This window comes from Typopeltis vanoorti, chromosome 20, assembly GCF_054136105.1.
Source record: "Typopeltis vanoorti isolate ZY-2024b chromosome 20, IOZ_Tvanoo_1.0, whole genome shotgun sequence".
Lineage (NCBI taxonomy): Eukaryota > Metazoa > Arthropoda > Arachnida > Uropygi > Thelyphonidae > Typopeltis > Typopeltis vanoorti.
Genome location: NC_143568.1, coordinates 50,525,980 through 51,102,695, shown reverse-complemented (window position 1 = coordinate 51,102,695; position 576,716 = coordinate 50,525,980). Strand labels below are relative to the sequence as shown.

At 35.7% G+C, this 576,716-nt stretch overlaps 2 protein-coding genes across 2 annotated transcripts in view; both read right to left on the bottom strand.

Moving 5' to 3' along the window:
- Fim (plastin-2 fimbrin) overlaps positions 1-266,449 on the bottom strand; it is a 324,337-nt gene extending 57,888 nt beyond the window's left edge. Inside the window, exons 1-10 of the mRNA XM_090409824.1 lie at positions 266,313-266,449; positions 137,131-137,298; positions 128,652-128,818; positions 121,632-121,727; positions 102,834-103,041; positions 89,732-89,917; positions 64,576-64,650; positions 56,083-56,293; positions 17,620-17,708; positions 4,098-4,287 (exon numbers count right to left, since the gene is read on the bottom strand). Coding sequence (XP_090265950.1) covers positions 4,098-4,287; positions 17,620-17,708; positions 56,083-56,293; positions 64,576-64,650; positions 89,732-89,917; positions 102,834-103,041; positions 121,632-121,727; positions 128,652-128,818; positions 137,131-137,298; positions 266,313-266,387 — 1,465 coding nt within the window. The 5' untranslated portion in view covers positions 266,388-266,449. The remainder of the gene's footprint in view (positions 1-4,097; positions 4,288-17,619; positions 17,709-56,082; positions 56,294-64,575; positions 64,651-89,731; positions 89,918-102,833; positions 103,042-121,631; positions 121,728-128,651; positions 128,819-137,130; positions 137,299-266,312) is intronic.
- Positions 266,450-329,677: 63,228 nt separating this feature from the next.
- Ada3 (transcriptional adaptor 3) lies at positions 329,678-573,935 on the bottom strand. Its single transcript, XM_090410059.1, has 11 exons — positions 573,352-573,935; positions 536,511-536,644; positions 509,754-509,926; positions 464,749-464,877; positions 444,894-445,025; positions 436,822-436,942; positions 406,022-406,118; positions 403,067-403,185; positions 382,026-382,142; positions 356,380-356,573; positions 329,678-330,166 (listed from the first exon to the last, which is right to left on the bottom strand). Exons 2-11 carry the CDS (start codon positions 536,620-536,622, stop codon positions 330,020-330,022), a joined length of 1,341 nt encoding a protein of 446 aa, XP_090266185.1. The 5' UTR covers positions 536,623-536,644; positions 573,352-573,935; the 3' UTR covers positions 329,678-330,019.
- Positions 573,936-576,716: the final 2,781 nt, after the last annotated feature.

Here is a 576,716-nt window from a genome sequence, read left to right as displayed (position 1 = left end):
AAACTTTGTTTACTTACACTTGGATAAAGGATTAAACTAAATTTATTATATTCTAACCAACTGAAAAATAAACTTTCAACATCTTTCTCTAAATCCAGAGTAATTTATTAAAAAGGTGGCACACCATTTGGCAACTCCTATAGGTAGAGATGACCTTGCTAATGCTTCTGGCTGGTATCTCCACTTGGGCCTGGCTCCCACTGAAGAGATCGCAAAAAGGTCGAAGCTAGTCTGGATAGTGGCCCTTCCCTTAATGCATAACATTAGACATATCCACAAGGAGATGTGTTTTGCATTATGGGAGATACTGAGATAGGAGTGTTAGCTTGCTCCACCTTTGCAAGGAGTGGCCCTGGTGTTGTACCACCTTACCCAATTACTACAGAAGATCCTTTCAGGCGCAAACTTTGTTTGCTCACACTTGGATAAAGGATTAAACTAAATTTATTATACTATTCCAGTGTCATACTCATGAAGAGCTTCATCTATGACATATTCCAGAAAACAATTAAAAAGAAGAGGTGACAAGATGCATCCCTGTCTTACCCCCCCATTATGCCTGGAACGTTTCACTGCTGTAATTTTTAATTTCAATTCTCATATCAGATGAGGAATAAAGAGATGTAATAATCCTAATGATTTCGTTGTCAATACCATAATGTTCTAAAATTTTCCATAATGCCTTGTGCCATATTGAATCAAAAGCTTTTTGAAGGTCTAAAAAGTTGTGACAAATTATTTTGTTATGTTCTATGTATTTTTCGCCTAGTATGTGTATTGTAAAAATATGGTCGATTGTACTTCTGAACTTCTGGAAACCCACTTGTTCATCTGGTAGTCTGTTTTCTATTTTCTTTTCGATTCTTGACAATAGTATTTTTAACAGGATTTTGCTTGGATGACTAATAAGGCTTGACAAAATTAGTAGACAAAAATTGTTTAAAATATTAACCAATTTAAACATACCAAACTAACTGTTACAATCCATTCAAGAAATATATACAGAAATAAAATAGCAGTTAAATTTAGAATACATTTCAGAATGGAAAGATATATCAAGAGGAGTACAACAAGGATGTACCCTCTAACTTCTGCTTTTCAATATATATATAAATAAAATTATAACAATCTGGAAACAGTATAACCCATTTGGTATACAAATACCACCACAAATGAAGATAGATACATACTACTATTTGCAGATGATCAAATAGTATTAGCTACATCAGATGATGATTTACAAAGATCATTAAAATCATTAAATGATATCTCAAAACAATATAATATGACAATATCTAAAGAAAAAACAAAAATAATGGTACTCAAAGGAGAAAACCCAATAAGAAGTAAAATAGTGACAGATAATAAAATATTAGAACAAGTAAATACTTTCAAGATACTCGGGATGTGATTTATCATTACTTACTAATATAATAACGGAATTAACTCACATAAACTATCTTTTTATTGCTGATTTTCATACCCAAAGTTACAAACTAAATTTATAACAGCAGTAATTTAATTTGTTGTGGATTTATTCAGCAAACATCAACTACATAAAGTAGCTTAAGTAAATTCTAACACACTTAAGCGTAGGCTGTATATTGTTTTCTATAAGATCCCATTGACCATAAAACTCTTGCATTTTAAATAAGTGATTTATCATACGAAGAAGGAAAAGACAGACACCAAAATATCAAGCTTCGTCAAAGTAAATGGCATAATAAATAATATATTTAAACCATCCCTAGTACAAAAACACACTAGAATCAGATTATATAATGTCCTTCAAAACCAACTCTACTATACAGAAGTGAAACATGGACCATAAAAAGGAAGGATGAAAAATAAATTGAAACAGCAGAAATGAAGTTTCTCAGAAAAACAGCTGGATATACCAAGTGGGACCATAAAACAAATAAAGAAATTTTACAATCCCTGAAAATAAAACCAATTAATTATTACTTAAGACAGTATAAACAAAAATGGGTAGAACATTTAAATTGAATGGACAACAGCAGACTACCAAAAATATTATACAGATGCAAAATAAGTAGAAAAAGCAGATTCGGAAGACCAAGAAAGAGATGGCATGAGACCAGAACAGGTCACTTGGCCTAAAATCCATGTTAGGAAGAAGAAGAAGAAGGCTAATTTTGCTCATATTACATGCAAATTATTGACCTGGCTCCCCTATCGTATCAGCAGCTTGTGCATTTCTATATTTAAATTGTCATTTGTGCTACAACTGTGCCATTAGGCACAATTGTAGCACAGAGTGTAGTTCATGTTTTCCACATTTCTGCCCACTTCAGAGTTTGGTCTTTTTATTGCTGATTTTCATACCCAAAGTTACAAACTAAATTTATAACAGCAGTAATTTAATTTGTTATGGATTTATTCAGCAACATCAACTGCATAAAGTAGCTTAAGTAAATTCTAACACATTTAAGCGTAGGGCTGCATATTGTTTTGTAAAAGATCCCATTGACCATAAAATTCTTGCATTTTAAATAACTTCTCTCTTTACATAGCTTTCACGATTCTCTACAAAGCTAAAAAAAAGTACATATTTAAGTATTGCATTTCCCATTCAATTTTATATCTCTTTTTACAGATAAGGATTCCAATCATACTGGTCAATTTCTGACAAAGTCTTCCAAATTTATTAAGTGCAACATCTTAAAATGTTTTATATTTCCAATTTTGAGCATTTCTGATTGAATGTCATTACTCCAGCTACCTTACCACATTTTAAATTAATGAAGTTTTTTTCTCCTTAGAATACTGAATGTAGTTATGATTGCATTCTCACTGGATAATTTCCATCACCATTCTGTCACTGCTTATCTCATTTAATTTTTTAAGTTACTCCAGACATGTAGAATATTCTTATAGTTAGCATTTATATTGCATTTATTTCTGTTTTTTTGTGGTAATCTTTTATCTATTTTTCAAAGCTTTTTAAATAGTTTTTAAAACACTTTGCTACATTTATATTTTTATATTTATTTTCCAAACTCTTTCTGTAACTTTCTTCATTCAAGAGGGTTACATTGCTAATCTGCCTGAACTTTGATATTCACCAAGGAATGCATCAGACTTCAAGTGTAGCATGAAGTTGTGATTTTTCTATTCTTGCAGATAACTTGACTCTGTCAGGAAACACCATTGTTGAGTCAGAGTTTTCTTCAGATTTTATTGTTAACTCTAAGATTTGGTTCTTATTTCCAAGCTCTCCTCCAACCCCAAATAATATCCATATAGCAGAGTCATTCACATTTGAGGGATGTTGTTCACCTTCATTTTTTTTCGAAACTGAGATGAACATTTTTCTTTAAAATGTGATACTCAGTTATATCCTGGTTAACACCAAATTGCAATACCTTGAACAAATCTGAAGATATCCAATCTCAACAACAACAATATAACCAACAAGACTTTTGTTCTGTTTGCATGTATTCTGTCTAAGTGAAATTATGCAAATTTTTATGCTGGCAAACATTCTTTTGTCATAACAAGCGTGTCCTGAGCAGAACTCTAATAGGTAATTATTATAATTAACCCTATTCTTCAAAATATTTCTATATATATGGAATTTCTTTCTTCCTGCTAAGTCACCAACAAGAAATAGCATTTTCTTTATGAACATCTGCTTTAAAAATTCCTCTTTTTCTTCACTACTAGACGCATCCATAGGACCATATGCACCAATAAATCTCACTGTCTAAATTTCTCATTTTGAAAAATTTGCTCACATCATTCAACTTAATGTTGAATATTTCTTCTTTCCCTGATCCCTAACTAGAATACATCCTCCTGTATTTATTATTTAGAAGGATCTCGCTTGTTTAGGTCTTCTTGTGTTACTGAGATTAAAAAGACCAAAACAAGTGAGATCATGTTTCCTATCATTGGATCATGCTTCTTATAATGCTGATGAGGTTCTTCAATAAGCAGATTTTCTGTCTGCACAGATTCACAGATGATTTCCCTGGTTCCCCCAATTTGGTACATTTTATAAATCCAATGATGCCAAAAACAACTCATTACAATACTATTTACAGATTACTGAATAATTGCATCTTTAATCTTACCTAATGTAAGGGTAGGATTTCCTTCTGAAATATCCTGTCCAGCAATTCCAACCAAGGAAAATTTTAGTTGTTTTCCTAAATTTACTGCATAATTGCAGTTTTCAAGCTTCTCCATAAAAGCTTTAAGTTTGCTGAATGCTCTATGCACTCTATTCCAGTCCACAATACCAGGCTTGATAATATCGTACAACTGCAATGAAATGAAACTAAGATGTTTTATTGTCTTTTATAGTATACTAATGTAACTTTGGAAAGGAAACTAGATATTTTATGAAGAAGTCTTAAACATATATTATTATACAAATATCTCCAAGGCATCTAGAGATATTGCAGGAGGTCCACACCTAGCAACTATTCACACAACACTTATCATACTTCTCAAATGCATTCACTGACAAACCACTCAACAACTGCCTAAAAACTATCCATTCATTCCACTCACTTTTCTCTTCAAGAAAAAAAAAAAAAAAAAAAAGGAACTTTTTTTTTCCCCTTGCTAAATGCAAAACTTCCAGAGTTGAAAAATTGTCTAGAGGTGGTAGTATCAAATCTATTTCCTTATGATTGTGCTTATCAGTATGTTCTTTTAACATCCAAGTGGTCCTGTAAGCTGTTCTGCTCACTTTTGACAAATGTCATCTGAACTTAAACTCTGTCCATAACCATTCACAAATCTCTAGCCTCATTAATTTTCTGCAGTGCAATCCCATCCATATAATACACAATTTGCAATCACTTAAGCCCAAAGAGCATACATAACCTTACTTTTCTACATTAAACTGGCAACCATTATTCACTGTTTATGCTGTTAATCTATTCAAGTTTATCATCACCACTAGCAAACAATTAGATATCGCCCCCCTCCCCAAATCATTCACAATATTTTTAATGTACAAACTGAATGACAGTAGCTCAAGTACAGTCCCATGGCCCAACTTGCCTTCTATTTGACTACCATATAATAATCTTTTGTCTGTCTGCCAACACCATGTCCATTTGTTCTAATTTACCTAATAGTTTTATGTGATATACTCTCAATCTCAAAATGTTATTTTTATTTACAAATCCAAAATCATGTTGTAGCCATTTTCTCTAATCAACTCAACTATCACCATTATAGAAAGAAAGTAAGCAATTACTAAGCAAGAACTACACCTCATAGAGCAGTGGTGTCTCTCTGGTAGCATATTCCTATCCAGCATTTCCTAAACTCTACCCTTAACCAATAAATGGTCAATAAATTTTCTACCTTTCTTGGTGTCTCCTTTTGTGAAGGAAACAGTTTTTCCTTTTTTACACTTCCTTGTGCCCCTGTCAAAAAAATAATAAGTAAATGGTTAAACTGACTACATGCACACTATAACAAGAACTACTGTAAGGATATGGTGTGCAGGGCCAGCTCTATCGATGGTGCAACCCATGCATTTGCACGTGGTGGCAAGTTTGGGAGGATGGGCAAAATTAGCCTAAACTATATGAAAAATAAATCATAAAAAAGTCATTTTGTTGAAACCAGACTTCAAGATGTCATTAGTTAAATTTTTACATAATAAAACTTAATTATAGTGCATATTTTTTAAAAATCATAATCATTTAAAATAATGTAGTATTGTGTTGCATTTATCGCACTGTCAGTGTTAATATCAGACGATGTGACAACAGCAGAACACCTTCTATCTTGCATTTATTTCTGATTCCATTGTTGGCTGTGAGTTGATTGACCTTGACCTGAGGATAAATCTCTATTTAATCAATGAGTCCAAATGATCATAATGAGATAATTGGTTAAGAGTAAACCAATTAAAGAAATAGAATCAAAATACATAAATACAGTTGTGCAGTGACTGTTAAAAATACTTTTTTTTTTTTTTTTTTAATTTATTATATACAGTTATTAGAATTTGGGTTTTAAAATAATTTTAATATTCCAATATATCTGATAAAAGAAAAAACTATCAGGTGCAGAATATTGCAAACGAAAATTGCATAAATATCTAAAAACTGAAACAGCTAATGTAGTAGAAGAGAAAATAAATGAAAGAACCGAAACCAAAATTTCTAAGCTCATGGCAAGTACTTCTAATTGCGATCTCAGTAATGTCAATATTAGTAACCATGAGGGTGAAAACAAAACTGATTTAACATCTTCCTCTTCAAAAATATTAAGTGATGAACTTGAAATGAACATTGATTCAACAAGATGGAATCCCTTTTTAAGTGATGTCAAAATCATAATGAAAGGTCTGTGGCAAGACCAAAAAGCGACTTCATTTTTCCTGCAGCTCTAATGGTTGGCAATTTTCATTAAATCATTACACTAAGGAACTAAGCAATGGAGATCATATTAATTGGTCATGGTTAGTGTATGTAAAGAAAAAGCTTCTGGATTTGTTTCTGTTGCAAGTTGTTTTCCAGTAATAAAATTTCACTCACTGCTGATGGATATAATGATTGGGGACATTTATATTTGTATCTTAATGAACACGAAAAATCTAAAATCCCATTGGAGTCCCAAAAAAAGTGGATTGAGTTGTTGTCGTCTAGGCTTAAATTAGAACAGACGATTGATTCAATGCAACAAAAATTGTTAAATGCAGAAGCTCAGCATTGGAGGAGCATAATAGAATGCCTAATTGCCATTGTTCAATTTTTAGCTCAACAATGTTTGTCCTTTTGGGGAACATCTGATAAATTGTATGTTCATAATAATAGCAATTTTTTGAAGCTTGTTGAATTAATTGCTAGATTCGATAATGCTACATCTGAACATTTACTGAGAGTATCTCATGGATCAACCCAACATTGTCTTGGAAAAAACATTCAAAATGAATTGATTTCTCTCCTCTCTGGAGTAATAAAAAGGAAATAATTTCTATGGTTCATAATGTTAAATATTACAGCATAGTTGTAGACTGTACTCCCAACATCAGTCATATTGAACAAATTTATTAACACTAATTGTAAGATTGGTTAATATGGATCTAAATGATATCAATATTGATGAGCACTTTGTTAGTTTCATTTCTGTAGAAGTCACAACAGGCTCAGTTTAGCTGAATGTATTGTTAAAAAATTGTCAGATATGAATATTCCCATTGCAAGCATCCATAGCCAGGGTTACGACAATGGATCAAACATGAAGGAAAACATTCAGGAGTTCAACAACACATTAGGGATTTGAACTCGAGAGCTTTTTTAATACCTTGCTGTTCTCATTCTCTGAACTTGGTTGTCAATGATGCTATGTCATCTAGTGAAGGGATTTCATTTTTTGAAACAGGTCAGAAATTGTATGTGTTTTTCTCAGTATCAACATTGCATTGGGGAATCCTTAAAAAACATATTATAACTCTAACTCCCAAGCCAATAAGTACCACGAGCTGGGTATCTAGAATCGAAGCAGTTCGTTTCTATCATGATGCTTTGATAGAAATTGCTGATGATGAGTCAGTGGACAAAATGGTGAGACATGAAGCTGAAACTCTTGTCCTTAAGTTCAGATATTTTAAATTTTTATGTTGCTTGGTTATATGTATCTATGTTTTAAATGAAATGAATGTTACTAGTAAATTATTGCAAAGCATAAAAATGGAATTGTTTCTGCCATATCTAATTTAAGAAATCTTCTCTAAAGCCTTGAGAATATTAGAAATGATTAATCATTTCAAAATTTTCTTGTAATTGCTACAACATTAGTTGAAAAAGTTGAAGCTGATCCTAATTCGAAACCAACACTTGTAAGTATTAAGTGTGTCGGCAGAAAAAACAACATGATTATGAAGCAAAAGATGAGCCTATTTCTGATCCCAAAACTAAATTTAAAATTGAGTTTTTCTTTCTTATTATTGATGTAGCAATGATTTCTATCCACGAAAGATTTGGGCAATTGGAATACCACAGTTCACGTTTTTCGTTTTTATATAATATCCCTAAATTGAAATCTGAGGCAACAAATGAGCTTTTAAACAAATGTAAAATTCTAGAAAGTATTCTAACACACCAAGAAAATAGAGACATTGATGCCATTGAGCTATTCGATGAATTAAGAGTAGTTCCAACTAAGTACCAGAAAATACACTGCCAACTGAAGTGCTACGTTATATAGTTGAAAATAACTTCGCTCCTAATGTTGTAGTAGGCTTAGGAATATTACTGTTATTGCCAGTAACAGCTGCAGGCAGCAAGCATAGTCCTTCAAAACTAAAGCTTATTAAAACTTATTTATGTTCTACAATGGCCAAAACCCGATTTTGTGATTTTTTTCAACCTTATTTGCGATTTTGAAAACATGAAAGTAAGAAAAGTTTCGTTTTAAACAGTAGGTTATATTTTAACAGTGAAAATGTGAATTAATTTATGTTAAGATATGACATGTGTTCTAAAATCTAAAATATTCATATTTACCATTGTTGCATGTTTGTGATTTAACAGTTCTTCATTCTACATGATGTGATGAGCATAACTTACATGTAAGTTAATAGTAATACATTATAAAAACAATATTTTTTAGCTTGTGTTGATAGTATTTGTGATATTAATGAATTTTGGAGCAATAAAATTATTGATTTTTCAAATACACTAACTTTTAATAATTGCCACTTTGTTATAATTTAATTAAAATTTCCAGGAGGTGCATTTACTCTGTGTTTGATGAGTATACTCATCTTCGCTTGATTTTAATTACCCATGCAGATGCACATTTTCAGAACAAAATTCCACCGTTAAAGGGTTAATTCCCTTTCTCTCTCTTTCTGTAAAAATTGTAGTTTATGATAATTTTTCATTAACTTATGAATTTTCATTAGATAATGCTACTATTTAGAATTTATGATCAGACATGTTGAAGCCTAGCTTAACATCATGGCTTGTAAGACATCATTAAGTTTGTTTTAGGGAGAAGGGGCAGCAAAATATGCTATTGCACAGGGAAGCAAAATTCCTAGGGCCGGACCTGATAATGTACTATAACATCTATAGAAAAGTCCAACAGAAACAGCACTATTTTATATTCACTACTGCAAATAGCAAGAATTCAAAAATTTCACTATTGCAAACTGAATTTCTTGGCCAAATGACATCACAATCAGTTCAATGAAATCTTCATATATGAAATGCTGACATACTTTTAGCTAATCTATCCAGCACAACAGCCATACTCTAACATTATGTTGCCATGGTGACAAAGATGAAAGGGGAGAACCATAATGTAATGTTTGCAGTGAATAGATATTGAGAACCAACTGTTCTCAATATCTATTCAAGTACTGGGTAGAATACAGTTCCCTGAAAGGAAACAACATATTTTATGATTTTAAAACTAGAAATTAATAAAGTACAAAAAAGTCACTTTGGCAAACTGAATTTCTAAGCATTATATCACAATTCACATCCTAAAATTTTCATTTGCTGAACATGTTATCAGCATGCATTTTTAACTCAATCAACTCAGTACTGTATGGCAAGGCAATAGATGTGAAAGGAGGTCACAATGCCCCAATGCCGTAGAAAGAAAGGGTTGTCTAATGACAACCCTTTCTTTTTAAAGCATTCAAGTGGTTCCAGAAACCAACAGCATATAATACTGAGCTGTATTATTACAGTTCAGTCATGAATAGTACTGCAAAAGTACTAATCATTATCTTTATATAATAAATCATAATAATCATAAAATTTATTAATCTTTTGTTGATTATTAAAACTAAAAACATAACAATGCCTAGCAGACAAATTATAAGTGCCATAGGCTCAGCTCTGCACTATTACAATTGAAGAAAATTCCTGAGTTTGATTTGGGCATAAAATTATAAGAGGGAATCACTAAATTCTTACAATGCTTTGTGGGCTCCCAGCTTTAAGTGGGACATGCTCATCATCATCATCAAATTCCTGGTATGTATCCTCAGGGTGTATACAAGATATTATGATAGTACTACATGAAAATGACAGTACAACTTCCGATCACCAAATTTCCTCCATATTAATCTGTTAGCAGTCAAGACTCCAATATTATCATATATTTCTTTCTTTTAAGGCACTTTTTACTGTATCATTTGACCTGTGTAGATCTTGGTCTTCCTCTGGACCTTTTTCCTGCCAAACTGGCAAAGAACACATCAACATCAAATTCCTGATATGTACCCTCAAGGGGTGTACAGGATATGATAGTACTACATGAAAAAATTACATCATTATTAATTTCCTATCTACAATTTTCCTCCAAATCAATTTATTACATGTCAAGACTCCAACATTATCAAATCTTATATTTCTATCTTCTAAGGCATTTTTCACTGTCACCGTATCAATCCACTTATATCTTGGTCTTTCTCTGGGACTTTTTCCTGCCAACCTGGCAGAGAACATTTGTTTTGCTAATCTTTCCTTTCCCATTCTGTTTAAGTGACCATACCACCTGACATTAGCTCTGCTAACACATTCCTGGATGCCAACAATGTTAAGTTCTTTCCTAATATCCTCGTTTCTAATATGATATTGCCATCGATGCTATCTGTTTATCTAATCTTTCTCAGGACTCTCATATCTGTGGTCTCTAGTCTTTAGTCAAGTGTTTTATTTCTAACACAGCTCTCAGATCCATAAGTCAAAATTGGTTTGAACAATGTCTTGTATACAGCTAATTTAGTATTTTGACCAATTTCTCTCTTATTTCATATAAATTTATTCAGCTGACTTCCTACCATACCAGCTTTGCCAATCCTGTTGTCAATTTCCATATTTCATTTGGTGTCTTCAATAAAAATTATGTTTAAATAACTAAACTGTTTTACCAGTTCTATAAGTTCTCCATTCAGGATGCAGTTGATGTTTTCAACTGCATCCTGAATGGAGAACTTACTTTCTGTGTTTTATTGCTGATTTTCATAGCAAATTATTACAGCTGTTATTCAATTTAGTCATGAAATCCTGCAGACTTGTATGTGATTTACTTAAAATCATCTTCATAAAGTAAAGAGGCTGAGCTTAACATGTCCAATTTTGATATTAGGTTTAATATCACTTTCCTTCATAATGTGATCCATATAGATGACAAATCACACCCTTTTCTCACACCATCTTGCTGTACTATCTTCCTTCCTTCCTTTAAAAACCTATATATTCTTCTTTTCAACATGATATTCAATTTTATCCCATTTATCCTTGGAGGCCTGAATAATAATAATAATAATAAAAAAACGGTGATCACTTACAATTTCAAATCACCTGTATGTTTTCCCAGTGTTTCAACACTGGGAAAACATGACTATCAACAATAACATAGTCTATGAGACTTTTCTTATTTCTTGCATTTTCTCTCAATGTGAATTTGTGCACATGTTTATGTAGAAACATTGTGTTAGTAATAACAAGTCCATGTCTTGAACAGAAATCTAGCAGATATTATTTTAGCTTTGCTCTTTTCTCCAAAATTTCCAGAAACATGTCTATATGTATGGTAATCATTTCCTACTCTACTGTTTATATCTCCGACAAGGATCAATGTTTCCTTTTTCATTTGTCAGCTGCTTTCTCTAATGCCTCAAAAATTCCTCCACTTCTTCCTTAACAGAACATTCCGTGATATCTGACCATAGGCACAAATAAATCTCATTATGCAGTTTCCCATTATGATATTTACCCACATCAATTTACTTGATATTGCCTGCCATTCAAGAAAATTATCTTCAAATTTTGTAATAAGTACTATAGTCACTCCTTTCCCTGATTATTATGGAACAAATGTAACATCTTTAATTTGTTGCTCAGAAAGATCTCACCTATTTTTCTCTTCTTTGTTTTGGTAACAGCTATTATATCGACCTGATCCTTCTCAAATTCCTGTGCTAGTTCCAATTCTTTTCCATTGATGCTTCTTATGTTCATGGTGCAAATCTTGAGTTCTTTTGATGTTGAGTTGAAATTTGTTCCAGTAGCTGATTTTTCTCTGTTCACTCTGGTTTTCTGAAGAAAACAATAGGGGTTCTTCTTTAACTGGGCAATGCCCCAACCAGCATGAAAGTCTGTTGTGTTATATTGCCTGCCATTTTGCATTATGGTTTAAGTATCCAGGTAGAAACCTAACAGAGTGCACCACAAGAGGGTGAGGACTGGATATTAGTTGGCCCTGGTCAGTTATCTACATTCCTTAAAATACTACATGGAGGTCATCTCCTTGTTAGCCAGTTTTGACCTTTAGCACCTCATGTGACATGCTTTAAATTAATATTAGATCATTACTAACACTGTGCCCGCCCCCTGCAGGGGAAAACAAAGTCACTGATGTGGGGTGGGTGGAAATAAAAGCCTTCCTGTGATTAAATTGTAAGAGAAAACTGTATCATACACCACATTTAATGATTAAAATACAGTGCTTAAATTACTATAAGAGAATGCAATATACCAAATTTGATCATAGTTCTTTTCGTTAGGTCAAATTCACAAGACTTCAGTTAAGCTTCCAAGTTAGATGGTGGTCCAATGCAGTCTTCACTTGGGAGATTGTAAAACATGAAGAATATTCTGCCAAAAAGGGTTATTATGTGGAACTACAAGGCAGGATATTATGACAACCTTAGGAAGAAGCTTAAATCTATGCCATGGCATAAAGCACTTGCAGGATAAGGATGGTAGTAGTGCATGGGAGATAGTTTAAAAGTCATCTAGAGGAAACAATATTAAACTGTATACCTAAGGTTAAGAGGGTTATTCAGGTAGGAGTTAGATGGATGAGTAATATCATTAACACAAGCTGTTGAAAGAAAATGCTGTGTGTGTGTGGGGGGGTATATAAAGAGAAAAGTGATCAGCAAACTCATAAACAGTACAAGACTCAGGCAAGGAAGACAAAATCAGATTACAAAAAGAAGCTAGCTGAGCATGCCAAAGAAAATCCCAAAGAGTTTTTTGTTACATGGTAAGTAAGAGGAAGAATGACTACAAAAGATTAACTTTATGGTGATGAATTTTATTATGATGAATTAACTTTAATGAGTGATAAAGGTTATGAAGTGACAGAAGCAGATGAAATAATTGAGTTACTGAGTGACAACTTTGCAAGGATATATCATCCTAGTGAGGTTACTACTTTAAACATATGTGACAGACATTAATGTGGGATCAGAGGTGGAGGAATTGAAGGTTCTTAGGATATTGCAGAATATCAATGTAAATACTGCTGCAGGATTAGATAGGATATCAGTTAAGGATTTGTGAGAATGTGCAGGGAAACTGGCAATGCCTCTGCATAGGCTCTTTAAGTCTCAGCTCTGGAAAGAGGACAAAATAATTCCCTTGCATAAGAGAGGTTCTAAGATTGCAGTAGCAAATTATAGCACAATCAGTATCTCAGGTGTGGTAGTAAAAGTACTAGAAAAATTGGTCACAAAGAGAATTCAAGAATGGGTGGATAAAAATATGATACACTATGAGGGGAAACATGACTTTGTTAAGGGTCATGCCTTAGTAATTTACTAACTTTTTATAATAGAGTAATAGCTGAGTTGGATAAAGGAAATGACTACACGATGATTTTGCTGGATTTTGCAAAGGCATTTGACAGAATACCACATGGAACTCTGTTATTGGGATAGATATTACACTGGTTAAGTGGATGAGAGGGTGACTGCTGGACAGATATCAAAAAGTGGTATATGGAGGGACCGAATTAAGGCAAAAACAGGTGACTAGTGTTGTGCCACAAGGTTCAGTGATAGGACCACTACATAAATGATACAGGAAATAACCTGAAAGGAAATATTCAATTGTTTGCTGATACTGCAAAATTAGGTAGAGTAATAATTCATCAAGGCAGTGTGAAGAACTTGCAGGGTCACTTAAATAGGCTGTCAGTACGAGTAAAGATAAATGCTGTCAGTTTAATGTCAAGAAATGTAGTCGTGCATTTTAAGATAAACAGATTACAAGCTTTGTATCACATTGATGGCATTTTACTCAAGGAAATAAAGCTAGAGATTTAAGTATGGTGGTAGACAGAGAGTTAAAGTTTAAAGGACATATTGCATATGGGATGAGAAAGCAGTAGAGAGAATTCAGAGGCAAGTGACCAAGATGGTGAGTAGTCTACAGAATGTTCCTGATGATAGATTGAGGGTGTATGGAATGTAGAAGTTGGTTGATAGGAGAAAAAGAGAGAATATGATAGAAACATTTAAGTTGCTTAAAGGGTTTTATAGGATTGATGAATGGGAAATATTTCAGTACTTGGATAGAGGGGCCAGAACAAGGGGTCATCCGTGGAAGTTGAATAAAGATATGGTTAGTAGTGTGAGGAATAGATTTTTTGTCTGGAGAATCGTGAATGAGTGGAATAAGTTGTCAGAGTCAGTTGTGAGTGCTTTGTCTGTTAATGTGTTCAAGGAGAGGTATGATAGATTGTGTGGATAGTTTGGGTCTCCTGCAATGAGTCTTCGGACTCCATGGAGTGTACAATAACATAATTCTGTCTTTGATGCCATTTGTTCACTCATCTAATTCTTCTCAGAATTCTTATGTCTGTGGTCTAGTACATGATCCTCCTGTTATATTTCTAACCTAACTCTCAGATCCTTATGTTAAAATTAGTTTGAATACTTTTGTATGTACTGCATAGTCAGTATTTTGGTTAATTTCTTTATTCTATATAAATTAATTCAACTAATTTCCCACCATCCCAGCTTTGTTTATTCTATAATGTATTTTCAAATTTAGTTTGCCATCTTCACCACACAGTATCTAAACCCTTAAGTATTTCACTTTTCTCTAGGTTCTCCTCCTGAGAACACAATTTTTGTTGTAGTTAAGGAACTTAGAAGACTGCATACTGGCTTTATTTAGGAGATCTGTATGACGTAAACAGTTGACTTGAATATTTTTAATTTCAATATTTGGTTTGATGCCATTTTCCTTCATAATGAAGTCCATATAGCGATGATGAGTTCAAGGAGAGGTATGATTGATTGTGTGGATAGTTTGGGTTTCCTGCAATGAGTCTTCAGACTCCATGGAGTGTACAATAACATAATTCTGTCTGGCCTTAAAGTACATGCCATTAGGAAAAAGAAAACCAGGACGTCCTCTTAAACGATTCAACGATGACTTCTAAGGTCGGAACAGGCCATGCTAGGCCTGAATCCTTCATACGCATGATGATGATATAGCGATGAATAAGAATGGAGATAACGTGCATCCTTGACCTACACCTGATTTTACATCAAATCCTCTTCAAGTACCTCCTTCAATTTTAAAAGCTGGCAACTTAAATAACAGCTATATACTGGTTTGTGTAATCTCTTATTTACACCATAGAATGGGAATATAATGACAATTTACACTTAAGTACAGATCCTCGTTATTATACTCCCATGATTTCTCAACTATTTGTATTCAAGTGAAAATCTGATTACGTTAACCTATATCTGACTCAAATCTAGCTTGTTTTAAGTTTCTTTTCAATACTTTTTCTTTAGTATGACTGCATCAATCTTGCTTGGAACACTCAGCAGAGAAATTTCTCTGAATTCTTGCATTCCATTTTATTATTTTTTTATTTATTAACAACATTTTTTTTTTAATACATGACATTCTGCTCTAATCATCTGGAATTTGACCTTCTGACCAGGTCTCCTGAATTATGCAATGCAGCCACTGACATTTTTATAACTCCATGTTTAAATGAAGTTATTTTATATAGTTGAAGCATTTGTAGTTGAATATCTAGTTAAATGAAAACTGTCTATTAAATTATTTAAGGAATTTTCAACGTATACTGGAATATTAATTAAAAGAAACTTTAATAAATACTTCCTATATTTTGGCAATGACACATTGCCATCTTCATGAGAACATACAAATATCGCACATGCATGCAGGCGCTACAAAAAGCAAATGAGGCAGACGATAAGAAACTACTGTTGTTCCTGAAGTCCTAATGCTATCCCCTACCAGGCTATATTGGGTTGTCTTGGCCGTTGGGCTGATGTTCTCATGATGAAAGTCTCCCAAATTTGGGGCAGTCTAATGCACCCAAATTTGTTGAGGTTTGGAATGTTTTTTTTTTTTAGAGCTGAGGCTGATTCTATGAATCTTTTGTACTTAAACTTCCTGCGGTTTATTACTTTGGCTTTCTTCCAACGTATTCTGTGGTGGGTATCTAGAGTATGGTCTGCAAGCCCAGAGTGGCTGTGCTGGTGAAATCAGATGTAGTCTTTGTGTTCTGAAATCCTGATATTCGCTGTCCTGCCTGTTTTGCCAAAGTAGGACAGTTTAGGGGTTGTAGCCATGGCTAAGAAAGTATTAAGGATGTGGTTTAGTTCCGTGGTAAGGGCATTGTCATCTGAACAGATTAATTTTGCCCTGTGTTTTAGTGTTTTAACCCTTTAACATACAAAGACGTCTGTGACACGTCTTTTGTTTATTGCACCAAAATTGATTTTGATGTATCACAGACGTTACGAAGTTCGCGTAAGTTTTATCTGTTCCAACTTGAAAAATAATTTGTATGTCAAAGGTGTTAATAGCCCCATATTGTTGTAAGGGGGGGGGGGGAATTGCTGGTGAACGTATCTGCCTGTATGGGCGGGTTTTCTATAAACTGAGAAAACCAAGGATCCATCAGGCTGGCGAGTGATTAGAGTGTCTAGGAAAGGGAGACTATTGTTTTCCTCTTTTTCCAAGGTGAACAGGACTCTGGGGTGTTGGTTGTTTAAGTGTGTTAAGAAAGAGTGGAGTGTATCTGATGAACAAATAGTGAACACATAATCCACGTAATGAAACCCAATAGTAGGTTTTTGTGGGCAGAGTTTAAGACTTTCTCTTCAAAAGTCTCCATAAAGAAGTTGGCCAAGGGTGGAGAAAGTGGTGAACACATGGCTGTCTCCTCTACCTGTTTGTAGAATTTTCCTTGCGTGCGATGGAATCTCCGTGGATGATAGTAATTCTTGTAGAAAGGCTTATAAGTTGGCAACACATGACTATTAAATTATTTAAGGAATTTTCAACTTATACTGGAATATTAATTTTTTTAGGAATTTTAGAACAACAGTAGTTTCTTATCTTCTGCCTCATTTGCTTTTTGTAGAGTCTGCGTGCACATACCATATTTGTATGTTCCCATGAAGATGGCAATGTGACATTGCTGAAATATAGGAAGTATTTATTAAAGTTTCTTTTAATTAATATTTCAGCATATGTTGAAAATTCCTTAAATAATTTACATCATGTGTTGCCAATGTATAAGCCTTTCTACAAGAAATGAAAACTGTGATACTAAGCAAATCGTGGAAATTTTGCAATTATAACAAAATAAGGATTGTTGATATTTTAACTGAAGTGCTTTTTCTGCATGCAACAAATATAGAAAAAATATCCAATATCTGATAATATGGAACAATTGAACTATATAGAGATGCAACATACTGGATATCGTATGAAATATCATAAATTTACAATAATCTAATATATAAAATAACTACCTCATTTAGTCATTTTTATAGTAACACTCACCAATAATTATGTGAATGTAACATACCTGAAATATAATTAGACCATCAGCCAAATCACTATAAAGCCAGTTGACATAAGGCGAGACACCCATGCTGTTCATCCAATTTCTGTACGCTGAAAAAATATTGTGAATGTATCAACAATAAAAGACAATCTAATATAAAATTAATATAAATTATAAAATATTTTAATATAAACTTTCATGTTAAACTACAATATTATAGCAGTTTTTTAAAAAAATATCCTACATAAACACGGATATCTGAAAATCAAGTTGTTTAAAATATCAACTTTTCTAACAGAAATGTTCCACTTTAAATGCTTTTGTTGTTGTTGTTTTATCCCTATCAATTTCCATCCATCAAATACATTAATTGGAAGTGAAAATACAACAAATCACACGATATCTAATATCTGACCATAATGGAGCCTGACCTAACAGGAAAATCACTTATGTTTAACCAATTATCCGAACACTTAATTCATAAATTCATTAAAAATGTTATTAATTTATTCATAAATTAATAAATTTATGAATTCATTCATAATTTATAAATTTATTAATTAACTTATTAATTTATAAAGTCTTTCATAAATTCATATTATTCATTAATAGCATAGTCTAAGAATTGTTTGGGATACTGTCAAAAGTTGAAGAACTCTTTAAGACACGTAATTAATACTCATCATCTGTAACAGAAGATGAGTATTTGTAGGCATTAATGAAACGTTAATATGAGAGTTTTTTGATACAATAAGGTGAATAGGAGAAATGCAAATAATTTCCGATGTTTGTGGGTGTGTGGTATACTCTGGTACTGGATGTTCATCACGATCATATCTAATGAGGGTCAAATTTAAGAAGTTTGACCCTCATTAGAACAGAGTATACCACAAACATCGGAAATTATTTATTTATTTTCTTCATATTCAATGGAGAATTTTAATCTGGGGCTAAAAGTGTTGAAAGAACAAACTAAGTGTTGTATGTTATCAATACACAGAACATCATCCACATATCTAATGTAATAAGATATGCCAATGGGTAGAGAAGCCTCCGATATTGATAGCTAAGTCAGTATAGCCCGAGAAGCCCTTTGGTCAGAAAGATCTGGGTTCAATTCCCGTCAGTGACATGAGGAACCTTTATCTGGTCTTTTTCAACTAAAGGTGAGTTAAGCCAGTCTCATATGGAGGTTGATGGTTTTTTCCTCCTGGAAACTCAGGTTTTTCGTCCCTTAGAACAGGCAAACAGGCCTGTAGAACACACGCAATTTACAGACACAAGAATACTTAGAGGCATATGAGTATCCTTGTATTATAGTTAGGAAATCCAAGGATACTTGGAAGACTATGGGCACTTAAGTGCCTGTTAAAGCCACTGATTGATATATATATATATATATATATATATATATATATATATATATATATATATATATATATTTTTTTTATTGTAAACATAGCAATCTTATGTACAGGATTAACTGGGTTTTGGTTCTCTGCAGTCTGGCAGAGAGGTTACATGCTCATAGTCTTGTTGAGGTATGTTACATCGAAATATTAGTTGTAATATGAATTACATTTTTTTAAAAAGGTTAATTGGTTGATATATAGATTTATTTTTTTTATTATAAACAAAACAATTGTAAAATATTGATGTAGCTTAAAAATACCAAAGCGCTTTGATCGATTTTTTTTACAGAGTCCAAGTCCCATGAGAATGTTGTAAAAATAACCTTGTTTGTCTATGTATATTTTGCTAAATATTGGGAAGTGAATGTATTTATTGTTTTAACGTCGAAAACAAAGGCAATGCTTTGCCATCGGGAAACTTTGTATATAGTAGTTTTGTGTAAGAATGCAGGAAGGTTGTTTACTAGTTTTATATATATAAGAGTTGCTTACAAGCTCTGAGCTAACACCTTTAAAGTTAGTATCCAAGAGTGCTGTTAGGTTTAGAGAAGTTTCCGTGGTCCCGAAAGGAAAAGCAAAGTATCAAAGAGGTCCGCTAGTTTTAGAGACAAGTTTCCTCGCCCGGCAAAATATGATCAAAAGATTGCATGGAGGAGAACAAAGAGCGGATCAAACTAAAAAGAAGATGAAAGAGTCATGCCGAATTCTTCGGAGTTACTACCCTTAGTGCAAGGCCCTGAGATCGCAAAATAAAAGGAGACTGAGCTGAGCATAATGGGCTTCCAGACGTCAAGAGAGCGTCATCAGAAGTTGGAACTAGAGGCAGTTGGAACCAGATCGGAAGCAAGCTGAGACTATAAGCAGAGTCCGAACCAGAGCAATGGCAGCAGAGAACGAGGAGAGGCAAGACCCCAATTACTAAAGAGGAGAGCCGAGATCCAGGTGCCGAGAGAGAGCAAAAGGCAAAGCACTGTTACCAAAGAGAGCCAGATCAGTCATTGGCAATTTGAAGCAGAAGTTCCCAAAGTAGGCGCCAGAGGTGAAATTGTCCGTATGCTGAAACCCTTTGTATGTGCTATTCAAGTACCGCAGATTGTAGTCAAAAAAGCCTGCTAATATCCCAAAGTGATACCGCTGAAGCAAGATACTCCTGAAGGAAGCCTAAAACTTGAGATGAAAGAAAAGCCATAAAGACTTTAGTAAAAGACTCTTGACCGAATGTGCGATACAGAGTCTCTGTAAGTTACTTCCCTTTGTATATGTATATTTTCTCTTATAATCTAGGAGATATGTTGTATATCGACTGTCAAGAATTAGTATAATAGTAATAAGAAGTGTCCATAAGAGAGTCAATTGGCATGTTAGAAGTTGACATCTAATTTGTAAAAATAACCTCTTTGCAAGTAAACTAGAAGTTTAATAAGTTGAATTTGTAAGCAGAGAGTAAATAAGTTTTAGAGTTAAAGAGTTTATTTAGTACTGAAATGAAAGGGTTCTAATTTTATGCTAAAGATTTTTAGATGGGTAGAGAAAGCAATCTCCCCGTCGTTTGATTCATGTATATTTCATATTAATGTAAATAAATGTGTTTTAATTATTTGTTAAAAGAGTGCTGCCTGATCCTTTATTTTACAACTGCACTGTTCCTAAATAAATCGGACTTGTGAGCAGGAAACAATTAAGGCAATAAAAGTGCAGTTTAGTTAGTTACGAACCAGGACTGTTTATGTAAACTTTGTTGAATGAATTACGCTAGTAAGAGAGATCTACTGGACGTTTTATTTAGTCTTATGCCGATAATTTCAGTATATCCGATATGGATATACTGAAATTTTCAATGTTCTTAGGCATATGGCTAGTAAATACAGAAGGTGGAAAAACATAGTACACAGCAGTTACTAAAGTGAGAAAGGTCACGAGAGGAAAAGCACACACTGCTAATTATAAAGATAAAGCTAAAGAATAGAGATATGTAAGAGAATAAAGATATTACAATACAAGTATAGGAAAACAACAACAACATATTTTTACACAATCTTATGTATAGGATTAACTGGTTTTTGGTTCTCTGCAGTCAGGCAGAGAGATTACATGCTCATACTCTTGTTGAGGTATGTTACGTTGAAATATCAGTTATAAGGTGAAGAACATTTTTTTTTTAAATCAAAGCCAACAGTTATTTGACATGATACTGCATAAGAACATAACAAATACTATAGGACAATATTATCTATTTACATGAAAGTGGCGGCTGATTAATATTCGCACCGTAAAGCACAAAAGACCTTTCTTTTGCCTTTTTTTGAGGGGAAAAGGGGGGGGGGAATCTCATTCTGAGTGGTCAGGTTTCTTACAATCATGTTGTGGAAGAGAGGTTCCATGAGGATTTCAGGAAGGGATGTTGTATTCACTGTGTGCTTAGCTTCTTCCATCTTCAAAGGGCATCTTTGTAGAGGTTTGTTAGATTCACTGGCACGTGCGCTGTTGTCATTCTTAAGGTTGTGGAGAGAGAGACCTCTAGTGGCAGAGGTGAAAATATATTCAGTGGTGCATTTGTGTGCTATTTCCTGTTATTGGGTATTAAGGAGAAGTCTCGAGTGCAGAAGATTGTTATCCTGTTGTCAATGGAGGTCAAGTTTTATCCTCCATCTTTGAGAGAAGTATGTAGCCAGTTTGTTTTGTTCCATATGAATCGATAGATGGTTGACTTTATTTGTTTGATGAATTGTACTGGTGGCGTGAGAATCTTTAGTGTATGCCAAAGGACATTGGTGGCTATTTGATTAACAATTATTGTTCTCCCTCTTGTGGAGACAGAGGCTTGTATTGCTGCTCACTTTCCTAGTATTTTCTTGAACTGTTTATTTAGTGTTTCCCAGTTCTTATCCACATAAGAGGGCATGTTTCCTATGTATATCCTCAGGTATTTGTTTTCCTCTGCAGACCAGTGACCAGACATTGGGGAATCGGTTCAGTTTTTCCATTTGCCACACCACAGTCCTGTGGTTTTATTTGTGTTTAGTTTGGCTCCTTAGGCTGCTTGGTATGGTTGGTATGCTGTCAGGGTTATGATTTGGTAGTAAAGTTTTGGACGGGATGCTCTAAGCAGCATGCTTAATCTACACAAAAAGGTCTCAATGGCAATTGTGTAAAGAGGACTGGAAAATGGACAGCCTTGTTTAATACCTCTGCTGTATGGTACAGTTATGGTAAGTCTGTTGTTTATTTTCATGCAAAAGTGTGCTTTTACATACAACATCTTAATAGAATGAATGATGCCTGAGCCAAAGCCGAAGGCTTTTAAGCAACTGAATAAGTATAGGTGTTCAATGCGGTCGAAAGCTTTTTCTTCATCTAGTGTTACAAGACTCATTGTTTCACTGTTGTTGTTGGCTATGCTTATGAGTTACACCTTATGAGGCGTAAGTTTTTGTGGATAGATCGTCCAGGAATAGAATAGCTCTGATGCCTATTTATTATTTCGTTCAGAGCAAGTTTAAGTTTGTTGGCAATGGCTTTTGATATAATTTTACAGTCGGTGTTTATGATGAGTCTCCAGTTTCCTAATTTTGTCGCGTCTCCTTTCTTTGGAATGAGTTTTAACAACAGTGTTGTCATATTGAGTGGGAAGCCATTGGTATTCGCGTCGACATATACTCTGTAGAGGATAGGTCCAAGTTGTTCCCAGAAGGACTGGTAATATTCAGTGGTGATCCCATCTATGCCAGAAGATTTATCTTTAGGTAAGTAGATGCAGGCAGTTGTCAAATCATGTAGCGTGATGGGGAGTTCTGTGTTATGCCTAGTTGCTGGTAAGTCTTTTCACATCGGAGAGAATTATATTCGTGGCATCCATAGATGTTGAGTTTGCTTGGTATAAATTTTTATAGTACTGCAAGGTATATAAGAGGATTTCCTCATGATTTTCTATGATGTTTCCACTATCTGTTGCTATAACAGATATAGTGGTGCACTCTTGTAGGCATTTTTCCAGTGAGAAGAAATACTTTGTGGGTGCATCTGCAAAGTTAATGTGTTTGTGTGTGCTCTTATTAGTGCTCCTCTTGCAGAGTGCTCTAGATGTGAGCATATGGTGACTTCTAAGGACTGGTATTCCTCAGATTCTGGATTATGTAATTGCTATTGTTGTTGCAGATTTTTAAGGACAGAATGCTTATTCAAATTCCTCTGGTGATTATATTTTTGGGTAAATACCCTAACTTTGGCTTTAAAGAATGACCACCACTCAGAAATTGATTGGGAAATAGGTATATCTCTGATGAGAGTTTCGATATAGCTTTTAGAGGTTCTGAGATATTCCGTATCCTGTAGTAGGCTGTTATTAAATATCCAGTATGCTCCTCCTTTGTGTCCAGTGTGTCCAGGAATGCAAATGCTCAGAAGGATGGAATCATGGTCTGATGCATGAGATGAATAGTATGTGACTCTCCTTATGTAGGGTATTGTGTGCATAGATGTGTAGTATCTATTCACATCTATTCTCCTGGAGGACCACTTTGGGCCCTCCAGGAGAATACTTTCTCATGTGGGTACAAGTGTTTGAAGGTATCAGTCAGGTTGTAGTCATTTATTACATCCTGAAGAAGCTGAGCTAGTGAGCGTCAATGTTCTTGGCATTGTTGTCTGTTCATTGCAGGATCAAGAGTGCAGTTGAAGTCCCCTGCCAGTATGAGGTGGTCAGTGGCCTTGTTGAGGTGGTTTTGGATAAACTCTAGTACATGCAATGCAAGCTGTTCGCTTTGTGGCATGTATAAATTAATAATATGTATTTTCTTTCCTGTCTGAGTTGGTACGATGAGTGCATATATTGCACATCCAGGAAAGGTATCGATTATTTCTAATTTTAGGGCGCTGTTTTAGTGAATTCCAATGCTGACTACTGACCCATGAAGCTGTATGGCAGGACAGTGGTGCATGGTATATGGCCAGTTCCTCCAGTGCTGATCTGAAGCTTTGCTGTTGCAATGGAAGTTAGTTTCCTGCAGCATAACTATTCCTGGATGGTGGGCAAGGATATGCTGCAGGACCAGCCTGTTTCGCAGTGGTATGGCACATCCTCTAGCGTTTAGTGAGAGAAGGTTTACTGAGGTGTTCGTTATTTTATGGTTTAGTTTTTTTTTTTTTTTTGGTGCGGTAATCCTCACTTCCTTTACGGATAGTTATGCTACCGCTGGGATTCAAGCCCGTTGATCAGGTAGTATATTCTTTTCCTGAGATTGGTGGTTTTTCTTCCTCTTTTTCCTGTCAGAACAGTTCTTAATTCTTCCAGCTGGGTGATAAGGCCACTGATGTCGGTGGTGTAGTCATATGCTGTCGGCAGTTTTTGCGAAGAGCCTCAAACATTTTTAAAAAAGCTCTGAAGCAGTTCATTTGTAAGAGGGCCTTCAGTGTGAGGAAGACCTGCATTTCCAGTTTCCTCTTCATCATCCGAGGATTCAAGAAGCTCGATCTCTTCATCCCCCCCCCCCCCTCTACAAGCTGTTGGGAGGGTTTCGGAATGTTTTAAGGCAAAAATTTCCTGTTGCAGCTGCACTGGTTCGTCTTTGGCTGTTTTTCCGTTTTTGTTTCTTGCTCCTCTTCATTATTGAAATGCAGAGGAAAGTTATGCAGTTCCGAAAGTTATGTTTCTTCAGTGCCACCACTTGATTTTGTCTCCTCGGTATTCAACTGAGAGTTGTTTCCATGAGACTTTTGTTATTTGCTAGGAATGCTCTGTTTTTTGGGATTGGCTGTTTGCTGGTTCTCTGATCTGCTAGGGTTGGTAGTATTGTTAACCGGTTTCTCATTTTTAGGTATATACGAGCATAACTTCGTTATATGACCTTCTTCGTGACAGTAAAAGCACTGAACAGTGACAGTAACATAAAAGGTGTAGGGTACTCCATCTATTTCTGTGTTGATTATTTTAGGCATGGAGCCGATTGTGTTGTCGCCAAAGTGCATTAGAGCCTGTCTTCTAAAGCTCTTGATGCGAGCAAATTCAGGCCTAGTTGTAGAGGCTCATAGCATTCGGATTTTACCTGTCACTGCGCCGTATTTTGACGGTAATCCACAAAGCATTTGGTGGCTTATTTCTGGTGGGACATTTGACACTGTTACTTTTGTGGGCGCTAGCGCAATTGGCGAGACATTCACATGGCATGCTCCAATGTTTATTCCTTTTTCGATTAATGTCTCAGACCAAGATGCATTGTTAAAGTACATTTGTATGGTTCCGGTAACTCTTGAAATGTGGGTTATATTTTTTGGTGGAACATGCTTCGCTACTATTAATAGATTAATAATTTGGGGTATTTTCGATTGCGAAAATTACTATTCCATTGTCTCAGGAAACGTGGTTGGTTAGCTTTACGTTTGCCCACGAGGTGGTCATCGTATTAATTCGCACAGAGGTATTAGCTACAATGTTGGCATAAGCGAGAGAGAGAGAGAGTACTGACCTTTGTCTGTTGTTGTCCGGAGGAGGGGGGTCTGAAACTGATGTCTTTTCCTTCATTATCGGAATCCTGCGACCTTGGACCGATTCCTGCTGAGCTCGGGCATGGGAACGGCTGCTGGTGGTAATATACTGGTAATATAATTGTTTTTACTGGCCATTGCTTCGGGCGAATCCGGGGAAACGTAAGCTATGACAATTTCCCGGCACTCGAGGACATACCGTTGTGACAATAACCAACGGAACAATGAAGATTTTAAAAATTTAAAATAACTTTTCCTAGTTTCGCAAATTAAAAAAAATTATTTTATAACGCGATCGATCAGGTGCTTACATTTATGCAGGTATAAAACTTGAAGTTGATCGAAGTATTAGACCACACAATATTCAACTTTAGGCAGGAGCGATCTTGGACACATCAGCTCCCTTCTGTGTCGCGACTAGATAGGTAGAAGGATTGAGAAGGGGGGGAATAAGAATTGTTTTTTATATGAGCAAAGAAAAAGTTCATCTTCCCATTGGCTAGAACACTTTAATGTTCTGGCCCATGGGAAGACCAAATATTTGTTTGTAAAATTAGGCATTGTATTTAAAGTAATTAGCTGAGATCATTAATCTATTAGCAGGAGATAATTTTGTATACATCACAATAAGGTCTGGTCACTTATAAGCAGAGTGTGGATGAAGTCCCTAAGGTTTTGGGCACATCAACATTAGTATACAGAGGAAGAACATAAACAAGAAAGAATATTACTGGATGACATGATGGTTTCCTTGATATGTTGGAAGAGTTTTGGTATTTTTTTATCATAAATTTTGAATATTTCAACAATGGTTTTAGAAGAAACATGATAAATTTGGATAAGAGAGTTGTGGTATGCTTGTATGAAATTATGTGGTAGCCTGATTTATGTCTCTTAACCTGTCTGAAAATAGCAGGGGGAACAATCTGTACAAGGAATGATGTATATATTCTTCTTCTTTTCAGCCATTTTTTATCCACTGCTGGACAAATGCCTCCTCCAGTTCCTTCCACTATTCTCTGTTCATGGCAATGGTTGACCAATTTTTCCCAACAAAATTTGACAATTCATCACTCCACCTTTTTGGCATCTTCTGCCTTGTTTCCCTTATTTTGGAATCCAGTTCATTAGTATGGTGGTCCATTGCTTATCTTCTCTTCTGGACAGATGTTCAGCCCATTTCCATTTTAGTTGCTTTTGATGAAGAATGATGTCAGTGATACGAGTCTTCTTATCCAGGAGTTTCCCTTCTTGTTCTATCTTTTAATGTGATGCTTTGCATCATTCTCTCCATTATTCTTTGAGTAGTTGCTATAATAAATTTAGTTTAATCCTTTATCCAAGTGTGAGCAAACAAAGTTTGCACCTGAAAGTATCTTCAGAACTGGGGTAAGGTGGTACAACACCAGGAAACTCCTTGCAAAGGTGGAGCAAGCTACCAACACTCCTATCTCAGTATCTCCCATAATGCAAAACACATCTCCTTGCGGATATGTCTAATGTTATGCATTAAGGGAAGGGTCACAACCCAGACTAGTTTCGACCTTTATTGAGGTCTCTTCAGTGGGAGCCAGGCCCAAGTGGAGATACCGAGCAGAAGCATTAGCAGGTCATCTCCACCTATAGGAGTTGCCAAATGGTGTGCCACCCTTTTTTAATAAATTACTCTGGATTTAGAGAAAGATGTTGAAAGTTTATTTTTCACTTGGTTAGAGTATAATAAATTTAGTTTAATCCTTTATCCAAGTGTGAGCAAACAAAGTTTGTGCCTGAAAGTATCTTCAGGACTGGGGTTACCCTTCGCTTAATGCATAACATTAGACATATCCGCAAGGAGATGTGTTTTGCATTATGGGAGATACTGAGATAGGAGTGTTGGTAGCTTGCTCCACCTTTGCAAGGAGTGCCCTGGTGTTGTACCACCTTACCCCAGTCTTGAAGATACTTTCAGGCGCAAACTTTATTTGCTCACACTTGGATAAAGGATTAAACTAAATTTATTATACTCTAACCAAGTGAAAAATAAACTTTCAACATGAGTAGTTGCTAGTTTGTCAGTCAGAGCACTGACTGAACACACACACACACACATATATATATGTATATATATATATATATATATATATATATATATATATATGTATATATATATATATATATATGTATATATATATATATATATATGTATATATACATATATATATATATATATATATATATATATGTATATATGTATATATATATATGTATATATACATATATATATATATATATATATATATATATGTATATATGTATATATATATATGTATATATACATATATATATATATATATATATATATATATGTATATATGTATATATATATGTATATATATATGTATATATATATATATATATATGTATATATATATGTATATATATATATATATATATGTATATATATATGTATATATGTATATATGTATATATGTATATATATGTATATATATATATATATATATATATATATATATATATGTATATATATATATATATGTATATATATATATATATATATATATATATGTATATATATATATATGTATATATATATATATGTATATATGTATATATATATATATATGTATATATGTATATATATATATATATGTATATATATATATATGTATATATATATATATATGTATATATATATATATATGTATATATATATATATATGTATATATATATATATATGTATATATATATATATATGTATATATATATATATATGTATATATATATATATGTATATATATATATATATGTATATATGTATATATATATATATATGTATATATATATATATATGTATATATATATATATATGTATATATATATATATATGTATATATATATATATATATGTATATATATATATATATGTATATATGTATATATATATATATATGTATATATATGTATATATGTATATATATATATATATGTATATATATATATATATGTATATATATGTATATATATATATATATATATGTATATATATGTATATGTATATATATATATATGTATATATATATATATATATATATGTATATATATATATATATATATGTATATATATACATACACACATACACACACACACAGTAGAATCCACTTATTGTGATCGCAGATAATATTATCAATCGGCTATTGTTATCAAAATAAGTCGGTCCCAAAACATACCATTTAAAATTAATTAAAAATAATCCGTCTGTTATAATCAAAGTTCTGGATATTGTTATCAAAATCCGTGAGTGTTTAGCCTTTTGCAAACTCAGAATTCTAAGAAATAAGAGTTAATCAGGAGAAAATTTGACAAAGAACATTTGTCGAAATCTGACTGTTTTGTTAATCTTCCTTTAATCTTATTCTTCCATAAATCTTCTAAGCAGATGCAGAGGGGAAGGGGTATAAAATAGTCTAATTGTAATTTTTTGAGTTTATTTTCGTGCTTTAAAGAATCCACTTTAAAGAAGCAAGTAAAAAAATGTAAAGATTAATCTTTTTAAGAAAAGCAAAGAATTTTGGGGTGCTATGATAACTTGCCCAAAATGAGTCAGCATAGTGTGGCTGTACATTTAAAAATTTCACACCCACTCTTGTGTAAGATCTTAAAAACGGATCAAACATTGAAACTTCAGCACTTACTAATGAGAACATGGATCGGAAGAGAGCCCGATCTGGTAAGCATACTGAAGTTGAATCAGCATTAAAATTTGGTTTGGTAATATTCGTGAAAATAATGCTTTGATTAATGGGCCTTTGATGCATCAAAAAGCAGAACTTGCAAAAACAACGGACAAAGAAAATTGCACCGCAACTAATGATGGTTTAACAGGCGGAAAAAGCGAGAGAATATTGTGTACAAGCGTATTCATTGTGAAGAGAAAAGATTTTTTCTCCTTGCTGATTTTTTTTTTTTTTTTTTTTTTTTTTAATCAGCTGATGCAGGTATTAAGACTGAGTGGTCAAAAATTATTGCTGAATATTCTCCCAAGGATATTTACAATGCAGACAAAACAGGACTCTATTTTCGTGCAATGCCTGGGTATACTTATTTGTTTAAAAATGAAAGTACTAAAGGATTTAAATCTTCAAAATAGCAAGTGACTTGTTGTGCTAATATGAAAGGTGAGAAACGAGAGCTCCTAGTGATTGGGAAAAGTAAAAATCCTTAAAAGTAAAAATATTTAAAGGTGTTAAAAGTTTGCCTGTTGGCTACTGTTCTAGTGCAAATGCTTGGATGACTAATGACATTTTCAACAATTGATTAGTTAAGTGGGATCTTAAATTAAAGTGAAAAATTGTCTTGTTAGTAGACAATCGAACTGCACATACAAACAATTTATTGTTAAAGAACATCAAAGTAATTTCTTGCCTTTGAACACTACATCGTTAATTCAATCATGTGACGAAGGCATCATACGAGTTTTTAAAGCTTATTATCGCAGGGAAGGAAGTTCGTGTGAGAATTATAGCTGAACTTGATTATATAAAACATTGATCTGATGCAGGTGCAATTGCAAAAAAGATTTCCCTTCTTGATGCATTGCATTTGGTAGCAATGTCATGGAAGCAAGTCTCAGAGAAGACTATTGAAAACTGCTTCCAAAAAGGTGGATTTTTTAAGACAAACTCTGAAACTCCTTCCAAAGAATTTTAATATCTTACAAATGAAATTTCTGATAAAACCCCAGACGGTATGTCAAAAGAAGAATTTGAAAATTGGTTGGATATTGATGATAACATTAAGTGGTGGCTGCAATGACAGTGTGGGAAATATGTCAAGCTGCTTCCAATAAGAACTTTAATAGAAGAAAGCTAGAAGCTTCTCCAACCAATGCCCAGATGCAATAAGCTCCACGAATACTTCGTTGTGATGTGCAACATAGAACAAACTACGAAAGGCATTATGCGTATGAGCAATTTATTAATGAATTACTATATTCAAAGACAGGACAGACAACACTAGATAAATTTTGAAAATAAATTTTATGTTGTTGCTTATTAAAAAGTTGTTCATAACAATAAATTAAAATAAATGATGCAATTTTTTTATATCCTTTGCTCAATTATCAGCCAATTATTGTTATCGAAAAGCGACTGTCCCAAAGTGATCACAATAAGTGGTGTCTACTGTATATATATTATTATTATTATTGTTCCGGCAACTCCAAGGAGTTGACAGACTCATCGAGGGAGGCCCTAACATCATGTCAAGAACAACTATTCGACATTGACACAGTATCTATCATACCTTGCCTTGAATTCATTCACGGTCGTAGCACCCACAACAGACTCTGGAAGCTTATTCCACTCATTCACCACTCTCCAAGTAAAAAACCTAGTTCTAACACCCTTGTCAACCACGCTCTTGCCCAGCTTCCATGCATGGCCCCTAGTCCTCCCACCACCAGTCATATTTTCAAAAATATCTTCTGGATCAATCTTATAGAAACCCTTCAGTAATTTCAACGTCTCAATCATATCACTCCTCCTTCTCCTATCGTCCAATCTCTGCAAACCACAAATCTTCAACCTATTCTCATAAGGTTCATTCCACAGACCTTCTATCATCTTGGTCACTTGTCTCTGGATCCTCTCCACTTCCTCCCCAACACGAAGAAACCCTGTGGCCCATAACTGGGCACAGTAGTCCAGATGGGGTCTTATCAAGGCTTGATACAGAGGAACAACAACTTGTTTGTCTCTGCATGTTAAAGTGTTTTTCAGAAGCCAAGTAATTTGATGAGCTGATTTAGTCACTTTTGCAATGTGCCCCCTAAACTTCAAATCCCTATCCACCAACACTCCCAAATCCCTGGCCTCATCAATATCCTGGCGTACGGTTCCACCAATGCGATATACTGCTGCTATTCTTTTAACCCCAAAGTGCATAACTTTACACTTTGCCACATTAAATTGACATCCATTTTTCCTAGCCCAGTCCTCCAACTATCCAAATCATCCTGTAACATTTTGACATCCTGAGCACTCACAATTGCTCTACCCAACTTTGCATCATCAGCAAACAAGTGAACACTTCCTCTCAAATCCTTTCCTATATCATTGATGAACAAATTGAAAAGCAGTGGTCCAAGAACAGAGCCTGCAGGACACCACTAGTCACAAGCCGTCTTTTAGACTCCACTCCTGCATAAACCACTCTCTGGTATCTCTCCTTCAACCACCCTCCTATCCATTTCACCAACCCTGTATCTATCCCCATCTGCACCAGTTTACTGATTAGGGTTCCATGTGGTATCCTGTCAAAGGCCTTGGCAAGGTCCAGTAGTATCACTGTAAACCCATTACCCCTATCCAGTTCAGCCGTCACTGTGTTATAGAACGTGAGCAAGTTACTAAGACATGATCTACCCTTCGCAAAACTATGTTGTCCCCCATACAATATCCCATTTTCATCTATCCAATCCTGTATTCTTTTCTTGACTAATTTCTCTAAGACCTTGACAATGATTCCTGATATGCTAATCGGTCGGTAATTTACAAAAGCAGTCTTGGAACCACCTTTATGCAGTGGAACTATTTTCCACTCTTTCCACCCCCTCGGGACTAACCCAGACCCGAGACTCAAATTAAACAAAATGGTCAAGGGTACTGACAATTCTTTAGCTGCTTCTCGTACGACACGAACTGGTATACCATCCAATCCCACAGATGTATTGACATTGAGGTTATGCAATAGACTACTCACCTCCACTTCATTCACCACAATTCCCGTATAATCTGCTGGTTTGTTCGTTTCTGCAATGTCACCACCTGGATGATATATACTTGCAAAGTGCTCACTCAGTAACTCAACTATATCAACTGATTCAGTTACCTCCCTACCATCGGCATTCTTTAAAATCATTCTGCCATGTACATTTTTCCTTTTACTTGCTACATATCTAAAAAACTGTTTAGGATTCTCTTTAGCCTGCATGGCCAATGTTCTTTCATAATCCTTTTTTGCTTTTCTTACCACACTCGTTACCCTTCTGGCCTGCGCTTTATACCGTTCATGTGCCTGTGGGTCACCTTTCTCCTTAAATTCCCTCCATAGTTGTTTCTTTTTTTTTTTGCAGCTCAAGCTTAATGGTGTTATTCATCCATTTAACCCCTACTTGATTTATTATTCGGAGACAGTGTTGTAGAGCAGGTGCCTTCCCTCGATGAGTCCTTGGACCTCCCTGGAGGTGTCAGACAACGATGATGATAATAATAATAATAATATTTATCTATTTTATTCTTCTTCAAGCTGATGTAAACATTTTTCAATTTATTTTATAATGTTAGGATTGGAGTATTCAGTGATTATTTTGTAAGTGTTAAAATCATTGGCGATTGTCTAGGATTTTATTATGGTAAACTCTTTTATTTATTATAACTATAATATCACCTTTACTGATAATAATGCCAGGGTTATTTTTTAATTTATAAAGTTCTTTCCCCCCTTCTCTCTACCCACTGGCCTTGAGGGTACATATCAGAAAACTGTTGTTGTTGATGAGGAACCTTCCCTTTAGAACATTTCTTCTAACAGATTTAAATCAGAGAGACTATTTCAGAATCCACCACAGCACTATAACATTCCCCAAATTTAACAAATTCAGCTGCATCAGACTGCCAAAAATCTGGGAGACCATCATTCTGGGACTCAGCAACTATCCATCACTGCATTCATAAAGAGCACCAGTTAGGACTGCAGAAGCCCAGTTTTTAAAGTCAGTCTGTGTTTGCCTTCTTGCTAGTGTTCTTGCATGCACAAGCTTAATATATTCCTTTTTCTCCCAGTGAGATTTCCAAGGCAAAATATTGGCTTATTAATATAATAAATTAAATTAGTTAATTATTAGTTTTAGACATACATTTTTTTAACTAAACGTCAACAGCTTTGTAATATGAAAAAAAAAAGCAGTTTATTTACCGTCAAGCAAGTCCTGTAATGAAGAAAAAGCAGTTAATGCTTTTGTGTTTCTCAGATTTATAAGGGTTTCTCACCCTTTTTTTGTAAGACCTTTTTGTACTAATGTCATTGCCTTTCATTTGATCAAACAAAATTAGTAGTTTGCACCAAGTGCTCACATATGCAAGAAGATGCACATCTAATCCATAAGAAATGAATTCCATATCCTGTCAGCATGACCACAATGCATGACAGCTTCCACCTATAGCTCATTTCAATTCAGAAAATAAAATATTAGTGTTCCCTTGCACCACCTTTCATTCAAGTAGATGGATGATCAAAGAACAGGAAGGAAGGTTAAGCTGGGAAGTGTTTGTTGGATTCCAACCAACATCCTCTAACACCAAGGACCTTTCAGAAAACAGAAAGGCAATTCCTCCCCCCCCCTTCCCCTCCCAAACCCATGAGTTAAATAAATTAAATTCTGTGTGATGATACAGCGTTCCCCCTTTATACGGGAGTTCACAGTACCATCTAGTCCCCCCCCCCCAAATTTTATCCAGGCTCCGGGACCGGCATAGGCTGACGAATCGGACCTATGACTGGTCAGTATTCCTGACTATAATCCATGTGTGTGTATTCGGACCAGTTTGCCTGCTTGCGGGATGAAAAAATACCAGATAAACTGGCGGAAAAAACCCTGCTGTCCACGACCAAGACCTGCTAACTTGGCTATGGCTGAGGAAGATCCTTGAGTTCCTCACATCGTTGATGGGAATCGAACCTAGGACACTCCTTCCCCAGGCATATGGTTGCGAAGCGCAAAGCCACTAGGCTAACTGCACGGACACCCATGAGTTAAACTTGAAACACTATCTTGTATTCTGTTAGTTTAGTGTTTAACAAATTTCTCTCTCATTGAATAGAAATTTATTCAAATAGCCCTCCAATACCCTTTGCTTATTTTGTTATCACTTTCCATATTTAATTTGGTATCTTCATGAAAAATTATACAAAAACACTCAAAAAATTAAATTCTATATGTTCCCAAATGAAAAGCAATTTTACACTTTCCTGCACATTTCAGCATTTGTCATTTTACTGCTAATTTTCAAATTAGCACTGAAAACACAAACTGACAATTTACTTTAACCAAAGTTGTTACAGCAGTTAATTTAACTAAGGGCCATGAAGACTACTACTGGATTGATTTATGAGTTTATTTGCATAAAATAAACAGCTGAGATCAATTATTTCCAATTTTCATATCAGGTTTAATGGTGCTTTCTTCGTAATATGACCCACAGACGAACAACAGTCGAGATACCATGAACCTTTGTCTTGCTCTGTATCATGTCTCATATATACCATATAACTGCAGCATTTTGAACAACTTTTCTCTTGGCACCTTATGCCTTTTTCAGCTCTATGAAACTTAAATAGATATCTGTTATATTATCAAGATTTCTTGACTCTGTCCAAAAGTAAAAATCTTATCTAGACAAATTCCATTTTGTTTAAATCCAGCTTATTCTTTATCATTTCTCTTTCACAATTTTTCTTAGCCTCTTATATTTGCATAAATTTTGTCATGAAAACTCAGCGAGGAAATTTTTCATTCACAGTTTTATTTTCCTTTTCCTTTCCAGAGATAGCCACCACAGGAGCTCTACTCCAAAAATGATTGAATACTGTCATCCAGAATTCAGTCTTCTGACCCAGCATTAAGTATGCAATGTAATCACTTCTAACATTTATTTAAGCATTTCTGGCTGAAGAGAATCCATTCAAGCAGCCTTTACACATCCCAGGTTTTTGATGGCTTTTTGAACTTCAAACATCGATATTAAATCCTGAGTTTGCTCTTCAGGAATATTTTCTACCCCTATTCTTTTGCTTAGCTGATTTTAACAATTGTTCATAGTAATTACTCCAGACATTCAGAATATCATTTATGTTGCCTTTATCATCTGTTTCCTTCTGAAGTACTCTTCCTTTCGTTTTTAAGCTTTTTCAATAGCCTCCAAAACACATTGCCACTTTCATGATAGTGTCCTTCATTCTTCCAGTCTTTCCATGACTTTTGTTTAGCTACTTTTAATCAAAACTTTGTTGCATTTTGTGAAGATACCTGATGACTTGCAGGAACTTTTAATATGTGTTCTTTTGCAGTAGGTTTGGGACACATCAGTGGGACACTGCATACTCTATAGGAGGAGTTAAACTGGAGGAAGTAGGGGAGACAAGAGATCTGGGGTTGATGATTGATAGAAAACTGAAATTTAGGGGACATATTGCAAAGGTAGTGAAGGTAACACAGAGGATTGCTGCAATAATGAGAAGGACACTGACCTGCAGAGAAAAAATGGTTATCATTCCACTGCATAAGCCTCTGATCAGACCACACTTAGACTATTGTTCTCAGATCTGGTCCCCAGGATTTGAAGGGGATTAATTAACTGTGGAAAGGGTACAAAGGCAGATAACAAAGATGGTGTCAGGACTGTACAATGTTAGTTATGAGGATCGACTGAGGGAGTGTGGACTGCAGAGTTTGGTGGATAGAAGAAGGAGAGGCGATATGATAGACTTTTAAACTGTTGAGAGGTGGTTACAGGGTTGACACTGGAGAGTTCCTTCGCTTGGTTGAACAGTGGGAAGGAGTGATGACAAGAGGCCATCCCTGGAAGTTACGAAAATAAACTGTGAACAAGAGGGTGAGGAGTGGTTTCTTTGCATCGAGGGTGGTTGAACCATGGAATGCATTGCCTGATGGAGTGGTGAGAGCAAGAACAGTCAATGAGTTTAAGGAGTGGTATGATCGACTTTGTGTTTTCTAGGAAGGCCCTCCCTCGATGAGTCTTGATAGGCTTGTGTTTCTTAGAAAAGACCTCCCAAGATGAGTATTTTGACTCCATAGAGGCCTGAATAATAATAATAATAATAATAATAATAATAATAATAATAGTGCTTAAACTCCTTAGTCCCACCATAAAGCTCTAATTTTGATATCTTTACAAACAAACTGTTCATATTTGGTCTAATGTGTTAAAACTAAGAACTTTTATTGTTAAAAGACCATAAGATTTAATGATTACAAATACAGAGAGCCAACAAGTTTCACTAGCCACTGTCTAGCATTTTCAAGGCTGTACTGGTGTGAAAACAAATGCATCAAGTTACATGAAAACATACACTTTAGTAACTGCTAAGCCATTACATTTGATAATTTGTGTTTAATGGCGTGCATACGTTCGAATGCTTCGGTCAGAATCCGGTACATGACCACATGTTGTGTAGTTTTTTGCATATTGTAGTTCTGTTGATCTGAGAGAATTGATGAGATATTTCCAAGAATAGCACCTTGATTTCTATTTAAATTATTGCCTGTGCGTAGCACCACTGCTGCTTCTTTGAAAGTTCTGTGTCTGTAGTCATTCTCGATGTAAGGCATAGAACTGTTTTTCCAATCTATAACGTGATTTGATGTTGAGAAATGATGAGCTAAACCAGGTGTGATGACACTATTGTGATTGACATCCCCCACATGTTCCTTCTGTCTTATTTCAAAACTTCTAGAGGTCTATCCAATGCAACAAAGGTCATACGTGCATGGAATTTCATATACTCCAGGAAATTTGAAGAAAGGTACCTCATCTTTGGGTGATCTTAAGACTTGTCTCTTCTATGTAGTTGGTTTAAAAACTACTCTGACGTTATGAGCTTTTAACATTCTCACCAATTTTGTTGATACTGAATTAATATATGGAATGACAGCTGTGGAAACATATTGGGACTCCGTTCCATGTTGTTGGGGATTGTCTTTGAAAAGCAAAATGTTAGAAGGGTATCCATTCGGAGATAGTGTTAGCTATTTGTGACAGTTCTCTCTGTACATCTCCTTCTTTCGAAATAGGCTCTTTCGGCTCCGTAATAGAGCCTTAAGGCTCTATTATGGAGCATATGAATGATGCTGTGTTTTTTGTGAACTATGATGGTTACACAAATAATGCAGATACCTGTATCTGTGGGTTTTTTTGTAAATGGACAGTTGGACAGGTTCAGAAGGTTCAGAACTATATAGGCAGGAACAAGATTCAAAGAAAGACTCTTATTATTTTTAAATAAAATTTACTCAACTTGTATCCCCCCAATAGAATGGAAAAAAGCAATTGTGATTCCTATCTTTAAGAAAGGTAATAGAGATGACCCTAAAAACTATAGAGGTATCAGTATACTAAATTCCTGTTACAAAATATATAGCAGAATCTTAAATAACAAACTAATGAAATATTCTGAAAACTTTATTCTAGAGGTACAGAATGGATTTAGAAAAGGACGAACATGTATACACCCAGCCTTTTGCCTAAAATTAATAATAGAGAAAAGAAGAGAATATAATTTAGAAACACATATTGTATTTATTGACTTAGAAAAAGCATTTGACAAAGTTAAAAGAAACATATTATTTAACATATTAAAAGAAAGACAAATACCAAATAATATCCTAAAAGCTATCACAAGTATATATGAAAATAATCAAATACAAATAAGATTAAATCACGAGCTATCATATACAAGAGAGATAAACCAAGGGGTCTGACAGGGATGTCCCCTCTCAGCAACTCTTTTTAATATCTACTTAAATGAAATAATAATAAAATGGAGTAAAAACTTACATCAAGGAATTAAACTTTCACCTACAGTTAACTTAAACACTCTCCTCTTTGCAGACGACCAAATAATAATTACAAATTCTGAAGATAACTTACAGAAAGCTATTTTAGATCTAAATGAGATATCCAAAGATTATGGTATGATAATATCAACGGAAAAATCAAAAACTATGACCTTTAAAGGACAAGATCCAGCAAGAACTAAAATAGTAATAGATAACAAGATTTTAGAACAGGTGAATTCATTTAACTACCTAGGATGTATGATCACATATGAAAATTAAAAAGATATAAACGTAAAAATTGCAAAATATTGAAAAATAACAGGTGTAATTAACTCTATATTTAAACCAAACCTAGTTCAAAAACAAACCAGGCTAAAAGTACACAATACATTAGCCTTACAGGTCTTAATGTATGGAAGCGAAATCTGGACACTAAAACAAAAAGACAAACAAAGATTAACAACAGCAGAAATGAAGTTTATGAGAAAAACTGCAAAGTATACCCTATTTGATCACAAAAGAAATGAAGATATTACGAAAGAATTAAACCAAGAACCAGTAATTGAAAAAATTAAAAAATATAAACATAGATGGATGGAACATGTTCAAAGAATGAAATCAGAAAGATTACCAAAACAAGCCTTAAAGTACAAGCCATTAGGAAAAAAAACCAGGACGTCCTCTTAAATGATTCAATGATGACTTCTAAGGCCAGAACAGGCCATGCAAGGCCTAAATTCTTGATACATATGATGATGACAGTTGGACATTGTTATCTTCTCTCCTCACACCAGCATGTCAAGAAAGGGTAGTTCTTTGTTCTTCTCCAGTTCCATAGTGAATTTGATCTTATTATGTAGTGAGTTGATTTTATTAAGAAACACGTGAAGGTTTTCCAAGGTATCCTTCCAGATGATGAACACGTCATTGACATATCTCCATCAAATTGACGGTTTAGGTAAAATGGTGGAAAAAATAACAATTTCTCTCAGCTCAACAGAACTACAATATGCGATTCTGATGATGTACCGGATTCTGACTGAAGCATTCAAATGCATGCATGCCATCAAACACAAATTATCAAATGTAACGGCCTAGCAGTTACTAAAGTGTATGTTTTCATGTAACTTAATGCATTTGTTTTCACACCAGTACAGCCTTGAAAATGCTAAAAATAGGCTAGTGAAACTTGCTGGCTCTTTGTATTTGTAATCATTAAATCTTATGGTCTTTTAACAATAAAAGTTCTTAATCTTTACAAACAATTTCACTAGATACCTCTGTAGCTGAATTTAACACATTTTCTTCAAATTTTGCCTAAGTCTGCCAGGTTTGATCATTCAGAATATCTCTAATCTGATATAATTATTTAAGATTAATGATCCATACGATGCCACTAAGTTGCAAGTCTGGAAAATGATGACAGTAAATTTATAACATTGAATAGCAGGCTGCCATAAAAAAAGCATATACTCCAATGCCCATTAATTATACTAGAAATTCAATCATATTCTTCTCCTGTTTTAATGAGTTATCCAAGTGTAAGCAAATAAACTTTGCTTGTGAATTACACTCACAACTAGTCTACTTGTGTATAGCTGTTGATCCAGAATTTTAATAATATGGTGATATACAATTTTACTACTATCATCAATTTCTTGATATGTACCCTCAAGGGGATGTTCAGGTTACTATGACAACACTACATGATTATGTTTACATGATTACTAATCTCCTATCAACAATTTTCCTCCAAATTAGTCTACTAGTTGTCAGCACTCCAATAATGTCATATCTAACATTTCAATTCTTGTAAGATATTTCTGAATGAATCTATCTAGACCTTGGTTTTTCCTCTGGGTCTTTCTTGCTTTCTTGGCATCACACACACGCTTGCTTTGCTAACCTTTCCTCTCCCATTCTATTTAAGTGACAATACTACCTCAGATTAGCTCTGCTTATACATTCTAGAATGCAAATAATCTCAAGTCTTCATTTTTAATATGATCGAACAAATTTTCTTTGTCTTGTATAATTAAAATTCTCTGTCTTGTATACTGCTAGTATGGTTGGCTAGCTAATTTCTCTCTTATTAAATATACATTTATTCAGTTGGCTCCTCACCATACTAGCTTTGCGTATTCTGTTGTCTATTTCCATATTTAACTTGGCAACTTCGGTAGAAAAATTGTGCCCAAATAGCTGAAATATTTTACTTGTTCTATAGGTCTCCATTCAGGATGCAGCTGAAGATTTCTTATTTTCATAATTTTAGTCTTTTTATTGCTGATATTCATGCCAAATTTGTTACGCTATTATTCATTTTAGTTAGTGAATCCTGAAGACTTGCACTGAATGTATTTGCATAAAGTAAAGAGCTAACATCTCCAATTCTAATATCAGGGTCAATGCCACTCTACTTCATAATGTGATCAATATAGATGATGAATAAGAGTGGAGATAGTGTGCATCCTCATCTTGCACCTGATTTTGCATTAAACCATCTTCATGTATTCCCTTCAATTCTAACTGCTGACTTACAACTTAAATATAGACTATGTATTGCCCTTAAACTATGTATTTCTCTGGGCACCTTATCATATGTCTTTACAGATCTACAAAACTTAAGTACAGATCCTTGTCATAGTACCATGATTTCTTAACTATTTGTCTTAAAATGAAAATCTGATCCTGAAACCTTTTTTTCATCTCTCCATTTAGCATACACCTGCTGCAATCAATCATCCTCTCTGCCTCACTGGAGTACAAATATTCTTACCTCTCATAGTTCAATGCCAGCAAAGGTTGGTCGATTGGCAGAGCCTCTGCTACTAATGGCTCAAGCAAAAAAAAAAAAAAGTTAAGTAAGTTTGACTGCAGTTAGTAGTTGGAAGGGGTCAATCATTTGGTGCTGTTGGAACACTCTCCCTCGATGAGTCTTTAGACTCCCTGGAAGTGCCACATAATAACAATAATAATAATATGATACACAAATTATTATTATTATTATTTTTATTTTTTTTTACCAGAGAAAAGCAGTTTCTTCTAATACTTCATAAACAAGACATAAGTATAGCTCTTCAGGTTAAGCCACATTACAGCTTCAGATTTTAGTAATTTCCATCACTTTTTCTCCACAGAATAATAAATAGATTTGGTGTCCTTGAAGACAGAAGATGAAACTTTTCAGCATTTCCTCAAACACTGAATTAGAATGTCAATTCCAATATCTTCTTTTATTTACTATACACTTCTTGACAGTCACAACTCTTCCAGTTTAAAGATTTGAAGTGTTATGATTTCTTTTCAGAATCTTCTATTAATATCCCCCCCCCCCCAATTGTTACATTTTCTTCAAAACTTTCTAATCAAAATTCTCTAGGTGCTGTTTTCAAATTTCCATTTTCTCTCATTTTTCTCCATTGCTCGGTGCCAAATGCTCTCACTGCAAGCTGTCTATCACCCATTAGTCTCCTTGGTGAGCATGCATACTTCATGTAAATGAAAAGAGAGAAGTTGGGTAGTAATGGTTGACACGTCATTGTTAGTGAAAAAGAGAATGTATTTACAAAACACAAATATGAATACAATAAAGAAGACTGAAATTATTAAAACTATCAGAATATAGTAAGTGCATCAAATCCCAAATTTACATTTCATTTTAACAATAATATCAATAATGGGCACATCACAAGTGCCTATCATATGTGTTAAGAAATCATAACTAATAATGTACGAACTTAGTGAAACAATTGTAAAATGATTCATTATTGTAAATTATGATTATTTTTACAACATGCCATTTGGTATCTCATTGCAAACCAAAGTGCATAACTTTACATTTACCAACATTGAACTGATGACCATTTTTAGATATCAACAATTCATGTTTATTCAAAATCATTTTGTAAGTGCTACATGTTAATTTCATACCTAATTATGAGATTAACATACACCAACAAATGGTTGTACGTCTTATCTCAATTTTTTCCCAGTCATTAAAGTAAAGGTTGAATAACAACAGACTAAGGACTAATACCTAGAGTACACTGTGGGTCACGATAAATCTTACAGATTCATATCCCCTGAACATGACTTTCTGATATGATAGAACCACCATCCTCTGATATAAGCTAATAGTTCATAATTAAGTCATATATTCTCCAGTTTATGTAACAACCTTCTATAACTATATCCTGTCAAAAAAAGCCTTAGCAACATTGAAAAGTATTATCATGTGTCCATTCTGCTAAAATTAAAAAAACTTTTATTTATAGTTATAACCATCATCGTCAAATTCCTGATATGTACAGGATATTATGATACTACTACTACAGGAATAATTTACATCATTACTAAACTTCCTATGAACAATTTTGCTCCAAATCAATTTGTTATCTGTCAAGACTATAACATTATCAGATCTTATATTTCTGTCTTCTAAGGCACTTTTTACTGCACCAATCCAACCTATATCTTGGTGTTCCTCTTGGTCTTTTACCTGCCAAATGGCAGAAAACATCTGTTTTGCTAATTGTTCCTCTCCCATTCTGTTTAATTGAGTATACACTTGAGATTAGCTCTGCTAACAATATCAAGTTCTTTCCTAATATCCTCATTTTTAATATTATGATATTGCCATCTGTTAATGCCCCTAATCTTCCCCAGGACTCTCATATCTGTAGTCTCAAGCCTTTTATCAAGTGTTTTATTTCTAACCCAGCTCTCAGATCCATAAGTTATAAGGGGCTTGAACACTGTTTTGTATACAGCTAATTTAGTGTTTTGACTAATTTCTCACTTAATCCATATAAATTTATTCAGTTGACTTCCTACCATACCAGCTTTGTTGAAACTATCAATATTATGTATAGATATTCTGTTGTCAATTTCCTTATTTAATTTACCATCTTCACTAAAAATTGTGATTAAGTAGCAGAAATGTTTTACTTGTTCTATAGGTTCTCCATTCTCAACACAGTTGATATTTTCAATGTTTCTACCTATTTTCATTGTCTTTGTCTCGTTATTGCTGATTTTCAAACCAAATTTATTACAACAGTTATTCAATTTAGTCAGGGAATCTTGCAGACTTGTACTGGATTTATTTAAAAGTATAACATCATCTGCATGAAGTAAAGAGCTGAAATGAACATCTCAAATTTTTATATCAGGTTTAATAATACTTTCCTTCATGATGTGATCCATATACATAATGAATAACATAGGGGATAATGTACATTCTTGTCTGACAACAGATTTAACATCAAACCATCTTCCTGTACTTCCTTCAATTCAACTGCTGACTTACAACTCAAATAAACACTAAGTATTGCTTGATATAATGCAATTGACACCATATTACTGTAGCATTTAAAATAGTTTTTCTCTTGACACAAAAAAACTTAAATACAGATATTTGTTATATTCCAATGATTTCTAAACTATCTGTGATAAAGTGAAAATCTGATCCTGACAGCCTCTATTTGGCCTGAACCCACCTTGTTCTTCACCAAGTTTCCCTTCCACAATACTTCTGAACTATCTCTCAAGTATACTTGCACAAATTTTATCAGGAACACTCAGTAGGGAAGTACCTCCATAATTCTCACATTCACTTTTATTTCCCTTTTTCATATGGTATTATGAGAGCTCTTCTCCAATCATCTGGTTTCGTCCCTCTGTCCAGGTCTTCTGAACTATGCAGTGCATCCACTGTATGAATTTTATATCTCCATACTTAAGCATTTCTGGCTGAATATCATCTAAAAAGGATATCTTTTTCTCCTGTTTTCATGTCACCTTTATCATCTCTAATTCCTTTTACAGCACTTTTTCCTCCATTTCTGAGCCTCTTCAACAACCTCCAGAATATCTTGCCACTTTCTTGATATTTATTTTTTATGTTCTTACCAAAGTCCTCCTGTGACTTTTGTTTAGCTTTCTTACATTTGTCTCTATATTCTCTAAGAGCACAAGCTGACTTTTTTTTTTTTTTTTGCCAGGAACTTTTGATATACTTTCTTCTTCTTTTCATTCACTGCCTCTTTAACTTCCTGTGTCCACCATGGAGTACTGATTTTTCTTTCCTTGCAGACAACTGCACTATCCTACAACCATACTTCTCTGGCAGAATCAATCAGTTTTCTTCAGGGCTTCTGCCAGAATATCCAAGGTTTGGTTCCTGTCCTCAAACTGTTTCATTTTTTCTTGAATAATGTGTGTTTATTTTAATCTATAGTTCGCATCTGAGAGCTGCTCAACTTTTATTCTCTTTAAATCTTTCTTGCATGTTCTTCTTTTCAAAATGAAATTCAATTTCCTGCTCAAGACTAAATGGTGATAACTTGCAATATCAAATGCTCTGTACACTGTAGTATCCTGCACCAGTGAGAAAACATCACTATCAACAATAATACAATGAGACTTTTCCCTATTCCTTGACTCTTCTCTCCATGTCAATTTGGGTAAATTTTTATGTCAGAACATTGTGTTCATAATAACCAGTCCATGTCCTGTGCAGAAATCCAACAAGTTGCCATTGGTATTAGATTTGCTCTTTTCTCCAAATTTTCCTAAAATATTTCTGTATGTCTGACAATCATTTCCTACTCTGCTATTTAGATTTCCAATAAGGACCGACTTTTCATTTTTCATTGTGTCAGTTGCTTTCTCTAAGAACTCAAAAAATTCCTCCACTTCTTAGTAAAACCTTCTGTGGGACCATAGGCACAAATAAGTCTCACTGTCCAGTTCCCCCATTCTGATATTTTCCTGCATCACTCTACTTGAGACTGCCTGCCATTCAAGAAGATTAGCCTCGTATTTTGTGTTGAATACTATGGCTACTCCTTCTTTTCCTTGATTGTCATTGCCTGAATATAACATTTTGTATTTATTGCTCAGAAAGAGCTCACCAGTTTTGGTCTTTTTTGTTTCAGTCACCCCTATTATGTCGATCTGGTACTTATCCAATTCTTCTGATAGTATGTTCCATTTCTTTGCCATTCAGGCTTCTTAAATTGATAGTACCGATCCTGAACTCTGGTGATGTTGAGTTGGGATGTATTTCAGGATTTTTTCCACTAACAGACTTTTTGCTGTTCACCTGGGTTCATTGGCAAAAATAACAGGGGCCTTGTTCATCCAGGCAGCTCCCCAGCTGGCATGAAATTCTGTCTTGCTGTACCATCGTTTTACATTGTGGTTTAGGCCAATAAGGAAACAATTTGTTTGACTAAATCCCAAATTGCTAGCCCATCCTCGTTTGTTCAATATTCAGGTAGATACCTAACAGGGTGCACCACAAGAAGATGAAGACTGGACATTAGGTCAGAAGCACTGTCAGTTCTCTGCATTCCTTTAGAGGTTATGTGGAGGTCTCTCTCAGTTATAGAGCTTTGACCCTTAAGTATCCCTTGATAAAAGACTGAAGATGACAAATATGTGAGTTCTGAGAAAGATTATAATAAAAGAACAAAATGAGAAAGCGAATAAAAGTTGAGCATCTCTCAGATGTGAACTATAGACTAAAATACACAAAGATTATTGAAGAAAAAATTAAAGACTTTGAGAACAGCAACCAAACCTTGGGGATTCAGTGGCAAGCTCTGAAGAAAACACTGATTGATTCAGGCAGAGAGGCATGTGGTGAGGTTGTCTGCAAGGATAGAAAAATCAGAACTCCATGGTGCACACAGGAAGTTAAAGAAGCAGTGAAGGAAAAAAAGAAAGCACATCAAAAGTTACTGGCAAATAAGTCAGCTTGTGCTCTTAGAGAATACAGAGACAAATTAAGGAAAGCTAAACACTGTGTAAAACTGGCTAAACAAAAGTCATAGGAGGACTCTGACAAGAACATAGAAAATAAATATCATGAAGGTGGCAAGATATTCTGGAGGTTGTTGAAGAAGCTAAGAAATGGAGGCAAGAGTGCTGTAAAAGGAATTAGAGATGATAAAGGTGACATGAAAACAGGAGAAAAAGATATCCTTGAAGTATGGAGTAATTACTTTGAAAAACTGCTACATGAAACAAGCAGTGATTATAGCAAAGTGGTAAAAAACACTGACCAGGCATGCAGTCAGTAATACATATCCATACTTGAAGTAGAAAAAGCCATCAAAATCCTGAAATGTGGAAAGGCAGCAGAAGTAGATGATATTCAATCAGAAATGCTCAAATATTAAGGTATAAAAGTCATATAGTGGCTGCACTGCATAGTTCCAGAAGGCCTGGACAGAGGGACAAATTCCAGATGATTGGAGTAGAGCTCTTATAGTACCCATATATAAAAAGGGGGAAAAAACTGAATGTGAGAATTACAGCGGTATTTCTCTACTGAGTGTTCCTGGCAAGATCTATGCAAGTATACTTGAGAAACAGTTGAGAAGAATTTTGGAACAAAAGCTTGGTGAAGAACAAGCTGGATTCAGGCCAAATAGACGCTGTCAGGATCAGATTTTAACTTTACGACAGATAGTTGAGAAATCATGGGAATATAACAAAGATCTGCATTTAAGTTTTGTAGATCTGGAAAAGGCATATGAAGGTGCCAAGAGAGAAGCTATTCCAAACACTACAGTTATATGGTGTTAATTGGGCATTATATCAAGCAATACTTAGTCTTTATTTGAGTTGTAAGTCAGCAGTTAGAATTGAAGGAAGTACAGGAAGATGGTTTAATGTTAAATCTGGTGTGAGACAAGGATGTACATTATCCCCTCTCTAATTCATTATCTATATGGATCACATTATGAAGGAAAGTGGTTTAAACCTGATATCAAAATTGGAGGTGTTAATCTCAGCTCTTTGCTTTATGCGGATGATGTTATACTTCTAAATAAATCCACTACAAGTCTGCAAGATTCCCTGACTAAATTGAATAACTTTTGTAATAAACATGGTATGAAGGTCAGCATTAAAAAGACAAAGACAAGGAAAATAGGCAGAAACATTGAAAATATCAACTGCATTGTGAATGGAGAACTTGTAGAACAAGTAAAACATTTCAGTACTTAGGCACGATTTTTAGCGAAGATGGTAAGTTAAATATGGAAATAGACAACAGAATTAACAAAGCTGGTATGGTAGAAAGTCAATTGAATAAATTCATATGGAATAAGAGAGAAATTAATCAAAACATAAAATTAGCTGTATACAAGACAGTGTTTAAACCAATTTTAACTTATGGATCTGAAAGCTGGGTTAGAAATAAAACACTTGATCAAAGACTAGAGACCACAGATAGGAGTCCTGAGAAAGCTTAGGGTCATGAACAGATGACGTCAATGGCAATATCATATTAAACACGAGGATATTAGGAAAGAACTTGATATTGTCAGCATCCAGGAATGCATTAGCAGAGCTAATCTCAGGTGGTATGTTCACTTAAGCAGAATGGGAGAGGAAAGGTTAGCAAAACAAGTGTCCTCTGCCAGGTTGGCAGGAAAAAGACCCAGAGGAAGACCAAGATATAGGTGGATTGATTCACTAAAAAGTGCCTTAGAAGACAGAAATAAAAGACTTGATAATATTATAGTCTTGACATTTAACAGACTGATTTGGAGGAAAATTGTAGATAGAAAGTCAGTAATGATGTAAATTTTTCATGTAGTACTATCATATCCTGTAAGCCCATTGAGGGTATATATCAGAATTTGATGATGATGACTGTTAGCAATGTTGCTGAATGGTTAGATATTAAATACTGAATAAGGATTTCCCTCTGCTTGGATCAAGATCACAACATAATCTACCACCATTTTGAAAGACAGTATTTGGCATTTCACTTTATGACAAATAGTTGAGAAATCATGGTTATATAACAAAGATCTGTAATTAAGTTTTGTAGATCTGGAAAAGGCATATGAGAAGGTGCCAAGAGAAAAGCTATTCAAAACGCTACAGTTGTACGGTGTCCATGGGGCATTATATCAAGCAATACTTAGTCTTTATTTGAGTTGAAAGTCAGCAGTTAGAATTGAAAGAAATACAGGAAGATGGTTTAATGTTAAATCTGGTGTCAGACAAGGATGTACAGTATCCCTCTCTGTTATTCATTATCTATATGGATCACAATATCAAAGAAAGTGGCATTAAACCTGATTCTTTAGAGAAACTTGTGACATTAAGATTATAATATATAGACATGTTTACACAAGAATATTATATTTTAATTTACCAAATATTTCTGTCTGAAAATAACAGACTATCTTCAGTGGCTACATAGGAACAGTTTTTTTTAACAAGGTGGAATACCAACAATTGATCATTCAAAAGTAGAACGAGCCGCGTGATGTTATATGGCTAAGTATTATAGAGAGGAAAACATTTTTTTATCAGAGTAATGATTACATTAAAGATATTAATTCACACCTTCATATAATAATCTTACTTTATAAATAACATTAGACTAATGTAAGAATTAAAGTCTAAATTAAAAAAAAAAAAATTATATATATATATTAATGTGTTATCCTGATTAAACTTTCCCATATTTTTGATAGAGATATACAGTCATTTCGATTCAAGTTATGGCGTTGAAGTAAGGCCTCGGCACTTTCTTTAAATGTTTAAATGTTCAAATTTATAGCGACATCTGTGTAGGAGGCTAGTCTTGGACCAGAGGATGTTGTGGCTTGTCTCTATTCCCTGCTGAGCCAATCCAGACTTATTGGATTTGTTGTGCTGAATGTATGATTGATGTTCCTGAATTCATTTTTCTATAGAGCGTCCTGTTTGTCCAAAGTATGACAGATTGCAGTTACAAGGAATTTGATACACACCAGGCAGAGACATAGTTGAGCGGCGTTTATCTTTAGAAGAGGGGAAATAGGTGGATATTTTGTTAATAGGTATATAAGTGGTGTTAAATCATATTTCTTCAGAATTCTTAAAATTGGTTCTGAAATCCCAGAAATATAAGGAATTGGAACTAGACGTATTGAATCTGTGTTGTTTTGGATTGTCTTGTAAGAATCGAACAGATGTTGTGTACTCTTTTCGGAGAAGCCATTTAATTTCATGTGGCATTTGATAGTTGAAAGTTCTTTCTGTAATTCATAAGGAGTTGAACAATTAGTTCTTGCTTGCCAGATTAAACATTTTATGATTCCTGATTTTTGATAAGGATGATGAGTAGTTTGTTTGAGAATATAACGTCCAGTGAAAGTGGGTTTTCTGTAAACTGTTGTTGTTAGAATACCTGAAGGTGAACAGATGAGGAGGACGTCTAAAAAGGATAACTTGTTATATTTTTCAATCTCCATGGTAAACTTAATACGAGGATGTAAGGAATTGATTCTGGCTAAAAAGGAAGGTAAGGAATCTCTGTTATGAGGCCATACTGAAACGATATCGTCTATATATCTCACCAAAAGGAAGGTTGAGGGAATATAGATGAGAATAGGACGCCATCTAGATGTTCCAAATAAAAGTTGGCTAGAGCAGGTGAAAGTGGACTTCCCATGGCTGTTTCTTCCACTTGGTTGTAGAATTTGTTTTGACATAAGAAATATCCAGAGTACATTACGAAATATTTGGCAAATTAAAATACAATATATTCTTGTGTAAACGTGTCTATGTATTGTAATTAAACCTGATGTCAAGATTGGAAATGTTAATCTCAGCTCTTTACCTTATGAATAATAAACCTGGTACAAATCTGCATTATTCAGTTTAGTCAGGGAATCTTGCAGATTTGTACCAGGTTTATTATTCATAAGGTAAAGAGCTGAGATTAACATATTAACATAATAGATTTGGTATGAAGGTCAGCAATAACAAGGCAAAGACAATGAAAATAGGCAGAAGCATTGCAAATGGAGATCCTACAGAACAAGAAAAACATTTCTTTTTCATTTTAGACTAATTATTGACTTTACAACCATGTTAGAATTAATTATTTTAATTTCCCTGACATTTCGACCTTCACATGAAGCTCATCATCTGGAGTACACACACACACACACATATATATATATATATATATATATATATATATATATATATACAGAAACAAGCTATATTTCATTTCACACAGTATGCTAAAGAGACAATGACTTGATCAATGGTTATTCTACTGGCCTGACCTCTAGTGAAAATAAAATAAATGAAATAAAATAACTATATCAAATATATATTCTATTTAAGACAACAATAATAAATTTAGTTTAATCCTTTATCCAAGTGTGTGCAAACAAAGTTTGCGCCTGAAAGTATCTTCAGGACTGGGGTAAAGTGGTACAACACCGGGCAACTCCTTGCAAAGGTGGAGCAAGCTATCAACACTCCTATCTCAGTATCTCCCATAATGCAAAATACATCTCCTTGCCGATATGTATCTCTCCCACTGGAGAGACCTCAATAAAAGTCTAAACTAGTCTGGGTAGTGGCCCTTCCCTTAATGCATAACATTATACATATCTGCAAGGAGATGTGTTTTGCATTATGGGAGATCAATGGTTAGTCTACTGCCCTAACCTCTAGTGAAAATAAAATAAAATTAAAATAAATAAATGAAACTGAGATAGGAGTGTTGGTAGCTTGTTCCACCTTTGCAAGGAGTTGCCCGGTGTTGCACCACTTTACCCCAGTCCTGAAGATACTTTCAGGTGCAAACTTTGTTTGCACACACTTGGATAAAGGATTAAACTAAATTTATTATAGTCTAACCAAGTGAAAAATAAACTTTTAACATCTTTCTCTAAATCCAGAGTAATTTAATAAAAAGGTGGCACACCGTTTGGCAGCTCTTATAGGAGGAGATGACCTTACTAATGCTTCTGCGTAGTATCTCCATCTCCACTTGGGCCTGGCTCTCACTGAAGAGACCTTCCCTTAATGCATAACATTATACATATACATATCCGCAAGGAGATGTGTTTTGCATTATGAGAGATACTAAGATAGGAGTGTTGGTAGCTTGCTCCACCTTTGCAAGGAGTTGCCCAGTGTTGTACCACTTTACCCCAGTCCTGAAGATACTTTCAGGCCCGGTGTTGATAAAGGATTTATCAACACCGGGACACACTTGGATAAAGGATTAAACTAAATGTATTATAAATATTATAAATATGGAAATAGACAACAGAATCGACAATGTTGGTATGGTAGGAAATCAACTAAATAAATTTATATGGAATAAAATATTGGTCACGCTAAATTAGCTATATACAAGACAGTGTTCAAGCCAATTTTAACTTATGGATCTGAGAGCTGGGATAGAAATAAAACACCTGATCAAAGACTAGAGACCACAGATAGGAGAGTCCTGAGAAAGCTTAGTGACATGAACAGATGACATCAATGGCAATATCATATTAAAAATAAGGATATTAGGAAAGAACCTAACATTATTAGCATCCAGGAATGTGTTAGTAGAGCTACTCTTAGGTGGTGTGGTCACTTAAACAGAATGGGAGAGGAAAGATTAGCAAAACAACTGTTCTCTGTCAGGTCGGCAGAAAAAAGACCCAGAGAAAGACCAAGATATAGGTGGACTGATACAGTAAAAGTGCCTTAGAAGACAGAAATAAAAGATCTGATAATTTGGAGTCTTGACAAGTAACAGATTGATTTGGAGGAAAATTATAGATAGGAAGATAGTGGCGATGTAAGTTTTTCATGTAGTACTATCATATCCTGTACACCAGTGGTTCCTAACAGTTTTTACTGGCCCACACCCCAGTGAACTTAAATTTACATTCTTGCACTCCCTTGAAAAATGTGTTTTTTATTTGTTAGAAAATAAAATTTATTGAAAACCAATTTATTGAAAAATACATACATACATATACATATATATATATATATATATATATACGTGTCAACATAAAATCAAAATAACATACCAATTTTTAGTGACTAATTTGTTGTTGCTTTTTTATAATAATATTTTGAAAGCGAGGTTCCTTTTTCGAAAGGGCTATGTACATATCATCACTTGCATTTAAACGATTTCAGGTTTTTGTTTTTATGTGCAAAAGTGGTGAAAATCGCATTTTGCAGAGATAGTAGGTGGTAGCAAATGGTAGTAGTGTCTGCAATGCTGCCTTTGTCAGTTGTGGAAATGATTCTGGGTACACCAGAATTGTTCTAAATTCAATTTTTCAAATTCAATTTGAATATGTGCACAAAGATAGTCTTTTATTAAATTATCATCATTTATAGAATTAATGTCAAAAAGAAATGGATTGAGTATTCACCTCTGCTCTTTGCCAGTATCCCCTGTGGAAAAATATCCATGAAAAGAATCAATCAATTGTTGCAAATGTATTGCAATTTCAGATAAAATTGTGATTTTTTTCATTTTTCAGAACAATTTCATTAAGGAAGAGAAAGTTTGCAAAATTACCATTTTCAACTCAATGTATCCAAATTTTCAGTTTTTCAATAAAAGCAAATAATTTTGCACTAGATGTCTTTACCATATACCCTTGCACTGATATATATTTAATTCATTTAGGTGAGCAAAAATATCTGCTAAATAAGCCAACTGAATTACTGCATCTCTTCTTACTAAGTCTTGAACTAAATAATCTCCTCGCGCATTTCAAAAACCTTGCTAAGCATATGTCCCTTGGAGAGCCATCTTATGTCAGTGTGATAAAGAAGCACACTATGGTTAGCACTGATTTCTTCTCAAAAAGCATCAAAGATACAATGATTAAGCAGCCATCCTTAAATATAATTTACTATTGTTAAAAAGTTATTTTATAGTTATAGCGATGTTTTATCTATGATACTATACTTAATTGTTGTTTAATTTGTTGTTTACTTAAATCTATCCTTTCTTACCTATAACCTTATTCAATCAAAATCTTACCGTCTGCTTTATTGTTATATATTTACCTTTCGTTATTTATTCTTTCTTCTCTTACTTTAATCTTATTCTTATATCTAGGATTGTTTCCTCTTCAGATACTGGCGAATTTATATTTTGCTGCGGCAGCCAGTATCCTATCGTAGAAAAGATCCTTACTCAAGGAGACAATACTAGATTCTTAGCTTTCTTACACAATATCTTATTTAAACTGCCGTATAGATTCAGACTATTGCAGTCGTGACCTAAATCTATTATTATGTTCACTCTCTAAATCCTTCCTGCCAAAATAGGTTCTATTTTTATAAGTGGTAAGTTGGAATCGTAATCAGGCATGACTCAGGTTCAGGAAAATATGACATGTTTATTGGAATATCTAAAACACAATACAAAATTCATACACTTGAATATGCTCAATACTAAATAAAACTCAAACTAAGAGGTTAACACTTTCTAAATTAATTAAATCTTATAAAGCATGCTAAACACAGTAATTGCATATTGGGATAGACAGAAAATGATATGAAGTTAAGCTAAATACCTTTCAGTAGTATTACTCGCAAGAGAAAACTAACAAACATTCTAATGTTACTGAGATACTAAATTCTACTATTCTTATCACATCAAGTTAATCCTATTACATACAAAATTACAAAAGATCTCTTCCAAACAATTCTTCTTACTCTCAAAGGAGGTTAACTTTCTAAATAGAGACTGTCCAGAGAGTTCTTTAGAATACAGTTCTTAATTTCATATTCGTAAACAATCTTCTCTCTTCTAATGAACTTTCACACAAAATTAGAGTAATTGCACCTTACCGAGCTTTTTCCGCATCGTTCTGCACCATGTATATGTCTGGATACTTCTCATCTATTGGCTGTCCATACGCCAACATAGGGGTTACGCTATCTTCATTCCTTCTGCCAAAAATGGACTCAAATCTTTGGTTTTCAGGAACAACTTGATGGGACTTTTCAGCGACGGCTTGATTCTGCTAGGACTGGAATTTTTACCTTCAGCTTTGCATAGAATCCTACTTCATTTTAAGAACACTCGCAGTCCAACATTTTATCACAGACTTCACCCCCCCCTTTACGTGAAACTGCCCGCTAACTTCTGAACCACCAAAACAGGAAAACGTTACGACCAGAGAGAGAGAGCTCCCGATACGGGCTCAACCCCTTATATTCTTCTATAGAGTGCCCCCTTTTTGCACACGACCCTGTTTTTCTTTTCACCTCTTTGGGTTCATCCTTCGCTTTTACGACGCTGTTATGCTTGGATTCACAGAATACATAGCAACATAATTTTCCGAGTAAGCTATAGCCACCAGCGCTACGATGTACACGTGTAGCTTTATGCCTTCCAGGAATAATTACTTAGCAACTTTTTGATGATTCACAGTAAATTTTACATAGCTTAAGTGAGGCTTAAGCTATGTAAAATCAAATTATCTCTCTTTTAAGACATACTTTAAATAAAATCTTAAATTAATCACAACAGCTTAAATATAAGGTACATGAAATAAAGAATACAAATTTAACATAAAGTGAAGAAGTTTCACTTTTAATTACAGCTGATGTGCAGGTATTTCTCTTTGTCAGCAAGTTTTATATGTTAGATTCCAAATGAATGATTTCTTTCCAAGATTCCTTCATTTAGGATCTAACACTATGTTAATTGCTGTAACTAAATTTTTTTTTTAAACTTCTCTGGCAAAGTTTTTGATGCAAGTATATGGCAGTGTAACATGCAATGTGTTATTGTAACTTGCGATACTTCTTTTTTGATATACGCAAAAAAAAGGAATTATTGCCTAATATTGCAGATGTACCATCAGTACATATTGAGTTAATCACATCCATTGTTATTTGATGTTCCAAGAAAAGGTTTTTAATGTGATTAAAAACATTGATTCCTTTTGCAGTCAGTTTCAGAACCTAATACAATTTTCACAATTTCCAATGCATATGGTTTCACCAATTCTTCAGCTATTGTACGAGGCTTTTTTTTCTTTATGCACAGATATGCCACCTGATAAGAAGCTTCTAGCAAAGGCTTCTGAACTACCACAGAGTCAAATTTTGTAATGATACAGCTGCTATCGAATCGTGTCTTCTCAGACTTCAAGATGTGAATTGTATGTCCTGCAGCTTTAACACCATGCTGATTGTTGAAATGTTCTAACAACTTTGACGGTTTAAGATTGCAGTTTGAAAATATTTTGCAACATAAAATGTATTGTGGTCTTTGAGTACCATCTTTCTCTATTGCATAAGCAACACAATCGTTTTTCCAATGACATCTTTTTGACATGGCAAGCATTACTACAAATAATAAATTAATATTTACATATTATTTAACTACACATTTGGCCATGGTTCCTTGAGAAAATTATAAAATAACGTGTAAACAAAAATTAATTTTAGTTCTTAGTGAACTTTTCAAAATTTGAGAAAAAAAATTTAATCAACTGTTCTTTACTTATTGATTACTGCCAGTAAAACAAAAAAGTGTTCGTTTGTCACTTGATCGACTTTGTTGACATTTGTACACAACGAAATGATGTTTCTCATGACAACGGCGAGTGTATGCGCAGCAAGTATGTTCGGCTTGGGCACATGCATGAACGTTTGTGAGCGGCAGTACATTCAGAGATATTTTTTGAATATAGTGGTTTTTAATTTCTTAAAATGTAACAAATAAAAAATATGCATAACTTATATTTAATGGTTCTTGGTGAAATAGAATAATTCGGTATGGATATATCTTAAATATAATTTAGTTTGCATAACTCTTTTCTTCTTATGGAAAAAGCAAATGTGATTTAACTAATTAGTCAATATATGCTGGAATATTTTCCAGTTCACACCCCTGGTTAAGAAACACTGCTGTACACCATTTGAGGGTACATGTCAGTAATTTGATGATGATTATGTATTTGGCATGCTTTGCTGAAAAATTTTTAGGTACAGCTTAAAATTAGGATTATAAACTGCATGTGTATGTTCTTAGGACAAAAGAAAATTTCCTTTCAACTCTGAGAATGAAGATAAAATAATAAAATTAATTTTTTTTAATACTTATTATGCAAACATTTCTAAAACCATTAAAAACAGCTCTGCTTACTTTTTTCTTCTCTTGTTTCTTCCAGGTTTTCCAATTCAATGGGTTCATCTGGTTTGTCAAGGGCAGGATGATTATTAAAAAGATTGGCAATAAAGGCAACATTGAGCTTGTATACACCTTCAATAACATCATTAGGAGTAAGAAAACTGCGACAACCAATTTTTTCAGCTTGTTGAAGCATAACTTCAGCTCTATCTAACATATTGGGTTCCTGTGTTTAAGAAATACACTGAACATTATATCTGTTCTCATGTGATCATATATATCTGCATATAAACAATATTTATACAGTAGTAATATGTAAAGCTTACAGTCAAAATTATGCTAAATTTTCAAGTTCTCTAGTGCCTCCAGAGAGACTAGATTTTTTTTTTTTTTGTTTGTTCATTTAATTTAGAAGTATTCATTCTTTTATATCAAGTTATACATACTTAATCAACTCATCAACTCAAGATATCATCATCATCATTATCAGCCATTGTCGATAAACTGCTGGATGAAGGCCTTTCAAAGATTACTCCAAACCTGTCCATGGCTCTCCTTTCCCATATCACTCCTGCAAATCTGATGATATCATCAATCCACCTTGATTTAGCTCACCGTCATGGTCATTTTTCCTCTTGTGGAATCCAATCCAGTACTTCTTTTGTCCGTCGTTGATCTTGTCTTTGAGCAATATGCCCAGCCCATTGCCACTTCAGATGTTTCACTCTTCCTATGATGTCAGAGACTTTGGTTTGGTTTCTTATCCATTTATATATTTGATTTCTTATCCACAAGAGTATAGTGTGCTCAGGAAAGACAGAGAGAAAAGAATGGGGAGGGGAGTATTATTGATGGTAGCTGATGAACTGCAGCCAAAAAAAATAGATGTTCAACTGCAGGATAGTGAAAACAGCATACTTGAGGATATTTGGTGTAAGAATGAGGCCAGCAGAACAAAATATACAGTTGGGTGTTGCTATAGACCAGGCGATGGAATAGATGATGGAGATAGTATGCACAGGCGAATAGAGTCAATGAGTGGAGGACAGGTAATTATAATGGGAGGATTTCAACTATGATAACGTTGATTGGAAGGAGAGGACACATAGCATGTAGGAAATGGATTTTATGCAGTTACTAAGGGATAACTACCTGAGACGGCATGTAATGGAATACAGTAGGGGTTCGAGAGTGCTCAATCTAGTAATTGCATCTGAGAATTTGACTATAATAACAAATATGACCATGTTGCTGCCAAATGGTGAGAGTGATCATAAGGTTTTGACCTCGGAGGTGGCAAAATGTGTGGAATTTTCAATTAAGACAGCTTGTCTTAATTGAAAATCTCCTAAGCTTGTCATACTTACCAGTATTTGCTTGGATCAGTGCTATGGCATGTAAAACTGCAAGGAATGGATGTAGATAGTGCATGAGAAGTGGTAAAGGAGCATTTGAGGGAGATAATGGCTGACTGCAAACTTAGAGTCCAGAGAGTAAATCAAGTGGGAGTTAAATGCATGAATAATACCATTAAGCTTGAGCTGCAAACAAAGAAACAATTGTGGAGAGAATTTAAGGAGAAAGGTGACCAGGCACATGAACAGTACAAAGCATAGGCCAGAAGGGTAACTAGTGTGGTAAGAAAAGCAAACGCAGATTATGAATGGAAATCAGCAAAGCAAGCTAAAGAGAATCCCAGTTCTTTCGATATGCTGCACAAGTAAAAGAAAAAATGTATACAGCAGAATGAAGTTAAGGAATGTGATGGTAAGGAGGTAAATGAATCAGTTGAAGTAGTAGAATTACTAAGCAAACACTTTGCAAGAGTATATCATTCAGGCGGTGATATTGCAGGAATGACGGAACCAAAGGCTTATACAGGAATTGAGGTGAATGAAATGGAGGTGAACATTACAGAACCTTAATGTGATGTGCGCTAATATCAGAATGCGGAATTGGACAATGAGACTTATTTGTGCCTATGGTCCCACAGAAGGTTCTACTAAGTTAGAAGTGGAGGAATTTTTTGATGCTTTAGAAAAAGCAATTGACAAAATGAAAAAGGAAAAGTTGGTCCTTGTTGGGGATCTAAATAGCAGAGTAGGAAATGATTGTCAGACATACAAAAATATTTTGGGAAAATTTGGAGAAAAAAGCAAAGCTAATAATAATGGCAAATACCTGTTGGATTTCTACTCAGGACATGCTTTCTCAACTATTTGTCACTTTACGACAAATAGTTGAGATAGCATGGGAATATAACAAAGATCTGTATTTAAGTTTTGTCGATCTGGAAAAGGCATATGACAAGGTGCCAAGAGAGAAGCTATTCAATACACTACAGTTATATGGTGTCAATGGCACATTATATCAAGCAATACTCAGTCTTTATTTGATTTGTAAGTCAGCAGTTAGAATTGAAGGAAGTACAGGAAGATGGTTTAATGTTAAATCTGGTGTGAGACAAGGATGTACGTTATCTCCTCTGTTATTCATTATCTATATGGATCACATTATGAAGGAAAGTGGTATTAAACATGATATCAGAATTGGAGATGTTAATGTCAGCTCTTTGCTTTATGCGAACGATGTTATACTTCTAAATAAATCTGCTACATGTTTGCAAGATTCCCTGACTAAATTGAATAACTGTTGTAATAGATATGGTATGAAGGTCAGCATTAAAAAGACAAAGACAATGAAAATAGGTAGAATTGTTGAAAATGTCAACTGTGTTGTGAATGGGGAACCTGTGAAAACATTTCAGCTACTTAGGCACGATTTTTAGCAAAGATGGTAAATTAAATATGGAAATAGACAACAGAATCAACAAAGCTGGTATGGTAGGAAGTCAATTGAATAAATCCATATGAAATAAGAGAGAAATAAGTCGGAACACTAAATTAGCTGTATACGACAGTGTTCAAACCAGTTTTAACTTATGCATCTGAGAGCTGGGTCAGAAATAAAACACTTGACCAAAGACTAGAGACCGCAGATATGAGATTCCTGAGAAAGATTAGAGGCGTGAACAGATGGCATCAATGGCAATATCATATTAAAAACGAGAATATTAGGAAAGAACTTGACATTGTTGGCATCCAGGAATGCGTTAGCAGAGCTAATCTCAGGTGGTATGGTCGCTTAAACAGAATAGGCGAAGAAAGATTTGCAAAACAAGTGTTCTCTGCCAGGTTGGCAGGAAAACGACCCAGAGGAAGACCAAGATATAGGTGGATTGATACAGTACAAAATGCCTTAGACGACAGCAGACTGATTTGGAGGAAAATTGTAGATAGGAAGTTAGTAATGATGTAAACTTGTTTTCATGTAGTACTATCATGTCCTGTACACCCCTTGAGGGTACATGTCAGGAATTTGATGATGATGTTGAAGATTGAGACATTCAAATTACTGAAGGGTTTTTACAAGATTAATTCAGAGGAAATTTTTCAGAACAGGTCTGGTGGTGGGAGAACTAGGGGGGGGGCATCCATGGAAATTAAAAAGGGTGTTAGCACTAGGTTTTTTACTTGGAGAGAGTGGTGAATGAGTGGAATAAGCTACCAGAGTCAGTTGTGGGTGCCATTACTGTGAATGAGTTCAAAGCAAAGTATGATAGATACTGTGCAAATGCTGAATAGTTCTCGACATGAATGTTTAGGGCCTCCCTCGATGAGTCTAAGGACTCCTTGGAGTTGTCTATAATAATAACAACAATAATATTCCTTTTGTGATCCAGTCTTGTGATCAAGCATACTTCTTTCCATACTAAATTGTGTTGTTCTTAATTTCTGAATTTCCTTTGCATTTAGTGTCCATGTTTCACAGCCATATGTTAATATAGGAAGAATACACTGGTTAAAAACTTTTCTCTTCAGGCATAGGGCCATTACCCATACCGGTTTCAACCTTTATTGAGGTCTCGTCAGTGGGAACCAGGCCCAGTAGTGGAGATACAAAGGCAGAAGCAACGAGAGGTCATCCTAACCTAGAGGAGTTGCCAAAGGGTGTGCAACCTTATTATTAAATTACTCCGGATTCAGAGAAAGATGTTGAGAGTTTATTTTTCACTTGGTTAGACTATAATAAGTTTAGTTTAATCCTTTATCGAAGTGTGTGCCTCAATGCATAGCATTACACATATCCACAAGGAGATGTGCTTTGCATTATGGGAGATACTGAGATAGGAGTAGTGAGAGAGCTTTCTCCACCTTTGCAACAAGTTGCCTGGTGTTGCACTACCTTATCCCAGTCCTGAAGATACTTTCAGGTGCAAACTTTGTTTGCTCACACTTGGATAAAGGATTAAACTAAACTTATTATAGTCTAACCAAGTGAAAAATAAACTCTCAACATCTTTTCTCTTCAGGCATGATGGTTGGCTTTTAAATACTGAATGTAATTTTCTAAATGCTCTCCCCCCCAAGCATCGTGCACCTTTTAATTTCATACATGATATTTTGTCCATTGATATCTGTTGTCCTTTATTTTTATTTATTTGTATGGAGGTTCCTCCTTTTTCTCCCCTATCTTATTGGGACAAGCTGAGCCTCCTCATGGGGTTGAGTATTTATGAGTGTAGATCAATGTGTGTTCATGGGGCACGAAAAATCCGATGTTATGGGTGGAAAAAAAAACCTACCTCCGTATGAGACTGGCCTACTCATCTTTAGTTGAAAGGTTCCTCACATCACTGACGGGAATAGAATCCATATCTTTCTGACCAAAGGGCCTCGTCTATCCTGACTGAGCTACAGAGGATCTATTTGTTGTCCTAAGTATATGTAATGATCTACTTGTTTAATTTCCTCATTACTGATTTTTATTATTTCTGGTTGGACATAGCTATTGAACATAACTTGGGTTTTTCTTTAGGTTCATCTTTAGGCATTTATCCATGAACTCCAAATTGCTAGCTGTTTTGCTAGCAATTTGGAGTTCATGGATACGAATCTGTAATTCATGCACGGTTGAAGTAAAGATAACTATGTCATCTGCAAAGCATAAATGACTTAATATCTTCCATTTATTTTCAGACCTTCAGAATAAAAATAGATAGAGGTTATTTAACAATAATTGGTTTACATGCCCCAGAAGAAGGAAGACAAGGGAACAATACTGAATTTTATAATCAATTACGAAATATATATAATAAAATAAATAAAAATGAGTTTATAATATTAGCAGGAGACATAAATGAAAGAATCAGAAACACAAAAATTAATAATAATATAAGAATATACGGAGAGCATACTCTAAACAGGAATGGCAAAAAAAATTGATAGACATTGTAGTTTTATAATAGCCTTAAAATAATAAATTCTTTCCATAAACACAAAGACACACATAAATATACTTGGGCAGCAAAAAAGATGAAAATCAATATTACATTACTTTATCTTAAATGAAAATACATCAAAGTTAGATATCAGATATACGAGTTCACAGAGTACATGAAATAAGTAGTGACCACTTATTCATTAAAATAAAGATTACTGCCTAAATAGCTACAAATAACAAAAGCAGAAAGAAAATTTAAAACATTTGTTATATGAAGAACCAATTATAAAACCAAGAATTAACCAATATTTAAATAAAATAAAACAAAATTAAGAAAATAGAAAGGTTTTATATAAAAATGATACTGAATACAATAGCAAATAAAAGCTTAGGAAAGACCAAAAATTCAATTAAAAAAAACTGAAGATATGGAACAATATAATCAAAATGAATCATAAATATCAGAAACATATCACATAAATATGCAGGAATAACAAGGAAAAAGTAACCTACCAACAGAATGGAAAAAACTAATAGTGATCCCCATCTTTAAAAAAGGTAGTAGAGATGACCTTAAAAATTATATCGGTATAAGTATTCTAAATTCCTATTATGCAGAATTTTAATTAACAAACTAATAAAACTAAAATAAAGAGCCAAAAGGCTTCATTTTGGCAATGCAAAATTATATAAATCAGGTGAATATTAAATCCAGCATTATTTCAAAGGCGAATACAGAAACTATAAAGTTTCATATAAAATTTGACCAGAGAACTTACAGGAATACACTCGCAGGCATTTATGAGTTGCCCTAGCCGGACCTTATAGGAGACATGATCGCTTTGCCTAAGCGTCCATATATTCGATTCCTATTGGTCCATTTTGATAAGGTTTCACTGGCCTGGCAACTGTTTCGAACTGATTGGTTCTCCTCAGATATTCTCATAAGCTCACTGTCAAATTTCGTATGAAACTTCATAGTTTCTGTATTAGGCTTTGAAATAATGCTGGATTTAATATCCACTTGATTTGTATAATTTTGCATTGCCAAAATGAAGCCTTTTGGCTCTTTATTTTAGTAAATACTTTATGCAGGGACCTAGAGTTCGCTTATGAAAAATGCACCTCTGAAACTTCGAGTTCCTTAGTACTGAATGAGTTTTTCCTCTCTTAAGGTTTCTGCCTGGTCTCTGAGGAAAACCAATCAGTTCAAAATAGCTGTCAGGCCAGTGAAATCTTATCAAAACGGACCAATAGGAGGCTAATATATAGATGCCTGGGCAAAGTGATCATGTTGCCTATAAGGTCCGGCTAGGGCAACTCATAAATGCCGGCGAGTATATTCCTGTAAGCTCTCTGGTCAAATTTCGTATGAACCTTTATAGTTTCTGATTTTTCATAACATTCCTATATATGAGGGACGTCCAGAAAGTTCCGTTTTTAAATATTTTCACTGCAGCACTGTGATTGCAATGGTGCACATGCATGCTACGTTTGTTGATTCCTTAGCAAGGTGTTTGTGCCATTTTCAGACATTCTCGCAGTGCATACGCTTCTTGGTGTGTGTGTATAATGTCTAAGAAAATCAAATCGCCTGCCGCATGTGAAATTAGGTCAGTTATCCGTTTCTTGAATGCAAGGAACATTAAAGCAGCTGAAATTCATCAGCAAATTAGTGAGGTTTATGGAGAACACGCAATGAGTGATTCACCACCACCAGGTGACTCGCCACCTTCAGCTAGGAACAATTCCATCATCGCCCATATAGACCTGACCTGGTGCCAAGTGACTTTCACCTGTTCAAACATCTGAAATCTTTCCTTGGTGGCCAGTGGTTTCAAGATGATGATGAGGTCAAAGAAGCAGTCAATCCATGGTTTGCGTCACAGGAAGCAAGCTTCTATGTTGAAGGTATACAACTCTTGGTGCCCTGTTATGATAAGTGCCTGAACAATGGCGAAAATTATGCAGAAAAGTAGGGAAAGATGTCTACTTTAATTTCCAATAAAGTTTTTTTTGTAAGTATATTTTTGTTTCTCTGACAGCCCATGGAACTTACTTTCTAGATGTCCCTCGTATATATACTTTCCCCTTAATATATTGGGCTCAATGGCCTATTACAAACAAGTAACTTTACTTCATCTTAACTAATGCTATAGGAGGGTGGTTAATCCTATGGTTTTTTCTGTTGAAAAAACCGTTACAAGTTCGCTGCATTCTAGATTGGATATGAACTAAATCTGATGTCCAACCAAAGAATTATTGAGTGAGCTCTGGGAGGGTCAGATATATATATATATATATATATATATATATATATATATTAACTCAGATTTCACCAGATGCCATGTATAATTAGTATCAGTCTTGGGCTAGCTATCTCTGATTGGCTACCAATAGACAGTGAGCTTCTATTGCTGGAATTACAAGTGTAGCAACTAAGAGCACCTCCACAGCAATGTAGGAAGTATAGAAATGGAAGAATCCCCCCTCCCCAAAGATAATACAGTTCTGTCATCCTGAAAACTAGCCTGAGAAAATACAGCAGACCTGAGCTGAAAATATTAGGGATGATCAATGGGCCCATAAATGGCTTATATAGTAGAGATTAAGGATAGTCTAAAGGATTGAGAATCTGGATCTGAGGATAATCTTAGTCCTTCATGCTTTTTTTTTTTTTCTTTCAAATGCTGATCCCATTCCATGAGAGCCTGGATAGCCAGGGAGTTGAGAAAGGAAAAGTGTGTTCATGTTTGATTTGAATATGTGAATCATATTCGTTGGAAAAATAGCTATAAGAGTGGAAGACTGTTTTCCAGAATATACAGCAGCAAAAGGAATGAAAGAGGAAGAAGTCATACTTGTTCTGTGAGTTTGGAGCAGAACTATGAAGGAATGTTAGGTAGCAGCTCAACACATTTCAATGCATAGTACTGAGTGAAAGGATTATTGATGCTAGTTCATATGAATTTGCTGTGGAAGCATTTATGGAAAATGCATGCATGCTGCAGAAACTAAATACCTGTGTGAAGGTAGTACTGACATATCCTAATGCATATAAACATTAAGGATGCTATGTTATGCTGTTACATTTTACCCTTTGAATGTTTAAACTGTAAATAACTCAGATTATAGAATACCTACACAGGAGGTCGAGTCAGATTTTTTAAATAAACATACATTATAGGTATTAATTATCAGTAAATATGCAGTCTTTACACATACTAAAAGAGCTTCCACTGTAACACCTGCTTCCAAAGGAGCAATCTGTTTCAAAAGATGAGTATAGATTTCTGAATCCTGTAAAATAAAAATTAATTAAAATTAAATGTTTTATGTAATTTCAAAGGTTAATTTTTTTTTTTTCACTTTTACAAATATTTAAATACGAAATGCATTAAATTAATGTTTTCATGAGTTCAAAGCAAAATCAGAATACAGTCTTTTTTAATTTATAAAACATTATATGAAAAGAATTAGAAATATAATATGGATTACAAATTTAACCCTTTGTTGTAGTTTAAATATAAACACCGATATCCAAAAGTTAATGAAATATTCCAGGTACGAGTGATATGAGTAAGGCATTACACTGATGTTAAGTTGATTACATTGCCATCTTTTGGATTAAATCTAATGGTTCATAACCATTTTTTACAAAAATAAAAAATAAAAATAAAAAACAACTATTCTCTGCTGTTAAGTCACCGCAGAAAACAGTTTTCTCTTTAAGTTACAATGAATTTTTTTTTTTTTTTTTTTTAAATAACGAAACCTGTGGTGCATTCATAATTAGAAGAAACACACGTATAAACCACAGTGAAAATTATTTAATCGTAAATATTTCATTCTAAGTATCTTAGGACATCATCAGTACAGTATTTAAACAAAAATTAGGAATAACATACAGTTAGGGTGCATGATTACAATAGAATCTCATGAAAATGTGCATAACGTGCTAAAGTAGTACAAAAAAAAAAAAAAAAAAACGTTAATTATTTAACACAGTTTTGTATGATAATTTCCCATACTTTAGGAATAGTAAGAACGTCATTGCGGTTTAGGTTTGGTCTGTGTAGTACGGCTTCAGAACTTTCTTTGTATAAACGTTCATGTTTAAATATAGATCTATGTAAAAGTTTAGCCTTTTCCCAATGGATCCTATGGTTTGGATTTTCAATTCCGTGTTGAGAGAGGCCAGATTTCTGCGGTTTAAGAAGACGAATGTGGTCTTGATGTTCCGAGATGCGTTTCTGAACAGACCTACCTGTCTGTCCAAAGTAAGATAATTTGCATGAGCATGGAATCTCATAAACACCAGGTAACATCAAGGGTGGGAATTTGTCCTTAGGAGAAAGTAATAAGTTGTAAATTTGGTTGATAGGTTTGTAAGTAGTGGCAAAATTGTATTTCTTCATAATTTTAGAAAGACGTTCTGAGATGCCTTTAACGTAAGGTATGGAATTCTATGCACTTCTTCCTGTCTGGTTTGATGTATGCAGAAGTGACTGATGATTTTTTTGAGTTGTTTTGGGATTATATCCATTTAGGATGGCTGTATTTTTGATAACTTCTAATTCCTGGTTTAAAGATTCTTCAGAGGAGCAGAATTTGTGTGATTGTAGAATTTAACTACAATGCCAAACCTTCAGAATTAATACCAATTCATATCACCGAAAAATTAATTTACTTCTTCGAGATCGTAATACTTACTCCAAATTGGATTTTGATCCTACGAATCGTCAACTCAGAAAATTAAATAAGCTACTTAATGAAACTTTCTCCTTAGATGAAGAAACAATCAAAAAACTTAAGACATACCATGCAAGACCTCCTAGAATTTATGGCTTACCTAAGCTACACAAAACTAATGTTCCACAGACCTGTCGTAGACTGTATCGGCTGTCCAACGTACAAGTTATCAAGATTCTTATCTAACCATCTCCGCCCTCACATAGGCCACTCAATCTCTTCAATCAAAAATTCTAATGAGTTTCACACAAAAATTAAAGACATTCAACTATCAAAAACTGACTTGTTAATCAGCTTCGACATTGTCTCCCTCTTCACTAACATTCCTCATAAAGAAATAATAGAATTACTAACTCAAAAATTTCCGTCTGATATAGTTGAATTGTTCAAGTTTGTTATTGCATCAGGTTACTTCACCTGGAAAGGTCAAATTTACAAGCAAGAGGAAGGAACAGCAATGGGATCTCCTTTATCACCAAACCTAGCAAATTTGTTTCTAGAACACCTTGAAGAAAAAATATTCACTTTTGAACCCAAACCAAAAATTTCGCTAAGATATGTCGATGACGTATCTGCAGTATGGAATCATCCCGAACCTGAATTACAACTGTTTCTAGATAAAATTAACCTTCTTCATCATCGCATCAACTTTACGTTAGAAAAGAATCTCCACAGGGTATCTGTTTTTTGGATTTACACATCAAAAGAAAAGAAGACGGTTCCATCGCCACTTCCATCTTTCGCAAGTCTACATTCTCAGGTCGCTACATTCACAATTCTTCTGCTCATCATCCATCTCAGAAATCTGGCATTATTAAATCACTAGTTTCCAGAGCACACAAATTCTGCTCCTCTGAAGAATCTTTAAACCAGGAATTAGAAGTTATCAAAAATACAGCCATCCTAAATGGATATAATCCCAAAACAACTCAAAAAATCATCAGTCACTTCTGCATACATCAAACCAGACAGGAAGAAGTGCATAGAATTCCATACCTTACGTTAAAGGCATCTCAGAACGTCTTTCTAAAATTATGAAGAAATACAATTTTGCCACTACTTACAAACCTATCAACCAAATTTACAACTTATTACCTTCTAAGGACAAATTCTCACCCTTGATGTTACCTGGTGTTTATGAGATTCCATGCTCATGCAAATTATCTTACTTTGGACAGACAGGTAGGTCTGTTCAGAAACGCATCTCGGAACATCAAGACCACATTCGTCTTCTTAAACCGCAGAAATCTGGCCTCTCTCAACACGGAATTGAAAATCCAAACCATAGGATCCATTGGGAAAAGGCTAAACTTTTACATAGATCTATATTTAAACATGAACGTTTATACAAAGAAAGTTCTGCAGCCCTACTACACAGACCAAACCTAAACCGCAACGACGTTCTTACTATTCCTAAAGTATGGGAAATTATCATACAAAACTGTGTTAAATAATTAACGTTTTTTTTTTTTTTTTTTTTTGTACTACTTTAGCACGTTATGCACGTTTTCATGAGATTCTATTGTAATCATGTGCCCTAACTGTATGTTATTCCTAATTTTTGTTTAAATACTGTACTGATGATGTCCTAAGATACTTAGGATGAAATATCATCATCATCATCAGCATCAAATTCCTGCCATGTACCCTCAAGGGGTGTACAGGATATGACAGTACTACATGAAAAAATTACATCATTACTAACTTCCTATCTACAATTTTCCTCCAAATCAGTCTGTTACTTGTCAAGACTCCAACATTATCAGATCTTATATTTCTATCGTCTAAGGCACTTTGTACCGTATCAATCCACCTATATCTTGGTCTTCCTCTGGGTCGTTTTCCTGCCAACCTGGCAGAGAACACTTGTTTTGCTAATCTTTCCTCTCCCATTCTATTTAAGTGACCATACCATCTGAGATTGGCTCTGCTAACGCATTCCTGGATGCTGACAATGTCAAGTTCTTTCCTAATATCCTCATTTTTAATATGATATTGCCATTGATGCCATCTGTTCACACCTCTAATCTTTCTCAGGACTCTCATATCTGCGGTCTCTAGTCTTTGGTCAAGTGTTTAACTTCTGACCCAGCTCTCAGATCCATAAGTTAAAATTGGTTTGAACACAGTCTTGTATACAGCTAATTTAGTGTTCCGACTAATTTCTTTCTTATTCCATATGAATTTATTCAATTGACTTCCCACGATACCAGCTTTGCTGATTCTGTTGTCTATTTCTATATTTAGTTTACCATCTTCAGTAAAAATTGTGCCTAAGTAGCTGAAATGTTTTACTTGTTCCACAGGTTCTCCATTCACAACACAGTTGACATTTTCAATGATTCTGCCTATTTTCATTGTCTTTGTCTTTTCATTGCTGACCTTCATACCATATCTATTACAACAGCTATTCAATTTAGTCAGAGAATCTTGCAGACTTGTCGTGGATTTATTTAGAAGTATAACATCATCCGCATAAAGCAAAGAGCTGACATTAACATCTCCAATTTTGATATCAGGTTTAATACCACATTCCTTCATAATGTGATCCATATAGATAATGAATAACAGAGGGGATAATGTACATCCTTGTCTCACACCAGATTTAACATTAAACCATCTTCCTGTACTTCCTTCAATTCTAACTGCTGACTCACAACTCAAATAAAGACTAAGTATTGCTTGATATAATGCCCCATTGACACCATATAACTGCAGCGTATTGAATAGCTTCTCTCTTGGCACCTTGTCATATGCCTTTTCCAAATCGACAAAACTTAAATACAGATCTTTGTTATATTCCCATGCTTTCTCGACTATTTGTCGTAAAGTGAAGATCTGATCCTGACAGCCTCTATTTGGCCTGAATCCAGCTTGTTCTTCACCAAGCTTTTCTTTCACAATTCTTCTCAACCGTTTCTCAAGTATACTTGCATAGATCTTGCCAGGAACACTCAGTAGGGAAATACCTCTGTAATTCTCACATTCAGTTTTATTTCCCTTTTTATATATGGGTACTATGAGAGCTCTACTCCAATCATCGGGAATTCGTCCCTCTGTCCAGGCTTTCTGAACTATGCAGTGCAGCCACTGTAAGACTATTATACCACCATACTTCAGCATTTCTGGTCAAATATCATCTACTCCTGCTGCCTTTCCACATTTCAAGCCTTTGATGGCTTTTTCTACTTCAAGTATGGATATGTATTCCTGACTGCATGCCTGGTCAGTGTTTTTTATCACTGTGCTGTCATCACTGCTTGTTTCATTTAGCAGTTTTTCAAAGTAATTACTCCATACTTCAAGGATATCTTTTTCTCCTGTTTTCATTTCACGTTTATCATCTCTAATTCCTTTTACAGCACTCTTTCCTCCATTCCTAAGCTTCTTCAACAACCTCCAGAATATTTTGCCACCTTCTTGATATAGGATGAAATATTTACAATTAAATAATTTTCACTGTGGTTTATACGTGTGTTTCTTCTAATTAACAATGAATTTACTTACTCTAATTCAATAATATTGCCTAAAATAAGCAATAATATTACTGAATTTTATTTTAGTAGAAATTATGAAATTCAGTAATACGATTGCCCAACAGTCACATGTTAACCATCTTTTTATTTGCTTGTGAATTAAATACAATATATTGTGATCTGTGCATTTTATGTATGTTTTGTGTATTATTTTGAAGTTCCAACTGTAGAAATAGCATGGAGGTCCACATATTCCAGTCGTGATTAAGTGGGGGTTCACAAAAGTCGAAAGGTTAGAATTGCCAACTAAACTGTCGCTTCACATTGCTTTTATGACAAATGGATGTTTTAGTAAAAAATACATAAATACAACCTCTTTTGTTGAGAAAATGTTAAAATAAACAACTATAAATTACACTTTAATATATATATATAATAACAAAAAGTTAAATGCATATTCTGGAGTAAAATAAAAATCTCCAATACATTTTAATAGAAACTAAAATTATAACAAAATATTTCAATTATAAAATAACAAATTGTTAAACTACTGTGCAAAATGGCTCAGCACTTAAGTTTAATACTAAAATCCATAAGCTCTTTAGATATGCTGGTTTTGCTCTTATTTGAAACATTAACATAACTTTTTTTTTGTAGGTACTATAATTAGGTAAATAATTCACAAATTCAAAAAAAATTATTTTGAATCACAGTTCACTGCTAACAAAGTTATTTGAATGCTAATGTTCGGAAACCAGAAACATATCTATATACATCTATGAATGCACATGTTGCTCTTGAATGATTCCTGTACATGACCATACATTATTTTCCTTCATATTTCACTTTCATGCTATTGGAATGAATGATATATGCACGTAAACACAAGAAAGATATTTAATTAACCAAATATTTCGGTCTGGAAATAGCAGACCATCCTCAGTGGTATTACAAGAACAGTTTTAAAAAAATATACAAGCTACAATACTAACAATAGATCGTTAAAAATAGAACACGCCGTGTGATGTTATATCACTAAGTATGAAACGGAATATTTTGAAGTAGAGATATGATTGAAAAAAAAAATAAAAAAATTAATGAGTGATCTTGATTAGACTTTCCCAGATTTTTGATATAGATATACAGTCATTACGATTTAGGTTGGGACGATGGAGCAAGGCCTCCACGCTTTTCTTGAACAGACGTTCAAACCTATAACGGGAACTCTGCAAGAGGCGAGTCCTGGACCAAAAGATGCTGTGGTCAGTTTCAATCCCATGTTGAGCCAATCCAGACTTTTCAGGTTTGTTGTGAAGAATGGAGGATTGAAGATTTCATATGTCAAAATAAAGTTTACAGCCAAGTAGAAGGAATGGCCATGGGAAGTCCTCTTTCTCCTGCTTTAGCCAACTTTTATTTAGAACATTTAGAAAAAGTCCTCTTCTCATCTATTTTCCCTCAACCATCCTTTTGGGTAAGATATATAGATGACATCTTTACTGTATGGCTGCACAACAAAGACTCCTTACCTTCTTTTTTAAACAGTATCAATTCCTTACATCATCATATAAAGTTTACTATGGAAATGGAAGAAAACAACCAGTTATCTTTTCTAGATGTTCTCCTCATCCAGTCACCTTCAAATACCCTTACAACTACAGTTTACAGGAAACCAACGTTCACAGGTATTTATATATTCTTAAAGAATCAGCCCATCATCCTTGTCAAAAAACAGGAATCATAAAATGCCTCATCAGAAGAGTCAAAACTAATTGTTCTACTTTTGATTATCTACAGAAAGAAATTTCTACTATCCAACAACACATGAAACTCAATGGCTTTTCTGAAAAAAGTACTCAACATCTTCTCAATTCTTATAATCCTCCACAAAACAACAAAGTTTCAACACGTCGAGTGCCTATTCCTTATATCTCCGGTATTTCAGAACCTATCACAAGAATTTTAAAGAAATATGATTTAACAGCTACGTATTCTCCTATTAACAGATTGTCTTCTCATTTTCCTTCTCCTAAAGACAAACACTCAACTTTATCTCTTCCTGGAGTTTATCAAATTCCTTGCAACTGTGATCTCTCCTATTTTGGACAGACTGGACGTTCTCTTGAAAAAAGAATCCAAGAACATCAATCCTCCATTCTTCACAACAAACCTGAAAAGTCTGGATTGGCTCAACACAGGATTGAAACTGACCACAGCATCTTTTGGTCCAGGACTCACCTCTTGCATAGATCCCGTTATAGGTCTGAACATTTGTTCAAGGAAAGCGTGGAGGCCTTGCTCCATCGTCCAAACCTAAATCGTAATGACTGTATATCTATATCAAAAATCTGGGGAAGTCTAATCAAGATTACTCATTAATTTTTTTTTTCTTTTTTCAATCATGTCTCTAGTTCAAAATATTCCATTTCGTACTTAGTGGTATAACATCACACAGCGTGTTCTATTTTTATAATCTATTGTTAGTATTGTAGCTTGTATATTTTTTTAAAACTGTTCTTGTAATACCACTGAGGATGGTCTGCTATTTCCTGACCAAAATATTTGGTTAATTAAATATCTTTCTTGTGTTTACGTGCATATATCATTCAGTCTTATGTCACAAGTATCCTTAAAACAGCACATGCTATTGGAATGATATCATGTCATCTTGCATAAGATGATAAGTAAAACTGACAACTTGTTCTTTCTTTCTAAGTGAAAATAAAAATCTATTACATAAATATGAGAAAAGTGGGTCAAAATTTGATGGGCATAAAAAAAAAAATACATTGAATATATTTTGTATTTACTATCTATTCTATGGCAATAGATCTCACGGATTCAGCTTTACTGCCAAGTATATACTTGTCATAAACAGGAGGGAATCAATTTCTCTCATACCAACTGAGGGGATGGGGAAGAGGAGAGATTTCCCCTTGAAAAATTGTGGTAAGTTCATTTGATCATAATTTCTTATAATTCCTAAAGGGATGGGAGAGGGGGGGGGGACACTAATGTTTGCATCATGCAAGTGGTATCAGAATAAGAAGCCGCACACATTGTGTTATGTTTGGCCAGAAGAGTAATGTTCCCAGAACAAGTAAAGCCATAGAACATAAATAATATAATACACCAGTGTTTCTCGACCTGTGGTCCACGACGATGGGACAGGTGGTCCTGCAGACAGACTTGAATTAATTAAATAAATATATATTTTTTAATTATCCAAACAAAACAAATTAAAATTGAATAAGTAAGTAAAAATTATTGAAATCAAATGGAGACTTAAAAAAAAAAAAAAAAAACCAACAAATAGTGCCAGAATGTTCAAAGGAAGAAGCAATAAAACTATATTGTTGTTCACTTCACCCCTCTTTCAAGGAAGTAGCTCCGGATATGAATTGGGTTCTTCATACATAGGGAAGCGTTAGCCTCCAAAAGAATGCCACCAGAATTTAAAACTGTGCTATATAACGCTAACCACTTGGCCAGCCTGGCTGGCCGAGTGGTTAACGCAACCGCTCCCCAGTCAAATGGTTGCGGGCTCGAATCCCGCCATGGACATGGATGTTTGTGATTGTCTGTGGAAATACCAGTGGTGGTAGTCGGCAATAGATGGCATTGGTGTAGTTGCAGTCAGTTAGTGGATTGTGAGTGGTGGAGACAGAGTTGTAGAGTGGATGCCCACCGTCGATTTCGAAATGAGTCTTTGGACTCCCCGGAGGTGACAAATAATAATAACGCTGTAAAGCTAGTTAATTTTATTAAAGCTCAAACATTAAATAATAGGTTATTTTCAGTACTCTGTGATGAAATGGTCAGTGAATATATACAACTTTTGCTTCATTCTGAAATTCACTGGCTTTCCAGGGGTAAAGTACTAACAAGGTTATTTCAATTAAGGCACAAAGTTTTATTATTTGTAAATGAACGTAATTCTGATTTTGCATCACTCCTTGTTGACAAAGCATGGTTATTAACACTATTGTATCTTTCAGACATTTTTTCGAAATTAAATGTACTAAATCTCTCCCTTCAGGGAAATTCTTTAACTGTTCTTGATGCCTAAGACAAAATAAAGGCATTCAAAAAAAAAACTGGTTTTATGGATTAATTATATAAAAGACAGACAATTTGCACCTTTTCCAATATTGGAATCTTTTTTAGTGGAAAATAATATTTTTGACGATTCTGAATTTCTGGAAAGGGTTTGTGACCACCTCAAAACTCTGAAACAGAATTTTAAAACATATTTTCCGAATAACATTTATAAGAAATTTCTGTTAGTTCGTGATCCATTTCAGGTTTGCAGTCACGAGAACGACCTTTCTTTATTGAAAAAATAACAGTTAATTTAGCTTTCAAGTGACAATGGACTTAAAATGCAATTCCATGATCTTGGTTTGGCTTGAGTTTGGATCTCGCCTTCAGTGATAAGTGAATTTCCTGAATTATCTGAAGAAGCATTGAAAATCGTCATGCAGTTTTCTACAACACCTGTCTTTGTGAGAAAGAATTTTCATTGCTCCTTCAAATAAAAACAAAATACAGAAATCGTCTTAGTATGCATGCCGATTTTCAACTGAAGTTGACCAATATTGAGCCAGATATCCAGCAACTCTGTAAGGGCCGAGGAGCTCAACCATCTCATTAAAAGTAAGTAGTAACATAATTATATCATATTATTTATTTGTTTAATAAAAATTAAAACTTTGTTCAATGATGATACACTTTTAATCGTTTACTTCCAATTTAAGTAATTATGTTTCCATATGTATTCAAAACATGCTTTTAGATTTGTTATGTTATAAATGGCACAGTTTTTCTGAAATGTTGGTAATTCCTACATAGGTTTTTAAAAAAAAAATTACAAAAAGTCAAAACGACATATAGGGAAATAAATTAAAAACAGTATGTTTATTTTCTTGCTTTTCTGTTCGCAAAATCGATGACATTGTCAAAGTCTATTTCATCACTTAGTTGCTGTTTTACAGACAGTATGGCAAGATTTCTTAAACGGCAAAAAAAGTGCGGCCCAGGGCGGAACGCTCCCCCCCCAGCTATGCCTCTGTAACTTGCTGGTCCGTAGAATTGTTTCAGGAATTTTACTGGTCCTTGGGCTTAGAAAGGTTGAGAAACGCTGTAATACACTATGTGTTTATAACCTTCACTGGTAGAATACAAATAAAATATAAAGAAAAAAATAATTAAATGCAGGCAATTCCAAAACTATCTATAGGAGAATAACATGTTGTGGCTTTTGCAGTGATTAGTTACAATGCCTTGGCAGTGTCTAGATCCTCACTTCCACTAACCGTAATGTAGCTCGAAATTCAGCAGAGATAAAGATAAGAAAAATATGACAGGTGAGTAGGCAAGCTTGAGGTTTATTAGTACAAGAACAACTAAGGTCATACTGCAACATGAAAAACACATAAATATTGCTGTAATCTTTTCAATGGGTAAATATGACCTCAGTTGTTCTATGGTCAATCACTATACATAGGGTAAAAATGAATAGTTAAGTAAATAAATAACATCTTATATACAAGTAAAGAAATCTTAAAAAGTTGAACAATGCATTATACAGGGCTTGAAAAATTTTGTGCTGGCTCACCTGACTGTTGTCAGGTGAGCCAGCACAAAAGACTGGGAGCAATTTCTTGCCATTCTAAGCAAACATTCAGAACATTGAGTATCATAAAAATTCAATAAAATAAAACCATTGGGTATATATATGTGGGGGGGGGATCCTAAAGTAATTAGAATCTGAACTGGGCGAACACTCATTTTCCAATTATGGATGCTGCTGCTAGGCATCGTTACCATGCAGTTTTCCACACCAGTCTGGCAAGTGGCATCATCATGTGTAAAGTAGTTCATTGTTCTTGCTGCTTGTTAGTGCTTACAAGTTAGTTTGCTGATGGCTGACCACAAGGAATGGAGAGTGCATAGAATTTTGCTTTCTTTTGGATAAAACTGCAGCTGAAACTACTGTTATGCTTTGGCAAGCATTCAAGGATGATGCTTAAGGTCTGTGAGCGGTTTCCTGTTTCAAAAATGGGGACATGTCAGTTGAAGACCAACCATGATCTGGCTGACCTTTGACAAGCAGAAATTATGAAAACATCAAAAAGGGCTGCCAGGAAATCAATAAGATTGTCGAAAGACAATCTTCATTGATTTCCTGGCAACCCTTTTTGATGTTTTCATAATTGTGTCTGATCAAATTTTAACAGAGGATTTGCAAATGAAACATGTGTCTGCTAAATTTGCTCACAGAGGATTAAAATAAAAATAAATGTTTGCCATGATGTGAGGGAGCAAGTTCTTAACGACCAGAACTTTCAAAAGTTATGATCTAGAAACAAAACAAACATCAAGCCAATGGAAATATGTAAATGTTGTTATTATTATTCAGGTCTCCATGGAGTCAAAAGACTCATCGCGGGAGGTCCTTCCTAGGAAACACAATGTCTATCATACCACTCCTTAAACTCACTGACTATTCTTGCTCTCACCACTCTATCAGGCAATGCATTCCATGGTTCAACCACCCTCCATGCAAAGAAACCACTCCTCATCCTCTTGCTCACGGTTTCCTTTCGTAACTTCCAGGAATGGCCCCTTCTCATCACTCCTTCCTGCTGTTCAACCATATCAATCATATCACCTCTCCTTATTCTATCCACCAAGCTCTGCAGTCCACATTCCCTCAGCCGATCCTCATAACTAACATTGTACAGTCCTGAAACCATCTTTGTTATCCGCATTTATACCCTTTCACAGTTAATTTATTCCCTTCAAATCCTGAGGACCAAATCTGAGAACAATAGTCTAAGTGTGGTCTGATCAGTCTTATAAAACGGAATGATAACCCTTTTATCTCTGCAGGTCAGTGTCCTTCTCATAATTGCAGCAATCATCTGTGTTACCTTCACCACCTTTGCAATATGATCCCTAAATTTCAGGTTTCTATCAATCATCAACCCCCCAGATCTCTTGTCTCCCCTACTTCCTCCAGTAGGACTCCTCCAATAGAGTATGCTGCGTCCCATCGATGTGTCCCAAACCTCAAGACCTTACATTTTGCTGCATTAAACTGACACCCCCATTCATTTGCCATCTGTCTAGCTTATTCAAATCTTCTTGCAGGGCGAGAGGATTTGAATAAGCCACATTTGCACTATTACTAATAACCCACCCCAGCTTCGCATCATCCGGAAACAACTGAATATCCCCTCTGCAATCCACTGACAATGTCATTGATATAAAGGTTAAACAATATAAGTCCCAGTACTGAGCCCTGCAGGAACCCACTTGTAACCCTCTGCCTCCTTGAAACTGCCCACCATACACAACCCTCTAATACCTATTAGACAGCCAATCCTGAATCCAGTTGACCAACCTGACATCCAGACCCATGTGCTGCAACTTAAATATCAGCTTATCATGTGGCACTCTGTCAAATGCCTTCGCTAAGTCCAAGAAAATGGCAGTATATGCCTTTCCCTCATCTACTGCTCTTGTAACTTTATTATAAAAGGCTAGCATATTACTAAAACAAGAGCATTCCTTCACAAATCCATGTTGACTCTCACAGATAACATTACCCTCATCTGCCAAATGCTGTATATGGACCCTCACTAATTTCTCCAAGATCTTAACAACTATTGATGACACACAAACTGGCCTATAATTAAACACTTCCAGTCTGCTATTGCCCTTATGCAATGGCACTATCTTACCTTCCTTCCATTCCGTGGGTACCTTTCCCATTGCCCGACTTTCAGTGAAAAAGCTAGGTCAAAGGAGCTGTCAGTTCTTTAGCACATTCTCTCAAAACGCGTGGTGAAATACCATCCAGTCCCACAGCTTTACTGACATCCAGAGTACTCAGTATTTGGAACATACTCTCCTCCAGCTATCTAAACCCCGAACCTGCCCTATCCCTCTAGTATTAAAATTTACTCCTCCAGGATGAAATACTCTAATAAATTGTTCAATGAACAATTCCAATATGTCCTCTGCATCAGTCACTCTATTCCCATTTTTATCCCGCAATGTCATTCTTCCACAGTCATTTCTCCTCCTACTGGCAACATAGCTAAAAAATTCCCTAGCATTATCTTTGGATCTTAGTGCCAGTCTCTTCTCATATTCTAGTTTTGCCTTCCTTACCATATTAGTACTCTCCTGGCCTGTGTCTTATATTCTTCATGCATCATCTCTCCACTCCTCTCTTCATATCTCTTCCATAACTTCTTTTTAAACTCTTTTTTCCCATTTGATATTGTTTATCACCTACTTTACAGCAAAATGTGTCCTCTTCTTCACTCGTGGAATACAGCTTACCATTGCTGCTTACAAATATTCCTTCACAATTTCCCAAGCACTAATGGTATCCTGTCCTTCCAATTCCTCCCTCCATGAAACTTCTCCAAGTTAGCAGAGATTGGTTGCTGCACCACAACAATGCCCCAGCCCACATGGCTTTGTCTGTCCAACAGTTCTTGATGAAAAACATGGTGGTTGTTTCCTGTCCTCCCGATCTCTCTCCATCTGACTTTTTTTTTTAATTGTTTTATTCCCACGGATAAAGAAAAGGGCAACGATTCATTGATGTGGACGAAATGAAAGAAAAGTCACTGGAGGCCATAAACAATATTCCAGCTGAACAGTTCCAGAACTGTTTCCAGCAGTGAAAGAAACATTGGGACAAGTGCATTGACTCACATGGAAAGCACTTTGAAGGAAAATAGAATATGGTATTATAAACTTTAATTAAAAAAATTTTTTTTAATAATTCTGCTTATTTTTGGGTACCCTCTTGTATACATGAGTGAGTTTCTGAATTCCTATTGGCTCTGAAATATTGTCAGATGGACAACTCCAGTGATGTCGCATTAAATAAAAGCAGCAAATCAGAAAACAATCAAAAAAAGCAATCAATATAATGAAATATTTTGGGAAAATAAATACTGCTTTCTCAATTTTCCAAGTTTTAATATGCATTGTGAATGGTCAAATTCTGCACATGCCATTGCTAGGTAGGAAATAAGCTAATTTCAAAGTTGTCCCTTGCACATCTATTTTAGGTGGCCATATAATGATTTCACTTGCTCATCAACTAAAAATTCTCACTCACAGGGATTACAATTATGAGCACATTTTTCAAGCCCTGTATATACATATAAGAGACATTTATGATCAGATTCAACAGTACAAATTAATTCTTTCTAAAAGGTTAAAATTTTCATACATTTTATTTGAGCATGATAAGACCTGCCAGAGCTTGTGTGATTCTGATAGATTAGTAAATATTATTCCTCTCCCAAGTGATGTAAGGACACTTCACCAGATGACACATGGTAAGATGAGTATTATAGTATTCTCACACGTGGGACCTATGACCTATGCAGAACATCCATTTTCTTTCCTGCACCTAAACTAAACTGCTGCCAATGCTTAATTTCAGGTTTAATCTCATACAATTTTGTTAGTGTTCCCTGCAGAATGACTGCCAGCAATCATTTAATTTTGCTTTTATTAAACTTTCTGTAGAGAAATATCCAAGTAGTTGCATCTGCAGCTACTAGATCAGCTCAGAGTTAGGCACCATCTCCAGTCTTATTTCCCTTGATTCCAACATTGCTGGGAATCCATCAAAAATGAACATCTAGATTTAGTGTTATCAAAAACTAGAATAGCTGTAAAACATGAAGTACCAGATGTGGATTGTACACAAAATAATTTTTTTGGTGTAAATTAGCATAAATTTAAACTTTCTGCTTCAAATTATCAGTTTCCATTGTTAGTGCATTTATATTGTGTGGAAAAAGCAAAACTGATTCGTTGTTTATATATAGCAGTCGTGCATACTTAATATATTGTTTACATGTAGCATTAATTTTTAATGAAGTGAATGTAGTAAGATTTGCTTGTAGTTTACTGTATCCAAAATGAGTGTTATAGTTTAACATTTGTGTATGTTTAAAAAAATATAAGTTAAGAGAACTTACTTAATTGAATGAAAACGTAAGTTTTTACCACTTTCAAGCAAAGCACCATGAAGATAATGTGTAATGGCAGTGGTTTTCCTTACTTCACAACTAAAGCAGAACTGGAACTATTGTGCATGCTGGGGTATGCATGAATGAAAAGAACATGGTAGCTAGTAAACAGCTGGAGAGAGAGATACAGATATTAGTGATATGGAAGAGTTTTTGGAACTGGTGTAAAAAGTTCTGTTAGTAGCAGTCTTTCAGAAAGAAAAATGTTTTAAAAGTTATTTGTTACATTACAAAAGTAACTGGAATAATAGTTGTGGAAGAAAGTAATAGGAACTTTGGAAACTGATAAATGAGGTTTCTCATACAGGAAGAGAACATTTTTTTTTAATCTGATATTAAAGGTCCCATTAATGCAGCAATGATTTAACAGATGTTTCAGAGAAAACAGAAAATTGATTTTTAAAAGGTCAATCATTTTTCCTTGGGAATCCTTCATATAAAAAGAAGAAAAACAGACTGTGAATCTTAAAGATTAAAGTGAAAAGAAGTAATGTTTTTGCAGGATTTTTGTAGAAGGCATTGAAGGAAGAATGCTAGACAGTGTTTGAATTTCAGGATTTTATTGCAAGGTGTAAACTTTTCGTATATTTTCATTCAAATGAGCTTGAAAAATCTACAATTATTTCTAAGATAAAGTGTTTTGGGGAAAAGAACTGTTTCCACTGAAAAACTAAAGAAACTATTTCTTTCAAGATAGGTCCAAATGCAGTTAAGATTAATTGCATTATAATATTATTAAACTGGGTTTTTTTTTAATATTTTTTATGTATAGAGGTGTGAAGACTCAGTTTGCTTAATTATTATTATTAAAGTTAAGATAGAACTTTTGAGAACAGATAGCAAACTATCATAGCAAATTATATATAGGATCTTACTTGTGTACATAGATTTCAATATAGAAATCTGATACCATGCACACACTACTTTTAGAATAGGCACAGTAGACAAGATTTAATAGTTTAAAACTTATTCACAATGGTGGAATCCACAATAGAATTTAATAAATAAATAATAAATTAAACTTTTTACATGATAGAAAGTTTTTAAAAACTTCATCAGCACATTATAAAGTCTAAGTTAAGTTTATATGTCATACTTGTAGTAGTCTTTTATGTGATAAGTACAAGGTGCATTATTGCATGCCCTTTATTGCAGGAAGCTCAGCAGTCTAGTTACTGCATTCAAGTGGAATGCAGTAATATGACAAGAGAAAATGTTGTCAAGAAAAGTAGCAGATTCAACAGAGGACTCAGATCTCAAACCATCAGTTTGCAGGATTTTTCTAGAAGGAATTGAAACGAGGAATGTTAGACAGTGTCTGTATTTGAGGACTTTATTGCAAAGTGTGAACTTTTCATGTTCACCAGCCAGATAAGGTAAGTGACTTATCTGGCTGGTGCATGAGGCAACACAGTGGAGTACAAACTACTCATGGAAAAAGATTTAATGCAAGTGATACTGATTATTAATGTCCTGATAATTAAAGTCCACAGTGGTATGCATGGAGAAAGAGTTTTACAATCTCTGGACATTAATTAACAATATTACTTGCACCAAATAAACTTTTCCCATGAAAGGTTTGTACTCCACTGCACCAGCCAAAGAAGTCACTAGCATCATTAGTCTACCTGCATCCATTTAGTACACTGAGAGTGAAGTAATGATTTCTTGCCAGTGAATACTAATAGTTGAGATCTGGGTGGTCTGCTGAATCTACATTTTTTTTCCTTTTATTGCTACTTTTTTTCCCACATAGGGAAAGAAATGCTAGTCCATGTAGGATGGTAAGGCAATAATTTTACTGTTACAGCATAATTAAATGACAACTGCTTCTGTCAAAGTAAGAAAACAGATTCATTTCCTTTGATATAAAGCCTCTGAACCAGTGATGTACATCAATATAACATAATATAATGTAATGGATATAATATAATAGATAGAATCCCAAGTGAATCCTTCTGTGAGTACTCCTCAGGGATTGACTTGTGACCTATAATCATTTTCTAAGCCAACATTACAAAGCAACAAACATCATCTTTCATGGATTTCTAGGTGGAAAATTGACTGTTCAGGTGCATCTGAATGGTTAATTTTCCATCTAGGAATCCATGAAAGGGAATACATCCTGCAAAGATATAGTAGAAAGCATAGCGAGGTTATCACGTCTATGCAAGTCTCTTCAGTATTCTATAAACAGTGAGAGATGGTTGGGAAGGGAGGGGGGAGACAGAATACATGACCTGTTTACTGCAGAATATGAACAGGTAGGCATGGGGGAAGGCATTGCTCTCACTCAGAAAAGAGTTATTTTTAATAATTAACTAAACAATGGGGTTATAGAACAGTTATTTAATTAAACTTACTAGTTTTGCCACATATGCTAGTGATTTGTCTGGGTTAGATAAATATGAATCATTACATAACTAAAAACCAAATATGTAGCAAAATTATACAAAAATAAAAGTAAAAACTGAAACGAAAACCTTGATATCGATATTTTTGCAAAATTCATGACAGTTCCACTGTAAGAATTTTGATTCCTTTGCAGATTTGTCCAATTTCAGAGGTAAAAAAAAAAAAAAAAAAAAAAAAAAAAAAAAAAAAAAATCAACACACACATCAAGAGTTCATTATTGTCAAACACTTTTTTTTTTATGCTCAACACTTTGGCTTCTCCTCTCCCACTGGTGGGAGAGGAGAAGCCTTTATGTCTGGAACTGAGTTAATCCATTTATGAAACATATTGCAATAAGAAATCCTACTGACAGGTGAATGGATATAGCTTTGGAAGTAGTGTTAAAGTGAATATGCTAAAAAGCATGTGCAGATGCCCACAGGAATAGCAATTCTTCCATGAGCAGGTCTGTCTCCAGCTCTGTTATGAATAACAGTAAAATGCCTTAAGGTGCAATCCTCACTAGATTTTAAATAAGCCTCTTGCAAAGATTTTTTTTCAGCATAAAAGCATTGATATTTTTGCAAAATCCATGCACTAATGCACCATGTAAGAATTTAAATTCCTTTGAAGATTTGCCCAGTTTCAGAGGTTGAAAGCTTACCTTAACACAACACCTGATATTTCTTGGTCAGTTGTGTTTAAATTCAGTGCAACAGAGTTATTCACATTGTCCATGGAGGTGTTGAGGTTTTTCTTTTTCTGTTATGAATAATGATAAATTCCCTTAATATCAGGAGACAAATTCAAAACCACTGAATTTTAAATAGGTTTTATGTATGTTTTTCTGTAACATTTTGGTAGAATTCATAACAGCTCCACACTAAATTTCCCTGTTCCTTCGCAGACTTCTAATATGCATGGCTAGGGATTTACCTTTAGATTCAGTGTCATTTGATTTTGGGAAGTATGGGCAGTATATCTTCCCTGGATAAATGTTTAATACATCATCTAACATGTCTTGGTCAGTGCAATAGAAGTAACCATTCTATCTGAGGATATGGCTGGAGGTTTTCCTTTATGTGGTTGCTCTTGAGCAGGTATCTTCATGAGCTAGTCAATCTCCAGCTCTGTCATGAATAACTGTAAAATATCTTAAGCTTGAATTTTAAATGTCTCCTGCAAACAAAAGCAGGTAAATTTATGTCTGGATATTTTTCTTTATCTGAGGGTCTCCCTATTGTTTTTTTGAGTAGTGGGTTCTCATTTAACAGAATCATTTTAGAAGTTGTTTTAGGAAGTGATGCTACAATTAGTTTGTGCAAATGAGGTGGTCCAAAGAAAAACAATCAAAATCATCATGTTCAGGTATGCTGAAATTATGGGATGGCATGACAGTCATGTGGATTATCCCTTTTGATATTTTAACTGCCAACTTCTCTGCATAAGAGGATTTTGCACTAGTTGTAGTTATGATTCCTCTTTGCATTCTGAAATGAGATATTTAGTGTCTTGATCTATTGTAACTCTTGTTCATCCTTTTACTTCTGACGTGCTCACAGGCATTCCTCATATTTGACACATACAGGTTTTTTGCATAGTATGATTTAAATAAGAACACAAACATAACCTAACAATGATATTTTACGATGTTACTGTAAAATACAGATTTTTTGGTTTGTGTATCACTAATTCTACACTGATAATTAATGATACACAAGGCAAAATATCTGTATTTTACAGCAACATTTTAAAAAATGGAAAGTCCAAATACAACAAATTAAAACTATGTACTATATGCAATGGTTATCATCTCATGTACAGTCATGAGAGTACTAAGTCACAAACTATTACTAATAAAATTTAGGAGATTTAAAAAATAAAACGGCATGATAACCACAGTAAAAACTTTTAAAAAAGTACAGATATTTCATACTTAAAATAACAGTACATCATTAGTGTGTAAAAACAATAAGCAAATCAAAGAACACGTAATACACGGTACATACAACAATCAGTTTCCCAATAAAAAATGGTTGTCGCATGGTGGAAATTAATATTAATATATAATAATTATTATTATGATGATTTCGTGACACCTCCAAGGAGTCCAAAGACTCATCAAGGGAGGGCATCTACACCAATGCCATCTACTGTTCACAATAATATTAAAACTATTTTAGATGTTTACATAAAATGAGAACCTCCCAAACTTTTTTTTTTGGGGGGGGGGGGGGGAAGAATTATTCAAATTCAGGTTAGGCCAATGTAAAAGGAATTCACAACTTTCATTGAAAAGGTGTTCATATTTAAAACTACTTCTATGAGGAAGAGCTTCATTCCACAGGATATAGTGTTTAGTGTCAATACTATGTTGTGCCAGACTAGACTTTTGGGGTTTCATATATTCAATGTAGTGCTAATGTTCATTAATTTTTTCCACAGAATGGCCTGTCTATCAAAATGTCAAATATAATTTGACATACTTTACAAGAAATCTGGTAAACACCAGCTAAAGATAGAGATGACAGTTTTTTGTAGATGGGAAATTTTGTTGATAAGAAATTATATGGGATTAAGGTAATACTTCAAAATTCTACCTTTGGTTCAGAGATACCAGAAATATAAGGGATCAAATGCCTCTTTAAGATCCATTAAGATACTAAAGAGGCATTTAAATTTGAGGATGCTTCTGTGTAGCAACTTTGCATCATTCCAAAAGATCCTGTGGTTGGTTGTTAATCCAATGTTCTGGTTTAATCATTTATCCAATGATTAAACCAATGTTTAATCATTGGATAAATATAATTAGTAGCATAGTCAAGTGAAAAAACTTCCAGCAACTTATCTCTAATCCAGAGAATTTTAATAATAAAGTGTGACACCTTTTGGTAACTCGTATAGGGAAATATGACTTCTCCATTACTTCCACCTTAGTATCGCCACCTCTGGGTCTGGCTCCCAACGATGAGACCTCAATAAAGGTCGAAACTGGTCTGGGTAGTGACCCTTCCCTTAATGCATAGCATCATACATGCCTGCAAGGAGACGTGCTTTGCATTATGGGATACTAAGGCAAGTGGTGAGAACTTATACCACCTTTGCCACGAGTTGCCCGAGTCCTGAAAATACTTCAGGAGCAAACTTTGTTTGCTTACACTTGGATAAAGGATTAAACCACATATATAATTGGTAGGTTAAAAAAGAGGTTGAAAGGTGTGTATGTGGCAAAAAAGTTTAAATTTCTTGAGGACACAATACATGCTGAAAAGTGTCCTTTCAATGGCACAGGAATCTTATGGGCATCAGCGCTTGTGGAATTTAGAAAAAAGTGGCTTATTTTAATCATGGCTTCTAGCTGTAAAATATTTTTAAAATATCTTTACTGCAGATACATGTGTTTTCTTATTTAAATGAATTTTCCACAGTTGTCTCTCATAATAAAAAAAGATTTATTATGCTCTTCACTGCCACATCAGACATTCATATTTCTGAGATTCAAACCATCAAAGCAGATTAGAGACAGAGCTTACCAAGTCACACAATGGATCCTGCCCACCTTAAAAAAAAACAATGTTGGATTTTAGGTGACATTCCTGGTCAGAACCCGGCCTTTATCTTTACATATCCAGATATGCCTCACTGCTCTGTCCTCAAGGCAGGAACATACCCATCTGGAACATCAGGGAGATCCCATTCTGATATCAAGTTCTTTGTTTTATGGCATGTTAAAGTAAAGGGTATTCTCCCTAGCTGCATGCTTACTGTAGCTTTTGTAAGTGTTAGAAATATGACTTTTCCATTACTTCCACTTTAGTATCGCCATGTCTGGGTCTGGCTCCAATTCATCATCATCATCTTCCTTATACCCTCTTTTACCTTGCGGTGTCGAGGGTCCATTGATCATCGGACCTCACTCTGTTTACAGGATAAGGTGGTCAGCCTTATGCCCCGGTGTATCCTATGGCCTGTAGTGTTGAGTTCTCAAGGCCAGTTTGCCTGCTTTGCGGGATGAAAAACCCCAGAATAAACTGGGAGAAAACCCTGCTGTCCATGCCCAAGACTGGCTAACTTGGCTATGGAAGATCCTTCAGCTCCCAGGAATCGAACCTAGGACACTCCTTCCCCAGGCATATGGTTGCAAAGCGCATAGCCACTAGGCTAACCGCGCGGACTGTGAATATATGTTAATAATCAACAATTTGGAATATTCAGAAAACCTAGATAGTACCAAGATGTTCTCAGTCTGGAAAGAAATGTAAGTTAATTTTTAACTTAAACATAACTGATAATTGTAATTTCAATAATCACTGGTCGTATGTTTTTGGTAAGCGTAATTCTAATACTGAATTTTTTTTATTTAATTTTATTTATTATTATTTTTTTTCATAAGAATAATCATAAGGTACATATTAGAGTATCAACATGAATACATTAGTGACTTGTCATGTCTAATATGTGTGTGCGTGTTTGAGTGACACCAGTATATAATTAATTATTCAGAAAAGCTCGAAACACTGCCGCCATCACGACTTAATCTAAGAATTCCCACCCTTTAACAGTAAAGAAATACCCTAAAATGTATTTCAAAATGTCATTTAAAAAGGGGGAAGGCTTCATCGAATATTTTGATAGTGTTTCATAACAAATTACACTGGGGAACAGGTGCAGTTCCATCCCCAATATATGTGAAACCATATAATAAATAACTAAGATTTTATTTGCGTTGTGCTGTATGGGGCTTTTTGTTGCATTCTTGTACAACAATGTGCTCCGCCGGTTGGTTAGGATTCGAAGTAGTGGCTTCTGGCAGAGAAGAATTGTTTCTCCCGCTTACACCAATTTCTCCCTTCAATCTTTTTAAGGACCCTGCTCTTTAACTATTTATTCATGTTCCGTTTCTATCCTCTGGAACAAACTACATATAAATATGACAATTTTGCAAATAAAATCTCACAATCAAAGGCAATAATTTAACGCCACTACTTTGTTAACTGTAACTGCTGCTCGCGACTAAACAAATGACAACGAACAAACTGTTTCCCATTGTTGTCCAATCAAATATGTTTGAGTTACTTTCTGTTATTGTCATTTGATTAATACTTAAATTCAAATCGTATTATTTTTGTATATTATTATACAAAAGTTTTTAATGATAATATAAAATCTAATTGTTTTCATTTAGTTGCATGAAATATTTTAAGTAGAACTGTTAAATATTTGTGCATACATTTTTAATTCTCAATTCATGTTGCGAGTAAAAAAATATGTTAATTAATCCTTTTATTTTATACTCTGTTTTCGTACCACCAGTGGTACATGTACCATAGGTTGAGAATCCCTGATCTAAGGGATAATCCCTGTGGATATGCAGAATTCCCTCCTCCAGATCACCCTATTTACGGCTTTCCTCTTTAACAGTTTTATAACCTCTTCTGAATAACGTAAACTTCTTCTAACACACCTATGGGAAAAAGTATAACTCATTCCTCAAATTTCTTTTTTGACCCTTGGGCTAATGTAGTTGGGCGTTTTTCATACACCCCACTGTATGGCCCTATTGCCTCTTCTACTCTTCTGAAAATTTTATTGCTTCATCAGGGTCAGCTTCAAAACACTGCTGTTTAAAAACTTTGATTGTACAAAAAATATTTTCAAATTATTTCTGTGAAATCTCTTTTGGTTGACTATCAGTGGTTACATTTTCTTCATATTCTTCGGGATCTTCCTGCTGTGCATCTAAATTTAGCAGGTCGGAATCACACAATTCTTCAGAATGAGATTTAATTAACTCTTGGACATTGTCAATGAAGGGGAAAAAGAAATGAAAGATGTACGAATTGGTTGCCAACAAGCAAAATCACGTATTTATAGATAAAATTTCCCAACTGTTATACAAGCAAAATAGTTATCACTTTAAAAACCACAATGATCATAAAAGAGAAGTTAATTTTCTGACATATAATAATAAACATCCCAGAAGATGGATTGATTACACTAATTATCGGAATGGATTCTCCTTTTTGTGATATGCGCAGAAGTGTCGAAGGGTCTTGAATCTGTGGGCGTACTATAGCAGAAGACAAATTTTGGCAGTAAAAATTTGGAACACAGTATACATAGTGTACAGGGAAGTTGTTTAGTATGACATTAAAAATAACTTTATAAAATGCTTTAAATCGGTAACTAAACTATTTCAGTCTGATGAGTGGATTTTTAAAATAGTTAGCCATAAAAATGTATAGATAGAAAATTTTAAAAATCTGTAACATTTATTTTTAAGATGTGTAAAGGAGCACTAATCGAATTTGGGTATCGAAAAAGAATGTCGCATTAATCAGGGGAACATTAATCGAGGGATTAATGTTCTGTATAAAAACATAGACATCACTATATCCAGAGAAATAAGAATTACTGAAATCGCCATTCAGACTCAAAGGTATGACAAAAATTTTCTAAAGTCAGATCGAACGATTAATAGAAGAGTGGCATAATAAAAAAAGAAATTAACAAATATATTGATGCAGGCTCCAATTCAACTCGCCAAAATGAAGTATAACTGTCCATCCTTTTAATCTCTTTTGAATAAAGAAAGAGAATCTTTTCCCTAATGGCCCTTTGTTGCATTGATGAGAAATAATGGTATGTTTACATGTGCATAAGCCATTTACTGTACTTGGCTCCAGCCAAGTACAGAAATTTGATAATGAAGTATTTAGACTCAGATATTTCTAGTTCAGCACAAGGGATCCCCCAACCACCACATGAATGTTCACTATCCAGCAAACAATAAACACTCAGAAACTGAATGCAAAGGTTACTCTGGAATGTCATCTTCCAATGAATGTTAACCACATTCACGACTTTCTTAGCCAATGGTTACAATTCCCAAAAATTATTACACCCACCCCCCCACCACCTTCCAAAACATATACCAAATCTATCACCCTCTCATATTTGAAGCATGTCTGAAAAACTAACCAAAATCTTTAAAAAAAAATATAACCATATAGCTACTTATAGACTTATAAAAATAATCCTAGCTCACCCACAAAAGCTCACCTTTTGTGGGTAGAAGCCACATATAAAAAAAAAAATATATATGAAAAAAAAAACTTTTTTAAATCAAGAACATGTTTCAGCTAACCCATCATAATTATCAAAATCATCATCATCAAAAATCACAAGCAGTGCAGTGCTTATCAACATCGAGCAGTTCAGCTTCAGATTAAGTGAACTAAATCTCATTTTCTTCTTTCATCTACCTCTGTTCTCTTTAACACTTTATGATTATTATAAGAAAATCTCAATTTCATCCAAATTTTGGTGAAATATGACATTTTCTAAGGTTCTCTAAAGAAACAGATGCAAATTCATATCGTGACAAAGTCAAATGCTCTCATAAAACAGCAGAGTATAAAGTTACTAGATTAAAATAGTAAAGAAAGAATAATGTTTTGGCAAAGTATAATGCATTGCTCAACCTAATGTAAAAAAAAAAAAAAAAAAAACTCATGGGGATGCATAAAAAAAAAAAAAAAAAAAAAAGATTATCAACCTTTTGTGGGTAGGATTATCATAAAAAGGTTAAAAACATGAGTCATTTATCATGCTAAGTGAATAAATTTAAACTAGAACATACAGTAGAAAATTTATTTTGATAAAAATAAATCGTAGTTAAATACCTTAACATCATTAGTGAAGTTGGTGAGGTGTCTGTTGACTCCAGCTCTGTCAAGATGATAGTTCACCCAACGAAGCAAGATACTTTCTGGCGAAAGTTTCATGAGGTCGGACATTTCTTCACCAGGTTTAACTAAATGGACAAGACCAGGACAATGTTCTAATGTGATCTGGTTAAACAAACCAATCTGAAAAGCAGAAATACATCTTTATACATTATAATATTCTAAAAAAAACCTCCAAAGATAATATTCAATTAATTTAGAAACAAAAAGTAAAGAAATTAAACTAATCTATAGAAAACTGGTCAGGTTCTTCATGCGACTACCTAAACCAAATAAGTTGGCCTGCCAGTAATGCTCTGCTATCAATATAATATAGTTCAAATTCCAATGAACTCTTCTTGTATGGAAATTTCTTAGGGTGGTCCAAAAGTTATGATTATTACACATTTATGCAAATCCATATACCCACTATGCCCACACTAACCATTATTGATAATACTTATCTCTCCATAAAGCTATTCACCGACAGAGCACTTATGACTAACTCCGACAACCTATTCCATTTAACATTCTCCAATCAAAAAATCTAGTCCTTATATCCTTCATAATCATACTCATACATAACCTCCAGTGGTGACTCCTTGTTCACTCCCATCCAAGCATATTACTAGAAAATTTTGATAGCATGTACTTCATAAAAATCTCTTCAATAAGTTATCATTGTCCCACTTTTTCATCTATTAGTTAAACTTTATAATCCACAAACCTTCAGTCTATCCTCATAGGAAGCTCCACAAACTAGTCACCATCCATAAAACTCAGGCAACTAAATCTGTACATGATAGGCCAGATGATTTATAAAGCGGAACAACTTCCTCATCCCCGATTGCCAGCATGTTTCTCAACATCCACATGATCCTATGACTTTTTTTTCCCCCACACTTTTCCAATGCCCTCTGAACTTTATCCACTATTTTCCCAATCCTTTGGCTAACTATAAGTCTATTTAGATCATCCTGAAAGATCCCATAACCTTCATAGCCATTACTTTCCCCAGCTCAACATCATCATCAGCAAACTGTATATTCCTAATTAAATCATTTCCAGTATCACCATACAAACTAAACAGCAGCAGCACACCACAGGTTATTACCTGCATTTTTTTTGTTCAACATATATTACTCTATGATTCTGAACAACCCTCCCATATCTTGGCTTGCAAGGCTGTTTGCTGTAGCTCTTCAAGCAATTCTGGTTTTTATTGTGTTTATCATAAAAAAAAAAAACAATATTTTTCAGACAGTTAACAATAAAATACATCAACGAGCAAAATGTCCAACAATTTGAGAGGTACCGACTAGATAATGCAATTAAATGTCATACTCCCCAAGATCTAGCAATACCCCTCACAATGCTGCAGGCATTGTGTGGTGATGAACGTCTTAAAATTGGTTTCAAAGATGAAATACTGGATACTTTTCTCGGTTTTAGATGTTACAATCCCTTAATTGTGTAAAATGATTGAATAAACAAAGTGTAAGAAACAGAAGTATGAAAAAAGAAAACAAATTTTTAAGCGAATAGGAAGGCAAGCTTTGCCTTTATTATTAAGGATAACAAACCAGCTTTGTCACCCTCATATCACCCTTATGCTTTGTCAATGCTTTAAAGTCATCATCATCAAATTCCTGATATATACCCTCAAGGGGTGTACGGGATATGATAGTACTACATGAAAAATTTACATCATTACCAACTTCCTATCCACAATTTTCCTCCAAATCAGTCTGTTAAATGTCAAGACTCCAATATTATCAGGTCTTATATTTCTGTCTTCTAAGGCACTTTTTTTTACTGTATCAATCCACCTATATCTTGGTCTTCCTCTGGTTCTTTTTTCTGCAATCTGGCAGAGAACACTTGTTTTGCTAATCTTTCCTCTCCCATTCCACTTAAATGACCATACCACCTGAGATTAGCTCTACTAATGCATTCCTGGATGCTAACAATATCAAGTTCTTTCCTGATATCCTCATTTTTAATATGATATTGCCATTGATGTCATTTGTTCATGTCCCTAAGCTTTCTGAGGACTCTCCTATCTGTGGTCACTAGTCTTTGATCAAGTGTTTTATTTCTAACCCAGCTCTCAGATCCATAAGTTAAAATTGGCTTGAATACTGTCTTGTATATAGCTAATTTAGTGTTTTGGCTAATTTCTCTCTTATTCCATATAAATTTATTCATACCAGCTTTGTTGATTCTGTTGTCTATTTCCATACTTAATTTAGGGGTGCTTAAGGGTCAAAGCTGTATAACTGAGAGGAGACCTCCACATAGCCTTTAAAGGAATGCGGAGAACCGACCAGGGCTTCTGACCTAATGTCCAATCCTCACCTTCTCGTGGTGCACCCTGTTGGGTATCTACTTTGATACTGAACGAACGAGGATGGGCTGGCAATTTGGGATTTAGCCGACCAAATTGCATTCTTATTGGTTAAACCAAAATAAAAAATGATGGTACAACATGACAAAATTTCATGCCGGCTGGGGCATCGCCTGGTTAAACAAGGCCCCCGTTGTTTTCGCCAGGGAACCAGGGCGAACAGCGAAAAGTCAGCTACTGGAACAAATCTGAAAACAAACCCCAACTCAACATCACCAGAGTTAAAGATCGGTACTATCAACGTAAGAAGCCTGAATGGCAAAGAAATGGAGCTAGCTGAGGAATTAGATAAGTACCAGATCGACATAATAGGGGTGACTGAAACAAAAAAGACAAAAACTGGTGAGATCTTTTTGAGCAATAAATACAAAATGTTATATTCAGGCAATGACAATCAAGGAAAAGAAGGAGTAGCCATAGTATTCAACACAAAATATGAGGCTAATCTTCTTGAATGGCAGTCAGTCTCAAGTAGAGTAATGTGGGCAAATATGAGAATGGGGAACTGGACAATGATACTTATTTGTGCCTATGGTCCCACAGAAGGTTCTACTAAGGTAGAAGTGGAGGAATTTTTTGAGGCTTTAGAAAAAGCAACTGACACAATGAAAAAGGAAAAGTTGGTGCTTGTTGGGGATCTAAATAGCAGAGTAGGAAATGATTGTGAAACATACAAAAATATTTTAGGAAAATTTGGAGAAAAGAGCAAAGCTAATAATACTGGCAAATATCTGTTGGATTTCTGCTCAGGACATGGACTGGTTATTACTAACACCATGTTCCAACATAAAAATGTGCACAAATTCACATGGAGAGAAGAGGCTAGGAATAAGAAAAGTCTCATTGACTATGTTATTGTTGATAGTGATGTTTTCTCCCTGGTGCAGGACACCAGAGTGTACAGAGGATTTGAAATTAAAAGTGACCACTATTTAGTCTTGAGAAGGATAAAATTGAATTTCATTTTGGAAAGAATAACATTTAAGAAAGTTTTAAAGTGAATAAAAGTTGAGCAGCTCTCAGATATGACTGTAGACTAAAATACACAAATATTATTCCAGAAAAAATGAAAAAGTTTGAGAACAGCAACCAAACCGTGGAGATACAGAGACAAGCTCAGAAGAAAACACTGATTGATTCTGCCAGAGAGGCATGTGGTGAGGTTGTGTGCAAGGATAAAAAAAAAACAGAACTCCATGGTGGACACAGGAAGTTAAAGAGGCAGTGAAGGAAAAGAAGAAATCATATCAAAAGTTCCTGGCAAATAAGTCAGCTTTTACTCTTACAGAATACAGAGACAAATGTAAGAAAGCTAAACAGTGTGTAAAACTAGCTAAACAAAAGTCATGGGAGGACTTTGGCAAGAATATAGAAAATAAATATCAAGAAGGTGACAAAATATTCTGGAGGTTGTTGAAGAAGCTTAGGAATGGAGGAAAGAGTGCTGTAAAAGGAATTAGAGATGATAAAGGTGAAATGAAAACAGGAGAAAAAGATATCCTTGAAGTATGGAGTAATTACTTTGAAAAACTGCTAAATGAAACAAGCAGTGATGACAGCACAGTGATAAAAAACACTGACCAGGCATGCAGTCAGGAATACATATCCATACTTGAAGTAGAAAAAGCCATCAAAGGCTTGAAATGTGGAAAGGCAGCAGGAGTAGATGATATTTGACCAGAAATGCTGAAGTATGGTGGTATAAGAGTCTTACAGTGGCTGCACTGCATAGTTCAGAAAGCCTGGGCAGAGGGACAAATTCCCGATGATTGGAGTAGAGCTCTCATAGTACCCATATATAAAAAGGGAAATAAAACTGAATGTGAGAATTACAGAGGTATTTCCCTACTGAGTGTTCCTGGCAAGATCTATGCAAGTATACTTGAGAAACGGTTGAGAAGAATTGTGGAAGAAAAGCTTGGTGAAGAACAAGCTGGATTCAGGCCAAATAGAGGCTGTCAGGATCAGATCTTCATTTTACGACAAATAGTCGAGAAAGCATGGGAATATAACAAATATCTGTATTTAAGTTTTGTCGATTTGGAAAAGGCATATGACAAGGTGCCAAGAGAGAAGCTATTCAATACGCTGCAGTTATATAGTGTCAATGGGGCATTATATCAAGCAATACTTAGTCTTTATTTGAGTTGTGAGTCAGCAGTTAGAATTGAAGCAAGTACAGGAAGATGGTTTAATGTTAAATCTGGTGTGAGACAAGGATGTACATTATCCCCTCTGTTATTCATTATCTATATGGATCACATTATGAAGGAAAGTGGTATTAAACCTGATATCAAAATTGGAGATGTTAATGTCAGCTCTTTGCTTTATGCAGATGATGTTATACTTCTAAATAAATCCGCTACAAGTCTGCAAGATTCTCTGACTAAATTGAACAGCTGTTGTAATAGATATGGTATGAAGGTCAGCAATAAAAAGACAAAGACAATGAAAATAGGCAGAATCATTGAAAATGTCAACTGTGTTGTGAATGGAGAACCTGTGGAACAAGTAAAACATTTCAGCTACTTACGCACAATTTTTACTGAAGATGGTAAACTAAATATAGAAATAGACAATAGAATCAGCAAAGCTGGTATCGTGGGAAGTCAATTGAATAAATTCATATGGAATAAGAAAAAATTACTCGGAACACTAAATTAGCTGTATACAAGACAGTGTTCAAACCAATTTTAACTTATGGATCTGAGAGCTGAGTCAGAAGTAAAACACTTGACCAAAGACTAGAGACCGCAGATATGAGAGTCCTGAGAAAGATTAGAGACGTGAACAGATGGCATCAATGGCAATATCATATTAAAAATGAGGATATTAGGAAAGAACTTGACATTGTCAGCATCCAGGAATGCGTTAGCAGAGCTAATCTCAGATGGTATGGTCACTTAAATAGAATGGGAGAGGAAAGATTAGCAAAACAAGTGTTCTCTGCCAGGTTGGCAGGAAAACGACCCAGAGGAAGACCAAGATATAGGTGGATTGATACCGGATTGATATTTCTATCATCTAAGTGCCTTAGATGATAGAAATATAAAATCTGATAATGTTGGAGTCTTGACAAGTCCTATCTACAATTTTCCTCCAAGTCTTGACTGATTTGGAGGAAAATTGTAGATAGGAAGTTAGTAATGATGTAATTTTTTCATGTAGTACTGTCATATCCTGTACACCCCTTGAGGGTACCTGGCAGGAATTTGATGATGATACTTAATTTACCATCTTCACTAAAAATCGTGACTAAGTAGCTGAAATGTTATGCTTGTTCTACAAGTTGCATTGTGAATGTTCTCCATTCACAATGCAGTTAATATTTTCAATGTTTCTGCCTATTTGCATTGTCTTTGTCTTTTTAATGCTGACCTTCATACCATATCTATTACAACAGCTATTCAATTTAGTCAGAGAATCTTGCAGACTTGTAGCGGATTTATTTAGAAGTATAACATCATCCGCATAAAGCAAAGAGCTGACATTAGCATCTCCAATTTTGATATCAGGTTTAATACCACATTCCTTCATAATGTGATCCATATAGATAATGAATAAGAGATTGGATGATGTACATCCTTGTCTGACACCAGATTTAACATTAAACCATCTTCCTGTACTTCCTTCAATGCTAAATGCTGACTTACAACTCAATTACAGACTAAGTATTGCTTGATATAATGCCCCATTAACACCATATAACTGTAGCATTTAGAATAGCTTCTCTCTTGGCACCTTGTCATATGCCTTTTCCAGATCTACAAAACTTAAATACAGATCTTTGTTATATTCCCATGATTTCTCAACTATCTGTCATAAAATGCAAAATCTGAACCTGATAGGCTCTATTTGACCTGAATCCAGCTTGTTCTTCACTAAGCTTCTCAACCACAATCCTTCTCAACCATTTCTCAAGTATACCTCTGCTACATTGGATGAAGAGTTTGAGGTTCATGAAAATGAGGTTGAAGAGCTCTTGCATAACCTGGATAAGAATTTGTCAATAGGGACGGACAGATGGAATATCTGCCAGTTTGTTAAAGGAATGTTCAGCTGAATTGGCTAAGCATTTCACACATTTGTATGAAATGTGTGAAATGCCTCAGCTCAGGAATGATACCACAGGAATGGAAGGAATGCATGATAGTTCCATTGCACAAGGGTACAAAAACTGATGTGTCTGACTACCGACCTATTAGTATCTCTGGTGTGGTAGTGAAGATTTTAGAGACGTTGGGCAGAACTTGCATACAGAAATGGGTAGACAAGCATTCTATACTCTGCAGGGAACAGCATGGGTTTACTAAAGGAAGGTCATGTTTTAACAATTTGCTCATATTGTATAACAATGTTGTGGCCGAGTTGGATAAAGGGAATGGATACACTATGATAATGTTGGATTTTTCTAAGGCATTTGATAGGATACCACACAATAGGCTGTTGTGTAAACTGGAGAATATGGGATTGGAAAATAATATATTGACATGGATCAGGGGATGGTTGACTGACAGATATCAAAAAGTGGTATACAGTGGGTGCGAATCTGCCAGATTTAAGGGAACCAGTGGTTCAGTGCTTGGGCCATTATTGTTCAATCTATACATTAATGACATCAAGCAGGGTATATCATCAGATTTGCAATTGTTTATGATGATGATGCAAAGATAGGCAGGGCAATCAGCGATGCTACTGATATTCAGCAATTACAAAATGATTTGAATAGACAGGAAAACTGGGCAAACGAAAATGGCTATCAGTTTAAGGTTATGCTACAAGAAAATGAAGAGGCAAGGGATCTTGGTTTATTGGTGGATAAGAATTTAAAGTTCAAAGGTCACATAGCAAAAGTTGCAAATACAACTTAGAGGATAATTGCTATGTTGAAGCAAACCTTGACATGCAAGGATAAGGAAGTAATTTTGCCTCTTTATAAGGCTTTGATAAGACCACACTTGGATTACTGTGCACAGATTTGGTCTCCTGGGTTCCAAGGGGATAAAGAAGCTGTGGAAAGGATGCAAAGAAGAGTTACAAAGATTATATCTGGATTATGGTATTTAGATTATGAGGACAGATTGTGAGTATGTGGATTACAGACTCTGGTTAACAGGAGAAAGAGGGGTGATATGACAGAGGTCTATAAACTTTTGAATGGGTGTTATAGCATTTCAACTGATGAAATTTTTCGTTATATGGAAGGTGGGGAGAGAACACGGGGGGCATCCATGGAAGTTAAATTTATTTGCAGTCAAGAAAGGGGTAAGAGCTAGGTTTTCTCCCAGAGAGCAGTGAGCGAGTGGAATAATTTGCCCTTACGGTAGTGAGTGCATCTAGTGTGAATGAATTCAAGGGTAGGTGTGATAGCTGAGTTGGGTAATTTACAGCCTCTCTCGATGAGTCCTCGACTCCCTGGAGGTCTCAGATAATAATAATAATTGCATTTATCTTACCAGGAACACTCAGTAATGAAATGCCTCTGTAATTCTCACATTCAGTTTTATTTCCCTTTTTATATATGAGTACTATGAGAGCTCTACTACAATCATCTGGAATTCGTCCCTCTGTCCAGGCCTTCTGAACTATGCAGTACAGTCACTGTACGACTTTTATACCTCCATACTTTAGCATTTCTGGTCGAATATCATCTACTCCTGCTACCTTTCCACATTCAAGCCTTTGATGGCTCTTTCTACTTCAAGTATGGATATGTACTCCTGACTGCATGCATGGTCAGTGTTTTTTTTTACCACTGTGCTATCATCACTGCTTGTTTCTTTTAGCAGTTTTTCAAAGTAATTACTCCATAATTATTAAAACACTTAAGGAATAGAACAACGTAATTAAGGATATAAATTAAATTAAACTTTAATAAATATTTTCCGATATTTCGGCAACGTCACGTTGCCATTTTCTAAAGGAACTTACAAAAAAGTTACGTGCATGTAGGCACTACAACACAGAAACTGGGAATGAAGAGATGAAGCTATTGTTCTCCTAACAGTCCTGATGGTTCCCTCTAGCGGGCTAAGTAGGTGTTCTTGGCCATTGAGCTGAAGGTCTGCAGATGTAGGCCTCCCAAATTTGAGGGCAGTCGCATACAACCAAATTTGTTGAGGTTTGGAGAATTTCTTAGGGCTGAGGCTGATTCCATAAAGAGTCTTTCAAATTTGTATTTGCTACAGTGTATCACTGTAGCTTTCTTCCACCATATTCTGTGGCATGTATCCAGAGCATGGTCTGCAAGACCAGAATGGCTGTACTTGTGAAATCGGATGTAGTCCTTGTGTTCAGAAATTCTGATATTTGCTGTCCTGCCGGTTTGGCCAAAGTAAGACAGTTTACAGCTGCAAGGGACCTGGTATACACCAGGTAGGTCTTTAGTGGAGCAGATAAGGGATGCCAATTTTCTGTAAGGTTTGTAACAGGAGGTCAGGTCATGTTTTTTTAAGATTTTGGTAATCTTTTCTGGGGTGCCTCGGATGTAGGGAATGGTGATGGATTTAGAGTAATCCTTGTTGTGGAGGGGGGGAGGGGATCTGTGGTTTGTAGGTTCTAATATTTTTTGTATTTTTTTTTGGGGGGGGGGGGGTAGCCATTGGCTGAGAAAGTGTTGAGGATGTGATTTAGTTCAGTGTTTAGGGCCAAGTCGTTTGAACAGATTAGTTTAGCCCTGTTGTATAGTGTTTTCACCACTCCATATTGTTTGTCAAATGCATTAGCAAATCCAACCTTTTCATAATGTCTACATTTCCTTTATCCAACTTGGCCATAATACTGTTATAAAATATGAGCAAATTGCTAAAACATGACCTTCCTTTAGAGTAAACCCATGCTGCTTCTTGCAGAGTATAGCTTGTTTGTATACCCATTTCTGTATGCGAGCTCTTACTAACTTCATTAAAATCTTCACTACAATACTAGAGATACTGATAGGTCAGTAGTTAGATTAGTACCGTCGACAGGGTGTAGGGTCTGTGAGGCAGCCTGCCTCACAGAGCTGCTTAATAAGGGCACTGGTTCAGCCATATTGCAGTAGGCGCGTTCGCTAAGCTAGCAATTCCTGTTATGTGCAGAAAGAAGTTTTTACAAGTTTAAACTGATTAAAAATTATCTGCGAACAGCAGTGACCCAAGTAAGATTATTGGTCTAGCAACTATATCGATAAAAGCAGACATAGCTTATAATTTAAATTTAGAAGAGCTTATAAACAGTTTTATTGTGCAATATCCAAAAGAGCAACATTTAATTAATATTATTATGTAATAGTTTTGCATTAATGTTTCTCTTGTAATAAAAACAAAATAGCAATTGGACATTTTCTTATATTTTTGTCTTATAATCCGTCAGGGGCGATATTTAATTGTTTGCTTTAGAGTGCAATCTAATCTGCGATGATCCTGAGTTAGACACATCAGTTTTTGCAGCACCCTTGTACAATGGAACTATCACACATTTCTGAGCTGAAACTCTAGTTATACAAATATGTTAAAGGCCTAGTCAATTCTGCTGATATCACTGGACAACACACAATTTGCCTCTGAAATGAAAATAGCTATTCTTGACTAACTTCGACATGCTGAACATGAAAATAGCAATAAAAACTGTCAATTGGCTCTTGTTTAGGAGAAACTCAGTCCGCATTACATAAATAGGTATCATTTGGCAATGCTGTGTTTCAATCTCCTGATTGCAACATATTGCATGAGACCATCATAACAGCACCTCCAGGAGCTATTGCATCACTGGCTAATGCAATGTAGTTGAGTAATGACATCACTGTCGTAAGATGATCAAATCATTAGTATAAAGAGAAGTCCAATAGGGTAAGCAAGTGTTTTTGCGACTTTCTGGGCTTTACTCCCATTTACTCCTGCATTATAAGTACTACACAAGTGTTCCCTGCAGTGTTAATTCAGCAGTAATAATGCCTTGTAATAGTGCAAATAACTCAAGTTACATTTGCAGGAAAGTGATATTTGCAAGCCAGAAAAAGACCATCACTCAGTTAGTGAAAAAAAGGTATCAGCTTTAATTCGGATGTAAGATTGCAGACCAGAACAAGTCCTGGGGGCCCCCCCCACATATGCTGTGGTATGTGTGCTAGAAATCTTCTAAAGCGGCTGAAAAGCAGTAAAGTACTGATGCTGTTTGCTGTTGCTATGGTTTGGAGTGAGCCAAGCAATCATGCAAATGACTGCTACTTCTGCATGGTAGTGCTATTTCAGGAAGCATCATGAAGAAAAAGAAGTGGACAATAGCATATGTGAATATACCATCTGCTCTCCAACCAGTTCTGCACGGCAAAGAACTTCCCATTCCTAGACCGCTTAAAGAATTTTCCATCAATTCAGAGGACGCAAACCGATATTCAGTTCTCCTGAGCCTTTACCATCTAATGATGATCCATATGTTGGCCATGGTGTGTCATCTATACCACACATTCTCACACAAGAAGAACTAAACGATCTTGTTCACGATCTGGAGCTGTTCAAGGCCAAAGCAGAGTCACTGGGATCAAGACTTCTACAATGGAATCTTCTCAAGGAAATGTCTGAGTGACTTCGTTTCATACTTGTCATGAACATTTTGCACCTTACTTCTGAAAGAAAGATGACCTTGTGTTCTGCTACAACGTAGACAGCCTGATGAATGTCTTTCGAATCGAACATGACATACAAATGGCAACTATTCATAGACTCGTCGAAATCGAGTCTTACGACAGTGTTGCTGCATAATGAAAACAAGCTTCCATCTGTTCCAGTTAGACAGGCTGTCTACATAAAAGAAACCTATGACAACCTAAAACAATGGAGAAACAATACCAGGGTAAGTGGTCCACTTCTATGGCTGACTACTGTTGAATGCTTGCTAGAGATGACCCTGAGCAGTATACAAGCAACAGTATAGCTGGTATATGTGACAAGTACATATTACTCTATTATATAAGAAGCTATTGCAGATCTCTCACAAACAGTAGCCAATTGCGATTTTCATTATCATATTCATTACCTCAAAATCTATAAGAAAGGAATAAATTAATCTGAAGGCATGACTTTTGTAAAATTTTGTTGTCCAGTGTATTCCATCTGTCCCTATTGACAAATTCTTACCCAGGTTATGCAACAACTCTTCAACCTCATTTTCATGCACCTCTAACTCTTCATCCAATGTAGTAGTAGACTGTGCACCATGTTACATACACCTGGTTGATATTATTACTATTACATGACACCTCCAGGGAGTCCAATGACTTATCGAGCAAGGGCATTTATTCTACAACTCTCTGTCTCCACCACTAATTCACCAACTACAATCATCATCTACACCAATGCCATCTACCACCCACCACCGCTAGTATTTTCAGAGACAATCAAAACATCGATGCCCACAGCGGGATCCAAACCCACAGCCTTTTCACTGGAGAGCAGATATGCTAATCACTCGGCCAACCAGGCTGGCAAATGACTGGCTCATTAACTGAACAATCTCAGCTTCTGACACTAGAGTACCATCTGCATTCAATAAAGTTATTCTTCCACATTCATTATTTCTTTTGCTTGTGGCATAAAGATAAAATTCTTTTGGATTGCCTTTAGCTTGGATAGCCAATTTCTTTTCATGCTCTGATTAGTTTTCTGCACAGGTAAAAATGTAGTTCATCCTTAGCTTTTGGACACTAGTGTATGACTGAAGTTGAAAATTTCATAAAATTTATAAATAATTTAGATTACTTAATCATATTCTACCTTTATCTATTGATGACCTGTAATGGCAACTTGCCATTAATTGAAAAAAAAAAAAAAAAAAAAATTCTCTTTATTTTTTTAATATTAGTACATTCTTTATTCAGTAAAGAGTGTTGTGTTTTGCAAATTGTGGTGCATGAACTGCCAAGCATAGGAATTATGGAAGCACTGAGAAATTTTAGGGTTTTTTATTATTAAAAACTAAAGTTAAAATATCAAAATAAATTATATTATGGATTCATCAGCAACAGAGTTGTCTTTGACCTTTTAAAATGTGCAGTATTACTATTTAAAAGGCACAAACTCTGTTCTGGAGTCCATATGTTATTTTATTAGTGCTTTCATTAAGTGCTTTACTGGCCTGACAACTGCTTGAAGCTATTGGTTTTCATCAGACAGACAGAAACTTTAAAAGAGCAACAAGCTTCTTCAATGCTGCAATCCAATGTCAGAAAGTTCCATTTTTAATAAGTGAACTTATAGTCAGTCAGTGTGCATAGCCATAATAATTCAATAAAGGGCATAAAGGCTTTGATTTGGCTTCAAATATCCAATTATTTTACTGGGATATGAGGAAGGAGCCATACTACTCTTCATTCTTATAATTAGCAGTGCTGAATTAAAGGCTATTTATTGAATTATTAAAATATCAAATTTATGTTATATATTTTCATAACTATGTGATGTAAAAAAAGGTGAACTGCAGAATTGCCAAATATCAAAGGATGCTATCTGGTTACATTCTCAATATAATAATAGTTTAACTTATATAAATTCATTGTCCTTCTTATAATTTTAAGAAATCAAACAAATATAATTAAAAAGTATATACTTTATAAAACTGTATTTACTCATTATTTTCACATTCGAACCTGGAAATTAAATAAAAAATTATACCTACCCTGATGATCTGCCAAAGAAGTCCTAACACAAGATGAGGTTTTCCTTTTGCCAAATCATGGGCATCAATATTAATAATGTTGCAACCAATAGCTTGTGAAGAATTCAGAGCTAATGTTAAGTTTTCATGCTTAGTATACACAGTTAAATTTTTTGTATTGATAGCTCGTTCATCAATTGTGTCTGGACAAGAATGATTGATAATTTTACTGCAATATAAACAACCATCAGTTTAGTACATATATAATGACATTAAATACAATTGAATTGATATATTAAATACATTACATAAAAACTGATAATTATTAACATCTGACCTCCATGGAGTCAGAGCCTCATCATGGGAAATACACGTTATCACACATAAAGTTCATCCAACCATGCCTCCAACTAATTCAATGTCTACATTCACAACACACTCAGGCAATGTATTTCACTCACTAACCCTCTCCATGCAAAGAACCCTCTCCTCACACAATTCTTATACAGTTTCCAGGGATGGCCCATTGTTCTACCCCCCCCCTCCTATTGTATGAAAAATGTCTTCCATGTTAACCTGATAACAACCCCTGATTCTGGCTGTTCTGGGGCCAGAACAGTCTGTTCTGGCCCCAGAACAGCCAGACTCCACATTTCAGAGACCACTTACTGCCTTTGTAAATCTTCCCTGGATCCTTTCTAACATATCTTCGTCACCATGAAAATTCGGTGCCAAGTAAATCCTAGCTTGTGAAGAATTACTCAAATGAATTCAGAGTTAATGCTAGGTTTCATGAATTAAAGATACCAAGAAATTATATACTTGGTTAAATCCATTATACAAGTGTAAGCAAACAAAGTTTGCACCTGAAGTATTTTCAGGACTAGTGCAACTCGTGGTAAAGGTGTTATGACTTTACATCACTTGCCTTAGTATCCCATAATGTAAAGCACATCTCCTTGCAGACATGTATAATACATTAAGGGAAGGGTCACTACCCACATCTCCTTGCAGACATGTACAATGCATAGCATTATACATGTCTGCAAGGAGATGTGCTTTACATTATGGGACACTAAGGCAAGTGATATGAAGTCATACCACCTTTACCACGAGTTGCCCTAGTCCTGAAAATACTTCAGGTGCAAACTTGTTTGCTTACACTTGGATATTGGATTAAACCAAGTATATAATTTCTTGGTATCTTTAATTTATAGCATAACCAAGTGAAAAAACTTCCAACAGCTAGGTTTCATGTTTAGTATACACTGTTAATTTTTAAAATTTTTTGTATTGATAGCATTCAACAGTAACAATGTACACACAAAAAATTGATATTCTCACCTATTCTATACTAATTCATGATGATGCTCAGAACAGCAAAACAGAAGTTGAATGTTCTCCCCCCCCCCAAAAAAACCCTACCTTGGTGTGCATGCAACTGCAGGCTTTTCACAACGAGTAGAAACCAAAGTAGCTGTTACATTAAAAATGAGCAACAGTTAACTTATATGATAAAATTATTTACTATAAAATGTTTGCCCACATATCAAAGCATCTCCATGTGTATGAAAAAACTGCAACACAAGCAAACAAAACTTACATAATGCAAACACGAAGGAGGAAAATAAAATTTAGCACACATCATTAGGACTTTAGAACAGAATGGTTCTGTTGTACTGATTCAGGTTGAATTTTCCGGAACAAAAAACTATGCAGCCACTAGAATTCAAATATATAATGACTACAGTTAATTATTTACAAATCAATGTTTTGCTAGCTCAAGCTAGCATTATCAGAAGTACTTTAACAAAAACACACTCAGTGAAGACACAAAACAAAATGACCTGGATAAGGACAGCTACTTGCAAGGATGGCAATTATGGCATTCTTTGTACTGATTTTTGTTATTAATGATGAGGACAGGGCAGTATGCCAAAATCTATTCAAGATCATACTGTTGTTTTTGTTACAGTTACCTGGATTCTGTAGAGCTTGTGCTGCTCCCTGATTTAAAATGGAATGTGTGAAGTAGTCTGGCTTTCTTCATCTGATGACATGGCCTCATCATTAATAACAAAAATCACTACAAAGAATGCCATATTGCCATCCTTGCAAGTCCATTTTCTGCCTGTTCATTCTGGATAGATTTTCATGTTCTTTTTTTTCTGACCAAGTTAGTCCCCTTCCTGTCTGTCCAAAATACTGAGTTCCACACTAGCTGTAGACACCTAGGAAGAAGAGTGGGTCCTGATAATCCTTGATCTGCTACTTATCTTGTTACACATCCCTTGCTAGTGGTGGAGTTCCACACTACCAGGGGATGCTGTAGACACCTAGGAAGGAGAGAGGGTCCTGGTAATCATTGATCTGCTACTTGTCTTGTTAAACTTGATTTATTATATTGTACCATACCAGCCCAGGAGGTCACATTCACATTTGCAATGTTGGTGAAGTTTTTCTATCATGTTTGCCTGAGTCTGCATTCCAACTTATACTTACTGAAGATGTCCATGATACCAGAGAAAAACTTCACCAACATTGCAAATGTGAATGTGACCTCCTGGGCTGGTATAGTACAATATAACAAATCAAGTTTAACAAGACAAGTAGCAGATCAAGGATTACCAGGACCCTCTCTCCTTCCTAGGTGTCTACAGCATCCCCTGGTAGTGTGGAATTCCACCACTAGCAAGGGATGTATCTCATTCTTTTACTGAACAAAAATAAATTAAATACCATAATTTGTCTTTTTTGTAATATATTCTATGGCTAAAATAGTAACAACCATATATTTGGCTTTATTCATCTTATTATTAAGATGAATAAAGCCAAAGATTGCTTTATTTTAAGAAAACCGAAATTTTTAGTATTTGATAATAAATAAGTGATTCAGAAACTAGCATGCTTTCGATGCAGGAAAAACAAAGTTTCTCGCTCTCAAGGAAAGACATTATCCTTGAGAATATCCAGATATTATCTTTCATTATAATATGCTAAGGTTTCATTTCACTGAGCAGGTGGCCATTTGAGATCTATTTTAACCTTATCAATAACCAGGCAGAATTGCTGGTATTGACAAGAGCCACTATTGGTTAGATAACTTTCGACAAAGATATATGACAAATTCTTGAACCTTGATCAGATGCCTTTTTTTTTATTATACTGTAAATAAATATATACAATTTTCTCATTCTTTTACTGAAAAAAAAAAATTAAACACCATAATTTGTCCTTTTTGTAATATATTCTATGGATAAAATAGTAATAACCATATATTTGGAAGGGGGGGAGGGATTATTTCATTATTAAGGTGAATAAACCCAAAGATTGCTTTATTTTAAGAAAACCAAAATTTTTAGTATTTGATAATAAATAAGTGATTCAGAAGCTAGCATGCTTTCGATGCAGGAAAAACAAAGTTTCTCTCTCTCAAGGAAAGACATTATCCTCAAGAATATCCAGATATTATCTTTCATTATAATATGCTAAGGTTTCATTTCACTGAGCAGGTGGTCATTTGAGATCTATTTTAACCTTATCAATAACCAGGCAGAATTGCTGGTGTTGACAAGAGCCACTATTGGATAACTTTCAACAAAGATATATGACAAAGTCTTGAACAAAGGCTATGTGCAGAAGTAAATTAAAAATATTATAACATAAGAAGAGGTTCTCCTTTTCCTTGAAAATTTCTTTGTAAATACAGAAGAAATCAAATGATTTCATTGACTAGATGAAACAGTCATTTAGTCAATGAAATGCATAATATACTCTACTGGTAAGGCAAGTAAACAGAGACCAAGGGTTCTCATTCTTTTTCTTAGAGTAATGCATGTGATCAGCTTCTTGCAATGAAGGCAAGCAATCTCTGGATTCACTCACTCATAGCTTTACTTGATGAAACTTGCAGCATTCAGTAATGCTTTGTTTACTTTACCTTGGCAAAAAATACAAATCTAGCATTTTATTTCTTCTAAATTTATAAAATAAAGCCAAAAGGGAAATCTTTCACAGACTAAAAATACATCTAATTTAACAACTATTAAAATAGTTTTTTATTTTACTTTTTTTTTTTAAATGACCTTAACTTTTTTTTATAATTTTGAAAATTATCAACTGATGCAATACTGCTTCTGCCAGTACATATGGTCACACAACACAGCACACTGCAACATAAATAAAATATTTTGCCCAATTTCCTCTGCATATAACTGCATTTTATTGTAATATGTAAAAATCATTTCAAGACATTCTTTACTTTAAATATTAAAAAAAATTAAAGTAAAAAAAAAAATACATATATATATATATAGGATGATAATTTCTTTTACGAAGCAAAGATCTATCCATTCTGGTTATTTCTCTTGGAAGAATAAAATTTATAAACAGGTAGAGAGTACACCTCTATGGGGTCTCTGCTCTCACCCTCCTTCTTGCCAATTTTTTTATGGAAGATTCTGAAAAACAAGCTCTTGATTTGCCTCTCTCAAACCTTCTATCTGGTTAAGATATGTAGATGATGTGATTTCTATTTGGTCTCATGGCCCAGACACATTACTCTTTCCTCTGTCACTTCAGTAAAGACTGAGGGGACAGAGGAAATCTAGAATCCAAGTTCAAAATAGAAAAGGAAATTAATAGCAAAACTAATCCTACACACATTGGTCACTCACTTACCTAATCTATCTTTTCAGTATACAGGAAATCTTCTCACACAGGCAGATACATTCACAAACTTTCCCATCACCCCACCTCCCTCTTAACAATATGGTATTATCATAAAACTAGCCTATAACCTTTGTTCCAATGATGCCTCTCTTGCAGCAGAACTTCATCATATACACCACATTTTTTTTTTAATCTAATGGCTATAGTGACCACAGTATTAAAAAAACAATCAATCCTTCTCCCAATCCACAATCTTCTCTTTAGAAAGATTTTAGTAATACCATCACCATCTCCTATGTCCACGGCACATCAGAAAAAATAACCAGATTCTTAAAAACAACCTTTGCAAACTACCTATCTTTATCTGCTCCACTAAAGACAAACTTCATCCTCACTCAGTTACAAGTGTATATAGAATTCCTTGTTCCTGGAAGTGGCCTATTATGGACAGACAGGAAGATCAGCTACCATCTGCATGGACGAACAGAAAAAAATACATCTGCAGAGTCATGACTATGGTCAATCTGGTCTTAGAGACCATGCTTTGAGACCAAAGAATCAATGGAATAAGACCACCATGCTCCATCACAGCAAATTTAGAAGAGAAAGGCTGCTTTTAGAATCTGATGCTGCTCTTAAAAATTTGTCTGTCTCTCTGTGTCTGTTACAAGTCTCATATTCTACCACCTGATGATGTCTCCATAACTGAGATGAAATACTGGAAGAATTAAATACTATTCTTAATCCTTTCCTAGTGCTGTTTCCTCCTTTTAACATTAGTTTCTCCCAACACTTAATCCTTAACACACAGATTAGTTGGTTATCGAAGAACACACTAAAAAGCAAAGATAAAGAAGTTATGATTCCATTTTATAATGACTTGTGACAATGCCTCATTACATCCACATCTGGATTACTGTGTTCAGTTCTGTCACCTAAGCATCTAGTGGATGAGGAAGTAGTCTGTTAACCCTCGGGAGGTCGCAGTATATCTGAGAGATACATTCATTACTAGTATGTGCTAAAATGCAAAAAAACATAAATAAATAAAAAATAATAATACATGATGGTACAGATTAAGTGGATATTGAATCCAACATTATTTCACAGCCAAATATAGAAACAACAAGAGTTTCATGTCGAATATATGGAAACTATAAAACTTTCAGGATGCAAGCATAAGCTACCTTATGGGCAACTCAGAGTAAAGGTGGAGTAAGCTCCAGTAACATTTTCCATAATGTAAATTATGGAATAAAGCACATCACCTAGAGGACGTGAATAATAAATAAGCCTTTGCCTTTCTATTTCAGTAATACATGATGGCTTATTTATTTTCAGTTACAATCTAGAAATTATTGAATAAAGAATAAAAAAAAAAAAAAACTGAACCACACTATACTGACATTGAAAGTCGTGGTATATGGGCAACTCGTAGTAAAGGTGAAGTAAGCTCCAGATCACTTTTCTTAGTATTTTCCACAAATGTAAAGCACATCTCTTAGAGGACATGTATGATAAATATTGAATCCAGCACTATTTCATAGCCGAATATAGAAACTACAAGCGTTTAGGGCAGATGCAAGCATAAGCAACCTTATGGGCAACTCATAGTAAGCTCCAGGTGGAGTCAGCTCCAGACCAAGTACTTTCCATAATGTAAAGCACATCTCCTAGAGGACATGTATGATAAATAAGCCTTTGGCTCTCTATTTCAGTAATACATAATGGTTTATTTATTTTCAGTTACAATCTAGAAATTATTAAACAAAGAATAAAAAAAAAACAACTAAACCATGCTACACTGACATCGGAGGTCACAGTATGTCTCTCAGATACAATTTACTGTCAAATATCACAAACATAACATGTGCTACATAACACGTGTTAAACCAAACTGACAGCAAAAAACAGTGAGGAATATCACTCGTAACATATGAATGCACAGCTACTCATGACCACCAAGCTATACACTGAATTGTGTAAGAATATTTATATTAAACATTTTGCATGTATCTGCCAGATCAGTTACAAGATCCCGAGGGTTAATGGGTTAAAGGGGAGGTACAACAGATAGTATGTGGATAGGTTGAACCTTTCATAATGAGTCTTCAGACTCTGTGAAGGTACCTGTACAATAATGATAACAATAGTTACTATTTAGCAGTATTATCTTATCTGTTTTAGTCTTCATTTTGGTAATACCAATTATGCCTTATGCCAATATGGCTCATATTCTGCTGACAGATTCTTGGGGGGGGGGGGGGGGAGATTTTTTTTTTTTTAAATATACAGAAAGACTGGAAAAATTTAGGAGATAAAGCTCAGAACAGGGGAAGTAGCACAAAACAAATCAAAGCTTATCAAGTCAATTTAAAAATTTGAAGACATGGATATTCTCAATTCTGGAGTAAGTACCTTAATATTATTAAACTAGCTAGCAACAGAATTCAAACAGAAAACACCCAGGAGGAAAATGCAAATAATCAAACATGTTATCTGTAATAAACCTACAGAACAGAAAACATATAAACTACTTAAGCACAATTTTTAATGAAGATGGTAAATATAGTAAATATAGAAAGTAGAAATCACATAAAAGTGATATAGTTGAAACCTAGCTGAATAAACTGATGAGAAGCAAAAGAAATCGGCACAGAGACTAAGTGAGCAGCAAACAAGTCACAGCTTCAAATAAAGATAGGGATCAGAATTGGGTTGTTGGGTTAGAACAACTGATCAAATGCTGGAGACCACAAGATATGAGTCCTGAGGAAAATGAAGAGAATGAACAGATGGTACCCAATGGCAGAATCATTAAAAATGAAGATATCACAAAAATAACTTGACAATATTAATATTCAAAAACATGGAAGAGGAGAATTATGGTTTAAACAGAATGGGAAATGAGAAGTTATCAATATTTCTTGTGATATTTGCTTCAAGCAAGTATAGCAAAAAAAATCAATAAAAAAGTCAATTGCACTATAGATGGGTTGGGATATAGTCAGGAGGCTTTTGCTTTTATGAGACTGAAAAAGTGGGAACTCATCATATCAGATATTTAAAATAACTGACTGATTTGGGGAAAAACTGCTGATATAAAATGTTGAAATATCCCATACCTGGGACAGATATGTGATAGATATTCGGCTACGTCACCATCCTTTGATGACATAGTCTGCAAGATTATGTAAATCTCACACCAGACTTTTATAGTACATCTTTACTCTGCATATGCATGTGTGTGTGAAACAGAAGCTAAGAATCTATCACCTGATTCATATTTTTAATATCAAACAGCTATTCAACATCTCTCAATCTTCATTTTTTATGTGGTCTACTATGCATCTTTTACCAGTCATAAAAATCTCATTTCTGCTGCTTATATTTTACTCTGATCTTCCTAACAATCAATATTTCCAAACCATATAACAAGGTGGCCATTATAAATTTAAGTTGGGTTTCTCATCTTGTTTTTTTATTCAACATCCTTTTTAATTGTTCCACGGATTGTTTGAAATTTAATTTTTCATCTATATTTCTATATTCTGTGTTTCAGATATGTTATTATTATTGTTCTATTTTTTGTATCTTCAATTTTCTTTTGTGAAATCTTTAGAAAATACTGTTGACTTATCTTATTTAATTCATAAACTGATTATTAACAGAAGGTAAATTTCATTATCATATAATCTGTATCATCATCATCAACAACCATGGGTCCAATGCCCATAGGTGTCTGATGCCATCTTGATATGATTCTTCCACTGAATTCTATTTTGTGCAAGATGACTCAGTTTGTGCATAGAGTTTCTGCACTATTTGAAGATGTCATCGCCCCATTCTCTGTTTGGTCTTCCTCTTTTGTTCTTTCCTTCAATCATTAATAACAACAACGTTTTTAATTTTCTCTCATCATTCATTCTACATATATGGCCAAATAGACGTAGTTTCCTTTTGATTATTATCGGGATCAGGTTTTCTTTTGGTTGTATTCGTCTGTAGATTTCCTCATTGTTCACTTTCTGTATCCAGCTTTTTCTCAAGATCTTTCTATAGCACTTCCTCTCAAATGCCAATATCCTCCTTTCAGATTCTCTCAGAGGAGTACCCAGGCCTTGCATCCATAACGCATGCTGCTGAAGATACAGGTTTCTGAGAGAATCTGAAAGGAGGATATTGGCATTTGAGAGGAAGTGCTATAGAAAGATCTTGTTGTTGCGCTGGCTATTCTAATTTTTATCTCTTTTTTTTGGGTCCAAGTCATGCATCATATGGCATTCAAGATATGCAAAGTGTTCCACATTTTCCAGTTGAAATCTGTCTATCAGAAAATTTGCCAGTAACTCCTGTTGTCCGAATATCATTGTTTTAATTTTTTCAAAGTTGACATAATCTGTATACAGTATTATATTACAATAGCTTAGACATACTTCTAATTTTTTAAGAAATCACAATGTAAACTAAATTATTAATTACAAAAACTTTAATAACTACCTATATTTTGCCAATGCATCTCCAGGGATCCCTACATAACAGGGCAAAATTAATCAGTTCAGATAACAATGCCCTAACTACTGAAATTAACCATATCCTTAACATTTTAGCAAATGGCTACAACCCCAAAAAATATTAAAACCAGTTAACCACACACACACACACACACATCCAATTTCATAGCAGAAATTACTCTAAATCTATCATCATTCCATATATCCAGGTATATCTGAAAAACTAACAAAAATCCTAAGAAAATACAACCTCACAACTAGTTAGAAACCACATAAGAAATTATCATATCTTATCCATTCCACCAAAGACCAGCCACTTCCCCTAGACCTACCCGGCGTATACCAAGTCCCTTCCAGTTACAGACCGTCCTACTATGGCCAAACAGGCAGGGCAGCCAATATCAGGATATTCGAACACAAGGACTACAATTCCACCAATACAGCCACTCAGGACTTGCTAACACGCACTTGACAGCCACCACAGAATACACTGGAAGAAGGCCACTATATTACAAGTATCAAAGATTATTCCTTGAATCAGATGAGCTCTGAAAAACTTCCCAAACTTCAACAAATTTTGGTACATGAGACTGCCCCAAGTTTGGGAAGCATATGTTCTAAGATCGTCAGCCCAATGGCCAATATAACCCAATTTAGACTACTAAGGGCACCTTTCAGGACTAAGACTGACTTCAGTTGCCTTTCTCCAGCCTCATTTGGTTAGTATCAGTGCCTGCGTGCACATATCATTGTTTTGTGATCCCTGAAGATGGCATGTAACACTGCACAAATATAGGTAGTTATTTAAGTTTTTATAATTAATAATGTAGTTTACATTGTCATTTCCTAAAAAATTAGAAATATTGACAAGCTCTTTATGGTTAATTGAATATCTTGTTTTGTTGCTATATACAATTTTTTTTTGATGAATATATTAGGAAACAAACTACATCCCTGGCTTACACCTTGATTAATTCCAATCTCTTCTGTTAATTCACTAAGAAATTGGAACTATTTTTGTGCTTTCATATGAAACTTTCTCAATCTTTCTCCATAAAACAGCCTCTGAACTTAGGCAAATGAGTCAAAAACCTCAAACAGCACTTTAATATTATGATCAAAACCTTTTCAGCAAGCTACTTGACGATCAGTGCCACAACGCAAATGCAGACTTGCCCACTAATGAACTCCACAACCTAATCGCATCGATGGTACACGACTCAATCGAGGCCGAAAACAAGAGACTCAATACCATTATTTTGAACTTTCCAACGGAAAATAGTAAATCACTAAAGGAAGACATCAGCAAATTAGCAGGAGAATGTAACTTCAATCCCAGAAATATCATCAGGTGCCATCGTTTCAGACCCATAAAAAAAAAGAAAGAACTGAACAAACTTTCCAAATCTCATGAAAGTAACCTGTGACACTACAAGCCCATACAAATTAATATCAGCAATTAATAACAAGTTCAAAGATGCTTGTCCCAATCGTTGCATACATGCTAAACCCAACTTAACATTTGCCCAGATAGAGAACAAGGAAGTCATCTTTGAAGACAACTTGAAGAAAATCGCCAAAATAGAGATAACAGTTGGTTCATCGACTACAAACTAGTTAAATTAGTGCAAAAAAATCAATTGACACCATTGGTAGCCACCATGGAGACCAGTATGTAGGCAATTGTTAGATCCTGAATGGAGAGCTTTACAAGTAAATTCTTTGTTCAGAACTTAACATGATAACTACTACTAATTAAGGAGATATCTGCACATTAGCTAATAATTATGAAGTATTGTTTTATGTTTTGTAATAATGTGTAGTCCATGTGTGCATATAATGAGAGTTATTCCTGCATAATTGAAATGAGAAGCAGAGAATTTTGTGTCAAAATAGTAACAATTGTGTAAGGGAATTGTTAGGTTATTTGTAATTCCCAGGTGGGCTGTCTAGTACATTGTGAAATTCTGAGAAAAATTATAAGTAGTAATCCGGAATAATCGTGTATAATCTGTACGAGTCGAGCGTAGCGATGGAGGCTATACCTACGCGGAAAATGACATCAGAGTGGCTACCTAGAATAATGTAACTTGACAGGTTAGGGAGAGTGTAGGATCACCCAAAGGGCATGAACGATGAGGTTCGTGGGTGAAAAACCACATCGAATACAGGGCGCCCGAAGAGGGCGAATAAAAGACAAAGCACGCTGTTTTAGGAGACTTTTTGATCTTTTGATCTTCGGGTGCCGGATTCGAGTTTTAGGGGGAGTTTGTTGGAGGATTCGTGAGAGAGCAGTGGGCTGACTACGGTAATGACGGATGGCAGGTTCTTTTCTTGAGAATGCTTGAAGATTTTCAAGCAGAGCTGATCGCGATACGACGGCCTATGTGGAATTGAGCCTTAGCAGAATGTCCCATTGGAGAAAGTTTCCTGCGGAGCAGTAGACAGCACACAACAGTCAGAAACGATTAGAAGAAAAAGAGTAGTACATCGCCAGGCACAAAGATGGCCAAAGAATAGGCAGTAAGGCAATCCAGACCTACATGAGATGGCGGCATGAAATCTGAAAAGATCCGGTAATGTAAGAGTTTTCGTTCTATGTTAAAGTTCATTTAGAAGAACAAGAAATTTGTGTGCATTGTAACTAAAGGACACTAGTAGAGAACCTTTAGTGAGAATTTGACTGAATTAATTAAGCCCTTGTGGAACAAAGAAGAGTTGTTAATAGGCAGTAATTTGTGAATGGCTAGGCTTGCTTAAAATGAAATTTAGAATTAAGATAATTATTGATAGAGTATTAATTAAAGTGTTCAATGCGTGTTGTTCTGTGAATAACTTATGAAAGGAATTATATAGTAGTAGTAGTATTATGCTTAAACCTAATCTTATCCTTTCATAATTGAAAGATTTAACTTACTCAGATTCATTGTGATTTAGTATAACCCTTAACTTAGAGTGAATTTTGATCCATTGAGTATTTAAACTTACATAACTGTAAATGTTTTATGTTTTTCCAATAAACATGTTTTGTACCTTATACCTGAGTTTATGCCTGATTACGAATTCAAACCACCACTTATGAAATAGAACCTTTTTGGCAGGAAGGAATTTAGATATAATTGCTTAAGCGAGATTCAGTCTACAACTGCTAACTGAATCTGCACAGTGCTAGCGCGCAAGATAAAATATTGTGTGTATCCTTTTGAATTTTGAATTATTTCCCTGAACAAAAGTCTCTTCTGTTATAGGATATTGGCTGGTGCAGCAAAATATAAATTTTGCCAATATCCGAAGAGGAAATAAATCTGAATTAATATTTTAGGGGCACGACAGTAGATTAGAAGGAGAGTTATTATAGAGGTAGAACAAGATATAATATAGAGAAAGCAGCGACATAACAATAGAGTAACCAGTAGGATTTTGATTGTATAAGGTTTTAAGTAAGCAAAAGGATAGATTCAAGAAACAGTAAATTAATGTATGATAAGATTAAACTGACTATTTAACAAAAGACTTTACTATTTAACACAATGCATAAGAAACATGCAAGATCCTTGTGGTCAAATATATGCCCCAAGAGAATCTTGCACACCCACTCCACTAATATCTCTGGCCTCAACCCCAACCTTAATAGTGTCCACTACCATCTTCAGTCTATAAAGCCTCACATACTCTTTTTATCAGAAACTAAAATCTCATCTCCTCCCCCCCCCAGAATTATTCATTTCAACTTTCCAAACTACACACTCTTTAACTCCTTTCAACACAAGGGTGGCATCTGTGCATATATCTGCTCTGACATACCTTACCAAAGAGCACCTAACCTAGAATCACCCAACTTTGACCTTCTATGGGTTGAAAATATCTCTTTCCCCACTCAGTCAAATTCATTTGCTTTCTCTATCGCTCCCTTAATGCCACCAACCACTCTGAGGTCTTTAATTTCTTCTCCTTAAAAAGTTATTTTCTCCAGTGCCACTTTCCTAACAGCAAAATCATCCTTCTAGAATTTAAAGTCCACAATATCAACTGGCTCTCCTCCTCCAGTTGTAGAGATCTTGCAGGTAAAGATGCTAACCACCACACAAATTGTTCACATGCCAACCCAGAATACCAGATTACCCGAACCACTCCCAAAACACCCTAGATCTCTTCCTCACCAATGACCCTTCCAAATACACAGTGAATATAGTGAGTACCCTGGGTAATTTCAACCACAATCTAATGCTCATTTCCTCCCCCATGCAACAACACTTACACAGTCACTCCCATACAAGAGTAGTTTGGCATTATAACAGTGCCAAGTGAGACAGTCTCTGTGATGTCTATACCTTATTCCCGTGGTTGGATTATTCTTTCCGGCCTTCCAATCCAAACATATGCACCAAATGTATCACCAAAGTAATCCGCACTGGCATGGAAATATACATTTCCCACACTACTCTGAACTGCCATCCCCTAACTAAACTCCAGCTCTCCAAAAGATGTACCAAACCTGTACAAATAAAAAATAGCAAACAACTGGCTTACATCAAGAACCCCATCCTCCTTTGGTGTCTATACCCAAGCCTGAAATAGATGCAAGAAAACTATCAATGCTTCCAAAACAGAGTTTGAAAGAGCAAAAAGCAGGAAACTTGCAGCCTTCCCAAACAACAGCCAAGCCTTCTGGTCATAACTTTTGTCCAACACTATTCCCACCTCTATATTACCCAGATGGCTCTATTGCATTATTACCTACACTAGTGGGTGATTATGACAACTGTAAATGCCCACCCCCCCAACTATTCCAGCTGCCCAATATACAATGCCTCCTATATCCTTCTGCCAGAAAGAGATCAGAAAAATACTGTTCCAATTTAAACACAAAAAAAGTCTCCTGGCCCTGAGAGCATTCTTCCAATTGTCCTGAGGGTTTGTGTACCAGAACTGACTCCTATCCTTTGTTGCCTGTATATACTATCTTGCTCCACTGGTATCTATCCCACAGCCTGGAAATTGGCCTATATTCAACCCATTCCCAACAAGGGCAACAAATCACTGCCATCTAAATACCATCCTATCTCAATCACCTCAGTCCTATCTAAAGTAATGGAGAAAACCATCAATTTCCAACTCCTAAACTACCTTGAAGGCATCCAGCTAATAAACAATGACTAGTATGGATTCCGTCACTGCAATTCAATAGGACATCTACTCCCATCTCTGGACAAATGTCATGGAGAAGTCTGGCAAATCTCAAGTAGTTGAACTTTATATCTCCAAAGCTTTTGACCAGGTCTGGCACAAAGGCTTACTAAGCAAATTCCCATTATTTCGCCTGTCTCAGGATTTCTGCAGTTGAACTGCCAACTTTCTGTCTAGATGCACACTATGTGTGAAGGTAGACAGTTCCTTATCCTCTCACCACCCAACTAATGCCGGGGTTCCACAGGATTCTGTTCTCTCACCAATCCTCTTTCTTCTGTATATCAATGACCTACTTCAGTTGATCTCCAACCCAATACACAGGTCTGCAGATGACAGCACATTGCACTCCTCCCTTTCCTTTTGATAGATCTTACTCTACGCAACTCACCTCAATCTACAGAACATCAACCACCACTGCCCTCAATTTTGATCTCCAAGCCATCCTCCAATGGGGCTCAGATAACCCCATCAATTTCAGTGCTAGTAAAACCTAGTTCTGCCTTATTTCTCACAAAAAAGAACCATTTTCTCCCAGTATTATTTTTGATAACATTCAAAATTTCCAGACAAGATGAGATGAGATTTCTCATCATGGAATTACCATGACATCCAGCCTCTCCTGATATAAACACATCACAACCATTGCATCCTTAGCTTCTAAAAAAGGATTTCTCTTTCACTCAAGATGTTACTTCCCTCTCAACAGCTGTTAATCTTAATACAAATCCACCCAATTATTGAACATTGCTCTCACATTTGGAGTGGAGCTCCGAAGAGATCCCACAAAATGCTAGACTCAATACAGAGGATGGCAATTAGATTGGTAAATGACCCATCTCTTACCAACTCCCCCCCCCCACTTTTGCAGAGACGTTTGGTTACTACAACTTGTGTATTCCATAAATATTTCCATGGCAAATTTTCATCTGAAATAGCATCAATAATTCCTCCACTCAGTACTAAGCCTGTTGGAACACATGCAGCTGCTGCTGCCCATCATCCCTTCAGAGTACATCTTGAAACCAACAGAACAAATTTCTTCTCCTCCATCCCTGCTACTGCTGTACTGTGGAACAGTCTAACCCCGATGTGTTTCCCAAGGAATACAATATACAGGATTTTAAATCAAATGTAAACAAGTTATTCCTTTCCCAACCCATTACCCATATATGGTACTAATGTACTATAGGTTGATCAACCAAACTCTCATGTATGGGCCCAACATAATAAAAAAAAAATCTTTTTAATGTAAAATATATATATTTGTTCCAAACTTTTAATATTTTTAATGTTTTATTTTTCTTTTCAAGTATTTGAGAAGCTGCCTACGAATTATCTTGCAAATTACCGTGTCTTCCATTCTTCTTTTAGGCTAAACAATTGCAATGGATATAATATTTGAATGCTTTTTTTTGTTGTTGTAAAAGATATACACCCTCTGTCCAAAAAGAAACCGAACTTTTGATAGAAAGTAAAACACAAGCCAATTATAATTATTCAAATCATTTATTTCAATCAATATACTCTCCCTCAGCTTCGATACAGCATTTGGCACAGTCAATTAATTTGTTAAATGAGTTTTTTTATATATCGGTTTTTGGGATACTGTTGAGGTTCATGGTTACTGCCACTTAAACATTTTCAATGGTGTTGTATCGCTTTCCTTTTATCAGCAAATGAAGTGAGTGGAAGATAAAGAAGTCACAGGGTGCTAAATCAGGTGAATACAGCGAGTGATCCAACATACAAACTTGGTTTTGGCTCAAAAACTGTCTCACAATGTTCAAATGATGAAATGGTGCATTATCGTGCAAAAGTGACTAGCTGCCTGCATCACAATATTCATGCCGTATGCGATGAATTCTCGCTATCAATCACTTCAAAACTTCGAGATAAAACTCGCCATTGACCATTTGGCCAGGCGGAATGAATTCTTTGTGGATAATGCCCTTGGAATCGTAGAAACAAATCAGCATTGTCTTTACTTTTGACTTCTCCAAGCGACTTTTTTTCGGGTATCCCTCTTCTGGTGGTCTACCAACTCAGTACTCTGACACTTTGTTTCAGGCTCATACTTAAAACACCACATTTTGTCACCAGTAACGATCATTTCAAGAAAGTCTGAGTCCTTACGAATAGTTTTAATGAAGTCCTTGCAGTGTTCAATTCAATACATTTTTTGATCGCCAGTCAATTTGTGGGGAACAAATCGCAAATTCAATTTCCGAAGGCCCAAACTCTGGGTCAAAATGTTGTGCACAATTGATTTTGGAATCCCCAATTCATCTTCAATCAATCTCAAGGATGATTTCGGGTTTTCTTTGATGAAATCACACACATTTTGGATGTTAACTTTGGTCAATCCAGTTTTTGGATTGCCCGGCTTTTTGTCATCCTCAAGCGTCTCACGACCACTTTGAAATCACTTAAACCACTTGCAAACTTGAGTACGGGATAAACATTCATCACTGTATGCTTTTTGAAGCATTTGATGTGTTTCAGTAAAACTTTTACCAAGTTAAACACAAAAGTCAATCGCACCTCTCTGTTTGAAACTCATTTTTCAACCATTTGTCAAAACATACTGTCACTCTTGACACTATAACTCGGCTTCTAATGAAACAAATGTCATACTAATGAAGGTTGCTGCTTTCGACAGAAGAAACAACAGGCGGCACCACTAGTTTCTTCCATTTTCGAAGAGTTTGGTTTCTTTTTTTTTGACAGAGGGTGTATGCTATGAACAGTTGTTCTATTTGTTTTTTCTTAATTCTTTTCATTTTGTTAAATTAGACACTACTAAATGATGCAAAAAGTTTCATTCCTCTGTAAACATGTACATCTTAATGTGGAGTTAGTGTTTGATTAGTAATGATATAGTCAATTATAGATATTCCCTTCCAAGTATATACATATTATTTTGAAAACACTGTTATTCTATAAAATCTGGGTTGGAATCCATTTTCTACCATCTTTGGAAGCATCTGGTTTTCATTTAACTGTTATAATTTGATCATATACAAAACCATCTGTACACATTTTTTTCCTATTTATTATTAATTCCATTCCACTCAAAGCTTTGATATGTTGTCTACTCAATTATATAACATAATTGAATCATCCCTCTCTTTTGCTCAATTTTTTTTGTTTGTTTCTGTTATCACTGCTATATTAATATTTTTGTTTTCTAGCTGTTTTACTTATTCCAATTCCTTCAATTATTGCGAGGGTATGCTGAAAAGTTGCGATAATCACCATGAAGGAATTGACATGTCATCTTATATATCCTAAAAGAAAAAGAATAAATTATTACTATTTGATGAAACATGGGGATTAAAAGGTTTTGAGATATGTTCTTTCATGTGGTTATATTAGTTGCTTTAATATAATTTTTGTTTTAGGTGTTTAGCAGAACTTTTCAGCCATCCTCACCTATCGCATACTTCTTACATTCTCAGAATGTCCAAGATTTCTAATCTTTGACCTTTATTTTGTCCTGGTTATAATCCATTATTTATGGCTGATAAATCAATGCTCACAAATTTTGCATTTAAAGCTTCCAAATTAGATTTTTACTTGGTAGAGTAACTAGCCTTACACAAACCCCCAATCTGTTGGACCAGAATATCTTTGTCTGACATCTACTTCTTGACTTGTCCAGCTAAGGAGGCTCTGCAGTTTAGCTAACAGTGGCACAGCTCAAGGTCATTGGTGCATGTGAGTCTCCTTACCACTTTATGGTAACAATACCATCAAGGGGGATCATTTTATTTGTTTCTAACTGCTGACATAAATGTAAGCTATTCTCTATATACACTAGCTTAAGATATTTAAAAGATGTTATTAAATATCTTTTCTCCTTGCTATTTAACTACTTTTCAAGATTAACAAAGGCTCAAATGGCATTTATTATATTATTAGGATTTATCAACTGCAGTCAATGCTCACAATAGCAAACATAATAAACTCTTACTATACAACCAGCAATCAAAAAAAAACTAACAAACCCCATAGGCACAGTAATATTCTAAAGAAAATTTTTCACAGAACTGACCACAGGAATAATAAACTTACTGTGATCCCTATGTGTCTGTCATAGCAAAATCAACTGCACTTGTTTGAAAGTCAAAATTTGATCTTGTAGGCTTGAATCCAACTTATATGCTTCAGCATCCTTTCATACATCAAGCATATAAGTTAGATACCGAAGCACATAAGGATACTCAATACAAAAATTTCTCCAATTCCTACACTGTTTTACCTCCCCCTCTTTTTTTTTTTTTTTTGAAAATTCAAACCAAAAGAACAAAGCATCAGATTATGTATTAATATAAAAGCATTAAATTATTTTTTATATATATTTTCTTGTTAGGTAAAAATCAAAATAACTTAAAGCAAAAAGATATAGAAAATTTGATTTCTCAAAGAATTAAGGGATACATACCAAAGCAAAATTCCATCTTTGACTTTTTCATAGAGCAATTTGCCTTCTGCATCAATAAGAAGGAGGTGCTTTAAGTCTGGATCATTTTTTAAATTTCTGAAACAATATGAAATTTATTATTAGGAGGAACATATATATATATATATATTTTTATGTGAATCCCACTCATGTAATGAACATTTTCATGAGAATGAAATATGGGGAAAAACAATTGTTAACTGTTCTCTCATACGTTTCATTCTGTATTTTATTTATTCAAGCCGATTCTATTTTTTAGTTCTTTAAGGGTTTGTTCAATATCTTTTTCTGTTATTTCAAAAGCTATGTTATATTCAGTTATATTATCTTTATTCTATTGTGATACAGGTTTTGAAAATAATCTTTCAATTTATCCAATCCAATATTTGTTAGTTTTATACTTTCATTTAGTTCTCTCTTTTGAGTTTTATATTATTATCCAGATTCTTCTTTGAGTACCATTAAAATTATATTCTAATTCTTTGGAGTAGTTATTCTACTATACCAGTTTATTTTTCCATATCTCACTGTCTACTTTATTTCATAATCTCATATTCTTCATACATTGAGGTATATGATATGTCTGTATATCTGTGAAAGTAATTTTCTTTTGCTAAGCTTTTCACTTCATTAGATCATAGTGATCACATTTGATTATTTTTTGTGCTAATTGTTTTTTCTTCTAATGCTTCATGTTCAATGTCTCTAAAGGCCATCTATTTTTCTTCTACTGTTTGTTTCTGTCTTTTATTTTTTCAAATTTATCTAATTATTTTTCTGTACAGGTATGTTATGCTTTCTTTATGGAGTAATTCTATCCTATATTTTGTTTTTCCTCTGTATATATGAGTTTTTATTTTTATTCTTGAAAGTCTTTGCTAGTTTTATCTTTCTAAGTACTAACTCATGGTCATTTCCTACTTTCATTAATTATTTCTGCATTAAGTCTTTGGCATATACATGGAATAACCATGTGCCAATTCTTGCATTTAAATATGTAATCGTTATTGCATATTTTCTTTTATTTTGTCGATTACATTTTGTAGATCTCCATAAAATACTTAATTTTTATTTTTGGTTTCTCTTTTTCTGGACCACAGGTCACATAAGGGTCAAAAGCTGGAGATCACAGGAGAAAACATTTGAAATGGCCAAGGCTCCAAGTCAACTAGACTCGAGACAAGGGGGATCAGTACTGTTTAGTACTGATGAGCCTGATGTACTGGTGAGTCTGATTTGGTTTATAAAGTGATACCAGACATGCTCTAACTGTAAGAGAATCAGGGGCACATTACCTTCCCTCTAATATCTGTGAAAAAGACACTTATGGCAGAAGTGGTGTGATGGTTTGAAGATGCATAGCCTTGGGTAGATGCAATGATCTGTATGTGCTTCCTAGTGGAACAATGAATGCTACAACTTACAGAGACAAGGTCCTTGACCCCTATGTTCATCCACATGTGGGGATGACAGGTGGAGGCATTTATCCTACAAGAAGACAATACTGCTCATCATCAAGAGAAGATTGTGGACCAATATCTTCAAGAAGAGATTACTGTATATATGGACTGGCCAACCAGGTCTCTTGACCTTAATTCCATTGAGCATGTCTGGGATGCTCTAGGTAGATATGCTACTGCTCTCAATCCTCTCCCTCTCCAAAACCTTGAGGGACTTAGGTGCACTTTGCAGGAGCAATGGTTATTATTACAAATTGAGCTCATGGGCACCATTATAAAGGTACGAAACACTATTGTGAGCACTGTATTGCTGTGAGGGGTAACCATGTTCTTTATTAAGGCACTCTGACGATCTCATTTTGACCTCTTATTTTGACCAATGGCTTCATGTATCCATTTGCTACTAAATTAAAGTATTCATTTACAATTTTTTGGGCATTTCACACCTCACATCATACTGCTTTTCAATGAACTGCATAAAAATTCATGCAGTTTGAGTTATTGTGATTTTTCTCTTTGTTCCTTAATTTATGGAAACCAGGATATAACTCTTCTAGAGTGAGTGTTTTAAGACTCTGTAGCTATTCAGCTACAGAGTCTTAAAACTGTAGCTATTCAGCTTATGGATGTTGTTTGGAGCAGATGTTCTAAATGTTGTAAAGGTTTCTAAAAAACTGTCATCTGAATAATGGCTTCGTTACTGTTTCAGAAAGGACTGTTAATCCTAAATACTTCTGTGGAAAGAAGGATGATTCCCAATTGGCCATTTACCTGTTACATAAATAACAATGAACAATGATACAATCTCTGCAAGTTACTTTTTTCTGTTTCCTTACTTTTTTTTTCTTTTTATTAGCAAATGATGTATCCTAGGTTTCTGTATGTGATTGGGACCTGATAAAAAATCCTGTTAAATATGAGAATGAAGGATTCATGTCAAAAGGAATTTTAGAATTAGCATCAGGGATCCCCATCTACCAAGAAGCCAAACAGAGATGTCCATAATCTGGCAGAAAATAAATATGCACAGAAGAGAAATGCCAAGGTGCTTTATAAACACAACTCCTGAGCCCAGTCACCAGATCACAGCAGAAGGAGACAACAGCACTGTTAAATGATTCTGAATCAAAAACTAGGACTGACCACTTTATGAAGCAGTACATGGATAACATCTGCATCTCTATGGATCAAACCATACAGCAAAGCAGAGCAGCAGGATGGAAAGTCCAAATGTTATTAGTCTGAAGCAAAGGAAAGTAAAAAAAAACATTCACAAGAAGTGGGATGATGAACATAGAAAACAAAAAAAAAGACAAGAAAAGAGGAAGAATGAAAAAGGCAATTACTATCACTGAGAGATCCCCTTTGTCACATACAGGTGCCCCACATGGAGAAAACTTATTTACAATACATAAGATAGGTACAGTAAAAGCACTCATATTGGTGGAAAAATTACAGATGGAAAACTACCTGTAACTTTTCTTTATCTATCATGGAACTACTCTGGCCACTTTATTATTAAGTGTAACTAGATAACTAAAAACAGAACTACCTTTTAACAAATCCATGCTGAGCCCTAAAAAGAATGGTTATCTGTCAAAATCTGTATCTATGCAAATGTCAGCCACTAAAGGAAATAGACATTGCATATTTAGTACTGTGGTTAGGCTATGCATTAGATCAAGGCTTCTTAAACTTTTTCCACTCGCAATCCCTTTTCGTCTGAGAAATTTTTACGTGACCCTGGGTATATAGATATATAAATCAAACATTTACTGTTTGATTTGTATACCTATTTGTATAACAAATCAAACAACATAAATTTCTTTATGATTTATTATCAGTAAATGTATTATTGGTAAAATTATATATATATATATATATATATATATATATATACACCAATCCTTTGGTATACATATAATTTTACCATTTATTAAAGACTAAAGCAATTTGCATACTAATGAGATGGATGTGCTTGTTTATTTTTACATAAAGAATTAAATCTTAGCTGAATATTTGATACTGCAGGATGTAGAGCATCTTCAATATCCTGCAGTATCAAATATTCAGCTAAGATTTAATTCTTTATCAATTTCAGAAATTGATGGAAATTCTGTCCTAATCCTAATATGTCCTAATAAAAGTCAAAATTCATTTAACGATTTTTTGGGAAACTCAAGTTTTACACCTGTGTCGCTTGATAACTTGGCAAATTCTTCTTGAACTTTTAATGGCAGATGACTGATGTTGTTGATTTCAATGGAGTATGGCTTATGAACCCAACTTAGTTTTTTAGAATCAAAATTTGAAGGAAAGTATTTTGAAAACTATGTCTCCAGGCACTTCAGATGATCAATTATAACTCTTACAATTAAATCTTTGGGAAGGTTATTTTCAATTATAAAATCATCTGTAGCTGTAAACATTTCTAAAAAACCATTTTCCCCTCTATTCTTCCATATGTTAACTTTTTTAGTAAAACTTTTAATTTTATCTTTTAACACAAATATGTTACAATTCTTTCCTTGAAGCAACATATTTAAATCATTGAGTTTTTCGAAAATATCCAACAAATAACAGTTTTGAAAGCCATGTCATTATGAAAAAAATTAACAAAATTGGATTTCTGCTCATTCAAAAATATAACAACTTCATCTTTCAATTTCAATAATCTGTTTAAACTTCACCCTCTTGAGAGCCACATTACCTCTGCATGTAGTAATGAGCTTTTGTAATCTGAGTTCATGTCTTCACAAAGGTTTGAAAACAAATGACTGTTAAGGGTTTTTTATGAAGTTAATGATTTTGATAGTATCACGAAGCACATCTAACTCTGGTGATATTTTTTGGCTATAAGTGAAAGTGATATATTCATTGCCACCAGCTTTAACTTTTGCTACAAATCCAACATTCTCATCCATCATTGCTCCAGCACTATCTGTACAGACTCCAAAGCAATTTTTCCACTGTAAACCTTCATTTGTCAAAAATTCATCGACTTTAAGATAAGTATCTTCCCTTCTTGTGTGCCCTTCCAAAGGGTAACAAAACAATGATTCCTCGTGTATGCTTCCTTCATAAACATATCTTACATAAAGTAAGAACTGTGCCATGTTAGAAATATCAGATGTTTCATGTAATTGAATTGCAAACTTTGGGCTGCCCTTAAGCCTGGTAATAAGCTGTTAAAATTGGTCATTACTAAGTTCAGAAATCCTTTTGGAAACAGTATCATTCGATAAAGGATTTTACAAATTTCATCCCCATCCTTTTTCCCATGAACTATTTCTGACATTTTAATAGCAGCAGGTAACATGAGATCTCCTATCACATAGGGCTTTTTAGTTTTTGCAATTAAATAAGAAGTTTCATAAGATGTAAGTAAATACTTTTGTTGACAGTTGAAGATTTTTGTTGAAGATTTTAAAAGTAGTTCAAAATATTCCTTTGATTTATTGCAGTACACTGCATGCTTGGTATTAAGATGTCATTTTAATTTGACTAGTTTCATGTTCTCCGCAGTCAACTTCATTAGAAATTAAGCAAAGAGGTTTTTCCACACCATCATGATTATTAGAAATAAATCCATATTGCAAAAATGATCGACGTATTTTCTTTTTCTTGACAATTTAGGTATACTACAACCTGGTAGCGAAGACTGTGCTGCATTGTCATCAGTATTTTTACCTCTTCTGTCTAAAATTAGCCACTTATCCATAACTGAAAAATTTTTTTCTGTTATAATGGTAGGAAAATATTAAAAGTCTTTATTTTCCGTAATTAAACTATTATGTTTCTGTAAGAGTAGAATAATCCATATTGCAAAAATGATCGACATATTTTCTTTTTCTTGACAATTTAGGTATACTACAACCTGGTAGCGAAGACTGTGCTGCATTGTCATCAGTATTTTTACCTCTTCTGTCTAAAATTAGCCACTTATCCATAACTGAAAAATATTTTTTTCTGTTATAATGGTAGGAAAATATTAAAAGTCTTTATTTTCCGTAATTAAACTATTATGTTTCTGTAAGAGTAGAAAACTTTGTATGTACAGTAAAAATACTGCAATTCATAACATAAAATATGTCTCGAATCTGATCCGAGGTGTTTCTGGCAGCATTCATTGTAATTGAGTGGCATAACGGCACATGGAGTGAAAGTGCATATATTGTGTGTTAAGAAGCAATGCTGTAGTGAAGCCACGTGCTGCAACGCAGGCGAGCGATACCAGAAACACCTTGGATTCGTTACATGTTTGATTCCGAATTAATTTTTGGTGATTGCGTGTTCAGAAACCTTTTACTGTTGCCAAATTTTTTGCGACCCCCACATTCAGTTATGCTACCCCACACGGAGTCGCGACCCACAGTTTAAGAAGCTTTACATTAGATGAAAATACATCCGAGGTGTTTCTAGCAGCATTCATTGGCATTGTGTAGCATGACGGCACATGCAGTGCGTATGTTGTGTGTTCAGAAGCAAGGCTTTAGTGAAGCCACATGCTGCAACGCGGTCGAGCGCTGCCAGAAACACCTTGGATTCATTACACGTTTGATTTTGAATTAATTTTTGGTCATTGCACGTTCAGAAACCTTTTACTGTTGCAAAATTTTTTGCGACTCCCACACGGAGTCGCAAAAAAAGTCGCAACCCACAGTTTAAGAAGCTTTACATTAGAAGACCTGAAAATTCAACGTGGTGCTTTTTTTTTTTAACTATAGCGAACTGCATCATCTACACCAATTCCATCTACTGCCCACCACTAGTATTTTCACAGACAATCACAAACATCCATGCCCATGGCAGAATACGAACCCACAGCCTTTTGGCTGGAGAGCAGATACGCTAACCACTCAACCAACCAGGCCAGCAAATATACTATGATAAAGTTAATAAAGTGATTATTACACAAATTATCACACAAATTTACTACTGACAGTAGTACTAGCTGAGCTTTTATTTTAATAACCTACCCATTGAATGGTAGCAATTGAAATTACAGATGAAAGCGATTGGCTAATTGTGTGCTCTTTAGTCCATTTGATAATTTTATGGGATGAAAGGTCAGGATCTGTGATGAAAATCCCTGCCACTTCCCTAACTCATCTGCAGTTAAAAAAATTCAATGGTTCTTGCACCTCTTAGCCTTTCCAACTGAAGGGCAAATATGTCATTCTTGCAAATTACAAAGGGCAATAATGTACCAAGCTTAATTAAGTGCATTTTGCTTTAAAAAGTTCTATTTTGACATAAGCTTTGTTCTATGCATTAGAAGAAATGAATGCTGATACAAACATTAATAGAGTTAGCTCTCACTACAGAAAATACCACTAAAGCAAAATTATTCGCTAAATAATTATGTTGTCCCAACAAGTCTGTTACAGTGAGAGTCAACTGTATTAACATTTGTGCACAAGAAACTGGGATTTTGTGATAATAGTGATCTGTCTAACCTAATCAACACTTTCTGTAAGAGTATGCCAACATATTCAGTGTTTCGATAATTTACCGTTATACTTAAAAAGATGCAACTTACGAGTTAATCCAATCCGAAAATGCAACTTGCTCTTCATGTCTAACTGAATGAGTAGTCCCTTCACTAGAAGCTTCAGACATTCCTCCAAGAGTTTCAAGATTTTCCCTTTTAGAAACCATTGTTTTGAAAGTATTAGCCACATCTTTGGACCTTAGATCTGTAAATACCTGTTATAATTTCAATACTATTAAAAAAAAAATTGCAACCAACTACATATTAAACTCCTCAAAGATACTAAAATCTTAACAAAATCTGTGCATTTAAATTAAAAATGCCAAGAAATTATATTCTTGTTTAATCCTTTATACAAGTGTAAGCAAACAAAGCACACATCCTTTCAAGTGTGTATAATGCTATGCAATACAGAAGATCAGTTGTGACCTTTGAGGTCTCATCAGTGGGTAGGAGATAACATGAAGTCATGTATATCCCCCATATACAAGTAGTGAAAAGGTGCAATACCATGTTAGTAAAATACTCTGGATTAGAGCATTTGCTCATTTGTTTTACATAGCACATAGAGTACGAGTATATAAGTTAAAATTGTTTCACTGAAGAACAAAAAAGGTTAAAAAGAAGTTTATCATATTTTAGCATAACTGCTTGAGGATGTAATTCCACTTGGGCTGCAAGAATGTCAAGTATACCTCATGTAACCAGAATCAACTGGACTTCGGTAAAGGCCAGTTGGCCTATAATGACTAGATCTTCTGTACAAAATGCTGTAAGGTCTTTTTCCTACAGATTTTGTGATATCTCATGGATGGTCAGCAAGTCCTGAGTAGCCATAGTAGTGGTACCAGTGTAGTCTATGTAGTCAGTGTAGTCTAAGCCTACACCATTATGGACCTGGTAGTAACTATGAAAATATCCAGCCAACAGGAATCAGTCATAAGGATGAAAGAAACTATTTAGAAGTGAACTTACAGAGGCAAGGGTTGAGGTGTGGTGACAATACCACTCAGGGAAAAAATCACTAAACCTGTGGTACTAAGCATCACCTGGTGGTATGAGTTACATCATCTAATTTGCTTGCTGGAAAACTGAAGTGACAAGAAAAGAAAAAAAAATAAAATAAAATAAAAATGTTTGGACTATGGAGTACAGCTAGTTTTTATTCCTCATTTCTTCCGAGATGAAATTCTTTCTGAAGTAATAAAGAATATCATTAACACACGTGCTATGCTGAAATCTCTCGAGTAATAAACAATTACATGTATAAATTCCTGTGCAGTCACTCAGTTAACAAGGGGTAAGGAGAGTCTGGATTATAATGTGGATGGCCATCTGCACAATGCAACTTGGGTAACTAAATAGTCTTCAACGCTGGATGATAATCTGTTATATATATCGGAAGAATGATGGTACATTGCACCCTTCAGTTGGAAAAGGCCTAAGTTTGATTCTCATCATGATGAGAGGAATCTTTAAATAGTTTTTTTTTTTTTTTTTTTTTCAATTGAAGGGAAGTTAGCCAATAGAGGTAGCAGGAGTTTTTCTCCAAGAAACTCAGGTTTTTTAACCCTGAGTAAATGCAATTGGCCTTGAGAACGCACGCAATTTAAAAACACTAGTGGTGGTGGTTGGCAGCAGATGGCATTGAATGTTGATGATGGTAGTAGTGGTTCTGGAGTGCCCTTCCTCGATGAGTCCTTGGAGGTGTCACATAATAATAATAATATGTTAAGAGATCTTCACAAAGTGAGAAAAGGATATTCCAAGAAAATAAGCAAAATATTAGAAATTATGCTGCTTCAGATCAGAAAATTAATTGGACATACAATGAACATTTTCTAGCTGAATAGTGGAGGCATGACAAGAGCAAATGGTAAACCATAATGTTGAAAATGATTATCCTTAAGTGGTATTCATGCTTTTAGATGCTAAAACACTAACCCAATTCATTCTTAAAAATGCTATTACTAATCTCAAAATCAAGTGTTCAACTCAACATAAAGGAACATAGCTTAATTATTATTATATCTGAAGTCAAAAAGTACTTCAACATATTCAAATAAATAATTTAAGTAATCAACTATTATTTATAGTAATTATATACTCATTTAAGTAAGCATATATACATAAGTCATTAAAATGTCAGTTAATAATAATTCACTCTCACATACTTTCTTCAATTTAAACTGTACAATAAACAAAAGATGGTTGTATGAGGCTAAATGCTATTGAGAGAGAAAAAAAAAAAAAAAAAAGATTGGCCAAGGAATATATAACAAATATATCAGTCCATTACACACTGCAATTCAAGCAAACTTAAAGAAATAACTGTTAGTTCTCTATGGGTGGACTAAGAACAGATCAATGCTTTGAGAAAAAGTGATAATTCAGTATCACCCCCCCCCCGGTTCAAAAAGATAATTTAACAGAAGAAACAAAATAATTCTATCTTTCAGTAGAGAGAATATTCATCATCAAAAACACCACCTCCATACGAGAAAAAATTTAACTTCTTATATAGCATAAAGGAGGCACATGTGATAATAAATCTTCCTAATCACTGATGAGCTTAATTATCAGTTACTTTACTTCGTGGAGGGGGGGGGGAGGATTAGCTGTGTTCTCCTACCAGGACCTTGGCTGACTAGCCATCAGTCATGCTTGTAGCATGTTGAGCACAGTAAGACTGGGATGGATTTCCGTGGTGGGCTGGCAAACTATTACACGGTCAAAAAACCTGATGGAACTGATATAGATGGCAGTGCCAATATTTCGGTGAAGTCCGGAGGGCCATACCCAGGAAGTCTTAGTATCATGCCTCCATGTGGATCCCCTCTCCCCCAGGAAACATGGTGTCATAATGAGTCATGACAAAGTTGATACTGAACAAAGAGCTGGCAGAAAGCTATAAAATGCATCTCCCAAGATGTTATGTGGCCAGCGTGGGAGATTAGGCCACAACCCCTCCACTACAATGCCAAGAAGAAGAAAGAAAGGCCGTAAAGCCCATGGCCAGAATGGGCAAACACTGGATGTTGACTAAATTTCCCCAACTGTGTGACTACTCTGATCAAAACCATTTATGGAGACCAGAGCATGATGCAGTGGGGAAGCTTTCCCAAATAATAAGATTACTGGAATAGCCCAAAGAATTCATAAACATAACAGTAATCAATACAATCCTCTTTTCCTCCATATAGGAACATTTAATTGTCGAACACTTAAAGAAGAGGAAGACCTTACCATCTTACAGCAAGAACTAAAACACATTAAATGGGACATCATAGGTTTAAGTGAAGTTCACAGGCAACATGAACATTTAATAAGACTAAAAAATGGAGACTACTTATACTATTATGGGAAAACTAAAGGACAATACTGAGTTGGATTTCTAATTAAGAAAACAATTGCACACCTTATAGAAGAATTTAATTATGCAGATGAAAGAATAATAGAAATCACACTTAAAATAAACTCCAAACTTAAAATCAGGATCATCCAAACATATGCTCCCACCTCATCCCACACTGATGAAGAGATAGAAGCATTTTATGACTCACTGCAGCACACTCTAGACAAAAAAAGAAATAGCAATCAAAACTTTACTATAGTAATAAGCGATTTTAAAAGTAGGTCATCTCATTCACCAAATAGACACAATAGGACCATATGTATATGGTACAAGCAGCAACTCAGGAATGGCTCTTACAGAATTCTCTATCAGTAACAAGCTTTACATTATGACTACATTTTTTAAGAAAGCCCTCAAAAGAAAATGGACATGGAGAAGTCCAAATGGAGAAATAAAAAATTAAATAGATTATTATTATTATTACGTCACACCTCTAGGGAGTCCAAAGACTCATCGAGGGAGGGCACCTACTCTGTCTCCGCCACCCAATCCACCAGCTACAACGAACTGCAACTACAATCATCATCATCACCAATGCCACAACTAGTATTTTCAAAGATAATCACAAACATCCATGCCCACGGAGGGATTCGAGCCCACAGCCTTTTGGCTGGAGTGTTACAAAGTATTATATACTGTGTAACAATAAAGAAATAGTTCAAGATATGTCAATACTAAATCAAGTTTAAACAGGAAGTGACCACCAACTGGTGAGAGCCAAAATTAAAATAAACCCCAAATTGGAAAGAATAAAATGGCTAAACAACAAAAAAAATCAAGAAGTTTTGACTTAAAACCTATTGAAAACAAGAAGAAGGATTACGAAGAAAAACTCAATCAAACACCAGACTTAATAAATATATTTGAAGAAGACATAAATAAAATAAGCAGAAACCTAACAGAAGTAATAATCTCAGCAGAAACCTAACAGAAGTAATAATCTCAGCAGCCAGCGAATTCAAAAGCAACAAACAACAAAAAGACCATAAACTTTCAGAGGAAACCTTACAACTACTAAAAAAGAGAAGAAATATGAAACAAGATAAAAACTTAATTTTTAAAATAGAATATGCAGAACTATGCAAAACAATAAGGAAAAAGATAAGAAATGAAATAAGATCTTATAACACCAAAAAAATAAAAGAAACATTTGAAAACAATAAAAATATGAAAATACTAAGAAAACATTTATCAGTTGGCAAAAGTCAAATAACTGCAATAAAAGACAAGAATGGAACTATAATAAGGAACCAAGAACAAATCCTAAGCAGGCTAGAAGACTTTTATAAAGAACTCTATAGTGATCCTTCAATAGATAAATCAAATATAAATAACTCTTCTCTATCGCAAATAGAATTCATCCCCCCCCCCATTCACTTCAGATGAAACAAAACAAGCATTAAAACAAATGAAAAATGGAAAACGTCCTGGTGAAGATCTAATTCACACAGAATTAATTAAATGGGGAGGAAATAATATCATTCACCATGTCACAAACTTACTAAATCTATGCAAACTGGAAAAATGCTACTCTGATACTGTTTTATTTAAAAAAGGGACCAGCTTGAATCAGCATGATATGGATATTAGAAATAACATACATAGTCAATGAGACTTGGTATCTTCTCTCCATGTGAATTTGTGTATATCCTTTTACTGAAACATGGTATTGGTGATTACTAATTCATGTCCTGAACAGAAATCCAGCAGGTACTTACCATGATTATTAGCTTTGCACTTTCCCCCAATTTTTTTTTTTTTTTTAAAACATTTCCATGTCTGGTATACCGCGCGGTTAGCCTAGTGGCTTTGCGCTTCGCAACCATATGCCTGGGGAAGGAGTGTCCCAGGTTCGATTCCAGTTGTAGACGTGAGGAATTTGAGGATCTTCCTCAGGCATAGCCAAGTTAGCCGGTCTTGGGCGCGGTCAGTAGGGTTTTTTCCGCCAGTTTATCTGGTGTTTTTCATCCCGCAAGCAGGCAAACCGGCCCGTGAACATACGCCTTTACAGTCAAAAATATATCCCTCCCAGCGGCAGACCAGGCGACGGGTCGGTTGGGAGTAGTACTAGCAAGAAGTCGCATCTAAGTAACACCCGGACCCTGCATAGGAAGCGGGAATAACACGAAGAAGAAGAAGATTTCCATGTCTGGTATTCGTTTCCTACTCTGATCTCCAGCAAGGATCAGCTTTTTCTTTTTATTTCAGTTTCCTTCTTTAATGACTTAAACTCCACTTCTTCCATAGCAGACCAATTTATTGGGCAATAAGCATAAGTCTCACTGCAGTACTCCATTTTGATGTTTCCCCACATTATTCTACTTGATACTGCCTGCCCTTAAAGAAGATTATCTTCATATTTACAGTTGAATACTATAGCTATTAATACTCCTTTACCCCTGCTCATTATTGCCTAAATATAACATCATGTAGTTATTATTCAGAATAATCTAACTTGTTAACACTTTCTATTCTATTAACACCAATTATGTTGACATGCTGCTTCTCCAATTCTTCTGCAAGTTTCACTTCTTTTCCATTGATACTTTATGTTAATGGTGCTTATCTTGAATTCTGCTGATTATGATTGCCATATGTTCGAGCAGCCAACTTTTCACGGTTCACCCTGGTTCCCTGATGAAAACTGCAGTGTTGTAGGATTGTTTTTTCTGGTTTTGACAAGTACAGAATATAATTTGAGATTTTAATGGCACTTCTAACAAATTAATAATTATTAGAAATATGCATGTACAAGTGTTAATAATAACTTATTGTCATCATCAGTGCACAAGCACATTTACATGGTGGAGCATGAGCAAAAGAATTGTTATTCCTTTTTAGAGATATAAACCAAGTGCTAGAGTGCCACCATACACCAGATGGTTAAAAAGTAAATTAAATAAAATACCTTGGAATATCTCAATACTTAGAACATCTTGAACATGTTAATAAAGTTTGGTCGATTGGTAGAGCCTCTGCTACTAATGGCTCAGTTAAGTAAGTTTGAGCGCGGGTAGTAGTTGGCAGGGGACCAATCGTTCGATGCAGTTGGCACACTCTCCCTCGATGAGTCTTGGGACTCCCTGGAGATGTCAAATAATAATGATGATGATGATGATGATGATGATGATGATAATAAAGTTCTTGAAGTGCAATAGCACCTCATACCAGCAACTTTATTAACAATGGCATGTTACATATTGATGTGGTACATTTAGAAAATTTTAATATTTGGTAATTTTTTTAGATATTGTAATTTAATGAAATTTGCATTTTTTTGCTCCATCTTTTGTTAACATATTTGCTACATTTTTTTAATTTTTTGCAACATAAAATTTTTTTATATTATATAGGTTTTACTTTTTTTTATACACTCATGCAAAACAATTTATCCTTAATCAACTGAAAGTTATATTCTTAATTTGTCATGATTATTCCAAAAACATTATCACACTATGAAGTAAAAATATCAGTAAATAATTTTTTAGTTTTCATTTCATATAATTTTTATTTTCAATTTTTCCTGATAGGAAAAATAAGTACTAGCACCTGTTGCTTTTACAAAAAAAAAAAAAAAGCACTGTTCCAACTAGGACTAAACACCATCCAAAGCATCATGAGACAGAATGGCTCCATTGCAAAGAAGATTAAATGCATCTATGACACAAACCAGTGAACCCTGACTCTATAAGGAAAGTCCAAATTTGTACATCTTTGTCACACATTTTCACCTATCAACTAATTGCTATACCCCACAAATCTTCAACCTTCATAAAGAGCACTCTACTGATCTGCCACCATCTTGGTCACTCACATCTGCTGGATCCTCTTCCTCATCCCCAAAAATGCCAAGGTGACTAATTTTGTGCACAGAAGCCTAGATGGAATCTTATCAAGGTCTTATAAGAGGTATAATAACTTACTTATCTCAGCTTGTCAGTGGTCATCAATGGAGTCATCTTATGAGCTGTTTATGCTATTTTTGCAATATGCTCTCTGAACTCCCTGAACAACCTATCCACCTATCCTTTTCCCATACTGCCTTTCTGCCTCACCTCAAAATTTCATCGTCTATATTAAGCACTGCTTTACCAATTTTGCATCATCAGCAAGCAACTCAATATTTCCTCAGATCATTTAAAGGGCTAATCAGATAGAAGTTAGATGGATGAGTAATATCATTAAGCATGAGCTGTAGAAGAAAATGCTGTGGAGGGTATACAATGAGAAAGTTGATGAGCAAATTCATGAAGAGTACAAGGCTCAGGCAAGATAGGTGACCAGCATGGCAAGGAAAGCAAAATCAGATTATGAGAAAAATTTAGCTGAGCAGGCCAAAGGAAATCCCAAAGAGTTCTTTCATTATGTAGCAAGTAAGAGGAAGGATGACTAAGGAAGATTAACGGAAATGAGTGCTGATGGTGCAGAAGGATAAAATAGTTGAGTTACTGAGCACTTTGCAAGGGTATATCATCCAAGTGAGATTACTACCGTAACAAGTGTGACAGACTGATGTGGAAACAGAGGTGGACGAATGGAGAATCTTAGGATATTGCATAATATCAATATAAATTACAGCTATGGGATTATTTGGGATCTCAGCTGGGGTTTTGCAAGAATATACAAGGGAATGCCTCTGACTAGGCTCTTTAATTTAAGTCTCAGCTGTGGTAGAGTTGCGCTAGTATTTGATAGATCCACTTATTGGATCTATCAAATATTTCAATGGCAAAGCATATGTTTTTGCTGCTGTTTTCTTAGTCTGAATTTGAATATTTTACTCCTATCCAAAAATAAAGAGACAAGAATTAAAATGGAATCAAACACTACAAAATTATTATGACCCAAATTAATATAAAATACTTTGTTTGACAGTGGAAATGAAATAATCAAGAGAGAAAACTAAAACTAACAACAAAATCTGAATATAACAATTTCTGTGCAATAACTATTATCATTTTTTTTTCTTTGAATTCAACAATGCTTTTAAAAGGGGGGGAAATATATATTCAAGGATGGCAAATAAAAATGATTCAGCATAATTCGAGATTGTGTAATAAAGAAAATTTTAATTTTTTTTTTTTTTTTTTTTTTTTTTTTTAACTAACTCACTTGTTGAAATTCTTCATATGACAGTCTTCCTTTCTTATCACCAACACGTCCCCTTTCCAATTCATCAATCATCTGTCTCACGCGCCACTGGGGAATCTTTAAGCCTACTATATCCAAAGCTTGTTTCAATTCACTCATATCTAGGAAACCATTTCCATCCTTGTCCAACTATTCAAAAAAAACATTAATCTGAAAATGCAGAAGTCAAAGAATATAGGAGAAAAAACTTAAATATGTATTCTTTTTCTGCCAAATATTTTAAAAAAAGCAAAAAAAAAAAAACGAAAAATGTTTCAAAACTGATCAAGAAGTTTATCAGAATACAATTCTTGCCAACCAAGTTACCCTGATATCACATTAAGACAGCAAAATTCTTCTCAATACTGAGAGGAACGTTTCTTCCTCAAAGTTTCTGCATGATCACTGACAACAACTAACAACTGTCAGAGAGTTGTTAGTTCAAAGTCATTGAAACCATAATTTTACAAATGTATAGACTCCGGGGCTACATTCATTATCTTTTAGGAAGTGTAATACCAAGGCAACTCATACACCAAATAGTGTATTCTCTTAAAAGAATATCCGAGTTGGTTTCCTAAACTTAAGTTACAAAACAATTGGCTATGAAAGAACAAGATATTTAATATCCTTACATAGTATAGTTTTAAAAACTGAAATCTTCTAGGTTCTTCCTTCAATGTTTGCAATAGTTCTCAATAAGACAAAGACCCATAGCATTTATATTTAAAATTTTCTTAAAAATAAAAAATATTATTATTATATATATATATATTCCTTCTTTCTCGATCCTTAACTCTTAACTGCATCCACACACACAAAGCTGATGTGCCATAGGTTCTTGTACCTCTAGCATGTGGAATTAAAAAAAAAAAATAAAAAAATTAAAAAAATGGTGAAATAAAAATTCCAAATTTGTCATTTGAATTTGCAAGTTAAAATGAACTGTAAATAGCTGGTGGTACATATAGGTGCTTATGCATAAAATATAGTACTGGTTACATAGCTGCAAGTACAGGTTGTGAAATGAAATGCAAATGCCAACTGAAGAGCAGAGAACAATTTTGTTTGACAGGCTGTAATTTTCACATAATCTAATAACCAGTGAAATTTTTTGGAACATAACCTATAGCATATAGCTTAAAATTCACTATACAGATATATCATTAATTTTTTAATTAATTTTATATTCAAAGAAATTAATATTTATCCATTTGTTGAAAATATTTTCAAACTACTTTACAGAAGTTGGCTTATTTTAAATTATAGCCAAAGCAAATAAGGCTATGAGACTAGTGTATTATCTATATTAATTGCACATGTTCTTCTAGCATCTGCCTGTTTTACAAAATGAAAATAGGAGGAATATTCTACTATCTTTGTGACAATGAGTGGCCTCTGATTTCACTGACAGCTAAAGAAGGCCTCTTCCCCACAAAGAGGAAGGGGGTCTACTTCTCCCATGATGATCCAGTCCGTCTTAACAAAGTGGGAGAAGTAGACTAAATGTACAAAATGTGTATGAATGAATGAAGGGCACAACAAACATACATACCCACGGTGGGATTAGAGCCCACAGCCTTCTGGCTGGAGAACAGATATGCTAACCACTTGAACTAACCAGGCCAGCACCACTTCCATATAAGGTTTAAAAAAAAAAAAGTGATATCTTTTGAGATCGATTCTTAATAATACAACAAAACACTCAAGTATATGTTGATAGCCATAAGTATTTGGTAATCCCAGTGTTGGACCATGACCACTATTTTGCAATTGTATTCAAAGTAAAATTTGGACATATGCACAGCAGAAGGATATATACAGAGGATCTTATAGAAAAACTTTATACAGTGGAAGCCCAGCCAACAGTATGAGAAAAACAGATTTGATTGGGGGGGTGAGCACAAAAGGTTACTTTTAACTCATTATTCAATGCCTGGTCAATGATGCAATAAAACTAAGTGAACAACATGCCTTTTCCTTCCACGTCTAGCTAGGAAGGTCCTCTATTGCCTCTCATTCCTTCTATGTGCATAATATCAGTGACAAACTAGAAAAGACGAGCAACTACAAGCAAGATATGTAGCTAACCATCTATACAGCAGAAGAGGTGACAATCACTGGATGACATCTTCTCCTGGATGTTTTGATGACACATTTTATTGAGAACTAACAGTTGGATAATGAATCTCTTCCAGTGTTTCTAAAAAGATTCAATTTTTCACAAATATCTGAGCTATATTAACAGTAAAGATGACCAACTTATTTTGATTGGGTGAGGAAGGCAAATTAGATAGACTACCTCTAATGTTGCCAAGACATCCAGATCCAAGCAGATCTAAACTCCCATATAATGAGAGGCATTGCGTGGCAAGCAAAATGGCTTCCATTTTGTGGTTTTGATAGAAAAAAAACCACAAAACAGTTTGGCTCGGCTAACCACCCTCATGTTGTCCAATCTCATTTACAAATGGTTTTTCCTAATTATATAAAGAATATCTCTATCCTATTCAAATGGATGTTTCTGAACTTCTAAATAAGATCTAACCTAAGGAAATGTGACGGTGCAACCTATATTAATTAAGATTATAAGAAATTTTCTAAAATTTACAAAAATCTGAAATCTGTTGCCACAATGTCCCTTCCTCACAACCATTTAAACTGTGAAATGCAATGTCTATAGCTATATGGTATTATTTGTGGGATTGGATGGTATACCAGCTTGGGTCTTACGTGCAGCGGCTAAAGAAGTGTCAGTGCCCTTTACCATTTTGTTTTGAGTCTCGGGCCTGGGTTAGTCCCGAGGAGTGGAAAGAGGGGAAAATAGTTCCACTGCATAAAGGAGGTTTCAATACTGCTGTTGCAAATTACCGACTGATCAGCATATAAGGAGTCATTGTCAAGGTTTTGGAGAAAGTAGTCAAGAGAAAAATACAGGAATGGATAGATGAATGGGATACTGTATGGGGGACAGCATAGTTTTGTGAAGGGTAGATCATGCCTCATTAACTTGCTTACGTTTTATAACAGTGATGGCTGAACTGGATAAAGGTAATGGGTATACAGTGATACTGCTGAACCTTGCTAAGGCCTTTGACAGAATACCACATGGAATTCTAATCAGTAAACTACAGCATATGGGGATGGATAGGAGGGTGGTTGATGGAGAGATATCAGAGAGTAGTTTATTCAGGGGTAGAGTCCAAAAGACGACCCGTGACTAGTGGTGTGCCACAGGGTTCTGTTCTTGGACCACTACTATTTAATTTGTTCATTAATGATATAGGAAAGGATCTGAGAAGAACTGTTCATTTGTTTGCTGATGATGCAAAGTTAGGTAGAGCAATAGTGAATGCACAAGTCAAAATTTTGCAGGATGATTTGGATAGATTGGAGGACTGGGTTAAGGAGAATGGATGTCAATTTAATGTGGCAAAGTGTAAGGTTATGCATTTTGGGGTGAAAAGATTAGCAGCAGTATACCACACTGGTGGAACTGTACTCCAGGAGATTGACGAGGCCAGGGATTTAGAAGTGTTGGGTGGATAGAGAGTTGAAGTTTAGGGGCACATTGCAAAAGTGGCTAAATCAGCTCATCAAATCACTTGGTTACTGAAGAATACTTTGACAAGCAGAGACGAGCAAGTTATTGTTCCTCTGTATCGAGCCTTGATAAGACCCCATCTTGACTATTGTGCCCAGATCTGGGTGCTGGGGTTTCTTCTTGATGAGGAGGTGGAGAGGATCCAGAGGCGAGTGACCAAGATGATAGCAGGTCTATGGAATGAACCTTATGAGAACAGGTTGAAGATTTGTGGGTTGCAGAAATTAGTTGATAGGCGGAAAAGGGGTGATATGTTTGAGACATTCAATTTTTTTTTTTAAATAACGATTTAATTTTTAATAATTAAATTTTTTTAATTATGAGACATTCAAATTACTGAAGGGTTTCTATAAGATTAATTCCGAGGATATTTTTCAGAACAGGACTGGTGTTGGGAGGACAAGGGACCATCCATGGAAACTGGGAAAGAGTATGGTTAGCAAGGGTCTTAGAACTAGGTTTTTTACTTGAAGAGTGGTGAACGAGTGGAATAAGTTGCCAGAGTCTGTTATGGGTGCCATGACTGTGAATGAGTTTAAGGGAAAGTATGATAGATACTGTGTGGATGTTGAGTAGTTGTTTAGGGCCTCCCTCGATGAGTCTGACTCCTTGGAGTTGCCCGTAATAATAATAATATTTCAAATGTGCATTTGGATTCTTGAGCTAAATGCTGCAACTATTCTAATATCTTAAAAATATAAGCAGTGCACACAATTTGCATAACTTTTAGTCATAAAAGTAATGCAAATAACTTTTATGACATAAGATAAGAGATAAGCGAAGGTCTTTTCCCATCTATTAACATCTAAATGTGAGGAATGGCACTGCCTGCTGTTTAAGGAACAGAATCCCTTGGTTACCTCTATGATGATCCCAAAAATAAATAGCCTAGAATGAGCTTACGAAATGTCTTAGTTTCTGAATTAATCTGGGACAACACTGAACATGTTAAGAAGTTGCTTCAGCATTAAAAGAAAATAATCAATAGTCTAACTGTTCCAAGCCTGCTACAAATTTCGTTTTCAGCAATCTAAGAATCCTGACATCCCTAAGAAGGTATCCCAAGATTTACATTAATCCTTCTAGCGAAGTCACTACTCTCCTTATAACAGAAGAACCCACCCAAAATTTTAAATTTGGTCTTATCTGTGGTAATTCAGAGGCCATAATATATACTAAAACAATCTGCATTTGGAGAAATACTTCAGCAGAGCCTTGATCTATAGCAACAGCAGAAACTGTCTGCAAAGGTTATAACACTATGCAGGGGCACGCCAAGGGTATTTGCCGCCCAGGTGCAAACTTTTATCGGCCGCCCCTAATACTGAATTGTATAATCCAAATTAGATATTACCTACATAAAATGCCACCCTATCAATGTTCCCGCCCGGGTGTGGTGCACCCCTTGCACCTTTGGGTTGGCGTGGCCCTGACACTATGCTGCCCATATGAAACAAAAGAGGAATCCTATGATAACTTTAATTACAGTGAGCAGTGATTAATGCCATACTAAAGAGCTGAATTAAGAGCAAACCTACTCTGCTCCTCTCTTATGACTAACAGGATTGTAAAAAACATCATTCAATGTAGTAGCTGCTCTCTAGTAAATACCTGCTATTATCATTTGTAGGCTTGGACTTATGCAAATATGCCTGAAGATGTAAAGGAATTCATGTGAGAGATAAGTGAAGGTCTTTTCCCATCTATAGCAAGGCGATTTTATACCCTGTGAACTACACATACTTTACATCTGCTAACAGACCCACAATCTTTAAAACAAATTGTGGAATTTCTTTATGTATATAAATCCAACATGAAGTCACAAAACCTATAACACAAGAGTGCTATGTGTGAACAGGCAGGTTAAGAAAAAAGGAATCTGTTTGAATTGAATAAGATGTTGTATTCAATGGAAAAGATCATGAGAAAGAGTGTTTCGAAAAACAGAGCAAAAATGGGTGAGAAATAGTCAAGTTTTAAGCCAAACTGGTTAAAGATATTTGAAGAGGAACTATTGTGGTTTTTAGGAAAGACGATAGCAACTTCCATGAAAATCTATAGAAAAGGCAAAAGCCTAGAGATAGAAAATATGAGAAAATGGAATGTGAAAGTCACCTTTTTAAGCAGGCTGCCCTCTTCTGAACAGGTTTTGTATTCTTATGCATGAATAGGGCCTCCATATCCACTGGGCTAAATGGGCATGGTCAATGATGCCCAGAGGCACCATTGATCCAAGGGCACTTAAGTACCAATTACCTTTTTTCTATTATGTATTTTCATAAATACAAATAAACTACCTTTATTATACTATAAATATTGTTGAATTAGATAACAATGTACAATGTCGATATATTTTAAAATAATTTTTTTTGCAATGAAAGTTATTTAATTAATTATATGTATTATTTAATTATTGCTCAATCCAATGTGATTAAGGCAAAAAAATGTTTAGCCTAGGGTGCTCAAACTTGTTAAGATGGCCCTGTGCATGAAGCAAACATGAAACAGTATTCTAATACATTAATTTATATAATGCCAGCCTGGCTGGCTGAGTGGTTAGCGTATCTGCTCTCCAGCCAAAAGGCTGCGGGTTTGAATCCCGCTGTGGGTATAGATGTTTGTGATTGTCTTTGGAAATACTAGTGGTGGTAGGCAGCGGTAGATAGCGTTGGTGTAGTTGCGGTCAGTTGGTGGATCGAGTGGTGGAGACAGAGTTGTAAAGCAAGTGCCCTCCCTCGATGAGTCTTTGGACTCCCTGGAGGTGTCGAATAATAATAATAATAATAATGCTGAAGGAGTTGGACAAGTAAAAAGTCATAGAAGTGAATGGAGGAAAACAAGTTTTTTTTTTTTTTTTTGTTTTGGATAGGATATTGGAGATTAGGATTACTGAAAATTATTATTATTATTATGTAACACCTCCAGGGAGTCCGAAGTCTCATCGAGAGAGGGCACCTACTCTACTACTTTCAGTCTCCACCAACCGCAACTACCTTCATCATCTACACCAATGCCATCTACTGCCAACCACCACCACTAACATTTTCTCAGACAATCACAAATATCCATGCCCAAAGCGGGATTTGAACCTGCAGCTTTTTGGCTGGAGAGTAAATACACTAACCACTCAGCCAACCAGGCCGGCAAAATAATGGGAAAAGATAATGGGTAGTGAAACAAGATCTTATGAGAAATGAGACAGAACTGTGTTTTGACAGCAGTGAAGCTCACTGAGCTGGCAAGTCAAGTGCTTTACTGAAGTGAAGACTGCCGAGGAAATTAATGTTTAAAACACAGGTTATGGAATCTGTGTTTATTATTGCATTATCCTCTATGATACTGTTGGAGGAGTACACAATGAAGAGGAACCAATGCATCACCAGGAGAATGAGAAATAGGATCTGAGAATGGCAAGAAAAGCAATACACAAAGAAGAGTGTGGGTGAAAAGCACAGGTGCCTACTAAGGTACTCTGGTATTCATTGGTAAAATTTGGCAAGAATACATTGCCTACCCACCATAGCATATGATGACTAAGAGGATTTTTTTTTTTCTAAAAATTTCTAGAACTTGTTTCCAAAGGTGGACAAGGCTGACATGAGCGGTTGTAGAGAAGTTGAAGCATCAATACTGGTGCTCTGGGTAGTGAAGAAATACTGCTGATGATGTTCTCTATTGATATTGCAGTATTTCCCCCTCCCTCTGTAAACATGTTTTTTTTTTAATGCATGAGTAAAGATGTAAATAGCAATAGCTATGTAAAAAATATTTATTCCTAGTTCAAAGATATATATACAATGAAATAAATTAATATATGAAGAAGCCAACTACATGTAGCAATTATTTTCAACTACAGTAATTATTTATTCTTCAATATCTTATAGCAGCTGAAAATCTTGATAATTTAGGGATCATCTATAAATTACAGAAAGACAGCTTTATTTTTATTAATAAAACTTCAATTTTATATTAATATATAAAAATTAAAAAAATATTCATGTCAAACTTATTTGTGTCACTCAAAATATATACAGAGATTTTTATTATTGTTTAAGTGAAATCATCTCTCTTTCACTCTCTCTCTCTCACACACACACACACACACTTCTGAATGTATGTGTGTGTGTGTGTGTGTGTGTGTGTGTGTGTGTGTGTGTGTGTGTGTGTGTGTGTGTGTGTGTGTGTGTGTGTGAAAAACCAACTGCTCATGCATCCCTTATATTTACTAATAAAATTAAAGCTATTTTCACGAGGTACTTTATGTGTATTTCCTTTAGAAATACACATAAAGGATGTGTATTTCTAAAGTATGTGTATTTCGAAATATGTGTTTTGTGTATTTCCTTTAGAAAATACACAAAATAAGTATTGATAAAAATTTTCAAGGAAATAATATTTAAGGTTTTTGTAACCCAACGCTCCTTTTCATCAACTGTCACATCTTCAAAGATTATACAAAGTAATATCTCCTTGCACTCCCCCCATTAAACCATAGATTAAAATATATATCTTGGATTTATAATATAAATTTATTAATACATTATATCATTTAACAGTAAAATTAGTGCACATTTAATAATTAAGTATATATTAATTTATATGTAATTATTATATTAATATTATTATTACTATATAAATATTACTATATTACTATATAAATACGCAGGAACAAGATTCAAAGAAAGACTCTTATTATTTTTAAATAAAATTTACTCAACTGGTATCCCCCCCCCCAACAGAATGGAAAAAGGCAATTGTGATTCCTATCTTTAAGAATGGTAATAGAGATGACCCTAAAAACTATAGAGGTATCAGTATACTAAATTCCTGTTACAAAATATATAGCAGAATCTTAAATAACAAACTAATGAAATATTCCGAAAACTTTATTTTAGAAGTACAGAATGGATTTAGAAAAGGACGATCATGTATAGACCCGGCCTTTTACCTAAAATTAATAATAGAGAAAAGAAGAGAATATAATTTAGAAACACATATTGCATTTATTGACTTTGAAAAAGCATTTGACAAAGTTAAAAGAAACATATAATTTAACATATTAAAAGAAAGACAAATACCAAATAATAATCTAAAAGCTATCACAAGTATATATGAAAATAATCAAATACAAATAAGATTAAATCACAAGCTATCGTATACGAGAGAGATAAACCAAGGGGTCCGACAGGGATGTCCCCTCTCAGCAACTCTTTTTAATATCTACTTAAATGAAATAATAATAAAATGGAATAAAAATTTACAACAAGGAATTAAACTTTCTACTGTGAACTTAAACACTCTCCTCTTTGCCGACGACCAAATAATAATTACAAATTCTGAAGATAACTTACAGAAAGCTATTTTAGATCTAAATGAGATATCCAAAGATTATGGTATGATAATATCAAACAAAAAATCAAAAACTATGGCCTTTAAAGATGCAAGAACTAAAATAGTAATAGACAACAAGATCTTAGAACAGGTGAATTCATTTAACTACCTGGGATGTATGATCACATATGAAAATTAAAAAGATATAAACATAAAAATTGCAAAATATTTAAAAATAACAGGTGTAATTAACTCTATATTTAAACCAAACCTAGTTCAAAAACAAACCAGGCTAAAAATAAACAATACATTAGCCCTACCAGTCTTAATGTATGGAAGCGAAATCTGGACAATAAAACTAAGACAAACAAAGATTAACAACAGCAGAAATGAAGTTTATGAGAAAAACTGCAAAGTATACCCTATTTGATCACAAAAGAAACGAAGATATTATGAAAGAATTAAACCAAGAACCATTAATAGAAAAAATTAAAAAATATAAACATAAATGGATGGAACACGTTCAAAGAATGAAAACAGAAAGATTACCAAAACAAGCCTTAAAGTGCAAGCCATTAGGAAAAAGAAAACCAGGACGTCCTCTTAGATGATTCAACCATGACATCTAAGGCCGGAACAGGCCATACTAGGCCTAAATCCTTGATACGCATGATGATGATATTATTATTACCTGAAACCTCCAAGGGGGGGGGGGGCAAAGACTCCTCGAGAGAGAGAGAGAGAGGCCATACACCACCCAAACCAGCTGTCATACCTTCCCTTAAATTCATTCACACTACTAGAAGCACTTGCTATCCCTAAAGGCAAACTATTCCACTCACTCACTGCTCAGCAAGAGAAAAATCTAGCTCTTATCCCTTTCTTGAACGCAAACAAATTTAACTTCCATAGATGTCCCCATGTACTCTCCCTACCTTCCATGTAATGAAAAATTTCATCAGATGATATAAATTTCAGAATGGATGTTATACATCCATTCTGAAATTTATATCATCTGATGAAATAATGAAATAATTAAAATATAACAATCTGATGAAATTTATATCATCTGATGAAATAATGAAATAATTAAAATATAACAATCTGATGAAATTTATATCATCTGATGATATAAATTTCAGAATGGATGTTATACATCCATTCTGAAATTTATAGGCTTCTATCATATCACTTATCTTTCTGCTGTTAACCAGAGTTTGTAATCCACATTCTCACAATCAGTCCTCATAATCTAAATCCCATAATCTTTGTAACTCGTATTTGTGCCCTTTTCAAAGCTTCTTTATCTGGGAAACCTGGGAGACCAAATCTCACAGGTACAGTCTTATAAAGAAGCAAAATGACTTTCTTATCCTTTACATGTCAAGGTTCACTTCGATATCACAATTATCGTATGATTTGTATTTGCAACTTTTGCTATGTGACCTTTGAACTTCTAATTCTTATCCACCAAACCAAGATTCCTAACCTCATCAGTTTCTTGCAGCATAACCCCATAATATAATATGCCACTGGAAACCTCATCAAGCCACAAGTGCATTACTTCACACTTAGTAACATTAAACTGATAGCCATTTTCGTTTGCCAAAATTTCCAGCCCATTCAAATAATTCTGTAAGTGCTTGATATCAATATCACTGATTGCCTGCCTGTCTTCATATCTTCTACCTTCTTAATGCCATTAATGTACAGATTGAACAACAATGGCCCAAGGACTGTACACCACTCGTCATCTTAAATCTCACAGATTCACACCCACTGTATGCCACTTTTTGACATCTGTCTATCAACCATCCACTGATTGGCTAGGAATTGGAATATAAACTCCAAGTCAAGAGTTTATATTCCAATCCCATCCCATATTCTACAGCTTATGCAACAGTCTTTCGTGTGGTATCCAACTCAGCCATAACATTGTTATAAAATATGAGCAAATTGCTAAAACATAACCTTCCTTTAGTAAACCTATGCTGCTTTTTGCAGAGTATAGCTTGTTTGTCTACCCATTTCTGTATGCGAGTTCTTACCAACTTCTCTAAAATTTCGCTACATCAGAGATACTGATAGGTCAGTAGTTAGACATTAGTTTTTGCATGTGGCCGTACTTACACATTTTCCAAGGCAAGCAGGACCCAAGGCGCCAGAGTGTTCCAGAGTTCCCACCTTAATGTATCAAGCCCTTAAATTGGCCCTCATTTTTGGTGCCCCCCAGCTAGAGCCTCCTGTGTGTAAGTACAGCCCTGTGCACCACCCTTGTGCAATAGAACTATCATACATGCCTTCCATTCCTGAGCTGAGACTCAAGTTATACGAACATGTGAAAGGCCTAGCCAATTTGGTTGAACATTCCTTTAGCAAACATACTGATATTCCATCTGTCCCGATTGACAAATTCTTATCCAGGTTATGCAACAGGTCTTAAACCTCATTTTCCTGCATGTATAACTCTTCATCCAAAAATTGAAGGTTATTCAGGTTAAAGGCAATTGAAATTCTTTTCAATTGCCTTTAGCCTGAATAACCAATTTCTTTTCATATTCTGATTTAGCTCTCCACACAATACTTGTTACTTTTCTGGCCTGCACCTCATATTTCATAACTCCTCTCAATCTTATTCTCACGATACTGTTTCCACCTCATCTTCTTGTGGATCTCTTGCTTAATAAGCTTGCACATCCATTTCACTTCCAACCTATTTATTCTTCAAACACTAGGGATACATTCAGATACTGCCTCATTTGAGTGCATGCTTTTTCAAAGATAATGATCACTCATTTAGTACCCATAAGTCTAAATGGCAATGCATTTCTTCATCTCCTGCAACTGAGCCGCCAGGCCTGAAGCAACATCCCACCATAATTTTTCTATTAGCCTCCACCTCACAACAGATACCCTCAAACTTGCTGCTACATGGAAGGACACTGTTACCATCATTGTTTTCTTGTGTTTCTACCCTAACTGGACTTAAGTCATCTCATATCATTAGTAGTACCAGTTGTCTCCTCTTGCCATTCCTACAAATAGTGTACCCATTACACTCGCTCCAGTTATCATATCTGGTAACTGGAGCAAGGCTTGTTTGCTTGAACTCCAGTATAACCAGTCTCGAACTAACTGATCACGGCCATTTGATAACTGAGAATAAAGTAAATATGAAGAAAATTTTCTACCTTTACAATCTTTTGGCATTAACTTGACCATATCATTTAATTCAGATTCGGATTTTAGTCCTTTAACAACTATTAATTGCTGAATTATATCACTAAAAAAATCTGGCCAAGTACCTGGATCTTCATAATTTATAAATTCGGTAGCTTCTAAGTTGGTAGTCGCTTCAGCTTCACCTCCAATTAAAGAAAATTCTTCACATATTAAATCGTTGTTACCAATTGCATTGGTTGTAGTGCTGATTGTTGCTTCAATTCCAGGTCCAAGCAACTTTTTTTCTTTATCTTGAAGGTTTAAATTGTCCCTAGCATCTATTTCAGTGTTCAATTCAGAGTTAGCTGCTGCATGTCCAGGTGAAGAAGATTCTTTATTACTTTTGTCGACAGTTAAACTATTAGCACATTGTTTACTTGAAATTTCAATATCTTGGTGTTCTTCCGTCTTCAAATATTTCAGTAGTAAATGCTTGTTTTTTAAATCTTCTTTTGCCTTCTCACGATTCCTTTTCTCCTTTCGTTTTTGATTTCCAGATTTATGATGATACATTTCTGTTGGTCAAATTTTTATTATTAAAAATATAATTTTAATAATTAAAAAATCAAATTAATAAGAATACGTAATTTCATTTTTTAGCGCACGGCCTACACTATACAGTTGCACACTTTACAAATAATAACAAAACCTTCGTCTATCAAAATAATAGCAAGAACGAAATGTTCTGGCAGGGAACATTACTGTGAATGCAATTACTAGCTAGAGCAGCTAACTGCAAAACAATCTTGCACAAATGCCTATTGACGTCATCATCCACTATAACTACAGCGATCCGCACTGAGAGAATCAGTTATGCTGTAAGAATTCAGCAAGACATGCCCCTCAACATCTTCCAGAAAGAGATTCCTGCAAGGCACTCAAAACATTATAACAGCCATCTGTCATGAATAATAAATTCAAACCAAAAGATCTTAAGATAATCGCATGGAATGCAAATGGATTGATGAACAAGATTTTGGAACTTCAAGAATTTTCAACTCATCTCAGTGCTGATATCATCTTGATTGGTGAAACACACCTAAGAACAGCTAATAATCCAAAAGTCCGTGGATACACTATGTACAGAAACAACAGAATTGGCACAAGAGATGGAGGCACGGCCATATATATTAAGAGTTGTTTGAATCATAATACAATAGACAAGCCCAAAGACAGTAAACCTCGAGGTGACCGGTGTGGAGGTACATACCTTCAATGCTGGGAGTCTCAAGATCTATGCTGCTTATAACCCTCCAAGCATTCCTCTGCTGACAACAGATCTGGACTCCATACTTGGCCCAAATGACTCCATAATAATAGCAGGCGATTTCAACTCAAAACACACAGCTTGGTTCAGTTCATCAACTAACACCAAAGGCCACACACTTTTTAACTATGCAATGCTCAACTCTGTTGTTGTGGCCGGCCCTACCGAGCCCACCCACTTCAGCCCTTCGGGTGGCTCAGATGTGCTGGACATTGTCATCTTTAAAAATTTAAGATACCAATTCAAATTGGAATCAGTCAACGAATTATCTTCTGGCCACAGTCCCATAATGCTTAATCTAGGTTCATCAGATCAATTCTCTCCTCTGCACACATTCATACCATGGGACAAGTTAGCCAAGGTTCTTCCCGATCATATTGGTCCAGTGCCCAATATCAGTAAAAAGGAAGAGATTGACACAGCAATAAATAACTTAACCATACAAATTCAGAAAGCAATAGAATCAGTCAGACAATCCACTGTCTTCCACCCACCCAACCAACCGTATCCCTGAAGAAATCATGGATCTAATCAGAGCAAAAAATAGAGCCAGGAGGAGATACCACAATACCAGAGCTCCACAATATAAAACAGTATAGAACAATCTAAACAGGCAGGTCCAAGAAGCTCTTCGAAAACACAGAAACCATCAATGGGACAACCAAATTGGCTAACATCAATACTGAAGATCATTCTGTATGGAAATTCTTAAGAGCAATCTGCACCAAAAAGCAACTCATACCCCCTATACAAACCAAGAAAGGGACAGTTCACAAAGATGAAGAGAAAGCCGAAGCACTAGTAGATAACCTAGAATTTCAGTGCAATCCATCTTATACAAATCTAAATATCAACCTTATGTATAAGATTCATCATCATGTTAGGACAACCTTAAGACAGAACACTGTTAACTCCGAACATATCACTCCTACAAATCCGGCAGAAATGATAAATATCATCCCCCATCTAAACAGTAAAAAAGCTCCGGGGCCGGATGGCATAACTAACAGAATAGTAAAACTACTTCCAAGAAAGGCCATAATCCATCTTGTCAACATTACAAATGCCATCTTTAGATTCCAGCATTTCCCTACTACATGGAAAACAGCCACCATCATGCCATTGAAGAAGTCAGGAAAAAATCCTCACCTTCCCAAAAGCTACAGACCCATAAGCCTATTGTCCAGCCTTGGAAAGGTGACAGAGAAAGTGATCCTCTCAAGATTCCAAGCAGAAACAGATAAGTTAGGAATTTTGCCTAATGAACAGTTTGACTTCCGTAAGGCCCATAGCTCAACAAGTGCACTGGCTGGTAGAAATCATTACTAAAGGTTTTAACTGAAAACTCGATACAGCTGCCATCTTCATCGACACAGAGAAGGCATTTGACAAAGTATGGTATCAAGGCCTTCTCTACAAACTGATAAAATTTAATTTCCCAGTCAGAATAATAAAAGGTAATACATTCTTATCTGAAAGACAGATACATGCAGGTCAGGGTAGGCGAAACGGTTTTGACCAGACACAGGATCTTGGCAGGCGTACCTCAGGGATCTCTTCTGGCACCTCTCCTGTTCTCAATCTATGTAGCGGACATCCCTCTGAACCCAAGAACAACATTCACTGCATTATATGCAGATGATACTGCACTGATGGCAAGATCACTGAGCCCAAAACTGGCAACTAAAAGACCAAACTAGCATACACACTTTAGAAAAGTGGATGGCAGATTGGAGAATCCAAGTTAACCCCCAAAAAAGCTCAGCTATATTGTTTACTAGAAAGAAAATCCATACCATGGAGGACATTTATTTATTGGGAGTAAAGATTCCATGGCAGACTGAAGTTAAATATCTTGGAGTGATTCTTGATAGTAAACTCCTATTCAGCAAACATATTAGTTACATTACCTCAAAGACATCCAACGTCTTAGCACAGCTCTACCCTATGATCAACAGACAAAGTAAACTGGACACGCAAACAAAATTAACAATTTACAAGATGGTAATTCGACCGGTTATCACTTACGCATCCCCAGCATGGAGCCACACTGCAAATTCAAACATTCTAAAACTTCAGAGATTACAGAATAAGTGCCTGAGGATGATTCTGGATGCCCCTTGGTTTATAAGGAACACCCAGATCCATAGAGAAGTTAATATCCCTTATATTTCTTCCTTTCTCATAAATCTAGCTGAGAAGTTCTTTACCAAGACAAGTAACCATCCAAACCCATTAATCAAGGAAGCCTTGGAATATAATGAAGCAGAAATCAACAAATATAAAAGACCAAAGTCTATCTTAAGTTCAGCTGAACACAACTAACTTCACAGCCCTCAATGGGCGAGCGTAAGTTCACAAACACTCCATTCAAAGTTCTTTCATTACAAGACAAAGGGGAATATGAAAAGCAATTTTGCTTCACCCATCTAGCCAGAAATGTTAATGTTGTGAGAGAATCGGTCTTCCGGACACTCACGGTAAGCTAAAGAGCGTAGCCGCCTGTCTAAAACAAAACACAGTATCCTTCTCGATATGCCATTATTATTTATCATTGTTGTATTATTACGAGAATTAAAACCATGCATTATAAACACAGTTATGTAACACGTCGGGGGCTAGACGATCAGGCCCGTGGCAAAAGTCTCAGATGTCACCCCCTCCCGGTGGCCTTGTCTCTTTGATTCAATCATATACCCACAGTTTGGGAATAATGAGCAAAGCGTGTGAACCTGTTAAGCATCCATTCTCAACAAAGCAGTATAGTCATAAATTCCTACAGATTTACAATCAGCCATCATTAATATTAAATAATTTCAATTATTGGACTTTCAAGTCAAACTGCTGCCACAAACATGTCTTCTCCAGAATCTATCACAGAGATTCTCTGAAAGAAAGCAGTTAGTTGTATACCTTTTTAAGGTAGAAACCAACATATTAAGTTGGGGGGGGGGGGGCATTAAAGCAAGCTGAAAAATATTACAAGCAATATTTTTCAACTGGAATTAGTAGTTTTAAGGTATATTGCTTTATTAATACCCCCCCCCCGCAGACTAGTATTTGAATTTCAGATTCTTAATTTAGATTTCCAGGCATAAGATTAAAAGTAATCTTTGTCTGGATTTTTTTTTTTTTTTGCAAAAACACTTTTGTTATTAAAGTTTGGGGCTCAATATACTTGTGTGGTGGTAGCAGGGGAAGAATTGTCGCTCCTTGGTTCAATGACTTAAAAAAAACTGGTCATTTTAATATCCAGAGAAACTGTCATCCTGGTACTACACGAACTTGACCTATATGACATATGCGTAAGGCAGTATTTTTATTTATAGCAACAGAAGAGAAAGGCGACGATATTCAAAGTGAACCCAATCTGCTGGTTGCCATGTAAAAAAAAAAATTAAAAAAAATTGAAAGCTAATTAGTTCGTTGCCCTTGTCACTCAGGGCAGTAACAGGAAACGGCATCTGTTAGCAGGAACTGTTCCGCTGCAGAGGGAAGACGCCCAATTAGCTCTATGTTGTTTGCTTCAGATATTCCGGATACATGTCAACGTATACAATAATGCAATTAGTCCCACCATCGGCTGTGCTTCAGCCACTTAATATAGTTAAGAAAAGTTTTACGTTATGTTGAAATTCTTCTTATAGAGGGTTTAATTCATTTGCGGGGATAACTTAAAATACACTATATAACATTGTTAGAATTCTTTGACTTAATATGCAGTGAATATAGAGTGAAAAACGATTAAGGATATAAGCATAAAGATTAAATTCATTTAAGCAACAACAACATCAACAGAAAAGTACAACACAGAATGCGATAAACTTTCGCACGAGAACTGTCGTCTCTGAAAACAGGCTATTAATCTTAACACTACGTGGCCCAGTCAACTTCAAACAGGACATGTGTAATACGGAATCTGCAAGTTTGAGTTCACCTATCCTACGCAGTCCAATCCTTCGCCCATAAGAAGCAACTAGCAGCTAGAAACGCATGCATTATTTTGTACAAAACCTATCACCATTCGAAAATAAAAATTTAGACAAGCCTTTTACTTATTCAAAACATAGAACGCATTTTTTTCCTTGTTAAAACGTTGGTACGTTTTCACAACAATTTTTTCTCTGAAAATAGACATTATGCTTTTATTAAACTTTTTTGTTCATTTTCTGAAATTTCATATTTTTCTAAAAGAACATACTGCTTATCTTTCATAAACAAAATGCATGAAATAAAGATAATCCGATATTAAAATAGTACAATACAGTAATACCCCGCCTTAATACAACGCTAATAATAATCGCATGATGATACATGGCCGTGAGTCCCCTTTACGGGGAGGTACGGTATCCGGGCTCCAGAACCGGCATAGCTGACGAATCAGACCTATGGCTGGGTCAGTATTCCTGACTGTAATCCGTGTGTGTTCACTGGACCGGTTTGATGAAAAAACCCAGATAAACTAGTGGAAAAAACCCTGCTGTCCAAGCCCAGGAGCGGCTAACTTGGCTATGGCAGATCCTTAAGCTCCTTGCGTCGTCGACGGGAATCGAACCTAGGACACTCCTACTCCTTCCGCAGGATAGCCACTAGGTTAACCGCAGGGACAATACAACGCTTTTCACTTATCACCAATGCCCATTTATACCAGCGATCCCAAACTAGGGGCCGTTAGTTTGTTGAGGGAGGGCTCGTGAAATAATCAAAACAAATTTAAAATGTTTTAAGACTAAGCAGATGTTTTTTTTTTAATCTTAAAAGAAACGTATTTAATTTTTATTATTTCTTTTATGTTATTTTTTATATTTTAATGGAAAAAATCTCACATGGTGTTGGTTCACAAATTTTGCTTCATGCGTATTTCGGCGCTTAATGAATATTAGTAAATATATGCTTATTCATATAAGTTTCATTTCAAAAAGGTATTGATAAGAGCCAAGCACAAAAAAGCTTACGCAAAATCTTGCGCTCATTTAAAACGGCCAAGTTTTTCGTACTTTAAATTAATGGTTCATTGCTAGTGTAACGGTTGGGGTGCAGAGCGACTGCGCTGATAGCATAGATCACATGCATTTTTTTGTCGATGGGGCAGTGAAATATTTTAATTTTTCCAAAGGGGCCTGTACATCCATAAGTTTGGAAACCACTAATTTATACGACGACGCATTCGCTCATACGAATGATTTAACAATTGATTCGCTGCCGTGAATCAATAGATGCGCAGTTTTCGGTTGACTCGTTGCATCTGTGGTTTGGTGTTTCGTTGTGAATTATAAAATTCAAAGTGAAAGTGGTGCTGTATGAAAAGAAGTAGACGCGTGTGAATCTATTACAGAACACGCTAAGATTCGAATTATTAAATTTAGTGACGGTGATGTATCGAACACAGATAAGCCGCAGGATAAACTTACCTCGCGCTGATGTTGTTACATTTGTTAAAAACAAAGATAAATGAAGTTCTGAATTAAAAAGTGCTACACAAATATAAACTTGACAATCTTATTACATCAATCTTATGTCATCAATTTGGTCATCAATCTTATTGATGACCAAATCTGGTTGTGTTCCCTTAAACCATTAAGAATAAGTTTTCGTTTGCGAAAATTATTCTAAATTTTTCGTTGGCGTACTGACATAAATTAATGCTTTATTTTAATCATTTACACAGATATGTGATGACCACATCCGAACGTTATTAAACCATTACTATACAGTATATGCAACTACAAACAGGGACAAAAAAAAAAAAAAAGAAAAAGAAAGAAAAAGTGATGAACTATATGACGAAATTCGCTATACGACAGTGGTATATAATTTAAACGTGTCGTGTGACCGGGATATGCCTGTATAGCAATTCTTAATACACGTGCAATGTAAGAACTTGAACTGACCATGGATCTGACTGTATCAAAATATACCAATTATTTTTTTTCATACAGCCATTTTCATACACATATTCAAGATGTTATTCAAAACTTCCTGTAATATATTTATTTACTTAGCCAAGTCCTGCGGTGGCTATATAGAAAGAACGTAATTATACAAGGCAGCATGTGTTGTCATTAGTTATTACCACTACCCCACCACACAGGCTTAGACATTTAATATTTATTTATGTTCAGGAAAACGAGACTTTCGTCTAAATTACAAGAGGAAAAATTTAGAAGCTTAAAGTAGATTTAAAAAACACAACATTTTTACCAGAAGGAAATAAAATAAAGGTAAAAATATATGGAAATTAATAAACACAGGAATGCATACTGAGTGACAAAACTGAATTTCCATAAAGAATGAACAAACAAACAATATACAGCATATATATATATATATATATATATATATATGTGTGTGTGTGTGTGTGTGTTACCGCTAAAGTGCGAAAACCGTTAATGTGCACATTACCTAGCTAATCTGCAGATTAACTGATTTGCTCCGTCGTTAACGTGCGGAATCAAGAGTTTTCCGCATTTAACTAGGTAATGTGCACATTAACGGCTTCCGTATCGTTAAAGTTCAAAAGTTTGTTTCTCTCATTTCCTTTCCCTACTCCTTCCCCCCTCTCCCTCCACTTTTAGTTTGGTTTTTTAATAAGTAAACATAATTTTATCATATGTTTTTTTTCTTAATTGTAATAATATTTTAAACCGTTTGATTCCTTGTATTATATTAATTGATTGATGATTAATTCTATCAACTAATTTGTTGATTGTTTGAATGTATTAACTTGATTCTTTAGATATCAAAAAATAAATAAATAACATTATCTTAATTTAAACATACAGAAACGTTGCTGTTGTTCCAGCAAAGATCTTATTTTCACTTTAACGAGTGCCTAGTAGGTAATGTGCAAATTACCTAGGTAATTTGAGAAATGAAACAGTTTTCCGCACATTAACGGATCACCGTAGTTAATCTGCACAATACATAGATAATCTGCAGAATAACTGATTTCTGCACTTTAGCGGTAACACATACATACATACATACACACACACACACACACACACACACATGGATTTTAGGCCAAGTGGCCTGTTCCAGCCTCATGCCATCTCTTTCTTGGTCTTCCGATTCTTCTTTTTCCACTTATTTTGTATCTGTATAATATTTTTGGTAGTCTGCTAGCTGTTGTCCATTCTATTTAAATTTTGGTGCTGGCGGAATTAAAGGGGAAATTTTGGTGCTGGCGGAACCGAAAGCAGTCAAATATTTGCAGTAAACGCAGGTAAAAAGGATTATGCAAATTTTACTGTGCGTACGTGACAGCAGCGCTACCAATTCCACTTAAAAAGGGATTGGGAGTGTACAGGCAATTATTCCAATGACAGACGAATTGTGCTCAATATGCGTCCTACCTTGCTTCAAAGTGCTTTACTTGTGGTTTTACCTTAAACAGTGCAATGTCGTAGCGGCCCTTCGGGAATTTAGAAGTCTTCATAACCTGTGTACAGGTCCTATGTCAGCTGTAGCACTGAGAGCTATGATTAAGAAGTTTGAAGAAACTGGATCACTAGGAGTTAGACCTGACAGAGGACAGAAAGCAGTGCAAGAAGAGACAGTAACAGACGTTACACAAGAAAGGTCGGCACATTGAAAATCGTGTATGTGGTCCAGGGGACCCTGCTGATGAATAAAACATTCCCTATGAGTTCAATCACTACATTAATTTCTGTCTCTCTTGCAAGTTGCTGTTTTAATTTAATTATTATTATTATCAATGTAACGTGCCACATATCCAGCTGGAATGAATGACACGGCTGTCGCTTACACCGTCGAAATGTTATTATTCCATTTTATCTGCCTTTAATGTACGTGGGCTGTTCAATAAGTAATAAGACTAATTTTACTGTGGCGAAACCACTCATCGCAATATTAATTTCTGTGGAATAAAGAAAGGTTGCTGTATGTATTAACAAAAGAGGTTGATAGATGGCGTATACAGGCTGATGTGCCAGAGTGTCACGTGACTAAACGCAAGTGCGCATCGGCGCGCCTACGAGGTGCGACCAGTCTTCGAAATGGAAGCGTCCTTGGAACAGCATTATGCGATTAAATTTTGTGTGCATTTGCAAAAATCGGCATCGGATACTTTTAACATGATACGCGAAGCTTTCCACGATGAAGCAATGTCGAGGGCAAGTGTTTTTCGCTGGCATAAAACTTTTAAGGAAGGAAGGCAAAATGTGGAAGATCTTGAACGTGAGACCTTCAACGTCCATCACAGAGACAATGATCAACACAGCAGCGATTATCATCAAGCACGTCAAAAGGCGTCCATTGCTGAAGAATGGCTTCTTATTGCACCAGGATAATGCAAGGCCACATATTGCTGGTTGTGTAGTGGACGTTTTGCAGAAGAACAACACAGATATCCTACCAAACCCTCCATACAGTCCTGATCTCGCACCGCGATTTCTGGCTGTTTCCTCAGCTCAAGAAACCACTAAGAGGCCGCCATTTCGAAAGCAACAAAGCATATGTAAAAGCTACGGAGGCGGTTTTGAAAGCACTCTCAAAAAACGGACTCTCACATGTGTTTAAGAAGTGGACGCAACGTTGGGACAAATGCATCGCGTCTCACAGTAGTTACTTCGAAAAAGACCATGTAAATGATGACGATTAAAGGTAATCTGTTTTCTGTATAAATATAGTCTTATTACTTAACATAAACAGTTTCTTCCATCAATATACAGGCATCGTGAACATAACGCCCATAAAATAAGATGGGGAGGGGAGGTAATATATGACTGATTCAAGATAATACTGTTCGTCTGATTCATATTGTTAACAGATCGAGAACAACTTAGCAAGTTAGCCGCTGATGTTTTGGCTCATCAGAAACCCAAAAATTTGGATACAAAAAAAAATCACTGTCAAATTAAAAAAGGGCGAAAATAACCGAGAAAGATATGGACAATGTCAAGCGATTTGGGGAAGTCAATTCCAAATGCTTGTCTCCAAGGGCAACTGAACAGCTCACACACCGTAAATTCTTCATTTCCTTATTTGCTTAAATTTTCATCATGTTAAGAATTCAGATAAAAGAAATATCAGTCATTCATACGAGTCTTTACTATAAATACTAAACCACAAGATGATTCTTGTAGTTTAACTAGTATTTTTACTAAAGTAAAAAATAAAAATCATCCACGCAGCAAGGGAATTTTGCCATTCATATGATCCTCGCCATTTTAGATTTCACAAAACTCTTAGGTCTTTATTTTTTCTTCATCCAATTTATATACTGTCTAGTTATTGGGTCGTTTTCACTTTTCAGTTCTCAGTTATAAACTAACTTATTCGTTCATTCCTTCAGCCATTATGCAAGTTTCGGTCTATTCTCAACTACTTTTTTATGCCAAGTAAAGAGAAGAAGCAATTGTATCGTCTTGTGTCCTACTAATTTCTAAGGTAGGTCTTGCCCGTCCATTAATCTTAACACGCATAGCATGTACCATTTCTTAATTGATATTAAGCTCTACAATGTGGACCTTCATCAACAGTGTGTTTAAATATAAGAACTTGCTAAGGAAAAGCCGAGAGCATTAGTAGGATGGTGAGGATCATTCGGTATAAGGGTAAGCGGTTGCTACCAGCAAATACCTATCTCTACTAGCTCAACCACTGGAGCTGATGGGAAGTTATATGAATTGTGGATATTAAAGTACTAAAGGAAGACGATGTCACAATTTCATTATTTGAACTGCAAAAAATTAAGCTTCAGAGACAAGTAATCAGAGGCCAGAGTGGTTATCAGAAATTGGAAAGCAAACCCACTAAATGCAACAAAGTTTGGTAAGGAAACTAGCAGCAAATAAAATGGGGAAAGTGGCGGGGAAATAAACTTTTTTTTCATTCTCTAGCGTGAAATGTCAGATATCTGAAAATTGCGCATGTACCACACTGTGACGGAAGGAACTGAAGATGTCCGCGAAGTTAAGATGGATGGTAGCTGCCGTGGTCACCAGCAGAGGTTCCATCAGGAATAGCTGGTCTGGTTTGGATGAGAAAGTGGTAGTGCACATCGTTTCTATTGCTGTTAACCCGTGCATGTTGGTGAAGTGGATATGAAAATCTTCCAACATAACGTGATAGAAGTAAGGATTGTGCAGGGAACCAATAAGAAATCATCATCGCACAACTCCAAAACTGAGAAAAAATTAAAAATTAAAACAAAATCAGCACCATCAGGAATGGTCGTATGGATGACCATTTATGAGAATGATGAACGGTGCTGAAAACCCTGCGCATGTTTCATCCGCATCTGACTGTCTCCTACCGCCATTTGAAAGCAATGATAGATACTTCCTGAATGCCTTAAAAGTCCTCTATACTACCCATGAAACGTCGGAACATTTTCTTGTAGTGAGCCATTTTTTTAACCCATACGAAATATTATCATGTACGTACTATGCGAGGTCCTGAAGCGGCTTGAAAAATGTTCATGTTTGGTCTTAATGTGGGATCTGCAATAAGCAGTAGTCTCACCGCGGACGACGAAAAGCAAGTAAAGACTTTCAGAAACATCCATGCCAATGTGGGATTCGAACCCGCAGATTTTTGGTTGGAGAGAACAGACATTATCCACTGAGCCAACCAGGAAAACAAATTAAGTGGTAATTAAACTCGCAGATGAGGAATTACAAGCAGCTAAGAGATATATTCCAGTTTGACCACTGCAAGATACAAGAACTTGATTATCAGTGGTGACTAGAATCACAGCTCTTTTATAGATTGGGAATCTTGGGAAGAAGAATAAGTGGATGGGAATGTAGCTTCAGTACAACATAAACGAAAGATTTGGGAAACGGTTGAAAATTAGTAACCCGAAGCTGAGAAGTAATAGCTAAACTATTTGTTTATTTTTCACTGACTTCATTAGACTCTTAGCTTCTTTAACACCTGATAATTCTGGTTCCTTTATTTTTGACGAACTCTGATGTTCAGTGTCATAAGACTAGGAGTCAATTAACGGTACCTTCATCATTAACACTCTTTTCACATTAACAATCCCTGTATTGGTAACTAAAACTTCTGTTGAACAAGCACCTTATCAATTTTCAAGAATGCTGGCAAATAATCACTAAGCACACACAAAATTTATAATCACTTTTAGATGTCTTTGTCACAACCTTCATAATGACAGAGGATACTTACACGCATTTAAGAAATAAAATCTAGAGGGAAGATGGAAATAAATAAAATTAAGCTATCAGCATTCAATCAAAAGGCGTTTAACACATCCTACTCATTCCGAATTTGCAGTAATTTTAAATTTAATTGACAATACATTAACAGCAAGACAAACTACTACAACAGTTAGCTCCAACCACAGACTGACTAAATCCCTTCGCGCTCATGAACCGATCCGAGCACATAGCGGTTAAAAAACACGCAAATAAATGTCTGAATAAGTAATATGTCGTGATAAAATATACTGCTATATTACTGGATAAAAAAATAAACCATGCTGATTTAATTATTAGAAATCAAACTAGTTAAAATCTTATCGGTTGTAAGCTGTCTGTCAAGTCGACAACTGCCATTTAAGTATACGCATTCCGATGACCTTTTTTTGCTCTGGCATTTCGTAGTCGTAATACAAATTTTATCATAGTCGTAAAAGCGGGAGTTTAATGTATGTTTCGGGCGCATTTTTTTTTTTTTTTTTTTGGTTTGTTTCTCTCTCCCCCGTCCAGCAGCGCGTTAATCGGTCTTAACCTGTGGCCGGGGAATTGGTTTTCCTATGGCGCTCCGGTTTCCACCCCCACCCCCCAAATCTAAAACTACAACTGACATAAAATTGATTCAGCACATTTCAGCTTTAGTCATGTATAAATATGGAATTAATAGGTATTTCAGGGAGTTCATGCCGTTGCCACTGGAGATGATAACGTCTTAGTAGAATGCCGATAACTACTGGATCGCCATGTCATTCGCTATTTTCCACATGTTTTCCTTCTGAAAACATGTGGAAAAAACATGGGAATTTTTTTTCTCTCTCTGAAGAAATTCTGATGTTGATCTCGTCCAACTCTTTAAAAAAAAAAAAAAAAATCGGGAATAATCGTATCAAGTTAAAAATCTGACTAAGAACAATGTCAAATGTAATCGAGTGTGGTTAGGCACTCGACTGGGAGATTTGCTAACTAGCATGTGTTTACTTTGCGATCAACAGCGAAAAATCTGGTATTGCACAGTCTATTCAATAAACATACTTTGTATTACTTCTGACGTCAGAAGGTGCCAGTTACAATGTGACCAAATATTCGTGGAGGAAAAACACTTTTGTATTTTTGAGATTTGCCTATATCCATAAATCTTTACACCTTGAACGCTTCGAGAAACCGAGTTTTGCCTTAATAAATAGAAAATCATTTGGAAATGAAAAACGGACTATTTTCCTTTGCTGTTTTCTGAGCTGAACATAAGTAAAGATGACGCTGGGATTTTGCTTCTCTTGCTACTGGAATTTAATCTCAATAAGAGGCTCATCGCTATAAGCGGCGAGTTTTTTATTTTATTTATTTATTTTTTATTTGGACTCCGGCTCCACTTTAACATGTTTCAGTTGTCATTTACGTCTAGTCAATGGGCAAGTGGATTTCTCCAGAATGCAGTACCCTTAATATGCAGCAGTTCGAAAGAGAAGCCTAACGCTACTTTCCAGATTCCCTCGGAACAATTATAAACCCTCTTCAGAAATTATCGAATGAAGTAAGCACCCCCCCACACACACACACACACACATCCGATGAACAAGTTTCACAAGAAATTTGCTTTAATATCTTGGTTTTATAATACAAAATTAAACATTACTTATTATTATTATGGACTACTCCATGGAGTCCTTAGAATCATCAAGGGAGGCCCTAAACATGCCAAGCATTATCCAATATTAGCGCAGTATCTATTATACTTTTCTTTGAACTCATTCACAGCCATGGCACCCATAACAGACGCTGGCAACCTATTCCGCTCATTCACCATTCTCCAAGTAAAAAAAGTCCTAACACCACCCCTCTAACTATGATACATTCTTGCTCAATTTCCACGGATGGCTTCTAATTTTCCGACAATCAGACTTCTTCTGAAAATTTTCTCTGTATTAATCTTGTAAAAATCCTTTAGTAATTTGTATGTCTCAATCATATCACCCCTTTCCCACCTATCAACCAATTTCTCTAACCCACTAATCTTCATCCTGTCCTCATGAGGTTCATTCCATAGACCTACTACCATCTTGGTCACTCGCCTCTAGATCCTCTCCACCTCCTCATTAGTAAGTATTCAAATAATACATTGCTATATACTGTTATATGTGGCAGATATCAAATAAAGATTAAAATAAAAATGCGATTCTTTTCAATATCAACTCCCCCCTACACACACACGGGAGTTCTCAAGACCTGTAAAACAACAGTGCAGTGTGGGTAAGTGATCAGAGAGGAATTCCTTGATACGTTGTACGCGTTGGGGAAAACGATATGGGGAAGACTGCTCCAGGGGACAGAGGTATGCGGAATATGATGTAAGAGGATGAAAGGTTGGTTCGGTGGGTTTGGAGTTGACACACACACACACACACACACTAATATTATAATTTTTATTTAATACTTAATTTTTCTCATCTGTCTACAGTTCAGCTTAAGCAGACATCAGATGAATACAACATAGTGACATGATGTCCATCAGGTTGAAAGCTGAAAGTTACTTGTGAACATTCTACATCATTTTTCTCATGAGCAATAACGTGGGAGATGAATTTCATTGCCCAATGTGAGATCACCACCCTGATTACTGGAGGCCTTAAGTGGCTTGAAAAAGTTTTATGTTTGGTCTCTAGAGCAGGGTTTCCGGACCAGGTAAAAAATAATTTTTTTAAAAAAAAAAAGGTACAAACATTTATGAAAAATAATATAAACAAATCTTAAGCAGACCCACGGCACTGTTGATTTGCAATCTTTCGTGGATGGGGATTACATAAAAAAATTTTAAACCGTCAATTAGCGATGTGAATCGAAGCCTGGATTTAAAAAAAAATCACGGCAATTAAACTTCATTCATATATCCACCAGTATGGTATACTAGTTACTGCTCCCAGGAGTTTCAAATGTTACTGATTTTTTTCCCCATATTCTTAAAAATTTGCTCGTTTAAGACCTTTGCCTACGTTTAAGACTACTGCTACGATTACAAGCCGCCATCCATCCACATCTAAGCGTTATGTAATTTATGAATGAGTAATAAACGAACTATCCTGTTTCCCCATATGCAAAGAGCGCTCCTCGATCATATATAAAACAGATGACCTACACTGTGTATAGTTATTCCACAATGAGCACCCCCACCCTCTCAATTTTTAATGACGATGTATATATTTAAAGAGAGCTAGATCCGAGATCCGGTCCGTGGCATGTTTAGGCTCTTACAAAAGATCTTAGAGTGCTACAACGAATCAAGCGAGGCAGAGCTGGCAAGGTCCCAAAATTTTTAAAGTTGTTAGCAGTGATTAAAATAGAATGCATGACGTCTCTCTCTTTCAAGCGTCACTTGCTTCTGAGAGAACGAGATTCAAATTCTGTCACACACAACTATTTGACCTCTTCAGTTAGAGCTAAATAAGCTTGTATGAGGTAGGCGGCTTTTTTTTTTTTCTTTTTTTTCACTCCGCCTCCTCCCTTGATCACAAGCAAATTACGCAGAGACATTAGAAATAACACTTCTACAGCTAAACGGATTGGAAAGTTACATTCACTTGGAGGATCATTTGGCCTGAAAAACGGAAGAAAGGTAAACATGCTTCAAAATCATTTTCTTTACTAATCAGGCGTATCAAGTGTCAATTAGAAATATGAATCAAAGCCTCGATTTGAAAAAATCGTGGCAATTAAACTTCATCTCTCTCTCTCTCTCTCTCTCTCTCTCTATATATATATATATATATACACACACACACACACGTATGTGTGTGTGTGTCCAGATAATTTATCAAACTACTTGTATCCAAAACCCTGCTTATAGAGACCTTAGCTTAGAATAATCATCTCTGTTATCAAAAACTGTTTTTTCTTTATTTTATTTATAGTGATCTAGGATAGCTAACCGTCAAGGAATCCTTATCCTTTGTCAGGGTTCCGAAGCATTTCAGGGACAAATGCATTTAAAAAAGTCAAGGAAAATTAACTATGTAAAAGAATTGTGTAAAAATGATTGTAATAAAACTGAATAAAAAATATTCATTTTTGGTTCCAGCCATTGTTACAACTCTGATTTCAGTTGTTACGCTTTAGCAAGACAGATGTCATTATGAAAATACCAATGACACATTTATTCATTTCTACATGGTAGGTTTTACAGTTTCGCAGTCAGATCAAGTGAGTCACGATCACAAGTTCTTAGTTATACTTAAATCGTTCTTCGTTAAAATGTAACAAATATTGTAATTATAATAGCATTAATTATCAATTAAAAGTTATATATATATATATATATATATTCTGAACATTCATTTTTACTCGGTAGAAAATATTATAAATTATTTTAAATGACTGATACCGAGAGATAAAGAGATGACATGGTTTATTTAAAAATATACTACTAGTTTAGTTGAATGGATCAACTTCTTCAGGTATCACAATCAAAGAAATATACAAAAGAAAATAACAGAGACTTAAAAATTGCATTAACAGAACTAGTCCGAAAAGTGTTTTTTTTTTTTTTTTTGGACTAGTACTGTTAATGCAATTTTTAAGTCTCTGTTATTTTTTTGTATATTTCTTTGATTATGATACCTGAAGAAGTTGATCCATTCAACTAAACTAGTAGTATATTTTTAAATAAACCATGTCATCTCTTTATCTCTCAGTATCAGTCATTTAAAATAATATATATGTTAAAAATACCAAGCAATTTTAAACCTGGTTTTACTCCATTTCCCAAGTAAGCAAACAGACAAACAAGTCAAGTTTGCGCCTGCAAGTGATGCAAGTCTAAAACCAGGTTTCAAACTGCTTGGTATTTTTAACATTTATTATACCCAAGGTAAAATACTTTCTACATTTATATCTCCTCCAGAGATTTTTATTTAATAAGGTTAAAACACCTTATGGCAACTTGTTCTGGTAAAATACTTATAAGCTCTGTATTACTAAATCTTGGTATTTCTAGCCTAGCTCCCGCTGATGAGACCTCAATAAAGGTCGAAACCGGTCTGGGTAGTGGCCCCTTGCCTTTAATACAAAACATCATGCATCCCCTTCTTGGAGATGTGTTTTGGCATTAAGGGTAAATATTAAGATTAGTGATTAGAGCTTATGCCACCTTTACCACGAGTTGCCTTGTTCTTGCACTACCTGTAGGATCAGCTAGACTTGCATCACTTGCAGGCGCAAACTTGACTTGTTTGTCTGTTTGCTTACTTGGGAAATGGAGTAAAACCAGGTTTAAAATTGCTTGGTATTTTTAACATTTATTATACCCAAGGTAAAATACTTTCTACATATATATATATTATTTTTTTCTCAAGGTAAATCTACCACAGACTTAACATTACAAGAGCTAATATCTACAGCTGAATTAGAAGTTGGCGAAACAGATCAACTGATAACTGGAATCAACTTTGCTAAAGCAATTAGTTTACCAACCCAAGGTAAAATACTTTCTACATATATATATATATTATTTTTTTTTATTTAAATAATAGATATATGCTAAAAGAAACGATAAAGGAAATAACTATGGGTGGGATCTCTTCCGCTGTTACTATTATCATTACACATTATTGAATGACAATTCTGATGAAGTCAATGCTACACAGCCATGCAGTGTGCAGATATGCTGAATTTCATCCTTTAGTATAAACAGAAAAGGAGGATGCCTGTAGTCCTATGAAAATGGAATTTTCTTCCATAGTGCTGCACCGCCTGAAGAAAAGTTAGAGGTTCGATTCTAGTTGTTGACAATATTTTTTTTCTAGCTTTTAATCCCACAATTTAAATAAATAAATAACCGTAGAGTTCGCATTTATCTGACGTAATCTTTTCGCTGAAAATCTTGAGCTCAACTACCAATGAAGGCTGAAAGGTGAAGACTAGATGTTCATCGATTTCCAAAATGTTAATAGCTAAGAGAACTCCACGCCTTTGGAATAAAAGGCTATTTCGTAGAAAATGAGAATAGAGATTTTGATAAAAGTACTTTTTCTCTTGTGCACTCTTTTTATACACTTATTGAAGCACTAAAGCTTAGATAATCAATGATAATTTAAAGTGGAACAGGGAATGAATATTTCCATACCAATAAGAAATGCTTTAGTAGAACGGTCAGTGCCAACTGTTTGGATTAGAAGACTGAATAAAACCAGGAAAACGAACTGAGGCAGATGAGTTATGAAGTCCATCTCATTTGGCATTATTATAATACCAAACAACGCGCGGAACGAAAGTAAATGTGCGAACGTTGCTTCCAGCGAGAAGATAAACACTAGATTGTTTGGACATTAAACACCACATATAGTATACTTTAGATGAGACACTAGTGAGGAAGAGATCCACTAAACTGTTTAGAAAGTGGATAGGGTTATCTAATAGGCATGACAACAATTTGAGTAAGATCATAGATAATAAATGCTTCCTTCTGCTGGCTCAGTGCAGTTGGAATATTCTAGCTCTTCAACATAGTAGTTCAAATAATCTTGTTTTGCAATCATGAATTTCGGAACGCATTCAATTAAAATACAAAGATACTATTCAAAAGAATTGTTCCCGCTTCCCCCTCCCCTATAAAATAATTTCAGACATTCTTTATAATTCCCACACATTGATTTGCGCCTCAGGAAAACTACCAATACACTAAAACAAGAAATACTTGTTTTAGCCAACTTGAACTTATACACAATAATACAGAATCAATTGTAAAGAAACCTATTCTTAAACCAACGTAACTAACGGGACAATTTCATGAAAACGAAAACTAACTTCATATACGCTTGAAAGGGCTGGCGAATTTACGTCTGTTAACTGCTGTGTGAGCAGGATGGGGACATCAGGCTAGAATAGTGATGGCGAACCTTTTTACCCAGGTGTGTCAAACATCTTTTTTTTATTTAAATATTGACGTTGTTGATGTGCCACTTGCATACATGCATTATAAATTTAACTACTTAATCATAGATGGCGACTTATACATATCATATTAGGCTATTTATTTAATAGGACATTAATATACAATCTATGAATTCATATTATACAATTAATTTAATAAACTGCAATTACTGATATTAGTTTTTTCATCATAATATCAATATTTTTCAACATCCAAGGTGTGTCACCTGAAACCCTCAAGTGTGTCATAGGTTCGCCATCACTGGGCTAGATGAACCACGGTATATGGTCCGCCATCTTCAAGACGAGTATTTGACGATAATATAAAAGTAGGGTCACTCAAAAGATTGAATGCGCATGAAGATTGGAGTACTAATGAAATCTATAATCATATTAAAGAGATCGCCCACGAGACAGCTAATGAAGCATTTGGTTTTGAAAGGAATTTGAATTACAGCAAGGTGGAGTGATGGCAGAAAAAGATGCTAAGTTCATCACTGAGACGAAGCATATAAAGCTTGGCTTAGTTCTTAAAGATAGGAGGATCGGGAAGCGTATCAAGTTGTCAAGAGGACAGAAGAAAAAAAAAACTGTACGAAAATGTAGAAGAAATTAGGTAAAATTATAACTAAGGTTAGTAAAGAGTACTGCCTTCTATATATCAGAAGAACAGGCTGGTTTTACTGCTAGAAAGTCTCCTGCTGATAATTTTTCATAAGACAGATAACCGAAAAAAGAATTGCCAAAGGCAGAAAACGTTTTTTTTTTTTTTTTTTTTTTTTTGTGAATCTTGAAAGGGCCTACGATTCAGTTCCTATTAGCAGACTCTGGGGATCGATGAGAAAGATGAATGTGAATAAGTCGATTATCACTTTAAGAGAACATATAGAAGTTGCAGAGCAGCTGTTAAGTGCAGGGGATTAGTATCAGCTTAGTTTGTAGCATCCAAGGATGCTATAAACTAAGACAAACTTGTCCAAAGACAAGGATGTGGAATGTCACCGATCCTGTTTAAGATGAACAATAATGCAGTGCTGATTAAGACTAAGGGAATTGAATTGAAGACAATGTCACGCATTCACAATTGTTTGCCGACGATCAAGTGATAAATGCTCAAGATCGGGATGACACTGATTTCATGATGAGGAAATTGGATGATATTTACAGCATGGGAGGAAGGACTAAAAATTAATTTTACCAAGACAAATTATTTGTTCAATTCAGATAATATTTTATTTAAAAGTCGGAACATGTGAGAAACATGTGGATGATCGTGTCAATCAAGCCCATAATGCTATTAAGCAATTGAACGACGTGTTGTTGAGTGGGGACATTCGACAGGGAACCAAGATGATGCTTCAAATGATGAAATTTAAATCCCAGGCAGAAGAGTCATAAGAGCAGTGGAGATGGATGGCTTATGACCACGTATGCGTATATCTCTCCTTCAAAGAGTTCGGAACGAGGCAATTATGGAGATTGAATTTGAGAGAAAATGATGGGCACTTCAGCGTTATCTTTACAATGGCATAGGAATGTTCCGTGCGATGGCCCAGAATGTTAAATTGATCAACAGCAGGAAGATGGAAGAGAAGACAGCCTTGACTTACTGTACATGGAGGAGGAGGAATTGAGATGGTGATGCGGGCCAGATGGGTGCGAGAAGTCTCCTGCGATGACCGCTCACAATGGCGAACAGGATTATGAGGCAGCCGCTGAGCAGTGGACACGCCTAAGTAAAAGTAAAGGCTGTGTTCACCAATCATATGCCTGTTTCATGTAACTCGAGTTAGCCAATAAATAAAGAAAAAAAAAAAAGTTTGATAACAACAAAAATCTGCACTAACTATTGCACCATGGTTGCACGTGTAAATGTTATTCGCGTCTTAAATGTCTATACTACTATTATATAAACGATCTTTGTTTAGGAAGACTATGGCGTAATGATTCCATGATTAATAAAGAAAGTTAAAGCTGTCGACAAAAAAAAAAAAAAAAAATTTAATCCACTGTTTATTAAGTAAATTAAGGTATCTGGTTTATAGTATGTTGTTACACACTGCATGCTGTCGTTTCTCCTATAACGCGTCTGTACTGCGTGAATTTCTTCACACGCGATAGATAAATAGGGGGGAAAAAATCATCAAAACATGAAATCGTGGTTAGCTCATACACGAATCATAAGGCGACTTGCTTTGCACAAATGAAAGTAAAACGCCATCCGGCTGAACGTAGTGATCAGCGGAAAAATAAACACACACACACACACACACACAGGTGCGCTATCCTACGATTGTGTGCTGCGCTGTTATCTAAAAGTACACAATCTTGAGTAGAATTATAGTAGAGGTTTATAGAGGGGACATGGTTCTAAGGCCAGAAATGGAAAGCCTCCATGGCCCTCGAGTACTCTAATAGCATAAGGGTCATAAAATAAGAAAAGTTGGCTGATAAGGCCCTATAGGAAAGATTAAAGTGAATGGATCTTCCTCCAAAACAAGCCTTAAAGTACAAGCCATTAGGAAAAAGAAAACCAGGACGTTCTCTTAAAAGATTCAACGATGACCTCTAAGGCCGGAACAGGCCACGCTAGGACTACATCCTTGATATGCATGATGATAATGATGACACAATGTTGAGAGAAGTGCTATGAGTAAACGGTCTTAAAAATAAAAAAATAAAAAAATCTTATAAACTCAGGGAGCTATACAAGTTCTTCCGGAGTTTGGATGTTCGTAAAAAAAAAAACATCCGTACCCAAGGTAGAATTCGAACCCATGGCCTGTTGGTTGGAAAACGCGTATGCTATCTACTCAACCAACCTGGTCGGTTCGGCTTATAAGAATGAAATTAGTGGATTCCTTATTTATTAGGAATTAAAGATGCTTAGTGACAAGTCTCTAGAAATACAGCTTAAATCTACTAGCCACAAAAAAAAAAAAAAAAAAAATGTTACTCACCCAAGCCAGACTCACTTTTCGCGATATACTCAACCACGTGATCTTATCTTTGCAACATAATTGTAATTTTTATGTAGCAGTATTAGGAGAAGAAGAAGAGAAAAAAAAACATTCTCGTTACGTGAGATTTTCAAGCATTTAATTACACTAAGCTGAATTCATGTTGCAAGGCTGTAAAAATGGCTTCGGACTATCTATATTAAGATTGCGCACCTACTTAAGGGGTAAAGGTTCTGGAAGAATAAGATGTATAGATGTAATACTGTACTTAATTAGATTGTGCCAATATAATAACCGGCTGAGTCTCCATAGCTCAGTTGGGATAGAAGAGTCCTTCGGTTGGAAAGACCGAGTTGGATTCCCGTCTTTGACCTAAGGAACCTTTATCAGGTCTTTTCAAATAAAGGTTTATTTCACCCGGAAACTCAGATTTTCCGTCCTCAAAACCATCCCGTAAACACACACATCTACGAGCATAAAATACTCGCCCTTCAGAGATACAGGAGAGGAATGGCAAGCCGGCTGCATTAATTGCCTATAACTCAAACACAGGACTCAACTCTTCTTGGACGAAAGGATTGGATGGATGGATTACCGATTTATTTTGTAAATGAAATTATATTGTGAGAAAAGTAACTCTTTTTTAAAAAAATAAGAGATTATCTATTATGTATGTCATGTATATAAGTGTGTATGGTTAATACAGAATTAAATGAGTGTATTAATTTAGTTAAAAATTTATTTATTGGAAATAACCGTAATTTAATTTAAATGTGTTCATGGTATGAAAAACTTACTTGTTTTGCGATTAAAAACTAGCTTTCTCGCACGCATCAAGTGTACGAGATTTACTAAGTAACGCGACATAACTATGTTGCGTGTAAATTATGATAGTAGTGCCGTTTTGTGCAGTAGTTGATGAATGGTGGAGCCGAAGAGTTGTAGGATGGAGTACCTTCCCTCGATAAGTCCTTGGAGGTGACACATAATAATAATAATACGTAATGGCGGCTCATTTTGCTTGCTTTATGAAAACAAAAATCGAAAGTGTGACGCGTTGTGGAGCATGCCTGGAGCGAAAAGAACACTATAATAATGCTGTGAGAGAATGGGTATTTATGAAGTCTTTCGTAGAAAGAAAAACGTTTAAAAATCATTTTTAAGATAATAACGACAGAACAACAGTTGGGGTGAAAAGATACGGCAGACTGAATTTTTAATGACTTCGTTTTTTCGTATTCTTTCATATTAGAAAGAAAAAGTTCTGAACCTTAATGAAGATAAAAAGACGGAAGAAAGCGAGGATGAAGAGTTTAAGTTATGACTTTTAAAGAAAAGCGACAACTAAAATTGTTAGTTTTTTTGCGATTCTTTAAAGAGAAACGTAGCAGTGTTCGAACTAAAATTTTCATGTTTATTTCCAAATCTCTTGAAAATAAAATAGTGAACGAGATGACGTTTTAAAATGAAACAAAGAGAGAGAGAGAGAGAGAGTAAATTATGCGAAAAAAATAATACATTGTGAATGCATCTAGAACGAGGCCAGTTTGCTGATGACATATGCTTGCTAGTTTAAAAGCACCAATATATGCAAAGAAAAATAGATGATTTAATTGGAAGCCTCAAAGTGTGGTTTAAAAATAAACCAAAATAATGAAGATTAAACCCCAACAAAATCTAACACTCCAACTTATGGAAGAACCACTGGAACAGGTAGGCACTTTCGTTTATCTAGGGTCAGTCGTGAGCACTGAAGGAGGAACAGAAGAAGACGTCTAATACCTAGTAATGAAATTCATCTCCCATCTAACAATAATCACGAAGATTCGTGCCCAAGGCGGGATTCGAACCCGCAACCTGTGAGTTGGAAACCGGGAACGTTAACTACTCGGCCAACAAAGCAAGCTAGTCGTTGTTGATTTCTACCCCCCCCCCCCACACACACACTCAGTGGATGATATCAGAGTATCTTCTTTATACCAATTTCAGTATGTTCCATCCATTTTCTTTCTGTATATCTATTACTGCGTCTATTTTTAAGTTCTTTACGAACGACTTTGTATTTTTTTTTGCCTCATAGAACCTCTATTCTGCATAGCAATTCGCTTTTTTTTTTTTTTTTTAAATAGTCCACATTTCACTTCTATATATTAGAGAAAGCCTTGAAAGAGAACTTCACAAACCTAACTACATTCAAGAGCATCCAAGAACTTCTTGGATGCTTTTGAATGTAGTTAGGTTTAAAATATTGTTAAATCAGTGTTATCTTTAACAGTGATAAAAATTTTTTTAGATTTCTTAGTCTTTTAAAAACGTTATAATCTAAAAATAAATAAGATATTTTGGCAATGGAGCAGCCCCTCTACACAAACAAGCTAAAAATATATAAATTAAATGACATTTATTATATTAAAGAAGGATTATTAATTTGACATACCTATGTGCATCTTTTGAAGGAAAGATGACAATATGAGAATTGATCAGAGCTGAGACGGTATATAATTTGAAGTGCTAAACCTGAAGAACCAATAATTGAGCGTATGAATACTTATAATAATAGGAGTTATCATATTAAGGAGTTAGGTTGGAGAAGGCCTCTTGGAATCGGTCTTTTCCAACTCATAAGAGTGATAAAATTCACCACTGATCTTTCTCCAAACAGATACAAAAAAGTACTCATTGGTTTGCATCCCCAAAATTTTACCCAATATTTTCACTCCGGAATTAATACTATTCCTTTACGGGAGGTACGAAGCCTATAAACGTGCTTCGCATCGGTGTATAACTGTTACAATGTCACTGTAGCCGAAAATTAACTGTCTCATTGTGGGGTCTGTCCAGGACGCGAAGAGCTGACCAGTCTCATACGGTGATCAGATGTTCAATCCCCGAAACTCGGATTTTTCATTCCGCAAAACAACACAAAATGAGCTATAAGAACACAAGCAATTAACAAATATAATATACTTGCCTCATAGCCTGAGCTGCTTCGACCGTTTACCCAAAATAACTAAATAACCAAAAAATTGTCGGCCTGCTAACAAAATGGACAGTGTACCTTTTCTCTAACCAACATAAGGATGTTTGTTAAAGTATTTAAGTGGTAAACGATTTTCGCATGCAATCCCCTTATTGGAGGCCTGCAGTAGCTTGAAAAAGTTCGTTTGGTCTCAAAGATTAGAGGAACGGGATTATCAAATCCATGGCCCACCTGCGGTATTAATACTAATGTATTAATAGTCTACCTTTCGTGGATGCTATCCACATTAAAATTTATATAAGAAATAATTGCACAAATTATATGTAACAAATCTCATCTGCTCAAGCTGTTATACTCACCTTGCATCTAATCAAAAGCATGGACGAATGGAAATTCTAAACAAAGGGAGTGTCAACCATCAACCTACATCCCACTGCTTTTATTTCACTCCTCTCGAAAACAAAGGTCATCACAGCAAAATTCTTTGCTACCCGAAGTCCAATTAATTAGGAACAGATTCATATGGATTCTGCCACCTTTGGACACAAGCTATGGAAAGGTTTGGAGTCTTACTTAGAGGTTAATTACCAAGCTGCCATCTTCTGCCCTTTGCAATTGGGTCACTATTTTCCCCTCCAGTCATTCATTTGGTTATGGTGGATAGTCTCCTATTCAGAATTTCCCACCACTGCTGGAAGACCCAAGAGATATGTACTTTCATCCACACCTTCTTGTAATGATTTTCCAATAAGCTTAGAGTCTATTTATAATTTTGATGACAATATAAACTAACTTCATTCTTCTCTTTGCATGCACCTCTCTATCCATTGGAATAGCAACTCCATGTTTTTCTTTTGTCTGTTTATTGTTTTTCCAAGGATTACAACCTCCAGCTGTTCAAGAAACACATCAAATTCTTTTTTTTCTCCTTAACTTACTTGCCTATGGCAATGTTGTGCTACAGGTGTTCTCTCGCGTGTTGATATAAAAAAATAAATATCCAAAACAATTAAGCATAAGAGGCCGGCTAACTAATGCTCAGTCAGGTGAATAGTCTTAAAAACTGCAAGAAAACTAAGTGATTTTCCAGATGAAGCTGAGTTAGCCAAACTCATAACAAAGATGGGAGGATTTCATCCCATGCTAATTTCATCCCTTCTCAAACCATGCAAGCAGGTTTGAGAAGACATGAAATTAGCAGGCATAATATAGCCTTAGTCGCTTCCTTAAATTCTAAATAACCAGAAAGCTTGACTTTCTCTCGGTCTATTCCGCGTTTCAAAGTATTATGCATACCTCGCACTACTCACCGGTTCCACTTTTCACTGCAATAAACCTTTTACTCTAGTGTGTGTATATTCCGAGTAGATTCGTGCCTTTCTGAAATGTTAGAGCGCGTTAGTAGTGAAAGAACCAATTAAGTATACAGGCAAAATTACCTTCATCATTTTTACATTCCTATGTCTTTTGTACATATCATTTAAAATTATTTGGTATTATAATTACAGAAACACTATAGTTTAACTGTGTCTGACCCGATACGTTTTTTCCTTTTTTTCCCCTCACTAACTTAATGAGACATTATTGGATTGGAAATTTAGTATACCAGTTATGTGGATGATTTCCATCTTCAGGTGCCTCTCCAACAGCCAAGTTGGAAATGTTGGCTGTTGGAGAGGTAATGTGTCAAGACGATATTTGAAGCAGCTCCTGACTAATTTCATTCTTGAACTGCCTACTGTTTTGATAGGCTAGTTTTTGAACAAACTAAAAAATGAAGTTACCTCTGGTCAGTATTAGATGACGCAGAGTTTATTTTAACGTACATGCCGTTTATAAAATTATTAGTTTTTGCCAGATGGGTAATTTTTTTAATCATGTCAGCTTGGATGTTGGCGTATCGGTTCTCCAACCAGCATGCTGCGGGTTCGAATCCTGCAGTGGGCATGGATGTTTTGTGACTGTCTTTAGGTGGGATATGAATTTCATTTGTCCGGTATGAGACCACCGGAAGCAGCTTGAGTGTAGGGTTTCCGGACCAGGTAAAAAAAAATCAAAATAGAAAAAAAAATTCTTAGTCTACTTTCGTTCCGAAAGTACTACAGGTTTACAAATAATTTTTTGTGTGGAAGCCAAATAAATAATAAAATAAATAGGCGTTAATGAACAAGCAGTTTTTTTCTTACTCGGAGAAAAACATAGAAAAAATATATACAAAACATGTAAGAAAATAAAAAAAAAATTAATATTCAAATACCACCTCTCACATTCTGCTAGTAATATTGGTAACAGCACCCAAATATAAGGCACTCCTCTTTGGCATCACTTTTCCTTCACCTCCCAATTTCACAAGAAACTTAAAGTTTCCTTCTGAACTACTTTTGTGTTATAGGTCTTATGACTTCAAGTGTGTATGGAGGCAATATATAAACATTTCCACCACTCACTACTCAATCTATAACCGGTAAGTTTAGCCTTCCATTTCGAAGTCTGGAAAATTCTTCTGTCACAAACGGATTTGAGTTCTGATATTTTCAAACAAGCTTGGTAAAATCATTCAGCTACGGATGCGTGCAGTCAATGATATTTCCAATTGAGAAAGTCTTATTGTACTCGGCTACGTCTTTTTTTTTTTTTTTTTTTTAAATCTCTTCTTGAATTTTAGAAGTAAATTATATTATATCACTCGCACACACAGTAAACCCTCGATTTAACGGACAAAATTTCCGGTCCGTATGTTACATGTGAAAATTAACGTCCTGTTAATTTTAAAATGCTTTTAACCAAGATTTGCTTATAATTAAATTAACAGGTTATTTTTTGTTATTAATTTCCTGTTATTTTTAACAAATTTTGGCGAATAAGCCATCATATGTTGGAAAAACACAATAGTAATTTAGCCGACATAAAAGAGTCACCGCTCACAAAACATGTTCGGCGAATGATTAGGACGTGATCACACCAATCGCACTGTAATTGGTTCTTTTGTCGCGTGGCGTGACTTTCTGCGGCAGTTTTATTACACACGTTTTCGTAATTTTAGGGAGTTAATTATAAAAACACAGCAGAATTCAAAAGTTCAAAAAAAAAAAAAAAAAAGCACCTCAACATTGAACATTAACTTACCTAAAGTGTGAAAATTGTGTGTAAAACAATTTTTTTGTTATTACAGTGCTAATATTGATAAAATTAACAGTATAATGTTACAGATATTTTTATTTAAAAAACTTCGCGATTTAACGGACACCCCTTAGCCCCTATTAGTCCGAGGGTTTACTGTACTGTGCTTGCAAATAAAAGCGACTTTAAATGAAGATCGAAATTATTTTTGGTAAGTCATGCTATCTGTAGAGTCTAAATCATAAGATTAAAATACAATACTATGGCTGACACTCGGATTTACCTAGGATGTTTTATTGGTCACCTGTTTATGACTGAACTTTGATCAATTTGCACCGTGTGTTATTTAAAGCAGGTATACTTGGTAAGGCGATAGGATAATAACCCACCCATTTATATCACGGAATTACTTCAGAGAGGGCAAGTCCAAACGCGAATGAAAAACACGAACAACGACTATCTCAAAAATAAAAAATGATATATATATATATATATATCATGTGTGTGTGTGTGTGTGTGTGTGTGTGTGTGTGTGTGTGTGTGTGTGTGTGGAGAATTTTTTTTTCCAGAAATTAAAAACCGTTTCGGTCTAAACTCTATATTTCTGAACGAAGCCATACAGTACAGTTACATTAAAAAAAAAAAAATCTAATAATTTTCTTCTATCCCATCTACAATACTAGGCGTGCGTTAAGTTTAAGTAAAACTGATCAAATCAGAGACTTAATACTTTTAGAGAATTCTTAGTTACAACCGTTAATGAAGTAGTGTTTATAAGTTAAAATCCGTTACATAATCTTGACAAGGACTGAAAAGGATTTTCTAAGGGAATTCTCGCGTGTAGCATTTATGTACGCAAAGCTGTAATAATATTTCAGCGTAAGCATGTAAACACTAGTGCATCACCGAAAAAAAAAAAAACATTTTTCGTTAGTCAGGCACTCACCGCGCTAAGTCAGTCAAAAGTAAGCCCATTGAAATGAGGGGGTAATTGGCGGCGTGAATTATGGGAGCAGCAATAAAAACGCTTGAAGAAAGTTTAACGATATCTCATTCGCCCAAATACATTCCGTGGCTATTATCTTGAGCTGTCAGCGTGAAGAGATACTAACAAAGGACGACAGGAATCACGCAATTATATGCAGTAAATAAATAAATAATGACGTTGATTTCTTTATATCCACTGATTATATCCACCACCAATCATATCTGTTTTCAATATATGAAAACAGATATGATTGGTGGTGGCTAATTAATGTTTTCGAATTTAACCATCGAATACTCCCAAATTTTCTTCTTTTGGGTATGGCTTTAAAAGTATGCATTCTACAGAAAGAAAGTTGCTGTAGGCTTCAAGAGATAGCAGAGTTGCAGAAGCAAAATTACTTGTTAAGTGTGCCTGATGGAAGTCCGGTAGTCAATATAAGGATAGGGGAAATACTAACATTGCTGCAATGTGTGTATGAGTTTGAGTTATTTGTGTAGGAGAATCCATGACTATATATTCCACGTCGGTCAGTTTCAACTTACCTTAAACAATGGCTGTGCAACTTATGCAAAAATTACTTACTGAAAAAGCCAAAACTTTAAAAAATCTTCCTTTTCTGGGTTGAATCAATTTCTGGGCCTTTTGATTAAATTTTGCTCTGAGCGCATTACAGAAATTTCTTATTACATATGAAACATTCATTAATCACCGTTGCATATTTTGTAAAAAAAAAGGAGCCAGATGCAGGAAACTTGTATCATATCCACCTGACAAGCCCTCGAGCCACTCACTGCCTTGTACCGAAACCTATTTCCGCTTCTCCCTCTCTCTTCACTGGAAAATTATTCTCTGACATCATTACCCACTAATAATAAAAAAACTGATTCCCGATGATCTCAGTAAATCTCCTTGCATTCTCAACTCTTAACCTTCAATATCAATATTCAGTGATAAAAACAGATATTCGTTAGACAGTTTAGATGGCTTTTTTTTTAATTAGTGAGGAGAAAGGGATTGGACAGGATGATGTGGACTAGGTATACAATAAACGCGGGTTTTTTCACTGTGCGCTCCAATATTTCTGAAGTAACTGTGCTATGTCTCAATTTTAACTCCTGTAGAGATTTTTTTTACCTTTAAATGGAAATTCCATCCAAGCCTGATCCATGCCACTATAAGGTTCGAACCCTACCCCCAGAGCTGGTTGGGGAGCAAGTAAGTACACCATCTATTTGGCCAACCAGACAAAATGTACAGTCGAAATGCTAGGTAGACAGAAACTAGTCCCTTCGACTTGAGTTTTATTGGACTGTTGCTTATTGGATGGATTTCGTACAAATTTTGTAATCAGACTCCTAAAAGTCAAGTCAGCCCAATTTTTGTTTCAAGTGGATTATTTGCAGTAGTACTGAAAAGTAAAACGTCGAAATTTATATATTGCAATTACTCTTCTATGGCTATTACCAGGGCAGCCCCTAGGAATTTTGCCGCCGCTTCTCCCTTATTTTTCGTATAGTTTATGCCAACTTTGCCGTCCCAAAAAAAATTGATGCCAGAAAATACACGTCTTGTATCGTCGGTAGAGTCGGCTCTGGCTATTACATTAGAATTTAATAATAAAATTTGAGATTCAGAATATACACAAATGTCAATGTTAGTATTCTGTATGACTGAATGGAATTTAATGAAATCTGGTATTTATGATCTATTACGTTTGTCAAATTATTGATTATAACTTTGCACTTTTTATGTCTGATATAAATCATTTCTTTACTCGTTCGCATATCCTGCAATCATAATTTTGACAGGCCTAATTCTGCTATTAAAATGATCCAAATGAAGGGATAAAAGTTCAATAATGACGACGAATTTCATAAAACTGCAACTGTGGAAAGTACTGCAGTGCTTAATCTGCAATATCTTACATATATATGTAAGATATCTGCAATAATATCTTTTCATAATCTGCTTATGCAATTCATGTAATAATAATGCATGTGAAATAAATTCACAGTAAAAAAAAAAAAAAAAAAAAATTCATATCTTTTCATTTCTTGAAGAAAAAGAACACGCAATGCAAATACTTTACAGCAACTACAGCTTACTGGCCAAATTCTTGATAACATTTGTTCTCAAAGAGGCAAGTCCTCTGTTTTTCCAACATCACTATTAAAAAAAAAAAAACTTTTACGTTCAAGTGGTCTTGATTAAGGAAAGTGTGACAAACTGTAGACTACACGCGGATGCTGTATCAATGCCTTATGTAAACTGTGTACTGTATCTGTGTTATGTGGGGATACAGTAGCAAACAAATTAATCTGAACACACATTTCAAAGAAAAATGTTAATTTCGCAAGAAGACAAATACAAAAATTAAACTCCAACTTCCCTAATAATTTATATGTGCTCCTCTGTTCCTAATAAGTTCATTAATTCGCTTAGGCATTGACTCTACCAATGTAGAACACATTTTTCTTATTTCTGCATCTCGAAACCAAACTTTTATAATGGACCGTATTAAGTTACCCTTTGTATCACAATTGAATTTTCCAAGTCTCTTTTTCACTATGGACCACAGATTTTCTATTGGATTAATGTCAGGAGAGTCACCTGGCCACTGAAGCAATTAGATGTGATTTTTGACGAACTCTCACTTTTTTTAAAGTGTAATATAGAACGAAATCCTGTTGGAAGATAAGTTCTTCGTATTTCTGGATCTGTGGGATCACTCTTTTCTCCAATATTTTGATGGACTGGTCACTTTTCATCATATCGTCAAAAGGCACGAGTGATCCTAGACCGTCATATGTAAAACAACCCCAGAACATCTTTTTAGCTGTATATTTAGGAGCATGTTGAAGTCTTCTCAGCCGTTGATTTGCGAACATAGGGTACTCGCTCTCTTTGGACAAAGAAATGGCTCTCATCTGAGAAGATGACCTTCTTCCACTTCTCAACAGTCTAATCTTTGTACACTTTTGCCCACTGGAGCCTCTTTCTCTACATAGTCTTCATCAACACTTTTCTTTTTTGGTCTGTAGGCAGTTCCTCCCTGCTTCCAACAATCTTCGACGGACTGTCATGTCAGAAAAATTAATCCCGATGGCTGCCAAGTCTCTATTTAAGTCTATCTACAGCAGACAATCTTGGATTCATTTTGCTTTTCCTAATTAGCAAACGATCTTGAGTAAGTGTAGTTTTCCTTTTCTGTCAGGAGAAAAAAGGTACCCGTCTCCCTAAACCACTTTAAAATCGTGTTAACAGTATCCAAACCAATGCCACACTCATTGGCAATTTGTCTTTGAGTCATGGATGTGTGCTGAGAAAGAGTACATGTTTTTGAACGCTTTCTTGGAGATATATCCGTTTTATAGCTACACAAAATTAATAAAACAATATGAATTTCAACTTTCTTACACTGTTAAAAATGCACAACACTATTAGTAAACATCATAAAGACAGTTAAAACACCAGCACTCAACTCTAAAATATGAACTGAAACCCAAATCAAAATTGTCAACAAAAACCAAAAACTTGACGAAAATTCGGCTTGTTAGGATTAATTCGTTCGCTACTGTAGATATAGATCATAGTATGTTACGCTTTCGCGCAGGCCTACACATTTTACCGCATAAGCTTCCGTAACCAAAACTCCCGCGGAATAGATTGATTACTCCTTATTCCCGGTGCTATCCCATGTCTGTCAAAGCAGTGTGTTCGCGGGGCCGGTTTGCCTGCTTTGCGGGAGGAAAACCCCCAGGATAAACTGGAGAAAAAACCTGCTGTCCACGCCCAAGACCGGCTAACTTGGCTACGGCTGAGGAAGATCTTTAAGCTCCTCACGTCACCGACGGGAATCGAACCTAGGACACTCCTTTCCCAGCCATACCATATGGTTGCGAAGCGAATAACCACTAGGCTAATCGCGCGGACAGTTATAGATACACACATAAAAAAAAAAAAAAAAAAAAAAAAAAAAAAAAAAAAAAAAAAAAACACGCTACTTAAATACACTACAAAATGTATTTGAAAGTGCAAAAGTCGACTCAGCTTGTGTATGTTAAAAGCGTTATGCGAATAAAATGTTACGGTCGGTGTCTTTTAAAATCGTTTTGATAATAAAAACGAACTTTTAGCGAAAGAGGGAAAATCTTTCACCAAGCAATCTTGCAATTCAGACCCTCTTTCAGGCGTGTATAATGCAATGCATAATGAGAAGGGCCGCTACCCAGACAGGTTTCGACCTTTATTGAGTTCTCTTCAGTGGGAGCCAGATTCGGGAGAGATACCAAAGTAATTGACATTGATGGCTTTAGGGGTGAAGCAAGATGCTTTTCATATTCCCCGCTATCTATTACGGCTACAGTGAGGGTAAAATTTTATGAGCAGTTTGCTCGCCCTGAATGGGCATGGAGATTATGCATCGCTACAGGAAGTTAAAATGGCTTTTGGTCTTTTATGTTTGAATATATCCGTTGCCTCGTAGGCTACAGCTTGCTGAACTAGATCGTTGGGGTGTATGGACGTTTTTAGGAAAAACTTTGTTGCTAAAGATTATAGGAAAGAGAAGAGATAAGAAATATTTGTATCTCGATGAAGTTGACTGTTTCTGATGAACCATGGGGCGTTTAGAATCACTCGCAGGCACTTGTTTTGTACACGTTGCAGTTCGATAATGTTAGTATTGGAGGTATGGCTCCAGGCTGGAGAAGCATAAGTGACTATGAGAAGAATCGTTAGCTGGTATAAAAGCAATTGGATTCTGATGTTTAGTTGCTGTTCCTGTTAATTAGGGGATAGATCTGGGGGATGGCTTTAGATGCCTTTGCACACGTAGTCTTGATGTGTTGATTAAAAGCAAATTTTTTGTCGAGTACGACACCAAGGTATTTTGTTTGTCTGCCAGGGAATTTTGGTATTGAATAGTAAGACATCTCCTGCATGAGATATCGATTTTTTCGTGAAGAGAATGGCTGAGCTTTTTTGGGGATTCACTTGTAGTTTCCATTTGGAGAACTATTTCTCTAACTTTAGGTTTTCTTGAAGCTTTTTAATAATGAGGTGTGGCCGGAGAGATCTGGCTAATAATGCTGTATCATCCGCATATAGGGCTATGATGGACGATATTGAGTTGTGCGGAATGTCTGACATGTACTGTATATAGAGAATAACAATGGAGCCAGCAGGGATCCCTGCGGTACTCCGGCCAAGATATTGCGCTGGGATGAGGTAGTACCATTGATCTTGACTTGCATGCTTCTATTCTGTAGATATGATCTAACTAGATGTACCATTTTCAGTGAGATACCGGCTGAGATAAGTTTATGTAGCAATCCGAAGTGCCATATTTTGTCAAATGCTTTGGATAGATCCAGAAAAACAGCTCCCGACACCAGTTGCAGCTGGTAGTAATATATTCAACTATTCTGAGGATTTGCTGGGTAGTACTATGGTGTTGCCGAAAACCGAATTGCTCTTTAGGAAGGATGTTTAGTTCATTTACTGAAGCTTGAAGCCGTGAGAGGATGACCTTCTCTACAATCTTACCCAAGTTGGAAATGAGGCTGATAGGACGATAATTGTGAGGCAGGGGCAGGTCCTTACCTGGCTTATGAATTGGGATTACATCGGCCTGTTACCAGGTGGGAGGAAAACAGTGACTGCATTTATTATTATGGTCAGGTGCACTACAGATTTTCGAGGCAGCAGTTTGATATGATGCCATCTGGACCAGGAGCTTTTTGTTCTTTAAATTTTTTATATCATATATTTCAACAGGTGATGGGGGTGCAATATAGTCAGCACCGGTATCAGGAAGTTTTAATGAGTGTCTGACCTGTCCGTGAATTTTATACAAGTGATCGGAGTCTAAGTTTTTCTATGAAGGTTTGCACCGCTCTTCTAAATTTTTTGCTATGGCTTCTGCCTTTTCTACATCTGTGTGAACAAGGTCCTGGTCAGAAAGTATAGGGGAAAGAATCTGCCTTTGTTTCTGATATTCCTCAGTAGTCCCCAGATAGAGTGATCAGGGTAAGATAACTTTTCTTCCCATAGTTGGTCTCTGTGAGATTTGAGTGCATCTCTCACTGCCCCATTTAGTCTGTTAAGAACCGTTTTATCTTGTGGTGCGTGGGTGATGTGAAATCTTTTCCTTGCTGTTTTTTTCTCTGATCAAGTTCATAATATCTTCGGGCAGATGACCAGGCTTGGGGAGATTTGTAGGAGGTGGCTGCCATTATAGTGAAGTTAATTTGTTGAGTGAGGCTTGTGACTGCGGTTTCGACATCTTCTTTTGAACTTATATGAGGAACAGGTCCAATGTAATCCCAGAGTACTTTTGACAAGCTTTCCCACGATATAAATGAGTGAGAGGGAAGAGACAGGTATTCTTATTTTCCCAGCTGTAGTAGAATTGGGTTATGATCAGATGACAACTCGTTCAATGATTTTAGGCCGTACTGAAGTCTAATATCTTGCAGGATAGCTACATCCAGGATGTCAGCAGTGCTAAACGTACTAAGACGAGTCGATTCGGTGGGGCCTGCCACAACAGCATAGTTTGATCCTATGTAGTTGGAAAGGATGCAGCCATTCTTGTTGGTGGTTCTACAATTCCATTCAGGGTGCTTGGAGTTTAAGTCTCTAAGATGGCATTTAGATCAGAATGCAGTAGTTTTTAAGGGTGGGTTGTAAGCTGAGTAAATTTTCAGTCTGCCAGCCGAGCTAGTGAATACTTCCACGCCTGTGACCTCAAGGTTAGTGGTTGGAGGGTTGTTTACAGAATGGTGTTTGATATAATTTTTAATGAAGATGGCAGTGCTGCCGCCTCTATAGTTTAACCTGTCGGTTCTGCAAAAAATAATCCCTTATTTTAGGGCTGTCCGAGGGTCTTAGATGTGTCTCGCTTATTAGAATAGCATCTGGTTGATATCAATGGATAAAATCTTGGAGCGCTAAAATTTTGTTTCTGAGGTCATTTGCATTCCATGCAATGGTCTGAAGAGATGCTGGAATTAGTTTGTTTCTATTCATCTATAAGTGCTGTGAGGATGGCCTGTGTTTCGCGTAGGGATCTTTTAGTGGTGGTTGCTAAAGTTTGACAGGCTGAAGTCTTGTAGCATGTTTGCTAGAGAGGCCATAATAACAGCTGTCAGGTTTATAGGTGCTGTAGGCTGATTCTGTTCTGTGTTGACTTGTTTGTACAGGCCACAGCTGCATAACTTCTTGTTTGCCTTTGGCACCCTCTATCTTTGAAGGCCTCCGAGCATCCGGCTGTGGTGCAGGGGCCTCTGGTATTCTTGTACTAGAGGAGGAGGACTGTTTAGCTGTCTCCAACCGTCTGTTCTAAGAGTGCTGAGTACATCCCTTATAGTTGGTAGTATGAGGGACGCTGCAGTTGGCACATTTAGACGAGGTGGTTTTCGGCTTTCTACAGATATTGGTTGGGTGGCTATCTCCACATTTCAGACATTTAAACTAAGCTTTACACAGTTTCTGGATGTGACAAAAACTTTTGGCACCTGTGGCATTGCCCAGAAGATGCCCTTTTCCAGAGCGGCTCTGGTGTGATGATGAGCCCACAGATTGATTTTAAGGTGTAAATATTTTTGTATATGTTATGGATCTCTACGAGGATTGACGGCATGGGAGTCTTGTCGGATCTATGCATTCTGCTGGCTTTAATGAGAGGGAGATCTTGTAAGTTAAGATCAGCAGCTATCTCTTCTGGATCAATGTCCTCACAGACGGAGGACCACTTATTTTTTTCTGAACTGAGTGAGAAGGTATGGTACTGAATACCTCTGATATCCATTTCTTTTGTCAATTTTCTATAATCTGACACCGTGGCGGGTTGTATCTTGATACCCTCATCCACATTTTTGGCCTTTGTGTAATCAATTTGTAAACTGGACATTGTAGATCTTCGAGCTGACCATCGGTGTTTTTCTTTTAGTATGATCGGAGGCACATTTTCTTTGGGAGAAGCAATTGAGTCCGAAACTGGACCGGCTTGTTCCATTTCTTTATCTTTGGATGGTTCTATGGTTCTTTTGCACTCCTTGCGTGCGCGGACCTCTTCAAAATCTGAGGGAGTAGAGTTCACCACGCTTCAGGCACTTCTGCAAGGTTGAATTAATGCAGAAGTCATATCAATCTCATATACAAGTAGACAAACGGTGCTAGACCCTCTTAATAAAAATCTCTGGATGAGAGAAAGTTGTAGAAAGTTTTTTACCTTGGGTGTAATATACGTTAAAGATACCAAGAAATTTTATACTCGGTTTTAATCCTTTTCTTTGCGCGTGAAATATATTCACGTCTGAGCTACTTGTATATAGAGGCTGATGACTTCATATACATGCCTGAAAGGGGGGTGCGCTTTGCATTATGGAATACATACTAAGGTAAGTGATATGAAGTCATCAGCCGCTATATACAAGTAGCTCAGGCGTGAATGTATTTCACGCACAAAACTTTGTTTTGCTTACTTGGGAAAAGGATTAAAACCAAGTATAAAATTTCTTGGTATCTTTAAACGTAAAGTATTTTTTTTTTTTTTTGAAGAAATTTTATAACAGTGTATGTATGCGTTATCTATTTCTCACTTGCATTCTTCCGTTAATGCACATCTCATTAACGTAAATGAGATGCGCATTAACGGAACCTTCAATTCAAATCTCGTTTGCTAGTTTCCACAATGAGAAAGGGGTTTGCCAGTAAGTTAAAAGTTCGTTTTATTATAGTGCACTTCATTCAAGATTTCTCTCTCCCAGACACACACACGGTACATTTAAAAATTTATAATATTCGGTAATTGTTTTACAGTTTACCAGATATACAAATCTTAGTTATTTAATGAGATTTTCTATATAAACTTTTATTTAAAAAAGTATCACATACTTTTTTTTTTTTACATATTTATACAATAATTTTTCTTAATAAACGGGTCGTTATATACTTCATTTGTTTAAATAAATTTAGTTATTCCAAATTAAACACCAAGCACAATATCACACTGCGAAGTAAATATCATTAAATATTTTTAATTATAAATTTTTCCTCTAGAAAAGAATGAGTACCGACACCTATTGTTTTACAAAAAAAAAAAAAAAGCAACGCATATACCTCAGAATAGATTTCTAAAAAAGGAATTTTTCGAGATATAATGCCCGCGTCCCAGGATTCAACTCAACTTCATCTGCCTATCATTAATAGATCAGAATTTCCGGAAGGACAACCCTGCTATCTTCATCAGAATGGCTATCACATGTTAAGCTGCAATGTGCATCACGTCGAGATGTGCTTATTTCACAAAGTACATTTCAGAATACATTTTGTAAAATACGTAGTTTATTAATATTCGTTGAGAAGTACGCATCGATGTAGTGGTGCAAATTACTTTTTTACACATGCGAGAAAAAACAATTACCTCCTCAATAATTTGTTGGAATATACATAAAATAGGAAATTTTCAAGAAGTCGCTACTATAAGATGATGCTGGGAAACGGTTCCCTCTGGTCTCTTTCAATTGCATCAACATTGGATCTATGGTCAATACATATCTTTTCCAGAGAATTCTACATGCACAGCGAGAAGAGAAAACCAGACTTGTTGTTTGTCTGTAGTGGAATTTGACTATATATTCTATGATGGAACAACATCTGAAGTACATAGTGACAGCTATCAAACTCTTAAGTGGAGAGAAAAAGGAGAAGATGAAGGGAAAACAAATGTTCAAGTATATTTTACGATTAATTTTTAATTATAAGAATGTACTAAGATACATACACTGTGCAGCTATCAATGGATTGAACTGTAAAACTCCATCTGACATCTACCAGTTAGCTCAAGAAAGACTTGGAAGACCATAATTTGCAAACTTTAATATTTAATGTAAATCTCTTTTCCCTTTTCACACTGCATCATATTGTGAATAAATTATGATGATGTACTAAGAAACGTACATATTTTCACATAAAATAATTATAGGTAAAAATTCTAAATCTGTCTTGATCAAAAACGGTTACAAAAAACCACTTTTACAATTTCTTCTCAGTTCTTTGTAACGGAGGGTCAAATTAGCCGTCATGGAGAGAGCAATAGCCGGAACAAAATATACAACCTATTCAACAGGCCAGACAACACGAGTCTCTAATTTGAAATATAATAAAGGAATTAGATCAATTCCTTTATTATTCGGTCAATCACCGCAGATGTGGATAACAAGAATCTGTAATTGCAGAGGAATTCATACTGTGTTGTTTTCGGCACGTCAACACTAGCAATACTAGACACCTACCACTACTTCTCGTTAAATGAATCACTTATTATCCTAATTTGCCGTTATCGACGGAAGTCGTAACAATTCATCAGCAGTTACAGTTCATTTCAAGGCAAAAACCAAGTCACGTTATACAAATCACTCCTTATTAGAGAGTGAATCCACGTAATAAAATTTCATTCTTGGAAGCGACATTAGGCGTTTCATCCAGTATGATGTAACAATCTTTCAAGCAAATATTCAGTAATTTAATTTACTGAGTCAGAACGGCCTTCTTTGATGAAAGAAACACTGACAATAGTTAAAAAGCATTCGTCAAACATGATTAAGCCTTTATTGCATAAGGATTATTTCTACTTAACCATCGCACTCTACGTGTATTGCGTGTATAAAGATGTCGAAATATGCAAGATGTCTTTCATAATTATATTAGCGAATTTTAATTTTTGCTCTTGTTCAAATCTTCCGTTGTTTCTTCAATTAAATGCATTTATACTATGTTCTGAGTGAATTCCTTCCCTAATACAATCACTAATATGCTTAGCAGATGGCAGTTTTTAATGGTCAAATGTGCTAGTATCTGTATAGTTATTCGACTTGTGCATAAAAACACCGTAGCTGAATGATCCTGTCGCTACTAGTCAGCATTCGTTGGAATTACAGTAGAAGCAAATAAATCTATGATGTCGTTATATTATGTGTGTGTTCTCTAGTTTATGATGATAATGAAAACTGCAACTCGGTTGCAGCTTTCATTATCATCATAAACCCTCATGAAGTAAGAAGACTCAACAGGGAAGATCCATTCTAGGCAGCATTAAGTCTTTTGTACCCACTTGTATTCATTCACCTTCTGACAATGTCGAGGCGTTTCACTTACCCGCCAGTCTACACAAAACACTTCACTCCCTTGTGCAACTTCAATTCCCTTCCCCATATTCTACAATTCGGAAGAATTACTTCGTATTACTACAAAAACTTCATCTTCTCGAAATCCAGAACCAGATCAATCCTTGTAATCAGGATGTGATATGATTAGGGCCTTATTCAGAAGCCATCCACTTTATTTTATTTTATTTTTATTTTTTTTTTAAATCTCTGCTTGTCAGTCCTCACTACTGCAGCTACCTCTGAGTTGTCCTCACTTTTTGTAATACAATCAACCTGCTCCCTAGCTGTCGTCACCACCACGATCCCTGGTCCTCCTTCCGTACTGGAAGGAGATCAGGGATTGGTATTTATTTATTTATTTTATTATTTATAACATAAACATTTATTTATATTTATAATTATATTTAATTTATAAAATAATTTATAATTAATTATTTTAAAAATTCGTTAAAATAAACAGGGATTTCCCACTCATTTGGCACTGCTACATCAGTGCCATTCCTAATAACCCTCTAACTTATCTGCTAATAACTAAATATCTTTCCAGCAATACATTTGTAATAACGTTAACATAAAAGATTGGCAAATAAGAGCTCCAGTACCGAGTCCTATGGGACCCACGTAATTTATTCTCCTTTCCCTTGATAGTGATCTCCATCCACAACACTTTGGATTCGCCATCTGACAACCTGCTATCTAAATCCATTCTTTGCAACTTAAATACAGTACCAACTTATCAAGCAGTAACCCGTCAAATGCATTAAAAACTCCGGAAGAATTACAGTAAGCATTCAACTCGCCTACTACTCTTGTTACTTTATAAAATCTGAAAGATTATTATAAGAAGGTCCTTTAATAAATCCATGTTGACTTCCATAAATCACAACTTCACTTGTCCATTTCTAAATTTTCCGAAATCTTACCTAGAACTAAAGAAATGAACTTGGCTTAGCCTACAGTTTGATGCTCTCCTTTTACTGTCTTTTCATTCATTCAGGTTTCTTTCAGTTGCGAGATTTTCGGTGAAAAATCAGGTCAATGCCAGTTCCTCGACACATTCCCTTAAAACACGTGCCGAATTCTCGTCCAACCTCACTAACCATATTGATATCCGGAGTACTTAGTATTCTAAATGCATCCATTTCATTCATTTTCCAATCCCTTACTTCTACCATCCCTCCAAGAGTTAAAACCTGTTTCTCAGGAATGAAATATTGATATAGTAGAGAGGTTTAATGATCATCATATGAATGAACAACCTGACCAAATGAATGTGGTAGGAAATGACCATCTCAGTCATTATTACTGAATGGCTGCACAGTAGCGCAAGTTCTTTAAACGTTTTTTTCTTCTTCTTCTTTTTTTTTTTTTTTTTGGAATAAACCTGTGTAGGACTAGCACTGAAATATCGAATCTTCGCTTCAACCTTGATCCAGACTTGACTACTGATGCATACTAATTTAGATAAATATCATGTATATTATATAAATCAGGAATGATAGAGGACACCCATCCACGCTACTTGGTCAATAATATACAAGCATTGTCGTATAAAATTATCACAATTGTACCGGAGTAGTGTGTGTGTGTGTGTGTGTGTATTGGCTAGTAGAGACCATTTTGCCCAATTTTTCTGCCAAAGTTCAGTACAATTAAAACCAAAAATTAGATCAGATATTTCAGCCAAAGCGGACCGAAACGAAAATTAATTTTTGTGAAGATTTTAAAATACTCAATTTCAGTAAAATCTGATCAGGCAGGCACCTGATGAATGATGCATGCACGGACAAGGGAAATCGAATAGATGAATATTGCGAAAATGTAAATTACTATTTTCTTGTTGGTGGATTTCTTCATTATACACTATCCTGGCAACAGAATGAACGACATCAAAGCTTTCAATAATGATGTAATTTGATGATATAAGGAAGTTGCTTTTATGGCATTATATAACATGGTTATAACAGATTTCGGACAGAAAGCTGATAAATTGCATCATCTTCAAAAAAAAAAAAAAAAAAATCAGCTAACGCCTTTTTATTCCCGTATATACGGGAGTAGGCGAGGCCATTTAGCCCTATCTAACTTTTGGAGACTGAGTGGGCAGTTCAATCTCCACTGGTACCCAATCAGAGACAGATGGCCCAAGGCTATCACTAATTAAGCGGTACGCAGTGAAGAGAGACGGCTCAAATGTGCCGCCATCTCGTGGTCTCTAACCCTAACACATTATATTTAATGTCTGAAATAATGTGGGTTCTACGGTCGATTTTCTTGAGTTTACAGGACGAAAAACCCGAGTTTCCGGGAGGAAAAACCTGCTTGCCCGTGCCAGAGATCGACTAACTCGGGAACCGGTCGAAAAAAGGCTTAGAAAAATTTCCTCTAGTCGCCGACTAGACTCGAAACCAAGACTTCGTGCGGCCTAGCGCGGTGGTGTGCAACGCCACATCCACTGAGCTACACATGGCATCATCTTAGAAAAATAAAATTTTTAAATATTCCCTCATGCACAAAAAAGACCTCGTTGAACCAGTGACCTTGATAATCTATCAGAAAGCAATTAATTAGAATTTAGGCGCAGCAGTATTAGTGAGAGCGAACTAGAACAGTCAGGGAAGAAATTTCATTATTTGAGACCGGAATCTCAGGTTCCGACATTTTAAGTTTACCGTGTCCATGATATCCGTTCCGAACACCTCAACCAAAATCTGTTTTGTTCAAATTAACACCGACGCAAGTAAGGCAATGAGGACACCGTTATGCCTGTTAATCAGGTGTATTTTTCTAGGTAGTTCAATGGATGAAAAATCTTATTTTGGATAGAAATCATGCCATTCCTCTTATGAGACGTCAACTCACTTTCAGTTGGAAAGCTCTTATAAAAGGTTCCTAGACGCAATTCGAATCCAAGTCTTTCCAAACCGAAAGACAAATGTCAATGATGCTCTAAATAGGCGGCACACCTGTGAATATGTTTCGTTAAACTTGTGCTCCCGAATTTTATCGTAATTGCAAGTATTTTTTGTGCAAAATAACCAGTAAACGGAAAACCAACAGAGGGTACTAAGGAGCCAATTACTTCCACACAACTCGTAAGTATCCATAGTCCTTCATATCAGTTATTTTTACAATAACTGATATGAAGGAAAAGCGCCCGCTATGCCGACCGTGCGAAATAAAAATGACGACAACAAAGGCCAACAAAGAAAGATTACTTCTAGTCCCATCAGCGTAACGCAGCCGATAGCCAACAAACCGAAGGACAACACGAAGTGCCGCAGCTGAGAATCCGAAGTTACCGAAAGAAAAAAAAGATTGCGATTTCTGTTGCAACTGGCTATATACTTCCTGAGCGAAAATAGATGAGTCGGCGCACAAGCTTTTTATCGAACTGAACCAGCCTTTCTTCTGTTCAATGTGCCTTCCTTTCGTTAAACAGCTACTGAAGCTTTATAAGCCGCCGTAACGCAATTGGAAGAATAGCGGTACATTGCGCCCTTCGATTGGAAAAGACCTGGGTTCGATTCTCGTCGGGACGAGGGGAATCTTTATATGGGTTTTTTTCAGTTGAAGGTGAGTTAGACGATCTCATATGGTGGTAGCAGGGTTTTTCCTCCCGGAAACTCGGGTTTTTCATCCCGCGTACAGACAAATCGGCCTTCAGTATACACGCAATTTACAGACAAAAAATACTGTTGTTGGTGATGATGGGCGATAGATGGCGTTGATGGTAGTAGTGTCGTAATTGGAGAATTAATTAGTAGTGAAGAGGATGGGACGTGTTAGCGAAGAGTAGTATGCCCTCCCACGATGAGTCTTTGGACTCCCTGGAGGTGTCATGTAATAATAATAACCTAGGCACGCGAGTTGAAAATCACGAACACCTTAATAATATGATCGACACTTTCTCTTCCAAAATCCGAAAGTTGGAAACTAAGCTCGAGATACTCGACGATCAGCGGCCAATCGCAGGTGCATCTGTACCCGCTAATGAACTCCGCGATCTAATCGCATCAATGGTACACGCGTCGCTCGAGGACGAAACAGGAGACTCAACGCTGTTATTCTGAACTTTCCGGAGGAAAACGGTAAATCATTAAAAGAAGACGTCAGCAAACTCGCAGGTGAATGCAACTTCGATCCCATAAACAAAAGAAAGGACAGAACGAACTTTCCACATCTTGTGAAAGTGACCTGTGATACACCGACAAACACATGCAAATTAATAACGGCGATAAATAGCAAGCTAAAGGACAGTTGTCCCCAATCGCGTGTACGAGGTCGACCGGATTTAACCTTTGCATAAAGAGAACAAACAAGCCAACTCTGAAGACAGCTAGAAGAAAAACGCTAAAATGGAGACAAGATGGACCGTAGACTATAAACAAACCAAACTAGTGCAAAAACCAAGTGACTCTAGTAGTAGCGACCAAGGAGACTAGTATGCAGGCACTGCATAAGAAACGTGCAAGATCCTTGCGGTCAAAGCCATGCCTCACAGAACCTTGCATATCCACTACATCAACATCCGTGGTCTCAATTCCAACCTTAACAGTGTCCACTATCATCTGCAGTCAACCAAATCCCACCTACGCTTCTTAACAGAAACTCAAATCTCACCTTCCCCAGCACTATCAATTTTAACCATCCAAACTATACACTATTTAACTCCTTTCGACCCAAGGGTCATATGAGACAGTCTGTGCATATATCCGCTCCGACATACCCTGCCAGAGAGCATTGTTGGGCGATTCTAACCTAGAATCGCCCAACTTTGACTGATTGGAGAAAGGGATATTTTTAACCAAAGAAGGTCAAATTCATCTTCTGCCTATCGCTCTCCCATACCCACCAACCACTCTGAGCTCTTTAATTTCCTCTCTTTAAAAGTTGATTTTCTCCAGTCCGACTCTCCTAATAGTGAAATCATCCTCCTAGGTGATTTTAATGTCCATAACACCAAATGGCTTTCCTCTTCCAGTTGTACAGATCCTGCAGGCAGAGATGCTGAACCATTTGCCATCACCAACGACCTTACACAAATTGTTCACAAATAGACCAGAATACCAGATAACCCAAATCACTCCCCAAACACCCTAGATCTCTGCAGATCCTTACCAATGACCCTTCCAAATATACAATGAATTTAGTGAGCCCTCTGGGTAATTCTGACCACAACCTAGTGCTCATCTCCTGCCGCATGCAACAACGCTTACACAATGACACCCACACAAGAGTAGTTTGGCATTATAACAGTGCCATATGAGACAGCCTCCGAGACTACTATGCTTTATTTGCATGGTTGGACTATTGTTTGCAGTCTTCCAATCCAAACATATGCACCGAACATATCACCAAAGTAATCCTCACTGGCATGAAAAGATTCTCCCAGAGTTCTCTGAACTGCCATTCCCTATTCAAACCCTGGTTCTCCAAAAGATGTGCCAAGGCTGTACAAATGAAAAATCAGGCATACCACAACTGGCACAAATTAAGAATCCCATCCTCCTTCAGTGCCTATACTGAAGCTGGAAACAGATGCAAAAAAAAAAAAATTATCAATGATTCCAAAACAGAATTTGAACAGACAAAAAGCAGGAAACTTTTTGTCTATCCTAGTGTCCTCAATTGCAACATCACCCACAGAAAAAGCTAATTTCCTGTCTTCGCACTTTGCCTCCAATGCATGATTAACTGACAATGGCAAATGTCTCCCCCCCCCCAAAAAAAAGTCATTCGAACTGCCCAACATACAATGCCCCTTTTGCCAGAAAGAGATCATAAACCTGTTGTCAAAATTAGACACAAAAAAAGCTCCTGGCACTGACGGCATTCTTCCAATTGACCTGAAGGTCTGTGAAGCAAAACTGACTCCTATCCTATGCTGTCTGTATATACTCTCTTACTCCACTGGTGTATATAAATCCGAAAGCCTGGAAATTGGCCTATATTCAACCCATTCCTAAAAAGGGTGACAAATCGCTGCCATCAAACTACCGCCCTATCTCACTCACCTCAATCCTATCTAAAGTGATGGAGAAACCATCAATTCTCAACTCCTACCTCTACCTTGAATGTACCCAGCAGTGGCGACCAGTGAAAATTTTAAGTAGGGGTGCTGCATATACAAAATAAAAATTATTTTTTCCTAATCAGTAACCAATTTATTAATAAATTTACACATTAAAAAATTGCTTTATTGAAAATATTTTACCCTCACCACGAACAAACACCAATAATAAAAGTTTCGTATCTCACAGAAATAATGCGCGCATGCATACAATTTATCTGTAAGCGACACTGCCCAAACGAGCAGTGTCGGATCACTTGTAACATGCAATGACAAGCATGAACGTATCGACGAGTCTAGCTGTAATTGGCGCGATGATTCTCACACTGCGTTAGATCGCAGTGCATTTGTTTCATGTAACGATAATTGAAAAACTACAGAGTGGCCATAAAAATAACTTTCCCACTTTGGAGGCATCTGTAGCTAAAACCAATAAACGGAATGAAACAAATTTTATATTGAGACTTTTGAAGGCATGGGGAAATGATTTCTGCGGGAAGAAAAGAAGAGTGAGTACCAAAAAGCGCCGATAGGGGACATTTTGGCGCTGGGAGAGCCGAAAACAAGCGGATAATTGCATTAAAGGCAGTTAAAATGGAATAATAATAATTAAACTAAAACAACTTGCGAGAGAGACAGAAATTAACGTAGTGATTGACTCACAGGAAATAATGTTTTATTCATCAGAATCAGGGTCCCATGGACCACATACACGATTTTCAATGTGCTGACCTTTCTTGTGTACAACAAATTGCATCTGGTGTGTGACATGCTCTATAGCTGAGCATAAGGAGTCTGACTGAATGTTCATAACAGCCCGTTTTATGTTCTCTTTCAAGACATGCAAGTTGGGAACGCCCAACATACACAACGGATTTCAAATACCCCCACAGCCAAAAATCACATGGAGTAATGTCCGGAGATCGAGACGGCCATGTCGTAGGAAAGAAATGACTGATAATCCCTCTCATTACTAAAATGCTGGCGTAAAAGGCGCTGTACCGAACGTTCAATGTGTGGCCGTGTTCCATCCTGCATAAAAATTATGGAGTTCAAACATTGGCTTTGCTGCAATGCAAGAATGACAAAATTTTCCAGCATTCGTCGATAAACCTCTCCAGTAATGTAGCAGGTTACAGGACCTGTAGGGGTAATACGCTCAAATATGAAATAGGCTGTGAAGCCACTCCACAGTTACTTTTGGAGAATGCAGTGGTGCTTGGGGATGTTCAGATGCCCAAATTCTGCAGTTGTGAGTGTTGACCGACCCATTCAGATAAAAATGAGCCTCATTACCCCACAATATTCTCCAAGGCCAGTCATTGTCGACCTCCATTCGGGCAAAAAACGTTAGCGCGAAGGTCATGCGCTTATCATAATCTGCGGTAGTTAGTGCTTGCACACGACTGAACTTATATGGATAGAAGTGAAGCATTTTCCATAAGATTTTCCAGACTGTACCATAAGCCATATCAAGTTTGCGAGCTATGGCACGAGCGCTTGGACCGGTACTGGTCCGTGTGTCGAACACCGCAGTAGCAACGTCTGTTGCTACTGTCTCTTCTTGCACTGCTTTCCATCCTCTGCCAGGTCTAACTCCTAGTGATCCAGTTTCTTCAAACTTCTTAATCATAGCTCTCAGTGCTACAGCTGACATAGGACCTGTACGCAAGTTATGAAGCCTTCTAAATTCCCGAAGAGCCGCTACGGCATTGCACTGTTTAAGGTAAAACAACAAGTAAAGCATGCTGAGGGAAGGTAGGACGCATATTGAGCACAATTCGTATGTCTTCAAATAACCGCCTGAACGTTCCCAATCCTTTTTTAAGTGGAATTGTGGCAATGCTGTCACGTACGCACAGTAAAATTTGCATAATCCTTTTTACCTGCGTTTACTGCAAATATTTGACTGCTTTCGGCTCCGTCAGCGCCAAAACTTCCCCTGTCGGCGACGTTTAGTACTAAAAATTTTTTTTCGAGGAATTTATTTCCCCATGCCTTCGAAAGTCTCAATATAAAATGTGGTCTCATTCCTTGTATTAGTTTTAGCTACAGATACCTCCAAAGAAAGAAAATTAATTTATGGCCACCCTGTATAATTCTTTTCATATTTTCAACAGTGACGCTCGTTATAATTCAGCCTTGTATCTATAATAAATAAATAATTATATGTTATTTTGACAAAATAAAATAAGATTTACAAAAAATAGTTCACCCTCACCACGAACACGCACCAATAATAAAAGTTTCGTATCTCACAGAAATAACGCGCGCAAGCATATGATACACTGCTCAAACGAGCCGTGTCGGAATCGCTTGCAATGTGCAATGAGAAGCGAAAACGAATATCGACGAGTCTAGTTGCAATTGGCCGAATATGATAATTCCGACACTGCATTAGATCGCAGTGCATTTGTTTCGTGATCTAAAACGTTAATCGAACAATTCCAATTATTAACTATTCAATCAATGTTAAAACATTAGCTGTAGCATGTTGTATTGCATTTATATAATGTTGTAAGCAGTTATTTATAAACACAAACAAAATTTAATTTTTTCATTGTTTCCTTGGGGGTGCTGCAGTGTCGCAGTGCTTAAATACGAGCCACCACTAGTATTAAGCGACCATCTGTATAGATTCCGATCATCAACAGGTAACCTGCTCTCATATATCACCCATCTCTGGATATATGCCGTGGAAAAATTTGGCAAATCCCAAGTAGTTGCACTTGATATATCTAAAGCCTTTGACCGAGTCTGGCAGAAAGGCTTACTAAGCACTTTCTGCCAGAACGTGCTTGGTAAGTGCTTAATTTGGACTGTCTCAGGACTTCTGCAGATGGATTGCCAGCTTTGTCTGGATGCACACTGTGTGTGATGGTAGATGGCGCGCTATCATCCCACCATCCAACTAATGCTGGGGGGGTCCCACAAGATTCAGTTCTCTCACCGACCCTCTTCTTTTTGTATATCAATGACCTACTTAAGTTGACCTCCAACCCAATAGTTTTGCAGATGACAGCACATTGCACTCCTCCTTTTCATTTCATAAACCTTACCCTACACAACTCACTTCAACCCACAGAACGTCAACCACAACTTCCCTTAAATCAGATAACCAGAATTATCGTTTACAGGTATTTACCATGTAAACCTTATAACATGTAAACAGGTAAATACCTGTTTACATGTTATAAGAAATGCTTGTCAAGTTTATTAAAACATTTATAAATGCATATCACTTATTTTGCATTATTAGCTGGTCTGCTATCATTTTTTCCAATCTGGTAAAACCAAGTTCTGTCTTATTTCCCACAAAAAAAGAATCATTTTCCCATAGTATTATTTTTCATAACACTCAATTTCCAAGACAAGATGAAATTTCTCTTCTCGGGATTATCTTGACATCAGGCCTCTCCTGGCATAAACACATCATAACCATTGCATCCTCAGCTTCCAAAAAACTAGGCTCTCTCTTTCGCTCAAGACGTTACTTCACCTCAAAACAGCTGTCAACCTTATGCAAATCACAAATCCGCCCAGCTACCGAATAGTGTTCTCACATTTGGAGTGGGGCTCCTAAAAGCTTCCTCAAAATGCTTGACTCAATACAGAGGAAAGCAATTAGACTAATAAATGATCCCTCTCTTACCAGCTCGCTCCCCCCACTTTCACACAGACGTTTTAGTCTCTGCAATTTGTATATTCTATAAATATTTCCATGGAAAATGTTCATCTGAAACAGCATCGATAATTCCCCCACTCTGTACTAAGCCAACTGGAACACGTACAGCCGCCGCACAACATTCTGCGACACCTTGAAACCCACAGAACAAGTATCTTTTCCTCCTCCTTAATTCCTGCTACTGCTCTGTTGCGGAGCGTCTTCCCACTGATGTATTTCCCAAGGAATACAATATACAGGGTTTTAAATCGAATGTCAACAAGTTTCTCCTTTCCCATCCCACTACCATAGGTTGACCAGCCAACCTCTCGTATATCGGCCCAACATATATAATAAATAAATAAATAAATAAATAAAGCGCCATAATGCCTCATAGCTACTTGAAAAAGTTCAATATTTGGTGAGCATGGTTTGAAGATTATGTAACTCTCAGTTCGGTGAGATTCACACAAAATGTAATGGCAATACTGACCATACGTACTCTTTCGTGCGTTGATTGTTTCGATATTAAAGGGGGGGGGGGGAGGATGATAGCAGACCAGCTAACCATGCAAAATAAGTGATATGCATTTATAAATGTTTTAAGTTTTAATCAACTTGACAACTTTCGGTAGAAATCTTTTTCACTATGGGAATTTTTTTTTTTTTTGTCTGCACGTATAAGCTAGATTAAAAAAAAAAAAGCGAAAAACCAAACGAATACTTTCGAGGCTGGCGATTGTGAATCTCAAATGTTGGCATGCAGTTACCGTACTGTTGATTCAAAATACTGACAACAAAAGAATAAGGTCACGTAATCGTAGTATTTGCCTGACCTCCTTTTCTCTCCACTTGTTATATTTGAAGTACAAATGGTACGTCCCGTACATTAACCCATTTTTTTGTTATTATTCCAGCCTCATTTATCAATGCTGCTTTTTTTTTTGTCAAGCTAATTTTTTTGTTGTTATTTAATTAGGTAAATACCTGTTTACATGTTATAAGTAATGCTTGCCAATTTGAAAAGAGAATTTTGAATTTTACAGCTTTCCATTTTATCACTATCTCTAATGGCGTCTAAATTGTTTAACAGAATGTATGAAACAGGTTAAAAGCATTAACGACTTGTTCTAAGAATCGAATTAAAAACGATTTAAAAAAAAAAAAAAATTATAAACGTCCTTGCGACTACTTTCGATTTCAACCAATCCCTTCACAGACTGATCCAAGGAAGCAAGACTGATATTTAAGATAAAAATAATTCGCTGAACTAATGAAGTTGTCAAGACTGAATTTCTAATCAACAGTAATTATGTACGGGAAAAAAAAATTTTTCTTTACATCATAAATAGCAGACTGTTTAGATATACAACAATGGCTCTGAGGTAAGTAACATACATCTCCATACTGTGTTCTCTGGCTAGTCTGCATACCATACAAACATGGGAAACCTTTCCAGCCGCGGGAACAGGATGCTTCTGTAAGGTCGTGTTTTTGATTAACCATACATCATAAATGCTAGTAGTTATTTGGCTATTTAGATATCGGGGGGGGGGGGTAGACTAAATGGAATACTAAAGCCTTCAAAAACAATCTGAACTACATGCATTTCGTGTTACAACGTTAACGTTAATATTCAATGTAAATTCACAGATGGTAAACAAAACAAAAAAAAAAAAAAAAAAAACTTGCTGGCATTTGCAAAACGATAATTTCGTTAAAAGCCACTCACTATGAATTAATTATGCTCTCAGCTTTCATCTGAAAGTTGTTTTCCGAAGTCCCTTTCGCATAAAATAAAAAGGTATGGCACGTTTGTCAACCAAACATTAAATTGCGAGGAAAATTTGACTCGCTTCAACTGGCTGCGCCCTCGGATGAAGTATGGTAGCAGTGTTGTTACCGCCATTTAATAAATATAAGAACATTGGTTAATTTAAAAAAAAAAAAAAAAATTAACCCGATTAAGTAAAATTTATCCAGATTGAAACAACGGTCAGTTATAGATTACTGGATAATAAGACCAGATAAACGAGAGAGAGAGAGAGAGAGAGAGAGAGAGAATGGAGAAAATTAATTGAAAAGTAATTTACCGAAAAACTGAAATACAATTTTTCATCAAAACACCGAGTCATTTCACCAATATTCAAATTATCTAATGTATTATCAAGTGTTGTAATTCAAATTCTTTAATTTGTGAATTATGTTTTAAAAACTATTGCTGTAATCTTCGCTTTTGCTGATAGTACTAATTTGGTTGCACTTCACACTGGTTTAGAAAAGAGTGTGTTTATTTTTATTTGTGTGTGGAGGAAGGGGGGGATTAAGCAAATAACTATCAAGTATTCACCACTCACAATAACTTGAAAATTCAGAATTCATCAATTTTTAGGTAAACCAAAAGTACAATGTTACGAAATAAACGCAAAATGAATGAGGACTTGAAACTTAGAAAATGTTCACATTTCAATTCTTTAAATTTCTCATTTGCTTCATATAAATTCGTCACTCTAGTGAGGGACTATCGTGGGCTAGGTAGCAAAAGCTGCAATCCGTTACTAAGGAATAAGAGAAAATTTGGAATAGGGAATCGCATCTTCCTGAAAAACTCAGTTCCCACCTAGTTACACAGCAGAGAGACACAGTATATCGTAGAATTACGAATGCAAATGACGTATTAAAATATCGGTAAGATTCACTGCTGTATAAGCTAGGACTGAAATAATTCTAACAACGTAAAACTGGATCCTATATACAAGAAGTATTACAATTCTCTGTTTTTCAGATGACTAAAGTAAATAACATATTTTATTAAAAACAACTACGGTTAGTAGACATTAGTTATCAGGACAACTCAAACTAAACCAAAAGAAAAACAGTGACGTATGTCATGAAACCAGCTTACATCTGAAACAAGTTTCAAAAGGTTCAACCAACCAACTACAACACAGATACGGGATATATTTGTTGCACATCAAGGCAAAATTCAATTTCGCGCTGCCTTTAGTGGTACATTCACTGTAACTGTATGCATTAACGTTTCTGATAACACGGATTATGTTCAACTCTTGTTTTCATGGAAAATACGCCGAGTCTTTTATAAAAGCACCGCAAAATAAAGTCTAGTGAGATAAAACATCTGTTAAGATGGTTAAATTCCAAGGAAGAGTTGACATTTTTGGTTTATCTTCTGGTTGTAGCAATAGCACGAATGTGGCATTTACGATCACTTTGTAAACATGCAGCCAGTGTTATATAGCGTTTAATTAAGTGCAGAACGATGACATTTTAGCTGTCTAGATGTAAAGCGAAGTAATCCTTCTGAACTGTCCTCAAAACGACCAACACATGCCTTCCACCTCGGTATTCAAGATCCAAAGTTTTCCAGATCTATTCTTAATCAATACACTACCAGTTTCTATAGCCAAACCCAGGGTACTAACTGTTCGACACGTTTACATTTCGTGGATAGGTGAGACTCATAAAACGTACACTTCTTGTTCATTTGGATCTCTTTCAAAGCTTCTTCTGTAAGTTTGAGGCCTGGCATATTCACCTCGTTACTATAAACTAAGATACACTGCCTTGTTTGTTAGTTAGTCGATGCACTTACTGGAAGATATCTGTAGAGACAAATTTAAACTGACGTACACAATTTTTGAAAGATACCGTTTAGTTAATTATGAAATGCATGTTCCTAACTATTAGTTGTTGTTGTTTTGCCTTTAATTTCAAAAGTGCTCCAAGACTTGACAGATTTATGGACAACACCTTATATATAAAGGTGTATGGCGCAACTAAACATGAAAACGAAAGCATGATGGACATTAACGCTTCCGTGAAGGCATCAAGAAAGGTCGTTTTCATGAAACGTGAAAGCCAATGGGATAGTTGCATGCACTATCATATGCCTTCCTGGCACACCATCCTTCGGAAAAATTCTTTTTCCTCATATTGTTTCCTTCTTCCCTCTAATAAGTGGACACCAGACGGCAGTGTAACTTCATACAATTACAGGATACTCTGGATTTATGGCCAATATTTTTCGTTGGGCGTTGGCGCCTGACGTAAGAATCTAGTATGTAAATAAACAAGCCGTAGTAAGTTAAGGATTTTTGGCCTAAAGGAATCATAAAAATACATGAAGTCTGTGAGAACTCGTAAACCTGAAGTGAGCGATGTGTATAGGTCAGTACTATGATGTAGTTTCCCCATTACAACATTAATGTCGGAATGTACAGCTTCCAATGGGCGCGATATTGCAATCGTAACGCGCGCATAAGTGGCTTTGAATACTTATGTAAATACTGTGTTTAGTTTGTACTACGTCATATTTTTAAAAAAAAATCAATATGTGATAAAAAAAATAAATAAATAAAACATTTGACTGTAAAACAGAAATTATAAACTACTGATAAGCTAAAATCTGGAGTAACCAAAGCTGAAAATCAATTAAAGTGTTAAAAAGCAATGTGAATTAATTTATGATTATGTATTGTTTAATGAAGTAGCTACCATGCAATATGTATGTGTGATACATAGGAAATTGTTTAGCATGCAAACAAGAGTCGCACCGTGTTTCAAACTATATTTGTTATTTAACTGCCCACTGGATTTTATGGATTTCATTTAGGACTTTTATTGTTTAGAGGACAATACCCTCTTCCCTCAATTAGTCAGTTAAATCGAGGGGTATACCGCATTTTAATGAGAGAGAGAGAGGAGGAGGAGGAAAAGGACAGGAAAATTGACATCCTAGAAGTAGAAAGTTGAACCTAAGCTCGCATCGAGTGTATATATATAACTCGGTATAAAAAAGTTACATTGATACACCAGGGATCGGCAAACGACGGCACGCTGCCTGTTATTATATGGCCTGCAAGCTAAAGATGGTTTTTAAATGAATTTCCTGACAGAATCATGAAATTATTGTTTCAGTATCCACAGTGTTAATGTGACGCAGTCATGCCCATTCACTTGCATATGTTTCACTCTCGCTGCGCGTGATACTACCGATGCAGCTCGCATTCGGTGAAACGTGGGTGTTTCGAATGCCACCAATTTCTTAGTCCAATGTAGCACGAGTTTACATCGGCGAATATTGATACACAATATTTGTATCGATATTCGTGGACTGTGTTAAGACATTTTCTAAAATGACATGCGTAAAATCTTATTATAGATCAGCCTTATCGGATGAGCATGTGCAATCGATTTTGATCTTGGAACACAAATTTGAACCCCCAATTATGCATAATTCTGGCTTATCAAAAAGAATTCTATACTTCCTTCTAACTTCCACCGGTATGGTTGGCCGAGTGGTTAGCATATCCGCTCCCCAGCTAAAAGGTTGCGGGTTCGAATCCCGGCATGGATGTTTGTGATTGTCCTATGACCTGGCGCAGTATGATAATAATAGTAAAAAAAAATCAAATAAAAACTTCTAATTTCCCAAAAAGCTGTTTATATAAAATTATATTTTGCATTTTGTTCATGACTCTTAACACAACAGCTAAACGAAATAACGATAGTCAGCGAACAGATTATTGCAGTCCCTTCTCAGATACATGCAAAAAGAGTTCATTATACAAATAATCTTTTCACAACTCGCAGCTTTTTAAGGAACACATACAGATTCCTTCTTTCTCCCTAACTACTTCTCCACAGACAGGACTGTGTGGAGAAGTGAAGGGGAAAAAAGCGATTGATAGATATTTCAAGACAAAGTGGAATTAAGAAAAGGATAAAAGAAATAATAGCGGAATAAAGGATACAAAGGAGAAAATTGTGGCGTAACTAAACATGAAAACGATATGCTAGAATGCAGAATCAGCTAATATAAATGCACAACATTAATACGAATGGCAAGAATAGGAATTACGTTGAAACGGCTGCATAACGTTTCACCTAAAATTAAGCAATTTTAGGTGAATTAATGTAAAGAGAAAATGCTGTAAGTACTATTAATACACTGGCATCTCCACCGATTTCAAGATTCATTGTGAGAGGTCCACTTTACATATAATAATAGATCCTAATTACATCATTATTCATATTTAAACCTAAAATAACGTTAACTTTCAGGGATGAATCGCCTAGCTAAAGCTAGGCGATTCATCTAGGTATTAAATCGGTATTAAATCGCCTAGCTAAAGCTAGGCGATTTAATACCGTCATATCTTCATAAACTCACCCCTTCCCACGCTTCTCCTGGAGAATATGTTGATAAGGAGCGTGGTCTGAGAGCAACATCAGCTAATCAACATATTCTCCAGGAGAAGCGTGGGAAGGGGTGCTCCTTGCTGGTTATTTTCCCTCTTAGCATGTACTTAAAAAATCTCCTTTGCATATACCTTTAAAACTAAATTCAGTGTTTATACCATATTTCCCAAATTCTGCAAATCTGGAGAACTCTGCGACCTTAATCTGCTCTGTCAACAGGTCCGGTCGTGAAATCATCTTAGTTATCTACTTTTTAAAACTGGATAACATCCTTTTCAATATTTCTTCATTCCCTTTAAATCGAAAGATCATACCTATGCAGAACAGTCCAACACATTACATGATGGAATGATCTCACTACTTTGTCGCACTTACTAGTATACTTTTCATTATTTAGCACTTCTCTGTACCATTTTCACTACCTTTGCTGAGTGTCCCCTGAACTTCGATCCCCTATCTATCCCTCTCTTCCCCCCACACACAAAAAACTTCCTGCTTCCTTCATCTCTTGCTGCGCATTTCCGCATAATACGGTACACTGCATGCCATCCCAATGATCCAAAACAAACCTTACACTTGGCAACAATAAACAGACATCTCCCTCTTCTATCTACGATGCCAGCCTATCTTCAGATAGGCTGGCATCGTAGATAGAAGAGGGAGGAGAGGTATGAGCAAATAGCGATACAGCTATTTGCTCATACCTCTCCTCACTTTACACTATCTGCAAATGTCGCCCTTTAAACCATATGCTGTGTTTGCAATGTTTGTTTGTTCTTTCAATATTTAGGCTATAACTGATTTTAACATTAAAAGGATCGCTCGCTCTCTCATTCCTATTCTGGCTTCGTGTATTTCTTTCTTTCCCTTGAAGGTTCCTATTTAATTATTTTCTTTGGTAAATGTATCTTCTATTCGTTTCTATGTATTTCTCTTCATTTTGATGTTGTCAATATACAAAATGAAACAGCAATGGCCTCAAGCACCATGTGGAAGATGACTTGACACTCTCCCTCTCTGAAAAATACATAAAAATATCACTTAGTCTCCAAATCCATTCCATTAACAATAATTCCTCCCTTCCCCGAATTTAAATTCTATCTTAATGGGTGAAACTTCACTAAGTGACTTAACGAAAATTATAATGAAGTGAGGACAGTCATTGTACAATATAATAAGAATACTAACAAGACCTTGCTTTAACAAATCATGTTGACAGCCAACAAATTCCATCATCATCAATCCATTTTGTGTTCTAATCCTAACCACTTTCTCCAAAACCTTCACTATCACTCTTGAAAGACCCCTCGTATGCCTGTTTTAGAACTGTGTCCACACCTACAGAAGACACCTCTGTTGCTAGATTGTCAGGTGAACAACTACATACAAGACAGTCAATTCCTTAGAGTATTCCATTCCTTTGATAATCTTAGTAAATAGTTCATATTATTCGATTTTCATGCTATCCTTTTCCCACCTGATGTTAGCATATCACTAGCATGACAGCAACAAAACAATTATCCAATATTTCTCATTTTCTTCCTATGCTCTGCTATTATCTAACAGTTTCGGTCATTCCTCTGTATTCACTTTTCTTACTGGATAGACACGTAACTTAAAAAAAAAAAAAACTACGATTTCCGTCCTGCGCTAAACTTTTTTCTTCCCACACTTATCACTTTCGCAGCCAATCTTTTATATTCATCATGCATTAGTTGCTGACAGTTTCCTATTTACATATCCTCAAACGCATTTTCTTGTTATGCACCTCCACCTGAATTCATTACACAACAATTTTACAACCTTTATTTATCCTTTAAACTCTCACAATTTAAAAGTTTAACATTCCGACCTTTATGTGCTCTTAACAACTTCAAGCACTATTAAATCTTCCCAACGAGTGCCAGCCTGGTTGGCGAAGTGGTTAACGTATCCGCTCTCCAACAAACAAGTCGCGGGTTCGAATCCCGCTGCGGGCATGGATGTTTGTGATTGTCTTACCTTGTATAACCTTTGATATGGCACAGTATGACCTTTGCGCCAAAAAATGTTCAAGTCTCCTACTCTGCAATTGCTCAAATTCCTTGTCCTTACTGAAACAGGTGTACAGAACCATTTCCCATGTTAGTATCACATGATCACTCAGCAACGAGGACACACGAAAAACATCACAATCTTGCCATATAGTCGCTTAGTGGAGGCATGAAGTGGCTTGAAAGCATTGCATGTTTAGTCTCTAGAGTAGAATTTCCGTTATATAATATCTAACCCTTAACTGTTAAGGGTTCATGCTAGTCTATTATAGGCTCAAAGCCTTTTGAGGATAAAATTTATATTAACATACACAAACTAAATCTGTCACCCGTGTTCCCTTTACTGAATGTTGCTGTGAAACGATGGTCGATGAGTTACACTTTTTTTTTTAATCCCTATGTGCCTGCTCTACCCAGTCACCTTCCTCCCTAATTAAAGTCACTCTGGATTACGGGAGTGACCCATAATAATCACCGACTTCTTACTTACTAATTTGATTTTCTCAAACTTCATTTTCATCCCTTTCAATATACTTTATACAACCAACACTATCAAAACTTCAATCCACCTCACGCTAAATACCATCAATGCTACTCCTTCCTTGAAGGTCTCCACTCACAGCAGGTACGACTCATCTGCTATCATTAACAAACTTCTACCCCCCCCTTTTTTTTTTTTTTTAACTGTCTCTCCTACGACAATGTCGGAGTCAGAGATTTAAGACTGTCGAGACCCCCTAAGCTTTAACTTTTCAGAGGTTCATCTATTCACTAAATTTTCAATATAACAGCTTTTCGGAGGCCCTTTTAATGCGAGACCCTCAGCTGTAGCCTGTCCAGCTTAAGCATAAATCCGACAATGGACAATATTCTGTAGTCAACAACTTACATATACCAATAACATTCTGCGTCAGCCATGTTTCGCTTATACCAAAACTTGCCGGATTAAATGTTCAATCCCAGACTTCGGATTAACTGTACGATTTGTTCTTATACTATCAGCAGTAATCCGTGCTGTTGTAATCAAACCTGACTCCCAAACAACTGAACTGCAAGAAGAAAATTTGCATATATCTCATGCAAAACTTCCTTTCAAACAACATTCCGTCCCAGAAGTTCACCGACTTCTGTATTATTTACAGAAAAATAAATAAACTTAAACATGTTTCCTACAAAGCCACTCCAATCCCCCTGTTTGTCCCTTCGTTTTTTTTTTTTTTTTTTTTTTTTTTTTTTTTAAATCAGGTGTTTCGTCTCTCAGGGGCTCACTTGAGTAAGTACGAGAGTGACAAACTAGAGGTACCTGATGCTGGACTATGCCTTACTTCATGTAATATGCATTTGTTATATTATCTGTTTCTTTCTTTTCTTCTTGTTCCTCTCCCTTCCCAATGCTATTGGAGTATTCAAGGGCTAGGGATGAATCGTTCCTATTATGCTATTTCGTCTTATACAGAGGGGTCTGCCTCACCTAGCAGGCGGAAGTCCCAATCCAACTGGCCAACGTGGGATGAATTGGGGATCAAAACTTCCCAGATATGTGGAAAGGACCTCTGCAACTCTGCTACTTAATTTCTTGCAGTGACTTCACTCCAAAATGTTTAATATCATCGCGCCTTATCATACCGATGCAGCATGAAATGCGCATCGGTTGTCGCGAAGAATAATCTGAGCCGCGTTCAGGGCTTAGGCAGAAAGTCCTGTTCAAGAAGTATATTACAGTCGCCAGCAAAAGTGTCAGTGATATTGTGAAGGAGGAATACAGAAAATATAGGATTAATCTTAGAGAGGAATTTTACACAGCCATATGGAATGTTTGAGGTCTACAGATGGGCACTTTTGATATTGCATGTAAAGAGATGGAGAGGTATAAAATTGACATCATGGGAATTAGAGAGACCAGATGAAATGGAGAAGGTAACTAACTTCAAAAGACAGGATGGTAAGATAGTTGTTTATTCAAGAAGTGACGCAAAACATCATGGGGTAGTTGTGATACTGAAGACAGTTCAAGCAAGAACCCTTCTTGGTTATAATCCCGTTAATGACAGAATACTTTGTATTAGACTTAAAGCTCATTCTACCAATGTATTAATCATGGTAGTTTATGCACCCCACATATATAGGCCTGATGAAGAGAGTGAGGAATTCTATGAAAACTTAGATTGTTTTGGACTGTCTACCAAGGAGAGATGTACTTTATCTTAGGGGATTTTCATGCAAAAGTGGGAAAGAGTACGAGTTAGACCTGAGTGTGGCATGTTTGGTCTGGCGGAGTGCAACATCCTTGGTTAAAAAAATATATATGAAAAAAAAAACTGTTGGAATTTGTCCATGCCAACAGATTAGTGATTACCAACACCAGCTTCCAGAAACACCCACAACGGACCTCAAGGCACCAGATTGATTACATCCTGGCTCTCCAACGGTGGAAGACAAGCATCTCTGATGTGCATGCTTGTCCTGGAGCAGATTGTGCTAGAGACCATCAGCTAGTAAGAGCCAAAGTAAAGCTAAGACTCCGAAACTTTCCAAGTCAGGCGCATCCCATTAGACTGGATATCAGAGTCATTCCTAGTGCGTTCACAGAAGAAACATCAACTCGGGTGATTTTTTTGAAGACTAATGAGAAGAACTCACCAGAAATGCTTTGGGAAAGAGTTAAGGTTATAATACAAGATACAGCCAAGAAGTATTTTGGCCCAATAAGAAGACTAAGAGACTCATTGATCAGATTCACGTGGGATCTAATCGAAAGAAGGCGGCTGAAAAAACAAAGAGACAGGAATTGAAGAATATAAGAGATTACATACAGAAGTCAGACGAGCCATCAGGCAAGACAAGAAAGAGTTTTATACTAATAAATGTGAAAAAGGCAGAGCTCCGGATGAGGAGGCACAATTATAAAAGGGAGTTTCGTTTAGTTCGTTACCTACAGCACAAGTTTAAGCCCATATTGAATGTCATCAAAGACAGGAATGGAGAAGTACTATCAGAAGAACTGGAAATCAAAAACAAGTGGAAATAATACTGTGAGGAAATGTACAACAGAGAGGATAAAGAAAATTTGGAGTAGCCTTCTCACCAGGAAAATTTCGATTTGGAACTTCCTCCACTTAGGCATGAGAGTGAAAGAGTAGTTTTCCCAATTTAGCAATCAGTAAGGAAAGATTGTAAGAGGCGCGCAACCCATCAATCATCTAGCTTGGTTGCTGCTGAAAACATACCTATTTGTCTCCCATATCCTTGTAATCAAGGATATGGGAGACAGGATCATGGCCTAGAAACTAGAAGAAGCCGGTTTTCATACCACTACATAAGAAGGGAAATATGAAAGATTGCAAGTACAAAATTTTATTAAAATCATTCTAAATAAGATTGGGGACAAAGTTGAGGCAGAGATGCCCAAGTAACAAGCAGGTTTTAGGAAAGGTAACAGAGATCAGATCATTTGCCTCAGACCAGTGGTTCCCAAAATGGGCGCTATCTTCCCCTACCTTCCCCTCCGGAACGATCCGGAGAGGAAGGTAATGGCCCCATGAGCAAAAGGGGGCGTTGAATTGAAGTAAGTGGGCGGTGAAAGCATAAAGGACAAAAATTAGGTGCTGCAAAAAATTTATCCAAAATTTTGATGATATAACTGTTGTATAACGTAAGTAAAGGTCGTAATGGTTGCTTAATTTTCCAAGGAAATGTACAAAATGAAAGTTACAGCCGATCGGGGTTGAAATCCGACGACAGGTCTTAACAAGCAAAGTGTTGGCGGCGCGCACTTTCAAGTGATCGGGATTTTACAAGTTCAGTAAGCATCAGCAGGAACATATGTATGTCATTACTTGTTCACTGTAAAATACTACAAAAAGTGAGACGTATGAAATCAGTTTTAGATTGTTTCTGAATTGTGTGACAACCAGTTAGCAATCTGATGTAGTGCATAAAATTTTAGTGCATATTCGAGTATTTTTATACCTTTTCTTGTAAAAATAATTTTTTACAAGAATTTTTTTGTAAAATTGCATTCTAGCAATTTTGTAAATTTAACATTTTTTTTTTTATTTTACAAATAATATCATAGCTGAACCCAAGAAGAAATGTAGACAATATAATATCGAATATTTGAAATGCGGCATTATTCAGCTTACAAACAAAACATTACCAATGTGCCGATTTGCCAAAACGTTTTTTTCAAATGAATCTATGAAGCCTTCAAAGCCTAGAAGAACATTTGACAAACGTTCATGCTGATAAAAAAAAATAAGGATTTAATGTATTTTCAAGCACTAAAAGAAAAAAATTTTGAAACAACCAGTTGGTAGGTATATTTTCAGCAGCATCCAAGCTAGATGATTGATGGGTTGCGCGCCTCTTACTGCAGCATTTAATTCGCAGAGCAATCCACACTGTGAAAAGGAAAAAAAAAAAGCTTAAAATTATTAAGCTAAACAAACTAACTGGATTACGTTTGAACAAAGTAAGCAAAGATGGACTGTTCTATGCCAGGAACCAATCACGTCAAATTAAACAGTACTCAGATTCATAGTATTGTTGCGCCTAACTGTTTACGAAGAGAGCGGTTCAAAAAACTGAAGTAGTTATCAGATAACACGGATCCTAAGTCACGAAGACAGTGTTGTTTCGTCACGCCACCACCACTTTAAGAATCTCAATTTTCCACTGAGCTTTTTTTTTTTTTTTTTTTTTTTTTTTTTTATAGGTGCAAAGTACCCTATATAAAAGATAAGAAAAGAATGTTACAAATCGGGATTTAGGTTTTAAAGTTATCAAACACCATTAACCTATAATACGTGAATTTCTGTAAAGTTATTCCAAGAAGAAATATCTCATCAAGAAACATGTGTTATCAAAAAAAGCAAGGCGGGTGAAACAATGTTTGTTGCGAGACGAGTGAAATTATCTACCTGTCTACAGTCAATTATCTACAGTCAACTCTCTGTGCTACTGGTCTAGTACATGACGTCAAACAAAAACGAACATGCACTTAAGATTAGGTACTGGTAATGTAAATAGCAAAAATTAATTCAACTCAGAAAAATTACACTTTAATGATACATCTTCCTAATGACAATTAGGGAGATAAACCTTTCCTCCCTCCTCTCAATATATGATATTATGCACCATCGCAACTTATTCTAATCAGACATCTGAATTATATACAGGAGGCATTATATATTTATTAAAATTCCCATATAATTAACAACATACTTAATCTTCTTCCCCAATCTACATAAGCAGATTACAGTCATATGGTCACTATTTCCTATATCCGGAATACTTCTTTTAAAAAAAAAATTGAAGGAAATACAATCTCTGTACTGCATTTTCTTCAAGTTTTATAAAGTTCTTAAAGTAAATCCACTCAACTGAAAATGGCTGCCCTTATCCTATATCCAACTCCTGTCCGATGAACATTCATTAAAATTAATCTATTTTGGGCAGACTAGAAAATCGGTTAACATACTATTGAAAAAAATCTGCTACTATTATGACCAGTCAGGTCTAGAATGCTTCAAACACTATTCACAAAATCAAATGATAGGAAACCACTATACCTCATCCCAAAAAGAATAAATACGTGAGAATTATTTTAAAATTTGCAACTCTCCCAAATAAGGGAAACTAATCTTACACCTCCCGTTAAGAAACCAAGGCTGCTTGCTTACCAGTACCCATAAGAGGCGCTCTTTGTGTTGCTTGTGTGCATGTTATAAGTTTTTATGTTGTATCCGTCAAGATATCTCTGTAATAGACGAAAAACTGGAAGTCATTATGCTGTTTAATGCATCACTGAGTACTACCATTGTTCCATTAGATTATTAATAGGAAAGACATTACGAACATCTGATATGGCAAGAAAACGGTAAAAAAAAATAAAACTTCCACGATACCCATATATATATATATATATTAAATAACGGAAATCATCCAAAATTTTCATTTATTTTTCTGTTCAGTGCTGCATTTTTTTTTTTTTTTTTTTTTTTTTGTCACCTTATCAACAGTGGAGCATACCATATCATACTCAGGAGGTATTGTCATAACAACGTGAAGGTCATTTCCAAAATCAAGGTGAAAATTTACTCAGTCACAAATGCTGAAATCACCACAGCCCAGCTCAGGACCATTGTTAGGGTATATGCCACCTCTAGGCAAGCGCTATTTTGACGCCCCTAAATTCAAGAAAATGTATAAAATTAAAAGCCAAACAGCGTTTTCATAGTTGAGGTATACAAATTTTGCCGTTTTTTGTCCCCTTGGGGGGCCGTAGGTTTTGTTGAGGGGGGGCGTGAAATAATGAAAACAAATTGAAAATGTTTTAAGACTAAGTAAATTTTTTTTATTCTTAAAAGAAACGCATTTAATTTTTATTATTTATTCTTTCTTTTTTGTTATTTTTTTATATTTTAACGGGGAAAAAAAATCACACATTGGTGAGGGTTCGCAAATTTGGCTTCCTGCATATTTCGGCGCTTAATGAATATTAGTAAATATATGCTTATTCATATAAGTTTCATTTCAAAGCAGAAATCTAAGAATTGCAGTTTCAAATATTTCACCTGATATTGACTTTTTGTGGAGCAGTATTGAAACACATCCATCACATTAAATTGTTATTAAACTTCTTTTATGTTTTTAATTCTTTCTTTATTACTAATCTTACGTTTCATGTGCTTGTACTACAAATGTACAATAACAATATACCTATCTATATAAAAATATGAGATAATATGCCATGTCAAATGTGTATGTAAGATGCTAAAAATGTAATATTTGCATTTGATTTTTGCAATATTCGCTGTGTATGTTTTGTATTAAATATAAATATAATAAATATTATAATAATATATGTCTATATTACGATTTTTTATTCAAGGGGGGGGGGCAGTGAAATATTTTAATTTTTCCAAAGGGGGCCTTGACATCCAGAAGTTTGGAAAGTACTGGCTTAATGTATTACGGCCGCCCTTCCACAACCGAATAGCTCCATTTATCAGTCGTCGTTCTCCAAAATATTTACTTTTGGAAGTAAATGGCACTTTCGGATTATAAAATAACGTGTTCCTCCACGTTTTAAGAAGGATCGTCTTGAGTTAGGATTATTCCAAATTTACATATCGTGGCAATTAAAACGACAAATACGCGTAAATCTCAAATGAGTGTTCAGCTAGCCAGTATACAAACAAAAGACTGTTAATAAATAAAGGGGCGAATTCTCCATGCTTGCTATGCAAGCTCATTAATTGAGAAAGAAGTAATATTTATTTGTCAATAAATGAATGCATTTATAAGCATTCCATTTAGGCTTTTATTTTTGTAGACAGAAGACGTCTTAAGCTTGCGCGGTAATAATTGAGCTCTGCGTTGTGTATCGAAGGCTGATGCTTGCTCGTCTAGTCAAAGCTACCTTGGCTTGCTCGGTTGTGGGAGCTTCCAGGTCCTCGCACCACCACGGTGATTGCATGCTGGCGCAAGCCATTTCACGTCGTCTCACTCTGTTGCTTAAACACGGGACATACGCAGTCAACGTAGCTCTAGCCAGTAAGCTTCAGCTAGCCTTTAAAAGTGCGCGTGTTGCTTGGGAAAATTAAGTTACAACCAACTTTTTCTGAGGATGTTATTGACCAGTTCATAAAGAAGAACCGTAGGGTAGAATTTGTATTCAAGTAGCTAAATTGAAAAAGATAGAATATCATTTGTAAAATAAATGTTGTATTTGAATGATTAAATGTAAATAAATTTCTAAATATATAGTTTTAAATGGTCAGTAATTCATTATTCCGCTAATCAGACTTCAATTACACCCTGAATGATAGCAAGAGCAAGCGTGAATTTCAAGACCAGCATTCGCCCCTGCAATAAACCCAAAATTTCAGGAAGAAAAATTGTCACATCCACCTGAGAATCGATTAAAATCATCCCCATCTAATAATGCCTAAAAGCGAAACTTTTTAATACAGTAAACTATTCGAAGTTAATTTTGGAAAAAAAATAAAATGTAGTGGAATGTAACAGCAGACGTCAATGTCATGGAATCCTGAGTAAAACTACGTGAAGAAACAACACTGCTTATAACGCTGACTAAAGGAAAAATGTTGATTTGAAACAAATGTTACGATTCTGTGAGGAATATTTAAGCCTGTTCATAATTTAAGAAGCTAAAACCGCAAAAATTAACTCACATGCTGTTAGAATGAGCATTTATAATTATAAACACATTAACCGGTTAGTTTGCTATTCTGCCATTTAACCACCATAGCTTTCGAGCATTTTACAACAGTACAGAAACCCGAGTCCCTCGGCAAAACACAAACAGGACACAAATTTAAGTGGTTGCTATCACATTACACAGATCCTGAAGTTATAATTTGTCATCCAAACGAAGCATTCCTTCAGCTGAGGCCTAACTGAGAAAACCACATAGCATACCATAATAGCTTCCCCCTGCGGCTACCTAACACCCACAACACTGGCTTGGAAGAAAAGCATGTCCTTGGGTACTCGGCCATATGAATTGATAAATCTTTTCGGCTGCAACACTACACGCTCTGAGCCCAAACTCTGAACACGCACATGTTTCTATTTTTCTAGGCAAGTTATAATTTCCTTTACATGCAATATTTTTTATTTAGATAATGAATAGAGCCCACAAATATAATGTATCAAATCAGGGATTTGATACCGTGAATTTATTTTTAATTCTCAAACTAGAATACATTATTCAATTTATAATTTTAGGTGAATAATGTCAAAATATCCATTTCTCAACAAAGTTAGCAAATTGGTGTTTACACTAAAATAAACTTCCCAGGTTCCGAAAGTAAATGTTACAGCTGCAATTTGGAAGATCTTTGACACATTGTTTGGCACTGCTGTATTTGTATTTTGATTATAGACAGACAGGGCAACGCCGTTACAAACTTCTCAGGCTAGACAAAAATTCAGATTATCTACATTGCCATATTGAGGGCAAATTCGCATTCAGCTTCATTACGGTCGTACTAGCTATTAGATCAAAAAATGTACATTATTTAATTTTTTTTTTTCCCTAAGCTCTTTTATAACCATTTTTGATTATACGCCTCCTCCTATTTCTTTCCATCTTTCTCTGTTGAAGGCTTCCAGATACCAACATTCTCCAACTATCTCCACGAGGTCATCCTTCCACTTCTCTCTGATCGTCCAGGCATTCATGTTCCTTCATATGGATGCCAATGGGTGTCCATCTATCACTTGTCAGCCGCACAATGTGTCTTGACCATTTCCATTTTAATATTTCTTATCCTATATCCAGCACTTTTGTTTATTTTCTTATATCTTCATTCCTTATTATTTTCTTGCAATCTGATGTTTAGATTGCAAGAAATTCTACGCTAGTTTCTCATTCTGCTCAGGATCTGTTTGGTTACTGGCCAGATCTGATCCATATGTCATAACTGGGATGATGCACAGATTGAAAAGTTTGACCCTATTTCCTGGTTGATAGTTATCCCTTTTTCTCTCCAGTCTACTTCATTCAGGGCATATTCTAATACTGCATTGAATAATTTCGGTGAGATAGTATTCTCATAGAGTACTCATTTGTTTATTGAAAATAGCCTGCTTATTCATATATACGGATACTAGCTATTGCTTTTTCATATTTGTTTGAGCTGTATATAAATTTGACTTACTCAGTGTTTCTTCATTGCTATTAGGACTGATCGTTTTTCAAATAAGTCGAAGGCTTTATTTATAATTATAAAATTTAAATAGAATAGTAAACTGCATTCTCTGCATTTTTCTCTTAGCTGATTCAATGTCTGCGGATGATCGATTGTACTAAATCCCTTTCTGAATCTCGTTGTTCATTAGGCTGAACTTCATCCAATAATCTTGTGATTCTGTGTTATTTTTATAAATAGTTTATATACCTATCACAGTAAGCTTATACGTCTGCAATTTTCTTTTTTCTTATTACTGTTTTTGAACAAGAATATCTCTGATATCACTGTTTTGATCGTTTTTATTATTATTTTTAGTTTGTTAATATTTCTCCTACTGCTTTCATCGTTAATATTGTAATTCCAAATTTCTTGGTATTTTATTATTTTTCGTATCTTTCATTGCTTGTTCTATTTTGAAATTGTGCATTTCTGGGATACTTCGTTCTGGCTTCCATGTAAGTGTTCTTAATAGTACTTTTGGTGCTATATAATTCTGAAAAATAATGTCTAGCCCTTTCTACCATGCATTTTTTTTTTTTTTAATCTTTGAATCTCATCCGTTTTCATCTTCTAGTATTATTTCTTTGTTTTCAACTGTGAGATTGTTTAGTAGTACTTGCATATTTTTGTTTATCTATTGTTTCTTGTATCATTTTATCTTCTTTAATATTTTTTTCTGGTTGTTTCGTTTATTTTTGTAAACCCTACTGTATTTCTTTTTTCCTTCTCAGATTGTCTTTTCTCCAACAGATTCTTTAAAAGTCAGAGATTTTTATTTTTAACCTTGACTACAAAAGATAACTTTTGCAATGTTATGTGTGCTTTCTATGATGATTAGATTAAGATTTTCCTGTATATTATCCATTTCTATATTTTTGTTTTCGTTCATATTATTTCTTTGATTGCATTTATTTTTTTATTTTTTATTTTTTTTTTGCTATTTCTTCTTGGCATACTTTTTTCGTTGGCTACTAATACATCATTATTTATGTTTACATATTTATTTTGTTTCATCCCGTATTGTTATTTTCCCTCTTTGCGATCACACTTCCTAAGTATATATTATGTATTATTTTTCTTAAATCTTGCAATCAGGAATAACTGCCATTTTATTTTGAGCTTAAAGTAAAATATTTAACAGTTTTCAGACAAAAAAATAAAGGCGCACTTTAGATATTAAAATTAAGAAAACTTTGGTTTCAGATAGCCACATAAAATATACTCAAAAGCTCCGTGTCGGTTGCTGGTCTAATGCTCTCGATTTTCTTAATGCAAAAACCATTTTGCGACAGATGCATATTACCTTCTCTTAAAAATTTTATCAAGATGACTTCGTTACTTTTAATTTTAAAGTAAAGAAGCTTGACGTTTTTCAAAGTCTCATTTTTGTTATTTATTAATATTTCTCATTTCTGAAAATAAGAGCCAACAAGCTTCACTTCGGCGAAGTTAAATAATTCAAAATTAAGTGGATATTGAATACCACATTATTTCTTAGCCGAATAAGAAACTCAACGATAGAAAATCTAATCTAAGAGTTTCGTGCCGAATATAGGAAACTATATAAAGTTTGGCGAGTCCAAGCGTAAGCCAACACCTGGTAGTGCAATGCTAGGGCAACTCGAGTAAAGGTAGAGCAAGCTCCAATCACTGTTCTTAGTATTTTCTCATAATGTAAAACACAGCTCCTAGCAACTTTTTGACCTTTTCGCAAAATTAAGTGGATAATATCCACTTAATTTTGAATAATTTAACTTCGCCGAAGTGAAGCCTGCTGGCTCTTATTTTCAGTAATTGTATTTGTGCACTTTTCGCAACTCGTACAGTAAAGATACAAGGTCTGACTATTGAAACCTTGGTATTACATCTAGGTCTGCCTACTCACTGATGAGACCTCAAAAAGGTCGAAACCGGTCTGGGTAGTGACCTTCTCTCATAATGCAGAACAGTAATACATCTCCTAGGAGTTGTGTTTTACATTATAAGAAAGTACTAAGAACAGTGATTGGAGCTTGCTCCACCTTTACTGCGGGCTGCTCTAGCATTGCACTACCAGGTGTTGGCTTACGCTTGGACTCGCCGAACTTTATATAGTTTTCTATATTCGGCATGAAACTCATAGATTAGATTTTCAATCTTAGAGTTTCTTATTCGGCTAAGAAATAATGTGGTATTCAATATCTACTTAATTTTGAATAATTTCTCATTTCTGTTAATATCGTAAACTATTCCTTCAATTTAGCATAGTTTCACAAATTAGGCTACATGTGGATTATGGAGCAGAGTTCAGGATGGTCTTTCAGTTTAGTTATAAGTCAACAGAAGAAACAGTTTAATAAATTAAGTGTTTAGTTATGGATCTAAAAGTCAGCACTTGAATCTTTTCTGAAGAAAATTCAAGCTTCTATTTTCTTCTACTTGGTTATAAAATAATAATAATTATATAATTAATGAATATTAATATAATATTATAATATTACAATATAAAGTCCAGTCCTGTGTTTCTGAAAAATATTATTCTAGTTTATGTTTACTTTAGTTTATGTTAATTCTAGTTTACTTTTTTGTGTATATGCGAAGCCAATGTATCTAGTGTTGAAACGTTATACGAAAAACACCAAATTCAGAAAAGAGATAAGAAATTTCAACTTCAGACACGAGACTAGCGCTTTTTTTCGAAAATGGCTAGTCTCGTGTTAAGCGTGGGGGAATAACGATTTCATAAACTAAAAACCTTCGTGTATAAAAAACTCCAACCAACAGGTTATGGATAGCAATCACCATGTAGCGAATTTACATAAATATCGCATCACTAAGGGAATAATGGCATATGTACGCTATATATACATTTTCTGACACTGATGCGCAAGAAAGGGGGATGATTAAACTGTTCTACACAACACAAGCTATCGATATTGCGTACGCGCAGGGCGGAGAACGCAATATGGGGGATCTTCACAGGTAATCCCGAGTTCGAGTTGTTTGAGCTTAGTGGATACTGTGTACTATGTCTTGTGAATAGGTGCTTGTCATGTTATTTTTTTAAAATATCCTAATGACAAGTAGATTTTTATATAAATTCACTAAAGATAATTTCGGAATCCTGCTCCAGAGAAATAAAACTTGGAACCATTTCAAGCCTCTAATAATGGTGGTGGTAATAATGGTCTCACTCAGCGATGAAAATCTATGTAACAGTGGGATTCGTTGGTGATGCAATCAACTCGGTCAACCAAGTAACGATTTAAAAGCTCACTAAGTGTTGGTTTTGACAATTGACATTTATGTCTTTAGGAGTGAAGCAAGATGCTTTTCATATTCCCCGCTATCTGATGCGGTTACAGTGAGGATAAAATTTATGAGCAGTTTGCTCTCCCTGATTGGGCATGGAGATTATGCATCGCTATAGGAGGTTAATATAGCTTTTGGTCTTCTATGTTTGAATATGTCTGTTGCCTCGTATGCAGCAGCTTGCTGAACCAAATCGTTGGGCTGTATGGACGTCTTTACGAAGAACTTAGATACTAAGGATTGTAGGAAAGAGAAAATATAGGGAATATTTGTATCTCTATGAAGTTGATTGTTTCTAACATACCATGGGGCGTTCAGAATCATTCTCAAGCACTTGTTCTGCACTCGCTGCATTTTGATAATGTTAGCATTAGAGGTATGGCTCCAGGCTGGAGAGGCATAGGTGATTATAGGACGAATCGTCATCTGGTAGAGTTGCAATTTGATTCTGTTGCTGAGCTTGATATTTCTATTAATTAGCGGATAAATCTGAGCGATTGCTTCAGATGCCTGTGCGCACGTAGACGTGATGTGTTGGTTGAAAGATAGCTTTTTGTCGAGAATTACACCCAGGTATTTTGTAGGGAATTTTAGGATTGAATAGTAACACATCTCCTGCAGGAGATATTGGCCTTTTCGAGAAAAGAATAGTTGAGCTTTGGGGGGGGGGGGGGTTGATTTCAAATCTCCATTTGGAGAACCAACCCTCCAGCTTTAGGTTTTCTTGAAGCTTTCTGGTAACGAAGTGGGGTCGGAGAGATCTGGTTAGTATTGCTGTATCGTCCGCATACAGGGCCAAGATGGAAGACATCGGATTGTGTGGGATGTTCGACATGTATACAGAAAACAGCAATGGAGCCAGTAGGGATCCCTGCGGCACTCCAACAAAGATATGGCGCTGGGATGAGGTAGAACCGTTGATGATTTTGACTTGTATTGATCTGTTCTGAAGATATGAATGGATTAGATGAACCATTTTTAGTGAAGTATTGGCTGAGATAAGTTTGTGTAAGAGTCCAAAATGCCAGATTTTGTCAAATGCTTTGGATAGGTCTAGGAAAACAGCTCCTGTGCACTGGCGCCAGTTATAGCAGGTGGTGATGTATTCCACAATTCTATAGATTTGCTGGGTAGTACTATGGTGTTGCCGAAAACCAACTGTTCTTTAGGGAGGATTTAGTTTAGGTCATTTACTTTAGTTTAGGAAGTTTAGGTCATTTACTGAGGTTTGGAGTCGTGAGAGGATGACCTTCTCCGCAACCTTACCCAGATTGCAGATGAGACTGACTGGACGATAATTTTGCGGTAGGTGTGGGTCCTTGCCTGGCTTATGTATAGGGATTACATCAGCCAGTTTCCAGGTGGAAGGAAAATAGTAAAGTCTTAAGATTGCATTAATTATAATGGTCAGGTGCACTACAGCTTTTCGAGGCAACAGCTTGATCACCCTGTTCGAAATGCCATCTGGTCCAGGAGCTTTAGTTTTTTAAGAATATCATATAATTCAACAGGTGATGTGGGTGCAATATGGTCAGCACTGGTATCTGGGAGTTTTAATACGTGTCTGACATGTCTGTGAATTTTATATATGTGACTGAAGTCTAGATTTCTATGTGCAGGTTTGCACTGCTCTTCCAAATTTCTTGCCATGGCATCTGCTTTGTCTGCATCAGTGTGTACAAGGTCTTGGTCAGAGAGTATTGGGGGAAAAGATTTGCCTTTGTTTTTGATGTTTCTTAGTAATTTCCGGACAGAGTGATCAGTAGGCGAGAAAGAGGTTAATTTTTCTTCCCATAGATGGTCTCTGTGTGCCTTGAGTGCATCTCTCACAGCCCCAGTAAGACTATTTAGATTTCTTTTATCTTATGGCGCACGAGTGTTACGAAATATTTTCCTGGCTCTGTTTTTCTCCCTGATCAAGTTCATGATGTCTTCAGGCAGACGACCAGGCTTGTGGACAGAATTGTAGAATGTGGCTACCGTTATGGCGGAGTTAATTTGTTGGGAGAGGCTTGTAACCACAGATTCTATATCGTCTTTTGTAAGGAATGTGAGGAACAGGGCCAATACTATCCCTGAGCACTTCCGACAATCTTTCCCACGATATATAGGAGTGAAGGGGAGGAGACAGGTATTCTCGTCTTCCTATGTGAAGTAGTATTGGGGTTATGATCAGATGACAACTCATTCAACGATCTTAGGCTGTATTGAAGATTAATGTCCCGCAGGATAGCTATATCCAGGATGTCCGCAGTTCCAAACGTACTAAGATGAGTTGGTTCAGTGGGGCCTGCTACAACAGCATCGTGTGATCCTATGAAGTTGGAAAGGATGCAGCCGTTCTTGTTGGTGGATCTGCAATTCCATGCAGGGTACTTGGAGTTCAGATCCCCGGCTATAATGGTGGGTTCTGACGCATAAGATGGCGTTTAGGTCAGAGTGTAATAGAGTTTTTAGGGGTGGGTTGTAAGCAGAGTAGATTTTCAGTCTGCCAGCCGAGCTGGTGAACACCTACACGCCCGTGATCTCAAGATTAGTGATTGGAGGGTTGTTCACAGGATTGTTCTTGATGTAGTTCTTAATGAAGATGGCAGTGCCACCACCTCTGTAAACTAGTCTACCACTTCTGTATAGGCAGTAACCCCTTAATTTAGGGTTATCTGAGGGTCTTAGATGTGATTCGCTGATTAAAATAACATCTGGTTGATATCTGTTAGTGAATTCTTGCAGCTCCAGAATTTTGTTTCTTAGGCCATTCGCATTCCATGCAATGATCTGCAAAGAGGCTGGAATAAGTTTGTTTCTACTCATTAATGAGTGCTGTGAGGATGACCTGTGTTTCACGGAGAAATCTTTTGGTGGAGGTTTCAGAAGGGTTTGACAAGCTGAAGTCTTGTAGCATGTTGGCTAGAGAGGCTGTAATAACAGCTGTTAGATTTGTAGGTGCTGATTTGTTTGTACAGGTCACATCAGCATAACTTCTTGTTTGCTTTTGGTTCACTCTATCTTTGAAGGTCTCTGACTGTGGACGCCGAGCCTCCGGCTGTGATGCAGGGGCCTCTGGTATTCTTGTACTAGAGGAAGAGGACTGTTTGGCTGTTTCAATCCGTCTATTTTTTTTTTGGGTGCTGAATGCATCCCTTGTAGTTGGCCGGGTGGGGGCCATCGCAGTTGGCACATTTAGCCGGGGTTGTTTTCGGCTTTGTGCAGATATTGGTTGGGTGGCTTGCCCCACATTTCAAGCATTTAAATTCAGCTATACATAATTTCTGAGCGTGACCAAACTTTTGACACCTATGGCACTGCCCACAAGATGCCCTTTTTCGGAGTGGCTCTGGTGTGACAATGAGCCCACAGATTGTTTTCAAATTGTAGATATTTTTTATATATGTCATGGATCTCTACGAGGACTAACGACATGGGAGATTTGTTGGATCTGTACATTCTGCTGACCTTAACAGGAGGTAGATCCTGCAAGTTAAGATCAGCAACTATATCTTCTATATCAATGTCTTCACAGACGCCACGGAGGACCACTTTTAGATTTTTCTCCGGGCTGAGCGAAAAGGCATGGTACTTTATACCTCTATTGTCCATTTCTTTTGTCAGTCGCCTATAGTCTATCACCATTGTAGGATATATCTTTATTCCTTCGTCCACATTTTTGGCCTTTACATAGCCAATATGTAGGTTGGACATTGTTGATCTTACTGCCCATCTCTGCTTCTCTAGTAATATAATCGGAGGCACCTTTTCTCCGGGAGAGGCAGTGGAGTCCGAAACTTGATCGTGTTGTTCCAATATGTTATTGTTGAGAGGTTAATCTGTTGTTCTCCGCTTTTTGCGTACGCGGACTTCTTGAAAATCAGAAATAGTGGGGTTTTTCCGATTCTGACTGATCTTCCATAGTCTCCGCGTCAACATTTGTGACAACTTACTGGGGGAAAACGTATCATAAAGTTTCACCTTTCCTGGCCAATTTTTGTTGAGCAGCTCGCCCAGTCTAATGAATTCCCGGTATACTTCTTCAAACGTTGTCTCATTTGGCTGCTGTTCCATATCTGTCAACGTGGGGAACAAAACAAAAAAAAAAAAACGCTTACCGTGCAGTTGTAGTCTTACCGGCACTGCTGCGGGACTCAGAACTGATTTGGTAAGACCACTGATTCAAAAATTGCATGATCTTTAAGACACATAATAAACGCAAAACCACAACAAATTTGGCGCCTTTTTACATAAGATGAACTTCTATAACACGAACACACTCCTTATATATAATCTACACGAGAGAGGTTATAAAACTATCGTGTTGGTTTTAAGCGCAGTAACTATTATTTATTAATAGCGTGCGTGTGGATCGTTAGAAATAAGATACGAAGGCTAAGCCGAACAAGTATTTGGTTCCAATCAGAATACGAGAGCTTCCAGTCATAACTGAAATCGAACTTTTGTCATTAAAAATCTATTATCGAGAAATTTGTGCAAGAAATCACTGAAGCGATTTATTCTAAATCAACGATTTCAGCGAACTGCCGCTGATGCAATAAACAGTGAACAAAACTCAAGACAAATGCAACGTCAGTTCTCTTTTCTCCTTCTACGTAAACAAAACTGTTCACATTAGTGCTGAATGAATTATGATTTTACTTTACTTTAGTGGACAAACCTAACACCAACACCGATCGACGTAGTGTGAAGATTCCACAACACGCTGTTCCTTAAGCCATATTAAACACTCTTTTTTTGTGCATTATTTACATCTCAATTTCTTGAATAGGAGATCGTCGGTATCATTTACTGATTACAAATAGTCAGTCCGCGACTTGTTGAACAACTAGCGGTACTCGTAAGGAGTAAAATAATGATAAATAAATACAGTCAACTCTCGAATTTCCTCCGTATGTCACATGTGAAAATTAACACCCTGTTAATTTTAAAATGCTTTTAACCAAGATTTGCTTATAATTAAATTAACATGTTATTTTTTGTTATTAATTTCCTGTTATTTTAAACAAATTTTGGCGAATAGGCCATCATATGTTGCAAAAACACTGTAGTAATTTAGCTGATATAAATGAGTCACCGCTCATAAAACATATTCGGCGAATGATCAAGACGTGATCACAATAATTAGTTCTTTTGTCGCGTGGCGTGACTTTCTGCGCAGTTTTATTACACACATTTTCGTAATTTTAGGGAGTTAATTATAAAATAAAAAAAAATTAAAAAAAAAAAACCGATAGTTTTTTTCAAAGCAGGATTACCTAAACCAAGCGCCTCAACATCGAACATTAACTTATCTAAAAGTGTGAAAATTGTGTGTAAAACAACTTTTTTGTTATTACAGTGCTAATATTGATAAAATTGCAGTATAATGTTACAGATATTTTTATTTAAAAAAATTCGCGATTTAACGGACACCCTTCAGCTCCTATTAGACTTTAAATAGAGGGTTTACTGTAATTATTAAAGAAAGAGCCAAAAGGCTTCATTTCGGCGATATAAATTACATATGCAGAATTGCATCGCCGAAATGAAGCCTTCTGGCCCTATCTTTAGTAATTACTTTTACGCATCGACCGAGAGTTCACTTGCAAAAAATACATTTCTCTGGCATTTCGATTTCCTTAGTACTGAACGAGTTTTTGCTCTTTTAAGGTTTCGGCCTTGTCTCTGAAGAGACAAGCTCGAAAATTAGGGACAGCTGTCAGGCAGTGAAACCTTTACAAAATGTACTAATAAAAGGCGAATATATAGAAGCTTGGACAGCACCCATATCTTTTAAGTAGTCCAAGCTAAGGCAACTCGGGGATGATGAAGATTGTATTCTCTCAAGTCAACTTATACAAAGTCATCATCATCATCATCAAATTCCTGCCATGTACCCTCAAGGGGTGTACAGGATATGATAGTACTACATGAAAAAAAATTTACATCATTACTAACTTCCTATCTACAATTTTCCTACAAATCAGTCTGCTATCGTCTAAGGCACTTTGTACTGTATCAATCCACCTATATCTTGGTCTTCCTCTGGGTCGTTTTCTTGGCAACCTGGCAGAGAACACTTGTTTTGCTAATCTTTCTTCGCCCATTCTGTTTAAGTGACCATACCAGCATGAGATTAGCTCTGCTAACGCATTCCTGGATGTTGACAATGTCAAGTTCTTTCCAAATATCCTCGTTTCTAATATGATATTGCCATTGATGCCATCTGTTCACGCCTCTAATCTTTCTCAGGAATCTCATATCTGCGGTCTCTAGTCTTTGGTCAAGTGTTTTACTTCTGACCCAGCTCTCAGATCCATAAGTTAAAACTGGTTTGAACACTCTTGTATACAGCTAATTTAGTATTCCGACTAATTTCTCTCTTATTCCATATGAATTTATTCAATTGACTTCCCACCATAACAGCTTTGTTGATTCTGTTATCTATTTCTATATTTAATTTACCATCTTCACTAAAAATCGTGCCTAAGTAGCTGAAATGTTTTACATGTTCCACAGGTTCTCCATTCACAACACAGTTGACATTTTCAATGATTCTGCCTATTTTCATTGTCTTTTTATTGCTGACCTTCATACTATATCTATTACAACAGTTATTCAATTTAGTCAGAGAATCCTGCAGACTTCTAGCGGATTTATTTAGAAGTATAACATCATCCGCATAAAGCAAAGAGCTGACATTAACAACTCCAATTTTGATATGATGTTTAATACCACTTTCCTTCATAATGTGATCCATTTAGATAATGAATAACAGAGGGTATAATGTACATCCTTATCTCACACCAGATTTAACATTAAACCATCTTCCTGTACTTCCTTCAATTCTAACTGCTGACTTACAACTCAAATAAAGACTAATTATTGCTTGATATAATGCCCCATTGACACCATATAACTGTAGTGTATTGAATAGATTCTCTCTTGGCACCTTGTCATATGCTTTTTCAAAATCGACAAAACTTAAATACAGATCTCTGTTATATTCCCATGCTTTCTCGAGTATTTTTCGTAAAGTGAAGATCTGATCCTGACAGCCTCTATTTGGCCTGAACCCAGCATGTTCTTCACCAAGCTTTTGTTCCACAATTCTTCTCAACCGTTTCTCAAGTATACTTGCATAGATCTTGCCAGGAACACTCAGTAGGGAAATACCGCTGTAATTCTCACATTCAGTTTTATTTCCCTTTATATATATGGGTACTATGAGAGCTCTACTCCAATCATCGGGAATTCGTCCCTCTGTCCAGGCTTTCTGAACTATACATTGCGGCCACTGTAAGACTCTTATACCACCATACTTCAGCATTTCTGGTCGAATATCATCTACTCCTGCTGCCTTTCCACATTTCAAGCCTTTGGTGGCTTTTTCTACTTCAAGTATGGATATGTATTCCTGACTGCATGCCTGGTCAGTCGTTTTTACCACTCTGCTGTCATCACTGCTTTTCAAAATAATTACTCCATACTTCAAGGATATCTTTTTCTCCCGTTTTCATGTCACCTTTATAATCTCTAACTCCTTTTACAGCACTCTTTCCTCCATTCCTAAGCTTCTTCAACAACCTCCAGAATATTTTGCCACCTTCTTGATATTTTATATATTCTTGCCAAGGTCCTCCCATGACTTTTGCTTAGCTAGTTTTACACACTGTTTAGCATTCTTGCATTTATCTCTGTATTCTCTAAGAGCACAAGCTGACTTATTTGCCAGGAACTTTTGATATGCTTTCTTCTTTTCCTTCACTGCCTCTTTAACTTCCTGTGTCCACCATGGAGTTCTAATTTTTCTATCCTTGCAGACAACTTCACCACATGCCTCTCTAGCTGAATCAATCAGGGATTTTTTCAAGGCTTGCCACTGAATCTCCAGGGTTTGGTTCCTGTTCTCAAACTATTTCATTTTTCCTTTAATAATCTTTGTGTAGTTTAGTCTACAGTTCACATCTGAGAGCTGCTCGACTTTTATTCGCTTTAAAACTTTTTTACATGTTATTCTTTTCAATATGAAATTCAATTTTATCCTGCTCAAGACTAAATAGTGATCACTTCCAATTTCAAATCCTCTGTACACTCTGGTGTCCTGCACAAGGGAGAAAACATCACTATCAACAATAACATAGTCAATGAGACTTTTCTTATTCCTTGCCCCTTCTTTCCATGTGAATTTGTGCACATTTTATGTTGAAACATGGTTAGTAATAACCAGTCCATGTCTGAGCAGAAATCCAACAGATATTTGCCATTATTATTAGCTTTGCTCTTTTCTCCAAATTTTCCCAAAATATTTTTGTATGTCTCACAATCATTACCTACTCTGCTATTTAGATCCCCAACAAGGACCAACTTTTTCTTCTTCATTGTGTCAGTTACTTTTTCTAAAGCATCAAAAAATTCCTCCACTTCTACCTTAGTAGAACCTTCTGTGGGACCATAGGCACAAATAAGTCTCATTGTCCAGTTCCCCATTCTCATATTTGCCAACATTACTCTACTTGAGACTGCCTGCCATTCAAGAAGATTAGCCTCGTATTTTGTGTTGAATACTATGGCTACTCCTTCTTTTCCTTGATTGTCATTGCCTGAATATAACATTTTGTATTTATTGCTCAGAAAGAGCTCAGCAGTTTTTATCTTTTTTTGTTTCAGTCACCCCTATTATGTCGATCTGGTACTTATCTAATTCCTCAGCTAGCTCCATTTCTTTGCCATTCAGGCTTCTTATGTTGATAGTTCCGATCTTTAACTCTGGTGATGTTGAGTTGGGGTGTGTTTTCAGATTTGTTCCAGTAGCTGACTTTTCGCTGTTCGCCCTGGTTCCCTGGCGAAAAGAACGGGGACCTTGTTTAACCGGGCGACGCCCCAGCCGGCATGAAATTTTGTCATGTTGTACCATCATTTTTTATTTTGGTTTAACCAATAAGAATACAATTTGGTCGGCTATATCCCAAATTGGCAGCCCATCCTCGTTCGTTCAGTATCCAAGTAGATACCCAACAGGGTGCACCACGAGAAGGTGAGGATTGGACATTAGGTCAGAAGCCCTGGTCGGTTCTCTGCATTCCTTGAAAGGCTATGTGGAGGTCTCCTCTCAGTTATACAGCTTTGACCCTTAAGCACCCCCTTATACAAAGTCGGCTTTGAAATAATGCTGGATTTAATATCCATTCTGCCTGTGTAATAATAATAAAACCATTAACGTATCTACGTTTACACCGTATTTAGTGCTACCCTGTACTTTGTTTAGCCTCGGAGAAGTATGATGTTCGTTTTTTTTTTTTTTTTGAGGGAGGAGGAATATAGAGGATTATTGTCATTCCAGTACTAAGCTACTATTATACATCAAGGTATATTCACGGAACAGCACTTTCACCGATGTTATATTTTTTGTATTTATTCCTGTTAAACACTCCCCTAATTGGTTCCTGGCTTCGCGTGATTCCTAAAATTAAACACAGTATACTAATGCTCATGATGGAGACGTTTCGATGTATAACGACTGTATCACATTCGTGTTAATATCCCGGGTGTGAGAGTGAGACAATAGCATCCAAAAGTTGTTAGTGGCTATGATTGGTTATTGTGTGAAGAAATCCAATTGAATATTATCATTTGTCATGAGTTGCTATTTTTGTTTTCTGAGTTTCATTTATTTTGCGTGCGTGAAGTCTGAACTGACGTTTAAGACTTCGATATAGGCAAGTAATTTTCTGTAAATAATTTATAACTTTTTTGCCCATATTTACAATGGGGAACAGTGTTGACGATCGACTGAATATCCCGTTTTCTGCCAGCTTTCGAGGATTGTATGATTAAAGCCGAAGGAGGTTGTAACTTGTGTATAAATAAATAAGTAAAACAAGTTATTTCAGCCTTTCTTTGGTTCAGTCCGGAAAAATAATTTCCAAGTGATTACTTTTTCCCCATTTCTCTGCGTATTATATGACTATATTTAAAAGTCGTATCGAAATTCAAATTATTCGTCTCACTCTAGTACAGTATTTGCCATTGATAATCTAATCTCACCACGAAGCGTAAACCCTTTGTGTTTGTCTCACACAAACGGCGCGCGTGAAGCATAGTTATTGTTCATTTGACCTTTATGCTTTCCATATTTAAAATTATATTAATTGATAAATTAAAGTATTCAAAGTTACCCTACAATTAATTGCAATGGACATTAAGATGAGCGCTGATGGGCTATGCACTCATGAAACCTTCATACATTAATAAAAATGCAATCATACAGTCAAATTGACGTGAATTTTGCAGCGCGGGTTGCATAAGCCACACGACAGCACACCCAACCTAAAAGGGCACGCGACACCATTGATATATAACAGATGCTGCTTATTATTGATTAGTTTAAATATACCAATCATTATAGAATTTCCTTTGTTTCTGATATATCCTGAAAGATGTTTCGATGAAAGCACATGCCATTTTTGGTTATGCCCACCCCAAAATCATGTACAGCAAGAGACGATTAGTTTCTACTCGTGAGAAAACTACTTCGGACGCTTGGTCATGAAATGCAATGAGAACCGCTGTACGACAGCATCTTTTCATTTACGATAATTTTTAAGTGGTTATGATTGTGATAATGGCCAACAAGCGAAAAATTAATTCTTCTAGTTGTGGAGAAGAAAAACCATTGAATTATGAAGGAAAATGTAGGGGAAAATACATACACACACACACACACAGTGATTTCCGACTTATGACGGGTTCCGTTCAGACGATCACGTCATAAATCGAGGACTGACTAATGGGTTTCCTTTAATTTATTCGCATTTCTAGCCATTTTTAGTTCTATTCTTGTGTTGAGTGGTACGAGAGAGAGAAAGCATCATATTACCATTATTATTACTGTTATTAATTGACACCTAGAAGGAGTCATCGTGGGAGGACACTACTCCACTATACACATCTCACCAACGAAATCCTCCGACTACACGTAACCCGTCTCCCCTGCCTAATCCTCTAACTATACACAACACCACTACCATCCAAAAGGAACGAATTTAAACTTTACTGAAAGTAAACCAATCTCAGAACATTTTTAGTGGTACGAAGTACAACTTTGCATTAAAGTTGATAAGCAAAATGGATTCAGTCCCTTGGTGTATACATATACGAGCACAAACATACATTTTCCTGTAGCAAAGCTATACAGCAGAAAATCAAATGTCGAAAGCAATAAGCGTCGTTACGCATTACTGTTCTACAAAACGATCTTTGTGTCTGGCGAACAAACCTCACACGTGGCACATACCGCTACCGATTCAACTGCTATCAGAAAAACACGCAACAGCTGTCAATATGTCATATACATCATATTCTGGAGAAATCGCAATTTCACACAGAAACGTGTGGCACAACAGCATCTATAATGCATGAATAATGATTAATCAACGTCACTTGTGGTATATTAAGAGAAGACATCTTAATACTTAACAGTCTTCCACGACAAAACTGCAAGCAATACTTTCAGACTGAGAGAAAGCTTACATAAATCATTAAGCTAATGAGTTATCAGACAGCGAGGTGGGCGAAGTACTCCAAAAATATACTTCAAAAACCAAGTCTTAGCAGTTCTCAAAAGAGCTTTATTTGTCAAATAAATAGATTTGATACTACTTCAAGCGATGCCAGCCTCTGGAGAGGGCTAACACAAATCTAAATTACACATTTACGAATAGTACACTTGGACAACTAATTAATTAATTAGCGTATGATGACACAAAGGCCATGATTCCATATGGATAGCGGCACCATTTTATGAAACAAACATGAAGCTATTTGTTATTATATTTATTATTATTAATATTTTTTTTTTTTTTGTCTGTTAATTGGCATGTGTTCTCCTGGCCGGTTTGCCTTTTCTGAGGGACGAAAACCCGAGTTTCCGGCAGAAAAAAGAAAACATCTTCCACAGTATGAGACCGGATAACTCACCTTTAGTCGAGAGAGGCCAGAAAGGTTTCTTGCGTCATGGACGGGAATCGAACCTAGGTCTTTGCGACCAAAGGGCTTCGTCTATACCGACTGAGCTACTGAGGCTCCACTCTGACCACTAAGGAACAATTTCGTAATAAACAGAAAAGCGATGAACCAAAGAGACTATATTATCAGGTTCTGGCGATCACTAGTTTAGGGCCAGAGGCCCAGGAGGTAATCCTTGCAATGTGTACTTTGTTTCAAGAATGGATGGTGCTTTTTTTTTTCAATTAAATAAAAAAAAAAACTGACTCGCCATTTGCATTCCATAAAGTGAATTCAAGTCGGATAACAGGAAAGGATTCCACAATAACTACATGGGATCGGCATCAAGAGAAACTAATATATAAATTGTGCTTTAAAAAAAAAAATAAAAGGATGAAGTACATAAAATTGACAAAAATGAACATATCCATTTAATTGTATTTGTATTATGAATGATAAAAGCTTTGGGATGTCATAAAAAGGAGGCTTTCCTAACACTGGGATCAGAGGCCCTTTTCTAACTTCATTCTCTTTTTGAAAGAAGATAAATTTCTTACCGAGTTTGCTGAATTCATACGCAAACAGAGAAGATTCTGCTTAACAGACTTTAAACAAGTATGGAGATCATCAGAAACAATAAAGGCGAACTTCAAAAAGAAATTCTTATAAAACAATCCACTCGTTATCACAAAAAATGAACCTAAGAGCGTCTTATGTAGTGCAGAGAACTTTGGCTCTGCCTAATTTTGACATCTAAAATAATCGGATTGCCGATTTGGCCGTTGCTAGTAACTTGAATGAAAAGAAAATTTGGATGGCTTTTGACATATTTATAGTTTTCACATAAAAATTCAATAAAATCCGTCCAGCCAGCCGAAGTCAAGGAATAGCATTGGTACATATGGACAAAACGAATCGAATAGATATTTATACATTTGACGAAACCTAAAAAGGTATAGTTATTACAAAATAAAGATTCGTGATCAAATATACGAATGCAGTTATTGTTATTAGGCATCGACATTTTGTTTACCAATAGTATCCCACGTTCTCAGGCATGACTGGGAGAAAAACGATTAGAACTATGTCATCCCTATCCAAAAGTGAAGGTGGGGGGAGTGATACCACAAGGAAACTGGCAATAAAATGCACGTTTTTCTAACAACATTCTGACAATTACTGAAAACACCAGGTTAAGATAACTACTTAACCTGGTGGTTCCCAAACTGTACGGGAGGAGCACCCCCCCTTTTTTTTTATTTTTCATTTTTTTTCTTACGGCTAGAAAGTTATTAAGTAGTTGGACCTAACTATTTACAAAACGGAGCTGTTAGTTATTTCTTTTGGCCTAGGGGGGTGGGGGGAAGTGAACTGAGAAAGTTTGGGAACCTCTGACTTAACGAATGAGATTTTTTTGGGACTGTATTTGATTTAAAGTGGGGTTCCAAAGATGAAACAATTTGCAATAAACAATGAAGATGATCCGTCTAATGTCATTCTATTTTCAGTTTTACATTTGTTGAAATTCATACGAGGAATGAGAGTGTTGTATCCATAGTATAAATGTAGATATAAATGAAAAAATTTCCTACTTTCAAATAATGCGTACGAGGAATGAGAAACAGCAAAGAATGATGAGTTTAGAACTGAAACAAACAACTGACAATTCAAGAGATAATATGACACCTGATTTTATTAATATCATTCGTAACAACATTCAATAATTTGCGGACTCTCGTTAAGATGTCTAGAGATGAAATGCTGTCAATGAATGACGCAACAGCTTAAACCCAGAAGATATCAAAGCTGGTATTCGTCCATTACGCACAGGATGACATCGGAAAAAGTAATCTTTAGCTGTGAAAAAAGTCAGCTTCAATTATTAAACCTTCTGTTACCAGCAATTCTTCATAAATTATATGTATGCAAGAAAAAAAAATTCATTACCACATAGGTTGCTTTAATCCAGTTGTAGTGAAAATTAAATGACTGCAGTTCATTACAGTTAATTTTCAATAGTACCGCAATTTCAGTGCTTATAGAAAGAGTCATTTCCTTTGGGTAATAACCCAAAGGAAACGAAATGTCATTTGGGTTTCTATCATCGCACTAGAACTTCTCAGAGCTGACAATATTTTTCTCAGATATTGTGTAGAGCGTTTCGTAATCATATGAACTGTTTTGTAGGAAACGAAGAGCCCTTTAATTAATCACCTGATAAATTTTCTCAACCACTTGTAAAACTACGCATTCCGCTGACAATACTACAGTTAAACTTTTTCCTCTAAATTTTGGAAGTATGAGGGCTGTGGTACCTTTATCAGGCAGTTTTTTTTTTTGAAAAACATTCACTTAATCGTGACTGTTTCATTACTTCGTCGGGGGGGGGGGGACCATTCGCAAAGTATTGCTAACTATTAATTTCTGATATAAGCAATAATGCCGGATTTTTAAAATTCAACTAAGCTATTTCTCGTGCTATGCAAGTTTTATTCCACAGAACCTGTAGCAAAAATATTGAGATTATGAGAAGCAGCGACGTATCAACAGGCCTACGTAGATAGCAGAATGATACAATGAAAGGACTGACGAAAATAGCAGAATGACAGAATGAAAGGACGATGGCGCCCACTAGAAGGCCGCCCCAATCACAAGGTACAGCAATTCAACAACCACCACAAAATTCTTAAACGCCCACAGTGATAGGCAATGCTCTGCAGCATCTGTTTAGAAATGCATACCTGTTTAGAGATGCAGAATCCCATAAAATGTTTTCATCGAATATTTTATGGGATTGCTTATTATATATATATTCTATGTGAAGGTGAGAAGGTAAGTCAATGTGGTGTAACCTAATAAGGACTTATTTTAAAAAAAATGAATGCACAACACGAAATGGCATGAGCTAGTTAAAGGAAGCCTGAACAAAGCAATGGATTAGGTTCACTAAGCTTTACCAGAAAGTATTGTTAGGAATCGTGACTACCAGGTCACGCAGTTAAGATCCTGTGTAACATATATGCTGTAATAATTTTAAATGGCACTGTCTCTTTACACCTTCAAATACGATAACACGCCATGTGAATAAGCAATGACTACATATGGTTTGATGAAAATAGCACCAGAACACTGCAATGGCAAACATACACAGGTCCGAGACCTGAATCTAACTGAAAAGCTGTGGGATGAGCAAAAGCAGAAATTACGGCACTGCCACAACGGTCCTGTTTCATAAGTGGGATGAATGAAGGTTGTCAATTTATTTAATTTCAAATTAATGCTTTAAAGATGAAGTACATCGCAATGCTACAAAGTTTCTACCAAAATTAGCCGAAGGCCTCACGCGACGTCTTAATAGAAATGAATAGCACTTTGTTTATATAGCGCTTCCCATAATTTTTGGTAGAGAACTACAGAAATAATCCATTCTTACAATTATCATCATGAAACATGATTGTAAGGATAAACTACATATAAACGTACAGGGTCGTCGCAAGATTAGATCGCGCCCTGAGGCAAACAATTAAATATCGCCCCTGATGGATATAAGACAAAAATATAAAAAAAATCTACAATTGCTATTTTGTTTTTACTACATTAGAAACATTGATGCAAAACGATTACATAATAATATTAATTAAATGTTTGCTGTACGGCGATATCGCACAATAAAACTGTTTAGAAGCTCTTCGAAATTTAAATTATAAGTTATGTCCGTTTCTATCGATATAGTTGCTGGACCAACCAGTCTTTCTTGGGTCACTGCTGTTCGCAAATAATTTTTAATCAGTTTAAGCTTGGAAAAACTTCTTTCCGCACTTGCTACGCTAACAGTTCCTGTTAACATAGGGAGACGGCGCCTACCGCAATATGGCTGAACGAGCGCCCTTATTAAGCAGCTCAGTGAGGCAGGCTGCCTCTATGTTACACCGTGTCGACGGTACTGTAAACGTAAAGAGGAAGAACAAACGGCTAATGCAGTAAATGTTTTGGAGAATCTGCTTTGGATTCGAACACAGTTTCTTTTTCTTTTTCCCAAGAAGGAATCACTCGAAGGAAGTTAAAGGATGGGCTTGCTTTTGTAATATGGTGACTTTTTAGAAAACGACAGTAATGGATAAAGACAAGTAAAAGCAATATTACAATATTATATTGTAATATTGCTTTTATTTTTTTTAAGGCACCCGAAATTCCCACTATAAGAAGTATTTAAAATGCGGAGACGATATTTAATAATAGGTTGATTACATGGATAAGATGTCAGGGAGCTGTGTCGAAGTATATAGGAAGCGCAACTGGAGCCTGTGTTGCTTTGGTCAAAAACTGCTGGACAACGAAGCTTTTATGGGCACCACCAGATTATGGTAAAGAGAGGCCAGCCTGATTGGCAGAGTGAAAAGCATATTCGATCTACAACCAACGATGGACAACATGGATGTTTATAAAAGTATGGATGCTTTTACAAACCCTCCTTGAGTTTAGAAGGCTTTTTTTTTTTTTTTAAGACAAAGGATGATTCCCAGTCTGACTCGAAAGACGACTACCTGAAGTCCTAAATTGTAAACATGCTGATACTCGAACTTATGAAATTATTTGACGGTTTGTATCCTTCCGAATGCCCTATTTTAAAAGGTAAATGAAACATGTTTAGCAACCACAAGAGGGGAGGGGAGATGATCAGGGGCGCGCCAGTAGTGTCCGGCGCCTGTGTGCAAAACTTTAGTTGGCGCCCCCCCCCCCTGCGCCCGCCCTCCAAGAAAAAAAATCACTTTAAAAAAACGTTTTTTTTTTTTTGTTTTTTTTAAAGTATTTCCTCCTCTTTGGCGCCTGTGTGCGTCGCACACACTGCACATATGGCCGGCGTGCCCCTGGGGATGATACTAATACTGCTTTTTTTTCACATCAGTCATTTTGAAAGCTACAACACAAATAACCAAGCAATTACAACGCGTAATGTTTTCGCTCTGCAGAACATGGTTTTCCGGACTGTCTAGTTCATGGTATATTAGTAAAATACTAATATATTTTACACAGCTTTACAGTGTGTGTGTGGGGTGGGGGAGATTTGCGCATAGACATGACTGGCGATGGCTTTTATTTTATTTATGTTAATTTTTTTTTGGGGGGGGGGGGGTTGTTTTGAGACCTTTATAATAAATTTAAATATTCCGGCCTTTGGCTCGTGTAGTGTGCTTTTTTTTTTTTTTTTTTTTTTTGTCAAAAGGAATATTTATGATATAAATAGACAAGAAAGTAGAATGTTTAGAAATGGTATTAGATCATATTGCCATTCAACTAAACGGATAATCTACAGCTGCCATAGAACTATTACCTCACATTCATCAGCCATATAAAACATTCCCAGTCTTCACAAACCAGGTTTTGGCAGAGAAGAGAGCTTATCCCTTTTCCAACTCAATCTCTCCAAGTGGTAAGGAAACAAGTAATTATGCTTGTAAGTAAATAAATTTGAAGGAGCGTGAGAAGAAATGAAAGAACTTCGTAAAGTCTTGGAACTCGCAGTTCCAAGGAATAATAAAGATTATTATTATATGACACCTCCACGGAGTCTCACTACACTTTGAGGAGCCACTGCTCTACGCTACACATTTTTAAGATATCAACTGACATTCCGAAAGTCCAAACATCCCATTCACGTCAAAGACTCCCCCTTGAAATTACTTAGGAGTTATATTTTTTTGAACGGGGTACCGTTAAGAGAAACCTGCAAAAGGTAAAACAAAAACGACTTTAGTATTTATTAGTGTAGTTGAGAGTTTATGCAGCGACAATTCATATATTTCTGCTGTACTCATTTTCATTATTTTTTATTATAATTGTTATAATACGGGATTGTTCTGCATTTCACTGTTGTCATCCTTATGCGTCAGGATGCATACTTATCATTTGAATATATTTGTCTGTATTATTTCATGCAGTGGCGCACCCGGGGGTGGGTGCCAAGGGCCCTGGCCCCTCCAAAAGAAAAAGGAAAAATATACTAGAAAATTTTCCAAGTCTTTTTCCTAATTAAAATTCATTTTTTTTTTTTATTTATGTTGTGTTTTCTATTTCTATACTACTTATGAATTAGCGATCATTGCAGATGCTCAGTCATAGGTCGTATGCGATGCGTAGTATGTATTTTCAAATAGTCTACTCAACTCGGCCCTCCCCCCCCAAAAAAAATTAAATCCTGAGTGCGCTACTGCATTCATGAGTAAAATGCTAGATGCCGCAAGTAGTGTCTGTGGCAAGATTGAAGATCGCGTCTCTCTAATTTCATCCGCTATGTGAAGTTGTTGATACGCATTCAGATGGCACCAGAATTAAAAAATTCTGAAGGCAAGCCACCTCCACATATGATCCACTCCTCCTACAGGACAACATAAATGAGTACTACTTAACATGAATTACGAAATCATGCGTGACTCACAGGTACCGACAGGAAATACAACTGCAGAATTTGTTGCGAAATCGAAATGTCGTGTTACAATTTGCTTACTAAAGCTAGGACTTTTGATATTGGCAGTATATTGCAATCAACTCCAACAGCTATTACGTAACCAAAATACACTTTTAATTTCTATTATTATTATTAAAAAAAAATTCAGAACATAGTAAATCTTCAACATGTGCTAACAAACGGAAATTTTAAGCAGGAAGTTGCCAATCAACAACGAAGGAAAGTTGAGGCTAACCGGAAACTTTTCCCTGAAAGTACTTGTAGAAAAAGCAATGCTGATGTACGTGAATGCACGTCGATATTTACGAGGAGACAGCTTCTGTGTCTACTAGTAAATATTCATCACAACAGACACACCCAGAACAGTTGGTGGAATAGGTGTTGCCATTCGTCCACAATAATACATACCCAAGAGAGAAAAGTACCCAAATGATTATCGCATCAATCACACAAGCTACAGAACAAATGGTCATACAGGAATTTAGTTCTCAAACATTCATAAGACTAATACATCTGAATAAAAAAAAAAAAAATAATAAGTGATAACAGTGCATACAAGTAAATCAGAAATATTTTATAATAATACAATTAAATATACAATCGACAAATTGTAACTGCAAGTATTTAAATTAAAAAGGATTAAAGTTAAAAATTAATTCATTACAACAGCATAAAACAAATACTGCAGAATTTAATACTAAAACCCATTTTATTATTATTATTTGACACCTCCAGGGAATCCAAGACTCATCAAGGGAGGGCACCTACTCTACAACTTTCTTTCTCCACCACTCAACCTCATCCACCAACTGCATCATCTACCTATACCAATGCTATCTACTATCCACCACCACCAGTATTTTCACAGACAATCACAAACATCCATGTCAACAGGAATTCAAACCTGCAGCCTTTTGGCTGAAGAGTGGATACACTAACCACTCAACAACCAGGCCGGTTTTGCTTTTGCTTTCAGATTTTATTAAAGCGCTTTTAAAGATATAGCTTTCACTCATTTTTTGTATCTGTATGAACAGCATTCATATTTACAGAACACAACCAACCTTTAGAAAAAGTTGAAGACTTCCAATACTTAGGCTCAAATATAAACAATACTGTAAATGACATAAGAAAATATAAGGCTCTTAATCAACACAGGAATCTAAGAAATATATGGAAATCACCCCTCATTACCTTGGAAACAAAAATTAGGCTTAACAAAGCAATCTCTCAGGCTATCTTTTTATATGGTTGAGAAACATGGAATGTTTCCACCCAAAAAGATATAGATATAGAATAGCAATAAAAACCATTAATGGCTTTGATACAACTTGCTTAAAACTGTAACTCGGTTATTCTTGGAAGGATCATATTCATAATTCCACTATTTTAGAAGAGGCAAACCAAAAACCCTTGATTGAAACCAATGAAGACATCAACTTGATGGGCATGGACATCAACTGAGACATCCTCTTTCTCCATACTTTAACATCTTAGTTTTATATGCCAACCCCAAATGGACAAAGACGGAAGACCAACTAAACAATTCTGGCAGTATGTTAGCAACCATATCAGCACAGATATTCTCTCTCCACAAGAAATAACTCAACTGGCTCAAAACAGAAGCCTGAAAAGCTACGTATAATAATTAACTTTTTCTTATTCCTATTTATTTAGTTTGTTTCTGAATGGTTTATTTACAAATTGTAAATAAACCATGATGATGATGAACAGTGTGACTAGTTGCTGAATTGTTACGTACAGATGAACTCAGATCTCATATTCTTGTATGAAAATCATTTGAGGGTCTTGGTGTTGACAAACTCATGATAATTAAGATGACAATTTTGAAACTAATGAAAATAATTTAATACTTCCAATATATTGCTAAAGTAGCATCAGAGAACAGAATATGTTCATGCATACACTACATAATGGTCAAACAAAGTTGGCTTAAAGTCCAATGTGTGCCACCTAGTAGACTTAATGTTCTTGGCTTAGGCTGACAGGTGTTTCCCAGATGTGAGGCAGTTTTATACATCTAAATTTGTTAGATTTGAATAATTTAAGGCACATTCCAGGAACCTACATTTGTGTTTAGTGCACAAAAATATAGTAGCCTTTTTTCCAGCATATCTTGTAGCATGTATCAAGGGTGTGGTCCGAGTCCTGAGAAGCCACAGCGGTCATACTAGCATAGTCTTTATGCTCCAATTCTGATTAGCTGTCCTGCCTGTTTGGATAGTAAAACGTGTGTGTGAGAGAGAGAATTTTTGACTGTTAGGAGTGACAAACAGATGAGTAAGTGAAGGAGTACTAAGAAGGAAATCTAGAGTTATAAGGGTAGAAACAGTAACAGATCTGTGTAGAAGAATGAAGAAAAATCATTGAATGCAAGACAGAATTAGATGTGTTACAAAAAAAAATGAGTAAAAATTAGCATATCAATTTTATGATTGAAAGGGTGTGGCTTTAAATAGCCATTGTTCATTTTTATCAATCAGCTAATTTTTTTTCTTTATGTCAATTCCACTGAAAGATAGGTTAAATAACACAAAAACTGCTCTGAAGATGAAATGACAAAAGTACCAAAAATGGTACTTTTGTCATTTTAGGCTCCAATAAGCAGGGTAGTTATCTCATCCTGTCAATGAAATTCATTTACCACTTAAAGACAAACATTCATGTGCATGATAGAATTCAGCCTATTGGTTAAACAGTAAGCACTACCCACTTGTCCAAACAGGCCAGCAATTTGAACCATAACAATCACTGTTCTCCAATAAAATTTCTGCATTCAAAATGTATTATATAATGGTCTAATAATTTTATCCAATGTTGGCAAAATTAGTTTTTTTATATACAATGAACCCTGCACATAAGGTGTAGAACCTATATGTAGCATATTAGTGCCATGTATAGGCAAGACATTAAGAGGAGAGAACTTGACTGGGGGGGGGGCGTTGCAGTTATTGATGAACAATACAAGGAAGGCTGTTCTGAGAGGACTGAAAACAAGAAGTTGAATGTGATCGGGATCTGAAAATGACTGACTGATGTTGGACAGCAGATGCTTATGAATTTTATATGCTAAGTGGAATTTTATATGCTAAATTGAATTTCTTTTAACAAGAAATTCTACTACCTAAATATATGAAATAAGCAATAAACGGTGACTGCACGTTTTAAAATTATGCTGCACTTGTAATTAATCAGTTAATATGAATAATATGAAATACAGATGAAAGATAATTTTTAATATATGTTAGCTCCATGGATTCAAATGGACTCACTGTAGGAAGCCAATCAGACTCCTCTACCCAATTCCAAATCTATTTTTAAATATACTTTGTTTTATATTTTTTCCAAGCAATGTTTTGTAAGAATTATCTATGTCAGATGGCTAACAAACTGTACTGTAATGTACAGTGCAGCCATTTTATGTTAAAAAAGTTCTCCTACCTATCCTTTTTCTTTAATTCTGTCAACAAACTCCACTCTTGATCAAAATGAAAATTAACATAATGAGTAACCATTCTCAGGATAATAAATAATCTAATGATGAAAAATATACAGAAAAATCTCATTTGTGATCATTGAATTGATGCATGATTAAGGAAAGATAGGAAGAACATCGTAAGGCCTCACTATAAGAATAAATATGTAAAGAGCAGTTATTTAATATTATGAGTGGCAAAAATCAAACAAGCATAGTCAAAGAAATATGAAATCAAGTGGTTGATATATTCTAGATAACCACTGTGACTGATTCTTTTTTGGTGTCCACTGCTGGATCAGAAAAAGAAACAGCATCTCATGAACTTTTACAATAGCATTCCCCCCCCCCCCCCCTATGGAGAAGGCAAACTGGCCAGAGAATACAGAAAATTTGCAGTTGAATTTTTGTAAAATTGGACATTTTGGTTTTATGACAGTCCCACAACAATGAAAGGTTAAAAATCAATAGTACATTAGTACTGTTAGTTGGATAAGGGTTAGATAATCTGGAAACACTGCTCTGAAGGCTAAATAACTTTTATAACCATCTCAGACTTCATATGCTAAATAGCTATCTTATATACTGATTAATACATTTACAACCTAATAGATATTCACAAATATCTCCGTGCTATACTGGAATGACTTTAAATAAAAAATTGGTATATCAAATATAACCATGATCTGAATCGATGTTGATTTAATTACAATGGCTGATTAATAAGTTTAAGTCAATTCTCACTAGTTATTTTAATGTAGAAGCTGATCAAACTCTGGAATCCAACTGCAGACTAATTGAAGTGAAGCGATTTTTTTTAAGAAAAACTACGTGAAGTTTAAACTCACAGTAGGTACTGGCCCTATTTATATTATATAATCAATTTATATTTGCTCTTAACTCCCAAATAAATTTACTTGCCTTTTATTTTTTCCCATTGTGAAATAAGTATTAGAAGTGATTAATACTTTAGGAACTATTTAAATCTTTTATTAAACTGAATTTGTTATGAACTAAAAGAGAATCTATGTATAAAAAAAGGGGTTTAGTCTAGTTTAACAGGAATTATGATGGATTAAATAAGGTGATAGCCCAAGTATACTATGACTTATTAAAAGACTCCAATGCACTAAAAGGGGTTGCAAACCTATAGTAAGTTACTAGCAAGGGTGAGCTAAGATTTTTTTGGTATTTTATATTTCATTTAATTCATTGTTTATATAATCTAGAAACCATGCTCTAACGACAACCATGAAACTTTTTTTCAAGTCACTTTATACCTCCAAAGACCAAAAAATTCAATAAAAGGAAAAAACTGAATGGTTAAGCAGTAAAAGATTAGAAGATGAAATAGAATATAAAAGAATAAGAGCCATAGCTAAAAGAGAAGTCAGAAAAAGACAGAGAATCATGGAACAAATTCGTTTCTAATTTAGAACACGATTTATATAAAATAAGACCCAATGTAGAAATCAGCCTGAAAGAAACAAGAAACGGAAAATAACCTGGAGAAGATAAGCTAGGTTCAGAACTGTATAAATATGCAGGAACAAGATTCAAAGAAAGACTCCTATTAAGTTAAGGGGATAATTAATCCCTCATTATTTCTAAGCCGAATAAGAAACTCAAAGATTGAAATCTAGGAGTTTCATGTCGAAGAACTTTCGGCGAGTCCAAGTGTAAGCCAATACTTGGTAGTACAACACTAAGGCAACTCGGAGCAAAGGTAGAGCAAGTTTCGATCACTGTCCTTAATATTTTCTCATAATGTAAAACGCAGCTCCTAGGAGATGTATTATTGTCTTACATTATGAGGGAAGGTCACTACCCAGACTGGTTTCGACCTTTATTGAGGTCTTATCAGTGAGTAGGTAGGACCTGACCTACTCGCTATGAGACCTCAATAAAGGTCGAAACCGGCTGGGTAGTGACCTTCCTGCATAATTTAAAACAGTAATACATCTCCTAGGAGCTGCGTCATTATGAGAAAATATTAAGGACAGTGATCGAAACTTGCTCTACCTTTGCTCCGAGTTGCCTTAGTGTTGTACTACCAAGTGTTGACTTACACTTGGACTCGCCGAAAGTTCTTCGGCATGAAACTCTCAGATTTCGAGTTTTTACAAATTTATACAACTGGTATAAATTATATATTATATAATTATATAAATAAAAATTATATAAATTATAAATTTATACAACAAATTTATAAAATTTATACAACTGGTAACACCCCAGTAGAATGGAAAAAAGCAACTGTGATTCCTATCTTTAAAAAAGGTAATAGAGTTGACCCTAAAAACTATAGAGGTATAAGCATACTAAATTCCTGTTACAAAATATATAGCAGAATTATAAATAGCAAACTAATGAAATATTCCGAAAACTTTATTTTAGAAGTACAGAATGGGTTTAGAAAAGGACGATCATGTATAGACCCAGCCTTTTGCCTAAAATTAATAATAGAGAAAAGAAGAGAATACAATTTAGAAACACATTGCATTTATTGACTTTGAAAAAGCATTTGACAAAGTTAAAAGAAGCATTTTATTTAACATATAAATGAAAGACAAATACCAAATAATAAAATAATATCCTAAAAGCTATTATAAGTATATATGAAAATAATCAAATACAAATAAGATTAAATCATGAGCTATCATATACAAGAGAGATAAACCAAGGGGTCCGACAGGGATGTCCCCTCTCAGCAACTCTTTTTAATATCCACTTAAATGAAATAATAATAAAATGGAATAAAAATTTCTATCAAGGTATTAAACTTTCTCCTACTGTGAACTTAAACACTCTCCTTTTTGCCAACAACCAAATAATTACAAATTCTGAAAATAACTTACAGAAATCTATTTTAGATCTAAACAAGATAGCCAAAAATTATGGTATGATAAGATTAACAGAAAAATCAAAAATTATGGCCTTTAAAGGACAAGATCCAGCAAGAACTAGGATAGTTTTATCCTGTTCTAAGATAACAAGATCTTAGAACAGGTGAATTCATTTAACTACCTAGGATGCATGATCACATATGAAAATTAAAAAGATATAAATGTAAAAATTGCAAAATATTTAAAAATAACAGGTGTAATTAACTCTATATTTAAACCAAACCTAGTTCAAAAACAAATCAGACTAAAAGTATATAATACATTAGCCCTATCAGTCTTATTGTATGGAAGTGAAATCTGGACAATAAAACAAAAAGACAAACTAGGATTAATAACAGCAGAAATGAAGTTGATGAGAAAAACTGCAAAGTATACTCTATTTGATCACAAAAGAAACGAAGAAATTATGAAAGAATTAAACCAAGAATCAGTAATAGAAAAAATAAAAAAATATAAACATAAATGGATGGAACATGTTCAAAGAATGAAAATAGAAAGATTACCAAAACAAGCCTTAAAGTACAAGCCATTAGAAAAAAGAAAACTAGGAAGTCCTCTTAAAAGATTCAACGATGATTCTAAAGCCGGAACAGGCCACGCTAGGCCTAAATCCTTGATATGCATGATGACTTTATACCTCATCCATGCTTATGGTGGGATTCGAACCCAAGAACTACTGGCTGAGAGTAGAAATCTATCCAGCCAGCCAGCAAATAAATCGCATTTATTCTCCCACGTCGCCGTAGCACGTGGCAGTGAATTTGAGTTGTGCAGAAGAAAGTGATTTTTAATCGGTGAATAGTCCGTTTTTTTCCCACTTTTTGAGTGCTAAATTGTTTCTCTGAATACGAGTGTACTTCAGTGGTTGTTTTTTGGAAGTTAGCTGCTGTCGCGATATAATATATTTTGGTTACCGTCGGAATCGAATGCATAACGGTGGAATACAAAACGAAGCTAAGTTTTCATTACTGTATTTAGTTATATTTCATTTTATTTAGTGTACTTAAATGTCTTGTTTTGCTTGTAATTGTACTTTTTTTCTTATTTATTTAACGGAATTTCTTAATTGAATAATTAACACTTACGCTACTCGGCAGTAAGGAATGATGGTGGATTCAGCTGCAGTCGCAAGTGGCATATCGCCAAGTCCTCCGCCATTTAAGAACTCTATTATAAGCAATATCATAAGGGACTTTGTGGCATGCAGTACCTGCAGCATGTATGCATCTCGGGAATTGGATATGTGGCTTGTGAAAGAGAGCTTATGTGCGCAAAATGCAGGCAGTGGGAGGAAATCAGTGCAATAGAAATATCAATATCCGACCTTGTTGCTCCAGGAACGTTGAATGAATGTAGGAAGACAAGTAGTGTGATAGGAAAGAATGAAATATATATATATATGAATGAGAAAATAATAGTTGATAATGTGGAAGGCATGAGTGACTGTGAAAGTTTGGGAGATGGTTTTGTTCGGGAGAGTGAATTTAGATTAAGAGTGACTGACCTGCAGAGGGAGATAGATGAGCTGAAAGAGGAGGTGGAATGTCTTGTGAATGAGAGCAGAAGTATGAAAGATAAGATTAGGAGAATGGAAGAGATAAATGCAAGGTGAATCAGAGTAGGGGAGAGAGAGAATTTTGGGAGTGTTAGAAGAGGAGAAAAAGGAAACAGTAGAAGAGAGGGAATGAGTGAGAGGTATGGGAATGCTAGCAGATGAGAGGATGGAAACAGTAGGAGAGAGATGGAATGAGAGAGAGATATGGAAGTGCTAGAAGAGGAGAGAATGGAAACAGTAGGAGAGAGAGATATGGAATGAGAGAGAGAGATATGGAAGTGCTAGAAGAGGAGAGAATGGAAACAGTAGGAGAGAGAGATATGGAATGAGAGAGAGAGATATGGAAGTGCTAGAAGAGGAGAGAGAGATGGAATGAGAGAGAGATATGGAAGTGCTAGAAGAGGAGAGAATGGAAACAGTAGGAGAGAGAGAGATGGAATGAGAAAGAGAGATATGGAAGTGCTAGAAGAGGAGAGAATGGAAACAGTAGGAGAGAGAGATATGGAAGTGCTAGAAGAGGATAGAATGGAAACAGTAGGAGAGAGATATGGAAGTGCTAGAAGAGGATAGAATGGAAACAGTAGGAGAGAGATGGAATGAGAGAGAGGTATGGGAATGCTAGAAGACGAGAGGATGAAAACAGTAGGAGAGAGAGAGATGGAATGAGAGAGAGGTATGGGAATGCTAGAAGACGAGAGGATGAAAACAGTAGGAGAGAGAGAGATGGAATGAGAGAGATGTATGGGAGTGCTAGAAGAGAGAATAGCAGTAGAGGAGAGGGAATGAGAGAGACCTATGGGAATGAAAGAAGAGGAGAGAATGGAAACAACAGGGGAGAGGGAATGGTAAGAGGTATAATGTATGGGGACGCAATGATCCATGGTGTTCAAGATAGGATGCGTGAGGAGTGTTTGCCAGGAGGAATAATAGAAAGGGTGGCTATGGCAATTAAGAGAGGTGAAAGAGTGGATGAGATGATTGTGATGGTAGGAACAAATGACTTGAGTGGTAATGTAAGTCGGGCAGTGAGAGAGATGAGATTTTTGCTTCAGGCTGTACGGAAGAAGACAGAGAGAGGAAAAATAGTGTGCGTGTTGCCTAGGTATGATAATGACAAGCTGAGCAGAAGAGCAGCAATACTGAATGACATAATAGCTAGAATGTGTGACAAGAGAGGACTGGTATATGTCGATGCTTGGAGTGCGTTTGAGGAAAGAGAGGAATTGTATGGGAGAAACCGCTTACATTTGAATGAGGAAGGACGTAGGCATCTGGAGAAATTGCTGTTCTGAACAGTGTGTCTCAGGGAGGATGATAGCAGGGGTGGCCTCTTGTGGGAATGGATACTTGGGAGAAGGGAGACGACATCAGGTAGCACTGAGCAAAGTGGAGTCTAGAGGGGATAATGCTGGGTATAGAAACAATGCCATTTATATGCTTTATACTAATGCCAGGAGTATCCGGAATAAGGGAGAGGAATTGGTGGCGCAGATAGCATCAGCCTGACCAAAAATTATTGGTATCACTGAGATGTGGTTGACAGAAGAGGATATAATAACAGGAATAGAAGTCGCTGGGTACAACATTTTTCGGCAGAATAGGAGGGGAAAGCGTGGTGGTGGGGTACTGCTTATGATAAGTGACGACCTATGTCCTCTAAGAGTGGAGGCTTTGGAAGGAAGTGAGACAAATGATTTTGAGAGCATGTGGTGTGAGGTAGAGGTAGGCAAGACAGGATATTTTGTGGGGTGTTGCTACAGACCCAGGAGCACGGAGGATGGGGACCAGGAGATGTTTAGACAGTTAAGTTTGGCAAGTGCAAGAAGAATGATTGTTATGGGAAATTTTAACTACAGCAGTATAAATTGGAGAGAGGAAGATGCATGTAGCAATAGGGGAATGGAATTTCTAGAATTCTTGAGGAACAAATGTCTTAGGCAACATGTAACAGAGAGAACAAGAGGTTCATGAGTTTTGGATTTGGTTATAGCATCAGAAGAGTTGATAATAACTGAGATGACATCTCTCCCACCAGTTGGAGAGAGTGACCATATGGTTTTGACTTAGAAAATGAATAGACATGCAGGAGTATCAAAGAGGCGGGAACTTATGTGGAATTATAAAGCAGATGATTATAATAGTCTTAGACGTCAACTTCGGGAAGTTTCATGGAGGGAGGAATTGGAAGGCCAGGATATCATTAGTGCGTGGGAAATTGTGGAAGAATATTTGTTAGCAGCAATGGTAAGTTGTATACAACGAGTGAACAAGGACACAATTTGGAGTAAAGTGGATGACAAACAATGTAAACAGGAATTGCATGCGAAAAAGAGGCTATGGAAGAGATATAAGGAGACAGGTGAAGAGAAGATGCATGAAGAATATAAGACACAGGCCATACTAGAAGAGTGACTAGTATGGTAAGGAAGGCGAAACTGGAATATGAGAGGAGATTGGCCCTAAGATCCAAAGAAAATCCTAGGGAATTTTTTTTTTTTTTTTTTAGGTATGTGGCCAGAGGAAAAATGACTGTGGAAGAATGATATTGTGGGATAAAAAATGGGAATAGAGTGACTGATGCAGAGGACATAGTAGAATTGTTCAATGAACACTTTATTGGAGTATTTCATCCTGGAGGAGTCAGTTTTAATGCTAGAGGGATAGAGCAGGTTCGAGGTTTGGAGGTACAGGAGGAGAGTGTGTTTCAGATACTGGGTACTCTGGATGTCAGTAAAGCTTTGGGACTGGATGGTATTTTACCACGAGTTTTGAGAGAATGTGCTAGGGAACTGACAGTGCCTTTAACCTGGCTTTTCAATGAAAGTCTGGCTGCGGGAAAGGTGCCCAGGGAATGGAAGGAAGGTAAGATAGTGCCATTGCATAAGGGTGGTAACAGAACTGGAAGTGTCTAATTATAACCCAGTTTGTGTGTCATCAGTAGTTGTTAAGATCTTGGAGAAAGTAGTGAAGGATCGTATACAACATTGGGCAGATGAGGGTAATGTTATCTGTGAGAGTCAACATGGATTTGTGAAAGGGCTCTCTTGTTTTAGCAATATGCTGGCCTTTTATAATAAAGTTACAAGAACATTAGATGAGGGAAAGGCATATACTGCAATTTTCTTAGACTTAGTGAAGGCATTTGACAGGGTGCCACATGATAAGCTGATATTTAAGTTGCAGCACATGGGTCTGGATGTCAGATTGGTCAACTGGATTCAGGATTGGCTGTCTGATAGGTATCAGAGAGTTGTGTATGGTGGAGCAGTTTCAAGGAGGCAGAGGGTTACAAGAGGATTCCACAGGGCTCAGTACTAGGACCTATATTGTTTAACCTTTATATCAATGACATTGCCAGTGGATTGCAAGGGAATGTGGGAGCCCTGCAAGAGGATTTGAATAAGCAAAATAGATGGGCAAATGAATGGGGATGTCAGTTTAATGCAGCAAAATGTAAGGTCTTGAGGTTTGGGACACATCGATGGGACGCTGCATACTCTATGGGAGGAGTTAAACTGGAGGAGGTAGGGGAGACAGAAGATCTGGGGTTGATTGATAGAAAACTGAAATTTAGGGGACATATTGCAAAGGTAGTGAAGGTAACACAGAGGATTGCTGCAATAATAAGAAGGACACTGACCTGCAGAGAAAAAATGGTTATCATTCTTGTATAAGACTCTGATCAGACCACACTTAGACTATTGTTCTCGGATTTGGTCCCCAGGATTTGAAGGGGATAAATTAACTGTGGAAAAGGTACAAAGGTGGATAACAAAGATGGTGTCAGGACTGTACTTTGGTTATGAGGATCGGCTGAGGGAATGTGGATTGCAGAGTTTGGTGGATAGAAGAAGGAGAGGTAATATGATTGAGACTTTTAAACTGTTGAGAGGTGGTTACAGGGTTGACACTGGGGAGTTCTTTCACTTGGTTAAACAGCGGGAAGGAGTGATGACAAGAGGCCATCCCTGGAAGTTACGAAAGGAAACTGTGAGCAAGAGGGTGAGGAGTGGTTTCTTTGCATGGAGGGTGGTTGAACCGTGGAATGCATTGCCTGATGGAGTGGTGAGAGCAAGAACGGTCAATGAGTTTAAGGAGTGGTATGATAGACTTTGTGTTTCTTAGCGGAGACCTCCCCTTGAGGAGTCTTGACAGACTTTATGTTCTTAGGAAGGACCTCCCACGATGAGTCTTTTGACTCCATGGAGACCTGAATAATGATAATAATGATAATGCTGCCTGTTTTGTAAAATTAAAGGAAAGTTTCCACAGTGACAAACTATACTATCTCTGAATAAGATCTGCTAATTTGCCTTCCACTCATCCCAGATGGGATTTAAACCCTTGTCTTTCTAAGAGAAGTTTCAGTTATACAGGAGAAATTTCTCTTCTTGACTGAGGATAATCAGAAGCAACATTCACACATGTTGCCGAGTTATGTTTTCTAGGAGATAAAGGTTCATTTTAAAAGACTAATGTCAACTACAGTTGACCCCTGAATAATGTGGAGGTTAGCAGTGCCTACCCCTGCACAGTCGAAAATCAGCATATAAATTTTGACATTCCAAAAACTTAACTAATAATAGCCAACTGTTGACTACAAGCCTTACCAATCAACATAAACTGTAAATTAACATATATTCTGTATGTTATATGTATTGCATACTGCATTCTTACAATAAAGTAAGCTAGAGAAAAGAAAATACATTTACAGTACTGTACTTATTGATAAGTTTACATAGTCTGTTTACAAAACGAAAACATCTGTCAGTACAGACATTTCATTTTGTAAACAGATGACGTGTTGTATCATATTGTCTTATATGATACAAAACACTGTACATGTTATACGTATTACTAACACTAGAAATCAAAAATGAAAAGATAATGTGAAAAAGAAATTCGTATTTATTTACAGGTCTTACGATTCATGCATTGATAACGAAGAAGCAACAATGATTGCTTTATGGTAGATTAGCCTATACACTAATGAATGAATTGTTATAAAATTTATTTTAAGCTAATTAATTAAATTTAACTAATTAAATAACTGTTAATTTTAAGCAGTTATGATTTAATACTGCATCCTTATGCATCCATTTCTCTCGACTGCGAATGGCACCATATATGGTCTGTAAGTGTTTGTGGGCGTAAGTCTTGATAAATTTTAACTTTTTATAAAAGATTTGTCTATATTTTAATGGTAGTAAATTATAAAATAGACTATTATCTACACATATTTTATGCATTCATAATATACCTAACTTTTTAATTTTTTGGATATTTCTAAGCTATGTGATTAGTCTGTGAGTTTATTCAAATTGTTGCAAATCTCCAAAAATTTCCAATATATTTATTGAAACAAAGCCACATATACATGGAACCACACAGTTCAAACCTATGTTGTTCAAGAGTCAACTGTAATTGTTTTCAAATGAAGTGATGATTCCCGCTATTTCCTACTGAATAGTGGAGATTAACATTCAAGAAGGTTTGGAGATATTTTTGAGATTGGTTTTAAAATATATCTATTCCATACACAAGAGACAAAAGCACCTATAAAACATTTTTCTTGACTTGGAGCACACTTCACATGGCAGGTCTAGCGTGTTTAAAGTTGGACTGAGAAGGAATGCTGGGCAATTGCTGCCCATGTTTTAAAAAGTCCAACAGAAAGCAGGAATGACGGATGCCAGTTAAGTAGCGCAATGTCCATTAAAGTACCTGAAAAAAAAAAAGACAGAGCAAAAACATATAAACACTGGCTGAAGCAAGTCAGTGAAGGAAGGATTATCTATCAGCTAAAATACTCTCCTCTAGAAAGAATACATTTTTAGAAAGGTTAAGTGCACCACCCCAACACATCGTTATTATCCCAAGACCCCCCCCCATGGAGTCTGTCCGTGGGATCTTGGGTTTTTAAGATAGATGGATTTGTACAGAATTACCAGATGAATGGATAAAATATACTGTCTTGAGTGGGAAAAAAAAAAAAAAATTATGTGATGTTTACACCAGGAGAGGTTTGAGGTAAATATCAGTCCAAGAAGTCTAATCCTTTCTAGTGATTTGTGTATTATTTAGAGAGTAAGGGTAGGTGAGCTAAAATCTGTTTTGAAAAAATAAAAGAAAAGACTGTATTGCATTTTGGTATCATATCACTGAGGGTGAAAGGAGTGGGGGGGGGGGGGAGGTCACTTAAGGATCAGAGCTAGATAACTAGGAGGCCTCCACATCACCTTTAAGAAATGAGAAGTGACTGGGGCTTCTGATCTAATGTTCAATCCTCATCACATGGTGTGCACCATTAGTTCGGTATGCACTTGATGCTCAACAATGATAAGCTGGCAATTTGAGACTTAACTAAGTTGTATTCTGTATTGGCTTAAACCAGAAATAAAGATAATACAAGATGAAATGCCATGATGACCAGGGTGCCACCCAGCAAGTAAGATGCCCACTACTTTTGCCAGGGAATCAGGGTAAACAGCAAAGTTAGTGGGACAAATCAACATCAGTAGAATTGAAGACAGGCATCATCAACATAAGAGGAAAGAGCAAGAAAAAAGAAGCTGAACTGACAAAAGAACTAAAAAGTACAACATGAACATAATTGGTGTTACCAAAGCAAAGACTAAAACAGCCATGATCCTTCTAAATAATAAATACAGGATGTTATATTGAGGCATTACTGACCAGGGGAAGGAAGGATTAGCAATAGTATTTAACATTAAACACAAAGATGCATTTCTTGAATGCACACAATTTCAAGTAGTTACGTGCTCAAAATTTCAAAACACTGAATTGGGGAACCAAAATTTTTCCCTGCAGGCATAAATAAGTTTTATGCCTGCAGTCTGATACAAGGTTCTAATGAAGAATTTTCGCGAGTTATTAGAAAGAAGTTAATAAAGAAAATGGAAAATCTGGTCCTCAAAGATCTGAACAGCAAAGGTAGAAATTGAAAATCACAGCCATATACAAAAATGTTTTGAAAATTTGAAGAAAGAGGAGAGCTAATAATAATAATAATGGCGAGTGCCTGCTAGATTTCTGTTGGAGATGTAAACTAGTCATCATTATCACCATATTCTAAACAAACTTATGTTGGGATGAATGGAAAATTAAGAACTCTGTATATATAAAACATTTTATATATACAGAGTAATGCATAGTTATGCATAAATTGTTAAATCAGTAGTCAGAAATGAAGGAAGTAGAGGAACTTGGATGTAAAATCAAGTGTAAGACAAGGGTGCACACCATCTCCACTCTCATTCATCATCTATATGAATCACATTATAAAATAAATGTGGCATTAAACATAATATCGAAATCCTGTATCAAAATCAGCTCTGCTCTTTACACTCCTAAACAAATCCAGATGCAAATCTCCGGGATTCTTTAACTGAACAACTTTTATAACAAATCAGACATAAAAATCAGCAATTAAAAAAAGATCAAAACTATAAAAATAGCCAGGAATATGGAAAACTTCAACTGCATTTTCAATGGAGAACATTTCAGCTATTGTGGCATAATTTTTAGTGAGGATAAGTTAAATATGGAAATAGACAACAGAATAAACAAAGCTGGTATGGTACAGAGCCAACTTAATTTATACAGAATAGGAGAAATTGGTCAGAATACTAAGCTAGTAGTATAAAAGACAGTGTTCAAACCAATTTTATCTTACAGATCTGAGAGCTGGGTTGGAAACAAAATAGTTGATCAATGACTAGAGACTAGAAATAATGAGTCATTCAGACTGATCCAAGATACATGAACACAAAGGGGATCTGAAATAGAAAGTAATAACCACCTATTTGTAAGCAAAATAAACTTTATATTATTTTCAAAACTTAAAGTCTGGAGTAGTTACTTTGAAAAATTAAATTTCTTTTTATGTAAATCCCATCTATGGAAGGTTGTAAAAACCTACATTAGTAATATGGATGGACAAAAGATTAGATAACCCAGAAGCTGTGTTCTAGAGATCAAAGTCACATTTTTCAAGCCACTTCAGGCCTCTATTAGGCAGGGTGGTGGTGGTTTTATACTGGGCAATAAAGTTCATCTACCACCTAAACAAACTCACAAAACATCCATCGGCAGAGAAGTTGCCTATGAAAGCACAATCTACAGACAAAAAATACCATTGATAGTGGGCAGTAGATGGTGCTAATGGTAGTAGTGGTGTTGTGTGTAGTTGAAAAATTAAGTAGTAGGGAAAATGGTGAGATGTATGTATGTAGTGAAGTAGAGTAGACTGTCCTCCTACAAGGAGTTTAACTCTTTGGAGGTATTAATAATAATAACATTGCATGGATGTATGAATGTCTTTAGGTAATAACAAATATATGACATAAAAACCTATGGAATCTAGAGGTATGGAAAAAAAAAAAAAAAAAAAAATCAGGAACACATGAATACTTGAGATAGAAAAAAGCCCTTCCAGAAACTTTAAATATGGTAGTATAAAAGTTCAGCAGAAGCCATTGCATGATTTAGAAAGTTTGGTCCCAGTATAAATTCCAGATGACAACAGTTCTCATTGCACCAATTTATTAAAAAAAAGGTAAATAAAGCAAGGTGAGAATTAGAATTTATTTAAAGATTTATGCAAGCATACTTGAGAAAATAAAGAAAAACTGGAGAAGATCAAATCAGATTTAAGATGAATAAAGTTTCCCAAGATTAGATTCTTATCTTATCTCAAAAAAAAAATAAATAAATAAAATAATAATAAATTAATAAAGCACAGGATAAGGTACTAAAAGGAAAAACACTTGAAAATCCTAAATGTGTATAGCATAATTTTAACTTAGGACTGATACAACAGTAAACATAAGCTCAAAGCAATAGTTAACCACCCAACCGGCCAAGACGTATATATACATCCAGGTTACCATGGATGCAAAGTGAATATTAAAATTGTAATACCATTAATATTACATTGAAATATATGATGGATACGAAGTGTAGAGGAGTGGTGCATTTTATCCATATTGACGGCGACGTGATTAAAACAAAAAATATCAGAAACAGATACAAGTAAAGCTAGTAGGCCAGTGAATAAATCTGAAACAAGAGATAATCAAGATCAATCTAGCAATAAAAGATTCTTGCATTTCAATTGCAAGAGTTCATTCGATCAGGGCTATAAAACTGATTCAGAAGAAAAGATGTTCATAAAGCATGAAATGTATTAATGATATTGCTGGAACAATATATCACATGAAAAGATTGGGCATCTTTGTAAGAAAGGGTTTATTACTCCCAATTTGTGTATATGATATAACAAATTTATATATGTAGATATCAATTTTCAATAGATAGAATGAAGCTGGCATTCAAGTTTGCATATAAGTAAAGTATATGAAATAATTATCTTATTATTGAAAAGAAAATTTAAAAATTAAGTTAATACCACAGAATCCAAGTCCAGAACAATTTAATCAGTCTGATCCATAAAAAATAAATTCAAGGGATTTGTTTTAATGAATTGTGCCCTCAAAGTACTCCAAACCTTAACAGAAATGAATGCATGCCATTATTCAAGTTTTGGCATAGGTCTACTCTGCCATTCCTGTGACTTAATTGTCCCCTCCATCTATAATAATTTGTTATTTTAACATATGATTGCTATTTATCATATTTTCCTTCCGTTTATCAAAAACTAATATTTGATAGCTCTGCTTTTTAAAAATTTTTGCACAACTGAATTGGGATGTTTGCATCTTTTGCAAATTTAAGGAAGGAAAAACCCAGCTACCTTAATATGAGATCAGCTAATATCTTTATAAAATAAGTCTGTATAAAAAGTTTTTTTTTTTTTTTTTTTAGCTCTCTCTTCATCCTACACAGAATCCAAACCTGGGTTTCATGCATGCTTCCTCTGAGATTATCAAGTAATAAACTTTTTTTTTTAAACTCACAAAGACTGAGTGTCACCCACAAAATAATTTAATACTAACCTTATATTAAATAACTTATCAATTCGTGTGATGCTTTGAAGTAGGTATTGTTTAAAAGTATTTAATTATGAAAACATATTTTATATATACACACACACATATATAATATATGTTAAAGCATAAAAACCTGACTAAAATTAAATATGGAAAAGGCAACACAAAACTGGTATGGTAGGGAGTCAATAAATTTATACAACAAAGCCGCACTTAAGGTGTTTGTTGTACACAAAACAGTGTTTAAACCAATTTCAACTTACAGATCTGAGAGCTGAGTTAGAAAAAGTTAAAACAGTGGAGACAACAAAGATGAGTTTTAAGAAATAATTAAGAACTGCACAGATAGCATCAAAGACAGAATCATTAAAAATGAAGATATTAGGAAGAAACTTGATGTTTTCACTCAGAAATGTGCAAACAGAACTAATCTCAAGTGATATTAAACGAAACTTAAATAAAATAGGAAAGGAAAAGTTTAGAAAACAGTTATTCAATGCCAAGGAAAATGACTAGAGGAAAACCTAAGGTCTAGGTGGGATGATGCAATGAAACGTACCTTAAAAAACCAAAATATAAGATTTGACAATATTAACATTCTGACATTTGGAGAAGATTAGTAATAAGAAGTTGGTAATAACGTAAAATCTTTTCATGTAGTACCATCACATTATTCTGTAGACCTCTTGAAGGTACTACATGAATTTGATGACTCAACACCAATAAATAAATTTTATGGAATTCTGAGGCTATTATACGGAAAAATGCATGTACTTCCTAAAAAGGAAGCAGATGCAAGCAATATAAAATAGCTTAATTGTTCTGGGGAAGGGTTGTCAGACATCCCGATTTTAAGCCTCAAATCCCGATGTCCCGAATAGACCTTCCAGGATGCTTCAAAATATTGGAAAGCTTTCGAAATCCACTTTCGCCGAACTAAATAAATTTTTAGCAGTGTATTTGTGTATATTATTACGATTTAACCGTGCGCCTGTCTCGTTTCGTGATGTTGTGTGGAGAGGACTTGCAGTGATCACGTACATTTAAACAGTACTGTTCGACCATGAGCCAGGGTAGATGCATTTAGTTCCATTGACCATTAATTTATTTACTATATTTTATTTTGTTTCGTTTTCTTATGCAAGTTAAGTTATTATTACTATTTTAATAACTTGATCATTAGTAATTACTTGAAATATATTTTTTGAAATCAATAATAACGTTTCTAATTATATTATTTATTTTTAGCCCTACTGAAAATGCCAAAGAAACAATGCAAATTTTTAGAAAAGTATAGTGAAAATCAGTGGCGCACCCAGGGAGGGGGCCAAGGACCCCCCCCCCCAAAAAAAGTTAAAAAACACTAGAAAATTTTCCAAATTAAAATTCATTTTTTATTTATGTCTTCTATTTCTATACTACTATTGAATTAGGGGTCACATAAGGTGAGAGAACCCTATAGCAGTGATTCTCAACCTATGGTCCGCGAACCACAGGTAGTCCGCAACGATGGGACAGGTGGTCCAAAGGCTTAAATTAACCAAATAAATCTATATATTTTAATTATCCAAACAAAACAAATTAAAATTGAATAAGTAAGTAAAAATTATTAAACTAAAATGAATACTTAAAAAAAAAAAAAAAAAAAAAAAAAAAAAAAAAAAAAAATTTATTGCTGCCGAGCGAACTTGCACAATCTAATTAATAACAATAGTTTTTAGTTAGATACTGTGTTTGCCGGTGCAACATATGGTTTTGCTTGAGTCTATACATACAGCACAGTTTCTGTATGAGGGAACATGTGATTCATTAATTAGTGTCGTTTTTATCCCAGTTATCTCTAATTGCACAATTTGTTGAGAAATATATTACACAGACTGCTTATACCTTATTAACTGACATAATAAATGTACTTGTTTTTCTTGCCTCTGCAATATAGTGGCTATTGGGGAAGGGCGTGTTGTTTACCGCGGGAGCAAGTTACTATCGCCCTGCTCTGAACGTGTTTCAGCTTTTTGCATTTGCGAGGTACATGCAAAACTTTTTAATTTCTTTTTTCGAAAAGTAAACTCTCAGGGGTGAGAGTTATATGCGAGTAAGTACGGTATTTCAATTATGGATAAGTACGTTGGTACCTTCTTTAAACGGAAAAATATCTCAGATGACAGTGATAATACAAAACGAGTTTGTAATGACAGTGTGTAGTTTCTGAAGAGAAAGAGGTCTGTAACGAATCCACAGAAATACAGAATTCCCATCAGTTGCAATGAGATAATATTAATACGCTTAACGAAAGGAAAGATTTGTTGACTTGCTGGACACTTGACCAGTGGATCGCATTCAAAAGGTAAATACAATTGGTTAGTTTGTAGGAACATTTTTCTGTTTTGTGACTTTTCTCTCTTTACGCCTACATTATTGTGTTATTATTCAACAATTATTTACACAGACTTTATATACACATTCAATACACAGTTTTGAATGTGTATATAAAGTCAATATCAATAGTAGTCTGATTACAAACGAGTGATGAAAGGGACGGGGAGGTTTGGAGCTTCCCCGGATAGTATTCAAAAGGTAAATACAATTGGTTATTTTGTATAGGGCCCCAAAACTTATTAGTTTAGAATTTCACCACTGGGAAAGGGTTTGTGTCCACCTCAAAGCTCTGAAACAGAATTTGGAAACATTTTCCGAATAACTTTTTATAAGAAATTTTTGTGATTTCACGATCCATTTTAGGCTTGCAGTCACGAGAACAACCTTTCGTTATCGAAAAAAAGAGCAGCTAACTAAGCTTTCAAGTGACAGTGGGATTAAAGTGCAATTCCATGATCGTGGTTTGGCTCAATTCTGGATCTTGCCTTCAGTGAGAAGTGAATTTCCCGAATTATTTGAAGAAGTCAAAAATAGTCATGCAGTTTTCTAAAACCTATCTTTGCGAGAAACGATTTTCATCGTTCCTTCAAATAAAAACAAAATAAAGAATTCGTCTTAGTGTGTGTGTGCCGATCTTCAACTGAAGTTGACCAATATTGAGCCAGATATCCAGCAACTCTGCAAGTTGGAGAAGCTCATCCATCTCATTAAAAGTAAATAATAACATAATTATATCATTTTATTTGTTTAATAAAAATTAAAACTTTGTTTTAATTTTTATCCACAAAATTTAAGATCTCTATAAAAGATCTCTATAAAAGTTGTAAGAGTTGTAAGATCTCTATAAAACAAAGAATTTTCATATTTGTTACTGTGATTTTTTTCAGTTGAGTTGTAAGATCTCTATAAAACAAAGAATTTTCATATTTGTTACTGTGATTTTTTTCAGTTGAGTTGTAAGATCTCTATAAAACAAAGAATTTTCATATTTGTTACTGTGAGTTTTTTAGTTGAATTGTAGAATCTTTATAAAACAAACAATGTTTTATTTGTCTCTGATATTCTTTCTAGTTGAGTTGTGTTATCTTTATAAAATAAAGAATCTCGTGACCGTGATATTTGTAGTTTATTTGTAGAAAGAAGATGTGTAGTTTTGTTTTTTTGTCAAAATTTCGTCGATCCAGTGTGTCCCAGTTTGACAACCAAGAAATCTGACAACCCTATTCTAGGGTCAAATTTCAACTAAGAAACAAAATAAGGCAATAAGGACAGTATATTTTGTCTATTAATTGCATGATCTTCTGGTGAATTCATGGAATTAAAAAAACTCATTTTCAGCTGAAAGGCCATTACACAGATTCTTCGCATCACAGAAGGAATTTGAACCTAAACTTTTCCAAAATCAATAGTCATTACCATTTGGCTCCAGAAAGCAAATGGATGTGGCTATAGCAAACATAAAAATAACCAGGATATTCACAAAGTGAAAGAATAATACCCATTGATTATGAGAAGTTCCTTGTAAGAGAGGGAGTGTGCCCAACCTAAAAAAAAAAAAAAAAGTTAAAATAATTAAGTTTCTTTTGAGATGATCTGGTGTGAAATAGTGGCCAACAGAATGGAATATACAGTTGGTTGCTATCAATGGAAATTCAATTCATACACCTTCTAAGAGATAATTACTTGAAACTGCATATAACTGAAGGGACTTGTAGTGCGAGTGTGTTGGATCTGATCATAGGTTCAGAAGACCTATGCATATGTAAGGTGTCCACATTACCTCCAATTGGTGATAGTGATCATGCGCTATTGACTTCAGAGGTTGCAAATTTTGTGGATTTCTCTTTTAAGAATGGGTATATATATATATATGGAACTACAGGTTAGGTAATTATAACAAGCTTTAGAGGCAGCTTACAGCCATCCCATGGCATAAAAAATTGCAGGAGAAAGATGTTAACAGTGCATGGGATATAATCAGTTGGTATCTGAGGGAAGCAATATCGGAATGTATTCCCATGGTCAGGAAGATAAATAAGGTAGGAGTTAGATGGATGAGTAGTAGTATTAGGCTTGATCTGCAAAAAACGAAAATGTTATGGAGAATTTACAAGGAGAAAAGTATCAGTACAAAGCTCAGGCTAGAAAGATTACCAGCATAGTAAAAAGATTATGAGATTATGAAATCAGATTATGAGAAGACTTTAGCCAAGCAGGTCAAAGATAATTGCCAATAATTCTGCTATGTGGCAAGTAAAAGGAAGAATGACTTTGGAAGGATAACCTTAGTGGGTGCCGATGGTTTTCGAGGTGTCTGAGTCAGATATAATAGTAGAGCTGAGTGACCTCTCAAAAGTCTATCACCCAAGGGAGGATATTTCTGTGTCTTCTGTAGCAATAACTGATATGAGAATTGAAGTTAATGCAGAGGTACTCAGAATATTGCAGAATTTAAATGCAAATACTGCTGTAGGTTTGGATGGAATATTATTACGTGACACCTCCAGGGAGTACAAAGACTCATGAAGGGAAGGCATCTACTCTACAACTCTGTGTCCTCCGCTCACTCAATCCACGAAATACAACTACACCAACAGCATCTACTGCCCACCACCACTTTCACAGACAATCACAAACATCCATGCCCACAGCAGGATTCTAACCCACAGCCTTTTGGCTGGAGAGTGGATACACTAACCAGGCTGGCTTAGGTATTACGTGAATGCACAAAGGAATTGTCAATGCCTCTAACTTGGCTATTTAACTTGAGTTTGAACTTTTGTATGGTCCCTAGGGAGTGGAAGGAAGGTAAAATAGTTCCTTTGCATAAAGGTGGCTCTAAGACTGCAGTAGCAAATTACAGACCAATCATCATCTTGGGAGTGGTGGTAAAAGTATTGGAAAAGTTGGGTAAAGACAGAATTCAGGAATGGGTGGATAAAAATATGATACTCTATGAGAGCGAACATGGTTTTGTTAAAGATTGGTCTTGCCTTAGTAATTTATTAACTTTTTTATAATAGAGTGACAGCTTGGACAAGGGAAATGGATACACAGTGGTACTGCTGGATTTTGCTAAGGCTTTTGACAGGATACCCTCCATAGAATACTGTTATGCAAATTAGAACAAATGGGGATGGATATTAAACTGGTGATCACTTGGTTAGACTATAATAAATTTAGTTTAATCCTTTATCCAAGTGTGGTGAGCAAACAAAGTTTGCGCCTGAAAATATCTTCAGGACTGAATATGGTGTTGTACTACCTTACTGGGGTAAGGTAGTACAACACCGAGCAACTCGTAGCAAAGATGGACCAAGCTAACAACACTCTTATCCCAGTATCTCCCATAATGCAAAAAACATCTCCTTGCTGATATGTATAATGTTATGCATTAAGGGATTGGCCACTACCCAGACTAGTTTCGACCTTATACATTTCCACAAGGAGATGTGTTTTGCATTATGGGAGATACTGGGATAGGATTGTTGTTAGCTTGGTCCACCTTTGCTACGAGTTGCCCGGTGTTGTACTACCTTACCCCAGTAAGGTAGTACAACACCATATTCAGTCAAGATATTTTCAAGCACAAACTTTGTTTGCTCACACTTGGATAAAGGATTAAACTAAATTTATTATAGTCTAATAAACCAAGTTAAAAATAAACTATCAACATCTTTCTCTAAATCCAGAGTAATTTAATAAAGAAGGTGGCACACCTTTTGGCAACTCCTATAGGTAAAGATGACCTCGCTATTGCTTTTGCCTGGTATCTCCACCTCTGGGCCTGGCTCCCACTGAAGAGACCTCAATAAAGGTCGAAACTAGTCTGGGTAGTGGCCAATCCCTTAATGCATAACATTATACATATCCGCAAGGAAATGTGTTTTGCATTATGGGAGATACTGGGATAGGAGTGTCATTAGCCTTTGCTATGAGTTTCCCGGTGTTGTACTACCTTACCACAGTAAGGTAGTACAACACCATATTCAGTCCTGAAGATATTTTCAGGCACAAACTTTGTTTGCTCACACTTGGATAAAAGATTAAACTAAAGTTATTATAAGATCTACCTATGTTGATGACACTCCATTAGTCATTCTTATTTTGTATGAAATACAATCACAATATACCAGTTGCACCCCCTCTCCAGGAAAGGTGAGTCAATCTGCGAATCAAAACAGCAAATTCTGACTTAGAGAATTAGTCAGCCTTCCATTCCACCACACAGCACCCAAATACTCTATGAAATGCTACTATAAAATCCAAACTGTTGATAGGAGGCTAATAATAATGATCATATATGATCAAGTTTACTAGGCTGAATACTTATGGAAATTATAAAATCTATGCAAACTACAGTCTGTCTAAAGTATGCTTCTCCAAAAAGGAAAAAATATAGGAAGACCTTGTTTCTCGATATTTTGAAAAATCAAGCAATGGATGGCAGAAGAACCTTCATGTGGGTAGCACTAAGGGAGAGGGTTGTCTCCAAAATTTGGAGAGCACATGTCAGAGTGTTGTCTAACTTGAGCCCAATATATTATTACTGAAGTTTTTCATGAAGCTCCTCTATTTTCTAATCAATAACATAGCACACTTATTTTCTTTTGGAACACTCCAAAGTTTTGAACTTACTACTTACATATGTGATTTAGTGATTAAATCTATTATGAAATTTGCATTAGGTTACATTAAATCAACAACAGATAATGTATTTTGAAACATATGGATAAATTATCTTTAACTTAAAAAGGGAACAAAACAACCATAAAAGAATGAATACATTAAAAATGAATTAAAAACAATAAACTGTAAGATTAAACTAAAAAGGTTAAGAATACATGAAGAAATAATTAAAACCCCAGAAAAGGATGAATAAATAAGAATGATATCTCACAATTCATCCTTTTCTGTTTTAAATTATTTCTGCACATATTCTTAACCTTTATATTTTGAGCTTATCATTTCTAGCTTGTTCTTTTATTCATTCAGTTCCTTCTTAAGCCGTTAAGATAATTTATCCATATACTGCCTCAGTTAAATTATCAGGTTTATGAAGATATTAAAAGTATTACAGTTCCACCCTAAATATAATTTTAAATTATAATGCAAAATGCATTATCTATTATTGATTTAATGTAACTTAATGGAAATTTTGTAATATTTTAAAATCACAAGTCTAAGCCAGTAAGTTCAAAACTTTACACATCTTCATATTCCATTCAAAAAAAAAAAAAAAAAAATTAAATTAAAGGAATAACAGTCCTCCTCATACATGGAAGGACTTAAGTTTAAATTTTCATATACAGTACTAAAACTAATCTCTTGCAGTATCCCTTAGTGAACCATGTAACTTATGAAGCACTTATTAGCACAAATTTTTTTTTAAAAAATCAATTTCGAAATATAATTGGTATGGCAGCAAATATTTTCAATTATAATTGAAAATATTTATAATTTTAATTGAATTATTGATATAACTGAATTATTATATATACTATAATTAATTGTACTACTACATAGAATATTTGTACATAATGTGCAGATGTGTTGGTACATATAATACGTTGATATCTTCTAAGTAGAAAAAAACACCCCAACAAAAAATCTTTACTAAATTTGTCTTCATCAACCATGTCTTTTTACCTAGTGGGGACGCCAGCACATATTTGCGAAGAAAAGTTTTCTAGCTACGGCACTGAAAACAAGCCAAGCCCATAACAAATCCGCTAATTCCAGACAGCTTGTGGTTTGTGGTTATGATTAAGGGAATCCTTCTCTTCTCTAATTTCGCCATACTACAGTATGTCAGTAACACTTAATAAGCGAAGTTTCTTTCTCATTTCTGTGTAAAACTGTCGGTGGTCCTGTGGAGGTTTTAAAGCCCGACTTTATTTTAATAATGAAGTCTACATCAGGTCCCAAGTGATGAGTCACTGGGTTCTACAGAGGATCCAAGTAATTTTATAATTAATATGCATTCAAGTACTTCATTTTCCATACTAATTTGAAGGGAGGTGGATTATTATTCTCAAAGAAATGACGATACCTTCTGATGAAAGGAATATTTTTGTTCTTAAATAATATCGTCACTCATTAAAACGAATCAATCGCCTTGTAATTTCATTCCCATAACTTTAAAATAAAACTGAATCATTAAAGGTTAAATGGAATTAAAATAATTTTACTCTTGATTTCGTTATCCAACATTTACCGCGAAAAAATAACTTATAAAAAAAGTCAGAACTTTAATATGATAATGAAGTATGGATATCAAGCAATTCCGAAATACACAATAATGGGCATTTATTTTTATCGGATTTAAAGTGTAAATCTTTCAAGAGGAAAAGTTCCTAGAGTTGCAATTAAAAAAAAACACATTATTCTGTGAAAAAATACATTGCTAATGGAGTCGCTGTACTTTTCAGAACAATAAAATTTGGGTGAAATAACTTATGCTAAAAATGTTGCTCTCACTCAGGCACACCGGTTGTTTCCACTGCAATACTTGCCGTAGCAACCACCTTGCATGGGGCAAGCGCACAAAGTTTATTAACAGCAGCAAATTAAATGAAAGCGAGTAAAATACCAGAAACTTGCTCACAACAGCAGCAAAGAATGTATATAATTGAAACTCACTGTGTGAAAATTGGCAGCTAATTCTTCTCGTTGTTCCTCCGATATCATAAGACTTCGTCGGATCACACCCGCCATCTTGTACGTCACTGGAAGGCTGTTCGACTAGTGACGGAATCACGTGATACGAAAATTCTCACCGGTATTCACTCCACGTGTTACTGCTACGGTATTATTCAATCACACTACTCTTCCTCAACTAGCGAAAAACGTATATATAAGTTAATCTACTGAAACGGAAATTCCGGTCGTTCTTTAGTCAATCGGGTCTTAGCAGTGTTTATAACACTCTAAATGAATGCTGCTCAATTTTTGTTTCCATAATTTATATATAAAAGCTGTTTTTTTCTCTTCTGTAGTCTAACTGAATGTCTCGTAATCGAATGAAATAAAATACAATAACTAATAAAGAAACATCACGTACATCTCTTCTAATAAAAGCAAAACCAGGATTAAGCAAATCCCCCTGTATTGAAATACAATACGATAACTAATAAGCAAAAAAAAAAAAAAAAAAACGAATATATTCCGGCGCTTAAAGAAGAGAGAGGACATTTTTACCATATTTCGAATTAAACTATCATAATTAACGGAATAATAATAATTATTATTATTAAAAGGGTTTTTCTCTGCTAAGCATCCTCCTTAGGTACAGAGTATTCATCGATATTTAAACCTTGAAATAAAGAAAGATAGTTTTCATAAACCAGCTTTTTATGAGATCATTACAGAATTTCACAAAACGGGATATTGACTGGAACTGGAACCATACTCCCAATGCCATCATAACAATATTGCCTTATACTTATGATGACATGCTGAATTTATTCAGTATATTACCACTTTCAGATGCCCTTTTATTATCCTAACAACCAGTGGAACAAGCCAGATTTTTTTCCAAAAAAAAAAAAAAAAAATCCACTGGTCTCCTAAGCGCTCGCTTTCATTTGCACTTTGAGAAGTTTTGTCACATGATCGTTGTACTATTGAGCAAGCAAATTAGTTTGCTGCTTAATTGGAAAATATTTTATTCCTCTCCCTTCATAGTAAAAATACCAGCTGAACCTATTTAAGGCTCTTTTCAAAACCAGCATACTGTCATTGTTTGGAACACCTGGCCAGAAAGTGATACAGATGTCTGTCATCCGTTACGTTTTGTAAACGGAATAGCGGTTTTGAAAAACCATTTTTACAGCACGTCCACCTGCATTCTCAAATTGGAAATTTTGAGTCCCATTGAAGTACGAAGAAACTTGGGGAGCGAAAGTTATTATTACTACTCAAGCAGCCTGGGGCTGTTCGGAAAACTATAAACAAAACTGTTGCGCATTTGTAATTACAAAACGAGCAACAAGAACGCGCAATATAGAGAATTTTTAAGATTATTTCGAATCTCCATAGAATATTAGTCATTGTAGGAGATCAGCTATAACATATGCAGTGTCTTAATACTGATCCAGTCACTCACCATTCCTTCTTGACCAATAGTTGTTCCAAACTTTATGAAACAGCTGTTTACCCCTACTCTATTTAGAAATATTTTCACTACTCCATCTTTCTTTTTCTGAAATGTATTTTCCCAAATAATTATCGTATTAAGTGTTTTTTTATATAAAATGCTTTAATAAATCGCTTTAGACTAAGTTAAGATATGCAAAGAAGATTAATGCATCAAATAATTAGTTCACTCATAAATTAAGTGCTAAATTTGTGGCACTTAATTTCACTTGAAATTCCTCTTGTATATTCTCTGGTTGTCCAAGGCGCTGAACATGTAACGTACGTTATAATGCAGCAAACAGAAGACTGGGCTTCAAATTAAGTACACGTTGTGTTTTAGATTTTATTCCCTCTTCCCCCCCCCCTACCTTGATGCACATTATTTCCCTTAGGGCGGATACATCCTAGAGCTTGATATCTTGCGCTGCTACTTTTGAGAAATCACTAATACCTTTCACAGATTAGAACGGAAAGCAGTATTTTTTTTTTTTTAAAGAAGTATTTCTCCCTTCCAATTTTAATGACAAATGAGAATAGTATATATGCAGATAGAAAACTAATACACGTCCTTCTCAGGAAATCAGATTAAAAAAAAATGCTAAGTAACAGAAATTCTGTCTGTATATTTCTGAATATTAATACAAATTCAAAAGATTAAATTTATTTAAAAAAACCACTTAACCGGCTATGACGTGTATATACGTCAATGTTACCATAGATGTCAAGTGCATATTAAAATTGTAATACCATTGATATTGCATTGAGATATATGATGGATACGAAGTGTAGAGGAGTGATGTATTTTATCCGTATTGATGGCGATGTGGTTAAAAGTATTGATAAAACAAGAAGTGTTAAAAACCTACGATTTCGCTATCATCAGGATGGCGGACAGATTATGATTTTTGCAAATGATAACAAATATGGTAACTGATTATGCATTATATTATGTATGTACTGTAGTTTCAACAATTTAAAATGCCATTAGTCGGCCAAGTTCAAAATTGCGAAACCACCTTCGTTCGTTCAGCACTCAAATAGATACTTAATAAGGGTCCCGCCATAGAAAGCTTAGGATAGGAGATTGAGTCAGAAGCCTCTAGTTGGTTGTGTTCTTATTCTTATACTATATGTGGACGCATTACCATCTTAACAGTATTGTAGTCCCCTGGACAATGCAATGCCCTACCCACCCACCTACGGGCATAAAAATGTAAACGGTCAATAAAATTAAGCCTATAGATTTATTGGTGCTTTCTCCTGTGCAACTCTTTTCCTCTTCTGTGCTCCACTCATAAAAGTACGCTTCATTTCTACTCAAAGGGTTATCCACCTGGGGGGAAAAATTTTTTTAATTTTATTTATAGTATAGTATGAAAAAGTATTTAGTTATTAACGTATTGTGCGCCATCTCCAGTTCTCTTTCTTAGCTCAGTGTTCCAGCCAGAGGTTGAGTAATTTATACTCTGCCAAGAGATTTCTCATGAACAATTATGGCAGAAACTGCTTAGTGTGCCTATGCCATAAGACGACCCAGTGTGGACGTATCTTCCTAAGTCAGTTGAATAAATTTATATGGAATATAAGAAAAATTAATTAATCAACGAATTAGCGTATGATGATATAACGACCATATTGACAACTGCTGTGCCATCTTATTAAACCAACTGCTACCGTTTGATGTTTTTTTTTTTTTTTTTTTTTTTGTAAACTGCACGCCTTCTCTGTGTTTGTCTGTTTTGTGGAATTTAAAAAAAAAGAAAACGAGTTTATGAGAGGAGAAAGCCCTCTGTCTCCATATAAAAGCGCCAACCCATCTTTGTTAAAAAAAAATAAAAAAAAAAGGTGTGTGTGGGGGGGGGGATAACCAATAAGTATACAAGACAAGACAGCGTTCAAACCAATAAGAAACGGTATAAATGGTCAAGGCTGGAGATTACAGCTTCATGCGAAAATATAGACGAATCTAAAAATAATAACAAAAGCAGAATCACGTTAAAACTTGCCATATTAGAAAGAAATGACTTATTATTATTAGTCAATGATATGAAAATAGAGCTAATTTAAAAGGGATAGTCACTTAAGCAGAATAAGAGAGAAAAAATTAGCATAACTAACTGGCATTTGACGCAAGAATGATATGAAAATAGCACCTCCATTGCGCAATTGAAAGAACGATAGTACATAGCGCCCATTGATTGGAAAAGACCTAAGTTTGAGACAACAGATAACAGGGCTTCCTCCCCTCCCCCCCAAAAAATTAATGAAGAGAGGAATCTATATATGGGCTTTTTTAATTGAAGGTGACTTAGTCGATCTCATACGGAGGTAGTAAGGTTTTTTCCTGCAGGAAACTCAGGTTTTTCACCTCGCATACAGAAAAGTGGTCTTAAGAATACACGCTATTTACAGACAAAAAATACTGTTGGTGGTATCGTTGATGTAGTAGTGTCGATGTGTTGTAATTGGAGAATTAAGTAGTAGGAGAGACGGCGAGATGTATATAGCGGAGTTAGAATAGAGTCCTTGGAGGCGTCACGTTGTAATAATAATAATGCATTCAGACAGATTTTTGCCAGCCGTTTGCATTGCTTCGTTATATGTTCGTATTTTATTATTATATTTTATTTATTTAATTATTAAAAATTATATTGTGTTGATATTCTTACCGTAAAAATTATATTTCATATTTAAAATGTTAAAATAAATTATATCTGAACCATAATCCCCCACCCGCTTTTTTAATACATATTCTCATGAATATAGAAGCAGCAAAACATTGCTTGTCTAGGGACCATATACTGTAACATATATATACTGTATATATATATATATATATATATAGTTAAGAATAATATATAAAAAATTTATATAATTTATTAAGGTGGGAAATTATATATATATAATTCCCCCCCCCCTTACCAATTCGAAAGAATATTCATGAAGTGGAAATCAACAATAGAATAACTCTTTCAGCCCCAGCTCTTGGAAATCGATAGGCAGATGTCCTACTCTTAGTCATTGCCCATAGCTGAGTTCATCCCCCACACTCCTCCCTGTATCGAAGATTTGTAGATTTACAGGTGATGAGAATACAGTAAACAGACAAATGCTGCCATCTGGTGTTCTTAATAGTAATTCGTATTATTGAACTTAGATCAAAACAGTGGGTTCAAAGGTCGATTTTTTTCTGAGTTGCATAGTTCAGTTCATGATAAAGCAAGAGTATAGTACTGACAACTTCCCACAAAAGGAATCTAGTGTTGCCATGAAAGCATTAGATTCATTTGCCTTATATGACTTGTATGTTTCATGACAGTATTACGTCACATCTGTTAATAAGTAACGAAAAAGTCTTTTGTTATATATATATATATATATATATATATATATATATATATATATATATATATATATATATATATATATATATATATATATATGTGAAAAATAATTATCACTTTCTTAAAAAAAGTTCTCTCTCTCTCAATGTGTGTGTGTGTGTGTGTGTGCGTTTAAGAATAATATATAAAATTTATATATATGACCTCCAAAGGCTAGTTACACAATAAAATATTTTTCATGAACTCGAGTCTTTGCAGTACTGCCTGTTATATTAAGCATGGACAGAAGTGAGGAAACGGATACGCACTTAAGAAGTAAGAAAATTATCATAGCTCTTTCTAAAATCGTATTATTTGTACTTACATTCATATAGAAGGCCGTTCAATATCAAAACTTAACTGAATCTAGTGTTGTTTTAGGAGTAGCTGCAGATAATTTCATGTGGCCTAATTTTACTATTAAAATTGTTCAGTCGAAACTATTAAAGAAACTTCAATAGTGATTCAAAATGCGAATTTTATTTCATTTTCATCAAGCAAAAAAGGTGGAAGTACAGTAACGTGTTATTTCTATTTATTTCCCCCCCCCCCATAAATTCACTAACGCGTTTTGTTCTCCAAAAGGCGTTATAACAAAGAAAATAAAAATTATTATAATTTCACATTATTTTGCAATAAAGATAGAGTTATACTACTCTCTTGCACATGGATAAACATTATAGTTATTCACTAAATGAAGAGGGGGAAAAAACTCTCAGTGGTAGACTCTTGTACTTGTTTATATACAGTATGGCAGTGTTTCTCAAAGCGTGGTACGCGTACCCCTGGGGGTACGCGAAAGGTCTTCAGGGGGTTCGTGGTAATTTTCGGCTATGCATCGTTAACGCATGGAATAATTATATTTCTCAACAAATAGTGTAATTAGAGACAACTGGGAATAAAATGGCACTAACTAATGAATAACATCTCCCCTCCAACAGAAACTGCTGTATAGACTCAAGCAAAACCATATGTTGCAGGTGCAACATATGGTTTTGCTAGACACCCCCCCGTAGTGAACGTGTTAAAACTAAGAAATATATAATAAATTTAGTTAAGAAATATATAGTGAATGTGTTTCAGATATTATAGAATTCAGTTGAAGAGAATTAGCATTTCAACTCAACTATTGAAATGCTAATTTATCTTTCGTTCGCGCGATCTTTTGTTAATACCGCACCAATGATATGCACTTTCATAGCTGCTTACGTATCTCAAGTCTTGTAAATTACTGGTAATTTTTGCTTGAAATAATGGGAAAGAAGATGAAGCTGAATTCAGAAATGAATGTGTAAGCGGACAAACACAGATTAAGATGGCCTGGGATGGGTGGGAAGAGTTTAGGTGTGAGGAAAGTTGTAGAATTGGTGGTAATATAGAGGAAGTGACTGGGGAAGGTATTGAAGAGTCACATCATAGGAGTGACGTTCGCAGGACTTGTAGAAGCAGTAATCATTTCTTATGTTTATTCACTAATGCTAGAAGTATTCGAAATAAGGGGAACGAAATTGTTGCTTTGCTCGTGTCTGTTCCCCCCAAAATTGTTGGTATAAGTGAGACGTGGTTAGATGACGATGACATCCTAACAGGAATAGAGATGAACGGATATGATATTTTTCGTGAAGATAGACAGGGAAGAAAGGGAGGAGTAGTACTGTTAATGGTAGCAGATGAGTTGTGCCCATCTAAGGTGGAATTGCAAGGTGCAAATAGTGGTTTACATACACCATACATCATACCATACCGCCTCAAACTATTTGAGGCGGTATGGTGTGAGGTAGAAGTAAACAGGATGAAATATTTAGTTGGGTGTTGCTATAGACCTGGTAATATGGAGGGTAATGGGAAGGAAATGTATAGGCAAATTGGCCTAGTTAGTAAGAAACGAGTTATCATTATGGGCGACTTTAATTATGGTAATAATATAGACTGGAAGCAAGAGACTGCATCTAGGGGTAAAGAAAATGAATTTTTGGAGTTTTTGAAAGATAATTACCTTAGGCAGCAGGTAACGGAGGGTACACGATGATCAAGAGTATTGGATTTGATCATCGAGGTGTCAAATCTTCCACCAGTAGGTGAGAGTGACCACGAAGTGATCATGTGCAGGGTGACCAGTCATTCGAGGACGTCTGTTAGAAAGGGTTATATGTGGAATTATAAGACTGGTAATTACGAAAAGCTCCGGAAACAGCTTGCGATAATAAATTGGAAAGAGGAACTGGATGGAAAGGATATCAATGCTGCTTGGGTCATACTCAAGAACTATTTGGTGGAGGCAATATCAGAGTGTATTCCAAGGGTCAAGAGGTAAATAGAGTGGGTGTAAAATGGATGAATCAAGAGATAAGGTATGCAATCTGGAAGAAGAAGGTATTATGGAAGAAACACAAAATGAGTATTTATAACAACCAGTTGCATGAGAAGTACAAAGAGGAAGGTGACTATCTTGATAAGGGTAGCAAAAATGTAGTATGAGCAGCAGTTAGCTAAAGCGGCCAAAAAAAAAAAAAAATCCTAATGAGCTTTTTCGATATGTCGTCAGTAGAAGAAAGAATGATTATGGTAGGATGGGATTGATTGGTGAAAACGGAGGAATGATAACCGCTGCAGAGGATATAGTTGAGATATTTAGTGAGCAATTTCTAAAGTTATTTCATTCTTGTGAATGTGGCATCATGCAGAACTTGAAAGCAGTGGCAAAGGAGGAGGAGGAACTGTTAGTAAGTGAACAGGAGGTATATGAGGAATTGAATAGACTTGATGTAAATAAGGCTGTGGGACTTGATGCTATTTCACCACGTGTCGTGAGGGAATGTGCCAGAGAGTTAACAACAGCTTTTGTATATCTTTTCAACATGAGTCTTTCACTGGGTCAAGTTCCAAAAGAGTGGAAAGAGGGTAAAATTGTTCCAATTCATGAGGGAGGTGATAAGAGTAAGGCTTGAATTGTAGACCAGTCTGTGTGTCTGGAGTTGTGGTCAAGGTATTAGAGAAGTTAATTAGGAATAAGATTCAGAATTGGCTTGACGATAGAAAAATACTCTTTGGCGGCCAGCATGGATTTACTAAAGGAAGATCATGCTTTAGCAACCTGCTTACTTTTTTAATAAAGTGACAAATGCGTTGGATAAGGGTGTTGCATATACAATGGTATATTGAGATTTTGCAAAGGCGTTTGATAAATTGCCACATGACAGGCTGGTAATTAAATTGGAATGGATGGGGCTGAACAGTAGATTGGTTCGCTTAATTGGAGATTGGCTGTCTGATAGGCATCAGCGAGTTGTCTATGGAGGAGCGATATCCCAGAAGAGGAAAGTTACTAGTGGTGTACCTCAAGGGTCTGTTTTTGGTCCATTGCTGTTTAATTTGTATGTAAATGATATCTGGAGAGGTCTGAATGGTGATGTGCAGTTGTTTGCAGATGATGCAAAGTTGGGGAGAGCTATCAGGAGTTGTGTGGATGCTGTAGCTTTGCAAGAGGACTTGAATACACTGGCTGAATGGGTAGATAAGTGGGGATGTCAATTCCATATTTCAAAGTGTAAGGTTTTGATATTTGGTAAGCAGAGATGGGATGTAAAGTACACAATCGGTGCAAATATCTTGGAAGAGGGGTAGAGGAAATGAGAGATATGAGAGTGATTGTAGACAAGGGCCTAAAATTTCGGGGACATGTTACTAAAATAGTGAAGACAACACAGCGGATAATGGGAATAATACGGAGGACATTGACTTGTAGAAGTAAGGATGTTATAGTTCCTTTCTATAAAGTTTTGATCAGGCCACATATGGATTACTGTGCACAGATCTGGTCACCTGGTTTTCAAAAAGATGAAATTGCGTTAGAAAAAGTTCAGAGGCGATTGACTAAGGTGGTTTCTGGTCTCTGGAATGTAGAGTATGAAGACAGATTGACAAAATGCAATTTGCAGAAATTGGTGGATAGAAGGAGGAGGGGCTATGATTGAGACATATAAGCTGTTAAGAGGTTATTACCAGATTAATGTCGGGGAGGTTTTGCACAGAATGGGTGAGGACAGGAGAACAAGAGGTCATCCCTGGAAGCTGTATAAGGAGGGTGTGAGCAAGGGATTGAGGAGCAGGTTTTTTGCATGGAGAGTGTTGAGTAATTGGAATGCTTTGGCCGAGAGTGTGGTGTGTGTGCAGAGACAGTGAATATATTTAAGGCACCGTATGATAAACCGTGTGTGTATAACAGTGGACCTCCCACGATGAGTCTTTGACCCCATGGAGGTTTTTATAATAATAATAATAATAATAATAATATTTGGGTAGATGACTTTGACGATGTACACAAGGAAACTTTTCTCGATGCCAAAAGTAGCGATAGCGAGTAGGAGCTTCATGGTAAGTCACACCATTTTCAGTTTTTTTCTGAAAACTTTAGTTTCCGAAAATCCCTGCATATATCTCGCACCACGATTTTTAAGATTTAATTTTGGGAAAAAAGAGCGAGTTATAATCGAGTAAATACGTTAATTTTTTTTCGCTTTCAAATTCTTAAGTATGGATCATTGATTAAAGATTGGATTTAACAAACGCACAAAAGAGAGCAATATAGCAAATACAAGTAGCGGTAAGCAACAAGAAAACGTTGATGCTGTATCTGGATCAAATGAAATTGATAAGTGTAGGTCGTCTGACATCTCTAGAGATCCAATTAGGAAGAAGATGAAAAATCTTCGTAAGTATGATATGAATTACTTGAAATGTGGATTTTCATGGACGGGAAATGAAGAGGAACCTATATTTAATAAAATATAGGTTCCTTTAAACCTATATTTAATAAAATATAGGTTTAAACCATAAAATATATGGTTTAAACCTATAAATAAAATAGACATTTACAATAAAATATACTTTATTTATTTATTATTTGATAAGGGGGTACTTGGTAATAATGAAAATTTAAGAAGGGGTACGCGGATATCTGAAGTTTGAGAAACACTGCAGTATGGGATGAAGCTAATCAGAGTTGAATTTTTGTTGTCGATATATGCGTTGGTTTCCCTAGAACTATCATTATGTCTACGGGAGTACGAAAGTACTACTAATGAGTAGTACTTTTATTAAAATATTCCGAGTCGATCAACATTACGGTATATCGCGTTTCAATAAACTAACACTAGTTTTTGGTTTATGTGCTTTCTAGACAATTTTACCTATATTTTGCCACTACAAATGGTCTGATTGAACCAAAAACTTCAAACAAACAAAAAAATAATAATAAAATAAAATAATAGGCGAAGTAGGTATCATTTCGAATCACTGTTTCCAAATGCTCCGATGAAAACCAAAATTAAAGCACATGGACATACTTGCCTCCGCAAATAGTTTCACTAAAAAAAAAAAAAAAAACGCTCAGAATCTTCGCAAGAATTTCAAATGCCGAATTTTGAATAAAATCGATCTAGCCAAGGACTCGGACTTACCGAAGGAATGATTTTACACACAAAACGAATTTTAGGTGTATATGTATTTTGCGAAATGCACCTAAAAATGCAACTTCCACAACGAGATGATAACATTCCGATAATAGCAATGCTAAAATACAGACAGATAAATATAATTTTTAAACGCCCAGGATTGATTTGACGTCTAATTCGGTATTGATGGAGGTATTATGCTAAGAAAATACTGGATATCACACCTCGGGTCTGTAAAGTTCTAAGTATTTCTGGATGTCTAGACATCTTTTTCCCCTCATGTTTACTAATTGCGTAATTGCGTCTCGTTAAAGTTTAAACCCATCTCTGCATGGGTGCAATTAACATTTTCTGCATTATGTCTGTGGAAATACTAGTGGTGGTGGAGGGCGGTAGATGGCGTTGGTGTAGTTGCGCTTAGTTGTAGCTAGTGGCGAGCTATGGAAATTTTAACAAAGAGCTCCCATTGTCGACCAAAGGAAAAAAAAAAAAAAAAAGCCGTATTTCACAGAAAAGCTTTTATTAATACAGCTTGTGTACAAATTCCAATCAAAAAGTATGAGAGGACAATCAACCCCTAAAGGCTATCATTTTTAAACAAATATTTCATGATCTAAACATGAAATATTTGCACACAATCAAGTGTGTTAATTTATCTTACATAAGAAAAAACATTTTTTAACTATCAAAATATAATAAGAAATCTTTTATAATCTTTTAAAACATTTGATTGGCTACTGGTTTTACCATACGATTGGCTGCCAGAAGGGAGAAGGGTAAAGATGACACCTACGCTTATTTTATTTTCAAACTTCAGCGCATTCGTTATAGAGGAGTTGAAACAATAATTCCAAATAATCTATACACTGCCGAGTAGACTAATTTTTGTTAGGTTACCGTATGAGTTTGTCGCTTAATATGCTTCCAAAAAATTTTTTTTTGAAAAAATAAAAAAGTGAACAAGAAGAACAAAGAGCTCGCGCGAGCCCCTTATAGCTCACCACCGGTTGTAGCTGGTGGATTGAGTAGTGGAGACAGAGTTGTAGAGTAGGTGTTCTCCCTTGATGAGTCTTTGGATTCCCTGGAGGTGTCACGTAATAATAATAATAATTATATATATATTTCTATAATTTTTTAAATAATAATAATAACTATGATTATTCACATACAATATTTACGATACGTATTTGCACACTAATCTGCATACAGGTATTTACACGTACTGCTAACGTATATTTTTTTTAATAATAATTTTTTTTTTTGTATACAAGCACATTTTGTATATATCCATATACATGTACATTACATATGATTTTTTTACATTTTATTATATCTCAGATAAATTGCATACATACAATAATAATAATAATAATTTTTTTTCACGTTTAAACATTTTATTATGTCTCAGATAAATTACATACATAGATACAGTAATAATTATAATACTTTATAATTGTGAATAACAGATACTTGCAAGTTAATAATATTTTTAAATAATAATAATAATTTTTTTTTCCTGTATAATGTATTATATTCTTTCTTTGGGAGGCATTTCTGATTTCTTCCTCGAAGCTTAGCAGAGCTTATCTGAGGAAGATAATAGATGATAGATGGCGGTGGTTTCATGGTTATGTTTCTATACTGGTCGCAAGCCAGGTGTTGATTTTACTGTTTGTTGGTACGTGCTTGGAAGACTTCAACTGCTATTACAGTTTAACTTGTTTTTTTCTTCTTTTTTTTTTTGCAAGTAGGGTTGGATTTAGACATGGTGTGTTTGTTTCTTTGTGTTCTTGTAGTGATGGTTTTTTGAGAGGGGGTTTGTCATAGGTTTTTTTTTGGGGAGAGAGGGAGGGAGGGAGAGAGAGAAACAGGAATTGCTCTAATTTTCATTCTCGCTATAATATTTATATAGCGCCTGTTTCAGCTCTCTGTATGTTCCTAGGTTTCTGTCGTCGAACGGCAGTTTGTTTATCATGTCAGGTAGTAAAAGTTTCGGGTGGTTTTGCCGTAGTGATTGTTGTACTTATATGTTGTGTAGTTTGTTGACTGTGGTCTTGTAATTTGATATGTTGTTCTGGTTACTCCATAGGTTGGGCTGTAGTAATGTTTTAAGATGACTGTGTAGTGGCATAGGTGTTTCACCTTAAATATTTTGTGTTTTGTCCGTGCTACCTGCATAAGTGTGGGTTGTTCCCAGAATATCAGTTTTACCATTTTATCTTGCAACCATTGTAACCTGTTAAGTCTGTAGTCTGCGCAGAATGCGTATCATGTGACTGCATATCTTAAAATGTTTTCACATAATGTTTTATGTGAAATTTTTTAATTTTTATGTGGGTTGGGGCAATGTCTTTTAATCTGTATAGTTTGCTTGCTATTATCTTAAGTTTGGTATGTAGGTAGTTTGTATGGCTATTCCAACTTATCAACATCGAAGTGAAGTCCCAGATAGCATGTTGTTTTCACCTGTCTGATGGTTGTGGTTTTAGGTTCTGCGCTTTGTGTATAGGAGGATGAATGTCGGATAGTGAGATATTTAGTTTCTATGGGCAGGATTTGGGGTTTTTTGAATATCATTAGCTTTGTTTTTCCAGGGTTTATATATATGCCGTTTTCGGTTAACCAGTTAGTGATTTGATTGATGTCGTGTTGCATATTTGTGTAAGCGATATTTGCGTTGTTGTGAATGGATACTATGGCCGTGTCGCCTTCGTACTGGAAGATTTTACTTTTTAGGGGAAGGTGGCTTATGTCGTGTGTGTATACGTTAAATAGAATGGGTGATAGGACAGCTCCTTGGCGGTATTCCACAGGTTACATGTACCTCTTTGCTGTACGCTGATCCTATAAGTGTGGTGTGCTTTCTGTTTTTCAGTAGACGACCTCCAATTCCGATATGCGTTAGTTTCGTTAACAAGGTTTTGTGTGTTAGTGTGTCAAATGCTTTTGTTAGGTCAATGAATACCACTAATGTTATTCTGTTTTTATCCAATGCAGTTTATTAGGTCTGTGAAATCTTCCATGAGTGTTGCTGTTCCTTTATTTTTTTGAAAGCCATATTGTGTTTTGGGTATGATTTGATATTTTTCAACGTATGTGGAGAGTTTGTGATGCACGATGCGCTCATGATTTGGTTGATTACAGACAACGTGGCGATGGGTCTGTAATTACTTATAAAGTTTCTTTTTCCATGTTTGTGTATGAGTGTGATTAATGCAGTCTTTAGTGTTTCGGGTATGTATGTGTCCCGTTTCGAAGATTTTATTTAACAGTTTTTGTATAACTGGAAGTAGGTTGTTAGAATGTTTCTTGATGTCTTTTGGTCTGATTCCGTCTAGCCCCGGTCCGTTGTTAGGGTTAATTTGTTGAATTGCCAGTGATAGTTCTTCTTTTGTTACTGTGGGGAACCACATCGACTGGGTTGCTCGTGGACCTAGTGGAGAATGTTCGTTTGTATGAGGAAAGGTTGTTTCTTGTAGTTTTTGGACAGAGTTCACGAAGTGTGATTAAAGTTGTTTGCCAACTGTTTGAGGGATTTGGGGTCGCAGCAAAGCTGTTTTATTGTTTCTGAGGCAGTGGTTCTGTGTATATTGTCCAGCATTTCATTAATCAGGTGCCAGGTTTCCTTTATGTCATTCTGAGCTGTTGTTAATTTGTTGCTGTAATAGTTTCTTTTTGCCGTTCTAATCTGTGTTGTTAGGAGATTCCATTTACTTTTGTATTCAGCTTTTAAACCGATATTGTTCGGCGACTTCTTAAGTTGTTTCCATAGGGCATCTTTTCTTTGTAATAATAATAATAATAGTATCTAGCTAAAATATTTTCTAAATGCGGTAGGCTGCATATTCCTAATTAAAAACAGCAATTATATCCTGTGACTTTCAGCCTTAAAAACAGTCAGTAAGATTAAAAGAACTCAGATTACAGCAGTAGAACAGTCCTCTGTAATGCTGAAAATAGTAAGGTTGCTATTTTGCATGAACCTTCTATAACTTAACAAAGATTCTGTAAGTAATTTTCGGTACTGAGACCACATATTAATATAAAGAGTTTATTAAAAATAAACAATTTTAATAAACTCTTTATATTAATTATTTAATATAAAGAGTTATTATTTAATAGTTGTTTAACAATTATTTAACAGTTGTGAAGTTATCGAAAACATCTAATACGTGTAATTAATTACCAATATGCTTTTGTTGTGTAAAACTTTTATATACCATTACCTTTGATGACGTAAGTCTTACGACTCACAAAACTTGTCGGGTTTATTAATTGTTTATTTTTAATAAATTCTTTATATTAATATGTGGTCTCAATAACGAGAACTACCTACAGAACTGCTTAACCACGGAAACCTACGTCTATATTAACAAAGGATTCTTCAACCTCTTTTCACCGACGTTTACTAAATCATCATTGCTAATATATTTATCATTATTGAAGCTCTTATTCGTTGAACTGTTGGAAAATATTTCGAGTATGCCTACCCAGCAATTGAATAAGCAGAGGTGGGTCAGTTGAATGGCCACCAAGACTTTCTGATATGAATGCACTAAATTTCTTTGGATGGGGATAGCTTGCACTGGTGCCTAATGAACAGACTCTCCGCCAAAGAATCGTAATAGTACGGAATACAAAGCTGTTACCATCTCAGTGTATTTGACATGCAGTTTCACACGTGATATATCTTTCTAAGAAAATATTTCCTTCTCAATCTTTATATAACCTGTTGTCAGCAAGTACTCAAGCCAAACATTTAGAAATACTCCGCATGCAAGCGTAGATTAATACCATTGAAAATCTCTGATAGTTTGCTACTTGATGGCAGTTAGTTCTAATTTGATGCATATTATAATTATAATATTGAAAATTATAATGCATATATGCATTATAAGAGATAATGTATTAAATAGAAAAGAATAGTTAACTATCAGAACTCAGTCGATTTATTTTAAGTTGCGACTATATTCCAACTTTTTGAAGTATCATATGTGAAACATAAGACAATCAAGTTATTCGGTTATTCAGGTTACAAAAAGCACTAGTTACAGATCGAAAGTCACGGCGCTGGCTCAGAGCTGAGTATTGAGCAAGTGATTGACTTCTTTTACAGGAATCATTACGGACAAAATTCGACCCTGCTGTAATTCTGATTCTAAAGAGTTAAGTATCATCGAGCCGTCAGTTTATTCGACAAAGTATTGAATAGGACACAGCCTGCTAAATCTGAATTTTTAAGCCGAATTAGATCACATTTTTTTCCCCAAAAAACTCGAAAAGTGCAGAAAAACACATCTTTCCTCCTTCTCTTTTCCTTGCTGCTCTTTAAGTACCTTGCATTGGTGCACATTGTTGCATTTTACATATCGCATTTGTCAATTGACAAATTTCGACCAAATTTAGAATGTAGTTGAATACGCGTTTCGTAGACAGCTTTACAGGTCACGTCATTCAATCAATTTCAACTAAATTTGGAATATGTCTTTTTCTAACATTACTTAAAAGTCCTCTGAAAAATTCCGCAAGATCGGACTAAAGCGATGAGGGTTGTAGAGAAAGAATGCATTGTTTTAAGATTGTTTATCATAGTCTTCTAAAAACTTCAGCCCAGTCGAATTAAGATATGTGGGGAGTGTTTCCTCCTCAAATCACCTGTTCAAATCACATCATATAACTGTTTATGACTAACTTTGGAATACATTATTTAATATGTTATGCTTGATTGCAATTTCAGCACAACAGAGTAAAAGAATACGAGGTTTAAAGACTACAGTCAACTCATTTCGGCAATTTCTTTCGCGACTGGTTTCTTTTTCTTCTCCCCTATTTATTTAGTTTTTTTCCGTTAAAAAAAAACTAAATAAAATAAGCATAAACGCTCTCTCATAAAATAAAACATACCATATGTAAAAAAAAAAAAAATACTGGTTGGGAAATTAAGGGCTGGCTGCAGTTTAAAAATGGCTACTTGGCTGACATTGTTTTAATTGTAGAGAACGTAAATATTTCTCTACAACTGGAGCAATACAACAACATACAAATGATACCGTTTAATAAAAAAAAATTATTTCAACCAAGTAGACGCTTTGAAATGGTAGTCAACTCGTTTCTTAGCACTTGGCTTTTTTTTTTTTTTCCCCTCCTTCTTCTTACGCATGAAATGCTGTTATGTATCGCGTGAATCACATAACTGATATGCAAGTTTGTTAAGATATCGAGTGCTGATTAACATTTTACCCCCCACCTCTTCATGATCCAGACACTACAATTTCGTCGGGCAGAAGAAGCAAAACTGATGAATTTTAAATTTATAAATGAAGAGGTTCTTCAGAAATTTTAATTTGAAATAAGAGTATTTTGCCACTAAAACGTTATGAAGATAATGCGTTTATATTAAGCATTATTTTATTGTTACCATATCTAATAATAGAACACTTCATTAATTGAACAGTGTCGTGAGTGTTCCTTATGAACCTCTTAAAAGCTTATAGGATTTAAAGAGGTCAACTGAGTTTGCAGCAGAAAACGCGATCGCTTGTTTTGTATATATCTACAAGTCATGTAGTTCAACGAAATGTGGACTACAGTTGTTTCTTAAGTTACTAAGGGACTGCTGAGAAATTTCGCCTAATATGGAGGGGGTGAGTGATTTTGGGGGATTCGTTCTTCTTAAACATCTGTGCAGGTCGTGTTGTTCAACCCATATCGACAATTAATTCTTCGACTGTTACACGTACTTTACTAAACAAATAATAATAAAAAAAGCGATATCCCATATGCAGGACAGGCGGAAGCGGGCATGCAGAGCATGCGGTGCATGCGGGCGCCGCTACGAAGGGGGTCCTGCCGCCGGGGCACCGTTCATAAGTTCATTTTTAAGAAACAAAATTTTTATCATGAAAACAAAACAAATCTTAGAATGATCAATATTAAAATAAATATTGGCCGGATACACCGAATAAAAATTTTAAAAAATTGTATATTGCTGCCTCTTTGATCAGTCGGCTGTTTACAATTTTGCAGCGAGATATTAGCCGGATACACCGAATAAAAATTTTAAACAATTGTATATTGCCGCCTCTTTGATCAGCCAACTGTTTACAATTTTGCAGCGAGAGCAGGCTAAATGCTTGCCTAAAGAATGTTGTGTCTACTGCAGTCTATCTGTGGTGAAATGGTGAACGGTTTTTATGTGCAGAAACGAATTTTTGTACAAAACATTTGTTGCTAGTTAACCAGTCATATAATCGCATCTCAGTAGGCTACTGACAGTAGCGCAGTGCGGACTATTATTTCGTCTCTGTGTTATCCGGTGCACAAAATCGTAAGCGTCATGATGCGAAAGAAGCAGATGTTAAGAAACAAACTGGGGCTCTTAATAAATTTGTTAAAATATTAAAATATTCTGGTGCAGATTATAACCAACTCGATACATCAGAAATCAGAGTTGAAGAACCGTGTACATCATCCAGTTTACATGAAATTACTATTGCAACTCTTGACCACGAAACTAACACATTGTTAGTCTCTGTAAATTTAGAAGATCCAGGTGAATGGGGAAATATTGATGAAAAATTACGAGTTGTTTTAATTGAAATGGGGCCTGTTCAAAAGAAAAATATAATATATCCCAGAGATACATATGGTCATAAATTTGGCGACACGTATTATAATTGAAAAATGGAAAACGGTGACCTCGTGCCAAGAACATGGCTCATTTATTCCGAAACTTTAAATTCTGTTTTTTGCTTTTGTTGCAAACCTTTCGCACCTACCGAATCAAGTAGTCTTATAGAAGGCTATAATAGGAGAAATGTAAGTACAACTTTGCATAGACATGAGACTAGTTTAACTCACATGAAAAATTTCTTAAAATGGAAGGAAGTTGATAAAAATTTAAAAAGAAAAACTACTATTGATTGAGAGACTCAGTGGAAAAGAAACATTGGACGAGTGTTTTAGAACGCTTGATTGAAATTATAAAATTCCTTGGTAGCCAAAATTTAACTTTTCGCGGATCATCTGATAAATTATATGAAAGGAATAACGGCAATTTTTTAAAATTAGTCGAACTGTTTGCGAAGTTTGATCCTGTTATGGAAAATCATGTTGAAAGGACCCAACAACGAAACAATAGAGTACACTATTTGAGTAAAGACAGTCAAAATGAAATATTGGAAACTTTAAGTAACGCAATCAGGGATACAATTTTATTATCAATTCGAAAATCTAAATATTCCATAATTTTAGACTGCATACCTGATGCAAGTAAAACATAACAAATGACCATTATTATTCGCTTTGTTTCCTGTGACAATGGAATTGTTAAGATCAGGGAAAACTTTTTAGGTTTTGCAGATATATCAGATTCCACAGGACGTGGTTTATGTGCAACAATAATGGAACAACTGGAAAAATGGAACAACTGAAAAAATGGAACAACTGAAAAAATGGAACATTCCCATTGAAGACATGCGAGGTCAAGGGTATGACAATGGGGCAAATATGAAAGGGAAAAATATGGCCTCCAAAATTTGCTTTTAAACAAAAATCCTCGAGCTTTTTACGTGCCATGTGCTGCTCATACTCTAAATTTAATCATTAACAATTCAGCCAAAGTGAATGCAGATACAATTAGTTTCTTTGCAATTATTCAAGAAATATACAATTTCTTTTCATTCTCTTACAAACGTTGGGCAATCCTTTTAAAGTTCATAAAAAAATTAACATTGAAACAGCCATCAGATACGCGATGGGAAAGTAAAATCAATGCAATCCGCCCTCTACGATATCAGTTACGAGAAATTTACGATGCACTTTTTTGAAATTTTAAATAATGAAGATTTTAATAAAGAAACTCAGCATGAAGCACAAACATTATGCTAAAATAAAGGACTACAAATTTATTTGCTCTCTTATTACTGGGCATGATTTACTTAACAGAATAAACCCTGTGAGTAAAATGCTTCAAGACAAAAATATGAACATTACACTTGCTTTAGAATCTATCGAAAACTTAAAAATATTCTTACAAGAGTATCGATCAGATACAAATTTTAAAGAAGTTCGAAAACGGCAAAAGAACTGAGTGAAGAGGTAGACGGAGAACAAGAATTTAAAACTGGTACGGAAGTCCAACGACGAAAGAAGACACGCCAATGTCTTCTTTCGTCGTTTACTCCTGTTAAAAATTTACAAAATTATTAACAGGAGGGATTTAGTTTGTGACCTTTTGACTACAAGCATCATGACGAAACGCCACAATCGCCAGAAGATAAATTTACAGTGAATGTGTTTTATACACTTCTAGACGTTGCAATGTGTTCGTTAATAGAACGTTTTGAACAACTAAAAACATATTATGATAATTTCAATTTCTTGTATAGATTACTACAAATTAATAACGAAGATTTACGAAAAAATTATGACGATTTAGAGATTCTCTTGAAGGACGGCGACAATAAAGACGTAAATGCAATAGAACTATATGACGAGTTATGTACTTTCCGGGATATTTTTCGGAAGTATAATTTAAATATTCAAAACCCTTTCGATATTCTTAATTTTATTGTGTCCAATAATTTATCTTTCCCTAACTTTTCAATTGCTTTAAGAATACTATTAACCTTACCTGTTAGTGTAGCGAGCGGTGTACGTTCCTTTTCCAAGTTGAAATAGATTAAGTAGGTTTTAATTTAAAACCTACTTAAGAACAAGTATGTCACAAAACAGGCTTGTTAGTTTGGCGTTAATAGCTATTGAAAATGATATATGTGCGGAATTAGACGTTAAGATCATTATTTCTAATTATGAATATGCAATCAAAAACCCTAAAATTTTAATTTAAAAAAATGTCAAGTATATTTATATAATTTAATTTATTTCCTGTTATTCTGTAAAGATGTTATTTTTTAATACTTATATTAAATGTTCTAATTATTTCTGAATTCGTTTCTTATTTTCTCATCTATCTTGAGTTTCTTTTATTTTCCTAAAAGATAGTTCCACTTATAAAAATTATTAAAAAAATTTTACAAGTTACTAAGAATTTAGTAACTTGTAAAATGCAAGAATTTTTAAAACTTTAGTTCAAATATATTTTAACTTTAATTAAAATTCATTTTAATTTTGTTAGCGATTCGGGTCGGTGAGAAGGCTATAATCCTTGTCTCATTATATTCAACAATTAAAGTGAGGTGGCTTTATCAAAATGTGCTTTAACTCTTGAGAATTTTTTGAATATTGGTTTTTAACGATTATCCTGCTTAGTCAACACCCGCGGTTCGTTACATTTAGCGAACCAACGTGTGACTGTTCTATCAAAATTTATTTAAGAAATTTCAAATAATTTAAATGTTTATTATCGTAAAAGAACCACACAAGCCCGGATCGTTACAGGGGCACTTAGATAGACATTGCATGCGGGCGTCAAAGACCCTAGCGCCGGCTCTGCCCATATGTAAAAAGTGAGCCACGTGCTAAGGAAACAGGAAATTGGCTGCAATTTAGATGTTTCTACTTACTGGCATTATGGTTTTAATTGTTGGGAATATAAATTTCTTCTAGAATTCGAGCAATACTATAACAACTGAACGAATACTGTAACAGCAACAATAACTTTTTTATTAAAAATAATATTTTACTATCAGAAATATTAAAATATCAGTATTTGAAATCCGTCAAATGATTGTTTTATCGTATTGATAATGAGTAAAATTTGATTCTTAAATAAATTTACAAAATTATTAACAGGAGGGATTTAGTTTATGACCTTTCCCTCCCGAAAAGGCACTATTTTTCTGTACACCTCCCCCCCCCCCGTCTCTTCTAATTACAGATTGGAACATGGTATATGAAGATATTTTAAAACGTATAATTATACCCAATTCAGACAAGAATTTCAAGAATCGATAGAATTGTATTATTTTAGCGTTGTGTAACATTTGAAACAATATAAAACTTATTATAATGAATTAAAATTATGTTAAGAGGTTAAAATGCTGAATATTCAAGATTTTTTAAAATACTATTTTGTCCCTTTCATGACTGGGCGCGCTCTATGCCTTTATCTATGTGCAAATGCAGCACTAGTGATATAATTTTTTAAAATTAATCCAGTGTTCATCCTATCTGTACACATATAAAAATCCGCTTTTGCTGGATGAACTTTGATGTAATTTAATAACTTGAATTTTTACTAAAATTTTGAGCTATCGCTACTGCTGTTTACAATCGGACAATTTTGAGCACCTTGTTTAATTAACTACAAAAAGACACAATAATTTATTTATTTATTTCATATGGGATTCCCCTTTCTTCCCCCGTCCCTTAGGACGGGTTGAGCCCTCATAATGAGGGATTAATTATATATTTTATGACTGTAGATCCGTGTGTGTTCACAGGGCCGGTTTGCCTGTTTGGAGGGACTAAAAACCCGAATTTCCGGGGGGAAACCCTCTACCCACCCGGTATGAGACCGGCTACCTCACTTTTAGTCGAAAGAGACCAGATAAAGGGTCCTCACGTCATGGAGAGGAATCGAACATACGTCTTAACGACCAAAGGACTTCGTCTATACCGACTGAGCTTTTATTTGTATAATCAACATGCTATGTACATTCGGAACTATATACAAATATTTACAATCTATATACAATATTTACATAGCATGGTTGTTGTTGTTTACATATTATTCTAATATGTTGACAATATCAGTTTGCGAGTACATTTTTTTCTCCTTTTTTTTTACAGATAATATTTTAGATATATCTATTTTCATATATGTTACTAACCAATTACATTAGTTCTATATTTCTACTATTTTTTTTTTTTTTTTGTATTTGCATGTTATGTTACTCTTTACATCATTCATTTCTATTCCCACAGCTATACAGCTGGTGGGTTACATATTTACATCTGCATTCGAATATGCAGGCATTAATTTTATACCTTTAATATACATTGCATTATTGTAATAAATCTTTGCTAATGGCACATTTAATAACATATCCTTACTATATATATTCATATACATACATACACATACCCATATATACACATATATATTATACATTGTTTAACATCAGTCATTTCTATTCCGACAGCTATACACTTGGGGTGGATTAAATATTTACATCTTCTTTCTAACTTGCAGACATTCATTCTACATCTCCAATATGTATTGCGTTATTGTAACAGATCTTTGTTATTTAGTAATTGAGTTTTTCTCCATAATGTGTCGGTATTTTTTATACACACACACACACACACACACACACACACACACACACACACACACACACACACACACACACACATATATATATATATATATAACACCAAGGCAACTCATTGTAAAGGTGGTTAAAGATCTGATCACTATTCTTAGTATTTCCCATAATGTAAAGCACATCTCACTAAAAGATGTATACTGCAATACATTATTGATGGGGTCACTACCCAGACTGGTTTCAACCTTTTTTTGAGGTCTCCTCAGTGAGGAGCTAGACCCTAAATATACCAAAGTTTAGTAATACAGAGCCTTATCAACTTTACCTATACAAGTTGCTACAAGATGTTTTTATTTTTAATAAAAAAAATATACAATATACAATATCCTCAAGTTAAAAATCATTTTCATATATATATATATATATATATATACAATATCCTCATACATATATATATATTTATTTACATATATATATTTTTACATATATATATATGTGTGTGTGTGTGTGTGTGTGTGTGTGTGTAAATTAGTTTTTTTTACCTTGGGTAATGTATATTAGGGTTACTAAGTAATTTTATAAACTTTGTTATTTTACTCCTAATCCTAAGTAAGCAAACAGTTAAGTTTGCGCCTCAACGTAGTTCAAGTCTAAAAGTGGTGCAACTCATAGTAAAGGTGGGAAAACTCTGATCACTATTCTTAGTATTTTCCATAATGTAAAGCACATCTCAATAAGAGATGTATACTGCAATACATTATGGGTGGGGTCACTACCCATACTTTCAAAATAGGTTGAAACCGGTCTGGGTAGTGACTCCACTCATAATGTATTGCGGTATACATCTCTTATTGAGATGTGCTTTACATTATGGAAAATACTAAGAATAGTGATCAGAGCTTTTCCTACCTTTACTATGAGTTGCACCACTTTTAGACTTGAACTATGTTCAGGGCAAACTTAACTGTTTGCTTACTTGGGATTAGGAGTAAAATAACTAAGTTTATAAAATTACTTAGTAACCCTAATATACATTACCCATGGTAAAAAAACTAATTTACATCTATATCTCCTCCAGAGATTTTTATTAAAAATAATAACACCTTGTTGTAACTTGTATAGGTAAAGTTGATAAGGCTCTGTATTACTAAAACCTTGGTATTGACTCATGGCAGGCAGTGATTGATTCATTCAATCCAATACCCTTGGAGGGTAATGGATGGCAATGCTGTAGCCAGTGAAGTTCTAACTGAGGCTCGGCTATTGCTTGTTACCCTCCTGCCATGATCAGAGCTTTAATTGCTCAATACCACCTTATCCCTACACTGTCCTCTACAGATAACGGGGAATATGAAAAGCATTCTTGCTTCGCCCCTTTAAGCCAGTCCTTATTATAAGGATAAGGACCTCGGTATTGGTATATATTTAGGGTGTAGCTACTCACTGAGGAGACCTCAAGAAAGGTTGGAACCGGTCTGGGTAGTGACACCACCCATAATGTATTGCAGTATACATCTCTTATTATGATATTGAGATGTGCTTTACATTATGGAAAATACTAAGAATAGTGATCAGAGCTTTTCCCACCTTTACTATGAGTTGCACCACTTTTGGACTTGAACTACGTTCAGGCGCAAACTTAACTGTTTGCTTACTTGGGATTAGGAATAAAATAACTAAGTTTATAAAATTACTTAGTAACCCTAATATAATATATAATATATATAAATATATATATATATATACACATTGTTTTATGGTATATATATATATACACATTGTTTTATGGTATATATATATATACACATTGTTTTATGGTATATACATTTCTTGCTGCATGTGTTATATTAACATTTTTTTTCTTATCTTATACATAGAACATGCACACCCAATGTATTATGATACATATAACATACAACATTTATCTAGTATATTACATAGTATAACATATTATTAATTATAATATATATACATTGTGATATGCGTGACACATATAGGACTTGATATAGCAGATATTATTGAACAATTTATGCATACTATATGTACACTGCACATTGTTTTGTGTGTCCGTCATTATCATTATTCGCATATTAAAGATTATATGGTCCGTAATTTATTAGAATACAATGCGTTCACATATATAATATATTTTACCTCGTGACTTTAATTTCATTATTTTACGAGTGTGCTGTGTTGGGTTAGGCCAGTTTTTTTTTTTTTTAAAAACATCTAAGGAGGTTTCTTTATGGGTGTTATTGTTATCGCTCCTTCTTCTTCTTCCGCTATCAGTCCTATTTGTCTCCACTGCTGTTTTGTTATCTTTTTTGTTGTTTTTAGTGTGTCATTGATTATTTCTTTTAGGTAGTTGTTAATTTTCCTTAGGATGTTTAGTCTTGATTCTCTTCCGTGTAATTTATCGCATCTGTATGACCATATTGCGTGCATTGTTATTATTATGAGGATCTTTTCAATTTTGTTTGTTTTCTGGTCTTCAAACCAGAATAGGTTTTTCTCGGTGAATGGTTGTTTCTTACGTATGAAGTGTAGTATTGTGTTCCATATTTGTGAAGTTTCGCGACAGTATAACATGATGTGATGTATTGTTTCTGGGAGGGGACAGAATTGACATTTGGCCTGTCCTTGGATTTAAATCTTTTTTGCTATGCACCAAAGTTTTGTGGGTAAGCATGCATGGTGAACTTTGTAGAAGAAAGTTTTGTATTTAGGATGTATTGGTAATCTGAAAGCTGGGTTTAGAACACGACTGACTTTAATTTCGCCTCTCCTTTCTTCCCTATGTTGGGGGGGGGGGGAGGAGTGGAAATGATTTTTTACTCAGCATCGTATAGAGCTTTCTCGGTTTGTTTGCTAATAGGGTTTGAACATCGTAATGTTCGGTTACGAAAGAGTAACCCTCCGCTATTTCAACAAACAACCTTGGGCTTTGTTTATTGATTTCTGGTAATGAACTGATAAACCTGTGTAGTAGGCATTTTTGTAGGAATGTGATTACGTACGCGTGGTATGTTTTAGTGTGTGCACGTGCGGCTGTTATTGCTCTGGCAATGAGGGTTTTTAAATGAATGTTTAGCAGTGCTAAACCACCCGCATCAACTTCATAGTGTAGTGTTGATCTGCGCATGGGTTCGTGTTGAGAGCCCCAGATGTAAGTAGCACAGAGCCTGTGAATTCTTTCTGCCTATTTTCCGTGGTAGGGGATATTTTGTAACTTGTACCATAGCCTAGAGGTTAGGTAAATGTTACATATCCTAGTTTTTCCTCTGATTTACAGCTGCCTAGGACGCATTGTGTTTATGGTTTTCTGTATACCATCATGGAGGTCTTTCCACTGTGATTCGTGTGTTTCAATGCCACCGAGTTTGATGCCCAGTACTGAAAAATTGTTGTTGACTGTTATTCTTGAAGGGATCTTGGGTTCATTTTCCCACTTTCTAATTATTTTGCAGTGGTATTTTGCCAGATTCACCTTCAGTGCTGACGCTTTACTGAAGTCGTGTATTATTTTTAGTGTCTAAAGATTTTTGTGTTCCTAGTGTTAGAGTGACGTCATCGGCATATGCCAAAATTTTGGCGTATGCCAATGATACCACTTTTCACTTTCTCCGTGTAATATGTGTTCCTTTGATATTGTGGTTTGTGTTAATGGCTATAATGAATGGTTCTAGGGCCATGGAGAGTAGGGCTCCTTTGCGGACAGAACATTTTATTGGGAAAGAGGCTGATAGTTTTTTATTAATGATCAGCCTGCTTTCCGCGTTTCTGTACAAAAGCCTAATCATCTTTTTCCAGTTTTCCCCAACACCTATTCGGTCTAATGTTTCAAACAAGTATTGGTGGCTAACTGTGTCAAATGCCTTTTGGATATCTAGTCCCAATCCATTACAATACATGGTTTGTCTGTGAGGCTGTAGTATTCACAAATGCATTGGAGATGCATTATTGTGTCAAGAATGTTTCTTCTTTTCACTGCACATGATTGTGCTGGTGAGATAAACTTATAGAGGTGTTCTTTTATTCTGTTAGTGAGTATTTTAGATAATATTTTGTAATCAGAATTCAATAGGGTTATGCCCCTCCAGTTTTTTATGTCTTGTAACTTCTGTTGATCGCTATCCTTTGGTAGTAGTACAATGTGCCAGGTGTTGAATTTTGCTGGCGTTGTCTGTGTTGTAATCATCGTATTGATCATTTTGATAAAGATAGGTTCAAATTTGGGGAAGTATTGTTTGTAGAATTCGCTTCTTAGTCCCTCTTCGCCTGGTGATTTGTTATCTGGGAGGTGTTTCACAACAAGACGGCATTCTGCTAAGGTGATCGGTGCGTCGATCTCCTCAGCCTCCTTTTGGGTGATTTTGGAGAGGAGTGAAAGGAATCGTTCTCTTTCGTCCTGATTGCTTGGTTTTTCTTCAAACATCGTTGAAAAGTATTTTTATACTGCACGAATTATTTCGGAGTCTTTGTTCAGAATTTGACCTCCATATGTGATGGTTTTTATTCTCGTTTTTTCACCACTTTTCTTTTCAAACAACCAGGCTGCCGAAGTTTTCCCTTCATCGTTCTCTATAGTTTTTAAGCCTGCACGTAGCCATGCTCCTTCTATTTCTTTGATTTGTTTTGCAGTTATCCTGTTTCTGATTTCATATATTTGAGTTTTTATTTCTTAGGTATTTCTGTCCTGTAGGTGATATAGTTTTGTTAAATTTTTGAGGTCTGCATTCCGCTCCTCTCTCTCCTGTTGCTTCCGTTTTTTGCTTATTTTTGTAGCAGCTGTTTTAGTGTTATGTTTCAAAGCCTCCCATGCTGAGACTGGATTTGGGATTGTATATATTTCGGCTATACTTTTTTCCAGGGTGCTGTTGAATTCTTCATCATCTTTGAGAGTTTTGTTGAACTTCCACAGTGGGAAGGTTCTGTTGAAAAATTTTCCTGTTAATTGTGTATATTCATGTAAGATTTCAGCAATCACCATGTGGTGGTCGCTGAACATCACGGGTATGTGTTGTACTGTATAAACATTAATGCCTCTGAATTTTTGTATGTGCACTTTGTCAATTCTAGAGGCATTTTCTGGAGCGAAATATGTGTATTCTTTTTTGTTTGGGTATAGTATAAAATATACATCGGACAGCCCAGCATTGGTAAAGATTTTGGTGAAGCACTTTTGTGGAGCAAGGGTTGTGTGTTCTTGGTCTTTGTGTGGTTGCTCGATGAAGTCCATGTCTCCGGTTATTATTGGGATAGTTTTTTGTTGTATTATGATATGTTTAATTTCATCCCAGAAGGTGGCTTTATCTTCGTGTTTTGCTGGTCCGTAAATGTTGATTAAGGTGTATAGTCTTCTATTCCAGAGGAGCTCTACTTCAAGTACTCGATGTTTGAAGGCGATATTACTTGATATAATTTTTATGTTATTCGATTTCTTTATTAATGTTGCTACTCCCCCTATCCCATTGTTCTGAGCATCTTCAGTAACGATGTGATATAATGTTTTTATTTTATGTTTAAAAATGTTGGAATATTCGGTATTGTCGTGTAGTCTTATGTCTTGTAACATGAATATTTCGGGTCTGTGTTGGTATAGGATGTTGACTGTGAGATGTATTGATGTTCTGTCGTTTAGTCTGTTTACATTTAATGTTATGATTTTTAGTTTGTGGTTTAGCATTAGGAGGTTGTGAGCGATTTTCTTGTTATTTTCTTTTCTGGACTTTTAGTAATAGTTTTTTCTTTGCGGCATTTCGTGAAGTTTGTTGTAAATTTCGGCTTTTTCTGTCTTAGTGGGGTCTGTTTTATTTTCCCCTCCGCCTCAGGAACTTCTTTTGTTGCTTCATGCATATTTCCATCAGAATTTGTTATCGGCTCTTCAGCCGATACTGATTGAGCTGTCGCATCTTTATTCATTATTGTTTCCTCTGTAGTATTTGCTGATATTTGTACGGGCTGTGCTTTTTCTATTTTCTTTGACAACAGGCTTTGTGTGTCTTCTAATTTCTCCTCTATTGTTTCGATCTGGAATTCCTTAAGTTTTGCATCTGTGTATTTCGTGGCCCTTATACTATGCTCTACGATGTCCGGGGTCAGGGCACCTCTCCTTTAGAAACGAACATTGTAAAGGAGATGAAAAATAAATGGCTCAAGAACCTACAAGACTGCAGAAAGGGTTTTAACACGACTTACTTTTAATTCACCTGGGCTAAGACTACGACTGTCTGTCCCCCGTCTCAAACGAGACACATTTGGATTGTTGCCGTGTACTTCAAGAATTGGCACACACCTCTTGAGCCATAAATATTAGGGAACTTGGACTTCGAATTCATCACTCTAGTACCGTAGGCAGGGTGTAGCATAGAGGCAGCCGGCCTCATGGCTTTGCTTAAAAAGGGCGCTCGTTCAGCCATATTGAGGTATCGCCGTCGGTACGCTAACAGGGATTGTCAGCGTTTTTCCAAGCTTAAACTAATTTGCGAACAGTCATGACCCAATAAAGATTGGCTAGTCTAGCAACTATATCGATAGAGGTAGATATAGATTATAATTTAAATTTAGAAGAGCTTATAAACAGTTTTATTGTGTGGATATCCCGTAGAGCAAATGTTTAATTAATATTATTATGTAAACGTTTTGCGTTAATGTTTATCTTGTAATAAAACCAAAATAGCAATTAGAGATTTTCTGATATTTTTTCTTATCAGGGGCGATATTTAATTGTTTGCCTCAGGGGCGACCTCTGGCGATGGCCCAGATTAGGTTAGAAGCAATGCTTCTAATCTATCATGAACATGATTACAATCAGTGGCGGCCTGTACATGAGCGCTGTGACACTGCAGCACCCCCAAGGAAAAAATGAAAAAATTAAAATTTATTTGTGTTTATAAATAATAACAATGCTTACAACATTATATAAATGCAGTACAACATGTTAAAGGTTACAGCTTATGTTTTGACATTGCTTGAATAGTTAATAATTGGAATTGCTCGATTAACGCTTTAGATTACGAAACAAATGCACTGCGATCTAACGCCGATATTCGTTTGCTCTTGTCAGTGCATGTTACGTCATTCCCAACTGTAACTGCTCAAACGGTAGTGTATTTTTAGTAAGCTTATGTGCCTTATTTCTGTGCGATATTATTATTATTATTATTCCTGATACCTCCAAGGAGTCCGAAGACTCATCGCGGGAGGACACCTACAACTGTCTCTACACCTAACCTCTACTACGAATCATCTCCATCAACGCCATCTACCGCCCACCTCCAACACCACCACAACTAGTAATTTTTGTCTGTAAATTGCGTGTGTTCTGAAGGGCCGATTTGTATGTATGCGGGATGAAAAACCCGAGTTTCCGGGAGAAAAAAACCCTGCTATGAAACGTTTATTATTGGTGTGTGTGCCTGGTGAACTATTTTTTGTAAATATTATTTTATTTTGTTAAAATAACATATAATTATTTATTTATTATAGATACAAGGCTGAATTATGACGAGTGTCACTGTTGAAAATATGAAAAGAATAATATTTTTTCAATTATCGTTACACGAAACAAATGCACTGCGATCTAACGCCGATATTCGTTTGCTGTCGTTGCATGTTACGTCATTAGATATACTACCGCTTAGGCAATGTATCTTATGCCCACGCTCATTATTTCTGTGAGATATGAAACGGTTATTATTGGCGTGTGTTGTGTTCGTGGTGAACTATTTTTTTGTAAATCTTATTTTATTTTGTTAAAATAACATATAATTATTTATTTATTATAGATACAAGGCTGAATTATGATGAGTGTCACTGTTGAAAATATGAAATGAATTATATTTTTTCAATTATTGAAACAAATGCACTGCGATCTAACAACGCCGATATTCGTCTGCACTTGTCATTGCTATTGATACGAACCTTTTATTATAGGTTTGTTTGTGGTGAGGATAAAATATTTTTAATAAAGCAATTTTTAATATTTAAATTTATTTATTAATAAATCCGTTACTGATTAGGAAAAAAAAGTTTTTTTTTTCTTTTGTATATGCAGCACCCCCCCCCCCCGGTTAAAATTTTCACTGGCCGACACTGACTACAACAACAAAACCTGTCCTTGTAGTTATTTAAATAACCAAATATTTAAGTATAAAGAGCTAATAAGCTTCATTTCGGCAATGAAAACATTACTAAAATTAAGGGGATATTAAATCCCACATAGTTTTAAAACCGAATAAGAAACTCAATGATAGGAATCAGAGAGTTTCTTGCCGAATACAGTAATTGTACTACGTACTAGGATCACTTGCATTGGTTAACGCTAAGTGTTCGCCGATACTTTATAGTTTACTATATTCGGCAAGAAACTCTCTGATTCCTATCATTGAGTTTCTTATTCGGTTTTAAAACTATGTGGGATTTAATATCCCCTTAATTTTAGTAATGTTTTCATTGCAGAAATGAAGCTTATTAGCTCTTTATACTTAAGTAACTTAATGGTTGCACCTGCTTGGAAAACTCGTTCGCAGAGTATATATATATATATAAGTTCTTTTCGCTATACACTTCGGTATTAGGTCTAGCTACTCACTGATGAAGCCTCAAAAAAGGCTGAAACCGGTCTGGGTAGTGACCTCCCTCCATAATGTAATGACAGCATACATTTCCTAGGAAATGTGTTTTTTCATTATGGAAAATACCTAAGAATAGCGATCTGAACTTTACACACCTTTGCAACGAGTTGCCCGTGATTGTACTACGTACTAGGATCACTTGCATTGGCTAACGCTAAGTGTTCGCCGATACTTTATAGTTTACTATACTATATTCGGCAAGAAACTCTCTGATTCCTATCATTGAGTTTCTTATTCGGTTTTAAAACTATGTGGGATTTAATATCCCCTTAATTTTAGTAACCAAATATTATTATCAAAAAATATTTATCGTCTACTTGCTGATAACTTTGCCTAACTTCTGTTCAGTTTTCAGGTTTCAAAATGCATTTCAGCTTGTGTCCTGAAAAGGATGAGAACTTCTGGAATGGAAAACATTCCGAAGTGGTGGAAATAGTACTGTATATGTCAGCGTATAGGACGACTGGCGTAAATTTTAAGACGACGCCTAAATTTTAGGCTATTTTTAGGTTTTAAGCTTATGTCGGTTATATAAGACTCCCCCTAATTTCTTCTTTCTTGTATTAATGCAACGTTAGGTATTTTATATCCATTATTTTTATATCTATGCATATTCGTTATATTTTTGCGTAGCATAGATTTAGCATTTACGCGAATTACCCTAATTAAAAGTGATTAGCCCCAATTTTCATTAATTATTAATTTTGCATTTTTTTTAAATGTTAGGATTATGTGTGGTGGTGGTCGGCGGTAGATGGCGTTGGTGTAGATGATGAAGGTAGTTGCGATTGGCAGAGTGAGTGGTGGAGACGGAGAGTTGTAGAGTAGGAAGTTTGAGAAAGTATTTTACCTTGGGTATACTATAAATCTAATTTAATAATTAAATTGAATAATTTAAATCCTTGATTACTGGTTTTTTCAGTCTGCTGGCTTTTATGATGGCTCTCATAGCCTTGCTTGTCAGATGGATTATTACTGGTGCGGGTCGTGGCAAGCCTTGTTTTTTGTTCTTCCTGGGAATCCGATTTATAGTCTGAATATCATTATGCTGTAGGGGGATGCCAATTGCATGGCCTAACCTTAAAACTATGTCTCTGAGATTTTCTGTGGATTCAGTTTCTGGAAGACCGTTCATGACTAGGTCTTCTATATGTTGTTGTTGGTTTAAAACTTCGTATTATAGTTTCAGGGAATTAAATTCATGACGGAGTTCTGATGTGTCTTTTATCAATTTGTGCTGCCTGTCAGTTAGTGTTAATGCTGGTTTTAATGTCTTTTACCGTTTGTAAGACTTCTTCGACTTTTGAATTATTAAATTTAACAAACTCTACATATTCGCTAATTTTTTTATTTTATTTGTTTATTTTGTTTATCTACACTTTGATCTTAGCCAAAAGGCTGAGAACAGCCTGTGTAGCTCAGTAGATTTGGCGTTTGCATACCACGGCGCTTGGCTGCACGAAGAAAGACTTCGTTTCGAGTCTAGTCGGCGACTAGAGGAAATTTTTCTAAGCCTTTTTTCGACCGGTTCCCGAGTTAGTCGATCTCTGGCACAGGAAAGCGGGTTTTTCCTTCTGGAAACTCTGGTTTTTCGTCCCGTAAACTCAAGAAAATCGACCGTAGAACCCACATTATTTCAGACATTAAATATATTGTGTTAGGGTTAGGGACCACGAGATGGCGGCACATTTGAGCCATCTCTCCACTGTATACCACTTAATTTGTGATAGCCTTGGGCCATCTATCTCTGATTGGGTACCAGTGGAGATTGAACTGCCCACTCAGTCTCCAAAAGTTAGATAGGGTTAAATGGCCTCACCTACTCCCCGTATACGGGAATAAAAAAGCGTTAGCTGATTTTTTTTTATTCTGTTTATCAAATAGTTCTTGGACAAGATCTACCAAGCTGGCTTTTATATTTTCTAAACCTTTTTCTAGTAATAAATTTACGGAACTCAAATTATAAGACTCACTGGTATTTTTTTGTCTGTTCATTTCATCATCCGATTCTGCCTCCAGCATAAGCAGTTACGTCATGGGTGGCGGCGTTTCTTTGTTCTCTCTGCAGTATATTTCATTGTAAATGTCTATTTTATTTGAATTTATATGTCATGTAAACAAAAAATATTGTTTATTTTTAACAGAACAAAATTTATAAAGATATTATAAATTTTTACTTAATTTATGTAATTTATCATCAATGAGAGAAGTGAAATTGCTTATGCTGGAATAAAATTTCAGCAAAATTTGACTCTGGAGTTGGTAATTTCAATCTCAGATGTGGTTTGATATCTATAATGCGGTTCCCCTTCTTAATATCTACACCCTACGTGACGCAGAGGTGGAGTAGGTGAATGCCACAGGCAGAAAAGTAAAAGGGTGGAAAACTTACAGAGTTTATGTTACAATTATACTGGAGGCAGAAAAAATTTTAAAATAAATTAAATTGGATATATCATATATTTAAAAAATATTAAATTTATATATACATATTTATAAAGATAATTATATTTTATTCTAATTATATAAGCTCCAAATAATTAATTTTATTTTGATAATCCCTGGGACCAGTACTGTCAACAGGGTGTAGCATAGCGGCAGCCTGCCTCACGGCACTACTTAATAAGGACACTTGTTCAGCAGTATTACGGCTACAAGATATTTTACAAAAATACAACGTTTAGTTTACCAAATAAAAAAGGCACCATTTCCCATTGACAGTTAAATATGTGTTTATTATATTTTATTAATAAAAAAATTATAGTCATGCATACTAAAACTAAACAATCTAGAACCCACTTATTAGATACTTAAGGAAACAACCCATAAAGTATCATACAATGTGAATTTCACAAACTTTTAGAGTCTATATATATATATATATTAAATTAAATTGTGCATGAAATCTTCTCAAATTGCGAGTCACTATCACCCTGACTTTCATGTTGGAGCGATAACTCACTCCCTGCAGTAACAATACGTCCTCCACAACAGCAACTATACTGCAGAAACACGAAAAACAATTAGTTTTCTCATGTCACTGAATAAGGTTCACAGACATTTGCAGACTGTGTAATATATTTCTCAACAATATATTATACAACAATATATAAAAATAGTGCAATTGGAGACAATTGGGAAAATAAACACTAACTAAAGAATCACATCTCCCCTCCAACAGAAGCTGCTGTATAGATTCAAGCAAAACCACATGTTGCCAGTGGGTTATATGGTTTTGCTTGACACTACCCCCGTCATGAACGTGCTAAAACTAAGAAATATATACTGAAAGTATTTCAGATATTATGGAAATCAGTTTATTAGAGAATTAGCATTTCCATTCAATTGTCCACTTACTTTTTGTTTGGGTCGCGCGATCTTTTGTTAATATCGCACCAATCATATACACTTCTTAATAGATGCTGTTTTTCTACTCGCCTATAATTGCGCACATCTTTCACTTCTCATTAGTAATTTGCCAAGGATTGTTCATTACGTATCTCAAGTCTTAAATTACTGGTAATTTTTGCTTGATATAATGGGAAAGAAGATGACTCTATTTGGGTAGATAACCTTGATGTTGCACACAAGGAAACTGCTCTCGAGGAACAGAATTGATGGAGAATAGAAGCTTCTTGGTAAATCATACCCATTTTCAGTGTGTTTTTTTTCTGAAAACTAGTTTCCAAAAATCCCCACATATATCCCACACCACGACATTTTAGGTTTAATTTTGGGAAAAAAGTGCGAGTTATATTCGAGTAAATACGGTAATTTTTTTAGTTTTCAAATTCTTAAGCATGGATCATTGGTTAATGACTGGATTTATAAAACGCACAAAAGAGAGCAATATAGCAGATATAGAAATAAGCAGTTTCACTCCTCTCATTGATGAAAAATTATTTATATTAAGTAAAAATGTATAGTATCTTTATAAATTTTGTTCTATTAAAAATAAATGTTTTTTTTTTGTTTAAATGTACATCTAAATTCAAATAAAACAGATATTTACAATGAAATATATTATTATTATTATTATTATTATTATTATTATTAAAACACGTAGATAACTACAGAACATTAAAAAACGAACTCTGGAAAATATACCAACAAAGTTAAGAAACCATTAACACTAATATGCACATCACAAATCACTAGCATCCAATGCCTACATCCCATACATAAACAGTAGCAACAACATAAATAGTGAAGGCTAAATACCACTCACTTCATAAAAGCTAACCCAATCTTCGAAGTAGGTGGGATTAACTTGCCTCACTCATCTACAAGTAATCCTTATAAACAAATGCAGAAATTTGTTTCTATAATCACTCTTTCTCAAACTTTGAAAGAAAAAAAAAAATATATATATATATATATATATATATATATATATATATATACAAAAAAAAAATTCTGTATAATCTTCATTGTTAATATTAGAACATGTGTTGTAAATACGTAATATAAAGGCAAAAAAGTATTATTAAACATTTTAATTGAAATCCAATGTAGGAATTGCAGCACTTAGTGCTGAACTCTGTAAAATTATAAGGTGCAATGTCACACAAGATGTTTATTGTATTTATAAATATTTTAGTTTAGCAATCAATAAATTATCATTATTATTATTAAAAAATAAATATATAAAATTATTATTATTATTATTATTATTATTATTATTATTATTATTATTATTATTATTATTATTATTATTATTATTATTATTATTATATAGAGAGAGGGCGCTTTAGCAGCAAGCGGTTGCAAACGTGCTATTTTGATGCTTCCATATTTTAAGTTACAAAGTGAATTTTTTCTTGTGAATTAAAATTTAAAGTATAACAGTGAATTCCGTTCTTCAAGAGGAACATATTGATGTAAAAACTGTAAGTATCTGTTAAGTAATAAGTAAATTATAAGTATTCAAAGTTCGAAGTATACGTTGGTCAACTACGCGAGAAGAGAACAAAGGAAGTCGCCATATTAGAAATTACAGCAAGATCGTCAAACAAGAAATATGAAGTGCTACAAATGCCAAGAAGACTTAACGGGAGAAGAAAACCACATAACACGTAGGATCTGCCAGAGAAACATGCATTTTCTGTTCGGGATTGTCCGAGGCTACTTGGCAGCGAAAATCAAACAAGAATCGTGACGAGTGGAAGTGTCCCCCATTGCAGAGACAACAAAGGAATGTCGCCTTCGACCGCAGGCGGAAAACAGCAAATGCAGAAAACAACCGCAGGCTGTAAACAGCTATTAACAGCAGATGGAATTAAAAACAAAGAAAACAACAACGGAAACCCAGGTGAGCCAACTTTAAATGCATTACTTGAAAATAGATTACAAAATCTAAAAGACTGTTTAATCGATTTTGTTGGAGAACTATTTCAAAAACATACCGCACAAACCGAAAAATTCAACCAATATGAGGAATTTATTAAATTTAATAACAACTCGGTAGAAGATATATTACAGATCGTTAGAGAAATTGAAAACTGCGTTAAAGAGCTAACGGAAAGACAGCATAATTTAATTAAAGAGACAACGGAACTACGACAAGAACTAAACTCTTTAAAGCAACAGTACAAACTCTTGAACCAACAGCAGTACAAAAATGATCTCCTCATAGATGGTCTCCCAGAAATTGCTATGGAACATCCAAGAGACACCGTAATACAACTAAGCGAAAAAATTGGCTCTCCCATTGAATCAAAAGAAATCCAGTCATTGCATCGGTTACCACAAAAAAGGAAAAGAGAAAATGATTCCTGTCGTAGTGCAACTCACCAACAGCCCAACAAAAACTACACTTATAAAAGCTAGCAGCATTAAAAAACCAATAGTCAAGGATCTGAAAGGAGACCACGACAATACCCCAGTATACTTGTCTGAATACCTAACGCCATATTATCAGTACTTATTCTACCAAGCAAGGAGCATAAAAACAGAAAAACATTACTGGTTTATATGGATAAGAGACAGCAAAATAATCACCCTGGCACATGGTATTTGCCACATTCTGAAATCAATAACAAAATGGAAACAAGTGGCAATCGTGACAATCCCCAAAAAAGGACTATCTATTCTCCACATCAACATCAGAAGCAAGTTTATCTGAAGGAAGATATAGACGACATAGACATTTTAATACTGACTGAAGTATCTACAACAAACGAAGAGGCATCCACCTACCAAATGCCACACTTCCAACAACGCAAACACTGCAGACAAACAAAACGAGGCGGTGGTATAATAATATTTACCAAACAAAAACTAGAAGTAACAGAAATAAACTATAAATTAGAATACGCAGAAAATATATCCATCGAAATTAAAAACATCAAACAAGAAAACTCCTTGATATTAAACGCAATATACAGACCACCCAATTTAAGCACCACAAATTTCCTAGAAGAACTAAACAAATGGCTTTCAGCCACGGAAGTAGGCGCCTCAAAATACATGATAATAATAGGAGACATTAATATAAACATTAGGAACATAAATAACAACACAGAACAATACCTAGACCTATTATCGGCATATAACATAATCCCATCCATACAGTCGTACACAATACACGAGAAGAGATAGTCGGAAACACAACAACCTCATCCTGCATTGATCATATAAATATAAGGACCCCCTCCAAACAGCCACAGAGCAGCCGTCATAACATGCAAACTGGCAGACCATTATTTCACAGCATTACAGTTTCACACTGAACCAGAACCCATAAAACTCACTGAGACTACAAAACAGTATTAAGCATTCTAAGCGAAACAACAGTAAAGGATAAAATCAGAAAAACAGACTGGATGCAGATAACATCTTTAGGCTCTGCTGAAGCTGTATATAATAATCTTAAACTTGCATTTAACAAAATATATAACACAGCATTAACAAATATAAAAATACTCCCCAAAACGAAACAAAATCCATGGATAACAGACAACATATTAACAGACATACAAAGAAAAGATGCCCTATGGAAACAACTTAAGAAGTCGCCGAACAATATCGGTTTAAAAGCTGAATACAAAAGTAAATGGAATCTCCTAACAACACAGATTAGAACAGCAAAAAGAAACTATTACAGCAACAAATTAACAACAGCTCAGAATGACATAAAGGAAACATGGCACCTGATTAATGAAATGCTGGACAATATACACAGAACCACTGCCTCAGAAACAATAAAACACATCTTTTCCAGCGACCCCAAATCCCTCAAACATTTGGCAAACAATTTTAATCAGCACTTCGTGAACTCTGTCCAAAAACTACAAGAAACAACCTTTCCTCACACAAACGAACATTTTGCACTAGGTCTACGAGCAACCTAGTCGATGTGGTTACCCACAGTAACAAAAGAAGAACTATCACTGGCAATTCAACAAATTAACCCTAAGAAAGGACCTGGGATAGACGGAATCAGACCAAAATACATCAAGAAACACTCAACCAACCTACTTCCAGTTATACAAAAACTGTTAAATAAAATCTTCGAAACAGGACACATACCCGAAACACTAAAGACTGCATTAATCACACCCATACACAAACATGGAAAAAGAAACATTATAAGTAATTACAGACCCATCACCACGTTCTTGTAATCAACCAAATCATGGAGAGCATCGTGCATCACAAACTCTCCACATACGTTGAAAAATATCAAATCATACCCGAAACACAAATGGCTTTCAAAAAAAATAAGGGAACAGCAACACTCATGGAAGATTTCACAGACCTAATAAACGCTGCATTGGATAAAAACAGAATAACATTAGTGGTATTCATTGACCTAACAAAAGCATTTGCACACTAACACACAAAACCTTGTTAACGAAACTAACTCATATCGGAATTGGAGGTCGTCTACTCCAGTGGTTTAAAGCATACATGAAAAACAGAAAGCACACCACACGTATAGGATCAGCGTACAGCAAAGAGGTACATGTAACCTGTGGAATACCGCAAGGAGCTGTCCTATCTCCCATTCTATTTAACATATACACACACGACATAAGCCACCTTCCCCTAAAAAGTAAAATCTTCCAGTACGCAGGCGACACGGCCATAGTATCCATTCACAACAACGCAAATATCGCTTACACAAATATGCAACACGACATCAATCAAATCACTAACTGGTTAACCGAAAACGGCATATATATAAACCCTGGAAAAACAAAGCTAATGATATTCAAAAACCCCCAAACCCTGCCCATAGAAACTAAATATCTCACTATCCGACATTCATCCTCCTATACACAAAGCGCAGAACCTAAAACCACAACCATCAGACAGGTGAAAACAACATGCTATCTCGGACTTCACTTCGATGTTGATAAGTTGGAATAGTCATACAAACTACCTACATACCAAACTTAGGATAATAGCAAGCAAACTATACAGATTAAAAGACATTGCCCCAACCCACATAAAAATACTAATCTATAAAACATTATGTGAAAACATTTTAAGATATGCAATCACATGATACGCATTCTGCGCAGACTACAGACTCAACAGGTTACAATGGTTGCAAGATAGAATGGTAAAACTGATATTCTGGGAACAACCCACATTTATGCAGGTAGCACAGACAAAACACAAAATATTTAAGGTGAAACACTTATACCACTACACAGTCATGTTAAAACATTACTACAGCCCAACCTATGGAGTAACCAGAACAACATATCAAATCACAAGACCACAGTCAACAAACTACACAACATATAAGTACAACAATCACTACGGCAAAACCACCCGAAACTTTTACTACCTGACATGATAAACAAACTGCCGTTCGACGACAGAAACCTAGGAACATACAGAGAGCTGAAACAGGCGCTATATAAATATTATAGCGAGAATGAAAATTAGAGCAATTCCTGTTTCTCTCTCTCCCTCCCTCTCCCCCCCCAAAAAACCTATGACAAACTCCCTCTCAAAAAACCATCACTACAAGAACACAAAGAAACAAACACACCATGTCTAAATCCAACCCTACTTGCAAAAAAAAAAAAAGAAAAAAACAAGTTAAACTGTAATAGCAGTTGAAGTCTTCCAAGCACGTACCAACAAACAGTAAAATCAACACCTGGCTTGCGACCAGTATAGAAACATAACCATGAAACCACCGCCATCTATTATTTATTATCTTCCTCAGATAAGCTCTGCTAAGCTTCGAGGAAGAAATCAGAAATGCCTCCCAAAGAAAGAATATAATACATTATACAAAAAATAAATAATTATTTAAAATAAAATAAAATTTAAGAGTTATTAACTTGCAAGTATCTGTTATTCACAATTGTAATGTATTTTATATATATATATATATATATATAATTATTACTGTATCTATGTATGTAATTTATCTGAGACATAAAAAAAACATTAAAAAAATATATATATTATTATTTTTAAGTACCTGTGTAGCTCAGTGGATGTGGCGTTTGTACACCATGGCGCTTAAACACATGAAGGAGGACTTCTTGGTTTTGAATCTAGTCGGCGACTAGAAGAAATTTTTCTAAGCGCTTTTTCGACCGGTTCCCGTGTTAGTCGATCTCTGGCACGGATAAGCGGGTTTTTTGTCCCGTAAACTCAATAAAATCGACTGTAGAACCCACATTATATCAGGCATTAAATACGAGTGTTACGGTTGGGGACCACGAGATTGCGGCACTTGTTGAGCCGTCTCTCTTCACTGTGTGCCTGTTAATTAGTGATAGCCTTGTGCCAGCTATATCTGATTGGGTACCAGTGGAGATTGAACTGCACACTCAGTCTCAAAAAGTTAGATAGGGCTAAACGGCCTTGCCTACTCCCTATATATGGGAATAAAAAAGGCATTAGCTGATTTTTTTTTATTCTTTTATTATTATTATTTTGAAACGGTACTTGATAATAATGAAAATTAAAGAAGGGATACACAGATATCTCAAGTTTCAGAAACACTGCTCTATCCAAATATTTAGTCTGAAACATAGGTGTATATTACACTCTTCGTTTTCTTATATTCAACTTCGAATTTGAATAGACGAAACAGCATGATATGCACTTTTACATTTTTTCAGCATCATTTCAATTTTGAATGTGAAACATATTGAGTGTATCATGTATTCTCTGTTTAAGTGACTTTAGAGAATTTTTGACTTTGGTTTGAATTGTGTACTTATTTTTGGATACAATTTTGCACATTTTGCTAAAATGTCAAAATCGCTCGTTAGGCAGCATACTTTACGTTATACATTGCCCTCAATATTTATATTTTACCTTTAATTATAAAATTTTCAAATTTTATAATTTAACTGTATAAATTAATTATTTATAGTAAAAGTCCGTAGAAGGCAACTGTTTTGAATAGAATTTTTAAAATAAGATTTAATTGTTTTAAAACTATTAAAAATAATAAATGAATTAATTCAAAAGTAATAATTAATAGAAAAAGAATAATTAAAAAATTGAAACTACAATTGATCAACATCAGCTAAAATTACTCAAAAAAGAACAATCGATGCATGTTTTAAAACGCATAATTTTGGTTATTAAATTTCTTGCAAAAGACAACATAGCGGTCAGAGGATGTTCAGATACTCTATATACAAATAATAAGGGAAAATTTTTGAAACTGATTGAATTATTCGCCAATTTTGACAGCGTATTACAAAAACACGTAGAACGCATAAAAAACAATGAAATTCACGTTCATTATTTAGGGAAATATATACAAAACGAAATCATTAATATATTAAGTAATGAAATTTTAAAAAAAATTGTATCTAAAATGCTAAGTACAATAATTGTTGATTGCACCACTGATATTTCATGGCAGGAGCAAATGTTCTTAATTGTAAGATAAATAAATAAATAAAAATAAATCAGCTAACGCCTTTTATTCCCTTATAGGGAGTAGGCGAGGGCTTTATACCCTATCTAGCTTTTGGAGACTGAGTGGGCAGTTCAATCTCCACCGGTAGCCAATCAGAGATAGCTGAGCCATGTCTATCACTAATTACATGCAGCCCCCGATGAAGAGGCTGGCAAACAAGTGCTGCCATCTTGGTACCTAACCCTAAGAGGATATGTTACTGTCTGAAATAATGTGGGTACTATGGTCGATTTTCATAGATATGTTTCCATAAAAGAAAAAAATGAAGAAACCCAAGATATTATACAAATATAGGAAAGATTTCTAGATTTTATTAAAATTAATAATACAACAGAAAATGGTATGGCTGAAGTAATTTTAAAATTATTAGAAGAAAAAACTTAAATATTCAAAATATCTGTGGTCAGGGATATGACAACGGGTCAAATGAAGGGGAAGAATGCAGGGATACAAGCACTTTTAAGGAACAAAAATCCTAGAGCATTTTTTGTTTCATGTTGTACGCATTCCTTGAGCTTGGTATTGAGCGATGCAGCAGGCTGCAATGTAGATACGGTTTTATTTATTGACATTATTCAGTCAATTTATTTTTCTTTTCTTCATCGATGACTCGATGAGATCTTCTAAACCACATCCAAAATTTTACTCTAAAACCATTATGCATGACGAGATGTGAAAGTCACGTTAAAGCATTACGAAATCAAGTAAAAGAAATATATGAAGCTTTAATTTTCATCACAGGAGATGCATTTTTGGGCAACAAGGCATTAAAACAAAATTAAAGGCTAGTTCGTTAGCAAAAAAAATTAATTCCTTCAAGTTTATGTTTGGTACATTTGTTTGGTGTGACATTCTAAGTAAAGTCAATACATCTAGCAAACAATTGCAAAATATCTCTTCTAATATTATGGAAGCCTTGAAATCATTAGATGTCACGAAAAAATTCTTGACGTCATACAAAAGCGAAAATAATTTTTTGAAAGTTAAGCACCTAGCCCATAACTTTGCTCTAAATATTGGGTTAAATGCTGATTTCCCAACTAATGACAGCATAAGAACTCGACATGTAAAAACTCAATTAGATTATGAATGTCCTTGACGAATCAATTGCTAATTTTGAGCGACAGTTTCAAATTAATTTTTTAATGTAATTCTTGATTCAGCAATAACATTAATTACCGAGAGATTTGAACAGCTAAATAAATATTAATTAATTTTTGGGTTTCTCTTTAACATTGGTAATTTAAATTTTGATAATGATACAGTAAAAAAAGCTTGTTTCGACTTGGAAATTGTTCTGTCTAATGGTGATCAAAAAGATATTTCAGCAATAGATTTATTAGATGAAATAAAAATATTGTCTCGGAGGATATAAAATAATTATTCTCCCAAATAACTTCATAAGTCTTTTTCCTAATATGTACACATCACTACGAATTCCTTTAACAATCCCAACTACAGTTGCAAGTGCAGAGCGCAGTTTTTCTAAATTAAGACTTACTAAAAATTATTTGAGGTCCCGAATGTCCAAAGAGAGATTAGATGGCTTATCCACTTTATCTATTGAAAGAGACATAGCCGAGACATTAGATCTAGAAGTAGTAAAGTCTTTTGCCGAAATTAAGGCTAGAAAGATTTCTTTTTTTTTAAATAATTTAAATTGTTAATTCTTAATTTAGCTTTTTTTAATATTTGTTTTGTCATATTTGATGTGATTTATGTAATATTTATAAATTATTAAAATTATGTACTCGTTATATCTCTTCTCTCCCATAGTCCTAAATGGACCGTTGGGTCATTCATGGCTGGTAGGTGATATTCTTTGTTAGCCTCCTCCAATCATCTTGGTCTCTTGTTCTTGGTGTCAGTTGAGAAAGGGAGGAATTTGTCCATTTTTGATGTTATCAGTCCATTTTAAGCGAGGTCGTCCCCTAACCCTTCGTCCCGGAACGATTTCTTCTAGTGTTTGCTTTGGAATGCCATTAGCCCTCTCCACATGTCCGAACCATTTCATCTATCTTCTTCTGATGACTGTCAGAATATTTTCCCTTCTTCTCTCTTCTATTGAATCAATCAGTTTTCGAACATTTTCATTGGTTTCGTGAGCGATGTGGGGAATTCTCAAAAGTCTTCTGTAAGTTTTCATTTCAAAAGACAGGAGTCTCCTCTCATCTTCCCCCAATAAAGTCCAGGTCTCACAACCATACAAGAGGATAGAATTTACCAAGGTATCAATTAGTCTCAGTCTGGTTGTGATTGCTATTCTTTTATCTCCTCACAATGGTTTTAACTTCTGTAGGGCCACGGTTGCCTTAGCAATTCGGTATTTAATATCGGTTTTTGAACGACAATCTTGACTCAACATGCATCCTAGAAAAGTGAACTTGTTTATATTCTCATTATGTTTATTGCCAATTTGTATCTTTAAGAATTCAATGTCTGATTTTGAGGTTACCATTGTTTTTGTTTTTTGTAGGTTTATGTATAATCCATATTTTTTTAATGTTCCGAAAACGCAACTAGTTATCTCTTGTAATTCTTCTTCACTTTATGCCAGAAGATCGATATGGTCTGCAAAACGTAAGTTATTTATTCTTAGTCCACCAACTGCTATTCCAGTGTCATATTCAAAGAGCTTCATCTATGACATATTCCAGAAAACAATTAAAAAGAAGAGGGGGACAAGATGCATCCCTGTTCTGCCTGGAACGGTTCACTGCTATAATTTTAATTTCAATTCTCATAACAGATGAGGAATAAAGAGATAAAAGAGATTTAATAATTCTAATGATTTTGTTGTCAATACCATAATGTTCTAAAATTTTTCATAATGCTTCATGCCATATTGAGTCAAAAGCTTTTTTAAGGTCTAAAAAGTTGTGACAGATTATTTTGTTATGTTCTATGTATTTTTCGCCTAGTATGTGTATTGCAAAAATATGATCGATTGTACTTCTGGACTTCCGGAAACCCGCTTGTTCATTTGATAGTCTGCTTTCTATTTTCTTTTAAATTCTTGACAATAGTATTTTTAACAGGATTTTGCTTGGATGACTAATAAGGCTTATTGTTCTACATTTATTGCTGTTTCCCTTTTTAGGAATAGGTACAGGGACAGAAGTCTGCCAATCAGAAGGCCAAATCTCTCTGTTCCATATGCACTGGAATAAATTTAGCAAGTTGTCTATGATAATGTTGTCACCTCCTTCGCATATCAGTTCCATTGTAACACCATCAATTCCCGGTGATTTTCCTATTTTTGAGGAGCTAACTTCTGCAATGACTTCTTTTAATATCGGGTAATCTCCTTCCTCCGAACCTCCTGGCAAAATTCCGTTCAAAATATCGTCAGTCAGTTGAGGGTCCTTTTGAAAAAGCTTGGTTGCGTAACATTTCCATCTATCAACTATTTTCTGGTTGTCCGTGATAGGAGTTCCATCTTCATCTTCTATGCTCCAATTAATAGCAGTAAAAGATTTGGTTAACTTCTTGATATTTGAAAAGCACTTTTAGAATTATTTTTATTTAAGTCCTCTTCTATATTTTGCATTCATCTAATATCCATAAGTTTCTAGCATGTTTTATTATTTTTTTAATAATCTTAATAATATTTTTATACTGTTCTCTATTATCACCATATTAATATGAGATTTCAAATATCTTCTTTCGTCGCATAGGTCCAAAAAAAAACACAAAAATATTTTATGTATTTATTATTATTATTTATTTATTCACTATATATATATATATAATTTTTATATATACATATACAATTTTTACCGAAGGGAGGAAAAAAAAATCTTTCCCACACTCAAACATTTGCTCGAGCCGGCGCTGCATGGACATGAACTTGGAAATGGCAAAATGAGCCTTAGAGTTTTATCCGTTAATTCAGGATAAATTGATGACAATGTATTCTCATTGTGTATATTTTTTAGGAAATCATCAGAAGCTAATTCTAAAAGTTATTGTTCTTCTTTTGACGACTGACCCTTTGGCATAAATTTGCTGATATTTAAAGGTTATCTTATCCACTCAATATTAATGTCCAATTCAGGAAAATACTTTTCTAGATTCATTTATAAGATTTGTAAATGCTGTATGATAGTAATTTTCACATCATTATCAGTTTGTTCATTTGAACCTGAGAGCAATTCATGAAGAGATGGAAACGCATCGAATTCTTCATTACCAACCTGCTTTGCCATAACTTCATCTTTACCAATCTGGCTTTCACCTTATCTTGGACATGAAATACAGAAATTTCTTTGCCTTGTAAAGGCAAATTAAGATTATTTAGATTAGTAAGATTATTAAGTATATCTGCCAGGTATTCTACTTGACTGAGCCATTTTCAATTATGTAAATATTTTCTTTCAATTCAAACTTTTCATCAAGAAAAATTTCTAGTTCATTCTGAAGTTCAAATAAACGAGTAAGGACTTTTCCACGAAAAAGCCAACGAACATTGGTATGGAAAAGAAGTTGTGTATGATTACTTCCCATTTCTGTACAAAGCTGAGAGAAAAGTCTGGCATTTAGAGGACGGCCTTTAATATAATTTATTATTTTTACAGCTTCATCCAGAACTTTTCGTAGGTCTGTAGATATTATATGTGTAGCCTAAGCCTCCCTATGTATGCAGCAGTCGACACACTGCTGCGTACACAAGCCGTTTTTTACATCCGACAATGGATTTCACTCTGTCCGTACTTATTCCAACACAACATTTCCAATCAAGCTTATTTTGATGCATAAATCTGTATATAATGTTGAATATTTCTTCTCCTGTTGTATGTTCTGGCAAGGGTTGACAATATATAAGGTCGTCATGAAGATTTTGATTTTTTTTTGTACCTAAACACTAGAAGATTTGCAAAATTTGTAATGTTGGTGGATTCATCGATCTGCATAATAACGACTCTTACGTATATTGGATAATAATGTTTTATATTTTCAGTGATTCTTTTCTTCGATGAAACAGTACTATTTGGAAAGCAAATCGGATCAAAAAGACCTCGCATTATCTCCGATCATAATTTCTGCTATTATTTTTGCTGCAGGCTTGACCAAAATTTCGCCAATTGTTTCTGCTGTATCACTTTTTGCTATTAATAGCGACAACGATATGAATCTTCTATAACCTTCATATTTTCACCTTCTAACATGATCGACATCATGTTTTGAGAATCTTTTAAATTTTTAGTTTATTTGAAAAAATTCTACAGCTTTCTTTGTATTCATTATGTTTCGATTCATAATAATGCCGATTTAAATTAGATGGTTTGATTCTTTCATTTTTTAAAGTTTCACTACAAATGACACATAATGGAATAAGTTCCTCTTCATTTCCCGTCCATGAAAATCCACATTTCAAGTAATTCATATCATACTTACGAAGAAAGATTATTGATCTTCTTCTTCCTAGTTGGTACTCTAGAGATGTCAGACGACACACCCTTATCAATTTCATTTGATCCAGATACAATATCAACGTTTTCTTGTTGCTTACAACTAATTGTATTTGCTATATTGCTCTTTTTTGTGAGTTTTATAAATCCAGTCTTTAATCAATGATCCATACTTAAGAATTTGAAAGCTAAAAAAATTACTTATTTACTCGAATATAACTCGCACTTTTTTCTCAAAATTAAAGCTAAAAAATGGTGGTGCGAGATATATGCAAGGATTTTCGGAAACTAAAGTTTTCACACAAAAAGCTGAAAATGAGGTGACTTACCAAACAGTTCCTATTCGCAATCGCTACTTTTGTCATCGAGAACAGTTTCCTTTGTGCATCATCAAAGTCATCTATCCAAATAGCTTCATCTTCTTTCCCATTATTTCAAGCCAAAATTAGCAATAATTTACAAGACTTGAGATACATAATGAACAATCCTTCAGAAATGACTAATGAGAACTAAAAGCAGAGCGGAAAACAGACAGCAATTGTAGGCCAGTAGAGATAGAGCAGCTATGAAAAAGTGCATATGATTGGTGTGGTATTAACAAAAGATCGCTCGAACCAAAGACAAAGGCAAGCCAACAGTTGAGTTGAAATGCTAATTCTCTTCAACCGAATTCCATAATATCTGAAACACATTCACTATATAATTCTTAGTTTTAACACGAAGTTTTCAGAAGCTTTAGGTACTGTCAGCAAAACCGTTTTTCTTGAGTCTATACAGTGTTTCTGTGAGGGAAGATGTGATTCATTAGTTAGTGCCGTTTTTATCCCAGTTGTCTTTAATTACATTATTTGTTGAGAAATATATTACTCAGACTGCAAATGTCTCTGTACCTTATTCAGTGATACAATAAAACTACTTGTTTTTCTTGTGTGTTCAGTAGTGACCTGTTGGGGAAGGTGTGTTGTTTACAGCAGGAAGCAAGTTACTATCGTGAGGACGTGAATGTCGTGGCAATAATAACTCGCAATTTGAGTAGGAGAATTCATACATAATATATAATTTATTGAGTAATATATACTTTTAAAATAATTATTTTTTCTTAATAATGATTCCAAGCATTAATGACGTATAGCCAAAACTTGCCACCTACCCCCTGAAGACCTTTTGCGTACCTCCTGGGATACCAAACTTTGAGAAACAATGCCTTATAGGGAATACGTGAGACCGTTCTAGCCCTATCTAACTTTCAGAGACTGACTGGGCAATTCAATTTCCACTGGTAGCCAATCAGAGATAGCTTGTTCAATACTATCACTAATTTTCATTGGTATCCAGTAAAGAGATAGCTATAAAAAGTGCATCTTTTGGTCTCTAACACAATATTTTTTAATGTCCAAAATAGTGTGGGTTCTACGGTCGATCCGGGAGAAAAATCAGCTTTTCCGTGTAAAAGATGGGCTAACTCGGAAGCCAGACGAAGAAAGACGAAAACGTTCCTCTAGTCGGCGGCTAGAATCGAACTTGGGAATTTTTTGTACTGGCGGTCTAGTACTGAGGAGTCCAAACGATATTTCCACTGTTGGAATTGTTGGAAATATCAATCGTTGATTGATATTTCCAACAATTATCTGTTGATATTCTTGAATTATTGGAGATTACACTACTTTGGAAAGGCTTCATTAGGGAGAATTAAGGTGGAAGAAATGAAAGAAGATGGGGAATAGTGGGTTCTGTGAGTGTACAGTTCGACTGTATAAGGATATTGAGAAGTTATAATACGAGTTCCTGTAGATTTAGCAGAAATATTATTATTATTATGCAACACTTACAAGGTTTCATCACCCTACTCCACTCAGTTACACGCCTCACTCTCTTCTCTTGCTTAATTCTCCAACTATAAACAACTAACATCAACGCCATATATCGCCCATTACCACCAAACAACAGTATTTTTTCTCTGTAAATTTCGTGTATATGAAGGCCGATTTGCTTGTAGGCGAGATGAAAAATCCAAGTTTTCAGGAGGAAAAACCCTGCTACTTCACTGTGAGATTAGGCCAACTCACCTTCAATTGAAATGGACCATGTGAAGCATAATGAATGCTAGTTTTGAAGAACAATGGCCATAAAAATATTTATAGAAGAGACATAATGCAGAAATCGATCTTCTATGCGATTATGACTGAAGTCAGTCTGCAAGAGAAGTGTCATTTATCAAATATACTGCCCTTTCTGAATTGCATCAAAATTTTTAGGAAGGTCTTCGTTGGACCACTCCATACATGAGAGCAGTATTCCAATGTTGATCGGATTGGGATTTGTACAGAGGAAGTAACTGTTTGGCAAAGTATGACTGGAGTGCATGATAAGTTTTTTTGGAAGCTGTTGATGCTATAGAAGTGATATAATTGTGCCAAGAAAGGTTTGGAGTAAGAGTCAGTCAGAGTTTGGTCTTGAATGTTGAGCTCGGCATTATTCAAACTAAACCGAGATCTAAGGTCTTTTTTTATGGGAAAACAAACAAAATTGCGTTTTAGAATCATTGAAGTTGACTTCGCTTTCACCCCAATCATGGATACTGTGAAGATCAATGTTCAGGGCACTTATTATAGATGATCTTGAAGCATGAGATGATTGAGCACTGCAAGGACTATCATATGAGTAGAACGAGTGGAGTATGCTATAATTAGCAAACTATGAATAAGGTTTGCAGTGAATGAGAGCAGGTCATTTATATAAATTAGGAAGACGTGGTGAAATAGCCGCTAGGTACGCCTGAATTGACAGGAAAGTCTGAGAGAATACAATCCGCTATTACACATATAGGGCTCGATCTGAGAGAAAACTGGCAATCCATTTACACAAGGATGAAGGAAGTTCAAATGATTGTAACTTGTTGACCCCTCGATGCCACACCCTGTCAAAAGCCTTGGAGATATCAAGAGCAACAGCAAACGTTTTCCCAAACCTTTCCATGGTTTGGATCCACACATGAGTGATATAGGCCAGGAGATATCCTGTGGATCTGGAATGGTAAAATCCATACTGGTGGTCAATAATTAGTAGTTCTCAAGGCGTTGAGGAAGCCGATTGTTGATAACCTTCTCCATTACTTTAGACAAAACTGATGTAGGAGAGCAGTAGTTCGATAGCTTAATGGTAAACATTTCTCCTTTTTTTTAACTGGTTGTATATGAGTATCTTCCATGCTGAAGTGTCGATGCTAGCTGAGTATAGTTTAGTGAAAAGATGACAGATAATAATAAGTGTTAGTTCAGAGCACATCTCTTGAGCACAATGGTTGGACTTTCATAAAGACCGGCTACTTTTGTAGTATCCAAGTTACTCGAGATTCTTCTGTCTTTTTGGTGGAATGTCACAGGAGGCATGAGATGCAACGTTCTATAGGAGTTAGAAGAGAAGAATGAAGCAAAGACATCAGCTGTGCCTTTAGGTGATGTTACAATGCTACTATTAGCGTGAGATAGAAGAGGAAGCACAGATAGACAAAAGTTGCACCCTACAGCTTTGGCTAGGGACCAGAAGGCAGGACTGCTGGTGACACAAGCAGCAAGTTTTCTACATTTATCTTTCATGAATTTAGATTTTGCCCTTTTAATGGTGGTTTTCCAAGTGTTGCAGGCAACTGTGTAGGATGTGAAGGTGTTTTGGTTTAAAGCCAATAATAGAAGGCTGTTTGCTTTCTTGGACAGCCCTAGCACAATTTTTGGAGAATCATGGTTTAGATATGGATTCGGGAATTTGAACAGAGTGAGGAATGAAAGTTTCCATTCCAATGCAGATTATTCTGTAACTTATTCTGTAAGATTACAAGAATTAAAATAGCAGTCTGACAATGGAAAAGAGAAGCCAAAGTATGCAACTCCTCCAGCTTGACATTGTTTTAATGCCTTAGCATGAGAGGTTGTGACTGGCTGAAGAAAGAAAGATCCACCAGAGACAAAACTTGGATAAGATTGTGGTCTGAATTGTCAAGAGGGAAGTCACTTGATCAGAGTACCCAGAAGGAGAACTAGTTAAGAAAAGATCTAGAGTTGGATGAGTGAAGAGGATTGTCAGGAATTTGGGTAGGGAGGATGAATGTTCTAAGTTATTGCTTATTACTCACTCATCTAGCTTGATCACTGAAATTCGAAAAGGAAGCCAATTAGAATTATGGACATTGATATCACCAAGGATTACGTCAATGTTTGGAAATCGTGCCTTAAAGATAAGAAGTCAAAAAAGTCAGAATGATTTTCAGAATTGGGAGAACAGTAGAGGTAGCAGATGAATGAAACAAAATGTTTCGTTCATCTGCTGCACAAAAGCGGAAGTAGTCATAAGGGGTGTATTTTGGGCAATTAAGATGAGCTGTGGTTGATTTAGAAGTAATTTGGGGTTGTTAGAAAGAGGACATCAGGTTTGGATAATTGAAGATGTGCACGTCATTTAAATTACTGTTGATACCATGAATATTTGTAAAGTGAATATGAAAAAAATTTTTGTATGTGATTTTAATTAAAACTTTTTAAGGCATTTTAGAGGGAGGTTCATTTATTTATTTATTTATTTGTTGAACCACAGAGGCTCTATACCTATTTGGACGGTGTCATGTTTAAAGTTACGAAAATTGAAAAGAAACATGCAGTGGGAGAAAATAGACTCTTGAACATGTTGCCCATATAGAGAATATTCAGTTTCCGACCAGAACGCTGCTTTGACAGTGCCCCACCCCACCCCACCCTGCATACCATTAAATGGACTTCCTCCATGCATGACCTGGTAGTGTGTGGATGGCTACGAGATTATCCACCATTTGATCAGGAAGCCTCCTAAAAGATTCATGACCATCTAGTTCTGTCCCATACACTAACTGGTGGCCAGCCAGGAAACTGCTCTACCCTAAAAGGGGAGGAGGTACTGGATTCCTGCAGTATGTTTAGGATGTCCTCAAAGGGTATCTCTCACCTGAGTGTCGAGGGAGGAGGGGAACTGGAACTCTTGCTCTGTGAACCGAACATGGCAGTAACCACTTTAGGTTTCCAGTAAGCAAGGTGTTGGAATTTCACCAGGCAATTAAAGTTATTTTGGACTAATTGGCATTTACTTCAACAAGGAAGGTATCCCTTGACAGCCGGATTACTCACTGTCACCAGAGCCTCTTTAGTAGAAATAGATCTAACCGTGAGAAGGCGTGGTTGACTTGAAAAGGAAAGGTCGTATGTGCGATTCCGGCATATATAACTATCTTCCGGAGGTAGAGAGGGGAAAAAAAGCTGACTCCATATGAAATCGAAGTTGGAAACTAATGACATACCAAACCATAGGTTTATATTCTCTGGTGAGTTCAGTTTTGTTCCGAGCAGGCTATTTGAGGAGGTGGAAAATAGTGTACCGCAATACTTGCCATAGCAACCACCTTGCATGGGGGAAAGCACACAAAGTTTATTACCAGCAGCAAATTAAATGAAAGCAAGTAAAATACCAGCAACTTGCTCACAAAGGCAGCGAAGAATGTGAATACAGAGAGAATTGAAACTCTCTGTATGAAAATTGGCATCTAATTCTTCTCATTGTTCCTCCGATATTATAAGACTTCGTCGAATCACACCCGCCACCTTGTATGTCACGTGTAGCTCAGTGGATGTGGCGTTTGCACACCACAGCGTTTGACCGCACGAAAGAAGACTTTGCGCGGTCAAGAATCTGTTCGGCGAGTAAAGGAAATTTTTCTAAGCCTTTTTCGACCGATTCCCGAGTTAGTCGATCTCTGGCACAGGCAAGCGGGTTTTTTGTTCCGTAAACACACTATTTCAGACATTGTGTCAGAGACCACGAGATGGCGGTGGTTGTTGAGCCGCCTCTTCACTGTGTGGCGCTTAATTAGTGATAGCCTTGGGTCAGCTATCTCTGATTGGCTACCAATCGAGATTGAACTTCCCACACAGTCTCCAAAAAATAGATAGGGATAAAACGGCCTCGCCTACTCTCTATACGAGAACAAAAAGGCGTTAGCTGATTTTTTTTTCTCATAGGAAGCTCTTGAGGTCAGTTAAGACTTAGACAGCTATGGAATTCTGTAGGAATCTATCTTTTTCGGCATAGTTGTAACAAACTATTTATTTTTCTTAGTGCTTATGGGAAATATTCCCCTCTGCACAGTGACAGATGGGCCCGTGCACATTCAACTGCAGCCGTGCAGCTGATTTGTTTTAAACACACTGGATCCAAATCACGATTGACATGGCGTTTTTGCTTTCCTTTTTTTTCCTTTCCTTCCACTATGTATAGTTGGTTTATCAACAGCTGTTAGATTGGTTCATGTGATCTTGGCTAGCCTCGTTTGGAGTGAAATAGGCGGACTTACTATTTTTAAACGGATGAGAAAGCGATGATTGGCTGGAGCAATTGCTTTAATAGTCATCTGGCAACAGAAACTTGAAGTTTGTGAGATAGACTAAAAGTCCCATACGATGGTGACCTCACTTTTAAAGTGCCAAGCTGTCGTCACATCGTGATAAAAGTTTCTGCTGAGAGCAAGAGCAGGTCTTCACAGCCATAAAAATATTAGAGGAAACGTTTTTTACGGATAACATTTTTAAATATAGATATTTTAAAATGTGACGAATGATCGATTGTATTCATATTATATCATTCCAGCCTTGAAGATTTGGTAAAGATTCCTCTTTTAATCACATTACTACTCCACCTCAGTATTCTTGCTTTAAAAATAAACAAATCAGCTGATACCTTTTATTCCCTAATAGGGAGTATGCGAGGCCTTTATACCCTATCTAGCTTTTGGAGACTGAGTGGGCAGTTCAATCTCCACCAGTAGCCAATCAGAGAGAGCTGGCCCATGTCTATCACTAATTATAGGTGGCTACCAATGAAGAGACCAGCAAACAAGTGCTGCCATGTCTTGGTGCACAATCCTAACAGGATATGTTATTGTCTGAAATAATGTGGGTACTATGATCCATTTTCTTGCATTTACGGGTTGAACAACCTGAGTTACCAGGAGGTAACTAAGGTTGTTCTCTGGCACAGGCAAGCCTGCTTGCCTGTGCCAGAGATCAACTAACTCAGGAACTGGTCAAAGATAGACTTAGAAAAAGTTCCTTTATCGGCAACTAGACTTGAACCCAGGTCTAACTTCGAGCGGCCATGCACAAAGGATGCAGGCGCCACTTCCACTGAGCTACACAGGCTTTATTTTTTTTCTTTCTTATATCATTAGATAAATTGTTCCGAGTTCTCTAAAAACATCTCGTACAATCTGTAAGTTTTTTTTTTTTTTTGCATTCTTTACCATTCTTGATCTGGCTGTTCTAAAAATATTTAATGAGCCTTGAATGGTGAGGAACATACGTGCATATTTCTTTGCGGTTTCAATAGCACTGTGTATGCTGTCTGTGTCAATGAAGTGTTTACTACATTGATTACTACATTTACTACAAATGTGTACTATATGGGATACAAATTAGTATTTTGAACCATATATACAGGGTGTCCCAAAATTCACGCAAGAAGTAATTTTGATAGAAAACACAGGATTTTAATTAAAAATTGTAATTTCTTATTGATTCATAAAGTATACAGTATACGGTTATGCATGGAATAGCATATTGGGTAAATGGCCTCCACGGCTTTGCTGGCGCACACGCATTCTTTTGTCGAAATTTTCCATGACCGTTTTGCATAAATGTGGCTGAATTTCGTTGATACAGCGCTCAATTTCCTCCTTGAAGGCGTGGGTGGTCGAGGGCTTGTTGGCATAAACCTTAGACTTCAAAAAACCCTTTTTGAAGTCTAAGGTTTTGAATTGGGCTTCTTGAATTGGGCATTTCGAGAAGCTCTCTACAGCGTATTCTCATGAAAGATTTGCATCTTTATGCTTACAAAGTTCAATTGACTCAAGAACTGAAGCCTACTGACCACACACAGCGAAGAGAGTTCGTTGAATGGATTATGGAACAACAAGTGGATGCTTATTTTTCGAAAAAATCATCTTCAGCGATGAGGCTTGTTTTCATCTTGATGGCTTCGTTAATCAACAAAATTGTCGCATTTGTGGTTCAGTAAATCCACGAGTGATTGTTGAGAAACAAATGCATCCACAACGTGTCACTGTCTGATGCGGATTTTGGGCTGGAGGCATCATCGGTCCATTCTTCTTCGAAAATGTGGCTGGTAAGGCAATAACAGTTAATGGTGCTTGCTATCGCGACATGATAATCGAGTTTTTTGTGCCTAAATTGCAAGATATGGATGTGGTTTCAACAAGACGGTGCCACATGCGATACAGCCCGAGAAACAATTCAATTACTGCATGAGTCATTTCCTGGTCATGAAATTTCCCGTTTTGGTGATCAGAATTGGCCGCCCAACTGCGTTAAGTCACATGATCTGGGCGGCCAATTCTGATCACCAAAACGGGAAATTTCTTGAGTCAATTGAACTTTGTAAGCACAAAGATGCAAATCTTTCATGAGAATACACTGTAGAGAGCTTCTCGAAATGCCCAATTCAAGACCACGGTGCCGAATTGATGTTCTTGGACTCTCAGCAACACTCTCACGAACTGCTTCGATGTTTTCCGTTGAACGACTTACTGACGGACGGCCAGAGTGTATAAGATCACTAATTGATCTAGTTTCCTTGAATTTTTTAAATTAATCTTTTCACAGTTGATGAAGTTAAATCACTATTCCGACCATATTTTGTACGAAACTTGCGAACTGTAGCTGCCAAACCTTCATTATTTTTAAAATATTGCTCAACAATGAAAATGCGTTGTTCTTTCGTGTAGCGCTCCATTTTTAATAACCCTGAACTGTCAGCTGTCTTTTATTTCTCGTTGGCAACACTTTACCACACAAATGGCACTAAATTTAAATCTTGCGTGAACTTTGGGACACCCTATAAACACCAGTGATATCGCATGCACATTTCGGTTGGGTGTGCTGTCGTGTGGGTTATGCAACCCACGCTACAAATTTCACGTCAATTTCACCATATGCATGGCTGCGTCCACAGAAAATTTTCTAGAGGGAAGGGGAGGCAAAGCTTGGAAACAAAAAATTACAGCAATAAATGTTTATAATTATTATTTTAATTAAATAATTAGATCAATAAACGTCTTTTAGCTTTTTTATTTGATGTAATTATTTGTCGATGTAAACTATAAACACATTTTATTCATTTTTTGGTCTTCCAACCAAAATAATGTGTTTTCAGAGAATGGTTGTGTCTTATGTAGGAATTTCTGTATGGTGTTCCATACTGTGGACGTTTTGCTACAGAACATCATAATATGATATATATTGTTTCTGGGTCGGGACAGAAATGACACTTCGCTGGGCCTTGTAATGGGATTTTTTTTGCTACACACCACATTTTTGTGGGATTGTAAGACAGGCATGATGTACTTTATAGAAGAATGTTTTGTATTTTGGTGATATTGGAAGTCGGAAAACTTTGCTAAGCACCGGACTTAGCCTAATTTCTCCTTTTCTTATTTCCCTGTGTTGGGGAGGTTGAAATGTCACTTGACTTAATGTTTTATATAGTTTTCTTGGTTTGATTGTCAGTAAGGTTTCGGTATCTGAGTGTTTCATTATATATGTGTACCCTTCGGCTATTTCTTTGAACATTCTCGGGCTTGGTTTTTTTATATCTGGAAGTGAGCTTCATCCACTGAGCTACACAGGCTACTTATTAAAAATCAACTAATTATTTAATCCAAAATTAAATAATTTCAGTTTAAATAAAAAAAAATTGACCGGCATATTTTATTAAAAATCAACTAATTAATTAATCCTAAATTAAATTATTTCAATTTAATTGCAGTTTGAAAATTCAGTTTAAAAGCAAAAAAAATCATAACACCAACAAATATTAAATTACATACACTTACCTTTTAAAAATGTATTTTTCTGTTTAAATTTGTTTCACTATAAATTTACAATTCACACTTCACTCAGTGACTCACTAGACACAGAGGGCAAACTAATCAGTCACTGTTCACAAATCAGAAAAAGATAAACCAAAAACAGAAACATGTTTTATTGCTGAAATAAAACATGTGTTCTATGGCCACCCTGCAATGGGCTGAAACAAGGTACCCCATAATAAAATTTTAAGATAGACAAAGCATCCCAGGGTGTAAGATTACATATCTCAATCAATTTTACGATTAATTTGTGGAATTTTTTAATCGATCACGGGGGGGAAGTGCCCCATTCCTCCACCCTGTGGATGCCCATGACCGTGTGATGGTATTTTTTTATCAATGTATGAAAGGTTTTTAGAGTGCATAGCGCTCATCTGAATTGGTCCAATGCAATTAATTGCAGGATAATTTTGAATACTTCTATGTAGAGTGGGGGAATAATCTGTTTTAGACCTTATTAGGAAACAACAATTAAGGAGAATTTGGTTGGTATATTTGAAATACTCAAAGATGAAAATATGTGAATCATCATTTATAAGGTGTAAGAATAGGAAAGAATGAATATGAGTAAAAACTCTTTCATTAATGGTACAAGAATTATTAATAATTATCATTTGTGATATGTGTATCCTGTAAGTTGCTGGGTAGCGCAAATAGCACGATCCTATAAAGTCTAAACATGAATAAGTGAATTTATGATGGCATAATTTAAAAAAAACTTATGAAGAGAGAGTATTGCAGGAATAAATATGGTTTGGAGCAGCAAATCATCTCGTAAAATTTGTTGCATGTTATGTGTATTTCTCTGGTTTATTCTTATTATTACGGGCAACTCTAAGTAGTCAACAGACTCATCGAGGGAGGCCCTAACATCATGTCAAGAACAACTATTCGTCTTTCACACAGTATCTATCATACCTCGCCTTAAACTCGTTCACGGTCATAGCACCCACAACAGACTCTGGCAGCTTATTCCACTCATTTACCACTCTCCACGTAAAGAACCTAGCTCTAACACCCCTGTTAACCACATTTTTGCCCAGCTTCCATGTATGGCCCCTAGTCCTCCCCCCACCAGCCATATTCTCAAAAATATCTTGTGGATTAATCTTATAGAAACCCTTCAGTAATTTGAATGTCTCAATCATATCACCCCTTTTCCGCTTATCAACCAATCATTGCAACTCACAAATATGTGTTCATAAGGTTCATTCCACAGACCTGCCACAATCTTGGTCACTCGCCTCTGGATCCAAGTCTCTAGATGACTTGATATTAAATTAGGTGTAAGACATGGGTACACACTATCTAAACTCTTATTCATCTATATGGATCACTATGAAAGTGGCATTAAACCTGATGTTAGAATCCAATATATCAACTTTCACACGTTTCTTTATGCAGATGCTGTACTCCTAAACATATCTAATGTAAGTCTCCAGGATTCTCAAACTAAATTGAATAACAGCTGTAATAAATTTAGCATGAAAATGGTAGGAATACAAACTTCAGTTGCATTCTCAGTGGAGAACATATGAAACGAGTAAAATATTTCAGCTATTTAGACAATTTTTTAGTGAAGATTGTGTGACACCTCCAAGGACTCATCATGGGAGGACCCTTCTCCACCATACACATCTCACCATCTCCATTAAATTCTCCAGCTACACACAATTATCATCAGCACACAATGTGTGTGCTGATGATAGTTATGGATCTGAGAGTAAGAAAAATTAGGGCCTGTCAGATGGCATAAATGGCAGAATCCTATTAAAAATGAAGATTTCAGGAAGGAACCTGACACTATTAGCAGTCATGAATGTGTGAGCAGGCCTGATCTAAGATGGTATTATACCAAGACGGCAGGAAAAAGACCTAGAGGAAGACCAAGGTCTAGGATTGATTCAGTCAGAAGTGCATTAGAAAACCACAATGTTAAATATCACAATAATTGGAGGGCTGATAGTAATAAACTAACCTGGAGGAAAATTGTTCGCAGGAGATTAGTAACAAACAATCATTTTGTACTGTCATAGTATCCTGTATACCCTTTCATGGTACATACCAGGAAACACGATGGTGATATCAGATTTATTTGATCTTCACATATAGGATATTTCTGAAAGAATTATTGATGACCTACCTACAACAAGAACATACAACTCCTCATAACCAAATATAGGAAACAGCTACAGCAAACAAAGATAGCCAATCAGTGACAAAGCCACACCCTGGTAACTTCTCCAAGGAATATAACCTTGATCTATTCAAAAGAAAAAAAGATTTTTTCCTTTAAATTGAACATGTACTGCTTAAAGGTCTAAATTTTGCTGTTGCATTTAATTTCATTTTTAAGCGAGATATGATTTTCCATACTAGAAGGTTGAAGATCTCAGTTGAACCCTGCTGATAAATCTAGTAAATGGATTCTGGCAGCACATTTGCAGAAATATGTCATCCAATAATAATACCCACACAGCAGCCAACTGTGATTCTACAGGAAGGATCTAAAACAAAATTTATAATTAATGAAACAGATTAATTCTTTCTCTCCTCAAAATAATATAAAGATTCCCAAAACTGAACAAGCAATGCACAACTTAGCAAAAAAAAAAAAAAAAAAAATTAACACCAAAGGAATTCGATTTTTTCTACATTAAAATAAAAATCAGTACTATATAGAAAAAATGGATTGTTCTTGAGAGCCAAGATTTCTCAGCTTTGACATCGCCACTCTTCACCAATATCCAATTGGATATAGTTTTAATATTACAGAACAAATTTTTGCTTCACATAACAGCCCTCTTTGCTCATGCATTCAATTAAGGCTAAGTTCTATCTTCAAAAAACAAGGTGCAACCATGGGCTCATGTCTGTCTTCCTTCAACATTAATTACTAGAGGGAAACATACAGTTTTCGAAATTTTTCACTTGGTTACAAATTAAATTAAAAATGCCAAGAAAATATATTCTTGTTTAATCTTTCAAGTGTAAGCAAACAAAGTTTATGCATGAAATTTCTTCACAACTAGGCTAATTGTATATAGAGGCTAATGACCGCATTAATTGCCTTAGTATTCATAATGAAAAGTACACAGCTTTCCGAATGTGTATAAAGCTATGCGTTATGGGAAAGGCCACTACCCACACTGGTTTAAACCTTTAGTGAGATACTATTAAAGTACAGGGAGGGAGGTACCCCTCTCAAAAACTGATTGATCTACAAGATCATTCTAAATCTCACTGAGTTACCCAACAGGATCATTCAAACTTTCATTGGTGGCTCTACTTGGTGACATGCAAAAACCTAGCAATTGCTCTACTCCCTGGAATCCAACTAAATGACAAACATTATGAAAATATCAGTAGGCAGACCTAGAAGGGATATCAAGATAAACTGTACTATCAAGATTGATTGATTGGATCTGTTGTCTTTTATCCCTTTGTCAGATTTTCAACAAAATTTCTGGATTGAGAAATATAGCACTTGGCTTACTCATCCTCGTGGATAGGCTTAGACGTTGGTTATGCATTTTTTACTAAGTAATTTAAGGAAATTACGTCACTAGGATATACATTAAAATAATTTTTAATATACTTCAATATTTCGACAATGTCACGTTGCCATTTTCAAGAAACTTAAGAACAAGACACTTGCACGCAGGCACAACAAACAGTAAATGAGGAAGAAGCAGGAAGCTATTATTTCTCCTAAAGTCCTGATGGTGCCCCTTAGCAGGCAATGTTGGTATTCTTGGGCGATTGGGCTGAAGGTCTTCTGATGTAGGTTTCCCAAATTTGAGGCAGTCTCATGCAGCCAAATTTGTTGAGGTTTGGATTATTTCTTAAGGCTGAAGCAGATTCCATGAAAAGCCTTTCATACTTGTATTTACTACGGTGTACTATCGTGGCTTTCTTCCACCGTATTCTATGGCAAGTATCCAGTGCATGGTCAGCAAGACCAGAGTGGCTGTACTGGTGAAACCAGATGTAGTCCTTGTGTCCTGAAATTCTGATATTGGCTGTCCTGCCTGTTTGGCCAAAGTAGGACAGCTTACAGCTGCAAGGGACCTAGTACACACCAGGTAGATCTATGGGGGGAGGTTGGTCTTTAGTAGAGCAGATAAGGGATGCCAATTTTTTTATATGGTCTGTAACAAGAAGTTAAGTCATGTTTTTTTAGGATTTTTGTAATTTTTGCCTCGGATATAGGGTATGCTGATGGATTTAGAGTAATCCTTTTTGTGAGGGGAGGGAGGGGGTTGTGATTTACTGGTTTCAATATATTTTTTTTTTTGGGGGGGGTAGCCATTGGCTGAGAAAGTGTTGAGAATGTGGTTTAGTTCTGTGGTTAAGGCATTGTCATTTGCACAGATAAGTTTAGCCCTGTTGTGTAGTGTCTTAATCACTCCATATTGTTGCAAGGAAGGGTGGTGGGATTGTTGGTGAATGTATCTGCCTGTATGGGTGGGTTTTCTATAGACTGAGAAAACCAAGGTTCCATCAGGCTGGCGGGTGACTAGTGTGTCTAAGAAAGGAAAGCAGTTGTTTTTTTCTTCTTCCAGGGTGAATTTGATTCTGGGGTTGTTTGTTTGTGTGTGTTAGGAAGGAGAGGAGTGCATCGGAGCCATGTGGCCAAATAGCGAACACATCATCAACATAGCGAAGCCAAATGGTTGGTTTTTGTGGGGCAGAGTTTAAGGCTTTCTCTTCAAAAGTCTCCATATAAAAGTTGGCCAAGGGTGGGGAGAGTGGAGAACCCATGGCTGTCCCCTCTATTTGTTTGTAGAATTTTCCTTGCCAAACAAAATAGCCTGAGTTCATTGTGAACTGAAAAAGGGCTGTGATATCGGGAGGAAATTTAGCTTGCATTAGCTCTAAAGATTCTTTGAGTGGGACATTTGTGAATAAGGAGGAGACATCAAAACTGACCATTATGTCAGTGTGTTTGAGTGTAAGGTTTTTCTATGTTGGCTTTGAAGTGGGCTGAGTTTTTTTATGTGTGAAGGATATACATTAAAATATTAAAAATTATTTTAATGTATATCCTAGTGACGTTGTAATTTCCTTAAATTACTTAGTAAAAAATGGCTTACTCATCGTAGGCTACTGACGAGTTTTTTTCTTTCATTTTTTTTAAGAAAATACTTGTTTTGAATGTTTTTTTTGGGAAAATGTTTTAGTATACAGCTAGGTGGTACACCATAATAGATTTGAAATATTTGGATTTTGACTCACCCATTTTGGGCTTCTGACAGTGCGTCAGAAGCCCAAAATGGGTGATATCTTAATAATCTTAATCTTTAAAATATTCATAAGGATCTAAAGTATGCTTTTCTGAGCTTCTCAGATTTAAAAGGCACTACAGAATAAAGTAGTGAAGGTCAACAAATGTATGAAAAAGATTTCAAAACATTTAAGGAAAATAATGAATAAATAGGATTTGCCTTTATTTCCTGGAATACATATAGAATTAAATGTAAATAGTGCTTCATGTATTGGCAAAACAAGAACACTGCTTTTTTGGATGAAAAATTGGGTTTTATACGCATGCAGTGATTGAAATATTTTAATAACTGGCAAAGTAAAAATTACTATAGTACCTTATCTAATTTTCCATCTGAGAAGCCATTTCTTTTGAGTCAAATTTACCCATAATATAAACACTAAAAAACATTATGCAGCAGTGGAATATGAACCCCACAACTAATTGGTGTGCTAAGATGCTAACTACTCAGCTAACAAAGCCAGAATGTATATTTTTACATATAATATGCACTGTTCACACAGTTGTTCCATGAATTCAATGAACTTTGTCAACAGATTAAATGCAATAATTCTACTTGTGCAGAGTAAAAAAAAAAAAAAAATTGACACAGTAGTGTTAGACACATAGCATTTTATCATTTTCCTTAACAAACTGATGCTAACTATATTAATTAGCAGCAATACATTTAATTACAAAACTGTTTTTAAGATCATGAAATGAACTAATTTTTAATAAGTTGACAATAATCACTACAAAAGAATGCTCTGAAAAAGGAGAAAAACAAAGTTTTACATTGCAGTGTTTTGAACATAAAGATATTTGAAATCATTATACACTAACTGATGACAAAAATGTTCATCTTCAGTCAGCAAGAAGAAAGATATTTTTCATGAGGAATAAATAACCTGCCACTCTTTACATAGACATATCACTGCAGAAAATCTTAAATCCAACACTATAAAATAGGAGGACTCATGCTGTCTAACTGTTTAAGAATATTTTCTCGTTCCCTCAAAGATTTCCAAGCTTGATCTTTTTCCTTTTTTGTGGGACTTCTCTTTTTTTGTCGGGCAGACATGATTTTTCTATATGCTTCCATTACCTAAAAGAAAAAAATTAGTCAGTGCAATAAACATGTAACAGCATTAATATGAAAATCTAATTTTCCCATAGTTTAAATTGGTCAACAATAAATAAAAAGATATATTTTAAATACCTTTTTTATTTTAAAATATATTTTACCTGAAAATATAAATTTTTTTTTTTTTGCCTTAGAATCTTGAATACTGTCCCCTCAAGGGCTCACTTTAGTGAGTACGGGAGTGGCGAACCTGAGGTACCTGATACTGGACCATGCTTTATTTCATCTAATAATAATAATCTGTTATATTATCTGTAGACTAGTCCCTACTCTTCTTTTTTTCTTTCCTTCTTGCTCTCCCCCCCCCCCCCAATCTTTCGTATTTTACTTTTCTTTTCTTGCAGTTTGTTTAACCTTACCTAGTAGGCTAAACAATGGCAAACTATGTCTGTATATATTTTGCCAAGAAAATCTTATGAACAGAGGCTTAAGTTATTGTGATATAATGCTGGAAGATAGGACACTTAGGTCGGAAGGCACTGAAATGGCTATTGGAGAAAAGTAGAGAGGAACCTCCAATGAAGTTAACAAGAATGGTGAAGCTGGATCAAAGCCTTCTGAAAGTTCAACTTCTGAGAGAGTTAATCTCAGAAGAAAAAGACACTTCTGCTTTACTGATTTACATAAAATAGGAACATGGAATGTAGGAAGCATTTATCAAGGAAAACTGGAACTTGTGAAGAAAGAAATCAGAAGAACTCAAGATGCTAGGAATCAGTGAACTGAGATGGACACGAATGGGTCACTTTGATACAAATGATTTTATGATGTATTACTCTTGATATAAACCTTTGAAGAATGGAGTAGCATTCATAGTTAGAAGAGAATACAGAAAATACATTTTGGATTACAACCTAGTGTCCAATAGAATAATTCTTATCAGAATAAAGGCATACCCAGTGAATGTTACACTTATACAGGTGTATGCACCCACTACAGATTCAAGTGAAGATGAGGTAAAAGAATTTTCAGCAGTTTGCAACAAGTATTGATATTATAGTATTGTTAAAATATAGTATTGATAAAACTGATTTTCTCTTGATATCAGTGCAAAAGTGGATGGAAAAGAAGAACAAGGCATCATTGGAAAATTTGGTTTAAGACTGAGGAAGAAGCAGAAGTACAGTATTGATAAAACAGATTTTCTCTTGATATTAGGTGACTTGAATGCAAAAGTGGGTGAAAAAGAAGAAGGCATCACTGGAAAATTTGGTTTACGACTGAGAAAGAAGCAGGAGAAAGGATGGAGTTTTGTGTTGAGAACAGTTGCTTTATTACAAACATTTGTTTTGAACGACATAAAAGAAGATTGTACACATGGATTTCACCTAATGGGGAATACAGAAATCTTGGAGAAGAAAGGAAGAACCATGGGAAGAAACAAAATGTAGTCATAGAAACTGCAAAGAAGACCATAAGTAAAGCAATAAGAAAGAAAGATTGTAAGTGGCTGTCAGAAGAAGTTATTCAAATAGCAGAGGAAAGATGAAAAATGAAACTTTAGAGAAACAAAGAAAGGGTTAGACAAATGAGTGCAATTTTCCAGAGACAGGCTATGAAAGATAAGGAAAAACATCTCAACAAAAGGTGCAAGGAAACCGAAGAAAGCAATACTATGGGTAGAACAAGAGATCTGTTTAGAAAAATAAATAATGTTACAAGAAAGTTTATCCCTAGATTAAGAGTTGTAAAAAGTAATTTGGATAAATGTCTGATGGAAGAAGAAGCAGTTAAAAAGAGATAGAAAGAGTATATAGAGGATTTGTACAAGAAAAATAATAATATTGAAAGAGAATTTGAAAGGAGAGAATTTATTGAGGAACCCATGACAATGAAAAGTGAAGTGATATCAGCAATGAAACAGCTGCCAAAAGGAAAAGCTCCTAGAGCTGATGGTATGTGAGTGGAATTATAGAGAGCAGCTGGGGATGAAGTAGTGAATATATTGACTGAAAATTGTCAACAGGTGTGGAAGAAAATATAGTGGCCTAGAGATTGGAAAACATCAGTATTCATCCCAATTCCAAAAAAAAAAAAAATCAAATCCCAGAGATTGTGAGCATTACAGAATCATTGCTTTAATTTCACATGCAAGTAAAATTATGCTAAAAGTGATCCAACAAACGTTGGAGACATATGTGAATAGAGAAATGCCACAAGAACAGGCAGGCTTTAGGAGAGGTAGCGGCACTAGAGACCAAATAGCAAACATGAGATGGATTAATGAAAGAATAAGAGAATTTCAGAAGGATGTATTCATCTGTTTTATTGATTATAAAGAAAGCTTTTGATTGCATGGATCATGCAATTCAAAAGCTTTCTTACAATCCACAAACTGTGGATTGTAATGAGATCAATGGGAATACCTGAACATCTAATTCTCTTGATAAGAGAGCTGTATAACAACCAAGAAACTTCAGTAAAAACAGTCTTTGAAGAAACAGACAGTGTTTGAGTGGAAAAAGGGGTGCAGCAGAGTTGTATACTGTTGCCTTACCTTTTTAATATTTATAGTGAATATATTATATGAATGGCTCTGATTTAGACAAAGATCCAGCTGGAATTAAGATTGGTGGCAGAAAAATAAATTTAAGATATGCAGTTGATACAACCCTCATAGCAGAAACTAAGGAAGATCTGGAGCGGGCGGTTGATTCTATTGGTTAAGAGACAAAGCAACAAAGGCAGGCTTAATTTAAATGTCAGCAAAACAAAAGTGATGGCTTCGGGCAATTTAAATGAATTTATAATAGAGAGAGAGAGAGAGATAAAAAATAGAAATCGTTGAAAGATGATTTACTGGGGTCCAGAATCAAAAATGATGGCAAATGTGAAAATGAAATTAAAAGAAGGAGTCATGAGGAAAAAAGTGATGTTAAACCTGACAAAAATTACAAAGGATAGAGGTGTGAGTAAGGGAATGAAGTTGAGAGAATGAAAAGAAGAGGAAGACCACAAAAGAGTTAGATGGACAACATAAAAGAACTTACAATTACTGAAAGAAAGTACAAGAGGCCAAGTGGGAAGGAGAGTCTTTGTTCAAAGGATCACTAAGAGTAGAAAACAACTGAATGGCAATTAACAACAAATGTTTAACTGTATTCTTTCACATAGCCCTTAATTCAGAATAGAAGTGGGGTATCTTTCCGACAAGTTTTCGCCATTCTTTTTTTTTTTTTTTAAACAACACTTTGCTTATTATTACTATTTTATTTTTATTTTTGTGAGATATTTTTAAAATTAAGTGTAAATTTTTCATGTAGTAGTATCATATCCTGTACACCCCTTGAGGGTACATGGCAGGAATTTGATGATGATGAGTACCACTCTCATATTTTTGTGAAGATAAATGGATATTTAAAAAAATATTCATCAAATAACACTGAGCAACAAAATTAATATTTTTGTTTTACTCTGAAGTAAAAGTGAGTGACTTATTAATTTCAAGACAATGAATCTGAATATAAGTTTAAAGCATGTCCAGTGTTTTAAGAATTCACAAGTATACAATGAAATACTAATTGGATTTCATATGACTCTACATCATATGTACATGCATTTCTTGAAGTTTAAAAAGTCAAAGACTTCACTTTTGGTTGGCATCAGAGGTGTTTTTGATCAACAATGAGTAAAGGTCAGAAGCATAGCAAATTTCTACTTGCCTGGGTTGTTCTGCACAAGAAATGCTCTTCCTTGACAGCTCAAGTTATGTGGGAAAAAACAACAACCTTAAACTGCATTATGCATAATGTAAATTATTAGTTAGATGTATCCAATTTGTATGCGTGCTTGTAGCATATTTTCTACAAGTTCTCTGCAACTGTTAACAGACTTATGTTTTTTCAGCACCATTTAAAGATGTAGGAAATATAAAGACAGGATGCTCCTTGGAGGAGCATTCTGTCTTTTGTGAGCTAATAAAAATATATTCTGTAATTTTTGCATCATTTATTCTTCAGAACCTCTCCTTTAGCCAGTAAAAACCAATATCATACTCTATCCTCTGTCACTAAATTCTGTCAAACCTGCCATTTTTAAAACGTAACGGTAGTCTTTACTATGCTATCTCACCCTTATAAAAAACAATAAACATCATCAAATGAGACTTGGATAACTGGTGGCTTAATTAGGATCCAGTTCATAACTACTACACTTCCAGATCTATCACAGAAGAGTTACTTTCATCCACAGTTCGAGTGTAGTAGTTTAGTAATGTACCATCAAGAATTAATAGTTCTGTGGCTGATAGCAAGTTTGAGTATTTTTATTGCAGTTTTGACTTAGCAGAAAAGGGATATCTTTAATAAACGAAAGTTAGCAATCACCTGCACACCCTGTAGGCGCTCTTCATACCTGGTATTGTAAATAGTATCAACAAATGCATACCATTTAACCATCCACTGTAATCTCATGTACACATGGCATAAGATTACAATGGATGGTCTGCTCCTGATCTGCTTTGCATCCAAATTAAAACTCATACGCTTTCATGATCAGAGAAGTAAATGTTTGTTTCAATGATTTTAATGTTACTTTGTGACATATACCACAAAATGATTTAGACTATTTATATTTACAAGTATATACTTATAAGATATGCAAGTGCAACTTAAGACAAAAATCGAAATCATAGTCTGTTCTTCCTGTTTTTAACAAATGACCAACAACACCAAAATGCATGTGACAGTGAGTCGTAGCAATATATTTCTCTGCTCTCACTTTTCATGGTTGCTTTGTTTAGTATATATAAACAAAGCCATCTCACTGATATTAACAACAGGGCATACATGCTCACACAATGCAATGATAAAAACACTGCACAAATAACACACAATGAACTTTTTTTTTTTAGTTTGATTTTTTTATAATGTACAGTCATTTGATTTTTTTTGCTAACAGATGAATTTAAAAGGTAATGTTTATTCTAATTTAGATAAAATACAGAGCTTTTGTTTTTCTTATTAATATAATTCAACAACATCTTTTGGCACTCTGATTTCTTAGTGAAGCAGCAACTATATTGCCTACAATACAGTAATACTGTATCCATCATTCTACCAACCTCACTCTGGTTTACTCTAGCATATGATGTTTTAGCTATGACTTTCGGCACCTGTTGCTTATTAAATGTCCTACTGTAAAACTTTGTTTTTAAATAGGACATTACATCTCCATTCAGAGAGATGGAATAGAATGATTTTGTACATTTATTTTGAACAGGAGCTCAAAGTAGTGAAAATTAAAAAAATTATAAACATCCACAAAGTTATTTAGAGAATATGAAAAAGTAGCACAGATTAATTATCCCCCCCTCCACACACACCAGATGATTTTGGAAATAACTATTCTTGAGGCTTATTTTTCTTCTTTTTGCTCTAAATGAAAGTGGAGGTTTGCATAAAATCATGAAAGTTGCAGTTTAATGTCACAGAAAACTCACACACTTCATAAGCCAACCTGGCTAAGCATATAGTATATCCACTCTCCAACCGATAGTGTGTGTGAGAGTTTGAATCCTACCAAGGATGTTTTGTGAAGTCCTTTGATAGTAGATAAGCTTCAATGCTAGATGTGAGCAAACCATTCCAAAGCAGTTTGAAAATGTTCTATGTTTGGTCTCTAGAGCATGATTTTCAGTTATCTAATCCTTAGTACTATTAGTATTAATAATATTAATATTATTAATATCATGATTATATAATATAGGCTAACAACCTTTCATGGATGAAATTCATATAAAAAAGCTCTACTCTGAAAATTTAACAATTCAAAACTGGTGTCATATAATATATAGGTTGTAGGCACAGTGATTTTTTCAGATTGGTCCATGATGCAAAAAATACTGCCTAAAAATCACAAAGAAAATTTTGCTGCTTGAATAACCAAGGATAAAATTTTGCATTCCAAATTACATGAGAATCATTAACATACGTAATTGTGAACTAGCATAAATTCTTCAATATCTGATATTATTATTCAGCTAAATATCATACATAATTATGATCCCAATTCAAGACCCACTGATCTTCTCTGAACATATGCAGCTTTTACATAGTCAGCATTCACAAACTCAAACTCAGCATCAACAGAATTCAAGATAGGCACCATCAGTGTAAGAAATATCAGTGGAAAAGTAGTCAAACAGTCAGGAGAATTAGAAGTAGTGTGTGGATTTAACTGGAGTTACTGTGACAAAGAAGATAAATACAGGTAAGATTCTGCTAAATAACAAACATAAGATGTTATGCTTAGGCAATACTAATGAGGGAAAGAAAGATACAAATAAAGCATTCCAATACTAAACAAGAAAAACTTCTTGATTGGCAGATGGTTTTTAAGTAGAGTGACATGGACACATTTCAAAATAGTAAAGTGGAGACAGCGAAACTAATTTTTGCCTGTGGCCCAATAAAAGAATCTAAGGAAGAAGTGGAGGAATATTTTGAGTGATTAGAGAAGGGAGCTGACAAAGAAAAATGAGAAGATGGTTCTTGTTGGAGTTTTAACAGCAGAGTAAGTGAATACATATAGCAAGATTTGGGAAAATTTAGGGAAAAAACAACAAGAAAAAAAAACAGTTAATAATAATGGGTAATAATAAGTACCTGCTAAATTTCTACTCAGAAAGCGGACTAGTCATCAATAACACCGTGTTTCAATATACAGATGTGCACAAATTCACACGAAAAGAAGACACAAGAAATAAGAAAAATCTCATTGACACTATGTTATGGTTAATAGTGTTATCTTTACACTAGGAATTTGAAGTAGGAAGTGATCACTATTTTATTTATGAATAGATAAAAATCAATATCACATTGAAAAGAAAAACAAGTTTTAAAATAAAGAAATCAAGCAGCTTTTAAAGGTGGAAAAAAAAATAACAGTTTGAAAACAAGAATCTTAGGTACCAGTTACAAGTTATGAAGAAAATGCTCACTCAGCTATGGAAATGAAGTTGTTTGGAAAAATAGAAAAATTCAAACTTCATGGTGGACTACAGAAGCTAAAGAGGCAGTTCTGTAGAAGAATAGAGCATATCCAAGTTCCTAACAAGAAAGGCAGTGGAAGCTTTGAAAGAATACAAATAAGAATAAAAAGCTAAGCTGTGGGTAAGAGTGGCTACACAGAAGTCATCACAATATTGTTATGAATATGGAATATAAATATATTGAATGACAAAATATCCTAGAGCTTATTGAAAAAAGCAACTAGAAATGGAGGTGCTTTTTTCACTGTAAAAAAAATTAGAGAAGTGATATTAAACTGAAGCCATTCTGAAAGTCTAGAGCAGTGTTTCTCAACCTGTGATCCGTGGACCACAGGTGGTCCGCGACGATGGGACAGGTGGTCCGCAGGAGACTTAAATTAATTAAATAAATATATATTTATAATTATCCAAACAAAACAAATTAAAATTGAATAAATAAGTAAAATTTATTCAAATCAAATGGAGACAAAAAAAACCAACAAATAGCATCAGAATGTTCAAAGACGGAAGCAATAAAACTATATTGTTGTTCATTTTGTCATTCAGTGGCAGAATGACAAATAATAAAAGAGGGGTGAAGTGAACAATATAGTTTTATTGCTTCCGCCTTCCCTTGCTGTTCTGTCAGATTTGAAGTGAACGTGTTATCTACATTTTAACCAATTGCTTGTTGTTTACTGATTTTTATTACTGAAGGTTTCCCTCCTTCAACCAAGGTTCAGTATATCTTCAGAAGTACTAAGTGATACTCGGACAAAGTGTGTCGTGAGTTAACCCCAGTATTTATATATTTTTCGGAAATGTTTTTTAAAAATGGAAAAGTGGCTTAGAACTAGGACTTTGAAAAGAAGGGCAAATGAAACAGGTGATGCTAACCCTAATTGTGATACACGTGTTGTAACGGCGAGTAAATCTGATACTATTAAAGTTGAAGAAACAAGCAGTTCAAAAAAAAAAAAAAAAATACAGTAGGAAATATAACAGTTCATATTTGGCATTCGGGTTTACTTGGTGTGGAGATGAAAGTGAACAGAAACCTCAATGTGTTTTGTGTTATGAAGTGTTGTCAAATGATTGCACGAAATCTGCAAAACTCCAATGACATTTAGAAACTAAACATTGCATTGTGAAAAATAAGTCAATTGAATTTTTTCAGTGATGCTTAGAGACATTAAATCATGAGAAAGATATAGTTTCGTCCATGGGTTCCATTAATAGCAAGACACTGGAAGCATCCTATCTCTTAAGTTTTCCCATAGCAAAAACAGAGAGACCCCATTCTATCGGACAAAATTTACTACTTCCAGCTATAAAAGATGTGGTAAAAACTGTTTGGCAACAAGTTACTAAAAGATGTTGATCTGATTCCTCATTCAAATGACACTGTTGGTCGCAGAATTAATGATATGGCAGGTGACATAGAATCTCAGTTAATCGAAAGATTACAAATAGACAAGACTACCGATGTTACAAATTGGTAATTAACTTAAGGAATTTACACCGCATAAAACAGATATTAATTAAAGGAAACTTTAATAAATACCTTCAATATTTCGGCAATGTCAAGTTGCCATCTTCAGGAACATACAAATATGGTATGTGCATGCAGGCACTAACAAAAGCAAATGAGGAAGAAGGCAAGAAACGAATATTGTTCCTAAAGTCCTAATGGTGCCCCCTAGCAGGCTAATTGGGTTGAAGTTCTCATGATGTAAGTCTCCAAAATTTGGGGCAGTCTCATGCACCCATATTTGTTGAGATTTGGAACACTTTTTAGAGCTGCTGATGATTCCATGAATAATCTTTCGTACTTGAACTTGCTGCAGTGTATTATTTTAGTTTTCTTCCAATGAATTCTATGGCGGGTCTACAAGCCCAGAGTGGCTGTACTGGTGAAACCGGATTTAGTCTTTGTGTTCTGAAATCCTGATATTTGCTGTCCTGCCTGTTTGGCCAAAGTAGGACAATTTACAGCTGCAAGGGAGCTGTTATATACACCAGGTAGGTCTAGGGGAAGTGGTTGGAGCGGATAAGGGTGCCAACTTTTTATATGGTCTATATCAAGAAGTTAGGTCATATTTTTTGAGGATATTGGTTATTTTCTCAGAGTTGCCCCGGATGTAGGGGATGGTGATAGATTTAGTGTAATCCTCATTGTGAAGGGGGGAGGGGAATTGTGGTTTATGGTTTTAGCATTTTTTGGGGGTTGTAGCCATTGGCTAAGAAAGTGTTGAGGATGTGGTTTAGTTCAGTGGTTAGGGTCATCTGAGTAGATTAATTTTGCCCTGTTATGTAGGGCAAAATTAAATATCATCAAAAAATATGACCTAACTTCTTGTTATAGACCATATAAAAAGTTCGCATCCATTATCCGCTCTATCAAAGACCAACCACTTCCCCTAGACCTACCTGGTGTATACCAGATCTCTTGCAGCTGTAAATTGTCCTACTTTGGCCAAACAGGCAGGACAGAGAATATCAGGATTTCAGAAGACAAAGACTAAATCCGGTTTCACCAATACAGCCACTCTGGGCTTGCAGACCATGCCGTAGATACCCACCATAGAATTCGTTGGAAGAAAACTAAAATAATACACTGCAGCAAGTTCAAGTACGAAAGATTATTCATGGAATCATCAGCAGCTCTAAAGAACGTTCCAAACCTCAATAAATTTGGGTGCATGAGACTGCCCCAAATTTGGGAGACTTACATCATGAGAACTTCAGTCCAACGGCCAAGACAACCCATGTAGCCTGCTAGAGGGCACCATTAGGACTTTAGGAACAATATTAATTTCTTGCCTTCTTCCTCATTTGCTTTTGTTAGTGCCTGCATGCACATACCATATTTGTATGTTCCTAAAGATGGCAACGTGACATTGCCGAAATATTGAAGGTATTCATTAAAGTTTCCTTTAATTAATATCCATTTTATGCGTTGTAAATTCCTTAAGTTAATTACCAGTTATGTATGACCAACGTATAAGCCTTGCTACAAGAATTACTATCATCCACGGAGATTACATCACACAGAAGGCACACCAATACAGCAAAATGAGGTTGAAGATATCTAGACAACTAAATCATCTGACCTTCCTAAAATGGTGCCGGGATAACAAGGTAATCCCAAATTGTGTTAAATTTAAGCACCGTTTTACTTCACAGAAAGCTCTCCGTATTTATATCTGCACCAGCTTTGCCCTACTACGAGAACAAATTACCGCAACAACGTGTTCTCCTTGCCGACGAAAACAAATACCTTACAGGCACTAGAGGAAGAGCTTTCAAATACGCTCGGCCATGACCTTTGGACGATTCTTTATGACGTCTCATGCGCCTCGGCAACAAAAGAATACGTAATCGGCACTTGAAAAATCAAATATGATAACTTGATAAAGAATTCTACTTCCGTACCACAACAACCACTCAATACGGTAGTCAACCTCTCTTCTGTAGGTTTGAAGCGCCTGAAGCACTCACTACACTTTCACGTGGCCACAATTTCACCCTAGCTCCTAAAAGAATACCTGCCGAGGAAATAATGATCTAAATAGAATGTGTGATTCTTAACCTTCCTAACCATATCGCTAACAACATCAGACTAGATGTAGCTGGTGTTCTCACCAAAGCAAGACCTCCAAAAACCAACTTATCCAAAGACGAATATGCAGCTCTACTAGAAATGAAGAAAAACAAAAAAAATAGTAATCACGCAAGCAGATGAGGGAAATGCCACGGTGGTTCTCAACCAAAAGGACTACACACGTAAGCTTAATGCATTACTATTAGACGGTACTACCTACCTCCCTATTGAATATAATCCTACCAGCTCTCAGATTAGAACTCTCCACAGACTCCTTAAGAAGGTCACTTCTTGGCCTGTGGAAGTTACTAACAAACTAAAACCTTTTAACTCTATACCCCTCCTTCCGATTATATCATCATCATCAAATTCCTGACATGTACCCTCAAGGAATGTACAGGATATGATAGTACTACATGAAAAATTTACATCATTACTAACTTCCTATCTACAATTTTCTTCCAAATCAGTCTATTACTTGTCAAGACTCCAATATTATCATTATCAGATCTTACATTTCTATTGTCTAAGGCACATTGTACCGTATCAACCCACCTATATCTTGGTTTTCCTCTGGATCGTTTTCCTGCCATCCTGGCAGAGAACACTTGTTTTGCTAATCTTTCCTCGCCCATTCTGTTTAAGTGACCATATCACCTGAGATTAGCTCTGCTAACACATTCCTGGATGCCGACAATGTCAAGTTCTTTCCTAATATCCTCGTTTTTAATCTGATATTGCCATTGATGCCATCTGATTATATCCCCCCCCCCCCAATTATATGGACTTCCAAAAATACATGAACAAAATGTGCCATTACATCCCATAGTGGATGGCATTGATTCCCCCACATATAAATTAGCCAAACATTTAGCCAAAGTGCTCACACACTATACTGGCAACACACCATCACACATAAAAAACTCAGCCCACTTCAAAGCGAGTATAGAAAACCTCTCACTCCAACACACTGACATAATGGTCAGTTTTGATATCTCCTCCTTATTCACAAATGTTCCACTCCAAGGAAACCCTAGAGCTCATCCATGCCAAATTTCTGCCCGATATCTCAGCCCTATTTCAGTTCACAATGAACTCAGGCTATTTCATTTGGCAAGGAAAATCCTATAAACAGATAGAGGGGACATCCACAGGTTCACCACTTTCCCCACCCTTGGCCAACTTTTGAAGCGAAAGCCTTAAACTCTGCTCCACAAAAACCCACTATTTGGCTTCGGTACGTGGATGATGTGTTTGCTATTTGGCCACATGACTCAGATACACTCCACTCCTTCCTAACACGCTTAAACAACCGACACCCGAGGGTCCAGTTCACCTTGGAAAAAGAAGAAAACAACACCCTCCCCTTCCTAGACACACTAATCACTTGCCAGCTTGATGAATCCTTGGTTTTTTTTGTTTATAGAAAACCCACCCATACAGGCAGATACATTCACCAGCAATCCCCCCCCCCCCCTCACAACAATATGGGGTTATTAAAACACTATATAACAGGGCAAAATTAATCTGCTCAGATGACGATATCCTAACCACTGAACTAAACCACATCCTCAACACTTTCTTAGCCAATGGCTACAACCCCCCAAAAATACTTAAACCAGTAAACCACAACCCCTCCCCCCATTCACAATAAAGATTACACTAAATCTATCACCATCCCCTACATCTGGAGCAGCTCTGAGAAAATAATCACATCAAAAAATATGACCTAACTTCTTGTTATAGACCATATAAAAAGTTGACATTCCTTATCCGCTCCATTCAAAGACCAACCACTTCCCCTAGACCTACCTGGTGTATACCAGGTCCCTTGCAGCTGAAAATTGCCCTACTTTGGCCAAACAGGCAGGACAGTGAATATCAGGATTTCAGAACACAAAGACTACATCCGGTTTCAGCAGTACAGCCACTCTGGGCTTGCAGACCATGCCATAGATACCTGCCATAGAATTCGTTGGAAGAAAATAAAATAATACACTGCAGCAATTTCAAGTACAAAAGATTATTCATGGAATCATCAGCAGCTCTAAAAAACGTTCCAAACCTCAACAAATTTGAGTGCATGAGACTGTCCCAAATTTTGGAGACTTACATCATAAGAACTTCAGCCCAACGGCCAAAACAAACCAATTAGCCTGGTAGGGGACACCATTAGGACTTTAGGAACAATATCAGTTTCTTGCCTTCTTCCTCATTTGCAATTATTAGTGCCATCGTGCACATACCAAATTTGTATGTTCCTGAAGATGGCAACGTGATGTTGCCGAAATATTGAAGGTATTCATTCAAGTTTCCTTTAATTAATTACCAGTTATGTATGACCAACGTATAAGCCTTGCTACAAGAATGATGTTACAAATGATGTGCAGTTAATATGCTACGTAAGATATGCGCATGATAACAACATTCATGATATTCTGTTTTGTAAACTTTGCCATCCCGAACTGGAGAAGAAATATTTCACACTCTCAATAATTACATAATACACAAAGGGATCCAGTGGGAAAAATGTATAGGCTTCTGTTCGGATGGAGCTCATGCCCTTACAGGAAGGCATAGTGTGGTTGTTTCTATGGTCAAGGAAGTAACTCCGGATATGAATTGGGTACATTGTTTCATACATAGGGAAGCATTAGTATCTAATGGAATGCCACCAGAATTTAAAACTGTGTTATACAACACTGTAATCTAGTTAATTTTATTAAACTCAACCGTTAAATAACAGGTTATTTTCTGTTATATTCTTAGTACTCTGCGATGAAATGGGCAGTGAATATATACAACTTTTTCTTCATTCTGATATTTGCTGGTTTTCCAGGGGTAAAGTACTAACAAGGTTATTTCAATTAAGGCACAAAGTTTTATTATTTGTAAATGAACATAATTCGGATTTTGCATCACTCCTTATTGACGAAGCATTGTTATCAACACTATCCTATCTTTCAGACATTTTTTTGAAATTAAATGAACTAAATCTCTCCCTTCAGGGAAATTCTTTAACTGTTCTTGATGCCTAAGACAAAATAAAGGCATTCAAAAAAAGAAAAAACTGGTTTTATGGATTAATTATGTAAAAGACAGACAATTTGCACCTTTTCCAACATTGGAATCCTTTTTTAGTGGAAAATGATATTTTTGTTGATTCTGAGTTTCTGGAAAAAGTTTGTGATCATCTCAAAAATCTGAAATAGAATTTTGAAACATATTTTCCGAATAACTTTTATAAGAAATTTCTGTGGGTTCACGATCCATTTCAGGCTTGCAGTCACGAAAAACGACCTTTCATTATCGAAGAAAAGAACACTTAATTGAGCTTTCAAGTGACAGTGGACTTAAAATGCAATTCCGTGATCTTGGTTTGGCTCGATTTTGGATCTCGCCTTCAGTGAGAAGTGAATTTCCCGAATTATCTGAAGAAGCATTGTGAAAATCATCATGCAGTTTTCTACAACCTATCTTTGTGAGAAAGGATTTTCATCGCTCCTTCAAATAAAAACAAAATACAGAAATCGTCTGTGTGTGTGTGTGCCGATTTTCGACTGAAGTTGACCAATATTGAACCAGATATTCAGCAACTCTGCAAGGGCCGAGAAGCTCAACCATCTCATTAAAAGTAGTAACATAATTATATCATATTATTTATTCATTTAATAAAAATTAAAACTTTGTTCAATGATGATACACTTTTAATCGTTTACTTCCAATTTAATTAATTATGTTTCCATGTGTATTCAAAACATGCTTTTAGATTAATTGTGTTATAAATGGCACAATTTTTCAGAAATGTTGGTAATTCCTAGATAGGTTTTTAAAAAAATTACAAAAAAGTCAAAACGACATATAGGGAAATAAATTAAAAATTGAAGTAAAACTTTAATTTCAACATTCTAAAATTTTATTTTTCTTGCTTTTCTGTTCACAAAATCATCAAACATTGTCCAAGTTATTTCATCACTCAGTTGATGTTTTATAGACAGTATGGCAAGATTTCTTAAATGCCAAAAAAGTGCCACCTGGGGTGGATCCCCCCCACCCACGGCTCTGTAATTTAGTGGTCCATAGAATTGTTTTAGGCATTTTACTGGTCCTTGGGCTTAAAAAGGTTGAGAAATGCTGGTTTAGAGTAATTACTTTGAAAGATTATTAAATGAGAAGCAGTGACAGAACTGTGATGAGAAATTTTCAAAAGGAATGCCTCTAGAAGTCATTATCATTCTCAGAATTGCAGAAGGCCATCAGAAACCTGAAAATGGAAAGGCAGCTAGAATAGATAATAATTTATCAGACATTATCAAGTATGGAATTGTACTCAAGTGGCTACACTGCATAATTCAGAGGGCCTGGTCAGAAGGTTGAATTCAAGATGATTAGAGTAGAACTGTAATCAGGAATAACATAAAAAGGGAAAGAAAAATGAATGTGAGAATTGGAGAAATTTCCCTAGTGGGTTTGAGGTAAAATTTAGGCAGGCATACTTGAGAAAATGCTAAGAAAAATTGTGGAAAAGAAATTGGAGAAGAACAGGCTATGTTCAGGTCAAATAGTGGTTGTCAGGATCAGATTTTCAGTTCTCAACAGTTTGTAGTATGGAATTTCTCTTGGTATCTGGAACAGATACCATCAGAAAATTTTTTTAAAAGACTACAGTTATATGGGGGAGATATGAGAGAGCAAAACAAAATCTATATTTAAGTCATAAGTCAGCAGTCAGAACTGAAAGAAATACAGGAAAAGATTATCATCATCAATTTCCTGATGTGCATCCTTAAGGAGCATACAGGCTATATGACAGTAATACATGATTAAGTTTACATTGACTAAAATTAACACAAGTGAACCACAGTAGTAGGTTTTTTATTACGTAAATATTTCGTCCTAGATATCTTAGGACATCATCAATACAATAGCAATACTAGGAAACCTAGTACTGTGGTTCACATGTGTTAGTTTTAGACACGAATTCTTCACAGGTTTCTCTATATAATTAAGTTTACATTATTACTAATCTTATGAATTATTTTCCTCCAGATTATTACTCTATTACTGGTCAGCACTCCAATATTGTCATATCTAATTATGTTATAAATGGCCTTCTAAGACACTTCTGAGTGAATCGATCAACTTGGATCTGGGTCATCCTCTGGATTTCTCTGGAATCAAACACCTGTTTTGCTAATATTTCTTTTCCTGTTCGGTTTAAATGACCATACTACCTTAGATTAGCCCTGCTCACAATTCTTGAATGTTGTCAACAGTCCTAACATCTTCATTTCTGCCACTGATGCCATCTATCATCACTCTCCTAATCTTTCTCAGAACTCTCATATTTATTGTCTCTAATATCAAGTGCTTTATTTCTAACCCAATTCTCAGATCCATAACTTAACACTGGTTTGAGCACTGTCTTGTATACTGCTCGTTTAGTGTTTTGGCTAATTTCTCTCTCATATAAATTTATTCAGTTGGTTTCCCATCATATCTACTTTGCTTATTCTGTTGTCCATTTCCATACTCAATCTGCCATCTTCACTGAAAACTGTGCTTAAATAGCTGAAATATTTTACTTTTTCTATAGGTTCTCCCTCAAGATTTTTTTTTTTTTTACTGGGTCCATACATTAGAAGTTAGTTGGTAAACCTATAATAGTACATTAGTGTGCCATGTATGGGAAGAGATTTGAAAAAGGAGAAACACATGGTAGAGGAGGCTGTTTCAGACTATAGTAGAAGCAGAAATGAAAAGAAACTTGTTCTGAGTACAGAGTTGGAATGGGAAGGCATGTTGGGTAGCAGGTGCATGTGTTTCAATGCCACTGACGATTACCATTCCTGCCTATTTTCATAGTTTTGGTATTTTTATTGCTGATTTTTATGGTAAATTTGTTACAGTTGTTACTCAAATTAGTTATGGAATCCTGGAGAGCATTCGAATTGAAGGACTGTGCATTGTATTCATTGGAAAATACAGAGGAGGGAAGCTGTTCCAGAGTACAGCAATGAAGAAGAAAGAGAAACTCATTCTGTGTTTATGCTTACTCTGATGATTACTTATTGATGATTTTAATGTCAAATTTGTTACAGACTTTATGCAATTTAGCTAGAAAACCCTACAGACTTGCACTGGATATGTTTAGGAGTAAAACATCATTGAATAAAGCAAAGAACTAAATGTGATATTTCTGATTCTAATATCAGGTTTAATGGCAAATACTTGTTGGAAAAATTTTTTCTAAAGCCTCAAAAAATTCCTTCGCTTCTAAGGTAGAAGTGGAGGAATTTTTTGAGGCTTTAGGAAAAGCAACTGACACAATGAAAAATGGAAAGTTGGTCCTTATTGGGGATCTAAATAGCAAAGTAGGAAATGATTGTCAGATATACAAAAATATTTTGGGAAAATTTGGAGAAAATGATACAAGTGATACGAAAACTGGAGAAAAAGATATCCTTGAAGTATGGAGTAATTACTTCGAAAAATTGCTAAATGAAACTAGCAGTGATGAAAGCACAGTGATAAAAAACACTGACTAGGCATGCAACCAGGAATACATATCTATGCTTGAAGTAGAAAAAGCCATCAAAAGTCTGAAATGTGGAAAGGCAGCAGGAGTAGATGATATTAGACCAGAAATACTCAAGTATGGAGGTATAAACGTTTTACAGTGGCTACACTGCATAGTTCAGATGGACTGGACAGAAGGACGAATTCCAGATGATTGGAGTAGAGCTAGCAGAGCACCCATATATAAAAAGGGAAATAAAACTGATTCTGAGAATTACAGAGGTATTTCTCTACTGAGTGTTCCAGGTAAGATTTATGAAAGTATACTTGAAAAACGGTTGAGAAGAATTGTGGAAGAAAAGCTTGGTGAAGAACAAGCTGGATTCAAGCCAAATAGAGGCTGTCAGGATCAGATCTTCACTTTACGACAGATAGTTGAGAAAGCATGGGAATATAACATAAATCTGTATTTAAGTTTTGTAGATCTGGAAAAAGCATATGACAAGATGCCAAGAGAGAAGCTATTCAAAACACAACAGTTGTATGGTGTCAGTGGATCATTATATCAAGCAATACTTGGTCTGTATTTGAGTTATAAGTCAGCAGTTAGAATTGAAGGAAGTACAGGGAGATGGTTTAATGTTAAATCTGGTGTGAGACAAGGATGTACATTATCCCCTCTGTTATTCATTATCTATATGGATTACATTATGAAGAAAAGTGGTATTAAACCTGATATCAGAATAGGAGATGTTAATGTTCAGCTCCTTGCTTTATGCAGATGATGTTATACTTCTAAATAAATCTGCTACAAGTCTACAAGATTCCCTGACTAAATTGAATAACTGTTGTGATAGATATGGTATGAAGGTCAGCAATAACAAGACAAAGATAATGAAAATAGGCAAAAGCATTGAAAATATCAACTGCATTGTGAATGGAGAACCTACAGAACAAGTAAAACATTTCAGCTACTTAGGCACGATTTTTAGTGAAGATGGTAAATTAAATTTTGAAACAGACAACAGAATCAACAAAGCTGGTATAGTAGGAAGGCAATTGAATAAATTCATATGGAATAAGAGAGAAATTAGTTGGAACACTAAATTAGCTGTATACAAGACAGTGTTCATAACAATTTTAACTTATAGATCTGAGAGCTGGGTGAGAAGTAAAACACTTGACCAAAGACTAGAGACCGCAGATATGAGAGTCCTGAGAAAGATTAGGAGCATGAACAGATGGCACCAATGGCAATATCATATTAAAAATGAGGATATTAGGAAAGAACTTGACATTGTCAGCATCCAGGAATGCGTTAGCAGAGATAACCTCAGGTGGTATGGTCACTTAAACAGAATGGGCGAGGAAAGATTAGCCAAACAAGTGTTCTCTGCCAGGTTGGCAGGAAAAAGAACCAGAGGAAGACCAAGATATAGGTGGATTGATACGGTAAAAAGTGCCTTTGAAGACAGGATATATAAATATAAGATATGACAATGTTGTAGCTTTGACAGGTAATAGATTGATTTGGCAGAAAATTGTAGGTAGGAAGTTAGTAATGATGTAAATTTTTCATGTAGTACTATCATATCCTGTACACCCCTTGAGGGTAAATGTCAGGAATTTGATGATGATATCAGGTTTAATGCCACTTTCTTTCATAATATGATCGCATAGATGAGGAATAATAGTGGAGTTAATGTGCATCCTTGTCTTACTTCTAATTTTATATCACGCTTTCTTCCTGTATTTCATTCAATTCTAACTACTGACTTAAGAGAATTTCCAGGTAAGATTTATCAAGCATCTCTAATAAGTGAGATCAATCTTACCTTAGTAGGGAATTTCCTCTGCAATTCTTACATTCAGGTTTATCCCCTTTTTTTTTTTTTTTTAAATAGATGGGAGCTATAAGGGCTTTACTCCAATCATCTGGAATTTGATCTTCTGACCAGGCCTTCTAAATTATGCAGCGTACACTGAAAAACTTTTAGGCCTCCATGTTTGAGCATTTTTGGTTGAATATCATCTACTTCCACTGCCTTTCCACATTTCAGGCATTTGATGCCTTTTTCCCTGAAGTACTGATATGTACTCCTGTTTGATTCTCTTGAATATTTTCTACTATTGTTCCTTCACTGCTTGTTTCATTTAAGAGTCTTTCAAAGTAATTACTCCAGATCTTAAGTTTTTTGGTTTTCATGTTTCCTTTGTCAGCTTTGATTCATTTTATAGTACTCTTTCCTCTATTCCTAAGCTTTTTCAATAGCCTTCATTCTGCCTCCTTGCAGATATTTTTCTTCCATATTTTTACCCAAGTTTTCCCATGACTTTCATTTAGCTACTTTTACACATAGCTTCATTCTCTTACATTTCTCTATTCTTTTAGGACATTTGCTAAGAACTTTTGTTATGTTTTCTTTTTTGAAGACTGCTTCTTATGTTCCCCATTATGTTCTTATTTTTTTATATGCGTAGACAACTTCAGCACACATCTCCCTAGCCAAATCAATCAATTTTTTGTTCAGAGTACTGAGACTCCAATGTTTAATTCTTGTTTCAAACTGTTTCATTTTTTTCAATAATGTCTGTATAGTTGAGTCTACAGTTTACTTGTAAAAGCTGTTCTACTTCAAATTCTTTTTAAAACTTTCTTAAATACTGTTCTTTTCAATGTTATATTTATTTTTATTCTACTTAAAACTAATTGATGGTCACTTCCAACTTACTATCAACAATAACATAATCAATGAGGCTTTTCTTGTAATGACTAGGCTGTATACTGAGCAGAAATCTGGCAGATACTTACTGTTATTATCAGCTTTGCCTTTTTCTCCAAATTTTCCCAAAATGTTCCTATATGCCTGGTAGGATTCATTTCCTATTCTGCTGTTTATATTTCCAACCAAAAACAAGGAATTCTTTGTGCCATTATGTCAGCTGCTTGCTCTAATGACTCAAAATATTCCACTACTTCTTCCTTAGGAGACCGTTCTGTGGGACCATACACACAAATAAGTCTCATTGTCCATTTTGAAGTTTGTTCACATAACTCTACTTGAAACTACTTTCCACTCAAGAAGTTTATCTTCATATTTGGTGTTGAATGCTACTGCTCTATTTTCAGTTCTTCTGATGTTGGGTTTATTCCTTTTCTTCTAGGTTGAGTTGCAGTTTGTTCAGGGAGCAAATTTTCACCCTGCTTCTTTGACAAAAACAGCAGGGCCTTGTTTAGCCATGCATTGCTCCAAATGGCATGAAATCTCATCATACTGCATCATCATAAATATTTGTGGTTTAAACCAATAGAGTACAATTTGGTTGGCCAAGTCCCAAATTGCCAAACCCATCCTTGTTTGTTTGTTCAGTACCCAGTAGATACCTATTAATGGGATGTAGCATGTGAAGGTGAAGACTGGACATTAAATCAAAAGCCTCAGTTGGTTCTCTGTGTTCCTTAGAGGCAATGTACAGGTCTTCTCTCGGTTATTTAGCTTTTACTCTTAAGCAATAGGAAAAAGTTTGATGTAAAATCTGTTGTAAGACAATGATGCACATTGTCTCCACTATTATTCATCATCTTATGTTATATTAAGCTTGGCATTAAACTTGATATCAAAATTAGCTCTTTACTTTATGCAGGTGTAAACTGTTAAAAAGTCCACATGGCTAGCCGAGTGGTTACGTGCTCCACAACCATATGCCTGGGAAAGGAGTGTCCTGCATTCGATTCTCATCGCTGATGTGAGGAGCTAGAGATCTTTCTCAGACATAGCCAAGTTAGCTGGTCTTGGGCGTGTACTGCAGGGTTTTTCTCCCCAATTTATCTGGGGGTTTTCCTCCTGCAAAACAGGCAAACCAGTCTTAAGAACACAATGCTTCACAGACAATTACACATGGTTGAGTTTGAGGGTAACGACTCCACCTCTTAGTGAGTTATGAAACCCAAAAATGGGAGGCCAAGGCCCTACATGGGGCTGCAGTGCCAAAGAAGAAGAAGAAACTGTTTAAAAAAAAAATCCCAGTGGAAGTGTCCAGTATCCTTTAATAAATTGAAAAACTGCATAGCAAATTTGGCATGAAAATCAGCAATAAAAAAGATGAAACTATGAAAATAGTTTCTGAATGGAGAACCGACAAGACAAGTAAATATTTAAGCTATATAAGCACAATTTTTCCTGCTGATGACAGTAAATTAAATTTGGAAATAGATAACAGCATAAACAAAGCAGCTGTTTATGGTGGGTGCAAGTTGAAAAAAATTAAACAGAATTAAAGACAAATTGCCAAAACACTAAACCAACAGTATACAAGGCAGTTTTCAAACCAATTTTAACTTTAACTGATGAGAAGACTAAAAACCACAGACAGGAGAGTTTGATCAAAATTAGAGGAGAGTGAACAGATGGCATCAGTAGCAGAATCAAACCAAAAATGAAGATATTTGGAAGGAATTTGAATTGTTAGTATTCAATAATGTGTCAGTTGAACTAATTTAAGGAGGTATGGAGGTACTTAAACAAAATGGTAAAAGTAAGTTAGCAAAGCAGACATTTGCAGTCAGAAAGTAACCTAAAAGTCAAAAATATAAGATCTGACAATATCAGAGTATAGAGTGGCAGACTAATCTGGAGGAAAATTATTAACAGGAAATTAGTTATGTAAACTTTTCATGTGGTGCTATTAGTTCTGTACACTCCTTGGGGATACACACACACATATCAGGAATTTGATGATGTTCATAATAAAATGAGAATGCCTTTATGAGAAATAACAAAAATCATAAGTCCTCCAATGGATGCTGCTTAGAGTATATGTTCTTACATAATGTATCAACATCATGTGGAAGGGGCACTACTAGACCAGATTCAGGCCACTAGTAAACAAGCTCACAGTGGCCCGAGTCTATTCAGACCATCCAGGTCAGCCTAGCTTGCAAAAGCAAGGGAGAGCTAAAGCAGTGCATGTATATCATGATTATTTTTCCTTTCTGGATGTCCATGGGTTGCATTTTACAGCAAACATTTTTGTAAGATTTGGATTCCAGCAATAATGTTCTGGAGAATAGGAAAAATAAGTAGAGTGAAGAATACAGGTAAAAAATATATGAATAGGAAGAACAAAAAAAAAAGGCCAGCATCATCACTGAGAGGACCTCCTTCAGCATGAACAAGTGCCCACATGGAGGGGGAATAATAAAAAAGCTACAGTTCATGACTTCCAAATGCACTGAGATGGACCTGCACTGGCAGAAGGGTATAAATATTCTTAGTTATTACAAAATGCAACATTCTCCATAACTGTAAACAGACCTCTATTGTACAACAGTATTCAGTCTTAAAAGAAAATGAATAACTGAATATCACTGTTCAGCCATGCACTTTTTTGATGGTGCTGCACTGCATAATGTAATGTAGCTGACTTAGATAAAGTGACTGTGGAAAAATCAGGCAATAAAGTGGTTACAACCAAAATAATGAAATATTGCTCATTATAACCAAATATTCCATTATTTTAAATTATTATTAATGACCATGCATACAAAACACATTTATAAATATAAACTTCTTGTTATATACACAGTACTTGTTACATCAGAATTTTATTGTATACTCACATTCTGTTTATTAATATTAGAAAAAAAGATCCCTGTGTAGAGGCTTAATGGATTGTATACAGCACTCAGAAAGGATTAAAAACAGAATTTAATTCTTCCTATATTTTGTCTCAGTCAATGAGACATCTTCAGGGATTACAAAAAAACTAATGTAACATAAAAACAAATAACAAACAATACTAAGCCCAACCACATGGGTGACACTAAAGTCCTATCTAGGTGGAGTGCCCTCTAAGGGCGGTTGTAGGTGGCCTGGAATGTAAAGTGGGACCTCTGGTGATAAGCGTTTCCCAAATCTTAGGAAGCTTAATGCAACCATATTTGATAAGATTTGGTTGATTCCTGAGAGCTGCTGCTGATTCTAAGAATAGACTTTCTCTTTTGAATTTGCTGTGGTGGAGCATGGTGTTTTTTTTCCATGAGACCCTGTGGGTTGTATCCAAAACATGGTCAGCCAGGCCTGACTGACTGACCATAGTCGTGGTTGCAGATGTATGACTTTTGTTCCTCCAGGCGGATAGTAGCTGATCTCGCTGTCTGTCCAAAGTATGCCAGTATACAGGAACAGGGTATTTTATAGACTCCAGTACTGAGAGAGGAGGGAACTGATCTTTTGTAGAGCGGATAAGGGTAGCAAGTTTGCGATGGGGCTTAAATGCTGTGTGTAGGTTGTATTTTTTTAAAATCTTGGCTATTTTTTCAGATGTGCCACAGATGTAGGGTATGGTGACGGCAATTTTAAACTCTTTTTGAAGAGAAGACCGGGGAATGGAGGGGGACCTGATTATTTTTTTAATGCTTTGATCGCTGTAGCCATTGGAAAGAAAAGTGCTGCATATGTGGTCAAGCTCAGTTGTAAGGGCAGTTCCACTAGAACAAAGATTGTGGGCTCGCTTGGTAAGAGTTTTAATAATGCCATATTGTTGAGCAAGGTGGTGGTGGGAGCATTTGTGGATGTATCTGCCTCTGTGTGTGTGTGTGTATGTGTGCGCGCGCGTTTTCTATATACCGTTGGGAAGGCGTGTAACTAAGGTGTCTAGAAAGGGTAAACAATTGTTCTTTTCCTTTTCCATCGTGAACTGGATTCTTGGATGTAGGTTGTTGAGGTGACTGAGGAAGGTGTCTAATGTGTCTGGGCCATGAGGCCTAATAGAGAACACATCATCTACATATCTTAGCCAGACAGAAGGTTTGAGAGGGGCTGAGTCTATGGCTCGTTTTTCAAAATCTTCCATATAAAAATTGGCAAGAGGAGGTGAGGGGGGGGGGGAACCCATGGCGGTTCCTTCTATCAGCTTATAGATTTTGTTCTTCCAAGAAAAATAACCAGAATAGATGGCAATGGAAAAGAGATCTAAGATGTCAGAAGGAAAAACGTTTTTTAAGAGTGTTAAGGTATCAATTAAGGGAATATTGGTAAACAATGAGGAGATGTCAAAGCTTACCAATATTTCTGTGTTATTTAAGGTTAAATTTTCTATGAGAGTTTTGAAATAGATAGTTTTTTATATAGGATGTGGAACGTCCAGTGAGGAGGGGGGGGGTCAGAGAGTTGGCTAGCTGTTTTGACAGTTTGTAGCAAGGTGTGTTAGTGGCATCTACTATATGTAGATGGGGTTTGTGGATTTTTGGTAAACTGTATATTCGAGGGGGACGGGAACAGAAAGGTTTGGGTTTTTTTCGTGATTTCCGGTGGCCAGGAAGACACTTTTTTAGGTAAGTTTTTAACTTGTGTTTTTGTGGGGTCGTGTTCTAGTGGGGTGTAGGTAGAGCGATCTTGGAGGATAATCTCCATTATTCGATTGTATTCAGTGGCATTAAGAACGACTGTGGCATTAGCCTTATCAGCTCTGGTGATGACGATACTTTTTTCTTTTCATAATTTCATGAGAGCAGTGCATTAGAAGGACGATAAATTACTTTTTGGAGGCGAAGACCCAGTCTTTGTCTCCAAAAAGTAATTTATCGTCCTCCCAACGCACTGCTCTCATGAAATTATGAAAAAAGTATCGTCATTCTGACATCTTAGATCTCTTTTCCTTTGCCATCTATTCTGGTTATTTTTCTTGGAAGAACAAAATCTATAAGCAGATAGAAGGAACCACCATGGGTTCCCCCCACCCTGCCAATTTTTATATGGAAGATTTTGAAAAACGAGCCATAGACTCAATGTAGATGATGTGTTCTCTATTTGGCCTCATGGCTCAGACACATTAGACACCTTCCTCAGTCACCTCAACAGCCAACATCCAAGAATCCAGTTCACGATGGAAAAGAACAATTGTTTACCCTTTCTAGACACTTCAGTTACACGCCTTCCAAACGGTACACTTTCCTTCACGGTATATAGAAAACCCACGCACACAGGCAGATACATCCACAAACGCTCCCACCACCACCCTGCTCAACAATATGGCATTATTAAAACTCTTACCAAGAGAGCCCACAATCTTTGTTCCAGTGGAATAGCCCTTACAACTGAGCTTGACCACATACACAACCCTTTCCTCTCCAATGGCTATGGCGATCACAGCATTAAAAAAATAATCAGTTCCCCCCCCCCCCCATTCTTCTCTTCAAAAAGAGTTTAGAAATGCCGTCACCATACCCTACATCCATGGCACATCTGAAAAAATAGCCAAGATTTTAAAAAAGTACAACCTACTCACAGCATTTAAGCCCCATCGCAAACTTGCTACCCTTATCCGCTCTACAAAAGATCAGCTCCCTCCTCTCTCAGTACTGGAGTCTATAAAGTACCCTGTTCCTGTATACTGGCATACTTTGGACAGACAGCGAGATCAGCTACTATCTGCCTGGAGGAACATAAGTCATACATCTGCAACCACGACTATGGCCAGCCAGGCCTGGCTGACCATGTCTTGGATACAACCCACAGGATCTCATGGGGAAAAAAACACCATGCTCCACCACAGCAAATTCAAAAGAGAAAGTCTATTCTTAGAATCAGCAGCAGCTCTGAGGAATCAACCAAATCTTATCAAATATGGTTGCATTAAGCTTCCTAAGATTTGGGAAACGCTTATCACAGAGGTCCCACTTTACATTCCAGGCCACCTACAACTGCCCTTAGAGGGCGCTCCACCTAGATAGGACTTTAGTGTCACCCATGTGGTTGGGCTTAGTATTGTTTGTTATTTGTTTTTATGTTACATTAGTTTTTTTGTAATCCCTGAAGATGTCTCATTAACTGAGATGAAATATAGGAAGAATTAAATTCTGTTTTTAATCCTTTCTGAGTGCTGTATACAATCCATTAAGCCTCCAACATGAAGAAAAAAAAAAAGATATTTAACATGTGCATAACTAAAAATTTGAAATGCAACACCAGCACTATCAAGTAAAATTTTTTAATAAGATCGAGTTGATTGTATGGTCATCGATAGAATGTTAAGGAATAAAAAGCTAAGAATGTAAGGGACACCAATTATTATTCTTACTTCAGCATCAGCAACCTGCAACTTTTTCTTTAATTCTTGCTTTGCCATCTCCTCTTTGGCTAGTCTTAAGAGTCTGGTAGCCTGTGCTAAGTTATGTCCACTAATTGCTTTTAACTCTGCCTGACTTTTCCGTAATTCTGCCAGGATTTCATCATCAGGATTTTCAGGAGCAGCATCATCTACATCTAGTATACCTAAGTTTAAAAAAGACTATATGGACATAAAAGTTCTGCATTTTTTAAAAATTTAACATGAAGTATATTCAACAATCTTTGGTCCTATTATCTACCTACTGTTACAGAACATCATTTATTTATTGTCTTCTGGAGAATACAAAAATTTCTATTGATTTTGAGAATAGACAACAGCCTCTAATCACAGATAGAATTTTTACTCAAGTCACTTTCTGAAATACATCATCATGATCATTTACTGGTTTTCATTCTCAAGAGGCGTACTAGACAGCACGAGTCTACTGTAATTAAGAATTCATGACAAGTTTCTGATCAACTTCTTTCAATATTGGTCTATTATTCATCAGCTCTTATGTTGTGATCTGCTAACAGCATTCTTAACTGCATCAACCCATCATTACTATGGATTTCCTGTGAGTCTTTTATCTTTTCCTGCTGTTTTTGTTTTTTCAAAAATATTACTTCTTTACTGATATCATTTTTATATGGTTCTGCCAATGATACTATCTGTTCACTTCTCTAATTTCCCTCAGAATTCTCATATCTGCGATTCCAGATCCATATTTTAAAATTAGTTTGAACATTGTCTTGTCTTGTATACTGCTGGCCTGATCTTTTGTCCAATCTCCCTTTCGTTCCATATAAATTTATTTAAGAGCTTTCCACCATCATTATTTTGTTGCTTAAAATCTTGCTTCAAACCATGAAAGGCTATTTGCAAATCCATAGTAAATTTTGTACTGTGGGTGGTTAAGGATATTTTTTTCCTTTTTTAACAATATATATATTTCTTGTATTTTTCATTTATTTTTTACATAGTCCAAGAACCCTGCTCTAGAGATCAAACATGGAACTTTTGCAAGCCACTTTAGAACTCCAATATGTGGGGCTGTAGTCTCACACTATGCAATGAAATTCATCTCCTACCTAAAGACAATCACAAACATCCATGCCATGGTGGCATTTGATCCTGCAACCTGTTGGTTGGACAGGCTGTATGCTAACCACTTGGCCAACCAGGCCATCTTCACAAAAAGCAGGTCCTAATTAAAATCTGTTAAATTAAAATTACATGTAAAATCTGAAAATTTTTGTTCTATAAGTTCACTACAAGAATGCAGTTGTTTATCTGTTTCCGTGCTTATTTTGATAGTTTAAATGAAGACACCAGGATGGACTTCAACATATGGTGAAACAATGTCACATTACTGAGTGGAAGACCAATGAGCATCCCTGTTGCATAAATGGAAGAATGATGGGTCATCACACCCTTTGAATGGAAAAGCCCCATCAGAGGAATCTTTATATGGATTTTTTTCAACTGAAGGTGAGTTATCCAATCTCATACAAATGTAACAGTTTTTTTTTTTTTCTCTTAAGACACGATTTTTATCCCACATATAGACAAATTGGTCACAGTTTAAACACACATGCACACACACGCAATTTACAGACAAAATGTACTATTAGTGGTGATACTACACATGCCACATTAGTGGCATGATCATGTACAGATCATGCTACTGTGTAGATAAATAAGTAGCATAGATGGTGGGGTGTGAAATGGAGTGCACTCCTGCAATGAGTACTTGGAGATGTCACACGTAAAAATAATCATAATTTAAAATTCTGAATATTTTTATGTATTGTTTATGTTAGTATGTTTATTAGTTTTAGTTTCATAACACACATTGTCGGCACTTGTGATGTGCCCGTTATTGAAATTGTTTTGTCAAAATGAATTATAAAGAAGTTAAAAAAATTGATGTACTTACCGGATTTGAATAGTTGTGTTACTTTAAAGGAATTTTATTGTAGTTTAGAATTATTATAAAGTGTTTGTGTTTTTTGAAGACATTCTCTTGTCGCTAACGTAATCTGCATGTCAGCCATTATACCTAACTTCTTGCTTGCCAATTTCATGGAGTGCGCATGCTCGTCGAGAAGGTTGATGTGTGATTGACAGCTGACAGAAAGCGTTCGGTATCAGAGTAATGGCTGTAAACAACAGAGCGTTCGGAAGGAATTTAGAACACAAGCCGGCAGATATTTAGATTTGGAGGAATTTGAGTTTTTTTATGTGACAGTCAGAAGAAAATTAATCGTATATTCCGAAAAAGGAATCGTGGAACTGTGAAGTTTTAAAGCGGAATAAGCATTGGTAGATAAAAGGAAAATATTGCTATAGATTGTTTTAAAAGGAATGTTCGAGGAAACGCTAATTGGAAGATTTATAGTAGATTCCGAAAAGGGAATCGTAGAACTGTGAATTTTTTTAAAGTGGAAGAGTTAAGACTGTCAATAAGCATTAGTAAATAAAAGAAGTTGCTATTTACGTTCTAAAGGAATGTTCGAGAAAACTCTGATTAAGAAGTTTCATCTGTATTTTTATTAAATGTGTTCATTTTGCATAATGGTCTTGAGTCAGTGATTTATTTGGATTCTGAAAGCAATAGTAAAAAAGAGGTCATTGCGCCATTCGGAGTGAACCTTTGTGCTATATAAGTACACTCGGAATTAAAAAAATAATTGTTAGAAAAAGAGATTAAATAAAATAAATAAAAATCCTATATTTAAACAATGGCACAGCCAGTAGGATTAATATTATGATAATATCCTCTACATAAAAATCCCATTATTAACGTACATGATCTGTACATTAATAATGTACAGATCATGTACAGATCATGCCACTGTGTAGATAAATAAGTAGTGTAGATGGTGGGGTGTGTGAAATGGAGTGCATTTCTGCAATGAGTACTTGAAGGTGTCACACAATAATAACAATAAAATTGAAGCTGCCATATTTGCTCTCCAGAGTAGAATTTCTCTTCCCTGCTGCTCTCTTACAAGCACTGTAGGCAACAACCTAGAAGGGCATGACAAACAATTACAGGTATCCTAACCGCCACATTCAAAAGTATAGCAGTAAAGTAGTTCCAAAGACCAGCTGCTAAATAGTACATGAGACCAAACTTTGTGGTAATGCACAGGTGGACTCCAGAACACTTAGAAAATAATCCAGCTGTCATATAATCTGCTAGATCATGCCTGGAAAAAGTAGGAATGCAGTGGTGCACAGGGGAGAAACTGTTGAGGTGCACAATGGACAGGAGACCAGATCCTTTCCATTTGAAATAATGTGACAAATTGGAACATGAGACATGATAATTAGTTAAACATAATATGGATTTCACTTATGTAAATATTTTATTGGCATCAAATTTTTGGTATAATATCAAGGGCATTATCAGTATGACTTTCAAATTAACATACACTGGTAGATTCAACAATGAAACACATGAACTGCACGTACATGATGTAGAGTGTCATGGTGTAAATACATTGATTCTAGTAAAAATTACTTTAACAAGAGATTAAAATAATTAATTAAAAAAAGAAAAATTAAAATAATTCTCGAACTTGTGAAGAAGAACAATTCCTATCAGAGGAATAATTTAAGTCAATCATTTCTATTTAGATTCAGCTGATGTAGCAAGGTTTCACAACTTTCTTTGTAGAGACATTGTAGGAGATTATTACTTTTATGGAGAACATTAATTTTCTTCAAAAGGATCCAGTGTCTGGTGGTGATAGCATGTTCTGCAAGTCCTGATTGTTCTGGCCCATGCAACTTAATGTTCATCACAATGCACAACTGCAGATCTACCTGTTTGACTAAAATACGATAATCCACACTGGCAAGGAATTTGATACACTCTACTGTGGGCTAAAGGCAGAAGCTCTATAGCTGTGTTTAGAAAAGTAGATATCTTGTCGATAGGACAGAAGGACAAGTGTCCTTCTGCCTATCGACAAAATATCTATTTTTCTAAACACAGCTAGAAATAAGCTTCCATTCATTTACAAAAACTTAAATTATCCCTCTTATGGGAAATAGTTCTTTACAAGTTTCAGAATATAATTTAATTTTTTATATATTTTTAATGCATTTTATTTTTAAATCTCTCATTATTAAAGTTACTTTTACTAGAAACCTAATGTATTTAGACTATGACAATCTACATCATGTTTGTGAAGTTTCATTGTTGAATCTTCTGGTTTCTGTTCTTGTTGTATGAGTCATACTGAAGATGCCTTTAATATTAAGGTAAAAATTTTATGCCAATAAATATTTTTCTAAGTTAAATCTGTATTATGTTTAATTAACTTTTTGTTTGGAAGGGCATGTCTGAGTCTTTCACCCCAAAATGCAGGTCTCAACTCTCCTTTACAGAACTCAACTATGCAAATCATCACAAATAATTTCAATAACATTTCAAATAAAAAAAAAATCTTCCTCAGAAAATAATATTAAAATAATACCCCACTCCCCAGCAAAACAAATAAATTTCTTCATTACCATAAGACTATTACACTTTTTTTATATTTTATATATAATCTTTGTCAAGTAGCTTTATTTTATCCTCCTACATGTTTCACCAATGGTTACCCAAAAAGACTCTACAACAAGATTCTCTTTACTGATATACCACATCGACAACGTGATGACGTCCAATACATCAGTACAATTACGATTCCTTTTGTCAGCAACCTTTCCAAAAAATTAGCTAACCTTTTAAAACCACATAAGATCAGAGTGGCATTCAAACCAATCAACACTATTCGGAAATTTTTAAGATCGCCAAAAGATCCTCACCCATTCTACAAGTACTCTGGAGTATATAATATACCTTGCTCACGTGGTATTAGTTACGTAGGTCAGACCTCTAGAAGCTTTGAAACGAGAAAGAAAGAACACATAGGATATGTCAGAAATAACAGACAAGACATTTCAGGCCTTTCATGCCACTTTGCCTCTACTAACCATCACAATGAGTGGGATAAGAGCCTTATGCCATACATAGAAGATAACTACCATTCAAGAACCTTTAAAGAAGCAGCTACAGTCGCCCGCAAAACTGAAAACCTAAACAAGAATCAAGGTCTAATTTTACCAGAAATTTGGAAAACTTTTATCAGATCATTAAACATCAAAGAAATGAACTTTCATAACAATTACGTCATGAACCATAACGAATAAATCACATTAACAAGACACTCACATTGTCATGCACAATACCAATTTTTTGTATGAATTAGAACCATCAGTTATAACTTAGTCTGTAACCTTCATTTTAGCTTACTAGTTTGTATTCCCTGAGGATGTCAATAGAAAAAATTGGCGAAACATGTAGGAGGATAAAATAAAGCTACTTGACAAAGATTATATATAAAAAAAGTGTAATAGTCTTATGAATAATTGTCAAGAAAAAATTCAACATAATTCTTCATTACCACTTCTGATCTAAACTCTTATGTAAATAATGTGCACAACCACTTAGGCATATAAATCCAAATTGTATTTTCTACAGAAGCTCAACAGATCTAACGTCATTCCTGTAGAGGTTTCTGTGGTTAAGAAGTTCAATATAATTATTCCAGTTTTGTGACCACATGTTTATTAAAGAAAACCGTGTGTGAGGGACAGAATGAGCATGAACCACAGAACGCGACAACAAATAGCATCTCCAACTAACACGCATTAACAGTTGTATAGATCTGTTATTCGGTTTTTTAATGAACTGTTTAGATGTTCACAATACCAACAAATGAACTAATTTTTGTAATTTCTAGTAGTTTGTGCTTTAAACTTTTAGTTCTCTTTACCCCTGAAGATATTAGTCTGACGACTAACGAAACTTGTCGGGCATTGTTTTTAGTACTTGTTTAGTTTTATAAACAGTATTCTTTAATAAACATGTGGTCACAAAACCAGAATAGATCTAACATCATATCAGAGAATACCAAATCTTGAATCTCCTCTTTTTCATTTTGTTGTGGCTCAAAATTTCCTTGTCCTCCATTTCAGCTATATTCATTTGCTGCCAAATTCTGGTAACCACTGAGCTACTGATTTTCTGTAATCCATATATTCAAATGGTGAGTTTATCTTCATAGGGATGCTCACAACTCAAATTAAACTGCCTTTTCTTTAATTCCACTGATTAAGATGGAACAAATGCCAAGGCATTTGCTATCAGCAATGATCCAACACAAATTATCCATCTATCCATGAGAATATTAGATAATTCTTTTCATCCAACATTCCTGATCTCTTCTTAACTAGTTCTCCTTCCAAATATATCAAGGATGCCAGCTCCACTCTTGTTGGCTCAGACTATAACCTCATCCAAGATTCCTTTTTTTCTATAGAACATCCTTCATCCAGCCAATCTCCTTGTGTTCTCTAGCACTACAATGCTACCAAAGCACTACAAATGGTGCCAAATGGGACAACCTTTGTGATTTTTATTTTTCCTTTCCTTAGGTTGATTACTGCAAAATTATGTTTCATACACCTCACTAAATTAATGACCGAAATAATTCTTACTGAAATGAAAGTCTCTGTCCATTTTGTTCAACACTTCAGATTATTATCCAAGTTGCATTTTTTAATGAATGTGCCAAAGGAGTTAAGTTAAAAATTTGACATATGATTAATAACTTTAAACCTAAATTCCAGCTTCAAACTCAGCCAGCAATGCTATGCAACAGCTACAAAAATAGCTTTGTCAAATATAAATCAAATTTTGAATGGGCAAAGTACAGAAAGCTTGCTTCTTGCAAAAATGGCAGTTGAGTCTCTTAATCTCCCTTTACCAAGGCCAAACGATGCAATAATTTTTGCCATATCTTTCTACCTCTTTTACATTCAACATGGTACAATTTTAACATCATACAAAGACAAAACTGACCTCTTAGCATTCTTTCCCTCCAATTCGTTGCTGTAGGGATGACTGAGGCAAAGTGTTAATTAACAGGCAGACTAACAGAGAACAACCGGATCACTCTGATATACAGCAATTTCTGTTATTGAGGGAATTTCAAAAGAATAAAAAAACTCAAATACTGATTAAAGACCATATCTAAACTAATATTCAAACTAACTTCCTTGAAGTTCGGAGTAATTACTTTGAAAAATTGCTAAATGAAACAAGCAGTGATGACAGCAGTGGTAAAAAACACTGACCAGACATGCAGACAGGAATACATATCAATACTTGAAGTAAAAAAAGCCATCAAAAGCCTCAAATGTGGAAAGGCAGCAGGAGTAGATGATATTCGACCAGAAATGCTGAAGTATGGTGGTATAAAAGTCTTACAATGGCTGCACTGCATACTTCAGAAGGCCTGGACAGAGGGACGAATTCCCGATGATTGGAGTAGAGCTCTCATAGCACCCATATATAAAAAGGGAAATAAAACTGAATGTGAGAATTACAGAGGTATTTCTCTACTGAGTGTTCCTGGCAAGATCTATGCAAGTATACTTGAGAAACGGTTGAGAAGAATTGTGGAAGAAAAGCTTGGTGAAGAACAAGCTGGATTCAGGCCAAACAGAGGCTGTTAGGGTCATATCTTCACTTTATGACAAATAGTTGAGAAATCATGGGAATATAACAAAGAACAGTATTTAAGTTTTGTCGATCTGGAAAAGGCATATGACATGGTGCCAAGAGAGAAGCTATTTGAAACGCTATAGTTATATGGTGTCAATGGGACATTATATCAAGCAATACTTAGTCTTTATTTGAGTTGTAAGTCAGCAGTTAGAAGTGAAGGAAGTACAGGAAGATGGTTTAATGTTAAATCTGCTGTGAGACAAGAATGTACATTATCCCCTCTGTTATTCATTATCTATATAAATCACACTATGAAGGAAAGTGGTATTAAACATGATATCAAAATTGGAGATGATAATGTCAGCTCTTTGCTTTATGCGGACGATGTTATACTTATCAATAAATCTGCTATAAGTCTGCAAGATTCCTGACTAAATTGAATAACTGTTGTAATAGATATGGTATGAGGGTCAGCAATAAAAAGACAAAGACAATGAAAATAGGCAGAATCGTTGAAAATTTCAACTGCTTTGTGAATAGAGAACCTGTGGAACAAGTAAAACATTTCAGCTACTTAGGCACAATTTTTAGTGAAGATGATAAATTAAATATGGAAATAGACAACAGAATCAACAAAGCTGGTATGATAGGAAGTCAACTGAATAAATTCATATGGAATAAGAGAGAAATTAGTTGGAACACTAAATTAGCTGTATACAAGACAGTGCAAATTATGGATCTGAGAGCTGGGTCAGAAGTAAAACACTTGACCAAAGACTAGAGACTGCAGATATGAGTCCTGAGAAAGATTAGAGGCGTGAACAGATGGCATCAATGGCAATATCATATTAAAAACAAGGATATTAGGAAAGAACTTGACTTTGTCAGCATCCAGGAATGTGTTAGCAGAGCTAATCTCAGGTGGTATGATCACTTAAATAGAATGGGCAAGGAAAGATTAGCAAAACAAGTGTTCTCTGCCAGTTTGGCAGGAAAACAACCCAGAGGAGGACCAAGATATAGGTGGATTGATACGGTACAAAGTGCCTTAGATGATAGAAATATAAGATCCGATATTGTTGGAGTCTTGACAAGTAACAGATCGATTTGGAGGGAAATTGCAGATATGAAGTTGGTAATGATGTAAATTTTTCATGTAGTACTATCATATCCTGTACACTCTTTGAGGATACATGGCAGGAATTTGATGATGACTTCCCTTATTTGCTTTCCTAAAGATAAAACCCAACTATTATCAGTATCAGAAGTAAATACAATAGATTGTCAATGTACAGTCTGATAGATCTACAGCTAAACAAAGCAGAACACTGAAACATTTATGAATCAATACATAAAAATGGAATAGCAGACCATAAAATCGACATTCTTCATACAGTAAGATGAAGAAAAACCATAATTCTAAAAAGACCACTTCAAAAGTAAAAGGCTCTAAGGGAATCAAGCATATGCACTATTCCTGTGCTTTAATACTGTAATTAAATAAATATTGCTGTATAAACTGCCAAAGATTTGGGAGATTGTCAACCTCTGTCAAAAACAACAAAATCAATCACCCATATCTGAATGGTATAATCAGAACATTAGAATGCTATAACAACTGGATAGAAATTTTGTGTTCTTATTCAATTATACATTGTGATTAACCAAGAAATTGCTTTAGATATATTATTATTGAACCCCCATGGAGTCATAAGACTCATCATGGAGACCCAAACTATCAACAAAATATCTATCATATTTCTGCTTGAAATCATTAAAAAGCACTCGCAACTGACTCAGGCAACCCATTGAATTCATTCACTACTTTCCAAGTGAAAAATCTAGCCTCATACTCTAACACAACTTCCAGGGATGACCTACTCTTCTACCTCCTCTAGCAAAATGCTAAAAAACATTTCCCCTACATTATATAAAATTCTTTAAGTAACTTAAATGTTTCTATCACATTCCCCTTTTTTTGCCTATTATATTTTGCCAACTTTTACAATCCACAATCTATCCTCATAGGAAGCATCCCACAGACCACTCACCATCTTGGTCACACCTCTGAATCCTCTCTATCACTTCCTCATCTCCAAGAAACTCTGGTGACCAGTCCTGAGCACAGTAATCCAGATGTGGCTGTATCAAGGCTTTAAAAAGAAAAATGATAACTCCTTTATCTCTTCTTGTTAGTGTGTCCTGTGAACTCCTCTGCCTACTTTAGCAATATGCTCTCTAAACTTCAGCTCTCTATCTACTACTATCCCCAGATTGCTGGCTTCATCAATTTCTTGGAGTACAGTTCCCTCAATGTGGTACACAGCATGTAATCTGTGTCCCCAAAATGCATAACTTTACACTTTTTCCACATTAAATTGACATCCATCATGTTTTGCCCATACTGTCAGCCTATTTAAAATTATCCTGCAAGATCTCTACATCACCTTAATTAACTATTACTCTTGGCAGTTCTTTTCCACTTGGTTAGACTATAATAAATTTAGTTTAATCCTATATCCAAGTGTAAGCAAACAAAGTTTGCACCTGAAGTATCTTCAGGACTGAGGCAACTAGTGGTAAAGGTGGACCAAGGTCTCATCACTAATTGTCTTAGTATCTCCCATAATGCAAAACACATCTCCTTTCAGACATGTATAATGCTCTGCATTAAGGGATGGGCCACTACCCAAACCGGTTTCAACCTTCATTGAGGTCTCGTCGAAATTGTAAAGTAACCAAAAATAACTGTACATTTAATAGTTCATTTATAGACAATAGGGAGAGGCTAATCCAATGAACTAACAATGTTGATCAGGTGATTCATATATGTAGCTGGAATACACGAGGTTTGATGAAACAGCAAATCATCTTGTAAAATTTGTTGCGCATCATGTTATGTCTATTTCTCTGGTTTATGTATATTTCGCTTTGTTTTCTAAGAATTTTCTTTTGTTTAGTGAGACTCAGTATACATTTTACGCAATAATAGGATACATAATATTTGATCATTATTGGAACTATTCACACTTAGTGTCAGCAGATCTTCTATCTTAGAAATAGTAGATATCTCACACATGCTAGTATTTTCTTGTAGATCAACAACTTCTTATAATACACAGAAGTATTCATTTTTATTCAGGAATAGATAAATTTTTACTATGTCTGTTGTTTCCAAAGACTAGAATAAAAATACCATTAAAAAAACCATTCTAACCTCAATAGATGCTATACTGCACAAGCAAGAAAAACAAGTGGCTTTGTTTATCACTAAATATAGTAAACAAACATTTAACATCTGCGTACTATATTTAGGAACAATTGGTGTAATTAGAGACAACTCAAATGACACTCTTAATGGAAAAACATTCCTCTCCAGCAGACTGTGCTGCATGCATGCATCAGACACAATAACCAATCACAGTCACTAGGTGCTATTGTCTCAGCGCTCATTCTGACTTGCCTTCTGAGCAGTTTAAAACTACTGGAAGGCTACGAATTTGACTTGCTGTGGATATGTATGTCTGATCAAAGGGCTCAAAGGTGTATGTATTTTGAACTCACACCAGGGCTATTAATGCAAAGGTGATGCAATGTTTACGTGTCGAAAAGTGTCCTCTTCGTGAAGCATTAGTATATCGTGTTTAATTTCAGGAATCATGCAAAGCCAGGAAACAATTAGGGGAGTGTTTAACATAAATAAATGCAAATATATAATATTGTTAATATTGATATTCCATTAATGTGCACTGCACACTTGGAATATTTGCCCGATATACACATACATACACATCAGGGACGAATATTCCAGGTGTGCTAGGTTGCGGTGCTCATCCACGAAATATCAGTATCACCGATATTATATTTTTGCATTTATTCCCGTTAAAGTCTAACCTGATTGTTTGCAGACTTTGCGTGATTCCTAAAATTAAACACAATACACTATGCTTCATTGCCCTCTTCACGAGGATAATGAAGCATTAGTGCTTCATGAAAAGGGCACTTTTCGACACGTAAACATTGTGTCACATTCGTGTTAATAATAGCCCAGGTGTGCTTTCATCTTATGAATTTGACCCGCTGCGTAATGCCTTATGCATTACGCAGCGGGTCAAATTCGAAGGCAAGGCTGTGACCAGCAGACTTAGCAGCTGTGATTGGTTATTGTATCAACCAATCCAATTGAACATTGTCACTTGTCAAGAGTTGAGCACTTTCTCTATCCGATGGCTGTATTACAAACAGCTGTTATACGTTTTCTAGAACTGAAAATTTGAAAGTGGATGTTAGGAGAAAAAACCTAAATGTTTCTCTTGCTTGTGCAGTATAGCATCTGTTGAGGTTGCAAAGTTTTTTAACGGTATAGAGACATTTTAATTAAGATGAGCGCTGATACGCTATGCACTCTCAAAACTTTCATACATCGATAAAAATGCAATTATACAGTCATGTGTGTCTGCAGAGGGGCAAACAGGGCACTCCCCCCAGGGATCAAGTAAAAAATTCCACAAATTATAATCTTAAAAGTGATTGAGACATGTAACCTTACACCCTTGACCATGGGACGCTTTTTCTGTCTTAAAATTTTATTATGGGTGGGCCAGTTTTGGTCCACAGCGGGATGGCCATTGAACACGTTTTACTGCAGCAATAAAGCATGTTCCGTTTTTGGTTCATCAATTGGTGGTTTACCAATTAAAAACAGTTTTCAATTGGTAAACAACTGACTGCTATATGTACCTTGTATTCCCATTTCTTTAATTTGCTTGCTTCTATGCACGCATGGTGTTATTTTCAGTACGAAATATCTGTACCTTCATTTCATTAAAGTTAATTACTGTGGTTATCGTGTAATTTATATATAGTCATGCTACACCTTTAAATATCAGGAATGGCAACTTTGAAGATTAGGAATATTAGGTGTTTTTTTTTGAGTAATGAAAGGAGTTAGAGGATTTTACTATTAACATTATTATTATTATTGTCATCGACATCATTAAATGACTCAGTGAAATGTGGACCTGATCATAGGATGCCACATCATAAATATAATCTACCACTCCCCAATCCACCCTTCTTTACACAACCCATTAAACGTATTTGATCTGTGGCTATTTTCGAACTGATTCGGCTTCTTTGTGGGAGTGAGAAAACCAAAACTTTCAGAAAGGAGAAATTCTGCTACTTTTGTCTGAGGCAGGCTAGCTGCATTATTAGGACATTGGAACAGATATCTTTCACAAGGTCTTGTCTTTATAGAGGAAATTAATTAAGTAAGAAATGATTCGGAAAAACTCTGCTTCTATTGCAATCATTCTCATGGAAAGGCTTAGACGTTGGTTATACATTCTTACTAAATAGCTTAAGGAAATTAAAACGTACAATAGAATATAAATTAAAATAAATTTTAATATACTTCCAATATTTCGGCAACGTCACGTTACCATTATCACAGGAACTTAAATACAAGACACATGCACACGAGCACAACACACAGCAAATGAGGAACGAAGCAGGAAGCTATTCTTTCTCCTAAAAGTCCTGATGGTGCCCCCTAGCAGGCAATGTTGGTATTCTTGGCAGATTGTGCTGAAGGTCTTCTGGTGTAGTTTTCCAAATTTGGGGCAGTCTCATGCAACCAAATTTGTTGAGGTTTGGATTGTTTCTTAGGGCTGAGGCTGATTCCATGAATAGCCTTTTGTATTTGAATTTACTACAGTGTATTATCATGGCTTTCTTCCACTGTATTCTATGGCGGGTATCCAGCGCATGGTCTGCAAGACCAGAGTAGTTGTATTGGTGAAAACAGATGTAGTTCTTGTGTTCTGAAATTCTGATATTAGCTGTCCTGCCTGTTTGGCCAAAGTAGGACAGTTTACAACTTCAAAGGACTTGATATACACCAGGTAGGTCTAAGGGGGGGGGGAGGAAGTTGGTCTTTAGTGGAGTGGATAAGGGATGCGTTTTTTATAAGGTCTGTAACAAGAAGTTAAGTCATGTTTTTTTAGGATTTTTTGTAATTTTTAGGGATATAGGGAATGGTGATGGATTTAGAGTAATCCTTGTTGTAAAGCTGGGAAGGAGGTTGTGGTTTATTGGTTTCAATATTTTTGGATTTTTTTTTTTTTTGATTCTTTTTTAAAAATAAACTTACACTTAAGACTAGACTAAACACTTTGTTTGCACAATGACAAATTGTTCATAGCCAGTTTCTCTCTCTGTCAAGGCCCTTTTCTGAAGATATATGACTTTATACTTCATTTTCACAGGATCCTTTTTCTTCACTCATGTAGCACACATTTAATTCTTCCTGACTCAATTCTGTCTCCTTTCCAGTAGAAATAATAGTTAGATCCGGCGTCCTTAATACAGATGAAACTTCCTAATCAGAGTTTTCTCGAACGTTCCTTTAGAACGTAAATAGCAATTTCTTTTTCTATTCACTACTAATGCTTATTGACAATCTTAACTCTTCCATTTAAAAAAACTTACAGTTCTATGATTCCCTTTTCGGAATCTCCTATAAATCTTCCAATTAACGTTTCCTCCAATATTCCTTTTAAAACGCCTATAGCAATATTTCCCTTTTATTTATCAATACTTATTCCACTTTGAAACTTAATAGTTCCATGATTTCTTTTTCGGAATATACTATTAATTTTCCTCTGACTGTCACATAAAAAAAAACTCAAGTTCCTTTGAATCTAAATATCTGCCGGCCTGTGTTCTAATTTTCTTCCGAACGCTACCTTGTTTTCTCTCCTATTGCTTCGATACCAAACTTGTCAGCTGTCAATCACACATTAAACTTCTCAGCGAGCATGCGCACTCCATGAAAGTGGCAAGCGAGAAACTAGGTATAATGGCACACATTGTCTCCGTTAGCGACAAGACAGTGTCTTCATGAAACACAAAACTTAATATTTTAAATTACAATAAATTTGTTTAAAGTAACACAACTATTCAAATCCAGTAAGTACATAAATTTTTAACTGCTTTACACATCATTTTTGTCAAAACAATTTGAATAACAGGCACATCGCAAGTGCCGACAATGCGTGTTATGCAAACAAAACTAATAAACATACTAACATAAACAATACGTAAAAATATTCAGAATTTTAAATTATGAATATTTTTACAGTATCCCGTATTCAGTTTGTGTCATAATGTCTTCAGCAGGTATTCTTCTGGGCAAAATAGTGAAGTTGTGGCCACGTGAGAGAGCATCAAGTGATTCTGGTTTCAAACTGATTGACGAAAGGTTGACTACCGTGTCGGTAGGAAATTGTGGTTTGGAGTTTGAGTTCTTTTTTAAATTCTCAAATTTTTTGATGTGTCATTCCCATACTTTTTTAAATTCCTTAGCAGTGCACGAGATATCCTATAAAATAGACTAAATCTCATGGTTTAAGGTGCTGGAAAGCTCATCTTCGAGTGCCTGGATAGCTGAATTAGCGTCAATAAGGGAATGGCGAGTAGCGACGATTTGTTCCCTTAATAAAGCCTGGCTGGCACAGTTATAAATACGGAGAGCCTTTTGGGAAATGAAACGGTGCTTGAATTTGACACAGTTTGGGATTACCTGGTTATCCCGGCAGCGTATTAGGAAAGCGGGACGATTCGGTTGTCTTGATAGTTTCAACTTCATTTTACCGTATGGCGGGCCTTACGTGTGATTGAATCTTCATGGATTATCGTGATACTCGTGGAAAGACTTAGATGTTGGTTATACATTTTTACTAAATACCTTAAGGAAATTACAACGTACAATAAAATATACATTAAAATAAATTTTAATATTCTGTTGCTTAGACACACTAGTCACCTGCCAACCTGATGGAACCTTGGTTTTCTCAGTTTATAGAAAACCCACCCATACAGGCAGATACATTCACCAACAATCCCCCCCTCCCACAACAATATGGAGTCATTAAGACACTACACAACAGGGCTAAACATCTGTTCCAATGACAATGCCCTAACCACAGAACTAAACCACATTCTCAACACTTTCTTAGCCAATGGCTACACCCCAAAAATATCCAAAAAATATTGAAACCAATAAACCACAACCCCCCCCTCCCATCCTTTACATCAAGGATTACTCTAAATCCATCACCATTCCCTATATCTGAGACACCTTGGAAAAAATTACCCCCCCCCCCCCCCAGACCTACCTGGTGATTACCAAGTCCCTTGCGGTTGTAAGCTGTCCTACTTTGGCCAAACAGGCAAGACAGCTAATATCAGAATTTCAGAACACAAGAACTACATTCGTTTTCACCAATACAGCCACTCTGGTCTTGAGTGACCATGCACTGGATACCCACCATAGATTACAGTGGAAGAAAGTTACGATAATACACCGTAGCAAATTCAAATACGAAAGGCTATTCGTGGAATCAGCCTTAGCCCTAAGAAACAATTAAAACCTCAACAAATTTGGTTGCATGAGACTGCCCCAAATTTGGGAAACCTATATCAGAAGACCTTCAGCCCAATCTGCCAAGAATACCAACATTGCCCACTAGGGGGCACCATCAGGATTTTAGGAGAAAGAATAGCTTCCTGCTTCGTTCCTCATTTACTGTGTGTTGTGCTTGCATGCACGTGTCTTGTATTTAAGTTCCTGTGATAATGGCAATGTGAAGTTGCCAAAATATTGGAAATGTATTAAAATTTATTTTAATGTATATTCTATGTTACGTTGTAATTTCCTTAAGCTATTTACTAAGAATGTATAACCAACATCTAAACCTTGATGTTGGTTATACACAAGAATGACGATAATCCATGGAGATTTCATCGCACGTAAGGCCTGCTACGTCATTACGGTAAAATGAAGTTAAAGCTTTCAAGACAACTGAATCGTCTCGCTTTCCTAAAACGCTGCCAGGATAACCAGGTAATCCCAAACTGTGTCAAATTCAAGCACCGTTTCATTTCCCAAAAGGCTCTCTGTATTTATAACTGTGCCAGCCAAGCTTTGCTCACGGTACAAATCGCCGCTACTCGCCGTTCCCTTATTGACGCTAACTCAGCTATCCAGACACTCGAAGATGAGCTTTCCAGCACCTTAAACCACGAGATTTGGTCTGTTTTATACAACATCTCGTGCACTGCTGCTGATAAAGAATTTAAAAAACTACGGGAACGACATATCAAAAAATTTGAGAATTTAAAAAAGAACTCAAACTCCAAACCACAATTTCCTACCGACACTGTAGTCAACTTTTCGTCAATTAGTTTGAAACCTCAAGCACGCGATGCTCTCTCGAATGCCCACAACTTCACTATTGTGCCCAGAAGAATACCTGCTGAAGACATTATGATACAAATTGAACACGGGATATGACACCTTCCAAACCACGTCGCCAACGATATTAGACTGATGTGGCTTGTGTTCTGACCAAAGCAAAACCACCAAAAACCAACTTGCCCAGTAAGGAAATTTAATCTCTGCAAGAATTTAAGAAAAACAAGGAAATAATAATCACCAAAGCTGATAAAGGGAACGCCACTGTATTACTTAACCAAAAGGATTACACAGGTAAGCTGAATGCTCTATTGTTAGATCGGGCTACTAACCTCCATATCGAGTACAATCCCATCAACACCTCCACAGGCTCCTCAAGAAGTTCACTTCTTGGCTTATAGAAGTCACTAACAAATTAAAACCACTTAACTCAATATCCCCCCCCCCCATATATGTGTATGTGGACTCCCAAAAATACATAAAGAAAATGTGCCATTACGTCCCATAGTGGATGGCATTGATTCCCCTACATACAAACTAGCTAAACATTTGGCCAAAGCCCTCACACAGTATTCTGGCAACACACCTTCACACATAAAAAACTCAGCCCACTTCAAAGCCAGCATAGAAAACCTTACACTCAAACACACTGACGTAATGGTCAGTTTTGATGTCTTCTTCTTATTCACAAATGTCCCATTCAAAGAATCCTTAGAGCTAATCCAAGCTAAATTTCCTCCCGATATCACAGCCTTATTTCAGTTCACAATGAACTCAGGCTATTTTGTTTGGCAAGGAAAATTCTACAAACAAATAGAGGGGACACCCATGGGTTCTCTACTCTCCCCACACTTGGCCAACTTTTATATGGAGACTTTTGAACAGAAAGCCTTAAACTCTGTCCCACAAAAACCAACCATATGGATTCGCTATGTTGATGATGTGTTCGCTATTTGGTCACATGGCTCCGATGCACTCCTCTCCTTCCTAACAAACTTAAACAACCAACACCCCAGAATCAAGTTCCCCTGGAAGAAGAAAAAAAACAACTGCCTTCCTTTCTTAGACACACTGGTCACCTGCCAACCTGATGGAACCTTGGTTTTCTCAGTTTATAGAAAACCCACCCATACAGGCAGATACATTTGCCAACAATTCACCCCCCCTCACAACAATATGGAGTCATTAAGACACTGCACAACAGGGCTAAACTTATCTGTTCCAATGACAATGCCCTAACCACAGAACTAAACCACATTTTCAACACTTTCTTAGTCAATGGCTACCCCCCCCCACCAAAAAAAATCCAAAAAATATTGAAACCAATAAACCACAACCCCCTTCCCCGCTTTACAACAAGGATTACTCTAAATCCATCGCCATTTCCTATATCCGAGGCACCTTGGAAAAAATTACAAAAATGCTAAAAAAAATGACTTAACTTCTTGTTACAGACCTTATAAAAAACTGGCATCCATTATCTGCTCCACTAAAGACCAACCTCCACCCCCATAGACCTACCTGGTGTATACCAAGTCCCTTGCAGCTGTCCTACTTTGGCCAAACAGGCAGGACAGCTAATATCAGAATTTCAGAACACAAGGACTACATCCGTTTTCACCAATACAACTACTCTGGTCTTGCAGACCATGCGCTGGATACCCGGCATAGAATACGGTGGAAAAAAGCCACGATAATACACCGTAGTAAATTCAAATACGAAAGGCTATTCATGGAATCAGCCTCAGTCCTAAGAAACAATCCAAACCTCAACAAATTTGGTTGCATGAGACTGCTCCAAATTTGGGGAAACTACACCAGAAGACCTTCAGCACAATCTGCCAAGAATACCAACATTGCCTGCTAGGGGGGGGCACCATCAGGACTTTTAGGAGAAAGAATAGCTTCCTGCTTCGTTCCTCATTTACTGTGTGTTGTGCTTGCATGCACGTGTCTTGTATTTAAGTTCCTGTGATAATGGGAACGTGACGTTGCCGAAATATTGGAAGTGTTGGATTCTAAATATGTAGTAATTTGAGTAATTAATATTTGCTTCAGGATCCAACATGATCTTCCATCACATAAGCTAAACTTGTAATTATTTAATGTAAATCACTTGTTTATAATTTAATATTCATATAATTACTTTTAATTTTATCTAATATTTAATTATTTAATCAAGAATATATGTATTAATCGTAGAAAAACTCTGTGTTAAAATATTATCAAGCTATTTAGCTTATTTCTATGTTAATATAGAATTTATATTTGATAATTTATCTGCACATTAATTGAAATGTAAATATTCTCTATTTATTCCTGTTGGTAGAAGTTTAACGTTATGCAATAGCTCAATTTTATTATATTTTGTTTGGTTGTCATGGAGACGTATGTAAGAGAGCAAGCGTGAGTTTGGAATAGTACATGAGGGAGAAAAGCTGAAAGTTCAGTTAAAGAGATCACGAGAACAATTTAAGCGGGAAGGATGGATATAAAAAGGAAGAACGCTGAAAATATAGATTAGAGAGAGAGAGAGAGAGAGATAGATTAGAGAGCGAAAAGAGAGAGATTGGCATTCGGTTGGAATCGGAGTATTCAGCATTCGGGGAATCAGGGTGCGATATTAGAGACTCGGCAAGTCATTCAAGCAGCTAATTTAAGTCTACTAGTCGAGAAGCAGTTAGCTAATAAGTTGTAGAATAACAATTATAGCTACGGAAAACAGCTAAGAGACTATTAAATAGACTAGCGATACTTGAGTTGAGATTTAATTTCAGTGCCGACCTTTCAAGGACATACGGAACCTTGAAGCAAAGCAAGAAGTTACTAGAGATTAGTAGAGGTTGTAAAGTTGAAGTTTACCGTTAGCTGTGTTTAGAATTATAGTGCCTAAAGAATTATTTGAATGCAGGAGGAATGAACAACTGTGCATATAAAACCTCAAGATAAGGAATTATTGTGTATTGCCTTAATTCATGAGTGATCAGTAGTACTTCATGCAAGAACGTCTGATTATGTGTATTGTGACTGATGATTAATTCAGTTATTGCTTAGAAGATTTATTTTAATGAGTGCTGTATACTGCTTAAAGTGTTTACAATTACAAAAAAAATGTTCGCATAAAGGTAGATGAAGAAAGAAGATTATCGGTAAGATTATTCCAACCGTTAATATTCCTATGCAGAGAAGTGTGTGAGTTTCATCCTAGAATTTCCTTATACTAACAGTAACTATTGTGGAAGTTAGCTAAAGTGTAAATTTAAAAGTGTTTGTTTGTGAAGAGGTATTACTGCAATTTTTGTTATATTTGGATTAAGATTATTCCAACCGTTAATATTCCTATGCAGAGAAGTGTGTGAGTTTCATCCTAGAATTTCCTTATACTAACAGTAACTATTGCGGAAGTTAGCTAAAGTGTAAATTTAAAAGTGTTTGTTTGTGAAGAGGTATTACTGCAATTTTTGTTATATTTGGAACTTAAGGAACTGTGAGAAGACTGTGTTATAGAGATAACAGATTTCCGTTGTTTGAGGTGTATGACTGAATTTATCAGAGAAGTTAAAATGTTTGTAATATCTTAATTAGTGATTTGAACTTAAGTGTAAAATTTGTGATTCAAAAATTAAATGTTTGTTTTTGTTAATCAAAAGATGTATTTTGCCTAAATCTCTTTTACTGCACCATTCATAAAATATTCGAACCAAAGCGGGTAAATTAAGTAAGTTAAATATACTCGGCCAGTATATATAATAACAACATATAAAGGAAGGGTAGTTGAGAGTTGGTTTATCTTCAATTCTTGAACTAATTCAGATATAAAGTGACGCAGTTTTTAAATATAAATTTTCTTTATATTTGAATTAGAAATCAACTTACAACTTATCAATTAGTTAAAAACATCGTAATAGTAATCATGTTGGATCCAAAGTATAGATTGAGAAGAAGAAGGATCCAACAGAAGTGTCTTAAAATTTATTTTAATGTATATTCCATTGTACATTGTAATTTCCTTAAGCTATTTAGTAAGAATCTATTGCAATCCGAATAACTATTTATCCTATTGTCAGCTCTGGATCAGGAGGAATATACATCTGCAGCAAAAATACTTTGTTAAACAAGCAGTTCGTCAGTTTTATTTATTTATTTTTTAGATAGAAAAGCACATTATCACAGCTTGGAGATCTGGCATATTAAAACAGTTATACAACTTTTATCTTAGGAAATACCTCCCTCTTTTTATTAAAAATTTAACTATGAATGAAACATTTTCAGACAGGGGTATCATCTACACTTCTTCAGTCAATTTACCAAGAAGAAGGAATCTAGTAGAGTTCTATGTATCTTTTGGTGTGAGAATTTGACCCACATTTATCATATAATATAGCATTTAATTAGATGCAGTAAGAATTAGATTAGTTTATCAAAGTTAACTTAATAAAAAAAAAACATCATTAACTACAGCCTGGGGATTTTAGCATCTTTTTTCAATCATGTAATATGAGGGAAAGACGTGATGTAAGACTTTAATCATCATGCTTCCTAGAAGCTTGCATATATGAATGCATTTACATACAGTAAATTTTATACAGAATAGCTGTATCTAAAATGCTTTGATAAGGATTTTTTTGGCAGTTTCATAATGGCTCATTCACATTAAGTATATGTAGAGACTTCTGAACATATTAAATCGCAGTGTAGTACAAATGGCAAATTAATTACGTAATTATGTCATGACATATCTGTCAAAACTGAGATTAACTTTTAATCTGACAAAACTGAGTTTAACAGACTAAATGAGATTAAGGGCAATTCAGATTTCAGACGTAAAATTTGAATCATCTGAATCTAAAAAATTATATTTAAACTTCATATACATTTATTTTATATGATTATATATGCAAACTTTAACTGTTTACTTGCAATGAAACAGAGGTTCCCAGCCTTATATGCATTGTCTCATTTCAAAATTTTTCATACATTTTATACCCTACTTCCATCATCATCATCAAATTCCTGCCATGTACCCTCAAGGGGTGTACAGGATATGATAGTACTACATGAAAAATTTACATCATTACTAACTTCCTATCTACAATTTTCATCCAAATCAGTCTGTTACTTGTCAAGACTCCAACATTATCAGATCTTACATTTCTATCGTCTAAGGCACATTGTACCATATCAATCCACATATATCTTGGTCTTCCTCTGGGTCGTTTTCCTGCCAAATTGGCAGAAAAACTTGTTTTGCTAATCTTTCCTCGCCCATTCTGTTTAAGTGACACATACCACCTGAGATTAGCTCTGCTAACGCATTCCTGGATGCCGACAATGTCAAGTTCTTTCCTAATATCCTCGTTTTTAATATGATATTGCCATTGATGCCATCTGTTCACACCTCTAATCTTTCTCAGGACTCTCATATCTGCAGTCTCTAGTCTTTAGTCAAGTGTTTTACTTCTCGCCCAGCTCTGATCCATAGTTAAAATTGGCATGAACACTGTCTTGTATACAGCTAATTTAGTGTTCCAACTAATTTCTCTCTTATTCCATATGAATTTATTCAGCTGACTTCCTACCATACCAGCTTTGTTGATTCTGTTGTCTATTTCCATATTTAATTTAATCATCTTCACTAAAAATTATGCCTAAGTAGCTGAAATGTTTTACTTCTTCCAAAGGTTCTCCGTTCACAACGCAGTTGACAATTTCAATGATTCTGCCTATTTTCATTGTCTTTGTCTTTGTATTGCTGACCTTCATACCATATCTATCACAACAGTTATTCAATTTAGTCAGGGAATCTTGCAGGCTTGTAACGGATATATTTAGAAGTATAACATCGTCCGCATAAAGCAAAAAACTGACATTAACATCTCCAATTTTGATATCGTGTTTAATATCACTTTCCTTCATAATGTGATCCAAATAGATAATGAATAACAGAGGGCATAATGTACATCCTGGTCTCACACCAGATTTAACATTAAACCATCTGCCTGTATTTCCTTCAATTCTAACTGCTGACTTACAACTCAAATACAGACCAAGTATTGCTTGATATAATGCCCCATTGACACCATATAACCGTAGCGTATTGAATAGCTTCTCTCTTGGCATCTTGTCATATGTATTTTCCAGATCGACAAAACTTCAATATAGATCTTTGTTATATTTCCATGCATTCTCAACTATCTGTCGTAAAGTGAAAATCTGATCCTGACAGCCTCTATTTGGTCTGAATTCAGCTTGTTCTTCACCAAGCTTTTCTTCCACAATTCTTCTCAACCGTTTCTCAAGTATACTTGCATAAATCTTATCAGGAACACTCAGTAGAGAAATACCTCTATAATTCTCACAATCAGTTTTATTTCCCTTTTTATATATAGGTGCTATGCGAGCTCTACTTTAATCATCGGGAATTCGTCCCTCTGTCCAGGCTTTCTGAACTATGCAGTGCAGCCGCTGTAACGACCATGCTTCAGCATTTCTGGTTGAATATCATCTACTCCTGCTGCCTTTCCACATTTCAAGCCTTTGATGGCTTTTTCTACTTCAAGTATAGATATGTATTCCTGACTATATGCCTGTCGAGTGTTTTTTACCACTGTACTATCACTGCTTGTTTCATTTAGCAATTTTTCGAAGTAATTACTCCATACTTCAAGGATATCTTTTTTCCCCGTTTTCATGTCACCTTTATCATCTTTAACTCCTTTTACAGCACTCTTTCCTCCATTTCTAAGCTTCTTCAACAACCTCCAGAATATCTTACCACTTTCTTGATATTTATTTTCTATGTTCTTGCCAAAGTCCTCCCATGACTTTTGTTTAGCTAGTTTTACACAGTGTTTAGCTTTCTTACATTTGTCTCTATATCCTCTAAGAGCACAAGATGTCTTATTTGCCAGGAACTTTTGATATGCTTTCTTCTTTTCCTTCACTGCCTCTTTAACTTCCTGTGTCCACCATGGAGTCCTGATTTTTCTATCCTTGCAGACAACCTCACCACATGCCTCTCTGGCAGAATCAATCAATGTTTTCTTCAGAGCTAGCCACCGAATCTCTGAGATCTGATTCCTGTTCTCAAACTCTTTCATTTTTTCTTGAATAATGTTTGTATATTTTAGTCTACAGTTCCCATCTGAGAGCTGCTCAACTTTTATTCGTTTTAAAACTTTCTTACACGTTCTTCTTTTCAATATGAAATTAAATTTTATCCTGCTTAAGACTAAATGGCGATCACTTCCAATTTCAAATCCTCTGTACACTCTAGTGTCCTGCACCAGAGAGAAAACATCACCATCAACAATAATATAGTCAATGAGACATTTCTTATTCCTTGTCTCTTCTCTCCATGTGTATTTGTGCACATTTTTATGTTAGAACATGGTGTTAGTAATAATAAGTCCATGTCCTGAGCAGAAATCCAACAGGTATTTTTCATTATTATTAGCTTTGCTCTTTTCTCCAAATTTTCCCAAAATATTTTTGTTTGTCTGACAATCATTTCCTACTCTGCTATTTAGATCCCCAACAAGGACCAACTTTTCCATTTTCATTGTGTCAGTTGCTTTCTCTAAAGCATTAAAAAATTCCTCCACTTCTACCTTAGTAGAATGTTCTGTGGGACCATAGGCACAAATAAGTCTCATTGTCCAGTACCCCATTCTCATATTTGCCTACATCACTCTACTTGAGACTGCCTGCCATTCAAGAAGATTAGCCTCATATTTAGTGTTGAATACTATGGCTACTCCTTCTTTTCCTTGATTGTTATTGCCTGAATATAACATTTTGTATTTATTGCTCAGAAAGATCTCACCAGTTTTTGTCTTTTTTGTTTCGGTCACCCCCATTATGTCGATCTGGTACTTATCTAATTCTTCAACTAGCTCCATTTCTTTGCCATTCAGACTTCTTATGTTGACAGTACCGATCTTTAACTCTGGTGATGTTGAGTTGAGGTGTGATTTCAGATTTGTTCCAGTAGCTGACTTTTCGCTGTTTGCCCGGTTCCCTGGTGAAATCAACGGGGGGCCTTGTTTAATTGAGTGACGCTCCAGCCGGCATGAAATTTTGTCATGTTGTACTGCCATTTTGTATTTTGGTTTAAGCCAATAAGAATACAATTTGGTCGGCTAAATCCCAAATTGCCAGCCCATCCTCGTTCGTTCAGTATTCAGGTAGATACCCAACAGGGTGTACCACGAGAAGGTGAGGATCGGACATTAGGTCAGAAGCCCTGGTCGATTCTCCGCATTCCTTTAAAGGCTATGTGGAGGTCTCCTCTCAGTTATATAGCTTTGACTCTTAACCCTACTTCCAAAAGAGTGCAAATCAACTGATCTCATGTGAAAATTAGCTATGAGTATACGTCTCTTTTTTAAAAAACATACACTAAATATAAATTTTTAATCCATAGTGCTGCAGTAAAGAACTGGCTTATATGTTACATTATCGATGAATTTAAATCTTAAAAATACATTTAAAATTTTATAAAAACATATACTGTCATATAAGTAAACAATAGTAAATAAGAAGAATTCTAAAGTATGTATGAAACAAAGCATTATGAATACTAAAGCAAACTGTAGCTGAAGTCAACTGCTTTCATCACACAAATGGTTAGTCTTGCTTCACACACACACACACACACACTATTTACTTTTATGCACAAACTTTTGTTTGCTTATGCTTGGGTAAACTATGGATGAAAAGAAAATAATTTCTTCTCCAGTATTACTTTACAACCCAGTTTAAAATATCTGGATTAAATGGAAATACCTTGTTCTTCTAATTCTCTGCGTATTCGTTTTTCTAACTGCACTGTATTTCCAATGTTCAAAGATTTAATAAAATTTCCTTTCGTTGGTGGAGGACTGGAGTTGACATCAGTACTATCTAAATAATGATAATTATAATTAGGCCAATATTCGTTAATTTAGAAAAACAATCCTAGATTTAAGAATTGTTTGCTAACAAATTTTAAAGAAACAAGCATCAACCAAACTGCATTCTGGATTTCAGCGAAACTATAGACACACATGACGGGACTATTAGATAGGCAAAGTGGATATTAAATGCAACATTATTTCAAAGCCAAATGTTTGTAGCAACTATGAAAGTTTTGTGATGGATTATGATCACAAATGTGAGCTGAAACAATGCTTTCTTTCTCTCTCTCTCTCATGCAAGCTGACATGAGAAAGAAAAAAACTGCTTTTCTTTCTCTTGTCAACTTGCATAATGCTTATTTAATATTTCAATCTGATTTGTTTTGTTTATATAACCTCATCTGTGTCTGTAGAAATAAAAGATATGATAACACTTGATCAAACTTAATAAACAATATCGATAGCTTATTTCATTATGAGGATGTAAACTGCTATTTTCTAAGCAATATATTTATTAAGGTGCTTCTTAAAAATAGCAAAGATTGAGTGTTTTGAATTTCATATAAGGCACCTGCTCATTGTTTTCACAATTATATGAAAAAAAAAAAAGTATGAAAATCAGAAATTACTGTCCACTTTTAGAACTTTGAGCAAATTTTCTTTCTATTTTTTATACACTGTCTGCAAATGGAGGGAGGACTGACATTGTATTCTGTGGGACTGTGGCCTAGGTTCTTAATTGATGGGATTAGTATCATCACTGCTTTCTGATCACTAAGTTTGGCAATGTCAAGGCTAGATGCCAAACTATCACCAACAATCATTTTTATTTCACGTTTCAGCCATGATCCTGAAGATGATGGCTTGACTTGTTCATTACAAGAATCATTTCCCTCACTAGATGATGATGGATGAAAGTGGCATTGAAAGTGGTTAACTATCTCTTTCTAAACTTTTTTTTTTTTGCTTCTCTGTTGTGACTTCTTTATTTCTTTTCAAGTGCCGTGCATATACTTCCCATTTTGCCTCGGCAACCTTTTTTTACTTTTTATACCAACAGGGATTCCTAATCTTCAGGAATTTTTATCATGTCCAAGGTATTAGCATGGGCTATGTCAAAGAGATCGAGACTTTCGTTCCACTTGTTCTCCTTCTTCATTAACACCTTTTAATGCTTCGCCTTGTTCTTGCTCTTTCCAAAACTTTCTCATTCTCTAAATATGCCTTCAACTTTCTCCATGATATGCTTTTTCAACTTGATAGGTATTCTTGGCTTTTTACAGATCAACAAAACATTCGTGGAATAGGCTGACTCCCTTGTTTGTTTAACTACCTTTTTTTTTTTGTAATTAAAGAAAAAATGCCATTGACTTCTTTTGTAGAAGAGAGCTTGAATGGGACAATGTGACTGGCATCTATCCATAAGCCATATTTGTCTTTCGGATGGCAATGCTGCTTACTGATGAGCTTGTCATTTTTATAATGTAACCAAAGATGTTAGAAGTTTTTTTCCACTTGGTTAGACTATAATAAATTTAGTTTAATCCTTTATCTAAGTGTAAGCAAACAAAGTTTGTGCCTGAAGTATCTTCAGGACTGAGGCAACTCATGGTAAAGTGGACCAAGCTCTAATCACTCCTTATCTTAGTATCTCCCATAATGCAAAGCACATCTCCTTGCAGACACGTATAATGCTATGCATTAAGGGAAGAACGGTCACAACCCAGACTGGTTTCGACCTTTATTGAGGTCTCGTCAGTGGGAGCCAGACCCAGAGGTGGTGATACCAAGGTGGAAGCAATGGAGAAGTCTTTGTTTGCTTACACTTGGATAAGGAATTAAACTAAATTTATTATAGTCTAACCAAGTGTGAAAAAACTTCCAACATCTTTCTCTAAATCCAGAGTAATTTAATAATAAGGTGAGACACCTTTTGGCAGCTTGTATAGGTAAATATGACTACGGTGCAGGGAGGATAGATGGAACCTTTTGTTCCATCTATCCTCCCTGAAAATTCAACTCGTGTTACATTCTATCCTTGTACTATATCATTTTTCAGTCAACCAGGTCTGAATAATTTTGATAAGAGCATTGAAAATATTTTTCAATAAGGATAAGAACATTAAAAATATTTTTTTCCCTTAAACTAGCTTGACTTAAAAGTAACTTAATCATATATTAGAAAATTATTATTCTTGTTATTATTGAAAGAGACTTCCATGGAGTCAGGGACTTATCGAGGAAGGCCACCAATTACCTGCACCAGCTGTCACATCCGTTCTTGAATTCATTCACACTACCTGCACTTGCCACCTCCAAAGGCAATCCATTCAATCACACACCATACAGTCCTTTGCACCCTCTCTCTCTCTCTCTCAACTGTAACAGAATCACCATGAAACTAGGAGACCAGACCTACATGCAATGGTTCAAGGAGAGGGTAAACAGAGTGTAAAGAGGCAAATGACTTCCGTATCTTTACATGTCAGAGTTCGTTTTAGCATTGCAATTATCCTCTGAGTCTCACTTGAAATCTTTGCTATATGGCACTTGAATTTCAACTTCCTATCTATTAAAACTCCAAAATCCCTAACCTGATCAGTTTCTTCTAGCATAATCCCACCACTATAATATGCCATTGGATATCATTACATCAAAGTGCATGACTTTATATTCACTAACATTGAACTGGCAGCCATTTTTATATGCCAACAGTTCCAGCCTATTGAAATCAATCTGTAAATACTGCATAATAGCTGCATTTCTGATTCCTCTGCTTATCTTTGCATCATCAGAAAATAGCTATATATCTCCTGTCAAATTCTTCCCAATATCATTAATGTATAGATTGAATAACAATGGACCAAGGACTGATCCTTGTAATACACCACTGGTTACCATAAATCTTGCAGACTCACATCCCCCATATACCACTTTCTGATATCTATTATTCAGCCGTCCTCTTATCTGTGCTAATATTTTATAATGCAATTCCATATTCTCCAATTTATGCAACCATCTTCCATGCGGTATTCTGTCAAAAGCCTTAACAAAGTCCAAAAGTACCATAGTGCATCCATTCCCCTTACCTAACTCAATGGTAACTTTATTATAGAATATCAGCAAGTTGCCTAAACATAACCTTCCCTTAATAAACTTATCGGATAGTATAGATCTGTAAAAATAATCATAATTTAAAATTCTGAATATTTTTATGTATGGTTTATGTTAGTATGTTCATTAATTTTGGTTTCATAACACGCATTGTCGGCACTTGCAATGTGCCCGTTATTGAAATTTTGTCAAAGCGATATGTAAAGCATTTAAAAAGTTTATGTACTTACCGGATTTGAATAGTTGTATTACTTTAAAAAATTTTATAGTAGTTTGAAATATTAAGTGTTGTGTTTTGAAGAGACATTCTCGTTATGCTAACATAATCTACATGTCAGCCATTATACCTAACTTCTTGCTTGCCAGTTTCATGGAGTGTGAATGCTCACTGAGAAGCTGGATGTGTGATTGACAGCTGACAAGGAGAGCATTCGGTATCAGGATAACGGAGAGTAAACAAGAAGAACATACAGAGAGAAAATTTGAACACAGGCCGGCATTTAGATTCGGAGGAATTTGAGTTTTTTTTTATGTGACAGTCGGAGGAAAATCGATAGTATATTCCAAAAAAGGAATCATGGAACTATGAAGTTTCAAAGTGGAATAAGTATTGATAAATAAAAGAAAATATTGCTATCGATGTTTTAAAAGGAATATTCGAGGAAACGCTAACTGGAAGAGTAGTAGTAGATTCCGAAAAGGGAATCATGGAACTGTGATATAAAGGAATGTTCGAGAAAACTCTGATTAGGAAGTTTCATCTGTCTTAAGGACGCCGGATCTAACTATTATTTCTACTAAAAAGACAGAATTGAGTTAGGAAGAATTAATGTGTGCTACATGAGTGATGAGACAGGATCTTGTGAAAATGAAGAATAAAATCATATATCTTCAGAAAAGGGCCTTGACGGAGAGAGAAACTGGCTATGAACATTTTGTCATTGTGAAAAGAAAGTGTTAGTCTAGTCTTAAGTGTAAGTTTATTTTTAAAAAGGCCTTGGATCCAATTAAATTTGTAGTTAGTTATGTAATATTGTTTGAAGTGTATATATATTGTTTTTGTTTTATTAAATGTGTTTATTTTGTATTTTGGTCTTGAGTCAATGATTTTTTTGGATTCTGAAAGAAATAGTAAAAAAAGAGGTCATTGCACTAATTGGAGTGAACCCTTGTAAAAATAAATAAATAAATAAAAGCACTCGGAAATAAAAAATAATTGTTATAGAGAAATCTCATAAATCTGAGGATTAATATTAATTAAAAAAATTTCTAATTAACAGATCCTCTGTCAATCCATTTCTGTATGCAAGCCCCAACTCTTATGCAAAGGGATTACCATAGATTCTTTCCACTCCTGGTCAAAGAAACAGTCACTTGAGTACCTACTGCTAAATTCTTATTCAGTTTGTGCAATAGCTGTGATCCATTGAAGCAATGAGCTCAAATTTTGCATACTCCAGGTTGCTAGCTTTTAACAAAATGGACATTCATTAGTTGAACAATCTCTTCTGCATCTGTCACCTGCATGCTATCTTGAATTCAATAGTTTTTTTTTTTCATATTCACTCTTTCTTTTACTTGCAGCATAATGATAGAATTCTTTTGGTTCTTGTAGATAAACTTATACATTGGTGATACATAACTGTCAGATTTTTAGGGAAAGACAATGTATACTATAATATTAATTAAAAAACTTGAATTAATACTTCCTATGTTTCGGTAATGTTACATTACCATCTTCAGGGAGCATCAAAATAATGATATGTGTATTGCTGGCATGGCTGAAGACAACAACTGAAGTTGGGTCTAGAGTCCTAAAAAAGTGCCACCTAGTGGGCTAAATTGGTTAGCAGTCTTGGCTATTGGGCTGATGTTCTAAGAATGCAAGCTTCTCATATTTGGGGCAGTCTTATGCATCCAAATTTGTTGAGGTTTGGGGAATTTTTTTTAGAGCTGAGGCTGATTCCAGGAATAATCTCTCATATTTATAATTTCTGCAGTGTAGTAAAGTAGCTTTCTTCCAGTGTATTTTGTGGCGGGTGTCCAAAGCATGGTCAGAAAGTCCTGAGTGGCTGTATTAGTGGAAACGGATATAATCCCTATATTCAGATATCCTGATATAAGCTGTCCTGCCTGTTTGGCCGTAGTAAGAAAGTTTGCAACTACAAGGAACCTGATATACTCCAGGTAGGTCTAGGGGAAGTGGCTGGTCCTTGGGGGAGCAGATAAGAGATGCCAATTTTTTATATGGTTTGTAATAAGTTGTCAAGTCATATTTCTTTAGGATTTTTGTTAGCTTTTCAGAAGTACCTCGAATATAAGGAATGGTGATAGATTTAAAGTAGTCCCTGTTATGGAAAGTGGGGAGGGGGGTGGATTGATGTTAATTGGTTTTAATATTTTATGGGGGGTTGTAGCCATTAGCTACAAAGATGTTAAGAATATGGTTAAGTTCAGTAGTAAGGGCATTGTTATCTGAACTAATTAATTTTGCCCTGTAGGATTTTTATAGGATTTTTATAATTCCATGTTGGGAGGGAGGGTGGTGTGACTGCTGGTGAATGTATCTACCTGCATGTGTAGGTTTTGTGTAAACAGAGAAAACCTTTCCTAGACACTCTGATTCATCAGAGTGTCTAGGAAAGGGGGATTGTTATTGTTTTCTTTTTCCAAGGTAAACTGGATCCTGGGGTGTTGATTGTTTAAGTGTGATAAGAAGTTGTGGAGTGTGTCCAAGCCATGCTGCCAAATAGCGAACACATCATCTACATAGCATAGCCAAACAGTAGGTTTAAGTGGAGCCAAGCTGAAGGCTTTTTCTTCAAAGGTCTCGATAAAGAAGTTGGCTAGAGGTGGAGAATCCATGGCTGTTCCCTCTGTTTATTTATAGAATTTTCCCTGCCAAACGAAATAGCCTGAGTTCATGGTGAACTGAAATAGGGCTGAGATATCAGGAGGAAATTTGGCTTGGATGGGTCCAAAGTATCTTTGAGTGGGACATTGGTGAATAAGGAGGAGATATCAAAACTGACCATTATGTCAGTGTGTTGGAGTGAGAGGTTTTCTATACTGGCTTTAAAGTGGGCTGAATTTTTTATGCGTGAAGGTGTGTTGCCAGTATATTGTGTGAGCACTTTGGCTAAATGTTTGGCTAATTTGTATGTGGGGGAATCAATGCCATCCACAAATGGGATGTAATGGCATATTCTGTTTATGGATTTTTGGAAGTCCATATATTCTGGGGGATCTAGAGTTAAAAGGTTTTAGTTTGTTAGTCACTTTCACAAGTCAAGAAGTAAACTTATGAGATTAGGAGACCATGGAGTGTTCTGATTTGGGAGATGGTGGGATCATATTCTATAGGGAGGTAGGTAGATCGATCTAATAGTAACGAGGAAAGCTTACCTATGGAGTCAGTTTTGTTTAGAACTACAGCAGCATTTCCCTTATCCACTTTAGTAATTATTTTACTGTTATTTTTTATTTCCTGTAGAGCAGGGGTCGGGAACCAGTGGCTCTTTTATATTGAATTAAAAGATTTATAATTAATACAAACAACTAAATATTGTTTTTTGATATGGTCTGGTCGTGGCACTAGATAGTATATATGTGACATGTGTTACGCATGCCTAAGGTAACTAGCGCTACGACGAAAATTTGAACTAATTGATCAGCTGTCCTGTCAAATGGTTTTTAGATACATATGGATTTTAACTGTCAAAATAAATATTCTGTTAGTTAACTTATTTATTGTGGTATAATTAAACACCAGTTTTGTGGTACAAAACTGGTGTTTAATTTAGTGTCAGGTAATGTTATGCACAAATGAATTTTATTATGTTGAATTTGTGTTTTTACTTGCAGGTAAATTTGTGCTAATAACCCTCCTAATATGAGTTTAAGAAAAAGAATCGAAGAAAACAGAGGATTCAATTTTTATTATGTTGAATTTGTGTTTTTACTTGCAGGTAAATTTGTGCTAATAACCCTCCTAATATGAGTTTAAGAAAAAGAATCGAAGAAAACAGATTTGTGTTTTTACTTGCAGGTAAATTTGTGTTAATAACCTCCTAATATGAGTTTAGGAAAAAGAATCGAAGAAAACAGAGGATTCAATAAAATGTGGAAAGAGAAATTTGCAAGAAGTAAATGAAATCCAGAATGTTTAATTTGCCATCTATGACTTCAAAATAACAAATCAAGTAATGTCGAACGACATTTTCGAGGAAAACATTTAGACTAAAGTAAAATATATCCCGAGTGTGATAACTGAAAAAAGCTATTGAAGAATTACAAAAGAAAACATTGCTTCAGCAAAGAAATTTGTCAACTTAGACGAAATCTTCGTCGAATAGTACTGAAGCAAGTTTTTGTTATCCCTTGAAATAGCAAAAGTGAGAAAACATTTTACCGATGGTGAATTTCTAAAAAAATTGCATGTATAATGTCTCTGAAATTCTATTTAAAGATATGAAAAATAAGGACGAGATACGTAAAAAAATTAAAGATTTGCCTATTTCGGCTAGAACTGTCAAGGAATGGATTGTAACAATTTCTGCAGAAGTTTGAAATATGCAAATTATGGATATTAATTCTGCCAATTTTATATCTATTGCAGTTGATGGATCAAATGACATTTCTGATATGGCACAATGCAGCATGATGGTTAAATATATCGCATCTTCCAGTAATCGAGAAGAACTTCTTGATCTGCTAACACTTAAAGGACAACACTATAGGTCAAGATATTTCAGAAAACCTTCTAACAGGTTTACAGAATAAAAATAAAAATATTAATAATATAGTATTCATTGCGACCGATGGTGTGCCTTCTATGATTGCGAAAAATAAGGAGTTTGTTCAATTATTTTCCACTTGTATTCAACATGGAGTTATTTCATTTCATTGCATTTGCATCAAGAAGCTTCACAGTTGCAAATTATTTGGGATTATTACCACAACTAAAAAAAAAGTGATGGATGTTGTTGTGCCAATGATCAATTTCATCTGATTTCAGGTGTTGAATCACAGACTTTTTGACACATTTTTAGAGGAACTAGGTAGTCAACATAAAGATTTAGTGACATTTACATCTGTACGACGGTTATCACGAGGAAAAGCATTAAAACGTTTTTTTTTTCAGTGCTTAAAAGACGTAACAGTTTTCTTAACCATTAAAAATTATAACATAAATTATGTGGAACTTCCCAGTAATCCCGAATGGATACAAAATTTTTGTTTTTTGCTTAATATGACAGAACATTTTAATAAGCTAAATTTGAAGTTGCAAGGGAAAGGAAACACAGCCTTACAATTACTAGAGGAAGTCCTTCCCTTTGAACAGAAACTAAGAGAGTTTTTCGAAGATGTTACTGAAGAAAAATTTATATATTTTGAAAATCTAAAAAAATTATAGATTGAATTTAAATCAAGAAAAAGTTGATTGCAAAATATTCACTGAAATGATTATTGTAATTTTAGATTCATTTACAAGCAGATTTCAGAATTTTAAAAAACATCAGGAGATAATGAAATTTATATTACATCCGTTAAATTGCAATTTAAAATTAACAGATATTGAAGCTTTTCCCGGAATATCAATTGCAGAACTACAAATGGAGCTTCTGAAAATTCAGAATACAAGCATCTGGGTACAATAACTTCAGGAAGTGGTAGCACAAATTGAAGAAAATGAGGAAACTATGGAAGAAACACCACAGGAAATTATATTTAAATGTTGGAATTCTTTCCCAACTAATTATTCAAATACCACGCGACTTGCTTTTGGGGTTTTTGACTCTTTTCGGTTCAACGTACAATTGCAAACAATTTTTCTTTTCAATGAATTACTATTAAAATTGGCTGAGAAGATGTAAAATCAAAAGTCTCATTAGTGAATTTTAAATTAAAACAATCAAATCTCTATTAAAATACATAATGTTGTTGTATTTTTGTTTGGACTAATTCTTTTTTTGCAATACAAATTCTAACTTTTTTGCAATATATTACTATTACTATTATTACGGGCAACTCCAGGGAGTCATTAGACTCATCGAGGGAGGCCCCAAATCCTATTCATCACAACTATTCGACATTCTTACAGTATCTATCATACCTCGCCTTAAACTCATTCACTGCCATAGCATCCACCACAGACTCAGGGAGCGCATTCCACTCATTCACCACTCTAAAAGTAAAGAACCCAGCTCTAACACCTTTACTAACCACACTCTTGCCCAGTTTCCATGGATGTTCCCCTAGTCCTCCCACAACCAGCCCTGTTCTCAAAGATATCTTCTGAATTAATTTTATAGAAACCCTTCAGTAATTTGAATGTCTCAATCATATCTCCCCTCCTCCGCCTATCAACCAATTTTTGCAACCCACAAATCCTCAACCTGTTCTCATACGGTTCATTCCACAGACCTGCTATCATCTTGGTCACTCGCCTCTGGATCCACTCCACCTCCTCCCCATCAAGAAGAAACCTAGGTGACCAAATCTGAGCACAGTAGTCGAGATGGGGTCTTATCAAGGCTCGATACAGAGGAACAATAACCTGCTTGTCTCTGCTTGTCAACGTATTCTTCAGCAACCAAGTGATTTGATGAGCTGATTTGGCCACTTTTGCAATGTCCCCTAAATTTCAATTCCTTATCCACCAACACTCCTAAATCTCGTGCCTCATCAATTTCCTGGAGCACGGTTCCACCAATGCAGTAAACTGCCGCCAATCTTTTCACCCCAAAATGCATAACCTTACATTTTGCCACATTAAATTGACATCCATTCTCCTTAGCCCAGACCTCCAATCTATCCAAATCATCCTGCAAAATTTTGACGTCATCTGCATTCACTATTGCCCTACCCAACTTCGCATCATCTGCAAACAAATGAACTGCTCCTCTCAGATCCTTTCCTATATCATTTATGAACAAATTAAACAGCAGTGGTCCAAGAACAGATCCTTGTGGCACACCACTAGTCACAGGCCGTCTTGTGGACTCTACTCCTGAGTAAACCACTCTCTGATATCTCTCCGTCAACCACCCTCCTATCCATCTCACCAACCCTATGTCCATTCCCATATGCTGCAATTTACTGATTAGAATTCCATGTGGTATCCTGTCAAAGGCCTTAGCAAGGTCCAGTAGAATCACTGTAAACCCATTACCCTTATCCAGCTCAGCCGTCACTGTGTTATAATACGTGAGCAAGTTACTGAGGCATGACCTACCCGTCATGAAACCATGCTGTCCCCGATACAGTATCCCATTTTCTTCTATCCAATCTTGTATTTTCCTCTTGACTATTTTCTCTAAGACCTTGATAATGATTCCTGTTATGCTGATTGGCCGGTAATTTTCAACAGCAGCCTTGGAACCACCTTTGTGCAGTGGAACTATTTTCCCCTCTTTCCACCCCCTTGGGACTGACCCAGTCCTGAGGCTCAAATTAAACAAAATGGTCAAGGGCACTGACAATTCTTTGGCCACTTCATGTACGACACGAGCTGGTATACCATCCAATCCCACAGATGTATTGACATTGAGGTTCTGTAATAGACTAGTTACCTCTACTTCATTCATCACAATTCCAGTATAAGCTGTTGGTTCTTCCATTCCTGCAAAGTCACCACCTGGATGATATACTCTTGCAAAGTGCTTGCTCAGTAATTCCACAATATCGACTGATTCGGTTACCTCCCTACCCTCAGCATTTTTTAAGATCATTCTACCATGAGCATTTTTCCTTTTACTTGCAACATATTGAAAAAACTGTTTGGGATTCTCTTTAGCCTGCGTGGCCAATTTCCTTTCGTAATCTGCTTTTGCTCTTCTTACCACCCTTGTTACCATCCTGGCCTGAGCTTTATACTGTTCCTGCGTCTGATGGTCACCCTTCTCCTTAAATTCCCTCCACAATTGTTTCTTTTTTTGCAGCTCAAGCTTAATAGTGTTATTCATCCATTTAACCCCTACTCGATTCATTATTCGGACTCTTGGTATACAGTCAACCATTGCCTCCTGCAAGCAGTTCTTAACCACCTCCCATGCACTATCAACATCCAGCCCTTGCAGTTTTACATGCCATGGCATTGAGCCAAGCACACACCTAAGCTTGTCATACTTACCAGCCCGGTAATTCCACATGTACCCTGTCTTAATTGTAAATTCGACTCCTTTAGCCACCTCCCAAGTCATGACCTTATGGTCACTCTCACCAATTGGTGGCAACATGGTCATGTTCGTTACAGCCACATTCTCGGTTGCAATTACTAGGTCCAGCACTCTCTGCCCTCTGGTATTTTCCAATACATGTTGCCGTAGATAGTTGTCCCTTAATAACCGCATAAAATCCAATTCCTTCCTCCCATGTGCCCTCTCCTCTTTCCAGTCAATGTTACCATAATTGAAATCACCCATAATAATTACCCTCCTTCCACTCATTTCTTCTATTTGCTTATGCATACTATCCCCACCATCCATTCCATCACCCGGTCTATAGCAGCACCCAATTGTATATTTTGTTCTGCTAGATTCTATCTCACACCAAACAGCCTCAAATGTGCTTTTTTCCCCATCCTGCAGTTCAACTTCTATACTCCTTGGCTGAAGCTCATCAGCTATCATCAATAACACTCCTCCCCCCTTTTTATTCACCCTGTCACTCCTGAACATGCTATACCCGTCGCATTCAATCCCACTAGCTTTATCATCTTCTGTCAGCCATGTTTCACAAATACCGACAACCTGTGGCCTGGAAGTGCCAACCATGGCCAAAAACTCTTCCTTCTTGTTCCTAATACTCCTGGCATTAGTGTACATGAATCGCAGAAGCCCATTTGTCCCATCCCTACTTTGATGCCTTATACTAACTATCCCATTCTGATTTGTTGTCCGTCGTACTCGCTCGGGCATAATATACTCATTCATACACTTAACTGCCCCCCTAAAGTCTGCATATCTACTCCCTCCCCCCTCTTAATAAATCTAGTTTCCCTGAGTCTGTACATCCACTTCCACATCATTCATCAACACTCTTTCAAGTCTCCATACACCAACTCCATTCAAATGTAACCCATCCATCTTATATAAGTCCTTTCGCCCATCGAACTCATTCCACACATCCACAAATTCCACACCACTCTCCATGCATAACCCACGCATAAAGTCATTGGCAATTATGGCCCTCCTTCTAAACACTTCGCTGTCATACCGCGGTAAGATACTCACCATCCTAACTCTCTCACTCTTCTCTTTTGCTACCTCAAACAACTCCCTCACATCCTCTATCATTTCCATTTTGTCCTCTTTCAAATCATTCGTTCCTGCCACGATTATCATCTCTTTCACCCTCTGTTTTTGCAGTCGAATAGATTTGTTGACGTCCTTTATGTTCGCACCCGGCTGGTACGACTTCGTTAAACTCTTAATTATTACGCCTCTTAATAGCGAATCCCCATACAGCACTCGCTCCTTCATTTTATTGACGTTTCCAAACATTCTATTATTTGCCGTCACAGACTTCCGCCGGTTATTTGTCGGTACGTTCAACACACATTTTTCCATACGCTCCAGTTGTCTTTTAGCTCTGTGTATCGCACCATTCAAAAGGGCAATTTCGCTACTCGCATTTATCTCACCATTTTCATTATCGATCAAATCATCCATTCTTTCTGTGTTTCTACCTTCATTTACACTTTCAGCGACGCTCTCACACCTATCTGGCACTACCACGCAATTCTCTAGCACACTGCCATTTTCTACATGCTGACTATCGTTAACGATATCACTATCGACACACGAAACACGCTTTAAGTCCTCATTCTCTTTACACTTTCTACACATATTAACTCCACTATCACTTTCTAACCAGACTCCCACCGCTCTTCGCAAGGCATACATCTCACAGACAGCACATTGCATAAATTCGTTTACATTGAAAGTCTTAAACAAACATGGCGACCTGGCCGCCATTTTTTTCTTTATCGGTGCCATGTGTACGCTATCTTTTCTTAAAAATAATAATTAAAATAACAGAAAACATGCAAAAATTGCACAGACACACCAAGAAACAAAAGCAAACAATACTACTTAAAATTCTAGTAAAATATCTAATGTTAACACAAAATACTACTAATCTTTTCAGGAGCTCTCGACAAGCCGACGATCTAATGCGACACCAAGCGATTGACGATATATATACTTACTTAAACATGTTTTATGATTAAAAACTTAATCAAACCTAATGTTTTATTTATTGAGCATATAAAAATTTATATGTAAACATAAAAGTGGTCTTTGATATCTGGAAGTACTGAATTAAAAACAAATTTACCTAAGACTATTACACTTTTTTATATAATGTTCGTCAAGTAGCTTTATTTTATCGTTCTACATGTTTCGCCAATGTTTCTATCGGCATCTTCAGGGAATACAAACTAGTAAGCTATATGAAGGTAAGAGACTAGGTTATAACTGATGGTTCTAATTCATACAAAAAATTAGTATTGAACGAGGCAATGCACGTGTCTCGGGAACGTGATTTATTCGTTATGGCTCATGACGTAATTGTCATGGAAGTTCATTTCTTTGATGTTTAATGATCTGATTAAAGCTTTCCAAATTTCTGGTAAGGTTAGACCTTGATTCTTGTTTAGGTTTTCAGTTTTGCGGGCGACTGTAGCTGCTTCCTTGGAGGTTAGGACATAAGGCTTTTATCCCACTCAATGTGATGGTTAGTAGAGGCAAAGTGGCAAGAAAGGACTGAAATGTCCTATGTGTTCTTTCTTTCTCGTTTCAAAGCTTCTAGAGGTCTGACCTGCATAACTAATACCACATGAGCAAGGTATATTATATACTCCAGAGTACTTGTAGAATGGATGAGGACCTTTCGATGATCTTAAAAATTTCCGAATAGTGTTGATTGGCTTGAATGCTACTCTGATGTATTCTTCTGATATCTTCTAAAACCACATACTATTATGTGGTTTCAGAAGATTAGCTAATTTTTTGGAAATGCTGCTGACAAATGGAATAGTAATAGTACTGATGTACTGGACGTCATCACGTTGTCTATGTGGTATATCAGTCAAGAGAATCTTGTTGTAGAGTCTTTTTGGATAACCATTCAAAGATAGTTCTCTGGATATTGTAGTTAATCCATTTGTAGGTCATTCTTATCTGTTGTGTACTGTATAGCTCTTTTCTTGAGCATATTGATAATGCTAAGTTTCTGAGCTATATGATGAGACGAGTTGAAATGGAGGTAACATCCAGTATTTGTAGGTTTTCTATAAACAGATAGGTTGATACTATTATTGGTTTGTTTCTTAATTAGGATGTCAAGGAATGGCAGTTTTCCATCTTTTTCAATTTCTAATGTGAATTTGATGGTATGGTGGAAACTATTGATTTGGTTAAGGTAGTCCATTAGTTCTTCTTTCGTATGATCCCAAATGAGAAAGATATCATCCACATATCTGTACCAAATTTTCGGTTTTGGAATGATCTGGGATAAGATTTTTTTTTCTTTACCTAAAAAATTACCTAAGTTTGAACTAACTGCAACTTTGAGTCATAAGGAAAAATCAAACTGAAGTTGCAGCTCCCAAAATTTTGTTTTAATTAATTTTTTTGGTGGAATGGCTCTTTGGTTCAAAAAGGTTCCTGACCCCTGCTGTAGAGCTTTGAATTCTTCTTTGATAGGTTGCTTTTTGGAGGTTTAACTTGGGTAAGAACACCGGCTACATCTAGTCTGATATTGTTGCAATATGGTTGGGAAGGTTGCAGATACTATGTTCTACCTGAATCATTATTTCTTCAGAAGGAATATTTTTCAGTGCTATGGCGAAGATGTGACCTAGAGAGAGAGAGTGTGCTGATTGCTTCAGGCTTTAAGGTAAGGAATGACAGGTTTATTGCTGTGTTGAGAGGTAGTTGAGGTTTGCAAGCTGAGTTCTTTTTTAAACTTTCGAAATTTTTGATGTGCTGACATCGTACTTTTTGAAATTCCTTTTCTGCTGAACAATTAGAGATGATGGAGAGGATCGTCCAGAGGTCATCGTTCAGTGTGCCAGTAAGCTCTTCTTCTAGCGCACGAATAGCCTCGTTAGTGTCTTTTGCTTGCAGAGCCAGCTTCTTTTCATATTCATACTTTACTTTCCATACAACAGTAGTTCCTCTTCTGGCCTGCTCCTTATAATGTTTGTAAGTGACATCATCCTTATGCACACATGGTAGTCCTTCCACATCATATTTTTCTCACAAATCTTTTGCTTAATAAGATTACATATCTATTTCACACCTATCCTATTTTGCTTTGAACTATAGGGACACATTCCAATACTGCATTATTTAAGTATTTTTTTGAATGCTTTCTATGCACTGTCGATATCCATCCCATCCACCAACCAATACCATGGCACAGAACCCAGCATACTCCTCAGTTAGTCGTAATTTCCTGCTTTGTAGTTCAGCATGTAATCTTTTCTAAATGAAAAATTCATAAACTTAGTCACTTCTCAAGTGAGTACTACATGATCACTGTCACCAACTGGAGGCAAAAAAGTTACATCTTTAACTAAAATTTCCCTCTGACACTATAATCAGATATAACACTCTTTGACCTCGAGTTCCTTCTCTCACATGCTGCTTGAGGAAGATGTGTCGCAACAGTTCAATAAATTCCATTCCATTCTTCTCATGAGATTTCACTGCTACCCAATTAATGTTTGGATAATCAAAGTCCCCATTATGATTACTCGTTTCACACTCATCTTTATTTGGTGATGAATTGTTTCAAAATTAGCAACGGTCTGCTAGGTCTGTAACAACATCCAGCTATTGATCTTGTAAGACTCCACCTCATACCAGAGGGATTCAAACTCAGTCATATGGAAAAAACTGTTACTAGTATTGCAGTCAAAGGTCTCAACTCTAAATTGATTCAAATCATCCAATATTATTAGCAGCATATTCCATCTTCTCATATACTGTCTACACTTCCAAAAAATACTGTATTCTTTACACTCAATACTAGTCGGTATGTCTGACTAGTATCTGACTAGCCTCTGAAAGCCAGGTCTCACTAATGACTACTATTTGACATCACAATGTATTCACCAAAGGCAACAAAAACTACCACTTTGTTTCTTATACTCCTAGCATTTGTGTACAGACAAAAGTTACCTGCCTGCATCTTTATATACTCTTCTCTATAGTCTGTGTGACAGTTGGACAACTTGCAGATAGCTGTTCTACTCATGCAGACATCCTTGCATATGCTTGATAAGTGTCTGAATTGGATAAACACAAAATAGTTCTCTCCTCAATCATTTCCACGATAATGCACATTCCATCATTTAACACAGTTACATGATGTTGTCACTATTATACACAGATTCCTCCCATCATAATGTAATTTCCCAGACACTGTATTAGGTCTCATACCAATTAATAATTTTTCAAGACTCCCGATATCAAATGCATTCAAGTGTAGGCCACATCTCTTCTGCAAATCCATTCTTTCCTCAAACTCACTCTACACATTGAAAAATTCACATCCATTCCTTCTACACAGCCAATGCATCGAATGATTTCCATCATACATCATCTGTATGCAATTCTGTAATGCCTTTTTCTATACTTGCTATAAAGTCTAAATGAGGCAAATGATGAGGTGCTAGGCAGTGAACTCTACCAGTCAGGACTACAACAAACATGTCTTCAAGACACAACCACCTAAAACCTACACTGTGAAGTTAAGTATAAAATATACTACTAATCAATCCACAATGGGAGAGCCACATGACTCGCTAAACAAACCTAATTTAAATTTTTTTTCTTTTAGAAACCAATAAAGAACCAAAAGTTGAGTCCATCTTGCCAGAAGGTTAACCGACAAGGTGTTACAGCAAAATCTGGACCATCTAATAATACATTATTAGTAAAAGGATGGTTAGCTAAATTTATGACCCATTTTTCATGCATGCCATATTGGCGCATACCATAAAAAACTGGATCAATACTGTATATGTGACATACTGCATTTATATATTGCAATTATGTACTTGAATTGTTTCAGAGAAGTACTAGGGAGCATAATTAGTGTTTTACTGGGGAAAAAAAAAAAGACAAAAACAGGTGAGATTCTTCTAAATAAGAATATAGGAGTAGCTATGGTAATCAATCCACAATGGGAGAGCCACATGACTCACTAAACAAATTTACATTTACTTTTACATTTAATTTACTTTATATTCAATTTAATTTATATTATTTACTTATTATTTATTTACTTTATATTATAAACTATTTATTTATTTATAAATTATTTACTTTATATTATTTTTAATTTAATTTACATTTAATTTACTGCCTCAAGAGCTCACTTTAGTGAGTACGGGCATGGCAAACCCGAGGTACCTGATGCTGGATCATCCCTTACTTCATGTAATATACATCTGTATATCACATGAAGTAAGGTATGACAGTATACAGATATATTATCTGTAGACTGGTCCCTCCTCTTCCTTCCTTGCTTCTTTCTTCTCTTCTTGCTCCTTACCCCCAATGCTATTAGATTATTCGAGGGCTAGGGGTGAATCTTTCCTAATTTGCTGTGTCATTTCATCTTATGCACTATTGTGAGGCACCAACCTTTACAAAAGTAAATCTCTACTGGATTTCTGTTGATGACATGGACTAGTTCCATGTTCCAACATAAATATGTGCACAAATTCTATGGAGAGAAGACACAAAGAATGAGCAATCTTACAATGTTATTGTTAATAGCAATATCTTCACATCCTCATTTTCATCATATGACTACAAACGATTTGAAATGGGAATGATCACTATTTATTTTTTGGTTGGATAAAAGTGAATATTATACTTGGGGGAGGGGGTATAAGAAAGTTTTAAAAAGAATCAAGCATCTTTCAAAAGTGAATTGTAGATACAAATACACAAATATTATTCAAATGAAAAAATAAAAGCATCTAAAGAATAGGATCAAACCATGGAGATCCAGTGGCAAATGCTGAAGAAACCATGAAAAAACTTTCAACCAAGAAAGCATGTTGTGAAGCTGTTTGCAAGAATAGAGAAATCACAACTCCACAAAAAAAGTTAGAACTCAAGAAGGCAAACAGGTAGTCATGGAAAAGAACAAAGTGTATTAAACATTCCTAGCAAGTAAATCAGCATGTGCTCTGAGAGAATACAGAGAAAAAATGCTGGAAAGGGAAGTAATGTGCAAAAATAACTAAATAAAAGTCATGAGAAGACTTTGGTAAGAAGATAAAATCAGGAGGATGGAAAAATGTTCTTCCAGAAACTATTAGAAATGGAGTTTCCTCCATTTCTAATTCCCTTTACAGTACTTGAAAGAATACTGTAAAAGGGAATTAGAAATGGTAAAGATGACATGAAAACTGAAGATATTCTATATGTCTGGAGTAATTAATTTGAAAGAATTTCGTTTAGAGTAATTAAGTTCAAACAAAACATGCAGTGGTACAAAAGGCCATCAAAAGCCTCAAATGTGAAAAAGCAGCTGGAGCAGATAATATTCAACCAGAAATGCTCAAATCCAGAGATATAAATGTTTTACAGTTTCTGCAATGCATTATTCAAAAGTCATGGTTAGAAGGTCATATTATGGATGAGTGGAGTAGAGATCTCACAGTACCCATCTATAAAATAAAGGAAATAAAATGTATGTAAAAATTACACAGGAATTTCCTTACTGAGTGTTCCAGGTAAGATTTATGCAAGCATACTTAAGAAGAGGCTAAGAAAAATTATAATTATTACAAGAGACCTTTAAGGAGTCAGACTCACTGAGGGAGGCCAAATATTACTTACACCACATCATACCCTCTCTTAAATTCATTCACACTACCTGCACTCACCACCTCCAAAGGCAAGCCATTCCAGTCATACACACTGCTATATGAGAGAAAAATCTAGCTCTCACCCCCTTTCTTCACTGCATTCGTTCTTAAATGCCATGGATGCTCTTTCATCCTTTCACCATACTCTGTAAAATAAAAATTCCATCTACTGATATCCAGTATGACCCATTCATATCATCCCATCTTTCTCATATTTGGTAATGTCTGCAGTTCACAAATTCCCAATTTCTCCTCATAATCTACATTCCACAGTCTCAATATCACTAACACTCTCCTTTAACACAAACTATTAAGAAATAATTGGAATGCAGGAATCAGTATTTGAGTTTTGTAGATCTAGAAAGGCAGATGACCAGGTGCCAAGAGAAATGCTGTTCAAAACGTTACAGCAATATGGTGTAAATGGGACATTAAATCAAATCCCCCTTATCTCACAGCTGTTAAATCAGATGTGAGATAAGAGGACATATCTTGGCTATTTTCATCACCTGCATGGATCACGTTATGAAGGAAAGTGACATCAAAATTAGAAATTTTAATCTCAGCTGCTTACTTTATGCAGATGATGTTACACTCCTAAATAAATCCCATATAAGTCTGCAGGATTCCATAGTTAAACTGAATAACTGATATAATAATTTTGGTATGAAAATCAGCAACAAAAAAACAGACTATGAAAATATGTACAAACATTGCATAAACATCATCTGCATTCTAAATGGTGAACCTATCGAACAATAAAATATTTCAGCTATTAAAGCACATTTTTAGTGAAGATGAAAAATTAAATATGGAAATTGACAACAGAATTAGAAAAACTAGTATGGTAGGGAATCAACTGAATAGATTTATATGGAATAAGAAAGAAATTAATTAAACACTGAACTAGCTATATAGTAAATAATGCTTAATCCACTTTTAATTCATGAATTTGACAGCTCAGTTCAAAATAAAACATGTTCAAGGACTGGAGATCACAGCTATGAAATTTATGAGAAAAATTAGAAGAGTGAACAAATGGCACTATTGGCAGAACCATATTCAAAATGAAAATATGAGAATGGAACTTCGCATTGTCGGCAATCAGAAATGTGTGAACAGAACTAACATAAGGTTCTATTGTCATTTATAAAGAATGGGAGAGGTCAGCAAGGCAATTCCCCCCCCCCACTAGGTTGGCAAGAAAAAAGAACCAGAGGAAGACCATGATCTAGGTGGAATAATACAGTAAGAAGTGCTTTAGAAGAGTAAAATATAAAAGTCGATGATACTGGAGTCCTGACAGATAGCAGTTTAATTTGAAGAAATACTGTCAGTAGGAAGTCAGTAATAATAATTTAAACTTTTTCATGTAGCATACTATAATAACATCCTGTACACTCCCTGATATCAGGAATTGAATGATGTAATTTAGTAAATTGTTACTGGATACATACATATATGTTTTATGTATATTTATCTATTGAAAGGCAAGTCAATAAAATTAATTGTTCTTCAATAATCATCACTGCCATCATCAATTTCCTGTTATGTACCCTCAAGGGGTATTCAGGCCACTATGACAGCACTACACGATTAAGCCTGCATTATTATTAATCTCTTATCACCAATAACAGTTTTAGGTTGACTGACTAACTCTTCACTATATATATATATATATATATATATGTGTGTGTGTGTGTGTGTGTGTGTGTGTGTGTGTGTGTGTAAAGTGTGTGCGTCTAGTAAAAACTAAATTGGCTAAGGATGGCTAAGATTATGCATGTATTATGTCTGTCAAGAAAGACTTGAAGTTCAACCCATTTCCAAGGAAACAATCTCGTCTGGTTTAGGCTAAGAAGAAAGAGTTGCATTCTGATATTATAAATAGCTTTCAAATTAAAAAAAAAACTCACCTTTAGAATTCGGTTCAGTCATAGCATCTTCCAAAGATGTCATCAAATTTTCTTCAATTAAACAAGACACTAATCTTTGAGTTAAAGCTCCAAATGGTGAGGCATCATCTGATGATTCACTTAAAAAAGGAACACAATGTACAAAAGTGAAATCTGATAAGTGCATGGACACACACAATCTAAGTCACTGGTTCTCATTATAGCAAACCTGGGCACCATATACGTTTCGTTTAAAGTAGTAATGATATTGTGCAGATTTTGACTGTGACTTTCAGCAGTTTGTAACAGTGCTAGAATATATTGTAACAGTGTTTGCTATAGTGAAAAGCAATGCAATAGTAAGAGCGGAGTATATTAGTTACAGGCTAATCATAATTCCATCACTGTTTCTTGTTATCATGAAATCTGATATTAATAGCCAAATAATGCACCATGTTCATGGTTAAAAATATTTACATTTAAGGTTAATAACAGAAACAAAAGTAAATGTAAAGAAATGTCAAATACGTTTTTTTTTCTAAGTTATAAAAAGAATAAAATTAATATACAAATATTTTGATAAATTTTTAATGGAACTTGTACCATTATAATATTTATTATAGACACGTATTCACAAGAATATAGTAATTTTATTACTGCAAATATTTCAATCCAAAACCAACTGGTCATCATCAGTGCATCAGCATAATCACTAGGTGAAGCTAAAACAAAAAATGTTAATCCTATTTACAGAGCTGAGCCACATGCCGGATGCCACCTAGTAGATGGTTATAATAATAAATGTATAAAAAATATTATAATGGCATACGTTATATGTTAAAAATTCGTCTGATTATCCTTAACAGGGGAAGGGAGGACCAACAAGACCGGTAAACTCAGCAAACTTTCTGTTCAACAAGGTAAGCTATGAGCGAGGATTTCCTTTTAAAAACAATGTCACGACTCGAAGATAATTTTCAACTTCACTAATGTCAGAGAAACTATCAAACTGTTGGGTGTCATCGCACTTATGTCAACATTAGCCATGCACTCATATGCAATCAAGTACAAGCCACAAATGTAATCTCGCCCTGAATATTCACATCTTCTCTCTTCACGAGACAATATCTTCTATCTTAAATGGCGATCTTTTCTCCTTGGTTTTAGACTTATCTAGCTAGTCTCTCCAATGTTCTTACAATAAAAATAGACTTATTCTGAACCGCAAGTCTGCTTCACTTGTTCAAAGGCAAAAACCAACCAAGGTAAACTTGGCAATCAGAATGCCTGTCTCCCTATCGCTAAAATGTGGGAGAGTCTCATCCTTAATGGCAAGCAATAATACCCCCTCTCCCCTTTTAATTATCATTATTTTTTTAATTTAATATAATGCTGTCATGTAATTAAATTTAATTTTATATCAAATCACTTAATTTTCAATTGGGTGTTAATTGTAATCTTTTTTTTTTTTTTATAACCACCAGCTAGGTGGCATCTGACGTGTGGCTCAGCTCTGTAAATAGGATTCACATTCTTTGTTGTAGCTTTGCCTTGTGATTATACTGATGCCGACCAGTTAGTTTCTGGTTGAAATATTTGCAGTAATAAAACTATTATATTCTTGTGAATACATGTGTATAATAAATTATGCAAATATTTTATTTCTAAATATATTATACAGATGTTTTGTATAAAGTTAAAACCACTATATATTTGACATAAGCGATAAAATTTGGAAAATCTGAAATATGTTTCTTATTTTGTTGTGTTCAGACTGCACTCAATAATCAAATGAGGTCTTTATAAATGCAAAAAAAAAAAAAAAAATGTTTAAAGCTGAACAACAGTACTACACAAGCATGTCTTTAAGTCCAGCAAAAACAATTTGCTCTCTACAACCCATGAGCAGACTAAACTGCAACAGCAGAATTTCACTTAATCTGGTGTACAGCTTGCTACTTCATAGTCTCTGGGCCATGATAACTGCCATCTGACAATGTCTCAGTGAAAGATGAAATATAGGAGTGATTAAACATGTTATTTAATTATTTATACATGCTGCATTTTTTCTATTAAAGCTTAAAACGAGTTGTTAAAATGCAGTCTGCTACAGTGTGAGGTGAATGCATTAAGGGATGTTATTAATAAACACACTTTAAGATTTTTTTTTTAATAATAAATATCCTTCACATCTTCAGGATGTGAAGGATATTGATTGCCATGACAATCTTTATACATATATATACATAGTCCAAGCAGAGAGAGAGAGATCTGATCTTGTCTGGTGATTTCTGTATTATTATTATTGGAAAGTTATGGATCTGAGAGCTGGCTTAGAAATAAAACACTTGATCAAAGATAATAGACAACAGATGACAGTCCTAAGAAAAATTAGGGGTCTAAACAGATGGTAAATTCATATTAAAAAGGAAGATATTAGGGAAAGAACTTGACATTATGAGAGAAGGTCACTTCTCTCATAATGTCGAACAATAATACAGCTCCTAGGAACTAAGTTCACATTATGGGTAAATATCAAGAATAGTGATCGGAGCTTGCTCCACCTTTGACACGAGTTGCCTCAGCTTGCACTACCTTTAGGGTCAGCTGCTGCAGTATCCAGGTATTTGCTTACGCTTGGAATCGCCGAACTTTATATAGTTTCTACTATATTCGGCATGAAACTCTTTGAGTTTCTTATTCGGCTAAGAAACTATATGGGATGTAATATCCCTTAACTTAAACAAGTTATATGTCGCCGAATTGAAGCCTTTGGCTCTTCATATATCTAATAATTAAGATAAACAGCTTGAGAGAACTGCAATGTTTTAAAAGTAACACAAGTTAAAATATTTCCAACTTTTAAAATTCGTAGAAATACTTTAGCAAAGTTGTATAATGCTTGATTATGAAATTTCATCAGTTTAAATGAATACAGAAATGAAAATCACAAATAAAATAGTTATTAAAACTTACTAATCTTTTTCAACCTTCTTCAACACTTTTTCAGCATCAGCAGTATTAAGAGATGAATTATTACTTAATCCTCTGCGCCTATCATTTGCTTTTGAACCTATAAAAATATTCAAAAATACTTGTTTGCTAACATAGTATAATTACATAGCTTGTTAGGTAAAAAGGGAATACCCATGTAATAGTAGGATACCACAAATTTTTATGCATTTCTTCTAATCATTAGAATCTACAATAACACACAGGGATAGTACAGAAACAAATTTACCATGCATTAAGTTTTTTAGAGGTGCTCTTTAATTATCTTGTAATATTTTTTTCCTTCTTTTATGACAAACCCCATCTGGACTTCTGTGCCCAGTTATGGGCACCAGGGTTTCTTCGTGATTGGGAGGAAATGGAGAGGGTCCAGAGACGAGTGACCAAGATGACAGAAGGTCTGTGGAATGAACCTTATGAGAATAGGTTGAAGATTTGTGGGTTGCAGAAATTGGACGATAGGCGAAGGAGGGGTGATATGATTGAGACATTCAAATTACTGAAGGGTTTTTATAAGATTGATCCAGAAGATATTTTTGAAAATATGACTGGTGGTGGGAGGACTAGGGGCCATGCATGGAAGCTGAGCAAGAGCGTGGTTGACAAGGGTGTTAGAGCTAGGTTTTTTACTTGGAGTGTGGCGAATGAGTGGAATAAGCTTCCAGAGTCTGTTGTGGGTGCTACGACTGTGAATGAGTTCAAGGCAAGGTATGATAGATACTGTGTGATGCTGAATAGTTGTTCTTGACATGATGTTAGGGCCTCCCTCGATGAGTCTGTCGACTCCTTGGAGTTTCCCGGAACAACAATAATAATAATTACTTTCTTCTACAATTATATTCTGCATAAACAGCATGTTACTATGCTTACAAAAATAGACATAAGTATAACTTCTTGTTTCGAATATATGCAACTAAGATGATGATTGTATATGCACTGCACCAAAAACAAGTGCAGGTAGAAAATTTAAGTAAAGCACCATTAACTTTTCAAGTAATGACTTATTCTTTAAAATACTTTGCTTTCTTTCCCTGTGATAGGCTATATATATATATTTGCACATTATCATGTTCAAGATATTCACTTTGTGATGATAACATTTTTCTCATCATCATCAAATTCCTGCCATGTACCCTCAAAGGGTGTACAGGATATGATAGTACTACATGAAAAATTTACATCATTACTAACTTCTTATCTACAATTTTCCTCCAAATCAGTCTGTTACCTGTCAAGACTCCAACATTATCAGATCTTATATTTCTATCGTCTAAGGCACTTTGTACTGTATCAATCCACCTATATCTTGGACTTCCTCTGGGTCGTTTTGCTGCCAACCTGGCAGAGAACACTTGTTTTGCTAATCTTTCTTCGCCCTTTCTGTTTAAGTGACCATACCACCTGAGATTAGCTCTGCTAATGCATTCCTGGATGTTGACAATGTCAAGTTCTTTCCTAATATCATCGTTTTTAATATGATATTGCCATTGATGTCATCTGTTCACACCTATAATTTTTCTCAGGACTCTCATATCTGCGGTCTCTAGTCTTTGGTCAAGTGTTTTACTTCTGACCCAGCTCTCAGATCCATAAGTTAAAATTGGTTTGAACACTGTCTTGTATACAGCTAATTTAGTGTTCCGACTAATTTCTCTCTTATTCCATATGAATTTATTCAATTGACTTCCCACCATACCAGCTTTGCTGATTCTGTTGTCTATTTCTATATTTAATTTACTATCTTCAGTAAAAATCGTGCCTAAGTAGCTGAAATGTTTTACTTGTTCCACAGGTTCTCCATTCACAACATAGTTGACATTTTCAATGATTCTGCCTATTTTCATTGTCTTTGTCTTTTTATTGCTGATCTTCATACCATATCTATTACAACAGCTATTCAATTTAGTCAGAGAATCTTGCAGACTTGTAGCGGATTTATTTAGAAGTATAACATGATCCACATAAAGAAAAGAGCTGACATTAACATCTCCAATTTTGATATCATGTTTAATACCACTTTCCTTCATAATGTGATCCATATAGATAATGAATAACAGAGGGGATAATGCACATCCTTGTCTCACACCAGATTTAACATTAAACCATCTTCCTGTACTTCCTTCAATTCTAACTGCTGACTTACAACTCAAATAAAGACTAAGTATTGCTTGATATAATGCCCCATCGACACCATATAACTGCAGCGTATTGAATAGCTTCTCTCTTGGTACCTTGTCATATGCCTTTTCCAGATCGACAAAACTTAAATATAGATCTTTGTTATATTCCCATGCTTTCTCGACTATTTGTCGTCAAGTGAAGATCTGATCCTCACAGCCTCTATTTGGCCTGAATCCAGCTTGTTCTTCACCAAGCTTTTCTTCCACAATTCTTCTCAACCGTTTCTCAAGTATACTTGCATAGATCTTGCCAGGAACACACAGTAGGGAAATACCTCTGTAATTCTCACATTCAGTTTTATTTCCCTTTTTATATACGGGCACTATGAGAGCTCTACTCCACTCATCGGGAATTCGTCCCTCTGTCCAGGCTTTCTGAACTATGCAGTGCAGCCACATAAGATTCTTATACCACCATACTTCAGCATTTCTGGTCGAATATCATCTACTCCTGCTGCCTTTCCATTTAACCTTTGATGGCTTTTTCTACTTCAAGTATGGATATGTGTTCCTGACTGCATGCCTGGCCAGTGCTTTTTACCACTGTGCTGTCATCACTGCTTGTTTCATTTAGCAGTTTTTCAAAGTAATTACTCCATACTTCAAGGATATCTTTTTCTCCCATTTTCATGTCAACTTTATCATGTCTAACTCCTTTTACAGCACTCTTTCCTCCATTCCTAAGCTTCTTCAACAACCTCCAGAATATTTTGCCACTTTCTTGATATTTATTTTCCATATTCTTGCCAAAGTCCTCCCATGACTTTTGTTTAGCTAGTTTTACACAGTGTTTAGCATTCTTACAGAGACAAATGCAAGAATGTTACAGTGTTTAGCATTCTTGCATTTGTTTCTGTATTCTCTAAGAGCACAAGCTGACTTATATGACAGGAACTTTTGATATGCTTTCTTCTTTTCCTTCACTACCTCTTTAACTTCCTGTGTCCACCAGGGAGTTCTGATTTTTTTATCCTTGCAGACAACATCACCACATGTCTAGCAGAATCAATCAATGTTTTCTTCAGAGTTTCCCACTGAATCTCCAAGGTTTGATTCCTGTTCTCAAACTCTTTCATTTTTTCTTCAATAATCTTTGTGTATTTTAGTCTACAGTTCACATCTGAGAGCTGCTCAACTTTTATTCGCTTTAGAACTTTCTTATATGTTATTCTTTTCGATATGTTTCTGTATATATATATATAATATATAATAAGATTTTTCTGTATTTCTTTAAAATATCAGGAAAAACTAATTTTCTATAATGATTTTATTTATTTCTTAATTCATTCAACAAGCATAGACATATTAGGTTTGACTCATTACAACAAACATTACAAACAAACCACAAACTGCTGCTGCTGCAGAAGCAGAAATAGTTTATGGTTTGTTTTATGAATTTTCTTTGAAGCAGCATTTTGCCTATGAGGTGTCATTTGGGACTTTAATAAAAGTCTAGACTATGGGGTTGCTCAAGGGCTAAAGCTAAATAACTGGGAGGAGACCTCCACATAGCCTTTTAAGGAATGCAGAGAATCAACCAGAGCTTCTAACCTAATGCCCAATCCTTACCGTCTCACAGTGCACCCTGGAAATTTGGGATTTAGCCAACCAAACTGTTTTTCTTACTAGCTTAAACCATAATGCAAAATAATGGTACAACATGACAGAACTTCATGATAGCTGGAGTGTTGTCCAGTTAAATAAGATACCTGTTCTTTTCATCATGGAACCAGGTCGAACAGTGAAAAGTCTGCCACTGGAACAAATCTCATCAGCAGATCTGAAGTCTAGCATAATCAACATAAGAAGCACCAATGGAAAAAAAAATGGAACTAGTAGAAGAATTAGATAAGTACCAAATCGACATAATAGGTGTTACTGAAATGAAGACAAAAACAGATGAGATTTATCTAAACAACCAATACCATATGTTATATTCATGCCATAACAATCAGAATAAACAAGCAGTAGCTATAGTATTCAGCACTAAATATGAGGATAATCTTCTCGAATGGCAATCAATATCAAGCACTGATGTAGGCAAATATCAGAATGGGGAAGGTCCCACAAAAGATTCTGCTAAGGAAGAAATGGAGCAATTTCTTGAGGCATTAGAGAAATGCAACTGACAACTGAAAAAGATCCTTGTTGGAGACCTAAACAGTATAGGAAATGATTACAAAACATACAAAAATGTTTTGTGAAAATTTGGAGAAAAAAGCAAAGCTAATAATTGTGGTAAGTACCTGTTGGAATTCTGCTCAGCACACTGACTAGTTATTATTAACAGCATATTCCAACATAAAAATGTACACAAATTAAACAAATTAACAGGGAGAGAAGATGGAAGAAATAAGAAAAGTCTTATTGACTACATTATATAATCAATAGCAATGTTTTGCCACTGGTTCACAAGATTATACAGAGGATTTGAAACCGGAAGTGATCGCTATTTACTGTTGAGCAGGACAAAACTGAATTTCATACTGAAAAGAAGAGTGTGTAAGAAATGATTAAAACAAATCAAAGTTGAGCAGCTTTTAAAGGTGAAATGTAGACTCAAATACATAAACATTATTCAAGAAAAAAAATGAAACAGTTTGAAAACACAAATCAAACCATGGAGATTCAATAGTAAACCCTGAAGAAAACACTGATTAATTCAGCCACAGAGGCATGCAGTGATGCATGCAATAACAGAAAAATCAGAAACCATGGTGGGCTGAAGAAGTTAAAGAGGCAGTTAGGAGAAAGAAAGCATATGAAACATTTATAGCAAGTAAGTCAGTTTGCATTCTGAGAGAATACAGAGAAAAATGTGAGAAAGCGAAGAACTGTGTAAAACTTTAGCTAGTTTTAGTTTAGCTACAAAAGTCATGGGAAGACTTTGGTAAGAACATGAAAAATAAATATCAGAAAGGTAGCAAAATTTTCCAGGAGTTATCAAAAAAGCTTAGAAATGATAGAAGAGTGTGTAAGAAATTATTAAAACAAATCAAAGGTACTATAAAAGGAATCAGAGATGATAAACGTGACATGAAAGCAGAAAATAAAGATCCTTTCCTTTATGTCACATGGTGATCAGCATTCATTTCAGTAAAATTGTGGAGACTACAACTGTGTTAGGAATGTTTTAAATGATACTAAAACCATAACTAGCAACCTAACCAAATCTGAATTGGCAGCTGTGAAATCTTTAAAAGCAAATCAGGACATTGTAATCACTAGAGCTAATAAAGGCAGTGCCATGGTTATTTTAAACTGAACAACTTACCTAGAAAAAAATGAATCAATTAGTCTCAGGCAACAGCACCTGTGAACTTAAAAAAAAATATATATATATATATATATATAAAAATCAGTCACATCCTGGTCTGTGAATACAGTTAAAAAACTACTTCCACATCATTCTTCACAATCAAAATGTACTGCTTTGGCCAACAATTGAAGGTATCAACAGCCTTAATTATCCTCCAGCCAAGAAACTAGAATCAACACTCAAGGAGTTGGCCCGTTTCGCAAATGTCCCAATCAATGACACAATTCTTCTTTTATAGGACAAATTCCTGCCCAATATCACAGTGCAGTGGTCTTTGCCCATATATCACATTCTGGCTATTTTGTGTGGCAAAATACTTTTTACCTGCAAAAAGAAGGCACAGTCATAGGCTCACCGTTATCCCCACCCCAAATGCTAACTTTCATATGGAAGCTTTTGAGCAACATGCTCTAGTTTCCTATACTTTAAAATCCAAAGTCTGACTTAGATATGTTGACAGGGTTTTCATTATCTGGTCTCATAGTTGCATACAAATGCATAAAATTCACAATTGAAAGTCAGAACACACTTTCTTTTCTAGGTACACTCGTGACATGTCTTCCTTCCGGCAGTCTTTCCTTCACTGTTTACCATAAGCCTACTTCACTGTTTACATACTGGCCAATATATACACAAACTCTTACCACTACCCAACACAAAAACTAGATGCCATTAACACATTAAAAAACAGGAGTTTGAAGATGTGCTCCAGTGAACAAGCATATAAACATGAATTGAAACTTATCAGCAATACCTTCCTGAAAAATGGCTACAGCAAAACTACTGTCAACAAAATTCTTCACAAGACTCCACTTAAAAATAAACTAAATTACAATAAAACTGTAGCCATTCCAAACATTAAAGGGATATCAGACAAAATAAATAGAATACTATAGAAACACAACTGTAATGCCACTTTTAAACCTGCAAAATTAAAAAACTTATTCAACTCATTTAAGATCCGTGTGTAGAGGCTTAAGTGCTGTGAGGACATCATGTTGGAGGCTTAATGGATTTTTTACAACACTCAAAAAGAATTAAAATAGAATTTAATACTTCCTATATTTCGTCCTAGTCACTAGGACATCTACGGGGATTACAAAAACAATTAATGTAACATATGCACAAATAACAAACAATACTAAGCCCAACCACGTGGGTGACACTAAAGTCCTATCTAGGTAGAGCGCCCTCTAAGGGCAGTAGTAGGTAGCCTGGAATGTAAGGTGGGAACTCTGGTGATGAGCGTTTCCCAAATCTTCGGAAGCTTAATGCAACCATATTTATTGAGATTTGGTTGGTTTTTGAGAGCTGCTGCTGCTTCTAAGAAAAGTCTCTCTTTCTTGAATTTGCTGTGGTGGAGCATGGTGGTTTTCTTCCATGATACTCTGTGGGTGGTGTCCAAAACATGGTCAGCCAAGCCTGAATGGCCATAGTTGTGTTTGAAGATGTAAGACTTGTGTTCCTCTAGACGGATGGATGCTGATCTGCCTGTCTGTCCAAAGTACGCCAGCTTACAGGAGCAGGGTACTTTGTAAACTCCAGGCAGAGAGAGAGGAGGGAGCTGATCTTTCGTAGAACGGATAAGGGTAGCCAGTTTGCGGTGGGGCTTATATGCTGTGTGTAGATTGTACTGTTTTAGTATCTTGGCTATTTTTTCAGATGTGCCACGGATGTAAGGTATGGTGATGGCATTTTTAAAATCTTGTTGACGAGAAGGAAGGGGAATGGGGGAGGAGTTGATTATTTTTTTGATACTGTGATCGCTGTAGCCATTGGAGAGGAAAGTGCTGTGTATGTGGTTAAGCTCATTAGTGAGGGCGGTTCCACTGGAACAAAGTCTTCTTCAGTGTTCAACTGGAACACTGAAGAAGACAGACATATTGGTAAGCTTTGATATCTCCTCTTTGTTTACCAATATTTCCTTAATTGACACCTTATCTCTCTTCGAAAACGTTTTTCCCTCTGACATCTTAGATCTCTTTTCCTTTGGCATTAACTCTGGATATTTCTCTTGGAACAACAAAATCTACAAGCAGATAGAGGGAACTGCCATGGGTTCCCCCCTCTCACCCCCCCCCCCCCTTGCCAATTTCTATATGGAAGATTTCGAAAAACGAGCCATAGACTCAGCCCCACTCAAACCTTCTATCTGGCTAAGATATGTAGATGATGTGTTCTCTATTTGGCCTCATGGCCCAGACACGTTAGACTCCTTCCTCAGTCATCTCAATAGTCTACATCCAAGAATCCAGTTCACTATGGAAAAGGAAAAGAACAATTGTTTACCCTTCCTAGACACCTTAGTCACACGCCTGCCTAATGATACACTTACCTTCACCGTATACAGAAAACCCACACACACACAGGCAGATACATTCACAAACTCTCCCACCACCACCCCTCTCAACAATATGGCATTATTAAAACTCTTACCAAGAGAGCCCACAATCTTTGTTCCAGTGGAACCGCCCTCACTAATGAGCTTAACCACATACACAGCACTTTCCTCTCCAATGGCTACAGCGATCACAGTATCAAAAAAATAATCAACTCCTCCCCCATTCCCCTTCCTTCTCGTCAACAAGATTTTAAAAATGCCATCACCATACCTTACATCCGTGGCACATCTGAAAAAATAGCCAAGATACTAAAACAGTACAATCTACACACAGCATATAAGCCCCACCGCAAACTGGCTACCCTTATCCGTTCTACGAAAGATCAGCTCCCTCCTCTCTCTCTGCCTGGAGTTTACAAAGTACCCCGTTCCTGTAAGCTGGCGTACTTTGGACAGACAGGCAGATCAGCATCCATCCGTCTAGAGGAACACAAGTCTTACATCTTCAAACACAACTATGGCCATTCAGGCTTGGCTGACCATGTTTTGGACACCACCCACAGAGTATCATGGAAGAAAACCACCATGCTCCACCACAGCAAATTCAAGAAAGAGAGACTTTTCTTACAAGCAGCAGCAGCTCTCAAAAACCAACCAAATCTCAATAAATATGGTTGCATTAAGCTTCCGAAGATTTGGGAAACACTCATCACCAGAGTTCCCACCTTACATTTCAAGCCACCTACTACTGCCCTTAGAGGGCGCTCTACCTAGATAGGACTTTAGTGTCACCCACGTGGTTGGGCTTAGTATTGTTTGTTATTTGTGCATATGTTACATTAATTGTTTTTGTAATCCCCGTAGATGTTCTAGTGACTAGGACGAAATATAGGAAGTATTAAATTCTATTTTAATTCTTTTTGAGTGTTGTAAAAAATCCATTAAGATCATTTAAGGTCCACTTCCTCTCCTGGCCCACCTTGGAGTATATCATATTCATTGCACTGGTAATTTTCCCTATATAGGTGAAACCGGATGCACAATTCCTATAAGGAAAAAAGGAACATAAAGCACATTGAATTTAACCATTGTGGTAAATCTGTCCTTTCTGATCATGCCCTGAATACTGACCGGAAAGGCACCTGTTGTTGTTTATATCAACCAAAATGTGGTATGAGAGTAAATTTAAGGTCTGTGAAATTCTTATCAACCACCCTAATCTTAACAATAATGGTGGTCTAAAAATTCAAAGAATATGAATGGCACATATTCCACCCACATAACCTTTCAGTCTAAGAGTTAATTATAATTAGGGCTAAGTAATCTAGGCTACCACTTTCGATGTATTAAAACTATCTATATGAATTTGTTCTTGGATGATGTAATAAATATAATACAGCTTTGATGTAGTTTTTTTTTTTTCACTAGAGGTCAGGCCAGTAGAATGACATTGATCAGATCATCGACATTTTAGCATCTAGGCTACCACTTTCGATGTATTAAAACTATCTATATGAATTTGTTCTTGGATGATGTAATAAATATAATACAGCTTTGATGTAGTTTTTTTTTTTTCACTAGAGGTCAGGCCAGTAGAATGACATTGATCAGATCATCGACATTTTAGCATACTGTTTGAAATGTAATTTAGCTTATCTTTGTGTGTGTACTCCAGATGATGACCTTAATATGAAGGCTGAAATGTCAGAAAACGAAAGTAATTATTCCTAAGACAGTTGTACTCTCCATAATTTTACTGCAATGAAAGAAGATATAAAGTAAAGTAAAGTAAAAAACTTTGGTTACTAGCATTAGTCTCACTAATAAGATGATAAGAGAAATGAGGGCTTAATTAAGAGAGAGAGAGAAAATCAAAGAGAGAGAGGGTGTTGTACAGCAATTCAATCATAAAAGGTGTGATCGATGAGTTTAACAAAATTGTGCTCTTTGGGTCCTAAAATTGATGATGTTAGAGAGGCTATTACAACATAAAAGTGTAGGTGAAAGAAATGATAGTAGTGGCTGGAATGAATGATTTAAATGGAGAAAAGTATGGCATGAGAGAGGACATGAAAGAATTACTGGAAGTAGCAAAGGAAAAGAGTGAGACAGTTAAGATAGTGAGTCTGTTGTCACTGAATGACAGAGTAGGCTGAGAAGGAGGGCCATAATAGCGAATGACTCGACGTGTGGTTATGCAGGAGGAGTGGTGTGGAGTTTATGGATTATGTGAAGTCAGTTTGATGGGTGAAAGGACTTAAACAAGAAGGATGGTTTGCATCTGAATCGATTTGGTGTTCAGAGACTGGAAAAAGTGTTGTTGAATGAAGTGAAAGTGGATGTGTAGAATCAGGGAAACTAGAGCCTTTAGGGGTGGGTGGGTAAGCTGTTGAGTGGATATGCAAAAATTAGTGAGGTGGTTGTGTGTAAGAATGTGTATAATATGCCTCAGTTAATACCACTGGTAACAAACCAGAATGGGATAAAAGCATCAGGATAGTGGTGGGCCTAAGGGACTTTTGCAACTTTACGTAAGATAATACTAGGAGCATTCAGAACAAGCAGCAGGAATTTTAGGCATTGGTTGGCTCATCCTGACCAAAGGTTATTAGCATTAGTGAGACATGGCTAACAGAAGATGATACAGTTAGTGGGATAGAATGGGAAGGGTATAAATGTGTTTAGGGAGGACAGAGAGAAAAGAATGGAGGAGGAGGCTTATTGATGATAGCCGATGAATTGTAACCAAAGAGAGTAGAAATTCAACTGCAAGCCAGTGAAAATAACACATGGATGCTGCTACAAACCAGGGGATAAAAAAGATGGAGAGCTGTATAACTGAGAGGAGACCTCCACATAGCCTTTAAAGGAATGCGGAGAACCGACCAGGGCTTCTGACCTAATGTCCAATCCTCATCTTCTCATGGTGCACCCTGTTGGGTATCTGCCTGAATACTGAACGAACGAGGATGGGCTGGCAATTTGGTATTTAACTGACCAAGTTGTATTATTCTTATTGGTTAAACCAAAATAAAAAATGATGGTATGACATGACGAAATTTCATGCCGGCTGGGGCGTCGCCCGGTTAAACAAGCCCCCGTTGTTTTCGCCAGGGAACCAGAGCAAACAGCGAAAAGTCAGCTACTGGAACAAATCTGAAAACAACAACCAACTCAACATCACCAGAGTTAAAGATCGGTACAATCAACATAAGAAGCCTGAATGGCAAAGAAATGGAGCTAGCTGAGGATTTAGATAAGTACCAGATTGACATAATAGGGGTGCTGAAACAATAAAGACAAAAACTGGTGAGATCTTTCTGGGCAATAAATACAAAATGTTATATTCAGGCAATGACAATCAAGGAAAAGAAGGAGAAGCCATAGTATTCAACACAAAATATGAGGCTAATCTTCTTGAATGGCAATCAGTCTTAAGTAGAGTAATGTGGGCAAATATGAGAATGGGGAACTGGACAATGAGACTTATTTGTGCCTATGGTAGAAGTAGAGTAATTTTTTGAGCTTTAGAAAAAGCAGCTGACACAATGAAAAAGGAAAAGTTGGTCCTTGTTGGGGATCTAAATAGCAGACCAGGAAATGATTGTGAGACATACAAAAATATTTTGGGAAAATTTGGAGAAAAGAGCAAAGCTAATAATAATGGCAAATATCTGTTGGATTTCTGCTCAGGATATGGACTGGTTATTACTAACACCATGTTCAAACATAAAAATGTGCACAAATTCACATGGAGAGAAGAGGCAAGGAATAAGAAATTGACTATGTTATTGTTGATAGTGATGTTTTCTTCCTGGTGCAAGACACCAGAGTGTACAGAGGATTTGAAATTGGAAGTGATCACCATTTAGTCTTGAGCAGGATAAAATTGAATTTCATATTGAAAAGAATAACATGTAAGAAAGTTTTAAAACGAATAAAAGTTGAGCAGCTCTCAGATGTGAACTGTAGACTAAAATATACAAAGTTTATTGAAGAAAAAATGAAGGAGTTTGAGAACATGGATCAAACCTTGGAGATTCAGTGGGAAACTCTGAAGAAATTGATTGATTCAGCTAGACATGTGGTGAGGTTGTCTGCAAGGATAAAAAAATCAGAACTCCCTGGTGGACACAGGAAGTTAAAGAGGTAGTGAAGGAAAAGAAGAAAGCATATCAAAAGTTCCTGTCAAATAAGTCAGCTTGTGCTCTTAGAGAATACAGAGACAAATGCAAGAATGCTAAACAATGTAAAACTAGCTAAACAAAAGTCATGGGAGGACTTTGGCAAGAATATAGAAAATAAATATCAAGAAGTTCGCAAAATATTCTGGAGGTTGTTGAAGAAGCTTAGGAATGGAGGAAAGAGTGCTGTAAAAGGAGTTAGTGATGATAAGGGTGACATGAAAAAAGGAGAAAAAGATATCCTTGAAGTATGGAGTAATTACTTTGAAAAACTGCTAAATGAAACAAGCAGTGATGACAGCACAGTGATAAAAAACACTGACCAGGCATGCAGTGAGGAATACATATCCATACTTGAAGTAGAAAAAGCCATCAAAGGCTTGAAATGTGGAAAGGCAGCAGGAGTGGATGATATTCGACCAGAAATGCTGAAGTATAAAAGTCTTACAGTGGCTGCACTGCATAGTTCAGAAAGCCTGGACAGAGGGACGAATTCCCGATGATTGGAGTAGAGCTCTCATAGTACCCATATATAAAAAGGGAAATAAAACTGAATGTGAGAATTACAGAGGTATTTCCCTACTGAGTGTTCCTGGCAAGATCTATGCAAGTATACTTGAGAAACGGTTGAGAAGAATTGTGGAAGAAAAGCTTCGTGAAGAACAAGCTGGATTCAGGCCAAATAGAGGCTGTGAGGATCAGATCTTCACTTGACGACAAATAGTCGAGAAAGCATGGGAATATAACAAAGATCTATATTTAAGTTTTGTCGATCTGGAAAAGGCATATGACAAGGTACCAAGAGAGAAGCTATTCAATACGCTGCAGTTATATGGTGTCGATGGGGCATTATATCAAGCAATACTTAGTCTTTATTTGAGTTGTAAGTCAGCAGTTAGAATTGAAGGAAGTACAGGAAGATGGTTTAATGTTAAATCTGGTGTGAGACAAGGATGTGCATTATCCCCTCTGTTATTCATTATCTATATGGATCAAATTATGAAGGAAAGTGGTATTAAACATGATATCAAAATTAGAAATGTTAATGTCAGCTCTTTGCTTTATGCGGATGATGTTATACCTTTAAATAAATCCGTTACAAGTCTGCAAGATTCTCTGATTAAATTGAATAGCTGTTGTAATAGATATGGTATGAAGGTTAGCATTAAAAAGACGAAGACAATGAAAATAGGCAGAATCATTGAAAATGTCAACTGTGTTGTGAATGGAGAACCTGTGGAACAAGTAAAACATTTCAGCTACTTAGGCACGATTTTTACTGAAGATGGTAAATTAAATAAAGAAATAGACAACAGAATCAGCAAAGCTGGTATGGTGGGAAGTCAATTGAATAAATTCATATGGAATAAGAGAGAAAGAGGAACACTAAATTAGCTGTATACAAGACAGTGTTCAAACCAGTTTTAACTTATGGATCTGAGAGCTGGGTCAGAAGAAAAATACTTGACCAAAGACTAGAGACCGCAGATATGAGAGTCCTGAGAAAGATTAGAGGCATGAACAGATGGCATCACTGGCAATATCATATTAAAAATGAGGGTATTAGGAAAGAACTTGACATTGTCAGCATCCAGGAATGCGTTAGCAGAGCTAATCTTAGGTGGTATGGTCACTTAAATAGAATGGGAGAGGAAAGATTAGCAAAACAAGTGTTCTCTGCCAGGTTGGCAGGAAAACGACCCAGGGGAAGACTAAGATATAGGTGGATTGATACGGTACAAAGTGCCTTAGACGATAGAAATATAAGATCTGATAATGTTGGAGTCTTGACAAGTAACAGACTGATTTGGAGGAAAATTGTAGATAGGAAGTTAGTAATGATTTAATTTTTTCATGTAGTACTTTCATATCCTGTACACCCCTTGAGGGTACATGGCAGGAATTTGATGATGATGATGACAACAGAATCAGCAAAGCTGGTATGGTGGGAAGTCAATTGAATAAATTCATATGGAATAAGAGAGAAATTAGTCGAAATACTAAATTAGCTGTAAACAGACAGTGTTCAAACCAGTTTTAACTTATGGATCTGAGAGCTGGGTCAGAAGTAAAACACTTGACCAAAGACTAGAGACCGCAGATATGAGAGTCCTGAGAAAGATTATAGGTGTAAACAGATGGCATCAATGGCAATATCATATTAAAAATGAGGATATCAGGAAAGAACTTGACATTGTCAACATCCAGGAATGCGTTAGCAGAGCTAATCTCAGGTGGTATGGTCCCTTAAACAGAATGGGCGAAGAAAGATTAGCAAAACAAGTGTTCTCTGCCAGGTTGGCAGCAAAACGACCCAGAGGAAGACCAAGATATAGGTGGATTGATAGGGTACAAAGTGCCTTAGACGATAGAAATATAAGATCTGATAATGTTGGAGTCTTGACAAGTAACAGACTGATTTGGAGGAAAATTGTAGATAGGAAGTTAATAATGATCTAATTTTTTTCATGTAGTACTATCATATCCTGTACACCCCTTGAGGGTACACGGCAATAATTTGATGATGAGGTAATTATTATGGGTGATAGGACACATGGGAGGAAGGAAATGGAATTTATGCAGTTAGTAAGGGATAATTACCTGAGACAGCATGTGATGAATATATAAGTGGTTCGAGAGTGCTCGATTTAGTAATTGCATCTGAGAATTTGTCTAAAATGAACATGACCATGTTGCCACTGTTAAATTTGTGATTTTTGTTATCTTCATAAGAGAGTTTACTTGATCACAATTTAACAAGTAGAAACCTTAATAAGAAAATCGTGCTTGCATCTAAGTATAAAATGAAATAAATATATTGAAAAGAATAATTGCTAACTCGTATAAGAACAATGATTGTATAATATTAGAAAAAATGAGATAATTAATTTACAGTATTTAGTTATAAGAATTTTGCATGTAAAAGGCCTACTTGTTATACACTTGAAACAAGAGATTATAAGTTATGCTAATTCTCAGAAAAAATGGGTGATCTGATAGAGTTTGATAAAGCTGACTCATAGGGTTACCTAGAACCAAAGTAAAGTCCAAGGTCACGGTTCCCGATTTAGACACTACCGTGGGTCAGTTGTGTGCACACGGCCCACCAAAGATGGAAAGTTCAGCAGGGAGATGCCACCCTAACAGGTTACAAGAAACGTATCCTAATGTCGGGGGGGGGAGAAAATTAATTGCAGTAGGTGCCGGTAGGGTCATAATATAAAAGGGTTAGAACCCCCCCCCCAGAAGGTTTTTTGCCAGTTTTCGTTTGGAGGTTAGCTTAGGAGTTTCCTGAGTGACGGTCAGGAGTCCCCTCCGTCTGCCATGACATGGAATATTAGTAAGCGGGATTTAGGTCCCGTTTTCCTACCATCAAGAACAAAGGACGCCACATGGTTGGGAAGAAAGGTATTTACCGCATACTAAGCCAACCCTAGTCTAAAGGAAGAAGACTATCAGTAGAAATTGTGGATATCCTCATGGCGAATTTGATGACTGCAGAACAGCAGATAAATCATGTTTCCTTAGAAGAAGCCTGGTATGCTGAAACCGAGAAGGCCCTCATGTTCCGAAGTACCCCAAATATGTCCCACTACAGAAGGAGATTTTCTTCATGAATCACAGACAAGTAAAGTCTAGTAGAAGAGTTTCATCAAACGGTATTGTGAAAATTTTTGTGTTAATTCTGTTAATTTAATATGGCTGTAATTGTAATTCGTATTACTAAGCAATTGAAGGACTTGAATGAGAGTTGAACTAGGACTTTAGCTCACTTAATAGTATAGAGAAAGAGGGAACTAGTTTATCAGTATTGCTGAACGAGCGACAGTGTGTATAGATATTAGTATATGTATTTTACCCTTAACTGAGAAAGGTCGAAGGAATTGAATGTGGCGTTCATTGTAGTAATGGAATTGCTAAGCCCACATAACTCTTGTAAATTAATGTGTGTAATCCAATTGTGTCTAATTGAATTATTGTGTCGTATTATTGTGCTTAAGCAGGTAAAAGAATTAAGCCAACTTAATCATTGACGGGAAAGCCCCTTTATCTTGTGTGTGAAGAGTCCTTTGTGGAGGCATAACAATTTATCCCACGTGCTAATGTGAAATTTTCATATTTTGTATTTTGCTTATCTTATTAACATTGTATCATCTTAGTATTGAATTGTAGTTTTTAGAAGTTAATGTCCTGTATTGTATTTATGAGTTTAATAAACTTTTGCTTATCAAATATTCAATTGTCTGAAATTGCCATTCAATGCACCGCTTGTTATAACGTCCGAACCTGGGCGCAGGGGGGGGGGGAGTTGAGTTATGAGATCAAGGTTATGACTGCATGATTATTTCACTTCTAGACTTATTTAGGAATTTGCTTCTTGTTTTAAATTTCTTTATAAACTAAATATCCTAAATGGAGCAGCTTGAAAATATAAATGTTTTAGGATACTAAGAGGAGCAAGAGCTTAGATTTCTAGTACGGAGATGACGTTGCACGAAGAAAGAGGATAAGATATATAAAAGAAAGTAAAGTATAAGGGAAACATATAAATAAACAAGAATGGGACACACCACCACCACCAATTGGTGAGAGTGATCATATGGTCTTGACCTGGAGGTGGCTAAATGTGAGAAATTTTCTGTTAAGTTGGGTATATGTGGAATTATAGGACAGGTAAGTATGACAAGCCTAGGAGATTGCTGGGATTGGTGCCATGACATGTAAAACTGCAAGGGCTGGATGTTGATAGTGCATGGAAAGTGGTAAAGGAGTGTTTGATGGAGGTAATGGCAGACTGCATACCCAATCAGGAGAATAAATCAAGTGGGAGTTAAATGGATGAATATCATCATTAAACTGAAGCTACAAATAAAGAAACAATTGTGGAGAGAATTTAAGACAGGTGACCTGCAGGCACATGAACAGTACAAAGCACAGGCCAGAAGGGTAATGAGTGTGGTAAGGAAGGCAAAAGCAGATTATGAAAGGATGCTAGCAATGCAGGCTAAAGAGAATCCTAAACAGTTCTTTTGATATTCTGCAAGTAAAAGAAAAAATGTATACAGCAAAATGATTTTAAGGAATGTCGATGGTAGGAAGGTAACTGAATCAATCGAAATAGTAGAATTACTAAGTGAACACTTTGCAAGAGTATATCATCCAGGCAGTGATATTGCAGGAATGAGGGAACCGATGGCTTATACAGGAACTGAAATGAATGAAATGGAGGTGAATAGCATATTACAGAACCTTAATGCAAATACAGCTGCAGGATTGGATGGTATTGAATGATATATAGTTTTACATGAAGTGGTGAGGGAATTGTCAGTGCCCTTGACCATATTGTTTAATCTAAGTCTCAGTTCTGGGTTAGTCCCAAGGAATGGAAAAAGGGGAAAATAGTTTCATTGCGTAAAGAAGGCTCCAAACTGATGTAGCAAATTACCAATTGATCTGCATATCAGGAGTTGTTGTCAAAGTATTGGAGAAGTTGGTCATGAGCAAAATATAGGAATGAACAGATGGAAATGGGATACTGTATGGAGGGGGCAGCATGATTTTGTGAAGGTTATATCATGCTTCAGTAACTTGCTCACCTTTTATAATACAGTGACAGCTAAGTTGGATAAAGGTAATGGGTTTACACTGATACCGCTGGATTTTGCAAGGACCTTTGACAGGATACCACACTAATCAGTAAACTACAGTACACGGGGATGGATATAGAGTAGGATGAGATGGATAGGAGGAGATGACTGATGGAGAGCTATATTAGAGAGTCATTTATTCAGGAGTAAATTGTGGTGTGCTGCAGGGTTCTGTTCTTGGACTGCTACTGTTTAATTTGTTCATTAAGATGTAGGAAAGGATCTGAAAAAAGTACTGTTCAGTTATTTGCTGATGATGAAAAGTTGGATAGAGCAATAGTTAATATAAATGTCAAAATTTTTTTACGATGATTTGGATAGATTTGCAGACTGGGCAAAGGAGAATGGATGTCAGTTTAATGTGGCAAAGTGTAAGGATATGCATTTTGGGATGAAAAGATTACCAGCTGTATACCACATTGGTGGAAATGTACTCCATGAAATTGACAAAATCAGAGACTTGGGAGTGTTAGTGGATTGGGAGTTAAAGTTTAGGGGGCACATAGCAAAAGTGGCTAAAGCAATTCATCAGATCACTTGGTTACTGAAGAATAGTTTGACAAGCAGAGACGAGCAGGTTATTGTTCCTCTTTATTAAGCCTCGATAAAATCCAATCTTGGCTACTGCATGCAGATCTGGGCGCCAGGGTTTTTTAGTCATGAGGAGGAGTTGGAGAGGATTCAGAGGCGAGTGACCAAGATGGTAGCAGGTTTATGGAATGAACTTCATGAAAACAGGTTGAAGATTTGTGGGTTACAGAAACTGGTTGAAAGATGGAAAACGGATGATATGATTGAGAAATACAAATTACTAAGCAATATTTACAAGTTTAATTCAGAGAAAATTTTTCAGAACAGGTGTGGTGGTGGTGGGAGAACTAGGGGACACCCATGAAAACTGAATAAGAGTGTAGTTAGCAAGAATGTCAGAACTAAGTTTTTTGCTTGCAGAGTAGTGAATGACTGGAATAGGTTGCCAGAGTCTGTTGTGGGTGCCAGGTGCCATGACTGTGAATGAGTTCAAAGCAAAGTATGATAGATATTGCGCAAATGTTGGATAGTTCAGATAGCGCCTCCCTCAATGAGTCTAAGGACTCCTTGGAGTTGACCATAATAATAATAATATCAATAATAATAGTGATATATAACCAGTCTGGTCACAGAGTTGAATTCCAGATGATCAAAGCAAAACTCTCTCATAGTACTATTTATAAAAATGGAAATAAAAATTATTGTGAGAATTAGAGAGGAATTTTGCTACTGAGTGTTCCTGGTAAGATTTATGCAAGTAAACTTGAGAATGGCTGAAAAAAAATTACATAAGAAGGAAAGCATGGAGAACAACAAGCAGGATTCAGGACAAATACAGGTTGTCAGATCAGATTTTCACTTTAAGAATAATAGTTCAGAAATCTCAGGAATATAACGAGAGCCAATATCTAAGTTCTGTATATCTGGATAAGGCAAATAACAAGATAAGAGAAAAGCTGTTCAAAACACTACAGTTATATGGTGTACGAGGTTGGTCTGAAAAGTTCTCGGCCTCGACCATAGATGGCAACACTATCAGCAAGATTTTTTTTTTCTAATTTGGTACATCTGTCATAAGCATCCATGTGAAATTGCAAGTAATTCTATCAAGTAGTTTGTTTTATACAGCTGTCTGAAGTAAAAGTGTGTTGTCTGTATCCCTTGAAATTGCTAAAATTGAGTATTGCGCGGTTATAAAATTCTTTGTAAAAGAATGTTTAACGCCAAAAGAAATTTATTCAAAGTTCATAAAAGTTTATGGGCACTCTTCTCCTTCGTTTTTGACATTTAAGAAATGGGCTGCCGAGTTTAAACATGGCCGTACCAGCCTTGAAGATGATCCACGTGAAGGACATCCAAAAAGTGTAACAACACCAGAAATCATTGATCAAGTGCACAATATGGTATTGGATGACTGGCGAGTCAAAGTGCATGAAATTGCTGAGACTATAGCATTTTAAAATTATTTTGCATGAAGAATTGAACATGAAAAAGCCTTGTGCAAGATGGGTGCCGAGGTTGCTAACAGCAGATCAAAAACGCACTTGCATAAAAATCTCTCAACAGTACTTGGAGCATTTTAACAAGAATAAAATAGATTGTGTGTGTCGATTTATTACTATGGATGAGACTTGGATTCACCATTACACACCAGGATCCAAACAGCAGTCAAAACAGTGGACAGAAGCCGGTTGTTCAGCACCAAAGAAGACAAAGTCGGTTCCATCAGCAGGAAAGGTCATAGTATCGGTGTTTTTGGATGCTAAAGGCATTTTGTTTATTAATTATCCTGAAAAAGGTAAAATAATAACCGGGGAATATTATTCTGATCTTTTAACCAGACTAGACAAAAAAATTCGTGAGAAAAGATCCGGTTTGCAGAAGAAAAAAATCAAGTGTTTTGGCAATGGGAAATTAAGGGATCTGCACTATGAATCATTGGAACATCCACCCTATTCCCCAGATTTGGCTCCTTCTGACTTCTATCTCTTCCTCACTGGTCAGCGTTTTTCTTCGAATCAAGAGGTGATTGTAGCTGTAGAGGGGTATTTGGCAGATCTTACTGAGAACCACTACAGAGTCGGGATAATGGCTGGAGCATTGCCGGAATAAAGGCATTAGTCTTAAGGGAGATTATGTTGAAAAATAAAAATAATTTTGAAATTATAAATTCGTTTCTTCAGGCTGAGAACTTTTCAGACCCCTCGTAAATAGGAAATTATATTAAGAAATATTTAGTCTGTATTTGAATTGTAAATCAGCACTTAGAATTGAAGAAGGTACAGGAAGATGGTTTCATGTTTAGTCAGGTATGGAATAAGGATGTGTATTATTTCAACTGTTACTGTCATCTATATCGATCACATTATGAAGGAAAGTGGTCTTAAACCAGATATGAAAACTGGAGATGATGTTATTCTTGTTGAGGGGCTTATACGCTGGTTATACATGATAACTAATAATTAAGGAATTGATAGCGTACACTAGAAATATAAATTAAATAAACTTTAATATATACTTTCCGATATTTCGGCAAACGTCACATTGCCATCTTCTTGGGAACTTATTACAAAGACAAGTGCACACAAGTACTACATAACAGCAAAAGAAAAAATCAACAAAATTTTAAAAAAACATGACTTGACCACCTGTTACAGACCACATAGAAAATTGGCATCCCTTATCCACTCTACTAAAGACCAACCACTTCCCCTAGACCTACCTGGTGTATACCAGGTCCCTTGCAGCTGCAAACTGTCCTACTTTGGCCAAACAGGGGACAGCAAATATCAGAATCTCAGAACACAAGGATTACATCCGATTACACAAGTACAGCCACTCTGGGCTTGCAGACCACGCTCTGGATACTCGCCACAGAATAAGATGGAAGAAAGCCACAGTAATACACCGCACCAAGTTCAAATATGAAAGACTATTCATGGAATCAGCCTCAGCCCTTAGGAACATGCCAAACCTCAACAAATTTGGATGCATGAGACTGCCCCAAATTTGGGAAACATTTATCAGAAGAACTTCAGCCCAAAGACCAAGAACTACCAATATAGCCCGCCAGGGGGCACCATCAGGACTTTAGGAAAACGTTAGCATCCTAGCTTCGGTTCTCATTTGCTGTTATGTAGTACTTGTGTGCACTTGTCTTTGTAACAAGTTCCCACGAAGATGGCGATGTGAAGTTTGCCAAAATATCGGAGATGATGTTATATTTCTAAATAAATCACATACAAGTCTACAGGACATTCTGGCCAAACTCAATAACTGTTAATAAATTTGGCATGAAAATTAGCAATAAATATACAAAGACAATGAAAATAGACAGAAACACTGAAAATATCAATTGCATCCTGAATGAATAACCTATAGAACAAGTAAAGCATTTTAGCTATTTATGAATAATTTTTAGTGAAGATGCTAAATTAAATTATATCGACAACAGAATTGGTGAAGCTGATATAGTAGGAAGTCAGCTAAATAAATTTATATGGAATAAGAAAGAATTTAGTCAAAACACTAAACTACCTGTATATAAGCCTGGGGACCACACACAAGTTCTGAGAAAGATTAGGGGAATGAAGAGATGGCATGAATTGCGGTATAATATTAAAAATGGGGATATTAGGAAAGAACTTGGCAATGTTAGCATTCAGGAATGAATGTGTTAGCATAACTAGTCTCAGATGGTATGTAACTTAAACAGAATGGAAGAGGAGAGGTTAGCAAAACAAGCATTTTCTAGAATGGCAGGAAAAAGACCCAGAAGAAGATCAAGTTCTAGGTGGATTTTCTATACAAAGCGATACTAGAGCACACCAAGTATCGTGTTGTAGAGAAAATCAACTTATCTGTAACCGAAACAGACCCCACTGGTCTTGGGTCCAGTTCACTTTTAGCTCAGTCAGGTTAGGGTACACTTCCCAGTAGCCTAGCATATAGTTCACTTTTGTGAAGCCTTCTGCAAGCAACAGAAGCAGATATTGATGTTCCTGTACCTAACACAAGGTCAAATTGTAGTTGATGTGGGTGGCAGAACTCCTGTTTTGGCAAGCAGATAATCGGAAATATCAGTCACTCACTATGGTTGCAGACCATGGCTTTCCTTCAATGTGTTTCTGGATTGCTGTTCGTGACTGTCAGAATTGGTTCCCCAGTCTGTGAACACAGAATGACTCACAAGCAACCATCTTGGCTACCTCTGCTTTGCTTTGGTAGGCCTCACGATTGCTTGTCACCTGACTTCATCATTTAAATGATGTCTTGTAGCCATATCGAACAATTTTGCTATCATGAAATTTCTTGTTCTTGCTTTAGACACAAAGTGGACACCCAATCCAAAATGCCCAGTTTTAGGGTTTTTTTGTTGTTGTTGTTGAACCCATATATGAGAGGTTGGTTAATCAACTTATAGCTAGCACTTAGTACCATGTACTTGCATATACTGCTGACAAGCACCACTCATTTGCATACAATAATCAGACTCAGTTTCACTTTTGAAATAATATTTCTGACTTTCATATGTTGTTTTATCCCCCCCCCCCCCCCGAGCTATCATCATTTTTCTCTTCATTTATTAATTTATGGAAACCAGTGTAGAATAACTCACAATACCATAGTGAGTAACTCAAAATGTCACAAAACGCTTTGTAATTATGAAGTATCTGACTTTCAACTGTCATATTACATTGCTCAAAAGACATAAAAGAATCTTATATACTTATCTTTTGCCCGATTTTTTCAAACTAACTGCTTTTTTTCCTCCCTAGACTTAGGTAGAAACCTGAGTTACTTCCATACATGCTCAAAAATCATCAATGATTGTATTTATGTAATGAACAACCATTACATTATATCTATGTAATGGTTGTTCCACAGGTCAAAGTATTCACATGGAGAGAGAGAGAGAGAGATATACCTACTGAACATTAAACATGTAAATCACAGTATCCTCCAGGAATCCCTTTAAATGTATGTACATCTCTCTTTCTCTCACACACACAGGGTGATTATAATTAAAATTCACATTTCGAAAGGCTGTAATTGGGTAACTACTCAGCAAAATAGGACTCTGGTGTCGAGGCTAGCTGGTGAAAGGACGTACTGTCAGAGAGCTCCTGAAAGATTTGTGATTTTTGTTGATTTATTAATATTTTGTTAGATTTAATTGTGTAATTTTAGTATACTATTGTAGTTTTATTAGTGTAGTTAGTGTACTAAAGTGTTTTATAACATAATCTATGTCGGGAAGTCGCCGCTAGAGGGATTCGTAGTGTGTAGTGCTCATGAAAGCTCCAGATAAGATAAGCGTTATTTTCAGTTATTGTTGATAAATTTACTTTAATATTTTGTTTTGCATAGTTTTGTTTGCCTTGCGTATCTTAGTGCGTCTGTTTGTGTGTTTTTGGTGTTTAGAATTTATAATTTGATAAAATATGTTACAAGTAAGTATGGCTCCAGTACAAAGGAAAATGGCGGCCAGTAATGATGGTTCGCCATCTTCTTTCAAGAACGGTAATGTAGAGGAGATGATTCAGTGTACTAACTGCAAAATGTACGCTTTGCGGAGTGCAGTCAGAGTGTGGTTAGATGATAATAAAGGAGTGAATGTGTGTAGAAAATGTAGGGAGAATGAGGAATTGAAGAGTATTTCGGATCGTGAGTGCGATATTTTTGTCAAACATCAGAACGAAGAAAATAGGGATATGACAAGAAGTGTATTTCGGATCGTGAGTGCGATATTTTTGTCAAACTTCAGAACGAAGAAAATAGGGATATGACAAGAAAGCGAGGTTGTACCAGAGAATTGCGAGAGTGTGAATGTAGAAAGTGTGAATGATAGTGTTAATGGTTTTACAGAGAATAAAAAAGATGAGATAGATGCAATGAGTGAGATCATGTTGTTGAATGGTGCGATACAAAGGGCAAAACAGCATGCTAGAGCATATGAGCAAAAGTCGACTGAATGAACCAACCAATAATAAAAAGTATGACAGGAAAAATAGGCATATGAGTGTGAACATGAACAAAATGAAGGACAGAGTGCTGTATGGAGACTCGTTAGTATGAGGTGTGTTAGCAGAGGATTTGACAAACGTACCAACCTGGTGCGACCATAAAGGGTGAAAGAAACGATTGTTGTGGCAGGTACGAATGATTTGAAAGGAGATAAAATGGAAATGATAGAAGACCTGAATGAACTGTTTGAGGTAGCAAAAGAAAAGAGTGAGAGAGTTAGAATGATTAGTCTTTTGCCACGGTATGACAGTCAAATGTTTAAAAGGAGTGCCATAATTGCGAATGACTTTATGCGTGGGTTATGTGTGACGAGTGGTGTGGAATTTGTGGATGTGTGGAGTGAGTTTGATGGGTGAAAGGATCTATATAAGATGGATGGCTTGCATTTGAATGGTTATGGTGTAAGGAGACTTGAGAAAGTGTTGCTAAATGTAATGGATGTGCAAATTCAAGGAAACTAGATTTATTAAGGGGGGGGGGTAGATATACAGTCCTTAGGGAGGCAGTTGAATGTATGAATGAATATAATATGCCCAAGCAAATAAGGACAACAAATCAGAGTGGGATAGTTAATATAAGGCATCAAGGTAGGGTTGGGGCTAATGGGGGTCTTAAATTCATGTACACTAATACTAGGAGTATTAGGAACAAGAAGGAAGAGTTTTTTGGCCATGGTTGGCACTTCCAGACCACAGGTTATTGGTATTAGTTAATCATGGCTGACTGTAGATGATATAGCTAGTGGGATTGAATGTGATAGGCATAGTGCGTTCAGGAATGAGGGAGAATAAAATGGGTGGAGGAGTATTGTTGATGATAGCTGATGAGCTACAGCCAAGGAGAATAGAAGTTAAATTGCAGGATAGAGAAAAGAGCACATTTGAGGCCATTTGGTGTGAGATTGTGGCTAGCAGAACTAAATATACAATTGGGTGCTGCTATAGACCAGGTGATGGAAAAGATGGTGGTGACAGTATGCACAAGCAAATAGAAGAAATGAGTGGAAGGAGGGTAATTATTATGGGAGATTTCAACTATGGTCGCATTGATTGGAGTGAGGAGAGGACACACGGGAGGAAGGAATTGGATTTTATGCGGTTATTAAGGGATAACTATCTGTGACAGCATGTAATGGAAAATACTAGGGGTCAGAGAGTGCTTGACCTAGTAATTACATCTGAGGATTTGGTTGTATCAAATATGACCACATTGCCACCAATTGGTGAGAGTGATCATAGGGTCTTGACTTGGGAAGTAGCTAAAGGTGTGGAATTTTCAATTAAGACAGGGTACATGTGGAATTATCGGGCTGGAAAGTATCACAAGCTTAGGAGTTTGATTGGTTCAGTGCCATGGCATGTACAACTGCAAGGACTAGAAGTTGATAGTGCATGGGAGGCAGTTAAGAAGTGTTTGCATGAAGCAATGGCTGACTGTATACCTATAGTCCAAATAATAAATCAAGTAGGGGTTAAATGGATGAATAACACCATTAAGCTTGAGCTGCAAAAAAAGAAACAACTATGGAGGGAATTTAAGGAGAAAGGTGACCGGCAGGCACATGAACGGTATAAAGTGCAGGCCAGAAGGGTAACGAGTGTGGTAAGAAAAGCAAAAAAGGATTACGAAAGAACATTGGCCATGCAGGCTAAAGAGAATCTTAAACAGGTTTTTAGATATGTAGCAAGTAAAAGGAAAAATGTACATGGTAGAATGATTTTAAAGAATGCCGATGGTAGGGAGGTAATTGAATCAGTTGATATAGTTGAGTTACTGAGTGAGCACTTTGCAAGTATATATCATCCATGTGGTGACATTGCAGAAACGAATAAACCAGTAGATTATACGGGAATTCTGGTGAATGAAGTGGAGGTGAGTAGTCTATTGCATAACCTCAATGTCAATACATCCATGGGATTGGATGGTATACCAGCTCGTGTCGTACAAGAAGCAGCTAAAGAATTGTCAGTATCCTTGACCATTTTGTTTGAGTCTCGGGTCTGGGTTAGTCCTGAGGGGGTGGAAAGAGGGGAAAATAGTTCCACTGCATAAAGGTGGTTCCAAGACTGCTGTTGTAAATTACTGACCGATTAGCATATCAGGAATCATTGTCAAGGTCTTAGAGAAATTAGTCAAGAAAAGAATACAGGATTGGATGGATGAAAATAGGATATTGTATGGGGGACAACATGGTTTTGTGAAGGGTAGATCATACCTCAGTAACTTGCTCACGTTTTATAACACAGTGATGGCTGAACTGGATAGGGGTAATGGGTTTACAGTGATACTACTGGACCTTGCCAAGGCCTTTGACAGTATACCACATGGAACCCTAATCAGTAAACTGGAGCAGATGGGAGTAGATATAGGGTTGGTGAGATGGATAGGAGGGTGGTTGAAGAAGAGATACCAGAGAGTGGTTTATGCAGGAGTGGAGTCTAAAAGACGGCTTGTGACTAGTGGTGTGCTGCAGGGCTCTGTTCTTGGACCACTGCTTTTCAATTTGTTCATCAATGATATAGGAAAGGATTTGAGAGGAAGTGTTCACTTGTTTGCTGATGATGCAAAGTTGGGTAGAGCAATTGTGAGTGCACAGGATGTCAAAATTTTGCAGGATGATTTGGATAGTTTGGAGGACTGGGCTAGGAAAAATGGATGTCAATTTAATGTGGCAAAGTGTAAAGTTATGCACTTTGGGGTGAAAAGAATAGCAGCAGTATATTGCATTGGTGGAACCGTACTCCAGGAGATTGATGAGGCCAGGGATTTGGGAGTGTTGGTGGACAGGGAATTGAAGTTTAGGGGGGCACATTGCAAAAGTGACTAAATCAGCTCATCAAATCACTTGGCTTCTGAAAAATACTTTAACATGCAGAGACAAACAAGTTGTTGTTCCTCTGTATCAAGCCTTGATAAGCCCCATCTGGACTACTGTGCCCAGTTATGGGCACCAGGGTTTCTTCGTGATGGGGAGGAAGTGGAGAGGATCCAAAGACGAGTGACCAAGATGATAGAAGGTCTGTGGAATAAACCTTATGAGAATAGGTTGAAGATTTGAAGAATAAACCTTATGAGAATAGGTTGCAGAGATTGGACGATAGGCGAAGGAGGGGTGATATGATTGAGACATTCAAATTACTGAAGGGTTTTTATAAGATTGATCCAGAAGATATTTTTGAAAATATGACTGGTGGTGGGAGGACTAGGGGCCATGCATGGAAGCTGGGCAAGAGCGTGGTTGACAAGGGAGTTAGAGCTACGTTTTTTACTTGGAGAGTGGTGAATGAGTGGAATAAGCTTCCAGAGGCTGTTGTGGGTGCTACGACCGTGAATGAGTTCAAGGCAAGGTATGATAGATACTTTGTCAATGTCGAATAGTTGTTCTTGACATGATGTTAGGGCCTCCCTTGATGAGTCTGTCGACTCCTTGGAGTTGCCCAGAACAATAATAATAATAAAAATGATTTAACATGATGTGTGAAGCAATAGAATTTTATTTTGAGCAAAAATCCAAAGTTAGTTCTAAAAGTTGCTACGAGGACTACTATACATGGCACTGCAATACCATAGCAAGTAACTCAAAATGTCACAAAATGCAGGGTACACATAGAACATTGTGTGGTTACCCAACATGTCGACATATTGCCCATCTGTTGTTGCCAATGCACTGAAATCTCAAAATCACATGCTCCACCACAGAATGTAGAGTTTCACTAATGCTGGTCTTAAGGTCCACTAAGTCGGCTATGTGTTCATGATAGACGTCTTTGACATGTACCCACATCCAAAAGTTGCAGGGATCAGATCCGGCAAGAGTACTGGCCACGTTGTATGAAAATGGCGGCTGATAATTCGGCCCTCGGTAGAATGTGTCTGAAGCAATTGCTCAACAGGGGATGGCGATGTGATGGCGGGGGTCACCATCTTGCATAAAAATTGTTGAATTCAGACATTGACTCCATTGAAGTGTTGAAATCACCTGACTGGCTAAGACAGATGCATATTGCTGGCCATTAACAGTGCATGTAATGAAAATAGGACAGAGCTCCTTGAAAAAGAAAGGTCCGATAATGAATTCCACTGCAAAACCACACCAAACAGTGACCATCAGGAAATGAAGTGGAATCTGTTGCACGATGTGTGGATTTGTAGTTGCCCAAATTATACAGTTGGGCTGTATTCACAGTACGGCTGACAAAGCTCACTTCCATCTGTATTCACATCCAGATGGAAGTGAGCTTTGTCAGCCGACAAAATGTTCCGTGGCCAGTTGTTGTCCAATTCAGTCCAAGCAAGAAACTGCAAGGCAGATGTTTCTCATGTGCACCCTAGTAAGGATTAAGCAATTGATGAACATCAGAAATCTTGTAAGGATAATAGGGCAGAACTTGTCTTATGACTTTGTGAACCATGCTTATGAGTTTGTCTAAAGACCATGAAATATGCCACGCACTGTTGCTACTTCCTACAACATTTGCCATCCTTTCTTCCTCTAACACTATGGCTACTTCCTCCACTGTCTGCCATTGATGGGCTTCCATCCTCTGCCAGATTTGACACCTGAGGAACCTGTCTATTCAAATTTCCAGATCATTTTGCGTAAATTATTTGCAGTCATAGGACTCATTTTTAATCCCTTTAATGTTCTAAACTTTCACAATGCTGTCAATGCACAGCTGTCATTTTGGTAAAACAACTTCATGAGAAGTGCGTGATCCTTCAGTAATGGTGGCATTGTGCTTTAACACATTGTCTATTCACAGGCAATGAAGTGACATATTCTGCAGCTATATGCTTTTATAGAAGCCTCTTTCGAGGCATATGTTATTAGGGATATTTGTCATTTGCATAAATGGTATGGTCGCAGCGTTTCACAGCATACCAGGAGTATCATACATAATTTACAATTTATTGCAGCATCACATAATCAACCTAGTGGCAACTTTTAGAACAAACAATGGTTTCTGCACGAAATAAAATTCCACTGCCGCACACATCATCATGTTAAATATTAAATCATTCTGCTGAGTAGTTACCCAGTTACATGATTTTCTTTAGATTTAGGTATGACAGAAAGCTTTAGATGTCGCTGAGTGGATATTCGTACTCTAGTTCCACCACAATAAGTTCCACTGTGATCAGTCACACAAGTGTAGCAAACTAGCACTTCAAAATGGTGGCTGTTATAAATGCATGTATTCAACAGAACGTGATGACTGAATTCTTTACTGCAGAAGATGAGGCTAATGGAAATTCATATATGTCTGAAAAATGTATGTGGAGACTACACTATTGACATGAACAGAGAAACTTTATGAGTGGTGAAACAACCAAATGTTGCAATTGCAACATTTGGCTGTTTTACCAGTAGGCATGATGCCGTGATATCTTGTATATCTTGTATATTGTGGTTATTTCATTAAGAAGATTAAGCTCTAAACGGAATGTGCAATTTTCAATTATACTCATTCATAGCTAAGACTAGGACTCAACAAATATGCTGTAGATCGCACAAAATAGAATATTTTTTTTATTAAATAAAAGAAAACTTTCTAAACAAAATCTTTTCAACGTTAAGAAAACACAGGTGCAGCACTACTAATCGCTTTATGAAACTCCTAGTTACTTGAGATACATCATTAAAACAAATGGGGGTCTTTGGTGAGCACATTTTTTGGCAAGTAGACTTTGTATAATTTGTCAAGCCTTAGTTATGTCCATGATAATTTATAACTTGCTGATATTTACCACAGGTCAAAGTATTTACATGGGGGGGGGAGGAGAGAGAGACCTACTCAATAGATATCTAAATCACAGTATTCTCTAAGTCTCCCTCTAAATGTATCTTATATATATAAGTGTACATGTATGTATCAATCCTATCCAAGAAAGTTAGGATTTAAAGCAGATATAATCTAATCATTAATTATAAAAACTATGTAATCCTTAGCCTACCTGAATTAATCTGGGAACCTGCTCTACAGGCCAAATGTGGAATTTTTTTAAGGTGATTCAGACCTCCAAACAGAAGATAGTGTGTGTGTTGATCTTACACAAGGAGATGCAAATCGTCTCTTAGCTAACCACAATCATAAACATCCCTGCAACTAATCCATAACCTATGAGTTGAAGAGAGTGGGCAACATCCACTCTGCCAACCAAGCCAGTCTGGCTGGATGGCCAGAACAAGTGTATCTAGCACCTGAAACTTGTTACCATATATTTTTTAAAGCTATTGCATATTTTGAGAGACAGCAATTATTGCTGATATTCTTGTATCTAATAAGTGAAGATACAGTAAATTACTTCAGACACCTATTTCAAGGATAAAAATAAATTACAAATTACCATCTCTAAAAAAAATAAAAAAATTAGCAAACTTGACATGACAATATTGGAAGCAATTTTTTTTTTCAACATTTATTTATTTTATGAGATAATTTATTTTGATACTCTTTTCTCATTGACTTTTTGTTATTGCAATATTTCTGGAAAGTGCATAATTGAACTTTAATTAAAACAATAAAATATAACCTTCTTTCTGTTCTTCTATCATATCCTCCTGAGCCCACTTTAATGAATAATGCTTCCCAAGTGCTGGAACTTTATAATATTCAGAGTCTTCACTGTGTGATTTTATCAGGTCTTCCAATATCTGTAAAACCAATTCAAACAAGCATATTTAATTACCAGGTTACTTTAATAGGGGTGCAGATGCTCATAATTAAAATGAATTACTGATCCACTCAAATTCATCTTAAAACATCTGCAAAACAAAATCCACTTTCACCTATTTAATTATATTATTCATAATTCATATGACAATCTATATATACTATATATACAGTTAATTTGCATTAACAAAACAATGTCATAGAGACTGAGAAAAAGTCATAATGAAAAGCTGCTACAACAAAATTGGGAAAAATGTCTTTCCACTTTTCCCAAATCAATTCTGCTAAAAAATACATGCAAAATATCATAACAGTATGATGCATATAATATTTTAAGCTCTGAACATGCAATGATTAAAATCCTTTATTGGATTTTTGTTTGATATTTTGTAATATTTCAGCAAAAAATAGCTATATCACAATTATTGGTACAATCACAGACTGCCTTAAAAGAAGTTCATCTGAATTGCATAGCTCATAACTCAATAATCTTGTGTGGTTTCATACGTGTTCAGTTTCAGTCTTTTCTACAGGTTTTTAATGGTATTGTTCTGCTAGAATCGCTTCCATTAATCATAACCCTCTGTCTATAAAAACATGAATCACAATCTAGCTTAAAACCTACCAATTTAACTTATTCTCCCCTTTCATTCTTATCCTTGCCCTTGGGAACAGTAGTCCTCATATTGTGTTTCCCAAGGATTGTAATCTTTAGCCATTCATGAAACACATTTTTCTTTATTCTTAATCAAATGCTAACAAACAGAACCAATATACTATAGGTTTTGAAACCTCTCATGTTACAAACCTCTCCATTCATATTACAGTGCACTTGTGTGAAGAAAACACATTATGTGAATTTTATGTGTGAAAGGTTGTAGATCTATTGCACATTAGTACAATGGGAAGGTCTAAGGGTTTAGAAATTCTACTCTAGATACCAAATATTCCATTGCGCAATTTGGAAGAATAGTGGTACATTGTATCCTTCAATTGGAAAAGGCCTAAGTTCAATTCTTGTCGTGACAAGAAGAATCTTTATGTTTCCCCCCCTCCCCTCCCCCAGTTGAAGGTGAGTTAGCCAATCTCATATGAGTATACAGGGATTTTTTCTCTCAGAAACTCAAGTTTTTCATCATGCATACAGATAAATTAGCCATGGGAACACATGCAATTTACAGACAAAAAATAGTTGGAGTGGGCAGTACATGGTGTTGTGTGTAGATAACAATGGTAATGGCATTCTGTGTATTTTTTTTTATTAAATAATTTAAGGAAATTACAACGTGAACTAGAATATACATTAAAATAAATTTTAATATACTTCAATATTTCGGCAACATCACGTTGCCATTTTCAAGGAACTTAAGAACAAGACACGTGCATGCAGGCACAACAAACAGTAAGTGAGGAAGAAGCAGGAAGCTATTATTTCTCCTAAAGTCCTGATGGTGCCCCCTATTGGGCAATGTTGGTATTCTTGGGGGATTGGGCTGAAGGTCTTCTGATGTAAGTTTACCAAATTTGAGGCAGTCTCATGCAGCCAAATTTGTTGAGGTTTGGATTGTTTCTTAGGGCTGAAGCTGATTCCATGAAATTTGTATATTTCATATTTGTATTTACTATAGTGTATTATTGTGGCTTTCTTCCACCGTATTCTATGGCAGGTATCCAGCGCATGGTCGGCAAGACTAGAGTGGCTGTATTGATGAAACTGGATGTAATATTTGTGTTCTGAAATTCTGATATTTGCTGTCCTTCCTATTTGGCCAAAGTAGGATAGCTTACAACTGCAAGGGACCTGGTATACACCAGGTAGGTCTAGAGGGGGGGGGGGGGTCTTTAGTAGAGCAGATAAGGGATGCCGATTTTTTATATGGTCTGTAACAAGAAGTTAAGTCACGTTTTTTTTAGGATTTTTGTAATTTTTTCCGAGGTGCCTCGGATATAGGGTATGATGATGGATTTAGAGTAATCCTTGTTGTGTGTGTGTGTGTGTGGGGGGGGGTTTACTGGTTTCAATTTTTTTTAGATTTTTGGGGGGGGGGGGGGCATTGGCTGAGAAAGTGTCAATGTGGTTTAGTTCTGTGGTTTGTGGGCATTGTCATTTGAAAGATAAATTTAGCCCTGTTGTGTAGTGTCTTAATGACTCCATATTGTTGCGAGGAGGGGGTGGTGGTACTGTTTGTGTTAATTTATCTGCCTGTATGGGTGGCTTTTCTATAGACTGAGAAAACCAAGGTTCCATCAGGCTGGCGGGTGACTAGTGTGTCTAAGAAAGGAAGGAAGTTGTTTTTTTCCTCTTCCAGGGTGAATTTGATTCTGGGGTGTTGGTTGTTTAAGTGTGTTAGAAAGGAGAGGAGTGCATCAGAGCCATGTGGCCAAACAGTGAACACATCATCAACACAGCGAAGCCAAATGGTTGGTTTGGACAGAGTTTAAGGGCTTTCTCTTCAAAAGTCTCCATATAAAAGTTTGCCAAGGGTGGGGAGAGTGGAGAACCCATGGCTGTCCCCTCTATTTGTTTGTAGAATTTTCCTTGCCAAACAAAATAGCCTGAAGTTCATTGTGAACTGAAATAAGGCTGTGATATCGGGAGGAAATTTAGCTTGGATTAGCTCTAAGGATTCTTTGAGTGGGACATTTCTGAATAAGGAGGAGACATCAAAACTGACCATTATGTCAGTGTGTTTGAGTTTAAGGTTTTCTATGCTGGCTTTGAAGCGGGCTGAGTTTTTTGTGTATGAAGTGTGTGTTGCCAGTATGCTGTGAGAGAGCTTTGGCCAAATGTTTAGCTAGTTTGTATGTGGGGAATCAATGCCATCCACTATGGGGACATAATGGCACATTTTCCTTATGTATTTTTGGAAGTCCATAAATACGGGGGGGGGGGGGGGGGTATGGAGTTAAATGGTTTTAATTTGTTAGTGATTTCCACAGACCAAGAAGTGACCTTCTTAAGGAGCTTGGGGACTTTTCTAATTTATGAGTTGGTGGGATTGTACTCAATAGGGAGGTAAGTAGCCCAATCTAACAATAAAGCTTTCAGCTTACCTCCTCATTTACTGTTTGTTGTGCCTGCGTGCACGTGCCTTTCTTAAGTTTCCTTGAAAATGGCAACGTGACGTTGCCGAAATATTGAAGTATATTAAAATTTATTTTAAGGCATTCTGTGTAGTTGGTAGATTAGGTGGTGGAGACAGTTGTAGAGTACAATGCCCTCCCTCGATGAGTCCCTTGGAGGTGAAACAATAATAATAATAATAAATATTCAAGTTTCTCAAGCTACTCAGAAGCCATGAGTAGCTTGAGAAACTTGCAGAGAAAGTTTTCTACTAACTGAAGATATTCACAAACACCCCACATCTAAAGTGGGATTTGAAACCATGGACTACTGATTGGAGAGTAAAACACTGAAAGTGTATTAAGGTATTAACGTTTAACTAGAAACCCCTGCTTCAGCAAATAAAACAATTTTACTTTACCATATGCAAAAAATGCAGAGATTAATTTTTACTATTGAATGCATTTGTAAAATGGTTGCAACCCAAAATATTTCTTAGTCAGTCACATCACTTGCTGCTAACTCTTTAAACTGCAACAATCAAATACCAATATTTGGAAATTTTGCACCTACTTGGAGGATGCTATTAGTACATTTGTACAATGATCATGTACACGTGACCTTTAAACAAAAATTTAAATAAATATTTTTAAAACTCTGATCCCAGTACAGTACTGATGCACACACACGGCATTTATATAAAGTAGTCTATTATTTATATGAAGAGTACTGTCATCAAGCACCTTCACATCAACTGAAAAACAAATCCTCCACTCCCATTGGAAGCACTTACCTGGATATTTCAAATGACAGTAAGTTACCTACTTACCTGCCTATACTCTTTGTGCCTTGGGGCACAAATAAAACACAAAGACAGAGGTCACTCTTGTTTTCAATTCTTCTCTCTCTCTCAAGCTCATTCAACTAGCCATTTTTGTTTTTCTATCATTCTTCACCAAATTGATTCATTATACTGTCATAAGATTTATACTGTTTTTAATGCCACTTTATACTGTCATCTATAATTTCATCTGTATACTTTAATATCATCAAAACATGCTGATATACAAGCATAATTAGAAGAATTGTATAAGACAGGTGAAAAAGTTACTCTAATATGAATAAAACAATGGCTCTTAATTGAAAAACAAATGCTAGAAAAATAATAACCAATATACAGCAAAAGTTTAAAAATTTACATAAATGTTAGCTAATGTTGATACTGAAGGTGGAAATGACAAGAATATACAAGGAATGATGAAAGCAAACACTTTTCTGAAGGTTGAATAATATATGAAAATCATCAAAATATCACAGTAAAACCAAAATAAAAATCATTGCGAAAGCCAATTATATGGATTGGAGACGTGAAATTCAAAGAAACAGAAAAAACCACAAATTACTATGGCCAGCATTCCATAATTAAGTTTACATTATAATTAATCTCCTAACAATTTTCCTCCAAATTAGTATATTACTTGTCAGCCCCTCCAATATTGTCATATCTAACATTTGGTCTTCTAAGGAAGCTCTGAATGAATCAATCCACCTGGACCTTGGTCTTCCTCTGGGTTTTTTCCCCCCTATAATAATAATAGGGGGGGAAAAACCATCTTGGCATCAAACACCTGTTTTGCTAATCTTAGGTGATAATACCACCTAAGATTAGCCCCTTCTAACATATTCTTCAATGCTAACAATTCCAAATTCCTTCCTAATATCTTAATTTTTAATATGATTCTGCCACTGATGCCATTGTTCACTCCCTTAACCTTTCTGAGCTATCATATCTGTGGTCTCTAATCTTTGATGAAGTGCAGAGGCAAAGGAAAGCTTTAGCATTGGGGCAGTTGTCAAGAGTGATATTGTTAGAAGCAACACCAGTGGCAGGATATTTTAATCAACTATAAAAACTGGCACATTCTAAAAGGCGCTTAGCTGGTATCCAGAGAGTTCAATGAAAACAATTTAACAAACAACAATTTACAGAAAGGCAATTTATTTAAAAAAACAATTAATCGAAGAACAGTTAATTTTTGTTTGGGTAGGGCCTGTTATAGGTTATTAACTGATGAAATATTTCTTTATATGGAAGGTAGGCAGAGGGCACAGGGGACATCCATGAAAGTTAAGTTTGTGTGAGCTAACAAAGGAGCAGGAGCTAGATTTTTGTCCCTGATCTAGGAATTTTGTCCAAGGGCTCAATAATCTTGCAGAAGAAATGAAAACTTAGTGGGTTCTTTGTTCGTGGACTACCATAGCTAAAAGCATTGCAATATACTGATAAATGCTTTACTGCTGATGCCTTAAGTGTATAAGTGTTTTCCTGGAAATTGTACCTCCTTAAAAGTCGCTTTGTGACAAGAGGGAATGGGTATATTTCGAATATTTTAAATTTTTCATATTAGAAATACATTTTATTTAAGAGTTTAGAAAATTGCTGAATAGAAATACAATCGAGTTAGTATAGTGAATTGTATTCATTAATTGCATAATGACTGAAAATTATAATGATACGTATTTGGCATTTTAAAGACAAAGCTTTGTGCTATTGATATTGTTCTTTTTCTTTTTAATTCAAAACAACTTAATCAAAATTTGTACGCGAGTTTTTTCTTGATTTTTATCTAATGAATGGCTTTTTGCATTTCCTGTGTACCTTCTGAAAAATTTAATTAGCCAGAAAGCTGTTACCATTCTGTTCTTCTTATTCCTTCCCCTCCTTTTTTTCTTACTGATATGAATAGATGCCAAAGGATTAGGAAAGGCTGAAAAGATATAGGACATTGAGGAAAGGGGGGGGGGAGGAGAGAAAACACACTGTCAAAACCAGAAGACTTGGTATCCAAGGTGGCATAACTAGTCTTGGTATTATGGGAGGTTTTTTGCCACAGTTATCCATGCAGGAAGTAGAGAAGAAGAATGACACTAAGAAGAACAGCCTTATGATGTTATAACCATATGAATATGAGAGAAGTGGAAGGATGAAAGAAAAAGTGGTTGCAATGCATGCAGTGGCCTGGCAAATGATCAGAAGGCTCAACTGCCATTTCAGTAGGAGACAAGTTGGTCCTTTCAAAATTAAATTAGGATTTATTTTATTTATTTTTTGTAGCTGTTATGAGATACAGTGCAGACAGAGTGAAAAACCAGAGCCACTTGTAATGTCAATTTTTCTGCTTGGACCAGTTTGGCCCACTTATTGGAGAACTATGGATAGCAGTCAGGGATTATGTCCCCACGGTTAGCTTAGTGGCTTTGCGCTTCGCAACCACCTGGAGAAGGAGTGTCCTAGGGTTCGATTCCTGTCGACGACGTGAGGAGCTTAAGGATCTTCCTCAGCCATAGCCAAGTTAGCCAGTCTTGGGCGTGGACAGCAGGGTTTTTTCCACCAGTTTATCTGGGGTTTTTCATCCCGCAAGCAGGCAAACTGGCCCCGTGAACACACAGGGATAGAGTCAGGAATACTTAGAGGCATAGGGCTGACCTTTGTATCCTCATATTTCGGTTACGAAATCCAAGCATGCTTGGAAGGTTGTGGGCCTTAAACGCCTGTTAAAGCATTGGGATAGGATAGGCAGGGATTATGAGTAAAATAAGAAATGAAGGGCTTCATTCAAGCTAGAATTATTTTTATAATTCAATTAGAGTAGGTGTTTGGATCAGAAGAACAGAAACTACAAAAAAGAATAGTAAGGAAAGATGTTTCAATGGCACATTTTTACATTCCTTTGGTGTTGTTACAAATACACCACATAATACTATGGGCAAGACAGACTGGCTGGTCAAAGAACACTATGTACAAAAGGAAATTCGAACAATGATATGATCTTTCAAAGAGAAGAGTTGACAATTATAGTAAATATGGTCTTGGGAGGATAACAAAGTTTACTTTTTATTTGTGTTACCACTTCTTATGAGAAATACCTCAGGATTCCTTCCAGCATGTTGAGCCTCCTTAGCTAAGTCATTACTGACTTAGAAGAGTTTACAAGGTTTTTGCAAGCTAGATTATCTGAATCATTAATGTGCTCTCTCACTCCTACACAGGCTGCAGGTTTGAATCCAACTATAGGTGGGGAAGTTTGTGCATGGCTCCAAGCTGGAAATGAATTTTGTCACTTGATATTAGATCACTTTCCTGCTAATTGGCAACCTGGAGTAGTTTGAAAAAGATTCATGTTTGGTATCTAGAGTAGGGTTCATGATAATGTAAAAAAAATGAAAAACATTTTTGTTTTGAAAGTTGTATATTATGTTTCCATGAATTATGCTAAACAATGAGATATGACATGGTACCTGTTGTATCTTCTTCATCAAAACAAGAATATGCAAGAAATTAGCAGGTTACCTGATTACAAATGGTGACATGTTATACAAGTTAATAAACAGGAGAGTTTCATCCTCTTAAACATGAATGGTTTGCAAAAACAGATTAAATGTTCTAAGAGCACGTACTTTCTATAGAAAATAAATGTGTGCTACTTACATCCCTGGCTAGTGATGATATAATAAATATGGTGCTAGATTAGAGTGAACTCACATCTGGAAATTTTTTAGGGAAGATGAGATGAACACTGTGTTACCATTATAATAGTAACAGGGTTTCGTATACTTAGTGTTATATATTTATGATTAGCATTACACACACACATGCTAAATGTTTTTCATTTATCAATTTAAAACAAAAAATTTTGTTGAAGTTTAATAAAAAGATATGAAATCAAAATTTTATCAAAATCTCCTGCATCTGACAGTAACTCTGTTCCATGCATATCAATGAACAGCAAGATTTTTTCAGATTCCTGAAATAATTTAACAACATTACTACATACTTTAATATACATAATAAACATATATATACATACTTTAATGTCATCTTGAGTTATATCTGCACAATAAGGCTCAACAGATGACCAAAAGCGATTAGGTGCATCATTTTTTGGTAATCGAGGTGGCTCTAAAGGTGAATCTGTGAATTCATATTCTTGAAGTTTAGCCTAATAAAAGGGGAGAAAATCATTTAACATGATGCAACTTATTAATATATTAATAAAGTAACATGTCAACATCAATTCTTCATTCTGGTTGGTTCTGCTTCACTCCTAACATGAAGTAATCCCAAGGTATTAATATGAAGTACTGTAGTCACTTCATATTTATACCTTTGTCTTTGTACTTTGTAATACAACATATTTAATACTGGAATGGGGGGGGAGGGGAATTAGCTAAACTTTTAACAAACTGCAATTTATTTCATCTTGTAAATAACAAGATATAACAGTATCTGACTTATCAGGTGAGTTCAGCTTTCCATGGAAAAGTGCTATGACTAACTACAACTCTTTTTGCAATAACTATCATATTAAGAAATAAATATCTTCTATTTGAATATCAGGTTTAATAACATTTCCTTATTAACGTGGTCCATATGTCAGCCAAGTGAATAGCAATCTTTGCTGTCCAAGCATGAACAGCAAGGATGTTATTCACTATAAATTGAAATCTTATTGTGGTATGGATGTTTGCAAAAGACTTAGAGGTGAAAGACAATTTTTACTGCCCAGTTTGAGATCACCACCATTACAAGTGGAGGCCTGAAATGGTTGGGAAAAGTACTATGTTTGTATAAAGATTTCTTTGAAACTAGGCATGTTTAATAGAGCGAAGGCAAATTATATAACCCTCAGTCCATTTATAACACAAAATGTCAAAATACTTCATATTCTCATCATTTCTTAACTATAGAATAACACATATGCCACAGTAAATAACTTTTTCATTATGTAAATATTTCGTCTTATGTATCATAAGACATCATTGGCACAATTATCGAGTAACAATAGTGATTGAATTCAAAACACATTGGCATGCATGCTTAAATTGGAATCCCTCTACATATACAGTCATTTGTTCATGGATTAAACCTAATGGGTTTAATAAAAACTAACTAAAATTAAATTAAAATATAAGATACAATTGAGGATAATTTCCCAAACTTTTGAAATAGTGAGACAGTCATTCTGATTAAGATTAAATCTATGAAGTAAGGCTTCAGCACTTTCTTGGACCAGTTTGGCCCACTTGTTGGAGAACTATGGATAGCAGTCAGGGATTATGTCCCCACGGTTAGCTTAGTGGCTTTGCGCTTCGCAACCACCTGGAGAAGGAGTGTCCTAGGTTCGATTCCTGTCGATGACGTGAGGAGCTTAAGGATCTTCCTCAGCCATAGCCAAGTTAGCCAGTCTTGGGCGTGGACAGCAGGGTTTTTTCCACCAGTTTATCTGGGGTTTTTCATCCCGCAAGCAGGCAAACTGGCCCCATGAACACACAGGGATACAGTCAAGAATACTTAGATATATATGAATACTCAGGAATATATAAACGTTCATGTTTATATATGGATCTATGTAGTAGCTTAGCATTTTACCACTGGATCCCGTGGTTAATATTTTTGATTCCATGTTGTGCAAGACCAGATTTGTAAGGCTTGATAAGACAGATGTGGTCTTGATGTTCAGAGATACATTTATTTACAGATCTTCCTGTTTGTCCATAGTAAGACAAGCTACATGAACATGGTACTTTGTATATGCCAGGTAGCATCATAGGTGAGAGTCTGTCTTTTGGAGAAAGTAGCAAGTTGTGAATTTGGGTGATGGTTTTATAGGTAAAAATGAGTTCATATTTTTTCATAATTTTTGCCAAACTTTCAGAGATACCTTTAATATATGGTATAGGATTGGGCTTCTTGTCTGGGTTGCTTTGTAGGAGAGGGTTAATTATTTTTTTGGGTTATTATTGGATTATATCCATTTAATAAGGCTTTTTTTAGCATATCCGCTCTCCAGCCAAAAGGCTGTGGGTTCAAATCCCACCGTGGGCATGGATGTTTGTGATTGTAAAAATACTAGTGGTGGTGGTGGTGGTTGGCGGTATATGGCGTTGGTGTAGATGAAGAAGGTAGTTGTGGGTGGTGGAGACGGAGAGTTATAGAGTTATAGTGCCATCCCTCGACGAGTCTTTGGACTCTCTGGAGGTGTGTTATGTAATAATAACAACATAATAATAATAATGTAATAATAATAATCTTGTGTGCTCTGGATACTAAAGATTTTATGATGCCATATTTTTGAGATATATATTGTGATGTATTGTGGATATAACGACCTGAAAAAGTTGGTTTTTGGTAGACAGAAGCAGAAATGGATCCATCTTGTTTATGCTGGATGTGCATCAAGAAAGGAAATACCTTTTGATGATTCTTTTTCTAGTGTGAACTTGATACTAGGATGTTGATTTTTTGTAGAAATGAGTCTGGTTTTGTGTGACTCCAAACTGCAAAGACATCAATGTACCATAGCCAATTTGTTGGTTTTGGGTCAAGAGCAAAAATTCAATCTTCTAGGTGTTCGAGAAAAAAAGTTGGCTTATGTGATAAAAACGAGCCCATTGCTGTTCCTTCCTCTTGTTTATATATTTTATCTTCCCATGTGAAGTAACTTGATGTGATTGCAAAATGAATAATTCCACTATGTCTGATGGATGGGGTTAAAAATTCTATTGTCTCTTTATGAGGGATATTAGTGAAGAGAGAGAGACAATGTCAAGGCATGTCTGTATCTGCTAGTTTAATGTGTTTTATTCTTGTATGAAATTCTATGGAATTTTTTATCAAAGAAGCTGAGGGGCCAATGAGGGTACAGAGAAGGTTAGACAGAAAACTTGATATTTTATACATGGGACTGCCTATAGAATCCACAATTGGTCTAATTGGACAGTTACTTTTATGTAATTTTGCTGAACCACATATTCTAGGTCTTGCATGGTATGTTTTGAGTTTTTTTATGGTTTCTTGATCTATGGATGTTGTTTCATCCAATAACTTGAGTTTTTTGAGCTGACTTTTGGAAGGATCAATATTAAGCTGAGAGTATGTATTGCGATTAGAAAGCAGTAATATTGCCTTTGTCAGCTTTGGTGATAACTATGTTATTATTTTGTTTTAAGGAATTCAGCGTTTTCAATTCTGATAGTTGGGTATCATAGATCACTTTGGCTATTTCAAAACGTAGTCTATTAGCTTTAATACTAGACAAATGACTGGTGTTCACTTCAATGTTGTATGAAATCTAAATATGGAATATGTTTTGGACGAAATCTTTGGGCAAATATATAGAAAATCGCCATTTCTTGATTATTTAGATAACATATATTACTCCTGGTAACCCCTATTGGGCCTAAATCAAATTCCTACCTCACCAATTTTCCCTTCGATGTTGAAGTTTAACAGCCTTTCAAAGTAACTACTCCAGACATGTAGGCTATTTTAATCCTCAGTTTTCATGTGACATTTATCATCTGATTCCTTTCAGTACTCTTTCTCTATTTCTAAACTCTTTCTATAGCCTCCAAAATTCTTATTTTAATACCTTCCTGATATTTACTATTTTCTTACCAAAGTTCTCCCATGACTTTTGTTCAGCTAGTTTTACATAATGCTTCACTTACATTTTTCTATCCATTCTCTCAGAGAACATGATGACTCGCTTCCCAAGAGCTTTAGATATGCTTTTTTTTTTTTTTTTTTTTGTTGTTTTCCTAGTTTGCCTGTTTATCTTCGAGTCCATCGTGGAGTTCTTATTTTCTCACCACCTACTTCTCTAGTTGAATCACTGAATGTTTTCAGGTTCTGCCACTGAATCACCAAGGTTTGATTCTTGTCTTCAAACTTTCCATTTTTTTCTTGAATAATATTTGTGAATTTGAGTTTACACCTCACCTCTGAAAGCTGCTCAACTATGCTTCATTTTAAAACTTTCTTACACTTCTTTTCAATATGATATTAAATTTTATCCTACTCAAATCTAAATGGTAATAATATCTGATTTAATTTTCTGTTTTTTTTCTTGTGTCCAAAACTAGCATGAGGATATTGCTCTGAACAATAACATAATCAATGAGACTTTTCTAATTTCCTATCTTCTCTTCATATAAATTTGTATACACAACTTTACGTGTGCATAAGGATGTGTACCATTATTATTAGCTTTGGCTACTTTCTCCAAATTTTCGCAAAAACACTTGCATGTTAGTAATCATATTCTACTCTGCTGTTTAGATCTCCAATAAGAACCAACTTTGTTTCAGCTGGCTTTTCTAATGACTTGAAAAAATTCCGCCATTTCTTCCTTAGTAGAACCTTTTATAGGACTTTTTCACTAAATTATTTCAGGAAATTACAGCGTACTAGGATATACATTAAAATAAATTTTAATATATTTTCTATATTTTGGCAACGTCACGCTGCCATTTTCAAGAACTTAGGTACAAGATATGTGCACGCAGGCACAGCACAAACAATAAATGAGTAAGAAGAATGAAGCTAATATTTCTCCTAAAGTCCTGACCAAAGCCAAACCACCTAAAACCAACATGCCCAGTAAAGAAATTAAATCTCTATTAGAATTAAAGAAAAACAAAGAAAATAATAATCACCAAAGCTGACACAGTAGTGCTGAACCAAAAAGATTACACAGGTAAGCTGAAATCTCTATTGTTAGATCCTGCCACTTACCTCCCCATCGAATACAATCCCACCAACTCACAAATTAGAAAACTCCACAGGCTCCTTAAGAAGGTCACTTCTTGGCCTGTGGAAATCACCAACAAACTAAAACCATATAACTCCATACCCCCCGGATTTATGGACTCCCAAAAATTCACGAACGAAAACGTGCCATTACGTCCCATAGTGGATGGCATTGATTCCCCCACATATAAACTAGCTAAACATTTGACCAAAGCTCTCTCACACTATACTGGCAACACACCTTCATACATAAAAAAACTCAGCCCACTTCAAAGCCAGCATAGAAAACCTTACACTCAAACACACTGACATAATGGTCAGTTTTGATGTCTCCTCCTTATTGACGAATGTCCCTCTTAAAGAATCCTTAGAGCTAATCCAAGCTAAATTTCCTCCCGATATCACAGCCCTATTTCAGTTCACAATGAACTCGGGCTATTTTGTTTGGCAAGGAAAATTCTACAAACAAATAGAGGGGACAGCCATGGTTTCTCCACTCTCCCCACCCTTGGCCAACTTTTATATGGAGACTTTTGAAGAGCAAGCCTTGAACTCTGCCCCACAAAAACCAACCATTTGGCTTCGCTATGTAGATGATGTATTCGCTATTTGGCCACATGGCTCTAATGCACTCCTCTCCTTCTTAACACACTTAAACAACCAACACCCCAGAATCAAATTCACCCTGGAAGAGGAAAAAAACAACTGCATTCCGTTCTTAGACACACTAGTCACCCGCCAGCCTGATGGAACCTTGGTTTTCTCAGTATATAGAAAACCCACCCATACAGGCAGATACATTCACCAACAACCCCCCCCCCCCCCCCTCAACAACAATATGGAGTCATTAAGACACTGCGCAACAGGGCAAAACTTATCTGCTTGAATGACAATGCCCTAACCACAGAACGAAACCTCATCTTCAACACGTTCTCAGCCAATGGCTACCCCCCCCAAAAAAATCCAAAAAATATTAAAACCAGTAAACCACAACCCCCCCCCCCCTCACAACAAGGATTACTCTAAATCCATCACCATACCTTACATCCGAGGCACCTCAGAAAAAATCACAAAAATCCTAAAAAAACATAACTTAACTTCTTGTTACAAACCATATAAAAAATTGGCATCCCTGATCCGCTCAACAAAAGACCAACCCCCCCCCCCCCTAGACCTACCTGGTGTATACCAGGTCCCTTGCAGCTGTAAGCTGTCCTACTTCGGGGCCAAACAGACAGGACAGCAAATATCAGAATTTCAGAACATAAGGACTACAACCAATACAGCCACTCTGGTCTTGCTGACCATGCTCTGGATACCTGCCATAGAATACGGTGGAAAAAAGCCAGGATAATACACCATAGCAAATACAGATATGAAAGGCTTTTCATAGAATCAGCTTCAGCCCTTAAAAACGAGCCTAACCTCAAAAAATTTGGCTGCATGAGACTTCCTCAAATTTGGGAAACCTACATCAGAAGACCTTCAGCCCAATCGCCCAAGAATACCAACATCGCTCACTAGAGGGCACCATCAGGACTTTAGGAGAAATATTAGCTTCATTCTTCTTACTCATTTATTGTTTGTGCTGTGCCTCTGTGCACATATCTTGTACCTAAGTTCTTGAAAATGGCAGCGTGACGTTGCCGAAATATAGAAATATATTAAAATTTATTTTAATGTATATCCTAGCACGTTGTAATTTCCTGAAATAATTTAGTGAAAATGCATAACCAACGTCTAAGCCTTTCCCACGAGAATTACGATAATCCACGGAGATGTTACCGCACGTAAAGCACGCCATTACGGTAAATTGAAGGTGAAGCTAGCAAGACAACTGAATCGTCTCGCCTTCCTGAAGTACTGCCGGGATAACCAGGTAATTCCCAACTGTGTGAAATTGAAGCACCGTTTCTCTTCGCAAAAGGCACTTCGTATCTATAACCGTGCCAGCCAAGCCTTACTCAGAGAACAAATTGCCGCCACTCGCCGTTTCCTGAGTGAAGCTAACTCAGCTATACAGGCACTCGAAGATGACCTTTCAGGCACCTTAAGCCACGAAATTTGGTCGATTTTACACGACATCTCGTGCACTGCAGCGGAGAAAGAGTTTAAATTAGTCCGAGACCGACATATCAAAAAATTCGAAAATTTAAAAAAGGTCGCAATCTCTAAACCGCAACTTCCTACCAATACGGTAGTGAATCTGTCGTCACTAAGTGTGAAACCTGAAGCACTCGATGCCCTTGCACGTGGCCACAACTTTGCCATTGCGCCCAAAAGAATACCTGCTGAGGATATCATGATACGGATTGAACGCGGGATCCGACACCTCCCAAGCCACGTCGCCAACGATATTAGACTGGATGTAGCTTGTGTTCTGACCAAAGCCAAACCACCTAAAACCAACATGCCCAGTAAAGAAATTAAATCTCTATTAGAATTAAAGGAAAACAAGAAACTAATAATCACCAAAGCTGACAAAGGGAATGCCACAGTAGTGCTGAACCAAAAAGATTACACAGGTAAGCTGAAATCTCTATTGTTAGATCATGCCACTTACCTCCCCATCGAATACAATCCCACCAACTCACAAATTAGAAAACTCCACAGGCTCCTTAAGAAGGTCACTTCTTGGCCTGTGGAAATCACCAACAAACTAAAACCATATAACTCCATACCCCCCCGGGATTTAGGGACTCCCAAAAATTCACAAGGAAAACGTGCCATTACGTCCCATAGTGGATGGCATTGATTCCCCCACATATAAACTAGCTAAACATTTGGCTAAAGCTCTCTCACACTACACTGGCAACACACCTTCATACATAAAAAACTCAGCCCACTTCAAAGCCAGCATAGAAAACCTTACACTCAAACACACTGACATAATGGTCAGTTTTGATGTCTCCTCCTTATTTACGAATGTCCCTCTCAAAGAATCTTAGAGCTAATCCAAGCTAAATTTCCTCCCGATATCACAGCCCTATTTCAGTTCACAATGAACTCAGGCTATTTTGTTTGGCAAGGAAAATTCTACAAACAAATAGAGGGGACAGCCATGGTTTCTCCACTCTCCCCACCCTTGGCCAACTTTTATATGGAGACTTTTGAAGAGCAAGCCTTGAACTCTGCCCCACAAAAACCAACCATTTGGCTTCGCTATGTAGATGATGTATTCGCTATTTGGCCACATGGCTCCGATGCACTCCTCTCCTCCTTAACACACTTAAACAACCAACACCCCAGAATCAAATTCACCCTGGAAGAGGAAAAAAAACAACTGCATTCCGTTCTTAGACACACTAGTCACCCGCCAGCCTGATGGAACCTTGGTTTTCTCAGTATATAGAAAACCCACCCATACAGGCAGATACATTCACCAAAACTTCCCCCCCCCCCCACAACAATATGGAGTCATTAAAACACTACACAACAGGGCAAAACTTATCTGCTCGAATGACAATGCCCTAACCACAGAACGAAACCACATCCTCAACACGTTCTCAGCCAATGGCTACCCCCCCAAAAAAAATCCAAAAAATATTAAAACCAGTAAACCACAACCCCCCCCCTCCCCCTCACAACAAGGATTACTCTAAATCCATCACCATACCTTACATCCGAGGCACCTCAGAAAAAATCACAAAAATCCTAAAAAAACATAACTTCTTGTTACAAACCATATAAAAAACTGGCATCCCTGATCCGCTCAACAAAAGACCAACCTCCTCCCCCTAGACCTACCTGGTGTGTACCAGGTCCCTTGCAGCTGTAAGCTGTCCTACTTCAGCCAAACAGGCAGGACAGCAAATATCAGAATTTCAGAACATAAGGACTACAACCAATACAGCCACTCTGGTCTTGCTGACCATGCTCTGGATACCTGAAATAGAATACGGTGGAAAAAAGCCAGGATAATACACCATAGCAAATACAGATATGAAAGGCTTTTCATAGAATCAGCTTCAGCCCTAAAAAACGAGCCTAACCTCAACAAATTTGGCTGCATGAGACTTCCTCAAATTTGGGAAACCTACATCAGAAGACCTTCAGCCCAATCGCCCAAGAATACCAACATCGCCCACTAGAGGGCACCATCAGGACTTTAGGAGAAATATTAGCTTCATTCTTCTTACTCATTTATTGTTTGTGCTGTGCCTGCGTGCACATATCTTGTACCTAAGTTCTTGAAAATGGCAGCGTGACGTTGCCGAAATATAGAAATATATTAAAATTTATTTTAATGTATATCCTAGTACGTTGTAATTTCCTGAAATAATTTAGTGAAAATGCATAACCAACGTCTAAGCCTTTCCACGAGAATTACGATAATCCACTTTTATAGGACTATAATGCACATTTTATTTAATGGCTTTGTGTCTGTCAGAACATTATGCTCTACAGTATTATGTATGTATTATGTTGCTGTAAACTGTTATACTTCATCATTCTGATATTTGCCCACGTTACTCTACTTGACATTGCCTTCCATTCATGAAGATTATCCATGTATTTACTACAGCCAGATCTTTTCCCTGATCACCATTACCTGAATACAATACCTGACATGTGTTCCTTAGAAAATTCTCACCTCTTTTTGTTTCATTACCATCGATCATTTCAATCTGGGAGTTAGCCAATTCTTATGCCACTTTCATTTCTTTACCATTGATGCTTCTTATGTTGATGGTGCCAATCTTGAACTCTGCTGATGTTGGATCTGTTTCATTAGCTAACTTTTCACTGCTCACCTTGGTTTGATGCAAAAAACAATGGGGACCTTATTTAACTAGACAACACCCCACCTAGCATAAAATTCTATCATGTTGTACCATCATTTTATTTTGGCTTAAGCCAATAAGAATACAATTTGGTCAGCTACATCCTAAATTTCCAGCTTATCTTTGTTCATTCAGTATCCAGATAGATACTGAATAGTCAGTTCTAAGCATCTCTTGTGTACATGGAGTTTAATAAAGAATTAAAACATTATTATTATTGTACTGGTATCTCCATGGAGTCAGAAGACTCACTGTGGGAGATCCATTATCCACACAATACTTATCATACCCCTCCTTAAACTCATTCATTGATGAAGCACCCATAACCACTTCTGGCAACCCTTTCCACCCATTCACCATCCTCCAAGCAAAAAATCTAGTCCTAACACTGCGAACCACACTCTAACACTGTTTCCACTAGTGACCCCCTTGTTCTTTCTTTCTTGCCATATATTGAAAAACATCTTCAGCTCCAATCCTATAAAGCTTCTTTAAAAACAAATGCTTTTATCAGATCTCCTCTTTTTCACCTATCAGCTAATTTCTAAAGCCTACAGACCATGAGTCTATTCTCATAGGGAGCATTCCACAGACCTGTCACAATCTTTGTCACTCGCCTCTGAAACCTCTCCGTGATATCTTCATCCCCACGGAATCCAGGTGTTCAGATCTGTTTGCAGTAGTCCAGATGTGACCTTATTAAAGCCTTATGGGGAACAATTACCTCTCTATCCCAGATTGATATTATGTTCTTCAACAACCCCATAATCTAATGTGCATTTTGATTATCTTTGCAAATATGCCCTCTCAACTTCAACTCCCTGTCCACAATCATGCCCTAGTCCATAGCCTCATCAGTTTCCTGCAGTTCAATTCCATCAATATAGCACATGCTTTCTGATCTCTTCCCAATTATCAGATCTTATATTTCTGTCTTTTAAGGCACTTTTTACTGTATCAATCCACCTATACCATGGTCTTCCTCTGGGTCTTTATCCTGCAATCCTGGCGGAGAACACTTGTTTTGCTAACCTTTCCTCTCCCCATTCTGTCTAAGTGACCATATCACCTGAAATTAGCTCTGCTAACACATTCCTGGATGCGAACTTGACATTGTTAGCATCCAGGACTGTGTTAGCAGAAGCGGTATGGTCACTTAAACTGAATGGGAGAGGAAAGGTTAGCAAAACAAGTGTTCTCTGCCAGGGTTGGCAGGAAAAAGACCCAGAGGAAGACCAAGATATAGGTGGATTGATACAGTAAAAAGTGCCTTAGAAGATAGAAATATAAGATCTGATAATGTTGGAGTCTTTAAGGTAACAGATAGATTTGGAGGAAAATTGTAGATAGGAAGTTAGTACATAAACTACTCTTTGTTAATTTGTTATTTTATATCTTCCAATATGCTTTTTAATATAAAAACTACCAGTATGCTTTTAAAGTAAAAAAAATGGAATGTAATAAATCATGAACTATTATAAGCCACAGGTAAAATTTTAACAGAATAGTTCATAATTGCTGACCATATGTTATGTTACTATATTATATAACATATATATTATATATATAACATATATAGTTGGGAATAAATACATCACATTTGTATGCCATGTTTTTTGAAATGTTTTGAAACTCAGGGGCTACCCTGAGTGTCAAGTCTTCAAAATTCGAGTCATCAGAATTTAAAAACTGGCCTACCAGTCTGGAACTCGGGGGGTTGGATGCCGTATGGGCCAGAGGGGGTGGATCCCCCTTTTGAAGACTCGACACTCAGGGGCTACCGAGTGTTGAGTCTTCAAAATTCAAAGAGAACCAGGCCTACCAGTCTGTAACACGGGGGTGGGGGGGGGCATAGCCCCCCCTAGTATATACTATATAACATACTATATTATGTTAATTAAATTCGTGACTTCCATGGTGATGTAATGTTTGTGATTAATTCTATGAAAACAGATGAACTACAAGTAAAAAATAATTCTTTTTACTTGTAGATCATTTAGAAAAAATAATTCAACAATTATTTTTTCACAATATTTCAGTTGAAATATTTTGAAAAAAAATTTTTTATTTATTTTTTTTGAAATTCATGACTTATTTTTAACGGTATTAACACTAAATGAACTATTTTATAAAAAAAATTATGTTTTATTAACTTGCTTATATTTTGCTGAATTTCAAATCAGCAACTTCAGAGCACAACACAGCAGTGACCTAAGTGAAACAATACAATTGTAATGGACAAAAAATGTAAAGTCCTAATTTGGCAGCCTCTAATCTTGTAAAAAAAAAGTATTACAGCTATGTGGGAGTTGCTCTTAAGATAACAGACTCCAAAATTTTTGGCAAATTAATGAAACCATATTTGTTCATTTTAGGAGAATTTTTCATAGCCATGGTTGACTCAAAAAAATAATCTTTCAGATCTGTAAAATCTTCTAAACAGCACATTAGTTTTCTTCCATGTAATCCTGTATGAAGGAGTGTCCAAAGCATGGTCTGCCAGTCCTGACTTGCCATAATAATGGTAGTGAATGTATTTTTTATGTTCTTCCAGGCAGATGTTAACAGATCTTCCTGAGGGCTAAATCACAGTCACAAGGAGCTTAATGCACTTCAGGGTATGCTACAGGTAAAGTTTATCCTTAGTAGAGCAGATCAGAGTTGCTAATTTAATATGAGGTTTGAATGTGGTGCAAAAGTCCTGTTTTGTTAGTACTTTGGCTATCTTTTCTGATGTACCACTAACATAGAGAAAAGGAATGGTAATGTTGTGTTCCTGTGTATTACAGGAGGGAGAATTAAAGGGGGCTATGTAATATTTTATCTATTTTATAGGAATTGTGTAAGTGTTTTTAAAATACCATACTGTTGGGCTAGATGATGAGATTGTTTATATAGGGTGTGTGTGTGTGTGTGTGTGTGTGTGTGTGTGTGTAGTGTACTGTACTGTCCATGAGGCCAAATGGCAAACACATCAACAAATCAAAACCACACTAGGGGCTTGTATATAGCTGTGGTATTTTTTTTTCTAAGTGTTCCATGTAAAAGTTTGCTAAAGGAGGTAGATGGGGTAACCCACAGCAGCACCATTAACCTGTTTGTAGATTTCTCCCCACCAAGTAAAGTAACTGGCATATGCAGTAAATTTGAATAATTCAAAGATATCAAGGGGAAATTTAGAACTTAATCAAATCAAGTATCTATTAGACATACATTGGTAAATAAAGAGGTGACATCAAAACTTTGCCATTTATTCTGAATTTCTAAGGATATACAAGGGTTGTTCGATAAGTCCGTGCAAAAATGAAAACAATTTTTTTGAGACAAACATTTTTTATTTTTCAACATAGTCTCCTTTGAGGTCTATACACTTAGTCCAAAGATGATCGAGTTTTTTGATCCCGTCCATATAGTATGATTTGTCCGACTCTTCAAAATAGGTAGTTGTTTTGGCAATCACCTGATCGTTTGATGAAAATCTCTTTCCTGGCAGCCGTTTTTACATGTTTGGAAACAGATAGTAGTTCGAGGGAGCCAAATCTGGAGAGTAGGGAGGATGCGAAAGGACTTCATAGCATAAATCGAAGAACAATTGTACTGTCACAATTGCAGAAGAGCGAGTGGTGCATTGTTGTGGTGAAAAAGAATCTTCTTTTTCGCCAAGTGCAGTTGTTTTTCCTTTATTTCATTATTTAAATGATCCAGCAAAGACACATAATACACTCCAGTAATTGTTTTGCCCTTTTCCAAGAAGTCTATCAAGATTATGTCACGAGCATCCCAGAAGACAGTGGACATAACCTTTCCTGCTGAAGGAACAGTTTTCACTTTCTTTGGTGCAGATTTCCCGCTTGCAACCCATTGTTTTGACTGTTCCTTGGTCTCAGGCTGGTAGTGATGAATCCATGTTTTGTCCACTGTTATGAAACGACACAAAAATTCCTCTGGATTCCGTTGAAACAGCTTCAAGCTGTCCTTGCAACAGTTCGCACGTTGACTCTTTTGATCCTGTGCGAGCAAATCTGCCATCCATCTTGCAGATAGTTTTCTCATATGTAAATATTCATGTAAAATATTATGTACGCGGTCATAGATGCCCACAGCTTAGCAATTTCACGCGCCTTCACTCTTCTATTATCCACCATATCATGGATTTTTTCAACAATTTCTGGAGTACTGACCTCAACAGGGCGTGCAGAATGTTCAGTGTCACTTGTGCTCATATGGCCACTTCGAAAGTTACTAAACCACTTATAAACCGTTCTAATCATGCAAACTCACCATAATTTATCAAGCTTAGCTTTGGTTTCCTAAGCCGTTTCGCCTTTCAAAAAGTAATGTTTAATCACTACACAAAATTCTTTGATTGATTCAAATGAATGCCAAACACAGAGTAATAGATCTATCTGACCGAAAATTATTGTGTTATCCTCCAACAGTTGCCAGAAACTAAAAATAACCTCGATACGTACTGGTGGCGCCATCTCTTCGACATTGCATGGATTATCGAACAGCCCTCGTATGATTAACTTATGATTTGAAATGGGCTGAATTTTTTTTACAAAAGTAGAGGAGTTGACAGTAAGGGGGACAAGAGACTTGGCTATTGTTGGGAAAGTTTATAAGTGGGACTATCTATGCTATCAACTATACGGTGCAGGGGGATATTAGATTTGTGGATTTCTGGTAATCAATACGTGCGGGGTGGTTTAACATGAACAGATTTTATTTTTTTGATGATTTCTTTGAGTGAAGAAGTCACTTTTTTCAATAATTTATGAACTTTTTTTTCCCTTTGAGCCCCATTACTTCTCCCTCCTCTAATACACAAGAACACAACATTATCATTTACCCTATGTCAGAAGTACACCAGAAAAAATAGCCAAAATAGCCAAAAAATAAAACATGGCCTTTGCACCACATTCAAACCTCATGTTAAATAAGCAACTCTGATCTGCTCTCCTACGGATAAATCCCACCCTCTAGCATATCATGGAGTATATGAAGTTCCTTGCGACTTGGTCCACTATGGGCAGACAGGAAGATCTGTTAACATCTGCCTGGAAGAACATAAAAAATACATTCGCTACCATTATTATGGGAAGAAGTCAGAACTGGTGGACCATGCTTTGGACACCCCTTCATACAGGATTACATGGAAGAAAACTAATGTGCTATTTAGAAGACTTTAGAGATCCGAAAGATTATTTTTTGAGTCAGCTATGGCTATGAGAATTCTCTTAACCTGAACAAATATGGTTGCATCAATATGCCAAAAATATGGGAGATTGTTATCTTAAGAGTAACTCCAACATAGCTGTAATATATATATATATTAAACATCAGATGGTGCCAAATTAGGACTTTAGATCTTTTGTCTGTTATAATCGGTAGTGAGCTATGGAAATTTTAACAAAGGACTCACATCATTGAGCTTTTATTAATACAGCTTGTGTACAAATTCCAATCAAAAAGTGTAAGAGGACAATCAACCTCTAAAGGCTATCATTTTTAAACAAATATTTCATGATCTAAACATGAAATATTTGCACACAATCAACTGTGTTAATTTATCTTACATAAGAAAAACATTTTTTAACTTTCAAAATATAATAAGAATGAAATCTTTTATAAAACATTTGATTGGCTACTGGTTTTACCATACAATTGGCTACCAGAAGGGAGAAGGATAAAGATAGCACATGTGCTTATTTTATTTTCAAACTTGGGCGCATTCGTTATAGAGTTGAAACAATAATTCCAAATAATCTATACACTGCCGAATAGACTAATTTTTGTTAGGTTACCGTATGAGTTTGTCGTTTAATATGTTTCAAAAATAAAAAATAAAAAAGTAAACAAGAAGAACAAGGGGCTCTCAAATTTGAGAAAAATTTAACAAAGGACTCACATGAGCCCCTTATAGCTCACCACTGGTTATAATTGTATTGTTTCACTTAGTCACTGTCATGTATACATGGTGTGTTGTGTCTGAAGATGCTGATTTGAAATTCAGCAAAATATAAGCAAGTTAGTAAAAACATCTTTTTTTATAAAAATATTTTTTTTGAAATATTTAGAATTTTGAACATAACAAGTGAGTGTTTAATATTCATCACATTCAAAGTTACTTTACACAGTTGAAGATGTTGGAATGTCATTTATTAAACAAAACAGACATGACTAAACTCCAGTTACATAATTCTGATTAGTACTGTACTTTGTGAACAGCCTAAACAAAAACGTCAAAAATCTCTCATTTCTAAGTTTAAAAAATGAGTAGAAACTAAATAAGCTCAATTATATCACATAGAAACTGCATACTTCATCAACAGGATGAATGTTAAAAGTGTATCATGTGTTTCAACTACAGATACATTTGTGTAAGTCAAACATTAACAAGCATTATATATAAATATATTATATATATATATATATATATACCGTATATTTTCATATATAAGATGCCCCCATGTATCAGACGAACCCTACTTTTTCGAACCCAAAATTAAGAAATCAATATTTTAAACATAAAACAGAACACATTTGATATTTTTTTAAATACTCAAAGTATATTTAATAATTAGGTAATATTTTCAAGATTTAATCTTAAAGATTTAAGCTTTATTTTGTTGTTTTGCGTAATTGATGACTTTTAACTTGAATTTTGAAGAATATGACAATACTTTTTTATTTTCGGATATTTTTATGGGCCAGTGCTCAAAATATTGTTAATGCATTAACTTACAGACATATGAATGCTTTCAGAGTTCTGATTGGTTTATTCAGAATCAGTTATTAATGACGTCAATCGACAGAGTTAACAAGGGCTAGCGAATGGCAGAAGCCTGTTCGCAGAGACAAGGTACTGGCAGTTTCATCACAGCAACCGCGGGGTCTCTCGACCAGTTACCCCCATGTATAAGACAACCCCCAATTTTTGTCTAAAAATTTTAGAAAAAAGTATTGTCGTATACACAGAAAAATATGGTATATATTTTTTAATTTTAATTTTTTTTTTATTGAAAGCAAACCCCGTCTCCCAGACCTTAAAAAAAATAAAAATAATAAAATAAAAGAAAACTTTAGTTCTTCAAATAGTCATGAACACAAAACTAGAGAATAGCAATGGTTAATGTTCCTCAGAGGAACACTGATATGCATATTTGCAATAATTATTATTTTTTCCAGATATTTTGTCACTGTAAATGTGTTCATGCCGGCTGGGGCGTCGCCCGGTTAAACAAGGCCCCCGTTGTTTTCGCCAGGGAACCAGGGCGAACAGCGAAAAGTCAGCTACTGGAACAAATCTGAAAACAAACCCCAACTCAACATCTCGGTACTATCAACGTAAGAAGCCTGAATGGCAAAGAAATGGAGCTAGCTGAGGAATTAGATAAGTACCAGATCGACATAATAGGGGTGACTGAAACAAAAAAGACCAAAACTGGTGAGATCTTTCTGAGCAATAAATACAAAATGTTATATTCAGGCAATGACAATCAAGGAAAAGAAGGAGTAGCCATAGTATTCAACACAAAATACGAGGCTAATCTTCTTGAATGGCAGTCAGTCTCAAGTAGAGTAATGTGGGCAAATATGAGAATGGGGAACTGGACAATGAGACTTATTTGTGCCTATGGTCCCACAGAAGGTTCTACTAAGGTAGAAGTGGAGGAATTTTTTGAGGCTTTAGAAAAAGCAACTGACACAATGAAAAAGGAAAAGTTGATCCTTGTTGGGGATCTAAATAGTAGAGTAGGAAATGATTGTGAGACATACAAAAATATTTTGGGAAAACTTGGAGAAAAGAGCAAAACTAATAATAATGGCAAATATCTGTTGGATTTCTGCTTAGGACATGGACTTTTTATTACTAACACCCTGTTCCAACATAAAAATGTGCACAAATTCACATGGAGAGAAGAGGCTAGGAATAAGAAAAGTCTCATTGACTATGTTATTGTTGATAGTGATGTTTTCTCCCTGGTGCAGGACACCAGCGTGTACAGAGGATTTGAAATTGGAAGTGATCACTGTTTAGTCTTGAGCAAGATAAAATTGAATTTCATATTCAAAAGAATAACATGTAAGAAAGTTTTAAAGCGAATAAAAGTTGAGCAGCTCTCAGATGTGAACTGTAGACTAAAATACACAAAGATTATTGAAGAAAAAATGAAAGAGATTGAGAACAGGAATCAAACCTTGGAGATTCAGTGGCAAACTCTGAAGGAAACATTGATTGATTCTGCCAGAGAGGCATGTGGTGAGGTTGTGTGCAAGGATAGAAAAATCAGAACTCCCTGGTGGACACAGGAAGTTAAAGAGGCAGTGAAGGAAAAGAAGAAAGCATATCAAAAGTTCCTGGCAAATAAGTCAGCTTTTACTCTTACAGAATACAGAGACAAATGTAAGAAAGCTAAACAGTGTGTAAAACTAGCTAAACAAAAGTCATGGGAGGACTTTGGCAAGAATATAGAAAATAAATATCAAGAAGGTGGCAAAATATTCTGGAGGTTGTTGAAGAAGCTTAGGAATGGAGGAAAGAGTGCCGTAAAAGGAATTAGAGATGATAAAGGTGTAATGAAAACAGGAGAAAAAGATATCCTTGAAGTATAGAGTAATTACTTTGAAAAACTGCTAAATGAAACAAGCAGTGATGACAGCACAGTGATAAAAAACACTGACCAGGCATGCAGTGAGGAATACATATCCATACTTGAAGTAGAAAAAGCCATCAAAGGCTTGAAATGTGGAAAGGCAGCAGGAGTAGATGATATTCGACCAGAAATGCTGAAGTATGGTGGTATAAGAGTCTTACAGTGGCTGCACTGCATAGTTCAGAAAGCCTGGACAGAGGGACAAATTCCCGATGATTGGAGTAGAGCTCTCATAGTACCCATATATAAAAAGGGAAATAAAACTGAATGTGAGAATTACAGAGGTATTTCCCTACTGAGTGTTCCTGGCAAGATCTATGCAAGTATACTTGAGAAACAGTTGAGAAGAATTGTGGAAGAAAAGCTTGGTGAAGAACAAGCTGGATTCAGGCCAAATAGAGGCTGTCAGGATCAGATCTTCACTTTACGACAAATAGTCGAGAAAGCATGGGAATATAACAAAGATCTGTATTTAAGTTTTGTCGATTTGGAAAAAGCATATGACAAGGTGCCAAGAGAGAAGCTATTCAATACGCTGCAGTTATATGGTGTCAATGGGGCATTATATCAAGCAATACTTAGTCTTTATTTGAGTTGTGAGTCAGCAGTTAGAATTGAAGGAAGTACAGGAAGATGGTTTAATGTTAAATCTGGTGTGAGACAAGAATGTACATTATCCCCTCTGTTATTCATTATCTATATGGATCACATTATGAAGGAATGTGGTATTAAACCTGATATCAAAATTGGAGATGTTAATGTCAGCTCTTTGCTTTATGCGGATGATGTTATACTTCTAAATAAATCCGCTACAAGTCTGCAAGATTCTCTGACTAAATTGAATAGCTGTTGTAATAGATATGGTATGAAGGTCAGCAATAAAAAGACAAAGATAATGAAAATAGGCAGAATCATTGAAAATGTCAACTGTGTTGTGAATAGAGAACCTGTGGAACAAGTAAAACATTTCAGCTACTTAGGCACAATTTTTACTGAAGATGGTAAACTAAATATAGAAATAGACAACAGAATCAGCAAAGCTGGTATCGTGGGAAGTCAATTGAATAAATTCATATGGAATAAGAAAGAAATTAGTCGGAACACTAAATTAGCTGTATACAAGACTGTGTTCAAACCAATTTTAACTTATGGATCTGAGAGCTGGGTCAGAAGTAAAACACTTGACCAAAGACTAGAGACCGCAGATATGAGAGTCCTGAGAAGGATTGGAGGCGTGAACAGATGGCATCAATGGCAATATCATATTAAAAATGAGGATATTAGGAAAGAACTTGACATTGTCAGCATCCAGGAATGCGTTAGCAGAGCTAATCTCAGATGGTATGGTCACTTAAATAGAATGGGAGAGGAAAGATTAGCAAAACAAGTGTTCTCTGCCAGGTTGGCAGGAAAACGACCCAGAGGAAGACCAAGATATAGGTGGATTGATACGGTACAAAGTGCCTTAGACGATAGAAATATAAGATCTGATAATGTTGGAGTCTTGACAAGTAACAGACTGATTTGGAGGAAAATTGTAGATAGGAAGTTAGTAATGATGTAATTTTTTCATATAGTACTGTCATATCCTGTACACCCCTTGAGGGTACATGGCAGGAATTTGATGATGATGATGATGAAATGTGTGCATATATAAAATGAAACAAAGAAAAAATTTGCAAATTACCTGAATATTTTTGCTTTTTGGTCTTCCACTAGTTGTCACTGGATGAGCTTTTCCACTGTTGCCATCTTTGTATTTCTTGCATGGCTTGCCTTCGGGAGGGCGACTTCGTTTCCCTGTATTTTCTGGTTGCTTTAAATACACATTGAATATATCATGATTTTCTTTTTCTGAGAGGGGAAAAAGGAATTTATAAGGGTGAAAATACAGTCTCCAGGCAAAACCCCTTTCATTACAACAAAATTTGCTTCCATTCCCTTACATATTAAACAAATGACCTACTATAGCCTAGTAACTTGTCTGCTATATATCTATCAATACATGAATTCTGTGACAGTTTGTTTTGTGTGGCAGAGGGGAAAAAAGTGTTTCTAGGGAAAAGCCTTGTTACTACTGATGAGACTGGCTAACCCACCTGCACTTACAAAGCATTAACAAATGTTCCTCCTATTCTGGACAGGATCTGAATTCAGTTTTTTTTTTAACATTTATTGCTGCTGACAATGTTACTGAGCAACAAGAAACAGGAAGTTTCTGTAATAAGCTAAAACAGCTTAAACATTGAATACAGTAAAATGTAGACTTTATAAAGTTCTTTAATTACAGTGTTCTTCATAATACATATGATTATTATTAGTTCTTTGTTTAGTCATTCAAGCTAACATACAATTTTGCACTTTGAACTGAAAACACAAAAGAGGTGATATGCACTTCATTCAGAATCTGGACATGAGTAGCCAAGATACAGTTTCCTACTGTTCTTCAGGAATGAGAAAGTAAATGATTACAAGAATAAATATTCCATCCCTCAAATCCAGTTTGATCCTTGATATTGAAGTCTCAGGAAGAACAGGGATTGTATGAAAACAAGAAATATTTAACGATAATGAGGTAGTGTAGTGGAAATGCCTGTGAAAGCATCTGTAAAGACATTCATTTACTATGTGCAAGACGGGAGAGAGTGAGAGAGAGAGAGAAATCAAGTTTTTCCACTAACACTCACGCCACCACCACAAAGAATAGTTTATCTCACATGCTTGCAAGATAGTTTGAACTCTCATGCATTGTTCCATGTTCATTTGCTCAGTAATTATTTGCCTTCTTTCACTCAGATGAATATTATCATACAAAAACAAACTCAAGTCACACCTGAGAGCTAATCACAAATTAGTCTATTATTATAGAGAACACATACACACATTATATATATATAATCATATTCTGAGCTATGCTGGAGTCACACAGCTACAATAAGTCATCTCATTTGCAAAATGTAGATATAAAGGGACCTCCAGAACTTGCTGGATGTCCAAATACAATAATGCAAGAAAAGAAAGTTTACTGCCATGATGGCATGATACTCAGCTGCATATTTCCTGTTCAACCTACTGTCATCACTGTTTTACTTGAATTTAAGAAAAAGTGTCCCCATAACAAAAAGGCAGATATGATTATCCAAACAGATTCGTTATCATCCATTCCGATAGATGAAAAAAAAACAAAAGAAGCATTACTTTAATAAATCAACTATTATACCTAAGATTTGCCTTAAGAAAATGTTGCAAAATGAAAGTGTAATAAAAAAAAGAGGTGAAGTAAAAATCAAAAGTCTTTTCCTGTCTCAGATAACATAACTATAATAATAATATTTGCATGGGGTTCCCTCTCCTTTTCCTCCCATCCCTCTGGGGTGGGGAAAAGTTGAGCCTTCCTGATGAGGGATTAAGTATATACCGTATTTGCTGGCGTATAAGACACACTTTTTTCCTTTGAAAATAGGTCTGAAAAACAGGGTGCATCTTATACGCTGATACTCACTTTTTTTTATTACTTTCATTTCTGGAAATTTTCTCTGTTCCGAGTTACGCGATTTCTTTCTTGCTTCCTTGCAGTGTGTGAGAGCATTCAAGTTACGTAGAGTTCAGCGGATGCGCATGCTGTCGCAGTTGTTGTGAACGGTGATAAATTTTCTCTAAATTTCTTGGCAAATTATGGCTGAAAAAAGTCGACATTGCTACAATATTGCATACAAACTACGTGTGATTGAGTATGCTAAAGAACATGGAAACAGGGCTGCAGAGAGGCATTTCGGGCCACCCCCCAACTGAAAAAATGTTTTAAGAACTTGGCAGAATCAGGAAGAGGATCTAAAAAAAAGTAACTCACAGTAAACATAACCTACGAAGTGGAACTGCAAAATGGCCAGAACTTGAGGCAGAACTGAATACTTGGATTTCAGGCCACAGAAAAGAGGGAATTTCAGTGTCAACAAAAATGATTATTCATCAAGCGAAAGCAATAGCCACTAACACAGGAATCGCCAACTTTACTGGATCAGCATCATGGTGTTCAAGATTCATGAAGAGAAACCAGCTATGTATGCGGACTAAAATAAAAATATCACAAAAGATGGCAGCTGAATATGAAGAAAAAATTATTGAATTTCATCAATTCATCATTAACACAAGGAAACAAGAAAATTTTGAACTTGCGCAAATAGGAAACATGGACGAGGTTCCGTTGACTTTTGATGTGCCCTCAAGCAAAACTGTAGATTCCAAGGGCACAAAAGGTGTTACTGTTAAAACTTTGGGGCACGGAAAAAACTCACTACATGGTTGTTTATCCTGCTGTGCTGATTGGACAAAATTGCCACCACTATTGATTTTTAAAAGGAAGAAGCTACCCAAAGAAAAACTGCCTAAAGGAGTGTTTGTACATGTTCACGCAAAAGGCTGGATGGATGGAGGAGGAATGAAGTTATGGATAGATAAAATTTGGTCTAGGTGCCCTGGCAGACTGTTGAAGAAGCCTGCCCTGCTAGTATAGGATCAGTTTCATTCTCACAGAACAGAAGATATTAAAAATAAACTCAAGGAATTGAAAACTCAGCTGTAATTCCAGGAGGTCTAACCTTTAGATGCCTGTATTAATAAACCATTTAAGGGATTTATGAAGAAGAAGTGGATGCAGTCTTCAGATTTTGACGTTACGCCACCAGAAAGAAGCCTAGCATTTTGCAAGTTTGTGAGTGGGTCAAAACTTCATGGGATGCTGTGAAAACTGAGACGGGGTTAATCATTTTAAGAAGTGTGGCATTAGTAATGCATTGAATGGTACAGAGACAAGTTGTTGTATGAGGACTCAGATTCTGATTTAGAAGAGGTTTTAAATGTCTCTTCATTTAGCTCTGGAGATGAATTTCTGGGTTTTAATGAAGAAGATTAAAAGGTGGGTCCTCTTTCCTAGTTAGATTAGGTATTTGTTGAAAGTAGACCTACTTATTACTTTATATTTTAAATACTGTAAATTCATTATTATATTCAGCGATAGTTTTTTTTCCTAAAAAATGTGTACGAAAAAGGGGATGCATCTTATACGCCTGCAAATACGGTATATATTTTTATGACTGTAGATCTGCATGTGTTCACAGGGCAGGTTTGCCTGTTCTCAGGGATGAAAAACCGGAGTTTCTGGGTGGAAAAACCCTCTATTCCATATGAGACCGGCTAACACCTTTAGTTGAAAGAGACCAGATAAAGTTCCTCACATCGTAGATGGGAATTGAACCCAGGTGTTTCCGATCAAAGGGCTTCGGTCTAAGCTGAGTGACCTACAGAGGCTCTATCACTATAATAAGAGAAGCTCTTAAAACTTATCCATTGTCTAATAACTAATTCTTAGGAAAATGTTTCATCTTCAGTAAAAGATAACAAAAATACAGAAATGGGGACATTTTATATTGTGCCTTGGTTATGTAAGAATTGTCATTTTTCATAATTGCATGGATATAAATTAAGATTTTCTGTTGACGAATATTCTCTCTTGTCAATTCGTGTTGTTTCTCTCATTAAAAAAAAAAAAAATTGTGGAAAATAGGGAGGGGGAAGGGGAGAGGTGGTTGACGGGGTGCGGTCCGTTTCGACTATTCATGGTCGTCATCGGAAACAATAGCTATAAAGTGTGACGCGAACTCTATCAACGTACACAGGCCCTACATAATCTCCGAGGTTTGGAAGCTTCACAACATAAAATTGAGGTCACAACCTCGACCAATAGGCGACAACACAAACACTTCAAAAGCAGAAGCACCTACCCGACCTGACATAGCATCCACTTTCCCAATGTGTTCAGATGACGACCACGAATAGTCGAAACGGACCGCACCCCGTCAACCACCCTTCCCCCTCCCTATTTTAAAAAATCAACCCTTTCACCTTTTCCCCACCCTATATAATATAATATATATGTTTATATATATTATGGAAAAAAAACCCGGGTTTTTCTAACTTAATTCTACCAAATTGCCCTCCCCCACACACACACTCAGTAGTTTTTCGACATCGCAGAAAGAGGAAAAGCCACAACACCCAGAAAAAGGTATGTGTAAATATCTATTCCTTATGCTACATATACTTTTTGGTACATTTATACTCACAATGCCCTAAGAATCCATGAGTAAATAGCCAATGACATTTAAACAGGGGCACTCCTAAACTGAAGCAGGCAAAATAGCTGTAATTATAATAGTTTATTAAGAGGAGTAACGTGGGAGTTTTCCCAGAAATAATGCACATAATTTACTTGTGTCTCATAACCATACCCTAGCATTGGCTCTCTACTCATAACTTCCCCACCAACCCCCAAACACCCCCCCCCCCCGATCACAAAACACCCTTAAAAATAGCCTTCACCTAACGCACATACCAACACAAGCATAATATGTCATGGTTGCACGTCGCATGTTCAATGAGTGCATAAACTTTAAAAAAAGTACATACCAAAAAACCACCCTAACTTACACCGCTCAAAAAATACACATACTTTCCTCAAAAAATGCCTCGATCACAACATCACACCAAAATTCACGACAGTACGCGGCGACAGCACGATTCACAGAAACAAAAAAATCTGCTACCGAGCATCCCGTGCCCTCATAAAACAAGCCATAAACAACAGATTTAAAAAGAAACAACAAGCATATTCATACATTCACAAAACAAAAAACAGATTGAAAAAGCTACTAACCACTAACGAATGGGCAGTCTTTTGGGATAATACCCAATTGCACATCAACGACTACACGCTATTATTAGAAGATCGACATGCAAAGAAATGGTACACACTAACAAACACCCAATACAACAATCACGTTGCTTCCAACCCTTCAGATATTTCCGCCTTAGAACCAACAAAAAACAATTCCATCATCAATTTATCGCACCACAACCTCACGCCCGACGAAATCACCATCCTGAACAAAGGATTAAACTTTAGTGTTTCCCCAAAATACATACAAAACAGAGACATCGTTACCGAAATGCAAGCGAAATTAGAATATGACCCGAACAAAGAAACAATATTCCACAAAATTAACAACATCATAAACAGTAAAATAATAATTAAACCAAACATCACCCCCAACTTACAAAAAGCCCTTTTATCCCTAAAGAAGAACCCGAACATTATTATCAATAAAGCTGACAAAGGGGACACCGTAGTCATCACAAACCAAACCGATTACCAAAACAAGATAACAGCCATCTTAACAGACCCACACACCTACCAAAAAATACAAATTGACCCCACCCCCGACCTCATAAAACAAATCAATGGTATCCTACACATCCTAAAAATGAAAATAAAATTGACAAAACCACACTGAAAAACACAATCCCCCGCACCACACGCACCCCTTGTATGTTCGGACAAATAAAAACCCACAAAGACGGGTTCCCGATGAGACCAATAGTCTCCTACAAAAATACCACCACAGCCCCTTTATCAAAATTCGTAGCGAAACTTCTCAAACCATTAATTACAACGTCTAACTTCATGATAAAAAACACGGACGACCTTTTCAAAAAAATAAAAAACCTAACCCTATCCCAAGAAGACATCCTCACTTCTTTGTATGTGGCCTCTTTATACACTAACATCGACATCCCCAGAACTTTAGACATCGTATACACACACTACTCGCAGAAGACCACACCCTACACTCTCGTACTAAACTAACGCCCATTGACATTATTAACTTAATAAAACTAATAATCTCGGCAAACTTCTTCAAGTTCAACAACAACATGTACATACAAATCTTCGGACTCCCCATGGACCAAAATATCAGTGGACAACTAGCGGAATTATTCCTGGCACATACAGAATCACTCCTACTCCCCTCCCCCCCCCCCGACATCACCTTTTATGGCAGATACATAGACAATATTCTGTGCATTGGTAATCCCACACACATCACCACCTTAAAAACATCCCTAAACAGTTACAGCAACAGATTAAAATTCACCACAGAAACCGAACATAACAAATCCATCAATTTCTTAAACTTGACATTAACCAGAACACACAACAAAATAGCCACGAAAATATACCACAAACCCTCACACATCAGAAACTACCTCCTTTTTCACTCATACCATCCACATTCTGTTAAAAAATCTGTCATCTTATCACAATTCATAAATGCTTACAAATTTTCAACCAATCAAAATAGCCTAAACGCAGAAATAAAAAAACTAACACAGATCTTCTTAAATCACAACTATCCTACACAACTGATTAACTACGCAAACAAGACGGCAAAAAACCGCCAAAACAACCCAAGTACCAAAACGAACTTCCCTACACAAAAAATTATCAAACTACCATACACCCAAAACACATACAAAGCCTATAAATACATCTTCAAACATATTGACTACAAACTGGTATTCACCACAAACCAAAAACTGGCAAACCTCCTAAAATCCACCAAACCTCACACACAGAAAGAAATATTTGAACAGCACAATGTAGTCTATAAATTTCCCTGCCAAAAAGACTGGGACATCACCTACACAGGTTCCACCATCAGGTCTTTATGGGCAAGACTACAAGAACACTTCCGTGACTGTAACATCCCTATTTCAGAACATTTAAACACTAAAAAACGTAACATAAAAAAGAAAAATCGAATACAAAGCACAGGAAAAACGGAAATAGCTGTTTACGCCCTTGAACAAAAACACACCCCGCAGATAGACAAGGCCATCATAGTAGACAGACAAGACAATGAAACAATGCTCAGAATATCGGAAACAATAGCTATAAAGTGTGACGCGAACTCTACGTACACAGGCCCTACATAATCTCCGAGGTTTGGAAGCTTCACAACATAAAATTGAGGTCACAACCTCGACCAATAGGCGACAACACAAACACTTCAAAAGCAGAAGCACCTACCCGACCTGACATAGCATCCACTTTCCCAATGTGTTCAGATGACGACCACGAATAGTCGAAACGGACCGAACCCCGTCAACCACCTTTCCCCTTCCCCCTCCCTATTTTAAAAAATCAACCCTTTCACCTTTTCCCCACCCTATGTAATATAATATATATGTTTATATATATTACGGAAAAAAACCCGGGTTTTTCTAACTTAATTCTACCAAATTGCCCCCCCCCCCCACACACACACTCAGTAGTTTTTCGACATCGCAGAAAGAGGAAAAGCCGCAACACCCAGAAAAAGGTATGTGTAAATTTTTATTCCTTATGCTACATATACTTTTTGGTACATTTACACTCACAATGCCCTAAGAATCCATGAGTAAATAGCCAATGACATTTAAACAGGGGCACTCCTAAACCGAAGCAGGCAAAATAGCTGTAATTATAATAGTTTATTTAGAGGAGTAACATGGGAGTTTTCCCAGAAATAATATACAAAAAAAATTGTGTTTATCTTTTTTTTTAAATGCTAGCCAGGTTTGCCCTGAGGAAATGCTATTACTGATTTCAGACTCAAGTGTTCAACTGAAAAAAAAAAAAAAAAAAAAAGCATTTTAATTATTTTTACTGAAGTCAGAAATTACTCCAGATGTATGTAACCACACATCTGGAGTTATATGGGGCTAAGACAGTACAAAACGGGAAACTGAATTCCAGTTAACCAAAATACATCATTTTTGTAACTATCAGAAAATTTTTATTTAAAATAATAATAACAACTGATAATTTGAATGTCTTTGGAGTGAGTGCACTGGAGAAACTGTTGCCAAATGGAAGCAAAGTGTGTGATGCAAGCAAGAGATGAAGTGAAAGATCAGGAAAGTGGTACTGAAAATACAGAAGTGCTTGGCAATGGAAACGGTAGTAATATGAGAGATGAGAGAGAATGGGAATGCAAGGGAAACAGGGAAATTGGGGAATCCTGGGGGGGGGATGGCACTGGAAGTAGTAGTAAGTCTGTGTATAGGGGAATGATCAGCATTGAAATGGAATAGATCGGGATGTGGGTGGAAAAGTTGAGACTGAGCAGATATATGTGGTAAGTGGTGATAAAGGTGAATGGGCAAGGGCAGGTGTGGTGCAGAAATCACAACCAACAAGTGGTTTGAGTAGGACTGGTTATAGACCTAAAAGTCAACTGCTGTGTTAATTTACAAATGCCAGAAGTATCAGAAATAATGGAGATGAAATGGTTTTCATCGAGTTTATTTGCCCCAAAATCATTGGAATAAGTGAAACATGGCTAAATGAAGATAATGACTATTAAATTATTTAAGGAATTTACAACATATAGTGGAATATTAATTAAAAGAAACTTTAATCAATACCTCCTATATTTCGGCAATGTCACATTGCCATCTTCACGGGAACATACAACAATAACACGTGCACGCAGGCACTACAAAAAGCAAATGAAGCAGAAGAGAAAAATCTACCATCGTTCTTAGAGTCTTAAAGGTGCCCACTGCACAACTTGTGAAGACGTCACATCAGATAATGGCAATGATGCAGAGGACTTTGACATGCAAAAATAACGAGGTTACGACGCTATGGTATAAGGCCTTGATCAGGCCTCATATGGTTACTGTGCACACATTTGGTCACCAGGTTTTCATGGTGATGAGGATATGTTGGAAAGGGTCCAGAGAAGATTCACAAAGTTGGTCAGTGGTCTTTGGAAAATGGAGTACGAGGACAGATTGAGAGAATGTAAATTGCAAAGCCTTGAGAAGGGTGGGATATGATTGAGACATAAGCTAGTCAGTGGTTGTTATCAGGTTGATATGGAAGAGATTTTTCATAGAATGGGAGAGGGAGGAGAGAACAATAGGACAACTCTGGAAACTGTATAAGGAGGATGTGAGCAGAGGAGTGAGAAGCATGTTCTTTACATGGACAGTGGTTGGTGAGTGGAATGCATTGCCTGAGTGTTGCAAATGTAGACACATATAAAAGGTCTAATTTTCAAAGGTTACATTTCAAATAAAAATAACCTTACAAAAACCTTACGAGTCAAGAAATACATGCTTTTAAGTTACAATTTTTAAAAGGTCTCAAACAAACAGAATTAGTTAAGCACAGTTGGATGAGTTTTGTGTGTGATAATGTGTACCTTCTGCAATGAGTCTCTGATTCCATGGGGGTCAGATGTTAATAATAATGATTTAGAAACTATTCTTTAAATGAATCGACAGTTACCCAATCTATTTTACTAGCTTTCTAATATATCAGTAATGTGTTTTTATTTACATCTTTCACTGCCAGAGGATCTACAAAGCAGCATGGGCTTTATCATAAAATCATCATCATATTCTTAATGTGTACCCTCGGGGGGGGGGGGGGGGGGGGTACAGGATATGCATGATAGTACCACACAAAAAAGTTACAATATTACTAACTTCCGATCAACAATTTTCCATATTAATCTGTTATCCATCAAGATTCCAATATTATCAGATCTTATATTTCTGTCTTTTAAGGGCTTTGTAATGTATCAATCCATCTACATCTTGGTCTTCTCTTCCTCTGGGTCTTTTCCTTGCCAACCTGGAAAGAACATTTGTTTTTGCTAATCTTTTTTCTCCCATTCTGTTTAAGTGACCATACCAACTGAGATTAGCTCTACTAACACATTCCTGAATGGCAAGCCCTTTCTTAATATCCTCATTTTTAATGTGATACTGCCATTGATGCATCTGTTCACTCCACTAATCTTTCTCAGAACTCTCATATTAGTGGTGTCCAGTCTTAAATCAAGTGTTTTTATTTCTAACCCAGCTCTCAGATCCACAAGTTAAAATTAAACGAGTGGAAAGGATTATGTGTTTGCAGTACATGTTAATTTATTTTCAAGATATTAATGACAACACAGAACGATAAGAATATAATTAATATTTATTAACTTATTTGCTGATATTTCACTGGTGTTATATCCAGCATTTTCAGAGCACAAAAACAGTTTGTCACAGTACATGAAACAACAATTTGTTAATAACAGTGGGACTAATTTAAAAATTTGTAATGGACAACACAAGGAACTAAGGTCCTAATTAGGTGCCATCTATGTTGGAAAAAGAGAAAACAAATATTAATTAGATCTTAAAATGCCTGTTTCTCCAACTTTTGGTCAATTTATACAGTCATACTTGTTGAAGCTTAGAGTATGTTTTAAAGCTTCTGTTAAAATGCCAGCCTGGTTGGCCGAGTGGTTAGCATATCTGCTCTCCAGCCAAAAGGCTGAGGGTTCAAATCCTGCCATGGGCATGGATGTTTGCGATTGTCTGTGAAAATACTAGTGGTGGTGGTAGATGACATTAGTGTAGTTGCAGTTCGTTGTAGTTGGTAGATTGAGTGGTGGAGACGGAAAGCTGTAGTGTAGGAGCCCTCCCTCGATGAGTCCTTGGACTCCCTGTAAGTGTCACATAATAATAATTCCAAAAACAATCTTTCTAGTAAAGTGTGAAGGGGTATCCAAGGCATGGTCTGCTAGACCTGACTTGCCATAACGATAGTGCTGGATGTATTTCTAAAAAAAAAAAGTGGAATCATAAAACTAAGATTTCCCAATAATTTTTTTTTTTGCATGACTAGCAAATCAACAGTGCAGATTCACAGAAAATAATGGATCTGTTGAAAATTTACATTGAAGAAAATAGTAAGATTTTCCCCACATAAGAGCTCAAAATATACTGTGTTATGCAAAGTTTCTTTCAATTCTCCAAGACTGATGTAGCAAATTATCAACCGATTAGCATATCGAGAGATGTCAAGGTACTGGAGAAGTTAGGCATAAACAGTAAAATAATAATTAAACCAAACATCACCCCCAACTTACAAAAAGCCCTTTTATCCCTAAAGAAGAACCCGAACATTATTATCAATAAAGCTGACAAAGGGGACACCGTAGTCATCACAAACCAATCATGCCTAAGTAACTTGCTGACACTTTATAATACAGTGACAGCTGAGTTGGATAAAGGTAATGGGTTTGCAGTGATACTGCTGGACTTTGCAAAAGCCTTTGGCAGGACACCACATGGAATTCTAATCAATAAACTGGAGTACATGGTGAGGTGGATAAGAGGGTGGTTGATGGAGAGATATTAAAGAGTAGTTTGTTCAGGAATAGAGTCCAGAAGAAGGCCAATTACTAGTGGCATGCCACAGAGCAATGTTCTTGGATCTGAGAGGAACTCTTCATTTGTTAGCTGATAATGCAAAGTTGGGTAGAGCAATAAGTAATGCACATGCTAAAATTTTGCAGGAAAGATTTGGAAAGACTGGCAGTCTGGGCAAAGGAGAATGGATATCAGTTTAATGTGGCAAAGTGTAAGGTTATGAATTTTAGGGTGAAAAGATTACCAGCTGTATACCACATTGATGGAACTATATTCCAGGAAATTGATGAGTCAGAGATTTGGGAGTGTTAGTGGGTGGATAGGAAGTTAAAGGTTAGAGGGCATATAACAAAATGCAACTAAAGCAGCTCATCAGATTATTTGGTTACTGAAGAATATTTTGACGAGCAGAAACAAGCAGGTTATTATTCCTCTTTATCAAACCTTGATAAGACCCCATCTTGACTACTGCACAGATTTGGTCGCTTGGGTTTCTTGGTGATAAGGGTGAGATGGAGATGATCCAGATCTGAGAGACCAAGATGGTAACAGGTTATTGGAATGAACCTTATGAGAATAGGTTGAAGATTTGCTGGATACAGAAACTGGTTGTCATGAAGAAAAGGAGGTGATATGATTGAGACATACAAATTACTGAGGATATTTACAAGATTAATTCAGAGGAAATTTTTCAAAACAGGTCTAGTGGTGGGAGAACTAGAGGCCGTCCTTGGAAACTCAGCAAGAGTGTAGTTAGCAAGGGTCTTAGAACTAGATTTTTTGCTTGGAGAGTGGTGAATGAGTGGAATACGTTGCCAGATTCTGTTGTGGGTGCCCTGACTGTGAATGAGTTCCAAGCAAAGTATGATAGCCACTGCACAAATGTTGAATAGTGCTTGGCATGATGCTTAGGCCTACCTCAATAAGTCTAAGGACTCCATGAAGTAGCCCACAATAATGATAATTATCTGTCTTGGCTATGAGTTAGTCCCAAGGGAGTGGTAAGAGTGGAAAATAGTTCCATTGCAAAAAGGATGGTCCAAGACTGATGTAGCAAATTGCTAACCGATCAGCATACCATGAGTAGTCAAGGTATTGGAGAAGTTGGTCAAGAGCAAAATACAGGAATGGATATAGAGAAATGGGAGACTATATGTGAGGCACATGGTTTTGTGAAGTGCTTTTTTGCTTACATAATACAGTGACAGCTGAGTTGGATAAAGGTAATGGGGTTTACAATGATACTGCTAGGCTTTGCAAAAGCTTTTGACAGGGTACCACATAGAATTCTAATTAATGAATTGCAGCATATGGTGATGGATATAAAGTTGATGAAGTGTATAAGAAGGTGGTTAATAAAGAAATAACAGATGGTAGTTTATTCAGGAGTAGAGTTCAGTATGAGGCCTGTGATTAGTGCCATGTCCCAGGCCCTATTCTTGGGCCGCTACAATTTAATTTATACATTAACGATATATGAAAACATCTGAGAGGAACTATTCAGTTGTTTGCAATTATGATGCAACATAGTTAATAAAGACTATGTTAAAATTTTGCAGGATGATTTGGATAAACTGCCAGTCTGGGCAAAGGAGAATGGATGTCAGTTTAAGCAAAGCATCATGTTATGCATTTTGGGGTGAAAAGTTTACTAGCTGTATACTAGATTGATAAATTCTTGTAGATAAAACTTATACGTTGGTTACACGACTTGTCATGGGGATAGTCATGGGGTCTCCACTCTCTCCACCCCTAGCCAACTTCTTTATGGAGATCTTTGAAGAAAAAGCCTTAAACTCCCCCACAAAAACCCACTGTTTGGCTATGCTACATGGATGATGTGCTCACTATTTGACCACATGGCTTAGATACACTCCACAACTTCCTAACACACTTAAACAATCAACACCCCAGAATCCAGTTCACCTTGGAAAAGGAAAACAACAACAGTCTCCCTTTCCTAGACACTCTGATTATGTGCCAGCCTGATGGATTCCTGGCTTTCTCTGTTTACAGATAACCAACCCATACAGGTAAATACATTCACCAGCAATTCCCCCCTCCCTCACAATATGAGATTATAAAAGCTGACCTGGTTGGCCAAGTGGTTAGCGTATCCGCTCTCCAGCCAAAAGGCTGTGGGTTCGAATCCCACCGTGGGCATGGATGTTTGTGATTGCCTGTGAAAATACTAGTGGTGGTGGTGGTGGATAGTAGATGGCATTGGTGTAGTTGGTGGATTGAGTGGTGGAGGCAGATAGTCGTAGAGTAAGTGCCCTCCTTCAATGAGTCTGGGACTCCCTGGAGGTGTCAAGTAGTAGTAATAATAATAATAAAAAACCTATTTAACAGGGCTAAATTAATCTGTTCAGATAACAATGCCCTAACTACTGAACTTAACACTTTCTTAGCTAATGGCTACAACCTCCAAAAAATCCAGAAAATATTAAAACCAGTTAACCACAACCCCTATTCCCCTCCATAATAGAGATTACATTAATTCTATCAATTTCTTATATCCTGGGCTAATCTGGAAAGCTAGCAAAAATCCTAAAAAAATATGACCTGACTACCTGTTACAAAAACCATATAAGAAACTGGCATCCCTTATCCACTCTACCAGGTCCCTTGCAGTTGTAAACTGTCCAACTACAGCCAAACAGGCAGAACAGCTAATATCAGGATATCTGAACACAAAGACTACATCCTGTTTCACCAATACAGCCACTCAGGACTTGACCATGCACTAGATACCAACCACAGAATATGCTGGAAGAAAGCCACTTACCACACCACAGCAAATATAAGTATGAAAGATTATTCCTGGAATCAGCCTCAGCACTAGGGGAGCTTGCATCCTAAGAACATCAGAACAACAGCCAAGACAACCTAATTTAGCCCGCTAGGGGAGAGCTTTGGGACTCTAAGACCAATTTCAGTTGCCTTCTTCAGCCTCATTTGCTCGTTATTAGTGCCTGCAAGCACAGATCATAGTTTTATGTTCCCAGAAGATGGCAAAATATAGGAAGGTATCGATTAAAGTTTAATTAATATTTTAGTATACGTTGTCATTTCCTAAAAATTTAAAGTCATTAGATTGATAAAAATGTATTCATAGAAGTTGATGAAGCCAGGGATTTGAGGGTGTTAGTAGATATGGTGTTAAAGTTTGCATATTGCAAAAGTAAAGCAGCTCATCAGATTATCTGGTTACTGAAGAATGCCCTGACGAGCAGAGACAAACAGGTTAATATACTGTTATTAGAGCCTTGATAAGATCTCATCTTGACTACTGTACACAGATCTGGTCACCTGGGCTTCTTGGAGAGGAGGAGGAGGTGGAAAGTGACAAAGATGGTAGCAGATCTATGGAAAGAAACATATGAGGACAGTTTGATGACTGTGGGTTACAGAAATTGGTTGACAGGTGGAGAAGTGGTGATATGATTGAAGGGTATTTACAAGATTAATACAGAGGGAATTTTTCAGAACCAGGGGCACATCCTTGGAAACTGAGGAAGAGTCTAGTTAACACAGGTGTCAGGACTAGATTTTTTGCTTGGAGAGTGGTGAATGAGTGGAATATGTTGCTAAATTCTGTTGTCGGTGCCATGACTGTGAATGAGTTCCAAGCAAAGTATGATAGCCACTGCACAAATATTGAATAGTGCTTGGCATGATGTTTAGAGCCACCCTCAATAATTCTAAGGACTCCACAGAGTTGCCCATAATCAAAAACCCATAATAATAATGGGTGTTTGATGACAGGAAACCCAGAAGAAGACCAAGGTCTAGGTAGATTGATTCATTTAGAAGTGCTTTAGAAGAACAAAATATTAGATACAACAATATTGGGGTGCTCACAATTAACAGACTAATTTGGAGGAAAATTGTTGACAGGAGATTAATAATAATGTAAACTTAATCATGTAGTGCTGTTATAGTAGCCTGAACACCCCCTCGAAGGTACATATCAGGAAACTGATGATGAGGTAAACAATATTAGTGTTATATTTCTGTTAAAGAGATTTTTACTCTGAGTGTTAGTATTTACACAAGGGTTTAATTCCGACTGGTGCAATGACTTAACTATTTCTTTTAGAATCTGGAAAATCACTGACTCAAGACAAAATAAAAAAATATATACATTTAATAAAACTTAAAACATACATTTTAAATAAAAACTACAAAATTAACTGGATCCAAGGCCTTCTAAAATAAATTTAGACTTTAGAGATTTTCTTATCTAAAAATATTAAAATCATTCATTCTCTGACTGATTCTATGATTGGATTGTGTGACACATACTTAATCACATCTACCAGACTAAACACCTTGTTTTCACAACCACAAAAATGTTCATTAAAGTCTGTTTCTTTTTCAGGCCCTTTCCAAAAATATAAAATTTTTGTTTTCTTTTCCATGGGATCCTTTTTTTTTTTTTTTTTTTATCTCCTTTATGTAGCATACAATATTATTCCTCCTGTCTCACTGAAGTATAAATATTCTTACCTCTTGCAGTTCTATTTGATGCACAATTTACTAATTTCTTTTTTGCTAGAGAAAGAAGTTTCTTCTACCACTTCACAAACAACATATCTAAGCTGAGCTCTTCATGTTAAGCCGCTTTACAGTTTCAAATTTCACCAATTGCTTTTTCCATAGTAATTCAGTGTCCTTAAGACAGAAATGAAACTTTCCATTCAGCATTTCCTTGAACATTCAATTAGAACATCAATTGCAATATCTTCTTTTATTTATTAAATACTTGTTAACAGTCTCAACTCCTTCAGTTTAAAGACTCACAGTTCTGCGATTACTTTTTGGGATCTCCTATTAATATTCTCCTGACTGTCAAGTAAAGCATAGGTGGCCAACATCAGGCCCGTAACGTGATTTTGTGAGGCTCGCTGCAGGATGAAAACTATATTAAATTATATGTATTATCAATTTAGCTATTAGTTTCGACCGCAGATTTTCTGATGATTGATATACTAGTTACATTCATTATTTCTGATGACAGAAACAATTTATATTCTCAACACGGAATCAAAATTGCTTTAAAAAGATTACTCAATTTATAAAATCGACAGCTTCTCTGTGTGAGTTGTAGTAATGGGAATGGTAGATTTCTATGCGCTCCAGAGTAATGCATCATTGAAAGTCACTTGCTCTGCTCTGGTTACAGTGATCAGTTTCAGAGACTCAGTTTCACAGTTAACAGTGTTATTGTTGCAGTTTGTGTCCCCTGGTCAGTTACTTCAGCCTTTGTGTACTATTAGTAAGAAACATAAGATCTGTGAAGAAAACAGGTCATTTCAGGAGAAAAGGGAAAATGAATTTCTGTTTATAAACAATAACGACAACAAACCACAGTGCCTTGTGTGTTTGCAAGTATTGTCTGAGCACAAAGGAATATAACCTTAAACGTCACTACATACAGCACCATGCCGCTAAATACCAAGAATACGTTGGACAAGTAGGTATTAAAATTATCATTGTTGAAAATCGACTTTGATGAACTTGTTGTCGTACATGAATGCCTATAGTGTTCTCATTAAGTTGTGTTACATGTAAAAAAACCTGAAATATGTAATTAAATTTAATTTAACAACTTATATTTAAATCAATCAAGTATTTTATATTGTTCTCCTAGTAGCAAAATGATTTAACAAATATAGTAATTCAATACATATAACTATTGCCTTGAAAAAATGCAGAGTTTATTTTTATTTAAGTTCTGTCTAAAAGTGTGCGACCCGTGACCACTCATCATATATCGGCCTTCGTATAGAATGAAGTTGGCCATGCTTGACGTAAAGCTTAAAAATTCCTAAGAACAAAATTCTCCAGTTGCCATTCTCAAATTTCCATTAGCTCTCATTTTTTTTTTTTTTTTTGTTACCCTGATACTGAACACACTCTCTCTCTCTCTGTCAGATGTCAATCACCCATCAAACTCCTCGGCGAGCATGCACACTCCATGTAAATGGCAAACCAGAAAATGTCTTCACAAAAGATATCTCAACACTTAACAATTTTAAATTACAATAAAAAATATTAAAATTATTGCAAAGTATCAAAATCTAGTAAGTACATCAATTTTCAAATACTTTACATTTCACTTTGACAATAATAATATCAATAATGGGCACATCACAAGTGCTGATATACATGTTATGAAACCAAAACTAATGATATAACAGAATAAAGAAACAATTGGAACAAAAATTTATCATAATTATAAATTATGATTACTTTTACATCAGTTTCATCTATCTCTCAATTTTTTTTTTTTAATTCTAAATATTTATCTTATAGCTAACAAAACTTTTAATGCTTATTCCTAGATCTTAATAATAATGAGGTTCTTGCCACTCAATATATAATGAGAATCATCTGATGCTAGAGAATTGTGAATTTACCTCTCCCAATTCATTATATTTACAATTTTAATTTCTGTACTTTTCAATATTTCACTTAAATTACAGAATCATCACTGTCAGAATTAAATTCTACAGGCTGAGATTCTTCATCTTCCCTAACTAAATTAGAGGTTTTTTCACATTCCTCTGGTTTAGTTTAATTTAATTTAATTCTAAGTTAACTAACCCATTATACTCTGTCACTATTTCATCCATGTTAGATTCTTTTTGATACTGTCATCACTCTTATGTTGTACATTATCTGAATTATGTACTCTGGGGTTTCTGGAATTTCTTGCATTAGACTTTATTTTCCTGAATTTCTTAATTTTCTCCCTTACTGTGTATTTGAATTACGAGGTTTGAAACTATTTTTTTTCCTACCATTTGATTGTGAATGAGGTGTCCAATTAATATCAGGAAAACAACCCTCATCTTTCAATATTTTATTCATATTGTCTCCCAACATAATTAAATTTCTACTCCCTAAAAAGTACCTTCTTAACCTATCAGAGCGTACATTTACAATTTTACTAGGATTTCTGAATCCTAAAATTCACAGGAGAAAATTGGTCTAGAATTCTATATGGACCTGATTTCCTTCCTAATTTCCCTACCTTTTTGTATACTAGATTTATCATCTAGCAATACTAAATCTCCTAGTGTAAATGACTTATACTTTCTGAAATGATTAATATACTGTCTGGTTTTCTGTGAACTTAATTTACTTATTTCACCTACTAACCTATGAATAGTGGAAAATTTATCTACTACTGTTTCTAGGTGCTAATTTATGTTATTATATCCTGTATTAGGAATGAATGAAACAAGTTCATTAGGAAAGATTGGATCAAAGCCATATAAAGAAAAATATGTTTTTTCCTTGATAGCAGAATGAAAAGCAGATCTGCATGCAAATAATGCTTGAGAAAGATGTGTCCCAATCATTCATTTTAGCATTTGCCAGATTGGTATTTGCTTTATATTTTTATTCAGCCTTTCACATATTTGCACCGTGGGTGGCAAGATGTAATAAAAATCTTTTTAACATTGAGTAATTTACAAAATTATAACAGTTCAGAAGTAAAATTTGTTCCTTGATCTGAGAAGTTCCATATCTACAAATAACCATATTCAAGAACTTTCTTGTAATAGTCTTTGCAGTTTGATCTTTCATTGAGACTGCTTCAGGAAATCTAGTTAGCATATCTATGGCTACTAGAAGAATACTTATTGCCTGTTTTAGTAGTTGGCAGTGGACCTACTACATCAAAAGCAATAGCCTGAAAAGGTCTTGTAGGATTTGGAAATGGTTGTAGTGGAACTTAAAGGGAATCTTAAATGGTACTTATGGCATGAAATAACATATGTGAGGAAAAGCACTTCATACCCTTCCAAATATAACAATCCTTTATTCTTTCCCAAGTTCTAGAAAATCCTTGGTGTCCTACCAAGTCAAAATCATGGAAAGTGTACATAATCCAAGGAATCATTTGAGGAGCCAATATTTTCACTTTCAACCTTCCTTCTTCCATTTTTCTGAATAAGAGTAATCCATCTTTATCTAAATAAAAGTTTTCCAGGTTTAAAAATGTATCTAATTGAATTTCACCCTCAATACATCATAAATAGTTTTGAATATGGGATCATCTTTCTGCGCTAGAATAATCCCATCCTTTTCCCAGATTTGTGAACTAGGTTCCATATTCATATTATGAATAACATGAATTTCGGACTTCTCTTCATTTTGATTCAAATGCTTATCCCTAGATGATTATTCATTTTTAGAAATTATGGACTTTACAACCATGTTATAAATAACTATTTTAATTTCCTGACGTTTCGACCTTCATATTAAGGTCATCTGGAGTATACACAAATATACAAGGACAAGCTGAGTTTACATTTCACACAGTATGCTAGAGAGACAATGATTTGATCAAAGGTTATTAGTTTGGTTTAGAATGTTTTATAGAATGGTTATAGTTTTATAACCATAGTCTAGTTTATCTTTGTTTTATAGTGAGGTCTTGCAGAGAATTTTGTTGATAGTGTTTTGGCTGTAACCATTTTTTAGGAAAGTATTGCTGATAAATTTGTCTTTAAGTGCTTGTTCATTGGAGCAAATCTTCAAAGCCCTGTTTTTTCGAGTATTAATGACACCCAGTTTTTGTGTTGGGTGATAGGAGTTTATGTGTATATATTGGCCAGTACGTGCCAGTTTCCGATAAACAGTGAAGGAAAGACTGCCAGAAGGAAGATGTGTGACAAGTTTATCTAGAAACAGAAGTGTGTTCTGCTTTTCAATCTCAATTGTGAACTGTATGCATTTGTGTTGTTTGTTTAGTTGGCTTAGGAAAGTGTCTGACGGTCATGGGACCAAATAGCGAAAACATCATCAATGTATCTAAGCCAGACTTTGGGTTTTAAAGGAGAGGAGTCGAGAGCACTTTGCTCAAAATATTCCATATAAAAGTTAACAATGGGGGGGGGTGACAATGGCGAACCCATGTCTGTGCCTTCTTTTTGTAGGTAGAAAGCGTTTTGTCACACAAAATAACCAGAACATAATACATGCGCAACGAGCACCATGATATTTGGCAGGAATTTGTCCTGTAAAAGAAGGATTACGTCATTGATTGGGACATTTGTAAAGAGGGCAGAGACATCAAAACTGACTAATAAATCATCTTTTTCTAATGATTATGTCTTTGATTATGTTTATCAAGTGTGTGTTTCTGATATAGGAGGTGGAATGACCTACCAATTCCTTGAGTGTTGATGCTAATTTCTTGGCTAGATGATAATTCGGGGTGTCTATACCTTCGACTATCGGCCGGAGTTGTGTGTTTTGTTTGTGTATCTTTGGTAGACCGTAAATTCTCGGAAAATGAGTGTAGTGTGGAAGTAATTTTTTGACTGTATCTTCGGGCCATGTAGTAACTGATTTAAGTAGTTTCTCTGTTTTTCTTTTTTATTCTATTGGCTGGGTCGTAGTTAACGAGTTGATATGTATTGTTGTCCAAGACTCAATGACACAATCCTTCTTTTACAGGATAAATTCCCTCCAGATATCATGATGCTTGTATTACGTTCTGGTTATTTTGTGTGGCAAAAACGCTTTCTACCTACAAAAAGAAGGCACAGCCATGGGCTCGCCATTATCCCTCCCCACGTTGGTAACTTTTATATGGAATATTTTGAGCAACATGCTCTAGATTTCTCTCCTTTAAAACCCAAAGTCTGGCTTAGATACGTTGACTATGTTTTCGCTATTTGGTACCGTGGCTGCCAGACATTAGACATTTTCCTCGGCCACATAAACAAACAACACAAACGCATACAGTTCACAATTGAGATTGAAAAGCAGAACACACTTCCATTTCTAGATACACTTGTCACACATCTTCCTTCTGGCAGTCTTTCCTTCACTGTTTACCGGAGTATACTGTATTTATTGCACCTGTAATTTGTCCTATATGGGAAACAGGAAGCACAATTCCAATCAGACAAAGGAACATAAACGACACATTAAATATAATAACTATGGTGAGGATGACCTTTCTGATCATGCCCTGAACACTTCATATAGAATTGACTGGAAAAGTACTGGTTGTTTACATCACACCAAAACATAGTATGAACGTAAATTTAAGGAAGCCTGTGAGATTCTTATCAACCACACTACTCTTAACAACAATGATGGTCTAAAAATCCCAAGCATATGGAAGGCACATATTCTACCCACGGAACCTTTCTGCCCTAAGAGTTAACTATAAACAGGACTGTAGATAATCCAGAATCTTAAATCTAATATAATAATTGTCATGTTAAATTAGGGCATCGTTGTTACTATAAGAAAGCTATCTATATGAAAGATAGTTTCTCTGATGTTATCTTAAATAGAACATAGCTTTGATGTAGTTTTTAATTAATTTTTTAATTTTATTTGTATTTTTATATATATATATATATATATATTTATTATATTTTCACTAGAGGTCATGCCAGTAGAATAACCATTGATCAAATCATTGTCTCTCTAGCATACTGTGTGAAATGTAACTCAGCTTGACCTTGTATATTTGTGTCTACTCCAGATGATGACCTTAATATGAAGGTCGAAACATCGTGAAATTAAAATAATTATTTATAACATGGTTGTAAAGTCCATAATTTCTAAAATGAATGCTGATCACCATGTAACACTAAAAGAAAGAAATTTAGATGATTATCATCATCAGATCCTAGAGATCTAGATAAGTCGTCTGCTACTACATTTCGTCAATTATTCCTGCCTTTTCATATGAAATATATGGAGCATTTTCTGAAAATGCTTTATATATTTCAATGGAGTCTAATATTGCCTAATATAAATAGGAGATTGAGTACAAATCTGCACTGAGTGTTATACTGCATTAGTGCAAGACATTGAAACAATATCCTCTGTGAAAACACCAGAGAAAAATTCCAAGGCAGATTTAAAGAATTTCAGAATTCTGTTCCTTTCTTCACTAGTGTTTGCTAATTTCATTGAATTTTGTACTAGGCTCTCTTATTTTCTCAATGTTTTCCCTCTCATCTTTCTTTAGAGTCTCAATAATAAACACTTGATCATTATCATCAGTGTGTTTAAAAACCTCAGGAGACTGCTCTAATTTTTCTTTGTTACCTGATGTCCTGTCCAAACAGTATTCTAATCCATATAAGGACCATTAACAAAATTACATGCAAAACAATGACGTCTCAGAAAATCAATTCAAATATTACTTGTACATTTGGATTAGAGGATTCTGGAAGAACTATTGATGGATGACAAACTTTCAAAGGAAAACAAGGAATTGAAATGAAAGCACATATTTGCTTATCAGCTGAAATTTCTGATTCAAATAGGCCCTTTAGTTTAATTGAATAACTTAAAACTGATGTCATTTAGAATCAAAGTTTTAATTTTGTTAAACAAACTATAAGAAATGAATGAAATATGTGCACCTGTGTCTAGTAAGATTTCACAAGGCACATTTTCAATAAATCCTTGTAGAACTGTCAAAGGATTATCTCCATTAGCATAAGGAGCTAATGCTACATCAAACTCTGTTTCAGGGATTGAGCTGCCTTTAGCTTTATCCATGTCTAATGAGTAGTTTGACATTTCTTTCCTTGCCAATATTATATTGAAATAATAATTATTTCCAAAATTTCCTTTATTCTGAGATTTCCTATGTTGAAAACAAAATTTATTCCTAACATAACAGTCTTTAGCAAAATGACCAGGTTCATTGCATCTAAAACATCTTAGAACACATCCTTTTTGAGATATTTCTGTCAAGACCATTACATTTGCAAGAGAAAGATTGATTATCTGCAGGATTCTTGGATATTATTAAATCAGATATATTAAACAGAAGTTCCTGTCCTTTCACAATTAGTCTCTGCTGTCTTTCTATTTCTTCACTAAGAAATGTTTTCAGTTCCTCTATTTTTCCCAAATCATGTGATTATATCTTGTATAATTAACAAATTGAAATCTGACCATTTTCCTAAATCTAATTTTTTCTGCCTATTTAAAAGATGTTTCTATGTTTTCATGACTATCGCCTGAGAATGAAGGTATTACAAAGGTTAAATTAATTAACTTAAAAAATTCCTCATTATTAGTTGAAGAAACTTCACTACTAGAATTATTATCTCCCATAGCCATTTTATTTGAGTCAAAATTAAGCTTTCTGGAGTCTAAAATAAAGTTATCACAACCAATCCTGAACTAAATCATGTAGTGCTGTCACAGTAGCCTGAACATCTCTTGAGGGTACATATCAGGAAACTAATGATGATGATGAGGTAAACACTATTAGCATTGGCAAACTCAAAGTTACAAAAGTGACCAGAAACATGATTTTAAAATCTTTCACATGAATTGCCTTGTTACCGCACTACTTAAAAGAACAATCTGTGATGACAATATGTAATTGCTTTTTTGTTAGTGCTTTTGATGAATGAGTTCACTGGTCTGACGGAGGTTTTGAATTATTGGTTCTTACCATAGACCAGGAAAAAAACACAGAATGCTTATAGCAAATCATGTTTAAAAATTACTTTTTTGCTTATTTAAAGAAGAGCGCAAGACAATGTTCATGATGAAGAGCATAGTGGCTGGTCAATGTGGTGACAGACAATTTGGTAGAAGTGACACGATTGTATAACCTTATTGTCACTCATGTCAGGCCATAAATTTTACACAGTTGCTGGTGAATTTCTGCAAACAAAAATTGTATTACACCACCCATGAACCTCGCAACTGAGGGTTTTTTTTTTTTTTTTTAATCACAGCACTCAAATTATTTGTAGAAGGCAACAAGTGATAACGGAGTCAAGGGGTTGTGCATGTGCTACCACATGCACCAACCCTCTCCCATATTTTATTTGCTGGTAAATTATGAATGGACCTTACTTTATGGATGCACCTCATATTAATCATGTTAGCTGTGCCAGTTATGTTAAAAATCCTGTCAGCTGTGGCATTTATGTTAACTCTCTCTCTCTCTCTGTAAAGTGACTGTTTATAGACTAAGTATTAAGTAAAGATACAAGAGTTAAATCCAATTGGTACAATGACTTAACTCTATTATAGCATATAGGAAATAATTGACTCAAGACCAAATAAAAATACATATATATTTTAATGAAACTAAATATCATATACATGGTAAATGTGATTAAATTAATTACATTTAATGTAATGTAATAACTACAAAACTATATGGATCTAAGACTTCTAAATTAAAACTATACTTTGAGATCTCCTTTATCTTTAGTGGATAAATTAATTCTCTTTCTATCTCTTTGACTAATTCTATTAATGGCTTGCTTTACATATACTTAATCAGTCTACTAGACTGAGCAATTTGTTTCTCACAACAAATTCCTGCAATAAATGTTTATTAGAGTACCTCCAGGACTTTCTCAAAATATAAAAAATGCTTATATTTTAACTTGCATGGAACTATGCAGTATTTCCTTTAGCATATAATCATTCTCACTGTCTCACAGATGTCTGTTAATTCCAGACCTACCATCTTAACCTACCATCTTCACTTAAAACTGTGCCTAAATAACGGAAATATTTTACTTGTTCTATAGGATCTCCATTCAGATTGCAGCTGAAGTATTTTGTGTTCCAGCCTATTTTCATAGTTTTGGTCTTTTGATTGCTGATTTTCATGCCAAATTTGTTACAGCTGTTATTCAATTTAGTTAGAGAATCCTGGAGACTTACACCAGATGTGTTTAGGAGTACAACATCATGTGCATAAAGAAAAGCACTAAGTCTGACACCTTCAATTCTAATATCAGGCCTAATGTCACTTTCTTTCATAATGTGATCCATATAGATGACAAATAAGAGTGGAGATAACATGCGTCCTTGTCTTACCCCTGATTTGATATCAAACCAGATGTCAGTCAGCAGTTTGTATTTCTTTCAATTCTAACTGCTGACAGACAACTTAAATACAGACTATGTATTGCTCTGTATAATGTTCCATTCACTTCCTATATAATTGAAGTGTTTTGAAAAGCTTTTCTCTAGTACCTTATCATATGCCTTTTCCTGATCTGCAAAACTTAAGTACAGATATTTGTCATATTCCCACAATTTCTCAACTATTTGTCTTAAAGTGAAAATCTGATCTTGACAACCTCTATTTGGCCCGAACTCAGCTTGTTCTTCCTCAAGTTTCTCTTCCACAATCTTTTTCAATTTCTTTTCAATTATGCTTGTATAAATCTTACCTGGAACACTTAGCAGAGAAATTCCTCTGTAATTTTCAGAGCAATTCAGTTTTATTCCATTTTTTTTATAGATGATACTTTGAGAGCTCTACTCCAATCATTGGGAATTTGGCATTCTGTCCAGGCCCTCTGAATTATGCAGTGTAGCCACTCCAAAACTTTTACAGCTCCATACTTAAGTATTTCTGATCAAATATCATCTATTTTGCTAGAATAGATGATATTTCTGTCCACATTTCAAGTTTTTGATGACTTTTTACTAGCTCAAGTGTTGATATGTACTCCTCTTTGCATTCCTCTTGAAAATTTTATAGTACGGTTCTGTCACTGCTTGATTCGTTTAACATTCTTTCAAAGTCATTACTTGAGACATCTAGGATATCCTTATCTTCAGTTTTCATTCACTTTATCATCTTTGATTCCTTCCACAGTACCGTTTCCTCCATTTCTAAGCTTCTTCAATAATCTGCAGAACATTTTGCCACCTTTGTGATATTTATTTTCCATACTCTTACCAAAGTTTTCCAAAGACTTTCGTTTTACCTCATTTTACATATATTAGCTCTCTTACGTTTTTCTCTGTATTCTTTTAGGGTGTCTGCTGATTCCCTAAAAGAATACAGAGAAAAGTTCCTGTATTCTTTTAGGTTCCTAGCAAATACTTATTTGTAAGGAACTTTTGGTATGCTTTCTTCTTTTCCAGCATTGCTTCTTTAACTCCATGTGTCCACCATGGTGTTCTTATTTTTCTGTCCTTGCAGACAACTTCACTGCATACCTTCCTAGATGAATCAATTCAGTGTTGTCTTTAGAGTTTGCCAATGAGACACCAAGGTTTGATTCTTGTTTTTGCTTTACACTAGATACTAGGATTAAAATTATTAAATTTAGTGATGATGGTACATCGAACACTGAGATATGCTGCAGACTAAACTTACCATGCACTACCGTTGTTTACCATTGTTAAAAACAAAGATAAAGTGAATACTGCTATATTAGTTAAATGCTATAGTTATCCATAAATGTGATAATCTTATTGCTAAAATAGAAAACCTTTTAATAGTGTAGATTGATGGCCAAACCGGCTGGCATGTTCCCTTAAATCAACTTATTTACAGAATAACTTACACGTTTGCAAAAATTATTCTAAATTTTTCATTTACATAACTGACATAAATTAATATTTTATTTGTTATTTACACACACACACACACACACACACACACACACACACACACACACACACACACACACACATATATATATGACTGCTTAAAAACTTTATTAAACCATTACATGCATCTAAAAGTGAAAAAAAAAATGCAATGATTCCACTATCCACTATACAAAGAATCTGGTCTGGAACCTAATGTGTTGATTGACCAGGGTATGTCTGTATACTATCATCAGCAAAATTATAGATGCAATTTGAGATTAGTAAGAGATCATTTTATGTATGGGAGGAAGTGTGTAGGTCAATATTCACTCTAATTTTTGCTGGCCCATGTGTGCATTAAAAATGCACACTTTAATTTCAACACTGATATTTCGAGGGTTTAACACACAAACTGCTAAGGAAATATTTCTCATATAAATGCTGCCATTTTTTTTTTTTTATCTAGCTATAACCTGCAAAACTGTAAGTACTAAATTAATTCACTTAAATTGCCTAGCTACAAAAAAATCCATCGCCATTTGCACAAGTTAAAGTGACTACTGTTTAGACAGTAGACACTCTAAACAAATATGCCTCTTCAACTTGCTGATATTAGTTTCAGTTTGCCAACACAGTGCAGGCTAAAAGTAACTAATAAAATGATATTAAAGTGAAACAGGTTAGAGTAATATTGGAGTGGAGACACTTACTAAATAAAATAAGTGACAAATAGATTTGTCATATAACTCATTTTTATGGTACGTTCAAAAATTACTGACAGTAAATTAGAAATTCTGAAAGCAAAATTTTGTGGATGCAGTTACTAGGCACGTGCACTTCCTTTTTTACACATGCACACAGTTTAAAGGGAACACTGGTGTATATGAAAGTACAAAGACTGCATATACCTTACCATTGCATTAGTGAAGAAAGTGAAGAGGAAACTGACAACTCAACTGCAAGAGTTGAAGGCAGATTATAAGAAGCCTACAGTTTGGTAAGCAGGCCTATGTGCCAGATTCAATCAAATCATTGTAAATGTGAAGAGCAATCGCACAACTTTCTTCCCAAACAAAGAGTGACAGACTCTATGTTGTGTTATGTTATGATCCATCGAGTCGTTTCCGACTCCTGGCGACTCCAGAACATACACTCTCCATTCCGATCTGTCCTTGACCATGTCTTTCAGAACCTCCAAGCACACTCCAGTTGCTTCTTTAACTCCATCCACCCACCCATCCATCTAATTCTTGGTTCTCCTATTCTTCCTCTTCTCCTGCTTCCATCAATTTTAGCAAGCATCATCATCTTCTCCAGACTGTCATTTGCTCGCATAATATGTCTGAAGTATGACAATTTTTGCTTGATGATCATAGCTTCAAGGGAGCAATCCATGTCAGTGGTCATTAATTGATGGACCTTCCATGCGGTGAAGCTGACTGCTGGTAACTTCTTTTTATTATTTTGGAGAAATAAGATTACAGTAGTTGAATAACATATAATAAATTTAGTTTAATCCTTTATCCAAGTGTGAGCAAACAAAGTTTGCACCTGAAAGTATCTTCAGGACTGGGTTAAGGTGGTACAACACCAGGGCAACTCGTTGCAAAGGTGGAGCAAGCTACCAACAATCCTATCTCAGTATCTCCTATAATGCAAAACACATCTCCTTGCGGATATGTCTAATGTTATGCATTAAGGGAAGGACCACTACCCAGACTAGTTTCGACCTTTATTGAGGTCTCTTCAGTGGGAGCCAGGCCCAAGTGGAGATATCAGGCAGAAGCATTAGCAGGTCATCTCTACCTATAGGAATTGCCAATTGGTGTGTCACCTTTTTTTAATAATTTACTCTGGATTTAGAGAAAGATGTTGAAAGTTTATTTTTCACTTGGTTAGAGTATAATAAATTTAGTTTAATCCTTTATCCAAGTGTGAGCAAACAAACCCAGTACCTTAACCCAGTCCTGAAGATACTTTCAGGCGCAAACTTTGTTTGCTCACACTTGGATAAAGGATTAAACTAAATTTATTATACTCTAACCAAGTGAAAAATAAACTTTCAAAATAGTTGAATAACAGCTTTAGCTGACTTATCCTCCTCTCTCTCTCGTTTTTTGAATGGGATGAAAAAGGATTTGTTTCCATGTCACTTTCATAGTCATCCAGCAAGGGTGAATGATGAAGAATATGAAAGATCATATATAAGATCGATGCTAAATTTTGAAACACAAGTTTTGCTCACATGGGGAAGCAATAGCATCAGGACCAGAAGACTTACTGGTATCCAAGCTGTTAGGATTCTGCTGATCTTTTAGTGAAATATCAGATGAACCATGAAGTAAGCTGTTCATGGTATGGCGAAAGATGATTTGCTTGAATTGTCTATTCTCTATGTTTTATAGAAAAGTTCTATACAAGATCTGGAGAAGAATAATGCCAGGAAGGCAAGCTTATTTTTGTTGATGTTATGATAGTACCACCTGGATGTGCGAGGTGAAGTATAAAAGAGCAGAAGTTGCACCAAGTGGCCTTGGTGAGGGACCAGAGGGCTTGAAAGGCACCTACCTGAGTTGGTGACACGTTTTAAACTTGGTCCTTTCAAAGTTGGATTTTTTTTGATGTGTAACACTTGTAACATAAATAATAATAATATGCTATAAAATAATATATATATTAATATTTTTTCCTCCCTTGGTGCATGTATCAGAATGGGAGATGAAGGCATTCATTTCTTCCAACAAGAATTATTTCAGTCACAGAGTAAGTACCAGGGATCAGAAGAGCAGAAATGGTAATCAGCCATCAAAGAGGAGAAGAAATAATGGAGATAATCCCATTTCATACTACTAGCATAGTGCCAAAGAACACAAAGGCTGGGTAAAAGACATTTTACATTAAAAGGTAACTTGGATGTGCCTATGAAAAAGAACTGGTTAAGAAGAGGTCAAGAGTGTTGAAAAGATATTGAGGATTATCTGCTATTATAGTGAGTAAAAGGACAATTTGTGTCAGATCATTGCTAACAGCAAATACCACAGCATCTCCTGCAGCTTGATTAGTGAAGAAGAGAAGCCAGTTTGAATTGTGCACATTGAAGTCTCCTGGAATGACAATCTCATTATTTGGACATTTGGAGTGTTTCCCATGAGATATCAGAAAAATGCACAAGTTCTATCTTTGTGACAGAAAGAAATTGTGTAAAGGATAATTTAGAAAACTAACAGTCTTCAGAAATGGATATTTGGATTTAGATATCTATTTAGTGACAGTGTACATCATTTATGATGTGGAAGCTTCTCTTTTTTTTTTTTTTTTAAATGATTTGATTCACTGCATTAACCAAATTGTTAATGATATCTTGCATGCGTAAAGTGAACAAATTGCTTAAACATTTCTCACACAGAGTACTTACTTTCCTCTTTACATGATGCTGACAGTGCTTCTTGCATGCTACTACTACTACACAGATCTTTACAGGCAAGGTCAGACAGAGTAAATGATAGTAAGATTATTCTCTAGTTAGTTGAGAAGCCTTTTGATGTTGTACCATCAAGTTCAGTCTTATCTTGCAACCAACTTGCAAAACTTATACTGCTGTAAATTCAATACTGGAAAGGATTGAGTCTCTAAGAATATGTTTGGTGCTCTTGAAGAGTGTCATCTGATCTTTACATATACAAAGTAAAAAATGAAGCAGACAGTGTTTCTCTTTCTTTTTGTGGATAAGTGATAACCACTTTTCCATGCACATAGCATCAATTTATTATAAGTTCCGCAACCTTTCAGCTGTGAAGCTGATATATATATAACAAACATTTAATTTAGTCATTCTGAAGTGGAGGAATGCATTTAGATGGGGAATAAATTTCATCTTCAATAAGCAGGGCACTTGGTGTGAGACCAGTGTCCTGCTTATTGAAGATCGTAAGCGTCTAGAAAAAGTTCCATGTTTGGTCTCTCAACCAGGGTTTCTGGACTATGTAAAAAATAAATATAGGAAGAAAAATAATAACAGAAATTCCTTAGTCCAACCACAATACTCATTTACTATATGTCTACAACCTTTCATGGGGGGGGGGAATAATAATGTATAATTCAATAAGAAAATGTATCCAAGGTTGTTATACTTTTAATACAGACAATGCAATAGATTAAATATACTGCAACTTATTCTATAAACAGAAGTTTGATGTATGTAAAGTAACCCTGGATGAAAGTACATAGTACTGATTGCAACATGCCCTATACAACATAGGGCATGTTGCCATCAGCATCAGTCTATATCATTGGACAGAGGAATAGTACATATATTCCTTCAACAAGTCCCATAAATGAACATCAATTTGAATGGAATGAGTAGTCTATTCCTCTTGAATAAAGTACCAAAGAAATCACCAGCAAACTGAAATTCTGCAAATTTAGGTAACTGCTGCATGCAAGGAGCATCGAACAATTAACTAAATCAGTCTTCATTAATTTATAATGAGACTACTAATTTCACAACTAGTTTAGAAACAGCCCCGCTCCAAACATTTTTTTTTTATTTAAATCCACACTATTCATACTGGTTATTTCACACAAATGGGAAAAATGTATAAACAAGATAGTCATCAGTTCCTGCACTGAATATACACTAGTCTTCATCACACCACACTTGACTGCACTGTTTTGGTGAAGTGTTTGCTAATTTGACTTCACGGTCCAAACACTGTTTAGCATAATTAAACAGACATCATCTAAAATTACAGTTCACTGATCTTCCTAATTCTTCACCATCATTTTTTGTGTTATAGAAAATCTATATACCTACAATATACTGATCAATATGTACATAAATAACTGCATCATCACTCAGTCCAAGAGTACTCAGTCTCTAAACTATTACACATTCACCAAATTTAACACAGAGAACCAAAGCTTATGCTCTAGAGATCTCAATTATCACTTTTCAATTAATTCAAAAACCAATAAAACACTACACTCCTTTCACTTTCCCAAAACAAAAAGATCACAGTAAAACAATTTTTATCCTTTATATTCAAGGGAAAATATTTTGTTAAAATATTGAGTATCTCCCGTGAAAAGATACTCATCATCATCAAATTCCTGACACGTACCCTCAAGGGGTGTACATATCCTGTACAGGATATGTACAGGATACTACTACATGAAAAATTTACATCATTACTAACTTCCTATCTAATATTTTCCTGCAAATCAGTCTGTTACTTGTCAAGAATCCAACATTATCAGATCTTATATTTCTATTGTCTAAGGCACTTTGTACGGTATCAATCCACCTATATCTTGGTCTTCCTCTGGGTCATTTTCCTGCCAACCTGGCAGAGAACACTTGTTTTGCTAATCTTTCCTTGCCCATTCTGTTTAAGTGACCATACCACCTGAAATTAGCTCTGCTAAAGCATTCCTGGATGCTGACAATGTCAAGTTCTTTCCTAATATCCTCGTTTTTAATATGATATTGCCATTGATGCCATCTGTTCACGCCTATGATCTTTCTCAGGACTCTCATATCTGTGGTCTCTAGTCTTTGGTCAAGTGTTTTACTTCTGACCCAGCTCTCAGATCCATAAGTTAAAACTGGTTTGAAAACCGTCTTGTATACAGCTAATTTAGTGTTCCGACTAATTTCTCTCTTATTCCATATGAATTTATTCAATTGACTTCCCACCATACCAGCTTTGCTGATTCTGTTGTCTATTTCTATATTTAATTTACCATCTTCAGTAAAAATTGTGCCGAAATAGCTGAAATGTTTTACTTGTTCCACAGGTTCTCCATTCACAACACAGTTGACATTTCCAACAATTCTACCTATTTTCATTGTCTTTGTCTTTTTAATGCTGACCTTCAATACCATATCTATTACAACAGTTATTCAATTTAGTCAGGGAATCTTGCAAACTTGTAGCGGATTATTCAGAAGTATAACATCATCCACATAAAGCAAAGAGCTGACATTAACATCTCCAATTTTGATATCATGTTTAATACCACTTTTCTTCATAATGTGATCCATATAGATCATGAATAACAGAGGGGATAATGTACATCCTGGTCGCACACCAGATTTAACATTAAACCATCTTCCTGTACTTCCTTCAATTCTAACTGCAGACTTACAACTCAAATAAAGACTAAGTATCGCTTGATATAATGCTCCATTAACACCATATAACTGTAGCGTATTGAATAGCTTCACTCTTGGTCATATGTATTTTCCAGATCGACAAAACTTAAATACAGATCTTTGTTATATTCCCATGCTTTCTCAACTATTTTTCGTAAAGTGAAGATCTGATCCTGACAGCCTCTATTTGGCCTGAATCCAGTTTGTTCTTCACCAAGCCTTTCTTCCACAATTCTTCTTAACCGTTTCTCAAGCATACTTGCATAGATCTTGCCAGGAACACTAAGTAGGGAAATACCTCTGTAATTCTCACATTTAGTTTTATTTCCCTTTTTATATATGGGTACTATTAGAGCTCTACTCCAATTATCGGGAATTCGTCCCTCTGTACAGGCTTTCTGAACTATGCAGTGCAGCCACTGTAAGACTTTTATACCACCATACTTCAGCATTTCTGTTCGAATATCATCTACTTCTGCTGCCTTTCCACATTTCAAGCCTTTGATGGCTTTTTCTACTTCAAGTATGGATATGTATTCCTGACTGTATGCCTGTTGAGTGTTTTTTTACCACTGTGCTATCACTGCTTGTTTCATTTAGCAATTTTTCAAAGTAATTACTCCATACTTCAAGGATATCTTTTTCTCTTGTTTTCATGTCACCTTTATCATTTCTAACTCCTTTTACAGCACTCTTTTCTTCATTTCTAAGCTTCTTCAACAACCTCCAGAATATCTTACCACCTTCTTGATATTTATTTTCTATGTTCTTGCCAAAGTCCTCCAATGACTTTTGTTTAGCTAGTTTTACACAGTGTTTCACTTTCTTATACTCAATATATTTAAATGAAATACATTGATTTCACTACAGAAATTTCACTATGAAAAGCCCTGACCTAATCGGCACAATTCTACTTATTCAGTATAGAAAAATATTCACTAAAACAAATTATTCCTGCTGTCTCTACGAGTTCATTAGAGCAAGAGGTACTTTTTTTGTCTATATTTTTTTTCCTCATAGACAATATAAGTGCACAAACGAAATTGATTTTTAACTGCATATATCAGTAGGTGAACTTTAATGAATAAGAAACTTGGAATAGGGATCTAATGGTATTTCAGACTTCTTGCTGCTAGAGACTAGAAAATGAAATGGCTGCATAAATGAGTTTCATTTACTCTATACTGTATAATAAAAGAAAAAAAGAATTTAAGAACTGATACTGGCTTCTCTATTTCTTCACAAACTATAATTAGAATTTGGGCACTCAAAATTTTCAGTTTCAGTTTTCCACAATTAATTATTGCTCTTATGGGAAATCAACATTTTCAATATCAATGCACAAATCCTGGATAATTGTAGTCAATTATAATAAATAAAAAAAATACAATATATGTTTGAAAGTTTTTTATAAAGGGCGAAGGAAAAGTAATAGCAATTTCTTCATCAGAAAGTGATAGGGAAATGAAATAACACAAATCTAACACATTAAAATGTTTAAGAGGCCAAAACATGTTTCAAATTGCAATTCGGAATTGTGCTCCATCCCACCTAGACAAATACACCCAAGTTGCTTAAGATATGAATTACTTTAAAGCAATACAATGCATATTAATACAACTCATGCTCAAATCCAGCAATATTTTGGAACAGATCAAAATACAAGTAATTCTCATTATATGCAATTTCTTTACCTGTGTTTTTGCATGTACGCACAGTTCCATTCAGTGACTCAAATGTGCATTTTGTCCTAGTACCTTATTCATCTAGGTAGTATTACAATAATCAAATTCATGACATGTACCCTCAAGGGGTGTAAAGGATATGATAGTACTACATGAAAAACTTACATCATTACTAACTTCCTATCTACAATTTTCCTCCAAATAAATCTGTTACCTGTCAAGACTCCAACATTATCAGGTCTTATATTTCTGTCTTCTAAGGCACTTTATACTTGTCAATCCACCTATATCTTGGCCATTCTCTGTGTCTCTTTCCTACCAACTGGCAGAGAACAATTATTTTGCTACTCTTTCCTCTCCCATTTTGTTTAAGTGACCCGAGATTAGCTCTGCTAACACATTCCTGGATGGAAACAATGTCAAATTCTTTCCTAATATCCTTGTTTTTAATACAATATTGCTAATGATGCCATCTGTTCACACCCCTAATCTTTCTCAGTACTCTCATATCTGTGGTCTCTAGTCAAGTGTTTTATTTCTAACCCAGCTCTCAGATCCATAAATTAAAATTGGCTTGAAGTCTTGTATACAGCTTATTTCTTCCTTATTCGGCATAAATTTATTCAGTTGCCTTCCTACCATATGAGCTTTGTTGATTCTGTTGTCTACAGGTAACCCTCGTATAACGTGGTCTACAAATTGTAATATCCCTTGTTGAACGAGTTTTTGATATAAGAAGATCTATAAACTGTAGTAACCCATTATCTTTTCATATATTTTTCAATGCGTGACTTAAAAATCAAATTTTATCTTCATTAAATTGGCATCTGCCCATATCGTGCATGTCGTTATAAGCAGCGAATTTATATTAGGGTAATTACCCTTTAGCACGCATACGTCAATTGTTTACCGTATCAAGTGTTTATTGTTGAAAATTGTCTTTGTTTTCTACTAGGAAAGCGCATTAAAAATCATAAGTGTGTTAATGTCAAGCTGAGCACTTTATTTTTTGGCAAGTTACATATAATATGTAATGCTTTTTTTTTTTTCATGTAAACAAATTTATTTTAATAGTAATGTCGATATGGTTGAAAACGAAATTAGTGAATTAATTGATGGGGAAAGAGATTTAAATGGGGAGGAACTGGAGCAGTTAATAGATGACGTCGAACCAAATGGAGGGGAAAGTTCTGCCAAAGATTCTGATTGCGCTGAATCTGTTAAAGAATTCAGTTTAAAGAATTTAGCAGAAGGATTGAACTTGGCAAGAAAGTTATTTTATGGATAATGATCTCTCAATGGAGTGCTCCGGAAAATTCACGAGATAATTGGATATTTGTTTAGCTCCGTATTATGAACTTAATAAAAAATTGCAGCATAGTGGTAAGCAAGGTCTTATTACTGACTTCTTGATAACTAAACCAGCCGGAGTATGCCATTAGATTTATACAAATGATGTCCAAGAGATTTCAAGTGATGATGACATCCGGCCCATCGTAAATAAAGAACATCTATGAAATGTTAGTTTTGAGGAGAGTGATGACGATTAAAATATACACTTTATTTCATTTTGCCTAAAACATTTATGCATTATATGCAATGAAGTTTACCGTTTACATTATTATTATTATTATTATTATAATTATTATTATTATTAAACAAGACCTCATGGAGTCAAAGACTCATCTAGGAGGTCCTTTTATCTCACACACATCTCATCATACCGGGTCTTAAACACATTCAAACTCCCTGCAGACACCACACTCTCAGGCAAGGCATTCCAATCATTCACAACTCTGCACGAAAAAAACCTGCCTCTCACTCCCCTACTCACACCCTCTTTATACAGTTTCCAGGGATGACCTCTGGTTCTCCCCTGATCTCCCACTATTCGCTGTAGAACTTCTCCACCATTGATCCTATAGCAACCCCTTACCAACTTGTAGGTCTCTATCATATCTCCCCTCTTCCTTCTCTCCACTAGTCTCTGCAAATTACATCTTTTCAATCTTTCCTCATACTCGACATTCCAGAGGTCAGAAACTACCTTAGTCAGTCGCCTTTGGACCCTTTCCAACATCTCTTCATCCTTCTGAAAACCAGGTGACCAAATCTGGGCACAATAGTCCATGTGTGGCCTAATCAAAGCCTTATACAATGGAACAAGAATCTCCCTACTTCTACATGTCAGTGTCCTCCTCATCATTCCCAGAAGTCTTTGTGTTGTCTTCACAATTTTGGCGATGTGACCCCTAAATTTTAGATCCTTATCCACTATCACTCCCAGATCTCTTATTTCCTCTACTTCCAACAATATATTTTCACCAAGCATAAATTCTGCATCCCATCTTTGTTTTCCAAATTTTAAAACCTTACATTTTGCAACATTGAACTCACATCCCCATTTGCTTGCCCAATCACTCAATTTATTCAAGTCTTCTTGCAAGGCCACAACATCTTCACTACTCTTTATGGTTCGTCCCAACTTTGCATCATCTGCAAACAACTGAATATCTCCATCCAAATCTTCGCCAATATCAATATACAAGTTAAATAGTAATGGCCCTAAAACAGATCCCTGAGGCACTCCACTAGTGACTTTCCTTTTCCTGGATATTGCACCCCCATACACAACTTGTTGATACCTATCAGATAGCCAGTCTCCAATCCAATGCACTAATCTAATATCCAACCCCATCTGCTCTAGTTTGACTGTCAACTTATCATGAGGCACTCTATCAAAAGCTTTTGCGAAATCCAAGTATATTACTGTGTATCCTTCTCCTCTGTCCAAGGAAGCAGTCACTTTATTGTAATAAGTAAGTAGATTACTAAAACACGACCTCCCTTTAGCAAATCCATGCTGTCCATCAAAGATTATACCATTGTTGTCAACCCAACTCTGGATCCTAGTTCTCACAAGCTTCTCCAACAACTTAACCACAACACCTGACACACAGATAGGCCTATAGTTTGATGCTTGAGTTCGATCACCTCCTTTATGAAGTGGCACAATCTTGCCCTCCTTCCACTCTTTAGGGACTTGACCAAGTGCAAGACTCGTATTAAAAAAATATGTCAAGGCAGGTGTCAACTCTCTGGCACATTCCTTCAGAATACGTGGTGATATATTATCAAGTCCCACAGCCTTATTTACATCTAGTTTACTCAACTCCCCAAACACCTCTTGCTCACTTACAGTCAGTCTCTCCTCCCCATCATCAACTGCTCTTAATCTCTCCATGAAGTCACATTCACAAGATTGAAAGATCTTTATGAACTGCTCATTAAGTATCTCCACCACACATTCTGCAACAGCTGTCTTTATACCATTTCCTCCAATCAATGTCATCCTTCCATAATCATTCTTTCTTTTGCTGGCTACATATCGAAAGAACTCCCTAGGATTCTTTTTAGCTTCATTAGCTAACTGCTGTTCATACCTCTCTTTAGCTACTCTCACCAACCAAGTCACTCTCCTTGCCTGGTCTTTGTAGAACTCATGAAATTGGTTACTTCCACTTCTCTTATGCTGCCTCCACAATGCCCTTTTTCTCTGTATTGCATGCTTAATCTCTTTATTCATCCATCTCACACCTAACTTATTTAACCTTCTCACCCGTGGTATACATTTAGACATTGCATCCACTAAATATTTTTTGAAAATCCCCCAAGCTGCATTGATCTCTTTTCCAGCTAACTCCTCATTCCATGCTACACCTGCAAGCTGTCTCCTGAGCTCTTCATAATCACCCCCCTTCTAGTTCCACATATACCCTTTTTTCACAGGGGTCCTTGCACTGCTGGCAACCACCCAAGTAATCACCTCATGGTCACTTTCGCCAATTGGTGGATGATTTGATACCTCATTGATAATTACATCCTCCGATGAGATGACCAAATCCAAGACCCTTAATCCTCTTGTGCCCTCTGTTACATACTGTCTGAGGTAGTTATCCCTCAAAAACTCAAGAAACTCATTTTCTTTACTTCCAGTTGCTATCTCTTCATTCCAATCTATATTGCCATAATTAAAATCACCCATAATGATCATCCTTTTCTTATTTGCTTGGCTTATTTGACTATACATTTCACTATCACCACCATCCACATTACCAGGTCTATAACAACATCCCACCAAGTATTTGAATCTATTCACCTCTATCTCACACCATACTGCCTCAAAACCACTGGCCCCATTTCCCCCTTGCATCTCTACCTTGTATGGACATAACTCTTTCTCTATCATCAATAGCACTCCCCCTCCCTTTTTACCCCTTCTATCCTCACGAAACACATCATACCTTTCCATCTCTATTCCTGTCAGGATGTCATCCTCATCTAACCATGTCTCACTTATTCCGACAATCTCTGGGTGCACAGACGCAATTAGTGCAACCATTTCATCCGCCTTGTTTCTTATACTTCTAGCATTGGTATACAAACACAACAACTCATTTCTGGATCTACAGCTAGTTCCATACAATTTATAATTTTTTTATAATTTTATACTATGTATTTGTTTCATATTTATATGTTTTCTTAAACTTACATGAATTACCTGAATTAAATAAAAATATTTTTTTTTGTTGGATATGTCATTGTTTATATAATCTTAAAAAAAAAAAAAAAAAAAACAATTTCAGAACCTAACCCTACTTTTTCTATGTGATAAGTCTTACATAACGCGATTTATATAACACGCCATTTCTATGGAACCTAACATCCATGTTATACGAGAGTTACCTATTTTTCCATATTTAATTTACCATCTTCACTAAAATTTGCCTAGGTAGCTGAAATATATTACTTGTTCTATAGAGTCACCATTTACAATGCAGTAGATATTTTCAATGTTTCTGTCTATTTTCATTGCCTTTGTCTTGTTATTGCTGATCTTTATACCAAATCTATTACAACAGTTATTGAATTTAGTCAAGAAGTCTTGCAGACGTACGGGATTTATTTAAAAGTATAACATCATCTGCATAAAGTAAAGAGCTGAGATTAACATCTCCAATTTTCATATCAGGTTTAATACCACTTTCCTTCATAATGTAATTCATATAGATAGTGAATAACAGAGGGAATAATGTACATCCTTGTTTGACACCAGATTTAACATTGAACCACCTTCCTGTACAGGAAGGTACAGGAACCACCATCCTGTACCTCCTTCAATTCTAACTGCTGACTTACAACTCAAATAAAGACTAAGTATTGCTTGATATAATGTCCCATTCACACCATATAACTGTAGTGTTTCAAATAGCTTCTCTCTTGGCACCTTGTCATATGCCTTTTCCAGATCTACAAAATTTAAATACAGATCCTTGTATTATTCCAATTATTTCTCAACTATCTGTCGTAAAGTGAAAATCTGATCCTGACAGCCTCTATTTGGCTGAATGTAGATTGTTCCTCACCAAGCTTCTCTTCCACAATCCTTCTCAACCGTTTCTCAAGTATACGTTCATAAATCTTACCAAAAACACTCAGTAGGGAAATACCTCAGTAATTTTCATATTCAGTTTTATTTTCCATTTTATATATGTGTACTATGAGAGTTCTGCTCTAATCATCTGCAGTATTAGCTGTGTCTATAAAAAATATTCTGAGCCCTTGGAGCAATATGTCTCGTAAGAGAAAAAACAAAGGAAACTAAGTGAAAATAATGTGAATTAAAATCAATTAAGACAAGAGAAATAAGACCTCAATGCCATGTAACTGAGAAAATGGAAAGAATGCTGGCTATAAGGATCAAGAACCAGGAGAATATGCCTTTGTTTGGTGCGGTCATACAAGAAAAGGTGAAAGATTTCTATGATGATCTGACAAAAGATGAAAAGCAATCAACACCTTTTGCTGCAAGTTGTTAGTAGTTCAACCAATACAACAGTCACTATATGCTTCACAATCTCAACATGGCTGGCAAGGCCGAGGATACACATCACTTTGCCGCTGAAGAATTTCATGGTATTTCACAGAAGGAAGTCACACACTGAGAGGTTATAATCAAAAGCTGAAAACTACAAGTCAGATTTCAATGAGAGATTCTTGAAAAACTAGCCCTCAGCCTCTTACAGGTCTTCAATTTCAGTATGTTAACTAAAGATGTGATTAAGATGTATTAATCGTCAAAAGGATCTTTAATAGTTATTTGTTTTATAGATACTGAATGGGGTGCTTATGGGTCAAAGCTGTATAACTGAGAGGCGACCTCCACATAGCCTTTAAAGGAATGTGGAGAACTGACCAGATCTAATATCAAATCCTCACCTTCTCGTGGTGCACCCTGTTGGGTATCTACCTGGATACTGAACGAACGAGGATGGGCTGGCAATTTGGGATTTAGCTGACCAAATTGTATTCTTACTGGCTTAAACCAAAATACAAAATGATGGTACAACATAAAAAATTTCATGCCGGAAGGGGCGCTGCCCGGTTAAACAAGGCCAGCATTGTTTTCGCCAGGGAACCAGGGCGAACAGTGAAAAGTCAGCTACTGGAAACAAATCTGAATTCACACCCCAACTCAACATCACCACAGTTAAAGATCGGTACTATAAACACAAGAAGCCTGAATGGCAAAGAAATGGAGCTAGCTGAAGAATTAGATAAGTACCAGATCGACATAATAGGGGTGACCGAAACAAAAAAGACAAAAACTGGTGAGATCTTTCTGAGCAATAAATACAAAATGTTATATTCAGGAAATGACAATCGAGGAAAAGAAGGAGTAGCCATAGTATTCAACACAAAATATGAGGCTAATCTTCTTGAATGGCAAGCAGTCTTAAGTAGAGTGATGTGGGCAAATATCACAATGGGGAATTGGACAATAAGACTTACTTGTGCCTATGGTCCCACAGAAGGTTCTACTAAGTTAGAAGTGGAGGAATTTTTTGATGCTTTAGAAAAAGCAACTGATACAATGAAAAAGGAAAAGTTGGTCCTTGTTGGGGATCTAAATAGCAGAGTAGGAAATGATTGTCAGATATACAAAAATATTTTGGGAAAATACCTGTTGGATTTCTGCTCAGGACATGAATTGGTTATTACTAACACCATGTTCCAACATAAAAATGTGCACAAATTCACATGGAGAGAAGAGGCAAGGAATAAGAAAAGACTCATTGACTATGTTATTGTTGATAGTGATGTTTTGTCCCTGGTGCAGGACACCAGAGTGTACAGAGGATTTGAAATTGGAAGTGATCACGATATAGTCTTGAGCAGGATAAAATTGAATTTCATATTGAAAAGAATAAAATGTAAGAAAGTTTTAAAGCAAATAAAAGTTGAGCAGCTCTCAGATGTGAACTGTAGACTAAAATACACAAAGATTATTGAAGAAAAAATGAAAGAGTTAGGAACCAAACCTTGGAGATTTAGTGGCAAGCCTTGAAGAAAACCCTGATTGATTCAGCCAGAGAGGCATGTGGTGAAGTTGTCTGCAAGGATAGAAAAATCAGAACTCCATGGTGGACACATGAGGTTAAAGAGGCAGCGAAGGAAAAGAAGAAAGCATATCAAAAAGTCGGCTTTTGCTCTTAGAGAATACAGAGACAAATGTAAGAAAGCTAAACACTGTGTAAAACTAGCTAAACAAACGTCATGGGAGGACTTCGGCAAGAATATAGAAAATAAATATCAAGAAGGTGGCAAAATATTCTGGAGGTTGTTGAAGAAACTTAAGAATGGAGAAAAGAGTGCTGTAAAAGGAGTTAGAGGTGATAAAAGTGACATGAAAACAGGAGAAAAAGATATCCTTGAAGAAAGGAGTAATTACTTTGAAAAACTGCTAAAAGAAACAAGCAGTGATGATAGTACAGTGGTAAAAAAAACACTGACCATGCATGCAGTCAGGATTACATATTCATACTCGAAATAGAAAAAGCCATCAAAGGCTTGAAATGTGGAAAGGCAGCAGGAGTAGATGATATGCGACCAGAAATGCTGAAGTAAGGTGGAATAAAAGTCTCACAGTGACTGCACTGCATAGTTCAGAAAGCTTGGACAGAGGGACGAATTCCCGATGATTGGAGTAGAGATCTAATAGTACCCATATATAAAAAGGGAAATAAAACTGAATGTGAGAATTACATAGGTATTTCCCTACAGAGTGTTCCTGGCAAGATCTATGCAAGTATACTTGAGAAACAGTTGAGAAGAATTGTGGAAGAAAAACTTGGTGTAGAACAAGCTGGATTCAGGCCAAATAGAGGCTGTCAGGATCAGATCTTCACTTTACGACAAATAGTCGAGAAAGCATGGGAATATAACAAAGATCTATATTTAAGTTTTGTCGATTTGGAAAAGGCATATGACAAGGTGCCAAGAGAGAAGCTATTCAATACACTACAGTTATATGGCGTCAATGGGGCATTATATCAAGCAATACTTGGTCTTTATTTGAGTTGTAAGTCAGCAGTTAGAACTGAAGGAAGTACAGGAAGATGGTTTAATGTTAAATCTGGTGTGAGACAAGCATTATCCCCCTCTGTTATTAATGATGTATATGGATCACATTATGAAGGAAAGTGGTATTAAACATGACATCGGAATTGGAGATGTTAATGTCAGCTCTTTGCATTATGCGGATGATGTTATACTTCTAAATAAATCCGCTATAAGTTTGCAAGATTCCCTGACTAAATTGAATAACTGTTGTAATAGATATGGTATGAAGGTCAGCATTAAAAAGACAAAGACAATGAAAATAGGTAGAATCGTTGAAAATGTCAACTGTGTTGTGAACGGGGAACCTGTGGAACAAGTAAAACATTTCAGCTACTTAGTCACGATTTTTAGTGAAGATAGTAAATTAAACATGGAAATAGACAACAGAATCAGCAAAGCTGGTATGGCAGGAAGTCAATTGAATAAATTCATATAGAATAAGAGAGAATTAGTCGGAACACTAAATTAGCTATATACAAGACAGTGTTCAAACCAGTTTTAACTTATTGATCTGAGAGCTGGATCAGAAGTAAAACACTTGACCAAAGAATAGAGATCACAGATATGAGAGTCTTGAGAAAGATTAGAGATGTGAACAGATGGCATCAATGGCAATATCATATTAAAAATGAGGATATTAGGAAAGAACTTGACATTGTCAGCATCCAGGAATGTGTTAGCAGAGCTAATCTCAGGTGGTATGGTCACTTAATCAGAATGGGTGAGGAAAGATTAGCAAAACAAGTGTTCTCTGCCAGGTTGGCAGGAAAACGACCCAGAGGAAGACCAAGATATAGGTGGATTGATATGGTACAATGTGCCTTAGACGATAGAAATATAAGATCTGATAATGTTGGAGTCTTGACAGGTAACAGACTGATTTGGAGGAAAATTGTAGATAGGAAGTTAGTAATGATGTAAATTTTTCATGTAGTACTATCACATCCTGTACTCCCCTGTACATGTCAGGAATTTGATGATGATATATACTGAATATTTTTTTTACTACTCTTATGTCTTAATATGTAGGAAAATCAGCTGCATTTTTAATTAAATTCATTTGAAAGATCAGAATCTCACTAGCTTGAGAATGTGACCTCTATGTGCTGATTCTCGAGAATGCAATTTCCTCCCCATGAATAATGTGGGGTGGGGGAGTCTTCATAAGAAAAGAGAAGACTGATATAGCCAATTAAGAAGTGAATAATATGCAACTAGATAACTAATATTTAAGGAATTGACAGCGTATACTAGAAATATAAATTATGAATAAGATGGAAGAAAGCCACAGTAATACACCGCAGCAAGTTCAAGTATGAAAGACTATTCTTGGAATCAGCCTCGGCCCTTAGGAACATGCCAATCCTCAACAAATTTGGATGCATGAGACTGCCCCAAATTTGGGAAACTTTTATCAGAAGAACTTCAGCCCAAAGGCCAAGAACTACCAATATAGCCCGCCAGGGGGCACCATCAGGACTTCAGGAAAACGTTAGCTTCCAAGCTTCAGTCTCATTTGCTGTTATTAGTACTTGTGTGCACGTGTCTTTGTAGTAAGTTCCCAAGAAGATGGCAACGTGACGTTTGCCGAAATATCGGAAAGTATATATTAAAGTTTATTTAATTTATATTTCTAGTGTACGCTATCAATTCCTTAATTATTAGTTATCATGTATAACCAGCGTATAAGCCTCTCAACAAAACTAGATACCTTGTGATCTCCTATAACAGAGATTGCTTTAAGTTTAAGTGAATCACAGATGCCAAAATTTCAATAACTGCAAAAATACTGGAAAATCTGACCAGAATTCATAAATTACATATCTTGAAATCTGTTCTATATGGAATGAATAAATTACAACAGAAGCAAAATAAAGAATTTATAGTAAACAAAATAAAAATAAAATAAGAGAGATTGCATACCACTTTTCCTGCAGTTTTTTTGTCCTTTTTATCTTGCCATGTTACTAAGATCTGCATCTCTTGTTCTAACTGATGTCGCCGCTTTGTAACAGAAACAAGCAAAGTCTCCAGCTCTAACTGGAGAGCATCAAGATCATCTATCCCAACACCTTCTTCTTCACTTCTCTGAAGCACTACATTTAAAAATAAATTCCTTAACATACAATATGGGTATGACTAATCTATCCCCAACTAATTGAGATATATCATCAATTCCTAATGTGTATGCTCAATGGATGTAAAGAGGTACAATAACAGTACATGTAATTAAAGATGTTATTACTAGCTTTGTGATAGTGAATTTCTTCCAATTAATCTGTTACTTGTCAAGGTTTCAACATCAACAGAACTTTGATGGTTCAATGCAATTTTCATAAAAAAACCAAACATCTGATACCTGTATGTTATTACATCTGCTTACAGAACAACACAGACTTTTTGAAAGTGGTTTTTGGTGTTGCGAAAGCAACATGTATGTTTGGCGAAATGTGAAAGATATATATTTGTGGTGAGACTGAACAGGAGACGAGTGGAGGTATGGATTTGTAGAAGAAAGCGTGATATTTTGTTAGGCTATGAGTTATCAGTGAATGCGAAACAAGTTGAAGTTGGCATAAATGTGGGTACAAAAGACAAATCGAATAATAGAACAAAACTGCTGAGACTAGGGTAGTGCAAGAATGCAATGAAGAAACAAAAGTATGGACGTATGATATGGAAGCAAAAGGAAATGAGGAATATGCAGAGTGATATCAGATATGTAGTGAAAATAAATGAAAGAGTGCAAAAGGACAGAATGAAACAAAACACAAAAAAAAGGTGGTGACATGTGACTTGAGAATGGAAGTGTATGGAGATTCCATTATTAGAGGATTGCTTAATGAGAGCATGTGTCCATAAGGTCTGCTTTATAGGAGGGAGAATGAGCAAGATAATTCATGCTTTGGATATGAGAAGGAAATTAACAGGAGAATTAGTGGTGATTGTGAGAACAAATGATTTAGTTGGCTATGGGAAGAATGTAAGGATGGATATCAGGAGACTGAGGAGGGTGAAAGGTAATAGTATAGTGGAAAGGATTGTCAGCATGTTGCCAAGGTGTGACAATGATGAGTTCAGTTGGTAAACAAGAATAATGAATGGTAAGCTGAAAGAGCTCTGTTAGGAGAAGGGAGCGTAGTGAATATATCGTATGTATTTGAGGGAAGAATGGAATTATACAACAAAATGATGGATTGTACTTCAATGGCTTAGGAGAGAGAGTAAATTGGCAGAATGTTGCTAAAAGGAAGTGCACTGTGTGATTTAAGCAAGAAATCAGAAAGAAGAGGTGATGTGAAAGATCAGAAGAATAGAATGGAAGAAACTGAAGTGCTTGGCAATGGAAATAGTTGTAGTGTGAGAAATAAAAGACAGAACTGGAATACAAGAACAGGAAAGGGGGGGGGGGCAGAGGTGCACAGGGAGATACAGTATATAGAGAGAGTGGATGCTGGAAGTAACAATGAATGTGTATGGGAATCAACTATCCCTCTCCCAATCCTGTTCCATGGAACAGGATTGGGGGGGGGGAATAGTTGAAATTGGGAGGATATATGGGGATAAGCAGTAACAAAGGTGATAGGCCAAGGGGTGTCATGGGGAAATTACAACCAACAGGTGGCTTGTGTAGGAATGGTTCAAGACCTAAAAGCAAACTGCAGTGTTTATTTACAAATGCCAGGATCATCAAAATAAGAGACATGAAACTGCTTCACTGATTGAGTTTATTTACCCCAAAACTGTTGAAATAAGTAAAACATGGTTGAATGAAGATGACATCCTGACAAGGAAAAAAAGAGGGGTAGAGTGTTGTTTGCAAGTATAGAAAGGCAAGAAGGGAGAGGAGAGTGCAGGGGAATAACATCCACATAAGGTAGACAAGAAAGAGAGAAATAGTGACAATGATTTTGAGGCAGTATGGTGTGAGGTGGAGGTTGATAGGGAGAGATATTTGGGTGGAGTTTGCTATAGGCTAGAGAATGTCAAGGGTGGTAACGAAGAACTGTATAAACAACTTGTGTTAGTAAACAAGAGAAGGGTGATCATTATGAGTCATTTTAATTAAGACATTAGAATGAAGAGATAGAATTTAGGAATAAGGAAAATGAATTTTTTGAGTTCTTGCGAGACAACTATCTTAGACAGTATGTAAATGAGGGCAAATGAGGATCGAGAGTTTAGATGTGATCCTTACAATCACATCAGAGGATGTTGTTCGAAGTTTTTCCACTTGGTTATACTATAAATTAAAGATACCAGAAATTATATAATTGGTTTAATCCTTTATCCAAGTGTAAGCAAACAAAGATTGCACCTGCAGATTTGCAGGACTGGGGAAACTCGTATATAGAAGCTAATAACTTCACATCACTTGCCTTAGTATCCCATAATGCAAAGCACATATCCTTACGGACATGTATAATACTATGCATTATGGGAAGGGTCAATACCCAGACCAGTTTAGACCTTTATTGAGGTCTCATCAGTGGGAACCAAACCCAGAGGTGATACTAAGGTTGAAGTAATGTAGAAGTCATATTTTCATATATGAGTAGCCAAAAGGTGTCACAACTTATTAAAATATTCTGGATTAGAAATAATTATTGGAAGTTTTTCCACTTCCACCCCTTTTCACTGGTATCTTTAATTTATAGCATAACAAAGTGGAAAAACTTCTGACAACTATCTAATCCAGAGTGTGGTGTGATAAAAATATGACTTCTCCATTAATTCAACCTTAGTATCACCTCTGGATCTGGCTCCCACTGATGAGACCTCAATAAAGGTCGAAATTGGTCTGGGTAGTGATCCTTCCCATAATGCATAGCATTATACATATCCACAAGGATGTGCTTTGCATATTGGGATACTAAGGCAAGTGATGTGAAGTTATTAGCTTCCATACACGAGTTGCTCCAGTCCTGAAAAATACTTCAGGTGCAAACTTTGTTTGCTTACACTTGGATAAAGGATTTAAACAAGTATATAATTTCTTGGTATCTTTAATTTACATCAGAGGATGTGACTGTAAGTGGGGTTGCACACTTTTCTCCAGTTGATGACTGATCATGAAGTGATCACTTCGGTTGTGGTTAGCCAATATTATTATTATTGTTATTATTATTATGTGACACCTCCAGGGAGTCCAAAGACTCATTGAGGGAGAGTGTGCAACAGCATCGAACGATTAATCCCCTTCCAACTACTAACCGTGCTCAAACTTGTTAACATTTTTTGTGAGCCATTAGTAGCAGAGGCGCTACCAATTGACGAACCTTTGCTGACCATATGAAGACTTTTCTGAGATAAGGATATATGCTGAATTATAAAGCTGGTAATTATGGCAAAATTGGGAATAGAGCTTGAAGCTATAGCAGGGAATGAGGAGTTAAGCAGAAAAGAAATAAATGCTGCTTGAGAACTGACAAAGAAACATCAACAGCATCAATGCATAATGTATTCTGATGATCAAAAGGCTGAATAAGTCATCATCAAATTTCTGATACGTACCCTCACGGGGTGTACAGGATAATTATTAGAGTACTAAATGAAAAGTTACATTATTACTATCTTTCGATTGACAATTTTCTTCATAATTTATCTGTTATCTATGTTGAATTTTTTCTTGACAATTATTCATAAGACTATTACACTTTTTTATATAATCTTTGTCAAGTAGCTTTATTTTATCCTCCTACATGTTTCGCCAATCTTTTTCTATTGGCATCCTCAGGGAATACAAACTAGTAAGCTAAAATGAAGGTTACAGACTAGGTTATAACTGATGGTTCTAATTCATACAAAAAAATTGGTATTGTGTGTGACAATGTGTGTGTCTCGTTAACATGATTTATTCATTATGGCTCATGTCGTAATTGTTATAAATTCAACATAATGAACAGGATCAACGAGTTCACCAAACAAAAGGTATGCAATCTCGAAGGCTTAAAATGCAAAAAAGCTAGGTATTTAAACCATCTGACTTTTTTAAAAAGATGTAGAGACAATAGCGTGATCCCAAAATTTCTTCGTTTGAAACAATATTATAAAACTAGACAAGCCAACTTGATTTACCAACGAACTTCGTATGCTCTTCTTAGAGAAAGAATTCGCCATACAAGATTCATGCTTAGCAAAATAGACTCACAGTGCTATAATTTATTCACAGATATCTCTAATAATCTTGACGCTGAGACATGGCAACTATTAGACAATATGATTAGCAACAGTTTTACCAAAACATTTAATCACAGCAAAAAGACACAAATTTATAAATTCAATATACTGTATGATAATCATAGCAACTGCAAACCGTCTCTATGATAATTAACCTATCTAAACACGTTTTAAGTAAACCTGAGATCTCTATCCTCAAAAAAGGATTCAATTTTGCTTTAAAACCCACTGTCATTCCTAAAATAGAGTTCATCTGCAACTTAGAAAAAGCCTTCTCGTTACTACCAGTTCCAATAGCTAATGACTTACGATTAAAAAGCAGCATAATGCTTTCAGCTCAGTCAAGATCTCCTAACACCAACTCTAACCAAATGGAAAGAAGAACGCTTCTCAAATTAAGGAATAATAAAGATATCATCATACTCAAAGCCGACAAAGGTAATAATACAGTTATATTAAATACTAAAGATTATGAAGAAAAAATTAAAAATCTATTATCTGACAGGTCTGTATATGAAGTTTTCAGTAGAGATCCTACCACAAAAAACCATAATGACACCAATGAATTATTACGTGGAATGAATAACTGGCCTATAGAAATTATAAAAAAAAACTAAAATCTATGCACCCACTTACTCCTAGATTGTATGGCCTTCCAAAAATTCATAAAGAAGGTATACCATTACGTCCAATAGTTGATGGAATCTATTCTCCCACTTACCAACTGTCTAAGTATCTTGTGAAGATTTTACAACAACACATTCACGTCTCGGATACTTATATTAAAAACTCAAAACATTTTATAGATAAAATAAAAAACAACCCTATTTTTGAAGAGGATATCCTAGCAAGTCTGGACATTACATCTCTGTTTACTAACATTCCAGTGGTTGAAGTCATCAACATCTTAGACAACTTGTTCTCAAGAAACATCACTACTGTGTTCAATCACTGTTTAATTTCTAACTATTTTATTTGACAAAAAACGATCTACAAACAACTCACTGGATTAGCTATGGGTAGCCCCCTCTCACCTCCTTGTGCTGACTTATTCATGTAAGATCTAGAGAAAAAAATCTTAACCCAGATCATTCCAAAACCGAAAATTTGGTACAGATATGTAGATGGCATCTTTATCATTTGGGATCATACGAAAGAAGAACTAATGAATTACCTCAACCAAATCAATAGTTTCCACAATACCATCAAATTCGAATTAGAAATGGAAAAAGATAAAAAAACTGCCATTCCTTGACATTTTAATAAAGAAACAATCCAATAATAGTATCAACCTATCTGTATACAGAAAACCTACAAATACTGGACGTTACCTCCATTTCAACTTAACTCATCACATAGCTCAGAAACTTAGCATTATCCATAGTCTCAAGAAAAGAGCTATACAGTATACGACAGACAAGGATGACCTACTAACGGAATTAACCACAATATCCAGAGAACTTTCTTTAAATGGTTACCCAAAAAGACCCTATAACAAGATTCTCTTTACTGATATACCACATTGACAACGTGATGATGTCCAATACATCAGTACAATTACGATTCCTTTTGTCAGCAACCTTTCCAAAAAATTAGCTAACCTTTTAAAACCACATAAGATCAGAGTGGCATTCAAACCAATCAACACTATTCGGAAATTTTTAAGATCACCAAAAGATCCTCACCCATTCTACAAGTACTCTGGAGTATATAATATACCTTGCTCATGTGGTATTAGTTACGTAGGTCAGACCTCTAGAAGCTTTGAAACGAGAAAGAAAGAACACATAGGATATGTCAGAAATAACAGACAAGACATTTCAGGCCTTTCATGCCACTTTGCCTCTACTAACCATCACATTATTATTATTATTATTTCGGGCGACTCCAGGAGTCCTTAGACTCATCGAGGGAGGCCCTAAACATCATGTCCACACAACTATGCGATTACATTCTCACAGTATCTATCATACCTTGTCTTGAACTCGTTCACCGTCATACCCCCCCCCACAACAGACTCTGGCAGCTTATTCCACTCATTTACCACTCTAAAAGTAAAGAACCCAGCTCTAACACCCCTGCTAACCACACTCTTGCCCAGCTTCCATAGGTGTCCCCTAGTTCTCCCACCACCAGTCCTGATCTCAAAAATATCCTCTGAATTAATCCTATAGAATCCCTTTAGCAATTTGAATGTCTCAATCATATCTCCCCTCCTCCACCTATCAACTAGTTTCTGCAACCCACAAATCTTCAACCTGTTCTCATATGGTTCATTCCATAGACCTGTTATCATCTTAGTCACTCGCCTCTGGATCCTCTCCACCTCCTCCCCATCAAGAAGGAACCGAGGTGACCAAATCTGGGCACAGTAGTCAAGATGAGGTCTTATCAAGGCTCGGTACAGAGGTACAATAACTTGCTTATCTCTGCTCGTCAAGGTATTTTTCAACAACCAAGTGAGTTGATGAGCTGATTTAGCTACTTTTGCAATGTGCCCCCTAAACTTCATCTCCCTATCCACCAACACTCCCAAGTCCCTGGCCTCATCAATCTCTTGGAGTACAGTTCCACCAATATGGTATACTGCTGCTAATCTTTTCACCCCAAAATGCATAACCTTACATTTTGTCACATTAAATTGACATCCATTCTCCTTAGCCCAGAACTCCAATCTATCTAAGTCATCCTGCAAGACTTTGACATCTTCTGCATTCACTATTGCCCTACCCAACTTTGCATCATCAGCGAACAAATGAATTGTTTTCCACTTAGATCCTTCCCTATATCGTTAATGAACAGATTAAATGTAGAAAGTATTTTTACCTTGGGTATAATTATGTTAGAGATACCAAGCAATTTTAAACCTGGTTTTACTCCATTTTTCCCAAGTAAGCAAACAGACAAAAATGTCAAGTTTGCGCCTGCAAGTGATGCAAGACTAGCTGACCCTACAGGTAGTGCAAGACCAAGGCAACTCGTGGTAGAGGTGGAACAAGCTCTGATCACTAATCTTAATATTTACCCTTAATGCCAAAACACATCTCCAAGAAGGGGATGTATGATGTTTGTATTAAAGGCAAGGAGCCACTACCCAGACCGGTTTCGACCTTTTTTGAGGTCACATCAGTGGGAGCTAGGCTAGAAATACCAAGATTTAGTAATACAGAGCTTGTAAGTATTTTAGAACAGATTAAATAGCAGTGGTCCAAGAACAGAACCCTGCAGCACACCACTAGTCACAGGCCGTCTTTTGGACTCTACTCCTGAATAAACTACTCTTTGATATCTCTCCATCAACCAACCACCTATCCATCTCACCAATCACATTGAGTGGGATAAGAGCCTTATGCCATACATAGAAGATAACTACCATTCAAGAACCTTTAAAGAAGCAGCTACAGTTGCCCGTAAAACTGAAAACCTAAACAAGAATCAAGGTCTAATTTTACCAGAAATTTGGAAAACTTTTATCAGATCATTAAACATCAAAGAAATGAACTTTCATAACAATTACGTCATGAGCCATAACGAATAAATCACGTTAACGAGACACGCACATTGTCACGCACAATACCAATTTTTTTGTATGAATTAGAACCATCAGTTATAACCTAGTCTGTAACCTTCATTTTAGCTTACTAGTTTGTATTCCCTGAGGATGCCAATAGAAAAAGATTGGCAAAACATGTATAAAATTATATAAAATTATATAAAAAAGTGTAATAGTCTTAATTATCTGTTATCTGTCAAGACTGCAATATTATCAGATCCTATATTTCTGTCTTCTAATGCACTTTTCAATGTATCAATCCACATAGTTTTTTGTTTTCCATGGGCCTTTTTCCTGGCACTTGTTTTGTTAATCTTTTCTCTCTCCCACTCTGTTGTGACCGTATAATCTGAGATTAGCTCAGCTAACACATTCCTGAATGCTAACAATGTCAAGTTCTTTCCTAATATTCTCATTTTTAATATGATAGTGCCACTGAAGCCATCTGTTCACTCTCCTCATCTTTCTCAGAACTCATATCTGGTGTCCAGTCTTTGGAGTAGTACAGTGGTATCTCGCTAATCCTAACCTCTTTAGTCCGAACCCTCCAGTAATCCGAACTGCGGTTTGAAAGAAAAAAAAAGTTTTATTTATTACATATTATTATTTTATGTACTATTATTTTTATTTAATAATTATTATTTTAACTGTTATTTATTTTATTATTATTACAGTACAGTACAGTATTTTTTTCATACTGTCAATTGTGCGGTTATACTGTAGACCTATTTTGATTTATTGTTCTTTCACGTTTGCTTTTTTATACTGTACAGTACGTACCGTATTGTCGACATGTATATCACTGCTGTCCTTAATGAACTGATTAGTCACCACTATTGCACAGTGTTTTTTTATCCTTACATTCCTGCAACAACAACAACGACTTAGCCTAAAGCCTGGTTGTATATAACGCTCAGTTGTTCTTTGGTTATTGAAATGAAACGTTGTCTGAGTTATTGTTTATTGTTTTGTGTTTCCATAAGTTTTCAGAGAATGATTATCGATTGTTTTAGTAAGTGATTTTATTTTTCAGATAAATTTTAAAAGTGACAGTTTTATTATTAACTTCATTTTTATTTTACTGTTTTTAACACTAAAATTTATTTCGTTAAAATGGCTACCGGGTCAAAGCCTAACAAAAGAAAACACGTAACATTATCATTGTTGGATAAGTGTAAAATAATTCAGTGTCTGGAAAAGGGTGAAGCAGCTGTACAACTTGCAACTAAATACAATGTCGGCAAATCTACAATCAGTGACATAAAAAAAAAACAAAGATAGGATTTTAATTTATGTTTCAACCACAGAAGAAGGACCAAGCAAGAGACAAACTCTGAAAACAAGTGATTTTTCTTTACTTGATTCTGCTGTTTACACGTGGTTTCTTCAAGAAAGAAGTCGTCATACTCCCATCTCCAGAGACATTTTAAAGCAGAAAGCTAAGCATTTCCATTCACAAATTTACCTGGATCAGAAATTCAAAGCAAGTGATGGTTGGCTAGAAAAATTTCAGACACGCCATGGTATTCGGTATCTATCAATATCAGGGGAAAAACTGTCTAGTGACTTTTCTGCCATAGAACCATTCCAAAAAGCTTTATTAGAAAAAATTCTTGCATTAAATTTAACCGATGATCAAATTTATAATGTGGACGAAAGTGGTCTTTGTTGGAGGTCGTTACCAGAGAAAACTCTAGTTCACAGAAATGAAGCCTCAGCACCCGGTTGAAAAATGTACAAAGAGCATGCCACGATAATGCCGTGTGCAAACGCCTCAGGAAAACATAAATTAAAGTTACTTATGATTGGAAAATCAAGAAACCCAAGACCATTTAAGAACTGCTGCCTTCCGGTTTTGTACCGAAGTCAACCTGAAGGATGGATGAATATCGAACTTTTTTCAAACTGGTTTCACAACGATTTCGTACCATCTGTTAAAACTTATTTAAACTCCCAGAATTTGGAACAGAAAGCACTTTTATTATTGGATAACTGTTCTGGACATCCTCCGGCAGATGAATTGATTAGTAAGGATGGAAATTTTACGGTTATGTTTTTGCCTCCAAACTGTACTCCATTGTTGCAACCAATGGATCAGAACATAATACAATCCATTAAATTAAAATATTGTAAAGACCTGCTTTTAAATGTAATTTCCCAAAATTATGACGTTACCACATCGATAAAAAACATAAATTTGAAGGATGTAGCATTCTCAGTTGCTGCTGTTTGGGAGGCCATCGAACCTGAAGCAATTCGAGCGTCATGGAAAAAACTGTGGCCTTCTAGAATTTACCAAGATAACTATGGTGATACACAAAAAGAGGAAATTCAAAACGTGCATGATTTGATTAAAAATATAAATCCAGAATAAAAGCCAAAAGGCTATTTTTCTGGCAACCTTAATGATAATGAAGGGGATATAAATACGAGTTGCCTTGGTGTTGTACTACCAAGTGGTTACTTACACTTGGATTTGCCGATAGTTTTTCGGTATGAAACTCATAGATCTTAGTCCTAGTTCTTAGAGTTTTGCTTACTGGCAGATAAACATCAAAGGATTTATATCCCCTTCATTATAAATCCAGATATTGAAATTTCACAAACAGATGTTACGGAATGGATTACAGGTAGAACTGAAAGTGAATTCGAAATCAAATCAGATGCTGAAATTATAAATATGACAATGCAGAATGAATTAGAAGACAATGATGAAGATGAAGAACTCGAAGAAAAAAACGTAAAACATGGAGAGGCAGTTGACAGTTTCAATATGTGTATAGAATGGGCTAAGCAGAATGATACGCCATTCCACAAAATTTTGTTGCTAATACAGCTCCGAGAAGAAGCATTCGAAAAAAGTTTAGCTTCCAAGAAGCAAAAGAAAATCAGTGACTTTTTTACAAAGAAATAAAAAAACTTTTTGTGAAACCTTTTTTTTGTGTTCTGTACAAGAAAGTGATATTTTTTATGCAAATTAAATTATGTATTGCACTATGTAATTTTATTAAATCAGAATCCTCAACAATACAGTACATACACTTTTTGGGCGTCCTTCGCGTGGATCATCAAGGCTAGTACAGCCACGTTTAATTTTTACGTTACAGTACAGTAGCTTTTTTTTTCTATTAGTTACCTCATTCATTTACAGAATTAAATTGACGTATCATTAGAATCTGATTATTTTTGTCTTAAACGCTAGTTATTGTTGCCTCTTGGGAGAAATTCGCTAATCCGAACGAGCACGGTTTTTATTAGTTCGGATTAGCGAGATACACTGTATTTTGTTTCTAACCTAGCTCTCAGACCCATAAGTTAAAATTGGTTTGAACGTGGCCTTGTACACAGCTAATTTAATGATTTGACTAATTTCTCTCTTACTGCATATAAATTTATTCAGTTGACTTCCTACCATACCGGTTTTGCTAATACTCATCTTTTTACATATATAATTTCCATCTTCACTAATAATTGTGCCTGTAGCTGAAATGTTTTACTTATTCTATAGGTTCTCTCCATTCAGGATACAGTTGATGTTTTCAATGTTCTGCCTATTTTCATTCTTTGTGCATTTATTGCTTATTTTCATACCAACTTGTACTGGATTTATTTAGAAGTATATTATCTGCATAAAGTAAAGAGCTGAGATTAACATCTATAATTTTTACATTAGGTTTAATACCACTTTCCTTCCTAATGTGACGCATATAGATAATGAATAACAGAGGGGATAATGTACATCCTTGTCTCACACCTGATTTAACATTAAACAATCTTCCTATACCTATTTCCATTGTAACTGCTGATTTACAACTCAAATAAAGACTAAGTAATGCTTGGTATAATGTTCCATTTACACCATATAACTTAGCATTATGGATAGCTTTCCTCTTGGCATCTTGTCCTATACAAAACTTAAATACAGATCCTTGTTAATTTTCACTGTTCACCCTGGTTCCCTGATGAAAACAACGGGGGCCTTGTTTAACCAGGCAACACCCAAGCTGGCATGAAATTGTCATATTATACCATCATTTTGCAATATGGTTTAAGCCAATAAAAATGCAATTTGGTCAGCTAAATCCTAAGGTTGAATAAAGTAGGTGTTATATGGATGAATGAGGGCTTAAGCATGAAATCTAGAATTCATAGTGAAGAATTTATGGAGACAAAACACACGTGTTAAAATAATTACTTTACTTAACATTAAGCTAGTAAGAATCAATCAATGTTTCGACCTCTGTATTGAGGTCATCTTCAGGAAAACATACATATGAACATGATTACTGCACTACACCGAAGTAAAATGAATCTAAATGTTCGTTAATCATTTATCCTAGCCTGACCTCTGGTGAAAAAAAAAACAGAACTACATTAAACAATTTCTAAAGTCCCTTCATATTGAGATTTTCTTTTGTTGGGACTGTTCTGGTCTATATGAGTTGAAGATGGATCCTCTACATTCTTGGAATAATTAATCCATCATATTTGTTCAGATTTGGATGATGTTTCAGCATTTCACAAGCTGAAATGGAAGAGAGTTGCAGTTTTCGATTTTGATGGTGAATTAAATACATTTGTGTATTCAATGGATTACAAATGTAAAAAAGGAGTTTACTTCAGCCAAAATGCTCGTTATTTATGTCAGTTTGGAAAAAGCTTTGTTGAGAGAACAGATCCACGAGGCCCGCAAAAATTTAGCAGTTACTCAAGCCACCATTTTACAACAAAAATCAGAGCTATTGAGCTACTTAAATCCCGATATTTGAGATATTCTAGAGAGGATTACAGATGACTCGGTTTAAGAACAGAGAAAAACTAATAGTGAAGTTTCAAGCTCTAAAACAACAAGAAAAGAAAGCAACAAACATTCCAAACGTCATACCCAGAGGAAAAGCCAATTACAAACCAACAATACAAGGAGCAGCCAATCACCTACGAGCAATTTTAGGAGCAACCTATCACCAATGGACCATAGCCAAATGATCAATAAATCCAGCTAATATCTTAACGCTGGAGAACTCTCACTTCTGCAGAAAGGCCTGAATTACGCCATTGCACCAAGGTCAGTTAACGAATTAGATTTTATTTATCACATTGAATGAGGTCTACAATCCCTCCCCTCCATATTTTTTTAGCCGACAAAATAAGAATGGAAACGCCGTACATATTGAACTCTAATAAACAACTAAGTTGCAACCTAACCAGAACAGAAAAATTGGCCATTAAATCCTTAAAAAAATAACTCAGACATCGTATTTACAAAAGCAGATAAAGGAAGATAAAGGTAATGCTACCATTGTCTTTGATCAGACAGCATACCTAGAAAAAATGAACCAATTGGTATTGGACCACAACAGGTACTAAATGGTAAATTGTAACCTTACAAACCGCATCAAAAAGAAAACAACAGAATTAATCAAATCGGTGATCACATGGCCAGAGGAAACAACCAAAAAACTTATACCGCATTATATGCCTACACTCCCAGAATTTACAGCCTGCCAAAAATACACAAAACAAACACATCGCTATGACTGATAGTTGAAGGAATCGACAGTCCTAATTATCGCTTAACAAAGAAATTAGAGGCCCACTCAAGGAGATGGTAGTTTATTCCCCCTTCTACATAAAAAATACACAACATTTCATAAACAAGATTAAAAACAACAAAGATTTATTAGTCAGCTTTGATATAACTGCCCTTTTCACTAATGTCCCAATCAATGATATTATTATTTTCTTAGAAAAGATATTTCTGTATGATATCACGGCCTCTATGTCCACATACTTCATATCAGATATTTTGTGTGGATCTATATGGATCACATTATGAAGGAAAGTGGTATTAAACCTGATATCAAAATTGGAGATGTAAATCTCAGCTCTTTACTTTATGCAAATGATGTTATCTTTTTAAATAAATCCAGTACAAGTTTGCAAGATTCCCTGACTAAACTGAATAACTGTTGTAATAAATTTAATATGAAAATCAGCAATAACAAGACAAAGACAATGAAAATAGGCAGAAACATTGAAAATATCAACTGCAATGTAAATGGAGAACCTATAGAACAAGTAAAACATTTCAGCTACCTAGGTACAAATTTTAGTGAAGATGGTAAATTAAATATGGAAATAGACAACAGAATCAACGAAGCTCATGTGGTAGGAAGTCAACTGAATAAATTTTTGTGGTATAAGGGAGAAATTAGTCAAAACACTAAATTAGTTGCACACAAGACTGTGTTCAGACCAATTTTAATTTATGGATTTGAGAGCTGGGTTAGAAATAAAACACTTGACCAAAGACTAGAGACCACAGATATGAGTCCTGAGAAAGATTAGGGGCATGAACAGATGGAATCAATGGCAATATTGTATTAAAAATGGGGATATTAGGAAAGATCTTGATATTGTTAGCATCCAGGAATGTGTTAGCAGAGCTAATCTCCAGTGGTATGGTCACTTAAACAAAAGAGAGATGAAAGATTAGCTTCTCTGCCAGGTTGGAAGGAAAAAGACCTGGAGGAAGACCAAGATATAGGTGGATTGATATAGTAAAAAGTGCCTTAGAAGACAGAAATATAAGATCTGATAGTGTTGGAGTCTTGACAGATAACAGATTGATTTGGAGGAAAATTGTTGATAGGAAGTTAGTAATGATGTAAGTTCTTCATTTAGTAATATCATAATATCCTGTACATCCCTTGCGTGTATATGTCAGAAATTTGATGATGATGTTAACGGCTGAAAGTGGGATATTGGAAACTGCTACAGAGAGCATAGTTGAGGTATTCAGTGAGTAGTTCACTGGGGATGTTTCATCCTCAGTCTGAAATCAGAAACCCAAGTGTAGAGAATAAAATGAGAGAAGTTTTAATGGTGAGTTTGTAAAAGGTGTATGAGAAGTTAAGTTAGATTTCAATAAATCAGTAGGCTTGATGACATATCACCACGTGACTAAAGGGAATATTCCAGGGAGTTAGCATCATCTTTAGCCTGCCTGTTTAACACAAAATCCAGCATAACTGGATTTAACAACTTGAAAGAGATCAGAATCACCTTAAAACTGATATTTCTGTGATCAAAATTAATTTGTTGAGCAGTGTAATCAGTGAGAATTACATGCATAAAGAAAAAGCTACTGTTCCATTTCAGAGTATTAAGTTAACAATAAGTAACATCCTCATTTCATATAAAGTAATGAAATTAACTTATGATTGAAACCAGGCCAAAATAAGAAATACTATATCAAACCTCACCTGTTATTATATTATGATATACCAAAAATATTTAAATTACTCACACAGAATATACCATTTTATCAAGTACATGACAAACTGACATCACAATATTTTGGTTAGTAATATTTAATTAGTTCCTGTTACCACATATGTGTATAATCCAGAAGAAAATACTGATAGGACCATCAAAATGTCTAACTATCACTATTAAATAGCTGCATCATTTAAGTTAACATGCAGTTGTTCCAGTACAAAATCTTATGGCATTTTTATTAAGGATAAAGAACAACTTGAATATTATTATTAAGAGAGACCTCCAGGGAGTCAGGGACTCATCGAGGGAAGCCACACACACACACACACACCAGCTATCACACTTAATCTTGAATTCATTCACACTGCTTGCACTCAACATCCAATGGCAATCCATTCCAATCACACACCACCCTATGAAAGAAAAGACTTCACCCCCTTCTTAGTGGCTTTCATTCTCAGCTTCCAAGGATGCCCTTTTGTCCTTTCCCCACCCTCAATAAATTGAAAAATTCCATCAACTGAAATTCTGTATGACCTTTTCAGAAGTTTGTAAGTCTCAATCATATCACTCCTCTTTCTCCTGTTTGCTAGTGTCTGCAGTCTACAAATTCTCAATCTGTCTTCATAATCAGTATTCCATAATCCTCATATCATTCTTAACATTTTCCTTTGCATGCTCTCCAATGTATCAGAATCACAATGGAAACCAGGAGACCAGACCTACACACAATAGTCCAAGTGAGGTCTTATCAATGCCTTGAGGCAAAATGACATCCTTGTCCTTACATGTGAACATTCGTTTCAGCATTGCAATTATCTTTTGAGTTGTATTTGCAATCTTTGTCTTTGCTAGATGGCCCCTGAACTTCGACTTCTTATCTATTAACATTCCAAGACCCCTAACCTCATCAGTTTCTTCAAGTATAATCCCACCAATATAATACGATATTGGATATCTAATCATGCCGAAGTGCATGATTTTACATTTACTGACATCCATTTTCCATGCCCACAATTCCAATCTATTCAAATCATTCTGCAAGTACTACATATCAGCAGCATTCCTGATTACCCAACCTATCTTTGGTAGGGTAATCAGGAAGTCAGCTATTTGCATCATCAGCAAATAGCTGAATGTTGCTTGTCAAATCCTTCCCAACATTAATGTATAGACTGAATAACAGTGGACCAAGCACTGATCCTTGTGGTAGGATCAGTGCTTGGTAAGATTTAAGGTAACCAGTGTGGGAACACCCACTGGTTACCTCAAATCTTACAGACTCACATCCCCCCCCCATATACCACTTTTTGATGTCTATCAGTCAGCCATCCTCTTATCCACAATAATATTCTATGACCTGAACTCATACAGTCTACCATGCTGTATTCTGTCAAAAAAGCCTTAGCAAAATCCAAAAGTATCATGGTGTATCCATTTCCCTTGTCAAGTTCAGTGGTAACATTGTTAGGGAATTTGAGCAAGTTGCTAAAACGCGACCTTCCCTTAGTAAACCCATGTTGCTCATTGCAAAGTAGAGATTCACTGTCAATCCATTTCTGAATGCAAGCCCTGACCAATTTTTCCAAAATCATCATCACCACTCCTGAGATACTAATTTGTCAATAGTTGGATACATCGGTCTTTGCACCACCTTTGCAATGGAATTAACATATATTCTTTCCATTCCTGCGAAATCTTCCCTGTTCTTAGACTCATATTAAACAGCCTGGTCAAATAAATAGCCATTTCAGCTGAACACTCTTTTAGAACACTTGCTGATATCCCATCAGTCCCAATTGCTGAATTCTTATTCAGTTTGTGCAACAGCTCCAATCCCTCTTCTTCATACACCTGAATTTCTTCTTCCAGTGAAGAGGTAGCAGTGAGCTCAATGTCGTTACACCAGGTTGACAGCTTTTAACAAAATGTGCACTCATTAGTTGAACAACCTCTTCTACATCTGTATTTTGTTGTACCCTTATGATATCTGCATTTAGAAGAGTTATTCTTTAAAATTCATTTTCTTTTACTTACAGCATATCGATAAAATTCTTGTGGGTTGTCTTTAGCACACAGAGCCAGTTTCTTTTCATACTTAGACTTTGCTTTTTGTACAACAGTTGCGACTATTCTACCTGTTGCTTATAACGGATGTCATCCTTATGCACACGATATTCCTTCCACATCGTCCTTTTCTTATGAATCTCTTGCTTAATAAGGTTACACATCCATTTGATAACTACCCTATTTATTCTTCAAACTCTCACACACACTCTGATATCACATCATTTTGAGTATTGTTTGAATGCCTCCCATGCACACTGTCGATATTCTTCTCATCCATCAACCGATCCCATTCCACTGAACTCAATATACTCCTCAGTTGGTCATAATTTTCTACTTTGTAGTTCAGCATGTAACCTTTTCTGAATGGAACATTCATAAACTTAGTCACTTCCCAAGTGACCACTGCATGATCAGTCACATCAACCAAACACAGAATAGTCTTTAACTGAAATGCCCTCCGACACTATAATCAGATCTAACACTTTGACCTCAAGTTCCTTCTATCACATGCTCTTTGAAAAAGTTGTCCAGCAACAGCTCTCTGAAACACGCGGCAGTGGATTTAGCTGTTGTCAAAAAAAAAAGTGTTTTATAAAAGATGTATAGTGTGATTTCTTTTGTGAATTGTGCTCCATTTTTTTCTCAGTAACAAAGTGTTGTTTAGTGGTTCTGCTTTAGAGTTTCGTTGTTACATATTGTGTTATTTTTGAGTTACTGAGAACACGAGGTCACAGTCAGGAGTATTGGAGGTGGAAGGAAAGATAAGTTATTCGCTATTTGGTATAGATGAATATAGTTATATATATATATATATATATATATATATATATATATATATATATGAATAAAATATAGATTTAATGACTATAAAACCGAGATAACATATAAAGATTTTAATGACAAATACTACTAGTTTCGGCATATGGCAGCCTTCATCAGGTATTTATAAAGGAATACTAATAAACATTGAATTATTTAAACAAACTGGAAATTACAGGTACAAATTGCCTCACATAATCGATACATAAAAAACGTTGTATGTTTTTCAAGTTATTCCAACTGGCGTGCCATTGTTTATTGCAATTGTGCATGCAGGTTGATAACGCCATTATTGAACAACTGCAGCATGGCTATCTCGGATGTTATAACTTAAATTGTTGTTTAAGTGGACCGGGTTCAGCAGGATTTCTCTTGATTCTACAATTTTCCTCTCAAACTCATCATCACAGCGAAAGATATTTTCTGATCTATTCCAGCAAACGGAGTGGCTTTGTTGGTCATCATTAGGATTATTTGAAAAAAGAATATGACTGGATAACGCCGTTGCATGAGATCTTTTGTAAGAGATGTCTCTCTTATGCTCTTCTATTCTTTGTTCAATAGATTTGTTTGTTTGTCCAAAGTATGGGATATTGCAATCGCACCACAATTTATATACTCCAGGATACTTAAGGTTGTGATGGGTAGGTTTTGGATGGCTGATTAGAGAACGGACTTTAGGAAGTGTGGTGAAGAAGGTCCTGATATTATATTTTTTAAGGACTTTAGCTATTTTTTGGAGACTGTGCTAATGTATGGAATGGAGATGCTACCTTTAAAATTAGTAGTCTCTGTTGTGCACTGCCTAGGAGGATCCAGAAGAAATTTCTTAATTGTTTTTTCAGAGTATCCATTTTGTTTAAAAATAAGAGTGAGGTGATTCATTTCTTTTTGTAGTTCATCTTGTTCATTTAAGAGGGAACGTGCTCTGTGTCCTAAGGTAGATATGGTTCCAAGTTTTTGTGGTGGAAAATGATGAGAAAGATTATGCAGATATCTATTGGTATGCGTAGGTTTTCTGTACATAGAGATTTTTAATCTTTCAGAGCATCGTGTAAGCATAACATCCAAGAAAGGTAAAGAGTTATTATTTTCTAAATCAGCAGTAAATTTTATATTAGGATGTTGGATGTTTAGATGACGAAGAAAATCTGTGAGAGATGTGTGCCCGTGATTCCAAATAATGAATATATCATCAACATATCTTTTCCAAACTTTTGGTTTAAGTGAGAAGGAAGATATGGCTTTCTTTTCAAAATCTTCAAGGAAGATGTTAGCTAGCACTGGAGACAAAGGATTGCCCATTGCCAGGCCTTGTTTTTGTTTGTAAATGGAGTCCTGATATCTGAAGTAACCAGAATGAATGCAATGCTTTCATAAAGTGAACATTTTTTTGGGATAATTTGTCCTGTAGTAATGTAAGTACCTCGTCTGTAGGAACGTTAGTAAATAAAGATATAATGTCAAAACTAGCTAAAATGTCATTTTCATCGATGGGAATATCTTTAATATGAGAAACAAAATCTGTGGTGTTTTTGATGAAAGATGAAGATTTATTGGAGAAACACTTCAGGTACTTTGCTAAATATTTTGAAAGTTTATATGTAGGTGAATCAATTCCTTCCACAATTGGGCGAAGAGGAATTGATTACTATAAACCTACATATAAACTTTCAAAATATTAAGCAAAGTACCTCAAGTGTTTCTCCAATAAATCTTCATCTTTCATCAAAAACACCACAGATTTTGTTTCTCGTATTAAAGATATTCCCATCGATGAAAATGACATTTTAGCTAGTTTTGACATTATATCTTTATTTACTAACGTTCCTACAGACGAGGTACTTACATTACTACAGGACAAATTATCCAAAAAAATGTTCACTTTATTAAAGCATTGCATTCATTCTGGTTACTTCAGATATCAGGACTCCATTTACAAACAAAAACAAGGCCTGGCAATGGGCAATTCTTTGTCTCCAGTGCTAGCTAACATCTTCCTTGAAGATTTTGAAAAGAAAGCCATATCTTCCTTCTCACTTAAACCAAAAGTTTGGAAAAGATATGTTGATGATATATTCATTATTTGGAATCACGGGCACACATCTCTCACAGATTTTCTTCGTCATCTAAACATCCAACATCCTAATATAAAATTTACTGCTGATTTAGAAAATAATAACTCCTTACCTTTCTTGGATGTTATGCTTACACGATGCTCTGAAAGATTAAAAATCTCTATGTACAGAAAACCTACGCATACCAATAGATATCTGCATAATCTTTCTCATCATTTTCCACTACAAAAACTTGGAACCATATCTACCTTAGGACACAGAGCACGTTCCCTCTTAAATGAACAAGATGAACTACAAAAAGAAATGAATCACCTCACTCTTATTTATAAACAAAATGGATACTCTGAAAAAACAATTAAGAAATTTCTTCTGGATCCTCCTAGGCAGTGCACAACAGAGACTACTAATTTTAAAGGTAGCATCTCCATTCCATACATTAGCACAGTCTCCAAAAAAATAGCTAAAGTCCTTAAAAAATATATCAGGACCTTCTTCACCACACTTCCTAAAGTCCGTTCTCTAATCAGCCATCCAAAACCTACCCATCACAACCTTAAGTACCCTAGAGTATATAAATTGTGGTGCGATTGCAATATCCCATACTTTGGACAAACAAACAAATCTATTGAACAAAGAATAGAAGAGCATAAGAGAGACATCTCTTACAAAAGATCTCATGCAACGGCGTTATCCAGTCATATTCTTTTTTCAAATAATCCTAATGATGACCAACAAAGCCACTCCGTTTGCTGGAATAGATCAGAAAATATCTTTCGCTGTGATGATGAGTTTGAGAGGAAAATTGTAGAATCAAGAGAAATCCTGCTGAACCCGGTCCACTTAAACAACAATTTAAGTTATAACATCCCAGATAGCCATGCTGCAGTTGTTCAATAATGGCGTTATCAACCTGCACGCACAATTGCAATAAACAATGGCACGCCAGTTGGAATAACTTGAAAAACATACAACGTTTTTTATGTATCGATTATGTGAGGCAATTTGTACCTGTAATTTCCAGTTTGTTTAAATAATTCAATGTTTATTAGTATTCCTTTATAAATACCTGAAGAAGGCTGCCATATGCCGAAACTAGTAGTATTTGTCATTAAAATCTTTATATGTTATCTCAGTTTTATAGTCATTAAATCTATATTTTATTCAAATGTACAACAACCGAGTAAAAGCTGATCACCACATATATATATATATGTATATATAAAATACAGTGTTTATATAGCATTTATATATAATTAACGATTACTTCAGTAGTTTCTCGGCAGTAAGGAATGATGGCGGATTCAGCTGCAATTACAAATGGCAATTCACCAAGTCCTCTGCCATTTAAGAACTCTATTATAAGTAATATAATAAGGAACTTTGTGGCATGCAGTGCTTGCGGCATGTATGCATCTCGGGAGTTGGATATGTGGCCTGTGAGAGAGGCGGCGGGGGGAGTGCGCATGTGTGCAAAATGCAGGCAGTGGGAGGAAATAAATGAATTGGATAAATCGATAACTGATCTAGTTGCTCCAGGAATGGGAAATGAATATCGGGAGATGAGTAGTGTGATAGGAGAGAATGAAGAAAAAAGTATGAATAAGAAAATAATAGTCGATAATGTGGAAGGCGTGAGTGACTGTGAAAGTTTTTTGGAGATGGTTTTGTTTGGGAGAATGAATTTCGATTAAGAGTGACTGACTTGCAGAGAGAGAGAGATAGATGAGCTGAAAGAGGAGGTGGAATGTCTTGTGAATGAGATGAGAAGTATGAGAGATGAGATTAGGAGAATGGAAGAGATAAATGCAAGGCAAATCAGAGTGGGGGGGAGAGTGTTTTGGGAATGATAGAAGAGGAGAGAATGGAAACAGTAGGAGAGAGGGAAGGAGAGAGAGAGGTATGGGAATGCTAGAAGAGAGAATGGAAACAGTAGGGGAGAGGGAATGCTAGAAGAGGAGAGAATAGGAGCAGTAGAAGAGAGGGAATGAGAGAGACATATGGGAATGATAGAAGAGGAGCGAATGGAAACAGTAGAACAGAAGGAATGAGAGAGAGTTATGGGAATGATAGAGGAGGGGAGAATGGAAACAGGCAGAGAGAGGAAATGAGAAGAATGCAAGGGAGTGCTGGAACTAGGGACAGAGTGATGCGAGGACAGCAGGTAAGTGGGGGAACACAGAGAGAAAGGGTTAGAGGAGAGAGAGAGTGAGGGATGCATGTGAGCAATCAAGGAACACAGTGGTTAGAGGCGTGATGTATGGAGACTCGATGATCTTTGGTGCGCAAGATGGGATGCCAGAGGTGTGTGATTGCCTGGAGGGATGATAGAAAATGTGGCTATGGTAATTAAGAGGGGTGAAAGGATGGATGAAATGATTGTGATGGTGGGCACGAATGACTTGAGAGGCAGTGTAAATCGGGCGGCGAGTGATCTGAGATTCTTGCTTGAAGTTGTGCAAAAGAAAACGCAGAGAGGGAAGACTGTGTGTGTGTGTGTGTGTTGCCTAGGTATGATAGTGACCAGCTGAGCAGCAATACTGAATCACATAACAGCCAGAATTTGTGAAAAGAGAGGATTGGAATACGTGAATGCTTGGAGGAAGTTTGAGGACAGAAGGGAAGTGTATGCTAGAGACTGCTTGCATTTGAATGAGGAAGGACGAAGACACTTGGAAAGATTGCTGTTTTCTGAACGAGTCAGTGTGTCAATGCAGAGAAACTAGAATTCCAGGGTGGATGGTAGCAGGGATGGCCTCTTGTGGGAATGGGGACGACATCAGGTAATATTGAGCCCGGGGGAGGGGTCGAGAGTGGACAATGATAGGTATAGAAGCAGTGAAATTTTTATGCTCTATACTAATGCCAGGAGTATCCGAAATAAAGAAGATGAATTGGTGGCGCTGATAGCATCAACCTGGCCAAAGATCATTGGGATCTCTGAGACGTGGTTGACGGAGGATGATATAATAACCAGAATTGAAGTGGCAGTGTATGGCATTTTCTGGCAGGATAGGAAAGGAAAATGTGGTGGTGGTAGAGTACTGCTTATAATAAGTGATGACTTATGTCCTCTAAGTGTGGAGGCTTTGGAAGCCAGTGACACAAATAGTTTTGAAAGCATATAGAGCATATAGTGCGAGGTAGAAGTGGCCAAGACAGGATATTTAGTGCGGTGTTTCTATAAACCAGGGAGCACAGAGGGTGGGGACCAGGAGACATTTAGGCAGTTGAGCTTGGCAAGTACAAGATGAACGATTGTTATGGAAGATTTTAACTACAGCAGTATAAGCTGGGAAGAGGAAAATGCAAGTAGTAAGAAGGGGATAGAATTTCTGGAATTCTTGAGGGACAAATGTCTTCGGCAGCATGTAATAGAGAGAACAAGAGGTTCAAGAGTTTTGGATTTGGTCATAGCATCAGAAGAGCTGATAATAAGTGTGATGACATCTCTCCCACCAGTTGGAGAGAGTGACCATGTGGTTTTGACTTGGAAGATGAACAGACATTTAGGTGTATCAAAGAAAAGGGAACGTAGGTGGAATTATAAGGCGGGTGATTATAATAGTCTTAGGTATCAACTAGGGGCAGTTCCATGGAGGGAAGAATTGGAAGGCCAGGATATCATTAGTGCTTGGGAAATTGTGAAAGGTTATTTGTTAGCAGCAATAGTAAGCTGTATTCCACAGGTGAAGAATGGGACACAATTTGGTGTAAAATGGATTACAAACAATATCAAACAGGAACTACAGTTGAAAAACAGATTTGGAAGAGATATAAGGAGAGGGGTGGAGGATAGATACATAAAGAATATGACACAGGCCAGGAGAGTGACCAGAATGGTGAGGAAGGCAAAACTGGAAGAGATTGGTACTAAGATCCAAAGAAAATCCTAGAGAATTTTTTTAGCTATGTGGCCAGTAGGCAGAGAAACGATTGTGGAAGAATGACATTGCAGGATAAAAATGGGAATAGAGTGACTGATGCAGAGGACATAGTGGAGTTGTTCAATGAGCACTTTATTGGAGTATTTCATCCTGGAGGAGATTTTCATACTAGAGGTTCAGGGTTTAGAGGTGCAAGAGGAGAGTGTGTTCCAAATACTGAGTACTCTGGATAACAGTAAAGCTGTTGGACTGGATGGTATTTTACCATGGGTTTTGAGAGAATGTGCTAAAAAACTGACAGCTCTGTTGACCTGCCTTTTCAATAAAAGTCTGGCTGCGGGAAAGGTACCCAGGGAATGGAAGGAAGGTAAGATAGTGCCGTTGCATAAGGGCAGTAGCAGACTGGAAGTGTCTAATTATAGGGTTGTTTGTGTGTCATCAGTAGTTGTTAAGGTCTTGGAGAAATGTTATCTGTGAGAATCAACATGGATTTGTTAATGGGAGCTCTTGCTTTAGTAATATGGTTGCCTTTTATAATAAAGTGACAAGAGCAATTGATGAGGGAAAGGCGTATACTGCCATTTTTTGGGATTTTGCAAAGGCATTTGACAGAGTGCCACATAATAAGCTGATATTTAAGTTGCAGCACATGGGTTTAAATGTTGGGTTAGTCAAATGGATTCAGGATTAGCTGACTGATAGGTATCAGGGAGTTGTGTATGGTGGGACAATATCAAGGAAGCAGACAGTTATAAGTTGGTTCCACTGGGCTCAGTACTGGGACCTGTATTGTTCAACCTTTATATCAATGATATTGTCAATGGATTGCAAGGGGACATTCAGTTGTTTGCAGATGATGTGAAGCTGGGAAGAGTTATCAGTAATAGTGCAGATGTGGCAGCTCTGCAAGAGGATTTGAATAAAGTAGACAGATGGGCATATGAATGGGGATATCGGTTGAATGCAGCAAAATGTAAAGTCTTGTGATTTGGTATCCATCGATGGGAGGATGCATACTTGATTGGAGGACCTGTACTGGAGGAGGTAGGAGAGACAAGAAATCTTGGGGGGGGGGATGATTGATAGAAAACTGAAATTGAGGGAGCATATTGCAAAGGTGGTGAGGGTAACTCAGAGGATTGCTGCAATACTGAGAAGGATGCTGACCTACAGAGATAAAAGAGTTATCATTCCGTTGTATAAGACCCTGATCAGACCACACTTAGACTACTGTTCTCAGATTTGGTCTCCAGGATTTGAAGGGGATAAAATGGCTGTGGAAAGGATACACAGGCAGATAACAAAGATGGTTTCAGGACTGTACAATATGAATTATGAGGATCGACTGAGGGAATGTGGACTGCAGAGTTTGGTGGATAGAAGAAGGAGAGGTGATATGATCGAGACTTTTAAACTGTTGAGAGGCAGTTACAGGGTAGACATTGGAGAGTTCTTTCACTTGGTGGAAAGGCGGAAAGGAGCGATGACAAGGGGGCATCCCTGGAAGTTACGAAAGGAGGCTGTGCGCAAGAGAGTGAGTAGTGGTTTCTTTGCGTGGAGGATGGTTGAACCTTGGAATGCATTACCTGAGAGAGTGGTTGGAGTGGGAATGGTCAATGGGTTCAAGGAGTGGTATGATAAACTTTGTTTCCTAAAAATGACCTCCCATGATGAGTCTTTTGACTCCATGGAGGCCTGGATAATAATAATAATAGCAGCTCAATAAATTCATTTTCATTATTCTCATGAGATTTTATTGCTACCCAATCAATATTTGGATAATTGAAGTCTCTCATTACGATTACTCTTTTCACACTCATCTTTTCTATTTGGTGATGCATTTTTTCATCACTAGCAACTGATCCACCAGGTTTGTAACAACACCCCACTATGTAATTGATCTTGTTAGATTCCACCTCACACTAGATGGCTTCAAACTCACTGCCACATGAAATGCTGTTAGTAGTAGTACTACAATCATGAATCTCAACTCTAACTGGATTCAAGTCATCTGATATCATTAGCAGCATGCCCCCTCCTCTCCTTCCTAAAAATAGTGTACCCTTAACACTCGATACCAGTTAGTATGTCTGATTCTGATAGCCAGGTCTCACTAATGCCTACAATCTGAGGTCCCAACATATTGACTAAGGCAAAAAACTCTACCTCTTTGTTTCTGATACTCCTAGCATTTGTGTACAGACATAATAATCTACCTGCATGTTCTTTTGTATACTCTTGTCTGCAGTCTATATGACACAGTTAGACAACTTGACCAACTGTGTCATGCAGACCTCTATTCTTCTCTAGTGCCTTTACATGTAGATATCTTTGCACACGTTTGATGGGTCCAAACCGGACGAGCACAAAGTCAAAATTGTTCTCTCCTCGTTAACATTTCCATGACAAAGCCATTCCCATCATTAACTACGCTACCGGCCAAGACGTCTATAGACATCAAGGTTATCATGGATGCGAAGTGCATATTAAAATTTTAATACCATTGATATTACATTGAAATATATGATGGATATGAAGCATATGAGGATGCGTATTATTTGATCCATAATAGCCGGTAAGGTGGTTAACACAGTTATATAACATTGTCGCTCTTACATTCACATTCTCACCACTCCTTCCTTTATAATCTAGTTTCCCTGACTATGTTAGGTCTCATACGAGTTATTAGTTTTTCTAGATTCCTGATACCAAACGCATTCAGGTGTAGGCCATCCTTCTTATATAAATCCAATCTTCCCTCAAACTCACTCCACACATCCAAACTATAACCACAAAAACTTAATGACACACTAACCTGCTGTATATCTCTGGCATACTCTAGTATGATCTATGGGTGTAAAATCTAAAAATTGAAGCGGACAGTCTCTTGAGTCACACTGATCTTTTCCTTTTCCTTTTCCTTTCATGATTAAAAATGCTTTCACAAACCTGTTATTTAAAAATAAATATATTCAATAAATGAATACTGGAAAAATATTCGATGTTTACAGCAAAAATATTATAACTAATACTTATTAGTTTTTACTTTATTTAAAGAAAATTTATTCACGATGAGTTGCGATTCCATGGAGGTCAAGAAAACAGGAGCAAGTTGCTTTTCCCAGACTTTTCCATCACAGTTGAGTTGCTGTGAGACAGTTACTGCAACAAAGCTATGAGAGTTATGAGGCTATTATTGCATCACAAATCATGTCATGAGTTATTGTGAAGCATCATTTGTTCACTTTTATTTTAAATATATGTATTGAAATTAAAAGCAAAATTTACACTTTTGTAGGTGTATTTTTTAATAGCACCACTATATGTTTCAGTAAAGAAAATAAAACTGGGTAACAAAAAAACAATATTGACAACAATACCACTCGAACACACACTGATAGTTGCTTTTTGAACTGTACTTACTTGCATTGCATCGATTGCTTGTGGCTTTTACTTTCATGAAATAATTCATTCTATAACCATTAGTAGCTAAGAATAGTTCTGAGAATATCAGGGAAGTTTTTATCAAATTAGATTTGGATGTGGTAACCTGATAATAACAAAAAAGGAAGATGATGCAAAATATTGTCAGACCTCAATGGAGTCAAGAGAATCACGGTAGGAAGTGAGGTTACAGATATAGGGAGCTATTATGCAGGATGATGAGTAAAAAATGAGCAGTCATCCCCAGAAGTTATATAAGGACATTGTAAGCAAAGAAATGTGAAGTAGTATCTTTGCATTTATGGTGATTAGTATTCATTTCTAGAGCTGATAGTATGTGAACACTGAGAGGATTGAAAGTGTAGTATCTGAGATACGTATAGAAGCCCTAATTTCATAATAATAAAAATAAAGAAAAGCCAAATTAAAAAGAGAGGAAGATAATAATAAAGAATTCTGACACATCTGGATGATCTGAATAGACTGTTTTGCTGGATTGATGGGAGGTGTTGATTTAATGTTGTCAAGTGTAAAGTTGTGCTTTAAAGGAAATTGAATATAGTGTACTACATTTTCAGAAACCTATATTCCACAAAATGTGAAGAGACACATTGCATCAGGCATTCAGGCATGCAAGTCAGCCAGCAAACTTCTGCATAATAGAAGGATGCTGAGAAGGGATAAGAATATCATTGTGGTGTTGTAATGATTAGGCCACATGTAGCCTAGTGCACACAGATACAGACTTCTGACTATCTAGGACAGTGCTTCCCAAACTTATGAATGTAGAGACCCCCCCCTTCATAAAAATTAAAATATTTCACGGCCCCCATCAAAAAAAAAAAAAACGTAATACAGACATATATTTTTATAATATTTATTGTATTTATATTCAATACAATTTATATTCAAGATTTTGCATTTGTAAGCTTTTTTTGTGCTTCTTATCAATACCTTTGAAATTAATATATGAATAAGCATATATTTACTAATATTCATTAAGCGCCAAAATATGCAGGAAGCAAAATTTGTGAACCAACACCAATGCATGATTTTTTCCATTAAAATATAAAAAATAACAAAAAAGAAATAATAAATAATAAAAATTAAATACGTTTCTTTTAAGATTAAAAAAAAAAGAACTACTTAGTCTTAAAACATTTTAAATTTGTTTTCATTATTTCACGGCCCCCAATAGGGCCATGGCTCACAGTTTGGGAAGCGCTAATCTAGGAGATGTGTAAATACTGAAGAAGATCTAGAGATGAATAAGGTATAAGGTGGCATCAGGACTTGGAATGCTGAGTGTAAGTATGGATAAAGAGTGATTCGCAGATAGTAGATATTACTGAGAAGTTGTGGCAAGGAATTTATCACATAAACATAGAAAGCTATTGTGCAGGATAATGAGGGATAGGAGCACATGAAATTATTCCTGGAAGAAGTATAAGGGTGTTACGAACAAAGGAGTTGGAAATATTCCTTGCATATAGGATGAGTGCAATGCATGTCTATCCAGAGTAGGCAGTGTGCGCTGACAATAAGAGAATTCATGGTGAAATATGATATGTATTGTGTGTATATAAAATAGAAGATCCTCCATCAATGGGCCTAGGGATTTCAGAGAGGTCTCGAAATAATATTAAAATAAGCTGAAGTAAACATTCAAAATTAACTTCACGTTAACAAATGATCCAAAATTAAATTTAGCTATTTAACTGTACAGTGCTTCACAATAGTGGATGAAAAACCTCATGAATGCTTATCTCCTTAATAAGCTTATCTGCTTATCTCTGTACCCACCCCATTTCTCTTCTGTGCAGTTTGAGTAATATCTTTCAAGGTCATGACAAGCATACTAAGACACCATAAACTCCTCCATTTCATGGGTACAGCGGTTAAAACGGTTGTGTCAAAGGCAGGCCGCCAGTTAGTGTACAGACCCAAACCTATAAGTAATAAGTCAAGAGGCTTCCTGATCAACTGGTGCATAATTCCACTACCACATACTCTGCCAAGCTGTGTCTGGAGAGGGAGCCTGAGAAGAGGTATGTGGGAGGCACTGTTGAGGCCACATCAAATGTATGGACGTTATGTCCAAGAGGCTGTCTTCTCTATTACTGCATGTCCTCACTATACCCTTCCATCTAATCAAACTTATGTAGACTCTCACAAACAATAACAATGACACTGACTAAAGAAAATCTGTCTCAAATCCCATCAAAAAAGTCACATCACAACCAGCCACAACATACAAACCATACCAGAATCTCTTCACTAAAAACTCATTTTCACATCCACTTTATTAACATCTGTGACATTAACATAAACATAAATGATGTCCACTATCATCTGCAGTATTCCAGACCAGACATCTTATTTCTGACAGAACCCCAGATCGCGGCTAATAGTAGTGCTCAATATACAGTTGAGCACTACTATCCAGTGCTCAAACTATATATGTCACGATTCTTTTCACCACAAGAGTGGCGCCTTTGTGAAATCAGATATAGTCTGCCAGAGAATGGCTAATTTAGAATCCCCTGCTTTTGACTTTCTCTGGCTCTAAGGTTTCCTTGCTCCATTTAATAACTTTTATTTGTTACATTTGCCAGTCTCCAAACACTAATAGCCACTTATATCTCTTCACATTCCTTTCCATAAAACTTGAGTGCCTGCAATCCAAATAATCCACAAATCCAATCAGCTCCCCTACTCCAACACCACTGACCAAGCAGGATGAGAAGCAGAAGTCTTTGCTATAAGTAATGACAAATTGTAACATCTACTCACTTGAATCCCTGACGTCACCTCTTCTCTCAGCAGCTCAGACCACAATCTCATACAAGTCTCCTCTCTCACAGAATGCCCGTCCTTCAACCTCTCCCAACTATGCATCCCCTGGCACCACAAAGGAGTCAACTGAGATGACCTCTGGAATTTCTACTGCTTTTTTTGGTCTGATTATTGTTTCCACTCACCTGTTGTGATCACAAATTATTCTTACTGGTATAAAGGCCTTCACCCTCCCCCATTCAACTCATAATCCACATCCACTTTCCAAGCCCTTGTTCAACCAAAAATGTGTCAAAGTAGTCCAAGAAAAAAATTTAGCTTGCCACATGTGGCCCGCATCAATAACTCCAGCTTCATACTCTGCCTATATCAAAGCACACAACAGATGCAAATCCAATTTCATAAAGGCCACCAGCAGAAAACTTGCCTCCTGCCCATATGGAAGTCGTACCTTCTGGTTGCTGGCTAAGGCTGTTGAATGCAACTTCAGCTCTCCTGCGCTTCCACCTCCATTTCATCCTGATGGCACCACTGTTACTTCACCCAAAGATAAAGCTGACTTCCTGGCATCACTCTTTTCCTCAAACTTCTGCATAGATGACTAATGGAAATCACTTTCTACCATACGGAATCCAAGCACCCTATGACTCCTATAGTTTTTTGACAAAAATTCATCAGAAAATTACTAAATAAGTTGGATACTAAAGTTTTTTGGTTCTGATAGCATCTCCCTAATTGTTCTCAATCATTGTGCTCCAGGGCCAACATCCTGCATCATCTCTATGATTTATTATATGTATGTGGTACTTATCCCAATGCATGGAAGCAATCTCATATCCATCCCATTCCAAAAAAAAAAAAAAAAAAAGTGATAGAAGTCTACCATCAAACTACTAACCTATTGCCATCACCTCTGTCCTCTCCAAAATAATAGAGAAAGTCATCAATAGCCACCTCCTCACTACTTACAGTCCAATGAATTAATCAGCAACCACCAGTATGGATTCTGCCATTCAAAATCTACAGCTGACTTTGTAGCTTACATCACCACCCACTGGACATGGGAATACCGTGAGAAGGTTCAGACATGTGCTGTTGCCCTTGACATTTCCAAACAATGCGTGGCATTGAGGCTTATTAAACTGTCATCCTTCAGTCTCCCTCCCACCCTCTGTAATTGGGGTAAACGGTTTTCTCTCTGGTCATTCTCAGTGAGTTATGGTAAATAGCTCTCTCTCTTTTAGCTTCAACTGCTGGAGTGCCTCAAGGCTCTGTCCTATCACCTACTCTCTTTCTCCTGTACATAAATGACCTACTCAGAATAACTACTAATCCCATCCACATCTTTGTACAATAGCACTCTCCACTCATACTACTCATTTGACAAACCATGCAGTACTCTGACATTTCAGACTACAACGTCTACAATTAGTGCCTTAAACATTGACCTACATAATATCCTCCAATGAAATGAGGACCTTGTTGCATTCAATACTACCAAAACACAGTGTTGCCTTTTCTCATGCAAAAGAGATCCCACCTTGCCTACCATTATCCTCAGTAATACACAAATCACCAGACAAGATAAGATATTTTTGCTTGGACTAGCATTTACCTCCAGTCCTTCCTGGCATAAACACATCAATAACCTCCTAAGCATCAAAGAAACTTGGCATTCTCTTTTGTTCAATAGCCTATTTTACACTCAACTAACTCTTCACTATATACAAATCCTAAATCTGTCGATGTTTAGAATACTGCTCACATGTTTGGGGGTGGTACACCTAAAACATCCCTTAAAATCCTTGATGACACCATGCAATTAGGCTCACAGATGATCCCTTCTCTTACAGACTCACTTCAACTTCTATCTCAAAGGCACAGTGTTTCAGCACTGTCTATTCTCAAGTACTTCCATAGTCATTACTCCAATGAATTGGCAACCATTATTCCTACCCTGTCTGTTGCACCTGTTAATACATGAGCTGCAACTGCCCAGTACCCCTTTCCTGTGCAACTGTAAACACACCGAACCTGCTTCTATTAATTCTCTTTTATTCTGTCTACCTCTGCCCTCTGGTACAGCCTTCCTCAAAGAAGTATAGCCAAACTACAACCTGCAACTCTTCAAACAAAACATCAATAAACTTCTAACTCAGTCCTCTTCTTCACCCCAAACATGACACTGATGTGCCTATAGGTCCCTCAACCTCTCCTGTATGGGATCAATATATATAAAAAAAATTTTAAATAATAATAATGATCTTCATATACAAAAACATTGCTTTAACACCTTTTTTAATTATGTAATTCAGTCCTGACAAATTTGATGGATAAAGATGCACAATAATCATTATAACTGCCAACTGTTGTGCAATTCAGAGTCACTGTGTAGTACACTCGGGTCTCTTTTTATGTGGATTTGAAGTTATGCAGTGCACGCCCACAGATACAAGACCTTTCGACACTTCTGCGCATGTCAACAAAAGGAGAATCCATTCCGATAATAGGGTAATCCAGCATTTCCAAAACTTTTCCTATGATGGAAACACTTCACAAATTCTGAAATTTTCATGGAACACCTCAGTTATTTTGTAATGTATTCATTAATAATTGTCATTAATTATTATTAATTCAATTTGGCACAGTGGAGGAAAAAAAGCACCAAAGAAAATTATTTTCTTTGGAAATGAAAATTGCAATTTTAGATCGCTTAGCAAAAGGAGAGGGATATAAGGTGAGATTGGTAAACATTTTAATTTAGGCGAATCTACTATAAGAGCAATTAAAAAGAATGAAGTTGCAATAAGAAAATCTGTCATTCCTGGCACAAAACTAAGTGCCAAATTATCATCGTACTCAAGAGATGCTTTATTAGAAAACACGGAAAGAGCATTCGTAATTTGAATTGAAGAATTAACTCAAAGAAGAATTCCTATAAGTGGTTATTTAATTAAACAAAAAGCTCTTCGGTTTTATGAACAGATGAAGCAATTGGAGCTCTACTTCTGCTTCCCAGGCTGATAAATAATTTTTGGCTAGCAAAGGATGGTAAACCGGGTTTTTAAAAAGGAATGCGCTTCATAACATGAAGATTACAGGCGAGGTTGCAGCAGCAGATGAAGCAACAGCCAAAAATTTTCAAGAGAAGTTAGCCAAAATTATTGAAGATGGTGAATATTGTCCCGATCAAGTGTTTAATGCTGATGAAACAGGATTGTTTTGAAAGAAAATGCCTAGTCGAACTTGCATTGCAAAGTCTAGGAAAAAAGCAAGTGCATTTAAAGCAAGCAAAGATCGAGTAACGTTGTTACTTTGTAGCAGTGCATCAGGAGATCGAATGTTGAAACCCCTCCTAGTAAATCGATTTCTAAGACCACGTGCTCTAAAAGGCAAAGATCTAAAACAGCTGCCGGTACATTGGATGGCTAATACAAAGGCCTGGGTAATAACTGCTGTATTTACTGATTGCTTTGTACCAGAAGTGGAAACATACATGAAGCAAAAAGCTCTCGATTTTAAAGTTTTATTAATTTTGACAATACACCAATTCATCCGCATTTAGAACATCCAAATGTGCAGGTAGTGTTTTTTCCACCCAATACAAGCATTATTCAGCCATTAGATCGAGGCATAATTGCTACTTTTAAAAAAATATTACGTTAAGCACACTTTTCAATTTATATTGAATAAACTAGAAAATGAATCATAAACAGTAAGTGACGTTTGGAAAAAAAAATTTTTATTTTGGACTGCTTAAATCATGTTGCATCTGCTATCGCTGAAATAAGACCACAAATTTTAAATGCTTGCTGGAAAGCAGCTTGGCTTGGATGTATTGCAACCATGCAAACATCTACATTATCAGATGAAATCATTACATTGGCACACGAAATTGGTGGAGAAGGTTTTGATACATCTAGCCAGAACAATGCAGACAAATTGCTTGTGGATAATGCCTTAAGTGACGATGATATTATTGGATATCGATTAACTTTAGATATCGTCGAAGATCCAGAAAACGATAGTGAAGTGGAATAAAAACCTGTCTCCTCACTGCAAATATAATTCGAGAAAGTCATGAACTGTGCAATAAATTGAAAAATCATTTTCTTGTTATGACATAAATTCTGAACGAGCCTTTAAATTCCAACGTGAGCTGAAGAACTGTATGTCTGGGTATCGCGAGCTGTATAAAAAAATTAGTGAAATCATCATCGCAAAGTTTCATCACTGATTATGTTGTCAGAAGAAAAAAATCAGCACAGAACGAGGGTGAAGTTAATTCTGTTTGTGAAGAACCATTGCCTTTACCATACAGATCTGATGCACTGACTATCTCTTCTGTTTGCAAATGTTGCCGAATATTGTCTAATAGTGATGATAATTCTGATGACAAAATGTTAAGAAAAACATTACTTTTCAATAAAATTAAACGAATAAAGCTTTAAAACAAACTTAGGCATTCTTATTTTCCAGAATTTTCATAAACTTTTTTTATGCGATTTTAGGTTTATTTTAATTCATTTCTTTGGTTTTATGCGGTATTAGAAAATTATGGAACGTATCCCTGATTTTTCAACATAAGTCAGGTCTTTTTTTTGTGCGATTTTTTATATGCAGTTTTCTGTGGAACATATCTACCGCATAAAAAGAGACCCGACTGTATATGCAAGATTAAGCAGTGGAGTAGAGTGCCCTCCCATGATGAGTCCTTGGAGGTGTCAGATAATTTTTTGTCATGCAATTTTTATTTATTTTTAATAATCAGTTTTCTCTCACAGTACAGTTATCTAATGTAATGACTTAACCACCTCAGCAATGTAGTTCCTAAACTTTGTAAGCTTAGTTCCCACTGTAAGTCGCCCAAAAAATCTTTAGCTTTATTAATTGTCTGCATTAAATTTTCATATTAATATGATATTCTGCTCAGAATGTTCCCCATCTATAATGCATAACCCTTATATTTAAAAACAAACTGACAATCATTAAAGTTTGCCCATAAATTACTTTGGTGATGTCAGCCTGCAGGCATGCATTACATATCAGATATGTCCCTAATCACTTGATTCACCTTAGCATTATCAGCAAACTGGATATCATTCGATTGAGATGTATAAGTCGGTGAGAGGAGTATATCAAATAGATACAGGGAAATTACTGATTAAGATAATGGACAATTCGAGAATGAGAGATCATCCCTGGAAACTGTACAAAAGTCATGTGAGTAAGGAAGTGAAAAGGAGTTTTTTGCTTGATGGGTGGTTAACGAGTGGAATGCATTGCCAGAGTAGGTGGTGAGTGCTTCAACACTGAATGTATTCAAGGCAAAGTATGATAGTTATTGTGTCTATGATTGGTCAACCTCCTATGATTACTTTTCAGAAGTAATACTAATAAGTAAAATAACAATGGCCTGAGTAGTGAACCCTTGATAACTTTCAAGGTCAAGGATGGGAGCAGCTGACAAGTATGTGATTTATAGAGGTGCTGAAGCTAAGATTCTCTTAGCCTCAGCACCTCCATAAATCACATGCTTGGGTATATGATTCCTAAGTAGTGAAAAGAAGGCAAAATTGTACCACTCCACAAGCATGGTTCTAGGACAGAAGTTTCCAATTATAGATCAGTCTGTATAACTGCAGTTGTAGTTAAGATGTTGGAGAGAATGGTTAGGATACAAGATTGGGTTGACGGACACGGTATTCTTTATGATGGTCAGAATGGATTTGTAACGGTAGGTCTTGTTTTAGCAATTTACTTGCATTTTACAATAATGTAATGTGCATGTTAGATAAGGAAGAATCATATTCAGTGATATTACAGTAAATTACCACATGATAAGTTGATGTGTAAGTTGTAGAGGATGGGAATAGATAGCATACTGGTTAGATTATATGATGGAACAGTCTCAAAAAAGGAGATTAACCAGTGATGTGCCCCAGGATTTTGTTCTTGGACCCCTGCTGTTTAACTTGCTTGTTAATGATATATCATGTGGACTGACTGGGGATTTCAGTTCTTTGCTAATGATGATGCAAAGTTCAGGTGAATTACAAGTAGCACTGCTAATGTTAATTCCCTTCAGAAAGATCTGAATAGACTTTTGATTTGGACAAAGAAATGATGTTATAGTTTTAATATTAATAAGTGCAAGGTGTTGCATTTTGGAGTGTAGAAATATAAAGCTGTGTATTATATTGATGGCACCGTACTGCAGGAATTAGAATCTGTAGATGAGATTCGAGATCTGGATGCGATGGTTGCCAGGAGACTGAATTTTAGAGGGAATACTGCAAATGTTGCAAAGACTGCACATCATAATGATGCTGTGATAAGAAGTATAAGAAGTGCACTAATATGTTGGGATAAAGAGGTAGTTGTGCCATGGTATAAAGCACTGGTCAGCCCACACTTGCACTAAATCTGAGCACAATAGTGATTAGATTTAGTGCAAATGCATCGCCGGGTTTTCATCATCATTGGAGAGGGTCCAGAGACAAGTAACTAAGACAATATCAAGACTCTGGAATGCTGGCTGTGTAGAGAGGTTGAAGAAATGTGGATTATAGTGGATTAATCCAAAGGGGATTATAAAAACGTGTAGAAGGCAAGAGGGAAAGAACTAGAGGCCATCCCTGAAAGTTTAGTAATAGTGTTATGAAGAGGGTGGTGCAAGTAGATTTTTTTACAAGGAGAATTGTGGGTAAATGGGACACATTACCAGAATATGTTGTTAATGCAGACAGTGTTAAAAATTTAAGATTTAGTATTTGCCGAGTCTGCAAACTCAAAGAAGGGTGCAATCAAGGCCTTACTTATGCACAGGCACATGAGACTCGAGCTGTGGGGTCCCAAAAAATTAGGGCCAATTTAAAAGCAAAAACAATGAGGTGAGGACCTGGAGCACTCTGGCACCTCGGGCCCTGCCAGACTCGGGAAAAGTGTAAGTATGGCCCTGGGTGTAATAATAATAATAGTAATGCTCATGCAACAAGGAAGATGAATCATTTGATAAAATCTGATATTTCATGTATTCACACTAAAAACAAAACTACTTGCACTCCCCCTCCAAGTACTACTGTATGGCTACATTTCTATCCATTAATTAGCATTATAAAAATAAAGAGCGTTAGGAAGAAGAGCAATGGAGATTGTGACATTGGCTGACTCGGTCTGTCCAAAGATTGTTGGTATCAGCATAACTTTGTCACTTGAGGAGGAAGTCCTGACAGGGATTGAAATTGAAAGATATAGTATTTTGAAAGGGCAGCAAAGTTAAATGTGGTGGTGTTACTTACAGTAAGAAATGAACCGTACCCTTCCAGGATAGAGAATCGGGGAGGGGGGGCACTGATGACTTTGAGAGCATATGATGCGAGGTAAAAGCAGTGGTTTTTTTTCTGGCGATATGCAACGGTATGCAGTACCGACACCTTTTTTCTTAAGTTTTTAAAAATTTGCGATTTATTGACAGCAAAATGTATCATAAATATTCCGGTAGAGGGTACTGTGTTCACGAATTGAATTTTCAGTTTTGATTGCTCTTAAGTTGGTACCCCGCTTTCCTGTTTCATAGGTTGGTATGCAACCGAAAACAGCAGGAAGTTGTGTTCACTTCCGATTGCTTCCAATATCAGTTTATCAGTTCTATATTCACTCTGCAACAGGCAAGTGTTCATGTGAGTTTTGAATTAATCTAAGTTAAATCAGTGCAATCATTGTTCAAAATGAGTAAAATAAGTAGTTACTTTATGCCAATGAGTAAAAAAAGGAAGGCTGAAGAAGCAGAAATTGTTGAATCTACTTGTGATCCTGTAAAACAGAAAACTAGCACTGAAATACACTTGGTGAAGAGGATCACGAAACCAAGACCAATGATCCATGTGGTCAAAAGGAAGCAGATTCTGATAATGATTGGCCTGAATGTTGGACACTTTTGCAGAAAAATGACTTCTGCGAGAGAAACGAGTGGGGTGTATGTCAAGAATAAAATGTTGGGATGTAAAGTGTGTCGTGATGTCGGAAGTCTTGCTGTCGATAAACAAATGAGAACGAAAATTTCAGCGGAGTGGGCAAATGGTAAAATCAGTCATTTTGGAGAATCTCGCAAACAACAGTTAATGTCATTAAGAAAAAAGATTTAAGATCACAAGGAGAGTGCAGCCCACGGAGCGTGCCAAAAAATAAAATCTGAAGCAAAAAACGAAACATTAGAGAAAGTTTTCCTAAATACTTTGTTTCATAATAAAGACGTAACAGGAAAAGTGTTTCAAACCACTTACAAAGTTGTGAGGAGAAATCAATCATTTAACAACTTTGAAGACGAAATAAATTTACAGGAACTCAATGGCTTAGACATGGGATATATTCTTCATTCTGCAAATGCTTGCATTAACATTGTGAGCCATATCCCAAATGAAATGAGAAAAACATTAAGAGACAATACAGTGAACTCCAAGAACAAAATATCGTTACTTATTGATAAATCGACAACTGTGAGTAGCACAACAAAATTTATTGTTATTGTTCATGTAGATCTTCCTGAACTTTCGGCTGCTGTGAGTCTTTTCCTAGATTTGATTGAATTATCAGATGTGACTGCTAGAGGAATTCTAAACTCTTTAATTAGTCATCTTGAGTGTTTAGGATTATCTGAAGATTTTTTAAAGGAGTATTTATTGTCTGTAACTTGTGATGGTGCGGTCGTGTTGTTTGGTGTGCGTAATGATGTAAGGAGGCTAATGCAAGAGAAGTTTCCTAGTTTTATTTTCTGGCATTGTGCTGGCTATCGCCTTGAATTGTCTGTTAGTGACACAGTGAACAATGTGGCAGGAGTGAATCGCTTTAAGAGTTTCATGGACAAACTTTCTGTGACTTATCGTGCTTCACCTAAGAATGCTAGGGAACTGAAGGAATGTGCAGCAACTCTAGAAATTCAACTTCTTAAAATTGGCAGACTTTTAAGCACTCGCTGGGTTGTATCTAGCTTTCGCACTGTTTCTGCAGTGTGGCAAGACTTTGAAGCTCTCATCCATCACTTTCTGGAGGCAAAAGAAGACAGCAGAAAAAGCAAAACAGATCGCTTCCTTTATGAGGGCCTTTTAAGAAAAATAACGTCATGCAAGTTTGTTCTTGATTTGGGCCTTATGTGTGATGTCTAGATTTACAAGAGAGAAACATTGACTTGTACAAAGCAGACAGGAAGATAAAGAATACAGTTCAACCTTTTGAAGAAAGAATTGAAAATCCTGGTCCGTACTACAGTATTTCTCTTCAAAGTCAGAAGAATGTGAAGTTCAAAGGGATTGAGCTCCACAAAAATGAAAGACACAGTCCTAAACTGCAATAAGTTCATCTGCTTTCTATAAAAGTCTGAAAGAAGCTATTGGAAAGCATCTGCTTGAAAGAGATGATGCTGATTTGCCTGAATGTGCTAAGATTTTAGATTACAAGTATTGGCTGGAAAATCCTGGGAAGCATCTGACATTTGGTGAAGCTAAAATTAAAAAGTTAGCACGCAAATTTCGCTTATATGAAAAAAAAAGCAGTTCGTGGTTTCCGTGAATATCTTCAAGAAAATAAAGTCCCGGACATACTACTTCCTCTAAAGCACACTTTTGGTACAATTACAATATCTTCCAGTGAATGTGAAAGGGGTTTCTCTCAGATGAATCTTATAATAACTTCATCTAGGTCATCTCTGCTTGTACGGACAACTTCTGCACTGATGTTCATCAGGATAGTAGGATTTCCTCTCACTCAGTTCAACCTTAGCAAATATGTGGACTCATGGCTGCTCCGAGGTCGTCATTGTGCAGTTGATACCAAAAGCAAGAAGCGATCTAGAGACGACGAGGGTATATCGGAGGATATGTTAAAAGTGTGGAAGTTGCTGTAATAACATCTTCGTGGTGAGTATTGGCACCTTTTTTTTCCAGAAAAAAAAAGCACTGGGTAAAAGTATAGGACAGGATATCTAGTGGGATATTGCTACAGACCAGAAAATATGGATGTTTATGAACAGGAAATGTTTAGGCAAAAATGGTTAGGAAAGTACAAAACAAGTGATCATTTAGCAATTTTAGCAGGCAAACGAAACAGTGCATAATGTTAAGGGAACTGAACTTTTGGAATTCTTAAGAGACAAATATCTTAGGCAGCATGCAGTGGAAGGAATATGAGGATCAAGAGTTTTGGACTTGGCACAGCATCAGAAAATCTGAGTGTAACTTGATAAGTCATACTTTCTCCCAGTTGGAGTGATTGTAGCCCTGACTTGGAGGATGAATAGGCATACAAAAGTGTCAAATGTATGTGAAATTATTTAAGCAGGTGAATATAACAAATTTCGAAACAAGCTTGGAGCAGTATAACAAATGAAACAATTTGAAGGAAGAGATGTCAGTAGTGCATGGTAGTCAGTTAACGGCATATGCTGAGCGAAGATGAAGAAATTTGGAGTAATATTACTAATTTGACACAAACGGTTTACTTTGGTCAAAACTAGGACTAGGGAAATCAAACAGGAACTGCATATGAAAAAGAGATCATGGAAGACATATACAGAAAGAGGTGAAAAACAGTTATATATGGAATATAAGGTTCAAACAGGGAAGGTGAATAGTATAGTAAGGAGAAAAAAATAATTACAATACAAGAGACTAGCCTGCGATTCAAATAGAATCCCAAGGATTCTCCTTTTTGTATTGGGTGACAAATCAGTTTGTTAGAATGTTTCAACCCAGTAAAGCAACTGTATTCCAAATACTGAGTGCTCTAATTGTAAGGTAGTGGAACTAGATGGAATTTCACATGTTTTAAGGGAATGTGTTAAGGAATTGATCATACCAATAACCTAGCTGTTAATGAATCTTGCAATTCTTGAGGAGTGGAAGAAGGGTAAGATATTGCCATCCCAAATGGGTAGCAGAATAGAGATCTCAAACTATAGGCTAGTTTGCATATCTCTGTGGCTGTTAAGATTTTGGAAAAATTGGCAAAAGCTTGTATACAGCACTGGAAAAATTAGGTCAATGTTATTTACAAAGACTAACGTGGATTTGTTAATCATTGCCTTTTATAATACGGTAACAAGCAGCATATAAGGGGAATGTAAGGTATGGGTAGTAGGGGTAGCACCTCTGCCTGCTCAGCAGTTGCATCAAAATATTTGGTGGCTGGGTGGAATTGGTCCCCACTGCTCATGCAAATCTCACTTATGGCTCCAAGTAGCTGGTAGAGTGCACCAGCGGCAACACCCTGGGACTGTGCTTCGACTGGCATGCAAAACTAAGTGAGGGTATCAGCATTTTATGCTGTAGTGAAGGAGAGTGTCTCCTCCTTGTTGCACTTGAAGACTGGAATGGCAGAGTTAACAGATGATCAAAATTTAATTTGACAAAGGTAATGAAGGCATGACAGCAAACTATGTGACATAGTCCGGAAACACTCAGAGACAAAACAGAGATGTGGCCAGTCGCCGTGTAAGAGACAGGAACCTCACTACATAACCTTCCATAGTAAACCATGAAACAGAGAACCATGATGATTTAAGCAATAGAGACAAGGTTGAACCCTCTGCAACTTTTGTCTCTTGGAAACTAGGAAATGTAAGACAAATACTATGAAAATAGCATATGAACAAGACACCTTAAACCCTCCGGGGAGGTATCTCCTGATCCTTCATGTCTGAAAACCAAGAATCTTCTCTTAAGGCTTGCAACTTGGAATGTAAGGACCTTATATGAAGCTGGGAAGTTAGATAACCTTATACAAGAACTTGAAGCAATGAAAATTGACATTGTTAGTATCAGTGAAGTCAAATGGACTAATAGTGGAAAAATAAACAGAAAGAGTCATTCAATTATATACTCATGTGGAGACAGTCATAGGAATGGAGTAGCATTTGTACTAAAATATGATTGCCCAATCCTTACATGGATTTTGGCCCATAAGTGAAAGAGTAATTACATTAAAAATTGCAGCTCAACCTTTTAATATTTTTATTGTCCAAATATATGCACTTACTTCTGATTACTCAGATGAAGATGTAGAATGTTTCTATGAAGGCATTCAAAATGCACTTAACAATGTTACATCAGATGACATAACAATTGTTATGGGAGATCTAAATGCTAAAGTAGACTCAGAAAAGATCTCTTTCTGCATGGGAAGCCAGGGTCTGGGACACAGAAATCCAAGAGAAGATTAATACAGTTCTGTGAAGAAAACAATCTGGTAATAAATACTTTATTTAGTCAGCCTCCTAGAAAACTTTAATCATGGAAAAGTCACGGAGATAGCTGTGGGAACCAGATTGCTCATTAAATCAGCAATAAAATTAAAGAAAACAATGAAACCTATACACAGAAAAATATGATCTTGGCTCCCTTAAAAATCAAGCAATACAAGAAAAATTTTTAAAGGAACTGGCACAATCCACTGCTGTTAACGTTCCCGATTCCACCAAGTACCCTTACCCTAAAGATGAGATTGAGGATAGATTGCAGAAAAATAGGGCATAAAAAAGGCAGTAAAACAAACGATTCCCAAATTTGAGAAGATGAGTGAACCCTGGATGAATGACAAGATACTGAAAATGATGGAGGAAAGAAAGAAAGAAACACGAAAATCGTCCTGAATACAAAAAATTAAACAAGGAGATCAAGAAATGAATGTAGAATTGCAAAAGAACTATGGCTCAACAACAAATGCAAGGAAATTGAACTTTTGGACAAAAAGCACAAAACCAGAGAACTTCACGAAAAGGTTAGGGAGCTAACTAGCAAATCTTGCAAAAGGGTTGGCTCTCATTGCATTGAAGATAAATACCAATGAAAACATCCTAATGGAGAAAGACAAAATAAGGGATAGATGGGTAGAGTATTCAAAGGAACTCTACAATCATGATAGAATAGATAAGCCATTGCAAGAAGATTTGGCAGGGCCTACTATTCTTACCTGAGAAGTAACAAATGCCATTAGGAAATTGAAACCAAGAAAAGCTCCAGGAATGGATGGAATTATGGCAGAATATCTAAAGGCTTTAAATGATAAGGCTATAAGATCACTTACTGACCTATGTAACAAAATATACGAAACTGGACATCTCCCAAAAGATTTTAAGCACTCGACATTCCTACCAATACCTAAAAAATCAAAGACAATCAAATGAGAAGAGTATAGAACAATCAGTCTGATCAGTCAAGATAGCAAAAGTTGTTATGTATCATCCTAGAAAGAAATAAACATAAATCAAATCGGAAATTAATGAAACACAATCTGGTTTTCAGGAAAATAAAGGAACTAGAGAAGGACTCTTCAACATTAGAACTATTACAGAAAGATATCTGGAGAAGCAGAAAGAAGTCTACTTATAATGAAGGGGATACAAATCCTTTGATGTTTATCTGCCAGTAAGCGAAACTCTAAGAACTAGGACTAAGATCTACGAGTTTCATACCGAAAAACTATCGGCAAATCCAAGTGTAAGTAACCACTTGGTAGTACAACACCAAGGCAACTCGTATCAAAGGTGGAGCAAGCTCCCTCACTATCCTTGATATTTTCTCATAATGTAAAAACACAGCACCTAGGGGATGTAATACTGTAATTACATTATGAGGAGAGGTCACTACCCAGGCACACCTTTATGGCATTCGTATAGTGAAGGTATGTAAGTTCTTTTCACTTAAACCTTGTTATCTTCCAGGTCTACCTACTCACTGATGAGACCTCAAAAAAGGTTGAAACCGGTCTGGGTAGTGACCTCTCCTCATAATGTAATTACAGTATTACATCCCCTAGGGGGCTGTGTTTCTACATTATGAGAAAATATCAAGGATAGTGAGGTAGCTTGCTCCACCTTTGATACGAGTTGCCTTGGTGTTGTACTACCAAGTGGTTACTTACACTTGGATTTGCCGATAGTTTTTCGGTATGAAACTCGCAGATCTTAGTCCTAGTTCTTAGAGTTTCGCTTACTGGCAGATAAACATCAAAGGATTTGTATCCCCTTCATTATTATTAAGGTTGCCAGAAAAATAGCCTTTTGGCTTTTATTCGAAGTCTACTTATTACTATTATTACGGGCAACTCCAGGGAGTCATTAGACTCATCGAGGGAGATGAGTTTTATTTATGTTTTATTATTACTTATATTATGTACCTATGTTTTATTGACTACACAAAAGCCTTTGACAATACACAACATGAACAACTAATTGAATGCATCAGAAAATTAGGAGTAGATGGTAAAGATATCAGATTACTGATAAATCTATATTGGGAAAAAAACCACCTCAATAAAAATATCAGGAGAAACCTCGGAGGAATTTCCAGTAAAGAAGGGTGTCAGACTAGGCTGTGTTCTTTCTCCTATATTGTTTAATCTCTACACTGAAAATATCTTCCAGAAATTAGAAGAATTTAAAGGAGTCAGCATAGGAGGCAGAAATATAAACAACTTAAGATATGCACATGATACAGCACTGATAGCTGAAAATAAAAAAGATCTTCAAAACCTACTACAAGAGACACTGAAACTAAGTGAAAAATATCGACTTAATTTCAACTTCAAAAAAACCAAAACCATACTGGTAACAAGAGAAAAAGGGGAAATACCCAATATTAAGATCAGAGGGATACCTTAGATCAAGTAGAGAGTTATATATATTTGGGTCAACTAATTACAGAGAATGGAAAGTGTGATAAGGAAATATAAGAAGAATAGAAATTGCTAGATCAACTTTCATTAGCATGAAAACATTCTGATCTCAAGGGAAATTCACACAAAAACAAGAATCCATCCATCTTCAAGGCCAACCATTCCTAATTGTGTTGTGGGGGCAGCAACTGCAAGAGTAACTTCCAATTCTCATGATTCTCTGCCACCAAGCTCAGGTGTTCTGGTGGGACTCCCAAACGTGTCCACCCAAGGTTTTGGATATAATCTATCCAGCGAGTCCTTGGCCTACCATGTGGCCTCCCACCCTCTGGCTTGGCAAAGAGGGCCTGCTGTGGGAGCCTCTCTTGTGGCATTGTGACCAGGTGCCTGTACCAACATAACTGTGATCTCTTAACACAGAGAAGCAGCAGTTGAGTATTGAGGGTTTCCTGAATTGCAGAGCTTCTGACTCTGTCGAGTCTTGTCAGCCCTGCAACCCCTCGAAGGAACCAAAAACAAGAATTAGGCTGTCCAAATGCTACATATGGTCAACACTGCTATATGGAGCAGAAACCTGGACAATATCAAAATATTGTGAAAAAAAACTAAACACCTTTGAGACGAGGATCCTCAGAAGAATTCTTAGAGTCCCGTGGACTGCCAAAAAAACTAATTTGGAAATATTACAGATGATTGGAGAAGATAGGACTCTGTTGAAAACCATTAAGAAAAGGCAAACCTTGGTTACATACTAAGGCATGAATCTCTACAGAAAACACTTCTAGAAGGAATGATACAAGGAAAAAGAAGAAGAAAAAGACAAAGAACAGATTGAATGGGAAATATTAAGGAATGGAACTTTTTGTCCTATGAAGAAAGAGAAGCACAAATCCATGTGGAAGCTCATGGTAGTCAACCTCCTGGAAAGAGATGACATCTGACAAGAGACAACAAACAGCATATACAGTAGATTCTGGTTAATTGGGACAGCTGTTTATTTGGGTCAAATATTGAAGAACGGAAACAAATCGAGAATATAACCCAAAGTTGCTTTGCTTATTTGGGTCACCTTGCTGCTTTATTGGGACAGTGGCTGTAGATGGCACACATGCAGAGAGTTGCATAGAGAGTGTTGCTGTTAGGCGCTGGGATACAGAGTAGAGAGGATGCGCATATTTTGACAGTATAATGATTCATTCTACTTAAAGTAGCTACTAGGTAGTGTACTTTTGATTAAAAAAGGTGTGTGTTCATTTTTTTTAGTAAAAAGTGTAACAATTTATTTTTTGTTTTGTTTTCATAAGGCCCATGTCAAGATGTCAAGGAAAGATCTAATGTTAGCAGATAAAATCACCTTCCTTGACAAAATAAAAAGCCAACTGTCTGACAGCAGTCATCGTCAGCTGGCCGAGGTAACTAGTGTTCCAAAATCTACAATCACATTTGTTAGGCCAGCAGGACAAATTGCGATTGGCACTGTGCAATGGACAGGGAAAACCCCAAAAACGGAAGCAAGAAGGCAAGGATCCAGACATTGAAGAGGCTTTCAATCAATGGTTCTCTATTGGAACTGGATAACATGCGCAAGTTAATTGTCAAATGTTAAAAATAAATCAGAAGAGTTAGCTAGAAAGCTGGGCCATGTGAGCTTGAAATCTCCAGATGACTGGTTATCACAATGAAAACCAGACTTAAAATAAAATTTAAGAAGGCACACTGTGAGAAGGACGGTGCTGATACCGCGAGTGCTAAACAGTGGAAATAAACTAAACTACCTGAATTGCTGCAGAAGTTTAGTCATGATGAAATCTATGATGCTGATGAAACAGGTCAGTTTTATCATGCTACACCAGACAGTTCCTTGAGCTATAAACTTGCAATGCTGTCAGGTTCAAAAAAAAGTAATATATCACTTTATTGTGTTGTGCTGCTGTAACAAGTCAGGAATGACAAACTGTGAGCGTGAACAGTGGAAATCAACTAAACTACTCAAATTGCTGCAGAAGTTTAGTCATGATGAAATCTATGATGCTGACGAAATAGGTCCGTTTTGCCATGTTACACCACAGTTTCCGGAGCTATAAACTTGCAATGCTGTCAGGTTCAAAAAAAGCAATAGATTGCATTACTGTGTTGTGCTGCTATAACATATCGGGAATAACAAACAAAAGTTGTTGGTTATTGAAAAAAGCTCCAAGCCGCGATGCTTTAAAGGGCTTAGAATAGACAGTTTGCCAGTTCTAAGCCCTTTAAAGCATCGAGGCTTGGAGCTTTTTCCAATGACCAACAACTTCTGTTTGTTATTCCCGATATGTTACAGCAGCAGCACAACACAATAACGTGATATATTACTTTTTTTTGAACCTGACAGCATTGCAAGTTTATAGCTCAAGGAACTGTCTGGTGTAGCATGATAAAATCGACCTGTTTCATCAGCCAACAAGAATGCATGGATGACTTCTCTTATTTTTCAGGAATGGCTAATGATTTGGGATGCAGAATTGCAATGAAATTCAAGAAAAATTCTTCTGCTTCTGGACAACTGGGCAGCACACCCTCAGTTACAATCGACTTGAATTTCTTCCTGCTAACACCATGTCCCTGGTACAGCCACTGGACATGGGAATCATAAAAAATTTGAAGACATATCACAGAAGGTTAGTACACTACATCCTTGAAACAACTGAAGAAAATCTACTGAAGTCATCTTCAATGGCCAAAGAAATCAGTGCAAAGGTTACCATTTTACAAGCAGTACAATTTGTTGCAGACAGTTGGCAAGAAATAAGCAGCAAAACAATTCAAAACTACTTTGCTCATTGTGGTTTTATGAATTCTGACCAGGAAATGCCAGATATGACTGATAATGAAAATGAAATCATTTTGGAACTGCAACAAAGCAGAAACTACGAAGAGTTTTCAATGCATTGACAATAGCCTTCAATGTTACAATGAAAATGAAGATTGTGAGGATGCAATTGCTGAACAAATTGAAACAAAACACCTAAAGACTCTGGGAGACAAGGAAAGTAGTGAGGATGACACACTAGAACAAGAGCAAGTGACTAAATGTGATTGCAGAATTACAACGCTACTTAATGCAAGAAGGTAGTCCTTTATCTGAATTAGATACCTGTATTGATTTTGTTCAGTTGTAGTCTAGAAAAGGAACACATCAAGGTGCACTTCATAAATTTCTCCAAAATAATTGTTATGGAAAATCTGCTTCTTTGATAGATCATCATCATATGTATCAAGGATTTAGGCCTAGCATGGCCTGTTCCGGCCTTAGAAGTCATCATTGAATCGTTTAAGAGGACGTCCTGGTTTTCTTTTTCCTAATGGCTTGTACTTTAAGGCTTGTTTTGGTAATCTTTCCGTTTTCATTCTTTGAACGTGTTCCATCCATTTATGTTTATATTTTTTAATTTTTTCTATTACTGGTTCTTGGTTTAATTCTTTCATAATATCTTCATTTCTTTTGTGATCAAATAGGGTATACTTTGCAGTTTTTCTCATAAACTTCATTTCTGCTGTTGTTAATCTTTGTCTTTTTGTTTTATTGTCCAGATTTCGCTTCCATACATTAAGGCCGGTAAGGCTAATGTATTGTATACTTTTAGCCTGGTTTGTTTTTCAACTAGGTTTGGTTTAAATATAGAGTTAATTACACCTGTTATTTTTAAATATTTTGCAATTTTTACGTTTATATCTTTTTCATTTTCATATGTGATCATACATCCTAGGTAGTTAAATGAATTTACCTGTTCTAAGATCTTGTTATCTATTACTATCCTAGTTCTTGCTGGATCTTGTCCTTTAAAGGCCATAGTTTTTGATTTTTCAGTTGATATTATCATACCATAATCTTTGGATATCTCATTTAGATTTAAAATAGCTTCCTGTAAGTTATCTTCAGAATTTGTAATTATTATTTGGTCGTCGGCAAAGAGGAGAGTGTTTAAATTAACTGTAGGTGAAAGTTTAATTCCTTGATGTAAATTTTTACTCCATTTTATTATTATTTCATTTAAGTAGATATTAAAAAGAGTTGCTGAGAGGGGACATCCCTGTCGGACCCCTTGGTTTATCTCTCTCGTATATGATAGCTCGTGATTTAATCTTATTTGTATTTGATTATTTTCATATATACTTGTGATAGCTTTTAGGATATTATTTGGTATTTGTCTTTCTTTTAATATGTTAAATAATATGTTTCTTTTAACTTTGTCAAATGCTTTTTCAAAGTCAATAAATGCAATATGTGTTTCTAAATTATATTCTCTTCTTTTCTCTATTATTAATTTTAGGCAAAAGGCTGGGTCTATACATGATCGTCCTTTTCTAAATCCATTCTGTACCTCTAGAATAATTCTTTGATAGATACCCATGTATAATTAACCTCTTTGGGGATAGATGCTGACACACATGTGTATGTTTAGTTTTTTTAAATAAAAACATGGTTAACAAAAGTATACTGAAAGTTTGTTTTTAAAACATTTTTAACATTTTGTGATATTTTAGTTTTTTCCATAAAATTTCGCATAATTGGGACAAAGTGCTCTAGTCCCGATGTGTCCCAATTAACCAGAATCCACTGTACTATAATTTTTCTGGATTTTGCAAAAGCATTTGATGGAGTGCTAAATGACAAGGTGATATTTAAGCTGTAATGTATGGGATAAGATATCACATTAGTGGACTGACAGCTGGCTTTCTAAGAGACATCAGAGTTGGATGGGGGAGGAGGGACAGTTGCAGGGAAGGTTGCAAGTGTAATCCTGCAGGGTTCAGCACTGATGACTGTTACAGTTCAATCTTTATGTCAATGATACATGTCACTAGATTAGAGAGAGATATTCAATTATGTGCACAGATGATGTGAAGCTTGGAAAAGCAATTAGTAGTGCAACACATCAGGTGAATTCGAATAAGCGAGCACATGAATAGAGATATCAGTTTAATACAGATGAATGTAATGCTTTAAAATTTGGGACCCACAGACAGGATGCTTCATACTCACTTGGAGGTATACTGGAAGAAGTGAAGGAAGAAAGGTATCTCAGGATGACTGTAGATAGAAATATGAAGCTCAGAGGACATATTGCAAAGCTGAAGACAACCCAGAGGATTGCAACAATATTCAAAAGGATGTTAACCAGTAAATAGAAGGGCAGTTCCATAAAGCCTTGATCAGACCAATGTGCCTGTATTAATATGCTAGTATCTGGTCGCTGCACACAATGTTAGTTATGACGATAGACTGAGAGCATGAAATTGTGCAGAATTAAAGATGTGAGGAGATATAACAGACATTTATAAGGCTGAAGCTGAAGAAATTTTTCTTATTGTAAAACAAGGGGAAGGAATAAGGGCATGGGAAGGGGAGATTACGTCATTACTATGTGATCCCTCCAGGGAGTCCAAAGACTCATCGAGGGAGGGCACCTACTCTACCAGAGATCCCGGAAGTTACAAAAGGAAGTAGTGAGCAAGAGGGTAAGAAATAAGTTCATTGCAGGGAGAGTGACAGGAGCATGGCATGCATTGCCTGAAAGGGTGGTGAGAGTGCAGGTGATGAATGAATTTAAGTAGTGGTGTAAAAATAATCATATTAAAATTTCTGAATATTTTTACGTATTAATTATGCTTGTTAGTTTTTGTTTTCATACACGCAGTGTCTGCACTAGTGATGTGATCGTTATGAAAATATTATATTAGAAGTAACATGTAAAGAAGTAAAAATATTGAAGTACTTACTAAACTGATTATTTGTGTTACTTATAAGAAAGTTTGTTGTGGTTTTAAAATGTTGAATTTTGTGTTTTGTGAAAGACTTTCTCTTAGCACTAATGGATACAGCGAGTCAGCCATTTTTATTGCAGTGCGTAGTTTCTGACTTTTGTGGAGTGCGCATGCTCCCGGAGAGGATTTGATGTGTGATTGACAGCTGACAAGAAAAGCGTTGGGTATCCAAGTAACAGTTGTAAACAAGAGAGCGTTCGGAAGTTTTTAGAACACTGGCCGGTAAATATTCAAGTTGGAAGGAACTTGATTTTTTTTGTGTGTGGCAGTCAGAAGAAATTTTATAGTGTATTCCAAAAAAGGAATAGTGGAAATAATAGGTTTCAAGGAGGAATAAGTAATGAATAGAAGGAACTTGATTTTTTTGTGTGTGGCAGTCGGAAGAAATTTTATAGTGTATTCCGAAAAAGGAATAGTGGAAATAATAGGTTTCAAGGAGGAATAAGTAATGAATAAAAGGAAATCTTGAAACTGTAAGTTTTTAAAGTGGAAAAAGTTAAGACTGTCATTTAATATTGTGAATGAAAGGAGAACTTGTAGCTTGTATTCTAAAGTGAATGTTTTTCTTAGAGAAAATATTGATAAGGAAGTTCTATAAGTATTAAGGATGCCTGAAAGTGAATGTTTAGAAAATATATTGATTAAGAAGATTTTTAGGTATAAAGGATGCCTGATCTGATGAGTATTGCTACTAAAAGGAAACAAGATTTAGTCAAGAAGACTTTTATGTGTGTTACGTTGATTGATGAAAAGGATCCTGAAAATGAAGTACAGAGCTGTATAACTTCTGGAAAAGAGCCTTAACAGAAAGAGAAAAAGACTATGAACATTTTTTTTGTGATTGTGAAGGAAAAAGTGTTTAGTCTTAAGAGTAAGTTTATATTTTTTAATAAGGCCTTGGATCCATATAATCTGTAGTTATAGTTATGTATAATTGCTAGAAGTGTATATACAGTATATTGTTTTAGTTTTATTAAATGTGTTTATTTTGTACTTGGTACTGAGTCAATGATTAGTTGGATTCTGAAAGAGATAGTTAAAGTCATTGCACCAATTGGAGTGAACTTTTGTGCAATACAATAACATATAGGGACACTCGGAGTCAAAATAAAAATAACTGTTAGTAAAAGAATTTTATATAATAAATCACCTCATAAGTATATAGTATAATTATTAACAAAGGCATAGCCGGTAGACAAAATAGTTAATATAATATATATATATAAAAAAAGGAGGGAATATAAAATATAAAGAATATATATAAAAATAACAGTGGTATGATAAACTGTGAGATTATTATGGACATCAATAATCCTGAATAATAATGATCTCCAACTTATTTACATATAAATTAAACCACAGAAGACTAAGAACAGAGTTCTGGCACATAACCTATCAACTGTCTTCACCTTGATTCTACTATAGCATATGCTACCTTTTGGTGTGTGTCAGCCACCTCATATCCATTCCATTTGCTGCAGTTAATTTAAGATCTCTGTGCATTATCCTATCAAATGTCATTGCACGATACAACAAAATTACAATATACGCATTCCCTTTACCAACTCAACCATCACTATTATATTATATGGGTATCTCCATGGAGAACAAAGACTCATCGAGTGAGACCAAAACTATCCACACAATATTTATCATATCTCTCCTTGAACTCGTTAAGACAGACAAAATGCTCACAATCGAGTGGTAACTCATTCCCTTCATTTGTCATTCTCCAAGCAAAAAAACCTGGTCCTCACATCCCTACTAATCAAGTTCTTACTCAACTTCCAGAGATGACCTCATGTTCTTTCCCCTCTGGCCAAATACTGAAACATTTCCCCTGCATCAATCCTATAAAACCCTTTCATCATCATCTTCTTCATCAAATTCCTGACATGTACCCTCAAGGGGTGTACAGGATATGATAGTACTACATGAAAAATTTACATCATTACTAACTTCCTATCTACAATTTTCCTCCAAATCAGTCTATTACTTGTCAAGACTCCAATATTATCATTATCAGATCTTATATTTCTGTCGTCTAAGGCACATTGTACCGTATCAATCCACCTATATCTTGGTCTTCCTCTGGGTCATTTTCCTGCCAACAGGGCAGAGAACACTTGTTTTGCTAATCTTTCCTCGCCCATTCTGTTTAAGTGACCATACCACCTTGAGATTAGCTCTGCTAACGCATTCCTGGATGCCGACAATGTCAAGTTCTTTCCTAATATCTTCGTTTTTAATATGATATTGCCATCGATGCCATCTTTCTCAGGACGCTCATATCTGCGGTCTCTAGTCTTTGGTCAAGTGTTTTACTTCTAACTCAGCTCTCATATCCATAAGTTAAAACTGGTTTGAACACTGTCTTGTATACAGCTAATTTAGTGTTCCGACTAATTTCTCTCTTATTCCATACGAATTTATTCAATTGACTTCCTACCATACTAGCTTTGTTGATTCTGTTGTCTATTTCCATATTTAATTTACCATCTTCACTAAAAATCGTGCCTAAGTAGCTGAAATGTTTTACTTGTTCCACAGGTTCTCCGTTCACAACACAGTTGATATTTTCAACAATTCTACCTATTTTCATTGTCTTTGTCTTTTTAATGCTGACCTTCATACCATATCTATTACAACAGTTATTCAATTTAGTCAGAGAATCTTGCAAACCTGTAGCGGATTTATTCAGAAGTATAATATCGTCCGCATAAAGCAAAGAGTTGACATTAACATCTCCAATTTTGATATCATGTTTAATACCACTTTCCTTCATAATGTGATCCATATAGATAATAAATAACAGAGGGGATAATGTACATCCTTGTCTCACTCCAGATTTAACATTAAACCATCTTCCTGTACATCCTTCAATTCTAACTGCCGACTTACAACACTAAGTATGGCTTGATATAATGCCCCATTGACACCATATAACTGTAGCGTATTGAATAGCTTCTCTCTTGGCACCTTGTCATATGCCTTTTCCAGATCGACAAAACTTAAATACAGATCTTTGTTATATTCCCATATTTTTGTTGACTATTTGTGGTAAAGTGAAGATCTGATCCTGACAGCCTCTATTTGGCCTGAATCCAGCTTGTTCTTCACCAAGATTTTCTTCACACAATTCTTCTCAACCGTTTCTCAAGTATACTTGCATAGATCTTGCAAGGAACACTCATTAGGGAAATATCTCTGTAATTCTCACATTCAGTTTTATTTCCCTTTTTATATATGGGCACTATTAGAGTTCTACTCCAATCATCGGGAATTCGTCCAGGCTTTCTGAACTATGCAGTGCAGCCACTATAAGACTTTTATACCACCATACTTGAGCATTTCTGGTCGGATATCATCTACTCCTGCTGCCTTTCCACATTTCAAGCATTTGATGGCTTTTTCTACTTCAAGTATGGATATGATCAAGTATGGGTAAGAACTCATTCCACACATTAACAAACTGTACTCCCATCTCCTCACACATTTCAGCCAGAATATCATTCATAATCCTTGCTGTCCGCCTCATTTCACCATAATCATACCTAGGCAACACACTGACTACCCTTCCTGTCACACTATTCTCTTTTATCTTTCCAACCAGAGAAGTGGAAGTAACCAATTTCATGAAGTCTACAAAGACCAGGCAAGGAGAGTGACTTGGTTGGTGAGAGTAGCTAAAGAGAGGTACGAACAGCAGTTAGCTAATGAAGTCAAAAAGAATCCTAGGGAGTTCTTTCGATATGTAGCCAGCAAAAGAAAGAATGATTATGGAAGGATGACATTAATTGGAGGAAATGGTACAAAGACAGCTGTTGCAGAATGTGTGGTGGAGATACTTAATGAGTAGTTCATAAAGATCTTTCAATCTTGTGAATGTGACTTCATGGAGAGATTAAGAGCAGTTGATGATCGGGAGGAGAGACTGACTGTAAGTGAGCAAGAGGTGATTGGGGAGTTGAGTAAACTAGATGTAAATAAGGCTGTGGGACTTGATAATATATCACCGTGTATTCTGAAGGAATGTGCCAGAGAGTTGACACCTGCCTTGACATATTTTTTTAATACGAGTCTTGCACTTGGTCAAGTCCCTAAAGAGTGGAAGGAGAGCAGGATTGTGCCACTTCATAAAGGAGGTGATCGAACTCAAGCATCAAACTATAGGCCTATCTGTGTGTCAGGTGTTGTGGTTAAGTTGTTGGAGAAGCGTGTGAGAACTAGGATCCAGAGTTGGGTTGACAACAATGGTATAATCTTTGCTGGACAGCATGGATTTGCTAAAGGGAGGTCATGTTTTAGTAATCTACTTACTTATTACAATAAAGTGACTGCTTCCTTGGACAGAGGAGAAGGATACACAGTAATATACATGGATTTTGAAAAAGCTTTTGATAGAGTAACTCATGATAAGTTGACAGTCAAACTAGAGCAGATGGGGTTGGATATTAGATTAGTGCATTGGATTGGAGACTGGCTATCTGATAGGTATCGATAAGTTGTGTATGGGTGTGCAATATCCAGGAAAAGGAAAGTCACTAGTGGAGTGCCTCAGGGGTCTGTTTTAGGGACATTACTATTTAACTTGTATATTAATGATATTGGTGAAGATTTGGATGGAGATATTCAGTTGTTTGCAGATGATGCAAAGTTGGGACGAACCATAAAGAGTAGTGAAGATGTTGTGGCCTTGCAAGAAGACTTGAATAAATTGAGTGATTGGGCAAGCAAATGGGGATGTGAGTTCAATGTTGCAAAATGTAAGGTTTTAAAATTTGGAAAACAAAGATGGGATGCAGAATTTATGCTTGGTGAGAATATATTGTTGGAAGTAGAGGAAATAAGAGATCTGGGGGTGATAGTGGATAAGGATCTAAAATTTAGGGGACACATCGCCAAAATTGTGAAGACAACACAAAGACTTCTGGGAATGATGCGGAGGACACTGACGTGTAGAAGTAGGGAGATTCTTGTTCCATTGTATAAGGCTTTGATTAGGCCACGCATGGACTATTGTGCCCGGATTTGGTCACCTGGTTTTCAGAAGGATGAAGAGATGTTGGAAAGGGTCAAAAGGCGACTGACTAAGGTAGTTTCTGACCTCTGGAATGTCGAGTATGAGGAAAGATTGAAAAGATGTAATTTGCAGAGTCTAGTGGAGAGAAGGAAGAGGGGAGATATGATAGAGACCTACAAGTTGGTAAGGGGTTGTTATAGGATCAATGGTGGAGAAGTTCTACAGAGAGTAGTGGGAGATCAGGGGAGAACCAGAGGTCATCCCTGGAAACTGTATAAAGAGGGTGTGAGTAGGGGAGTGAGAGGCAGATTTTTTTCGTGCAGAGTTGTGAGTGATTGGAATGCCTTGCCTGAGAGTGTGGTGTCTGCAAGGAGTTTGAATGTGTTTAAGACACGGTATAATGAGATGTGTGTGAGATAAAAGGACCTCCTAGATGAGTCTTTGACTCCATGAGGTCTTGTTTAATAATAATGATAATAATAATGTATTTCTGACTGTATGCCTGTTGAGTGTTTTTTTTTACCACTGTGCTATCACTGCTTGTTTTCATGTTTTAAAATGAACTTAATTGTATGATGAATATATGAAACAAAATCATGTAACTCAGACATACTGTGTTTCCAGATTATAAATATGTCATCTATGTATCTCCACCAAAATGATGATTATGGATTTGTAGATCTGTAGAGCAGGAAATCTTTTTCAAACTTTTACATGAATAAGTCAGCACATCGAAAAGACTGAAGACTTCCCATTGCAAGGTTAGATAGTTGTTTGTAGATTTTCCCATTCCATCAGAAATAATTTGAAATAATTTTAAGTCAAAAGTCAAGACATTTTGATTTAAAACCTATTGAAATCAAGAAGGATTACAAAGAAAAACTCAATCAAACACTAGACTTAATAAATATATTTGAAGAAGACATAAATAAAATAAGCAAAAACCTAACGGAAGTAGCAATCTCAGCAGCCAACGAATTCAAAAGCAAAAACAACAAAAGGACCATAAACTTTCAGAGAAAACCTTACAACTGCTAAAAAAAAGACAAAATATGAAACAAGACAAAAACTTAACTTCTAAAATAGAATATGCAGAACTATGTAAAACAATAATGAAGAAGATGAGAATTAAATAAGATCTTATAACACTACAAAAATAAAAGAAACAATTGAAAACAATAAAAATATGAAAATGCTAAGAAAACAATAAAAATATGAAAATGCTAAGAAAACATCTATCAGTTGGCAAAAGTCAAATAATTGCAATAAAAGATAAGAATGGAACTACAATAAGGAACCAAGAACAAATCCTAAGCAGGCTAGAAGAATTTTATAAATAACTTTATAGTTTTCCTTCAACAGATAAATCAAATATAAATAACTCTTCCTTATCGCATATGGAATTCATCCTCCCATTCACTTCAGATGAAATAAAACAAGCATTAAAACAAATGAAAAATGTCCTGGTGAAGACCTAATTCACATAGAAGTAATTAAATGGGGAGAAAACAGCATAATTCACCATGTCACATACTTACTAAATCTATGCCTACAAGAGGGGAAGATACCAGAAAACTGGAAAAATGCTACTCTGATACTGTAATTTAAAAAAGGAGACAAAGAAGAAGTAAAAAAACTTCTTTGTTGGAGAAGAGTGTTCCCATACCACACTGCAACAGCAACAATCCAACTTCACATGAGTAGCAATAAAATATCAACTGAAAAAGGTGTCCGACAAGGAGACTCTCTATCAACCAAAATCTTTACAGCAGTCCTTCAAGAAATATTTAATAATATAAACTGGACAAACTTTGGTATAAAAATTAATAACAGAAACTTAGCGCACCTAAGATATGCAGATGATATCATAATAATTTTCGCAATTAGTATTCTTTCTAATCTGTACAAAATTCTCACAAAAGTTATAACAAACAGGTTAACTCCTCTTCTAGACTTAAATCAACCAGTAAAACAAGCAGGATTCTATAAAGGCTTTAATACAATTGATCACATTCATACAGTAAAACAAATAATAGAAAAAGCAGAAGAAAACCAGTTGCCTCTCTGTTTAGTTTTTATTTATCATGAAAAAGCATTTGATTCCATCAAAACTAATGCAATAATCAAAGCACTCCAGAATCAGGAACTTCCTGGAGAATATATGGACCTCTTCCAGGAAATATACCACACTGCAACAGCAACAATCCAACTTCACATGAGTAGGAATAAAATATCAATTGAAAAAGGTGTCCAACAAGGAGACTCTCTATCACCCAAAATCTTTACAGCAATCCTTCAAGAAATATTTAATAATATAAACTGGACAAACCTTGGTATAAAAATTAATAACAGAAACTTAACACACCTAAGATGATGATAACATAATTTTTGCAAACACTCCAGAAGACCTATGTCGTGAAAGCAGAAGAGTCGGTCTAAAAATAAACAGAGAAAAAAACTAAAATCATGTTTAATCATTTTGTCACTCCAAAAAACATAATAATAGAAAACAATTTCTTGGAAAGAGTCACTTCATATACATACGTAAGTTATTTCATTGATCTAAACTGTGGACTCCAAAAGGAAATAAATAGAAGAGTTCAACTTGCCTGGAGTGCATTCAGAAAATTGAAAAGCATTTTTCAAAACAATGATGTCCCACTATGTTTAAAAAGGAAGACATTTAACCAATGTATACTTCCAGTCATCACATATGGTTGTGAAACTTGGTTTTTAATAAAAGAACTGGCAAATAAACTAGCAACAACTCAAAGAAAAATGGAGAGGTTGATGCTGGGCATCACAATAAAAGATAAGAATCGAAACACCTGGATAAGAACTCATATCACTGACATCATTGTTCACCATAAGCAACTAAAATGGAAATGGGCCAGACATCTATCCAGAAGAGAAGATGAGTGATGGAATACCATACTAACAAACTGAATTCCAAAAGAAGGGAAATGAGGCTATAAATCTTTTTCAAAGTTTTCCATGAATAAGTCAGCACATCGAAGAGATGGAAGACTTCCCACTGCAAGGTCAGATAGTTGTTTGTAATTTTCCCATTCCATCAGAAATAATTTGAGTTGAGAGATGTTGGGAGGGAATGGATCATCTTGTCATAACTTTGTCTACAGGAACATTTGAGAACAAAGATACAATATCTCTAGCTAGAATGTCCAATGGTAAAACAGAAATTTCTCCCTGTTTTTCTACAAAGTGTTGCAAGTTTTTGATGAAAGAGCCCATATATCTGATGTGGTCCTTTAGAAGATTAGCCAGATGCTTTGATAACAAATAAGTGAGCAAGCTAATACCATCTAGGCTGAAAAGGAATATTAGTCTTGTGTACCATGGTCGTTCCATATAATCATGGAGTTAAGGAGCATATAGTTTTCAACCTTTTTTTTAAGATGCATAGACTATGTGGTCATGTTGCATAAAAGGTTATTGGGTCATAATCTAATGAAGTATATCTGAGAGTAAAAAAGAAATCTTGAACATATAATCAGTTGTATTCATGATAACAGTTGAATTACACAATTACACTCCATAGATCACTATAGTCAAAATACTCATCATGGGAGATAACACACCATCACACGAAATTCATTAAACTGTGCTTTAAGCTTATTCAATGTGTTTGCATTTACCACACTGTCTGGTAATGCATTCCACTTACCAACAACTCTCCATGCAAAGAACCCCCCCCTCCGTTGTCTCCTTTGCACATACACTACTTATAGTTTCCATGAATGGTCTCTTGTTCTAGCCCCTCCTACTCTTCTATGAAAAATTTCTTCCACATTATCCCCACCAACTTAAATGGCTTGATCATATCCCTTATCTTCCTCCTATTCATGAGCCTTTGCAAATTACATTACCCCAAACTGTCTACATACTCCACATTCCAAAGACCAGTTAATCAAAGTTTGCTGAATTTGCTAATGTATCCTTATCACCATGAAACCAGGTGGCCAAATTTGTACACAATAATCCATATGAGGTTTGATGACAGCCTGATACAATGGAACCATAACTTATTTCTGCATGTCAAGGTCTTCTACATCACTGTCATAATCTGATGTGATGACTAAACTTGTGCAATGTGGCCCTTGAATTTCAGGTCCCTGTCCACCACCACTCCCAAATCTCTCATCTCTTTTATCTCCTTCAAAGTTTCCCACACCAAGTGTATACTTTGCATCCCATTGTTGCCTACCAAATTTCCAAACCTTACACTTTCCAATATTGAACTCATAGCTCCACTCACTTATACAATCTCATACTCATACAATCTATTCAAGCTCTCTTGTAAGGCTACATCTCCTTGACTCATTGTTCTCCCCAATTTTGCATCATCTGAAAATAGTTCCATATCTCTGGTTAAACTTCCCCAGTATCATTACTATATAATTTAAACAACAAATAGTGGTGTGCCTCAGATCCCTGATGCACATCACTAGTAATTTTCCTCTTTCAGGATACCACACCACATACATAACTTGCTGATGCCGATCTCACAGCTAGTCATCTAACTTGACAGTCTAGTATCCAATCCCATCTATTCCGATTTAGTTTTTATGTATCAATCTATCAAAAGCATTTGCAAAATGTAAGTATACCACTGTTTATTCATTTCCCTTGTCCAGTTCATTTATCACCTTGTCATAGTACATAAATAAATTGGAAAAAACATGACTCCCTTTAACAAACCCATGCTGTCCATCATACAGAATAATTTGCTGTAATCAACCCGCTTCTGTATCTTAGCTCTCACCATCCTCTCTAATATCTTAACCGTAACTCCAGATATACAGATTGCCCTATAACTTTTGTAACCTGTCTTATCACCATCTCTGCAAAGTAGAACAATTTTACTTTCCTTCCACTCCTTTGGATCGTGCACTGATGAAAGATTCTTATGTATTTCTTAAAGGGTACAATCTACAGGTTTTCAAATCCAATGCTAACGATTTCTTCTTCTTTCTCATCTTTCTGATCATTCACAGTATTAATGTAACACAGAGCGAGCAACTTCTTGTGGATCGGATTACTATTATTTTAAAAAGGGGCTAAAGAATGGCACGTCAGAAAACCACATTGCTAATATTATATATCTGATATTTTCACTATCTCTAAAAGATGAAATTAATTCACCGAAAACCAAAAGATGAAATGTGAAAAGGCTGAAGGAATTTTTCTTTGTTCTATTTCCTCTTTTCCACAAACACTGCTCACTACAGTCTTGCATAGATCAAGATATCACGAACTAAGAGCACAAATGCATCACAAGTATGCTCTTAACATCTGATCTGCACAAGAGTAGCAACTGTGGAAAAGGAGAATGACAGCAAAGAGTGACAAGGATTGTTTGCACTTATAATGGAAACATTCCTCAATCAGTATGAAAGCAACATGTTCAGAAGAAAAATTTTAAATTTTGGGAAGAAATTTTTACAAAACGTTCTGAATTTAAAACAAACAACAACAAAACTGTGCCCCAAAGCCTTTATGGATGCTGACTAGTAAACTACTTATGTTAACAGCAATTGATCATCATAAGCATGATATAAATTATCACAATACTTTGCTTATGTATCAGTGGTGTAGCAGAAAGACGACCATGAGAGACACAGACAGACAGAAAGGGAAGGGAGATTTCAAAAATTTAGAGAGCATGACAAAAGTATCATACTGCTGTAATAAATTTAACTCAATTTTCATATGTGTATACCTCACATAATTCCATGAAAATCCAGTTTACAAATAAAAGGAATAGCAGGAAGTTTAGAAACTACCTTGATTTTGTATGTTACATTAAGGAGTTATATTTCTTTTCAGTTTAAATTTGTCAAACTCTTAATTGAAAGCTAATCTAGGTCACCACAGCATCAATTTCCTGAGGGAAAAAAAAATAATATTAGTAATATCAGTATGAATCAATTTATAAATAAAAAAAGTCGAGATTAAACATATTTCATTACACAAAATCCAAATATTTGATATATTTAACAATAGACTACATGACAGTGCATATTATTTGTACATAATGTAGAAATATTTACATGTGTATATATAACTTTAATTAGTAAACAATATATTTTTTTTTTGTCTGGGGAGAGGGTGCTAATATACTGCTTGCAAGAAACCAGAGGTTTTTAGCTATATTACTACATCCCAAAATGTTGCCCCAAAAACATCACTACTTCTCACTTTCTGTTTGTTAATTACACACTATTCGACCAGTTTGCATAAGGGAAAATCCATGGTTTCTTTTAGAATAAGCCCTATTCTCCGTATGACAGAATACAGGCTCACCTATAGTTGAAAACATGCTTATAAATTATTTTAACACCATGATCTTTTCTTTTTACAACTGAAGGGTGCATGTCACATCATTCTTTTAACTTCACTACAAGGGTAACACTAATCAAGTAATAATTTTCTGGAATAGCAGAAAAAACAAATTATCCTCTAATAGCATTTTATTCTCTAAAGTGTATAAAGGGCCCTTTAATGAAATATTATTTTAACAGTACTACAATGAGATGGCTACGAGGGTACTGCAATGTCTTTTAATTGCGTATTTCTGGATGGAGTGCATGTTTTCGGGAGATAGAGAAAAATCTCAGAGCATTTGTACAAGACTGGCCAACTCGTTTTCAGATGAACGACATGCGAAAATATCAAAAGGAACAAAACACATTTGCTTCAATAAATAAAAATAAGGGAGAGAATTTGTTATATTCCTGTTGGGACAATAATCAAATACTAAAACACAAAGCACAATAAATTCCATTTGAGGCTCTATATGAAAATGTTCAGCTTTGCTTTAAACAATAATGATTTTCCTCTTTATCGAGCATTGATAAAACCCCATCTTGACTACTGTGCCCAGATCTGGGCACCAGGGTTTCTTCTTGATGGGGAGGAGGTAGAAGATCCAGAAGCGAGTGACCAAAATGGTAGCTGGTCTCTGGAATGAACTTTACGATAACAGGTTAAAGATCTGTGGATTACAGAAATTGGTTGATAGGCAGAAAAGGGGTGATATGATTGAGACATTTAAATTACTGAGGAATTATTACAAGTTTAATTCAGAAGAAAATTTTCAGAACAGGTGTGGTGGTGGTGGGAGAACTAGGGGCCATCCATGGAAACTGAGCAAGAGTGTAGTTAGCAAGGGTGTTAGAGCTAGGTTTTTTTACTTGGAGAGTGGTGAACGAATGGAATAAGCTGCCAGTCTGTTGTGGGTGCCATGACTGTGAATGAGTTCAAAGCAAAGTATGATAGATACCGTGCGAATGCTGAATAGTTCTTGACATGATGTTTAGGGCCTCCCTCAATGAGTTTAAGTATTCCTTGGAGTTGTCCGTAATAATAATAATGATAACATTGTTGGTTGTGGTGGTGTGTGTGTGGGGGATTGACAGTAACACTACACACATGAAGTCTTGCGACTTCCTTCACATATGAATTCTGACACTGTCAGAATTCATATGTGGAGTTATGGCAAAGCAACCGGGGCATGAGGGTACTGTGGTGTCTTTCAATTGCATGTTTTTCTGGATAGTGTGCACGTTTTCGAGAGGGATGGAAAATCTGAAAACACCTATATGAGACCGGCCAACTCGCCTTCAGATGAATGACATATGAACAGAACATATCGTAAGCAACAAAACATGTTCACTTCAATAAATAAAAACAAGGGAGGGGAGGAGAAAGGGAAAACAACGCACTTAAAAAATCACTGAAACTGCACCAGTTCAGTATTTTCCCAATCACTACGTGTTGAAAATTGCATTCCCAAATTACATAAGTTCAACAGAATAAAGTTAAGTGGTTATAAGTCCTGTAATTTTTTACTGAAGGTCTGAGATATATATATATATATATACATATAAAGCAATATTACCTTAATGCCTTTCTTTTTGTCTTTAATATATAAAAATATACCTTGTACGACAGATATGCTAGAAGAAAACTCTTATGAAAAGAATAAGTAATACCAAAGCGACCCGTAACACCTGAATAACTCCTCTCGTCACAGGTACGTAATCAACAAAATATTAAAATTTGTTATATTACTCCTAGAGCAATAGCCAAATACTGGAATGTAAAGCATAATAAGTTCCATTCGAGGCTCAATCTATGAATATAAGCTTTGTTTTAAACAACGCTTTTAAGGGAAAATGATGGTATTAGCTGTGCAATACTACAAAGGCGAAGTCGAAATAGCGAGCTGAGAGAATTAATATTTTCAAAAAGACCGTATGTCACCATTTATTAGTCGATTTATTACGTGCCATCCAAGGCAGCATTTCTGACATTTGCCTTCTGTGACAGTAGCTAACATTGGAAGTAGATATCAGCGACTCCACTCGCAAGTCAAATGAAGAGATTAATTTTTCAAAATACAGAAGTTTCTATTCCTGTTAGGGAAATAGCCTCATGCTGGAATAATAATAATAATCAGGAGCGACTCGTTCCATAGGCACTGCGTAACTGCAGCACCCCCAATTTCTCTCGATATATAAATATATTTATTAAGTTATTTATATTTGCTTGTAATATTTAATTTTATCATCAAGAATCCTATACAATTCTCTTATTTTGTATAAAAAATAATAAAAATCCATCTTGTAGCACTTAGGAGGGCGAAGGACACCGTGTTTACCACGGTGTCATGTTGCTACGCACGCAAGCATATACACGTCATAGTGAGATGCAAGCTATTAGCGTAATACGGCACTGTCCGTTACGCAGTTCAACTGTTGTTTATATGCAGTTTGCGCCTGTAGTAGAATGTCCGTAGTGCTTATCGTGTTTACTCCGTCTCTTTAAATATTTGGACATTACAATTTAAAGAATTTAATTGTAATGTCCAAAAACTGTAAATCTATTCCTTTAATTACAATTAAAGGAATGGATTTTATTTTTAAGTAATTCTGAATTATACTTAACTGTATAATTTTATCGATAATAAACAATATTTTTTCATGAAACAAAATAAGAAGAATATATTTTATTTTTAAGTAATTTTGAATTATACCAAACTGCATAATTTTATCGGTAATAAACAATATTTTTCATGTCTATTTTTTTTTATTTTTACCATAATTTTGATATTTATCCCAACACACATACACTGTACTAAGGCTCTAAATGGAGCCTTACACTGTACTTAACAGTATGTATGTATGTATATTTCGAAAGATGCAGCAATCCCACGATTTCAAGCCAGGAGCCGCCACTGATGATGATGATGACGATGATAAAAAAAAAAAAAATCAACTAACGCATTTTTATTCCCGTATACGGGAGTAGGCGAGGCCATTTATCCCTATCTAACTTTTGGAGACTGAGTGGACAGTTCAATCTCCACTGGTACCCAATATGAGATAAATGGCCCAAGGCTATCACTAATTAAGCGGTACACAGTGAAGGGAGACGGCTCAAATGTGCCGCCATCTCGTGGTCCCTAACCCTAACACAATATATTTTATGTCTGAAATAATGTGAGTTCTACGGTCGATTTTCTTGAGTTTACGGGATGAAAAACCCGAGTTTCCGGGAGGAAAAATCCGCTTGCCCGTGCCAGAGATCGACTAACTCGGGAACCGGTCGAAAAAAGAGTTAGAAAAATTTCCTCTAGTCGCCGACTAGACTCGAAACCAAGTTTTCCTTTGTGCGGCCAAGCGCCGTGGTGTGCAAATGCCACATCCACTGAGCTACACAGGCTAGATGATGACGATAATAATAATAATAATAATAATAATTTTATCTTTTATAATAAATATAACAATAATAATGATATAATAATAATAATAATAATGATATAATAATAATAATAATAATAATAATAATAATAATAATAAATATAACAATAATAATGATATAATAATAATAATAATAATGATATAATAATAATAATAATAATATTAATAATAATAATAATAATATTAATAATAATAATAATAAATATAACAATAATAATGATATAATAATAATAATAATAATATTAATAATAATAATATTAATAATAATAATATTATTAATAATAATAATAATAATATTAATAATAATAATAATAAATATAACAATAATAATGATATAATAATAATAATAATAATATTAATAATAATAATAATAAATATAACAATAATAATGATATAATAATAATAATAATAATATTAATAATAATAATAATAAATATAACAATAATAATGATATAATAATAATAATAATAATATTAATAATAATAATAATAAATATAACAATAATAATGATATAATAATAATAATAATAATATTAATAATAATAATAATAATATTAATAATAATAATAATAAATATAACAATAATAATGATATAATAATAATAATAATAATATTAATAATAATAATAATATTAATAATAATAATATTATTATAATAATAATAATAATATTATTATTTTTATTATATTTATTATAAAAGATAAAATTATTATTATTATTATTATTATTATTATCGTCATCAGTAAAAGAATGGATACATCTGAGTCATAGTGCTGGTGAAAGTTACTGCAAATTAAATGGATATTAAAGTTACCACCCAGTAAAGGAGAATGGAAACGTCACTATAAGAGAGAAAATAGGCTATGAAAATTGATAGGACATCTTCTGAGACACATATATATCTTGAAAATGATTTTTTAGGAAAGATGGTGGGTGAGAGAGAGAGAGAGAGAGAGAAGAAGCAGTGTGCATAAATTCTGGAAAAAATTATTAGGAAATCAGTAGGCCATAGCTACACCCAAAAGGAAAGGATGGCATGGAGAGGAACGAATGGCCACAGAAACAATCTTTTCATGACTTGAAAGAATCAGGGAACAAGGAATCATCACTATCATGGATGTCAAGGATCAGAGCCTGTATAACTCAGTGGATGTGGCGTTTTCACACACAATGGCGCTTGACTGCACGAAGGAAGACTTGGTTTTGAATCTAGGAGGCGACTAGAAGAAAACTTTCTAAGCCTTTTTCAACCGGTTCTCGAGTTAGTCGATCTCTGGCACAAGCAAGCAGGGTTTTTTGCCTACTTTTTTTTTGCCACTAAGTTAGATCGGGCTATTCCCTATACGGGATTAAATAAATATTAGCTGATTATTTTAGACTTATAATTATTATTATTATTATTATTATTTCAGGCGACTCCAGGGAATCCTTAGACTCATCGAGGGAGGCCCTAAACATCATGTCCACACAACTATACGACATTCTCACAGTATTTATCATACC

Coding starts and splice junctions, on each gene's coding strand:
- Ada3 (XM_090410059.1), bottom strand. CDS start 536,622: ATGAAAGGAAAAGGAAAAGGAAAAGATCAGTGTGACTCAAGAGACTGT. Junction 382,143..403,066: donor GACTGAACCGAATTCTAAAG/GTGAGTTTTTTT, acceptor ATCATTATTTAG/ATAGTACTGATGTCAACTCC. Junction 356,574..382,025: donor CAGAGAATTAGAAGAACAAG/GTATTTCCATTT, acceptor TTTTAAACTTAG/GTATACTAGATGTAGATGAT.